This window comes from Lampetra fluviatilis, chromosome 35 (assembly GCF_964198595.1).
Source record: "Lampetra fluviatilis chromosome 35, kcLamFluv1.1, whole genome shotgun sequence".
In the NCBI taxonomy this organism is placed as follows: Eukaryota; Metazoa; Chordata; class Hyperoartia; order Petromyzontiformes; family Petromyzontidae; genus Lampetra; species Lampetra fluviatilis.
Genome location: NC_136309.1, coordinates 5,416,889 through 5,935,941, shown reverse-complemented (window position 1 = coordinate 5,935,941; position 519,053 = coordinate 5,416,889). Strand labels below are relative to the sequence as shown.

General features: G+C 52.5%; 7 protein-coding genes across 8 annotated transcripts; 3 read left to right on the top strand and 4 right to left on the bottom strand.

The window, feature by feature from the left end:
* Window positions 1-14,695: 14,695 nt before the first annotated feature.
* On the bottom strand, window positions 14,696-20,994 carry LOC144944553 (uncharacterized). Its single transcript, XM_078872803.1, has 2 exons — window positions 15,817-20,994; window positions 14,696-14,859 (listed from the first exon to the last, which is right to left on the bottom strand). Exon 1 carries the CDS (start codon window positions 20,962-20,964, stop codon window positions 18,799-18,801), a length of 2,166 nt encoding a protein of 721 aa, XP_078728929.1. The 5' UTR covers window positions 20,965-20,994; the 3' UTR covers window positions 14,696-14,859; window positions 15,817-18,798.
* Window positions 20,995-29,427: 8,433 nt separating this feature from the next.
* On the bottom strand, window positions 29,428-32,334 carry MYADML2 (myeloid associated differentiation marker like 2). Its single transcript, XM_078873015.1, has 2 exons — window positions 32,273-32,334; window positions 29,428-30,608 (listed from the first exon to the last, which is right to left on the bottom strand). Exon 2 carries the CDS (start codon window positions 30,598-30,600, stop codon window positions 29,428-29,430), a length of 1,173 nt encoding a protein of 390 aa, XP_078729141.1. The 5' UTR covers window positions 30,601-30,608; window positions 32,273-32,334.
* A 20,060-nt stretch (window positions 32,335-52,394) lies between these two features.
* Window positions 52,395-367,858, top strand: SDK2 (sidekick cell adhesion molecule 2). The gene is made up of 46 exons (XM_078872818.1): window positions 52,395-53,940; window positions 267,819-267,978; window positions 292,290-292,396; window positions 294,078-294,225; window positions 295,611-295,744; window positions 307,478-307,589; window positions 312,011-312,201; window positions 312,840-312,923; window positions 317,716-317,910; window positions 318,999-319,115; window positions 320,850-321,020; window positions 323,491-323,593; window positions 323,888-324,064; window positions 324,671-324,807; window positions 325,875-326,022; window positions 328,097-328,237; window positions 329,462-329,643; window positions 330,894-331,009; window positions 336,779-336,974; window positions 337,151-337,249; window positions 339,389-339,580; window positions 341,304-341,425; window positions 344,199-344,308; window positions 344,555-344,705; window positions 345,430-345,787; window positions 346,036-346,151; window positions 346,484-346,718; window positions 347,592-347,690; window positions 348,592-348,780; window positions 348,994-349,195; window positions 350,089-350,192; window positions 350,741-350,811; window positions 351,851-351,995; window positions 352,741-352,797; window positions 353,227-353,328; window positions 353,621-353,736; window positions 354,438-354,624; window positions 355,316-355,453; window positions 355,926-356,087; window positions 356,610-356,735; window positions 357,738-357,902; window positions 358,990-359,130; window positions 360,213-360,342; window positions 360,822-360,948; window positions 362,528-365,830; window positions 367,139-367,858. Exons 1-45 carry the CDS (start codon window positions 53,787-53,789, stop codon window positions 362,993-362,995), a joined length of 6,885 nt encoding a protein of 2,294 aa, XP_078728944.1. The 5' UTR covers window positions 52,395-53,786; the 3' UTR covers window positions 362,996-365,830; window positions 367,139-367,858.
* A 2,318-nt stretch (window positions 367,859-370,176) lies between these two features.
* On the top strand, window positions 370,177-375,712 carry LOC144944561 (ATP synthase F(0) complex subunit f, mitochondrial-like). Its single transcript, XM_078872822.1, has 4 exons — window positions 370,177-370,283; window positions 372,232-372,339; window positions 372,886-373,002; window positions 375,518-375,712. Exons 1-4 carry the CDS (start codon window positions 370,268-370,270, stop codon window positions 375,544-375,546), a joined length of 270 nt encoding a protein of 89 aa, XP_078728948.1. The 5' UTR covers window positions 370,177-370,267; the 3' UTR covers window positions 375,547-375,712.
* Window positions 375,713-379,285: 3,573 nt separating this feature from the next.
* On the top strand, window positions 379,286-419,884 carry LOC144944552 (MICAL-like protein 1). 2 transcript variants are annotated; one of them, XM_078872802.1, is made up of 15 exons: window positions 379,286-379,864; window positions 394,822-394,870; window positions 395,702-395,843; window positions 397,769-397,863; window positions 399,488-399,651; window positions 401,626-402,530; window positions 403,633-404,208; window positions 405,085-405,680; window positions 406,970-407,119; window positions 409,383-409,509; window positions 411,265-411,355; window positions 412,110-412,183; window positions 415,076-415,190; window positions 415,847-415,893; window positions 416,558-416,670. In XM_078872802.1, the coding sequence occupies exons 1-15, from the start codon at window positions 379,722-379,724 to the stop codon at window positions 416,569-416,571; spliced, it is 3,288 nt and encodes a 1,095-aa protein (XP_078728928.1). In that variant the 5' UTR covers window positions 379,286-379,721; the 3' UTR covers window positions 416,572-416,670. The 2 variants fall into 2 exon arrangements, with proteins under 2 accessions (XP_078728928.1, XP_078728927.1); XM_078872801.1 differs by lacking the exon at window positions 416,558-416,670 and adding an exon at window positions 416,743-419,884 and having other exon boundaries at window positions 379,288-379,864.
* A 308-nt stretch (window positions 419,885-420,192) lies between these two features.
* Window positions 420,193-462,089, bottom strand: FASN (fatty acid synthase). Its single transcript, XM_078872800.1, has 42 exons — window positions 461,604-462,089; window positions 452,634-452,767; window positions 451,962-452,114; window positions 451,019-451,192; window positions 450,274-450,474; window positions 448,905-449,027; window positions 448,374-448,624; window positions 447,290-447,770; window positions 446,333-446,520; window positions 445,632-445,821; window positions 444,703-444,797; window positions 443,919-444,053; window positions 443,219-443,422; window positions 442,465-442,580; window positions 441,900-442,081; window positions 441,215-441,406; window positions 440,560-440,640; window positions 440,049-440,231; window positions 439,140-439,319; window positions 438,553-438,765; window positions 437,313-437,653; window positions 435,886-436,272; window positions 435,063-435,236; window positions 434,139-434,257; window positions 433,792-433,943; window positions 433,275-433,490; window positions 432,506-432,656; window positions 431,927-432,105; window positions 430,602-430,721; window positions 430,006-430,128; window positions 429,503-429,726; window positions 428,730-428,928; window positions 428,158-428,309; window positions 427,484-427,575; window positions 426,486-426,637; window positions 426,103-426,348; window positions 425,526-425,705; window positions 424,716-424,937; window positions 424,270-424,496; window positions 423,731-423,823; window positions 422,208-422,459; window positions 420,193-422,073 (listed from the first exon to the last, which is right to left on the bottom strand). The coding sequence occupies exons 2-42, from the start codon at window positions 452,761-452,763 to the stop codon at window positions 421,948-421,950; spliced, it is 7,599 nt and encodes a 2,532-aa protein (XP_078728926.1). The 5' UTR covers window positions 452,764-452,767; window positions 461,604-462,089; the 3' UTR covers window positions 420,193-421,947.
* Window positions 462,090-469,664: 7,575 nt separating this feature from the next.
* On the bottom strand, window positions 469,665-507,362 carry CCDC57 (coiled-coil domain containing 57). The gene is made up of 18 exons (XM_078873014.1): window positions 507,316-507,362; window positions 503,500-503,829; window positions 502,737-502,969; window positions 500,469-500,577; window positions 498,958-499,059; window positions 498,128-498,285; window positions 497,126-497,200; window positions 496,430-496,630; window positions 495,436-495,594; window positions 493,248-493,410; window positions 492,564-492,701; window positions 491,816-492,064; window positions 491,289-491,375; window positions 490,766-490,877; window positions 490,055-490,185; window positions 488,019-488,129; window positions 487,043-487,133; window positions 469,665-470,369 (listed from the first exon to the last, which is right to left on the bottom strand). Exons 2-18 carry the CDS (start codon window positions 503,776-503,778, stop codon window positions 470,107-470,109), a joined length of 2,661 nt encoding a protein of 886 aa, XP_078729140.1. The 5' UTR covers window positions 503,779-503,829; window positions 507,316-507,362; the 3' UTR covers window positions 469,665-470,106.
* Between the last annotated feature and the right edge of the window lie 11,691 nt (window positions 507,363-519,053).

The following is a 519,053-nucleotide window of genomic DNA, read 5'->3' as shown; positions in this document are numbered from 1 at the left end:
CAGATTTTTGAGACGCCCTGCGCTGGACTCGAACTCGTGTTTGGGGGGGCGGGGGGGACCCGGGTGTGGTGCCACGTGCCTGGTTTGGTCGCAAGACCTCCCGCGTTGCTCGAGGGCCCAGGCTCGGGTTTCGCTGTTTATGCGAGGGCCTATGCCGGTAAAAATAGTGGCCCCGAGTCGCCACGTGGGTAAGAAGGGGGGGGGGGTAGGAGGGATCTGGGACCCCCAACCGCCCCCCCCCCCTCTTCTTCACAAGAAGGGGAACATGACTCGGGCAGAGGGGTCCTGATCTGCTGTGCGAGGAGAATCAAGGGGATGTGGGGAGCCCGGGCGAGATTCACTGAATTGCAAAGAGAGCCCCCATGGGACTCCGTAATTCCGCACCCTCCCCCCCCCCTCTACCGCCTCCCAAAGAGGTGAGTGCTCCATGGAGGGGGTGAGTGCTCCATGGAGAGGCTGAGTGGTCCATGGAGGGGTGAGTGCTCCATGGAGGGGGTGAGTGCTCCATGGAGGGGTGAGTGCTCCATGGAGGGGGTGACTGCTCCATGGAGGGGTGAGTGCTCCATGGAGAGGCTGAGTGGTCCATGGAGGGGTGAGTGCTCCATGGAGGGGGTGACTGCTCCATGGAGGGGTGAGTGCTCCATGGAGGGGGTGAGTGCTCCATGGAGAGGCTGAGTGGTCCATGGAGGGGTGAGTGCTCCATGGAGGGGGTGACTGCTCCATGGAGGGGTGAGTGCTCCATGGAGGGGGTGAGTGCTCCATGGAGAGGCTGAGTGGTCCATGGAGGGGTGAGTGCTCCATGGAGGGGGTGACTGCTCCATGGAGGGGTGAGTGCTCCATGGAGAGGCTGAGTGGTCCATGGAGGGGGTGAGTGCTCCATGGAGGGGTGAGTGCTCCATGGAGGGGTGAGTGCTCCATGGAGGGGTGAGTGCTCCATGGAGGGGGGGTGAGTGCTCCGTGGAGAGGATGAGTGTTCCATGGAGGGGTGAGTGCTCCATGGAGGGGTGAGTGCTCCATGGAGGGGGGGTGAGTGCTCCGTGGAGAGGATGAGTGTTCCATGGAGGGGGTGACTGCTCCATGGAGGGGTGAGTGCTCCATGGAGAGGCTGAGTGGTCCATGGAGGGGGTGAGTGCTCCATGGAGGGGTGAGTGCTCCATGGAGGGGTGAGTGCTCCATGGAGGGGTGAGTGCTCCATGGAGGGGGTGAGTGCTCCATGGAGAGCGTGAGTGCTCCATGGAGGGGTGAGTGCTCCATGGAGGGGGTGAGTGCTCCATGGAGGGGTGAGTGCTCCATGGAGGGGGTGAGTGCTCCATGTAGAGGGTAAGTGCTCCATGGAGAGCGTGAGTGCTCCATGGAGGAGGTGAGTGCTCCATGGAGGGGTGAGTGCTCCATGGAGGGGTAAGTGCTCCATAGAGAGCGTGAGTGCTCCATGGAGGAGGTGAGTGCTCCATGGAGGGGTGAGTGCTCCATGGAGGGGTGAGTGCTCCATGGAGCGGTGAGTGCTCCATGGAGGGGTGAGTGCTCCATGGAGAGGGTAAGTGCTCCATGGAGAGGGTGAGTGCTCCATGGAGCGGTGAGTGCTCCATGGAGGGGTGAGTGCTCCATGGAGACGGTGAGTGCTCCATGGAGGGGTGAGTGCTCCATGGAGGGGTGAGTGCTCCATGGAGGGGTGAGTGCTCCATGGAGGGGTGAGTGCTCCATGGAGAGGGTAAGTGCTCCATGGAGAGGGTGAGTGCTCCATGGAGGGGGTGAGTGCTCCGTGGAGAGGGTGAGTGCACCATGGAGGAGGTGAGTGCTCCATGGAGGGGTGAGTGCTCCGTGGAGCGGTGAGTGCTCCATGGAGGGGTGAGTGCACCATGGAGGGGTGAGTGCTCCGTGGAGAGGATGAGTGTTCCATGGAGGGGTGAGTGCACCATGGAGGGGTGAGTGCTCCATGGAGAGCGTGAGTGCTCCATGGAGAGGGTGAGTGCTCCATGGAGGGGTGAGTGCTCCATGGAGAGGGTGAGTGCTCCATGGAGGGGGGTGAGTGCTCCGTGGAGAGGATGAGTGTTCCATGGAGGGGTGAGTGCTCCATGGAGGGGTGAGTGCTCCATGGAGGGGTGAGTGCTCCATGGAGAGGGTGAGTGCTCCATGGAGGGGGGAGTGCTCCATGAAGAGGGTGAGTGCTCCATGGAGGGGGTGAGTGCTCCATGGAGGGGGGAGTGCTCCATGGAGGGGGTGAGTGCTCCATGGAGGGGTGAGTGCTTCGTGGAGAGGGCGAGTGCTCCATGGAGGGGGTGAGTGCTCCATGGAGGGGTGAGTGCTCCTGGAGGGGTGAGTGCTCCATGGAGAGGGTGAGTGCTCCATGGAGGGGGTGAGTGCTCCATGGAGAGGGTGAGTGCTCCATGGAGGGGGTGAGTGCTCCATGGAGGGGTGAGTGCTCCATGGAGGGGGGGGGTGAGTGCTCCGTGGAGAGGATGAGTGCTCCATGGAGGGGTGAGTGCTCCATGGAGGGGTGAGTGCTCCATGAAGAGGGTGAGTGCTCCATGGAGGGGGTGAGTTCTCCATGGAGGGGGGAGTGCTCCATGGAGGGGGTGAGTGCTCCATGGAGGGGTGAGTGCTCCATGGAGAGGGTGAGTGCTCCATGGAGAGGGTGAGTGCTCCATGGAGGGGTGAGTGCGCCGTGGAGGGGGTGAGTGCTCCGTGGAGAGGGTGAGTGCACCATGGAGGAGGTGAGTGCTCCATGGAAGGGTGAGTGCTCCGTGGAGGGGTGAGTGCTCCATGGAGGGGTGAGTGCTCCGTGGAGGGGGTGAGTGCTCCATGGAGGGGTGAGTGCTCCATGGAGGGGTGAGTGCTCCGTGGAGAGGGTGAGTGCACCATGGAGGAGGTGAGTGCTCCATGGAGGGGTGAGTGCTCCGTGGAGGTGTGAGTGCTCCATGGAGGGGTGAGTGCTCCGTGGAGGGGTGAGTGCTCCATGGAGGGGGTGAGTGCTCCGTGGAGAGGGTGAGTGCTCCATGGAGGGGTGAGTGCTCCATGGAGGAGGTGAGTGCTCCATGGAGGGGTGAGTGCTCCATGGAGGAGGTGAGTGCTCCATGGAGGAGGTGAGTGCTCCATGGAGAGGGTGAGTGCTCCATGGAGACGGTGAGTGCTCCATGGAGAGGGTGAGTGTTCCACCGAGGGGGTGAGTGCTCCATGGAGAGGGTGAGTGCTCCTTGGAGGGGAGAGTGCTCCATGAAGAGGGTGAGTGCTCCTTGGAGAGGGTGAGTGGTCCATGGAGAGGGTGAGTGTTCCACCGAGGGGGTGAGTGCTCCATGGAGAAGGTGAGTGCTCCATGGAGGGGAGAGTGCTCCATGAAGAGGGTGAGTGCTCCATGGAGAGGGTGAGTGGTCCATGGAGAGGGTGAGTGCTCCATGGAGCGGAGAGTGCTCCATGAAGAGGGTGAGTGCTCCATGGAGGGGGTGAGTGCTCCATGGGGGAGGTGAGTGCTCCATGGAGGGGTGAGTGCTCCATGGAGAGGGTGAGTGCTCCATGGAGGGGTGAGTGCTCCATGGAGGAGGTGAGTGCTCCATGGAGGGGTGAGTGCTCCATGGAGGAGGTGAGTGCTCCATGGAGGGGGTGAGTGCTCCATGGAGGGGTGAGTGTTCCACCGAGGGGGTGAGTGAGTGCTCCACCGAGGGGGTGAGTGCTCCATGGAGAGGGTGAGTGCTCCATGGAGGGGTGAGTGTTCCACCGAGGGGGTGAGTGCTCCATGGAGAGGGTGAGTGCTCCACCGATGGGGTGAGTGAGTGCTCCACCGAGGGGGTGAGTGCTCCACCGAGGGGGTGAGTGAGTGCTCCACCGAGGGGGTGAGTACTCCACCGAGGGGGTGAGTGAGTGCTCCACCGAGGGGGTGAGTGCTCTGAGTGTCTCCATGGGGTCGCTTCACCCGCCCCGCCGCTATGCCGCGTACCACATTCTTGGTCTCAAAACAGCGGCGCATTAATGCGCCCCGCCCCCCTCCCCCCAGCCCCATTCCCCCGTGCCCCCCAGAGACTTTGATACAGCGAGCGGGAATGCGCACAATGTGTCTTTATTTAGACAAAATACCATTAGAATACCATCAGAATACCATTAGAATACCATCAAAATACCATCATAATACCATCAAAATACCAGAATATCAATAGAATACCATAAGAATACCATCAAAAGGCCATCACAATACCAATAGAATACTATTAAATACTATCAGGATACCATAACAATACGATCAGAATACCATAAAAATACCAATAGAATATCAAAATACCATCAGAATACCATCAAAATACCAATAGAATATCAAAATACCATAAAAATACCATCAGAATACCATCAGAATACCATAAATATACGACCAGAATACCATCAAAATACCAATAGAATATCAAAATACCATCAGAATACCATCAGAATACCTGGCCTGCTCCAGAAGCTTGTGCCGGGCGGACTCCATCTGCCGCGGGCCCACCCGACCTGAGTTCGATCTCCAGCGCCGGTGCCCGGCCCCCTGCTCCACACGGAGCTCCGTGCCGGCGAAAGCCTCGTTGTGTGCGTGCGTGGGGGAGCGGTGGCGCAGCGGTTAGCGCCCTGCGCGACGAACGCGGCAAGAGATCCGGGTTCTAATCCCGCTCACGGCCACCAGCACCGGTGACGATCATCTGAACCGGTCCCTGGGCCTCCCCTGGGTCGACTCAGCCTTAAAACGAGTACCTGTCTGGGTGTGTAAACATCGCCACTCGGGTGACAATAAATGCGGCGGCCGGGCGTGGTTGCTGACCACCCACCCGGTCGTGTGCGGTGTCGGCCTTCATCGCCGCTGCTGCTCGCTAACGGCACTTGCCCCAACAGTCTGTCAAGGCTAAAGGGGGGGGGCGTCTTTGTCTTTGTGTACAGGTGGTGGAGGGGGCGGGACGGGGCGGGCTGACAGGGCGACTGCAGCCCGAGCCGCAAGACGGTCGCTTGAAGCTGCGTCCTGGCTTGGCGCAATCAATAACAATAATGATGATACATCCATCATAGAGGTTTTTCTGGGGGTGAGATCGCGTAAATATATGAATGTGTCGTTAAACCCGCCACCACCCGACACAGCCAACTAGTAAGGGTCGTCACGTAAACAGAACGTGGCCAATTCGTCACTGGTACAGCACTAGTGTATAGTGTAGTAGTGTAGTGTATAGTGTAGTAGTGTAGTGTATAGTGTAGTGTATAGTGTAGTGTATAGTGTAGTAGTGTAGTGTATAGTGTAGTAGTGTAGTGTATAGTGTAGTAGTGTAGTGTATAGTGTAGTGTATAGTGTAGTGTATAGTGTAGTAGTGTAGTGTATAGTGTAGTAGTGTAGTGTATAGTGTAGTGTATAGTGTAGTGTATAGTGTAGTAGTGTAGTGTATAGTGTAGTAGTGTAGTGTATAGTGTAGTAGTGTAGTGTATAGTGTAGTGTATAGTGTAGTGTATAGTGTAGTAGTGTAGTGTATAGTGTAGTAGTGTAGTAGTGTAGTGTATAGCGTATAGTGTAGTAGTGTAGTGTATAGTGTAGTGTATAGTCGTGTATTGTATAGTGTAGTGTATAGTGGTGTAGTGTATAGTGTAGTGTATAGTGTAGTGTATAGTCGTGTATTGTATAGTGTAGTGTATAGTATAGTGTAGTGTATAGTGTATAGTAGTGTAGTGTATTGTATAGTGTAGTGTGTAGTGTATAGTGTAGTGTATAGTGTAGTATACTAGTACAGCAACACCGGTGTGTTGGAGAGCCAAGCCACAGCATTCACAATCTGAGCGTACGACGTTTCGCCAGTAATTACAACCAGCTTCATCAGGCGACAGCCAGTCGACCCGCGGCCGAACTGCTCGGGTTGGCCAAGCGTTGTTGGCAAGAGCACAGCAGCTCAACGACGGGGAGCCCTCGTCAACGCCAGCGCCGTGCGCTGCTGCCGGAGGAGGCATTCTGGGTGACTACCCCACGCGCGCCTCCCCCTTCGACGAAGATTGCAACCGCGTGGCTCGGGCAGGCGGAAGAGAGCGGCTCGCCGTCGTCACAATCGCGGTTTGTGGCGAGTTGACACGGCCAATCATCACCGTCCCTCCGGCGGTCGATAAACTCGCGACCTGCACTCGGCGGGGGAAGGCAACCAACGGCCGCTGCCGCTGCGGGTGGAGTCGCTCCCAACCATAGGAATGTGGAAATGCCATCGCGAGCTCGGGGGGCAGCGGGTTTTTTAAAAATCCTTTATATTAAGTTCACTTGCTTGCTTGCGCGCTTACGACCGTGCAAATCTTTCGGTCGTTTTTTAACCCACTTCCCGTGATCCAATCGAGCTGACATTTTGCACACAGACTCCGTTGTGCGTGACAATTTATTTTCGTGAACATTTTTTTCCAAAATTTTCCACTTTTTAGGAAAAAATGTTTTTCATATTTAATTTAAAATACCAATGTGATAAAAATGCAACTCTTACTCAAGAAAAACAGAAATGAATAATAAAATATAACCGTTACTACCCATATAATGGATTTATAGTGAAAAACTTTGTTTTTACGGGTTAATTTTTTGTTTGTTTGTTTGACGCAACCGAGAGACGGGACTGTGGCCTGGGCTCGCGGACCTTCTGTCCGCTCTGCACCCGTCGGTCGGCGAAACACGCCGTGTAGGCAGCAGTGATGGGATCGGCATAGCCTCGGTGCCCTCTCCTTGTACAGAGGCTGCGCGCAACCCGGACCGGTTACGGGGGTCCGGGTTCGACTCCCAGGCTGGCTCGTGTGAAGCCCAGCCCCGATGGCTGACTCACCCACTGGCTGGCTGGTGGCCACCCGACTGACTTGTCCACTGGCAAACTGGTTGAGTGGCGTGGTCACGAACTCGGCGACTGGCTGGTGCAACGGGTGACTGGTATGCTGGCATCATAGCTCGTAAGCTGAGCAAATGACTGAATGTAACTGACCAACACAGCTGACTCTCTGGCTGGCACACTGACTTAACTGGTTGGCTTGTACACTGACGTGCTGGTTAGCAAATTGATCAGTGAACTAATAAGCTAGCTCACCCGTACACTGGCTAGCTAACTGACTGATACACTGACTGGCTGGCTGGAACACTGAGTAATTGCCTGGCACACTGACTAATTGCCTGGCACATTGACTGACCGGCAGACTGGCATAGACACGAACTGCCTGACCGGCAGACTGGCTCGATGATTCGACTGGCACAGCGACTATGCACGTGTCGTGTATAGTTGCACTAACGAGCTGTCTGTCTGCCCGCTGATGGTCACGCAGTGAATGCGTTATCGCTGACGTAGTGCGTCAATGTGGGGCAAAATGTGGGTAGCCGTACCCACAGCTCTGCCAGCGAATCTAGAATTAGAAACGAGCTCCCTCCAAGAGGCGGGGGGCAGAGGGTGGCATTCGCACGCGGTGGCGTAGGCAACCATATACAGCACACACAGTGGGGGCACGCATGCCCCCCTATTAAGCAACCGGGCCCCCTCCCCCCCATTCAGAGGCAGCTACCGCGGGTTAGGGGAGGAGGTGGGGGGGGCTCGCTCTATTTCCAGTTAAGGAGCCAAATTGCCATCAATTGGACACTCGTGGCCAAACGTATTGTGGCAGGACCCTCCTGAAAAGAAGGGAGTCTCGCTGAGGATTCGCTAGGTGAGAGTAGGAACATTGGGAATTGCTGTTGTTGTTGTTGTCACGTTGTGGGGCGGCGCTGCAAGCGAGCGTGGAGCGAGTTGCACTTTGTACGATCCCAAATCATGCCGCCCGAGTTCCATTCCCGCTCAGAGCCCAGCAAGAGCGGTGAGTGATTGTCCGAACCGGTAACCTCCCGCCCACCCCGGACGCCCGTTCCCCACACCGCCTTCGCCAACCCGGCACAGACGAGCGTGGCCACGTACGGACAAACAACCCCCTGAGGACTGACACGGCGCGGGGAGAGGTCTGCATCCGTCTAGCAGTGGATAGGCTGAGCAAGTGCCGGGTGATCCTAGTAGCACAAGTAGCTACAATGTGTAGTAGCTATTACTACACATAGTAGCTACACATGTAGTAGCTACGGGCCCCGCACTTTCAAGGGCCCCGCGCTAAATGCTTTCAAGCTATAAATTCCGGTTCAGTGATTCTGCACTTGTTCTATTACTATAGTACTATACCGCCTTCAACTTTTATGAACGACTGGGTGTTTAAGGCTAGCGATTTGTCTTGTTATCTGGGGGTATAGCAAATGAAAAAATACGATTATTTCACTATGCAAGTAAAAAAAAACGTGTGTTTTAATATTTACGTATTTTGTTTTAAAATTAGAGTCCCTTCGTAACATATGCTACAGGCCCGGCACTAGCTTAGTTCGGCACTGGGCAGAGGGCTGGACGGGGCGGTACATCGGTGATGTGGCGCGTGGTCATATGTTCCTAGAATGGCCACAGACGTTGCCTGCAGTCTGTAAGCAAAGATGATGCATTCCTTGACGGAGTATGTGACACTGCCACCCTCCCTCCCTCCCGTTCTCCCCCCCCACCACCACCACCATGTCCCTTTGCCAGGCTTGGATCCTGAGTCGTGATGCGCCCGCACGGGGGAGGAGGGACGAGTGTCTGGATGATTGGGATGCACGCAAGAACCACGTGCTTTTTACTGTCCTGACTGTACGGAGCTGTGTGGCGCAGTGCTGCAGCCGGAGCAAAGTTGACTCTGCCAGCTGGCCAGCCCGTGTAGCAGTCAACCCCTGTGTCATGTCCCAGTCACAGAACCCATGTGTCATCTAGCCCATGTGCCAGCCAGCCCACGTGCCAGCCAGTCCACGTGCCAACCAGCCTATATTTCATGTGCTAGCCAGACTAAGCGTCCCATGTTAGCAAGCTAAACCACGTGTCAGCCAGCCATGTGCTTCCGTCATGTATTATCCAGCCAATTTTGCCAGCCATGTGATGCAATCCATCGAGCCCATGTGATGCACGCCATCCAAGCCCAGTTGCTATCCATCCAGCCCAGGTTCCAGCCCCCGCCTATTCGACATACACAGCCAGACAGCCAAAATCTCACGGGCGATTACATTACTTGGCGGGCAGTGGGAGACAGCGGTGCGTAACGTTAGACGCGTTATAAAGTTTCTGCTTCTTCTTCTTATAATTGCGCCTGGGCACTGTGACTCTACCCCATGCAGTGCAATTAGCGGGGGAGGCGGGGGATTGGGGGGGGGCTGGGGAGTGGGGGTAGTGGGGGAGTGGGGGGGGGCTGGGGAGTGGGGGGGCTGGGGATTGGAGGGGGCTGGGGAGTGGGGGGGGGGTGCAATATCGAGTGAGCGGGGGGGAGGGAGTCACGCGTTCTGCCCCCGCGGTCTCGCCTCTCTTCTCAGTCGCGGGGTTTTTAATAGAGGAGGAGGGGGGAGGAGGCTCTGGGCGGCTCTGGGCGGCTCAGAGGTCAGAGGTCACCGCTGAGCCAGCACCGCAGACAGTCTGGGTTCGAATCCGGGTCTCACATTTAGCCGCGTTCCGAGCGGAACGAGTTGATTGGTGATCTCAGCCCAGTCGCGGATGAATTTAGAGACTCGTAGGCTAATATACTGTACACGGAGAGCCGCAACAACAAACAAGAAGCACTGCCGTTCGCCACGAAGTGGCGGAACGTCACCACGGCGCTTGTGCCAGGCTAGGTGCACCTTGAGGCCGTCACGTGAAGTCGCGAAGGCTCGCCCCTGGTTAGAGGTCACCGGATAACGTGTTATGGGCCGACTACCACGCCCGACCGCCTTTGTCTCCCTGCACTGTCGCTCCACACACAGGACACACACAGGACACACACTCAGGACACACACATACACAGTGACACACACAGGACACACACACACAAGACACACACACACAGTACACACAGACACACAGTACACACACACAGGACACACAAACTCTCGTGAGGAGCGTGGGGACCGTTCGTGGGGAGTCTCGAGTGGACCCGCTGCTCGCGCTTGGGAGAGTCGACCTGAAGCTTTGGGTCGAGGTCTGCTCATCTCGTCCGCACTGTGCTCAACAACCACCACCACCACCATCACCACCACCACCATCACCACCACCACCATCACCACCACCACCACCATCACCACCACCACCACCACCGCCACCATCACCACCACCGCCACCACCACCACCGCCACCATCACCACCACCGCCACCACCACCACCACCGCCACCACCACCACCACCACCATCACCACCACCACCACCGCCACCACCACCACCACCGCCACCACCACCACCACCATCACCACCACCACCACCACCATCACCACCACCACCATCACCACCACCACCATCACCACCACCATCACCACCATCACCACCACCACCATCACCACCATCACCACCACCACCGCCGCACCGCAGATCGACGACTAGACACGTGAAGGTCCACACAGATGGGTTCACCAAACCTCCTTGCTGTGCTGCCATCTCGAAGGCCACTGGGTGATTTGGGAGTTTCGCAAATCTCTTTGCGAGCCACCAACCCTCGCCTGCAACGCGCCGTGTGGATCACAGGGCACGCGCCACCACGCACTGCGGTGTTCACTCACTCACCCACTCACCCACACGCTCACTCATCCACTCACTCACCCACTCATCCACTCACTCACCCACTCGCTCACCCACTCATCCACTCACTCACCCACTCACTCACCCACTCACCCACTCACTCACCCACTCATCCACTCACTCATCCACTCACCCACTTACTCACTCACTCACCCACTCACTCATCCACTCATCCACTCACCCACTCACTCACCCACTCATCCACTCGCTCACCCACTCATCCACTCACTCACCCACTCGCTCACCCACTCATCCACTCACCCACTCACCCACTCACTCACCCACTCATCCACTCACTCATCCACTCACCCACTTACTCACTCACTCACCCACTCACTCACTCATCCACTCATCCACTCACCCACTCACTCACCCACTCATCCACTCGCTCACCCACTCATCCACTCACTCACTCACCCACTCACTCACCCATTCACTCACCCACTCACTCACCCACACGCTCACTCACCCGCCCGCTCACCCGCTCACTCACCCACCCACTCACCCGCTCACCCGCTCGCTCACCTGCTCACTCACTCACCCACTCAACCGCCCGCTCACTTACTCACCCACTCGCTCGCCCGCTCACGCACTCACCCACTCGCCCGCCCACTCACCCACTCGCTCACCCGCCCACCCGCTCACTCACTCACTCACTCACCCACTCACTCACCCATTCACTCACCCACTCACTCACCCACACGCTCACTCACCCGCCCGCTCACCCGCTCACTCACCCACCCACTCACCCGCTCGCTCACCTGCTCACTCACTTACCCACTCACTCACCCACTCAACCGCCCGCTCACTTACTCACCCACTCGCTCGCCCGCTCACGCACTCACCCACTTGCCCGCCCACTCACCCACTCGCTCACCCGCCCACCCCGCTCACTCACTCACTCACTCACTCACTCACCCACTCACTCACCCATTCACTCACCCACTCACCCACCCACACGCTCACTCACCCGCCCGCTCACCCGCTCTCCTACCCACTCACCCGCTCACCCGCTCGCTCACCTGCTCACTCACTCACCCACTCACTCACCCACTCAACCGCCCGCTCACTTACTCACCCACTCGCTCGCCCGCTCACGCACTCACCCACTCGCCCGCCCGCCCACTCACCCACTCGCTCACCCGCCCACCCGCTCACTCACTCACTCACTCACCCATTCACTCACCCACTCACTCACCCACACGCTCACTCACCCGCCCGCTCACCCGCTCACCCGCTCGCTCACCTGCTCACTCACTCACCCACTCACTCACTCAACTGCCCGCTCACTTACTCACCCACCCACTCGCTCGCCCGCTCACCCACTCGCACGCTCGTCCACTCACCCACTTGCTCACCCGCTCACCCACTCGCTCGCCCGCTCACCTACCCTTTCACTCTCTCATCACAGGCGAAAGACGCTCCCAGCTTCAGACCCTAAGGCTGGGGGGGGGGTCCAAGGCCCCCCCCCCTTCACCACCCGAGATTCCACCCCCACACTCCCCCGGCTGGGCTTGTGCCAACGCCGGCGGTGGCGAGGAGTGAAAGTGGAGACGTGGCACGCGCTGCCCGCTGGTGGGCACCGTGAGGGCACTGCCCGCTGACAGCAGAGGCCCCGTGGCCCGGGCAACGCTCCCAGGCCGAGCTCAGAGCCACCTCCTTCCAAAGACAAATATCCCCCGGATAGCCTTCAGCAGGCTGTTGGGGGCAAGTGCTGTTGGCGAGACGGCAAGGGCGCACGAGGTGCTGGGTGGCCAGCAACACGCCCGGCCAGCCGCCTTTGTCTCCCCGGTGCCGATGCTTACAAACTGCACCGGGTGCTCGTATAATGAAGGTTGAGTCGACCTATGGGGGAGTCCCACTCGGGTTTTGAGTCGGGTCTGGGGTTTGAGTCTGGTCCGGGGTTTGAGTCGGGTCCAGGGTTTGAGTCGAGTCTGGGGTTTGAGTCGGGTCTGGGGTTTGAGTCAGGTCCGGGGTTTGAGTCGGGTCCAGGGTTTGAGTCGAGTCTGGGGTTTGAGTCGGGTCTGGGGTTTGAGTCTGGTCCGGGGTTTGAGTCGGGTCCAGGGTTTGAGTCGAGTCTGGGGTTTGAGTCAGGTCCGGGGTTTGAGTCGGGTCCAGGGTTTGAGTCGAGTCTGGGGTTTGAGTCGGGTCTGGGGTTTGAGTCAGGTCCGGGGTTTGAGTCGGGTCCAGGGTTTGAGTCGAGTCTGGGGTTTGAGTCGGGTCTGGGGTTTGAGTCTGGTCCGGGGTTTGAGTCGGGTCCAGGGTTTGAGTCGAGTCTGGGGTTTGAGTCGAGTCTACGGTTTGAGTCTGGTCCGGGGTTTGAGTCAGGTCCGGGGTTTGAGTCGGGTCCGGGGTTTGAGTCGGGTCTGGGGTTTGAGTCGGGTCTGGGGTTTGAGTCGGGTCCAGGGTTTGAGTCGGGTCCAGGGTTTGAGTCGGGTCGGGGTTTGAGTCGGGTCGGGGTTTGAGTCGGGTCCAGGGTTTGAGTCGGGTCCAGGGTGTGAGTCGGGTCCAGGGTTTGAGTCGGGTCGGGGTTTGAGTCGGGTCTGGGGTTTGAGTCGGGTCCAGGGTTTGAGTCGGGTCCGGGGTTTGAGTCGGGTCTGGGGTTTGAGTCGGGTCTGGGGTTTGAGTCGGGTCCAGGGTTTGAGTCGGGTCCAGGGTTTGAGTCGGGTCGGGGTTTGAGTCGGGTCGGGGTTTGAGTCGGGTCCAGGGTTTGAGTCGGGTCCAGGGTTTGAGTCGGGTCCAGGGTTTGAGTCGGGTCTGGGGTTTGAGTCGGGTCCAGGGTTTGAGTCGGGTCCAGGGTTTGAGTCGGGTCGGGGTTTGAGTCGGGTCTGGGGTTTGAGTCGGGTCTGGGGTTTGAGTCGGGTCCAGGGTTTGAGTCGGGTCCAGGGTTTGAGTCGGGTCGGGGTTTGAGTCGGGTCGGGGTTTGAGTCGGGTCCAGGGTTTGAGTCGGGTCCGGGGTTTGAGTCGGGTCCAGGGTTTGAGTCGGGTCCGGGGTTTGAGTCGGGTCTGGGGTTTGAGTCGGGTCTGGGGTTTGAGTCGGGTCCAGGGTTTGAGTCGGGTCCAGGGTGTGAGTCGGGTCCAGGGTTTGAGTCGGGTCGGGGTTTGAGTCGGGTCCAGGGTTTGAGTCGAGTCTGGGGTTTGAGTCGGGTCTGGGGTTTGAGTCAGGTCCGGGGTTTGAGTCGGGTCCAGGGTTTGAGTCGAGTCTGGGGTTTGAGTCGGGTCTGGGGTTTGAGTCTGGTCCGGGGTTTGAGTCGGGTCCAGGGTTTGAGTCGAGTCTGGGGTTTGAGTCGAGTCTACGGTTTGAGTCTGGTCCGGGGTTTGAGTCAGGTCCGGGGTTTGAGTCGGGTCCGGGGTTTGAGTCGGGTCTGGGGTTTGAGTCGGGTCTGGGGTTTGAGTCGGGTCCAGGGTTTGAGTCGGGTCCAGGGTTTGAGTCGGGTCGGGGTTTGAGTCGGGTCGGGGTTTGAGTCGGGTCCAGGGTTTGAGTCGGGTCCAGGGTGTGAGTCGGGTCCAGGGTTTGAGTCGGGTCGGGGTTTGAGTCGGGTCTGGGGTTTGAGTCGGGTCCAGGGTTTGAGTCGGGTCCGGGGTTTGAGTCGGGTCTGGGGTTTGAGTCGGGTCTGGGGTTTGAGTCGGGTCCAGGGTTTGAGTCGGGTCCAGGGTTTGAGTCGGGTCGGGGTTTGAGTCGGGTCCAGGGTGTGAGTCGGGTCCAGGGTGTGAGTCGGGTCCAGGGTTTGAGTCGGGTCTGGGGTTTGAGTCGGGTCCAGGGTTTGAGTCGGGTCCAGGGTTTGAGTCGGGTCCAGGGTGTGAGTCGGGTCCAGGGTTTGAGTCGGGTCCAGGGTTTGAGTCGGGTCTGGGGTTTGAGTCGGGTCCAGGGTTTGAGTCGGGTCCAGGGTTTGAGTCGGGTCGGGGTTTGAGTCGGGTCTAGGGTGAAGGTTCGACTCCGGGCTAAACTGTGGTCTCGAGTCCAGGCCTCTGGCTTCTCTCAAGCGGCGCGAGCAACAGAAAGCAACCCACGCCGCATCGCTCAACAACGCCGGCGACACGGAAACGATCGGCTCACAGACCTGCGCGTGTATAATCGATACAAAAATCACGTTCAAAGCCTGGAGTTTACTCGGTATAAAAAATATAAAACAGTACAAAATCTCGATTACAATCGACGATAACAAAGCCACGAGGTGGTGCAGAGTCGATGTGCGTGATCCACCACCGACCCTCTTTTTCCACAGCCGCCAGGGGACGGGCCCAGCGCGCGACGTCACTCATCGCCATCGCCTCCTTCCATCTGCCAGATCCCACAGGCGTCGTTGCGCAGTCGATAACCTTCGCTTACGAGGTCCTGGTCTACACGGTTCGTCACCACCACCATCATCATCACCACCACCATCATCACCATCACCACCATCATCACCACCATCACCATCATCACCACCATCATCACCACCACCGCCACCCTCACCACCATCATCACCACCATCATCACCACCACCATCACCACCATCATCACCACCACCATCATCACCACCACCACCATCATCATCACCACCACCATCACCACCATCATCACCACCACCACCATCACCACCATCATCACCATCACCACCATCATCACCACCATCACCACCATCACCATCACCCCACCCATGGTCTATCCACTGCTGGACGATGACCTCCACCGAGCCGCCGCCGCCGCCGCCGCGATGTTCACGATCCACTCCGCGGCTCCCGCACGAGAGTGTTTCGTTCCACTGGCTCCCCCCGTTTCGCGACGTCCTCTCATCGCCCCGCTTCGTCATCCCCTCTAACAGGGCAATAAATACCGCGCGCGCGTGCGTGCGTGCGCGCGCGTCGTACGCCGACTATAAAAATATATATATGTAAAATACACGTACGCATACATCTAAACTGCATGTAACTTTCGATTGAAAGCTTTCGTGACTGCAGGGATTCCTCTTCTTGGTTCTTTCGGTAAAGTCACGTAGAATGGAAATAATACAATAATAAAAATAAAACATGATGAAATAATTCTCACGACGTTTCGGCCACAAACGCAAGCAGCCGTCCTCAGGTGGATAGTCATTCAGACTCTGTCTTATCGACAGACCTGCTCTCCACCTGAGGACGGCTGCTTGCGTTGTGGCCGAAACGTCGTGAGAATTATTTTATTATGTTTTTATTTTTTTATTTCCATTCTACGTGACTTTACCGAAAGAACCAAGAAGATGCATGTACTGTAACTTACACGAACGCCGTGCTGGGTACGTGCACGGACAGGAGGAGGAGGAGGCTTTCACGTAAGCGACCGCGGCTGGCGCGAGGGGCCGCCGAGCGAGTCGCTCCCCACGGCGTTCCGACTCCGCGCCACGGCGGCTCGAGGCAGCGGATCCCCGTGTCAGCTACAGTCGCCTTCACCTTCTCTCTGTCTCTCGCTCTGTCTCTCTCTCTGTCTCTCGCTCTGTCTCTCTGTCTCTCGCTCTGTCTCTCTCTCTCTCTGTCTCTCGCTCTGTCTCTCTCTGTACCAGCGTGGACGGCACCCTCGTGTTCATCTTCTAAGCGCTCGCTCGTCACCGTGGCGTGCGCGATGACCACCACCACCACCACGTGACTTTTCTTTCGTGTTGTGCGCCACAGCGCGTGGATTTGTAGCGTTTATTTCCATTTGTTTGCTGGTGACGTTGTGTATTTCATATCGAAATCGCCTGCGGTGCTTTTGCTGCTGGCGGCAATAAAAGTTGTTTAAAAGTCAAAAAGTATGTGTCTCTCTCTCTGTGTCTCTCTCTGTGTCTCTCTCTCTCTGTGTCTCTCTCTGTGTGTCTCTCTCTGTGTCTCTCTCTGTGTGTGTCTCTCTCTGTGTCTCTCTCTCTGTGTCTCTCTCTGTGTGTGTCTCTCTCTCTGTGTCTCTCTCTGTGTCTCTCTCTGTGTCTCTCTCTCTGTGTCTCTCTCTGTGTGTGTCTCTTTCTTTGTGTCTCTCTATGTGTGTGTCTCTCTCTGTGTCTCTCTCTCTGTGTCTCTGTCTCTCTCTCCAAGCCGGCTCAAGCCTCTTGTAAGTCACGCGACTTCTGCAACTCCCCCCCCCCCACACTGAATCCCTACCCCTCTCATCTACATCTCTTTTATATCTTTAAATAAGCTCAAGCTTTCCCGTAAATCACGTGACTTGCGTGTAGCCACTCCCCCCACTCTGAATCCGACCCTTCTCCCCGCCCCCTGTGAAAACAGACGCTGCGCCTCGTCGCAGCTCCCTTCTGCTCACTCCTTACATCTCTCTCTCTTCCCTCCTCTCTCGTCTCTCCCTCCTGCTCCCCTTTCTGCTCCCCCTTCCTGCACCACCGCTCCCCCTCCTCCTCCTCCTCTCTCCCTGCTGCTGCTGCTGCTGCTCGTCCTGGGCTGTGTTATGCTCCTCATCTTTGTCCGTCCCGGCCTCCACTTCTCTCCCCCCCCCCCACCCCGCTCCTCTCTCCTCTTCCCATTCATTCGCCCATCCTTGACTGCCCTGCCCGTGTTGTGTGGCACCGTTACAAAAATGTATCGTAAATTTATAAAAACCTTAAAATGCAACCAGAAGTCTTTCTGGAGCCTTAATCAGGGATTCATTTATCTCTGCGTATTTTCTGGAACGCTGCGAGGCTGGCCTTGGAGTAGGGATTATATTATCGGCGTAAGGCACTACCACTAGAGTACAAGGTACGGCTGTCCACAATCATCTTTGCATTGTTGTACCCAGCAGTGCAAACAGTGGGGTCCAGTTTCTGAAATGCCCCCCCCCCTCCCCCAACGTCTCTCAACACCCAGCAGGATAAATGGGTAAACTTCAATCGCGTGTGCTGGGTGAAGTGTGAGTGTGCACACATCTTCCGGCAACACATCTAACAGCGTGGAGGAGTGGCGCATGCTCTGCATCCCTCTAACCCTATAACCATGTAACCCTGTATGTAAAGTGTAACCCGAACCCTATAACACTGTATCTAGCCCTATAACCATGTAATCCTGTAACCGTGGTGAGGACGATATGAGCGACGTGGGTGTGTGTGTGGTTGTGTGTGGGTGTGTGTGTGTAGGTATGTGGTTGTGTGTAGGTATGTGTGGGTGTGTGTGGGTGTGTGTGTGTGGGTATGTGTGGGTGTGTGTGTGTGGGTGTGTGTGTGTGTGGTTGTGTGTGGGTGTGTGTGTGGGGGTATGTGTGGCTGTGTGTGGGTGTGTGTGTGTGGGTATGTGTGTGTGTGTAGGTGTGCCGCTGCAGCAGTGTTCTGGCACGACCTGTTCCCAGCTGCTATTGAGAGCCGAGTCTCGAAACTCGGGAGGGTCCCCGCTACACTGGAATGTTTGTAAACGTCCTCGCGTCGTGTAGACACTACGACTGCACCAATCACCAAACTCCAGTCCTGCACCAATAACCAAACTCCAGTACTACACAAATAACCGGGAATGTTCGATGGGCCGACCACGTGTTCTCAACTTTGTCGAGTCGGTGGTTCTCAACGGCGACTTGGCCAAGCGTGGCATTCAGCTCTGTTGAGCTGGTGGTCTGGGCAAGGCCCGAGAGCCTTCGACACACTCGATGCTGCGCGCACCCAGCCGCAGCGTCACGTCGAACTCATCGGCGTCGAGAGTGTGAACCCACGGTCTCCCCCACAGCAATGAGACGGCTGCATCTCGGGTTTCGCCCGCGTTAGGTCTCATCAGCGCACCGTAGCCATCGTTACTTATCTGCTGCAATGGGTCTGCCTTGTTGCGCATTAATGCGGGGGGAGCGGTGGCTACGAAACCCGGCCACCCGAGTTTGATTCCTGCCCACGGCCACCAACACCAGTGACGCACGGCCGCCTTTGTCTCCCCAGCGGCGATGTTTACACACCGCACCCAGACACTCGTTTAGGGCCGGGTCTATCTAGCCGTGAGCGCGAATCGAATTTCGGGTTTTGTTTCCGACACCCCCGCAAAGCCTCCCACGTGCGCGCCTGAGTTTGGTTCTCGCAACAGAACAGCACTTGCCCCAAGATCCTGACATAGGTTACCCGGGACACCTTTGTCTCTCCGCATACGCGTGGCTACAGACAAAGACCCCCCGTATAGGCTTAACGGGCGATTGTACCCCCGGCTTGTCTACACGTGGCCCGACACCACCGCTGTCCAACGCTCCGTGCTCGTACCCACATCAGCTTCCTTGGCGATCCTCTTGGTCTGTGGTCCCTGATTGGATTCCCCTGTGGTAGGGGTCCCCCTTTTATGGGGGAAGTCCCTTGGTAGGGGTCCCCTTGGTCGGGGTCACTTTGGCGGGGGGTTCTTTGGTAGCGGTTCCCTTCGTCGAGGTCACCTTGTCGGGGGGTCCGTTGTTAGGGGTCCCCTTGGTGGGAGGTCGCTTGCGCGTCGACCCCGCGGGGCCTTTACCCGCCCCGTCCCCCGCACCTTCGCGCGGTGCCGATCTCCCGGCGAGGCAGCGCTCCGCGCGCTCCCTCGCATCGTCCCTCGCCTCGCGCTCCGCCATAGCGGCCACGGTGTTCCAGAAGAACTCGAGACGAGCGCTCACCCAGCGCAGCTCTCCCGGCTGCACGCCCTGCAGAAGATTCGCCTCCAGCTGCTGCTGCTGCTGGTGCTGCTGCTGGTGCTGCTGCTGGTGCCGGGTTCCTCGCGTCGCGGGGCGCCGCTCCGGCTGCTGGGGACTGCGCTGCCACGCGGTGGCGGGGACAAGGGCAGCGCTGCCCAGGAACGGGTGCGGAAGCTGCCCCCGATCCAGGCAGCCCCGCAGGAAGGTCACGAGGTCGCCCAGCCTCTGCGAGAGCCGCTCCTCCCCCCACGTTTCGGGGAACCCCGATTCCTGACCCCGGTGGCCCCGTGATCTCGACGCGGCCGCGGCTCTGCAAGGCCCCGGATTGCCGCCGGGGGCCTCCTCCGCCGCGCCGCCGTTGGCGCCGCAGGGCCCCGTGGAGGTTGACGAGCCCAGGATGAGGTGGAAGAGCGCGGCCTTGAGGTGGAAGGTGCAGAGGAGGCGCGACCACAGCGCGGCCGCCGCGGGGTCGCGGTGGCGCAGCTCGGCTTCCGTTACGTCCCTGAAGGCCTTGAGCAGCTGCAGGCACGTGATGTGGCACGGCGGGCCTCTCGCGCCGGGCTCCGAGGGGCCCTGGGGGCCCAAGCCGGGCCCGCCGAGCGCCGCGAGCCGCGCAAAGAGGCGCTGCTCGTGCGCCGGGAACAGGGCTCTCCAGGCCGGTGCCGGGCACGGGAACTCGGGGGGTGATGTCGGGGTGGAGGTGGGAGTCTGGGTTCGGGTCTGGGGTGAGGTTGATGCATGGGTTGGAGTCAGATTCGGGGTTGGGGTCGCAGTTGAGGTGGGGGTCAGCGTCTGGGTCACTTTCGGGGTCTGCGTTGGCGTCAGAGTCGGCGTTGCGGTTGGGGTCTCGGTTGGAGTCTGGTTCTCGCTCTGGGTAGGGATCTGAGTTGGGGTCCGTGTTGAGGTGGGGGTCATGGCCGGGTTTAGACTCGGGGTCTCACCCTCTCCCCACTGCGGCGTCAGGAACGCAGCCCCAACGCCGCCGCCGTTGTCTCCGCCGTCGTCGCTGGCCGCAGCAGCAGCAGCGAGGGGCAGCGCGGGCAGCATCCAGACGCGCAGGGGCAGGCGGCAGCACACGAAGTCCGCGCGGGGCAGGATGCGCACAACGACGCGGCCACGGGACTCGCGCGCGCTCACCGCGAGCGCGCACCCCGCGCCGAGACGCGCTCGCACCGCGCCCGCCGCGCGCAGCACCGCGCCGCGGAACCACGCGTGGACGCGCTCGGGGCACAGAGCGGCCCCGGGCGGGCAACAGAAGCCCTCGGCGAGGGCCCTGCAGGCGAGCGGGGCCCGCAGAGGGCAGTGGCCGTGAGGGGTCGGGGCCCCCTCTCCGCAGCGCGCGCGGTGCGTGGATCGCGCGGCGCAGAGCGCGGGGACGCAACCCGCGGCCGCCGGAACGCGCAGGGGAATGAGGAGGTCGTACGAGTCGGGACGCACGATGGCGTGCTGCTCGTAGCCGGACCCCGCGGGCACGAAGTCCCCGCGGAGGGCGGGTCCCCAAGGGTCTCCCGCGTAGGGGTCACCCCGGTGGGAGCCGTCGGCGCGCGCCACCAACGCCACCGCGTCCAGCAAGGCCCGCGCGACGCGCTCCACGTGCGACTTGGCGTGCGCCACGGCGTGCGCAGAGACGCGCAGCCGCCGCCGGTGCAGGAGGACGAGGAGCGGCGAGGGGACCGGGCCGAGGGGAGCCGAGACCCCGCAGATCCCGACCCCGATGCCCGGTGGTGTCGCCGGCTCCTGCGCGGCCGCGGTTTTCTTGTCGAGCAGCGGCGTCGCGCGCTCGCGCGGAAGGGAGCGCAGCTTGTTCCGCACGTTCACCAGCACCACGGTCGTGGTCACCATCATCAGCAGCAGCAGCAGCAAGAGGGCTAGGAGCGGCCGGTCAGACAGGAAAGGCAGGGCGTGGAGCAACGCTGCGGACAGAGAATGCCGCTGCTGCTGCTGTTGCTGCTGCTGCTGCTCCTGCTGCCGCTGCCGCTGCTGCTGCTGCTGCTCCTGCTGCTGCTGCTGCTGCTCCTGCTGCTGCTCCTGCTGCTGCTGCTCCTGCTGCTGCTGCTGCTGCCGCTGCCGCTGCCGCTGCTGCTGCTGCTGCTGCTGCTCCTGCTGCTGCGGAGGAGGAGGAGGTGGCGAGGGGTCGGCACTCCCCGCTGCCCGCGGCTCGAGTGCGCTCAGGTAGAAGGTGCAGCAGAGAGCCGTGGCCACGCACAGCGCAGCGGAGACCTCCCGGGGCAATCCCAGGGGCAAGGCCATGATGGCCGCGGGGGTCCTGGGGCCGGGACGCGGGCCCTGACCCTCCGCGCGGCCGCGATGGAGGAGGAGGAGGAGGCGGCGGCGACACCGGGAGGGGTGAGGCGCATTGCCCTTTGGAGGCGTCCCGGTCGAGTCTGGGATCGTGGCGGGCGTTGCCCTCTTGATCCGCGGCCTCTCTTCCTCCCTGTCGCTCTTTCTCTTCCTCCTCCTCCTCCTCCCCCGCCCGCCTTTGTCTCTCTATCTCTCTCTCTCTCTCCCTCCCCCGGCTCCGTAGGCTCAGCCTCTTCCGTTGCGAGGCGCCGTTACGCAGCGGAACTGGAGGGGGACTCCGAGGGGGCGGTGGGGGGGAGAGACGTGGAGTTGGAGCAAAACGGGAACTGAGCGGAGTGTGGGAGTTTGGCAGTGTGAGTGTGTGTGTGGGAGTGTGTGTGAGTGTGTGTGTGGGAGTGTGAGTGTACGTGTGTGAGTGAGTGTGTGTGAGTGTGTGTGAGTGTACGTGTGTGAGTGAGTGTGTGTGAGTGTGAGTGTACATGTGTGAGTGAGTATGTGTGAGTGAGTGTGTGTGAGTGTGAGTGTACGTGTGTGAGTGACTGTGTGTGAGTGTGAGTGTACATGTGTGAGTGAGTGTGTGTGAGTGTGTGTGAGTGTACGTGTGTGAGTGAGTGTGTGTGAGTGTACATGTGTGAGTGAGTATGTGTGAGTGAGTGTGTGTGAGTGTGAGTGTACGTGTGTGAGTGAGTGTGTGTGAGTGTGAGTGTACATGTGTGAGTGAGTGTGTGTGAGTGTGTGTGAGTGTACGTGTGTGAGTGAGTGTGTGTGAGTGTGAGTGTACATGTGTGAGTGAGTATGTGTGAGTGAGTGTGTGTGAGTGTGTGTGGGAGTGTACGTGTGTGAGTGAGTGTGTGTGAGTGTGTGTGTGAATGTACATGTGTGAGTGAGTGAGTGTGTGTGAGAGTGTACGTGTGTGAGTGAGTGTGTGTGAGTGTACGTGTGTGAGTGAGTGTGTGTGAGTGTGTGAGTGAGTGTGAGTGTACGTGTGTGAGTGTGTGTGAGTGTACGTGTGTGAGTGTGTGTGAGTGAGTGTGAGTGTGATTGTGTGTGGGAGTGTGAGTGTGTGTGAGTGAGTGTACGTGTGGGAGTGAGTGGGAGTGTACGTGTGGGAGTGAGTGAGTGCGTGTGTGAGTATGTGTGAGTGAGTGTGAGTGAGTGTGTTGAGTGTGTGTGAGTGTGTAAGTGTGAGTGTGTGAGTGAGCGTACGTGTGTGAGTGTGAGTGAGTGTGAGTGTACGTGTGTGAGTGTGTGTGACTGAGTGTGTGTGTGATTGTGTGTGGGAGTGTGTGTGTGTACGTGTGTGAGTGTCTGTGAGTGAGTTTACGTGTGGGAGTGAGTGTGAGTGTACATGTGGGAGTGAGTGTGTGAGTGAGTGTGTGTGTGAGTATGTGTGAGTGAGTGTGTGAGTGTGTGTGTTGAGTGTGAGTAAGTGTGTGTAAGTGTGAGTGTGTGTAAGTGTGAGTGAGTGACTGAGTGAGTGTGTGAGTGAGTGTACGTGTGGGAGTGAGTGAGTGTGTGTAAGTGTGAGTGAGTGTGAGTGAGTGACTGAGTGAGTGTGTGAGTGTACGTGTGGGAGTGAGTGTACGTGTGGGAGTGAGTGTGTGAGTGAGTGTGTGTGTGAGTATGTGTGAGTGAGTGTGTTAGTGTGTGTGTTGAATGTGAGTGTGTGTGTGTAAGTGTGTGTAAGTGTGAGTGAGTGACTGAGTGAGTGTGAGTGAGTGAGTGGGAGTGTGGAAGTGTGGGAGTGTGTGTGTGTGGGGAGCGGTAGCGCGCTGCGCTACGAACCTGGAGACCCGGGTTCGATTCCCGCTCACGGCCAAGACCAGTGACGATTATCTGAACCGGTCCTGGGCCTCCCCTAGGTCGACTCAGCCTCAAATAAGTACCTGGTGCGATGTGATCAACATCGCCACTGGGGAGACAAAGGCGGTCGGGTGTGGTGCTGGCCACCCACCCCCTCGTGTGCCGTGCCGGCCTTCATAGGTGCTCGCTAACAGCACTTGCCCCAACAGTCTGTTAAGGCTACACGGGGGATCTTTGTGAGTGAGTGCGTGGCAGTGTGTACCATGCCGGTCTTCGGAAGCGCTCGCCTACAGCACTTGCCCCAACAGTATGCTAAGGCTATACGGGGGACCGTTGTCTTTGTGGCAGTGTGATGAGCGTGGGAGTATAATGAGTGTTTGTGAGTGTGTATGTATGTACTGTATGTGTGTGAGTGTGAGCGTGTCTTCTCTTGTATATTGGGGAGCGGTGGTGCAGTGGTAATCTCGCTGTGCACGGCCAACACCAATGACGAGTATAGCTGAACCGGTCCTGCTCCTCCATTAGGTCGACTCAGCCTTAAATGAGTACCCGGTGTGATATGTAGTCAACGTCGGCACGAGGGAGACAAGAGCGGCCGGTCGTGGTTTGTGGAAACCCAACCGCCGCTCCTCGTGTGCCGTGCCGGCCTTCAAAGGTGTTCATCGCTAACTGCACTTGCCCCGGCAGCCCCGTGTAGGCTACACGGGGTATCTTCATCAGTGCGTCGGGTATATTTAGCGGAGCGCAGAGCCACGGGGGGGGGGCACGGGGGCAAGGCCACGCCGAGGCGCCGTGCCCTGCCCGGGTGATCTCAGCTTGTTTATTTGTATGTTTATTCAGTCGTGGTAGCTGAGCTATAAAAGCAACGTCAACGTTGTAATCAATAAGAGTGTACGCGTGGTGTGCGGGAGGGGAGGGGGCGAGATAAGACGGTGGTGGTGGTGGGAGGGAGGGAGGAGATTCCAGAGTGGAGCGGTGCGAGGGAAGACGCAGAAGAAGAAGTGAGGTGAGCCTGCAGTGTGGTGAGTCAGGCGAGTGGGTGGGTAGGTGGGTGGGTAGGTGGGTGGGTAGGTGGGTGAGTAGGTGGGTGGGTAGGTGGGTGGGTAGGTGGGTGAGTAGGTGGGTGGGTGAGTATGTGGGTGGGTAGGTGGGTGAGTGAGTAGGTGGTGGGTGGGTAGGTGGGTGGGTAGGTGGGTGGGTAGGTGGGTGGGTAGGTGGGTGAGTAGGTGGGTGGGTGAGTATGTGGGTGGGTAGGTAGGTGGGTGAGTGAGTAGGTGGTGGGTGGGTAGGTAGGTGGGTAGGTGGGTGGGTAGGTGGGTGGGTAGGTGGGTGAGTAGGTGGGTGGGTGAGTATGTGGGTGGGTAGGTGGGTGAGTGAGTAGGTGGTGGGTGGGTAGGTGGTGGGTGGGTAGGTAGGTGAGTGAGTAGGTGGTGGGTGGGTAGGTAGGTAGGTGGGTGAGTATGTGGGTGGGTAGGTGGGTGGGTGGGTAGGTAGGTAGGTGGGTAGGTGGGTGGGTAGGTGGGTGGGTAGGTGGGTGAGTGTGTAGGTGGGTGGGTGAGTACGTGTTTGAGTGGATGGGTGAATAGGTGGATGAGTGTGTAGTTGTGTGGGTGAGTAGGTGGGTGGGTGAGTAGGTGGGTGAGTATGTGGGTGGGTGGGTAGGTGGGTGAGTAGGTGGGTAGGTGGGTGAGTAGGTGGGTGGGTGAATATGTGGGTGGGTAGGTGGGTGGGTAGGTGGGTGGGTAGGTGGGTGAGTGTGTAGATGGGTGGGTGAGTACGTGGTTGAGTGGATGGGTGAATAGGTGGGTGAGTGTGTAGGTGGGTGGGTGAGTAGGTGGGTGAGTAGGTGGGTGAGTGTCTATGTGAGTGGGTGAGTAGGTGGGTGGGTGGAGAGACTTGTTTTGACTTGCAGTGTGGACAAGATGAAACACCCAGCACCTCCGATTACCACGCTGGGCTACGCACGGCGCGAAAGAAGTTCCACATACATTACATCCAGACCAAGCGTCGTACGCCGGTGCAGGGATCTACGTATGTATGCAGGACTTCTCACGCACCGTGCTAATCGCAGGTGAAGTTCACTCATTGAGTGAGCTTCACCCATTGAGTGGGCTTCACTCATCAACCACGGTAGTGGCAGTAGCGATAGAAGAGAGACAAGGAGGCGGCTGGCCGCCGGTGAGTGAGCGAGTGGCTGCCACAGAATCGGTGAGTGCCGTATCACCAAGCTCCCCCCCCCCGATCACCGCTCTGCCTCCCCCCCACGATCACGACTCACGCGGACACACGCGCGCACGCAGGCAGCAACAACAGCAGGGGCGCGTGTGTAACTGTATTGCACAAATTCGCGTTTATTTAAGTTAATTGTAAAAAAAGAAACATCACAAAACGAATTAGTCACAAATGACCGCCTTGGGCGAGCGCGCTGGCACGGCAGTTCCGGGATCAACACAGGGCCTCATGTACAGACAAAGACAGAGATCCCCTACCCCCCGGATAGCCTTAACAGACTGCTGGGGCAAGTGCTGCCAGTCAGTTGCACCTACGAAGGCCGGGACAGCACATGGGGGGGGGGAGGGGTGTTGGCAAATACCACGCCCGGCCGCATTTGTCTCCCTCGTGGCGATATTTACACATCGCACCGGGTACTCATTTTTGAGGTTGAGTCGACCTAGGGGAGGCCCATGACCCGTTCAGATAATCGTCACTGGTGTTTGTGGCTGTGAGTGGGAATGGAACTCGGATCGCCGGGCAATATCCACTACACTACCGCTTCCCAATATACATACGCTCCCTACACACACACACGTGTGTGTGTGTGTAGGGAGCGTATGTGTGTGTGATTGACTCGCCCGACGTTTCGGGCTCTAGTCCTCTGTATAGAAAACATAGACAAAGATCCCTTCTCCATAGGTGCTCGCTCACAGCACTTGCGCCAACAGTCTGTTAAAGCTGCACGGTGGATCTTTATCTTTGTGTATATACAATTTTATCCTACCGCATGTACATTAATACTGCATCTTTGAGCGATATCATTTCAACCGTTGATGCAGTTTACATGAAGTGTACATCCCCTTGTGTCAATCCACTGCTGGATGAAGGCCGCCTCCCCACGCCGCGTCGCTCGTAAGGGGGGCCTTGCTTGACCATACTTCACCACGCTGGTCAGTGCGGGTTGGTGAAGCGGTGGTGGGGTGGTGGGGAGACCAGAATCGGTGCCTAGAGCACTCTTAGCCACTCATGTGAGCCGTGGTCGGGAATGGAACGGTGGGTTCCATTGCGCATTGCGCTAACCGCTGTCCCACCGTTCCCAAACACCGGCGTTGCGTCCACGTGACCTGTACTTTCACGCGCGGGCGATGTCTCGTGGCTCGGGGGGGGGGGGACCTCGAAGAAGCAGAAGAAGAAGTGTCACCTTTGTGGTCTTATTGCCTTCGACCAGTGGGGCTCATAACCTTTAATTGCAACATCGCACCCCTTTGGTTTCTTAATCGTTACAAAACAACAACAACAACACTGTACAATGTCAATAAATACGTCGGGGTTTCGTGAAACGAAGTAAGTTGTAACTCACGCGCGCCCGTGTTCAATTCGTGTTTTCGATGATTTAGCTTCTAAAAAAATTTGGCCTTGTCTCGCCACCCCCAGAAAGGGCATCTCGCACCCCCAAGGGGTGCGTCCACCCCAGGTTAAGAACCCACTGTTCTAGATATTTATATAATGTGCGGAAAAACCGGCTTAACCAAATTAACCGGTTTATGTATTTACGTTGAGCGGTTACCGGTTATGCAAGAATATAACGTGTTTAACTATCTCAGCGTCGATGTCGTTCATGTTGTGTGTTGTGTGCGATAGGTTCACGAAAACTCGTCCACTCGCAAATGCAGGCCCTTAAATTTGGCACACGACGTAAAGAGAGTGGGTGAAAAAAAAAATCGACAATTGAATCGAACTGCGACAAATACATTCCGTTGCGGCTGAGGTGCGATGTCGGTTCTTGTGTGTGTGATGTGCATCGCGGTGGCTAGGAGATGATAACTACCTCGCCTGGTATGCAGGAGGTCGTGGGTTCGATCCCGACCCTGACGCCTGCTGCTCTATATTTGGAGTTTCGTGGTCGCGTGGATTTTTTTCTCCGGGTCCTCCGGTTTTCCCCTCGACATTGAGAAATACGCGTCTTAGATGAATTGGCTGCAATACATTTCCACATGATAAGCCACTTCGTTGAACTATCATTTGTGGCCAGGTCGCTTCTGACAAGGAGTTATATAGCTCAGTGGGCCTTACCTGGTAAAATAAAAATAAATATAAAAGGAAAACTGTGTACGTGTGTGTCATATCCATAACCGGAATCCGGCCCCGGCGGGCTTTTTATCGGCTTGAGCGTCACACTCTTAAACCCACGGGTCCGACAGACAGGGCTTGCTCGCGACAAGGCGCGTGGTCTAGTGGTTTCGGCGACCTTCAAAAGCACCCAGAGGCAGAAACAGAGAAACATTTTGGCGTTTTGTTTGTGCCCCCAAATTGTGCGAGGTTTCGATATTGGACATTTCTTTTTCAGTTTTACAACTGAAGTAACTTCGTCATTTCCGTTCAAATCTGTAGCTACAAAAAAAATGTGTCCCGTGCCCCAATAACAACGCCAACAACACACGTCATGCGTTATTGTCGAATTTTGCTCAGGATTTGTTTTCAAAGGGCATTGCTGTTGATTGTTAACTGTCGTCACGGGTTCGTGTCCGCTGGGGTCGTTCATTCCGGCCGAGAGAAGCCGTCACGTCCCGCATGCGAACTCCGCTCCTTCTAATTCTGCTCGAGGAAACGTGGCCGAGGGACAACAGCTTCCCACTGCGGTATGTATATGTCTACTGTATACGCGTGTGGAAAGACTACATTGGAAAAGGCATTACTTTAGAACCGCTTTTCGTTGTTCTCGTTGTGATTAGCACGGTTGGCTACGTACGGTGCGAAAGAAGTTTAACGGGTCACACGTGTTCCATTCGATGGCGAATCGATCTCGCGAAGAGACTTCATCTTACGCAGCGATCACGCGCGCACACACGGGCACAGCACTCAAATAATGACGACATTCGGCCCGTGAGTAAGCATCCGCTGCTGGATGAAGGAGGGGGGCGGGGGGTGTTTGACCATATTTCACCACGCTGGTCAGTGATGTTAACCCTGGTTCGGGAATGAAACCCAGGGCGGTCGGGTTCACAGCGCAGTGCGCTAACCGCTGCGCCACCGCTCCAACGTACGCGGTATATACGCGCACAAACCAAAACATACACACAGCGATACATACACATTGAGAAAAGCTCAGATACACACATACTTACACACACCTTGACAAAGAAACAGATATACATAGGCTTGTATTCATAATAATATATTTACAGATACATAATCACGTACATACATTAAAGCACACACACACACATACGGCATATACTTAAATACAAATACATGACTATCATTACTGAAGCATGTTCACTACGTACGTATATTATATAAATACAGTATATCAATATTGCCGTACACACGTCGCATATATACACACAGATGTATGGGTCACTGACATTCACAAACGGAACACGACACGTATGCACATAGCATATACAAGGACAAACATCCCCCGTATAGCCTTTAACGGACTGTTGGGGAAAGTGCTGTTAGCGAGCACCTATTAAGGCGGGGATGGGTCACGAGGGGATGGTGTGTTCAGCTCCACGCCTACCCGGGCGCCTTTGTCTCCCCAGTGCCGATGTTTACACATCGCCACCGGTACTCAATTAAGGCCGAGTCAACCTAGGGGTGACCCAGGACCGGCTCAGATATTCTTCACCCGATGTTGGCAGTCCAACCTCGCGTCTCATGCACACAACAGACACATATGTATACACATTGAGTATACGGTACATACACACACACATGCCCATACAGCCAGACGAACACACACACGCACACACGCATGTAAACTCGTCCACGCCTCGTCCCAGACCCGCACCGTTCTCACAGCGCATTGCACTAACCACTGCGCCACCGCTCCCGTGTGTACACACTCACCCAACCATGTGCACACGCGTACACGCAAAGAGCACACGCGCACACACAAACACACGCGCGCTCGCATCATGTAAACTCGTCCACGCATCACTCATCTCTCGCGTTCCAGACCTGCGCCTCGCTGCTCCATCTCCTCTCTCAACAGCGATTGCTGGCCCCGCCAGGGTATGGCGGAGGCACTGACTTGTGGGGCTGCTTCAACTGCGGCTGCTGCAACTTCTGCTGCTGCAGCTTCTGCTGCTGCTGATGCTTCTGCTGCTGCTTCTGCTGCTGCTGCTGCTGCTGATGCTGCTGCGGGCGCTGCTCGTGTCCGGCGCTCGCGCGGCGCAGGGCGCGCTGGCTGCACGCCAGGTCGGCCACGTAGGCGACGAGGTTAAGTGCCGTGAATGCGCTCACGAGGACGTGGACGTCCCACGCGCAGCGCTCGTGCGCGCAGCGCGACGGCCGCGCGGGGCTCCCGTACTGGGGGTCGAAGGCGTACACGGGCCAGATGACGGCCGCGCTCACGTAGAGCAGCACGGACAGCAGAGTGGCGAGCGCCACGCCGCGCTCCAGCGGCACGCAGCACGCGGCCGCCGCGGTGGCTGTGGCGGTGGTGGCGGCGGTGGTGGTGCCGCTGGTCGCGTCTGCGGCGGCGCCGCCGCGAATGCTCAGCACGGTGACGAGCAGCGTGAGCGCGAGGCACAGGCAGTAGACCGCCAGGCACCAGTGCGTGGCCAGGTAGCGGCCGTACTGCCCTCCGCTGAAGACGCAGCCCAGGATGACGGCGCCGCAGAAGATTTCGGCGACGCGCAGGAGGCCCGAGACGCTCGCCATGGCCGCGCGGCCCTCCGCCGCCTTGCCGGGCCGCGCCACGGCGAGACCCGCGTCGATGCCGTAGGCGAGGCAGGCGCCCGCCGAGCAGCAGGTGACGGCCACCCTGAAGGCGCGCACGGCCTCGCAGCCGCGGAAGAAGCACTGGTAGTCGCGCAGCGAGAAGAGCGGGTAGAGCGCGGAGGCGGTGGCGCAGAGGAGCGCGGCGAGCGCGGCCAGGGAGACGCGCAGGTTGTGCCACGAGGCGGGGATGCAGGCGGAGACGCGCGACAGCTCGAGCACGAGCACGGCCGCGCTCAGCGCCAGGCACACGGCCCAGACGAGGAGGCAGAGGAGGCCGTAGGAGAATGCCCAGCCGCCGCGGTGCACGGCGAGGCTGAGCGCCGCGCACGTGAGGGCCGCCTGTAGCAGGCGCAGGAGGCCGCGCGGGCTCAGCACGGAGCCCCAGTCCAGGTAGCCGCCGCCGCCGCCGACGTCTTCGTTGTCGCCGCCGTCCATCCCCTCTCCTGGGGTATGGGCGCAGCGAGGGTGGGGTCATCATCATAAATGCCGCCATAATCACCATCATCATAATCATCATCGTCATCATCATAAATGCCATCATAATCACCATCATCATCATAAGTGCCATCATAATCACCATCATCATAATCATCATCGTCATCATCATAAATGCCATCATAATCACCATCATCATCATAAGTGCCATCATAATCACCATCATCATAATCACCATCATCATCATAAGTGCCATCATAATCACCATCATCATAATCATCGTCATCATCATAAATGCCACCATAATCACCATCATCATAATCATCACCATCATCATCATCATCATCATAAATGCCACCATAATCACCATCATCATAATCACCACCATCCTCATCAGCATCGATGCCCTCGGACTTCAATCTCTTATTTGATCGGGAGATTTCTCCCGATCAGAATTCACGTCCCTGCGACGGGCGACGCGGCGTGTGTCGGCGTGCTGCGGGCCGAGTGGATGACTCGACTGGCCGGACCACGGCGGCGCGAGTCGGGGCCACTCGTCTCGTGGTGCCGGCCACTCGCTCGCTCCTCGTCGCTGGGAGATGACCCCCCCCCCACCACCCCATCCCCGACTCTCGTAGAGCCACGGGGGGGGGGCGGGGCTCGTGGAACCAATGCGGGTGGGAGTGGATTAATTTATTGGAACTGATTTCCAATTTACGATTTCGTTTCGGGTGCATTTAGGTGTCCCCCTTTATTTGTTTGATTTCTGTACATTTTTCGCAGAGTATTTGATGAGATTTTCTTACACGGTGATGCTACTGCCGCGTTGGCAGCGATGCACAAGCACAGACGACAACACCGCTCAACACGTCCCCTGTCAGTTTAACACGCAGTCGGCTTTCGCGACCAATATCATCCATAATAGAAGTTGTTTTTTGTTAGATCGCGTAATAAGAACACCGGGTGTGCGTGTGGCCTTAAACAGTTCACGCATATATACTAGGCGACATTTCGGGCAATGCACCTGCTTCATAGCACGTAATCTGCCGAATATTATTTTGCGTGAGTCATTGCCGAACGTGGCAGGACGTCGTGTGATGTTGCGTCACTCGCTCGCTCACGATCTCCTCCCATTTTTTTTCGCCGCTTTCTTTCCCGTGGATTTAAAAACAATCTCTCTCAGATTTAATCTCTGATTTACAACTCAGAAATTTCAACCCCCCCCCACTCCCGTGGTCCCCTCCCCGCCACCCCCCGATTGTATTATCCCTTCGTTTAGATTTCGATTGTTCTCAAAACCAATCCGCTTCAAACATCGACGCCTTGACAACGAACTCGGAACGCGGACAATTCCTCCTCCACGCAATCAACGCGCGCGTTGCCCGCTCTGCAGAGTCCGGCAGCCCGCGCGCTCCTCCCTGCATGGAGTGTGCAATGTCATCGACATTGGTTCAACGCAAAGGATCAAACCTAAAGCCCGGCGCGGTTTCCACATTCGGATGTCTCTCGTCTTCGTGTCGACACTCCTCGATTTGCGACGCGCGGAACAACCCCAGGAATAATTCCACGTCTCAAACATTTATATATATTTATATATAAAAACAAATCCGTGCGCCGACTGAAGAATGTCTCCTCTCCTCTTGCGCCCGGCAGGCATCACCTTCTCTCTCACCTGTCCGCGAGCCCCAGGTAACTCCGATTACTCCGCCGCGCGCACACGCGCGCACTTGGCGAACGAGCGGTACGGGGGGCAGCTTCCTCCTCCTCCTGCTGCTGCTGCTGCTCCTCTTCCTCCTATTCCTCTTTCTGCCGCTGCTGCTGCTGCCGCTGCTGCCGCTGCTGCTGCTGCTCGCTGTAGGCGTGGGCTGGCGTTAGGGCCGAGTTTGTCTCTGCGGCGTGCTTCATATACCCCGCGAGCTGGAACTAAATATAGCGAGGCACGGGAAGCGTCCCAGGACCGCGCCGCGCAGCTGCGGAGCCCAGAATCTCTCGCATGCGAGGGCTCAGAGAGAGGGGGGAGGAGGGGAGAGGTTGCACGGGGGTGGGGGGGGGGTGATGGTTGTGGCTGGGGTGGTGATGGTGTGGGTAGTGGTGGTGGTGGAGGGGCGGGGTGTGAGTATTGATGTGTTGTGTTGTGCGTATGGATCGGTAAGGGGGTAAATGAGAGGTGGGGGAGAGAGGAAGGGGAGATTTAAAAGAGAGGTAAGAGGAGAGGTAAGGGAGGTGTAGGGGAGATGTATGAGAGATAGGGGAGATGTACGGGAGAGGTAGGGGAAAGGTTGGGGATAGACTGATTGGTGGACCGGGACGGTGCTGCTAGTGGTGGTGAAGTTGACACTGCGTTACTGTGACCGTCCGTCTTTGTATCTCCGCATCACGTGGCACGCAGCGCGAGCCCGGAACTCATTTAGCCGGAAAACGCAACCCCCACGAGACTCGCAAAGGAGGAGACATATTCAGCCGTGGTGCAGTCACTCCGCTGGTAGAAAGGGGTTGGTGGATTACCTAGAGATTAGGGGAGCGATGTTGTGGGGTTGGCAGTACAGCAAGTGGGTCCATGATGATCAGACTGCGGGCGGACCTCTGGGTGAGCGTTATCCCCGATTCCGCGTGCTGGGTTCTTCTCCGGATTCTTTGGCTTTGGAACGCGTTTCGGGAAATTAAAATAAATGAAACAAAACGAGCAGAATCCGGCTCGTAACAACAGCACGTGTAACACACGGGCGATTTTTTAAATCGCCCTCATGGAACCCAACGCGTGATTAAATTAAATAATAAACATCGCTCACACGCATCAATCCACCCGTGGCTGAAGGCCTCCGCGCGCCGTGTCAGCGATGGGATTTATTTCACCATACTTCACCGCGCTGGTCGTAGCGGGGTGGGTTGATGCAAGGGCTTCGGTTTGGGGTAAGGTGGTGGGGGGGGTGGCCCAGACCCGGTTTAATGATCACACGCACGCTCTGCTGATGATGTTAGCCGTGGCCGGGGGCGGGAGGCTATGATGTGGTCATTTGAATTCAGGTCAATTACCGCGGCCCGGTTCACATCGCCAGTGCGCTCACCACTGCGCCACCGCTCTCCCAGTCAGAGCTGCCACCCTAAACAATGCACGTGTGTGTGTAGTTGATCTGTTACGGGTCAGACAGTGCTCATGGGCAATGTGTGGTGGTGGTGGTGGTGATGTATGTGTATGCGGCCATCCCAATGATTTGGCCGTGATGAAGTCTTCTCGCCAATGTACAGATCTCACCACCACCGACGGATGAGATGCAGTAGCCTCCTCCACGACCACCACCTCCTCCACCACCTTCTCCACCACCTCCTCTTCCTCCACCACCTCCTCCACCGCCTCCTCCACCGCCTCCTCCTCCACCGTAGACGCGACTCGCTCACCGGCGTCTGGGCGATGCGCACTCCGCGAACCCTGCAGGGGTCGAGCGGTCGAGCCGTGGTGCCGGAAAGAGGCCCTCTGCCGAGTAAGGGCCACAAACCGATGGTCGGACGAGGTCTCCGAGTGAGCCAGCTGAACGTCGAGAGACTTTCAAGGCCTCGGCGCGACTTTCTAGCCACGAATCTCAAGAGACGACAACACCGACGGGGGGAGGAGGAACGGCGAAACGACACCAACTCTCTCTCTGTCTCTTGGCTGAAGCCCTCTCGTCGTGCCTAGCAGGATCAGCGGGACCTCGACATTGGCATCGAGCTTCGGCACGTCTCGCTGCTGCCATCGTGCGATAGAATCGAGGGGACCCATTTCGAACGCGGGCCGTGCACTTCGCGGTGACGATGTGGAGGGGTGACAGCGCCACTCTGTGGAGGATGATGATAGTGGTGGTGGCACAATCGGGGGGGTGGGGGGCGGTACAACTGGTGTATCTACCAGTCATCTCAAGTCAGCCAACCCATGGCACCTGCTGGGTTTGTCCCGAGGCCTCCTGTCAGCGAGCCTTCGACACTTCACGTGGTCTCAAAGTGCACCTGGCCTGGCACAGGCCACGTGGTGACGTCACCGTCACTTCGTGGCGAATGGCCGTGGTTTTGGTGGTGGTGAGAAAGAGATGATGATCATTTAGCTCCGGACGGCAACCAAAATTAAAATCAGTAATTTTTTTCGAATTCGGTCAACCCTCCCCCCCCGTCAATATTTGAAGAGCACGTGGTCAATAACGGTGACGACTCAGCATTCATTAAAGAGCCGCATGGGGCAGCGGTGCCGCAGGTTGCAGACCCCTGACTTAGCTGGTCCGATATAGGGGCAGTCCTGGATGAAGCGAGTTCGGGGCCTGTAGCATATGTTAGAAAGGGGCCCTAAATAAATGAAATAATACGTAAATATTAAAACACACATTTGCTATACAGCCAGATATTACAACAAATCGCTAACCTTAAACACCCAGTCGTTTGTAAAATTTGAAGGCAGTATAGTACTATAGTAATAGAGCAAGTGCACAATCACTGAACCGGAATTGACAGCTTGAAAGCATTTAGCGTTGGGCCATTGAAAGTGCGGGGCCCGTAGCTACTGCACGTGTAGCTACTATACACTAAACGCTTGTGTTGCGATCGAAACGTTGTAGTTTTTGGTAATTTTTTTTAACCCACTTTACGGAAAGACCCAAAGAATATGAATTCCTGCAGTCACGAAAGTTTGAAGTCATGATTTATATAAAGTTACATATATTACTGTGCAGTGTTATGAATAGTATTGTGTTATATGCGATGTTGTTAATGACGGGCGTGGGGGTTAGGGGCCGTCCATAAATGACGTCACGCGATTTTGGACAATTTTTGACCCCCCCCCCCCTTCGTCACACGGCGTCACAAAAATACAGACCCCCCCTCAAATATGACGTAACAAAGCTCTATTGCTAATTGTAGTGTGTTTAATGTGGCGCTGCACTCTGATGTTGTAGGAGAAAACATTTATTAAAAAGTCTATTTAATTAAGTAGAACGTGTTGTCTATATTTATTTAAAGTTGCGCATTTTGATGTGACGTCACATTTCTAAACCCCCCCCCCCACCCTCGTCACACATCGTTACAAATGTCTGACCCCCCCCCCCCCAGGTGCGTGACGTCATTTATGGACGGCCCCCCTATGATATGAAACATTTTCATTTTAAGGCCACTTTTCTAAACTACGCGCGCGTTGTTTTTGTGGTCATGGCGCCACCTCGCGGATGATTTGGAGTTAACACGGTGGCCCCGTGGTGGCCCTGCTTGTGTCGTCCATGCAGACAGCGGCCCCATTCGTGTCAACCAACTCCACTGCCGGCAATCCCAAGGCGCACAGGTGCTGGGGGCTCGGCGAAGATGAACGTGGTTCTCAACGTCTCGGATGGACATTGCCTCCCCATTGCTGAGCGAATGATTGAATCAAGAGTGGACCATTCCAGGGCGAATGAGTGGAGCACTCCCGAATAATTAATAACACTGGTCAACACACTTTTTCTGGCATAAGGTATTCCAACGGGTTTGAGGTTATTTTGGGGTGCTGATTCCAAATCTGGCATCAGTTTTTGTCTATCACATCAGGTTTTTGAGATATCAAATATTGCATTTTCAATAACAACTGCAGAAGAAAAATATTAAATAAATGTGGATATCTACATAAAATGATATTATAAACACACTATCCTAAAAATACAGCACCATATTTTAACACTAAAGCAGTCACTGAATCGCAACAACTTGCAATCATAAGTGACAGAGTTAATTTCGGGTAAAATCAATGAAAATGGGGAATGCCGATAGCATAAAAATGAGATGTGATAGAGCAAATCTGAGATCAGATTTGGAATCAGCACCCTGAAATTAGTCTAAAACAGCTGCAAAAGTCCAGGCCAAAAAAAATGGTTTTTTTTGTTGACTAGTGTTATAGTTCAATGGGTGAATGTTTTTTTTCGGGTCAAATCGCCGCGTGTGTAAATATGCCCAAAGGTGTCTCGTCCACCCTCCTCCACCCGTCACGTGACCAAACGCGACCCTGGCATTGTCGTCTTGCCACCAGTCGCGAAAGACCTCAGTGTTAAATGCATTTGGAATGCAATAATCAAAGGATACTGACACATTGTATATCAGATGGTATATATATAAGATGGTGTAAATAATAAATGGTGTAGATCAGATAATATTTTTTGGCTATCCATCAAACGAAGATGGTCACCACATCGCGCACTTTCAGATGCGCTTCTGCGGCCGTCTGGAACGCTCTTGCTTCCGATATTAGGAAGCCACTGGAAGCTATGGCACTTTTAAATCATCTCGATTGAAAACTAATTTCTTTAGAGCTGCTTTAAAAAAATCATTTTATTTTACCAGGTAAGGCCCACTGAGATATACAACTCTTTTTCAGAAACCACTGACAACAAACGATAACCCAATTGTGGCTTATCATGTAGAAATGTATGGCAGCCAAACACTCTGAACGCGTGTTTCTAAATGTGGAGGGAAAAACAGGAGGACCGGGAGAAATGTTTACGCAACCACGGGGAGAGAAACACGCAAACTCCAAATATACAGCAGCAGGCGTCAGGGTCGGGATCAAAACGACGACCTCCTGCATACCAGGCGAGGTAGTTAACATCTCCTAGCCACCATGATGATGATGAGAGAGAGACGCGCAAACTCCAAATATACAGCAGCAGGCGTCAGGGCTGGGATCGAACCCACGACCTCCTGCATATCAGGCGAGGTAGTTAACATCTCCTAGCTACCGTGATGATGATTAGAGAGACACGCAAACTCCAAATATACAGCAGGCGTCAAGGTCGTGATCGAACCGACGACCTCCTGCATACCAGGCAAGGTAGTTAACATATCCTAGCCACCGTGATGATTAGAGAGACACGCAAACTTCAAATATACAGCAGCAGGCGTCAGGGTCGGGATCAAAACGACGACCTCCTGCATACCAGGCGAGGTAGTCAACATCTCCTAGCCACCGTGATGATGATTAGAGAGACACGCAAACTCCAAATATACAGCAGGCGTCAGGATCGGGGTCGAAACGACGACCTCCTGCATACCAGGCGAGGTAGTTAACATCTCGCCACCACGGCGCATATGCAGTATATCAGATGGTGTATACAGTACTGTATAATCAGCATTCCTGTCAACCCCTTATCAGTGGCTACCATATTACAGACAAATTCAGACCTTATTGGTCTAAACGTTCATCCAACAGTCCCATAACGAGAGAGAAACACAAACAAATAGACGCAATTTGTTTTGCCCGTACTGAAACGGCTGTACGCCGTATGGACTTGGAAACTCAATTTCCCTGTTCAAGAATACGGGGGGGGGGGGGGGTAAACTTTACGGGTTGACACGGTGTGTATCAGACAGCGAGGCGGTGGCGGCAGTGTTGCCCTGGGTAGGAGGCGCCACTAAATATCAACAAACTCTCGCGGGGGGCGGGGCTGTTGAAGGGTGGTGAGGAATGGGTGAGGGCGCGGGTAGCTGCGGAAATTTGTGCAGGTGTAGTGGTGATACGCGCTGGGTGTATATGTCGTGTGCCAGCGCGTATGTACGGGTGTGTGTGTGGTGACGCGCGCTGACGGGGAGGAGCAGGCGTCAGTGCGCGGGTGGGGGTAGTGCTGCTGATTGGCTGTGTGCCGGTGACGCGCCCAGAGGGAGTGATCGGGTAGCAGCGCGGTGTGATTGGTCGGGGAGTGGAAACACGCGCTGAGCGGAACCGGATCGTAGGGATAGCGCGTGGGGATTGGGTAACTGAGGAGCGGTGCCGACGTTGAGGTCCGCATCCGCTCCGTCTCCCGGGAAGAAGGGGTATATAAGGTGATGCACAGAGGAGCAGGGGCAGAAGTGGAACCATCTAAGAATGAAGACGAAGGTGCAGAGATAGAGCCCGGAGAGGAGAGTAATGGAGAGTAATGGAGAGTAATGGAGAGTAATGGAGAGTAGAGGAGAGTAAGGTATAAGTGTGTAGCCAGCGAGAGAGAACGGTCTACACGAGCTGAGTAATGTATAGTGTGTAGCCAGCGAGAGAGAACGGTCTACACGAGCTGAGTAATGTATAGTGTGTAGCCAGCGAGAGAGAACGGTCTACACGAGCTGAGTAATGTATAGTGTGTAGCCAGCGAGAGAGAACGGTCTACACGAGCTGAGTAATGTATAGTGTGTAGCCAGCGAGAGAGAACGGTCTACACGAGCCGAGTATGCATACGGTGTAGCCAGCGAGAGAGGGAGGTCTACACGAGCCGAGTATGCATACGGTGTAGCCAGAGAGAGAGATGCAAAGTCTACACGAGGCGAGTGGAGAGTGTAGCAGAGGCGCAGAGTCTACACGAGGCGAGAGAGGAGTGTAGCCGAGGCGCGGAGTCTACACGAGGCACAGAGAGCCGGCAGCACAGAATCCAGAGTCAAGAGAAGCGCATTGTGAAGAAGAGAGGCCACGCGTTGTATTGTTACAAGTCAAGATTTAATAAAAGAAGTGTGTTCCCGTCAAGGAGTTTCCTGCCGTCATTTTCCAATACTTCATCTGGCGTCAGAAGTGAAACGGGCTTCCAAGTATGGAGACGAGGAAGACCCGTAGGACCCACGGGATTGACCGCGAGGAAGACCTGGACGACTCGGGGCCGCTGGTGGCGGGGGGTGAGGAAGAGGACTTGCCCACGCTGCAGGGTCCGTCGACGGCGCCGGCCGAGCGACCGGGGACAGACGCCGGGCTTCGTGAGGCGCACTCCCGACTGGCGGAGCTGCTGCTCGCCGCCGCGTCCATCTTGGCGGAGATCAGCTCGTCGGGAGGAGCGGGGACGGTGGGGGACATTTTACAAGGTCGCCCCGCAGATTCCCGCCAAAACGAATGGGGGATTCCCGCCATTGCGCCTGGGCCTACTTTTGGCGGGAACGGCGAGCGCCACGTGGTGGTGGGTTCCCAAGCGCGCGCATCGACGTCATCAGCGCGCGAGGGGGTCCGCCATCTTACGTCTGCTGCTGGAGCCGCCATCTTAGACACCGACGGACAGGCGGAGAGGAACCACGAGGCGGATGACTTCATTTTTCAGCAGCGCCTGCCCACGTTGTCAGCCTTCAAGGCGGAAGGCGGAGACTGGGGCCAATTTCAGCGAAGGTTTTTGGCGCATCAAGAGATGTCAGCGTGGTCCGATGCTACGGCGCTGCGGGCATTGCCCGCCATGCTGGACGACGATGCGCTCGCGGCCTTCAGGGCTGCACGGAAGTCGGACCGCTCCACGCTGAAGGATGCGCTGGGGTTGTTGGCCAGGGTCTACGGGCCTCCCTCTACGTGCCGCCATCAGTTCTACGCAAGACGGAAAGCGGCCACGGAGACCGCGCTGGCCTATCGCACGGCGTTGCTGGCTCTTGCTGATGCTGCGTTCCCTCGGATGGACGAGGAGGGCCAAGACGCGATGGTTTTGGAGCAGCTGCTCAAGTTGGCGCAGGACCTGGGGGTCCCTATCAACACAGCTGACGAGATTGATATTTCTTCTTTGAGAGTCGCCACGAGTATTCAAGCGCACGAGGCCCTACAACGGAAGCAAGGCGTTGGTTGCAACGCTGCTGTCGTCGCAGCCCCGGGTTTGGTGGTCGCCGAACCCCAAGTCGTCAGCCCACGAGAGGAGGCGTTCGCCACGGGACGACCAGGGGACTGGAGGCCGGGGGCCCGGTCGCCTCTGCGATCGGGCCGAAAGTCGGAGCAACCAAGATCTACTCCGACCCTCGTCACGTGCTATAACTGCGGCCTCCGGGGCCACGTGGCGTCCGGGTGCCGCGCTCCGCGGCAGCGCGCCATGGGAGCTCGGCTGGACGACGACCGAGAGCCCAAGTCATCTCTACAATCCCCGGTGTCTCGGAACTGACAGCTGCCGATCACCGGCGGCCGGATCTCCGCGGCGGGGCCGGCCCTTTCAGGCCCGTTCCGCGCCGTCTGGAGCAGCCGGAACCGCCGGACGGTCGTCAGTGTCCCGCCCCATACGATGGACCAGCCAGACGGACTCGCGCCAGGTCGTGCTACTTTGCATGACCTGCCTCGTGAGGAGTCGGGGCAGTTGGAGCGCCTCGTCAATGCGTGTAGTCGCAGGGACGTGGGGCGCGTTCGTTTCGAATTTGCTCGTATCGTGTTATTGTTGACTTTTCGGGTTCATTGTCAATCTGTACATAGTTATTCTTGTTGTTGTTGTTGTTGTGTTATGTTACGGGGCACACTCGGGGGGTTACGGGGTTTTTTTTGTTGGTTGTCGTTTTATCGTCGCGGTTGGTTGTTGTTAGCAGCCGGGCCGGCTGCGAGCTATGTGGGAGGGGGTGATGTAGTGGTGATACGCCCTGGGTGTATATGTCGTGTGCCAGCGCGTATGTACGGGTGTGTGTGTGGTGACGCGCGCTGACGGGGAGGAGCAGGCGTCAGTGCGCGGGTGGGGGTAGTGCTGCTGATTGGCTGTGTGCCGGTGACGCGCCCAGAGGGAGTGATCGGGTAGCAGCGCGGTGTGATTGGTCGGGGAGTGGAAACACGCGCTGAGCGGAACCGGATCGTAGGGATAGCGCGTGGGGATTGGGTAACTGAGGAGCGGTGCCGACGTTGAGGTCCGCATCCGCTCCGTCTCCCGGGAAGAAGGGGTATATAAGGTGATGCACAGAGGAGCAGGGGCAGAAGTGGAACCATCTAAGAATGAAGACGAAGGTGCAGAGATAGAGCCCGGAGAGGAGAGTAATGGAGAGTAATGGAGAGTAATGGAGAGTAATGGAGAGTAGAGGAGAGTAAGGTATAAGTGTGTAGCCAGCGAGAGAGAACGGTCTACACGAGCTGAGTAATGTATAGTGTGTAGCCAGCGAGAGAGAACGGTCTACACGAGCTGAGTAATGTATAGTGTGTAGCCAGCGAGAGAGAACGGTCTACACGAGCTGAGTAATGTATAGTGTGTAGCCAGCGAGAGAGAACGGTCTACACGAGCTGAGTAATGTATAGTGTGTAGCCAGCGAGAGAGAACGGTCTACACGAGCCGAGTATGCATACGGTGTAGCCAGCGAGAGAGGGAGGTCTACACGAGCCGAGTATGCATACGGTGTAGCCAGAGAGAGAGATGCAAAGTCTACACGAGGCGAGTGGAGAGTGTAGCAGAGGCGCAGAGTCTACACGAGGCGAGAGAGGAGTGTAGCCGAGGCGCGGAGTCTACACGAGGCACAGAGAGCCGGCAGCACAGAATCCAGAGTCAAGAGAAGCGCATTGTGAAGAAGAGAGGCCACGCGTTGTATTGTTACAAGTCAAGATTTAATAAAAGAAGTGTGTTCCCGTCAAGGAGTTTCCTGCCGTCATTTTCCAATACTTCACAGGTAATGGGATGTAAAAGAAATTACTTTTGTTGTTGTTGTTGCTGTACGTGGAGAGACTCATATGGGAAAGAGAGACATCGACATTCCACATTCCTGCGGAGGGAGCTGGTAGGAACGTTGGGTTGCTGGGTCAATGGCCAGGGTCAACGGCGGCGTGGTGTATTCCGCAAATATGCCCGACTGTGAGGGCGGGCACAAGCCGGCGTGAGTAGGTTAAACGTTGAGTTTTATAAGGGCACCACGGGGTGACCAGCCCCTCCCCACCCAGCCCCTTCCCACCCTCCCCACCCTCCCCACCCTCCCCACCCAGCCCCTCTCCACCCTCCCCTCCCCACCCAGCCCCACCCTCCCCACCCAGCCCCTCTCCACACCACCCTCCCCTCCCCACCCAGCCCCTCCCTCCCCACCCAGCCCCCCCCTGCACGACGGACGGACGGACACAATAATCCCCTGTAGGCTTGTGTAACCAGGAGGTTCCTACCAGTATTATTTAGTAGCGATTCGCCTATCTGTTTATATAGTTTCACTTTTTAATTCTCATCAGGCTCCGGTGGTCGAAGCAAGTGCAGCCTCAAACTCTTGCAATGACCCCCTCTGTGTGCTGATCTTAAAGGTGCATTGAAAAATGTTGATACTCCGACTGATGCTCCTACTGTTGTGGAGTGACTCATGCAGCCAGCTATGGCTGCAGAGTTTGGTAGTACATGTTGTTTACGGCGTTTATTGTGAAAATTCCGTCACAGTTCCTATGACCACTGTCTCATTGCTTTTATGGCTTTATTTTGGTGATTTTCGATAAGTTTTTGGGTTTGGCCATGTTTGTTTGTTATAGTACAGAGTTAGACTGATGGCCTTAATCTAAGTTGTCTTGTGGTTGTTGTTGTTTGACTTGCATCCCACTGGGATTTTTGCACATTTTTGTGTACGGTGCTTTTTCTGCAATATTTTACTGTCTTTTCTTGGATTTTCTGTTTGCACTCAGTCACATATTCACTTTAAGATGTTTTTTGTTCATGTTTTTGCTTTTTATTTAAGAGCCGAATGGCTCACAGGGCTATACCTAATAAATGAACTTGAACTCTCTAGCCTCTCTAAAGTTGTGGTATGAACAAGGACAATTGCCCGAAACGTCACCTGGTATTTAGTTTCAAGTCCACACGGTGCTCTTTACGAACATGCGTTCACGCACTCCAGGTTAAGAACCACTGGTCTATGACTCGATCATCACTATGTGTATTTCGATTTAAAGCTTTCGTGACTGCAGGGATTCATCTTCTTGGTTCTTTCGGTAAAGTCACGTAGAATGGAAATAATAAAATAATAAAAATAAAGCATAATAAAATAATTATTCTAGGTTCTTTCGGTAAAGTCACGTAGAATGGAAATAATAAAATAATAAAAATAAAACATAATAAAGTAATTATTATTTTAGAATGTTTTATTTTTATTATTTAAATAATTATTATTTTATTATGTTTTCTTTTTATTATTTTATTATTTCCATTCTACGTGACTTTACCGAAAGAACCAAGAAGATCACTATGTGTGTTGTGCCTTATGCGTATATTCTGTATATACAGCGACGTAAGCTGATATGAAGCGGATGGGTAGAATGTTTTTGCATCGCTGGATCGTGAGAGGTCGCGGGGGCTTGGGGAATCCTTCATTCAGCAGTGGGTTAATCATGGCTGATGGTGGCAATAATGATGATGATAAACCGCCTCCAGCACGTGCAGAATCCAGCTGCCAAAGTTCGTCCTCGAACATCGATTTCTGAGCACATTGCCCCTGGTAATTGAGTCGCTCCATTGGTTACCGGTCAGGTTCCGAGTGCAGTTCAAGATCCTACTTCTCACCTACAAGGCCCTCAACAATGCCTCCCCCTCTTACATCCGTGACCCCCTCCACCCGTTATGTCCCAACGCCAGTTCTTCGGTCGTTTGCGGGTGGCGCTATTGTGTGTGCCGAGGTCGCACCTCCGTTCAATGGGTGACCCCGGGGGGAGTGGGGGGGCTTTTCACGGTGGAAGTGAATTCCACAGCTTGGGGACTGTGGAATTCATTCGATCTGCCGAGTACCTCGGTTTATTTAAATCCCGCCTTAAGACATGTTTTTCTCATAAATTCATTTTCTCCTTATTAATTTTGTTCTGTGTTTTTGTAGTGTGGTGGCGGGGGGGGAGGGTTATTTGTGTCCGTGGTTAAATCATGAGCCTGCGTGCTGATTTTAAAATTGCCTGACTTATTTACTTCCTTGCTTTTATCTCAGTGCAGCGCTTTGCGACCTCTGAGTGAAACGCGCGTTTTAAGTAGAAATAATTATCATTATTATTATATGGAAATTATGCGAGATTCTACTCTGCCAACTCAACACAAAAATTGCCGCAAGAGACAGAATTTACATAACGGGCGGCGGTTGATACGAGGGGCACGTTTTTTTCATTTAATGTGGACGCACGTTCATTGGGTAGGACAACAAGAAGGATGGATGTCCCTGACTGTGTGTGTGTGTCTCTCTTTCTCTCTCATTGTGAGCCCCGCAGCAGTAAGCACAGTCATCCTTCACGCGGAGGAGGGGGAGGGGGAATTGATTGACGTGAGGCCAGCAAAACAGAATTAATAACCCGAGCTTGTGCGCGAGTGTTGATATTTGTATTAATGCAACGAAAAAAAAATTACTCGCTCGCAACACAAAGTTGCGTCCTCCACAGTTGCAGGGATATTGCTGACCGCCCAAATCGGTTCTAACGCTTTCTCCTGCCAAAGGATGAGACGCTCATGCCAGACAGAAAGAGGCGAGTGGAGGCTGGCAGTCGCGATCACCCTGCGAAGACGCATCATCTGCTGTGCCGCCTTCTCCTGGCGAGCCAGGCAGGGTATGTGGTGGCACCTCCTAGAACAGTGGTTCTTAACCTTTTTGGAGGTACCGAACCCCACCAGTCCATATGCGCATTCACCGAACCCTTCTTAATTGTAAAAATAAAATATGATTTTTTCAAATTAAAAACATAGGTATATTTTTTACTGGTGCACAATCATATGAGTCGGGTGTGTGTCTTAACCTCCGCCGAACCCCTGAGACTGACTCACCGAACCCCTGGGGTTCGATCGAACCCAGGTTAAGAACCACTGTCCTAGAAGCACACCGACTTGGGAGGGAGTGTCTCACGGCACACGCGTGTGATCCCCCAACCTTGGCCGCTGCTGGATCACACGCTGACACGCGCCACCACCGCAAACAAAAAAAAATTAACCCGTAAAAACTAAGTTTTTCACTATAAATCCTTTATATGCGTGGCATCGGGGCGGCTAGAGTCCTCTCGTCCTCTGGCTTGAGATGGCTGCCACCTATGGGTCAGATGATTGTCTGGCAGCATTAAACAATTGGTAATTAAATATTTAAAAATGTTCCCCTAAACAGTGTCAAATTTTGGAAAAAAAATTTTTCACGAAAATGCATTGTCACGCACAACGAGTCTGTGTGCAAAATGTCAGCTCGATTGGATCACGGGAAGTGGGTTCAAAAACGACCGAAAGATTTGCACGGTCCTAAGCAAGCAAGCAAGCGAACTTAATATAAAGGATTTAAAAACCACGGCAGTATCCCCGCAAAGTGCCTTCAACGAGCGGAGTGGCAGATTATTCAAACATTGCGCGATAATCGACTGCCGCCGATGTTAAGGCATCAGTTGTAATGATGAATTTTTTTTTTTATTACACAAACGAACTATATAACACGCCGTTACGTCCTGAACTTGCGCCAAAGAGCCGTGATTTCCGAGTCAAATCCACGCGCCAGTTGTGTTAATGAATCGTCTGGGTCTGTCTGGTCACGAACAAGTCGCGTAATTCATTGCCTGCTCCTTGTCTACTGAGTGAGTGAGAGAGCATGCGAGGCGGACCTGCGCTGGAGAGATGGTTTTCGTGTGATTGGATGCGGCCGTGGTGCAATGGTCAGTACACTGGACCCTGACAATGCAGCGGTAGCCGGTCCCACTCATTGTTTAATCGCCCTCATTCCCGGTCCACCTTCAGCGAGGGTTTGTGCATGCGTCGTACGGTATTCATTCTGGTTGTGTTTGTTGTTAAGGCTTCAGATTGTGAGAGCTTTCATCAGTGTGTGCTGAGTCGAACGACTTCTCATGGTCTGATTTAATGACGTGTGCGTGGCCACCGTTAAAAAAAAAAAAACCTTTCCTTAAATCGGCTAAATCGGTTATATTAAACAAATGATTTAAAATTAACGTTTTATATTTTTAATATTATTTTGTGAGAGCTTGGATAATAATTTAAATTCGTAATACGCACAGTAGTCGCTCACTCTCGCCAACAATTGCCCAAGCACTGCGCTCCTCTACGTATTAAGGTGTTATCGGCCGATTATAACGAGTGTTTACATGCGGGAGGAAACCGGAGCACCCGGAGAAATTCCAACGCGTGCGAGGGGGCAACACTCAATCCCCTACAGATGGAACAGTCGCAGCTCACGCGTGTTGATGTTGTTCCCTACCTGCCTAATTATTGGACGCACGCGGCGAGGGAGTTTCACAGCACCGTCTTGTGCGATGAACCACCAAGACCTCTCTCCGCGGCACACGGATTATACAGGCAGCCACGCGAATCAGCTGTCTCGGCACACTGAACACCTCGATGGATATCAAACGCGACTGCGCCTCGCCTTCGCATCAGACGACGGAGTGACGTTGGACTCGGCGTCAATAATGGGGTTCAGGCTGCAGGGCGAGGTGCGGCGTTGGGTGTCCACTTTCGGAAGATGATGTCAGCCTCCCTAAAATGTATTGACTCGTCAGAGCGTGGGAGACTTGACAGGTATCTGACAGGTGTATTCTACTTGTGAGATATGTCCGTGGGCTATTTAGTCGGCAAGCTGCCCCCTCGGTGTTTTGGTTTCCACACACTGGACTTGCAAATCCAGAGGACGCCGGCTCGATTCGATCTCCGGGCGTGGCAGGTAGTTTAAAACAATGGTACAGGTCTCTTAAATCCTCCCACCCAGCAGAAAGAGTATACCGAAAACCCTATGGATTCACAGAGTGGCTCTCTGTACAGAATACTTCCGATAATTAACATCCGCACAGATCACTCACCTCCTATAGTACGGCGAGTGATATTCCACTCCAGGGTACATGCGTATGGACGCAGGCTTTTGTGTTTCTCGTCTATACGGACCTGGTCTCTTCTCTCGCCTCTCACCATCATCAATGACTCAGGACATTCTACGTAATAAAATGTGCGTCCCATACGCATTTGGCAGAACATACCGGTCGACGCTCGGTACACGCGATCCGATGCACGGCTCGTTCATAACCTTAATCATCCATTTTAATCAGTTAATCGTTACAAGTACAATATAACCCTTGACGGTTGAACAATAGTAATTGTTGGAATTGATGTGGCGTTTCGATTTAAATATTTCGTGACTGCAGGGATTCATCTTCTTGGTTCTTTCGGTAAAGTCACGGAGAAGGAAAATAATAAAATAATAAAATTAAAACATAATAAAATAATTCTCACGACGTTTCGGCCACAACGCAAGCAGCCGTCTTCAGGTGGAGAACAGGTCTGTCGAGAAGGCAGAGTCTGAAACCTGTTCTCCACCTGAAGACGGCTGCTTGCGTTGTGGCCGAAACGTCGTGAGAATTATTTTATTATGTTTTAATTTTATTATTTTATTATTTTCCTTCTACGTAACTTTACCGAAAGAACCAAGAAGATGATGTGGCGTTGCTTAAATGTCTCAGTAACTCAGAGCCCCGTGCATCGTACACATCAGCTATATCTCAAACATCAGCCACACGGACCGCTGGCAGCACATCACGTTAGCAGCATTATCTGATCATTTATCCTATCACATATTCTCCGCCACGATGCTTAAGTGACTCATTTGTGTTGTGTATTTTACGTATTTAGTTTTGCGTCGAATCGGGGGACCAATATCTAACAGAGAGTGAGGGCCCACGTCGATTAACATGGGACAGTTTGGTCGCCAGCATTGCTTCGAGCAAAGCCTAACTGCTGATGAGACACGAAAAGTCGAAACCAATCCTTGGCTGTAAACATTTGAGAGTTCACAAAGTTGGTTCAAGCAAGCCCCTTACCCTGCTGATGTGACACGAAAAGTCGAAACCAATCCTTGGCTGTAAACATTTGAGAGTTCACAAAGTTGGTTCAAGCAAGGCCTTACTCTGCTGATGTGACACGAAAAGTCGAAACCAATCCTTGGCTGTAAACATTTGAGAGTTCACAAAGTTGGTTCAAGCAAGCCCCTTACCCTGCTGATGTGACACGAAAAGTCGAAACCAATCCTTGGCTGTAAACATTTGAGAGTTCACAAAGTTGGTTCAAGCAAGCCCCTTACCCTGCTGATGTGACACGAAAAGTCGAAACCAATCCTTGGCTGTAAACATTTGAGAGTTCACAAAGTTGGTTCAAGCAAGGCCTTACTCTGCTGATGTGACACGAAAAGTCGAAACCAATCCTTGGCTGTAAACATTTGAGAGTTCACAAAGTTGGTTCAAGCAAGCCCTGGCCCTGCTGATGTGAAACTAAATGTCGAAACCAGTACAGAGTCTCCCCGTGGCCGCGTGGATTTTTTTTATCAGGGTCCTCCGGTTTTCCCCTCCACATTTAGAAACAGGCACTGAGAGTATTTATATTATTTTGGTGCTATAAATGTCCAAATGATGGGCCACTTTCTTGAGCTATGGTGTGTGGCCAGGTCGCCTTTGAAAAATAAGTTAATGTCTCACTTGGCTTCTCCTGGTTGGATGGAGATGTCTTCTTGGTTCTTTCGGTAAAGCCACGTAAAATGGAAATAAAAAAATAATAAAAATAAAACATAATAAAATAATTCTCACGACGTTTCGGCCACAACGCAAGCAGCCGTCCTCAGGTGGAGAACAGGTCTGTCGAGAAGACAGTCTTCTCGACAGACCTGAGGACGGCTGCTTGCGTTGTGGCCGAAACGTCGTGAGAATTATTGTATTATGTTTTATTTTTATTATTGTATTATTTCCATTCTACGTGACTTTACCGAAAGAACCAATAAGTTGAATCCCTGCAGTCACGAAAGCTTTAAATCGAAAGGGATGGAGATGGTTTAGTGTTGTGTGTGTGTGTGAGTGATTTGTTTACCTTTCGTGTACTACCATCATGCGTTTGTGCTGTTTGCTGTTGTAACGTTCTTACCCGCCGCTACTGGACACCTGTGAAAAGAGCTTCATAGCTCATCGGATTCCTCCAGTACAAATACACATTCTGGTTCTGAACCCAATGCTGCTGGATCCGTGCACTCCCAGATGGAATGCCGTGTGACTGATGGAATACGAAAAAAACCAGTGTACAGTATTGTTGTTTATGTGGAAGGACAGATATGGGTAGGAGAACGCGAATTGTAAATGGATTCGCTTCGCTACGAACGTCATTGTGTGCCCGTAGGCGCAACACACAGGGGCCTTTAAATCCTGTGGGTAACTGATAACATCTTAACCCTATCAATGTACATTTGAATTTATACCAAACGTAAGATGATGTCATTGCCAAATAGTACACCATATGGAACTTTCACCAGGCAAACGAGGATTTATTTTAACGTTTTTATTTGTAAAAAAAAAAAAATTTGCATGATGTTTCAGTAACATTTGGGTGGTTCGCAAGTCACTGTTGTGATATCGGCTCGTGTGTGGAGGTGCTGGGTGGATTATTGAAGCGTTGCACGACTATTGAGAGACGGCGACGGCTTGGGGAGACCTTGCATCCATCAGTGGATAGACCACGGCTGGTGCTGCTGCTAACGATGATGTCAACTCGTGGATGTGTTCTGTCGGGGTTTAGTCGTTGGTAGGTAGAATTGAGTAAGGTGGCACCTTAGTACATAGTCACTTTAAGATGTTTTCTTGTTCATGTTTTTGTTTGTTGCGGTTGCACCCGATTCAAGAGCTATACCTAATAAATGAACTTGAACTAGTAATTCTAGATTTGAAGCTTTCGTGACTGCAAGGATTCATACTCTTAGTTCTTTCGATAAAGTCACGTAGGTAAAAAAATGAAATTAAAATTAATAAAAAATAAAAACAATAAAATCACGACGTTTCGGAGGCAACACAAGCTTCCGTCTTCAGGTGAAACTGTCACAGCAAAAAAATCTGAACTAGTAAGCATGCAAACGGTTGGCCCAACGTTCCATGTTTACTGTGACGTTACTGAGGGGACTCATTTCGCCTCCGCCAAGATGAATCAATGTTCGCTGTGAGATGAATCATTTAGCAGCTGGGGCGTGTGGCCAAGTACGACGAAAAACGCAACAAATTATAATTGAAATCATCTCAGAAGTCCCGAGTTATCCTCTTCCGCGAGACACACGGGGCTGAAGCACTGCTTACTACAGCAATGGTTTCGAATGGATAATACTGGGCCTCGTGACATTTAGCTGGAATACAATTGAGAAAGCCGATTTAAAATGAGCGAGTAGTTACACTACCTATGGACAATAGGGGCCGTCCATAAATGACGTCACGCGATTTTGGACGATTTTTGACCGCCCCCCTCCTCGTCATACGGCGTCACAAGTAGTCAGACCCCCCCCTCAAATATGACGTCACAAAGCTCTGCCCACCCCCCAAAACCATATTTCCATTTTTAAAATAAAACATGCTTCAAATCGCTTTAAACTATTGTCATTGTAGTGCGTATTTAATGTGGCGCTGCAACTCTGATGTTGTAGGAAAAAACATTTATTACAAATTAATTTAATTACGTAGAACGTGTTGTCTATATTTATTAAAAGTTGCGCATTTTGATGTGACGTCACATTTCTCAACCCCCCCCCCCCCTTCGTCACACATCGTCACAAATATCTGACACCCCCCCCCCCCTCCTAGGTGCGTGACGTCATTTATGGACGTCCCCATATCAGAATATTTATTTATGCTGGAGGAATGTCACCATTCGGGCACGCCCTCATCCAGCTGGTGGATTGACCGTGGCTGATGCTGAATTTGTGAATGTTTTCTGTGCAAAATGTTTAAAAATAAAAGTTGCCGTACTGAGGATTTTCGTTGTCCTCTCCGCCGCTTCCCCAACGGCGGCCGCCACGTGGCGCTCTTCCCGCGCTTTTTTACTTTCTCGCGCGCGCGCGCCCCGGCACTTAAATTCCCTCGCGCGGGCGTGACGTCACGCGCGGGTACATTCCCCAGAGCGGATAGGGATAGGCGGCGCCCGCCGACCAATGGTAGCGCGTCCCGAGGCAGCCCAATCGCGCGCATCCGCGGTGGGAAATATAGAGCGGGGGCGCGGCTCTAGCGTCCCAGCCCGCGGCGGTGGTGGTGCTGGTGACAGGCGAGGGGTGAAGGAGGAGCGAGAGTGAGGAGGTGGTGGTGAGTGGGTGGGTGAGGAGGTAGAGGTTGGTGGTGAGTGAGTGAGGAGGAGTGAGGAGGTGGAGGGTGGTGGTGAGTGGGTGGGTGAGGAGGTAGAGGTTGGTGGTGAGTGGGTGAGGAGGAGTGAGGAGGTGGAGGGTGGTGGTGAGTGGGTGGGTGAGGAGGTAGAGGTTGGTGGTGAGTGAGTGAGGAGGAGTGAGGAGGTGGAGGGTGGTGGTGAGTGGGTGGGTGAGGAGGTAGAGGTTGGTGGTGAGTGAGTGAGGAGGAGTGAGGAGGTGGAGGGTGGTGGTGAGTGGGTGGGTGAGGAGGTAGAGGTTGGTGGTGAGTGAGTGAGGAGGAGTGAGGAGGTGGAGGGTGGTGGTGAGTGGGTGGGTGAGGAGGTAGAGGTTGGTGGTGAGTGAGTGAGTGAGGAGGTTGGTGGTGAGTGGGTGAGGAGTGAGGAGATAGAGGTTGGTGGTGAGTGAGTGAGGAGGTAGAGGTTGGTGGTGAGTGGGTGAGGAGGTAGAGGTTGGTGGTGAGTGAGTGAGGAGGTTGGTGGTGAGTGGGTGAGGAGTGAGGAGATAGAGGTTGGTGGTGAGTGAGTGAGGAGGTAGAGGTTGGTGGTGAGTGGGTGAGGAGGTTGGTGGTGAGTGGGTGAGGAGTGAGGAGATAGAGGTTGGTGGTGAGTGGGTGAGGAGGTAGAGGTTGGTGGTGAGTGGGTGAGGAGGAGTGAGGAGGTGGAGGTTGGTGGTGAGTGGGTGGGTGAGGAGGTAGAGGGTGGTGAGTGGGTAGGTGAGGAGGTAGAGGGTGGTGAGTGGGTGAGGAGGAGTGAGGAGGTGGAGGTTGGTGGTGAGTGGGTGAGGAGTGAGGAGGGTGGTGGTGAGTGGGTGAGGAGGTAGAGGTTGGTGGTGAGTGGGTGGGTGAGGAGGTAGAGGTGGTGGTGAGTGGGTGAGGAGGGTGGTGGTGAGTGGGTGGGTGAGGAGGTAGAGGTTGGTGGTGAGTGGGTGAGGAGGAGTGAGAGGAGGAGGGTGGTGGTGAGTGGGTGAGGAGTGAGGAGGGTGGTGGTGAGTGTGTGAGGAGTGAGGAGGTGGAGGTTGGTGGTGAGTGTGTGAGGAGTGAGGAGGTAGAGGGTGGTGGTGAGTGGGTGAGGAGTGAGGAGGAGTGAAAGTGAGGAAGATGTGGTGGTGATTGGCGAGGAGTGAGGAGGTTGGTGGTGGTGGTGGATGGAGTGAGGCGAGTAGAAGGAGGACGAACAACCACCAACAACACCACCAAGAAGAATAAGAAGAGGAGGAGAGGGGTTGGACTGACACCAACAGCAAGTGGTGAGAGTGAGGAGGAGGACGCGGATGTGGAGTGAGGTGGATTGAGAGGGGGGAGTGAGGCAAAGACGTGGACTGACACCACCACCACCAACAACACGAGACGAAGCCAGAAGTCGTGAGGGGGCAGAGTAGCTCTGAGGAGGAGGAGGAGACAACGAAGTTGCTTGACGGAGGCGGGAGATCCGCGTCAGTCGCGCCTGTGGTCCCCGAGTGAGGAGGAGGAGGAGGCGGCGGTGCCGGGCGCGGGGTCCTAAGGAGAGAGGCGAGACACCGACGCGCGGGGAGACGCGGAGGTGGTGAGACGCTGAGAGATCCGGCGAGACGGCTCTGGCAGAGTAGAGACACTGAGGGATACGGCGAGAAAGAGAGACACTGAGGGATACGGCGAGAAAGAGACACGGAGACACGCGTGGGAGTGGGGGTGACCGAGGCACGGGTGAATCGCCGTGCGTGCGCCACGCGGAGACGCGGAGCGAGACGCCGAGAGACGCCGCGGAGGCTGCTCAGCGCGGACGCGAAGAGCTCCATCGCAACTTTTTTTTACTTTCGCTTCGTCGCCCGACAGGAGCTTGCGGAGACCCGGAGAGAGAGAAAGAGAGAGACACACACGGGGAGACACGAGGAGAGAGAGAGACACACACACGGAGAGACACGAGGAGAGAGAGACACACACGAGGAGAGAGAGAGAGACACACACACAGACGGGGAGAGAGAGAGACACACACACGGGGAGAAGAGAGAGACACACACACACACACGGGGAGACACGAGGAGAGAGAGACACACACGAGGAGAGAGAGAGACACACGAGGAGACACGAGGAGAGACACAGACACACAGACGGGGAGACACGAGGAAGAGAAGAGATACGGGTAGATACTGTACACGAGGAGAGAGGCACACACACACGGGGTGTGGGGGGGTGGCAACGCGCTGCTCTCCCATGGAAAGACCGCGGCGACACTGCTGAGAGAGGTGCCTCTCTCCACCGTCAAGCCGAGCCCGCCGTGGGCTTCGCTACAGTCGACTCTGGACTGTATTGACCTGTGAGGAGCCGAGACAAGTTTGAGTCGCGGCCACTGCTGCTGCTGCCCCCGAAGCGGGGTCAGGGGGGGAGGAGCTGTCCAGCAGCGCGTGCTGCTGGCCACCTCATCCCGCCGTGGGTGGTGGTGGTGGTGATGGTGACGTTCTTCGTGGAGAAGAAGATGATGATGGTGGTGGTGGTGGTGGCGGCGGACGTCAAGGCGGAGGCGATGACGAGACGCGCCGTTGTGATGATGCTGATGGTGCTGATACTGCTGGGAGCTCGGCCGCCCCAATGCTGGGCTCAAGGTGAGGGGAGCGGACAATATAACACGTGTACATATATACACGCAACATGCGTTGTACATGCACCGTGCGTATGCGAACATGAGTGCACTTAAGATGCATACACACGTATACACGTGCATGCAATATATACGTGCGTACGCGTTCGTGCAGGTACATACACGTGGTGTCCGTGTACATGCATCGCACACACATGTTCTCATACATGTACACGCGGGCACGCGACACGGGGAATGAACGTGGAAGTAAGTTCATGATACACATGCAAGAAAATAAGAAAATATACATGCCGCATTCACCAACCCGCACTGACCAATGTGGTGAAGTATGTTTAAACAACCCCCTCCGCCCCTGTAACCAACACGCCGTGAGAGGAGGGATTCCTCCAGCAGTGGAGTGACGAAGGGGCTGTCCGTACACGATGTAGCACAGCACGAACACATGTACACACGGTACATGCAAGATACATACACCTTCAAGTGAACGAGACGTACAATGCACACGTGTACTCGCATGTACACAAGTACGTGCAAGTGCCTGGTATACGGAAGAATGTGTATGTGTATGCCCCTGCAAAGCTATGCAAGTGAGTGATTTCAATTCTCATGATGTGCTCAATGAGTAAGACAGATGACATTTAGAACAAAAAAATGTACCGTGGATTTACCATGTATATAAATATCTGACAACTTCGGTTTTCTAAACTGGTTTTCCGCAATTGAGGACGTGAATGGTTGATTGGTTTCACCGAAAAGTTCCACATCGCTGCTCCCAGTTCTGGTGCGAATACACGCTTACAAATGTACCCCCCATCATTGTCAGTCAACCGAGTAATTCACCTCCTGCAGAGTGTGACGCTGGCGAATAGAAGATTCTCGCGCAAGTACAGGAGGCATGGGTGCAGGCGAATATTCCCGTGGTATGTGGAAGTAGATGCCGTACAATGCTTGAGTGTATTATTATATGAGTGGACAATTCACGTGCAAGTATGCAAGATAAAATACATCGTACAAGCTGCGCGCACGCGTGAAATACATAGCGTATCAGACAGAGATACCCCTTATAGCCTTGGCATGCTGTTGGGGCACGCGCTTTTAGCGAGTAGCACCTATGAAGGCCGGCACGGCACACGAGGGGGTGGCCAGCACCACGTCCGACCGCCTTTATATCCCGGACTGGTTCAGATAATCGTCACTGGTGGTGGCCGTGTGCGGGAATCGAACTCGGGGGGGGGGGGGGGGGTCGCCGGGTTCGTAGCGCAGCGTAGCGCTAACCGCGACACTACCGCCCCCCACATAGTAAAGGTGCATATATGGACGTGTACTATCCACGTGTCATCATTAGGAATACAAGTCTGGGGAGGTACTGTCGGATACATGCACGTACCAATACATGCACAACCTACCCACTGCTGGATGAGATCCTCCCCCACGCAATGCGGAGTTTCCTGAGCATGCTTTCACCACGCTGGTCATTGCGGTGTATGTGAAGTTGTGGGAGCGTAGATATGCCGCGCGCATAAGAGTACAGGACAACGAATGGTTTTGCTGCGCTGCGCCTCATCCGCTGCCCGACCACTCGGAGGTCCGTCAGCAGCCTATAACCACCCGCAAACGCACGGTGGTCACCCATCCTTCGGCTACACTGGTTTAACACCGCTTGTCTTCCGAGATCGGACGCATTCCGAGTTGATTCTGCTAAAGGCAAATACATATATCGCGCCAGATGGACAACCAGTGTCATACAAGGTGGCTGTTGTTGTAGTTGCATGGCATGGTAAATTCCGTACACATTGCCACTCCCTGGCAGGCAAAAAAAAGATCCCCCGTATAGCCTTAATCACAGCCTATTGGCGCAAGTGCGGTTAGCGAGCACCTATTAAGGCCGGTAAGGCACATCCAGCTGGCTGCCTTTGTCTCCCAAGTGCACCGGGTACTCATTTAAGGCTAAGTCGACCTATGGGGGAGGCGCAGGACTGGTTCATATATTCGTCACACATGTGAGCCGTGAACAGGAATCGAACTCGGGCCGCCGGGTTCGTAGCGCAGCGCCGCTAATCACTGCGCCACAGCTCCTACTACCGTACAGTGCAGCAGTTCCCGTGCAATGACCCGTGCACTGCTTAGCTTTATTTAGACTTGCACAGCAACGTAATGCGTCTCGAGGTGGGAAGAATATCTCTCGACACATCACTGAGGGTGGGTTTTAATTGGTCTCGTCTCCGCTTCTCTACGAGCGCGGATCCAACTCGACCGCGTTGCGCCCGGTTAGGGGGCTTGGACTTAACAATATAGTGCGATCCATTTATAGATCACAATCATCAGTTCATGGTCAATCCACTGCTGGATGAAGGAATGCCCCCCTCCCGCTTCCCCCCCAAGCCGCCACCTCTTTCGGTACTGCGAGGCAACGATCCATCCAGCAAACCTGCACGCGAGTTGATTTCATCGCTCCATATCCTTGGTCTCAATGCTTTCTATTCCTTGGCTGCCACTCCGTCATTCTTCCTCTTCTTCTCCATGGTTCATAATAACACTGGTCAACAAAAAAAACATTTTTTTCTGGCCTGGACTTTTGCAGCTGTTTTAGACTAATTTCAGGGTGCTGATTCCAAATCTGATCTCAGATTTGCTCTATCACATCTCATCTTTATGCTATCGGCATACCCCATTTTCATTGATTTTACTCGAAATTAACTCTGTCACTTATGATTGCACGTTGTTGCGAGTCAGTGACTGCTTTAGTGTTAAAATATGGTGCTGTATTTTTAGGATAGTATGTTTATAATATCATTTTATGTAGATATCCACATTTATTTCATATTTTTATTCTGCAGTTTTTATTGAAAATGCAATATTGGATATCTCAAAAACCTGATGTGATAGACAAAAACTGATGCCAGATTTGGAATCATCACCCCTAAATTACCTTAAAACCGTTGGAATATCTTATGCCAGAAAAAGTGTGTTGACCAGTGTATAATCCCTTCTAGCCGTGACACGTGTTTTGCCCGAGCTCATTTAATTTTATGAATCGTGTGGATGATTCCATTAACCCGCATTGTGTTCGGTATAATCCATGTTCTCTCTGTAAGTGTAATTGTAAGCATGCCATCTCTCTCTCCACGCTTCTGAGCAGAGAATTGATAGGAATAACACAACTACATTTTCATTTGAAACCTCTACACTTCTGTTGTTAAATTGTTTCACACTTTCCTGATACACTTTGCATTCCAACATAGCTTGTGCGATTTTCTGACAACCTGCAATTTGAGAAAGTCGTGAGAAATCGGTGGAGTATCTATAAATGGATCGCCATAAACAAGGACCCATCATTGGTCAAAGCCAGTCCGCTCGATGTAGGAATTTGTGTGGCCCTTTGTGCCATTGTCCCAAAGTGGCTTTTCGGTACCACCCTGGTTGGCAAATTCTGATAGCAATTTTATTGAAGGTTTGTATCTCTAGATTAGCAAGTCTCGAGTGATAGTGTTTAATCAGAAAATTTAAGTATAATAAAGGTATCATTGTATGCTTCATAGAGTATATCGTATTGGAATAAAATAAGACTATGATATGCAGAATATAACAATATATCTAAAGTGTGTGTTAAAACAGATGCAATATACACAAAGCTTTCTGTTAATGGTGAACACTGCCCATGGTGGACACCCCCAGATGGTACCAGCTAACCCCCTTGGCACACCGGCCTAGTACGTCGTCCGGTTAGTTTAGCCGCCTCTAATTGATCGTGGAAGATAAGTCGGCTGCATTCAGCGGTGCTCTCCAGATGCTGTGCGCGACGGGGTCGTAGCTTTATTCTATAATGAGGGTAAGGGTAACGCAAACACACGTGCGATGTGTGTGTACACACGGCGACCCGCGTGTGTGTGTGTGTGTGAGAGAGAGAGAGAGCGAGAGAGTGTATGCACAGCATGTGTATTATAATAATCCTTAAAAAAGACCCCCCCCTTTTGAGGCCGCCTAATTGCATTGACAGCTCAGTGAAAACTGTGGCCTTTTGCATTCGCTTAATATATTCACTTATTTACCCGGGGAGCCTTCGAAGCTGTAGCGCTCTTGTGAAATAATAATAATAATGCAATTTATTTATCGAGGACGGGACGCTGCTGCCGTGGTTGTAATGGTTAGCGGCGCATCGGGCTTGCAATTCTAGAGGTCGCCGGTTCGATTCCACCTCGCAGCGCGACACTCGAAACAATGGTGCAAGTTTCTTAAATCTCCTCTGTTCACCCAGCACCTCGCCACCGTGGCGAGATGTTAACTACCTTGCCTGGTATACAGGAGGACGTGGGTTCGATTCCGATTCCGACCCTGATGCCTGCTGTATATTTTGAGTTTGCATGTTCTCCCTGTGGCCGCGTGCTTTTTTCTCCGGGTCTTCTGGTTTTTCACTCCACGTTTAGAATCGACGTGCGTTTAGAGTATTTGGTTGTTATAAATTTCCACGTGATACGCCACTTCGTTGAGCTATAATTTGTGGCGAGGTCACTTCTGAAAAAGAGCCGTATGGCTCAGTGGGCCTTACCTGGTAGAGAAAAAAATGCGTGCGCCACAGTAAGTCAATGTGTGGGTATTCCCACCCACCTCTTCAAACACGTCTGGTCAGCGTGGAATAGTTGGTCAAATACCCTCCAGAGGGAATCTCGAGAGCTCTGTCCAGCGGAGGCCCTTCCACCAGCATTGACGGCCTCGCTGAGTCTCAAGACTCTCTTTGAAGAGAGTCCTGCACAGTGGTGCAGGTATGGGTGACCAGGTAGCTCATGTGCAGCAAGGCTCGCGGGGTCGGATGGGGCCTGGGCGCCAGGCACCGAATGTGAGTGGTAAATTACACAGGGGCCCATTCCATTAATAGTACAGGGATCCATGCCAACCAAACGTCGCCACTCAAATTGGCCCAACATCCAAATGTAACATGATCCTCCTGACAACAGTTTTTTTTTAATTCAGTGAGGCTGGATAATTAAGTGCCATTATTATTCCTTCTATTTATTGTGCAAGGAAGCCGAAGTAGCTGGAGAAAACCCACCACACATATGAAGGGGTACAACTAAAACATCCGCACGGACAGTTTCACAAACCCACTTGCTGTGCTGCTGCCATCTCCCTGGCCAACGCACAGCCCAGCGAGTTTGTGAGTTTTGTAAATCTCTACGTGATCCACCAACCCTTGCCTCCCACCACAGGGCTCGCTCCACCATCACACGCGTGGCATGGCGGAGAGAAGAGCGGAGGGGGGTGGAGGGTTCGTGGGTTGAATGGCCCAATCCTGGACATAGTTACGGATTGTTAACTAAAAGGCTGTAATACAGCAGGTGCGGCCGGATTAGGATAAGCAGTAAATAGTTTTGAATTTAGCCCGGATACTTGGCGACCCTTGGACCCATTTGCTGAATGTGCCGCTCCTCCGCTGCAGCATCCAGAGCTACTCGAGCGTCTGTGGCGGTGCTGCAGCCAACGCTGCCGCGGTTATTACTCAAATGCAATCGGACGTCGGCGCGACCTTTCGGCGCTCGACTGACCTTTCACACGTGCTCACGTGTGTTTGTGTCTGCGTGTGTTTGTGTCTGTATCTGTGTTTTGTGTGTGTATGATATGCATATGTGAGCGGTGGTGCATTGGTTAGCGCAGCTTTGTCATGAACCCGGCATTCCGAGTTCGATTCCGGGCCACGGCTAACATCAATGGTGATTGCTATCCGAACTTATATATGTATCTCTGATCGGTGGATGCAGTGGTACGCACATCCACAGCCATGGAGGTAATACAGCCACAGCCATCGTGATAGGTATACTGGATGTGGTGTGCCGAGTGCAGAAATATTATGGGGTCGTCAACCCAGACAGACTCGGCTGAAAATAAACCCGTTTTTGGAATGTATATTTAACTGTGTGAGTGTGTGTGCATGAATACATGAGTGTTCATGGTTGTGTGTATTGATGCGTGTGCATGTGAGTGGCCTTCATGTGTGCTCACTAACAGCACTTGTCCTCCACTACATTCTATCAGACATAGTGTGTGTGTGTGCATGTATATACACATGTAGCGGTTAGCGCGCTGCGCTATGAACCTGGCGACCCAGGTTCGATTCCCGCTCACGGCTAACACCAGTGACGATTATCTGAACCGGTCCTGGGCCTCACCTAGGTCGACTCAGCCTTAAATGAGTACCTGGTGCGGTGTGTAAACATCGCCACTGGGGAGACAAAGGCGGTCGGGCGTGGTGCTGGCCACCCACCCCCTCGTTCGTGTACCGTTCCGGCCTTCATAAGTGCTCGCTAACAGCACTTGCCCCTACAGTCTGTTAAGGCTATACGGGGGATATTTATCTTTGTATATATATGTCAATGTGCCCTGTACATATGTGTATGATTTAGTGTGTGTATAATAATATTTTTTCGCTCCTTTCCCTTCCTGCCTAATGAGCCTTTGCAATGTGACACCCTTAATTGCGAACAGTGCACGTGACTGTGTGTGCCCCAGTACCTATTTCTTTCCATGCAAGTGAATAGCAATTCTTTTTGCTATTAATATCCTGTAAGTGTACACAACGTGGATATACCTACAACAAAGCTAAAGATTCACCGTGTTGCCTTACCAGATTCAAAGGACAAGTGCTTTTGTTTGCGAGCATCTATAAAGGTCGACACGGCACTACGGGGGATGGGTGGCCAGCACTATGCCTGGCTGCCTTTATGTTTGTATGTATTGTATGCTGAACTTATTTCGCACCATATGTAGCCAACCTTACTACTAGGAGGTGCGGGGGAAGGACAACAAACGTAACGCAAAAAGCAGTTCTTTCTCCCGAATGGAAATGTTTATACACCACATCAGGTACTTATTTAAGGCTAAGTCGACCTAGGTGAGGCCCAGGACTGGTTCAGATATTTGTCACTGGTGTTGATGGGCCATGAGCGGGAATCGAACTCGGGTTGCTGGGTTTGTAGCGTAGCACGCTAACTGCTGCGCCACCGCTCCCCACACAACACGCTGACCAAATCGCCCAGAATATGCCCGGTCTCGTCAGATCCCAGAAGCTAAGCAGGCTTTGAGCCTAGATTGTGCTTCCATAGGCAACCAACATGCGTGACATGTGTTATAGGCGGTGGGGCTACGTGGTTGGCACCGGAGGTGCAGTGGAGCCAAATCAGTTATTGTATTCTAGATTTGAATCTTTCGTGACTGCAAGGATTCATACTCTTAGTTTTTTCGGTAAAGTCACGTAGGTAAAAAATGGAATTAAAATTAATAAAAATAAAATAATAAAATATTACGACCGTCACAGCCAGATGTGCTGTATCTTGATATTGTATCATGATGATTTGCTGTATCTTGATACAGCAAATCTGTCTGTGATGGTCCCACCTGATGACGGAGACTTGTGTTGCCTCCGGAACGTCGTGATATTTTCTTATTTTATTTTCATTAATTTTAATTTCATTTTTAACCTACGTGACTTTACCGAAAAAACTCAAGAGTGTCAGTTATTGTAGTCTACTTTTTATGCTCCCACATCTATGCTCCCCCGACTTCAACAACCCGCAATGACCAGCATGGTGAAGCTTGCTCAAATAAACCCCTAACGACCCGCAACGGTGTGGCCGAGGCGGCCTTCATCCAGCAGTGGATTGACAAAGCGACTGTACGTGTACATACGTACACACACACACAGACAGCAATCCTGCATTCCTGTCATGGGACGGGCACGTGCATTGTGCTACTAAATGTCTCATTCAAAACCTGTCGTAATTATGGGCCAAGGCAATGTGTGTGCGTGTGTTTTATGTCTCATCTCTAGCCTGACCAACAATAGCTGCCATTGTTGCGTGTGAGTGTGCGTGTTTGGGCGGGAGCGGTGGCGTAGCGGTTAGCGCGCTGTGCTATAAACCTGGCGGCCCGGGTTTGATTCCTGCTCACGGCCACCAACATCGGTGACGATTGCACTGAACCGGTCTTGGGCCTCCCCTAGGTCGACTCAGTCTCAAATGAGTACCTGGTGTGGTATGTAAGCATCACCACTGGGGAGACAAAGGCGGCCGGATGTGGTGTTGGCCACCCACCCCCTTGTGTGCCGTGCCGGCCATCATACATGCTCGCTAACAGCACTTGTCCAAACAGTCTGTTACAGGCTATACGGAATCTCTGTATTTGTTTCCTTAGGTTAGGGTGGAGCGGCAGTGTTTGTGGCATGCTCACTGCACTAATAACGCAACTGACCCAGGTTAGATTCCCAGCCATCGCCTACATGAGTGGTTTATTATTATTATTATCTGAACCGATTCTGAGCCTCCCTGAGAGCGACGCAGTATCTGGTGCGGTGTTTAAAACGTCAAAAACTTGGGAGACGAACGTGGTTCTGGCCCATATCACCCTCTCGTACGGTATGCCAGTCGCCTTCATATGCGCTCGTGAACACAGCAGTCAGTGTGGGCTCCACGGGGGAGGAGCTCTGGTTTCGTGTCCCTGGTTTAAAATCCGATCCACATGGCCAGCATTTCAATTGTTCGTCATGGTTTTTAAACCCATAAGAGGATGATGGATGATGCATTAGAAGCAAATGCGTGATGTGTGCTTTTATAACCCATCCACTAATAACGCGGCTTATTCGGTAACAACCCAAATGTTTGTTTAATAATCTGACGTTCCTGGCGCGGGTCCTGTCCACGGAGCGAAGCTTTGACGAGCGCCTCTCGAGTTTCATTTCCCTGTGATCAGCCGATGGTCACCGGCTCGCTTTGAAGAGCAGGGTGGGGGGTGGTGGGGGAGGGCAGTGACCGTCACAACTGAAAAGTGAACAAAAAGTGAAAAGAGTGGATTTGTCAAAGCGCCCGGAGGGTGGGTTTAGGGGGTGGGAGGGGTTAGTGGGAAAGATTGGTGATGGTTGGCAAGTTGATTAGGGCCAGTGGGAGGATGAGTACTCCTGGCTGGTTGGGTAGGATTGGGATCAGTGAGAGGGCTCGTACTAGTGACTGGTTGGTTAGTGTTATGGATAGAAAACTCGGAAGGTTGGCTAGTTGGTTAGAGAAAGGAACCCACCAACCTTTTATTATGAATAATACTGGTCGCGAAAGCATACGTGTTAAATTAGAGAAAGGAACACTAGTGGCTGGTTGGTGAATTGGTTAGGGATAGGACCACTCGTGGCTGCTTGGTGAGTTGGTTAGCCTCGCGTGCTCCACCCCCAAACGGGTGGTCCCTCCTGCCCGTAGCAATGCATGTGGCCTTTGCAGGATTTCGGTAAGATTTCGTTTGTGGTGTTCACAGCGCCTTATTAAAACGCTACGGGAACAGCAGGAGGTCGCCACTATTTATTATTTCGTGGCAATAATTAATTACAATTAACGAGGTATCTGTGCCACAGGGGGTCGGAACAAGTGGAGGCTGCTTGAGCTGTTGATGTAAAATTCGTTCCCGCTGGGGTTTTGTGGATGACGGAGAGGGGACGCGATGCAGGAAGGTGCCTGACCCCCATTTCTTCTATTGTTGTTGTCATTTTGCCCCAATTTCATCCCGATTGTGCGATCAGCGTCGTGGCAAGGGACGGAGAATCCATTCCGATCTCTCGCAGTGCAGTGGCCACCCTTTGTGCGAGAGAATGACCCGTGGAGGGTGGATCCCTTCAAGTGACCTTTGGTCCACACACCATAGAAGACGGCGGCACTTTTCCACGTGCCCGAAAAAATAAATGTCTTGTTCATTGCGCGACAGTAAAACCAATTATTTCATTCTGAGTGCTGAAACTGTAGCCAAATTAAGTGCATAATAACATTTTACGGGGTTAATTTTTGCCCAGCCATTGGTTACCGGGCTAAGACCGTCAAATTCGATATACGCGAAAACCTGTTTTAATCACTTCTTGGTCTATGTAGGTCTCTGTGGAAGCCTATGAGTCTCTGTACATTACTGGTGACTGGGCTGAGACCATCACGTCATGGTGCTTGAGAAACCCATTTTTATCTCAAGCAGGTTCCGTACCACCCATGGTCTGTGTGTGCAGCCAACCTCCACACCTGGGGCCAAAGTGACCACAACCCACTCTGTGGATGTGGTCAGTGACATACTGTGTCGCACATTGAGTGGCCCCTGACCGGACTCGACGGTGGACTTAGGGCCCTCCCTCCACGCTGCTGATGAAGCGACTGTCGCATGGCTTGGCAAGACGATAATAATACTTGTAATGATCACAAGCAGCTGAAACCCGGACTCGAACACTGGCTCTCAGCGGTGCCAACTCAGCACTCTAACCTCTGAAGCCATCCGGCCACCTTGGCTGACCCCATTTCTAACCCGCTTCTCGACTGAACCTCAATCCTGTGATCCCCTTTCCGACTGGCTGTCAAGACAACCATCCCTACACGGATGATAGCTGCCCGGGCCGCATCCTAAATTTGGGGCCAGCAGAGTCAAACCTGACATTTGGCACAAGCAAGATTGTACAGGGTCAGCCAGTGACCCTTGACAATTGCTACGTTGGGCCACTTGTGGGGCCAGTGATGGCGACGTCCGTGCAGGCCGACCGGCGTGATCTCATTATCTGAGAAATTGTGCCCCACGCTGCTCTGCTGTTGCTGTTGTTGCTGCCGCTCTCTCTGACTACGGATCGAGGACCTTTGACACCCACGGTAAAGGAGAGACGTTTATGGTCTTTATGGCTCAATAAACAAACAGAGTCTGGTGAGTACATTCTCCTTGAGTGTTAGCAATGGGTGGAGTGTCAGCAGTACAATGGAGTGTTAGCAACTCGTGGAGTGTTAGCTGTGGGTGGAGTGTTAGCTTTGGTTGGATAGTTTGTATGAAGGTTAGAATGTTAGCAGTCGGTGGACTTGTAAACAAAGGAGTGGAGCATGAGAACTGTATAGAGTCTTAGCAGTGTGGTGGAGTGTTCGTTGTGGCTAGGAGTGTTAGCTATGGAGTATTCACATAGATGGCGCAGTGGATTGTGTGGTGTGGAATTTCAGTAGCGGGTGAATTTGTATCTGTTCGCATTGAGTGGAGTGTTAGCAATGAGGTGGAGTGTCAGCGGAAGGATGGAACATTCGGAGTTGATGGTTTCTGAGCAGTGGAGTGAAATTATAGCAGTGGATGGATTTTGCGTGTTAGCCAACTAAGTGTTAGCAGGGCGATTGGGTGTTAATCGCGGGATGTCTTGGCAGAGCCAACGTGTTGAGTAGGCTACTGCGCCAAACTATGAACTTTTCTGGATCATGAGTTTCTCGTCATTTACAGAAATGTCGGCAAAGGGGTGGGTTTTTTTCTCTCTCTCACAACAAAGCAATTTGCGGTATACGGGATATTTCGTGGAAATAGCGACCACCAAACTTTTGTGAGTACATGCAGACACCCTTTTACGAGCGCACACATTTACGACTCGCTCTATAAAAACGCCGAACGCGGGACTGAAAGGTAATCTTAAAAATTGGGTCGGTGTGACATTATTTCAAATCGTTCCCGCAGATGTCTGCAGTCTCCACCGCCCCTCACGCACATGTGCAGCCCGCCGTTTTATTACCCAGCTCTTCCAAATCAAATCGCCGTGCGACTCCCCGTTACGGCGAGACTCTAGCCGCGCGGCCTTTTGCAGTCCTTCGGAAGGAACAGTCCATTCATTCCGTAGCATGTTACTGCTTTGTGTTCTGTGGGCGTGTGGCCCTCTTAAATCACAAACTGTCATTTGGGGACCTCCGCAATCGGCCACGAACACAAGGCGGTGTGCGCGCACGAGCGGGCTCTGGGATGGCTATGGGGAGAAAGGGGGGGGGGTGGTAGAGGGAGGTGTGGACAGAGGGCGTGTGCAGTGGGGCGGCAGTTGTTGGGGGGATGGGGAGTGGGCTGGGTTGGGATGGGTGGGGGCGCATTGTTTCCAATCTGAAATGGCTCTGAGAACCGCGATTAGAAGCGGGGAGCTGCGGGGGACCGCGGCCTCTTGTTGCCTCTCTTCCACGCTTGGCTGCCTTCCACCGCTACCCCCACCCGCCCGCCCACCCCTGGCCCTCCCCTCCCTTATCCCTCGGCTTATGACCCCCCTCTTTCCTCACGGCGGCACCCTCTTGTTCAGCCATTCCCCTCTTCTTCAGCCTCTCCCCTTCAGCTGCTCCCCCTCCACTTCAACTGCTCCCAAACTGACTCGACAGTGGCATCATTCGCTTCATTTGTACGGCAGTTACCCACCGAGACGGGGCACACATAAAGAGTGCTTCAGAGGTGCACTTATCTGTTTTGCAAGTCCTATGAGCTATGCTTCCCCCTACCCACCCCCTTCAAATTTTACGCTTTTGTGGTTCGGAAAATAATAAATGAATAACCCCCTCCACCATCTTCATCTCGCTGCCCTTGAAAATGCAAACTTTGAAAAACTCTTTGCAGCCGCGCACGCACAGCCAGCGTGGTCTCGCATTACAGCGATTTTGCCAAATTTAGCACTTCGTAACCCCGTCTCATTATTCAGCTGCGCGTTAATTGAACGGCGCCGGTGTAATTCACTCACTCGCGGTGAGAGCTGCGCTGCCTTTCAAATGGAATTTTGATCCGTTTATTTATTTTCATTTCCGCCCCCCTCCTTTAGAATTGTATTTTTCAAAGTGTGGCATTTTCTGCTCGAATGCCAATGTTGGGCACTCGGGCGGAAAGTGGAGGTGATGGGAGGGCAGCGGTGGTGGACGGGGAGCAGAGAGAGAGAGGGAGAGAGCGGTACAGTGGGGGTGGACACACACGGGTGGTGGTGGCATGTTGGGGGAGGGTGGTGCCACGCAGGCGAGCAAAGGAGTGGGGGGGGGCGGCGCAACAGGGGTCAAGCGATTTCGCGTGAGTGACAGAGGCAGGAGGGCCCGGGGTTCGTGCGCGGGCTCGTCACGCGTCCGCTCGAATGCCCACGTCGTCGTCCCAGCAAAATACAAATTGCAAGCGGTTGCATTATTTACCGACGCAAATCATTTGCTGTGATTTCAGCTGCCGCTTTCCATTACGCCTCCGGTGCCCGGGCACGCGGCGGCGCGCGGAGACGCGCGTCGATAGCGTCGCAGATTTACACGCGGACACGGGGACTCACGGCTCCCCCGTGCAGCACCGTACGACCGCCTTGTGCCCACCGTGGCACGGTTAGTGGGGGGAAGGTGGCGCGGTGGGAGTTGACATTATGCGGTCCGGTGCTGTCACCATTACCTTGACTCATTTGCCCCCTGGATGTAAAGGAATGACGCGACCCAAAAGAGTAAGCGGCTCTTACAACAACTCTCTCTGTCTCACCTCTTTATGTTCCAATGGGATCTATTTTTTTCCCTTTATTGACGAACGTGTTGAGAGTTTTGTGCTATTTTTGTGATTGTGCACCGCTTGCCATCGCAGCAGCAGCATCACCAAATAATGTGTTACAACTGCGTAGATTTTGACGGCTGTGCTGCGTGCGTGGGTCTCCGACGTGCGGCTGGGGATGGACGTCGTGCCGAACAAGACGGCGCTACAACCCGTAAAGCTCACTGCAGAGCTCGGCAGCTATTATCCTGCAGATACGACACCAGGGCAGTGTGCTCTGGGCTGTCCGGCGTGAGTGTGAAGCTCTGTTAATGAGACGTTAGACTTTATAGCACTCCGGTGACATTACCGCGACATCACTCCTGCACATTTCAATGTGACGTCAATGCGGCGACATTACAGCGGGTGCGATAATGGGGCGCGTGCCCGTGATGTTAAACTCTATTCCTCATTACCAAAGCTTCAAACTCTTACCGAGCAGCAGCCTGGTACACGTAGCAGTCTCGGTTCATTTCTCCGCGAAATAACTACTTGTGCATTCTGTTTTCCTTCAAGGAGGAGAGGTCTGAGATAGCGGCCGGTTCCGTTGTGTGGCCCCCTGGGCCTGTGTCTCAGCTCGGCCCTGGCTTTTGCTGGTTGAGGGCCACCTGTGAGGTCAGCCGAGTCCTTAATGAGTCACTCGCACCGCGGGTAGTGTTGGGGCTAAAGATAAATGCGGCCATGCATGACTGGCAGCATGCCAGTGCGTGTGCCCTTCCCCCACGCCTTGTGACAGGGTAAAATACAAACAGCACGCTAGCAGAACCCGCCCTATCCATCTTTAGCACCGTTCACACTGGGCTCCAAAGTGTACATTGCTCCCTGAGAACGAATGTTTAAGGGTGCTTTATAAATTGGCTATGAACCCAGCGATCTGAGTTTTAACATCAGTGGCGACTGATATCTGGACCTGTCACCAACCCGCACTGACCAGGGTGGTGAAGTATGGTCAAACAAGCCCAATGATCGACATGGTCATGGGGCGTCTACATGTACAAAATGAACGTGTACAGACTGTTTTTGTCAATCCACTGCTGGATGAGGGTCTCCACTGCTGGATGAGGGCCTCCACTGCTGGATGAGGGCCTCCACTGCTGGATGAGGGTCTCCACTGCTGGATGAGGGTCTCCACTGCTGGATGAGGGTCTCCACTGCTGGATGAGGGTCTCCACTGCTGGATGAGGGCATCCTCATTCCGTGCAGGCCATTCGGATATTTGACCATATCTCACCACGCCGGTCAGTGCTGGTTGCTGAAGGGGCACCTGGCGCCCAACCCCGCTTTTTCAGCGAAACTTCTGTGCCTTCGGCTGATATTAGGAAAGGAACGACACGCGCGGTGACATACACTGTGGGAGGACACGCCATTATTAACCGTTAATGACGCGCATAAAAAGAATATATGGCAAATTAATTACAATTAACCTAGCTTTCTGCGAAACCCATGACATTAGACTAATGAAACTAAATTAGCGATATACGATTTTACAAAGTATAACTCTCCTACGCGGTGACCTCGGGAGGGCCTCAAAGTAATCAAGGTGAACAGCCAGTTCATTGTGTGCGGCTTGCCTGTCGCCGGAACAGCTGTGTGCGCGCGAGCTCGCCCTCGCATGCCAATGAAGTGCGACTGGGGCCGTGGGGTCCCCGCGTGCAACGCCGCACGGCGCTTCGTGGGATCTTGGGATTGCCTTGGGTGGCATTTGTAAGACTCGAGATAAGACGCCACATTAGTATTTTATCTGGATTTTCGCTGAAATTACCGCTGGTGCTTACGAAGCTCGGAGAACCAAACAAAGGCTCGCCGAGCCAGACCAAATGACGTGTTCTATCCCTTTCAATCAGGGGCATGGCGGTTTCATGAAGCTGATTAAACACCTAACGCGTACGCGCGTGACATTAATCGCGTGAAATCCTTAATGAGAAACTTTTATAGTGTCAGGATGAGTTCCATTGTACCCTTATGATTACTGAAGCGGAAGGCCTCTGTTGTCGGGGCTCCGCGTCCTCTGAATCTTCGGGCTCTGATATGTCAACGTATTGTCGCCGCGTATCATTTGACCACTACCGTAGCAACAGCGCGATAGGGTTTAACATTTACGTAAAATTTAATGTGAAGTGAAAATCGATTCCAGCCATTCTCAATCCTCCAAAGGATAACGGTCTCCCACATACCATGTCAGTCATGGTGGGGATTTTGGCCATACTTTACCACGCTGGTCAGTGCGAGTAGGTGATGGGGTGGGCGGGGGGAGGGCAGGACCGTTTTTGATGTCACCAGCGATGTTAGCCGTGGCCGGGTATTGAAGCTAGGTCGCCAGGTTCATAGCTGCTCTTGCTAATAACCACCGTACTGACCACTCAAATCCCCCCAAAAATGTTGAATACCCTCTATAAAAGAACATGCCCCGTGAAATAAATTCCAATATTTCATTAAGACTCAGCAGCCTTCTGCCAGACACGGTTTCAAGCACTCGTTAATTGCAGGTCGCATGAGTGCAGTGCCGCAGAAGGCTCGAAAGACACGTGCAAATTAGCGGCTCGATGTTGGTGAAGTATGTGCCACACCTGGGTGTGAAGGTTATGGGAGTCACGGCTGGAATGAACCCTCCTCTGTGTGGTCTCGGCTATGAGCGGTGAGTCTTGGATTCTATATATTTTTTTCGTTGGGGCCGCCAGCAACACCGTGATATCCACCGCCGGGGGGATGAAATTGTAACGTGACCTGCCGTTAGTTAATTCGCGTGCTATCTCCTCCTCGCGTGCTGTTGTCCAATATGTCCGGTTAACTCCTATGCTCCACTCTCAGGGGCATTGGTGGTTGGGCATCTTACAAATTGTGATAATGCTGGCTAGGGTTTCCTGGAATCGCACTCGTGAATGACTCTCTCTCCCCGGAGAGCATAGGAGATGAGGGTGGGGTGTGGGAGAGGAGGGGGGGGGTGGGCTGGTGGGGTGGGGGGCAGGGGGTTGTGTGTGTGGGTGGGTGAATGGGTGGCTGGGTGTGTGTGTGTGTGGTGGGGGCTAATCTATTTTAAACAACAACAACTGGCTTGGATAAATGCGAATGTTATTTCTACATGTTATATCCTCTGCACTCAGCATTCTTTCCTCAGTAGCTACATTCCCTGGCAGCCGCAGCAGTCGGTAGATAATCGCTTGCTTGGTCTGAAACACAAAGACAAAGATCCCCCGTATAGCCTGAACAGACTGTTGGGGAAAGTGCTGTTAGCGAGCACCTATCAAGGTTGGCACAGCACACGAGGGGGTGGGTTGCCAACACCACGCCCGGCCGCCTTTGTCTCCCCAGTGGTGATGTTTACACACCGCACCAGGTACTCACTTGAGGCTGAGTCGACCTAGGGGAGGCCCAGAACCGGTTCAGATAATTGTCACTGGTGTTGGCCGTGAACGGGAATCGAACCGAGGTGGCCGGGTTTGTAGCGCAGCGTGCTAACCACTGCACTACCGCTCCGGTCTGAAACACTTTCTCTCTCACACACGCACGCGGTGACAAGTGATAAATATATTCGCCGAATTTTATGCGTGTTGACAATTAGCAATAAATTGCGTGCATCGTTTTTTTTTTAAACGACATTAGCTACGCAAACAATCCCGCGTTCAAGATGATTAATTGCCGCCTCGAAGCCCGGAGCATGGTTTGCTCCAACTATATTTTTTATATCTCCAAATACATAGAGAGAGAGAGATCAGAGGTCATGCTATTAACATCAGATCAGGAAGGGGGCGGTGCGCGGTGCCGCCGCCACCGTAAACCACGGTGTTTGTCCTGTATCGGCAATATCGCTTCGTCCGCTCGCTCCGCAGCTGTCACCTGGCAGCCTGCACGCTGACCTTTTAATGCGGCTCGTAAACCGAAACGGAGAGCGTGATTTCCAGGCTCCCCGCACGGAAACCTGCAATACCTGTTATTTGCCGCTGCCCTTCTCTTCAATTTCATTTTGCTCAATGTACCTGCCGATAGTCAATTGACCCCCTGATCCGGTATTAGCGACCCACACTCAATTCCGAGTGAGCGGATACACCGCGCCGCAGTTGAGGAGGCGGTCGTAGTAGGCGCCGCCGGGTGGGTCTGCGCAATCGCACATCGAGCGTGCTTCGTCGTCAACGCTGCGACGTCGTCGTTTAACTGGGGTGAGAACTCAAGAGAGCGGGATAACGAGGCTCATTTGCAAGAGTGGCCTGGGTCGCCAAAATGACAAAAGCAACAGCATGAAATAAGGCACGGCGATAAATCAAATCGAAATCAGAGCAAAATCAAACCGCGTAGCGATATTGCTCGTCGTCCATGCCGTGTGGTGTAAAGTGGCTGGCAGTGGCTGGCGAGGTTGTGTGCTAATTTCGATTAAAGTCAACCCTCCACTTTTAGCAAGCAAAAGGGCCGGGGAAGGCGGGGGGGCGGGGATTTGGCAGTAGTCCGGATTAAGAACACAGATCGTACGAACCAAATATAGATTAAGTTGTAAAAACTAATTTTTGTGTACCCTTGTAGGATGGGCATGAAGGCCCAGAATGGGCCCGTCTGTGTTTGCTTCTTAAAGTAATCGGTTTACTTGCCGGTATGTTTGCTGTCACGTGGGCGCTGAGTCACTGACCCTCAACGAGTGACATGCAACGATAAATTAAGTCAGCGCTCGTAAAGAGATGTCTATTTTTTTTTCACAAACGTGGTTAAACCCAGATAATGGAGAGTCAACTGAAACACTTAATCTCTTTCCGTTGTCCATAGATCAAAAAAGAATCGGCAAGGTGTTTCAGTGGCTCGGTGGCTCAGAGCTCAGACCACACTGAGCTGACACCGCTGAGATGCTGAGTTTGAATCCAGGTAGCAGCCGCCTGTCATTAAACCGGGTTCTCAAGCCTAGTGAGTTGAGAGTCTCAGCCCGGTCACCAAAGGCTGCACGAAGATTAACACTTTAAGCTCAGTTCTGCACTTAAGTTGGCTAAAGTCCGGCTATGAGAAAGGAATATCGGTTCGAGCGTCATGCGACGGACATTACACTCACAAGCAGAATGGGTGGTAAAGTGCCTCACTCTAATGTGTGGACCAAAAGTTACTTGAAGAGCTCTCGGAGGTACCTCTGTGATATCCACCTCAGTGGGCCCTCATCTAACATGAAGGATTGCATTGCCGCCACGAGATTTCCAGACGGATGCTTTGTCTCGTGACGTGACGCCGATGACACAATCGCCACAAAACTGCCAGGGGGAAAAACAAAATTCCGGGTTTAGCTTGGATGCTGTTTGCATGGATGACCATCGTGCGTGACAGGCGTTATATAGGCTGCTGTGGGGGCCTAACGCGAGGGGCAGCGACAGACAGTGACGGCGACGGCACAATTGTGATTAAATAGTGGAAAAATGACAAAATAAATTAATGAGCTCGTGTTTACGAGCGCAGGATTTGAGCAGGGGATTGGTGGCCATACGGAGAACGGCAGAGGCGCGAGCGCTGCGGTGCTGGTAATGTGGGCGCAGTGCCGCCGTCATAGCCGGCGCCGGCCTCTGTTTCGACGAAGCGGCGGTCGAGGAGGAGGGGGCCGTGCGTTATTAAACATTCATACTCTTAGTTTTTTCGGTAAAGTCACGTAGGCAAAATTTTTTAATTAAAATTAATAAAAATAAAATAATAAAAATCACGACGTTTCGGAGGCAACACAAGTCTCCGACGTTTCGGAGGCAACACAAGTTTCCGTTATCAGATTTGCTGTATCTTGATACAGCAGATTTGCTGTATCTTGATACAGCAAATCTTGATACAGCAAATCTGGCTGTGACGGTCCCACCTGATGACGGAGACTTGTGTTGCCTCCGAAACGTCGTGATTTTTATTATTTTATTTTTATTAATTTTAATTTCATTTTTTTACCTACGTGACTTTACCGAAAAAACTAAGAGTATGAATCCTTGTAGTCACGAAAGCTTCAAATCTAGAATTATTAAACATTCCCTGCGCCAAGCTCGGTCAATAAAGGCGACGTGAGAAACCTAAAAAAGGGCACATTGCCCTGCCTGTGAATTGACCGACTCTAGCCTCTGCGTTCGCCCCGAAACAGTGGGAGTAAAGCCCTGGAATTGCTCGCTGATGCCACTGCTGGCAGAAAGGCCTCCGCTAGATGGCAGCTCTAAACGAGAGAGAGATGGTATTTGGCCTAACCTTCCACACTGGCCAGATGTCTTCAAAAGAGGTGGAAATAGCTCACGCTCTACCCTACCACAGGCGGACCTGCCAATCATAGACTACCTCTGGTGAACCCATTGATACCGATCGGTGGACTGAGGCGGTCTGAGAGACTGGGGGGCGGGAGGGGGTATTTAAGAAACTTGAACCATTGTTTCACCTGTCTCGCTGCTTGATCGAAATCGAGCCGGCGACCTCTAGAATGCAAAGTCTGGCGTGCTGACCGTTACACCACCGTGGCAGCATCCTCACAGAGGTCGTAAACGGATAGGAATTGCAGTGACCGGGCATCGATAGGGTTTGGTGCGCGATTTTTTGAGAGTCACCTCCCATTCTTTGCCGAGCCCTTAGAGGCCCAGGCACGAGCGTGTGTGTAACGCCTCCCAGTCGGCAAACATTACAAATGTATCGTCGCAAACCGCGCTCGCTGCTGTCGGAGAGCATAACCGTCTCGGTCGCCGCTGTGGCCCGGTGGCGCCTGAGGTGGGAGGAGCGTGAGCTGTGGAATTTTCCATCAATTTTTATCTCGATTGTCGAAAAGTTACGGTGATGGTGGGAGCCGGGGCCAGTCCCAGCTCTCGCTTTTATACGTATAAAAAATCGACAGTAGCAGCGGCGGCGGTGACAGCAGCAGCTTACATTTGTAACGTGGCCATTACGCAACGAACGTCTCAGAACGCAAGCATTACACATGGATAACGGGACGGGACAGAGCAGGAAAATAAAGGAGAGTAAGGAAGAAACGAACTCACCGACTCACCATTTCACTCACTTATTCACTCTCATACTCATTCACTCACTCAACTATTCACCCACCCAGCCAGCAACTCCCCCACCGACCCATCCACCCACCCACTCGCTCACACACCCACTCTCTCGCAGAGAAAGCAATTAAGGGCGCCTGAAGACCCAGTTGAAAAGGGAGGTTTTTAAGAGAGGCTTGAAAGCAGAGAGAAAGGGGCCCAGGCAGCATTTCCTGGGGATGGAGTTCCATGGTGGTTGCAGCATAGCCAATGGCGGAGCCAGGATTTTCAGGTAGGGGGGGCGACCCCTCCAGCAATGAAAAATTATAGGAGTTGTTAGTAAGTAAGGACTTGTCCCTTGATTTTTATTCGACGCGTGTGTGGCGATGGCACAGCCATCGATCGAGTGTCGAATTCGAACCGTGTGTGATCGGCATCGCGCTCGCTGAAGGTGAATGAATGCCTTCAGGGAAGTCGTGTACTGTGTACGCAACTGCGCACAATTATGTGTGTCACTTATAACTGCTTTGCCGTTACTTATTGCCAATTATGGACTCAGACTATTGTCCTATCATTTCATAGAGTCCCTGGCACATAATAATATGCTACACAGTGGCAGTGGGGGTCGCAAAATGCCGATTTATTACTAATAAACCCTAATGATCCTATCGAAATTAGGGATTTCGATCGGATCATGGGGGGGGGGGGGCACGTGTCACTCCACCCCCCCACTGGCTCCGCCAGTGAGCATATCTATACAAGCGGCCTCCAACCAATAATGCCAACTTAGAGACCCATCGACCAACATAGAGACCCATCGACTCACATCCAGACCCGTAGACTTGCATAACTAAATGAGCGGCTACTAATGGAAGAGCAGCAGATGCTGGGAGCAAGTAGGAGGACGGAGTCTGTGGAGCGGAGGCAGGGACGTGGGGGGAGGTGAAGAAGTTTGCAGAGATGGGGAGGAGGTAGAGGGGCAGTGCCGTGCGTGGAATTGAATGCGATGACGAGAACCTTGTAGGCCTCGTGCTCGCGGACGGGAAGCCAGTGAGGTGAGGTCAGGATCCGGGAGCGGGATTGGCTTCGGGAAGGAAGCAACTGCGCTTGCTCGACGTGTTTTGCGGCAATGAATGTCAGCAAGGAGGACAATGGAGAAACCCAGCCTCGACATGACAGAAGTACGGATTGGGCCTCGGCGGCAGTGGCGGTGAGGCAGAGACGGAGACGGCCACTGTGGTGGAAGTGGAGGAATGAGCTTTCAGCCCCAAGTCGGCTGATTGATTGTCACGTGCCGACCGCCCGTTAGCAGGGGTACGGTCCGGCGGGCGCCGAGCTCGACGCTGCTTCAGGACCCCCGCTCCCGTCGTAAACTCGACTCGCAAATTGGTTGTGAGCACCTGGCAGTAAAACGGAGGCAACGTTGACGTTATTTCGTGCCATTGACGCAACACCGACGAATGGCAGGGATGACATTGGCAAGCACACGGACGCTCCTTGTTGTGCTTCCTGGTCGATTTTCGGGTCGTTACTATGTGCTATTCGGCATCATGTCCGACGTTTCACTGCACGTGAACCGGGAGCTTCCTCAGGAATTTCTTAGCAGCACAACCGCAATAAACCGCAGGACCTCCTCATTATATTAATTAGGTATTGCAAGAATCCCTGCTCCCCTGTTCACCACCCCTCACCCTCCACCCCCACCCCTCACCTCCCACCTCCCACCTCTCACTCCCATCCCTCAGCCCCCACCCCTTACCCTAGCAATTGGCAATTTGATACATTGTCGCAATTAAAGGTAAAGTTGATTCTTGTTAATTTTTACATTGAATGGTAGCGCCTCTTGTGGCTGCAGGGGTGACGCGAGCCCATTGTTCACGACATACGCGCATGCTCAGCCCATTTGAGTCAATCAACTGCTGGATGAGGGGGACTCCAATATGCCTTGCGAGAAGTGAGAGATTCGATATGAATGAACAGATGCATTGCTCCACCTCCAGATGTAATTGTTGATGATAACGATGTCATTTTATCCGGGGAAGCCTCGGGATTTTTTTTCAGGAGGGCCCTGCCATTGGATGTTTTGGCCACTTCCATCTTTTTAAATCCTTTATATTAAGTTCACTTGCTTGCTTGCTTGCGCGCTTACGACCGTGCAAATCTTTCGGTCGTTTTTTAACCCACTTCCCGTGATCCAATCGAGCTGACATTTCGCACACAGACTCGTTGTGCGTGACAATTTATTTTCGTGAAAATGTTTTTTCCATAAGTTTACACTTTTTAGGAAAAATGTTTTTATATTTAATTACCAATTGCTTAATGGTGGCAGGCAATCATCTGACCCATAGGTGGCAGCCATCTCAAGCCAGAGGACGAGAGGACTCTAGCCGCCACGCATATAAAGGATTTATAGTGAAAAACTTTGTTTTTACGGGTGAATTTTTAGGGGTGTTTTTCAGCATCAATGTGCGTATGCATGTTGAACTTCTTTTGCACCGTATGTAGCCAACCGTTCTAATCGGAGGTGCGGGAAGGAGAATGTTGTGAGGTTTTTTGGGTGGAAGTCAGGACGTGCATGCTGAACGGGAGTTTAACCGTTCTTTACGGTGCCTCGTTACAGTCCATATGCAGCCACTTTTCAGCACGACATTTAACTTTAAAACATTTATATGATAATTTGTAATCGTGACCGCTAACTGCTGCCATATCTCCAACGGGGTTCACTGGGGTTCATCTTAAACCAGGAGCATCTGTCTGAATGACAAGCCTGCATATACCCTTTACATAATTCATTTCCAAGGGAGACTAATGTGTGAGTAGTAAAGGCAATTTGTGGAGTCATTTCCTCTCGTTGCCCACTTCTACGTTGCAACGCGTTTCTACGTAATGTTTCGCATCCACAGAAAAAAAAAGTCGAGTCCGCCGGAAAAATCAAACCGGCGTCATTACGCACGGCTTTCCACGTGCTCGCTGCACCGCGCCAACACAACGGCTTTTCATTTGCCAACAATAACGCCACGCCGATGTGTACGGCAAGGCCTAATCGTCTTAATGCCGCGTGCGGCAGCGACGTAATTGTGGCGCGGTATCAGCGTCGGACACCTGTCTCCGCTGGTGTCGGCGAGATGGAACCGTGGCTGTGAAAGCGAACCGCGTGCGTGACTAGAGAACGCCTGTAACATTACCCCGACGCTTGCCATAATCCGCTTACCGTCACATCGTCCTTTTGTGCTTGCGGCAGTGACGACTGAAGACGTGCCAATTTTTATACGAATGCTTAATGAATTTTTTTTACTCGCTGCGAAGGCTGACCTCTGGTCGGATTTAAAAAAAATATTTTGCATATTTAACGTTTATACCGTAGAAATTCTGTGTAAGGGCAAGCAGTGACACTTTCTGAATTCCTTTTTTTTTCCACTGCATAACCGTGCCGGGGCCAGGGCCGTGGCCACGCCGCCGACGTCACACGGCTATGAACGGGACGAGACACGTCGCGTACACTTCGCGCTGATGCTACGGGCCTCATAATGTAACCTGCTGATATCACACACACACACAACGAACACACCATTGTCCCCGCCCTTGGCCTCGCTTGGCCCGGCGCCAGATTTCGACATTCTTGTGAGTCCAAAGTTTTGTCGGTTTGGTTCAGCCTCAGATTTTATTCCAGCGGGTAAGGCCCATCGAGCTGAGCAGCTTTGTTGCAAGGACGACTGCGGCCCGCACCGTCGGCAGTGGCCGTTACGGAGCCCGGCGCAGAAAATACCCAGTGGGATAAAACCGCCCCGGTGCGCGGGGGTCCCGCGCTGGATGCGTGCCGTGACTGCGGGCTGGGCTGGTTGGCCTCGAGGCAGAGCCGGCCCAGCCACTAAGCGACCCTTGCAATTGCAAAGGGCCCCGTGGCCAGCAGAGGGCCTCCTAGAGTCACTTACAAGCTAGTGGGTGAAAAAAATCATACATCAAAGGGGCCTCCAACCAAATTTTGCTTAGGGCCCCCAAAGGTCTAGGGCCGGTTCTGCCTCGAGGACACGTGACCTCCAAACAATAAAGCCGTGGCCATCTCCTCATTAGCCAGCTTCTGGCTCGCCGTGGTGACTACAGTTTAGATCTCCCTGAAAGAACTTCAATGCCAAAATCTACAAATAGTTGTATTGCGTCTCTGTGCGTTCGTGCGTGAATGCGCGCGCGTTGTTATTCAAAAGCTTTAGCCGCCTGACGCACTGTTGACACGCTGCATTTAGTTCACAGCGTGGGCTCGGCTACGACATGGGGTCACGTTTCATTACAGAGTTATGGATTTGCATTAGAATGGTTACATAAATAAACACAATCAATGGCACAACATGGTGTGCACGCAACATATGTTGGGGGAACAAAACGTAATTATAGATACAAGTCGAGACCTGGATGTCTTGTGATTAATTATTTGCGCCTTTTTTTAAACCTGCTGTTGGCACCTTCCACACAGAGCAGCAGCGTTGTTTAATTATTATTTCTTTTCCAGCAAATTTTGTTATAATTTTTTTTTCTTCCTGCACAAAAAACACTCATTTTTGTGATCATTAATTATGAAAAGTTCAGCGAGCTGGATGCAGGACATTTTACATTATTCAGTTCTGCTCTGGTTCGCGTTATTAAAGGAAGGTTATACGAGGTCGTGAGCTTGTCTGTTGCTTTTGGAAACGTTTGGAATCGGTGCTCAAAGTGAAGCACGTGGCCATGGTGCTGTGGGGGGTTGTTGCCCTCTGGTTCGTGAGCAAATCAAGAATTTTTATTTGGAACCCCGTGAAAGGATTTTCCCATAAAACGCATGACCACATCCGCCTGTCCAGCGTCGGCACCCGCGTCGCATTCTCCAGTACTCTATAAATACATACATTGTCGGCATTAACAACTGCATCCCCCCGCCCGCGCATAATCATGTAACCTAATTATTTTATCTATGAAACATTTTTTGTTGTTGCTATTGTCAGGCTTGATTTGTGGCTAATTAAAACCGCATTGTATTTTTAGCCGAGGCACCTGCAAGACGACGGCGGCGGCCCGCTCTCTGCTCGTCGTCTGTAATGATGATGTTGGAAGGCCCTTAACGGCCACTCTGCTTTACGCAAGACAGGCCCCTTCGGCAAATGGGCACCCCGCAGCGCTTCCCGGGCCAGCGCTGGGATTTGAGCTGTCAATGGCCAGCGCGGCGCTCGCCGGCCCGCTGACGAGCCGCGCTGACCAGAGGCCTCGACCGTCCTACTCCCTTCGAGTCGATGCCTAAATTTATTACCGCCCAGAGGGTCAACGGAATACGCGGACGGATAACGAGGAAATCCAGCAGCTGAGCCGGGGACATGGTTGCATACTCTACCCGTTTTCTTTTTTTTGGGGGGGTCGTTGCAAATCACGGTTTGCTGAGTGCAGCAGATGCCAAGGTCCCCGCAAATCCGAACAGCCAGCAACAAGCAGCGACTTTTTATTGAAGTTGCAAGGGATAAGAGTTAATTCGTTCTTTGAATTGACCGAGGTTATTATTATTCTTGTAAGAGCTTCGGGAGGGGTGGGGGGGGGTAGAGAGACGATGATGGAAGTGAATTCCAGAGTTGAGCAGTGCGAGGGAAGAAGCAGACAGATAAATGTTGTGACCTGCAGTGTGTCGAGTGGGTGGGTGGGTGAGTGGGCGAGTGAGTGCTTGAGTGTGTTGTTGTGTACTCAACATGGGCGAAGGAATCAACGAATGAAGTCTGGGAACAGTATCCACGGTATTGCAATAGAAGAGTGAAGAGGAGGCGACTGACTGCCCCGTTGAGCGAGTGTCTGGAGTCTTATCAGCGAGTGCTGGATCATCAGTCGACCTGACTGCTTTACATCGAGTTCCATCGCGTACAGCAGCGAGGAAGGTTTTTGTGGGGGCAGATGTTGCTCAGGATTTGTGCAATTTCCCTTCTTCCTGTGCATGCACGGCCGGGTGTTTTCTCCCTTATGGCAGCAGGTGGGAGCCGTTCTGGGCTGTTGCTGAAGCTGCGGTGCTGAGTGAGCGAGGAAAGGAGGGAAGCAGGGAACAAGGGAGGGAGGGAAGCATAAATGGAGGCAGAGATGGAGGGAGGGAAGGTGGGCCCTCTGGGAAGATCACGTTGGGCTAAAGGGACTCTCCTCGTGTCACACCGAAGCCCCGCAATGTTACAGTTTAGATGCCTTAAGCATGGTTAGCCGGGTGTGGTGGTAGTGGTAAACGCCTGCGATCCTAACACTTTTCGAGGCAAGGGTTGGTGGATCACGTAGCAATGTTTTGGGAGTGATGACATGGCCAAGTGGTGGCACGTTCACCGCTTGTTGCAGAGATTTGCGGCTCAAGTCCAACAGCTGCAAAAATACCGTGCTGTTGCAACGTTTTTCGAAAAACAGCAGTCAGCCATGCGTGCCGGTGTCATGGCAAAAAATTACCGAATTAACAAAAAATCCCCGCAAATTACTCAATTTGGAGGACAAGCTGCAGCAGAACTTCCGTGAAATGCAGCGTCTTGGTGGTAGCCTTGGCGGCGTAAGAATGGACGCAAATAGCAGATGTACTGTCAGCGGCGTGAGCGAGCATTTGTGTTGGGTCGACTCTGTGCCTTTACCTTTAATATCACGCGGAGGCAATCCTACGGCAGCGTTACCCTGGTGGCTTCGGGGAAGGTTGCAGGGATCTGCCACGTTCGCACGCAGCGGGCAGGCAGGGTATCGCTTTCAGAAGGTGACGGTGCGGTGGGGGGGGGGACGCGTTACCACGGTGCAAAGCAATACGCTGTGGGCCCTGAAAAGCCGACTGCCCGCACAGCCATCTGTCAGTCTTGCCAACAGCGTTACCACCACGCGAAGATGATTCACCGTTTTCGGGTCCCTGAGTCTCAATGGTCGTTTCAAGTGCCGTAGGAAAAAAAAGGTAACGTTTCTACCGGTGATGAACTTTATATTTGCCGCGACGTGCCTAATTTGCGCGCACAATAAGCGGCGCTAACCTTCACCAAAAAGCAATAGTTCCCTAAACGACGGCTCGTAAACTTTTTTTTTTGCCCGCGCTTGATTTATCCCGAGAAGACTGACAGCGTTCGTTTTAAAAGCTGACGTCTAAAATGTGTGACGGCTTTGGCAGGGCTGTGAATACTTAATGAGGAGTTTCTGAGATTCAGCCCCCGTCCACCGTGGCGTGTACGCACAACCGTGTGTGCTGTGCCGTGTGTGGCTTTCAGGGGTGGACCCTCTTCATGGGAGGCCACACCATTGTGGAACTTGATTGCCCTTTTGTAAATCCATCAATGGTAAAATCGTGATTTATTTTTTTACAGAAGCGAGGTTTTTCTTATTTTTAAACGATGGTGGTGGGGGATGTGAGCGTTAAATGTGCGGCAATGTGGAATCCCAGAGGATCCGGTTGCTAGGCGTTACGGTTGATTGACGTACTTTACGGAGCGTCTTGAAAACACATTTCTGTCAACTCTACCTCCGCGCTGAAGACATCGGCGCGCTGTTTGTTTGTACATGGATGAGCGCGAGGTGACGAACGGCAATATGTCTGCGTTTCATAACAAAACTTAATTTTAAAGCTTTACGACATATTGCACCTTAGCCGGTTTTAGTTTATGATTTTTCTTTGACAGATGATGACGATGTTAGAGTGAGCTGAAAAGCCTTTGATCATTCCCCCGCAACCGCATATTTTGATATTTAAGCTACCTTTATCGGTTTAATTTTTCTTTTTTCTTCGAATGGGATTTGGGGATGGGGGAAGGGGGGGAGGAAGGGGGCGGGGTAAGCAAATTATCTTTCGGAAAACACATTTTAACAACAAAAACTTTGCTCGTTATATGGTGTCGTTTCAAATTTCCCCGTAGAATTCGGTGTGAAAATGCGGCGCTGTAAGTCATTTGGACTTTCAGCATGGCCCATTCCCTGCTTACACACTTGATGGTTTTGACAACGCGTGACAAATGTTTTCCAGTTGGCACACGCGCTGCGACACCCTCAGATCCACCCACGTGAAAAAAGCTTCTTGGTCACAGTTTACAGCAAGCACTTTTCTTTTGTGTTGTCCCATTTATTCATGGCCCAGCCCATTAGCGCTTATGATGCCCTCTGCTAAAACCTTGCGATAAACACATGGGTAGATAAATTTAGCACCCACCCACCGCACTCTCACCACCCTCCCCCCCCCTATTGCATGCAGACCCCGTAGCTGGCATCCGATTTCCATTTCGTGACCGTGAATAGCGATGCCGGTGCCTCTATTGTTGTGCCAGTCTCTGCAAGGCCCCGCACGCGAAGCCTTTGTCTTGGCGGTGCTGTGTGAAGTTTTTCTGTAGAGCAGGGGCGGGGAACCTTTTTTTCTGCCGAGGGCCATTTGGATATTTATAACATCGTTCGCGGGCCATACAAAATTATCAACTTAAAAATTAGCCTGTTATATTTGGTCAAACATTTAATTAACTCACCCCTAATGTGATGGCTGGAACTGCTTCTCTTTGGTGAGGCGTGTGATGTTAGCTGGCTATTGATGATGTTGCTACTCGCAACTGCTTTTCCAGGTTTGCTCCTAGATTTATTGAATTTCGAGTGCCGCCTGCGGTTGCCTTGGCAGGGCCACACCAAATGATTTTGCGGGCCTCATACGTCCCGCGGGCCGGACGTTCACCACCCCTGCTGTAGAGAGTGTGTCACGGCATTCCTTCTCATCGCGCGAGTCTCGTGGTGGCGGGATAGCCACTAGCAACCCCCTTGGCAAAGACAAAAAACACTTCGGTGCTTTGCGGCGGAGCGCTGCGCGCCAAACCCACGCCGCTCGCTTGAGCCTCCGAGAGCGGCTTGCTGGTTTGTTTACCACGTAGCTCCGTCCCGTGTGGGTGACAGCGTTCAGCGGATAATTTAAAGAAGGGTGGGGGGGGGGGGGACGGATTGATCAGACGAATCTCCGTTTACCAAAACGTTATTTCGTGATTGCAGATTGTACTTCTCACTCTCACACGTTAATGTAATTCTGACAAATGAGCGCTGAGCATTAGCGCAAATGAAGTCGCGATTTAATCTCCTCGGATGCGGCACGCATAATGTGGCGGTTTCGGTGGCTCATGCACATGCATGCGAGCGCGCGCACGTATGTACGTACACGCGTGTGTGAAAACACAGCGTGTCGGCTGTTTGCCGGTGTAAAAACACGTATCAAACGGCGCTTGCCGGTAATGGCGCGTCTCCGTTGCACGTCGGCGGGCGTCAAATGCCGTTTGCGAGCGGGCAGGAGAAGAGATCAGAGCATGACACTTGCCTTAAGGCTTGTCACCTCGGCTCGCTGTCACCGAGATGCGACGCGAAAAACCTTCCCCTTGTCCGATCCCATCTTTGCACAAATGTCGCGGCGCGGCCAGCCTGTCTTTGCGTTGCGCTCTGTCGTCAGCGCCAATATTTGCTCAGCCACTGTTGCAGCCGTTGTCCTGTTATGCCCTCTTTCTGTTCTCAGCACGACATTTTAAAGTACACCATGGGGGGAAGGCCCGGCAGCACGCGGCTGTGTAAATCGCTACCAGGCCGTAGTGGAGCACGTTGTGAACCTGTGTGAGCCTCGGGAATTGAGCGGAGGCACTGAAGACACCCATCGGCCTTCCTGTCCATTGGCTACGAGTGGACGGTGAGCCCTTTGGCCACGAGTTGCTGCACCAAAGGCGCACGCGGCCAGGCGAAGAAGAAGAGGATGATGAGTGGGAGAGAGCGTAAGAAGACGGAGCAGTGCTTGTGTTGTGACTGCGCAGATTAGAACCACTTTCTATTTTCTAAGAATTATTGGGCTCAACGATTAATAATTAACAGTTGACTTATTTGCGCATTGATTTTTTTGGCTGCGTATGCAATGAGCGCGGCGCTAAATGGCACCGACTGCTGAATCACGGCACAGGCCGAATCCAGAGAGGGAGAAATGGGAAATAATTCCATATTGACGCGTTCCAATGAAAAAGGTCATTAGCGTTGTACGGTTTAATTGTGTTGTTGTTAAAAGTGTATTAGTCAGGACACGTTTACACGCCACACTTGTGAGACTGCCTGAACGTACTTGAAGCGCCGCGCGGCACCTGGGGAACGGTGGAGCAACTCCCCCGGCCCCCGGCTTCGCTTGCGAGCTTTATTACTACTATAATGAGCCAAAAATGTCTGTTTGTGTGTAACGCGCATGACGTCACTCCACATGCCGCACCCCCCGTCATTAATATTCATGAGCGGGTGGATTTTTACACTCACGCAGAAGGTCGAGCAGAAATATTTTTATCGCAAATTCGCTTTAGGTTTGACGTTTCTTTATTGAAAGTTAATCGAATAAATAATTATACGCAGCAACAAAGTGGATTTGGTGTCTTTTTATTTCTTCAGCACTTGAAACAAAAGGTAAGTCCAATTTATGCTTCTACATTATGGTAAAATAGACATTCTTCGGTGATTTTCCAGATATTTTATCAAATTCCAATTTATTTCAACCCCAGCGACCGAAAGCAGAAGAGAATAAAGTATCAGAGCAGTGAATTTGAACAAATTGAAGGTCAGTTATATACAGCGCTACAGTGACATGAAGTGAGGTGTTTTATGACATAGTTTTGTGCCAGATTCACTGCCATTAATACAGTGCTTCAGTGAAATGCAGTGAAGTGTTTGATGACATACTTTTATGCAAGATTCACTGCCATTAAATTTACGCAAGATACAATTATACTCTGCTCAATTTTTTCGTAAATATTAGAGCTTCCGTCCTCGGACGGGCAAACAAGCAAGTTGTTGTTAATTTAATTTTGTTGTTGTTGTGTTTTATCGATGTGAAACAAAAAGATTAAAAGGAAGAAAATCGTTTGACCAACCAACACGCGCGGACAGGCCCCATGACTGCCATGACGTGCGTGGTCGGGCGTTCATCCAGCAGTGGATCGACAGAGGGTGGTATGCGTTAAAAAATGTATGCACAGTCCTTAATGGATTGTCACTTAACCAATCACATTGGAATGCGCAGTGCGGTTTGACAGTTTGCGCGCGCCAGTTGATTCGTTGATGAAGCTGAAGTGGATTCGATTATCAATTAGTCCTCGACTTGTGGAGTTGATAATCAGATTATTTAAACGCTTGTCAAAAAAATCGACGATCGAAGTAAAGGAACCTCACGTATTCAATAAATCGGACGAAAACCCAGACGAAGATGGTGTACCCAGATAGGATTTGTGCTCGGCGCGTTTTTTGTAATCGTCGAATTGCAAGTAAAGTTTTTAGTAACAAACACAATCCGATAATCGATGGACAAGCCGTGCGTGTGAGCCATCGCCCCCTGGCTCTCCCGGAGTTGTCGGAGATGGCTTTGGCGACTGTACCCTGCCGGTCTTGGCTCGGTGGAGAACGCTTAGCATTGTGGCGCTTGTCCAGCAACATGGGTTTGGCACCGGATCGCCGTGGGGGGGGGGGGTGTCTTTGTCACGATGTCACGGCGGTGCTCGGCAGTCGGCTCAAATCCTTCTCATTGCGTAGCCAGAGTACCACCGCCACTGATCCGAGGCCTGTGATGTTTTGGCTGCCCTGGTTCGTTCATTAATTCATCGCCGTGCTTTTTATAAATAAAGCGAGGTGGGCGAGGCTGGTTTGGCCGGGACACTGCCTGTCTCATTGACGCTGTCCCCCATGCACACATTCCTCGGCCAACGTGGCGTGAAGAGGTGAAGGATGAGTGTGTGAGTGCTAAGTAATGACGCGTAGATGCATCCCCCATTAAAAATCAGTTCTTAACGCTTACAATACGCTCAACGAACCGTTCACGTGGGGATCTGCTGCTTCCCCGTCCGCGTGTGTTGTACGTGCGACCACGTCACCCGGAATGCCTCCGATCTCGGAAGCTGAGCAGGTTTGAGCCTGGATAGCTCTTGGCTGTGTAGACCAACGTGCATTAAAACAGGGTGTTATATGCTGATGTGGGGCAGTGCGGCTAAACACATTGTTGTAGTGTACTACGCTTCAGCGTTGATGCTGCCCACCTTCGCCAACCCGCATTGAGCAACGTTGTGAAATACGGTGAAATAACCTTCGCCACTTGCACGTCGCGGGGGAAGGCCTTCATCCAGCAGTGGATTGGCCACAGAGCTGCAACGTGTACATATTTACACGCGCCAGTGCTGCTTGTGTGCGCGATAATTGCTTCACTCGATCCCTGCGGTCACGATATCAGGCGTATGCTACGTTCACCTTAATGTTTTGAAAAGATCATTTATTGTTGAATCAAGGTCTGGAATCTTGATAATTCATTGAGTTGCACAGTTGGTGATGGGGGGGGGAGTACAAATCATTACATGCCTAACGAGCATATTCTGTGTTACATTCCCTCCCCCCCCCCCCGGAAAACTAGAGCAGTGTGGGTGTCTCAAAGAGAAGACTTGGGCTCCAGGAGTCGTTGTTTTGTTTTATCTCGTCATGTGGCGACTGATGCAGACCCGCTGACTGTTTCGATCCGTGTGGAGAGGGAGAGAGAGAGAGATGCATCGGTTTTCGAGTGTTTACTTTGCAGACAGGAGGGCTCTGAGTTAGAATCCCAGCCTGCATTCCCCGAGTTTTCCTTGCAGAGTGGGCGGCCCTCTGAAATACGTGAAGCTCGCTCACCCACTTATCAAAACATTCGGTTGACTTGAGTGACAAAAGCATTGTGGAGAGGGTGGGGGGGGCGTGCAGGCAGCTTTGGTGAAACGAGGTTAAAAGGTCAAAAAAGGAAAAAAATTATCGCGTTGACTGGCGCTATTTTCCGTTCGGAATAACTCCCAGTGTCACTCGGCCTACGGGAAGGCGCGCGCGCGATGTCTCCGCCGTTGAAGAAATACTTTCCCCCCCTGCACGCGATGTTGACATGGAGCAGCTGCTGCTGCTGCTGTAGTTTTACATCGAGGTGGTTGAGGAGTAGCGGAGTGGTGAATCATCTCTGTGGTGTTGATGCGCCCCCCTCTTTTGTGTTTGTGAACCCGGGCCACCTCGTCCACGTTCCGCGCTCCACACCCCACAGTGTCCGCACACCGGAGAGAGTTTTTAATTTTCCACGTGTGCACATCGTGTCCGACGCCGCGGTCAGGGGGGCGCGGGGCCCGGTGCAAATCCTACCGTGTGGGCCAGAAGTATTACATCTGACACCGTAATGTCGAAGCGCAAAACCCTCCCCCCCGCCCCCCAAAGCATGGGGCCCGGGACAGGTCGCACCAAAATGCCGCAGCCTAGAGACGGCGCTGGCTGTGCCCCATAAGCTTCGTGGAAAATCGAAGCGGCCGGGGGCAGGGGGGGGGGTTATCTTCTGGAAATACCGTCGGCCTAAATCTGCGTCGTTGCCAGCGAGCGACGCGCGTTCAGGCTCGACCGCTGCTTTATTGCAGCCAGGGTCGAGTGCAACGATTTAACGTCCAGGCCCAGCCGTTGGCCTTCTGTCCGACGTGATGAAAGTGGGGGCTTGCGCGCGGAAACGTTTTGGAAGTTACATAAATTGAGCGGTCGCTGTTTATTCAGGGCAGCCTCCTTCTTTTATCTTCTAAATTGAGCAAACACGCTGGGTGGAGCTGTGGGTGGGATGGGCCCCCCATTCTCGATTGTGCCGCCACGCACCACGACGTCGTCGTCGCAGTCGATTTTGAATGCCACGGTAAAAAAAAAAATGTCACTTCACAGCCGGTGCGCGTTTAATTTATTCGTATATTCCGTTAAATTTAACTAAAAAAAAACCGGGGCTCGCGTTAAAGTTGGAACGTTGAATGCCGCCGTGGTGCAGCCGGACGCACGGCGACCATTCGTGTTTGGGGAAGGTTTTACGACGAAGCACAAAGGTTTGGGTCTTATTTTTATTCACCAGATGTACGGTAATTGTGTGTTCTGTTAAAATGTATCACCTGTGTCCCGTACATTTACGAGGACACCACCGTGCACTGGAGACGTAATAGACGTGACATTCGGCCGCGAAATATTCCTTTCTTGTAACAGCCATTTTTAAATGATTAAGCCGCCACGTCTTTCGCGATAACTTAATTTGAGATTTTTAATGGTGTATGTAAAGTGTAATGGGAATTTTTTTGCTCCAAGCTGTGACCCGTATCTCAGTCTTTGACTGCGTTTCAGATACCACTTCCTCAATTCTGAGTGACTTCTACCCCTGGGCTTTGTGACTTGTTCTAATTTAAATACCCCCCCCCCACCCCACAAAAAAAATCTCATTAAAGCACAGTAAAATAATGAGGAAAGCGGGAGTAATGCCACTTGTGTAATAGCAGACTTTGAGATAGCAAAATCATGCTTGCCGCATTAAAGATTACAAAAAGAAAATTAGCTAAATTTATGTTCTTGCTGCCAACGGTTGGTTTGGGGGATGAATTTTCCGTGTGTAGTGTGTATGCGAGTGTGTGTGTGTTTGCGAGAGGGAGGGGAGAATGGGGGAGACGCTGGGGAGGAGGAGGAGGAGGTGGGGTTGGTGTAGGTGGGTGAGGGGGGAAAGGTAAGGGTGGGCGACGGTGGGAGGCGAGGAGTGATGTCTAATTAGCGGCGCTGTATAATTATCTGTGACATTATTGAAACGCTGTGCAAAGCGTACAAGGCGTGTCCTGTTCCCAGGAACCCCAGGGGCGGTTATCAACCTGCACGGTGATGCGAGCAACCGCCGCCGCACATCCACTCCATCTCCATACTTGCCAACCTTTTTGGAAACAAACAGAGGTCGGGTGGCTCTTGCCCGAGCAGAGAATTGCACACGGTGTTTCAGACTCGCGCAGAGAGACTTTTAGACCTGCATAGAGACTCGCACGGAGTGCTCTTCTGGAATGGTTTTAAAATTCCAAATATACAAAATAATTTCGTGAAATTATTAGAGCTGGGCTCTCTAATTATGTAATTAATCGACCGTTCTACTACTCGATAACACGAACACATTTGGGGGGCAAAAATCCCACTTTAGTTTTTTCACCCCACGTGTGCTGCTGGATGGGAGGTGGTTGGGCGGCGACGTGTCATCGGTGAAAATATTAAATAATGCAACAAACAGGGAATTTCACTTTCTGCTTCCTGCCCGAGCCCAACTCCTGCCGGATTGAGCCTGGTCAGTGCGTGGATGGGCAACCACCACGCATTGAAAAGAAAATCGTGCTGCGGGGTGCTGCGACCAGGGGGGGTGCGGGGCGGGGCCCAGGGCAAATCCCACCTCTTGGGTCCCCCCGACCGACGCCTTCAAACTAAACCAGAGGGATCTCATCTTACACCACTGACACCATGACATCGAAGTGCGGAGCCCCCCCCCCCCCCCACAAAGCGTGGGGCCTGGGGTGGTCGCCGCAATTTGCCCTACCCCAGGGATGAATGGCTCCGGCTGCCTTCTGCTGAGCCTGCTTCTGTGTCTGCCGTCACAAACCCACACTGACCACCGTGGCCAAGTACGATCATGAAACCCTAAGAACCCCTAATGGTGTTGGGAGGCCCCTCATCCAGCAGTGGATTGACGAAAGAGCTGCACGCGTACAATTGTACACCTAAGGATTCATGGATTAGAATCGGTGTACGCTTCCGAGATGTAGATTGAATTGTGGGTGCGTAAGAATTTAATATTTATGGTTCATGCAAATTGGAATCCAAATATTACCTTTAGGCTAACGGAGCACACGAGACAAAACAAATGAGTCGGACAATACAATGATCGATTGAGTACAAACAAGGCCCAAGAGGATCGTATCGTCACTCGAATCGTGACAACTCATTAGATTGCGGTGGGGGGGGAGTGATGAATCATTACCTGACCTAGTTTTTATCACCACCGCAACCATCACGATCTTTGTCTTCCTCACTCCTGCCAACCCCTTTGTGCCAACCTTCAGCGGAGGGCCGCCCGCATTAATTCTCACGCCGTTCTCGTTGGAGAATGATCTCACCAAGGTCGGTCCGCGATGTACGAAGGTTCCGTCAGAGCGCTCCGACGTAACTAGATTTTCCCTCGAAGTCCGCGTGGCCGCTCGAAGCGTCCAGCCTCTTCCCTGCGCGCGGCGCTTGATGAACGACTCCCGTGACCTCGACGACCCCAGGAACGCACGGAATTCTGGAGCCCCCCCCACCCCCCCCGGCGAAAGCCGCAGAGTCGCTCTCTGAATTATTCCGCTAAGTGGCGACCGCTATGATCTATCGGGGTTCATTGTTTTCACACACGGCGAAGCCATTTACATCCGTGGTCCATGAATACAGACCCTTTAAGAGATGTCAAATTACAGTCTTTGCCGCTTATTCATTATCCCGAGGGCCCTTCTCTCTTTCTCGCCACTGCTTGCCCAGGCCCTGCATATATTTGCGTGTCCTCAGAGGACAGCTAAAATGACATTCATATATAGCATATATAGAAAAAAAAATCATCTTGAATTGATTGCCATTGGCCCATGCGTGCAGAGCTGAGGAGCGAGATCCAGAAAAAAACAGTGTTCGTTGCTAATTGCTGTGATCGTGCAAACGTAAATAAATATGTTATTTATTGGCCCCCACGCGGCCGCGGAAGTCTATATCAGCAGATGAAATAATTTAAAAGTCCATCAATGTGAACCTCGACCACTTTAAAGGATATGCTAATTGAATAAATACGGTGCACCAAAGACGAGCGTCGCATCGGTAAAGGCTGTCGGTGTTTTGTTGCAAGCCCACGGTGCGGTGCACACCGCCACGGCGGCGTCGCACCTCTGGGTTGCTTGGGCTCGCTTTTAATCGGGGAAAGCGCCCGCCATCTGGACGGAGGACTCTCTTCCAAGGCCTTCACGATCCCTTACGCGCTCCATCTCCGGTACCGTCCCGCCCGAGTGCTCGAACTGATCTCGACGCTCCTTCACCGCGGTAGTCGTCCTCTTGAATGCGTTCACTACTTTGGCTGCCCTTCTGTCACCATCCTCCCGTCCAGCAATGTTTCCTGCCCAAGCCCATTTCTCTGAACGGTATTACCGTGCCATTAACCTGCATATGTTGTCTAATCCTTCCTCCTTCTGGCTCTCACCAGTGTGCATCTCTCCACGCTTCAGTGCACTTTTCAGGTTTGGTTCTATGCCAGTGTCCGCTGGGAGGTGGAACTGATTGAAAACTTTCCTCTTCAGACACATGTATTATTGCGCTCCTTCTCATTATCATCCGGTGCACATTGGAGAAGTTTAAATTATTAAATCGACTTGTATAGACTTCCAGCCATGGAGGCGAATACGTAAAATGTGTTTGCTTATATTATTACGATTGCAGCAATTACGAGCCAAGCAAATAACAGTTTTTCTGGCTGTGTTCACAGTCTCACTGGATGGGTCAATGCCAACCAATTTAGAGTTTTGCTTTGCACGCCTTTCCAACTAGCGTTGAAAAGTTAATGTATTAGCTTGGTGCATTTGCCTGTCCGTCTGTCTCTCTGTAACGGGAGGTGAGGGGGCGGGGGAGGGAGGGGGCATTTGACTCGTTAAGGTGGTCCGATGTGAAGCAAACTTTAGCATAAGGTGGTGTTGCTATTTTGGGGACTTATCCGAGAGAAATGCGGCGAAATTGATCACAAGAGTTACCCGCACCTTCCCCGGCAAAGTCACTATCCGAGTTCCATAATCAAGGTTTTTTTAGTTAGATCGCGTAAATATAAATGTGTCGTGAAACTCGCCACCACCTGACACAGCCAATTAGTAAGGTTTGCCACGTTAACAAAACGCGACAATTAGTAAGTACTTCAGCACACCGGTGTGTTGGAGAGTTAACCCACAACATTTACAATTCGAGTACGACGTTTCGCTCGTGATTACAACCAGCTTCGTGCGGCAATTAGCCAAGAATTGTGAGAGAAATTTTTTTTTTTTACCACGGTCAATATTGGTCGCGAAAGCCTACGTGTTAAACTCTCTGGTTTCCGTTGTCCCCATTGTGGCCTGCTGCCCATTGTGCCTGACTCGAGCGCTACGGGCACTCCGAGGACAAGCGCTTGTTGTGAAAGTGTTCCAGAATTCCCGATGTCCTCCCCGCGGCATTGGTGCCGGGCGTTGTTGTCATTGCAACAGCGGTGGCAGACCGTGGCTATCAAGGGAGCCCTTTCGAAAGCGTTTAGCCGTCGTGTTGGTCGGAGCCACGCGTTAAGAGCAGGAACGTGAAACAAATGTAACAAAGAAATGTAATTGTAGTTCGAGGAGTCACGATGGTAACATGGGCCTACGCTGTTGTCACAAGCCTTTGAATTACGGTCGCCTTATTTAATTTAACTTGTTGCGTGAAACAAGCCACTGTTGTTTTCCAATTAAATACTTTCCCTGTGGCTTCACGAGAAGCATTATTTTATTTACAAGCTGCGATATAACCACAATGAAAAATCTAATCACCCATCTGACACAGGGGTTTTTGCTGGGGGTCTAACCTTTTGCTTTATTTTCCGCCTTTCTTCCATGTTTTAAGGCGGCTCGGAGCTGTTATGAAACAAGATTACAGTATACTCGGTTGGAATGGAGAACTGCAAGTGTGTAATAGCATGGCTTTCAACCCCCCCTTAAGGCATTGTGACTTTATTGAGACGTCTCCACGTTGTTATCTCCAAGGCAATATCTTTCTTTTGAAAAGGGGAGCCGTTTTCTTGGCAAGATAATGCACTACTATACTTGTTGCCCATGGTTGTGCGAATGCCTGCCATGGCCTGACGAGCGTAGTTAGTTTGTTAAGCTCTGAATAAATAAATACAAATCCTTATCCTCGCTAATCAGTGGTCTTGCATTCATGTGGATATTTCTCTCTCTCTTGTAACAAGGAAAGACCGGGGCGGGTACTTGCCAATGAACGGGAGCCGTTGAGGGATAATTTGGCTGTTTGTGTTGAGCCGTGCTGTGATTGTGCGATCAAGCCTGTGCTTGCTCGCGACGAGGCCAGGAGAGTGACAGAGATCCAATCAGCCCATTAATTTTTTTTTTCCACAATTCCATTAGCGCCTCGCGAGCAGAGCTCCCAGCCGGCTTCGCAGCAGCCGCTCTCCTCGCCCTCCCGATGGAGGCCTGGGCTGCCTCGTTCGTTTCCAAACCCACGATCTGGGATTAATTTCAGCCGGGTTGGCGACCCGGAGAACAATTCTGCGCCCAGCTCACCACAACCGGCACAACTACTCGTTGTGGCTGTGGCTGTTAATCATGGGTCAGCTACTGTAATCTACCAGCGAACCGAAACATATTCAGTGCGGTGGTGCAGCGGTAACACTCGTGGCCTCACATCAGGAAGGGCCTGTGTTTGATTCCTGACTCGGGCACCTTTCTGTGTGAAGTTTACATGGTCTCCCCGTTGTTCTGCATGGATTTCATCCGGGTTCTCCAGCCTCCTCCTCCTCCTCCCATAGCTGAACACACTCACACACACATGCAATGTAAGTGGCATAGGTGGGACAAAGTCATTGTTATGCAAGTCCAAGTCGAGTCGCAAGTCATCAAATTCATGACTCGAGTCTGACTCGAGTCCAAGTCACATGACTCGAGTCCACATCTCATAGGTGGGACAAAGTCATTGTTATGCAAGTCCAAGTCGAGTCGCAAGTCATCAAATTCATGACTCGAGTCTGACTCGAGTCCAAGTCACATGACTCGAGTCCACACCTCTGGTAAGTGGTGTCGGCCAAACATCCCATTGCTGAACATTTTACTGCAAATTTCTCAATTGGGATTACACGCAGCAGCAGTAGCAACAGCGCCCCCCTTATTGTGAAAACCTTGCAGGACACTCCTGAAAAAGAGGATCCTTTCCTGGGTAAACGATCAGAATGAATAACAAGTCTAGCTTGCGGTTAATTAACAAGTGTGACGGCGGTGATGGCCGGGCAGCAAAGCAGCATTTGCATTGCGTTGCCGCGGTCCCATTGCCGTGGTTCCGTTGCCGTGGTCCTGTTGCCGTGGTCCGATTGCCGTGGTCCCGTTTGTTGTTGAGCCGGCCCGGTTCGCCTGCGTTTAAAGAAACAAGGCGAGCGCGTTCACGCACGCACGCGCTCACACGCGCGTTCACATTACCCAACCACCCAACCCAGCGCCATTCTCTGCGTCATGATAAACGACGGTAATATGTCACGGGCTGTGCGCCGCTTGCCGAGCTCCATGAGCGCTTGGCCCTTTACCTAATTTTATTGAGCATGCAGAAAATTTGATCAAATTCATTACCCGGGAACGGCCGAGTGCTTGCGGTGTTTACCAGAGGCGCACCGCGCACCTGGGAGGCGCGCTTTTGGACGGATCCTCCTCGTGTGTCCGTGGCCAGGCGGCATTCAAATTGATTTCTCCGGCATTGATTAATGATGTAATTTCACGTGTGGGCTTAATTATTATTTATTTTATTATCACACGTTTTTTTTTCCATCTACACACCCCCCCCCCCTTCCCACGTGACAGACATCCCGGATAGGGTTGCCATCTGTTCCTGGTTTTCCCAGGACAGTAAATAGCTGCTCGGATAAATATGTAAGTCTTCCCCGGGACATTGACATAGCCAATTCTTGTCAATTGTGTCATAATATACCGTTCAAGACAATGCACTCACGTGGGGTTTCTCCCCTCGTCCGGTATTGACGGTTATTCTTCAATAATATATCCTGGGTTTTCTTTTTATCTCAAGAGATGGAAACCAAATTCCAGGGTGTCACGAATGCACTTGCCGCCGCTGCTGCTGCTGTTGTCACTCACTGCCCTTCAGTACAGCTCTTTGTTTTGTCTGCGTGCTGTTTGATTACGTGACGCCATCTGTCACATAAAAAAATTACAACGCTTCTGGCTGAGCCCAACTCCGGTTTGTGCCACCCTCAGGGCTGCGATTGGAAGCCCGGTGTTTCTCCTTCCTCCCCGTTTGCTGTTGGCTCGGTAACTGCAGCAACCAGGCGCCCAATTGGATGCTTAATTATTCATCGGATCTTGTCATCTAAGCGATGGTTGCCTTTAATGTGTGCGGCAACCTGAATCAAGGTGGTTCCACCAACCCTCCCCCCGCCTCCTTCATACAGCTCGTCTCACATTTATTCAGTTTACGAATTAAATGACAATTCATTAGTCGGAGCCTTTTTCTTAAAATTTGAAAAAAATGTTAAAGCTTTTTTATTTGAAAAGTGTAAATGAGAGGTTATCTCCCCCCCACCCCCCAAATAGTTTTCTTGTACAAGGTTGGTAATGGGTGGGTGTGTAAGGGCTGGTATGGTGGGTAGGCTGGGCGGGTAGGTGAGGTAGGATTGGTGGGTTGGATGGGTAGAGTGGGCAGGTAGGGTGGGTGGGTAAGGTGGGTGGGTAGGGTGGGAAGAGATTGGGAGGGGGAAGTTGAACATAACTTGTATGGAATGTTTTGAATTGCTCTATAACTTATGACCACCCCAGTGTTTCTACAGAATTAACATTTCAATTCCCGTTTCTAAATTAGGTCTGCCAAGTGTAAAATTGAAACTCATAATTGGTTTTTTTTTGCAACAAAGCTAAATTTAATTCAGATAGCGGTCATTGCACACACATACCCGTATTACAAAAAAAGAACCTCGCAGAGGAACACACCCGCGAGTTATAAAGCCCTTTGGAGCGTGAAAAATATCCCGCGAGTTCATGATCAAAGTTTTGTGTGGCTGACTCGTTTCGGGGGTTTGCGGGGGGGATCGTTCGGAAGGGAGAGGGGGGGGGCAGTGATGCGTGATAGCCCTGCCTCCTGCAGTCTCAAACCTAAGACCAATAGAAATCTGCGGAAGCGACTTTAGAAATCTGCGCAAGTGGCGTGTATCTCCGGTCCCTCTGACCCTGCGTATTTATGGTATTTTAAACTAGAACGTCACATAGTGGTGGTGGTCTGCATCGTACATTGTGTTTTTCGTTGTTGTTGGAGTGTTATGCATGGGATATGTGTTTAAAAATAAATCATAAATATTTATGCTTAAAATATAATGAATTATACTTCTATATATATACAAATAACAGATGTGTTCTCGATTTTCAGGAAAACATTTTTTTGCCCAGATAGAACATTTCGGAATGATCAAATTTGTTGTTGTTGATGCTGCATCGTCTTTAACGACGGGGTGGCGATGTGGTAGCCCAGCAATCGAGGTCGGCGGTTTGAACCCAGCCGCCGCCCTGGTTAACACTGCGGGTGTAAGAGCCTTACTAGTACTATTACGTAGTACTATTAAGTAACTATTACTTAACAGTACTACGTAATAGTACTGTGAGCAATCTGCTTCACAATGGATGTTAAAGATCCCCTGAGTTGGGGATCGTGTGTCGGTGCCGGAGTCCAAATTTACCAAATTCGAATATTACACTGCAAATTACTCAATTGGGATTAAATTAATGGCGATCATCGCCCCCTAATGGCAGAAAAGTGCCCCATGTCACTCTTGTATATATGAGACTGCATCCTGGTCTGTTGCGATCTCACCGGAGTACACAAAATAAAAGTGCAGCTTGAACACTCCCATGCATTTCTGCACACTCTTGATAACCCAAGCTTATACGAGTTGCACGTTTTCTAAACGTAATTTACTTGTCGCCAGAAGTGATATCACAGGGCATTGTGTGGCGTCACAATTGTTAGCACGAAGGCATTTAACATTTGTACAAAATGTAAATGGTCAAAAAATCTGCAAAATATCCTAAATTGTTCTGAAAACCCGCAGATATTTAAATCTTAAACTTATCCCTAAGGGTCACGTGGTGGCGCAGTGCTAAGCATGCTGCACTATGAACCCGGTGGCCCAAGTTTGATTCCTGGCTACGGCTACACATCAGTGGCGGGGTGAAATCAGAACCGGCCCTGCTCTCCGTTGTCCTCCTTCACCAGCCTGCACTGACCAGGGTGGTGAAGTATGGTGAAAAAACTCCCTTAACCATGATGGCTCGGGGAGGCCATTATACATTGCTGGTTTGAGAATGCCTGGAATATGTTTTATTTACAATTTCTCATATCTGGGTATATGTTTTGAAATGATTACATTTCATAAAGGCATACAGTATACGCTATATCCAGCTGTTTGAAATGGTATTGCCTCTTACGCAGCCTGGCGTGCAATCTATCAGTAACACGGTCCTGTTTTTATCAAACACTTGCGTTCTGTTACTGCAACTTGGTATTATTTTTAAAGCAGAATCATAACCGACGATCGAGCAGGGAACGCGTGTTTACCTACTTTGTGTTCTATTTGCCGCGATGGCTCAGATTTCGAATATTACTACAGCGGCTTGCGCTCCCAAGGTCGTCAATTTCAAAGTCAGGGTCATTTCGGCCCATCATCCCTGTGGGCTCGGTAAAATTAGTACCACCTGCTGACTACCCACCTGCTGGGAAATCCACGGTGCTTGGGGTCGTGGGGGAGGGCTAATTCTGAAGAGTGGTGAAGCGCGTTCGGCATGGGCCCTGCTGCGTAGGTTGAAAATGGGCCACCGTCCTGACCAATTTCCCCCTCGGCTGTTCGTAGCCTGGAGCCTGAGTTTGTGTGCAGTGGGTAGGTGGATTGTTGCTTCGCAAAGACCACGAGAGATGGGAACGTCTAGGGGAGGCTTCATGCAGCAGTGGATAGACCATGAGTCATGGTGATATACCATGGAAAAGTATGTGTCCGGGGTAGATTGTTTTTTTGGTGGTTCAGTAGTTCACACACTACGTGCCTGGAGCCAGCCACCGGAGTTCGATTCTTGGCCACGGTGCTGGGCCATCAACCCACGCTAACCAGTGTGGTGAAGCATGGTCACACGATCCTGATGACCGACATGGCATGGGGAAAGAAGGCCTTCATCAGGTAGTGGATTGACAAAGGGCTGTATGTTGTTGTTGTTGTTATTATTTTTTATTACTATTATTGACTTATTAGTATGTGCACAGTTATATTCTTGTTTTCTCATATAGTATGGAAATAACTCTGCAAGGGCAATGGTGGGACGAGATCACATGTTCTGAGCTGGGACCCGCTGGCAAGCGCCCGATTAGATGCAGATAATGAGAGGCAGAGCTCCTGGGGTTTGCGGGGAGGTGGTAGGCGTGGGAGGGTGGGCGTGAGGTGGGGGGCTGAGTGGAGGGGGGGCGGAGAATGGGGGAGAGGTGGGGGGAGGGAGACTTGGGGAGGCTAAGAAAAGAGTGCAGAGAGACTTATGGTGGCTCTGATTGCAGACCCTGCTGGATTTAAACGATCCCTCTTGAAATTTGTCAGGCGGAACGTTTTTTTGCAACGGCAAAATATATATAAAATATATATGTGTGCACAGAGTACTTTATACGTGGCGGTTGTGCTACCGTGGTGTGTCGGTTAGCACATGCGAATTGCAATACAGAGGTCGCCGGTTCGATTTTCCAGCGCAACGGTTAAAACGTTTCTGGAAGTTTCTTAAATTCTCTCCCCCCACCCCCACCGCCTCTGCACACCCAGGAATGTAAAAGGGCACGCCACGCGTAATCGATCGGCAGTTCACGTGTGGTGGGGTAAAGTGTGGGTACTCCTGCCTCTTCTAAGACATCTTGGCGGCGTGGAAGAGGAGGCTACAATATAGCCCCTCGTAAGGCTCTCCAGAGCTCTCTCTTCCACCAGCAGCGGAAGGGACATTGCAGGGCTGCGCCTTCGCCTCTTGCCGTGTTCTCGACACTACACACTTGAGCGCAGCGCGTGAGCTGTGTTGGTGGTACGGCGTATGCCTTTGCCGCGTTGAGTGGGCAGGGTACATCCATTAGAGTGGCGGGGGGTCGGGAGGGGGGGGTTCTTAAATTCAGAGCATCCTCGCGAATGAAACCGCCGAACCCTTCTGATTGGTTGCCCGGTGCGTTGCCGCGAAGTAATGAGTGCATTGCAGTATTTCGCACCGACGCGGGCAAATAATAGAGCTCTTCATATCCGCAGCACGAGAACGGTTTGAGCCCGAAAGGCTGACGCGGCGAATCGGGAGGAACGTGCTAATGTAATGAGAGTCATCATCGGCGCGCATTGATGTCGTGCAATTTTGAGCTAATCATTAGGGTGATGTAGCGGGGAAAAAAAAAAGGTCAAGTGCAATGCTACACCGAGTTACGCCACGTGAATGATTTATGTACTCTGCTGAACGATGCCAAAAACAACATATCGGGGGGGGGGGGTGAAATCTTCCCCACCTAACTAAATTAAGCACATATTCCTGAAGCCACGTTTAATTGATATTAACGTTTTCTTCGATCGTAGCGTGGCCCCCGGCTGCTCGGCGGGGCTGGGCGCCCCTGGTACCTGGCTCGGCGCTCGTCACTAAACGGCGATGTCGTTGGGGGGGGGGGGCGCGGTGGTGAAAAGGGAGGGGGGCAGGTCGGCAGGACTGGGGGGGGGGGGTCTAAAGGGTTGTCTTTTCCATGCGGGGAGATAAAGGGGTGCGTTAAGTATTCTGCTGTCGGCACCAATTTGTCTGAAGCAAAGATGAAACGAGAGCTCAAAATGGGGGGGGGGGGGGGGTGGAAGTGGGAAAAAATGTGTTGTTTTTTCATTGGGTTGTTTAGTTATATCCATTTATTATTTATATTCTTCTCCGTCGCGTGCTTAGTAAGCGCCCAGGATGGCCGGCCGCGACGGTTGCTTCCCACTTCGCGTGGAGACGAAAGAAGCGCCATTAGCGGGTGGGGAGGGGGGGGCATTACAGATCACTCAGCTCAGTCCGTCAGTGAGAGACAGAGAGAAAAATTATGGTGATGCGGGGAATATGTCTTCATTTCGGCACCGCGGAAGTTGGGAGTGTGCAACGGGTCCCCTGTGTGGCGATGCACCAGTGTGAAGCGGCCTTTCTCGCGGTGACAGTGAATAATTTGCGTGCGTTCTTTTCCCCAGAAGGAGTTAAGAGTTTTTTTGCCCAAGTATTCGTGATCGGTGACCGATTTAACTTTTGTTTGTTTGTTGCTTGGATGGGAAATATGATGCGTTTCGTAGCACACTGCGTTGGCAGTAATATTCATGATGACACGGAGGAAAGCAAATCCTGCCGTTTTATAAACGATTAAAATTCTCATTTGCCATTCCGAAAAAATATGGAAAGCGTGTAGTTTGTTTTGAGAGCGCTTAATGTGTCAATTAGATTATGGGCAACTGAAAGTTTGCAGTGGTTTGAACGCTTAAATTATAGACACGTTAACGCCTTGGCAAGCCAAGTTGTGTAGGCTGTATTAACATTCCAAATTAGGCCACACAAACATTTCTCATGTGGATAAAATGCTGTATGAATATTCATGAGAGGCAATGTGCCCTTCTGAAGATTCATAACAATCTTACAAATGCTGAGACATGAGAATATTTACCTGCGCAAGTTCATTATTTAGTTTAGTCAAGAAGCAACGAATCAATGTGTCTCCATATTTAATGTAGCATGGCACAGTGCTCATCTATCGGTGGCTCTCAGCCAGCAGTAGAGATTACACATTCACATCACGGTGGCCAATCTCTCTGTGGTTACAACCACTGATAACTTAGCACTGAGTGGTTATCATAGCCAAGTTGACTCCCAGTATTGCGATTTAACCTCACACAGAATGATACAAGTTAAAATGTAAATATGCGGCACTTCAACGTGCTTGCTTGGGATTCTGCTGCGGGAAGGACTTCCACTAAGAGGGAGCTCTAGAGAGCCCCTCTAAATGTTGAATTTGTTCTACTCATCCATGCTGCCCAGACGGAAGAGGTGGTAGTACCCAAACTCTACCCCACCACGAGTGACCCACTGATCGATCGACTAACTGGTCTACCTATTTATACCGCTGGGTGGACAGAGGCGGGAGGGGGAGGGCGAAGGGGAATTAAGAATTAAACTGGTGACCTCAGGATTGCAAGTCCATTAACACCACGGCAGCATGCTGCCATAGGTTATAACCGTCCGGGAAAGTTCTGCTGCAGCGGCCCATCCACCGCAAGCGGCCCAGAATTTCCTGTGGCCGCAGGTGGCGGTTGTGGCGCGGCGTGGCGCGGTGCGGCGTCGCGTCCCGGTCAAAGGAGGGCCCTGGTAATTGGGCCGTGTCCCGCCGCGCGAGTGAAGGTCGTCGTTTTATTTCCATTGTCCTGCCAGCAACTTGGCGTTACCGCCTTCCCTTCCGCCGGCGGTAAGGGACGGAGAGAGCGTGAAGGGAGGACGGAGGGCAAGAGGGCAGGAGACAGGGACCCTTGCCTCACTCACCTCAGGGGTTTATTCCCCTTTCCAGATGTCCCTTTATTTCCAGCAGCCCTACTCCCCACAACACCCCCACTCTCCCGACACAAAAGCACTTCCTGCGCAGTGCTAATCGCCTGGAGAGCAGAGCGGTCCTTTATAATGTAGATTCACGGTGCACCGGCGACATTCCCCGGTGCCGCAGTTCAAACGGAGGGCGGCTATGCCGGTCGTGGTGCTGGCTTGTGACCATTCCGTGCCGCGGTGTGGGACGTCATACCCCTTCAGCAACGTGCTCCACATCGCTGTCCTGGCAGTCGGTGGCTTAAAGCCAAAAACACACGTGTAATTTGTTTGTTTATTATCAAAAATATGCATTTAGTGTTCGTTTTGTGGTTGATATTTATTTTGTCCGTTGACGTGTGCGGTCTGCGGATTAAATGCCCCGGTAATGTCCAGAGTTGTCAATGTTTTTTTAAAAATATTTTTTTCCCCCCGATGCACAAACACAGCACGTACGCTGAGCACTGCTCACGCAGGGATAATTACTTTGCGATGTAATTAACATTTTTTATAATGCGCTGAAGAGATTTCTTCATGTGAGTTATAAACAAGCGGGTGGCCGGGGTAGTTTTTCCCCCCCTTCCTTCCTGCCAGTGGGAGTCTGCATGAGACGTAATCTGTTTATTTAATTGTGTGCAATTACTCCCCGATACCGAGCGTTTTTTGGCACATTTCTCTTCTCTGTTTCGCTCAAACTTTGCGCGCAAAAACCATATGCGCCGGTAAACACAGATTGTTCATCTAAGTAAATTTCGCTGACCAGGTGCTGCAAATTAGCACTGCCTTTATTGCTACAACAACACAAAAGGGGAGAAGGCACAGCCATGCAAATTATCTGCTCGCACCACCGCTGATGGAAGGGTTTGTGCCTGCGGTAGCGGAATCAGAATTCTAGATTTGAAGCGTTCGTGACCGCAAGGATTCATACTCTTAGTTCTTTTGGTAAAGTCACGTAGGTAAAAAATGAAATTAAAATTAATAAAAATAAAACAATAAAAATCACGACGTTTCGGAAGCTTCCGTCTTCAAGACGGAAGCTTGTGTTGCCTCCTAAACGTCGTGATTTTTATTGTTTTATTTTTATTAATTTTAATTTCATTTTTTACCTACGTGACTTTACCGAAAGAACTCGGAATCAGAATATTTATACTGGAAGAATCCGATGAGCGGATAAGATCGTTACAACAACAAACAATACAGAACCATGATAGTAAGTGCAAAATACAAGAAAGGTAAACAAATCACACGTACAAATACAACTAAACCATCCCCATCCTACCAGGCAAAGCCCACTGAGACATTAACTTATTTTTTAGAAACTACCTGGCCACAAACGATAGCTCAACAAAGTGGCTTATCATTTGGACATTTATAGCGGCAAAATAATCTAAATAACCTCAATGCACGTTTCTAACTGTGGAGGGAATCAACGGAGGACCCGGAGAAACAATCCACTCGACCATGGGGAGAACATGCAAATTCCAAATATACAGGCGTCAGGGTCGGGATCGAACTCCCAACCTCCTGCATACCAGGCAAAGTAGCCCTAGACGTAGACATAGAGCCCCCCTCACGCTGCCACGCTGACCCAACGTATTCAATCAAAGTGTTGGGGGTATACCCCATACTTTACCCTACCAAGCACAACCTGTACTGCGGTGGGGCAAATTGTACTGCTGAGTGGTACAGTGGGAAAAGGGGAGATAAAAGGGGTGGTTTAAGAAACCTGCGCCATCGTTTCAACTGCCGTGCTGGGAAATCAAATAGAACCGGTGACCTCTAACACATCACACGTCCGGTGTTGCTACCCATTACACCGTGACAGCACAACAAACCGCAGATCTTTTCGTGAAAATAAGTTTGTTGACCAGGTGCAGAGAATTAGCCTGCCTTTATTGCTATTAAGACAAAAATGGAGGAGGGAGGGAGGGAGGGGAGGCGTTCCAAGATTACGGCCGCGGCAATCTGGAGGTTAAGTTGCTTCTGGCTCAGTGGCCGGTTCGTTAAACGCGATCGTGGCCACCGGGCACTCGATGCAGGTGACTGTACCGCCCGCTATCGTGACCCCCCTTCCCATTCTCCGAGGCTCTGCCCAGCCAACCGGTGTCCTCCTGTGAAAGAGTGAAACGGCCAAATTAAAAGCAAACAAACAAACAAGCGGGCAAGCAGGCGTGTGCAATTTTCATGACAAGCCACCCGTGTAATTTTTTATAAGCTCATCTGCCGGGCCAGCCTGGCCGTCTGTGTCTGCGTTGCTCTCCCTCTTCCTCCCTCCATCCCTCCCTCGGTGTCCGAGGTGATAACGTCCGCAGCATTGGCCGATGCTCTCGGTGCTCACCGGCTCTCCGGCTCGCTGGGCAGTGGGCGACTCGCCGCTGCTGCCACCCCCACCCAGCCCCAACTCCGAGGAGATGTTAAGGGGTCAAGGACGGTAAATGGCAAAGTAATTGAAGCGTTTCTATTGTGAGACTTCGATGTTACGCAATTGCCAAGCAGTTAAAATGCAAAGAGGCGCCACTTTTCCTTGTGCTTTGTACTTGTGCGAGTTTCAGCCCAGGGCTTTATGTGTGTGCCAGGCCGCATGGACAATGTTAGCTTTTATGTCAGACTTCGCTTCCTTTTTTCCATTTCTCTTGTGTCTTTTTTATGTTGTATTCCTTGATTTCCGTTTTCTCCCCCCCCCCCACCCCCTTTGGTGGTCTCTGTGGCTCCCTGCACGTCTTCATAATCTCTAAAAGTTACTTTAAACCATGGTTTTTACTCCTCCGTGGTTTCTGCTCAGGAATGTGAAAGAGCGTCCGTCACAAGAAATGCAAAACACCCACTTGCAGTGATCGCAGTTGTCTTAATGGTTGACTTGTAGCGACAATGAGCCGGCTGTAGTTAAGGGTGAGAGCGCTCCGTTTATAAGAGCACCACATCATCGCTGGCGCGGCCCATCAGCCATAATATTGGACCCCAGTGAGCCTGCTTGTTCTCGGTTATGTACCCACGCCGGTAATTCTTGTTACGAGGCATAGCGGACCTGCGCTGAACTCAATTCCATTGCCACGACGTGGAGCAGAAGGAAGCCAGGGAAAGCCCCCACCACACCCGGGTGCCTTTGTGGCTGCTTGTGTGGGGTCCAGGACCAGGGTCCTGACGTTTGTGTTTGTGCGTGTGTAAGTGAGAGAGAGAGAGCACTCTGGTATCGATGTAAAACACCAGGCTTCAGAACCTAAGAACTTTCATCCATCCACCCTTGTTGAGGACTCGGTCTACCAGACACTGGCTGTTTCATCCGCGCTGTGTTCAGCCCCCACACCGCAGGTCGCAACCCTTTGGAATTCCTTGCCGTCGTCTCTTTTCTCAAGCTTGTATAATCACCCTGCTCAAGCCAAGAAACGCAATAACTCTTCTCGGTTACAACTGTGAGAGTGCTGCTGTTGCTTTCCGCTTGAGGTTTTGGGCCATTATTGCTGTGCTCAGCAACTTTAAATACTAAACAAACAAACGAAAAAACATCTTGTTGTCTGGAAGCGTTCATGAAAATATTATTTTTTTTTTCTCCCCGGTTTAATATTTTCTGTTCTCATGCTCAAGTCATGATATTGGCAAAGGGCGGAGCTAACCGAGCAGTGGGCGGGGATACCTGCACAGCAGGGACGTGCGGTCAGGGGAGGCAGGGGAGGCAGGGGAGGCAGAGCTTCACCTGTCATACTCCAATGAAAATAGCTGTTACGAAAAGTAAAAAAAAAAGAATAATCAAATAAAATAAGTAATAATATTTTCTTACTGATCCGTGTTATAAATGTGATTTCTGTACGATTCCAATCATTTTTATCGTCAAAATCGACAAATTTGTGGAGCTTCGCTACAAATACAGGAAGAGACGACAGGTGAGGCAGCGACGAGCTCAGCCTCCCCTCTGATTGCGCAACCCCTCAGTAACTGGATGGGGCGTGGGCAATAAGCGGGTGCCTGTTACTATCTCAGTATGTCACCAATGTAATGTTTGTAGACCCCTTCATTTCATGTCCTCGCCTTCCATACTCCAGGTAACTTATTTCACGCATGTGTTTAAAGATATTTAGGCTCGCTGGTCTCGTCATGAAACTGCAATGAAAAAGCACCAGGGGAGGCAGCTATCACATCTGCCTCACTGAGGGGGATGTGTCTAACACGCCCCCCTCAGTGAGGCCACGCCCCCTCAGTGAGGCCACGCCCCCTCAGCGAGGCCACGCCCCTCTCAGTGTGTGAATCTGGCTCTGGCACGAGCCAGTGCCTCCCCAGCCATTGACCTCACCGCACGTCACTGCTGCACAGTGGGTGGGGCTACCTCATCAGTAGGCGTGACATTCGAGCAATAGGCAGGGCATATGTCTGAGAGAGGCATCCTCACTGTGTGGGCGGTGCTAGTGGCGGAGTGGGCATGGCTTTTTGAAAGTCACGTAGGTAAAAAATGAAATAAAAATGTATAAAAACAATAAAAAATTATTTTATTATTTTTTATTAATTTAAATTTCATTTTTTACCTAAAATAAAAAAAAATTTGATTGTTTTTATTTTTTTATTAATTTTAATTTCATTTTTTACCTACGTGACTTCATCGAAAGAACTAAGAGTATGAATCCTTGCAGTCACGAAAGCTTCAAATCTAGAATTTTTGAAAGTGGGCGTGGCTCGTGGAGGGAGTGGCTGCGAGCTTGCCACACGTCCCCAAGGGTTGAGCCCAGAGGTCGCAACCGGGTACCCGATACCCGTACCCTACCCAATACCCGGCTACCCGTACCCGGCCAGGTACGGGTAGCCGTTTGCGACCCTGGTGCAGCCGGGTACGGGTACGGGAAGGCCGTGAGTCACCGGTGAGTCACCGTTTGTTACTCATTTCGGGTAGGGTACGGGTACGGGTAGGGAACGGGTACCCATTTGCAACCCTGGTGCGGCCGGGTACGGGTACGGGTAAGGAATCAAAACCCGTTTGCGACCTCTGCCACACGTCCCCAAGGGTTGAGCCTCCCAGATGTGGGGCAACTTTAAAACCGCCACAAGCAACAACCGTCAGCCGCTTGGCTGCCAAGCTTGAGACGCTAGCCGATCGAGGGCCCATTTCACTTAATTTGGTGGCATCTTCGTGCTTTCTAAAATTAGCTGCTTTAGCTCAAAGGGCCTAATCACTAGCTAAAATAATAAAAGTGTTGAGTCTACAAAAAAAAGATCTTGCTTCGCAATACTCTTAGGTTTTTTTTATACTCTTAGGTTTTTTCGGTAAAGTCACGTAGGTAAAAAATTAAATTAATAAAAGTAAAATAAGACAAATTAAAAATTCACGACGTTTCGGAAGCAACACAAGCCTCCGTCTTCAGGTGGAACCGTCACAGCCACGGTGCGGCGTGGTCCCCGTGGCGGCTAGGGCACAGTCCCCGCGAGCTTTGTGCTTCGATAGCGGGAGAAAGTTATGAGCTGGTGCAGAACTGTCGGGGATGGGGGGGGGCAGAGGACGTGGAGGGTTATCGTGGCAGCCACGACAGTGGGCCTTTGTGTTCATGATGCAAATTAAAAGTTAATTAAATGTTGAAGGAAAATAACGCTGCGGCAAAAAGACTTTGAAAATAGAAAGTCATGCTGTGTCTACAGAGTAGCTTTCTGTGGTCCGTGACGTTTTGAGATCAGGATGTCTGGACTGTTATTTAATTAGTGTGTGGGGTTTAAAAAAAAACCTCTCCACTAAGTAATGTGTATTTTCTTGATTATGATGTTGGACCCAGTCCAGCTTTACAGCTTCCTATACAATTGAACAAACATCCCCCCCCTCTACCACTTCCACCACCCTCCCACATACAAAATGAAACTATTTAGTTGCAGTTTGTCGAGAGAAAAAAACTCCCGTTGTTAGATCAATGCATTTTTAATGTAATTGTAGCTCTTTCAAGTTTAAATGTGAGGGCCGTGCGTGATGGGTTTCAGGCATTGCAGATGGGGGTTGGGGATTGGGGCCACACAGAGAGAGGGCAGGCGGGGTTGTGTGCGGACATGGGCACACATTCATTAGTCTGCGGCCCAGAGTAGGCATTGGTACCATCGGCAGTGGCAAATATAGTATTTAGGGACACTATCAGTATCTGTATATTGCTAATAAAAGCGGATTATGTGATAACACGCTCATTAAATAGGGTTATTACATAAATCACTTTTATTGCCCATTTCAGGTGATACCAACAAGTGAAATATTTGGTCTGGGCCTGCGTGCCCCCACGCACATGCGAGACACCTCCCCAGCCCCCCTGCCCCCGCCCGTTCGTTTGGCAAGCAGAGTTGGTCGTTGCGCGCACAGCAAATTAGGTGGCGCGCGCGCGCGTCGCTCATGCTTGTCGGCATTAAACGTGGTGGATGGGAGCCATCGCCCGCCCGCCCTCCCTCCCCAGTCCAACACACAGGAGCCCTCGTGGCTTTTAGAAGCCGAACTGTGATCGATATTCATGATGTATTCAGTGGCCTTTGCGTGCATACAGAGGGGTGGTGGGGGGTGGGGTATGGCGGGAGGGAGGGGGGGCTTTGCTGATCACGATGCGGAGTGTAGAGCCCGCGAGATTATGGGCAACATGCCCGCAGTGGCCGAGCATGGTTGGCATGGATCCTGGTGCAAGATGCAGTTTTCGGTTGGATCGCTTAGACCCCTGCTGGCGGAACAGTGGCTACTAGAGGGAGCTCTCAAGAACCTCTTTGGACGGTATTTTGGCCTACTCTTCAACGCTGACCAGACTTCTCGGAAGAGGTGGGAATACGCGCACTTTACCCCACCACGCACCACCTGCCAATCGCTAACTCTGGTGGTGAACCTAGTCATGCTGTTAGGTGGACAAAGGTTGAGGGATTTAAGAAACCTGCACCGCATTGTTTCAACTGCTGTACTAAGAGATTGAATCGGCGACCTCCGGATTTCAAGTCCATTGTGCTGACCATTAGACCGCGGTAGTATCCTATGGGCCCTGGAACGACGATTTTTTTTGTATTTTACCAGGTAAGGTCGACTGAGCTCTATAGCTCTTTATCAGAAGCAACCTGGCCACAAATGATAGCTCAATGGAGTGGCTTACCATGTGGAAATGTATAGCAGCCAAATACTCGAAACGCATGTTTACAAATTTGGAGGGAAAAAACGGAGGACCCGGAGAAAAGTCCATGCCACCACGGGGAGAGAGACATGCAAACTCTAATTAAACAGGCGTCAGGGTCGGGAATCAAACCCATGCCCTTCTGTATACCACGCGAGGTAATTCGCATCTCTCCACCGTGGCACCCATGGATGAAATGGGGGGCCCCCACCCATGGCCACTTCCCCGGCACCTGGTGCAGTTACACCGGCTGCACGCTCGATATCTTATCCACGGTGCTCCGGGCTTGCCGACGACTCTCCGCTACACTTGTGCCGGTCACGTGGGGAGGGGAGGGGCATCTGGTCTTGACTGCCGTGTGGCTCCATCGTGCCCCTGGGGTGGCGGCACGGAGGGCATGAGGGAGTGTGGTGAGGTCAGTGCTGGGGCGGCTGTCAAGACAGGGGAGCGGTAGGTGATGAGAGCAGTGTGAATTTTGTTCACAAAATTTGTGCTGAAAAAATGAAACTTCGCCTTTTTATTATTAGTGTTGCGTTTTACTCAGCAAGTGACCACGAGGGCACACAAATCGCCAAGGGCGACGATGACTGCTACTACTGCCCACCACAGCAGAGCGGGACTGGCTACAACGGGACACGTTAGGCCCGACTTATCATAATGATTGGAAATATATCACTAGAAATAAAATACAAAGATCCCCTGTTTTAGCCTCACACAGACTGTTGGGGGCAAGTGCCGTTAGCGAGTACCTATGAAGACCGGCACGGCACACGAGGGGGTGGGTGGCCAGCAACCACGCCTTTTGTCTCCCCAGTGGCAATGTTTACACACTGCGCCAGGTACTGATTTGAGGCTGAGTCGACCTAGGGGAGGCCCACGAGCGGTACAAGATAATCGTCACTGTCGTGAGCGGGAGTCCAACTCGCCGGGTTTGTAGCGCAGTGCGCAAACTGCTGCTCAGCTCCTCCCTTCACACAAGTACGTGCACGAACGTGCTGCAGAGATATGCTAAAAATATTGCTCTGGACATCAATGAAGAACTCTACATCTATATCCAGCCCATCGATATCATAATCCTATTTTCCTGCCAAATATAAAATATTGACTCGCGCCATGAATCTCGATATGGTAATAATGTAGAAACCGAGACACAGATACGGAGGGGCCTCTGCAGTAAAGTTCACCGAGCTGATAAATTGTTAAACAATTAAATGGCACCTAATTGATACCTTGTGACATTAATCCCTGATTGAATCCTGCGGTGGCCAATCTGCCACCGCTCCAGAATGTTAAGTTGCGCTCGCTACTTGAGGCATTCTCCAGGGCAGAATTAAAGACAGCACCGTCTGCTTAAGTGCAGACGACTCCGTCGCATGACAAGTACAATCTGCTCCTTGCGGCCTGAATATCAACCGCCGCGGCACAGCGCTTGGGGGTTTTTGCGTTCTGGTGGATTCAATCCGCGGTGGTGCTTCGCCCTCCCGTCGGCATGCGACGGGCGTCTGAACAAACCAAAAAAATAACAAAACATCCTCGGCGGTCGGCCTCGGCCCCCGCGAGCGACCGTCGCGCGCTGCGGCCGGACTGTGCGCCACGCGAGGTCCCGTGTCAGGGACGGCAGACGGGCCAACGTGGCGCGCGACGTACGCACCCCCAGCTTGTGGCGGCGAGTGGCGGGGGCGGCGCTAATTAATGTAACGGCGGGGCGAGCGTGTCTTGAAGAGAATTTAAAGAAAAAAAACGCCATGCCGCTAATTAATCATCACAGTGGATGACTCGAGCGGGTGGAGATGGTTCCCATTTGGGGCGACTTTGGGAGACGTGTTTTGCGAGCCTGGAAAAGTTTTGCGCCGCATCATCGTCAACATTAGCCGTGCTCGATTCGGTGTTGGATGAAGGCCACCCCAAGCTGCTGCCACCTCTCGCAATTTTGCGATGCAACAATCCACCCAGCACCCGCACACGAGATAATTTCATCGCTCCGTCTCCTCAGTGAACGGGCTCTCGGATCCGCGCTCCGTTCCTTGGCCGCCGCTCTATTCTTATCGTCCCATCGAGCGACGTTAATTGGCAGCTTGAATGACGTCGTCATTATGTTCTCTCCAAAACATGCGCTCCTCTTCCCGTCTCCAAACGTCATTCCAGGTGTGCGTCTCGCCGTGCTTCTCTGCGCGCTTGTTCACTTTTTTTGCTTTATATCTTTTTTTTCATTAATGACCGCGGTGTTTCTGAACCACACGTCACAGCGGGTAGTGGCGCACTGCTGATTATATACTTTCTCCTCGAGGCACGTGGTGCTGCTCTACAATACAGGATAATAGGTGTGCGTCTAATCGGGTGCGAGATTGATATGCCTGTCGTTAAGTGCCTGACGGCTTCAGTGTTCGGAGTGCTTAATGGCTGTTAGCACAAATTGCTTGGTGGATTTCAAGCATTGCTTGGAGTTGGCTCGCCGTGATACGGCGACACTTCAGATGCGCGTCGTACGATGTGAGGTTCACGATAATCGCATCGTCCGTTTTGCTTAAAATTGTCGCGTGATTATCATGATGTGAGATGCACTGTGATGACGTAGCGCATGATGTGATATCCATGATATCCGTGATAATGCAATCGTCCGTTTAGAAAAATATGATTAGCAAAATGTTATTACCAAAACCCATTTTAATTTTTCTAAAATATTTTACTTTCACACCAAATATTTATGAAATAATAAACTCGATAATTACATTCGTAAATAAATCGCTATTATACATCAAAGTAATACCTTGTGAAATGTAATTCAGAGTGATAAATGGCGTGGTGGTTATATGACATCATCAGCATTACCACAGTCCATACAGTCACGTAAATATTTCTGGTTAACTGATAGCACGTGCCCAATAACTGCATTCTACATTGTAACGATCCAAAAACTCGTGGCAGGCTTCAGTGAACTGTAGTTGAAGAACTTTAAAGTCATCTTTCTTTATTCTGCAAGCAGAGCAAAGTGTACAAACAATACGATAAAAATGTGAAACACGCAGACTTATAGGAAACTGAAAAATGGGTTTTCCCAGCATCACTGTGCAGCTCTCCGATGTGTTTTCTGATCATGTTGCGCGTTTGTTCGGCGCGATATGCGACGTTTTGCTCCACGTGGACTGGGAGCTTCTTCAAGACCGTGGAGCGTGACGTCAGCCATCATGCCGAACGACACACGGCCCGACCTGGAAACACACGAAGGGCTGATATCGCGATAATTGTTCACATCTTGAAGCAGGATATCGCATCGTATACCGAGCGGTAAAAAATTATATCGCGGCGACCCCAATTTACGGCAACAAGAGTCTCGATCGCGCGCTCGGTGTCACGAGCAAGAAGCGGGGAAGGCGGGGAGGGGGGGGTGGTGACGGTCAGAATAAATTTTCCGGTTACAAGTCAGACAGCAGTCTTGGTGGAAGAAGCTTTGTGCTTTGTAGTCTTAAAGGGCGCCGAGGTCAACCCCGCAGATCGCGCGAGCCAAGGACGATGCACGCGCGCTGCCCGCGTCTCAGATCGACCACCGTGGAAACCGCCCAGAATTAATGCGCGGAACTTGGCTCGGCGCGGTGACTCACGCGCAGGGGTTAGTCGGTACAAGTGCAGATTCTTGCCAAAACTCCAAAGCCCCCTCGCCGGGCTGCGTTCGCTCGAGGAGACACGCCGAACACCGCGCCGGTACAGCCTGAAAACGCAACTGGGCTGTGGGCACTACTACCGTGAAAACCTACTCAGTGGTATGATCATGATATCAGGTTCCTATGCCTTTGTAAGTGTATTTCACATTCTTATAGTATTTTTCATGCTCTGCTGTACTTCCCGTGTGAGTAAAGATGACTGTAACATTATTCATGTGCAGTTCGCTTTACTGAAACCTGCCATGAGCCTTTCTAATCATTACAATCTGCAACGAACACGGCGCACATGCTGTCCGTCACACTGAAATATTTTGTGTGCGTAGGTTTTGTCTCCAGATACTCGGATTTTCTCTGAATCAAAGCAAAACCTGACTTAAAAAGGAATTTGCCGAATGTTGCAATGCAGGACCCTCCTGCAAAAAAACAAGTCTTGAGATTTAGCTTTCCTGAACAAATTAATTCTAAACTAGTGACTAAGCAGAAATCAAATTAATAAGAAAAATCGTCTTTCTGCCCATGCCTAGCCCTGATAAATAAAGCTACCACACTTCTGGGAGGCTCAACCGGGACACGCGGTGAACTGAGGTTATAAATGGACTTAATCAACTAATTGTCCTGCCACTGTTGCTGACAGTTGGGGGGCCCTTATGTTGTGGGCTTAAAGTCCCCGTTGGCGGTGAGGACGTATTACATTATCAGTGTTGGTGATCGGAGGCCCCCAACATCAGGTGGAACGAGCGACATAGAGCGACTTAGCTCGCTGCTGCGATGAATTTGCATCCATCCATAAATACATCCGTGGTGCACGCTTGGCTAATTCACGTTGCATTTGGACCAATGATTAAGAGCAATTGCGCGTTGCCATGCCGGCCCGCTAATTTTCCACCGTTAAGTGGAACGCAAGGGTTTATAATGGGTGCGTGTGTCATTTAGCTAAATTTCCGTCTTAATTAAGGTGGTTCTCTATATTTTATCGGAAGAAAAAAATACCTCAGAATATAGCTCTGGGAATAATTCCATAGCTTTGATTTGGCTCCTTTTGAAATACGTTCTTAGATGTACGTGGTTATATTTGACATTTAAAACATGTATTTCTCTTTGGTCAAAGTAGAGGTTAAAACGGTCAATTAACCCCCAGGACCTGCACGATGTGGAGAAGGCCATGCTCCAGCAAGGATAATGCGGGGGCCGTACGTGTAACATTACTTTATGCCTGTTTCAAATTCAGTTTTGTCATTTCTACAATTTTCAATAAAGCATTGTGTGGTACGGAATCCATAACTTTTTTTAAAATGCATTTTCCACGTAATTTTCCCACTGAATAAGGCAGGCAGTGGGCGTGCGGTGAGGTGAGAATTGAGGTTTATTTTCAGCACATGAGCACCTCAATTAGCTACATGTGGCACGAGCAATCGGAGCTCTCTCGGTTTTGACTCGTCATGGCTGCAGAGGCAGAATTGATAATGATATTTCTCAATATATTTTTGCGCACGTGTGTGGATCTGCCACTTCCAGTGGAAATGTGGCTTCGTATGCGTGCCGTTCGAGAGGCTTTGAGCATGGCGCTAAACCCGAATCGGCGAGTCGCGCATCGCCACGCGCAGCTTGGGATTTGAGCTTCGGCCGTTAATTATCGTCCCACCGACAAAACGTGGATAATTAATTGGATAAGTCGTGCGGCTGACACGCTACGGAGTTGCGTTCGCGAACGGTGAATGAGCCAGGCAGTGAAGAAGCGTGGAGGTTATTTAAACAGCGGAATGTTACAAACTAGACTGGGGAAAAGCACACCATAAATAATGCAGTCTCTTTACGTAAAACCAAGCAGTTGCGGTAATGAAACGTTGAATTGGTCTGTTGTTTTAGGGGATGAGAGGCAGAGGTAATGGCGAGATATATTGCGTGAGTTATTGCCCCGGACTTGCCAAGTGTGGCTGGCAGCGATGGCAGTTTGCATTTAACCCTTTACGTGAATGTCACCTCCCCACGTTGGATTCCGCGGTGGTGCCGTACAGATAGCTGGACGGCCGTGTTTAACGGCCCCGCAAAACACATGTGGGGTGGGGGATGTTGGTGGGGGAGATCGTCACTTAGTTCCAGCGCAGCGAGCTTTAACGGTGGCGTCGGGGAAAGGTGGGTTAGTCGGCTTGGGAGACGGGGGGCGAGCGGTGTGTTTGGCGAAGTGTTGGGAAAGATAGCGGAGCCCAGTTCCCGCTTTTGTTACAGATTCCACGCACAGAGCCCCGTGGTCGATTTATTACCGACAGCTTAAGTGCTCTTCAAACATGGTGCAAAATTAACTTGTCAATTAGACAAATGGCGTCTCCCCCTCCCGATAAAAGCCGCTCTGTGTTACATTTAATAGCCGCATTACAGAGCCAGATAAGGCCGCATGCTGTCGCTCTGCGGCAGGGAGCAGTGTAGTTCTTATCTCGGGTTATTAGGGCCTGCAAGTAAATTGTAGCTTGTTTGAAAGGGAGATGGGATGGAGTGTGGGCTCGGGTTGTGAGGGCCCCTGTCCCAGAAAAGAAATTATTGGGCAGCAGCAAGCGGTGGCAGTTGAGAGAAACGGATGCTTTAATCCATTAGTGAGAATTCATTTGTGGGGACTGGAAGGATTTAATTTACCGTACCACTGATGCCTCTCCCTTGTAATTGGAAGAAATGGGGCTGACCCTGCAAAGGGGCTGAGTTTTTAGCACGGCCAAGAGTGGAATATTCACATTTACGCACAGGAGATTTGAGGCCCACCCACCAATTTTCTTTTGCGCTGGTCCGGTGATTTTGTTTAACGAGTCGTCTGCCGTTGCCCCTGACGAGATGTCACTGTGTAAATGTTGGTTTTTTTCTGTATCACTGTTGCTGAGCACAGAGAGCCAGAGGCCAAAAAACGCGGCGGCCAGTTACACAGAGTAAACGAGAGGGCAAATCTTGTGAATTCTAAAATCGGCAGTGTCAGGAAATACGCAGAACGAGAACAGTTTTGACATGCTGTATTGTTAGTGAGTGAGCGAGTTGGTGAGTGCGTGAGTGAGGTGTTATGTCCTGCAGTGTGGTGGTAGTGGTTGAACAGAGTATGGATGAGATTAAATAGTCAAGTCTGGTAGAGACCGAATCCTTTACATGGGGATGGAGGAATTATCGGGTGAATTTCATGGGATGAGTGACCATGGTAGTGGCAATAGACGAGTGATAAGGAGGCCACTGAACGCCGAAGAGCGAGTGACTGGAGCGAATCAATAAACTTGATGTTGAATTCTATGCTCTGTATAGCAGCAGTAATAATTGTAAAAAGTTATAGAAGCCTTTGGCACTGAAAAGGAAAGTGTGCTTCTGCAATGCCTCCTTATCCAGATGGGTAGAACAGCTGTTCCATCATGCTAGGTCAGATGACATTGTTGTACCAAGCAGATGAATGGTTTTACCATCGCTACGAATGCCATTGTTAAAAAAAACACTGGAAAAACAGGTTTTTTTTGTGAGTCGAATTTTATTCATCAATGAATCAGCCTGACCGCTTTAAGCTAAATTCTATCTGGCACGGTGATGTAGGAGCTGAGTGCTCCACCGCAGAGGGCATCACCGATCTGGGTTTTCCCGATTGCCCCGAAATTCCCGCTTATGCACCCACCCACTGGCAGCAGCGGTCGAGGGTTAAAGGCCCTGCCGTGCGTGCATGGCAGCCCGAGGTGTTGATGGCTGGATTAATTTCATGACAGATCTGTGCCGGCAGCGTGCTGGTAATTGGATAATTTCTCTCGTCTGGCACGCAGGACTATTGATTTTAAAGAATTTTCCCGCCTTTAAGAAAAGCGGCACGGGGAATCACTTTCCTGCCCCTCACTCGTGTGCTCTTCTGCAGCGATGGCTTAAACATGGTTGATTTTTTGTTTGTAAGAATTGTGGTGCTCGCTTGGGATACCTCCTGATTGTCACCTTGCCTAGTCCACGGAGACTTTGAGAACTAGTTTAAATTCAAAGCTACGTCTGTGAGCTTTCACGGCTTTGAGGTGATAAACATTGACAAGACGAGCAGAGACTCACTCGGGTTGAAGAGAAAACAAGAATTTGGGATGTCCGACTTGCGATTGAGACATTGTGGATCTGGGTTAAACAACAGAACGCACCGCTACAAGAACCAATCGTAGCATTCCACAGTAAGTCACGATTCACCCCCCTGCACAATTACATTCTCGCCATTCGGAGTCACAAATATGATTCAATTCTTATTTTTCCACTGGCATGATTGTAGTACCTCTAGTGGCTGCGGGTGTCACATTAACCAATTGATCACGCCACTGCTAGCAGATGGGCCTCCACTAGAGGGTAATTGGCCTACTCTTCCACACTGACTAGATGTCGCTAGTACCCTCCATTTAACCCACCGCACGCGATCTGCCAATCGACTACCTGTTCATACCGCATGGGAAGATTTAAGAAACTCACGCCGTTGTTTCATCTCTGGTGCCGGGAGATTGAATTGAACCGGCGACCTCTGGATTGTTTGCTAAGCAGCTTCCCGACAACAAAATACAAGAATCTGTTCGAAACGATTAATCGATGCACCGCTGCGTATCGAGCACGTTCCTCGCGTCCACAGCAGAGCGATAACTATCACTGGAGGAGTTCCCGCGTGGGGACGACCAAAGTGGAAATGGGAGTGATTAACTCGGCGCATTTGTAGGCCAGATGGCGCTTCGCAGCGCCGTGCGATGGTGGCATTGGCCTGCTGGCGCTGACTCCCACCTGCAGATTGAGAACAGCCACAAGCGGCGTTGTTGATGCTGATGGAGGAGATAAAAGTGGTGATGGTAATGATGGTGGTGGTGGTGATGATGATGGGAGATGGCTGCTTGTAAGATTGTGCCAGCAACTGGATCAATGTTCACCCACCAGCCTCCAGGGAGCCGCCCGGCAGCGAGGCTCTGTTATCGACGTCTCTGCCCTGATTAAGACCTGTCGCCTGTCGATGGAAGCCTCAGTGTAACTTTTCTTTTGGGGATGGAAAATTGTGCCACTACTCATCACCGCTAAACCAGAAAGAGGATAATTCGGGCAACTTTAGATCAAACGAGCGGCCCTTCGGTCATTCCTGGACGAGGGCATTCCGACGCCGTGCGGGTCGTCGCGGTTAATTTGACAACACTCTAAGGAACATAGATGTGGGAACATATAAGTACGGTACAGCGATGGATTTTGATGCATGTCCTCTGCTGCCCACTCCAAAGCTCCGCATCCCAAAACACCCATTATGCAGGGTGATTAAGATACGTCACATTTTCTGTTTATGTTGCAAGCCGCTCACTCGATAAAACATAGCGTCCTCTCGCAAGGTGACGGCGCTGTCCCCGCAAATACAGGAGCCGTGGCGGCTTCGTCGGCCTTTAGAACACACGTCGGGCTGGTGGGTGCCGTTCTCAATTTAGGAAAAAAAAGTTTTACAAATTGTGATGAAAGCTTCATCCTCCCACGCGAGCTTTAATGCGGCCTTGACCTTGGCAGTTTACGTGTATCTCACGGCACCTGCGTGCAGTCTAACGATCGGCAACGCGCTTGCCAAACGCCGATAACATTAACCCCTTTGTCGCCCCCTCCGCTCCTCACCTGCAGAAAGTCAATGATAAGCACGTCGTCACTCCGGTTTGCAGTCCTTCCTCTCCTGTCTCAGCAATCGTCTGCGACGGTGGCACGGAGGGGTCTCGGTCACGCGGGCAGCGATTGGGACAGGGAATGATTGCACGAGCTCTGGCTCGGAGTTCCATTCGGTAGCGGCTTCCAAAAACGTTTTGGTGCCAGCGGCACCCGAGAACGTAAAATAATTATGCGGGCAAACGATTTGAGGCCAGCTGTACGCGGGCACATTTGAAGGCCCGCTTTTGGACGCTGCAGCAAGGAGGCCAGGGGGGCGGGAGGCGTTGGGGGGGGGGCAGGCAAACCAAGTATTTGGATTCTAAGCTCAGCCCATATTCATCTCAAAATTGATTTTGACAAATAAAGTTCAAAAGTCTTGTGTAAACCATTAACCTGGGAGGTGTTGCGCGCATGCGGCGCACGATCTGAGAGTCGGGATTAGCGGTGTGTAGCACCGCGCGGGTTCGAGGTGAGGGTCTCAGCGGCTAATAGTGGGTGTTTGGTTTTTTAGTGGAGGGTAATTTTGGCTGTGTTGGGGAGTCCAATGCTGGTTAAGTTATCACTCGCCACTGAGGAGAGCTATGGCCAGTAAATGAACTCAAATGGCCAGGGATCATAGTATAGCATGCTAATCACTACGCCCCCCTCAATTGCTCGTGGTGGCGAGATGTTAATTACCTCGCCTGGTATCCAGGGGATCGTGGGTTCAATCCCAACCCTTACACCTGTATATTTGGAGTTTGCATGTTCTCCCCGCGGTCGTGTGGATTTTTCTCCGGATCATCCGGTTTTTCCCTCCACATTTAGAATCAACGTGTGTTTAGAGTATTTGGCTACTGCTATAAACGTACACACGATGATACGCCATTTCGTTGAGCGATCATTTGGGATCGTCAGGGCGCTTCTGCAAAAGAGTTACATAGCTTCAGTGGGGCCTTACCTGGTCAAATAAAAAAAATGTGCGCAGGGAGCGGTGCGTCCGTAGACCGCGGAAGAGACAATGGGGCTCGGATAGTGGCCCGTTTTCTGGGGCGTAAGTGCCCAATAGCCTCGCAGCTTGATAACTAAAATTCAGGTCATATCGGATCATCTTTACCAGACTTATCGTGCCCCCCCCCAACCCCCCCCCCCCTCTTGCCCGTTGCAGACAGATGGACAGACAAACAGGCAGATGGATGGGATGAAGCTCATGCATTAACACTTTCAGGCCTTAGTTGGAAAGCATTAATGGCCCAAAAACGTTTCACCACCACCAGATTGTATGTTTTTTTTTATTTTGCAGGCTGACGTTTCCAGGAAATGGCCTCTCCCCGTGGCGGGGCAGAGAGGTCCATGCTTGCACAAGCGCTGTCAACGCAATCGCTTAATTTTTATCTGAACGTCAGCGCAATTGCCCGTTTTCACATTTTATTTGTCCTCGGTCAATATCAGGTGTTACATTTGAAATGTGTCAATATAGTACAGTGTTCTCAACCTCCACCACCACCACCTCCCCCCCCCCGCCCACTCCTCCTCCTCCTAGTTAAAAAAAATGAGTTAGCATTTTCCCTGGGGGCAATAAATGGTGAATTGCTGCCGACCGGCCGTGTGAGAGAGTGGGCTCTTGGGTTATGCCGCACACGTATTTCTGAGCCAGAACACCGTGCTTGTGTGTGTGTGTGCGGAGCGGTCGTGTAGCGGTTAGCGCGCTGCGCTACGAACCCGGCGACCCGAGTTCAATTCCCGCTCACGGCCAACACCAGTGGCGATTATTTGAACTGTTTCTGGGCCTCCCCTAGGTCGACTCGGCCTTTATTTAGTGCCCGGTGCGATGTGCAAAAACATCGCCACTAGGGAGACAACGGCGGCCGGGTGTGGTGTTGGTCACCCACCCCTCGTGTGCCGTGCTGGCCTTCATAGGTGATCGCTAACAGCACTTGCCCCAACAGTCTGTTCAGGCTATACGGGGGATCTTTGTCTTTGTGCGCGCGTGCGTGCTCGCGCGTGTGTGTGTGCGCGCGCGTGCGTGCATGCGTGTGTGTGTGTGCGCGCGCGCGTGCGTGCATGCGTGTGTGACGGATATAAATGTCCGCATGAATCAAAAAATCTATTTTATTACAGCCGCCGAAAATGCTGACGTTATAGGCAACATTGCGCGGGGCGTGGAGAGCGTGAGGACGTACACGTGTAGAGAATAGCCATGCGTGGATTGAGCCGAACTGTACCTCTCCACTCACGCTTGTCATTTTGTCAGCCAGAGAGAGAGACACAAAACAAACTGCCGCTGAGAGAAGTCCGTTTAGATGTAACCCGTATACGCACGATCGTACACAGAAGTGCGTGGCTCAGCGGTCAATGTTTTCAGCCGCTGGGCTTTCATTTTCTTACCGGAGCGTGGGAAATCAGAGCGTGTTGTAGGGTGATGGGCGGATTGTTACGTTGCAGGACCGTGACAGCTGGTGGCATCTTGGAGAGGCCTTCATCGAGCAGTGGATAGACCACGGCTGACGATGAGGGTGATCCAAGTCTATGGAGCTGCCACAGAGCTGTAATGGTTGGCACAACTGGACTTGCAATCCAGAGGTCGCCGGTTCAACTCCATGATCTAGGGCGGCAGCTGTAACAACGGTGCAAGTTTCTGAAATGCCCCCCCCCCTCCCTTACGACTGTCCACTCAACAGTATAAATGGGCTCACCTCCACAGCCAGTCGATTGCCGAATCCCAGGGTGGTGGGGTAAGGTGTGAGTACTCAAAGAGGTGGCCTCTAGTTCTCCCTCAGTGCCATGAGCTCCAAATTGCAAGGCTGCAATTTTGAATTCTATTGCATGGGAAAGAGATAAACACTTATTAATACAGCGTTTGTTACTCTTCCTAAGAGTTAATCTGTAATCCTTGTAACCTGCTGGATACTCCTGAAATGAGATAATTATGCTCTCCTGGACTTCTAATTACAGTAGTTACACAGTGGTACATTAATTAATTGCTTTAATTGCAACATTAACGCATCCTACAGCGATCGAGGGAGAAAAAAAAGAACGCGGTCATTAAATTATGGCTTCTTTTTTTCTTTCCGGAAGCAGTGGCCTATTAATTAAATTAAATACGACAGACAGAAACTCCTCGGATAGCGCCACCTCCCCACGGTTCCGTCGTTGAATCGCGCCGTGGATTTTGACCACGGATTGCGATGCGCAGCGGCCGGTGAATGGGTTTTAGAGTTCATGGGTCACCGCATCATCGTGCATTAGGCGGCTTTGAGGGTGACCACACACAGAGGGCTAATGGCCACTTCCGCCCAGTGCAAACCTTTCGCTGCGGAGGCGATACAGGAACCGTCTTAAGACGGCGGCGTGGAACATTTTCCTTCCCGAAGGGCCGAATAAGATTTTTTTTAATATTATGGGCGGAGGGCAGCCACGCATTCACACGTAGACAGCTCAGCCACCTCTGTCACTGCAGTGGGCCCTAGTGCAGTGACAGGAGTGACTGAGCGTGCACAAAAAAATTGATTTTAGTAATTACGTTAAGTCCGGCTTTCATAGGTGGTCACCGACACGCTTCGCATCTGTGCATTGCCTGGAGTGCGCCGGTGACTACGAAATACGAAAAGAACACACGCTGCAGGTACCAAACCAAAAAGCAAAACTGTTTACAGTCCAGTACGCGGGTTAGTACGGCCAAGGTGCTCGCAAGTGACGGATAAATATCATTTGCAGGCCTCTATCGACGCGATGGGCCCCATGTGTCCGCGGGCCATAAACAAGCGGCCCTGCTGTCCGATCGGCGTGGGGTGCACGCAGCCGTTTCGGAGGAGGAATGAACCGAGCCTGCAATGTTCAGGGGCCAAAGCTGCCGCCACTGTGGGATGGCAGCCTGCTGAGTGGGCGGTCTGCAGTGTGGGGAGGGGGGGCGGGGGGGTCCCCAGAGAACGACACCACAAGCCTGGGCTGCGCCTTAATGGCTTATTAATTAAAGGAGATGCGCGCCAGCCGGCTCCTGCAGGGGACCTCACATGTGAAGAAGCCATTAGAGCTGCGGAGTAGCACGTGTCGCGGGCTCCAGCGCTCGACATGTTGCTCGATGACCTTTGCTCTTTGCAGGAGAAAAGTTAACTTTTTAAAATTCATTATAATGCATCATTACGCGCGAGTGTTTGTGTCAAGTTGATTTTGCGCGCGCACGCGCGTGTGTCTTTCGTTTCACGTAACGCTTGCGCGCGCGTTGTTTTATTTACCTCGTTTCGCCGCCGCGTTCAAATTGGGTGTGCGTTACGGCCCGGGTTATTAAAAGTAAACGTTGCGTTTGATTCGTGCGGCGGCAGCGCGACCCCTGCTCGGGGCTCATCGTCCGTCCCAGATTGAGACCGCGTCCTGCTGGGACATCAGCTGCACCCTTAAAGGGCACGCGCATTGCTCTATAGGCTGCATTGCTTGTCTCACAATCGCCGCCGGGGTGATGAGACGCACCGCTGACATCACAGGCTGCACGCACGCACGCACGTGTACACAGAACATGCATGCCGGTCAGACGGAACGTAGTGCCCACCCCTGTACATAGCAGCTTCGATCCACTCCGGAGTGGCCCACGTTCCGGTTTTCAAAACATGTTTGCGACCGCCAACACGCGCATTTACAATTGCTAATTATCCACGTTTTTATGTGCCTTCAATTAGTGCCCTTTGTTCGCCGGTGAAATATAATAATTACGGCTGCGACCGCTGGCACGCGCTGTCTAGCGCCGCGCAAAGCCCCAGACCGGAACGGTTCCTGTAGCTTGCGTTAAAGATCGCGAGCGCAGGAGGTGTTTTATATGCCACCTGTGTGCCAGAACTAAGGAGTGGAGTGGCTCTATGATTTGTTGTGGGAATTGCTAATTCATCCAGCCAGGTGCATAGTCTGGATCCCCGCTATTGTGTTAACAATCGGTGTGAATGTAACGACCTTTTAGTTACCACCTCCCAGCCATGGCACCCGTAGAAATTTCACCAACCCCAGCACCGGAGCAGAGGAGCTCTAACACGACGCCGATTTCCCCCCCCCGCCCGCCTCGCCAATTTGCCCGTCGTTCCGTCGCCCGGCGATGTTCTCCTTTCACTTGCAAATGAGGCGATGAGATGATGCATCGCACGCGCTCGCTGACTGGTCACCGCGGAAAGGTACACCGCGGGGGAGTGCCAGCGCCGGCGTTCGAGCAGATTGATTGATTGATTGATTTTCTTAATCAAGGCAGGTGCGATCTCCCGGAGGACGACCGTCGCGGAGCGACGTTGTGCCGTCCGCGCTTCGCGAGCTGCCCTGCTTCGCAGCCTCCTCACGCGCTGCACGCTCCTTCCTCCGCGTTTCATTCGGTGCCCTGGCTCGTCCCGGAATGGATCGCCTTTTTTTTTTGGTCTTGGAAAATGTGAATGAATAAATAAAAGGATATCCCAGCCAAGAGGCCGAGACACATGGCAGCATTGGCAGCTGTAGCCCTTTGGGGTGATTGACGTCCGCCGCGTGCGTGGGGGGGAACAGAAGGAGCAGTTTCCACCCGGGCCGCTTCCACACTTTGGAGGCTAGGGGTGTCCTCATAGCGTGCGCGTGTGTTGCTGTGTGTGTGTTGTGTTGGCTGTGTGTAAATGTGTCCTGAGCCTGTGTGTTGAATGTACGACTGTCCCTTTGTACTGACTCTGTGAATGGTCGTGTGAATGTGTGCTGAACGTGCGACCGTGTGAATGTGTGTGCTCACTGTATGCGCGCGCGTGTGTGTGTGTTAACTCGCCATGGGCGAAAAGTGTCGTACGTTGTCGGTGTCTCTTGGCGACCTCTAAACGTGCTGGGGGTGGCCGGACACTCCCAACGCCTGTGGTGGTTGAACCCCCTGGCCCTGACGCCAGGCCCAGCGCTTGCATTTGGTTCAGCGGGCACGCCGTGCCGAGTGTGCGGTTTCGAAAGCGACTTCATGCTCATTAGCAAAGTGTTCCGTTTGGATAGATGTGCTGTATTCGATGATACGGTGCAATGTTTGGTGACACGGCTAAGAAAAAATGTTATACTCTGCCACGTCCATAATTTTGAACGTTTATTTCGTTTAACACAATGTAAATTTAACCAGTGGCAGCCGCTGGCTTCGGATTGAAGCAGGCTACAAATTTCGACTCGGATTTTCCAGTCGGGTGACAGCGCACACGGGTGGATTGAATTGAGAAAGTGCAAGGCGTTGGTAAGTGGCATCATCATTGGCACCCTCTCACAAAGAGACCCGCGGACTCGCATACAAAGGCTCCGTCGTCTTACCCGGAGGCCCGTTGAGTGACGCATGTGGTCCCAAACAGGCGTCGTCGCAGAGGTCAGATTTTTACGACAAATTCCAAGGCCGTGGCAGTTTCCCTTCTCGTGCAACTTGAGATGCAGCTTTGTGGAAAATATCAATGGCAAGCGCTGTCACTTGGCGGAAATTGGTGATGTGAGCTTGTTCACTTGGATAAGTGTAACAATTTGTAGGCTTGAGTGTCGTCAGTAGACGTAATCGGATATTCTCGCAGCGCGCGTAGGATATATATAGTTAGGGTTTTTATTTTTTTTTATATATAAACCCCTTCATATATTGATATTTTTGGGCTGAGCTATGATTTTCCCTTTCTCCTTCATGGACAAGTGCCAGCCTCAATCCTTCAGGGTGTTCGCATGAGGTGTGGCAAATGGATTAAACGTGCATTCCGTGAGTAATAAAAAATTAAAAGCTGTCATTTTCTCTAATTAAGTGTGATGGATGCGCCCATTGCACACACACATGGTGGGAAAAAAAACCCACTTCCGCTTACACATATTATCCACGTTCAAAAATAATACATATACAAAGTTGGGGTGACGCGTTGCCAGTGGAAGATAGTAGCGGAGAGACGCACTGTCTCGCGGTGTGCTCCCCCTGATTTATTCTTACGCGAAATCGTTTCAAGGTAGGAATCTAGCGCTGTCAAATGGTGGCTGCGAAGCGACAACATCTGTCATGTTTGGTTGGAGAGAGGGCGCAGTCATTAGGGCCGTGACACGGCCAGACAGAGCACATTAACTGCGGCTGAGAGGGTGGCTCGTCCACCAGCATGATTGCCCGATCGCCTGCCCTCCCCTTTCCGCACTCGGACCCCGGGCCACATGACTCTGTGCCCCCGGCGCTCTTCGGTTTCTGTGCAAAGCCATGTGCGGTGAGTCCGGTGCCGGTCTGCGGGTCAGCCCGCTCTGTGTTTTGTAAGCTGCTGTGACCGCTTGGCGATCGGGCGAAGAAGGTAGTGGTTGAAAGCTCCTTCTCTGCAGTTCTCAGCTAATCCCCGCGGCTCGGGGGGAAATGTGGAATACGTGGAGCGGAGTCCACAGGCCACGCCGACCTCGGCTCGCCACATGCCACCGTGCACACGTCAATTACGTCGCAATAAAATCAATTCTAACAATAACAAATGTAAGCACGTAACAATTAAATATGTTTTAGTCCGTCGGCCTATTGGCTTTCCAGACCAATTATTTTGCAGCAGCGTGGAAGAGTAGATCCTAGACAGGATCTCTTGAGCTTCCTTTAGTTTTAAGACATTTCACCAGTGAGTGAAGTAATTGCAGGTCTGCAGCCTTAAACTGTTACCTTTTTGCTCGTGCGGAGGAGCTAAAAATGACCGTGCTCTTGAGATGGCTGTTTGAGAAGTGATAATTGTATGGGCTCTGTAAATAGCACAAGTCCTGTCTCGTTTAGGGCTCGCCTGAGACCCTGTGGGTCTGTTCCTCTGAACTCAAGTGGAGCGGAGCACAGGAAACCGGGTTCCCTAATGGACTATTACAGAAACGGTAATGGCATCGACGCCGTATAACTTACACCCTTCTGACAATTGAATTTCTATTTCCTTACTGAGATCCAAAAGAGTAAAATATTTCTAAGTTATCAATTTCTAAGTATTCCATTCCACTATAATGTGTTCTTCCAGTTCGATGATTCAGGCAGCCCATTAAATAAATATATGGCGCGAGGAAAGGCGCGCTCGCTCTGTTTCTCCAGTGTAAATCACGTCAGCAAACGTTTCCAATGAACAGTTGTTGTTTTTTTACTTTTTCGCGGCTTGGAATAACATTAAATCGCTTCGCGGTTTTGAATAACATTAACGAGGAACAAGGAAGACCGAACACTTTTGCGTGTCCACGGACAGTCTTAACGTTTCCAAATGCGCGTGAGTCCTTCGAAAGCATTTAATGAGCGCACAACGGGATGACGTCGAGCCCCACGGTGTCATCGGGAGGGTGAAGGGCGAAGTGACCGTCTAGATTTTGGCGCTGGATTTTTGTCTCCTCGTTTTGGGCAAAAAATCGCGATCAATTTTTGACCGGTTTTCTCCACGAAAGTCCCGAATGGCAACACGACTCTTACACTAAAAGCTTTGTCAACATTGGACCGTCTGTTTCCGAGAACTAACCATGAGCCCCCCTCGCCTGCGGGTTCAGGTGGACGGGCTAATGGAGAGAGCCGCTGCATTGATGCTTTCAACCGTGCTTGGGAAGAGGAAGAGAGGAAGGAAGAGGAGCACTTGAAATAAATGGCAAACTTTAAAATGTTTCCATTTGGACGAGGAGGACGTCCCTGGGTCGTACATATGTTGAAATTATTTTCGAACAATCGCACATAGCCAACCGTGCTATTCAGAGATGTGGTGAGGTGGGGGTAGAACGACAAACTAAACACAAAAACACGTAGGCTTTCGCGACCAATATTATTCATAGTCAACGTTTTTGGGTTTAGATCGCGTTATTTATAAATGTGTCGTAACCCTCCACCACCCGACACGGCCAATCAGTAAAAAAATTAACCCGTAAAAACAAAGTTTTTCACTATAAATCCTTTATATGCGTGGCGGCTAGAGTCCTCTCGCCCTCTGGCTTGAGATGGCTGCCACCTATGGGTCAGATGATTGCCTGCCACCATTAAGCAATTGGTAATGAAATATAATATTTTTTTTCCTAAAATGTTGAAAATTTTGGAAAAGAATTTTCACGAAAATAAATTGTCACGCACAACGAGTCTGTGTGCAAAATGTCAGCTCGATTGGATCACGGGAAGTGGGTTTTAAAAACGACCGAAAGATTTGCACGGTCGTAAGCGTGCAAGCAAGCAAGTGAACTTAATATGAAGGATTTAAAAATTGTCACGTTGACAAAAGACAAATAGTTCACTGCTTTAGCCCACCGGTGTGTTGAAGCGTGAAACCACAACATTTACAATTTTTGAGTCCGACGTTTCGCTGGTAATTGCATTCAGCTTCATCGGGCAATTCGCCAGAATGGTGAGGCTCTGCTCTTGCTCCCGTTCTTATATATTTTTTACTGTTTGGCCGTGTCGGGTGGTGGAGGGTTACGACACATTTATAAATAACGCGATCTAAACCCAAAAACGTTGATTATAAACACAAAAAGCAGTTCTAAAGAAATTCGATTTTTCATCCAGATGATTTAAAAGTGCGTACCTCCAAGTGTCTTCTTGGATCTGTGCACTTGTTGGTGCTGCCCCCATTCGTGACCGTTGTTCACCCCCCCCCCCCCCCCTTTAGCTGGGTTCCCGGCAGAGGTCGCAAACGGTTTTTGATTCCTTACCCGTACTCGGCCGCACCAGGGTCGCAAATGGGTACCCGTACCCTACCCAAAATGAGTGACAAACGGTTACTCACCAGTGACTCACGGCCTACCCGTACCCGTACCCGGCCGCACCAGGGTCGCAAACGGCGACCCTGGGTATCGGGTAGGGTACGGGTATCGGGTACCCGGTTGCGACCTCTGGTTCCCGGGGCCCGCGCAAGCCACGGCTGCGCGCTCCTGAGAGACGCTTATTTATTCAGATTGCCTCCTCCGCATCTTCCCCTTCCCACCTCGTCTCCTCGTTCGTGCGCCGCTCCTGTCGGGCAGATGGAGGGTGTTCGTCACAGGCTGTGTGTGTTTTGTTTCACCGTTAATCCTCTCCTGTGTGGGCTTTTATCGTGTGATATTTTTAAGTGTGCACTCGCGCGTGCATGCAAACTAATGCAGGAAGCGCACGCACACACGCACGTTTATGTGTACATTTTTTTACACCTGGCTATGAAGTAAGCCCCTAGCACTGTTGGTTATGGAAAATAGCGTCATTCAAAAATGTCCTTCAATATCAGAAGATGCAGTGTGTGATTTGTTTGGTTCTTAATTTGGTGGCGAGATGTTCTCCAGCAATCTTTTCAGGAGAAAGCAGATGATAATTAATTTTTTTTACTTGAGAAAATCTCACACCTTTCCGCTCAAATTTATGCGCAAAAACACCCGCCGCCAATGTGGAGCTCCAGGCGGTAAAAAGTATTTGGAATCGCGAAGGTGCGATCGACATCAACAAACTGGTGAAGCGATTCGACCTCGCTCATGCGCCGCCCGTCGTTGGGCGGACGGGTGAGCGCACGAACAACAACAAAAAATCATTAGCGCGTTTCTCGGCTCGCGGAATGGTTAATCCCGGTTCGTCCTGCTACGAAATAAGGGGAGCAGATGGCACCTCGTGTATGCGAGATGCAAAGCGTCTGGCACTTTGTACGACTTTGGGGGTCCCAAGGCGCGCGCCACCCGTCACGGCACGAGGAGCGCACGAGCGGGCTCGGGGAGGCGTGAGCGTCACTGTGAGCGACGCTGCCGTGGGGGGGGGGGGGGGTGAGAGAAGGCGGTGAGGTGGGCGCGGGCCGAGGGGTCGTCGCTTCTTCTGCTGGGGCTACAGCGGCGCCGCAGGGCCATCGTTAATTTAGTGGGCGCACTTTTATTTGTCGTCGCGGTCTCGCGTGTCGGCGGCATGGACCACCTGTGGGGTTCCAGTCGAGTCCTCGTCTGCGGGCTACGTGGACTGGCGCAGCGTCGCCGTTCCCCGCCCTCCCGAAATATTATGACATCAGCCAATCGGTGAACTCAGCTAATTGTTTCATATGCATAGGTAGTCGATTCCCATGTTTGGTCTTCCTCAGGTCAATGGAGTTGCTAATGATGCTCCTAAATGCTCTGAGTCTGCATCTTCAATCAGACTCGTTCACAGTCGTGCTGTCACAGTTGGCCATGCTTTAGTGGGTAGCTGCTGACGATAGTGATGATCATGATGGTATTGATCATGGTGGTGGTGAATGTGATGATTGATGGTGGTGGTGGTGGTGAATGTGATGATAATAGTGGTGGTGGTGATGGTGGTGATGATGGTGGTGAATGTGATGATGACAGTGGTGGTGATGGTGGTGAATGTGATGATGACAGTGGTGGTGATGGTGGTGATGATGGTGGTGAATGTGATGATGGTGGTGGTGAATGTGATGATGATGATAGTGGTGGTGGTGATGGTGGTGATGATGGTGGTGAATGTGATGATGGTGGTGGTGAATGTGATGATGGTAGTGGTAGTGGGCAGTCATCTCGGTCATCTCAGTCAGTCGACCCGTGGCACCTGGCACCTGGGTCTGCCCCGTGACCTCCTGCCAGCGGGCGTTCGACACTTCACGTGGCCTCAAGGTGCACATGGCCTGACACAAGCGTCGTGGTGACGTCACCGCCACTTAGTAGCGAATGGCGGTTGTTGTTGTTGGTAGTGGGCAGCAGTCGTAGTCGTAGTCATCGTCGGCCTTGCTCATTTTCATCACCTCGGAGCCATCGTTGACTCACATCAACAACAAACATTTTTTGTCAATTAATACGTTCATGACTCATTCCACTTCCAAAATTCACGCCGCAGCGGAGCTGGGGAAAAAAGAGGCTTCCGGTTCAAGTCCCGGTTCAGGGTGCGGATCCGCTAAGGGGGGTTTGTCGGTGAGAGCGGCGCCGTCAAAACGACATTAATTCACTGCACTAGCTTGGCGTAATGAGCCCTGCCAAAAAGGCTTTTGTCATCTGTTTGTGATGCAGGAGCGGCCTCATTGTGCTCGTAAGAATGTGCGAAAGCGGGAGTCTGGGACCCTCCTTTGTGAACCCACGAGTGATGGGCGATGCCGTGTCTTCGTTATCCCCGAGGCTGTTATTGTTGTTGTTGTTCTGCGCTCTGAGACGTTCGTTAGATTATGGGCGCATTACAAGCACGGAATGTTGTTGTTGTTGTTGAGTTGCACGTCGTGGGAGGTTCTGTTTTCTCTGAAGAGACTCCTCTTCTCTCCCCGGACAAGCAATCCAAGATTACTCCGCTGCCTCCTCGCTCAGTCCGCGACATCAAAGATGTGGCTGCTAGAGGTTGGAGCAAAAGGAAAGCCTCTTTTGTATTGTGCACAGGGCAAAACGTTTGGCCACCACGACCATTATCCCTGCAGATCAGATCGACTTGTGTGTGGGCACTCGGTTGACCGTTGTATTGCGGTGCCCGTGTAGGATGGCGGCGACTTGGGGAGGCCTTCATCTCGCAGTTGATTGACCATGGCTGGTGATGACGACGACGGTGGGTGGCTGAATATATCTCTCATCAGGTGTATTCAGAAAAAAATATCCGTAACATTACTTCCCCGCGCAATTGGGTCCTTGTAATTTTACCCTCGTACTTTCACGGCGCTATCACGCTCATTAACGCCATGGCACGTCGTTCTCGTCACAGTCAAATCAGCATCTTAATTGCTAATTGGTCATCAACATCCTACCGTTGCCAATTTGCTCGTGATAAGTTTGCGTATAAATTATCGTTCTCCGAGTCGTGTGCCCACTCCTCCTGCGTGCCAGTTTCAGCCCCGTCGCTGGCACCCAATGGCGGAGCTAGGTTTTCAAGTAGGGGGGGGGCAACCCCTCCAGCAATGCAAAATTATAGGAGTTGTTAGTAAGTAAGGACTTGTCCCTTGATTTTGATTCGACGCGTGTGCGGCCGATGGCGCAGCCATCGATCGAGTGTCGAATTCGAACCGTGTGTGATCGGCATCGCGCTCGCTGAAGGTGAATGCCTTCAGGAAAGTCGTGTACTGTATACGCAACTGCGCACTATATAACTGCTTTGCCGTTACTTATTGCCAATTATTGTCTCAGACTATTGTCCTATCATCTCATAGAGTCCCTGGAACATAATAATATGCTACACAGTGGCAGTGGGGGTCGCAAAATGCCGATGTATTACTAATAAACCCCAATGATCCGATCGAAATTAGGGATTTCGATCGGATCATTGGGGGGCACGTGCCACCCCCCCCCCCCCCCCACTGGCTCTGCCAGTGCTGGCACCCCATCCAACACCCACGCTTAGTGAGTGGTGCTTGGGTACCGGCACCAGGGGTGCCTTCAGTGGGCAAGTGAGTGGTCCAGAGCGCTTTTCAATTGAACGACCTGCGAGCAACCCAGAGCGCATCATCATAACACGGAGTAACAGAACCGATGATTGGTAGAGGAATCGATCACTTAAATAATTATAGAACAGTCCGGCTCTAATGGTGCCGTTTTCTGCTTAAATTTAATAACGCTTCTTATAATTTTCGAGAGTGCAGAGAGTAGTGACCGGCGTGGGACGACTATACGATGGTGGGTGACCACCATGCACAAAACAGGTGCTATAGGCTCCTGCGTGTGGGGGGTGGGACGTCGTGAGCACGGAGCACCCCAACTCACCCTCGCGGCCACGGCACGGCGTGGGCTGGGCCCTCATCCGGCAGTGGATCGACACGAGGGCTGCACGTGTACCCGCATCCAGCGGGCGAGGCGCGGGCGAGCTGGAGGAGTAAATCGGCGCCGTTCGACCCATGCACATCCCGAAGAGGAAACAAATGGACGTAAACCACCGCGCGTCAACAAAGTGTTTTAGTGCTCGCCTAATTAGTGCTGTGCTTTGCAGTTATTTTCTCGATGATTCCACCTTTGGGGCAGATGGAGTGCACCTCTGAGTTATATATATAAGCAAAGGGATGCATTGGGGGTTCGGTTTATTTGTGCACGGCGCAGACGAACGTCAACAAGTCAGTGCCTTTTCATCCCTCGTGAGATGTGAAAGAATAACCCTCCTGTGACCGTCGCACACTTTAAACGTACGTCAGTCCACTGGCGTTGGGTGCAAGCGAGCCTACATATGCTGATGAGACACTGAATGTCAAAACGGACCCACAGATGTGGCTTGGGTTGAACAGATGCGGCCGAAATTATGCACTCATAGATGTGTAGAAAAGTACTTTTATTCTTTAAAGCGGAGGGATGGATATCGGAAGGAGGCAAAGTGTGTGCTGATTTATTCTGTGTACACTTATTACCATATTATATACAATGTCATTGATTTTCTATGACACGTGTGGTGATTCTAAATTCACGTGGGCTACTGCTAATGTGCAGAGCTCTGTTCGATGTGTGGTTATTAATTCCCCTGGGCACTTCAGGGCTCGCATTGTAGTTGCGCAGGGCGCAATCTCGGCGTGACGCGTGACGACGATGCAAACATACGTTTACGTTTTAAGTTCAGTGTTTAATTTAACCGGGTGAGAAGAACCCAGGGGACCCATGATGAAGTCTGATTTGCAAGATTGACCCCAGCCACCAAAATGACAAATGCAAAAACGTAAAATAAAGTTACAGCAAATGACGCAAATAGAAATTGGAGCTATAACAATCAAATATAAATCGAAGCGACAACAAGTGATGCTCGATGGTTCGGATATTCCTGTACCTGACGGAAACATCTTACGTTGGCACGGCAGCCGGGGCCGCTATTAAATTTGGGGGCGCATTAATGTTCGGGCATTTAATTCACTGAGTACTTTCTCTCTCTCTGGAGCACGTACCGTCTTCGTCGTACATCACGCATTTATTGAATTTCCCTGGCTCCTGTCTCGTCTCCGTTTTGCGGTTTGGGTCACGTACGTGTTCATCTCTCTTTGTGTAGATTTTTTTTATTTTCTGCGCGACACGGCTTCTGCCCTGGCCGATTGAGCGAAAAAGACGGGAGGACGAGGGGGAGAGCTTAGCGCGCACGAAGCGGAACGCTCGCAGCGAGGAGTGGCGGGAGGAGGAGGAGCGGCGGTGGCAGCGTTTCACGGCTGTTGTGCTGCTCTTGCAGATGAATGTGCCTCGCGCAAGCGGGCGGGCGGGCTGGCGAGCGTGGCTAACAGGCTGTGGCCGGCTTTTGGATTCGATGTGTACGGATGGTGCCTCTGGGTGCCGTTAGATTAGCTCGGGAGGGAAGGCAGTGGTGGATTCGGCGCTGGCTGGGCGGGAGGGAAGGAAGGCGGTGTGGGGAGGGGTGCTGGGAGGTGGGGGGGTTGGCTAGGGTTCGTGCGAGGAGAGACCAGACGGTCGCTGCTTTTCCCACCTTTTACTCGCGGTCCGCTTGGTGGTGCCTGCGGGGCGGGGCAACTGCGCGACCCGCCGTGCCGACGGAACGCTCCGCGGAGCAGACGCTCACTACTTGGTGCCTTGCCTGGGACGGATGCGATGGGGCGCTCCGTCGCTGATCCCCCCCCCCCGCCCCCCCCCCCCCTCGTGCCGCCGGTTTTTTGCTTGCTCGGTTTCTTTTTTTGCCGAGTCAAAAGTTTATCCGGCGAATCTCCCCCGCCCCACCCCCCTACCCCCCCCGTAATGGGTTTAACTGGTGCCGCTCATTACTGTATTACTCATTACGATATTACTCACGACCGCGTAACCGAGCCTTGGGAGAGGAGCGTACGATGCGATCCTATGCAGGTGCTTCAACTCCGACAGACCGTTTTAGACGCGACCTTGTGGACACCCACAAACATTTGGACAAAAACCACGGCATCTATTTCCGAGTAGGTGCTTGCCCTCCCTTCAACCACATGACGAACGCATGCCGATAATATTTGCTGACGGTGCCTTTACATACGCAGCAGGCGTATTAACAACAGGCTCAGCACTGAGTCAGTAGCTGCATCGAGTTAATTAAAGTATAGGACAATGGAACATTACGGATCATACCTTTAATACAACCAGTTACCGCAGGGGAAGGACCTCCGATTAGCACGGTTGACTACGTACGGTGCGAAAGAAGTTCAACACACATACGAAGCATCCGCTAGTCGGACACCCCCAACCTCCGGGTGTGTGGTGGCTGCACGCGAGCGCACAACCGCAGAGTCTGGCGACCGTGATCGATGACGAGTCACTCTTCTTGGTTCTTTCGGTAAAGTCACGTAGAATGGAAATAATAAAATAATAATAAAACATAATAAAATAATTCTCACGACGTTTCGGCCACAACGCAAGCAGCAGTCCTCAGGTCTGTCGAGAAGACAGAGTCTGTCTGTCTTCTCGACAGACCTGTTCTTCACCTGAGGACGGCTGCTTGCGTTGTGGCCGAAACGTCTTGAGAATTATTTTATTATGTTTTATTTTTATTATTTTATTATTTCCATTCTACGTGACTTTACCGAAAGAACCAAGAAGAAGATGAATGCCTGCAGTCACGAAAGCTTTAAAGACGAGTCACTCATTCGGGCTCCACGTCGCTCTGGCTGCGGCGGGCGGTTTGATAGTGAAGAGCCGAACGGCTGGGAATGGTGCGACCGGTCTGAAACTGAATTCGCGAAAAAGGTGCGAAACGGCCCCCCCTCCAGTTGCGGCGGCGCCACGTTCGGAGAAGCGAAACTCCGACGATTTCTCTTTGGCCGCACACGAAGAGCGGCAGGATTAGAATCGCGCAGCGCGCCTGAACGCTGCCGGTTCTGAGGTTTGGTGGAGCAGCGCTCATTGAGCGTTTAAAGACGGCGAGGTTCAATTGATGCAGTGCTAATGTCGTCTGCGGGCCTGGCGTTTGAAGTGGGGATTAAAAGAATGGGGGGTGTCGCCATCCATTACCTGTCCACGCTGAGGATGCGCAGACAAAAATCAATTTGGCCGCTTCTTTCATATGATTCGCACGCGATGCATATCGTCGGCATTGATTTCTTTTTTTCGTAATGGGAGCGCAGGGTACCCACGAGATCCCCCCAGTGTGCCCGTGCGCATGAGTGTGAATTTGTATTTATGGACGCGCATGCGTGCCTGGCGATGATGAGCTCGCGTGCCATGTGGATGAGTGCTTGATTGATTTTGAGCTGCTGCTGCTGCTGCTACTGCTGCCGCCCCGTGTGGGGAGGCCTTGTCTAAGTTGCCTCGTCGGCTTAAGAAGGGTGGAGCGGGGGGGGGGGGGCGAAACCGGGCGGGTGCCCTTGTTGAGACAGACGTGCCCGCCTGCTCGTTCACCTGCCCGTCCGTCCATCAGCATCCTAACCTCTCCACCCGGGGGGGAGGGGGGCGGGGGTGGCCTTCATCTCCGTGCGGGCGAGCGTGGTACACACGGGCGGGTGAGGAGCCACTCTTTGGCGATGGTCCCGTGTCGGCTGGTGACAGAATGAAAAATTTAACTCGCGTCGGCGATAAACGATGGCATTTGCTTGGCGGCGCGTCAACGCGGACTGCCTCGGAGTCGCTTCAGCGGCACGTTGCCACGGACCGAAGCGGAGGGTGGCGCTCCGATGCGCTTTCGGGTCGTGGCGCGCGTTGTTCGGCACGGTATCCGCGCTGGTGGCTTCTTCAGGAACTGAATTTAAACCGGGTGGTGGTGGCTATGCACGTGTCCTGTAATTCAGTGCTGTGGAGGCGAGGTTTGGCGGATCGCACCAACGTTCCGAAACTCTCCCTTCCCGTGCGCGTCCATGTGTCATTCCCTGGCTCGCCAGGAGATGGCGGTACATGAAAAAAATGGACTCTACCTGTTCCATCTGTTTGGGATGCAGGGTTTTCTTCTTGCACGCATGGGTGTTCCCCGGTGCTCCAGTTTCTTCCCACTTGTAAACACTCATTACTTGGCTGATAACACCTTGATATATAGAGGACCTCAGAGCTTGTTGGCACCAGCTCACCGTGTAGCTGCTGCTGCCTTCCCACTTGTCTGTGGTTCCTCCTGACGCCTCTGAGTCGTCCTCTCTCCCTCGTCGAGAGCGAGCAAATACCGTGCACGCTCCAAGTTCGAACTATTATCTAACTTCAGGCATAGTGCTGAACAACAGTGGGAGTCGTACATCACACCCGTGAAGACCTAGGCAGCGTCGCGTTTGGCATGGCATGTCAACGCGGACTGGCGGCAGTGCCGGTTAATCAGGCCCCGGGTCAGCGTACCCCCGGCCTGCAGCTCAGAATCATGTGACCCCGGAGAGACATTCAGCCTGGCCGTGGGTCTCATTAGCAAAGGAGGTGGGGGGGGGGAAGTATTTATTTATAAAAGAACGTTGTTACGAACCAAGGAACAACACATTACACGCGTGTGTTTTGCATTTCTTCCCATGGGTCTGCGGTGCAGGTAAGTGTTGCCGGCGTGGGGAGATAGCTGGCACGCATGGCTGTACCGCCGGGAGGCTGGCCCTCCCTGAGCCGCTGTTGCGGCCGGTAATTTTTAATAATTGAACGTTTTTGCACTTGTGAAATTCCAAATCGGTTTTGAAAATTTAATGTGCATGAAAACACGCGGTCATGCGCTTTCTCTTCATATATATGTCCCTTCATCGGGTAATCAGATTTGCTGCCATTTCATTTGCTGACTTGGTAAGAGTCACGCAGCTCTGATCAAGGTGATTGAATGGGCTATTGCCGGCAGTAAATTGAAAAATCATCAGCCGTTTGAGTTTGACATTAATCCAATTCTCACGTGACGACCATCACACGGCTGAAATTGAACCCAAAACACACACAGGCCCCCCCCCCCAACCTCTTCACCCCCACCTCTTCACCCCCCCCCTCCCCCCGCTTCTTTAAAACCAACACTGAGCACCCCGTACAGAGCCCCTTCCCCCGCTTGTATCCGCGCATCGCTCCGTGACATCAAACTTTTGGACCCCAACGTGTCATCCAAACGTGCGTGCCGGTAATGACGTGCAAATTGGAAGCCCAGCGCCTGGCGGTGGTCGGAGCTGTGGACCTTTGGCTCCCCTCCGGGAGTGGACGGAATGAGGCCGATAGAGAGCTCGGTAGCTCCGCCCCCCACCAGGCAAGGGTTGATGGGACAAGCGCCGGTCGCTGCGATGTCCGTCCATCACGCGCGCCCCAAGTCGTCCCCTCTCCGTGCCCGTGGGTGCCGGCGGTGACGTCCAGATACCGCGCGCTGGTTTATGGGATGATTGTTTTCCCTACTCCTCCTCCTCGTCCTTGGCCTTCTACCTCCGCGAGCCTCCCTCCTCTTCTCTCTCACCAGCCACAGTCCTCCTCATTAACCCCATCCTACACACCAGTCGCCCCGTTCTGGTCCCCACCCCCTTCGATACCCTCCTCCTCCCCCACCACTTCTTTCCTCTTCCTCCCTCCACCAGCACCATTCTCTTCTCTGACCAGCCACCTCCTCTCTCAGGCTCCTTATCCACATACATTCCTCCTCTTCTTCTATTCCTTCCTCCCTCCCACACTCCCCCCCCCCTCCCCCTCTTCGTCCTCTCCCCCTTTCTCCACCACCCCCCTCGCCTCCCATGCTCTCACCACCCTCGGCACTTTCCGGGCCGCGTGTGCTGCCCCCCGTGCCTACGTCTGCCTTGGACCACAAAGGGCCGTGATTACGGAGGTGTTTGCAAGGCCCTGTAAACGGACAGAGCAGCAGCAACAGCTCCCCCCCCCCCCCGTGCTATTTTGCCCCCCCCACCACCACCTCTCTTCCCTAGGGAACAAAGGCGGAGGTGCAAGAAGCCGCCCGGGTTTGATGCAGTGGCTGCTGTCCGATGTGGCCTCCCGTTTGGATGTTTTTTTCCCGGACGCCTCTATGCCCCCCCCCTCTGCCCCGCCCGTCTCTCTTTCTGTGTGGGCCCCACGTGGGCGATGAGCAACTAGCGACAGGTGGCGGTTTGTTCATAGCCCCCGCGTCTCTGAGAAATTTGTTAAACCGCTGATGGGGTTGCGACACTTGCACGGCCAACGTTATTGCAGAGGCAATAAGAATTGGGCACAAACCGCGCGTTTAACTCGCCGAGTAGCGGTAATTACGCGCCGCTTTGATTGCCGCGCTTTGCCGAAACGCAAACTGAATGCGACTGTTTGCCAGATGTCTCTCGGTATTGACCATTTAGCCGCGTCTCTTACGAGCACGTGTTTGCGTGTGAGAGTGATCGTGTGCGAGAGAGTACGCGGCGCAGTGGAGCGGAGGGATAGCGCGCTGCACTACGAACTCGGCAACCCGAGTTCGATTCCCGCTCACGGCCAACACTAGTGGCCATTATCTGAACCGGTCCTGGGCATCCACTAGGTCCACTCAGCCTTAAATGAGTGCCTGATGCTGTGAACTTTGGGGAGACAAAAGCAGCCAGATGTTTTGACGGCCACAATACCCTCCGGTGCGATGTTCCACCCTTCATAGGTTCTCAATAGCAGCACATGCCGCACCAGCCCAAGTAGGCTACACTTGGGATATTTGTCTTTTTGGTTCTTTCGGTAAAGTCACGTAGAAGGGAAATAATAAAATAATAAAAATAAAACATAATAAAATAATTCTCACGACGTTTCGGCCACAACGCAAGCAGCCGTCCTCAGGTGAAGACCAGGTCTGTCGGGGAGATTATTTTATTATTTCCCTTCTACGTGACTTTACCGAAAGAACCAAGAAGATGAATCCCTGCAGTCACGAAAGCTTTAAATCGAAATATGTCTTTGTGCGTGTGTCCGAGTTTCAGCGTGGGTGTTACTTTGTTGAAGGGTGTGGCGAGTGAGTAAGGAAGTGTGGGTTTAAGAAGGAGTGTGACCTTGGGGAGGGGGGGAGGTGTAAGAGATGGAGTATATGTAAGATGGTATGAGTGTGGATGTCTGTAAGAGAGTGCGTACATTCGCGGTGTGTAAAACAAAGCCACCAATAAAAATAATTTCATTTTACATAGCGCTTTTCATAAAGGATCTCAAAGCGCTATACAAGATACAGCAGCAACAGACACTCAGCATAAACATTATTATATTATAAATACATTAAAAAATGTTTTTACAAAGGCGGCCGGGCATGCTGCTGGCCACCCACCCCGTCGTGTGGCGTGCTGGCCTTCATAGGTGCTCACTAACAGCACTTGCCCCAACAGTCTGTCAAGGTTATACGGGGGATCTTCGTATTGTGTAAGTGTGGGTGTATGAAGCAGTGTGACCTTGGGAGGTGTAAGAGAGTCGAGTACGTGAGAGAGTACCAGTGTGAGCTTGTGAGTGTGTAATGGAACGAGAACACGAGGGTGCGTGCGTGAGCGTGTACGTGCGGGCGCGAGCGCGTGCGCGCAAGCTTGAGAGTGGGTGGGGTGAGTGTGAAATGCGGGGAGCGCGTAACCGCGTGTTGGCGAGGGTGGGGTGTGAGTGTGTGAGCGGGGGCGAGCGTGTGTGAGCGTGTGTGAGTGTGTGGAAGCGTGGGTGAGTGAGTGTGTTAGTTGGTGCAATGCCCAGGCAGGCCGTGGGCAGCGGCATGGGCAGTGTCGTGGTGGGCGGGCGGGCGGGCGCGCGGCAGGGCGGTCGGAGAGTAATGTTCTCGCTCTGTGAGTAAAGCACAGCGGATACCCTAGAGGAGCGGGCAAAGCAAAAGTCAATTTACTCCAAAATCAAGTGGAATGTAGATTTATAAAAACACATCTCGTGGCATGATTGGGTAATTATTGGGCCTTCCAGCCCCATACATCTTGATCACAGGGGCTGTCTGCCACGGTCCTGGCCCCCATTTGTCTTGGTGGGTCGATGGGTGCATTTTCCAAAGCAACGATTGCAGGGGTTACCTTGCGTTATTTATTTATCGGCGGTCCGCGTGCGTTACCTTGACGGCACTGGCAGCGGTGGCAACGGCAGCGATGCGTTAACAATGAGAAATAAATAACTCTGGAGTAGCGGCGGGGGGGGGGAGGGTAAAGAATTACATTTAATAAATTGGGATGGACTGAAATCAACTGACCCGCAATGGGGGACACATTAACGAGTGTGACATTCTCTAAAGACTACATAGTGGTCAAGGTGCAGCCAGACCCCACGCATGGGGTGGGGGGGGGGATGCTCAGGGCAAATCACACCGTGTGGGCCCCCCAAGACGCGAGGCCCGGGGCGGTCGCCCCCGATTCGACGTATCCTGGGGGTCGGCTCAGGCTTGCAGCGGCCCCTGCGCTTTTCTTTGATGGGGTGAGCTCAGTGCACAAACAGGGGGATTTCCAGGGCCTACGGAGCTCGCCTGGTTGAGCAGCAGAGGGCAACGCTGCGAAGTGTATTGTTGAAATGTACTTCTATGCTTCCTTCCCACATCTACGTTCCACACCGCCTTCACCACTCCGCGTTGACCGACGCGGTGTAGTATGGTGAAATAGCGCATCCCCCAGCCCCACCAACGGACCCGGACGACGTGGGGGGAGGCCCCCTATCCAGCAGTGGATTGACAAAGCGCTGTGCACGCGTGCACGTAGACAGAACCTTGACGAAGCCGTACTTTGGGACGACGTAAAGAGTGTGATGCTCTCTCACGACTGCAACAAAATTAGACTGCTGACACAGCTGTTTTTTGAGAACGTCTCCTTTTTAGCACTAACAATCTCTCAACCCTGCCCCTCGTTTGTGCGCATACTTACGTACGTCTCCAGATGCGCGTGTTTTTTTTCTTCCTCCCATCTCTTGTCTCGAGAAATAAAACGTGTCGGAGCCCAAAAATCCACAGCCTCCTGCGTGCATGTACAACACTCTTGCATTAATGAATCATTATAATATGTGTACAGAAATATCTCGTGGACAGCTCTTTGTGAATTCACCGCTGGTTGAAAGTCCACACGGGCCGCTGGGGAGGGGTGCTGTTCGACCGCACGCCGCTTCGCTGGACGGCGCGCGGTTCTCGGAGAAAGGGAGCGGAGATGCGTCGAGAGCATAGAAGCACAGCACAACAGCGGATTTAGCCGCGCTGCCCTCTGCCGATGCCCAACACTTAGTCCCGCAGTAGCCTGCACAGCGGTCGCTAAGCCAAGCGCTAAGAAGCCAGCCGGTGGTGGCTACGTACGTCGCCTGTAACCCGGCACGATGGAGGCAGTGGGGGTTGCTCTGCTCTGGTTCGCCGGGTGAAGGCATTGCAGCAAAAACGTGGACTCGCCCTGTTCCCTCTGTATGATGTGATCGAGTTTTTCCCTCTCGCATGCGTCGGTTTTCTCCGTGTGCTCCAGTTTCTGCGCACATGAAAACACTCATTAATTGGCCGATAACACCGTCATATACAGAGGACCACAGAGCTTGGACAATCAATGGGGGCCACTCACCACGTGGCTGCTGCCTTTCCCGCTCAACTGTGGCGGTTCCTCCTCGCGCCTCCGGGTCGTTCTCTCTCTCCGAAAGCGAGTGAATATTGCGCGGCGGCGCGTTACGAGTTCAAATTATCGTCATTATTCAGACACTTAATGAAACGAGAGCGCGCGTACAGACATTCCGTTTAGGTTTTCGCGAGCGTGGGTTAATCCGCTTCGCGGGTAACCCACCCACGGTTTAGTCGTGAGTTCACTGCATTTGCTGCGACGATCCACATACATTCGTTCGGGCGTTCAGGCATCAGGGCGGACGGGCGCCAACACAAGGCAACGCGACTCAGGCACAACCTAATTGTGCTCTTGTGCAGATGCTACGCCGCAGTTGGGTGAATGTAGGGGTGGATCGGTGATTAATGACATGCCAAGCCACGGAAGCCTACTGCTCAGTGTTGAAATTATTATTTTATAGCCATACATATATGGGGGTTTCTCTCCCCCCACCCCACATCCTCACAAGACCTGAATTTTGATTAAGTTCTGTTATTGCTGAGCCACATCTCCGGGGCAGCTGGGCAAGGCCGTCCGTCGTTCTGACAAACCCACACACGGTCACGTCACAGAGCCTGTCCCTCCTCGCACTGGGCCCGCACTCCCTTAGCACAGCACAGGAAACCCACACACTGGAGTCCGAAGACTCTTATTTACAGGAGGGCCCTGTTACATTCGGGTTAGCTATGGGAGGAAATCAAAGAACCAGGCAGAAACCCATGCAAAACAGGGGAAGAACGTACATATCTCCGCACAGAAAGCCGCCCCTAGTCGGGAATTGAACCCACGAGTTTAATTTAGAAGTATTTCAGACTTTTAAATGTTTAAGGACAATGGTTGGGTTTTTTTTCTTATTCAGATTTTGGACAATTTACATTACGCGATGATTTAACGTGTCTTCTTGTTAACAAAAGCGATGTCACCCAACGCCACGTGACACCGCTTTTGGCAGGCAAAGTGCCGAAGTGACCTCACATCACTGACATCACTCCCCGTGATGTCGAACTTGCAGATCAAACAAAACTATTTTGTTTCATTTCGATTTAAAGCTTTCGTGACTGCAGGGATTCATCTTCTTGGTTCTTTCGGTAAAGTCACGTAGAAGGGAAATAATAAAATAATAAAAATAAATCATAATAAAATAATTCTCACGACGTTTCGGCCACAATGCAAGCAGCCGTCTTCAGGTGAAGAACAGGTCTGTCGAGAAGACAGACAGACTCTGTCTTCTCGACAGACCTGAGGACGGCTGCTTGCGTTGTGGCCGAAACGTCGTGAGAATTATTGTATTATGTTTTATTTTTATTATTTTATTATTTCCCTTCTACGTGACTTTACCGAAAGAACCAAGAAGATATTTTCTTTCACCTCACCCAAAATTTTAAATCTCGAACCGATTTTTAGATTTTATTGGATTCATTGCAAAATCAGGAACTTTTAGCCCAGTAACCAGGGACCCCTGTAAAAGTAATAAAACGAACGTAACAATTAAAACGACGTGTGTCTAACTATCACGGCCCTTACCACGTGTCGTCTGGCACGATGTCCGACGTTTCCTTCACGAGCTGGGAATTTCTTCCGGAACTGTCTCCCTGAGAGGTCGCGTGTCCCTTCCGCTGTCTGCCAAATTTTGGGCAACCGTTTGATAATTTAGACCGAATCACAGTATCACAACACGACACTGAAGTTTTGTCCGTTATCGGGAGTTATCTTGCCCCTCCGTGTGACTCGGACAGACAGGGCTAATGGATTAACGCCTTCGCACTCGCTATAGAGCATTCAAAACGGCCACGTGTTTCTCCTGCAACGGTGATTTAACACGGTGCACGACGCTGGCACAAAGTTATTTTTCTTTCCTCCCCCTCATCGACAAAGGTTAGGGCGCATTCGAGCCATGACCTTCATTGACAGTGATTGAGCCGGAGGCTGATTGTGTGCGTCCTCGACAAAGTTTGACTCGGGGCCGACGCTGGAGCGTACTTCCTCCACCTCCTCCCCGCGCGCTTCACCCTCCACCACCGCGGCGGCGGTGTGACCAGAAGGCCTGCCGCGTCTCATTTTTGGCGACGGTGGCGGCGGCGGCATGAAGACCGAGTGGCGATGCCGGAGTGGGGTAATTGATGGGCCGGCATTTGGGCCGGTGACTGCGCCTGCTTCCCAGCGGCCCAGGAGGCTTAGAGGAGGTGTGGGCGGAGGGGAGGGGCGCTTGAAAAGACACGCTCGGTTTAACGGAAGATGAATTGGGTGGCTCGAGCCCCTCCACTAGCACCCCTCCTCCCCCTCCGTTACCCCTCCCCCCCCCATCTCCCCACCCCACCAACACCACCAAGTCAAGCCTCCGCCTTCTTCACTACCGGCGCAGGGCATGAATGCACCGCAGGTTTCCTTATCATGGCTTGTGCCACGATCTTGCACCGAACAAATCCATCTCTGCTTTAAATTTCGCCATCGCCCTCCCGCTGGGTGTGCTTGTGTGTGTGCGCTGGCAATGATAGCCCGTTGATGTACGAGCACTGTGTTTATACGATCGTGTAGGCATTAGCCAGCGTATCCTTGAACGTGGTGCCAGTCGCCGGATTAATGTTACCATTGGACGTAGCGGGGCGTGCAAGGGGACGGGCATTCCTTGATTCGCGGATTCATTCAATTCGAGCCAGCGAACGGTAATTCTCGCTCGCTGCTGCCACTTAGCATGGTGTGTGTGCCCGGACACGATGGTCCGTCAACCCCAAACACTCGGGTTTAATTCCCTACTCCAAGTTCAACCAAATGGTCAATTAGCGTGTGTCATCCGGAACTAAAATCACCCTGCGTTGTTCCCGATCTCATCAGATCTCGGAAGCCAAGCAGAGTTGAGCCTGCATAGCACTTAAAACAGGTCGCTATAGACAGCCGGGGCGCTACGTTGTGGGCAACAGAGGGCAACGCAGCAGAATCCACGGTGGTAAATGTGCTTCCATGCTTGGGTGGGTGAGCATCACGTACGAACAGGTTGCCATTGGGCTTTGGGGCTACAAGGTGGGCAGTAGCGTGCAGTGCAGCAAAATCCTTTGTAGTACCATGCTGTGCTCCGGCGTAGATACTCCCCTCATTCACCATTCACCAACCGGCGCGGGCGCAGCACGGTCCAATAACCCCCCACGACCCGTACGGCGTGACGAGGCCATTGTCCAGCAGTGGATCGCCAAAAGGGCGTTCGGAAAACGCAGCGTGGCAACGGTGGTGGCGTATGGTTTCTCTCGAGAGGGGCTTTGTTTAAACAGGGGACGGCTCAAACCTGGAACCGTGTGCCATGTGTCAGGGCTTTGTTCATGCGTGCACTCTCCCCCCACCACACAATGTTGGAGGGGGGGGGCGAAACAATTATTCATCGCCTTCTGTCCCAGCTAATTCATTAATATTCTAATTGTTTAACTCCGTGAGTGGACGACCGCTGACGAGCTGGAAGCACGCAGTGCAGGAGGGGAGGCGACAGTGTCGTGTCCAGGTGCTACGGCGGAGGAGCGCCGAGTGGTGGCACCACACCGGGACGAGCGGAGGGAACTCGGTTGCCGATGTGACAGTGATATGGAGCCTAAGTGGACTAGTGCTATCGTTTTGTGTTTTTTAATATATGCGGGAAAATCGAAAGCCTTTTTTAAAAAATACAGTCGTGCATCGCGACGTTGGGCAAGAGTATTTTGCGTGTTGGAAGAAACTGGCGTTCCTGGAGAAAACCTCACGAATATAATGGATAACGCTCAAGCGGGTCCATAAATCCGCTTGCTGTACCACCGTCTCCTGCCAACCTCGCAGCCCGTTGTGGGTTTCAGAGTTTCAGTAATGTGGGTGCGACCCGCTGTCCGTTACCTGCCATCAAAGTGCCGGATCACAGGCGGACGCCGGTACAATTATTGGCGACGAGAGACGCCTGAGGATGCCGACATGGGGGAAGCGAAATGCCACGGGTTGGCACTCACTTCACACCCCGGTATGATGAGTGGCCGGCACGCCTGGCTGCACGTCATTTCGGCAGCGGTGCTAACACAGCACCGGGTACTCATTTCCGGCAGAGGTGACCTTGGAGAGGCCCTCTGTGGTGTACGGAGACCGAATTAAATTGCGGGGAAACCTTGGCCCCCGCCGGCGCTGAGGACCGAACCGGCGGTGCCGAGAAGATGGTGGTGCGGCACTGCGGGCGGCGAAGAGGGGGGGGGGGGTCCAGGAGTGAAGAAAAAAGTCAGAGGACCGGGGTCACCCATGATGTTGTCGTAAGAGTTTTATATATATATCAAGGACACATTATGAGAAAAACTGAGAAGAGATGAGAGACAAGATAACTTTGGAGTGTAGAACAAGAGGGAAGGGGAGAGAAGCGGAGTAGAGATAGCGCAAGAGATGGCAGCAGCAGCAGCAGGCAGCAGTTGGAGGCCACGACGAGACAGCAGCAGTCGGGGAAAGGAGGGAATGGGAGCGAATGTCAGAGGCCTTTCCCCAGCAGTGGACAGCTACAGGCTGGTAACGACAACAGCAGCAACAGCAGATACAGGAAGTAGGGGCTCCTCAAGGGAGGCAGCGTGGGGTGCGGACGCGTTGCCCCTTGCTCGTGGTGTGGTGGGCACCGCTTGTACCGGGAGCCGTGACTCTCACCGTAACACAGCGACTGCGCACTTCGCGCACGGCCCGGGCGACGCCACGGAAATTAAAACTGCGGCAGGGCTGCGGTGGGGCCCTTTTTGTGATGGAGCTGAAACGAGATTTTTTTTTTTTTTGCCGACACCATTAACTGTCTGCTGTCACTCCCACTTATAATGTTGCTCCTGGGAAAACTGCTGCTTGGGTTTCTGGGCAGGCACGTACTGCAAGGAGGCATGAGATGGAGACAGGGTGGGTGGGGAGCGGGAGGGGGGAAGGGTGACTTGAGAGAAGAGGTTCACCATGAACGCCGGTGCGTTGCGCGCATGACGTGTTCCCGAACGCAGCCACAACACCCAGGCTCGCTGTCTGCGTCTGCGGGTGATGCCAAATTAAGTGTCGGCAGGAACATGGTTTTTTTTGGAATGGTATTGAATTCTGGCGGGTTATTTTTTGGGGGGGGGGGCGGGGGAGGGAAACAGGGATAATTTTCAAGTACAAAATAAATGTACTTCTGTCACGCCGCTTCTAAACGCCGTGAGAAAAAAATAACATCCATACGCAATTTCCCCCTACGATGGCTGTGTGTGTGTGTGTGTTTCTCATCTGATTTCCTCTCAGTCCTGGAGGCAATGTAAGCTGATGTTCTTTGCCTGCAATGGGCAATAGATCCTGTAAAATGCCGTGGGATTCTTAAGACCCACAGAGCCCAGAGAGCCAATAAAGCGCATGATTAAACGGAATTATGACAATAGCTGCGATTCTCTCCGTACGCGCAGAATAATTTAAGCGGTTAATTTCTTTCATCCGCAGATGGTTCATCAAAATAGATACCTAAAAGAATACGGAGTGTGGATTTAATTGTGTAAGTTTATGATGGCCATGCATGGAGCAACATGTTCTGGCTAACATTGTAAGAGGAATGATTTCCATTACGATATGCACTTGTTCTCTCCGCTAATAATACAATTGTGACCGAGTGAGCGGCCTGCGAGGGGAAAATAAAACTTCACATATTGCTATGACATTAATTACTGGGTGATCTGTCGTGACGTAACGGGGTTGCAGCGCACTGGACTAGCAATCCAAGGATTGCAATCCAAGGATTGCGAGTGGTTCGATTCTATTTTCAGGCACGGCAGCTGAAACAACGTTGCTTGTTTCTTGAATCCCTCTTCCTCTGTCCACCCCAGCGGTACGAATGGATGCATGTGCACAGTGTGGGTTTTCCCCCCACTTATTCAATCTAATACGTGGAAGAGTAGGCCAAATACCTTCCAATGCAGTGGCTGCCAACCCTTTCTGGAGGCACGGACTGTCACTGTCAACCTCCAAAAAATGTTCCACGGAGCAACATTCACCAAGAGCTTTTTGTCCTAAATAAACGCGACTCTTCGTCCTTGCACGTGCAGCAGGTCCGCCGACCCCGTCCCATTACCTTGCGGACCGGCGGTGATCCCCGGACCACAGGATGGGAACAACTGCTCTAGGGGGACCCTCCACAGCTCCCTCGAGTGGAGTTCACTTCCACTGGCAGTGACATGAGCATGGAATTTGGGGGGCTGCACCTTCACCACCTACACTTGGATCCTCGGAATTATTTGAACGTGCAAGCAGGAGACAATGTAAAATGCGTGGTCGTTTTTGCCGATCCACTGCTGGACGAGGGGCTTTCCCGCCCCACGCCTGTGCAGGCCGCGAGGGTTGTTTGTCCATACTTCCCCTTTCCAGTCAGTGTAGGTTTGTGAGCACAGATGTGGAAGAAATACAAGTACAGTGTACATGAAAAAAACTAGATTTTGCCCCACTACCAGTGTACTGCCCTCCACGTAGTCCAGATAGTGCTGGGGGTAGATGTGGTCGCCCATTCAAGTGCTGTCCAGGCTCAAACCTGCTTAGCTTCCGAGATAGGACGAGAACGGGCGTGCGCCGGGTGATTTGGCCATATATATGCAGTAATTATTGCTGTGGCGGCGCTGTGCGTGCCGTGGCTGAATGACCGAGGAAGCGATTGGCTTAATCCACTGGGGATTGCCTTGATTGAGCCTGTTAAGAGGCTCTGCACTTTGACCCCTGCCTCCGTGGGGGGCGGGGTGGGGCAGGAAGGGGCGGGAGCCTCTTCCGTGCCTCTCATTCACGCGTCTTGGTCGCACGCTCTCAATGGGCATTTTAAACGAAATTAATTAGGGTCCCCTGGGGGCTGTGCCCCCGTGAAAGGCCTTGCTATTCTCCCATCGACAGTACCCTAATACACTCCGCTCATCTCCCCGTCCGGCCAGTGTTCTTCGCCCTCTGGAGCGAGCGGTCGTTCCCAAGCTCTCTGCAACCCGAGGGCTGTCACCGCCAGTCCTCGACACGTTGTTGCCGGCCACAGCGCATCAGGGACATGTGTTGCAAAACTGAATGACGTTAACTTGTGGCGTCTGTAGTATTTCCATGGACCACTCCCACCCACCATTCAGACCGCCACTGTGATCCGCAGTGGCCTGCGGATCACACGTTGTTGGTGCAGGGGTGGCTGGAGTGCTCTCAAGAACCAAACCCCTCAACTCATAGCAGTCGTGGAGCGGGGGATTGGGGGAGGATTTGGCGGGGCTAGAGGGGGCTGAGCCCCTCTGCTGAAGGCTTATCCCCCTTTCTCATTTGTTTTCGTAAAAGTCAAGGACTATTGGTACAATTTTTAACGCCAGTTAAATTGTATCGTTACTCCTCTCTGTTTTGCACGTCACATTTGTTTAATGTTGGTGACTGTGCCACCCCTGAATTTAACATTGATGACAGCCCCTCTTGAATTTTTCGATGTTTCCCACCCCCACCCCCTCAAATGATGACACACGATAGGATTGACACCCCAACACACACTGCAGCTACCCCTGCACCACCACCACCATCACCGCCGCCATGGCAGCCAAAACTGGCCACCTTGACTCAGCGTGAACAGATCCATTATATCATCAGCCTCTGCCTTTTATCGGCGGAGCCGCGTTCGCCGTGAATTACTAAAATGCCTTGTTGTGCCGACGTTGATTGAGTGCCTCTCGAGCGGGACCCTGCTGGGGCTGTCTTTAGTTTCTGGCCAGATTGTGTATCGCTGCGTGCCAACTTGTTTGATTCATGGCCTGCCGCTCCGCCGGATTGCTCACCACCAGGGTCGCGAGCTGCTCGTGCTTCACGGAATAAACCGAGGTGATAGTTGTGCCACTGCAGGGACTCGGATTTCCCTTGGCTCTTCGCTGCGGCGCTCGCCCTAGAAAAAAGGGAAAAAAAACTAAAAAACTTGGGCCTTGACGAGGCCAGAACGCTACAAGTAAATAAGAGAAGAAACAACCACGACAAACTTAAATTGCGGCTTGGGATTCAGGAGAATGAGATTGACGACGCAAAATAGCGGTGGCGTTTGCGGGAAGCCTCAAGGTGGTAGCGGAGGGAGCGTTCGCACGGGGAGGGTTCCCGGAGACTCGTGGGTGGCTGCCTCGCAGCTTCACCTTCGCGGCGGGTGCCTCGGGTTTCACTTCGAGGTGCCGACGCTCCACTTTTTCCCGCAGTAATGATCACCGATTGATGTCTAAGCACGTTACATTTAAATTAAAGAGTTAAATCCCCGTACGGAAAATATAACCCTCTTAGAAGCTTAGCTTGGAACCATGAAATGAAGGCGTTTTTAAACTTTGCATGAGGAGCGGCGGCAGCTTGGGGTGGTGGCGGGAGGCTGTGGGCCGGCCCAGACACCCAGGCCTCGTCGTGCAGGGCGGTGGCAGCCGGAGTCTTAACTCGGCGCTGGCTACAGAGGGGTCAGGGGTCGGAGGTGTTTCACAGCAAACGGATTCCGATTAGTGTGGACTAGACTGGGCGAGTGGTTAATGGGCGGGCTGTAACTGCCACTTAAATATAAGAAATTCTCCGCCGTGATTCACCGTTGAAGCAGCTGCGCGTGGCTCCGTAACTATATTTGTGCAATTCCACGATGCCAAGTAGTACATGGACGGGTCCGTTCAGGATTTACAAAGCAGTGTGGGATGGGGTTTATTTATTTATTATTTCCCTCCCTTCTTGATAAAATCGTATTTAGAAATGTTGCTGTCGTTTGTTTGGAATGGGCTCTGGCATGAAAGCCCCGGATAATTTTGCTGTTTGCAGTCGGCTTTGCGGCCTTGGTGTGGCCTGCACGAGACGCGTGTCTGTGTTGGTGCCTCGCGTCTCCACTGATTACAATGCGGGTCCACATGCACACTTGCTCACTTGCACGCACGCACGCACACAGCCAGCGCCACGGGCATGGCCCAGTGCACAAGTACAGTGTCTCCCTCTCCTCAGACACTACGTGGCATGGCTGTCCTTTCTCTGGCAACCGTGCCGTGTGGGCACACAAATACAAAGGTCCCCCGTGCGCAGGCTGATGGGGCATGTGCCGTTAGTGAGTAGCACCCATGAAGGCCGGTCTTGATCCCCATTGGAACCTCATTTGCCAGTAAAAAATCGGATAATTGTTTTTTTTACCCTTCTATCTGGCAACAAAACTGACACCGTTTTGTTGCCAGATAGAAGGGTAAAAAAACAATTATCATCGCCGGTCTTGATGTTTGCGCACTGCACGAGGTAACAATTGAATGCTGAGTATATTTATGAGATACCCAGGACCAGTTCAGATAATTGCCACTGATATCAGCCGTTGCTGTAACTCGAAAACTCAGGTGGCTGGGCTCGTTACGCAGCAAGCTAATCCGCTGAACCGCTACTCCACACGTGCGGAGACGCTCTCACACTCACGCAGTTACTTGCACGCGCCACGTAGCCCGTGCCCAATCCGATTAAAGAGGAGAAAAAGGATAATAAATAAAGAAATAACACCGAACGTGCGTGTGTTAAAAAAACCCCCAAAAAACTAGAAAGCAAAACTTTGTTTGTGCGCTCCGACTGTCAAGATGCTGCGAGGCAGGCGGCCTCACAGGCTTTGAGGTCGGCCCAGACGGAATGATCCCGCGTCTGCGGATGTGTTTTGTGGTCCCGAGGCGAGGCCCGCGAGTTTGAGGATTTTGTCAGCCCCTATTGCAGCTTTTTCCTAGGATCCCATTACGGTGGAGTTTATGGCGAACCAAGGAGGGGTCTGCGCTCTGGGGACCGCACGAGAGGGAGAAGGCTGGAGATGGAACGAGGTGGGGGGGGGGGCGTTGTGGGGTGGGGGGTACGATGGTTAGGTTGAGATGCTGGGAGGATTGCTGGGATTCAAAGAAAAATGCCCGAGGCTCAGAGCCTCAAACTAAGGAACAATTACAAAGGCAGGTTGCGCGGGATCGTGATGCAATGCACGATGTAAGGCTGCAGTCGATGAGAGATGGTGCCCTCAATGCGGAGGTTTTCACTGGATTGTGAGAGAGTTTGTTATTGTTGAATTCAGGAATGATTCAAAATTCTGCTTGCCACTCAAACAAGAAATCCATCCATCCTGGCTTTGCCTGGAATGTAATTTTCCTGTTGTGGTAACTGTCGTGGGATATTCCCTAAGACTTCCCAGGGCATTAAAAGTCCAGATTTTTTTTGTCAGTTGTGTAATAATACACAGCGGAACAAAATGTATGCACGTGTAGCTCTGCCTTGTTTCGCAAACCCGGGACAGTCATTTTACCATGATGTGTCCCAGTTTTTTGTTGTACTGCGTAGGTGGCAACCCTACTTTCTAGAGGACGAGTCGTGGTTTTGGGCGTTTATACAGGGTGCTTCAAAAATATGTTAACACTTCTGAGAATTTGCAACAATACCAAGAAATGTGTATCCGGGCTCTGGAGACCACCTGGAGAAGATTCCGTGCATGTGTTGACAACGATGGCGAACAAGTAGAGACTCTTTGACTTTTTAAAGCTATTAACATTACATTTGTTATCATGTCACAGTGTATTATCCGTTCTTTTTCCATTCAAAACGATAGTTCCATGTAAGTGTTGAAAACATTTTTGAAGCACCCTGTTTTTACAGGAGGTGCTGCGAGGCACCTTGCCCTGCTCATTGCACCTGGAGAGGAGTGAACGCCGACATTGTCGTGGCTTCTAGAAGTCGTCCCCAATGAGGAGAGGCGAGAAGGGCCTTGAAGCGCTCAGCGCCCTGCCTCTGGAACTGGCTTAATGAAATATTTGAAAAAAAAAAACATTTCGTTGGAGCGAGGCCCCTTGCCCTGCTCATTGCACCTGGAGAGGAGTGAACGCCGAACTTGTCGTGGCTTCTAGAAGTCGTCCCCAATGAGGAGAGGCGAGAAGGGCCTTGAAGCGCTCAGCGCCCTGCCTCTGGAACTGGCTTAATGAAATATTTGGAAAAAAAAACATTTCGTTGGAGCGAGGCCCCTTGCCCTGCTCATTGCACCTGGAGAGGAGTGAACGCCGAACTTGTCGTGGCTTCTAGAAGTCGTCCCCAATGAGGAGAGGCGAGAAGGGCCTTGAAGCGCTCAGCGCCCTGCCTCTGGAACTGGCTTAATGAAATATTTGAAAAAAAAAAACATTTCGTTGGAGCGAGGCCCCTTGCCCTGCTCATTGCACCTGGAGAGGAGTGAACGCCGACATTGTCGTGGCTTCTAGAAGTCGTCCCTAATGAGGAGAGGCGAGAAGGGCCTTGAATCGCTCAGCGCCCTGCCTCTGGAACTGGCTTAATGAAATATTTGAAAATGTAAAAAAAACATTTCGTTGAAGCGAGATTTATTGGGTGATGGCTTTTTTTTATTATCCTTGTCTCGCACCATGGGATTCTCCGCTTGACTAGCACATCGGTGTTTAAAAGTGAATTATGTTATCGTATTGTGTCGGCTTCTATCGATGTTAATTGGTAATGCCGCACGTGCTGTTCCAGATGTTTTTAACCTGGCTGCCCCCCTTTGCGACGGATGTATCGGGCTCAGGCGGGCTCTCGCATGGTTTCCTAATTAAAAGGCTGGCCCGATTGATTGATTGATCTGAGATGCGGTGACTGTGAAAGGGATGAGTAGAGGGAGTGGGAGATGGGCTAGGGGCGAGTGTAGGTTGTGATCCGCCAATGGAGGGGGAGCAGGTGTGGGTGGTTGGAAGTGGTACAGGAGCGAGAGGGAGCTTGAGAGCGGGTTGGCATGACCCACGCATTCGTGAGACAGAACCTTGGCGTTTCTTTAAATGAACTGTCGGCACAAATCTCGCGATTTCCCCTTTTTTGTCGTGCTTTAATTTGCGATCTTGTTTCAGTGGTTCTTTTTTTTTCTTTCTTCGTCAGTTTTTGGTAGAAATTTAAATACCCCATGAATTTAACACAATCCTTACGAGACGTTCGTCTGAGCAGACTTTATTGAAGCTGGGAAGAGGAAAGAAAGCCCATGTGGGTGGGTGTGTGGGTGGGTGTGTGGGTTGGTGTGTGGGTTTGTGGGCGGGTATCAGCAGTATAGCCGTTAGTGCATTGCACTGCGAACCCAGCGACCTGAGTTCGATTCCCACTTAGGACCAAGAACAGTAGCGAATATTTCAACCGGTCTTGTGCCTCACTTAATGCTGACGCAGCCTTAAATTAGTACTTGGTGCAGCACTGGGGGAGACAAAGGTGGCCAGGCATTGTGTTGACCTTGTGTGTCATGTCTGCCTTCATAGGTGCTCACCAGAGGTGTGGACTCGAGTCATGTGACTTGGACTCGAGTCAGACTCGAGTCATGAATTTGATGACTTGCGACTCGACTTGGACTTGCATAACAATGACTTTGTCCCACCTATGAGATGTGGACTCGAGTCATGTGACTTGGACTCGAGTCAGACTCGAGTCATGAATTTGATGACTTGCGACTCGACTTGGACTTGCATAACAATGACTTTGTCCCACCTCTGGTGCTCACTAACATCACTTGCCCCAACTGTCTGTTCAAGCTGTACGGGGGATCTTTGTGTTCTTGTGGGTGAGACAGCCCATAACCGTAAGTGATGTAAAATACACGGCGTATAAATGATAAGCTACGTAACTTTGTTGACGTGTACATACGCGTTCGAAATGGGGTCTCTGATATTGCACTTCATGGCAAATCTTTATCTTAGCGCAGATTAGCACGACTCGGCGCCGACAATGGAAACTCTATTGCAGGAACCGTTTTGCCACATCTTCAAAGTATTTTGTTTTATACATCGGCAGTAATTGCTATCGCCGAAAAAGTAATTTTGCTCTGTGGAGTGGCAGATCTGACCGACAGCTTTCAATTATTTGGCACAAAATATCCCATCGTTCACATTCTCTTCCTCGCTGTCATGGGTGCCCCACACAACTTTCTTTTTCATTTTTTACTCCCGCAACGTGACAGCGGAGGCAACATCCTCCGGAGGTGTTGTTAGGCAGAGGCTCGCACGGCGCAGCGTGCGCACCAAGAGGCGTGCGCAAAGACACACACGCACGCATGCGCACGCGCGTGCACACACGAGCATACGCACGCTCGCGCTCGCACGCACACGCACACATTGCAAACAAACACGCTGCGAACATCACAACATGATCTTCTTGGTTCTTTCGGTAAAGTCACGTAGAAAGGAAATAAAAAATTAATAAAATAAAACATAATCAAATACAATTCTCACGACGTTTCGGCCACAACGCAAGCAGCCGTCCTCAAGTGAAGAACAGGTCTGTCGGAAAGACAGCGTCTGAATGAGCACGACCATGCTTGGCAGCGTATATTTAAGCTGGGTTAGAGGGGGAACGGCGCCTTGACGGCTGCTTGTGTTGTGGCCGAAACGTCGTGACAATTGTATTTTATTATGTTTTATTTTAATTATTTTATTATTTCCCTTCTACGTGACTTTACCGAAAGCACCAAGAAGATGAATCCCTGCAGTCACGAAAGCGTTAAATCGAAATCACAAAATGAATTTGCCCGCACAATTTTGAGCGCGCATCTTGGAGCGAAGCGGGTGGCCAGTCGGAAATGTCTCACAGGAGTTCTGCCCACTGGCTCTTTGGCCATTGTGCAAAGAGTTTTTTTTTTCACAGACCCCTGTTTAATTGTTTGTTGCAAACAACAATAACGAAAGCAACGCCATGGCAGTGGCAGCAGCGGCACAGCGGTGGAGCGGCGCCTCCGGCTGCTCAGCACGTGCGCGCGCGTGAATGTGCACGTGCGCGCGCGCGCGCGTGAATGTGTGTGCATATTCATGTGCAGTAGTGGAGCGGTTAGCGCGCTGTGCTACGAACCCGGTGGCCCCAGGTCGATTCCCGCTCACGGCCAACACTACTGACGAATATCTGAATCGGTCCTAGGCCTCCCCTAGGTCAACTCAGCCTCAAATGAGTATCTGTTGTGGTTGTAAACATCACCACTGGGGGGACAAAGGCGGCTGGGCGTGGTGTTGGCCACCCACCCCCTCGTTTGCTTGCTAACAGCACTTGCCCCAACAGTATATTCAAGTTATACGGGGGATCTTTGTCTTTGTTTTCATCTGCAAGACAAAGGCACGTGCGTGAGGAATGGTGGTGTTATTGGCCAGCGCGCTGCCGCTATGCAGCCGGCACCCCGAGTTCGATTCCCAGCTATAGATAGCATTGCTTGTTGATATCGGAACTGTTCTGCTCTAACCCCTAGGTTGACTCGGCCTCAATTGAGTACCTTGGTGAGGTGTATAAGCATCAGAACTGGGGAGACAACGGTGGCCGGGGTGTGGTGAGGGCTACATTGCCCCCTTGGGCACCATGCCGGCCTTAGCAGGTGTTGGCTAACAGCGCTTGCCCCAACAGTCTGTCTTTTGTGTTTATGTGCATGAGCACTATATATGCACGCAAATGTTTATTGTGCAATGATCCCGGTGACCTGAGTTTGATTCTCAACCACAACTAATATCAGGGGAGAGTGATAATCGGAACCAGACCTGGGACACCCCCTCGGTCAACCGAGAGAGAGAGAGACACGCAGGACGTCGTGCAGCGTGTCGAACGATCGGCGCCGGGGAGACAAAGGCGGTTGGCCACAATCCTGGCCGCATCACCTCTTCGCGTGCCTTTAATCAACGCTCACTAACCGCACTTGCCCCAACAGTCTGAATGGCGGCACGGGAGGTTTTTGTGCGCGTACGTGCGTGCGTGCAGTATGCATTTCACATCCGACTTAATCCTCCCTTGCTGCACCCTCCAGTTATTTACGTGCGCCCTGCTTGTCGGCTGGAGCCTACATTCGAATACGCACGCACACGCCGTAGTCTGCGCCTAATACAAAGCCTTTCCCTTCCCGCTGTGGTGGAGACTGCCATGGCAGTTGCCAGCTCAATGGAGACGATTTTGATTTGGGAAGAAAGAACAAAAAAATCCATGGTGCCTCCTCAACAAGCCTGTCCAAGCCCCTCGCTGATGAGACTAAATTTTTTCCTTGGTTTGTTATTATTTATGAGCGGTTATAATTTTTTTCTTCCGGATACGCGCGCGCGTGCGTGTGCGCGTGTGTTTTTTTTCCAACCAACGTGCACGCATGCTCTCCTTTGTTTTCTTCCCCGGGTATCGTTATTTCTTCCGCGGCGCACGCCCGAAGATCTACAGAAGAGAATTAATCTGTCCGCGGTCATTAGCGCCGTCGGCGCGGTGCCGCTCGGACGGGCGTGCATGCCCCGCACGGCACCCCGAGTTAATCCCGCGGTCTGTGTCCGCTGGCGCTGCAGGCCCAACGTGCCGTAGCGCAGGCTTGGGTGGTGCGACGGTAATTTACTACAAAGCCCGCTAACAAGCCGGCCATTAATGATTCTGCAATTACCCGGCATAAAAGAGTGAGCGCTTTGCTATGCCATTATTTAAAAGCCCACCTCTTAGCGCGCGCTTTATTGCTAATTTGATATTATTGCATTATCTTTACTTCGTAGTTAACTGCGTGCAAAACAACCACCGACTGTAAGCCCATTTGCGAACGGGCGATGTTGATGTTCGTAGGCCAGGGAGCAGGAGGTGACATCACCTCACATCACACTCGTGGACTTTGCGTAATGTGACACACAGGGGGGTGGGTTTGTTGGCGAACACGTTTCGCGCGTTTGCAAACGAACATTTTTGCCCTGGTCTCGTGTCTGCAAGTTTTAGGACCAGTGTGGACGGTTTACAAAAGGGTCAAAGTCCTTTGGTCCCTAATAGCAGCACAACTCTGGAGCGCATATTCGTTGACATGAGATTATCTACACATACCATATGCAGGAATATAATTCACGGGCATTCTATTGAGCACCCCCCCCCCCCCATCGCCCTCCCCCCCTGTTACGTACTGACGGGCAGAGAGAGCGAATGCGTGAACTCTTTCAACCGTAGTTGGGGAGCTTTAAAATAATTGTTCACTAGCAGTGCTTTGCTTAGCATGTATGGCATCTGTAGGACACATGTGACATGTGGGCCACGACTGCGATGATTGTATCGATTTATGGGTTTCATTTATTCGTACGCTGACCTGGGAACATACCCTGTAGAGATTCCCTCCAGGTGGCATTTGGCCTACTCTTCCACGCTGGTCAGATGTTTTGGAGGGGGTGGAATAAACCCACAACTTTACCCCACCACACGCGATCAGGGCTAAATTGGTTAACCTATTTACGCTGCCGGGTGGACAGAGGTGTGTGGGGGGAGATTTAAGAAACATGCGTCTTATGGGGCATCGGGCCTGCTCCCCATCTTGCTATCCCCTGACGGTGTGTACGCGCGTCACTTCGTAGTTAACTGCCTCAAAAAAAAGCAAACGTCCGTCGTTGTTTTCAACCGCCGTGCCGGGAGACGGAGTCCAACCAGCGACCTCTGCGCTGAAAGTCCGCTGTGTTGCCGACCGTTACGCCGCGGCAATGTCCCTCCGCGTGGACCGCGGCTCAATCTGGGGCCATTTGGCCGCCGGCCAGAGCCACATTTGGCCTTGGAACAGGTTGGCTGGTGGCCTTTTACAGAGTCCCCCACTCATAAAGGTTGGGACGTGTCCTTCCTTTATGACCGTCATGAGATAACTAAAACCGGAGGCTTGCTGGTTGTATAAATGAGTTATCCAGCAAACAAAACTGGGCTGCTCCACTGCACATTTTTTGTCATACGGAATGGATTCAATTTTATAGCAGAGCTGCAAAATGTTGGGGCGTGGGTGGCGCATGGTAATATTTACCGGTACTAACTGAAGCGGTGCTGGAGTGCCCAGCGGTGCCTGGAGTGCCATAGGACCCGTTACTGCCCCGCTCTGCTTTGTTACTTATTGATTAACGTTGGCTGGCTGAGCTGTGAGTCTTGGGGGGGGGGTGTAAGAGGGGTTAGGGTGAATGGGCATAAGGGGTGGGGGGCAAAAGGCTGGGAAGGCAACGTGGGGCTGAGTGGCAAGAGGCTAGGCCGAGGCAATGGAAGCGCTCGGTAATAATTTAGCAACTGGGGTCCATTTGGGTACTAATAAACAAGCAAATAAATATAAAAATTGCATTGCCAGGGCCAGACTTGTCTGGAGCACGCGATTCCTGGCCCTTTCACACACACACACACACATTGATCTCCAGCCTGCCACTCGCGTTTGCTCTCCGTGCAATGTGCGCTTGCGCCGGGCGCCATCGTTGCGATGCTCGGCAATGTTGGCGCACGATGCCAGCGATCCAGGATGGGGTCTGAGCTCGACCTTGGGCCCTCCCCTAGGTCCATTCGATCTGAAACCAGCGCCTCGCGCGTTCCGCCGATCGCGTTCAGCGGCGGCGGCAGCATTACCGGGCGGACGAGTGCGGCGGGGCGTGACGCCGGCCCCACCGCTCCCGGGCGTGCCAGGTGGATGTGAACAACGCCGACCCCAATAATCTGAGCCACGCTAACAAGGGGAGGCTTTTCCACGCCGGCGTCGGCGCTTTTGGATGCTGACAGCCGGGTGATACCCCCGCGCGGTGAGCCGCCGTGGGGAGCGGCGTGCCCACGCCCGCCAAACGTTCGAGAGAGGGACACATTTTGGAGCGGGGCGAATCGTTTCGGGAAATAAAATTGATTGCACGTGAATGAAGTTTTCATCGTGGAGAGTGATCCATTTATAAAGAATGGGGTTGTCGTGGTGGGGCGGAGGATAAATGATAGAGAAAACAGGATTCGATTTCGAAGCCTCTGCACGTCTCCCACCGATCTCAATAATATTTCTTCTAAATATTTGAACACTCTTCTCCCTGAGATATGCAGCCGTCACTTTCGCAACATTCAATCAGCTTTCTGGCGTGTGTTGTTTAGGCTGTGCTGCAAGTTGTTCGGCATGATGTCCGACATTTTGCTCGCTTCCTGAAGAAGCTCCCAGCACGTGGAGCGAAACGTTGGACATCGTGCCGAACAACACGCGGCACGACCCGGAAATGCATCGGAGAGCTGTGCGGTGGCACACCTGCGAAGGCCCATGCAGTGGTATTCATTCAGCTTTTGGGATAATGGAGGCCTATAGATGTCAGTGGGTTATCTATAAATGGATCATTCTGCATATCATTAAATGCATCTAAAATGAAAAGCACTTGAAGGTTCATGCATTTTTCATTCCACATTTTACATCAATGAAAAATATCAAAAATGCTCCGTGACTTAAATTGGCTGTGTAAAGATTTCGGGCGATGGGCGGTGAGGGCTGGGGGAGCCGGCGGGGGGCAGGTGGATACGATGACCGCCCCTTGTGCCCCTCTGCGTGCTCCCTCTAGCTGTTGGCACAGGCTGTACTGAGCTCCGTGCAGCCCACTGCGAGGCTGAGCTGTTGCCACTTTTGACACCTTCGACTGTCCGAGTGCCAGGAATGCACGGCGTGTGCCGCCGTGCAGGGGCCAGTGTACCCAGTGCCCCGGTACCGTCGCTCTCGGCGATACCGACGCCCCGGCCTAACGCTGTCAGGGTAAAGGTGCAGCCCTTGCAAATTCTTGCTTACGCCACGAGAGGGAGCACTGGAGAGGTCCTCTGGAGGGTATTTTGGTGTTTTCGTCCATGCTGGCCAGTGAGGGTACCTACCCACACTTTTTCCCCACTACACGCGACTTGCCAGTCGACGAACGAATTTACACCACCGCTGTGGCAGCGTCCCGCGTGTGGTGCGGCCGTGGAACGAGCCGCCATGGAACGAGCCATCGCGACGGCAGCGCCGATGCCTGCAGTCCCACACTGAAGCGGGCACAGCAGGAGATTGTAACATTTTGAAAAAAAATTACTAATAAAGTCGGGCGCACACCTTTCCATTAAAAAAAACATTACTTAAAAAAAAATCCTTCCCCAGAAATGGTTTAATAAAGTGCTGCAGCCCGAGCTTGGAAATAGTTCAAGGTCCGCGATTGTTTTTTCATCTTTGCGTGCAGTTTTAATTTTGCCCGCACAGTAGCTGAAGGGAAATGTAACACTCAGGCTGCGTGTCGGTCTGTGGGCCCCCGCTGCTCCGGTGCGGGGAGTTGCCGGCGAGGCGACGGAGTGGTGGCCGTGAGAGGAGAGGGGGCGGGGGAGGTGGAGAGAGGGCACCCCCCCTACCCACCACCACCCCACCACCCACCTTAGTGCGAACGGCCACATGGCAGGAACATTGTGCCCTGCTGCCCCGGGCAGAATATTTAATCAAAAAAGGAAGTTATAATGGGGAAAGCGCCTGAATTGTAGCCAAATGCTCAAACTCCCTGCGTGAATCCAGCACCGGTGCAACATCACACGGTCGGGCGCTCCCTGCCACATTCGCTCTGAGCGCCGTGCCGGTGTTCGCCTGGTGCGCTGCTGGTATCGGAATGTTCGGGCGAAATAAAAAAAACACCACGGAGATTTATAGCCGCGTCCCCCTCCCGCCTGCGAAGGCTTCCCCCGTAACTCGGGAGCACCTGGCAGTTGCCGTGGGACGGCTGTCCGTGGCAGGTGCACGTGCGCCGCCTCGCTCGGCCGGCTGTCAGGACGTGCATTTGGGGGGGGGGGGGTGGGGGCGCGCGTACTCCCGGCACGCACGTCGCCGTTCGGCTGTAGGGGCAGGGCCCTCCGAGCTCTTGTTTCGCTTAACCCCCGCTCGGCCCCGCGCTGCCGTCCTGACTGGAAGGGCGTGCGCTCGTTCGCGAGGGTTTTCACGCGGCCGTCGAAAAGCGGCCGTCGGGGAGACGCGCGCGGCGGGGCGGGGGGGGAGGCGGTCGTCGCGGTTTGGTTCGCGGCGATGGCGCCGTCTCGGGGATGAGCGGTTCGACCGGCGGATTGCGTTCTCTGTCCTCGGCGCCCGAGTAACCAATGCGCGAACCGGTTAAATCGAGGCAGAGACGCACAATAGTGTCTTTTAATCTCAGAGCTCTCTCGATCCGAATGCGGCAGTCTGCGCGAGGAGAAGGCGAGGCCGGGCACCTTGTTTTGCCTCTTTACAATCTATCGCTGGCTGCTATTAGAATGTAATGAAATTGACCCGAGTCCATACAAATGTTTGCAAGCTTGGTAAATAATTGATGCCTTTCCAATAGTGGTTTAGGAATAAAAAATGTAAGCAGTCAAATCGCGTAAAAACTCCTCGCGCCGCAGCCGCGTGGCAAAGCACCCCAGCTACGCGCGCTCTTCCGTAGCTTGGCGCTCCGCCAGAGTGATGAGCGCCGGCGGCGGCGCATGTGGCTACTGCTACGGCTGTGGCCTGGGCACTCGCGAGGTTGCCACCTCAGGTTAACAAAGGTCACGCTCGTTAAGCCGGTGGTCGCTCCTTTCCGGTTGTCCTGGCAGCCGGGCGCTAGAGGCTGCCGTGGCTCCAGATGCTTTGGGGGTCACGAGCTGGGGAAAGTGGGAGAGGGTGGTGGCTCACGCCCGTCGGGCAGAGGTGAGGAGGTCGGGAGGCCTCGGCGTGCCAAGTCGGCTTCGGGAAGGCCCTGCCGACCGCCGCGTCGTGTGGTCGCGTGCGCTTCGAACGAGGGAACGAGGACCTGCAGAATTTGTAACGATCGGCGTGACCTTCTAAGATTCAGCCACTGTCACTTCGACGGACCGACACTCTCCCTGTCGGGGAGCGGTGCCACCGTTGCGAGGGAACGTCGCCCTCTTCCCCCTCCCCTCCCCGGTAAGCGTGAGCGATTGTGCGTGCGCACGTCGGCGCGCATTTTCGCTTGCCCTCCGGCGCAGAGTGGGGCACGGACGCAGCGGGGCGTTTCATTGTGTCTCTACCGGACCGTGGCTGGACCCAAGGTCGTAGCGGATAAGTTTAGTTTTGTTTGCTTTAATCCGCCCCTTGCCCTGGCAAGAGAAGATCAAGTAGCCGGTCTTACTATCCGGAAGAAGAGACTTACAGTGGCTCGGCCATCTACTAGCAGGTGGTGATGTGACCGAGCGGGGGCGCATTTGCCGCCTGTTGTAGAGGTTTTACGATTCGGGACCAGTGGCCACCCTGGTTAATACCACGGGTGCGTTAACCACAAACATGAGCCATCGGCTTCACAGTGAACGTCAAGGATCCTGTGACATTGCTCAAAACAGGGTAGGACATCTGAGCCAGTGTCATAGTCCAAATTTGGCAAATAACTCACAAATTACTTAATTTTCTGGGTTATATGTAGATTACACATTTTATTTATTTCAGCAAGAAGGCCCAAATAAGCTGCTATTTCATGGGCGTCCTGCAAAGGTACAGATGTTATATAGAACGGATGTTGTACAGTACATATGTTATACATCCAGACTACTCGTCTTTGGAACAGCGCCTTCCTGATGGCATTGTGCTATAAGAATGGTGGGCATGCCAAATGATCAAAATTAATGTACTTGGTTAAAGATGGATGATATGCAAACCGACGCACGGAAGACGGAAGAGTAGACGACCGACCGTAGGATTAAGACAAGACGTAGGACCCGATGGGAAGACCCCGGTACACAGACAATTTGCACAGTGGGATCTAACAATAGCAACAGCCGAGAATGAGGCACAAAATCGGAGCAGGAGGCGGAGGAACGGACCTGTGTTGAAAGCACTGTCGGAAGCGCACAGCGCTAGCTCACGCCGATAATGGTGTCCTGGCCTCTGGGGTCCGGTTGTGTAGCGACTTGCCGACCTTGAGAGCTTGTGTTGTGACAATCACGACCTTGACTCGGAGGAGCGGGGAGCGCCTGCTCAGGGAGGATGCAGTCGCCTGCTTGTGTTGTTCGCTTGTCAATACAGGGCCATTGCGGGCAGAGCTGTCCCTAGGGCACCGGGGGCTCTGGGCCACCGCCCCGGGCCCCGCGCTTTTGGGGGGCCCCGCGCTTTTGGGGGGGGCCCGCGCTTTGACGTCACCGTGTCAGATGGTTGAGATGGTTTAGTTTGAAGGTGTCGGCGGTGGCCCACGTGGTGTGATTTCCCCTGGGCCCCGCGCCCCTTCCCCCCATTGGACGGCCCTGGATGCAGGCAATGCCCTGCGTGCACACCCACGTGTTTCGCCATGAGCCTGGCGGCTCGCAGCCCTGGGCGAGCAGTGAGCACACAGTAGGTGGGGGGTATGAAAGTAAAATCGGCCTGGGTGGCGAAACCAGTCAACAGGAGGATCCGATATGAAAATTGTCGCTGTTCTGTCAATTTTGAGACAAATTGCAGCTGGATAGGGTGATACAGAAGTATTTTTAGCCCCGGGGGTTATTTATTTTGATTACAGCTCGTAGTGGGACCTGATGGTTAGTTCCCGCGGGCCGTGAAAAGCTCCCCAGAGATTTGGCGGCAGGAGCTGGAAGTTTGCAACACTCGTAAACACGGAGGGGGAAAACGTTTGCCCGGGCAGCAGTCGGAAGCTGTGCTCCGTAGTGAGCAGAGCGAGCCTGCGGTTCACGCGACGGCTTTCCCTCCGCCCGTGGGCGCCCAAGGAAGCCTCGCCGAGTGGCACGATTCGTCTTCGGGATGGTCCCACATTTTGGGACGTTTGGGCGGTTCCCTTTTCAAGGAAGGGTTTTGCGCATTAAGGGGATTTAAAAGTAGCCGGAGGAAAAACCTTTGCGTGCCTCTTCTTGAACTCGATTCCCATTCGCGATTGGGAGAATGAATGAATTCATAAACAACAGACGTGTGCATCCTCAGTGAACATTTGGGAAATGTGGAACTGAAATTCAGAAAACCCGCCCCTATCGTTTCAACCCTCCTGCGCCGTGAGATGGAATCGATCCGGCGACCTCTGGATTGCAAGGCCGGTGCCGCTGACCCGCTGCACCACGGCAGCTGCCTAGTAACGCGGAGCGAAACGATTTTAAGAACCATAACTGTTATGCAACTGATAAAAACTGGAACATTAAGCCTCTCTCCGGAGAAGAACGATCGTGGGAACACGGTGAACAGGCGGCAACCCTGGCGTGTGCTCAATACGCGCCCAGCGATGTTAGCGCTCGCGTGCGTGTGCGAGTGTGCGTGTTCGCGTGTATTTATGTGCAAATTACACATTATGGCTTTCTCGCCTCAGTTCAAGATGGGTGGGCAAACAAACAGTCGAATTATGCTGGTAAACGAGGCTCTGATTTAAGTGCGCGAGCTAAAAGAAGCGAGAGGGAGAAAAAGGGGGCGAGAGAAAGTTTTGTCGTTGCCCTGAAGCCGTAATGTGGGAAATTAGCTGTGGCCACGGGGGCCCTGATGGACTGCAACAGCCACCACTGCCGCCACTTATCTCTCTCTCTCATAGAGTTACTACTCACTGCCGACTGGCCGTTTGCGTGTGAACGCAGGGCGCTTACGTTCTTGCGTTTACGTTTTCGCAAACGATCCTTATGGCGGTACCCCAGGGTTATAAATAATACAAAATGGCCGAGGCAATTAAATATTTTATTTCTGGGACACTACTTTTTTTCCAGGGTTGTACTTAACTCCGCGACTGGGGTACCAATCAATCCGAAATCGGTGCCACTCCGCGATGTCGAAACGCAGCGAGGACGATTGCGCTGAAACCCTGAACGCTCGCGGTACGCGCCGTGGTGGTGCATCGTGTACAGCTCGTCGAGATGAGTCGATTGCCGCATCGCCGACCATCAACAAACAAAAAATTACCGCATCACGGACATTATGCGAGAGCCGGGATACTATGGTACCCCGGGGTACCGCCATAAGGTTCAAATGCTGCCGGCCGAAAAGGAAATAACAACAACACACAAACACGCACGCTCCAAAAATTTATTCAAAGGCCCCAATTAGTGTGAGAGAGGGAAGTGGGAGAGACATGGGTAAGGCATGCACGGGCTGGGTGAAACCTCTTAAGTGCAGTAATATAAAGAATGTTGTTTAAAATTTAAAGCTATTAGGCCTCGCACTGTGGAATACTTTTTATTAGTGGAATGAGAAAGAACACACTGACAAGCCGAATCAAGACTTGCGCGGCTTTAACCCCTTGCTGGGCCACGCCAAATGCTTCTGGGGCACTGATGGCGCCATCTCCGAAATTACCAATTGGCGGTGGTGCCTCTCAACCTGGTTACGCACGTAGCGGCCTTTAATGAAGGGGGCACCTATCGGACTATTTTAAGACGCAAGAGTGATTTGCGGTTTTTATAAAAATGGAAGTGGGGGGGGGGTGTTTAAATCTTCCGTTGGTCATGAGTTAAATCAGCTGGTATATTTGATTCGTACGCTTTATTGGATTTCCGCCGCCCATGCTATATTGGTGCTGCGTGGGTTTTTGTGGTTGGGCAGTGTAGCTCTCCAGCGTGTTCTCAGGTTGTACCGCGTGTGTGTTTTGGCACCCTGTCTAATGTTTCACTCCGTGGCACCGGGAGCTTTGTCGGGAACTCTTATTTCATTCTCAATTCATTTCCTGAAGGAGCTCCCGATGCGTGAAGTGAAATGTCGGGCATAATGCCCGACAACACGCGGTACACCCAATGACCCCTTTGGAGAGCCATAATGGAATATATTTCTTGATTATTTGCGGTGTAAAACTGAGTTGATCCTGTCCTAAGAAAGGCAAATTGACACGTTATATGAATAATCAGAACTCTCCATTCATTACTTTGAAAACGCAAATTCATCATTAGTCATGATCAGTCCACTATTGGACTGAGGCCCGCGTGAGCCACCGACATCGCTCGTGATCCTGCAACTGATTTCTATGCTCTATCTCCGTAAGTGGACGTCCTCTCAGACGCATTCCATCCCTCGGCTGCCACTCCATCATTATTCTTGAGCACCGTCGCTTCTGGCGACTTGTCCTGCCCAAGCTCACTTACCTTCCTGAAGATTTATAACGACGATATATTTTCCCTGCGACATCGTTAAAGCAGCGGAGGCCGAGCGAGAAGGGGAGAGATGCGGAGTAGAGACGGCGCAAGAGAGGGCAGCAGCAGCAGCAGCGAGATGACATCACAGAGTTCGGAGTCCAAAACCGGGCAGCAGCAACTAATGAAATGAGGGAATGGAGGAGAATGGCGGACGGAGGCTTTTGCCCAAGCAGTGGGAAGCTACAAGCGGACAACAACAGCAGCTTTAAACTGTGTGTGTTCTCCAATCCACATGTTCCACATTGTGTCTCTCTATGTAATTCTAATCATTAATCCGTGAATGCTATTCGTCTCACTTAAATTTTTTGTTTTGTTCCATTATTATATTTTGCCGATCCCAATGAAACTTCTCGCGGTGTGGTGCCCGCGTTTATGGAGCTCTTCCCGTTATCCGAGCGCATGTGTGCGTGCCCGGGCCTCACTGTACACGCGCGTTGGCCATGCCGCACGCTCGCCTGTTTGTTGGGAGATAACTGGTGGAGGCAGCTAAAAATACCGTCGTTAAGTGACGGGAATAAATTGCGCGGCAGTTCACCTGAGAGGGGCCTGTTTCTCCTCCCGGCAGTGGCGGCAGCAGCAGCAGCAGTCCCTGTGTGCCGCGTGCGTGCGTGACTGCGCTCTCCTGCCACCGGCGAGTCTCGCTAGGGAGAATTTTTTTTTGTCAGCGGGAACAAATAATTCGTGCCTAAAAAAAAAAATCGGTAACCATTTTCGGAAGCCTTTCTTTTTTCTTTCTTTCTACCAAAAACGAGTTTGAAGACAGAGAATGCAAACCTGTATCATCCCCTCCTGTGCTCGGATTAGGTATTTTTTGTTGCAATATGCCAGCGACGTGATGCACAGTAGGCAATCCTGCAATAAGCTCTGTAGAAAAGAGAGAGAGCACATGGCTTAGTTAATGGACGGATTCTTTTTTCTTTCCCCGAGACACCAAACTCACCCGCCCCCCACTAGGGAACACAGGCGGAAGTGGACCGGAGCTGTCGCTGGAAGGTACAGTGACTGATGGATAAAACTAATGATGGTTTGGCAGCCCAGGGAGATGATGCGCATTCACCACGGAGCCACCACGAGGGAGGCGCAGTGGGGGAGCAAGGCCTGGAGAGGAGGGAAATGAATGGTGGCTGCGTGACAAAAACAATCACCAAGTAAAACGGTGAAAATATAAAGGTGCAGCGCTAAAAGTCCTTGCTCATAACCGCTGCTGGCAGAAGGGCCTCTATATGAAAGAGACCCTTTATAGGGTTTATGGGCCTGCTCTTCCCCACTTTCCATATCTCTTTGAATAGTTGTGAGTAGCCAAACTTTGTCCCTGCACGCGCAATCTGTGGTCTATCCATTTATGCAGTGCTTGAAGACTTAAGGAATCAACGAGAGATGTAAACGGGCACGGTAAGCGTGAAAGCGATGACGAGGTGACTGACCGCCAGTGAGTGTCTTGGCGTAGAGTGGGCACGGGGCAGGCGGAGGAGGTCGCGATCGAGAAACAGATTGTTTCGTGCGTCGTTGGTTTTTGGCGGCCGTGTGCGCCGTGGCCCCACCACACCGTGTCGGGGCGCTCGTGTGTGTTAATTGATGTTCACGTGCTCGTTAATCCTGACCGCCGCTCCGTGCCGCGGCCAGCCACCACAACCGCCACCTTTTATTTTACTTTGCCTCAAAACACCCCCCGCTTACAAAGCCGCGCAAATCCGACGCAATAAAAAAAAACACAATGAGCGCTGTGTATCAGGCATCTTAATAATTTATACGCATTTTTCAAAATTCAGCAGCTCAGGCGCATTAGTCCCCGTGGGACTGCATCTGCGATGCAGAAAGTGGATTTGGGCACACTCGCCAAATGTTTTGGATGCCGTTGTAAGCGGAATGCTCGCCGGCGCAGGCGATTGCGAATTTGCCCGGCGATCTTTTAAATCTGGCGACGCGACAAATTTTTTTCCGAGCCGTTGACAAACCTTGAAAATGCCCGTGGGCGGGCGGCAACGTTGGAGTTCCTGAATGTGGGGCTCATTAGTGGGCGACGTTGCGAGACTCCGGGTGGCTGGGACGCACTTGAGAGTCTGGGCACCTTGCGGATGCCAAATCCCACACCCGCGGAGCATCCCTCTTACTCTAGGCACCTCGCGCGGCTCCCGGCGCCGCCAGGAAGTCGTCGGACGTGCAAATTGTACTTTTGTCTGTAATTTGTATTTGTTAATTGCATCGGTAGTCGTGTAATTGCATCGGTAGTAGTGTGACAGTAGTGCGATGCGTAATTGTCAGTTCGGGGACCTCGTTTTGTGAAATCGTAGAATGGATCCGGAGTGTTGAACATCGACGTAATACGGAAGTCAACTCTTGATTATAATCCGGGGTAACGGGGGCATGTGAGGTGGCGTCATTGTTTCAGCTGCCGTGCCAGGAGATCGAATCGAACCGGCGACCTCTGGATTTGCGAGTCCAGCGTGCAGCTGTATGGGCATCACGGAATACACACGCGTGACCCCTGGCCAGAGGTCGCAAACGGGTTTTGATTCCTTACCCGTACCCGTACCCGGCCGCACCAGGGTCGCAAACGGGTACCCGTACCCGTACCCGGCCGTACCCGTACCCTACCCGTACCCGGCCGGGAACGTGTAGGGTACGGGTATCGGGTACCTGATTGCGACCTCTGGGATGAAGCCATGTTGCAGGCGCGGGTGGGTTGATTCTAGGAACTTGAATTGTGAAAAGAGACAAGACGTTGGGAAATTAGTGACAAACAGTTACTCACCAGTGACTCACGGTCTACCCGTACCCGGCCGCACCAGGGTCGCAAACGGGTACCCGTACCCGGCCGGGTACGGGTAGCCGGGTATCGGGTAGGGTACGGGTATCGGGTACCCGGTTGCGACCTCTGCCCCTGGCCCTCCTCGGTCCGTCAGGAAATGAAGAAAGACGAGACACCCCCACGGTGAACTGATGAACGGCGGAGAAACCAGTCAAATCAATCTTTCCGATGAGTTTGTCGGTTCGGTCATGACGTGTACGCTGATGAAAATAAAGTTTAGAGCGGGAAACGAATAATGAATTCTGTACACAATTAGAAGAAAAACAATTCGACAAACACAGTTTTCCTCCCCTGCGCAGCCAGTGTTGATGCCTCTCGGTTGACTTTGGTTCATATTTGTTTCTTGTGTTAGGCCCCCGTCGTAACAATCTGACCGAGTAAGTAGTCTGTGTCATCGATACCCTTCCGACACACGACGTTGCCAAACAAACGAAGCCGTCACGCGGTGCGCAAGCGCTCAACGACGCGTCCGTTCTTGCTGGTTTCGTCTCACTCGCCGCTGAGACGCAAATAGATACGCGACGTTTCGCTTTGAGACTGGTGACTGCGAAGACACCACGTGTGAGTGCCGAGTTTGGGTCGAGTGCGGCTGACAGCTGCCTCCGTGTCCCGCCCCTCTCCCGCCCTTGTGTTTTATTCCAAAGCATCATCAAACTGTGCTGTTTGGCTTTGTCACTTTGGCTGTCACTAAACCGGGGGGGGGTGGGGGGGGGGGCTTTGCCTCCTCGAACTTCCAGGAACCCTTAGCCGTAAGTAGGAGAGGGCTCGGCGGCGAGCTCTGTGACTATGTTTCGATTTAAAGCTTTCGTGACTGCAGGGATTCATCTTCTTGGTTCTTTCGGTAAAGTCACGTAGAAGGGAAGTAATAATAAAATAATAAAAATAAAACATAATAAAATAATTCTCACGACGTTTCGGCCACAACGCAAGCAGCCGTCCTCAGGTGAAGATCAGGTCTGTCGGGGAGACAGCGTCTGAAGATGAATCTCTGCAGTCTGAACATTCAGACGCTGTCTCCCCGACAGACCTGGCCTTCACCTGAGGACGGCTGCTTGCGTTGTGGCCGAAACGTCGTGAGAATGATTTTATTATGTTTTATTTTTATTATTGTATTACTTCCCTTCTGTGACTATGGCCGAGGGTATAAACATTCCGCTGTCGAGCCCAGCTACGGCGGCACCCACGCCACGTGGCGTGGGCAGCAGGTGCGGCGGCGCGGTGGTGACGCTCGTGCCTCACACCAAGAAGGGCCTGGGTCCCACTCCCGACTCGGGCGCCCTTTTGTGTGGCGTTTGCGTGCTCTCCCCACTATTCTGCATGGGTTTCCTCCGGGTTCTCTGGGTTTCGTCCCGTAGCTGAAAAGAATAAGCGTGCGGTGTCATTCGTATTGGCCAAACACATCCCACTGCTGATATTGGAATTGCACTGAGCAATATTTCCCCTCCTACTGTCCATGCTTGGCAAGAACCTCCCAAAAAGGGAGACCTGAGACTTGGTGAGGCTTTCCTGAGTGAACGAGCAAAATAATCTTCTTGGTTCTTTCGGTAAAGTCACATAGAAGGGAAATAATACAATGATAAAAATAAAACAGGTCTGTCGGAAAAACAGCGTCATTCAGACGCTGTCTTTCCGACAGACCTGTTCTTCACCTGAGGACGGCTGCTTGCGTTGTGGCCGAAACGTCGTGAGAATTGTATTTTATTATGTTTTATTTTTATAATTTTATTTTTTCCCTTCTACGTGACTTTACCGAAAGAACCAAGAAGATGAATCTCTGCAGTCACGAAAGCTTTAAATCGAGAGCAGAATAATACCAAGACAACGGTGAATGCCGGGCACCTGCTTGGGCTGCTGTAGAGGTTGAGGCTGCTGTAAACTGGGCCGCGCTGTGACAAACGAGGGCACAAATCGTGTGGTGTGTGCGCAAATTTCAGTGCGGCCCGTCTATAAATAAACAAACAAACGTAAACACCGCACTGTATAGGTTGAGTGGCGGAGCCAATTACGTTCCTGTTAATTGAATACTTGCTATCAGTATCGTCATAGTGGAACTGGAAGATACTCAACAAATTACCCGGACCACACATATCACAATCAGCCACGTTTGCATGTCACGGGGTATCGATTGGCCAGAACGGCTTCAGTGTATTATGTGGAAGTGGTGCCCGAGTCTTCATAAATGGACGAGTGATTCATCTATTGATTTATACACACATACGCGAAACGCCATAAACACACGCGCACACACGCGCACACGCGTGCTTGTTCGCTCCTCACGCGATTACGCATATTGTGGATATTACCGGGACACAGTTTCACGACTCCGAGGTCCGCTGTTTGAGCGTCGCATTGGAGGATGCCTGGGTTTTATCGCTCGCGTTCGTGTGATGTTTTATCCGTGTCGGGGCTGCTATTTTTTTTTGTTGGCTTTTCGCCGCGCCTTTGGAGGTAAAACGAAGGCGAGCGCACTAGCGCCTGTGCGGGGCGATAAGGGCCCGGGCGTGACCGATCTGCGCCGCGTCCGTGTAATTTGTGAATAAATCTGTCTGCTCCACGCGACGGAGATTTCGGGGCAGAGTCGCAAACATTAATTTCAATCAACGGCGCGCACAAAAGTCGCCGTGCTTGCTGGCAGCGCGGGGTGCCGCGCGCCGCCAGGGCCCCATTAACATGCCGACGGACGTGGCGGTGTGGTCCGGTGCATCACAATTACCGTGGACACAACTTCACACCGCAACGCAAATCATCCCCATTCGTCACAATTTCTCGGTACGATAAAAGATGTAATCCGAAAGATTTGCAAGTTCGCTCCTGCGGGGTGTGTAAAGTTTCGCACGGAAATTAATAATTTAGTTCTCGATTATCGCGCGCCGCTCTCGGGTTGGGATGGATCGATTTTTTTTTTTGTCGCTGGCAGGGAGAAGAGAAAGATCATCGTCCGCTTGACGACCGCGTGCGTACGTGGCCGAAGAAAAACTGCACACGCCAGCTGGTGTCTGCCTGTAGGGTTGTCACCTGTCCGGGTTTGACCCGGGCAGTCTGTGAAAATGGAATCTGCGTTCTGGTGGCAGGAATTGATTCGTGCCGAGATCTGTTACCGGCGTCGCGTTGAAGCTTATTGGCAGGATGCTGCACACTTATAACCTGGCCTGACCAAGAAGTCTGTCCGGGCTCGGCCTGCAAGGTGGCAACACCCCGGGAGCCTGCCTAGCGCCCGTGCAGGGCTGGACCCCGTGGCGTGGCGCGACCCCCCCCCCCCTCCACGTTGCGCGCCACAGAGAAGCGGGCGCAACCGCCGCTCGAGCGTGACCTTGCGCCGGCGAGCGCTCGTGACAGTTCATGACGGGCGAGGGCACTCGGCAGACAGACGCTGCAGGGACGGGGGAGTGGGAGGGGTGTGGCGGCGAGTGCGCAGGCGATGCAGTTGCACGGGTTGGAGGGGCCCCCCACCGGTCCGAGGGGGCCCAGGCTATGAAGGGGTTGGGGAGAGGGGATGGGCAGAGTTGGGCTGCATTTTATTCCTTGCAACAGGGCCAATGCAGTACTGGTGGGAGGGTTCAGAGTCGGAGCAACTGAGATGAGAGGGAGGGCAGAGGGGGAAGTGCCCTGGGGAGAGGGGGGAGGGTGAGTGGAGGCTGAGAGAAGTAGACAGCGGTGGATAGAGAACGACCAAAAGAGGAGAGAGAAGAGGGAGACGAAGAGAGAGAGAGAGATAGGGGGCACCGTGGGCGTGCGAGGGAAGGGTCGCAATGCGGGGATAATTGGCGTGCGACGCGGGGTTTTGGGACTGGGGGCTGTGGGTCGGGGGACCTAGCCGGGTGCATCTCTCGCGGGGCGCACGGCGCCGTGTTCGCGTTTGATACTCGCCGCACAACAAAATGCATAAATAATACATCTGCTTATTTACCAGTAACCGATGGAAAGTGCGCGCGCTTTAACGCGCCGAGAGGGAGCCAGCTCCGCGGATCGTCGCTAAATTGGAGCGTCTTGACGAGGCGCGCGGCGCGATGCCACGCGAGCTGTGCTTCCTGTGTGTGCAGTGTTGTTAATTATTGTTGTTATTTGAGCAATTTTCTTGTTTCACGCTTGTGTTCCCGGGATAAGCTCTCGAGGATTTTTTCAGGAGAGGCCCTGCCAACGTTTTCGCAGTCACGGGCGACGATTGCGATTGTCGTCATCTCCCCCCTTTGCATGCATGGCCCATGTTGATGATGTGGGGGCAACTGCTTGCTGCAGTTTTACATCGAAGTGGTTGACGGTGACCGCGTCCGGAGTATCTGAGCGGTGGTGATGGTGACACCCCCTCTTTCGTGTTTGTGAACCGGTGCCACCGAGTCCACGTTTCACGCTCCGCGGTTCCCTCCTGGGTGGTGACTTCACAGTCTCCGCACGCTGCCGGACGTTTTTAAAAAAAGTTGTTTTGTACGTCAAGTACCCGCATCAACAATACGAACACGGTCGCTATGTGTGATCCCGATTGAGTCAGGATGTACGCTCCCACACAAATGTGATGATGGTATACACGCCAGGAGGTGCACCGAGCCGTCTAATCCAGTCAAACATCGCTCCGTGGTTTTGGTGTTCGGTCAGATTGAAGCAATGAAAACAAATTGAAGCCAAATAAATTGAGTACCTTTGGCATGCCATAGTCATGTGACCTCTGTGGACTGATCAAGGAGATGGGGAGCAACAGGGGAATGGAGATGTGAGATTGCACTAACAACACGAACCCCTGAGAGAGAGAGAGACAAAGACAGATGAGACAAGGCGGGGAGAATGGGGGAACAATACACAAAGACAGAGGCAGAGACAGAGAGGGGCAGATGGAGATGGGATGTGAAGACAGATTGAGGGAAGAGGTAAAGAGACAGACTGCCGGTCTGGAGACAGGGAGACGCACAGAGAGGCGGAGAAAGCGGCACAGAGAGAGAGAGAGCTGGACACAGAAAAACCAGGAAAGACGGAGAGTGAGGGGACAGATACAGTAGTCGCACACAGTGACAGAGGGAGACGGATACACCGAGAAAGAGACAGGGAGACGGAGAGACAGTGGGAGACAGACAGGAGACAGGGAAGGGGGACAGAGATTTACAGGGATAGATAGAGACACAAATTTAACGTGCTCATCGTTAGCACTGCCTCGTATCATAACGATATGAATGTAATAGGGAAACATATCATTGAGCTGCACTTCGAGTAAAGAGAGGACAGAGATTGACTTTTAATTGGAAGATTGTGCATTTCAATGCAGCGCCTGAAAAAACTGGTCAGTGAAAGTTTGCGTGATGAACAGTTTTCAATTAGCCTGTGACAATACACGCGGTGGAGAGAGCGGTAATGCAGAGGTTAACGCGCGGCACTATGAACCTGGTCACCTGAGTTATATTCCCGCTCACAGCTAAGATCAGTGGGCAGTGAGATGTCCGAACCGGTCTTAGGTGCCCCACCATTTTCTACACAACCCGCTTTGACTGGCGTGGGGAGAACGTCGTCCAGCGGTTCATTGACAAAGGGCTGTCAACCATGGCGCGTTCATAATCATCGTCCGCCATGATCAGTCTACTGGTAGATAGATGGCTTCTCCTAGAGGGTGCCACGGTGGTGAGATGTTGACTCCTCGCCTGGTATACAGGAGGTCGTAGGTTCGATCCCGACCCTGGAGACCCCTCCTGTATTTTGGAGTTTGCCTGTCTCTCTCTCTGCCTATAAAAATGTTAACTACCTCGCCTGGTATACAGGAGGTCGTGGGTTGGATCCCGACCCTGGAGACCCCTGCTGTATTTTGGAGTTTGCCTGTCTCTCTCTCTCTGCCCATAAAACATGTTAACTACCTCGCCTGGTATACAGGAGGTCGTGGGTTCGATCCCGACCCTGGAGACCCCTGCTGTATTTTGGAGTTTGCCTGTCTCTCTCTCTCTGCCCATAAAAATGTTAACTACCTCGCCTGGTATACAGGAGGTCGTGGGTTGGATCCCGACCCTGGAGACCCCTGCTGTATTTTGGAGTTTGCCTGTCTCTCTCTCTCTCTGCCCATAAAAATGTTAACTACCTCGCCTGGTATACAGGAGGTCGTGGGTTCGATCCCGACCCTGGAGACCCCTGCTGTATTTTGGAGTTTGCCTGTCTCTCTCTCTCTGCCCATAAAAATGTTAACTACCTCGCCTGGTATACAGGAGGTCGTGGGTTCGATCCCGACCCTGGAGACCCCTGCTGTATTTTGGAGTTTGCCTGTCTCTCTCTCTGCCCATAAAAATGTTAACTACCTCGCCTGGTATACAGGAGGTTCGATCTCGACCTGGAGAAAAGCCACTCGTGGGAGGGGGCAGCACTCTCTAATGCCTTTACAGATGGAACAGATGGAGATTAGTCCACATTTGCTCTTCCGCCTGCTCCTGGCGACCCAGGGTATGGCACCTCTCGCCTCCACGGCGCTGGATTATGGGCCGCGTGCAGTATATTTGGAGTTTGCATGTTCTCCCTCTCCGTGGTCGTGTGGATTTTTCTCCAGGTCCTCCGGTTTTTCCTTCCACATTTAGAATCAACATGCGTTTAGAGTATTTGGCAGCTATACATTTCCACGTGTTAAGCCACTTTGTTGAGCTATGTTTTGTGGCCGGGTCGCTTCTGAAAAAAGAGCTAAATAGCTCAGGGCGCCTTATCTGGTCAAATAAAAAATAGTTCAGTCGTTTTTTTTAGTTGAAACCATTGCACGGTAGTGTTAATGATGAACTTGCTGAGTGTTTTGTACAGTTTTATTTTAATGAACGATTGTGCACCGCTGCCAAAACTCGGCTGCTTGTCATTGTCTGGATCTGGTGTTGCTCGGTGCGGATGCTCTGTCGGTAATGCCGCCCCCCTGTTAACTGCGATCGCGAGCAGCGTGGGAAGCCAGACTGCAGGCCACGTGGGGGCCCAGCAGCCAGCTTCTTAGCCAGAACAGATCGAACATACAACGCACCATGTGGTGTGTGTGTGTGTGGAGGGGGGGGGGGAAACAACATCTTTGAAAAACGAAAAAAAAATATTTCCCGTTAATTATGGCGTAACGAGTACCCACCGTGGGATCTACCCGAGTACCAATTAGTACGCGTGTCAGAACGTGTCGCTGCTGTGTGAAGACGTGAACGTTCTGGTGTTCCCGAGGCAATACGCGCGGTACAGAAGGGAGCAAGCAGCTCGTGGGCTTCTGACGCAGCCTTCCGAAACCCAGCAATTGGACAACGACTCCACCGTGATTAAGAACGCCGCCTCGCAGCACGGCTACCCATCCTGCCGGGCTGTGTACTGGACAGTCTCGTTGCGTTTAGAAAGGCCGTCCCGTTGTGCCAAAGTGTTTGTGAACATGAAGGATTCTTGCAAGTCGATAATTGGCATGTGCCAACGCTTCTTACCAGCACAAGCTCCCGCGATGTTAGGCCTGCCGAGTTGGGTCCCCTCCTTAATATAATCCCCCGTACCACATCCGTCTTTGTCTTCCTCTTGCCATTTCGCCGTCGATTTCCCCAAGGATGAGGTGTGTGGCAGCAGTGCAATCTGTGAGCGTGGCACTGCATGTCTGCAGTACCACGCCACCATCCTGCTCCTCTGACTAATTCCAGCATTGCTCCCTGGTTTCCCATAATTATTGGTAACGCCGCTTTTTTCTTTATTCGATTCTTTGCCATCCTATTCTCGGCATCCTCTTCAAACACCAGACCCCGGACGCTTCTATCCTTGAGATGGTTTCCTTTTTCAGTTGTCCAAATCTGGCCTCCTTATCGTCTTGCTTCCGCTCGACTCGTGGCGATTGAAGTTTACGGACGGGGCTGCCTGTGTTACTGGGTTGGGATCGGTGGGTTAGCGTTGTCGTGACCCAATTGAGCCACAATTTGTTGATTTCACAAGGCCCACGGATTTGTTTTCTCTAAAATCTACAGCCCTTTATTATCAATCCACTGCTGGATGAAGCCCTCCCATCGCCTTTCGGTTATGGGGATTGTGTGACCATACTTTACCACGCTGGGCAGTGCGGGTTTGGTGAAGGTGGGGATCCAGGAATTATTCGGCTGTCGCTCACCCACCGGTGTTTAGCCGTGACCGGGAATCGAACTCGGATCACCGGGTTCTTATCGAAATGCATTGACAAACTTCGCTGCCGCTAAGCAGTGTGAGGCATAGACACGAGGAAGGGGGGGGGCCTGCAATTCATTCAGCCTCACCTGAAACTATTGCGTGGCTTTCAAACTTTAATATATTCACCATACCGCTGCCGCAACAACAACAACAACAGGGACGAGGGCGGCTGTTGACGTTCACGGTGCGGCCGCGTAACGAGCGGAGGGACGGCCGTCCCGAGTTTGAAAATGCGACGAAGAACCGGGAGGGGGGCAGGGGGGGGGGGTCGCGCCGGGTCAGGTGTTCCGAAATGTCGCGCGGCGATGAGGTCCGTGGCATCATTGGTTCCTCCCCCCCCCTTCCTCCTCCTTTCCCCCTTCCTCGTCCCTTGATCGCCTGCCGCCTCCGCCGCCGCGACGGCCTTAGTTAGGGGGGGCGGCTTCTGCATAGAATGCAAAGATGTTGCATGACATTTGTTGGGCATGTGTGGATTTTTTTTCCTTCGTCTTTCCTCCCCGACTGATTTAAATGTCACTGTCCGCATGCCCGTGGGTGTCACGATTATTGGATTAGTGGCTGTTACGTCTGAAGGGCAGCGGAGCTCTCGGTTTGGGATTGCTGTTAAAGTGTTTTAATTTATCAATAAGAGTCATAATAATGTCAGCGAGCGTTTGCGCGGGTTTTTCGCACATTCGCGCAAACCCACGTGATGCGCCACAATTCGCGAGATATCGTTTCGTGCCATGGATATGTTGATTTGCTTTGGGGTTATTTTTCCGCCGCGGCTGATAGTCATGCTCTCAGTGGTACGGGCGGCAGAAAAATGTGTAATTCCCAGCGAGGCTAAATGGTCTTACCGAGGGGGGAAATGTATGCTTTCATGTGGTGCATATATTTTTATAATCTGGGCTCACGATTCCCTCTTTACCCTCCCCAATATCGGGACTCTCCATAAACAAAAGTCCTCGACCCCCCCCCCCCCCTTTTTCCTTCCAACAAATAACTTGGTTCAAAGTGCAATTAGCGAGGCCTGCATTACAGCCTATGCAGAATGTATTAACAAATTAGCCCGCAAGGCAGAATGCCACCACACTCAGTCATCCGCGCTCTAATTAATCAATCTTTCTGGGGACGTTCATTAAAAGGAAATGTACATTGTATACAATTATGCGCGCGCGTGTGTGTTTGTGGTTCGCTCCCGCTCCGTCGGATGCGCGTGGGGCAATAAAGGGAGCTTATTAAAGACGGTTTATCTGCGGCAGTGTAAAAAAAAATGTTCACCTGGTTATGTCGTGGCTGGGGGGGGTGGGGTTTAAAGAAAATAGTGGTCGTTATTCTCATATCGTTCATTAGATTTCCATACGTACCGTGGCAAAACAAATAGCCGCCCAGTGTTGGGATGGTGCCGTTTGCACGCTCCGCCGAACCTGCAGGTCGGGTCGTGCGGGGAGGGGGGCCCCATTTGTCACGGACAAGGTTTCTGACATGGGGGGCTTGACCCCTATTGGGGGCCGCCTCCATCCCCGGGGGGGGGGGGGGGGGAGAGGGGTGGGGGTGGCAGTGCAAGGAGGGTGAGGGATGGCCCCGGCGGCCTCCATCGCCGCCTGCCAAATTCAGTGAACGGAGCGGCGGGCATGAAGTCCCGGCGGTTAATTACATCGCGGTGATTAGCGCGACATTGCCTCCCCTCGCTCGCTCGCTCGCTACATCTCCTCTCGTCTCGTGCGCAAAGGGGGACGCGATTTGTTTACGAGCCGCGTCGAGATGTTTCGCTGCTGTTTCTGGAGCACGGTTGTCGGGGTTTGTTGTTGTGGGAGGGGAGGTGATGGGGGCGGCTTGCGGGATCGTGGCACGGAACCCGAACGCGTCGTGTGGACAAACAAAACAATCAAAAGGATGCGGGGTCGCTAATTGCCCCCCCCCTCCCCTGCCCGTGCGGGAAACAATAACGAGAATGAAAAAAAACGAAAAAATAACAGAATCGTTTCCCTTTGTCGCTGGAAAGAATGTTAATGAAATCAGTCACGACGTCGACAAAGCCTCCGGCGTAATTGCGCCGTGGGGTGGTGTTGTTTTTTCTTTCTGAGCGGGATATTGAAGACGGAGCTGCTAATTCTGTTTGTGCATTCACATGAAAGTGCGGCACTCCGGCCCGCCGTCAGGCTTAGCGGAATGCGTTTATGATGTACAGTGGTGACTCGGTGGATCGTATTCGTCCCTTCCCATTCTCTCGCTCTCTCTCTGCAGTGGAATTTACCGGCGGTATTTTCTCCGTCCGTCTTTCGCTCCCCACCCGCCACTTCTGAGGATTTGCTTCCTCCGTGGTGTGACGACGGTGATCGGCTCACGGCGCCTGCGATCCAGAGGTCACTCCAGGTCGATACGACCTCCCGGCTCGGCAGTTGAACCCCCCCCCCCCCTTCGCCTCCGTGTCTGGCCACCCAGAAAATATGAAGGGGTTTCTCGACAGGGGTTTAGTCTGTAAATCGGTGGATGCTCCCACCTATTGCAAGATATCTCGCCGGGGTGGAAAAGCAGGCCCAATTGCCTCCTGGAGGTGCTCTGTTGGAGCTGTCTCGAGCGGGAGGCACCTTCCGCTTGCAGTGGTGTGAGCAAAGCACTTGCAGAGCTGCGCTTTTACCCACCGCCTCTTCCTTCTTTTTGCATCTTGCGCTAATGAACGCCGCGCCAGGGCTGTTTCCTTCTGCAGCAACAACAAAGCGTCCCAGTGGAGAGTCCCCATTTTCGAAGAAATAAAATAAATAATTACCTCCCCCATCGACGGCGGCGGTCGGGATGTCGTCTTGTTGTAGCGCTATTTGAAAACGTGGCAATTTTCGCTGCGATCCGTCGCAGCTCGGGGCGGTTCCCCAGCTGCCCTCCTTGAGGTGGACTTCAAAGAGTGCGCCGAGCGTCTCTGCGCGGCTCAAGGGAGCCTGAGCCGCGCTCGCGACTTCACAGCGACCGGCGGCCCGCCGCGCGACTCGTGAATAGAAAACGCGGCCTCCCAACCGCCACCCGGTGATCATCGCGGCGTCAAAGACGAAGATCCCCCCGATCAGCCTTCAACAGACAGTTGGGGGCGTGTGCCGTTGCGCCTGTGAAGTGGGGCACGGCGCGCGGCCGGGTGCGTGGCCGCTGATGATGATTTACGAACCGCACCAGGTACTCATTTAAGGCTGATTCGACCTAGAGGAGGCACAGAACAGCTTCAGATATGGCACTGACTTTGCTTGTGAGCGGGAATCAAACTCGGGGTCGTTGGGTTCCGTAGCGCGGCGCCGCTATCCACCGCTCATCGTCGCACACGCGCGCACGCACAAAACATAACAGTTGCGACGACAACACAAATTAAGCTGCCGTCCGTCAGTTGGTAATCTCGTTAGCCCAAAATTAGTGACAAATATTCACAAATGATGTGAGATTATTTTAGTCGACGGCGACTTTTATGAGTTGCACAAAACTCATCGAGCGCCGCCAAAGACGAAATTAACGAGGCTGAATGAAGGCGCAGACTGGGATAATTCAGTAGCGTCTTTAGAGACCGCAGCGCACTCGGCAAGACCAGACATGGCCTGATTGGCCGTACGTGTCTCTCTGAAACAACGTTTTTACATAGTTTGCTGATTGGCTGAGCTGGTAATCCCGAATGGTGTGGAATTGCATGCGCGTCGCACCGACATTGAATCACCCGGAGCGTCTGACGGAACGTGAGGCTGCGTTCGTTGACCTTGCTCTGTCGACGACTACACGGGTTCCACAGACTTGAGACTAGACTGGAAACTTTTGAAGATTCTAGATTTGAAGCTTTCGTGACTGCAAGGATTCATACTCTTAGTTTTTTCGGTAAAGTCACGTAGGTAAAAAATGAAATTAAAATTAATAAAAAATAAAATAAAAATCACGACGTTTCGGAGGCAACACAAGTCTCCGTCATCAGGTGGGACCGTCACAGACAGATTTGCAGGGATTCCAAGATGCAAGTTCTTAAATACAAGCAACACAAGTTGTATTTAAGAACTTGCATCTTGGAATCCCTGCCTCACTTCATACAGCAAATCTGGCTGTGACGGTTCCACCTGACGACGGAGACTTGTGTTGCCTCCGAAACGTCGTGATTTTTATTATTTTATTTTTATTAATTTTAATTTAATTTTTTACCTACGTGACTTTACCGAAAAAACTAAGAGTATGAATCCTTTTGAAGATGTTCACAAAGCCTGTCTGCCAAGTGCTATATCATCAGACACGGTCGATCATCTGCCCGATATAGGCCTCTCCACGCCTTCACCGGCCCTCGTGGGTCCAGTGTGACTACTGTCTGTCTCACTGCTGCACTGGAATTGATCTCGTTGCTCCATCTCCATGGTGGTCCGTCCTCTGGATACGTTTCGTCCTTTGGCTGCCACTCCCATCACCAGTCTCGCCCATTGGCCTTCATCCCTTCTCATCCATCGGCCTTCATCCCTTCTCATCCATCGGCCTTCATCCCTTCTCATCCATCGGCCTTCATCCCTTCTCATCTATCGGCCTTCATCCCTTCTCATCTATCGGCCTTCATCCCTTCTCATCCATCGGCCTTCATCCCTTCTCATCCATCGGCCTTCATCCCTTCTCATCCATCGGCCTTCATCCCTTCTCATCCATCGGCCTTCATCCCTTCTCATTTATCGGCCTTCATCCTTTCTCGTCCATCGGCCTTCATCCCTTCTCATCCATCGGCCTTCATCCCTTCTCATCTATCGGCCTTCATCCCTTCTCGTCTATCGGCCTTCATCCCTTCTCATCCATCGGCCTTCATCCTTTCTCGTCCATCGGCCTTCATCCCTTCTCATCTATCGGCCTTCATCTGTTCTCATCTATCGGCCTTCATCCCTTCTCGTCTATCGGCCTTCATCCCTTCTCATCATTCGGCCTTCATCCCTTCTCATCATTCGGCCTTCATTCCTTCTCATCCATCGGCCTTCATCCCTTCTCATCTATCGGCCTTCATTCCTTCTCATCCATCGGCCTTCATTCCTTCTCATCCATCGGCCTTCATCCCTTCTCATCCATCGGCCTTCATCCCTTCTCATCTATCGGCCTTCATCCCTTCTCATACATCGGCCTTCATCCCTTCTCGTCTATCGGCCTTCATCCCTTCTCATCTATCGGCCTTCATCCCTTCTCATCTATCGGCCTTCATCCCTTCTCATCTATCGGCCTTCATCTGTTCTCATCTATCGGCCTTCATCCCTTCTCATCCATCGGCCTTCATCCCTTCTCATCCATCGGCCTTCATCCCTTCTCATCTATCGGCCTTCATCTGTTCTCATCTATCGGCCTTCATCCCTTCTCATCCATCGGCCTTCATCCCTTCTCATCTATCGGCCTTCATCCCTTCTCATCATTCGGCCTTCATCCCTTCTCATCATTCGGCCTTCATCCCTTCTCATCTATCGGCCTTCATCCCTTCTCATCATTCGGCCTTCATCCCTTCTCATCTATCGGCCTTCATCCCTTCTCATCTATCGGCCTTCATCCCTTCTCGTCTATCGGCCTTCATCCCTTCCCATCTATCGGCCTTCATCCCTTCTCATCTATCGGCCTTCATCCCTTCTCATCATTCGGCCTTCATCCCTTCTCATCTATCGGCCTTCATCTGTTCTCATCTATCGGCCTTCATCCATTCTCATCTATCGGCCTTCATCCCTTCTCATCCATCGGCCTTCATTCCTTCTCATCCATCGGCCTTCATCCCTTCTCATCCATCGGCCTTCATCCCTTCTCATCCATCGGCCTTCATCCCTTTTCATCAATCGGCCTTCATCCTTTCTCGTCCATCGGCCTTCATCCCTTTTCATCAATCGGCCTTCATCCCTTCTCATCCATCGGCCTTCATCCCTTCTCATCCATCGGCCTTCATCCCTTCTCATCCATCGGCCTTCATCCCTTCTCATCCATCGGCCTTCATCCCTTCTCATCCATCGGCCTTCATCCCTTCTCATCCATCGGCCTTCATCCCTTCTCATCCATCGGCCTTCATCCCTTCTCATCAATCGGCCTTCATCCCTTCTCATCCATCGGCCTTCATCCCTTCTCATCTATCGGCCTTCATCCCTTCTCATCTATCGGCCTTCATGCCTTCTCATCTATCGGCCTTCATCCCTTCCCATCTATCGGCCTTCATCCCTTCTCATCCATCGGCCTTCATCCCTTCTCGTCTATCGGCCTTCATCCCTTCTCATCCATCGGCCTTCATCCTTTCTCGTCCATCGGCCTTCATCCCTTCTCATCTATCGGCCTTCATCTGTTCTCATCTATCGGCCTTCATCCCTTCTCATCTATCGGCCTTCATCCCTTCTCGTCTATCGGCCTTCATCCCTTCTCATCCATCGGCCTTCATCCCTTCTCATCTATCGGCCTTCATTCCTTCTCATCCATCGGCCTTCATTCCTTCTCATCCATCGGCCTTCATCCCTTCTCATCCATCGGCCTTCATCCCTTCTCATCTATCGGCCTTCATCCCTTCTCATACATCGGCCTTCATCCCTTCTCGTCTATCGGCCTTCATCCCTTCTCATCATTCGGCCTTCATCCCTTCTCATCTATCGGCCTTCATCTGTTCTCATCTATCGGCCTTCATCCCTTCTCATCTATCGGCTTTCATCCCTTCTCATCTATCGGCCTTCATCTGTTCTCATCTATCGGCCTTCATCCCTTCTCATCCATCGGCCTTCATCCCTTCTCATCTATCGGCCTTCATCTGTTCTCATCTATCGGCCTTTATCCCTTCTCATCCATCGGCCTTCATCCCTTCTCATCTATCGGCCTTCATCCCTTCTCATCATTCGGCCTTCATCCCTTCTCATCATTCGGCCTTCATCCCTTCTCATCTATCGGCCTTCATCCCTTCTCATCATTCGGCCTTCATCCCTTCTCATCTATCGGCCTTCATCCCTTCTCATCTATCGGCCTTCATCCCTTCTCGTCTATCGGCCTTCATCCCTTCCCATCTATCGGCCTTCATCCCTTCTCATATATCGGCCTTCATCTTTTCTCATCATTCGGCCTTCATCCCTTCTCATCTATCGGCCTTCATCTGTTCTCATCTATCGGCCTTCATCCATTCTCATCTATCGGCCTTCATCCCTTCTCGTCTATCGGCCTTCATCTCTTCTCATCCATCGGCCTTCATCTCTTCTCATCTATCGGCCTTCATCCCTTCTCATCTATCGGCCTTCATCTCTTCTCATCTATCGGCCTTCATCCCTTCTCATCTATCGGCCTTCATCCCTTCTCATCTATCGGCCTTCATCCCTTCTCATCATTCGGCCTTCATCCCTTTTCATCCATCGGCCTTCATCCCTTCTCATCCATCGGCCTTCATTCCTTCTCATCCATCGGCCTTCATCCCTTCTCATCTATCGGCCTTCATCCCTTCTCATACATCGGCCTTCATCCCTTCTCGTCTATCGGCCTTCATCCCTTCTCATCATTCGGCCTTCATCCCTTCTCATCTATCGGCCTTCATCTGTTCTCATCTATCGGCCTTCATCCCTTCTCATCTATCGGCCTTCATCTGTTCTCATCTATCGGCCTTCATCCCTTCTCATCCATCGGCCTTCATCTCTTCTCGTCCATCGGCCTTCATCCCTTCTCATCCATTGGCCTTCATCCCTTCTCATCTATCGGCCTTCATCCCTTCTCATCTATCCGCTGTCATCCCATCGTGTGATGACGTGTCTTGTTTGTTGCCTTGTCCGCGCCGCTCCTCTTTCTGCCTCTCGGTGTTGATTCGAAGCACGCATCTGTCCGTGTTTCTTTGCATACTTGTTGTTGTTGTACTGCAATAACATCCCCACAGTAATAACTCTGTTGGACAATGCCCGAGGCAGACCCCTAAGTGATTGTTCCGAAGTCCCGCGGGTGAGGAGGTAGGTATGGTGCGGCAGATGGAATTCTCGAATCGCTTGCGAGTGGAGGAAGCTTTCCTCTGTGTCGGCTTTCGCCCATTGGGATCTGTTAATGTGACATGGCATTTAAATGTTTGAAAATCTTGCCTTTACAGCGATGATCATGATTAAATTATCCATTAACGGTTACTTCGTATATATTTAATCAGATGCACTACTCTATTGGGGTGTTTTAGCCGGGCTACCCGGGGTATCGTCTCAGCGTGTATGTCAGCCTGCTGAAGCGCGACACGAGACGGCGAAGGTGGAACGACGCTGCCACGTGGTTGTCCTGCGCAGATCTCCCACGTGCTTTCTGGCCGAGGGATCTCCCAGCATGCCGGGAGAGCCATAAGACGGAGCACGTGGGGACGGAATGTTGGACTCCGTGCCAGACGACACGCGTGTAACGACCCGAACGCACGTCGCGCAGCCGTACACGAGAGCAGACGGAGAGTCGATCGCCCTGCGGGGCCCCGCTTCAAAAGAGACGGCGCTTTCTTTGCCCGAAGTGAACACCCGCTCGTTGCCAGACGACGCAATATAAATAAATAACGGGGTGGAGCGGTGGAGTCGGTCCTTCACGAGAGCTCCAGGGTCACGGTTAATGGCCCTTTATGTGACGCGGCTTGCTCTTGAATCCAAATCAGTCGGCGCTTTATCCAGTGCTCATGTCACACCAGCGCGGTGGAGTGCGGGCTCTCGGAGCTAACTTCTAACAGGCACGCTCGTTCGGAAGCCGTGCGTGCGTGACCGTCGCCTCGTTCCGCCGACAGCGGGCGGTCGTTCACGTTGCCCGCCGAAGCGTTGTCTCGGGATCGGGAAGGTCGCGGAGACGTTGGGCTGCCCATGGCTCTGTTATTTGTTTTTCTGCTGAAAAGGAATGTTCCGCACGTGTTAAAAACGAGCCGCGTTAATTCCAGGTCGAGCGAAACGAGGGCGGGTGTCCTTTGTTCGGATTGAGAAGCGATACTCGGCCTGGTCCCGGTCTCAATCGTTGGACAAAAGCCGCCCTCGTCACCGCCATTCAAGTTCAGCGGTAGCACTCGCGTCAGTGCCGAAACCACCCACCCACCCCCCTCTCCCCACGTCCCTCTCCCCACGTCCTGTTTGTCTCGTTCTGCGAGCGAGCGTGTGTAATTATTTTCTTTCCTCCCGTCACTCATGGCTGGAAAACAACAACAACAACAACAACCGAGCAACGACAGTGACAAACGTGCACTCCAACGAGCGTGCCGGCTACGTGTTGCGTCGCGCGCTCCGCCGGTCCGCCCCGGGTAGGTGGCGCGCACCTCGGGGGAGACTGCGGCTGCGTTGGCAGCGGTGGCAGCGGTGAAGCTGGCACCATCCCGTACAGCGCAACGTGTTGCTGCCAAATCGCACGTGAGCAGCCACATTAGTGCGCGGTGCAAAGTCGCACTGCTCGTGTGTGATGTCCTCGGGCCAATCATCCGCTGCTAGATGGTGGTGATTGCCATGCAGTTGGTTGTACGTATGTGTGTGTCTGTGTATGTTGAACTTCTTTCGCACCGTACGCAGCCGACCGTGACGTGCGGGGGAAGGACAACAAAGTAAAGTCAACGGCAGCTCTAAAGAAATGAGTTTTAAATATAGACGATTTAAAAGTGCCATAGCTCCCAGTGGCTTCCTAATAGAGCGTTCCAGACGGCCACAGAAGCGCGTCTGAAAGTGCGCGACGCGGTGACCGGTTGCACTGCTCCTTGGTCGGTGATGGCAGGCGATGGCCGCAACAGGAGCGAAGGTCACTAGACGACACACGAGCGTGGCTTGTAAGCCCCGTGTTTCGGTAGCAAGACGGTGGGTTTGTTTGTGGTTCGGGCAGGCGTGTGAAGAGACGGCAGTATGGCAGGTGGGTTCGCGAGCCCGTCTGTGAGCTGCTTTGCGTATGTTGTGCCTTCCCTAGTGTGGGGTTCTCAGGCTGCTTAAGTTTAATCTCTCGCGAGCAAAAAGGCCCTCCTAATGCAAAGAATTTGACAAACACCGCCGCCTCGGGTTACTCCTGAGAGTTGTTATTCCTGGTGAGGCTTTCCTAGATAAATAAATTAAGCTGTTGTTATTGTTTGACTCGCTGTAGAGATAATCGCCTGTGACCTAAACCTCCCAGAAATGCATCCATAGCCTCGTCAGAGCCTGGCTTGGATGGGTGACCAAATACAAAGATAAAGATCCCCCTTATAGCCTTAGCAGACGTTTGGGGCAAGTGCAGCTAACGAGCACCTATGAAGGCCAGCACAGCACACGAGGGGGTGGGTGGCCAGCACCACGCCCGACCGCCTTTGTCTCCCCAGTGGCGATGTTAATACACGCACCAAGTACTCATTTTGAGGCTGAGTCGACCTAGGGGAGGCGCAGTACCGATTCAGGTAGAGGGTTCGTAGCGAACTTGAGCTCATCGCTACATTACCACTCCCCTCAACCGTGATTTTTGATGGTGACCACAACCACTACGCACAAACAGGTTGTCATAGGGTCTGTGGGACCACGTGGGTGGGCAGTAGAGGGCAATGCAGCAGAATCCACCGTTGCACTGTTCTCCCATGCGCCCATGTCCGCGCTCCTCGCCTTCAGTCAACATTGATCGTCGCGGGAAAGTATGGTGAAATAACCCCCCCCCCCCCCTCTTGGCCTGCACGACGTGGGCAGCCCTCCCTCCCCCCACCATCCAGCGGTAGATCGACAGCACCGGCTGGACACGAACACCACGGCGCAGAATCGTCTCTGCATCGCGGCCGTTCGTAGGACCGCGGTCATCAACACCAGATTGCCTCCTGCCCGCTGGACCTCGCTCGGATGCCTTGCTTGCAGTTGCGCCACGCACCACACACACGGTGGTGGAGGGGGGGGGGGTGGTGTACGTATCGCGCGAGGAACGATCGCGATTAGTCCCGACGCAGCTGCACACACAAGTGCAGGACACGGTTCAGTTACGCATTCACTTCATTATCGGCGGGGCCGGCAAACCGCCCGCCCGCCCGCCCGCCTGCCCACCCGCCTGTCGTGTTTATTTGGAGACGTTTACGGATGGAGTGGCTTCCTCGGCATCCGTGCGTGACGGAGCCGAGCGCTTTGCAAATGCAGAGTCGCTCGTGCGCCGAGCGTGCGAAGCACCGGCGCTAGCCCTCGTACGGCCCCTGCTGCATTGATTGTCGCACTTACGCGATAAATAAAGGGGGTAGTAATAATGGCGTTTGAAATGGTTAACGTATCATTGCGATAATCAAAACAGAAAACAAGGATAACGACGCTTGCATTTTAAAGAATAACGATTGGGTAAAATTAGCCCAGCTTTATTCTCATGCCAGACTTTCCTGGCAGTGAAATTCAAATGTGCTAATGATCTAGTTTCCTTATGCGTGAGTAGATAAAGCGCTCGTTAGAATTCTCGGTTGGAAAATGTTTATATTATGCATTATTTAACTTTTTTTTTGCCTTCCATGCGTGGTCTGATACGGAAATCACAAGCACATTAGTCAGACAGAATAAATGTACACCATATATGATTGTACTGATTTAGCTCGGCTGACCTGCCTGGAAAAAGCAATTGGGAGAGATATTGAATTTTTTTCTCTCTTCCGTCCTGGCCGCCGAAACACCACAATAATGCCCCTGAATAAATACTGCATCTAATGGAATGCAAAGTAGAGGCTGAGGAGTCTGTCTGCCCTGCAGCCTTGGCGTCAGCTGAGATCTCACGTGCGAGGCTCCGTCTTGCAATGTCTCCCGACCCCGTGTGCGCCGCGCGTGTTTGTACGCGCGGCGCAGTTGCAGGGCCACACCTTTACCTCGGCCACACACGTACGTTGCAGTTACACGCACCTACGTGCACACGCGGATTGTACGTGTGGCCCCTTTGGCCAATCCACTGTTGGATGAAGGCCTCCCTTCCCGTGTTATGGGGGGTTTTGTTTTGACCACGCTGTAAGTGCCGGTTGGTGAAGGCGGGGGAGCATAGAAGCGCAGTACAACAACGGATTTTGTCTGCGCTATCTTCGGCTGCCCACCACGTAGCCAAGCAGCAGCCACGCTGCATTAAACACCTGTTTGGTGCATGCCCGGTGGTCGCCCATCCATGCACTGTCCAGGCTGAAATCGTGCTGAGCTTCCACGTGGAATTCTGGGATGGTTTTTGTCACCGGCAATCCTTCGCTCCGGTTGCTCCCCAAACGCACCGCTCAAGGAGTCGGCCATGAGTGGAATTGTAAAACGGCGCCGTCGATTGTTTAGCTGACATGGGTTATCGGGCTCGCCAGACGTGGCAGTCTGCGATTCGTCCATGTATGTCATAGGTTCGTTTGACCGCCGCGTCCGCGACATTCTCCACGGTGCTTCCGAGATCCGGCGACGGCGCGCACCTTCCGAGCGATTTAGCCATGAATACCAGACAGCAATAAAACGCAAGACAGCGAGCACATCTCCGTGCAGCTTTGGCGCTGGCACGAGTTCACGTCAGCAGTTCTGCGTTAAGCTCTTTTAGAGCAAATTACGAAACTGCAAGCCCCGTGCGCGGCTCCACTCGGGCACCGCTTGGCGAGGGGAAGCGTTCAGCGTGGGCAAATGTTGAGCCACCAAATTAGCCGCGGTCCGTGGCAAATGTCACGTCGCTACCGACTGCCGCGAAGGGAAAGGCAGCTGGAGCAGAGCGGCTGAAAGGTCCCGCTCCAGCGGGGCCACGCCGTTGCGTTCACGCTGACGAGAAATAACATGACCCCGAGCCTCTCTCTCTCTGCCTTCCCGTCGCGTAATTATATATGCAGGGCGCAGCGCGGCATATGGCACGGCGCGCGTGCTTCATCACATGGTGCGTCGTGCGAGCGTTCGATGCTCCAAAGTTTAACTTTCTTGTTCGGCTAATATTTGCCCCCTCCCGCTTGCTTGATTGCTCCCCCCCCACCGTTCCATTCCCTGGCTACCACATTCAGATTAGCCCCTCCCCCCCTCCCCCTTAACTTGTATTTAAGAGCTTGGCTCTTGGATTTTGCCTCACTTGATACAGTAAATTTGGCTGTGACGGTCCCACCTGATAACGGAGACTTGTGTTGCCCCCGAAACGTCGTGATTTATTATTTGATTTCTATTATTATTTCTATTATTTTGATTATTTATTAATATTTTTACCTACGTGACTTTACCGAAAACACCTAAGAGTATGTTTGTTTGCGGCCAGCTTTTCCACAGAATCGCTGCAAAGTAAAACAAAGGCGCGCGTGGCCTCGTACCCTTTTGGTGAGCGGGAGGCCGCACTGATGTCAGCACGGTCACATCTGCTCGTTCGGTGCCGTTAAGATCCTTCTCGCCGAGATGCGCCGCTTTACCACAGACGATCCGCGTCTCATTAATTTCGCATTCCGCGTTGCTCCGCCGTGTTTCGCGGCGCACGGCCCTCATCTATTCCGGCGTTTGGACACGTCATGTCCGCCGCACGCCGTCGGTTCTTCGGTGCGGTGCCGTCGCGGCTGCCCCACGACACGTGGCCGGCGCCGCCACGTGCGTACGCCTCGTGCCGCCCGGTGTAGGGACGGTTGCTGCCGGGAGATTCCCCCGAGCTAGACTGGCCCAAGGGAGATGGAACAGTTGAGATGAGATGTAATGGCGGGCGCTTTGGGACGCTGGGAAATTTAAGGAGCATCCTATGAAAATGAAAATCTTGACTTTGCGGCGGCCGCGACGTGTTTGGAAAAGGTCCGGCGTTATCGGCGGCGCATGCGCGCCAGGTGTGGCAGTTGTGGTTTTTTTAAATTATCCAATTGGGGAATTGTCCGTGGCTTAAACACCTGTGCCTCTGCTACTGAGGTCGCCCTCGCAGACGTTTTCACGTTGGCATCGCCGCCACCCCACTGCCTTTTGCGCTCTGCGTGCCATTTGATGATGCAGTCAGCGCCGTCTGTGCGGCCACGTGTGCGCACCCACAGACACGTTCCGGCCCCATGGAAGAGCAGCCCAAACTTGTTGCGTCTCCATCTGCAGTCAGTTTTTGAGTCACGGCACAACCCATCTCTCGTCGCGACGTCTTAAATGCCAGCCAATTACTTAATGCGACATTCTATAATGGCATAATTAATTGCTCAAGGGCGTTGGAAGTTTTAATTTGCCTGCTACTAAAATGGAGCAGAGATTAATGTTTAAAACCACAAGTTGTCAAGCTATAATGTGAACACTTAGCCCGCAGTGTACATAATAGCTTCGGCTAAGGAGTTGTCCCAATTCGTCTACCAAATGCCCACATTGTCTGCCTGGGTAAATGCTGCTCGCTCACTTGGGCACGCAAAGCGATGGGCAGGCGGGCGGGCGGGCGGGCAAGCGGGTTGGCTCGCTGGCGGGCGCGCTTGCCGCGTTCGACGTCGCCCTTCCGGCATCGACGGTGACGGAGCCCCCTACCCCCCCCCCCCACCCCCGGCAGTGGTCAAGAGGAGCCCCGTGGAGGCGGAGTGAGACGGACACAGCGGTAACGGGAGAGGACAGGCAATAAGCCCTCGGCCACCGATGTTTGAATAGCCGCGGCCGCTTGTCCCCCCCCTCCTCTCGGGCCTCCCGCGCCCCCCGCTTCTCCGCGCCGTCCCGGAGCAGGCAATCTGGGGAGGACGCGGCCACCCGAGACCCGGCGCGGCACGAGAAGTGATGCGTTGTGACGTCTGAGATAATCTTGCCTGTGTCCCATAATCAGACCAAATTAAACGCTCTTCTGCAGTCGGCAAAAGCAGTTAAGAGCGCTGGGTAATGGCCGTGGCTATGCTCGCTGAATGAGCTTCTTTTCAAGTGAAAGTTAATTAAATATGAAATGTAATTTATTGCCGAACCTGCTTTTTGAAGCTGATGTAAATTAATATAAAGAATTTTTCGTTTTGAGGTCATTCCAACTTAACAGTTTTGACTCGGGTCTCTTCTTCTTTTTTTTCTTCCTCCCCGCTTTCCGAAATTAGCTATTTGAAAGGGCAGGCGCGCAAGCGGAAACCTCCCGTTGATCGTACGGATGGTGGTGTGTGGCACCTCCCTGTCTCTCTTTATCAAGGATTATCTCTGCCTTCGTAATCCGCCGGCTGATGGGGCTCTGTGTTCCATCTCTTAGGAGTTATTTTTTATTTAAATGTTTCCCCCGCCCCCCCCCACACCTCCCACCACCACCGTTTCGCCATCTAAATGCGGTAAGAGCTCTCGGCTTGGGCGACCGGGAGCCTTTTGGCGTGATGGCCGTTAATGGCGTGCCCTGACAATCCCGCAGACTCCTCTCGCTGCTCCCCTGCGCTGGCATTGACGCTTCACGGGCGAACTTTTGCTCTTAGTCCCCGTCCGAACCGTGGACAGAGAGTAGGCAGGGCGGGGGGGGACGGTGGGCGGTGTGGTTTATTTTCGTCCGCATCGAGCAGAAAGCATTAGACGGGAGAAGTTTCTCGACAAACGAGAGCGGGGGAGCGCTCCTCACGCCGGACCGACACATGCGAAGCCGCGTGACGGTTCGTCTTTTGTTTCTCGTCACATGATGGATGCGGGCGGGCGGGCGGGTGGGAAGACGGACGTCGCTCGCCCGGACGGAGAGAGTGACTTGTCCAAATAAACCGGCCGCAGCGAGGGCACCGGCGCGCAGTCGCTAAGCGTTTTTAATAAACACCTCCCGCGCGTTCAGCCGCACGAGCGTGTGGTGCCGTGTGTCTCCGTAGTCGGCTCCCCGTCAGGTCCTTGACAAGAGCGTATAATTACGACGCACACGTCGGCCGGAGAGGTTCAGGATTGCGAATCGTAACGCCATTGTCTTCACGCAGCAGCAAATAAAGCGTGAATAGTCGTGGGGGTTTTTTTTTTTTTCCAGGGTTAATTCACCGACCGCCTGGCGCTCAGACGCGTGTTTTTCACGCGATGTGTAATTTACTAAGCGTAAAAAAAAAAATCAAACCGTCCTCACAAAGAATGTCGCGCGGCGCATTTCGCTCTCTCGCCGGCGCCTTTGCAGGGCGCTTGCGTGCCATTGTGCGACACAATAGCGGCACCGCCAATGGCCTTCCATTAGCGGAGCAGGAACCGGGCTCCTTGGCGTTATCAGCCCAGCCTCACGATAGCCCCCCTTCATTGTTCGCGGCTCCCCTTCACCGCCGCTTAATTTCGGCTCGAAGAACCAGCAGGCAGCATCACTCCCAAGGCTGCTGAAGAAATCATTGCGCCAATAACGACATCTGCAGAGAAACCCACGGAGCGCGGCACAGTCCCGAGTGTTTCGCCGCGCGGCCCTGGTTCCTTTTCTACCCGAGCAGCAGTTGACTTACAGAGAGACCGCCCCCCTCCAGAGAAATGTGGAATTTCCGCCGCTGCTTCGGTGGACAACGGCACGGACCGGCGCCGCCCTCCACACTCGCCCGACTGGGCAATGGTGCATCGCGCAACGTACGGCATCGTCGTCGGCCCTGATCAATCCACTGCTGGATGAAAGCCTCCCCAAGCCGTCTCCATCTCTCACGCTCCTGCGCGTGAGCCAATCCCGCCGTCCGTCTTTGCGGATGATGTTCTCTTGGTTGGCCATCGTCGTCCCAGCCCGCGACGTACTCCCCCCCACCGCCCCAGCCCGCTGATTTCCCCTAAAAGTCCAAATGCTTCTCGTTAGCTGCGTCTGTTTATGTGCATCGCACGGGCGTGCAGGCATAATAATAGGAACAGAGTGATTGAATTTCGCGTGCTATTTCTGGGCGCGTTAGCGAGCGAGAAGTGGAGGGGGCATCATAAGTGACGTGCATCGATGACGGCCTCGGGGATGAAATTGGCAAATTCAGATGGAACGTGGAAGGAGAACGCCGCGTGCCTCTGGGGGTTGGAGGCGGCGGCTCGTCGACCTCCAACGCACGCTCCTCCCTCGGATGGGGCATTTAAAAACAACAAATGTCGTCATAGTCTCAGGATGGGGATTTCGTGGAGTCGTCTGGTCAACGAAAGCGGTCACCCGTTTCGTCAGGTCCGAGGGGCGCGCAACCCCATGAACCCTGATACTATCAGCGCAGCCCATCGGTGAGCTTGGTAAATATTTAGTTTCCGATATGTGCAAACGATTACCGTGTTTGGTCTTGCTCAGAGCCCTGCGGTGACATTACCAATTTATCTGAGTCTGCGTCTCGCTAATTCCGCGCTCGTCACGGTCGGTCACGCCGACGTTTCGGGTTACCGAGCGGCAGTCGCCGTCGTTGCAGCGCTGGAGGGTTTTCGTCCAATCACAGTCATTGTCTGCTCGCGTAAAAATAAAAAAGCCACACTCCGCTGACGAATGATTTCGTCGCCAACTTTGTTCACAAAGTTCACGGCTGAGACCGGGCCTCAAAGTGTCGCAGATGGTTTTACAAATTTCCGCCATTATTCCAGGACAAGGGAACGCTGGAGGATACGCCGGCACACAAAATGACGGTGGTGTTTATTTTATTGTTGGGGCGACCGAGACGCGGCCTCGCAGGGAGGAGCTCTAGACCCCGTCGTGTTTCAATTACAGTCATTATGTGATTATGGACTATTCTCATCGGGCCGGAGCCCCGGGGAGTTTGGAGAGCGCATCGAGCTTGGGTCATCAATACTCGGTTTAATTATGCTGGAATAAGGGAGAGGGCCTGGAGGCGGGCGGGGAGGTAAAGACCAGGATGAGGAGAGGCTCGTTTGCTGTGGTTGGCAATCAAGCCGAGGCCAGCGCCCCGGTGAAGTCGCCGTGGTAGGAAATTACCCTGCCCGCGGATAATTCAGTGCTCCCTAATAATAATAATAAGAGCGCACATCGATCGCAGTCCAACCCCCCCCCCCGCGATTGATTCCGTATCTTCTGCGGATTACTTTGGGAGACTCGAGTCGCGTGATAATTTCAAAAAGAGATTACGCGGACAGCGTGAGATTACTCAAAGAGTAAATGTCCCGTGTTTGTATTTGGCCGACTGGGTGGGAAATGTGTCGCGTTGAGCTCGCGGCGCGCTGTGCCCGGTGCCTTCTATCCACCGTCTGGTTCCGCCCGCGCGCCAGACCCAACTTGCTGCCGTCAATCTCAGACGTTTTATTTTTAAGTTTCCCACCCTAAACAATCTCCCCCCTCCACCGCCCGACAGCTGAGAAAACCGAGATGCAAATATCAGAAATCGTGCCCAACGTCTTCATTTATTTAACGCTGAAAAGCAAACGGCCCTTCGCCAATTCCCCATGCAGTAATGGGACTTTGCGGAGATGAACAACAGCAACAACAACGACAACAGCGGTCTGTTTGCAGACCAGGCTGTAATATTTGTTGTTTGTCCTCCGTATATAATGCGGTGGGAGAAGAAAAAAAGTTCCCCAAAAGTCGTCGTGTTTTCTTTATTTCTCCCCAATCGTGTTTTAGCAGAAAACAGCGAAACCGTTGGCAGCTCCATTCCCCACGAGGAGTCTCGGCCCCGCGATTGTCAGCGTTTGCTATTAATACTTCCCCCCCCACCTCCCCCCCCCCGCCACAGCCGCCCCCCCGCCGCCGGCACCGACACGAGGCAGCGGGCCCCAGCTCCTGGGGCCACCACCGTCGCTCGCGTTTGATGGGACGGCGCACAACGGTGCGGGGGGGGGGGGGTGCGGGGGGCAGGTACCGGCCGATGCCACCGTGGCGGCGCGTGCGGCGTGCGCTCGGGTCAGCGGACGCTTCCGCCAAGTGCGCCCACGTCGGACCGAGAGAGCGCCCCGCTCGTGCTCCGGCCTCTGTCCCGATAGCGCTCGTCGTATCCCATCGTGCCAGCGGCACCCTTCGTGTTTGATTTTGTTTTGGTTACGTTCACTTTCTTTCCTCCCTCGAGCCCCTCCATCTCACTCGCGCTCTCGCCCTGTGCCCATCTGTTATCTCTCGCACTCCCACACCGGCTCGGTTTGGTGCCTTATACATTGTCTCCATATCTCTCTCTCTCTGCCTGTGCCTCTCTCGCAGTCTCTCTCTCACACACGCTTACTCTCAATATCTCACTCCATCGCCATATTCCCTTCGTCCTCCATCTCTTCTTTTCTGCCTCTCCCTCGCTCGCTCGCTCGCTCGCTCAATCTCTTCGGGCAGCGAGCGAGCGGCACGGGGGATGAGTGAGCGCCAGCGGCGGTTGTAACTCTGCACCCAGCGCCCCTGCGCCGGGGCTGGCGGCTGCGATGGCTTCGCCGGGAGCTCGCGTCTTTTGCGCCAAGTCTCGCGCTAATCCCGGTTAAAGCCGGCAGGAGTGGGCGCGGGTCCACCCAGTGAGATGCTCCATCTCTGGTCGATGACTGCCCAGAGACGGGAAACAATCCACGATAATCCCCTTGTTTACCACCAGTTATTCTGGCAGTCTATCTGGCTCCGGCCCGCCGAGGAGCCCGCTTTAATGTGCAAGTAAATTTGCTCCCCAATTGTCCCTTCAGACGCGTTTGTTTTTTCGCTCGTTTGTGAACACAAACATAACGCTCAATCTGCGAGGGCTAACGACGGCAGTGTGCGGCCCACTTTGCATTTAATGGAGACGTTTAGAATTGTCGCGGCTGAATTATCAACGTGACGGAAAAGAGAGAGGGGGGGGGAGGGGATGCACCGCGGTCCGCGCGTGACACCCGTGGACCCGTGGCGTACAACACCCCCAGTGACGGGTCCCGTTACCGGGGGCGTCACTCGAAGGGGTTTCATACGACCGAGTCCAAGGCCCACTTTGCTCGGCCGAGGAGGCGCGGGAAGCAAAGTCACCGGCCCCGGAGTGGTGGCTTGGCGCGCACCCCCCGCCCGCCCCTCCCCACCTCGTCTTGCGCACGCACGAAGACAAAGATCTCCCCCCCCCCCCCCATCATATATCTTAAACGGACCGATCGCTCGGGAAGGCACCGTTGCTCGTGAGCACCTGTGAAGGCGGCATGGCGCGTTAGCGGTCACGTGGGCGCCGAGTCGCTGTCCCTCGACGAGCGAGGAGTGGCCATTGAAGCAGCGCTCGTGTCAAAGCTACACGTTGTTTCACGAGCCCACGGATAATCGAGAGTTGCCCGTGTTTGATATTCGGGGCCCACCCTGCACGAGCTATCCGAAGGCCACGCAATCAATTTGGCGTCGTAAAGCCAAGGGCATTTTAATGATGGCGGCAGGGCAAAGGAGGGTCAGGCGGCAGGGCAAGAGGGTCAGGAGGCACGCAGCCTGGCGAGGCGTCTCACAAACTTACACAAAATGAGAGAAATGTACTGGGGGGCAGTATCACGGTGGGGGGGGGGGGGGGGTGCTGGGCGTGGTGTTTGTGGAGACGGCGGGGTGCTGGCTGACTTTGTCAGAGCCAAGAACACGGTCGCGTCACATCTGAGATATTGGTTTTGGCCGAGCGGAGGGGGGGGGGGGTCCTAAAGCGCGGACCATAACAGATTGCGTTATTAGTGGCCGAGCACTGGTGAGGCCGTTGGGCGTTATTAATGGCACCGAGCGAGACACGCGGCGCTGGCGGTTAGCTCCTCGGCCCGGTACCACCAGCGCGACCCCCCCCCCCCCCACTGACGGATTAACCGAGCCCCCCCCCCCCCGCTCCGACACCTCCGCACGCGTTCCGCTAGCCGGCGAACCGGGGCGACTTATTTATTTATATAATTGTAAACGGGTCATGCATCATCTTGAGAGCCAGTTGTCTGGATAAGCCTGGCTGTCAAGCAGATCAAATGCCCGTTGCACTGTGTGTGTGTGTTTTTTTGGTAGTAAACAGCGAGTGGTTTATGAGTCGAAAATGCAGGCGTGCAAACTCTTGGATGTATGATCGCGTGATACAATTGTTAAAATAATAAATAACGTTACACTTTATTTTTCTGATGGGGGGGGGGTGTGGATGGGAAGGGTGGTGAGTGGGGGTTGTGGGTGGTGGGGGGGGGGTACTTTTTTAAAGTGCTGTAAATCAGCGCTGGGTGACCCACTCATTTGCCTGCTGAGCTCTGGTGGAGTTTTGTTGGCTGAAGTTCGTTGCTGCTGCTGTTGTTGTTGTTGTTGCTGCTGTTGTTGTCGTCGGTTATCTGTCATAACTGAGTGCATTCGTAAAGCGGTGACTCGCCGCAACCACCACCCCTAACCTTTCTCTGCGTGGCGTCGCTCGCAATCGCCCGCGGTCTCTCCGCCGTGATGTCGCGCCGCCGCGGTAATTAGATGCGGTGTGCCGGGCACCGCGAGAGAAAAATGACAAAATACGCTAATACCAGGCCGAAATTGAAAAGGTGGCGGTGGAAATCGTTTTCGCGTCACAGCTCGGAGCTGCGTCCCGAACGCCCGCGCGGCAAATGCAAATGTTTGCTCGCCCCTCCGTCTGCTCGTCATTTTTCACCGTTTTTGTCGCCGTGCCCTTTCTGTCACGCGACGGGACACATTTTGCGGGATTGTTTTGTTGCGCGGCCGCGCGGTATTGCTGCTTGGGGAAAGTGTCGCTCGCGCGCGCCAGCGGCACCAGCGGTATCAGCCAGCTCGCCCACTTGGGTTTGTTCACGTGGTGGCTACCGACGCTCGGATACAACTGAACTCCATCCCTGTGGCCCCCGGGCTCAGCGATGGAGTTCAATTGTATCCGGAGCCGGAGCGTGTCGGTGACCACCCACGGAAATCAGATTTAACGCAAGTATTTTAAAATCCAGTGTCCGTGAGATAGAATCATACATCGCGTTGAAAGATCGCTTAGAGCAATCGCTCGCCAGTTCCCTGAGTCATCAAAAAGTAAATTCACAACGGGAGATGCATACATCGCGTCTTGACGGCTTAGGAATAGTGCGTGGGGCTCGGGCAGGAGGACGTGTCACGGCGAGAAGGGTTGATGGCCAACGGTTGAGACTCACATCGGAGTGGTGGCCACGAGGGAAGGAACGCGCCGAAGGGGATGTCTGTCTACCGTGGAGATGGAGCGATAAACTCGGCTCGTGTGCAGGTGCTAGACGGATTGCTACGTTGCAGGACTGTGGAAGATGGGGGGGGGGGCAGCTTGGGGAGGCCTTCATCCAGCATGGCTGATGGTGGTGGTGATGATGCATCCACTCACTGTATGTGTATGTTGCGTGCGAGGGTAGAAGTAGCTCAGTGGTTCGCGCACTGCGCTACAAACTCGGCGGCCTGAGTTTCATTCCTGGCTGCGGGTAACAGCAGCGGGTAATTATCTGAACCGGTCCCTGGGGCCTGCCCGAGGTCAACCCAGTTGCTCGTGAACGGCACTTGCCCCAACAGTCTGTGCACGCTATGTCGAGGGGGATCTTTATCGCTGTGCAAATATCCTGATGCCAGCGATGCGGTGCGGCAGGCGAGTGGACGGCAGCGCTGCCAACGGCCGGTGAAACACTTGGCGCGGTTACTGCATCGGCACAGCTGCCGGTTGATAAGAGTTGGTAGGGCGGCACACGTGGAGGGAACAAGACGTTATCTCTTATTGAATTGGCATGATGATGATGCAGTGTGCTGGCGAGTTACAAAGATCGCACGATCGCCCGCCTGCACATGCTCGCGCGTGCACGCATGCGTGCGTGTGTGTGTGTCCCTTTTGTTAAATTGGTTTGCGCGGTCTGGATTAATTTGTTTCAAGCCGAGCTGAGAATTGATCCGTTATTTCTATTTCGGATCGCAATGATGCAGAATCCCCCAGCGGGTCACTTGATTAGTAAGGACGCCTTGCAAACTGCGATGTGTCCTGCAACCGGCAAAAAATATATATATTATCGAGCGGTCGCTGGTTTTTGCCAGGGAGAGAGAAAAAAAGGAAAAAATGAGTTGGTTTTCATTTCACGGCGTCGCATTCTGTCTCGGGAAATCAGATCCCACCATCGTGTCAGCGTGGGGTGGTGGGGGCGGTGGTGGGGAGGGCTTGGGGTTGTGGGATCGGCAGTGGAGTGGAAAGAAAAAGAGGGGGGGAGGAGCGGAGGTGGAGTTTTTTTCAAAGGGTGTTTTTTTATTTTCAGAGAGCCATTCGCGCGCTGATTGCGGTGCCACAAAGGTAAAGGTGCAGCCATGCGATTTCTCGCTCACGCCACTGCTCGCAGAAGGTCCTCCACTCGAAGTCGCTCTCGAGGGTGTTTGGCCTACTCTTCCATGCTGACCACATGTCCTGGAAGAGGCGGGAGTACCCACGCTTTACCCCACCACACGCGACCTGACGTTCGACGACGTTTGACGAATATTCGTGAACGCATTATACCGCTGCGTGGACTGAGACTTTTTGTTGATAAACTTGGGTCATTGTTTCATACGTTGCGCCGGGAGTTCGGATCGAACCGGCGACCTCTGTGCGCCAACCATTCCACCGTGCCAGCAGGAGAAGAGAAGGAGGGGATGGGAGTTTTTGTTCAACGGGAGCCATTCACACATTGATTGCATGGAAGGATTCCGTAATTCAAAACCCCTGCCAAAAAGCACCGTGCCTGGCAGGCTGTCCCACCCACCGCGGCACAGCCCTGATCCGGCTAGAAATGGGGCCATTTCTCCGTGGGGAGACAAACCCCAACACAATCCCCGACGCGCGGGCGCTGGCGACGGAAGGCATTTGGCACGCTCCACCGACAAGGAGGCCGGGCGCGGGGCACAGGTTGGGAGTCGGCACAGCCGTACGGAGCTGTTGTGGAAAACCGGGGAGAGCTTTTCCATTCGAGCACTCTGCTGCTCCTGGATATTGACGTCGAAGCAAACTGTGCACGTGATCATTGTCGGAGGAGGATCGTGGAGAGTTGCCTTGCACCGCTACCGGGAGACGATATCCGTCTGCCTGCAGACAGCGTGATTATGGGCCGCGCCAGCGTGAAGGTTTTCGCATGGATCGAGAGCTATCGAGCCGCAAAACTGTTGCGTTTGAAAAGAATAGCTTTTCGTAGGAAAATTGACAAAAGTAAAAAAATAATCTCTTTGCATCCTCTGGGGGCAACTTTTTTTTGTTATTAAGTTTGTCTGTTTGCTTGATCGTGCATCTGTGAGCACGTGTGTGGGTGTGAGTGTGTGCGCACGCGCGTGTGTCAACGTCTGTTTGTGAGCGTGTGCGTGTGCATGCGGGCACGTCTGTGTGTGAGCGAGCGAGCGAGCGCATGTGCGCACGTATGTCTGTGCGCGCGTGTGCGCGTGTGCGCGCGTTTTCTGAGCGCTACTTAACAGGAGAGTGGGCGCACTCAGTAGACCGAGGAGCCGCGTCGGCGGTTGAACCAAAGGGGGTGGGGGGGGGAGCGGCACGTGTGCCTCTCTAATGACCGTGCCCCTTGTACGGGAGCCGCGTGCGATGGGCATCACAGGTCCGCTTCTGTCCGTGGCATTTCGGCAGTGAGCTGCTGATGAGTGGCGCCAGCGTTGAGGTGCCATGCCCCTGCCATGGCTCGCCGGCACCAATCCACGAGCCCCTTCTCCCCCACCACCGCCCCTCCGCCTCCCCCCACCACGTGATTTTCGTATTAATGTCACTTTTCTAACACGGGGAGAGGCTGCAAAGTTTGGTCGTGAGGCATTTCCGTTCTACTGCGCACACCGTTGTAAAAAAACATAAAAAGGAGACGATATTTTGCACAACACGAGAAAAGTCAAGGTTTGGGCTCACAAGACTTAAATAAGTTTTATCAGCCACGAAGCTGACCTTCTCTGCCGTTTCGAGAAAATGGGTTCTGTTCTGCCCGTATTTCCCGGCGATTGTTGTTGTTATTGCTGCTGAAGCAGCACCTCGATCGAGTGAGCTCTGTATGTCACCGTCTCCGCGGAAGCCGCAGTCCTCCTCTGCGACAGATTTTACTCCGCCAGCGAAATATCCTCTCCGTGGGCTTCCCAGAAAAATACAGTGGGGGTTATTTTTTTCTTCCCTTGACCGGTAGCATCAAATGAGATTATATTTTTACAAATGAAAGAATAATACAGCTGCGTGGACTGCGGCGTGCCATTGTTAGCGTGCGCGTGCCGATGGTTAGATCTGGTGAGTGTTGGATCGCGCGCGCCGTGGAATGTTGGGATGTGTCTTCAGCTGCGAGATGCATGCCGCTGCTGCCTGCCCACCCGATGTATTATCATCATTGTCATCATCATCATCAATAGCAGGACGATCCATGATCAATCAATCGTGGAACGAATGCCTCATCCGTCACGGTCGTCCGATGCTGCAATCTGTCTCGCGTGAGCTGATCTCATCACTCAGTCTCCGTGGTGGTGGTCCTCTTGGGCATGCTCTCATCATCGGTTGTGTCGTATCCAGAAACATCCCTACCAGCTAATTATGCGTCCTCCCCGAGTCCACTTTGCTTAATATGATTATGAGTTCGTCTGTGATCCACAATTTCGTGTTTCTGTCTCTGAACTCTCCGGCATAACTATCTTTATGCATCCTTGCGCACTTTTCATATTTCGTTCCATTCACGTTGTCAGTGCCCGTGTTTCTGATCCATTTAGCTTTCCTCACCATCATCCGATTTAACCCTCACCATCATCCCAAGCCGCCATCTGTCACGATCGTGCGATGTCACCATCGCTCATCCATCGCTTGCCCATGAGCTGTTTTCACGCAAAACCTTACAACGGGGGTGTGGCGGTATTGACGGCGCCAGCTCCTGACTCAGCGCTGGCATGGCCGTCGGGGCGACACGGCAACCAAAGTGGCCGACTTTTGGCAGCCTCGGCGAGACGTCGCGTGTCACGCGGCCCCGGGGCGCGGAGTCCTGGCCCAGGGAGCCGACTTAGCACTGGCGTCAATATCACCCACGCACAAGACAAAGATCCCCCGTGTAGCCTTGACAGACTGTTGGGGCAAGGATGTTAGCGAGCACCTATGAAAGCTGGCACGGGACATGCCCGCCCACCTTTGTCTCCCCAGTGGCGATCTTTACACACCACACCAGATACTCTTTTAAGGCTGAGTCGACTTAGGGGAGGCCCAAAACCGATTCAGATAATCGTCACTGGTGTTGGCCGTGAGCGGGAATCGAACTCGGGTCGCCGGGTTCGTAGCGCAGCACGCTAACCGCACACTACCGCTCCCCGTCAATATCTCCCACACACACACTCGCACACACACCCACACACTCGCACACTTTATTCAGTGTTGATCGTAGGCGTCTATCGATCGTTGTGGAAGGCACGGCAGATCTTGGAGGTCGTGGCGTGTCGACTGTGAGCAGCTGCGGGATCTGGCGGAGGGGAAATGGCGTTGACGTTGAGGTCTGGTGATGGTGGTGGTGGCATCAACAGCTCTGGCATTGGTTCAAGTTCAAGTTCATTTATTAGGTATAGCCCTGTGAGCCATTCGGCTCTTGAACCGGGTGCAACCGCAACAAACAAAAAATAAAAACATGGACAAGAATACATCTTATAGTGACTATGTGCAAACAGAAAATCCAAGAAAAGACAGCAAAATATTGCAGAAAAGGCACCGTAAACCAACACTGTGTGCAAAAATCCCAGTGGGATGCAAGTTAAACAACAACAACCACAAAACAACTTAGATTAAGGCCATCAGTCTAACTCTGTACTACAACAAACAAACATGGCCAAACCAAAAAACTTTTCGAAAATCACCAAAATAAAGCCATAAAAGCAATGAAACAGTTGTCATAGGAACTGTGACCGAATTTTCACAATTAACGACGAAAACAACATGTACTACCAAACTCTGCAGCCATAGCTGGCTGCATGAGTCACTCCACGACAGCAGGAGCATCAGTCGGAGTATCAACATTTGATACGTTGTGGTGAGGTGGTGTGGTGAGTTCGTGATCGCGAACGATCATCAACATCACTGCAGCACCCTCCTGAAAAGAGTCATGAGACTCAGTGTGGCTGTCCATGGTACATAACTAATTATTCTCATTATTACTGTCACGAGCTGTGATCTATCCACCGCTAGATGAAGGTTCCCCCAAGCCACCATCATGCGTCACTGACCTACAATGTAACGATCCATCTATTGCCTGTACACAGGATGATTTAATTGCTCCATCTCCACGGGGGACGTGATTTTGGATGCGTTCTCTCCTCAGGCTGTCACTCTGTCGTTAGCCTTGCCCACCTAGCCTGGCCGTGCCCGGCCCAAGCCCACTTGAGGCTTGTGGTCCAATCCACTGCTGGATGAAGGTCTCCTCCCCACGCCGAGTCACTTACGGCGATTGTTTGACAACCGACGTTAACCGTGGCCAGGTATCGATTTCAGGTCGCGGGGCTCATAGCGTCGTGTCTTGACCACCACGCTATTAAACTATCATAATTTAATGTTACCATTTAATATTGTGTGGACACGCACCGGCTCTGTCGTCTTATTGATTACAATCGTTTCCGTCGCTCGCGGCACAGAGAGCACGAGTATGCGCACTTGAGAATCGACGATCGATTGTTTGTGCATACCACTTGCTTAAACGTGACGTCCCTGTGAATGGAGTGAACGCAACCGATAGGAGAAGCAACGAGCGATACAGGCGGCACATGTAGAACCTTCCACGAAAGAAACAAGCGTCCGATTCTTCCGGGAAATCGTGACAGCTCATCGAATTGTTTGGGTACGTACGTGTGCGTGTTTAACTTCTTTCGCATCGTACGTAACCAACCGTGCTAATTGGATGTGCGGGGGGAGAATAACAAACTTAACAAAAAGAAACAGTTCTGAAGAAATGTGTTTTCCATCTTAGACGATTCAAAAGTGAATAGTTCCAGTGGCATCCTCATATCGGAAGGATGCGTGTTCCAGGCGGCCGCTGAAGCGGCGACCGTCTTCGTTCGATGGCTGTGCCAAAAGCCGGCGCTGCTGTGAGGATGACCAGAGTTTTGCTTGACGGTTTTTCGGCGGCGGTGCGCCGTGAATCGTCGCAGGCCTACTAGGCCAACGGGACGAGCGGGACGGAGCAAGCAAACGGTTTGCCAATCGTGCGACATCGATGTCCGCAGCACGGAAGGAGGGGCCCGGTGGTGGAAGGGGCTGCCAGCGGAGGGTGAATTATCGCTTGCCGAGTGACGATGCAGAGCGAATGTGAATCTGTGCCAGTGTGAGAGTCGGCGGTAAATCTCCCCGTGCAGATGCCCTCTCCACCTCTGACCGGCCGACGTGCGGAGGAGCAGAGCGAGAGGCGCTCCCCCCCCGCTCGCTCATCCCTCGCGGGGAGTTGGACGAGATGGCAGTGCTGGTTCGCTACCAGCGGGGGGGGGGAGGGAGGCAGGGGGAGACAGGAAGGAGGGCAGCAGAGAGACAGTTGGGGGGGGGCAGCGAGCAGTGGGGAGTGGGGGATGGGGGGGGGCTTCTGGGGGGGGGGGGGACAGCGGGGTGGGGGCATCATGGGACAGTGGGGGAGCAACGGGTGGGGGAGTTGGGGGGACAGCAGGGAGCGTAGCGGGAGGGGGGGGGGGCGCTCTTCCGCTGCTTCTCTCAGTGGCCCGGTGCTGAGATTATGCCGTGCGTGCTAATTCGGCTCCTGCTGCGGTGGACATTATTAGCGGCAACCTTTTGAGTTAAAGCGGTTCTAATTTGTAGCGGCTGTTCTGTTCGCCGTCGCGTGGTTTGCTGCTGGATGCGGTTAACGAAACCAAGATTCAGAGTTTATTGAACCGATGCTGCTGATGTAATCCACTCCCAGAAGGCCGTGTGAAAAACAAAAATTACTCGGATTTGTGTCTGCTTATTTATTTTACGATGGTACCCTTCATCGATTGCAAAATACTCATTACATGTCATTGTGGAGAATGTTATGAACAAAATGCATAACAGTGAAAAATAAGGATAGGTTTTACCCTTTCTGGCAATGAAACAGAAAGGGTATGTGTGTTACGTGTGGTTAATGCAGACTTGATTCCTTGCATGGGGTATCCATTTGGTGTTTGAACGTCTTAACACCTGTTTTATTTCCAGAAAGGGTAAACCACTTTCTCATTTTGCATTCTTTGATACTGGCAAAAAAAGGTCTCATTCTAAAATGCATAACGCCTCCCCGAATTTATGTCTGTCCACGTAAAAAAAAATACAAAAGTAAGTTTGATGTGGAGAAACGAATACGGGAAGGAGGGGCTTCGTTTGTTATGTATCTGGTAATTAACATTCTCCACAACGATGCTTAACGTTTGTGTTGAGTGTTATGTGCCTTGGCGTCGAACTAGGACCAACATCTTCTTGGTTCTTTCGGTAAAGTCACTTAGAAGTAAAAAAAATAAAAAAAATGAAACATAATAAAATAATTCTCACGACGTTTCGGCCACAACGCAAGCAGCCGTCTTCAGGTGGAGAACAGGTCTGTCGAGAAGGCAGAGTCTGAATTCAGACTCTGCCTTCTCGACAGACCTGAATTCAGACTCTGCCTTCTCGACAGACCTGTTCTCCACCTGAAGACGGCTGCTTGCGTTGTGGCCAAAACGTCGTGAGAATAATTTTATTATGTTTTATTTGATTATTTTCCTTCTACGTGACTTTACCGAAAGAACCAAGAAGATGAATCCCTGCAGTCACGAAAGCTTTAAATCGAAATTTAGGACGAACATCTAACAGAGAGCGTCCTTGCCGATCAACATTTCACCAGCTTTCGTCGAAGCAAGCCAGACACTGCCGACGAGACACTGAATTTCAAAACTGCTCCAGTGTTTTGTCGTATTGAAGCAATGCTGCCGATCGGATGCACTCCCCCGGGGGAGGCCAAGTTGCTCACGGGTTGTGTAAACTAAAATATACTCACAACCGGTGAGTTCGTGGCTGTAGGTTTTAACGGTACTGGCTGTAAGTGATGGCAGCCAACTACGAGGGTGTAGTGAACGCATCCTGTTCCCCTGAACTTCACGGAGTGATCGTACGACCGTGAAATTTGGTACGTACGTACGTGACCACTCTTCTTGTGCGGTACTCGCGTGGAATGAAAGTTATGTTCCTGCTCCTGACTTGGAGCGGCGGTGATTAATGCAGCCGGGCGCTGGTGCCTGCACGCACCTGTGAGTCTGGCACCGTGCAGACGGATTTGGTGGATAGCACCCACATTCGTGAGACTCCCTCCTACCCGCGCCTTCTTGCTTGTCTATAGATCCCCCCTGCACCTCTTCATCAAGTCCCATCTCCATAAGATGTTGTGAATAATTTAATGCCCTTCTCCATGTGATTGTGAGATATGAAATGCCCTTCTCCGATTTTGAGGTGATTAATAAGTCATTAACGGGATCGAAATCCTGGTTTCAGAGCCAAAAAACATGACTTCCATTCCGGTGTAATTAGGAAAGTCACCTACCGCTGGGATAAATCTATGCCACTGGTTGGAAATTATATGGAAAAGCTTGTCTGGTGTGGCACCAGAGAGACTTTTGTTCAGTGGGGAAAAAACTTTTTGACACCCCACTGTGCACAACCTTCCAGTTTGCTCACATTGTCACTTTACATTTTAGCCACGGTGAAAGTTTCTCGTGCTTTTCTAGTGGTTTACATTTAGTTTTCCCGAATATTAGCATCTTATAAAAAAAAAACCCGGCCATGTGGCTCAGCGGCGCGGATCGAGCGGCTCGCGATCGAAAGTTTTTGCCAAGTTCACATCCTGGTCGGGAGTCGGCTCAGCACGTGATGTCAAACTACCGCGTAGGTTTTCGCAGTTGTGCTGCAAAGCTCTCGGATAAATAACAAAACAGTACGTAAATAAATACGCGGATTTGTAACGCCGCACCCGTACAGATTTTCCTTCGACTCAGAGGCACGGGAAACCGCCAGACGAGTGCACGGGAGGGCGGGCAGAATCGGAACCAGCGATTGCCCAAGCGCTGTGATCCTGGTTTTGGATGTTTGGCCGACTCAATTCGTGAGTGTGTCTATACGTGTACGATGCGTTTTGGGCTCGTACACGTTTGGCGCAGAGTCTGAGGTTTCGCTCCACGTGCTGGCAGCTTCTGGAATGAAACCCCAATTCATACTTCACCAAACTGCGTTCATTTTCTTAAGCAGCTGCCGGCACATCGGCGGAGAGCTCGGCAAAGCGTGTTTGGATAAATGTGCTCACCGCTGGGAGAGCACTTCTCTCTAATCACCACTGTCCCTATCAAAAAAATTCTTAATCAGCGGTTTAATGACACAATCATAAAAAACAAACAAAAGTTAATCCAACTGAAAAAAATAACATTCATTAAAAATAAATACGAGAAAAACCTAGCTGTCAAGATAATTGCATTCGTTTATTTTTAATAGCGTTCCTCCCTGTCTCCAGCCGGGCCAAATATCTTCATGGAAACCTTTTGGGATTGGAAACGAGGTGCTCGTTCACACGAACTGGTGTGCAGAGACGCGCACGCATTCACTTCAAGAGGACGGTCCCTGCCGCAGCCTGACAGATGCTCGAGTAAAGTGCTGTTAGCAAGCACCTATTAAGGCCAGAACACCGCAGGTAGGAGAGGTCGTACATCCGACACATGCCAGGCCACCGGTCTCTTCCCAACGCCGATGTTTAAACACCGCTGTGGGTCCACGGAGAGAGGGACCAGGACGGGTTCAGATACCGCCGATGATTAACTGCGGCTGGGAATTGAACTCTGGTCGCCGGGTCTGTGGCAGTGCGCTAACCACTGCAGCACCACCCTCCCCAAACTCACAAAGCCAACGAATCCCCCATGTAGAAGACTCTCGGGACAGCTGATGTTAGCGAGCACCTATTAAGGCCAGCACAGCACTCGACCGCCTTGGTTTCCCCAGTGCTGATGTTTGCACACTGCACCAGGTCCTCATTTAAGGCCGAGTCATCCTAGGGCGAACCTCAGAACCGGTTCAGACACCACTCACCACCTACGATAACCAGGGCCGGGAATCTAACTCAGGATGCAGAATTCACAGCGCCGTGCACTAACCAAAGCGCCACCACTGTACCTTGTGAATAAATCGAGAGAACATAATTTGCCCGCTTGTTTGTTTGTTTGTCGGGAGTATTATTATTATTGTTTCGCCAGACCCCCCCTCCCCCCCACCGACTCGTGCTGTTTTCGCTCTGAAACTTTTCCGGCCTGCCGCTCTACATCAGCGTGATGGGGGTCGATGATGGGGGGGGGGGGCGAGGGACAGCGGGAGACGTCGCAGCGTGCGGCCTCCCCGCGCCGCAACTCTGTCCCCCGTGCTTGGCCTCGCGCTCGCCTGCCACTGACGACTCGGCCGCCGCTCCGCACTTGCCGAGCATACGGCCCGAGAGCCCAACATGCTGAGCGGCCTGCAACAAACAGCACCATGGGCGGCGTAAAAGGCAACAGTCAACGGGTGTCTTGATTCGAGCAAGGTTAAAATAACTCTTCAGCGATGTCCTACCAGCTTGGAAAAGTAGGCCAAAAACAGGGGCTCTTTTTTGCACCACCTCGAGCGAAGGACCTTCCTCCAGCAGTGACGTGAGCCATCAATTTCACGGCTGCACCTTTGCCTTCTATCTTTCAAAAAGAACTTGAGAAAGGAAATTCTGGGAGGGAATCCGAGAGTGGAGCGGCGCGAGAGCGCGAGAGGCAAGACGCAGAAAGAGGAGCGCTGTGCCCTGCGGCGTGGTGAGTGGGTGGGGTGTGGTTGTGACATGCAGCGTGGTGGGTCTACACAGTGTAGTGGTGGATGAGATGAAGCAATCAGTGCCTGGTGGAGACCGAGCCCTCGACAGCTGTGGCGGAATCACCAAGCGAAGTTCACGGGAACGGTAGCCGCCCGCGATAGTTGTCGCGATGGAAGAGTGATGAGGAGGCGCCGGTGAGCGTTTGACTGGAGTCAAGCACAGAGGGCAGAGGCTGCCTCGTGTCCATATGCACGTGACCAGACACACTTGGCTAATTAACGCTTGGACTCGGGGCGTAATTGGGCCCAACGTGTAAACCAAATGGAACGCATCCATGCTCGGCGGGGAAACACGCTTTTGTGCTTCACGGGCAGAAGAGTCTTTCGCGGTCCTATCGGTGTCACCCAGCCACACTCGGCGTGGGCGGTTCGTACCGATGAGCCGAGTCCACTGCGCGGGAACGAGTGGACGGGGAGCGAGCCCGGTCCCGGTAGTGACCGTTACGATTGATGCGGCGGTCCGGGAACGCCGGCGCATTGCGATATTGGCGACGGAGCCTGTGGATTTCAGAATGCGCGTTGCTCTTCGTAGCGGGGGTTTCAAATTGTGTGGGGTTTTTTTTTTTTGGCCGCATTACTACTACTACCAAGAAGGAGCCGCGGGTCGGGCCCACGTCGTTCACGTTTGCCTGTGCCACTTCCGTGCCGAGGTCTTGCAAGTTGGCAGAAAGTTGGCGTGCGCTACCAGGTGTGTGGCACGCGGCGTCGCCTGGTGGGTTAATATATCAGTGGCGGGGGGGGGGGGCACGGATACCCGCGGGTGGTGAGGGGATGAGCGAGGTTGGGAGGGTGGGGGCGGTGGTAAAGAGGGGGATTTGTGTTTTAGTAAAATATCTAAGTACTCTGCTCTATAGCAACGGAGAGTGGCTATACAGTGTACAGCGAGGCAAGGGGCCGAGATTAGCACACCCCTTCGTTGGCCAGACGAGCAGATGAAGTGCACGCAACGAGCGGTGTGAATGTGTGGCGCGGGGTGATGTGCGGCACATAGGCTTGCGAAGGTCTCACCATGGGCTAGCGCGCCGTCTCACTCAGAATCAGAATTTCTATTTACACTGGAGGAATCCGATGAGCTATGAAGCTCTTTTTCACAGATGTTATCTCTGTATCCAGTTTTGGGTGAGGCCACTCACGTAACGGTCCGGCCACGTTTGTGTCATTAACACCCTCCACCACTCGACGCAGCCAAGCAAGTTACATTGTCACGTGGTGTGCAAGCATTTAACGTGCTAATTATTTTTGCTCTTTAGTCTAAAACGTTAAATAATGTGGTTTATTAACTTTAAAATATATCGTTTCGTTTTTCCCATTTTCCTCTTGGCCGTGTTTCACTGCGGCTGCTGAGGTCACAGCGGTATGCGTGTGCGTGGTATGCGTGCGTGTGTGGTATGCGTGCGTGTGTGGTATGCGTGCGCATTGTATGCATGGTATGCGTGCGCGTGGTATGTTCGGCTCGCGATCTGCTAGGAGATTATTATTACCGGGCTAGCCCTATCGTGTGTCATGACCTGCGTATCATCGCCGCCGCAGTGATTGTGTTAGATGGAAAATGAAACCTAACCATCGAAAAAAACATCTCTGTGATGCGTTATCAGCGAACACACAGCTCCGCTTTAAATGCTGCGGCTTAAATTACTCTACAAACAGGGCTTCCTGCTGATCCGTGCGCTGCTGGAACGCTTTGGCTCTTGTCGTATACACTTTGCTGTTCTCTTGTCATGTATGCCACCAGTTGGCACAGTCAGAGGGTGTCCTGTCCTGCCTCCCTTCGTAAACTTCTGAGGATCCGATGGGTCAGTGCATCAAGGCCGTCTGGAATTTCGCAAGGCGCCCGTTGCGCTGCCGTGCCGTCACGAGACTGTCTGAGCCACTCCCTCCTGCGAGTGTGGGTTTCGGTACCCCGACTGCCTGCCAGCTGTTTAAAGAGCTGCCACTTTCCCTCAACTTGACGGGGCCGGGTGTTGCTTGAGTGGAAGAGTGGTTACTGACACGGACACCATTAGTTTTCCGCGAGCTCCCTTTTATTTTATTTTTCGCGTCGTCGTCCCCCCCCCCCCCCCCCCGGGTGCCACGTCCCAGAGAATACCGCTGCTTGCTGGATGAGCGCGCGTCAACGCGCGGGAGCCTTGACCGCAACGTGCCACTTAAATTGTCGGCCCCCGCTATTACCACTCGCTGCTGAGAAATGGAAAAATGGCCGTGTATATATTTTGCATGCCACTTAATCTCTGATGCGCTTTATGCGTTGACGCGCGGCCCGCCTGGATGGCCACCCCTTTGCCCATAACCCCCCCCCCCCACCGCCCCCACGGTGATTCTTCCGTGCGTTCAATTGCCGCGGGGGTTGTGTTGTGGCCACGGCGACGCTATCCCCGGGGAACCGAGTGCTTTGAGACGTCTTCCCACCACGAGCCCTGAATCATCCCTAATGAAGGGCAGCACCTGCATGCGGAACGGCGCTGCATGGCGCCGTTGACGCACGCGCCTGCTGCTGCTGGGCTCGGATCGAGCGGCCCTCAGAGAGGGGGAGAGGTTTCACGACAGCGCCGTGAGACTGGCGGTGCTGTCTGGCAGGTTTTTTTAAACTCGTCGATTTTTTAAAAATCCTTTATATTAAGTTCACTTGCTTGCTTAGGACCGTGCAAATCTTTCGGTCGTTTTTTAACCCACTGATCCAATCGAGCTGAAATGTTCCACACAGACTCGTTGTGCGTGACAATTAATGTTCGTGAACATTTTTTTTCCAAAATTTTACACTTTTTAGGACAAAAATATTATATTTAATTACCAACTGCTTAATGGTGCAATGCAATCATCTGACCCATAGGTGGCAGCCATCTCAAGCCAGAGGACGAGAGGACTCTAGCCGCCACGCATATAAAGGATTTATAGTGAAAAACTTTGTTTTTACGGGTTATACTTGTTATCCTCTCCGACCGAGGGGGCGGCAGTGGTGGGATGGGGGGGTAGGACACTGACTCTCATAAACACGATCCGATACGGACGAGATGTTAGCGCGAAGTTGTGTCGAAAATTGATCAAAGCGTTGCCCAAAATATGCTAACACATATTTGTACCATCTTATTTGACAGATAACTAGTCTATTTTACCGAGTTGTTGACATCCCCAGCGTTTAACATTGTTTGGTTTTGGAAGCCAACACGGGCCGTAAATTCTTGCTGAGGTGCTTAACAAGGTACCTCCCCCTTCTAGCCCCGCCCACCTCCCCCTTCTAGCCCCGCCCACCTCCCCCTTCTAGCCCCGCCCACCTCCCCCTTCTAGCTCCGCCCACCTCCCCCTTCTAGCCCCGCCCACCTCCCCCTTCTAGCCCCGCCCACCTCCCCCTTCTAGCTCCGCCCACCTCCCCCTTCTAGCCCCGCCCACCTCCCCACCCTCCCCGTCTCTGACTGACACATTTAGATAAGCTCCTCCCCCCTCCCCTTAACCAGTATTTAAGATCTTGTCTCTTGGATTTCCCTTCACTTGATACAGTAAATTTGGCTGTGACGGTCCCACCTGAAGACGGAGACTTGTGTAGCCTCCGAAACGTCGTGATTTAATTTAGTTATTTTCATTTATTATTATTTTATTTTTATTATTATTTTACCTACGTGACTTTACCGAAAAAACCTAAGAGTACGCTAACACGAACCAGCGAGAACAGGCCTATTTGCAAATACGCGAGCGCGTTTCACACTCAACAGCTACTCAATGGAAATATGTAAATGCTCTGTGCCTTGGCAGCTAGCCGTCAACTTCCATCCTGTTAATGAAATACTTCCAATGACAATTGCATGTTGGAGAGCCTTACATAATCCATGAGAAAATGTGATCTTTCCCCATTTGATTTACTTAACCGTTATGCTCCTTGCTCACGGGAGAAGCACCGTACCGGATTCACGTTAAAAAAATTACACTCCGTTTCCAATCACTCTTCAATTTAACATTCAATCCACGATTTGAAGCTTTCGTGACTGCAAGGATTCATATTCTTAGGTTTTTTCGGTAAAGTCACGTAGGTAAAATGTTTTTATAAAAATTAATAAAAGTAAAATAAAAGTACGGTTCCACCTGAAGACGGAAGCTTGTGTTGCCTCCGAAACGTCGTGATTTAATTTTATTTTTTATTAAACTTTTATTCATTTACATTTTTTTACCTACGTGACTTTACCGAAAAAACCTAATAATATTCAATCCACGCACGTACAGACCGAGAGACACGAGGGTGTTTTTGACCATACTTCACCATGCCGGTCGTTACGGGTGGGCAACGATACCTACCGGAGCGAGGGACCTTGCCACGATCGTGAAGTCGTTCCTCCAATCGCAGTCTGGTGGCTCCGCAGTGGAGCGAGCGGCTGCCAAGCGGAAGGTCGCGAGTTCAAGTCTTGGTTTTGAGACAGGGTTCACTCAGCCCATCATCCTGGGGTCAATAAAAAAGACGTTCCACTTTGTGGGGAATTCAACAGTGGTTGTCCTGTGGACAGACTTTCCCCCTGCCATAGGGATGGGGAATTTCCACCACGAGCTAGTGGGGGACATGTGAATGAAGCAGACATGAGACATGAAGGAGGGGAGAGGCTTGCAGCAACGTAGCAAACACGCAATGGGGTGTTTGCTTGCCGAACCTGATCAAAGTTTTTTTTAATGCGAGATCAATGAAATTAAAAAAACACTTTAGATAACATATTAAGAGTAATTTAAAACCCCCCGAAGAGGCTTTTTAACCCAGATAAACCTACAATGGAACGATATGCCTACAACCGAACGATACACCTAGAACGGAACCATGAAACGAAGTCGCGATGAAAGCGTTTCTCACAAGAACCTCTTTACATTCCACCTCACTCCAGAGTCCGGAACACGACACGTGTTTGCGCTCGGAGCAGCGCTGGGCAGCGCCCCTCACCGTCAGCTGTCCCGAGCCACCGGTGGAAATTCCATGGTCTCTCGACGATGGAAATAACTCTGCGGTGACCCTCGTACTAAAGTTGCTGGGCAGATGTCGAGAATGTACACGTGCGTGCGCAGGATAGAGTCATCGTTCAAACCGAAAACATGCGAGTGGTCCCAGGCCAGACGTGTCACTCGATGGCCAGATGGTCAAGACTATGAATGGAGTGGCAGCCAAGGATTGGCAGGCGTCCGAGAGGATTTCCGCCCGCGGAGATGGAGCGATGAAATAACGTCGCGCGCTGTAGTTGCTCGGTGGAGTGTTGCCACTCGTGGGAAGCGTGGGCGGCTAGGGGAAGCCTTCATCCAGCGGTTAGTTGAACATGGCAAATGATTATGATAGTATGCATTGCAGCTGTACGGATTGGGTGATAAAAATTTTTGCCCAACGCCAAATTCACTCCGAATGCATCCGGCCAGGTCGGCGATCAGAAGCTAAGGAGGGTCAAGCCTGGTCAGTTGGTTGGTGACTCGCACGCAAGCGTGGGCCAGGGACACCGTGGGGCTGGGCACGGGAGCAGGGAGTCTTCGTTGGGCAGGGGGGAGCGGTGGGAGGGTCATACCAAGAAAGGTTGCGAGCCACTGCCATCCAGTTATCCTGGGCCTTGCGGTCACAGCGTTCGTTGTGTCATCAAAATAAATGCACCAGCATGGGCGTCTCCTCCACGCCTCTTTAATTCGGCCGCAGGAGCACTCGGCAGACTGGCAGCCGTCTTGAGGCGCGTGAATCCTGTGATTTTCGTGTCAATTTAAGGTGCCCTGTAATTTTGTATTTAAAACAAATGTGCCTGTGTTCTCAGCGCGGCGCTAAATACGTGATGTTTCGCATTAAAAGAGGTGTGGCTTCTTGATTTATTAGCAAAGGGCGTATTTAAGGGGGGCGTGCAGATTTCGAGAGGTCCGGGTCGCGTGGGCTTAGTTCCAGGTCTCCCGAGTCGATGGCAGTAGACTCCGGTGTGCGGTGTGAGCCACCTCTACGTTGGCTCAGCATGGACACGGGCACCTTGTGGTATCTGATAGTGTTGTCAAGACACCCGTAGTACTCCCCCAGCAGCTGCCTCCCCCGAGGTCACCGCAGAAGCTGGTTATCGTGAATAACTCGCGCCGTAACCTGGTCACCAATTAACTAAAAATATCTCGCTTCTCGTGCTTGTATGTGAAGTGAGACGCAAAGGGTGGCCGGGCACGTTTAACGGCCGCCCCACCGACTTCCCCCGAGTCTCCGCGAAGGCCTTGATAGGTGCTCATTAACGGCGCTCGGTGCGACAGCCTCGCGAGCGGGGACGAGGAGCGCGCTTCGTCTGTCGCGAGCTCTGCGCCGTGCTCTGCGCGCGCCCCGCAACGTGCAGCCGTGCAGGTGTTAATTGTCGTCTTCTGATGGGTTTCCGTCTCGATTGTTGTTCTCAAAAAGTTATTTTTTTGCAACTGCTTCGGTTTCACCGCGGATGTCGGTTCAGTATTGTTAAACGTAGAAGCACACTGGCTACGTTCCTTCAAAATAGCGTGTGCTCTGGATGTACGTGCACGAACATAATATTTATTGTTCAAATGGCACGGGGCCTCGTAGTTTAGACAGAGTCCTCTTTAACATTAACATCCGGGAGCCCAGCGGCATTTGTTTAACTAAGCCTGACTTTGCTGATGAGACCCTCATGGTTGAAACCGGTCCAGACTTGCTTGCTTCCTTAAGCACATGCTGCTGGATAATATTACGTGTGTAGAGCCACTGACCAAACGATGGACTCAAAACCAGATCGTCATTGCAATGCGAAGATACAGAACTCCAGGGTTCTGCTGATGTATACTTCTAAACGAATGTGGGTTCTGTGTGTATTCTGATTTTGCACCAAGCTGCATGGCATTGAAAGAGGTGCTCATCGCCCAGCCTCGGTATCGAACTAGGTTGTTCTGGGTCGCTGGTTGGCTGTAGTAGGCCCGGGGGGCACAGGGCCACAGGGAGAGAGAGAGACAGGGGACCAGACCGAAAGAGGGAAGTCAAGAAATAAATTGACAACTCAGCGAAATCATCGCAGTCGGAGCACCTGGGACGCACGTGGACAACTGTCTGGGGCACGCTCCATGCTGTTGTCAAGCGAGACAGTGGATCTACTTGATGTTGTGTGCCGGGTGCGGGAATATTTTCCTTGTCAATGACACGGAACGACCCGGATAGAGTTAAACCCTGCTCATGGGCGATGGCGTGGTCAGGTATGGCTGGGTGACCCCAACTGGATGCCGTGCGCTGGAATTCGCGGAGGACCGTGCCGATGGGGTGCGACATTCCAATGCCCCGGTTAGCGCCACCACCGTGGCTTTTTGTCTTTCGGAACGTCGAGCCAAAAGTCCGAAAAGCAACAAGAAAACAAACTTGAGGAGCCACCCATGAGTAGTTTCCGTTCCCTTATTGCTGACGGGGAGCCACTGAGATCTGCTAAGCGGTAATTGGCAACAGCTTCGTAAATGCTTTGGCGGCCGGTAACGGAGCGGCCACAACAGCATGGTAATGGCTCCGGCAAGCCACGCTTCCCTCGTTTGGCCATTTAAACCGTTAACGGTGTCCAGCGAATGAAGGCTGGAGTTGGTGAGAGTGGCCAGCGGGCGATGGTTCTTCTGAACGCAAATGTGTGCAGCCCGCTCGATGCGCTTTTACGTTGCCTCAGAATGAGATGCCACCCTGCGAGCCCCACACTTCTGACAACCGTTCCTCACCATCGGACGATGACGACGACGGCGATGACGACGACACCGTCAATGGTGAGGTCTTTCGTAAAGGAAAGCTACGTGACGCGCACCAACCGCCGGGACGTTTCCCGTCGTCGTCTAGAAAAAAAAGTGTCCCGGTGTTCAGTTTTTTTTTTATCACGCGGCATCAGCTTTTTATTATTTTTCGTTGTAAAGATGAACAAAACTTTGACCTTCACGCCCGCGACACACCGCGGTGGCCGCGGCGTCGGTGATTTACGTTCATTCGAGATGCAGGCGGCGGCATTACCACCGTTGCTGCGCACTTACAGGGAGCGCGGGCATTGAGGGGAACCCCTGGACTCCCTTTTATGATGCCAGCCAGCCGGCGACGCACCGGTGTGGCTCTGGCAGGCGCGTTTGGCCGTCACCGGGAGACGCGACTGATTGTTGCGGATCGTGGCAAACGTGTGACGTAAGGGAGCCGGGTTTAAACTAATCAAACGAGATGTTGCGGCACACTACTGCAGCAGCGCTTGGCGGGAAATGCGATGCTGCCGCGGATATGGCCTGCGGCGATGTTTTGACAGCTGGCTAAACGAAAAGCATGGAAAATAGCAATGCGGCGAGGCTTTTCAATGCCAAACACATAATGTGTGTATTATTTTACCGGTATTTACCACGGTATTTTGTCTCACCATTGACATAAAAAAATACAGTTTTTCTCTTCCTTCAAAACCACATCAGATGCACTGGAGCCATTTCTACGCCTCGTGTCTATTTGGCGTTTGTACATCGAAGAGTGCCAGCCTCGACTAATCCGCTATGACAAATGAGTGATGTCACAGCGCCTCGCCAGGGACGCTCTCCGCAGCGGCCGCCCCGTGTTGACATGGCAGATGAAAAACGGCCGTGCTCTCACGCCAGTAGCCATGGGGACCACAACAGCACGCTCACGGCTTCTTCTTCTTCCAGTCCAGCCGTTCTCCACTCGTGGGTCGTGCCCCCAAAAGCCATCCTTAGCGGGGGGGGGACGGGGGGTGTACAGGCTGCGGCGTGGTTACCGTGCAGGAGAAATCGCTTGCAAAGCTCGCTGTAGCCCCCTGTCGCGAGATGAAACAGCCCTATCAGAGCGCCGTCCCAACATCTTTCGCTCTGTGTGTGTGTGCAGCCAGTGCCGCGATTGCATCGACTCATTGTTTCGCGACTGTGAAACTGTCGTGTTTCCATTGTAATTGCATCCGCTCAATTTTGCTAAACATCGTCATCTCGGGATTATCGCTTTATTTTTTTTCTTATTAAGAAATTTTTTTCTTTCCTGACAAAATATTTATAAAATGGCAAGGAAAATAATTAAAATCTCGGGATAAATATCTATTTGCCATTAAATTGTTAAATGCTGTCCAGAGTAATTAACGGCATTCTGGTAACATGTCCTCATCATTTTCCCACTTAATTGAATTACTGAATTATTTATTTACAGTGTAACCTACAGCAAATGCATCACGGGCTGTACATTTATAACGATTAAACTCATTGTGGCAGGGATTATGTTGAATCAACTGAAGTTCATCAACTCTTAAGTGATAATTATTTGTGCCGGAAGCACAGCAAAGAACAAAACCGCTAACAGTGAAATGCAATCACAAAGTCACGGGAAGCTGATTCTGCGATTCTCCTCGTGTCCGTCAAAACGACCGCCGCATTCTGTCATCATTTTGACGCAACCGTCGATCTCTCCTCGCAGCGGTCGCTCCGCTTCACTCTCTCGCTCTCTCTCCCCTCCGTCGCTGGCTCTGTCAACTGAGATGGCTTGTGTCCCTTCGCGTGTTTCCATGTTTTAGCTACAGTGGGATCGCGATCTTTCACTTCCACCCCCACCCCCCCCCAGCACCATCCACTGCGCTTTGAAAGCCGGCCACCTTTCTTCTTGCATCACGCTTACCGAAATATTCCGGCGTCTTGGCTGCGGCCGTAAAATAACGTTCTCGACGCAACCCTCGGAAAGTGCCAATGTGGACAGATGTGGCATTCGTGGGCCAGAGACTCAAACACTGCAGGCGCTCTCTCCCGCAGCCGCAGGTGAGATCCGTGCGGAGTCTGCGCCGGCTTCTCATTATTCTTGCGCAAGCAGCGGTCTCGGTTAAACCTGGGCGAGCTCGTTACCGGGTGGATGTCACCGAGGAAACTCTTATCTTGTCATTGTCAACCTCCGTGCCACTTCTGAGTTGGCACGGGAAGGGGAACTATCGTTTGAGGTGTGCGGAGCTGCCAACAGTGGAGACGTTGCCGGAGGCACCGATGCAGGCAGATAGAAACCGTGGCGATGTTTTGCCACGGACCATTGTCAATCCACTGCTGGATGAAGGCCTCTCCGTGAATTGCATGACGAATGACGCAATTACAACTCTAAGTGACCTCAGGGACTCGTTGTTTGTTGACCACACTTCCCTATCATGCCCAGTGGGGGTTGGTGAAGGAGTGGGGTGGGGGGGGCATGCGCAGTTCGGATATCGCTCGCCACCAGGGTAGCCCACCTGTCTTGATTTGACCCCGGGTTTGACCCGGACAGTCGGGACAATTGGCGTCTGTGTTCGGGCTGGCAGCGAGTTGTTGATTTGTAACCGACGTCTGTCTGGTTCCATTGCGTTGAACTTCATTGCAGTTCGCTGCACAGTAATGCTGGACCTGGGGACCAACTCTAGGCCTACGGGGGGGAAAGGTAGCAAACCCCGACTCGCCACCGATGCTAGCCGTGGTCTGGAATTGAACTCGGGTTGCGTTGACGATTGCCGCCCCCCCGCTCCAGCCAATGTAGACAGACGTGAGAGGAGCCAGTGCTGAAGGGAAAAGACCCCTTGCCCGCGAATGCCCGGGAAGACCGACGTCGTCTACACATGGTGCAGCGCAGGGTGATGGCTCTCACAATAAAAATAAATCACATCTCTTTTTTTTTATCAAAGATAATTTGTCGTGCTTCTCTCAGTGTGTTGTCTTCGGCAGTCTCCTCCCCTCCCATCCACCCTCTCTCTCTCTCATCCCCTTTTCTGTAATCTGCTTCAGTGTATCACAAATCAGGGAGAAGTATGTCTCCACTGAATACAGTAGATAAACAGCCCTACTGGCGTGGGGCTCGCGCGTGTTCAAACACAGCGTGTCGGCGTTGACTCGGTCAACCGTGCCCGTTCGCTTGTGTACCCAGCGATGTTTATGTAGCTGCCGCAGTGTCTACAGCTAAGTGCAGTGCTCGTCCCCGCACGTATGTATATGAATGTGCGTGTTTACACACGTTACACACACGTGTGTGTGTGTCTGTCTGCCGGGCGTGATACTGCCCCCCCCACTCCCTAGTGTGCCGTGGCCGGCCTTCATAGGTGCTTGCTAGCAGCACTTGACCCAGCAATCTGTTCGAGGCTATACGGGGGATATTTGTCTTTGTGGTGTGGGAAGGAGAGGCGGTAGTTGAGTGGTTATCCTGCTGTTCTAAAAACCCGGCGAGCTCGGTTTGATTCCGATTCATGGCCAACATCAATCTTAAATATCTGAACTGGTCGTGGGCCTCCTTTAGGTCGATTCTGCCTTAAATGAGTACCTAGTGTGTGGTGTGTAAACATCGGAACTGGGGAGACGAACCAGGCATAGTACCAGCCATACGACCCACTCGTGTGTCGTGCCAGTTTCGATAGGTGCTCACAAACAGCACTTGCCCCAACAGTCTGTTAAGGATGTACGGGGGATCTTTGTCTTTGTGAGTACTTTGGGGCGCATGCAGTGCTACTGGATGTGCTAATATGCAACCACGTTTTGCCCCGACGGCTAATACCCCTACTGCATTAAACACTGCCAATGAAACGCTTCTCAAGGATAACGGTGAGTCGGAAGGCATTGCAGATTCCATGCGTGAGCATGAGTGCTCTTTTTAACACGTAGGCTTTCGCGACCAATATTATTCATAATATAGGTTTTTGGGTCAGATCGCGTTATTTATAAATGTGTCGTAACCCTCCACCACCCGACACGGCCAAACAGTAAAAACTGTGTCACGTTTTCAAAGGATAAATTAATTGACTTCTTTAGCCCACCCGTGTGCTGAAGAAACGTCGTACTACTCACATTTTTAAAATGCTGTTGATTCTCTCTTCAGCACACCGGTGGGTTAAAGAATTCAATTAATTTGTCCTTTGAAAACGTGACACATTTTTTACTGTTTGGCCGTGTCGGGTGGTGGAGGGTTACGACACATTTATAAATAACGCGATCTGACCCAAAAACCTTTATTACGAATGAGTGTTCTTCTCTGCTAATTTATTATATTCATATAGATTTTGTTGTCTTTTCCCCCAAATGTCATCCCGATCGTGCTATCGGCATCACGCCACTGGCTGACATGTCCTCGCGGACATCTCGCAGAGCCGTGCGACCTTTCATGTCGTGAGAACGGCCCACAGAAGCGGATATCACAGAGCCCCCTTGGAAATCCCTTCAAGTGCCTCGTGGTTTACACAGCAGAGGGACGGCACTTTCCCCACTCGCTACGTCACTGAGAGTAAAGTTCGATGCGTGACATTTAAACTCATATGTCGAGTTCCCAGAGCCAGACCTTAGCCAAATTAAGCGTAGCCAAAACTTCATTGTGTCCATCTTCTTGGTTCTTTCGGTAAAGTCACGTAGAAGGGAAGTAATAAAATAATAAAAATAAAACATAATAAAATAATTCTCACGACGTTTCGGCCCTGCAGTCACGAAAGCTTTAAATCGAAATTCATTGTGTCCAGTTTAACTTAAAGACGAGTGCCTGGATTTGGAACGCAGGTGCTCAACGGTGCCGGCTTCGGATTCTAACCTCTGAGCCACCCCGGCCACCAGCTCCGGGTCTTCTAAAGGAAAACCACTCCCCAAAAACAGGAATAGTTCTTATCTTGTAGCCACCTCCTTAGACTGCCCTGATTCGGATTGCCTGACACAAGTAGGAGGCTTTGTTCGTGAGAAACAAAAAAATTGACTTTCAAGTTCGGGTCGGGCGTGCCGTTATGGCACTTTGGTGATGTCGCCGCACCGACGACGACGACGACGGTGCGGTGAAGTGCCGTGACCGTGATTGTAAATGACGTTTTCTCGTTCGTCATGCTGTGCCATCGTGCCGGACAGACCGCAGCGATGTGACCCGCTGTGAGTCACGGCGAGAGACCTCCGTTCGTCCCCCGTGGCCACTTTACGGGGGGGGGGAGGAGAGGTGGGGGGGAAGTAAATGAAAAAATAAATAAAAATACTCGTCCTCCAAATTGTTAGTAAGCCCCCAGTGAGTGATAAATTGTGAGCCGCGGCTTTTTGTGAGCGTTCTTTATTTATATATTTACTTCCCCAGCGGCAAAATGACTGCACGGCCGCCAGCGGAGCTTCGCCGAAGGGTTCGGGTTGGAGGCGGAGTGGCCAGGTGCACTGCCCCCGTTCTCGGGCGCCCGCAAATTACCCTTCATTACGGGGCGAGATCACCGCGTCGCCTGCGAGAGGCCAGGATTTTCGGAAAGTAATTAACGCGGCGGTTCCGCCTCGTCTTGATTTAGGGCGGCGGAGGAAAAGGGTGGCGAGATGTATTATTTCATCGTCTTCATCTCTCAGACCCGCTTTAAACAACCGTATTGACTTAACGATTTTGCCTGTTTAATAGTGTGTAATTGGTTCCAACTCTTAAGCCGCCACCTTCCGCAAATGCCAGCACTCTCAGGATGGATGGTTCCGCGAAATGCGGATGCTTGGTTGTAATTTTTTTTAGATGACGTGGCAATGTAGTAGTTTTCTTAGCCCCAAAAAAAATCCCCAACAGTTCCTTGAAATATTTTTTAAAAATCCAATAAATACTGATGTGGCCTGGTGGCTGTGTGGAATCTGGCAGCACCGCTATAATCCATGACTTGAGCCCCTGTGTAGGACGATTAAAATAGTGAATTCCGCCTGCTGGCTCTGAGAGGGCCTCTGTGTGTGTGGCAGGTTTGATTACCCCATTGATTCATTGACAATAAGGGATAGAATGCTGAAAATACCACCATAATACAGATCCGAAATCTAACTCTACAATCCGGTATTGACAGCTGCAGAAGTTATCCCTATTGTTATTAATGTACAGTTCACACGCCTCGACCGCATTTGTCAATTCTCTGCTGGATGAGGGCCTCCCCATGCCGTACAGGCAGTGAGGGATATTTGACCATACTTCACGCTGATCAGTGCGGGTTAGTAAATGTTGGAGGAAGGGGGGGTGGGAGTTCAGAACACAAAATGTATGTTGCTGTACTGCCCTCTGCTGCCCGCAGCACCTATTACACCTATCTGCTCCGCCTGGTGATGACCCATCCACGCACTTGGCCACAATCATCCCTGCTCGGCGTTCAAGATCTGATGAGATTTGGCGAATGCCTGATGATTTGGTCTTTAGCTCCGTTATCAGATATTTTTACAACGGTCGGTGCAGTGGTTAGAGAACTGCGCCACGATCTCAGCAACCCGAGAGTTCGATTCCTGATCATGGCTAAACAGCAGTGACGAGTAAAATACGAGCCGTCCTGCCCCCCCCCCGCACCACCTCCTCCTCCTCACCAATCCGCTGTGACCAACGTAGTTAAGCATGGTCAAAACCAACTCCCATGACCAGCAACGTCATTGGGAGGCCTCCCTCCAGTGGTGGATTGACCAAGGACAGTCCCTCTTTTTGGTTGTTTTTGCTTCTCAGAAAAAAAGAGCAGCATTCCTGACCACTGCCGTGCACCACCACACGCGCCCACGGCAGCTCACTTAGCGGCGACGCTCGGCGCTGCGCGGTGTTTAACGTGCCTCCTTGTCTTGTGGCTTCTCTCGCATCGATTCCCGGGCTGACCGCAGCAGCGGCGGCGGCCGCGGCGTCCGTGCCCGTGCCGGCCTCGTAATTAACCCGCGGCTGCGGTGCGGAACGCACTTGGCACCGCGATGCCCTCGGAGACATCCGGCATCGTCGCTGCCGCCGGCATTGCTGATGTACCCCGTGGGCACGGAGCCCACTGTGGCACACATCTGGCCTGCCATGGGGGGAATGGGGCGGGCACGCTCCGGCTCTCTGTGCCACAGACGGGTTCAGAATCTTTATTTATCCTGGAGGAATCCGATGAACCGTAAAGCTCTCTGTCACAGATGTCCAGTAGTTCCACACGCACCGTAGGGAGGCAGTGGATTGACAAAAGAGCTGCAATTTTGTGATCTATTGCTATCTGATAGCTGTATAGTCTGTAACGTTTCGGGCAATAGCCCTTCTTCAGAGTAAGAGCCATTATGTGTTTGCCAGTGTAGCTTAATAACGGAGATATGATGCAAAAAGTAAACGCTTTATCATCGTGCAACTGCTGGGCGCGTGACAATCGATTCAGCCCCTTAAATCGATTCTCCCACGCGTGTTGTAGGCAAAGGGGACTACGTAGAGAATCGATTTCTCTAGATTGCTATTTGTGGTTATGTAATCGGTTCACAAAATTCCCTTGGCCACAAGGGAGGCACTGCATTTACCTAAAAAAACAAATAATGATCATTGCAAGGCGCATTTCATCCCCATGCGCCAATCAAATAGCGACAACGATCCGTGGCCACCATGCGAAATGGCGAGGCTGGGTGGAGATCCCGTTGCGACAGGAAAAAAAGTTATCGTCTTCATGAGTGAAGGGGAAACGTTTAAATGAACTTTTCAAGTCTAGCTGGAGTGGAGCCGTATCCTATTACGATGCGCGTCAGCCGGGTCGTTACAGGGATCCGCCACCCGAGTGCGGCCGTCCCATCTTCTCGACCGTAGAAATCTTTCGAGTAGCATCTCTAAAACAGCCTGCGGCGGACACGCGCGGCCTTCCTCCGCATGTCTTCGCTACAAAAAGAAGAGCAGCCGGCGTTTGTTGTGTTGCTTCTTTTGCTTTTCAAAGTCACGTTGGAATCTTTTCAAACTCGCGTGAAACGCGCCCCACGCTGACTTTGCTCAGCCGGCAAACGGAAGCCGCTTTGTCAGATATCACTGGCCCTCACCGGGAACGGATGGCTCCGAGCACGGCTTAATTTCCCACCGAACATTTCCCAAAATGTCTCTGCTCGACTGGGATAGGTGGCACGTGACTCCTAGCCACAGCTGTAGAGAAGGGAATACTGGATGCGGTGTGCCGAGTGTGGAAGTACATTTTCAGGTCACCTACCCCAGAAAGACTTGGCCGAAATGAAGCCCTGGTCTCACACAGAGATGCTCAGATTACTAAGCCCTCGTAGCCTTGCATAGAAACCCATAGACTCGCGTGGGAGACCCGCAGTCTCACACAGGGCTTAATCTCTCTCGTGGAATATTGTACGAGTCTGCTGCTCGAGACCGAAGTAGTTGTAGCCACAGCCATGGCGAGGTGTATACTATACTTGGTCGTGGTGTTCGGATTGTGGTTATATATTTTCCTGGTCACCAACCACAGGCTGACCCGGCTGAAATGAATCCTTGGCACCCGGGGCCACTCGCTCGCTCGCTCACGTGCCTTCTCGCGTTAACTTGCCCTGACCTGGAAAAGTGTGCGCCCGTGAACGAACGGCGGGCGGGCTAGCTGATGGGGGCAAGGTGGCCGCTTGCACCTTGAGGGGGTGAGAGGGGTGGATGTGGGGGTTGTATTTTTAGCCGGGCGCCTCTGAAAGTGGTGGTGGGTCGTGGTCGTGGCGGTGGTGGTTGGTAGCTTTTTTTAGATTCGCTCGCCAGTTACCACGGGTGACCGTCGCCATGCCGACCGCATGGCGCGTGCAGGATGGCCATTGTTGGGTTGCCGAACGCGGGTGAGTCAAAGGGCGTTAACTGGGACTCAACACTGCCTTTGCACTGGGGGGTGGGAGGGTGCCCTCCACTGCGAGCAGCCCCCTCCCAGCCCACCGTTTTCCCCACCACACTGCCCTCTTTCATAACCACCGCTGAACTGGAGCAGCCCGTTAAATAAAACCCTTGTACCGTTTTTCCCATTTCCTTTAATTAATAGCGTTATTATTTCCTTTGCCACTTGGGAGCCAGGGAGGAATACCCGTTTATTTAATTATTTACCCGCTTCTCTCTTTTTCTAAGTGGTTAGTTGTGAAATTCTGGAATTTAATTAAAATGTCTGTTTGGCCATATCTAATTTAAGGTGTTGGCTGTGAGGTGGGGGGGGGGCAGCGCGGAAGTAGGGGCTGCTTGGGGAGTGGTGGTGCGCGACAAAGACATGGTACACTTTAATGTATGCAATCATGTGCCGTCTCCTCGCAGTCAATTGCCAGCTGCGATTTCAAAGAGCGATGCGAGCGAGGCCACTGAAGTCGGCCGCGACTCCGAGAGAGAGAGAGAGATGGGGGGGGGGGGGAATGGGGGGGCCGTGGCAGATATTTTTTTTTAGTAATCCAACGGTGGCGGCACAGTGGCTCGTTTGCCAGAGCCTGACGGCCGCGTGTGCGCGCGCGCTTGCGCCGAGACTTCTTGAAAGACCGGAGAAAGAGCAAAGGAGCTGTCAGGATCAAGGGGGTCGTTGCCCGGGCGACGGGGAGACACGATCCTTTGAAGACGACTTCCAGTCCGGCGCTCGTTTGGCGCGGGAAGGAGAGGAGGAGACACGCCAGAGACGCTTAGCAGCAAGGGCACGTCTCGACGCCCTATCAGATTTTTACAAACAGCCTGATTAACTTTGTGCTCTTTAAAAAAAAAATACAATTTCATTACCGTGGTTATCGTAACTGCGCTCGGGAAAAAAACACACTAATTCGGTTAGGGATCGTTGCAGATAAATAAAAATGACATTTATCGAAATATCTCGGAGTTCTTATGCAAATATTCAGATGTTTAGGGATAGAAAAAAATGTATAACTAGAATTTTAGTGTTTTCTTTAACTCGATCTCTGGTTGGGGTCTTTTTTTTATGTCGGGTAAGGTTGTGATAAAAGCCACACATGTCAGATGATACATCAATGTAATGCCAAAGTTTTAAATTGTGATTTTAATAACACTTTGTGTAATAAATATGTATTGCGGATATGCCTATCTTTGCGCGGCTAAAATTGCACATATGCACGATATAACAAGCAGGGTACAATTTCAAAATCAGTTTGGCATTTTAAGGGAGAAGGCTGAATTCTGAGCGCTGCTCCCATTAATATTTTATGGGAATTTTCTAAATTGTCAGTTCTCTTTATGTTTTTTTTCAAGTTTATTTTCTCCTCCCTCCCTCCCTCCCTCCTTGTAAACTGGCGCATACATTTTTCATGAGCCTGCTTTTTGCAAAACAAGGGGCGAGAGAGCTCGGGAGGGGTTGACGTCGAGGCCCAGGACCCATCGCACCGAAGCGAGGCGGCTCAAAGTGCAATGAAAAGAGATTTTCCGGGGGAATCCAACTTGCCCATAAAACACAGCACCGACAAGCTTTTAACCTGCCACACTCCCCCACGCTTACGTGCTATTGGGCCACATGATAAATACTACAAAGTTACTGCCCGGGGCCACGTTTTTTTTTAAAGCCGGACATTGACGAGTGAATCTATGCATACTCTATGCGCTTGCCATGTGTATGCGTGTGTGCGCGCGTGTGTGCGCGCGCGTGTGCGTGTGGGGAGCGGCGGTGTAGCTGTTCGCGCGCTGCGCTACAAACCCGGCGACCCGAGTTCGATTTCTGCTCATGGCCAACACCGGTGACGATTATCTGAACCTGTTCCTGGGCTTCCCCTAGGTCGACTCAAACGAGTACCTGGTGCGGTGTGTAAACATTACCACTGGGGTGTTGGCCACTCACCCCCTCGTGTGCCGTGCCGGCCTTCATAGGTGCTTGCTAACAGCACTTGCCCTAACATTATGTTAAATGCTATATGGGGCATCTTTGTTCCCGGGGACTGGTGATGCAGTGATTTGCACACTCTTGGACAACACAAGGGGCACGTGATATTGGAACTGTTCCTGAGCCTCCATAGGTAAACTCAGGCCTTGAACTGACCACCTTGTGCATTGCGGGGACACCAGCGGCCGGATGTGGTGCCGTTCACGCCAGCCTATCTGGAGCTATGCCTGCTGATCTTAACAGGTTCTCACTAACAGGTTCTCACTAACAGGCCTGGTGACCCCAGCAGCGGTGTGTTGAAAGCTAAACAGGAGATCGTTGTCTTTGTGTAACCGTCTGGTTGCATCGACGTGCGTGTGCAATGCAGCCCTTCAGCTTGTGTTTGTGGATCAACTTTTCCAAGCACCGGCGCTTTGAGACATCGTGGTTATCGCTCGGGAGTGTCGCCAGCTTCCCTCTTGCCCCAGCAGAGAACAGAATTCAGCGCAACACAATTCTAGGACCTCACGGCACACACGGCAACAAAAAAAACAACAACGGTGAATTGGAACGGTTTGCCGCGACGCTGCTCGCGAGCGTCGGCGGTGGGAAAAAAACCCGTAATGATGCAACCCGCCGCCGTGACATTTGGGAAGGGCAGATTAATTTTTTTTTGTCGGAACGTGAAACACTCCAGTGAATTAGAGTGGATTATCGCGCCGGCGGAGATAAGTGCGGCCGATTTGATTCGAATGTGTTTACACTGGCGGGCGCGCGTGTGCGCGTACGGCTCCACGCTGGGATTAACCCGCCCTCACCTCTTCCCGGGCTCGTCGAGCATAGGTGCGAGATGAACGGACAAAACAATTAGGACGGTCCTGACTCACGTCGCAGCTCGAGGAGGGAATGCGGCAAAAGGCAGAAAGGGCAGCGATTGCGGCACGTCGCTGGGTGCGTATGCTGCTGTTGCTGCTCACAACAACGAGCGGAGCGCCGGGTGGCTAAAGCACAGCAAGTTGGCACAGTAGGGGGCACAGGTGGTGCATCAGCCAGTCATCTCGGTTATGTCAGTCACCGAGGCACCTGCTGGGTTTGCCCCGTGACCTCCTGCCAGCGGGCGTTCGACACTTCACGTGGCCTCAAGGTGCACATGGCTTGGCACAAGCGTCGTGGTGACGTCACCGTCACTTAGTGGTGAATGGCGGTTGTTGTTGTTAGAGATGCAACTGTGAGAGTATCTCTAACAGGGCCCATTGCATGGCCATCGAGGTCACCGGGCCTCATGCCTCTTAACTTACTTCTCTGGAGTCATTCGTCTCTCCAACGTGCTTTCGAATCGTACCGCGCGTTGTTCGGCACGGTGTCCGACGTTTCTCTTCGGCGTGTTGGGTGATTTTTCGGGTTCCCTCGGTTCCGGCTCGCATGCATGTCCACGAATAAGCACCCGGGATGCGGAGCAAAACGTCGGCCACCATGCTGGACTACACACGGCACGACCCGAACGCACTTCGAAAAGAGCCACGCAGTGGCACAACCGCAAAAGCCTACGCAGAAGCATTTGAAATCCTCTGCCCCGGCCGTCCCAGAGAAGTGAACTAACTAAAGATGGAAATGTGAACTGAGTGTCCTCGGATCACCATGGACACGTGGAAGAACGTTTTATACATCCCGTGCGAGACAAATTAAGTCGCGTGTCCCAGTTAATGGCGCGTTACAGTGGAGAATCTGCTGTAATCTGCTGTTCACGTGTTTGGCACCCTGGCGTATTGCCACCACCTGTAGATTGCATGTCCACACCTTTGCTCGCGGGCGTTTATTGTGCACGCTCGCCATTCGCCAACGCAAGAATTATTGGGCCAACGATTTTTTTTTAAAGACAGTTGCTATTACCGGGCCGTAGTTTGGACACTTTAACTCCACTGGCAGTGACCCAATTCTATCAAGCCCTCTGGGCTAATTTCTTTTTTTTTTAAGCCGGCATAGCGTTGTGAGTGGCAGCACTTGCGGGTGGTATCCATCGAAATGGCGTGCCGTAGGCTCAATGAGAAAGCGCTGCCAGATTTAGAAAAAAAACAAATGTATGTAAGCCTGCGCTTCGGGGCGATGGCGCTGCCGGGAGCGAGCGGTGCTGTGTATTTGCCTATTACAGCTGTCGTGCACTTATCCATAATATTTGTCCAGGTGATGAGTGGCGCACGGAGCAGATACTGCCGCCCCGGCGCTCCACAAACTGTTTGTGACAGCGTCGTTATCTGCCCCAAACAGACGGCGCTCTCTCCATGCGAGTGCCGCCCAGCAGTGTGCGGTGGAAAGAGCGCAGAATGGTTTTGCTGTATTTAGTAATGGGGTCTGAGTCATGGGGCCCAAGGTAAATTAACCTTTGCCCGCTAGGTAAGTGGAGTTTATCTTTGGGCCATGTGCTCTCTCTCCTCGCCCGCTCGCTTGCTCTCCTCGTGTGCCCTCGGCCCTGATGCCGACGCCATGGCGGGGAGGAGTGGGCACGCACTCCAGCCATGTGACAATCCGTGCCGCTTATCTCCCCACCCCCACGATTGGTTGACTTGTCTCAAAACAGAGGTCACAATTTGATCCGAGGATTTGAGTCTCTTTTATTTTGTGTGTGTCACTTGTGCTGCCGCGACGTTTGCGTTGTCTTTCTTGTCCGTGTTCCGTTTGTTCCGTCTCATTAGTTCCATGGGATTGAAGGACTGAAGGTAAAATGTACAGGTGTGGACCTTTTGTTAATCCACTGCTGGATAAAGGTTACCCCATGCCATGCGGATGGATGTCTTTGCTGTGTCCTCTGCTGATCGCCACGTAGTACAATCCCGGAAGCTGCCGATGACAGCCTGGTATGCATGGTGATCGCCCATCCAGGCACTGTCCAGGCTTCTAATATATGACGAGCTCGGGAATCTTTCTGGTATATGCATAACAATTGCGTAGATTGCAATTAACTAACAAATTAACGTGTAAGAACCGATGCTAATTGGTGCGCACGCACGCACATACGCGCACGCGCGTACGGACACGTACATGCACGATGCCCGTGGGAAGTTGGCGCGTGCGTCGTCTCCTCTCACTGGCGCTCGCCGTACCTCCCACCTTGGCGTCCCGAGCAGCGTCGCCCGTGCTCACTTCCCCCGTCGTTCACGAGCGCACGCTCCGCAGATGCATGTGCTCCAGGCCAGTGGCAGGTCCAACCGTTGTGGGGGGAGAGGGGGGCACATACCCCCGCTTCCACCCCCGCCACCCCGCCCCCCCTTTTCCCACTTGAGCCCCGAAAAATCTGTATTTGATTGATATTTACCAGAGAAAATGCATTGAATATTGTTTTATTATTGACGTCAAGCCCTGTTCAAAAAGCTTCAAATCCATGGCAAACTGTGAGATGGCCACTTCGACTCGACGTGCACGTGATCCACCAATCCGTGCCGCCTCCACAGAGTGCTGGAGTAGAGGCGTGCGTGGCCATGGTTTTTTGGGGGGGGGCACCATGAACAAAGTTCCCCACGAGGGCCCATTGGCCACGGGGTCCCTGCCCCCCACCGCCTCGCGTTGTTTCCCCAGGCGGGCAGATCGCCCCGGCGACCGCACTAAACGGTGCCCTGGCTGCGCGGAGGGCAAGTATTTTAGGTTCGCTCTCAATATCAAAGGAGCGTTCCGGGAGGGCGTGCGCACTGACAAAATCAACAAAGGAGTTGGGGGGGAGGCGGGAGAGGCGGGGGGGCTGGGGCTGGGGGTGGTTGGAGCGAGACGCGGGGGGCGGTGGTGCTGTCGGTGTCAGGGCCTCTGACCGTGCCTGGGTGCTCGCTCCGTATAAATAGCAGGGCGCTTGAAGCTTCCTCCTCGCTCGCCCGGGCGACTGCTCCCACAGATTTCGCTGTACCGCCGGCGCCGTTGAATTCGCGTTGCCTTGCGTTTGTAATCCTCGCCGCAAATGCCGGCTCCGTAAGTGCCGGGCGACCAGTGTAGCCCTGAATGTGTGGAACCAGGTGATTTTGTTGTCATTACAGCTTATATTGTGAGACTTTCGTGGATCGCGACAGAACGTTCCACCTGACAATACGGACACAGCCACCTCGCCCGGATGGGGAACACGCGTTACGACTGAATGCGTGGTACACTGTGATTCACGTACAGAGAACTTTATTTTGTTGCTTGTGTACCGCACAAGGACGCCGATGATTATTTCATTTGTATTGTCTCGAGTTTTGTTTCGAACAAGGACATCCCTGTCTCACCATGGAGAGGCGTGGGGCATGGTCCTTGCCTAGCAACATCCTCACCAGCACTGGTTCGAGCAAACCTGACGGTGTTGATGAGACACTAAATCTCGAAACCGGTCCAGAGCTTTGTTGCTTGTGTTGAAACCAACGGCGTTCAAAATCGTGCACTCTCGCAAGGCTGTTGCGGCTGATGGGATGTGTCAAACAAAATGTGAATGTGGAGGGACAGACATTGTGAAGGAGGAAGAGGTGAATTGTCCGCTTAGTTACTTGGCGGTTGACCGACGCTTCGCTGATCCACAATGACTCGTGTGTTTTTAAACAGCTGATTGAATACCGTGAAAGCTCCCCGTCTCCCGGAGAGGAGAGGGTTAAGAGATTAATGAGCTGCATTGAGGCTGTTTGGAGAGATGCGCAGGGACTTTCAAATAGAATGTTGTTTTTCTCCATAATTTCTCCCCATTATGTCGCCCGAGTGTGTATAAAGTGATCGCCCTCAAAACGCGCATTCATCTCCGTTGAATACGACAAACATGCGTGGCTTCGCGGCCAATAGCGATAGCCAAAGGGTGGCAGCGCAGTGGCAACGTTGGTGCCTCGCAGCAAGTAGGGCCCGGGTTCTATTCGCCGAACACGGGAGCCTTTCTACGTGGAGGAGTTTGTGTGTTCTCCCTCTGCTCTGCATAGGGGTTTTCCCCCGGGTGTCCTCCCGCGGCTAAACGCGCTCACACGTAAGCTGTAACTGGTATTGGCAAACATGCCATTGCTGAAAAACATTACTCCGTTGGGTTCACACACAGAGAGCAACGTTGTTTCCCAATTGCAGAAAAAAACTTGGCAGGACTCTCGTGAGAAAAAAAAGAGTCTTGGAGACTCAGAAAACATGGGGTTGAGCGCTGTGGCCGTGGACTTGCGAGAGCTGGAGTGGAATTGTGGGTCTCTCTCTCTCTCTTGGTGTGCATGACGAGCCGCGTTGCTGAGACCGGTGCCGCGCTGCTGGGGCCGGTTCTGCGCCGCGTGTTGTGCTCCTTGGAATTCTCACCTCGATGGCCACGACGATTGTTGTGCGTTGGGGGGGGGGGGGATTTTGTTGTTTCCGAGAGAACGAGCGAGTAAAAGGCAAAGAACATAAATGAAGCCGTGTCCGGCCAGTGGCGTAGCTAGCGAGTGTGCAGGCATTGCAACTGTACCGCGGGGGGCCCATGCCCTCCAGGCTAGGCTACCTTACCCACCGTACCGCAGGCGTCGTCTGTTTCTTCGTCGGTATCGCGTCGCGTGTCAGAGCGTTTCTCACAGACGTCACCAACACCCGCTTGAAATCCAGATAAAAAAAGCCCCAAATCAATGGACGGTTCTTTCAAGCCCTCCCAGTCTCTTCTCCCGAGCACCCCTCCCCCCTCCGCCCCGGGCGTCTGGGCCCTCCCAATCCTCTGGGCCAGCGGGAGATAGAGAAGGGCAACGGGGAGGCATCGCGTTTCACGCCATCGATTTCCTGCGTCGCGAAAGCAGCGATGGCGATGGACGGAGGGGTTTCTGACAAAAAGCAAGCGCCGGCGCGAGCTTCCTACCGAGTGGAGTGGCCACGCGCGCCGTGCGGCAGTCGGTGCAACTTAGGGCCTCCGTCGGTGCTACGGACAGACGCACAGACGTACCAGGGCCCCGTGTGCTTACACTGCTTCGGCCTTGTATTCGTTTTCCACGTTGATTCCGCACTCACTCAGTCCACCCTCCCTGGCTCCTCTAGCCCCCCCCCTCCTCCCGACACCCCCCCCCTCCCGTTTTGTCTGCTTTTCTATGTAAGTGTAATCTCTTGCTGAGCCTGAGAGCTCATTGAAAGAAAATCCTCCGTGCAAAGAGAAGCAAGGGCTTGAGACCAAATGTGTCTATTGATTTGTTAAGTGCTTTGTGCAAACAGGGCCTCCCTAGTCTAACGAAGCTCTCCCCCCCCACACACACACAGTGTCTGCATTCACCCGAATTATCCAAAGGACTTAAATGCGAAAAAAGAGTGCGTCGAGGCAATTTGATGAGTCGGGATGCGGCTTTAATACGTTCGGCCGACTCCAGCCTTGCGCGAGATCAGGGATGCGATGGTGCCTTGACATAGGCTGACACCACTTTGATTTATGCGATATATATATCTCGCCAGTCGCAATAATATATTAAAGCGCTAAGCTTCTTACGCATTGTCTGTCTCGCGCACCGTGACAATGCAATGGGAAAAAGATGCTAAACCCACTGAGCCTTCCGCAATGACGAAGTGTCCTTTGTAGGTGCCAGGCAGTGGCGCAACCTGGCTGCCGTGGGCCTTGGTGCAAGGGATTAAATACTCCCACCCCCCACCAACCCTTTCGCCTTCCCTCCCTCTTCTTAAGCCAGATGGCCCAGTCCCTGTGGCCCCCAGCGCAGTTGCACCGCCTGCACACTCTAAAGCCACACCCACCGGCTCCGGGGGCCCGTATTGAGACGCACTCATGAAAAGCGTCGCCTCATCAATTTGATCCCGACCCTGACGACCTGCCGTATACTTGGAGTTTGCGCGTCTCTCCCCGTGGTCACGTGGAATTTTCTCCGGGTCCTCCGGTTTTTCCCCTCCGCATTGGAAACACGCGTTTAGATTATTTGCCCGCTACAATTTCCCAACGTGATAAGCCACTTTCGTTGAGCTATCATCCGTGGCCAGGTCGCTTCTGAAAAAGAGTTACACAACTCGGTGGGCTGTTTTTTTGTTTTCATCCCTCGGCGCCGTGCGACGGCGTAGGCTTGCGCGTTCGCGGGCGCACCCTCCGGTACCCGTTGGGTCGTGCCCCGGCGCGTGATCCGACACGTGCCTTCTTCATCGCGAGCTGCATCGCCACCGGAACGTGGGACATCGCGCAGAACAACGGCGCGGGTTCAACTTGCGAAAACTCGCCGAAAAAGCCGGCAGCTCCATCGAGCCGGCTCGCACGTTGCTCATTCGCAAGGACCCTCCGTGCCCTCTAGTGGGCACGGTTAGGAGCGACAATCAACGTTTCGGACACATTTGGCCTCGACGCTGGCACGCAGAGTGGGCCCTTCATCGTATGCCGCTGTATCTCTCGTGGATTATCAGGTGCTGCGACATCCTCTCCGAAGGTCCGTCATATTACATACGACCTTGTTCCCGCACGGCGGTATCGCAAGAGTAAGGGGGTGAAGTTTTAAACCTGCTGGATCATGCGCCTGGTGGTGCAGCAAGGGTTGGTGGATCACGCAGAGATTTGTGAAACTCCCAAATCCCCCCGGGGTGTGAGGTGGTCATAAAAGGGAAGGGTGGGGGGGGGGGGGGTTTGCGCGAACACAACGTGTGGGGTTGTTTTCCCCTTTTGTTTGTGTCTTTCTCCAGGTACTGTAATCCAGTCTCCCACCCGTGCCAACATCGCGTTATATTTAAAACATTAAGAGGAATATTGCTTCCCAGCGCACGGCCTCTGATAAGAGAGAAAAAAAAACTGTCTTGACAGTCAGCGAGGCTTTCCCAGACAAATAAATTACATAAATAATAAATGATATTCATTATTAATTGGAGGCGTTGAAGAATTGACCCGGCTGACTTTGGCCTTTTTAGACAAAATCTTTTGGACTTTATAAGGAGGGGCTGTTTATTTTCGACTTCACCGTTGCATCTCTCCAGCCGGGCTCAGGAAACCGATGTTCTTGGGGGAGGGGGGGGGGAGATCACCTTCCCTCCCCGGGCTCCTTTCCAGGAGACCTCCTCTTGACAGGATGTCTCTGTCGCTGTCAGGCCATCGCAACGTTTGCGATGTTTAATCTCACAGCCGCTTAATAATGAAAGAGGTGGGGAGGAGAGGGTGGAGGAAGAGAGCCGAGCCCTCTCGACTGGAGGTGAGCGGAGAGTCTGGGGGGGGGGGTGTACGCCGCTCACGTGTCAAATCGTCTTATGGACGACACGCGTGACGGCTGCCATCGGCGGCCGTGTACCCGTCGGGGATGTCCGTAACGTGCGCCGTTCGTGCCGTGAGCAGGAAGACGCAGCCCTCCTGCCGTGTCTGACATAGTCGTTGTCTCCGTCAACCACAGTGGTGTCACGACGGCCAGCAACGTGCTGGACCTGTATGTATGTATGTAGAACTTCTTTCGCGCCATACGTACGTAGGCAACCGTGCACATCGGAGGTGCGGGGGAAGGACAACATGCTAAGCGCAAAAAGCAATTCTAAAGAAATTAGTTTTCAACCCAGGTGATTTACAAGTGCGTAGCTCCAGCGGCTTCCTACAGTGAGGGAAAAAAGTATTTGGTCTCCTGCTGATTTTGTACGTTTGCCCACTGACAAAGAAATGATCAGTCTATAATTTTAATGGTAGGTTTATTTGAACAGTGAGAGGCAGAATAACAACAAAAAATCCAGAAAAACGCATGTCAAAAATGTTATAAATTGATTTGCATTTTAATGAGGGAAATAAGTATTTGAGCCCTCTGCAAAACATAACTTAGTACTTGGTGGCAAAACCCTTGTTGGCAATCACAGAGGTCAGACGTTTCTTGTAGTTGGCCACCAGGTTTGCACACATCTCAGGAGGGATTTTGTCCCACTCCTCTTTGCAGATCTTCTCCAAGTCATTAAGGTTTCGAGGCTGACGTTTGGCAACTCGAACCTTCAGCTCCCTCCACAGATTTTCTATGGGATTAAGGTCTGGAGACTGGCTAGGCCACTCCAGGACCTTAATGTGCTTCTTCTTCAGCCACTCCTTTGTTGCCTTGGCCGTGTGTTTTGGGTCATTGTCATGTTGGAATACCCATCCACGACCCATTTTCAATGCCCTGGCTGAGGGAAGGAGGTTCTCACCCAAGATTTGACGGTACATGGCCCCGTCCATCGTCCCTTTGATGCGGTGAAGTTGTCCTGTCCCTTTAGCAGAAACACACCCCAAAGCATAATGTTTCCACCTCCATGTTTGACGGTGGGGATGGTGTTCTTGGGGTCATAGGCAGCATTCCTCCTCCTCCTCCAAACACGGCGAGTTGAGTTGATACCAAAGAGCTCCATTTTGGTCTCATCTGACCACAACACTTTCACCCAGTTGTCCTCTGAATCATTCAGATGTTCATTGGCAATCTTCAGACGGGCATGTATATGTGCTTTCTTGAGCAGGGGGACCTTGCGGGCGCTGCAGGATTTCAGTCCTTCACGGCGTAGTGTGTTACCAACTGTTTTCTTGGTGACTATGGTCCCAGCTGCCTTGAGATCATTGACAAGATCCTCCCGTGTAGTTCTGGGCTGATTCCTCACCGTTCTCATGATCATTGCAACTCCACGAGGTGAGATCTTGTATGGAGCCCCAGGCTGAGGGAGATTGACAGTTCTTTTGTGTTTCTTCCATTTGCGAATAATCGCACCAACTGTTGTCACCTTCTCACCAAGCTCCTTGGCGATGGTCTTGTAGCCCATTCCAGCCTTGTGAAGGTCTATAATCTTGTCCCTGACATCCTTGGAGAGCTCTTTGGTCTTGGCCATGGTGGAGAGTTTGGAATCTGATTGATTGATTGCTTCTGTGAACAGGTGTCTTTTATACAGGTAACAAGCTGAGATTAGGAGCACTCCCTTTAAGAGTGTGCTCCTAATCTCAGCTCATTACCTGTATAAAAGACACCTGGGAACCAGAAACCTTTCTGATTGAGAGGGGGTCAAATACTTATTTCCCTCATTAAAATGCAAATCAATTTATAACATTTTTGACATGCGTTTTTCGGGATGTTTTGTTGTTATTCTGTCTCTCACTGTTCAAATAAACCTACCGTTAAAATTATAGACTGATCATTTCTTTGTCAGTGGGCAAACGTACAAAATCATCAGGGGATCAAATACTTTTTTCCCTCACTGTAATATCGGAAGGAAGAGCGTTCCAGACGGCAGCAGAAGCACACCTGAACTCGCGCGATGCGGCGACCGTCCTTGTTCGATGGTTAGACAAAAGCTGCGAGGATGACCAGAGTTCGCGTGAAGCTTTATGTTCGTTGACGAGATCGCCGAGGTAATGTGGTTCGTTTGTGGCAAGCGCCTCGTGTGTGGAATGAGTGCGACCGGCCCGGAAGTCGCCGGTTCGATTTTACCTCCCAGGCGCGGCAGCTGAAACGATGGCGCGAGCTTCTTCAATTGCCCCCACCAAACCACAGGTCGTCGATCGGCAGGTGGTGGGGTAAAGCGTGGGTACTCACACCTCTTATAGGATGCCTGGCCAGTGTGGAAGAGGAGGCCAAAGTACCCGCTAAGGGGGCACTGTCGTGGAGGCCCGTCCACCAGCAGCAATGGGATTGCACGGCTGCACCTTTACATTTCCATCAGTAAACAGCAGCTATTACCCATCCACTGCTGGATGAAGGTCTCCTCAGGCTGTCGCCACCCTCCCCCACGATCCTGCGATGCTGCCGATTGATCTCACTCGCGCTCACGAACCGATCGCCTCGCTCCTTTTCCACTGTGGACGTACTCTGGAGTCTAATCAAGTCCACAAATAAACACGCACGCACGCTGACGATCATGATAATGATGATGTTGTTGATGGGCGTGCACCTGCAGGGTTAGTCCCGAGTGCCGCTCCGTGTGTACGCACCGCATGTGTTTGGGGGGTGCGCGTGCGATGTTCCACTGCACACGTGTTCAAGGTGAGCGTGCGTGTTGTGTGCAATGCTGCGTGTGCTTGTGTTTAATTGATGTAGCGATGCAGGCCACTTTGTTGAGCTATCACTTGTGACCGGGTTGCTTCTGAAGAATACGTGAATACCTCAGTGGCCTTTGCCTGCTCGGATGGGGATGGTTTAGTGTTTTGTTTCTACGTGTGTGGGTGATTTGTTTAGCTTTCTTGCACTTTGGACTCCTATCGTGCTTTGGTAATGTTTGTTGTTGTAACGTCCTCATCTGCCCCGACTGGACGTCTGTGAAGAAGAGCTTTATAGCTTATTGGATTCCTCCTGCAGTGGAAATAATGATTCTGATTTTGATCGTTGCGTGCCCACAGGCCCGCCAAGGGGGAATCGCTGTCACTGTCGCAAATCAAACACGGCGATACGTCTCAATTCGCCATCTCAATCATCGAGTCGGTCGGAGCGCTGGCCCTCGTTATTAGGCAGGCGATATTTTTAAACGTGTCACCCGGGGAAAGATGGATATTTTGCGGGGCCCTAATTAATATGCCTAATGCACGAATACGCCGTGGCAAATCAATACCGGAGGTGGCCGTGTGGGACGGATCTGTTGATTTGTTTTCTCACGATGACCTGGCCACGATGAAGTCACCTTGTGTGCCGCCCGGGTTATCTGCTCCGCGCGTCTTGTCAGGTGCCATTGGCGTGTGTGTACGTGTGCGCGCACGAACCTGACAACCCGAGTTCGATTCCCGCTCACGGCCACCAGCACCAGTGATAATTATATGCACCGGTCCTGGGCCTCCCCTAGATCGACTCAGCCTTAACTGAGTACCTAGTGCGGTCTGTAAACATCGCTGGCGGCTCGGTGTTGATCACCCACCTCCTCGTGTACCGTGCCGGACATCACAAGTGCTTGGTGACAGCACTTGCCCCAACAGTCTGTTAAGGCTACGTAGGGGACCTTTGTCTTTGTACGTGCGTGAGCTGGAAGGCTCGTGCCTGCATATCAAGGCAACCCACGACCGCCGCTCACATATTTGCAGTGCAGAGCGGCTCTCTCCGAACCTCCGAGCGGAGGCTGCGGTAATCCCCCTCATTCGCGGGCGTGGGATGTTGTAAACGGTGGAAGTGGGCCTGCGGCTTAATCTCAGCGAGCCGAAACACCCCAGAATCGGAATCTTTATTGACCCTGGAGAAATCCGATGAGCTATGAAGCTCTTTTCCACATGTCCAGTCGGGGCGGCTCAGAAAGATACGACAACAAACAATGCGACAAAAACGATAGGAGGGCAAAGTATAGGCAAGGTAAACAAATCACTAAAATCAAGGCCCTTTAGGGAGGTCGAGACTCGGAACTGAATGCAGCCATTGTACTAAATCTCACCCATTTCCCACCACGAGCGCAGTGCCAGGCAGTTAAAACGCAGCAACTTGGTAGAGTGGGAGCACAGGTGGTGCCTCTCAATCAGTAGCCCCATGACAACCGGGCCAGTACTGTGACTTCCTGCCAGCGAGCCTTCCACACTTCACGTTGGCCTCAAAGTGTGCCGCGCCTGGCACAAGCGCTGTGTTGATGCCACTGCCACTTAGTGACGAATGGCGGCCGTTGTCGTTGTGTATTCATGTCGGGAGGGGTAGCGCTACAAACTCGGCGACCAGAAATTGATTACCGGCCACTGCTACCATCGGTGGCTTTTACCCGTATCCGGTCCTGGACTTCCCTTGGATAGACGCACCATTAAATTAACACTTGGTACGGTTTGTAGACATCAATAATGGGGAGACAAAGGCGGCCGGGGGACGTTCTGGCCACACCACCCCCTCGTGCTCTGTGACGACCTCGCAAAGGTGCTCTCTAACAGCACTTGCCCCAACAGTTTGTTAAGAGCTATACGGGGTGTCTTTGTACGTCTGTAGTGACATTGAATCAGTCACTGTAGCGTGTAGCGTGTGGCGCTGGGAAATTGGTAGGCAATGGAATTAGGGGTAGCAGCCCGCTCTACCAGTTGGACCCATGGGCCACGCCCGGAGCCTTCTGGGGGGATCCAGAAGGGTACGTGGCCGAGGGCGGAGCCTGGCCACGCTGGGGAGAATAAAAGGCGAGCTCCGACTCACAGTCGGGGCTGCTGCCATTGGGAATGGAACTCGTCATGCTGCTGTCGTCGTGGTCTTCGCCACTTCAAGCTGTGGGTCTGGGAGTATGTTGGCTGTCCCGACCCGGTATGGAGTTATCCCCTATAGCTGTGAGAGCTGGAGGGATAACGCCTCTTACTAGTGTCTCTGAATTAGTACACTGCACGTGTATGCGCTCACTAACATCACTTGTCTCAATAGCCTCTGTAGGCTACACGTTGGGGGGTGGGGGGGTGGGGGGGGCGGGCGGTATGGATCTTTGCTCTGGCTCCGTGGCTGGCAGCTCCCCTGGCTCAGTGGCCACCACAGAGCGGTGGCCTCCGCTGGTGGAGCGGCAGTGGATGCTCGGGTTGCCACACCCGTGTCCCGGCTATCCCAGCATCGTCCTCATATTCAGGCAGCTGTCATCCTAGGGACATTAATTTCCCCGGTTATTGTCAGAGTCGCACAGTAACCCACCACTCGGGCCCATGCATTCGCGCGCCATTCTCACCTCTTCTGCGATCGGGACACCCTGTGATGACCGACTGGACATCTGTGACGAAGAGCTTCGTTGCTCATTGGATTCCTCCTGCAGTCTCAATAAAGATTGTGATCAAATATTGTGACCGTGGGGGATGTTCATCTCTTGCACCACCTCCTCCGCGGAGGTGTTGCAGGCCGCGGGCAGGGAGGTCGATCGCCCTTCGTGCCGACCATGAATCGCACCCCGTTCTCTTGCCAGTATCTCCAGGCAGGCACGGTGGCATTTGGCCGAACTCGCCAGGCCAGCTTACTGCCACAGAAATTCGCCATTTGTATTCAAATTTAGATTAGTTATCACAGGGTTTTTTTTTTCTTCCTAATTTGAGAAAACCGTTGATTACGCCTGTGCCAAAATGTTGACATTTAATTTTCATCTTCGTTGTTTTGCAAAAAAAATAGAAATACATGCTGTTTGCGCAATTACGTCATATTTTCCCACCACCACTGTTATTGGCTTCCATGTGCGCTCAAGCGTGGAAGTCGAAACAATGGTGCAAGTTGCCTTAATTCCCCCCACCGACCCCCCACCACCCCCACCCACCCAGGAGGATGAATGGGTTCACCGAACATTTCCATCAAAAAGGGACTTGCCCCACGATCGCCAATTCCAGTATTTCCCGATTGAATCCACGTTCCTCCTCCTCCTCCCACAGAGCATTCTCTTGCGGACGTTGCAACCGCCCATCCAAATTTGGTTGGAGAGGTGGGAGCACCCACACTTTAGGCCACCTCTCCACATCTGGGCATCGATGTGTCGAGATGTTAGCGCTCGATGCGCGGGTCTGTTGAGACGCCGCTGCCCCCGCCGGTGTAGCCCTCGGCGCACTGGACTGGCAGTCCAGAGGTCCCCGGTTCATTTCTATCTCCCGGCCGTGGCAGTTGAAACGATGGGGCCAGGGTTCTTAAATCCACCGTTCTCACCGCCTGTGTCCACTAAGCGGTGTAAATGAGTTCACCACAATAAGTCGATCAGCAGGGTTGTGTGGCGGGGTAAAGTGTGGGTACTCAACACCTCTCAAGGTCGCTCTCTGACCCCTCACCCTCCCCCCGCCATTCCTCACCGTAGAGGGCAGAAGCTTTTGGCCAATGTGGAAGAGCCGGCTAACGTACCCTCGACGGCGGTTTCTGGAACTTCCTTAGCAGGGGATGTGAGCAAGTAATTTGGGGGCTGCATCTCTACCGCGTTTGGCTGGGGACTGTCCCCGCCCTATCGAGCGGAGGATTCGCCCTGCCATGTCGTTTTTTTTTATTTCACGTTGGCGGTGATGCAGAAGCAACAGATTTGTGAGATTTCTGATTTGTTTTCATCATAATTAGCGGTAGTTATCCTGTGTTTCAGTTGTCACTTTAATTTCATTTTTATTGTTTTATCCATTGAAACTTTGTCTCCCAAAACGCAATACCCCCCCCCCCCTCAGCCCCCCCCTCCCCCGCAGGCCATATCACTTGATGAATACTGAGCCCATTTTCCGAGAACTGCGGAATTTCTTATCCGTTCATTGTCTTTCCGAGCATGTACTGGGTGGGTGCATTCTGCAGCAACAGGCGAGAGAAATCTTCAAACTATGCCGGGCGCAGCTCGCGCCTGCCCGCCCGCAGGTCCCTCCGAGATTACCCCTCGCTTTAATGACGCCTGCTTCATCACGTAGGTCATACTACTGTGGGCCAGAGGAGCAAGAGAGAGAGAGCGACAGAGAAACAGACGAGAGAAAGGGGAAGTGGGAAGGGAGAGGTGGGAGTTGTGGTGCGGTGGGTGGTGGTGGGGGAGGCGGCCGCAGTGAATGGCGCACGAGCCTGGAGGAGTATACAGAAGACGATTGGCATATTTGCGGGATGAGTACCCATCTCCCGCGGACTCTTCACCATGCCGACAGCGCTAGGGTTTCATGCCTTGTTGAATATTGCCTGCCGAAGCATGGCGGGTGTACACAGCTGTACGCAGCATAACGACCCCGCTCTCCTCGCATTGTGTGTGTCACACGGATGCTTGACCGCGTGCAACGGAACGCGCGCTGGACTTGCAATCCGGAGGTCGACGGTTCGATTCCGTCCCCTGCGGCGTTAATGGCTTCACCGCAGCGAGTCGATCGGCGGGTCGCGCGCAGTGGGGGAGAAGCGTGGGTACGCTCCCACTTATTCCAAGACGTCTGGCCAGTGTGGAAGGGGGACAGGGCTCTCAAAAACACCTCCGGTGGAAGCCCTTCCGCCAGCAGTGTCGTGAGCAGCTAATCGCGGGGCTGTACCTTGGACGTTGTGCACGCGCTGCTTGTGACCAGCGCGATCCGTTGTCGTTGCGCCGTGGTTCTACGTTGCCCTCCCGCCCCCCCCATTCTGTGCTCCCCGCCAGTGGCGTAGCACGTTCGACACGGGCCCCCCGTGCCGGGTTTAAAAACGGGGCCCAATGTAGCCCAGCACCCGGGGCCCCCCGAGGACCCATGGTCCCCAGTGCGGTTGCGCCACCTGCGAACGCTCCACAGCTACGCCGCTGCTCCCTTCCGCCGAGCCGCACTGCCCGGTGTGGGGAAGCACGGTCAAATAAGCCCCAACGACCCGCACGGCGTGGGGAGGCCCTCATCCAGCAGTGGATTAGCAGAGAGAGCCGTACGTGTACACGTGTACAACGGCGGTTTCTATTATTATTTTAGATGTTTGCAGGTAAGGCCCACTGAGCTAGAGAGCTCGTTTTCAGAAGTGACCTGGCCACAAATGATCGCTCGACGAACTGGCGTATCACGTGGAAATTTATAGCAGCCAAATACTCTGAACGCATGTCGATTTTCAATGTGGAGGGAGAGAGAGAGAGAGAGACATGCAAACTCAAAATATACAGGCATCAGGGTCGGGATCAAACCCACAACCTCCTGCATACCAGGGGAGGGAGTTAACATCTCGCCAGCGCGGTACCCCACCGGTTGCTTTGTGGAGAGGCTGGCTCCCTCCACGGTAATGCAGAATGTACAGCGCTGACTTCGAGTGAAGGGCAATACACAATGACGAGCACTATCACGTGCGTGTGTCCGACGAGAAACACGTTGACGTGTTGACTTTGACACGGACATGCTGTCTGTGACGCGCGTGTGAGTCAGCGCGAGTTCACGCATATGTCGCGGGGCTACGCGTGTTCACGATTGCGTGCCGTCAGGGGCAGCAGCGCAACCTGAATCTCACTGGGGAGACAAAGGCGGCCGGGCGTGGTGCTGGCCACACACCCCCTAGTGTGCCGTCCCCGGCCTTCACAGGTGATACTCACTAACAGCACTTGCCCCAACAGTTTGTTAAGGCTATACGGGGGATATATTCGTTGGGTCTTTCGGTAAAGTCACGTAGAAAGGTTCAAAGAAATAACAAAATAACCAAAAACTACAGTGTAGTTTTACGAATGTGAATTCCCGCAGTCACGAAAGCTTTAAGTCAAGATGTATACGGGAGATTTTTGCTGCCATTTTGTCGGCAGTTACTTAGCATAATAAAACTGTGAAAAGAGGAGAGAAGTACATGTTCTGTGAACGTCGTCGTCGTCGTCATCATCTCTCTGTATTATTGATCACGTGCCTTTTACGCCAGAGGCAAGACAGCGTCTCCGCTTAGGCTGACGAGTCTTTTCAGAAAACGAGCATGAAGTGCTCGTAATGTAACAACGTCACATACGCACATCCACACCAAGGCACACAAACATACCTCTTTTAGGCTCAACAGACTGATGGGATAAACGCTGTTAGCGAGCTCCTATTAAGGCTGGCGCGGCACACGATGGTGTGGGTGGAAAGCACCTCGCCCGACCACCTTTGTCTCCCGAGCCAGGTGCTGATGTGAGGCTGAGTCGACGAACCGGTGTTGGCCGTGAGCGGGAATCGAACTCGGGTCCGCTGTGTTTGGAGCGCAGTGCGATAACCACTGCGCTGCCACTCTCCCAGTCAAAGCACGCACTCACATGCACACGGACGACACGCGGACACATGCACACACGCCAAAATATACACAGACAATGCATGTGCACGCTGAGATGTGGCCATGGCTGAAATGATCCGTTTTAATGCATTCCGATGGGTTTTTTTCCCTGTGCTAATTGCGTGCGGTGCATGTATTTTCTTACCCACACTACCACCCTACTCCCAGCAGCATCACCACCAGACTACTCCCACCAGCATCACCACCGCCAACACCACCACTACCCTCCTCTCACCACCGTCCCCCTCCCCACGAACTCACTGGGGTCCCTTGCACTTAAGCGGGCACGCATGATGCAGCTCGCAAGCATTGAATTAACTCCGGGGTCTCGGAGGCTGCCTCCCACGCCCCATTTACAGAATACTAATGCGTCTTGGTGTATGATTTGCTCACGCCTGCACAAAGTACATATTATCGCAAACATTTAAACGGACGCTAAATATTTCGTCATAATTATCACCGCGCGCGTCTGTGGCGCGTCGCCTCCACGCTCCGGTGCCGCGTCACATTCTGGCGACGGTCCCTTGACAGACGCACGGACGGACGGACGGACAAATGAACGAGCGCTGGCTTTGTCGGCACTCCGAGTCATCACTCCCCGCTCTCCCTCTTAAAACTTAGGCAGCTATTAGTGCTCACTGTGTGTCCATTAACGTTCATTAAAATGCAGGAAGGTCACTTCGAGTGTGTGTGTGTGTACATAACTTTATACATAGCACTGCGCATGAGCCGGTGTGGGTATTTTAATTCACGCGATTTTACCCGCTTAGGTTTCCGCGGTCGTGCCGTACGACTCTGCGGTGCGTCTTGGGGTTGAGCCGCGCATTGTTCGGCTCGGTGTCTGACGTTTTGCTCCACGTGCCGTGAGAGCTTCTGTACAAGAAAAAAAAACAACAACAAAAAACGCACGCCCTGAACACATCAAATTTGTTCCCACACTTATTTCGGCTCAATTTCAGCTCCTGGTTAAAGTTCTGGCCAATGCGCCGAGTGGCGCTCAGCGCAACCCAAAGATGCGCCACCTTCGGAGAGCTACGTACGAACGCGATGAAAGGGGTTAAAATGAGACGTTGGAAAAGGGTTCACCAACCTCACGCTCGGCTCATTGTGAATCCTCGTCATTACCTACTCATCGCATTACCGAATAAGTGCGTCGATGTCGGGGGGTCGTGGGGGCGAGGAATGAAACAATAAGTGCTGCCGGTTGCACAGTCTTTACACGGTTGCCCATCACGCCGCTATTCCGTTCCTGACGAAGCTCCCGGCGCGTCGAGGGAAACGTCGGACGTCGTGCGGAACGACTCGCGGTGCGGCCCGACCACGCGCGCCGTGCCGCTCGCCTCGCTCTAGCACCTCTGCGACCGCCCGGGCACGTGGAACTTTGCGCACCGGCGGGCAAGGTGCGTCCCTGTGGCACGCAACGCCTGCCGTTGGCGTTACCACGGGGAGGCGTCGGACGCAGAAGTGAGTACAGAGAATAGTTGGCCAGGATGACGGACGCCTCGATTTCATGGCCACCAAGTACCAGGCTTTGCCAGGTAACCAAGCGTAGGAACAGCGTAGTTTAGGCCGAGGAACAGCAGCAGGGCGCCGGTCTGTGTCCCCTCGTTCCGGCAGTCACAATGCTCCATAGGTTGCGCCCCTCTGCTCTGTCTGGCCTGCCGCCGCCGTCCCCCCCACTTGCTTCTGGCAGCCGCAGTGAGTGGGGATCGGAACGCGACCCTCACTAACGGGTGACCGAATAGCTGTGGTGATCCCGTTCATCGCGCTGGGTGGACAGAGGCAGTGGCGGAGGATTTGAGAAACTTGCACCATTAGTTCAACCGCCGCACTGCGAGACAATCACAGTTTAAACATCCCACAGAATTGTATGAGCAGTGTAATTATCTTTGTTTTTTGTTTTACTTTACACTCAACATGAAAATTGTCTCGTCAATACTTCACCGTCAGCGTCTATACAGCTTACAGCGTTCTCAAACAGCAAGGGAAACGATGATAGCGTTGAGCACGTGAGGCTCTGTGGCCAGAGGAGGTGCCCGCTTCTTGCTGGCGAACAGCGGCGGCTGTTGTCGCGCACGCGAGCGCAAAGCGCACCTAGCCTGGCACGGCCACCGCGGTCACGTCGCCGTCACTTAGTGGCGGCTGCGGCGGCGGTGTCGCGCTATGTTTGCCGAGCACGTCGGAGGCGAGCGGCCTGTGGTGGGGCAGGTGGGAAGGGGGGGGGGCGGTGGAGGGGGGGTGCGTAGCTGCGTTATGAATGTGGTGCCGTACAGACAGACGTCGACATCCCCCCTGTGTACGCCAAGACGAGTTATTCTGCGCCGAGGCAACTTCTGTTTGAATTACTGTGTCTGCCCGTAATGAAAACGGAGCAACACAGAACATACAAATAAAATCTTCCATTGATTTTTCTTTCATGTTTTTTTTTTACCTTCTCATTTCCCCTCTCCCCCACCCCCAGCTCCCCCCCCCCCCCTGCCCCTCCACTACCCAACTCATTTCAGACGTGAATTTTACCAACTTCCAGAGACCGGCGTTGAATACGGGGGTGGGGTCAGGGGCGTTGGGGGGTAGAATTGATGTCGTGTTGGTGCTGCGGAGAAAGCGTATTTGGGTGTTGGGGGAGGGTCGTCGGGAAGGGTGTGTGGAGGTTCTGGTTGCTCTCCCTGAGCGAGGGATTGAATTCCAGGCGATTGCACTGCAGGGCCAAACGCTTGTAATGAGGCAGACGAGGAACCGCTAACGAGCGCCGCGATGGCCAAGGACGGCCGCTAATGATGCTAATAACCCTCTCTTCGCTGCCTGAAATCCTGTCGCCACTTTTAGCCATCCCTGGTGCTCACCAGAACAAAAAAAAAAAAGCCTTTTTTCTTGAGTCGACCATCACCCTATAAAAATCTTTTTAAATAAAAAAGGATCTCTGATTTCAATCGCTACATCGTGGGCTCGCGGGAGGTGGTGGCGGCTCAGGGGGGAGGTCCTTCATGCAGCAGTGGAATGACCACGGCTGGTGATGATTTGACTGACCGAACTTTAAGCTCAAGTGAAGCATCAGCCAACTGGGGCGGTCTGCAGTAATGCTGGCGTAAGCGGAATCAACGCGACGTTTGTTAAACGTTCATCTTGTCGTGCATTCTTTATGTCCGCTTGTTAACGCAGGCAAGCCTCCGTGTTGCGAGCGGTACGATTGGGTTAAACGTTCTCCCTCTCCCCAGAAAGCATCGTCACGCCGAGCTGAGCCCAGCAGAAATTGCCTCTGTGCCGTCAGCTGGTTTGCAAAATTCTAAAAGAAGCCCTCTCTCATCTTGGTTTGTTTATGTGCGTGTTTAGGGACATCTTGCAACTTGCATAACAAAAGCCGGCATGCGCAATTGTTATTATTAATGATTACTCTTGTTTACCCAGGAATGGCTCACCGAGTCTCAAGACTATTATTCGGGAAGTTCCTGCCAACTCTTTGGAGTAGGGGACGATGTTGGCCTTTCTTGCACAAGCGTTACTTCCACTCCACCCTGCCGCTACCCCACGCTAGACCCCACTCCACCCTGCCGCCACCCCACGCTAGACCCCGCTCCACCCTGCCGCCACCCCACGCCAGACCCCCGCTCCACCCTGCCTCCACCCCACGCTAGACCCCGCTCCACCCTGCCGCCACCCCACGCTAGACCCCGCTCCACCCTGCCGCCACCCCACGCTAGACCCCGCTCCACCCTGCCGCCACCCCACGCCAGACCCCCGCTCCACCCTGCCTCCACCCCACGCTAGACCCCGCTCCACCCTGCCGCCACCCCCCACGCTAGACCCCGCTCCACCCTGCCGCCACCCCACGCCAGACCCCCGCTCCACCCTGCCTCCACCCCACGCTAGACCCCGCTCCACCCTGCCGCCACCCCACGCTAGACCCCGCTCCACCCTGCCGCCACCCCACGCCAGACCCCCGCTCCACCCTGCCTCCACCCCACGCTAGACCCCGCTCCACCCTGCCGCCACCCCCCACGCTAGACCCCACTCCACCCTGCCGCCACTCCACGCCAGACCGTGTGACGTAACATCAGCATCCTTCTGCTCCTGTCCCGCGCACCTCTCCACTCTGCAATTCTCTCCCATCACCGTTGTCTTTTATGAAGTTTTGTAACCTCGCCCAATTCAATACATGTAGAATTTTCTGATATTTTTGGTTGAGGCCATTGGGTCCCACGTTGTTGGGAACGGCTCTCGCTGTCCGAGTTTTTGACTGTGTTGGGAACAGCTCCCGCTGTCCGTGTCGTCTCATTGGCGCACAAAGCAACATCCTGCGACACGGGTGCTACTCGCTAACAGCACTTGCCCCAACAGCCTGCAGAAGCTACACGGGGGGGGGGGGTGTCTTTGCTTTCGTATTTTTTTTAGGAGCCTCAATCGGTGCTTGTGAGTGGAGATGAAACAAACCCTCTCGCGTTACCTACACAGGTACCCTTTCATCAATCTGGATTTCATATTTCTCCGACGATGCCATTTGCGACAAATGGTACCCGTATCACACGCGCCCACCAGCCACCCCGAGTATCACGCCGAAGGTCAGGTTGGCACCGAAAGGTCGAGCACCCAATTCCATCGTTATTTGACGAGCGCTCCTATTCCCACTCGGGGTTTTGTCTTCGTTTTTTTTTGTCTTTTCGCGTCTTGCCATGCGTACGCTCGCGCGTTCTCTTCGCCTCGTGTACGTCGGCGTAATTTCCCTTAGTGAGACGTTCCAACTGTTCATTGCCTACTCTGGGTCCGAGTGGAAAATTGGGGCTCTTTCTCCGCAAGGAAAAAAATGCCATCGTTTTCGAGTGACCATCGCGCCGTCTCTCCGCGATGCCGAGCGATGGTTTAAAAAGCGCCTCCGTCTGTCTGCAACTTGGTGGGGGTGGAAAAAATATCGCGATGCCACCCCCCGTCGCCGCCGTCTCAACCCACGCCGCTGCTTCCACATCCAAAATCCGCCGTCCCCCCCCCACCACCCCCCACCATACCGACCATCACGCGGTAAAGTAGCGGTAGCAGACAGCCAGCTACAGGCTAGGGGCCCAGGGGGTCCGGCTAATGGAGCATGCGACGAGTAGGTGCCAGGCCCGTTAGCGCCACGCTCGCGCTCTGCACTTCCTCGAGCCAGCCCAGCCGGTCAGGCGACCCAATGTCACTCACCGGCTCCTCACATCCCACCTAAGTGTCTTCCTGTATTCTGCGTTTTACCCTCCGTCTTCCACCACTATCCCGCCTCCCTCACTTGCTTGCTCATCTCTGATCTTCCCGGCCGCCCTCTCCACTTGTCCCACTTTGTTGCTCCTCTCTCCACGCTTGCTGCCTTCATTTCGATTCAATTTTTCCCTTTCCTTTGGCCACGTGTGTCCTAAAAAAATAATAATCACCGAAGACTCCTGATATGAGCCGCGGGGAGCGTGCGCGCCAAGGCGCTTACCTGCTCCCCCGCATTCCCCGCGTCGTCCCTGCATCTCCTCGCTCAGCCGGCCGTACTTCGCCCGTGGCTCCTCGGGAGAAACCCGCCTCCCGTGCTCATGGACCCTTCCTGGCTTGGCGCGCCACTTTTTTGAAGGCGCATCGGTTTAAGTCCTCACATTTATTCATCCCAGCTCGAGCGTTACATTTTTAATTCGCGCATTTATTGGTCTCATCCGTCCCCTCTTAAAACACCCTGCGCTTTCGTTTTCCATTTTTTATTTCGCTTTGAGGTGGCGCGCGCGTTTGCGAGTGCGTGTGTGCGGAGAGACGCTCTTCCCCGCCACGTCGCAGGGCTCCTCCGCGTCCGCTCCGTGCCCCGCCGCCGACGGCCGTGCCGCGACGGAACACGAGCCGCTCGCTTCTGGCGACATGACAAACCAAAAAAAAACGAGGAATCCCAAAAGAAATCACGCACCCGCGTGGAGCCTGTGGCGCTTTCCACCTGATGTGTGCGTTAACCTCGGGAAGTGCGCAGTGAGCGTTGCGGGAGACGATGGGTGGCGCGGTGTTGGATGAACGCGACGCATCGTGTCCGCAGATTCTGTGCGACCCTTTGATCGTTGGGGCCGGTCATCTACAGATTTTGGTCGCGCGTGGCAACACAACCCCTTAGACCAGAATGCCGTTGATATTTGATCCCCTTCATGAGCATTTTCGTGACCCCCATGTAAGAGACAGATGGACGCACAGACGGAGCTTAATGCATTTGCGTTTTCAACCTTATTTATAAAGTGTACAAAAAAGGATCATTAAATAATCACGTTGACATCGTTAGAAATATTTCAGGTTTTAACTTAGCCAGAGGATCAATTATCGTGTGTGGGTGAAAATTTTCTCCCTTCTAATTAAAAAAAAATCAAAAGCCAAATTGCAAATGTAATTAGACGTTTTCTCAGTGCCATTTAATTAGTCTGATGTCTTTCCGTGAAGGAAACACCTAAGTGAAAGATATATTTTTGGGTATTTTTGTATCCCTTGATATATTTTACCTGGGGCAATGTCACTTCTGTGCGCTATCAAGCACGGCGCGTAATTAAAACGAGCAGCGGAATTTGAATGAGGACACAAAAAAGGAGTGCTTTGCTGATCTCCGCACGACCTCTTGTGCGTTAAACTCGGAGGCTACGTCTACAGAGGGCAGATTCCAGCGGAGCTCATCAGCGCACACCCAGACGTGCTATAGGGGAAATATCCTCTATTCTCACTTAAATTATTCATAAATTAAAGCATTCGCAATTTACATTTTCACCATAGAGCGGTGGTGGTGTATGTGTTATGTGTTCCGGTGTGGCTTTGTCAAGTCGAGTAGCAGTCAATTTTATTTCTGCTTGAAACTACGTGTGGCACCTTCCTGCCACAACTACTGCCACTCAAAAGGCGCCATCATCATCACGTGATCACTCATTCACATATGAACAGACCATTCTGTACGATGACAAAAAAAGATATGTACTCATCTTCTTGGTTCTTTCGGTAAAGTCACGTAAAATGGAAATAATAAAATAATAAAAATAAAACATAATACAATAATTCTCACGACGTTTCGGCCACAACGCAAGCAGCCGTCCTCAGGTGACTTTACCGAAAGTACAAAGAAGATGAATCCCTGCAGTCACAAAAGCTTTAAATCGAAAGATATGTACTATCTATAGTTGTTTAAAATATAAAATGAAAAGCCAGTTGTGACTTTTAGCGACCGACGTTGGATTCCCAGACATGGCTAAGAGTAGTGGAAGTGATGTCTGGACGTGTTCTCACCCCACTGCCCCCACCATCACTAAACTCGGACTCAGCAGCATTTCACTATCGTCATCGTCATAATAATAGTTGACTCGCTTATCCCAGGAAAGCCACACTGAGTTGTAAGACTCTTTTTCAGGAAGGGTCCTGCGTTGGGTTTACCTTTAAGTTGCTTTCAGCCGATGCACAGTGAATGTTTATTGTCCACGTGGGAGGAGACCGGAGCAGCCGGAGAAAGCCCACGCACGTTCAGGCGATGCGTCAACTTGCTGAACAGCATACTCTTAGTTCTTTCGGTAAAGTCACGTAGGTAAAAAATGAAATTAAAATTAATAAAAAAGAAAAACAATAAAATCACGACGTTTCGGAGGCAACACAAGCTTCCGTCTTGTGTTGCCTCCGAAACGTCGTGATTTTTTTTATTTTAATTTCATTTTTTACCTACGTGACTTTACCGAAAGAACTAAGAGTATGAATCCTTGCACTCACGAAAGCTTCAAATCTAGAATTGCTGGACTGCCTTCTGGCGAGCCAGAGCACGGCACCACGACACCTGTGTGTTAGGATGGGGATGGTTGAGTGTTGTATTTGTTTGTGTGTTTGGGTGATTTGTTTACCTTTCTTGTACTTTGCACTCCTGTCATGTGTTTGTGTTGTTGTTGTTGTTGTCGTAACGTTCTTACCCACCCCGACTGGACGTATGTGACAAAGAGCTTCATAGCTCATCACGTTCCTCCACGGTGCCAGATTACAGGCCACATGCATAGCCACCTTCGGTCCAGTGAAGTATGGCCTTGCAACTCGCAAGGCATGCAGAGGGCAGTGATGCATGTGGCCAAATTAATTGGATTTTGCATGATGGTGTGTTTAATGAAATCAATATCAAACGTACATTATCGTTGATAGAGATTACATCACAGCCTTGGCATGGCTTATGGCAATGTGTGTTCCAAAGAGTGGGGAGCGGTAGTGCAACGATTAGCATGCTGCGGTATGAACCCGGCGACCCGAGTTCGATTCCCGCTCACGGCCAAAACCGGTGACGATTATCTGAACCGGTCCTGGGCCTTCCCTAGGTCGGCTCAGCCTCAAATAAGTACCTGGTGCGATGTGTAAACATCGCCACTGGGGAGACAAAGGCGGCCGGACGTGATGTTGGCCACCCACTCCTTCGTGTTCCGTGCCGGCCTTCATAGGTGCTACACGCCAACAGCACTTGCTCCTGCAGTGTGTTAAGGCTATACGGGGGATCTTTGTCTGTGTACGTGCCATGAAGCGTTTGCTACGGATGTGTCGATCGGCACCCTGGATGCCCTTGAGAGCGAGACGTTCCCATTCAAGGGGTATTCCAGGTGCAATGTGTTGCCGAGTTCGTAGCGCGGTGTGCTGGCCGTTACACTACCGCTCCCCACACAAATACAAAAAAAAAGATCCCCCGTATAGCCTGAACAGACTGTTGGAGCAAGTGCTGCACCTATGACGGCCGGAATGGCACACGAGGGAGTGGGTGGCCAGCACAACGCCCGACCGCCTTGTCTTCCCAGTGGCGATATTTACACACCGCACCAGGTACTCATATGAGGCTGAGTCGACCAAAGGGAGGCCCCTGACCGGTTCAGATAATCGTCACCGGTGTTGGCCATGAGCAGGAATCGAACTCGGGTAGTCGGGTATCGTAGCGCAGCGCGCTTAACCGCTACAACTCCCGCTCTCCACACAAATACAGAACACTTACACACACACGCGCATACACACACACGCATATCAAACGCATAATGACACATGTACATACATTTAAAATCCATAACTTACACTGTATGTATTTATACAATGAATATCACACCCAGTCACACACACAACAACAATAATAATACATCTTCATTACGCGAGTGCCGTGTGCGAATGGACGCCTCGGACGCCTCCCGTGCACCCCGCGTTCCATCCCAAGGGATTTTGCAGGTGAATATATTTCAATAAATTAAATCAAAAACAATCTTCCGAATATTCGCAAAGTAGACTGCCCGCCACCCGAGGTTTTTTTCTTTTTTGCCGCGAATATTTTCCTCCCCGTCCTCTCTCTCGATCTTGACGACTTCTTGGCAAAACCCCAAAAAAACTAAAATAAAAAAACTCTAAATAAATCCTGCACCGAGAGGCAAATGTGGTGAAGTGTTCAACCCGTAATTCCTTCATTAGTTTAATAGCGGAGAGTTCCGCCACGAGGTGGATAATTAGCAGAATGGCTGATTAGCAAACAATACGGATGAGAGATCGTGGTTGGGTTTTGTTAACGAGGGCCCTGTTAAGAGGAGAGGCCAAATCGTTAGCGTTACAGATGACTCTGGAGTTTGGCGCGTGCACGCCTCCGTGGGCGCCCACGTGTGTGTGTGTTGTGTGTCTTATGTGTGTGTGTGCGCATGCTGTGTGTGTGTGCCTTGTGTGTGTGTGTCTTGTTGTGGTGTGTGTTGTGGATGTGTTGTGTGTACAGACGGCGCCGCATCAAGAAAGTAAGAGGAAGGGAGGAGAGCAAACGCAGTATTATGTACACACATGAGTGGAGATTAACAGGTCTCTTTGGGGTAATTGGACTTTAAAATGTCAGGCTATTGCTCATAGGTTAAACAAAAAAAAGGGCAGGCTGCAGCCATGTGCAGATTGCTTTCTACAGAAATTAATCTTCTGCCCATTATCACCCTATTTCTGTAGTTTTCGTCTCTCCAGTCTCTCTCCCCCCGCCCCTACCCCTAGTGATGTTATCCTGTTCCGTCCGTCCTCCACCATTATCTACTTATCCGTGGGTTATCTGCCCCTTCGATCACCCCGCATCTTTGTTTTGTTGCCCGTTGACAAGGTGCAACGCCATGGGCACGGCGCGGTTGGGAGCGAAGGGAGGTGGTGTGTGTGTGTGTGTGGGGGGGGCATGTAGCCAGCTGCCCCACCGCCACCTCCCACACTGCCCCCCCCCCATCTGCCGGCGACCCAGCGGTGAGCTCTGGGGAACAATTAATTGGATCATAGGATGACTCGCTCCGGCGCACCGATCATGCAGATCGGAGCTGGCACATTTAAAAGTTATTTGTGGTCGCACGGCGCGGTCGTGATTACGTTTTTTTCGCGAGCGCCCCCCCCCCCCCGCGTTCGTGTTCGCTCCCAGCGTGTTGGCCCTGCCAGCTTCGAACTCTCTATCCTGAAGCCCTCTCGTCGTGGCCACAGCAGCAGACCGCGGACGTTGTCATTTAGCGCCTGAATGTAATTCCCCGACGCTTGAGAATAGAATGATTTGTTGCACAACTCACAAAAACCCGAACTTTTTATATCTCCCGCAGAATAAATTGACAGTTACACCAAATATTTGCACTGGGAGTGGGCGGTCAATCGGTTAGGGCGGACATGTGACGGTCGGATTTGAGACATTGTACTGTGTTTGCTTGAAATGTAGTACGTTTCCAACGGCGGGGAGGGTGCAGGGAGGGATTCCTTCGCTACCCCTTGCCGTTCTCCGTAGGCCTTGCAGTCAGTGACGCCAACCCCACCCCCACCCGCACATGATCACGGGGAGTGCATGTGCGAAGTGCAGCCACGGAGTCGCGTTCTAATAATTAAATAAATATCGCTCCGGGTGTGTTGCAGCGTTGGTCCCAAATTGCCCCGGTTATATTCTTCCGTGGTTGTCAGCCCTGCCAGGCTGACCCCGTGTTCATCTGCACAGCTCGCGGTGTTAACTCACTTTTCTCCACCTCCGCCTGCCACCTCAACACGCTCGCACACTCAGGCACACTTGTGACTCCCTCTGCCCCTCTCTCATCTCCACCTCTCTGTCGCTGCCTTCCCATATCTGTCTGCACCCCCCCCCCCCCTTTACCTAGTGAAACGTGCCTTCAATAAGGTACCAAGAATTATCGTGGCATTTAGACAAAGGAAGGTCGTATTGTTTGCTGCTGTCTGGGCCGAGGGTTTGCCAGCGAGCCGGCATGCGCCACCGCTGTTTTTTTTTTTTGCGCCTCTTCTCTTTAAGACGACGTGTTTTTTTGTTTCCACGCGTGCCGCCGGAAGCCCAATTAAGACCTTGTAATCACACCTGCCTTAACGTGCAGCCTGTAAAGCGATCGTTAGCACGGAAACGAGCGGGCGCAGCGCAACTTAACGCCAGTCCGCATCCTGGCTCGCGTCAACGGCGCTTCCTTCGCTCGCGGGCGGACAGACAGCGCCGGGCGGATTGTGGGTAATCCATCAAGGCAGGGAGCGAAGATTTTCTCCGCGGGTTTTTTCGAAAGGGAATTAACAAATGATTCACCTACGGGCGGCCATTTAAGGCCTGATGATTCGGGGATCAGCTTCTTATGGGAACACTGCGCCTTTTCAGGCGGTTTAAGTTGACTGCCGAGATTTAATTACGTAGCAATTCCACTGTGGAGGAGGTAATCTATTCCCGTTATGCATAGACTGAGCATTTGCTTTATGTTTGAGCCATCGGTGTGATCTTTTCATCCACGAATCGATTGATACGTTAACTCCCTCGCTGCACTGTGGTCCTTTTCAAGTTTCACTGGCGATACAAATTGAAAAGGAAAGGGGGAAAAAAATTGCACGCACACAAACGCATGACAAATACACACACGCGCACGCGCTCACACATGCACGACAACCACATGTCCACACGCACACAAACGCATGACAAACACACACTCGCGGACACACACACACACGCACGTGCGAGCATGCTCCCGTTCAATAGCTCATTTTAATAAGCACACCACGTCCCGCGGCATTTTCATAGCGCGGCATTATATTTTTTTTACTATTTAAATACCCCCGCATAACTGTTGGGATTATTTCATAAGCCCAAGTTGGAGGGCACTCTTGAACAAAGGCCACGCCACACTCTACACACTCCACACACACGAGTTTGGAGTCGACGTTCATCACAATCGTCTCACTCCGCTGCACCGTCCGCAAACGGAGCGATGCGCTTAGATCAGGAGGCGTTCGCGGACGATGAACGAGCGTCTACGTACGTGGGAGGAAACCGGAGCCATACGTGCGAGGGGGCAGCACTCTCTAATGCCTTCGCAGATGGAACAGATGGAGATTAGTCCACATTTGCTGTTCTGCTTGGTCTTGGTGACCCAGGGTATGGCACCCACCTTGCCTCCACGGTGCTAGATTACAGGCCGCGTGCAGCGTAGCCACCGCCGCCCGGCGCATTGCGAACTAACCTCAGAAAGTCTGCAGATGCTGCTGGATAGGCCTGCTAAACATGTTAGAAATATCATGAGATGAATTTCGATTTAAAGCTTTCGTGACTGCAGGGATTCATCTTCTTGGTTCTTTCGGTAAAGTCACGTAGAAGGCAAATAATAAAATAATGAAAATAAAACAATAAAATAATTCTCACGACGTTTCGGCCACAACGCAAGCAGCCGTCCCCAGGTGAAGAACAGGTCTGTTGGGAAGACAGACCTGTTCTTCACATGAGGACGGCTGCTTGCTTCTACGTGACTTTACTGAAAGAACCAAGAAGATCATGAGATGAGTTACTGAGTATTAACTCGTAGGGGCGCCACGGTGGCTAGGAGATGTTAACTACCTCGCCTGGTATACAGGAGGTCGTGGGTTCAATCCCCACCCCGTCCCTGATGCTTGTACCTTTTCAAAGTTTGCATGTTCTTCCCATGTTCGCGTGGATTTTTCTCCGGCCCTCTGGTTTTTCCCTCCACATTTAGAAACATGCGTTTTAGAGTATTTGGCTGCTATCCATTTAAACGTAATAAGCCACTTTTATTTGTGGCCAGGTCGCTTCTGAAAATAACTATATAGCTCAATGGGCCTTATCTGGTAAAATAAAAAATAGTTATTTGTAGATTAGTTTGAATTCAATCAGGATCCTGCTAACACCCGGAATCACGCCGCAAGTCAATTGGTCCCAAGTAGTCAAGGTCAGAGGGGTTTCCTGTTAACCAAGTGAGCATTGAGGCACTGGTGCTAACCTCGCATTTACAGCCCCTGAGCCAGTTGTGGAAATTTTGCATTCTTTGATGGGGGCGAGTCTCTTCGTAGGATAGCCACTGTTGACTTCCCCGCGAAATTGAAATGCTTTCATCGACCCCTGGCAAGATCATGGGCTGAGTCAACTCCCAACCAGGAATTGATCTGATGGCCCGACCACTGAACCACGTGGCTAGTACAGTGAAGTAATAATAATAATGATGATACTTTAATTGTATACAGCGTCATTCATGCTTAATGGAATCCCATTACAGGCTGCACATTAATTATATATAAGGACCAAATCCCATAAGCAGCCACTACTGAGCAAATAAAAACCCTACAACTACCACGCAAAACAAAAAAAAGAAACTCATTAAGAAATGGCACCGAGACAAAAAGCACAAGTAGGGCTTGGATGCTCCACTGGTGAGTGTGGGGGGGGACCTTGCAGATCCTCCCGGTGATCTAACCAATGACCAAGAGCCGCCAGTCAATTGTAGGCCGCCCCCCGCTTCCATGGCGTGATTGGTGCCGTGCGCCACCGCTCGCCTCCACTAGCCACCGCGTGCCATCGTGCGCCACCGCATGCCATCGTGAGCCACCGCGTGTCATCGTGCGCCACCGCGTGTGGTTTTATTAAAAGTTTCTGTGATGTCCTCTCGGGTGCGTGTGTGCCATTCAGGGGTCACACGCTTGCGTTCCGTTAATGTATTCCCGGCACGCCCAGCTCGCTGATTCCCTTCCAGCGCATCTGTTCAGCGCTTCGGTGTCCTTTAAAAATAATGCCAGGAATTCCGAGAACTGGTCGGCCCAATTTAGGGCAACCGGGATGCCGAATTGTACCAGGAAGACCTAGTTCTGGGCAGCGTAGCATCAGCCTCTCTCTGTCTAAGCCATCTCGCCAGACTGTGTGATGCGGCTGCTTCTGATGCTGCTGCTCATGCTGCCATTGTGTGATGTTTCGCAAAGTAGAAAAGGTAAATGTTTAAATTTAGAAGCGTGCATTTTTCCGGTCCATCTGCCGCTTGCTCAGAGCATGATTTGAACAGAAGACGCGATTGCTGGAAGGTTTAAGTGCAGCATTAATGCGCATCAGCAGGATACTGGCAAATTATGTTGTCAACAAACTGCAGACCTTGTTAATAACATTACACTTGAAGCACACAGCTAGGCCCTCCCGAGTCTAATTGGCGCAGCGTAATTGTTTACCCTGCCGAGAAAATAGGGTTAAATTCATTAAGTTTTCAGGTAATTTCATTTGATGACTTTTTTTTTAGTCTTGACAAATTTGTCTTTGGTGTTTATGAAATTACACGTGTACATCTGTGACTGCGAGGCTTAATTGGATGGGCCTTAATTGTGTGACCGGCACGAGGCCCCCCCCCCATCGGACTAAAAGGCGTTCTTCACAACGGCCCAGTGGACATTAAATACTTTAACCCTCTCCTGCTCGTCGCCCGCCATCGCCACGGGCAGCGTGAGTCCGCCACGGCGACTAACGCAGGTTAATTAAGAACCGCACCGCGACGAGGATACGTCCACAATTAAATTAACAGCTGCATAAACACCTCTTCTCGGACGCAGCAGCTCGTCACAACCCACAGTGTCAAGTGTATGATAATCCGATATGAGCTTCCTAACCGTGCGCCTAAAGAGTTTTTTTTTTAATCTCCCATTATAGAAAATTGATTTTTACAGTCGGGGGGCTCGCACGGTCGTTTGCCAGTTTAGGGGTCGGCGGTGCACGGCAGCCGATGGCGCACACGCGCGCCCGAGCCTTCCAGAGGGCCCTCTCTGCGGCGGTGTACCACCTCGTCCTTGCGTTCAAGGGCCTGCGCACGGCGGGGTTAAAGATCGTTACCTTCCCGCAAGCAAAAAAAACAATTATCCTGACTTGGCTTCACGTAAAATTGCTGAAATTAGGAACCGTTAACCGGCTTGGGCTAATGGGCGCGAGGCCGTAATGAATGAAATTAAGCATGCTTATGCGATTAGCAGGCAAGGTGAGCCGCTATAGATTTGTGCCCACGCTCAGAATTATGTCAACAACGGCAATTTGGCGTCACGGCGAATGCTAATCAAGACGGTTTCACATTTTATTTACCTTTCTCTTGTCCTCCAAAATACCGCGGAGCGATGTTGGGCTGCCGCCGGTCGCTTTGTCGCCTTTTGACTCATAAACTAATTCGCGTGATTGCGGAGAAAGAAAGTTTGGAGACGATATTCGCGGGCGTGCGCCCAGGTAACCGCGATGTGATGGAACGTGGGGGCGGGGGGGGGGGCTCACCGCGACCGGGGGCACGTCGCCGGCTGCCTCGCGATGCTGTGCATCGTTTGTAACGATTTTGACCCTGTGTCACGTTTGTTGGTGTCTGTCAATATTTGCCAGAGTCGATGAGCCGGCCGTTGAGAGAATGCAGTGCTGGGATGTGTCACAGCCCCCTATTTATGTGGCCTCCGCGGCAGCAAACGGCTGGCAGAGTGATGGCTGCTCTGAGCTCCCAGCACAGTGACCCTGGTTGGATTCCATCGTCCGTTATAGTCGAGGGTCTCCTTGAGGTCAGCTTGGCCTGAAATGAACTCTCAGTAAGCCACCCCCACCGCCCCCCACCCCGGACGAGGGGCGTTGATGGTAACGGTGTTCTGCTGCTGGGAAACTGTTTCGTGAGCTGCGTGCGCGATCACCAGTGGTGTGTCTGCCGTGCTTCCGTCTGCAGTGTCGCATTCTCACGATTGCGAGGCGCACCGACTCCCGTGACTTCATTCGGGTACAAGTTAGAGGTGCATTCTACAGTCCAGTGGCTGTGCGTGCATGTGCGTGCATGTGCGTGCGTGCGTAAGTGGGGAGCGGCGGCGCGGTGGTAAGCGCGTTGCGCTACGAACCCCGCGACCCAAGTTAGGTCCCCGCTGACGGTCAACACAAGTGACTATTATCTGAACTGGGCCTCCCCTAAGTCGACTTAGCCTGAAATGAGTACCTGGTGCAGTATGTAATCATCGACACTTGGGAGACAAAGGCGGGCGGACGGTCTTCATACGTGCGACTCCCTAACAACACTTGCCCCAACCAGTCTTTTAAGGCAACACAGGGGATCTTTGTCTTTGTGTGTTTAAGAGACCAGATCTATTTAACTCAATTGACACCGAGCACAAATTTGAGGTGTGTCATATTTTCCGGATGAATCTTATGAACCCGGAGAACACGGTGGTTGGCACCGTTATGAACGCGTTTATATCCGGCTGCAAATTTACAACGCTTCTGCCCATCGTTACTTTTGTGACATCCGCTGACAACGTCGCCAGAGTCTCGCACCGTGCTGATATCGCGCGGACGCGTGACCACCGGCGACGTTTGGTGTTGACGCAGAGGAGCTCGGGAGCCAGCCCCCTTTTCCCCTCTGGGTCAGAAATCAGCCGAACTTTTGACGCAGCGCCAAAGCAGATCATCCTGAGACTCGAATCAGGCCACCAAAGTCCTGTCATCGCATATCACTTTTTTTAACGCAAGGTAGCCGCAGCCTGGGCAGACCTGACCCCTGTCATGCCCTCGCTTGGTCTGGTGGTCAATTAACTCCTGACAGGGGCTTGCGCTGAAGCAGCTGCTGCTGTTGCACCGTGGTTGTCAGGACGGGATGAGTAGCGGTGTCCTCAAGTTCACGCGGTGCCCGCTTATCCTGGTGGCGGTGGCAGCGGCGGTGCCTTCCATCTCAAGAGATGCTGCCGTGGAGTAATGGTTGACGTGCCGAACTTGTTAAGCAGCGGTATAATTAGATACGCCACAGTTAGTGGATCGGCAGCTCGCGTGTGTTGTGGGGGAGAGTGTGGATAGTGCCACCTCTTCCAAAAGACGTCGAAGGCCAGTGCGGAAGAGTAGGCCAAAAATATCTTCCAGTGGGTCTGTCTCGAGCTGTAGTGGAGGCCTTTCCGTCAACAAAGGTATCAGCAATCAATTGCGGGGCTGCACCTTTATCGTCTTATCCTTGGGTTTCAGGGGTCCAGGTTGACGGAGCGGCCTCCCCCCCCCCCCCCCCCTCCCCGCCAGCGCCGTGCTCGCGCGCGCTCCCACGGCGAGGTGTCGGGCAGCTCGCTCCCATAACGACCGAGATCGGCCCAAAAAATGTTGGGAAATATCCGACGAGTGTAATTAGGGTTTCTTTGTGCCGAGCGCGTGTGCCGCGTGGCATGTTTCTGCAGATGATGTGTTTCCATGGAAATGCAAATCCTCGCTCGCGTTGTGCACAACGCAGAAGCATGAGCATGTCGGCTGCGAGTGACCTCCTGCCGCTCGGCTGGTTCACCTCATCACGAGGTTTCGATCGTCAATCACTCTATTAATTATTCTAATCAGAGAGGAGGCTCCTGAAAACACATCTTACCAAACCAATCAACAATGTTGTTGATTGCCTCTAAATAATGAGCTCCCTAGACTCATTGCTACGGCGGCGTAACGGTCAGCGGCGTACTGGACTCACCTTCCAGAGGTCACCGGTTCGATTCCATTTCCTGCGGCGTGGCAGTTGACATTATGGGCAAGTCTTTTTTTAAAGGTTGCATGTGATTGGTTAAAGAGTGGGTCCCGTCCATCTCTTACAAGACATCTGGCCCACGCCGTACACAGTCTGCCTTTGCAGTACACCACCGAGAGGGCCTCGTGCCAGCGGCGGTGCGAGCCAGCGATTGCAGGGCCGCACCTTAACACGGTCGGTCTCTCCGACTCACCACTCGGGGGGGGGGCGGGGGAAATCGCTCTCCTACCCAACTCCTTCTGCGTGCCCGCCGTTGTCTTAGTCCGTCGCGGCGCAAGGTTGCCGGCGCTCGTCGGCACGTCGTACTCCTCTCCCCCGCTTCGACCGTTGTGAAGATATTTCCGTCGGGCGAATTGCCCCGGGGAGCCGCGGGCTTCCATCCTGCCAGCGCAGGTGACCGTGACGTGCCACGGCCCCACCAACAAACCCCCCCCCCCCCCCCCGGCGCCTAGCGAGGCAGATTTTTTGCGTAGATGATAGCGAGACGTGTAACGCTACGCGCAGAACAACAAATTAACACGTGGGGTGCAGCGGACAGCTCCTGCGGAAGCCTCGCCGCGACTCTTATTTAAATATATAGCGAGTTTGGACAGTTTCATTATTCTTTTTTTTTTAAACAGGAAATAATGTAAAGCAGCCTGCTAAAAAGATCAATTTGTATGTTGTCAAGGCACGTGTCAAAGGCAGCCACCTGAAAATTAATGCACCTGAAGCGTTCAGGTTGGGAAACGGTGTTTCTTGATTCCGTATCAAAACATGGAACATTAATTTAGTTGCTACCGGTTCCCTTTTTCGTGAACATTATTCTATCAGGCGTAGAGGCGGAGGAGAGTGGGTCACAGTGCCGTCCCCGCTCGGTGTTCGAGGAGCGCGCGTGGCGACGGCGGTGCTCGGTTGCTCCCGGCATAAATCATTTTTTTGTTGTTTATGAAATTCCACTCGGATTTCACTTACAGTGTAAACTATATACGGATTAGGACGCATTTGCCGAAGATTTGGTTGGGGGCAGGGGGGGGTGACGGTAAATAACAAGCCACTTCTAAGCGCGACCTCGCGCTCTCGGATTTGTATTCATTTCGGAGTCTTTGTTAATCAGAAGGAATGGGCTCGCAATGAATTCTTATTCATCTTAATAAACCGTAAGTGCCCGTGCTGTGTGCACGCGCCCGTTTCCGGACCGGTGAATTAAACCCTTAATAATCCATTAGAACCGCCAATCAGCCGGATACTGCTTTGGCGAGAGTTGCTCATCGCTGAGGTGGGAACGCGCCCGCTAAGTGTTCAGCCCATTATAACACTTCAATGCTTTACAAACACTTGCTCATGCTTAACCTTTATTGACCTTCCAATTCACCGTACCGTGCCCTACTTCTCTCTGCGATCGCTTTTTTTTCGGCTTAACGGCCTGGGCTGACCTGGAGGGACGGGGTAACGGAGCGAGGTCACGGAGGTGGGATGGGAGCAGGAGAGCCGGATATTCTCGCTTAGAGGAGGGGGGGGGGCGTGGGGTTGGGGGACGTGGGGTGGTGTGGGGGCCACGGTAATGAAAGCAAAGGAGGTCAGAGGTCACGTTGTGCGGGGTCAGGAGTCTCGGGCCAAAAGGTGAGACAACCCCGAGTGCCCTTCCCCCCCCACCCGTTGCTAGCGCACGTGAACCCACGGCTGATCGAGCGCGGTGTAAACGCTGAACGTGGGTCGGTTGGTGAAGATCTGTGCAGAGATTGGTTCAGATGAGGTCAGTCGGTGTGTGACGGGTCTTTTGTGGAGAGATGTGTGGTGGGCGGAGGTAGCGGTGGGGGCGGGGGGAGGATGTTTCAAGCGGTGGCGTTACACGGCGTGACATTTTTGGGAGGTTATTTTTATTTATGATTATTATGATTTAGTCTTTGCCGTCGTGGTCGGCTGGTCAGGAACGCCGCGCACGTTGTAGAGGGGGCGGGCGTGGGCGGCCGTGCGCGCGCCGGGTGGCTCGGGACCGATTTCCTTGTCGGGGAACCGAGCCGTGGGACCTTCCTTGAGACGCCGGGTTCAGGCCCCGGGGGAGGACCAATCAAAACAAACGCCGCCCGAGCCGTCCGGGAAAGGCTTGCCACGCGCGGCGACGGCCGCCGAGTTTGATGGGCTCGCCGCGGTCACCAATGGCTGCGCGGGGAAGACTGCCTCTTCGGGATCGGTGTTTTGCGCTCTCGGCTTTTGGTTGAAATTTGTGCGACAGGTCATTTTTTTTTGCACCGCCTCTCGCAAGCCGGCCACGCGTGGGCCCCCATGGGCGCCGAGGCGAAAGCTCTGAAGGGATGGAGGTGCTCACTCCGGCGACGGGAGAGGGGGGGAGGCTGACTCCTCGCTGCGGGGTGCAGAAGGCCCCCCCCCCCACCCCACGACTGCCGCGAATTTTTTCTGCTTCGCCCGTTTTTTTATGGTGCCGGTGATCGTAACGTGAAGGGAAAGAGAGCAAGCACGTTCGGAACAGTCGTGCGTACGCGTGGATTCTGTCACGCGTTCCAACGGGGCCTCCGTTCTGGGGTGGGGGGGGTGTTGACTGAGCAATGATGACGTCACGTTACAAGTCGTACGGTAAGGTGACGTCATGCATCAAATGTGACGACGCGACTTCGGGAGTGGAGGCGATCGCGTGACGTAGGGCGTCTTGTCTGGCAGGGCGAATACTTTTAGCGCTGCTTTTTTTGGCGCCATTCGCTTTTTTGTTACGACCCATTGATTGAGTTTGGCCTGTATTCTATCGGGCGATTCCCTAAGTAAGATCACAACTTTTTTTGTTAATCTTTATATTTTGACTTCAAACTTTCGTGACTGCAGAAATTCATATTCTTGATTCTTTCGGTGAAGTCACGTAGATAGAAAATTAAAATAAAATAAAAAATAAAGCGAAAAAAAACACGACTTTGCGATCGAAACGTCGTGGGTTTTTTTTGCTTTTTAATTTAAAAAAAATTCTATCTCTGTGACTTTACCGAAAGAACCAATAATATAAATTCGTTTCTATGGTGTTCATTTTTACGAGTGATATCACGTCCCCTCCCCCACCGGTTCTACCGCATTGGCTCTTTCAACCTTGGCGTGAAAGTCCGCGGTTTGCGAATCGAACACGAGGAGACCGCTGGCCGGGCTCGTTAAGGGGGGGCTGCTGGGAAACGCAAAGCGAAGGTTGCAACGGGCGTCTGCTCGGGCTACGTGGGCACAGCATCAGGACAAATAGCACGTCGAGGCATTCATCTCGCGACGCAGCCTGCACGCCATTCCCCGCATCCTGCCGTGTCAGCGGACCCTCCTCACGGATGAAAGCAATATTATTTGGACTCGAAAATGTCAGCTGTCTGATTGCAGCGAGCGTCGAGATGTCTACCCGGACCCCATCCTTATTTTATACTTTCCCCCCGCCGCCACCGCCCACTTTGTAATTTCTCTCCCGGTCATTTCATTTTCAATACGGTAGCAATCCTGCGGGACGGGAGACGCGGGCACAACATTTTTTTTTCTTTCTTACGCCCACGAATACCTCAAGCGACACTTAATCTGTTTTGTGTGCCGAGCGCGCGCGGTATTTGCGATTAAGTTTCACGAGGTAAACCCTTGCGCATTTCCCTTAAATATACACATAAACTGATCTGTCTTCTTTTGGCCTCCTTGTTTAAAAAAAAAAGGAATAAGATCATAAAATGTAAGTAAGCACGTGTCAGATGAGATTACATCTTTATTAATCACAATAAAGTTTACCCGCCAGCGTCTCGGGATTAACTGATGAAAAGGATGAATATTAAACATTCATACGCGTTGGCGCCGCAAACAAAGGAGCTTTTGGCCTGTAGGTCTTCTCTGCATATATTTCACTTTAAAGCTGTGTAAGAGGCGGTTATGAGTTAATGAAATGCAGGGACACATCTCATTTCATCTAATCTAGGGGAAGCGAACACTAAAACCTCGCGTGCGTGTGTCTGAGTGTCTGTGTGCGCGCGCGTGTGTCTTGAGTGTGTGTGTGTATCTCTGTGCGTGTGTGTCTTGAGTGTGTGTGTGTGTCTGTGCGTGTGTGTCTTGAGTGTGTGTGTGTGTATGTCTGTGCGTGTGTGTCTTGAGTGTGTGTGTGTATGTCTGTGCGTGTGTGTCTTGAGTGTGTGTGTGGCGGCGGCGGTAATTCTAGGCTCAGTCTCATGAAAGGTGCTATTTAAGTTTCTGCCCTCCGGATGGAAGCACTGTGCCGACCTAACTGCGATGCTCATATGCGCGTGTGTTTTTATTTTATGAACCGAGAATAAAAATGAAAAAAAAAGTTTTGAGAACAGGATATTAAAACTGTTCCGTCACTCGCTTTCACTGCGTCGCTTCTCAATACAGCGGCTCGGAGCGTTCAATGTGCTTTTTCTCAGATAAACCTAACGGTAGTTGGCGTGGATTTAAGTGCCGCGCCTCGCCTGCGGTATCCACCGCTCATAGCCCACTTGCTAAAGGCCCACGCTGGTCAGGTGCTAACGCAATAGGATGATCGGCATTCCAAACGTATAAACCCATTGGACAGCGTGAAAAACGTTAAGACGATTAAAAGCGTATTTAAATACTGTATTAAAATTGATGTCAACATTGCGCCCGGCTTGAATAAGCATTGGGAGCAACGCAGGCCTAAACCAGCGGTGGGAATCAATAATAGTTTGAATGCCTTTTGAAAAATCCACTGCTGGATGAAGGCTGCCCTGCGCTGTGGCAGTTCATTGGGCTGTTTGATCATACCTCATCCCGCTGGTTCGTGCCTGGACTCGAACATCATCGGGTTCATCGTGCGGTGCGCTAACCACGGCACAAAACATCAGCTGAAAACGAAGGTTTTGTGTGCTCCGTAGACAAAATAGAATACACTGACCTCTGTTCTGTATCTCCACCTAAAAATATGCTTTCAATCATTCGACCTTTTGGTCTTCAAGAATTAAATAATCCAACAGCATTTGTTTAACCGGACGTGTTGTAGATTGGTTTCGACCTTCTGGCTCGCATCAGCTGAGTTGGATTGGTGCACAAACTAAACTCCTTATTGACCGTGGGCGGTTAGAAGCGATGCTGACCTGGTCAGTGGAAGGTTAGAAGCGATGCTGACCCGGTCAGAGCCGCGGCGGAATGACTCGCCACATCTTCCACCGATTCGCGGGCAGCATCCACAGCGTCCAGAAGCTGGAACGCGCCCCGCTCGCTCGCTCACTCATCGCAGCGCACCGGTGCCCGAGCGGGTTACCTGACACGGTCCCTCCGCCCTCTCCGCAGACGAGGTGGCGCCCTACTTCAAGACAGAACCGGCGCCGCTGCAGACGCACCTGGAGGGAAACCGACTGGTGCTCACATGCCTGGCCGAGGGCAGCTGGCCCCTGGAGTTCAAGTGGCTCTTCAACGGACGCGAGCTCACCGGATACTCCTCCGAATACCGGTACGTCACGCGCGCCCGGCAATGGACGGATTCAGGTGGTTGGGGGGTTGAGATTGAGGGTGGTTGGGGGGTGGGAGGGGAGGGGGCACTATAACTTCACAATGTCCTCCAACGTGGTTGGGTATTTTATGAGCAATGGCGTGACTTCCACGTTCCTATGGCAGGGGCAAGTATCTCCATAGGACAACCTTTGTTGACTTCCCCACAAACTAGGAGTTATTTAATGGACCTCAGACGGATGGAGGGATGATGGGATGAGGGAAACCCCAACCAGGATTTGAACTCTCAACCTTCCATAAACGTGGACAAATTTATATCTAAATAGTTGAGTCCTAGTTGGTTGCCATACATGCCATGCAAAAGAAGAAAGGCACTTTATGATCATTCTCATGATTACCCACATCTCCAAAGCGTCCAAAACGTACATCTGCCCTAATGGTGCTGGCCAAGTGGTATCAGCAATGATTAATCCATTGCTGGATGGTGGCTGCCCCCCCCCAAGTCGTCGCAAGCTCTCGTAGCTTGTGACGACGTTTACGTTCCCCAAACAGGGCCTCCACTCCGTCGTTCCCATCATTTGTCTCGTTTACCCTTCTGTCGGCGCGCTCTACCCAAGCCCATACTTACTTTTTTTACCGGCCGACGTAGACAAACCGAAAACATCGATTCGTACATAGGCAATGCGATGCATGTATCGTGAGCTCCAGAACCGATATTGTCCAATCAGTGTAACCCCTCCCCCACCGTTGTTCTCCTTGGAAGTAGCGATTGCAAGGATGAATCGGTGAATTGATTAAAATCTCTTCTTAACGTCCATGATGCATGCGCTGAATCGAGCCGCCAAGAACACGTTCCTGCCTGCACGCACCGCATGAACAAACAAACTAAATCTATCTGCGTGTCGTTACCGCGACCCCTGAACTGCGACCCTGAACTGCAACCCTGAACCACGACCCTGAACCGCGACCCTGAACCGTGACCCTGAACCGCGACCCTGAACCGCGACCCTAAACCACGACCCTGAACTGCGACCCTGAACCACGACCCTGAACCACGACCCTGAACCGCGACCCTGAACCGCGACCCTGAACCGCGACCCTGAACCACGACCCTGAACCACGACCCTGAACCACGACCCTGATCCACGACCCTGAACCGCGACCCTAAACCACGACCCTGAACTGCGACCCTGAACCACGACCCTGAACCACGACCCTGAACCGCGACCCTGAACCGCGACCCTGAACCGCGACCCTGAACCACGACCCTGAACCACGACCCTGAACCACGACCCTGATCCACGACCCTGAACCGCGACCCTGAACCACGACCCTGAACCGCGACCCTGAACCACGACCCTGAACCACGACCCTGAACCGCGACCTTGGACCGCGACCCTGAACCGCGACCCTGAACCGCGACCCTGACTCGAGTTCTGGAGGCGGCCACCGTTCGTCGCGCCCGCGATGTACTGGGCGTGGAATGTTCCATCAAAACAAAAATCACCCGTCTCATCTGACCTGACATTCAAAGCCGAGTCAAGCGGCCGATGACATTCGCCTGTGGATTCTAGGATTGCAGATTCCACCGGCTTGCGTAATGTTAACCGTAATGCGTGGGGGTTTTAAATGTGGCTTGGGTCGCCAGCCTAATCTCCGAAGTGGCTCTTAAAGAGGCCATGCGGAGAGAGTATGTGTGTGTGTGTGTGGATTAGCGGTGCTCTACCGAGTGTGGTGAAACTGTGTGCGTATTTCTTTGGGGAAAGTCGGAGCGAGTTGACTGAACGGCGAGGGATTGGAAGAAGCCCTCCTGTGCCTCGCTCCGAGGTTGTTCCCTGCCAAATCTGATCGCGCCTCACTGTGATAGGAACCTGTACGGTAATGGAGTGCAGCTCTTACTGAGATGGGCAAAAAAATTTAAGAGGACACACATATATAGATATAAAGAAGGGAAGCAAATGTTGTACGCTTCTTCTAAAACCAAGTGCTAACGTCAAATGCCATTGTTGTAAAATACTAAGTGTGTCAACTTTGGTAGCGGACAAGTTTCCCCAGAGCTTGAGACAGGCTTTTATTAACTGCCACCTGTGCCTAAATCGGACTGGACACATTCCGGGAAATGTTTTCCCGCAGTCAGATGCAGTTTGCGCAGGCGAAGCGGCGCGAGATTCCATCATCATCGCCACCACAGCCACCGCCGCCGCGTTCCCCATGATTGGAATGCTTATTGCACGGATCGTGCCGCGCAACCACAAACTAATGCCCGCTCACGAGGGGCTCCGCGCGCTCACGCTCGTCGCTTTCACTACAAATTACTTCTGGTAACCTCTGCTCGGCGTGCCCACAGTGGGAATTTTAATTTTTCATTCGCAAACAAGGCGCTGTAATTGACATCGGTTATTACCCCGCGATTCCGCATCGCCCGTCTCGTCGAATTAGCACCGGGAGTCCATGAATAATACACAACGTGTCCGCAGCCGAGCCTGCCATTTCCTGCTGCTTTAAATGCGGTCCGAACACGTTACTACCGGGAGTAGGATGACACGCTCGTTGCGTGCGCGCGTGGCGTAGTATCGGGTGGTTGGTGGCCTCGTTGAATTGTCGCGATTGCGGTCTAAACGCCGCTGCGTTACCAATGGCGGCGACGCTCGCCGTCCCTGCGCGATCGCTGTCCACTGCTCCATTGGCCGATTTGTCCCGAGAACCTGGCACAACCCCTGTGCTCCATCGGTCAGAGCCTCGCTCGCACGCAGTCAGAGGAACGTCACTTACGCTGGCACGGGGCGGGGGGCTGTGCGTTCCGATGGAGGTGCTCACCCATTGGTGGGCCCCCAAGCAAAAGATACATATTCAAGATAAAGATGCGGTTGCAAGAAAAGAATTAGCAAATATATTAAACTCGCCTATTGCCCGCCCTAGGACGTAAGCTGTAATATTTACGAAAAAATACAGCAGAGTATAATTGTATCTTGTGTAAATTTAATGGCAGTGAATCTTGCACGAAAGTATGTCATCAAACACTTCACTGCATTTCACTGTAGCACTGTATTAATGGCAGTGAATCTTGCACAAAACGAAGTCATAAAATACTTCACTGCAGTTCACTGTAGCACTGTAGAAAACTGACCTTCAATTTGTTCAAATCCACTGCTCTGATACTATATTTTCTTCTGCTTTCGGTCGCTGGGGTTGAAATTATTTGGAAATCGATAGAATATCTGAAAAATCACCGAGAAATATCTATTTTACCATAATGTAGACGCATAAATTAGACTTACCTTTGGTCTCAAGTGCTGAAGAAATTAATAAAGACATAAATCCACTTTGTTGCTGCGGCGAATTATTTAATAGATTCACTTTCAATAAAGAAACGTCAAACTTAAAGCGTGAGTCAAACTTCTGCGTGAGTGTAAAAATCCACCCGCTCATGAATATTAATGCCGGGGGTGGGGGGGGGAGCGGCATGTGGAGTGACGTCACGCGCGTTACACACAAACAGACATTATTTGCTCATTATAGTCGTAATAGTTCGCCAATATACTGTATGTACACTTATGTTAAGTATTATCGGAACGAGAAGCTCTTTATGCTGGAGTTGGACTGATGTTTGGCAAATCCCCATAATAATTTTTTGCTGAATCTGGAACCTCTTAAGCTGCTTGGGGCCCTGTGCTATGGCTCAGTTCGCTTATCCCTCGCGCCGCTAACCGTAGGCAGGGGACGGGCAGCACCAGATTCGAATTTCCCGAGAGATGTATTTTAGTTCTGACCGAGTCTGTTTGGCTCGGGCTCGTGAAGAACGTCCACCGCTGCCCGTGCCGTTTCACTTACTCGCCGGGACATGGCGTGGGCCCGGTGAGAAATGGCGAGCGCAAACCGCGTGGATACTGGGCCAGTCGACCAGGCGCCGCGTGTTAATGAGCGGCGGCGGCACGGGCGACGTTCCGTGTTTCAAGTTGACCTTAGCGGTGTTCGGCTTAGCTCGCACGCCACCGCGCACGTGCCTAATTGTGTCTCTCTCAACGGGTGCCGGAATAGCGGTGCGCACGAAACATTAATTATTAATGTGTGTTGCGCAGGAAGCCGTAATTGGTTGCAGGCGAAAGCCGAGTCTGTCCCGCGCGGAAGCCCGACCCCACGCGATTGCTCCGAAGATGCACACTGTGGAGATGACGTGCCCTTCTCCCCAGGGTTTTTTATATTTACATTAAAAAAAAACAACCTCTTTGGTAAAAAAAAAAAAATTGAACGGTGCTAATTTTCCCAAGCGGGTACAATTTCATATTCACACATCAAGAGATAAACATTTGGTAAATACAGAGATTAAAAGGCACCAAGCTGTAGGGGATTGTTTCATGATCTGCGGGCGTCTGTTGAGAGCAGTCTACCTGTAAACATTTCTGAAGGTTAAAACATTTCTCCTTTGCGCATACGGGAAGAGGCGGCTGACGGAAACAGACGTGTTGATTTGTTTATTAATTCATTTTCATAAACTTTTCAGGGCAAGGTGATTCATGTTAATTTGCGGTAATAAGTCCTGGCACCTTTGAGATCTCCGCGTTTGAAGCGGGCGGGTCTGATGCCACGTTATGATATCACTGTGTAACAAATTTTTATTTTTTTGTTCCTGGGTAGTAAGTGTTATTTCGTAAATGCTTATGCCTAAAAAGTATAGAAAATGGCTATTATTCCCCACAAACTTTGCTTTTGTGACCAGTACAGTGATATTTTAAAATATACCTATTTTCAATGAGAAAACTGGCGAATTTGTGTCTTTTCATTCACATAAAGTCAGAAAAAAACAACATATGAATCCAAATTAGCATGTTCTTATACTAAAGTAATAAAAAAATGACTACAAAAGATTTAGACACCAAGGCGCACTACCACAGGCGGGACTGGCCATAGCGAATCGAGTTCTCTGTGGGGCAGAACAACGTCAAGTGGGAGCCACAGGTGGACCCCAGGAAGGTGCTGATGCCACCACTGCACATCAAATTGGGCCTTATGAAACAATTTGTCAGAGCTGTAGATAAGGAGTCGGTAGCCTTCAAGTACCTTCAAGACTTCTTCCCTAAGCTGTCTGAGGCAAAGGTCAAAGCCGGTGTCTTCGTCGGACCACAGATAAAGAAGATCCTGGAGTGCAATGAATTCCCCAAGAAGCTCACTAGTAAGGAGAAAGCGGCTTGGGACAGCTTTGCCGCAGTGGTTCGTGGCTTCCTGGGCAATCACGAGGTCCAAAACTATGTGGAGCTGGTTGAGACTCTGGTGAAGAACTACGGCACAATGGGCTGTAGGATGTCCCTCAAAGTCCATATCCTTGATGCTCATCTTGATAAATTCAAGGAGAACATGGGAGCGTACTCGGAGGAGCAAGGCGAGCACTTCCACCAGGATATACTGGACTTTAAACGCCTCTACCAAGGACAGTATAACGAGAACATGATGGGAGACTACATTTGGGGGCTGATTTGTGAAAGTGATTTACAGTATAATCGTAAATCTCGACAAACTACTCACTTATAAATCTTGTGTAGTCACTTTTGTATTACTTTAGTATAAAAAAATGTAAATATTGATTGATATGTTTTTTTTTCTTACTTTATGTGAACGAAAAGACACAAATTCGCCAGTTTTCTCATTGAAAATAGGTACATTTCAAAATATCACTGTCCTGGTCACAAAAGCAAAGTTTCGTGGGGAATAATAGCCATTTCCTATACTTTTTCGGCATAAGCAATTCCGAAATAACACTTACTACCCAGGAACAAAAATTGTGTTAAATAGCATATTTAACGCGGCCCTAATGAAATCCGCGCCTGCTTAGCCGCAGGTTGGCTTGCGTGCTCCTACCGTGCGTTATGCCACCCGACGGCTGCAAAGCCTTAAAATATATCGACCGAGAGCGTAGCAATCGGTCGAAGCTCGCCCAACACCGTCGTCTCCCAGGTTTGTGCGACTGGGCTTCGTTCCTCCGAGCTGCCCGGGAGGGCCGTGCAGCTGTGGGTGGGCTGCAGTGGGTTGAGTACACCTCGCAAACAATGCGAAGATCCGCTATCAGTTAACTCATTCATTGAGAGCCATTGCGTACGGGCGTCTTGTTAATCCACTGCTGGACGAAGACCTCGTTGGACCTAGAGGTTGTTGTGACCATGCTTCACCACGTTGAGTGCACTCTGGTTGGTGAGGAGGGTGGAAGCCGAGGACCGGTTCAGATGTCGCTCACCGCTAACTGTGGCCAGGTATCTATTTTTTTATTGCTATTTACAATTTTTTTCTATTACCGTAAATCGTAAAAAATTATAATAATCAAAAATCGAACTCGGGTCACTAGTTTCGATTTAAAGCTTTCGTGACTGCAGGGATTCATCTTTTTGGTTCTTTCGGTAAAGTCACGTAGAAAGACGGCTGCTTGCGTTGTGGCCGAAACGTCGTGAGAATTGTATTTTATTACGTGTTCTTTTTATTATTTTATTATTTCCCTTCTACGTGACTTTACCGAAAGAACCAAGAAGATCGGGTCACTAGGTTTATATAGCAGCGCGTGAACCACTTCCACCCAAACAGTGTGAACAGATGCAAAGCGAAGGCCGCTAAGGGCTGATAAACGTCATGAACCGTCCCGTGCGAGAATAGTTGAGATTTTCATTGCGCTCTGGAACTTGGCCGATTTTCCCTTGCTGCCATCTCGCCCTCTGTAGCTGTACTTCGGGTCATAGTGGCGGTTGGTCAGCCGCTGTGCCACCGCCACCGCAGAGTGACATTGCGCAACACATCGCTGGGTTAATTCTCTCGAGGCGTCACCTTTTTTTCTCTCTTCATCTCACCTGTGCAATGGCGGTGTCCGTTCAAAAGCGATGTTGCTCACAAATTGAGCTATAACATCAAACACACTTCTCTAGGCAATTGCTACCACCGTGCAGTGTGCCCAGGTACGTGGCTGGCCTACTGAACACATGTCACACACACACTCACAGTTACAGCCCCCCCCGCCAACACACACGCACACACAGGCGCGTACACGTACACCTCCCTTCGGCTTTGTTGGTTCACCCCTAGCGCCCTCGCCTCTTACGGGTTTTTTTTCTTTCTGGATCTGAAGCCGCGAATTCGAGGCTCTCGGTCCCAAAACGTTGCCACCGTTTGATATTTGAGCTGGCAGCTAGCTAGCGTTCTGCCGTGGTGTTTCGGTGCCCGCGCTCCTGAAAAGCGATGCTTTGTCGGCGTATGGCCTCGGGTCGTCGCCTGTCCTCGTTTTCCCAGGTGTGCTGTCTCCTATTGCAGGAGCTGCCCTCCCTGCGAAATATGCACGTCTTTACGGTGCATCAAAAGTTCCTGGTTTTGTCAGTTGCGTGATGATGATGATAATAATAGTGATACACCGCTCATGATGATGCATTTTCTTGTTGCAAAAAGAGTGGTGACGCATCCCAGCAGGAGCGCATTTGCCGCTCGTTGCAGAGGGTCGCGGTTCGAGCCCAGCCACCGCGCTGGTTAAATGCAGTGGACATTACAGATCTCACGACGGTATTCGAATGAGAGTTGGCCACGTGTGCCGGTGTCGCGGTCCAAATGCACAGAAATGTGATCAATCGCTCGCAAATGACTTAGTTGGGAAAAGCCACATCGCAAAATCGGCCCATGCTGGCCGACTTTTACCCTCTTGTCGTTCCTGGAGCAATGCACGTGTCAGGACATTGCACTGACGTGCAGTTTTGTGTGTTTGTCTCCTTCGCGTAACATGCCCCCGTTTTTATTGCACCTCTGCGGTGACAGCGCTACTTTTTTGGGGGCACGTGTCCTCAACGCTCATTTCGGGAACGAGAGTTTTCAGCCCGGCACGTCTTTCAATGCGGCGGCGGCGGCGATGGCGGCAGGACACCGTGTCTTGTGTTATTGATGAGGCCCCCGGCGCTGCACCCTCTCTCCTGCCTTAACGTTGCACGCAGGCTGACTTCCTGCATGCTGTTATTGTGATTCACGGCAGGGCGTCGTTGCAGCTCATCGTTATGGACTTCGCAATGTGTAGATTACTAGGAGACAGCGGTTGTTTTTTCTTAACCCCTTCGTCGATTCTGCATCATCGTGATTCATATTACTATTATAATACTCATTTCTGTCCAAGCGTAGTTGTCCTCAGCCATAGGACTTTGGAATTTCCTACGTGGGCTCAGAGCTGCTGCCGGCGGAGGTGAGAACCTGTGATGTTTGTGATTTCCGCGGTTGTGCCGCGCGGCTCGCCAACGCGCGTCTCAGGATGCGCCCATCCGTTTCAACTCCTGAATTAGCTCGCCCCCTCCCCCCCCCCCTCGGCACTCGTGGAGCAAAACGTCGGACGATGCCGCCACCACGCGTAGCGAGACTCGGGGGAAGCCGAACGAACGCAGCGTCATCGCAGAGCCGGGCTCCGGCCTTGCCGGCGCCGTCTGCTGGCCACGGGGGGGGGGGGGGGAGCGGGGGTGAGGGGGTTTGACTCCCCGTGTATAAGGGTGCTGGCTTTAACCCCGTGAGTGACGGGGGCCATGTTAACAAGTTGAAACGGCCAAACCCGTTGGGGCTGCGGCGTGGCCAGGAGGTGGCAGTGGAGAAACTGGGATCATGAACCCGTGCGCGTTGACATTCGAGGACTTTCCCCCGATGTGTCGTCTTGTGTTGTCTGTGGGTACTGTGGTCTCCTCCCGCGTGCAAGACACTCGTAAAAAAAAAGTCCAAACACCCCAGTGTAGAGCCCTTCTTTAAACAGATTCCAGCAAGACTTTTCCACGTCAACACATCAAAGAAGTCATCACAGTGGTTGGCGTATATGCTGCGCCGTGAACCCAGCAAACCGAGTTCGATTCCTGGCCACGACTAACATCAGTGGCAAGTGTAACTGTCGTCACGCATCCTGCCCTCCCCCTCTACACCGACCCACACTGACCAGCGTGGTGAAGTATGGTAAAAAAAAAACATGGTAGTTGCGGGGGGGGGGGGGAGGTGGTTGGGGAGGTGCTTCATTCTTTGGTGGATTGAGAATGTCTGGAATGTATTTATTCGTATTTCCTTCAACGTGCATCTTAATCTCAAGGAAGATGGTCGAGATCTGACGAGGGGAAACACGAGTGTGTGTTATTTCACATTCTCCGGCGGTTGCAGGGGGAGTCTTTGTGGGCCGAGTGGCGGCGTTTATCAAAGGCCTTCCTCCTGCGGCTCGTTACCTGCGCTTCACACTCAGCGGGGGCGCGCGCCCGCACAGCGTTTTCAATTGGCAACCAGCGTCGAGGCCGCCGCTTTGTTGTGGGGAGATCTATTTTTGTTTTCCAGTGGAAGCCGGGACGTTTAACAGTAACGCGATGTGACTTTCAAAATAAAAATAACGGCGGGGCCCGGGCGGTTGGAAATGACAGAGGAGTCCCTCCGGCGAAGGAGCAAGCACACCCGCCCGCACGCCCGCTCACCCGCCTACCCGCCTGCCTGCCATGCCTCGCCCGAATCCTGCACTTAATTCCAAAATTAGGAACTTGCACGCCAATAAAAATGGCACGGGCCGAGAACGATTTACGACTGAAAATTGAATGTTTTTGGGACTGCTGGACCCGGCTTTATAGCGCAGGGCCTTAAATCTTAAAGCGAGCCTTAGGAGCGGCTGCCTGTTAAGCGTAATTGCATTTTAAATTTAATGAAAGCCTCGCGTGATATGTGTAGTGCCGCATCCGTGCGCCCGCGCGCACGAGATTTACCACGTTCCCACGACTCTTCTTCACGTGTTAACAAGCGTGCGCGCGTGCGCGCTGACACAGGTGTACGCGTGAATGAGCGTCCGCGTGAACATGCCTGAATGCGTGTGAACACGCAACACCGAGGATGGCGCTGGGTCTTCAGCCATGGCCGTGGTGGAGGCCGCGTGCCCGGCCTCGCGTTCGCTCCCGTTGCGTGCACACCGTCTGGCATAATAATAATAATAATCACCATGCCGAGAGAGTTTGTTTACACGTGCGCATGATTACGGTGCCGTTGCCGCTTTTATGGACGTTCAGTCCACTGGGATTTCCCGCCTGGCCGACGTGTACGTACTTAACAACCGTGCTGACCAATTCGGCGTCTGCACGTGCGGACACGGGCCCCCAGGTGACTGGCGGTTCGCATGCACACAATCAGTGTGTGCAACGCTCAGTGAGCCTTGGCGATAATGTTGTCCATGCCCATTCCCCCATAGTGAGCGGTCGCGCGCCGTGCCATGGACCGAGCAACCCAAGTTCGATTTCCGCTCACAACCATCGTCAGTGACGACGAATATTTGAAGCAGTCCTGTGGCCTCCCATACGCCGGTGCCGAGTGTAAATATCCCCTGTGGGGGAGACAAAAGCGGCCACACCACTCCCTCGTGTGCTGTGCTTCGCAGGTGCTCGCTAACAGCGCTTGCCCCAGAGGTCTGTTAAGGCTACACGGGGGGGTCTTTGACTGTGCGTGTGCGTGTGACGGTCCGGCCCGCCCAATTAAGTAACGACGACCGCGTCTTTGGGCGAGCGATCCGGGCCACTTGCACCGAGCCGGCGAAGTCGCTGTAATTGGGCGCGCAGCCTCGGCTTAGCTTTGCTTGGTACGGAGCCAACCGATGCGCAATAAAGCCCACGCGGTTTTACGCTCCGTTTTGTTTGTTTTCCCAACCAATTCCAGGGCATTCGAGGTGGGCAGCACAGTAAACAACGTCGGATGTGCTGCGTGCGCTTCGCTCGGTGCGTGCGTGCGCCTGTGCCTGTCTCGTGAACAGCTTCACGAGCGAGTGTGTGTGTGTGTGCGTTCGTGCGTATCCGCGCGTACGTGCGCGCGCGTTGTGTGCGCGCGCTGTCGCATTCCCACAGCTGTGCCTTGCCCGCGCCGTCTTCCGATGTCAAATCGTGTAACATTTTAATCTTCTTCTCTGCCCAACTTGACAAAATCTGGAACACAGTGTGGAACTGCCTGGGCGTGGGAGTGGGTGTTAGGTTTGACACCTTTATAGATCAAGGAGGGTTTTCCTGCGAGCTTAAGTGCTCTGCTTGGCCTGCGCGTGGGCCTGATTCGTTTTCGCGCTGGCTTCACGCTGCTGCCAGGCGAGGATGCTCCCAGCGGCCAATTACCCTGAAATAACGGCGCCGTTAACGTCCGGCGGGGTCCGCTCTGCCAGTGAAACGACCTCCGCACGGAGCCCTCCGACGGCCACCGCGGGAAAGGCTGCCGCTTCCCGGGTGGTCGTCGCGTTTGGCTGAGGCGCGGATCAGCTCCTCAAGTTGCCTCCACAGGGATGAGATTACATTTTTTTTTTTTTTAACCAAGACGCATCTTGGGACGAGGAAAATCTTGCAACGCCATCACCACCACCATCATCATCATCATCACCGTACCTCCCATGCAGCTCATCTCGAGATTCCGTGCAACAGGGAACCCCCAGTGGCAGCTATGCAAGGCCTACGCAGTACCGGCCTTGCGAGTGAGCATCAGTCCGCGGGCAGGAGGCGGCGTTGCCGTGCGGCGCCTCAGTGAAGTACTTTGTGAGTAATTTTTCCAATTTGATCGTGATGCCCGCACAGTGTAACTGACCACTCCTTGTCCAGTAACGTGCCGGGGGGGATCGCTCACGTTCACTGTGAAGCGCAAGGCGGTTGGTATTTTCCGGTTACTGCGCCTGCGGTATTAACTGGAGCGGCCGTTGAGCTCGCACCGAGAACCTCTACAGCCAGCAACAAACGCGCTTCTGCTGGGCTGTGTGGCTGGCAGTTTTCCGCAGGTAAAGGCATCATCGCCTTGCGCGATTTGCCAGGGCTGCCCAGAGGTATCCTGAAAACCTGGGGCAGAGTGCCACGTGCCCCCCCCCCCCCTTATTCTACCATTCACAGGCCCGTTGTGGGGCTCTCTTTTGTGTTAAGCTCAGTTTCAGTTTTCAGTTTCATTTATTTGGTGTAGTCCTGTGAGCCATTCGGCTCTTGAATCGGGTGCAACCGCAACAAACTAAAAACATGAACAAGAAAACATCTTAAAGTGACTATGCGCAAACAGAAAAAAAACAACACCTTAGTGCTGAGTTGATAAGCAGATCACTTCGAGCGTTGAATGCTTCGGAGAAGCCTAACAGACTTCCCTGAGTCTGCTAGGACGTCACTGGGGAAACGGGGATGGGTGGCAACCCTTGGCTTGGCGGCAGTGCCTCCTTCTGCAGCGGCCCCCGTGAGCGGGCAAGCGGGCGGGCGGGGTGGGGCGGGCGGGCAATGTGGGCGAGCGGGGCGGGTGGGCAGGCGTTCAGGCGTCAACAATTCATCATGCGCGGCGGCGGCTGCGGGAGGAATGCGACAGGAGGAGATTCGCGGGATTCAATTGGAACGACGCGGTCGGGTGCGCAGCAGCTTCAAATTAGTGCTGACGGCTTCATCGGCACACTCGGGAGAGAAACGAGGGCGCACGGAGGACTCGGAAATAACGAAGAATAAAGCGCGTTCTGTCTTCCTGTTGTTTATATTTCTGAATTAGTGTGTTTTTATTATTTTATTATTATATTCCCCCTCCCCCCCACCCCCCCAAGAGAATATCACAAAAAATTGGCGAAAAACAAAGCCTTGTAAACGAACGCGATCCTGCAAAAGCAGCGGTGCGAGCCTTCGGCAAGCCGGTGGCTTCCGAGTGGGCTTCACGGCCATCTGCGAGTCTGACGAGCGTCGTCTGCGCATCTCAGTTGAAGTTGCCGTGCGGGATTTAAGTGGCCGAAGGAAGAATGGAGGCAACCGCCCTGCGATTGCCCGCTGGCGTCGCTGTGGGCGGAAGGCGCCTCCACTCGAGGGAGTGCTGGATAGGGTACTTTGGCCTCCTCCTCCTCCGCGTTGGCCGTACACCTTGGAAGATGCGAGCCTACCCTCGCCGTAGCCCACGGCACGCGAGGCCTGCCGATCGCAGTCCGTCCGTGACATGTGTACCCGTTTATTCTAACGGGTGGACGGTTTTTGTGTTTTACTGTTGAGAAATTGTTGAAAACAAATCACGAATTCGAAGAGTTTTTTTTTTTTAAACAGTTTCAATTTAGCCACACGTGTGAAAAATTGACGGTGGAACAGGGGGGGAGTCTTCGAGCGAGCGGGGATGGCGTGTCAGATGGTTGTTGTTGCTTATCGCCATGCGGTTTAACAGCATTTCCCTGTCAACGGCCGGACAGGCCTGACACCGTAATCCTTCAAATCTTCGGGATCAGGAAATATGCCTGTTCGGTTGAGGCCAAAGGAGGCGAGGCCACGATAATTTCACATCCCCTTCAAGCCGCACATGTGCGGTGAAGGTTGTGGCTCTCTGATGTCCGACACTGGTCTTCCGTAGGCAAGGACATTGGAGCCACATTGGCAGCAAATCTCCGTGTCTCCCGACGACCAGCATACCAATCGCACGCCATCAAGATTCCAGAGGAGCGGCGGGGGAACTCGGACGGTTGTGTTATATTTCTGAACAGGCAACTAAAACGACGACGACAACAACAACAACAACTCGAGTGGTATTTGCATCAGAGCTCCTCTTATCCGCGACCCAATTAGCCGCAGACAAAATCCATTCGCAGACGTAGCTGTATGCAGTTATGTAGCGTATGGTTTTGCGGTAAACTAGGACCCATGTCTAACAGAAGAGGGTCCTTGCCCACAAACCATCAAGGAGTTCGTGAGCATTCGATCAAGCGAGCCGAACTGCTGACGAAACAATGAATATCGAAACCGGTCCAGAGTTTTGCTCGTGTTGAACCAATGCCGCTAAAACATTGCACTCCCCACAAGGTTGCGTGGCTGATGGCATGTTTAGAAACACTTTTTATATATTCGTCGCTTTACGTTACTTTCTGTACAGAGCTGAGTTCTCCGATCACTGCACCGATTAGCGGCGAGGGTAACCTGCCATTGTTTTGGCCGGTTTCCACGTATGATGACGGGGTAAGTCCCTAACACCACATGCTATTCAGCATGAAGCCTGATGCGTCACTCCACGTTCTTAGGAGCATTTTAGGAACCGAATTGAGCAGCTCGCATTCTCTCTAACCACACGGTGAAGTATGGTTAAACTTCGCAGTTGCTGACACGGCATGAGGAGGCCTTCATCCATCTTCATCCAGTTCGACGGGTGGCTGTGCATTGCGTTATTTATGCCCGAACTAAACTTTTTATTTTACCAAGTCAAGCCCATTGAGCTATATAACTTTTTTTCTGAAGTGACCTGGCCACAAATCATAGCTCAACAAAGTTGCTTATCACGTGCAAATTTATAGCAGCTACATGCTCTTCGTGAATGTTCTTAAATGTGGAGGGGAAAAAACCGGAAGACCAGGAGAAATATCCACGCGACCACGGGGAGAACAGGCGTCAGGGTCAGGATCGAACCCACGACCTCCCGTAGACAAGGCGAGGTAGTTAACATCTCGCCGCCACGGCACCCCCAACGGTGCGACTGGTATTGCCGAGCATCGCCTGCTGCACGGTTGACCGACTGCGCGTGCTGGAGTGGGGGGGGGACATGCCACGGAGCTACGTGCGCCGTGGCCACATTTAACATTGTCTCGGCAAAAAGGTCACGGGCGCTAGCCTGGGGTGCGGCTCCTGCGCCACGCTGCAGGCTTCACGGCTTGTCGCCAAATCAAGGGGAAGATTTCTGGGTCAGCGGTCCCACGGAGCCATTGTGTGCCCCGGGAGATGAGCAAACAAGGCCGGCCATCTCGAGCATGCCTCCTGCACCCCGCGCAGAGAGCCGACGTAACCAGGATAGCCCACGCGAGCTGTTGGGGCAAGTGCCGTTAAGCGAGCAGCACCTGTGAAGGCCCGCATGGCAAACGAGGGGCTGGTGTGGCTCGCGCCACGCCCTGGCCACCTCTCTCTCCCCGGTACCGATGTTTACACTGCACCAGGTACTCGTTTAGGACTTGGTCTTCCTTGGGAAGGCCCAGAACCGGTTCAGATATTCATTGTCGGGTATTAGCTTTGGCCGCAAGTCCAACTCGGGGTGCCGAGTTGCCCAGCCCTTCATATTAGGGAAGGGTCGACGGAAGTGGATGTCACAGAGCCTTCAAGTGACCTCCGTTCTACACAGTGGAGGGCAGTGCTCTCATATTTTACTCACTCATATTAATGTTCATTGTACGACAGTCATAAATTCTGAGAGAATTCAGCGCGGAACCAAGTTTTCAATCATTGGTGACCGTGCTGTGACCATCAACTCGCTACATTTGAAAACCCAGTTTAACCAGAGGCGCAGCGTTTGAAACCTGAATTTGAACCCAGGATCTCAGCGCTCCTGACCTCTGAGCCACCACCCGGCCACCGCCGTGCTTCTCGCTTGAGCTGCGAGCGAGGCCCCTGTGTTGCCGGCCGCCTTCGCCGACCGGCAGCGACAGCAACGACGGCAGCCGGCCTAGTCTGGCGCTCGGGAGAGCCGCACACTCCGCCAGAGTCGGCGCGCGACCTACGGCTCGGGGTGAAACGTGGAGATTTACGAGCTTTCACGTGAATCCGCTCGCGTGAATCCTGCATTTGAATTTTCGCGTGTGAAGCTCTCAAAATGCGGGCGGTTCTCCCCTCTGGAGATTCCCGCGCTCGAGTTATTATAGGCGGATCAAGCGGGTTACGGTCGAGGGAGAAATAAAACAAGGTTTGGTACGGGTTCACGGCATGCACCCGCAGGGCACGCGTTCCCAACGCCGCCGTCAGATATTGCAGCTCGCCCCGGCGCGCTTAAGCGGGTTACAGGTAGAGGCCCAGGCTAGGCCGTGGCAAATCTCACAACAGAAACACAGCAGAGCCTCGAACTTAAAATTATACCCCCCCCCCTCCACCGCCCGTGCGCCACTCCACTCCCGCAGGGTCGGGCGGCGCGTGCCGTTTGGCGGTGGGTTCATCACGAGAAGGCCCTTGGCCGCGCTCGTGGTTTAGGAGCTCGGCGCGCACACCGCTGGGCACACAAGTCGTGATTATTGGTACGCCCGCACGCCCAAAATTGCTGCGCCCGGTGTACAACGGTGTCCGCATATCACTCCCCATCACCATGCACCCCCCGAGGGTGGGGGGTTGACTTGCGGAGCCACCTTTCCATCTGTGCCGTGCCCCCCCCCACGCCTCCCAGCACCTCCCCGCCCCCCGACCCCCTGGACTCGCCACCTTCTGCGCCCCCACCCCAGCTCAGTCGAGATTTGACCCACTTGATCTTTTCTCATCCGTTAAGAAGGTGCGCCAAATCAATACCGCCAGGGCGCTGTCAAGGGCAGCAGTTATTAAATTATTACATTATTTGTGCGTTTATTTACGGACTCCTATCCACCCCCCCCCAAACCCTCCACCTACTCCTCTGAGCGTTTGCCACTACAAGGCGGCGCTTGCGTTGCGCGCACGTGCTCGTGAGCACGCGCGCGCGCGCACATGCGCACATGCGTACTGATTTTTGCTTTATTGCATTATTAATAACAACTATTGCGGCACTCGAGCGGCCGCACGAAGATGAAACCGATTATTTAGTTTTTTAATTCCCTCGTTTGGATTGGATATTGATTGGAGCGTAAATATATTGCAGGCGGTTTGACAGCGACTTGGAGGAGGTGCTGCTGGGGGGGAGGACCTTTATTTTGAAAGGTCCCGCAAGCTTTTGAATTTGAAACAGAGTTGCCGCCGTACGCGCGCTAATTATTCACTTCTTAAAGGTCACGGCAATTTTTACCCGTGCAAATTTCTGCACGTTGCAACATTACAGGAGCCGCGCTGGATTACGGTTAATAAGGCGGCCAATGTTTGGGTTTAATTCCCTTTGAAAGTGTGCATCGGAGCTTTCAGGTTAAATCGGCGATTAGAAAGAATCCGCGTTAAATTGGTTACACGGAATTCGGCGTTAGACGTAACGCGAAATGCTAATGCCATCATTTTTTGCGCAGTACCGGTAAATGAGACAATCCTGCTCAGCGCAATTATTTTACGATTATTGAAATGTTGTGGGAGCGGTGGGGGGGGGGGTGTAGCGTGCTGTCCGCTGAGACGAGGGCCGGAGATCCATCTGGCACGCGCGGAGGTGTGCGCGGGTGTGCGAAGGTGTGCGAAGGTGTGCGCGGGTGTGCGAAGGTGTGCGTGGCTGTGCGCCGGTGTGCGAAGGTGTGCGGGGCTGTGCGGGCGCACGCGTGTGTTTTTGTGTTGACGTGCAACGGCCGCGACGGCGGCGACGGCAACGGATTGCCCGCCCTGCGCCCGGCTAATCCGCTAATCCTCGTGCCCCCGGCAAGGATACCCGGCCGTCTCGCATGGCAAGTCAGCGCCATTGATTATTCGAGCGCTGCTGCCAAGGTGCTTTTAGAACCGCAGCCAGAGTTCACACCCTTCGCGTGTTCCTATTCTGCTTTTGTTTTTTCGTCCGTTATCTCTGCGTCCTTGTAGCACCTCTCAGAACGTTCTGTTTGCTCGAACGCGCGCCAGGGGTTAAAGTGTTGTGTGCGCGGGCTGTTTTTACCTGTGTGTGTGTGTGTGGTTACGAGTGTGCGTGCGTTTATGCATAATGTTGCCCGAACAGTCTGTAAGGCTATATCGGAGATATTTGTTTATGCAGAGGTCATCATCATCATCACTGGGACAAGCCAGAGTAGTGGTGCAATTGTGGCCTTGCAACCCAAACTATGGACCATAGAGTAAACCCACTGCGGTCTGCGCTGCTTCAACGGAGGAGGAACAGCAAAATTACGTGAACTCTCTCTCTGCTGAAGCCCTCTCGTCATAGCAGTAGCAGCAGCAGCAGCAGGACCTCCACATTGGTATCGAGCTCCTGAACCATATTCCTGCTGCTGAATATCATGCGCAAGAACAGAATCATCACTGTCATCATCGTCGTCATCGTGATCTCAGTCTTCATCAATGTCGTCATCGTCGCCATTACTTGTGCGTAGGTTTTTGTGCCGCGAGTTGTTCGGCAGGTTCCCAATAGGCTCCCAGTGCATGGGGCGAAACGTCGGACATCGTGCCGAATAACGTGCAGTCTGACCCGAACACACAATGGAGAGTTTTTGACATCGCCATTGTCTACGTAATCGTTATCATCGTCATCATATCCATCATCATATTCATCATCATCATCACCATTGTCTACATCATTATTACTATGATCATTATATGCATGCCAAGTATTTTCCATGTATAATGATAACCTCTGAGACGAGGATATTGCATTGGGGGTTACGTATGTTTACATTGTATATGGCATGGGCTGGCGACATCGGTGGAGTTTGACTTCTAGATTTGGGGGGGGGGGGGGCGGGTGGGGAGGGGTTCCCTTTGGCCCTCAAATTAGGAATCGCTGGTGCATGTAATTAATAAATAATTATTATTTTATCACTGGTGCTTATAATTCCTACATTTTTAATCATTCTTGCTAACTACGGAAAATAAATTTATGAAGGTGTCCAGTTTGGGGTTGGGTGTTGCCCCCACCCCCTCCCTCACCCCCCCCCCCCGCAAACTCCACCAATGGGCTGGCGGTCTACGAGCTCTCAATCGGTTTGCTCACTGCTGGAGCCACAGTTTGCACGGCTGCAGTCAATCAATGACCATCGTCTCATTAATGGCAAGGTGAGAGAGGGCCCGTCGAAACGAAAGCCCCCCTCTCGCCAGCGAGACCTGCAAATTTAGGGGCGCAGAATGTAACGTCGCCGGTGCCGGAGCCTCGCGATGATCCCTGTGACTACCCCGTGCAGGGGGCTGGATGTGGCCGTCAGCCGAGTCACCGGATTGCCCCGTTCTTGTGGCAGCGGGAGAGGCACGTGGGCCCAGCGTCGTTTGCGATTCTTTAATTACGCTGTGATTACACGACACACACACACACACACATGCCCGTGCTCCATTAATGCGCGTCCACCGCTTTGTGTAGCATTTAGAAGGACCCCGTCTGAATTGCAGAGCATTGTTGCATAAAAACGATCTTTTTTTTACAATTCTGCTAAAAATCTATTAATTGGCGGCCGTTTATGGAGCAATGCCACTTGTATTAGCGGGCTGATTGCCCTTCTGTTTTCTATTGAATTGCATGATAAAATTGTTGAAAAAAAAGCCAGACTTGTAGAAACGTTGCGATAATTAGCAGAGCGCGCAATTGTGTATGCGGAGCACACGAGTGCAACCCTCTCTGTGATTCATTTGCACGTGTGTGCGCATGTGCGTGCGTGTGCGTGTACACGTGCGCGCGTGTATGTGTGTGCGTGTATACGTGCGCACGTGTGTATGCACGCGTGCGAGTGTTTTCCCGTGCTAGCGATCGTCTTCACGTCGGTTCGCACCGGAGGGATTATAGCGCTGTCACTTACAGCTGTCACCTGACTCCGCTCCCTGCCCCGTTCCCGCGGCGACAGACAACCTCCGACCCCTGGCACCTGCCCACTGCCCGTCACCGCGGGGCCAGCAGATGGAGGCGACACGCGAGCGGCGCTCGTTACCGCTAAAACTTGGCCGCGACTCGTCACCGAGTTCGCTAAAAATAACCGCGCTCTCGCTAAAAGTCACCAAACGCAAAGACGAGCTGTCATTGATGGAGACGGGCGTACGTCTGCTGCATCTGTCATGCGTTAAACCAAAAAAAAAAAACTTTTTGCCGGAACAAAAAATATATTTATTTCGGCTTTTTTTGCGCTTGTTTGCTTACTTTAGTTGTGTTTTTTTTCGAAACTTTTTCTGGGATGAAAAAACATTCTGATGAAACTTGACGGCCGGTGCGTTTTTTTTTTACAGCTTGGTAGTGGGCAGGCGGGCGGTGGGAGGGGGGGGGGTGGTTCGCGTGGACAGTTGCCGGGAATAAACACATTGGGCAGCTCTACGCAGCGGCCAGATGGTTGGTACCGGCTATGGCCCTCAAACCCACGTTCGGCGATTGAACGTAACTGACTGGCGGCTGCACCGAGCCGCGGACGCGGTGCGCGTTAGCACGAGAGGTGGAACACAAAAGGTGCGTCCCGAACCTTGCGAGCTGGAATGGAGCGAGTGAGCGAGGGAGGGAGAGGGAGCAAGCCGAGGAGGCAACGGTGTGCCCAGAGGTCTATCACACAGTAACTGAGCACGGCGAGTGCGACTTTATTTTGCGGAGGCAACTGCCAGGGGGTCAGGCTGGGAAGAGGCACCACGCTCCCTCGTGCATTTTTGATCGCTCGGACCCATCAGAGTGCGGAGCGCACGGGTAAGCGGGCGGACGAACGAACGTTGCGTGCGTGCCCTGCTCAAGCCAGACACGGTCTCTCGTGAAGAAGAGATTTTGATCTCGGTGGGCTTTTTCCTTGCTCATGAAGGTCATCTATCTGTCTCTCCGTCTGTCTGTCTGTCTCTGCGTCCGTCTAGCTTTGCCTCTGTGTGTCTCCTGGAAGAGACGCTTTTAGCTACGGTCAATTTCTGCTGGGCAGAGGGCACCCGTTCTGAAGACGGCGTTGGTCTCTCTTCAAGTTTGACCGTCCGTCGGCTTTGCTGGGGCGAGCGCTTTAGTGGGCGCCGTGTGGTGTTTCTGTCCGAATGCTGCGAGTGGCTTGAGTCTGGGTTAGGCGTCCAAGTTTAACGGGAATGGTTCCTGTAGATGTGAAGTACCGTTGATGACTCTTGGACACCGTTGGGAGATGCAACCGGAACAAACGGACTCGCCGGGAGGCAGGCAGGCACGCTGGTGGGTGGTTATACAGAGAGAAGGGCGGACAGGTGGAAACAGAGAGTCGGAAAAGCAGGTAGGCAGGTGCGTAGATATACACGCACACAGCCAGATGTACAGACAGGCAGACGAGAATTTAGGCGGTTAACTATACAGATAGATAGGCAGCCTGAAAGACATGCAGACAGGCGGATATACAAGTAGGTAGGCAGGTAGATAGGAAAATAAAAATCGGGCAGACAGGCAGGGAAGCAGGCAGGTAAGCGGACAGACAGGCACACGGGCGAAGAGCCAGCCAGAGTTGAAGGTCACGTACGGGGGCGTGGCATACAGAGATGACCACGAGGGGAAGACGGCGTCAGCTTCGGCGGGAGTCCCTGGCAGCTGGCGCGGCCCCTCTCCACCAGCTGACCAGGCCGGTGACACCAGAGGGGTGAGGGGACGTGGGGGATAAAGCAACTGCAGCGATGCGCCACTTCCAGCCGCAGACGTAACACACGTGGGACGTGCGCCCACTCGGCTCGGCCAGCTCTCCCCAGGGCTGCCATCCCTGTGGAGAGTCCCACCAAAGGGCTCGTGGGTTTTTTTTTCCCAGAGATATTGCTTTGGTTTCTCACGATGCGATGTTAAAGTTCACGATAAGGGGATGGACGATCTGCGATTTGCGTTTCCCTTCAGCCCTCGCAATTGGATTTTACATTTTCATCGTCTTTACTTTATTGCTTCAATGTACCTCCACGACAGGTGAAGTTCTCCGGCTGCAGTTCGCTCGACACTCAAGCCTGCGCCATGAATATTGCACTTGTCGTGACTTCACAAGCTACGACACCCACGGCTCACGCGCCATCAGGGAATGATGGCGTCATATAACCACCACATCCGTCAATTAATCCAGCAAACTCTGTCCCAAAACGCTAATTTAATTGCGCTTCTGAAGTTGAATTATTGTTACTTAACAAGATGGGGGAAAAAAATCTGTAATTGTCGGTGAAATTTAATATTTTTAAAATGTGAATGGGCGACACCGATCACGAGTTGACACGTTTGCTGTATATGCGTGTGTTGGGTGACAGCCTGGACACCCTTGCAAACATTCCATCGCAACGGATTCCCCAGGTACTCCTCTCTTAAATTTTGATTTAAAGCTTTCGTGACTGCAGGGATTCATCTTCTTGGTTCTTTCGGTAAAGTCACGTAGAAGGGAAGTAATTAAATAATAAAAATAAAACATAATAAAATTATTCTCACGACGTTTCGGCCACAACGCAAGCAGCCGTGCCTTTACCGAAAGAACCAAGAAGATGTACTCCTCTCGTCTTGTGCACGCTGGCAGCAAGCGGCACCGACGTAATTCGGGAGCTCGATGCCAACGTCGAGTGCTGCTGCTCGTCACGACAAGAGGGCTTCAGCAGAGAGAGAGAGAGAGTTTGTGTGACCACTCCTTCTCGGCTGAAGGAACGCAGAGCACAGAGTGTTTACTGTGCTGCTTTGCATGGCCACAGTCGCACTACTAATGTATTCTTTCTTCCTGGTTCTTTCGGTAAAGCCACGTAGAAGGGAAATAATATAGTAATACAAATAAAACATAATAAAATACAATTCTCACGACGTTTCGGCCACAACGCAAGCAGCCGTCCTCAGGTGAAGAACAGGGCTGTCGGAAAGACATACTTCAGACGCTGTCTCCACGGGGGGAATCCCCTTCTCCCATCATCACGCCTTTTCCCAATGTATGCACAACTTTGCTCAATCTAAGTGATGTATTGACTCACAACACTGACATCTTCAAGAGTGCCGTTTGTTGATAGTTTCTTGGCGATTTTGGGGGTTTGGGCCTGTGCTCAACAAATCGTAACAACAACAATAATAAGTAGTATTATTACCATCGTAATAATTCGTCACGAGGGCACCAGGAGAAAAATGACAAATTGTCTCCGCCACGGAGAGAGTAAAAGTGTGATTGCAATCACGCCCAGCGCCGTGGTTTTCATGCTACGATAATTAGGACGAAGATTGAAAGCTTACAAAAAAATAATATGTCGTTTAAAAATAAACCGGAGAAAAACGTTCAACAACAACGAGGGACCATCACCCGGCGCTCATCTCTTCCCGATTCCGCAGGTCCCCGCCAGCGCGTGGGAGTTGTGGCGTGGGTCGCGTGCAGCATCTGCGTGACCCGTGACCCCTGTCCGTAGATCACTGGGCAGAGAGAGAGCGGGAGGGGAGCTGGAGGAGGTTAGGTGGGGGGTGACAGGTTTGGGGGGGAGTAGGGGGGCAGGGTTGGGGAGGGGGGGGGGCATGACATGTGCAGGTCCTTTAAACCTTTAAATTAGATTTGTCAAAAATGAAATAAAGCGGATGTTAAAATGCTGAACTACTGGCGCCATCGCTACGCTGCCTGTAAAAGTTCAGTGTCAGGACGGATGAGGGAGGACCGGCATGCGTGTGTGTACGCGTGTGCCAGTGTGTGTACGTGTGCGTACGTACGTGTGTTGAACTTCTTTGGCACCGTACGTAGCCAACCGTGCTCATCAGAGGTGCGGGTGCGTCTGTGTGTGCGGAGCGGTAGTGCAGCGCTTAGCGCGCTGCGCCATAAACCCCGCGACGCCAGTGACAATTATCTGAATCGGTCCTGGACCTCCCCTAGGTCTACTCAGCCTCAAATGAGTATCTGGTGTGGTGTTTAAACATTGCCACTGGGAGACAATGGTGGCCGGGCATGATGTTGGTCACCCCCCACCCCCTTGCCGGCCTTCATAGGTGGTCGCTAACAGCACCTGCCTCATACCCTTAGGTTTTTTCGGTAAAGTCACGTAGGTAAAAATAAATAATAATTAAAATAATAATACAAATTCTAGAAATAATAATAGAAATTATTTTATTCTATTATTTATATTTTTTTAATTGTTTTTATTGTATTATTATTTATTTTTACCTACGTGACTTTACCGAAAAAAACCTAAGAGTATGAATCCTTTGCACTCACGAAAGCTTCAAATCTAGCACCTGCCTCAACAGCCTGTTAAAGGCTACATGGGTGATTTTTGCCTTTGTGTGTAATCAGGCCAAAACCTTCTCGCCTACGAACATCTGCGCCGCTATCTGGGGTTTGTTTTTTTCCCTACTGTCATTTTTTTCCAGTGTTCTATTAAATTGCTAAATGTACCCTATAATGCGCGAGCAAATTAGTTGATTAATGGTGCTGGCGTGATGATAAGCGGCGTGTATTTCATTTCATTTTTTTTTAAGCCCGTCGTCATAAAACAACAACAACAACAACAAAAAGCTGCCAAGCTCCGGACAGGAATTTTACATGCCAGAGTTATATTCTTTAATTTCAGTGTCCAGAGGACTGTCAGATATCAAAGCAAGCTGTTAGGAGCTGTCCCGGCTGTAGCTGGGAGGCGCAGGAGGTTCCAAGATAATTGGTTCTGCTGTCTGCTTTCATTTTAAGGGCGGGGAAGCAACCCACGCGCCCTTGCTTTGCTCATTTTCCAGCAGTCTCTTCCCATTTACTTTTGTTTGCTGAGTGTCCGCGTGGAGCCGGCGAGCCCTTGGCTTATTTTGTAACCTCGCTGTCCATCTCGCGCGCCCGCTAATTGTTACACGCGTGCACGTACCAAACCCCCCCCCCCACTCCTCTGCCCCCCACCCACACCCCGCCTCTCCGCTGCCCGCCGCCCTCCTCCCCACCAGATTCGTGATTGCGTCTCTGGACCGCTCGCATGCCGGGTTCTACCAGTGCGTCGTCCGGAACCGCGTCGGCGCCCTGCTGCAACGGAAGACGGAGATCCGCGTGGCTTGTGAGCGCCGCGCACGGGTTGCACGCTCACACGCTTACACGCACCTACACACACTCGCATGCTCACACGCTCACATGCACCTACACACGCTCACACGCACCTACACACGCTCACACGCGCACACGCTTACATGCACCTACACACGCTCACACGCACCTACACACGCTCACACGCACCTACACACGCTCACACGCACCTACACACGCTCACATGCACCTACACACGCTCACACGCACCTACACACGCTCACACGCACCTACACATGCTCACACGCACCTACACACGCTCACACGCACCTACACACACTCACACGCACCTACACACACTCACACGCACCTACACACGCTCACACGCACCTACACACGCTCGCATGCTCACACGCTCACACGCACATACACACACACGCGCAGACACGCACGCTCACATTCACACGCGCAGAAAATGCTCGCATGCTCATGCGCACGTGTGCACGACGTTAAAGACAAAGTTCCCCCGTGTAGCCCTTCACCAGGCTGTTGAGGCGAGTGCGGTTTAGCGAGCGCCTGTGAAGGCCAGGGCGGCACACGAGGTGGCGGCATGGACAGCCCCGCCCCGGTCGCCTTTGTCTCCCCAGCGTTGATGTTTACTCACCGCGTAAAACTCATTCAAGGCTGAGTAGCCCTAGGGGAGGCCCAGGACTGGTTCAGATATATCACTCGCCACCATTGCTTAGCTGAGGCTGGGAAAGTCAGTTTACCGGGTTCTTAGCGCAGCGTGTTAACCACTATGCCACCACTCCACGAACGTAACCTGGTCAATGACCTGGAAAAAAATGCCTTGCACCCGGCACACCACATCCAGTTATACCTCTCACTATGGCTATAGCTACCACTCACGTGTGCATTCTACCAGCAACGCGGAGATGTTTCGGCGAGAAATTAAACCCTGGCTTAAACGTTGCATCCAACCACACGCTGCCCTGCAATTAGGGCTGCTCGATTTGCACTGTGCGGGGGTCGGGAGGGGCGCTATGAATATTAAAACGATGATGACGATGGGGGGATCAGGGGGGGGGGGGTATTGAAAAATCGAAGTGTCACGCCGCACAGTGGAAACGTCGTGTTACGCGTGGGATCCTGCGTGGGAGAGCATGAACAACAAAATGGGAGATACGTTTTCTCGTAAGCGATCCCTCGGTGTGCCATGCCGCACCCCCCCCTCCCCCCACCTAGCGTCTTCGGGGGAGCGCTGACCGCAAGTAGCGAGAACCTACAAACGGCAGCTGCCCACTCGGCATGGTTCCATTCCGATTTAAAGCTTTCGTGACTGCAGGGATTCATCTTCTTGGTTCTTTCGGTAAAGTCACGTAGAAGGGAAATTAAAAAATTAAAAAATTAAACATTATAAAATTATTTTATTATGTTTTATTTTTTTAAATATATTAAAGAATAAAAAGAACACATAATAAAATTATTTTATTATGTTTAATTTATTTTATTTTATTATTTCCCTTCTACGTGACTTTACCGAAAGAACCAAGAAGATGGTTCCATTCATCAGCGTTGTGCGGTGTCCTTCTCCCGCTGCCCTCGTTCTCCCTGCCTCCTCGGACATTCTCTCTCATCTTTTCACTCTCCCTCGCTCTCTCATCTCCCTCGCTCTCTCCCGCTGCCTCCCGTCCCCGCTCCCTCGTGCGTGGCAGACATGGGGAACTTTGTCGAGGGCGAGCAGAAGCTGTCGTTGCCGCAGGGGCAGGCGGCGGCACTCGTGCCCCCGGCCATCACCGGGTACCCCTCCCCTCAGGTCACGTGGTTCAGGGAGGGACGCAAGATATCGCCTTCCCCGCGCATGTACGTACGCGCACACGCACGCACGCACGCACGTGATGTTTCCGAGCACCTATTAAGACCGGCACGGCGCACGACACGGCGGTGTGGGCAGCACCGCACCCGGTCCCCTTTGCCTCCCCAAGTGCCGGGTGCTTATTTAAGGCCGAGGCGATCTGGGATCGACGCTCCGCCTGGGGTGGGCACCGGGGCGCGCTCCCCGCAGCGTGAGCGGACGAGCGGTAGCCAAGCGTCGTGGCGTTCAAACGCCGACAGCGCGGGAAGTTCTCACGAGGCACGGCTTCGCGAAAGTGCCTCGCGCGCCGTATATTAAGTTGGCAGAAAATACATGCTGACTTTGTTATATTGTCACGCGGAGAGAGGGCAGCGTTTTATTTAAAGCGCTGCAGAGTTTCCTTGAACTTTCTGCTGATTGCATTTGAAAAGAGCGTATGATTTGTCATTGTCATTGATAATGGGAAACGCCGAAGATAAGGCAATCTCTCACGGCAAGGGCGGTGGTTTTGTGTATCTCATCGGATGCTTTATTCCAATTTAATGCCGGCTAATCAAGCCGAAGAAAGGTGCGCGCCTGATGAACACTCTTACAATATGATTAAACCTCCATGTGCCTCGAATCAAAAGCCATCTCGTGCGACGAATAAATAATTTAATAAAGAAACACCGGCAAACGAAAACACTGCCGCCTATTCATCAGGAAGGCCCAACTCTGCGCAGATTATTTTCAAGTAGGCCGCCGAAACAATTTGTGCCTCGTGGATAATGATAATAATAATTGCCACCAGCTCTCCACTCTCCGCCAGTGTGAGGGGAGAAATGATCATCACGATCATTCTTCTGCACAACGGAAAAAGTTGCGGAGGTTTATCATGGCCTTGTAGTTGCTGCGGCTGTTGTTGCTCCTTTTGTCGTTGCCAAATAGCAGCAATGCGTCCCAGCGGCAGCGCAGTTGCCGCTCCTCGTAAGAAGTTTGCGGTTCGAGCCCAGTGGCCGTCCCAGTTAACGCCGCGGGTGGTGCATTAACTGTGGAATTACTACGTACCGTCTACTCCACGGCGGTCGTTTAAGATCCCGTGGTGCCGTTCGAGAAAGAGTAGGCCACGGGTGCCATTGTTACAGTCCGGGTCCGATCAATTACTCCCAAATTCCTCAATTGGGAAAACCACATCGCAACATCGTCCGCTCGCGGCAGACTAATGTTCACTTGCTGACCATTGCCGCGTACGCCTTGTGTCACGTGGAGAGAGCTGCTGCTGGGGGTCTTCTTTGGCAAGATTGCCGCAGGGCTACTCGGGATGTACAACATGGGGAGGGAGCGGTATCAATATTAAGCGACGGTGACGGATTCACTCTGACCACGACCCCTGACCATCGCGTCTCTCCGGCAGTGCGGTCACGACGGAGAACTGGCTGGTGGTGCTGGCGAGTGCCTCGTCGGACGGGGGGCGCTACTTCGTGCAGGCCGTCAACGAGCAGAATGGCGAGAACAAGACCAGCGGAGCCGTCACGCTCGCCGTCGAGAGTGAGTGACCCTGTCACTCTGTCACCCTGTCACTCACGCCATTAACCGTGCGTTCGTTTGCGAGGGCGGTGACCATCTGCGGGAACTTCACAGCGCGTGTTTTCGCTACATAGCTCCTCTCGTGCATGTTCAGGCCGTGCCGCATGTTGTTCCACGTGCCGGGAGCTTCTTCAGGAACTATTCTTGGAACTGTTCCTGGAACTGTGTCTGGAACTGTTCCTGGAACTCTTCCTGGAACTGTGTCTGCGACTGTTCCTGGAACTGCTCCTGGAACCGTGCCTGGAACTGTTCCTGGAACTCTTCCTGGAACTGTCCCGAAACGCGTGCCATTCGGCACGTAATCCAAAGTTTGTCATCATGTTCCTTCTCTCAGTCTGAAGTCACCCTGAACAACGCGTGGTGCGACGCGGGAACTCGTTGGGGTGCTGTGTGAGAAATCGTGGAAATAATCGGCCCAGTTTAAGCGATGGCGCAAAGGCTGTTCACGTTAATATTAATGGCAGAAACGTGGAAAATTTGCCAGAATATTTCCTGCCGCTTTGGCGATGTTCTACCTGTCGACAGTAGCCGCCGCCGCCGCCTTTTCTGCCCGAGCGTGAAGTTGGCTCCCTCCTGTTGCGCCCCGAACACCGCACAGAGGCAGACTGCCGTGGAGTGAGCAGGAATAGATTGACAGGGTGATTCATTTATCGATACCCCATTGATTTCTAATGACGCTGTTACCTTCGTCGCAACGAACGGCTGATTGAATATTGTGAAAGCGATGGCTCCGTGTCTTGCACAGGAACGGAGACGGGAGAGGTGTTAACGTGTCCCAGGACAAGTGTGACAAGATGCAACAAGTGTATTGGGATTGGTGGGAGACACGTAGAGGCTTTGAATTAACGTGTTATTTTTTGTTATATAATGTATCCCTTTTACATTAGTGGGGTGTCAATAAACAGATCACTCTGTATTATCAATGTTCACCTGTGCGCGCGTACGCACGTCGACCGGAGTTTTGCAGAGAGCTGGTGTGGCGCGCGCACGTGTGTGATTGAGTCCGTGTCACGTGAGCGGAAATTAGAAATGCGCTGTGCATTGATTCCCGTTGAGAGCCAAGTGGTGAGTCAGTGTCTCGCTGTCGTGAGCTCTGTGCCTCCCTGGCCCAATTTAAACCCACAGCTAGAGCCCTCCTGGCATCAAACACATGCCCTGAATGTGAGCCACGGGGAGCTTTAATTTGGCGAAATGTTGAACTACTTATTTACGAAAAAAAAGTGCATGTAGATTACATTCACTTTCCGCCCACCACCCCCCCCCCCCCCCCAATCTCTCTCTGCATTTGTAAAACATCCTTTGCACATGCCCTCCCTGAACGCGCAGCACTAGTAGATTGGAGGATCCTTATTTCGGGCAGGTCCATTGTGCGACGCTTCTCGTTGGTGGAATCGCACGTCCGGCGAAATGCGAATGCATCGTGGTTTGAGAAACGGCCAAGCGGGAGGCTGGGAGCGGAGGGGTTGGGCGGCGGGCGACGCTGCTGCACCCACGCTGGAATTCGGGCCAGGGTCCTGGCGGGAGTGTACCTGCTCTTTGCGAAAGGGCACCGTGAGCGTCCGCGGACTCACCGGAGTGGACGCGGCTCGGGTTGAACGGCCCGCGTAAAGGGCAGGCCCTCCCGCGGCACGGCGGCCCCCGGGCGCCGCTCTGCTCCGTTGCCCGGGATCCAGTGGGCGGGCAGCGCCGCCAGTAACGCACCACGGTGGCTAGGAGATGTTAACTACCTCGCCTGGTATGCAGGAGGTTGCGGGTTCGATCCCAACCCTGACGCCTGCTGCTGTATATTTGGAGTTTGCGTGTCTCTCTTCCCGTGGTCGCGTGGATTTTTCCCCGAGTCGTCCGGTTTTTCCCTCCACGTTTAGAATCAACGTCACGCATCGAGAGTATTTGGCTGCTGCTATAAATTTCCACTCGTTTATAAGCCACTTTCGTTGAGCTATCATTTGTGGCCAGGTCGCTTCTGAAAAATAGCTGTACGTTGCTCAGTGGGCCTAGCCTGGTCAAATAAAAAATAGTTGTTAGTTAAATGCTGAGCGGGCCATGACCCAGCCGGGTGAACGTTGGAGGGCTTTGTGGACCTCGGCTTTGATTGAGCGCCCCTCGGTAACGGGGTCACCGTGGTTCGTCCTGTCGGTGCTTTTGACGTTCAAACGGCAGGTGTGAATTTTTGTTTTGTTTCTGGTTTATAGCGGATTCTTGGGCGTGCTTTCATTCTTTGTCTCGTTCAAAGTCAAGGCTCTGAACTCGCAATTTACGAGTTTGCTGAAGAGTGAAATTAAATGAAAAGAGCTGCAATTTTTTTTTTTCACGGCGCGCATCTAAACTTTTAATCGAACCTTCACTTTCAGGCACAAATCTTGTTTGGCGTTAATTTAAGTTCGTACGCATCAGCATTTTTTTATCAGTTGAAATGGAATCAAACACACAGCGGCAATTCTGACACCGACGCTGCTAAGTGTCTCGTTCCGCGTGTCTCCCGTGCACCCCCCCCAACCAGCACGATCGCGTAGGCCGGCTCCCCCACTTGTTGTTCGCCACAATGTCCGACGTTTTGGGCCTCGTGCTGGGGATCTTCATCAGTGCGGGTACTGAAGACTTGGCTCTCAGTGCGAGTACATGCCTGCAACGACAAGCAGGCGCTGGTCATCTCCACCGGCACCGCGGATTAATCAACCGGTCAAAGCTGACACGACTTCTCATACATTTCCGGTGTTTCACGCCCCACGTGCCCGGGAGCATCTTCGGTTCTTTTCCTGAAACAGCTCCCCGGCACGTGAAGTGAAACGTCGGACAAAGTGCCGACAAACACGCGGCATGACCCGAACAAGACGTCGGCGGCGTGGAGCGGGGGTAAGGAGCTTTGCCCCCCCTCCCCCCCCCCCCGCGATGTGCGTTGGGGCGCGCCTCCCGCTCGAACGCCGTTCCTTGGGCACCGCCGTAAATCACCGCCGTGGCAGGAGCATGCGATGCGCCCACGAGCGAGGGGCGCGCAGGCCCGGCGTGGTAACGGGAGGTGAATTCGCGTCTGTGGGCGCGCAACTGTCGCGCCGCTCGGCGCGCGGGCGGCGGGCGGCGCCGTGACCCGCCAAAGCGATTTCTCGGTGCCGGTTTTATTGAGCCCGGCTGAGAGAGAGAAAGAGAGAGCGTGACCTCCGACCTGCCCCCCGCCCCCCCCATTCGCTCGTGTGGCCTCCTGGGAGTCTGGACGCTGGCGGTGGCGGCAGAGGAGCGAGTGGCTCGGCTATGTTGCCATTGCTGCTCGAAGCTCAAGGCCGTTCGGCTGTGAGCAATGCCAGGTGGTACCATTCAAACGGTGAACCTCTCCACAAAATATAATCACGATTTACAGCTCTTTGTCAATCCCACAACTGGATGCAGGGGTCGTGGGGGGTGGTGGGAGGTCACAACCTTTCCAGATGTGGACCACCACTGGACAACAATAATAATAGCCGGCACCAACAATTGCCCAAGCTCCGTGGTCCTCTGTATATTACATGTGGAAGGAAACTGGAGCACCCAGAGATAAAGCACGCATGTGAGGGGGAAACACTCTATCCCATACAAACTAAATAGGTCACCATTTTGGCGATAACCAATGCATTCACCGGGAATCAAACTCGGATCTCCCATTTAATGGCACAATGTGTGAAACACACATCGGTCCACCGCCCTGTATAGCGTTCTTGAAATGAACAGCTTTTGCTCAATGTTTTACCTTCAGTAACGGTCAGATTGCGGCGCAGAATAGCCGAGCGCCGGCACCCGAACGCATCGCCGTGCGGCGCATTACCGGAGCAGTCTGATTGGCCCATTGGCCTGGCGAGGCTAACAAGAGACAACCACATCAGGAACACCGCGGCGTCGGTGAGGGCTTAAATCTCAGCAAATAAATTGGAGCCCCAGAACAAAATCGGGGCGACGACTGGAGACGCTAACGTGCGGCGACATCGCCTGACAGGGCCTTAGTACCAGCGCCCCCCGCTCCCCCGGCCGCGTAAATTTGGATGCCGATCGGCAGGTGGATGGGAGGCAGCCGCAGGTAAAGGGACGAAAAACGAAAAGCTGGACGAGAACGCTGCCTTCGCGTCGGCTGCTCTCGGTGAGAGTTTGAAGAGGTGTCTTCGTCCGGGCCGTGGACGTTGTTGTCGGTCGAGACGTGTCGTGAGACTATGTGACTTTTGTGTTCGGCGGGATGCGGAGTTGATGAGCAGATGAGTCGATGAGGAGTAGATGAGTGGATGCAATGGGACGCGTTAAACTCTGAAATATTTTCACGGGCATTGCTTCTAACGGCCCCTTCTCCCCCCCCCCTTCCCCGTCGTCCCTTCGTTGCCGCACCACCGCGTTTCATTTTGTCTCTTCTTCGTTCTCTCTCTTTTTCTGTTTTTCATGCCACCATCGCCTGCCGGCAGAGCGCTCGCACAGCGGTAAGGCCCGGCGACCCCCCCCGCCCCCTTGGACTGTTCGTTTCCCGTGTCTCCCTCTTGAGTTTCTTGATGGATTTCGGCTGCCACCCTCTCTCTGGCAAGCGTAGTCGTGCATGGATGTTGTGACGCTTCCCAACGTACGCCGGTCCTCGGAACTACGTTGACGGGTAGCAGCTGTCAGGCCAAAACCGAGTCTTTCACATCGGCAAATATTCCTTTCGGCGCTGATTTGCGGCTCAGAGTTTGTTTTTTGGCATTGACCCTTCGATTGATTTGGTCCGGTTCTTCTACGGTTAGTCCCGAATAGGAACACAACTATATTGGGAAATGTCGTTCCTATCGGACCGTGTTCGTGAGAGATATCGCAACCCGAAACGACAGCGGCATAGGGAGACAGGCGGACAGGGCTTTGTTGGAAAACGTTAAAACATTGCCCGTCTTACAGTTCCAGTGCGGTAGTTAAGATGTTTGCAATTGCCAGTGCTTCAAAACTGCAGGAAGCAGTATATAAATTTCGCAAAAAGGTCTATTTACGACCCACGCGCTGCCACGATGATTCTTTGCCCATTTGGCTCGATGTTTTCAATTTACCAAAATATATCCCGGAGGGGCTCATAGTCATTTTAGACACAGACAAAGATGCCACGTATAGCTTCTCACAAACCGTTGGGGCAAGTGCTGTTAGCGAGCACCTAGTCGGACCAGGACGGTGCGCTTGTCGGTGGTGTGGCCAGCACCACAACGGTTGTTTATACACCGCACCAGGTACTCACTTAAGGCTGAGTGGACTTAGGGGAAGCCCTGAACCGATTCGGATATTCACCACTGATATTAGCCAAAGCCAGAGACAAAGCTCTCCCGTATAGCCTTAACAGATTTTTGGGGCAAATGCTGTTAGCGAGCACCTATGAAGGCCAGAACGGCACACGAGGGGGTGGGTGGCCAGCACCACGCCTTTGCCTCCCTAATGGTGATATTTATACACCACACCGGGACTCATTTGAGGCTGAGTTGCCCGTGAGTGGGAATCGACGTGAGCCATACACACACACGCACGTGCACATTGCCACGTTGCTCCGTCATCATGAAGCGTACACCGCCGGTGGAAATTACGCTGCTTCATTTCAGCCGGCTCTGTCCGCACCCGGCACACCACATCCAGTACACCTACAGCTACGTCCGTGGCATATGCCACCGACTCCCAGGTCCGCCAGCGACCACACCGGAATTTTTTTTACATCATCCGTGAAGGCCCGGGAAGCGTCGCGATTACCACGCTAAGTTCACTGCTCGCCCAAAGCACAGCCACGGATGGCGAGGGGACCTCACGCGGCACCGCCGCCGCTTGTAAATAGCCTTCCCGTGCGTCCGTGCAGAAATAATGCCGCGCGTGCGAGCGCGTGACCTTTCCCTAACTACGAGTCTCGCAGGGCGCGCGGCACAGGGCGACCGGCGGCGGTCACGGGAGGGGTGCCCCCCCCCCCGTCAAAAACCACGCCGTGCGTCCCACGCCGCTCGACGTTCCCAACCGTCAGCCGGCGCCGGTTTAGGTCCGGTCGGCGCACATTTCATCTCTCCCCTCCGTCGTCGTTGTCGTCTGTCCGCTGTCTGTCTGCATCCCGCGATGCTGTCGGGGAGGGTCCCGCGACTTCTCGCGGGGGGAACAGATAACGTAGGGCGGGGGGGGGCTTTGAGGGGCACCGCTGGCTTTTACGCAGCCTCTCCCAGCCCCCCCATAATGCTTCCGGCCCAGCGCGCTCCGCCGCCGCCGCTGCATCGCTCTGTGTTGACATCGCGTTGCTGTGCGTGCGTCCCGCTCGTTCTCGTGTGAGCGCGCGGGTGCGAGGTGTCGGTGCGGGTCTCCGCGCGCGCCCACTTTGGGGCTCGCGTCAAGGAGACTGAGAACAAGTAGACCCCCGTCTAGCCGGTAACGGAGTGTTACGCCGAGTGCTGTTAGCGAGCGCGCGAGGGGCGGGTGTGGGTGGCCAGCACCACGCCCGGCAGCGTTTTTTGTCTCCCGAGTGGCGATGTTTACACGTCGCACCAGGTATTATTTTGAGGCTCAGTCGACCTCGGGGAGGCTCAGGACCGGTTCAGATAACCTCCACCAGTGTTGGTGGCAATGCGCGGGAATCGAACTCGGGTCACCGGGTTCATTGCGCAGCGTGTGTTAACCGCTACACGACCGCTCCCCACACACCCGCGCACACAGCAAATATACACGCGCACGAACGTGCACTCATGCCCGCGGTAACCGGCACGCGGCACGCATGTACACACGCACGTACCCACGCGCATATGCATGCACATACACACGCGCGCGCGTGCAAAATTAAGACGAAGTGCGTTCCCTCCTGGTGAGGAATGGCGCATTTTCTTTTTCCATCGCGGCTGAAATGTATGTTTTTTTTTTTCCGCCCGGCTGCACCCTCTCCTGCACTGTGGTTACAATTTCTCCACTTTGGCATCTCGGGGCAAATTGCTTGTCTTGCGGCGTGAAATGTGGGCCTGTGTTTAAGGTGTTGAGGACTTAATGGCACGGGTTTAAAGGGAGATGGAGAGCGCTTGGTGAGAAGCAAAGCGATAAGCAAGCCCCCCCGAGCTCCGGTCCCGCCAGAGCTCCTCCTGATCGCGCCAAAACATTTATTCATCGGCGCGAGGCTGCAGATAGGTTTTTTTTTTTTCGGTTTATTAATAAGACACCTTGCCAATTCTTCACATTCGCCAAGCATTTTGTTTGTTTGTTTTTATTTACATTTACGTCGATTGGATCGCGTGCAGCAAACGAGGAAAGAGAAGGAGAGGTTCAGACAAGGGGGAGAGGCGTGCACGCGGGATGAGCGGTGTTTATCTGGCGGCGCCGTCAGACCACGGTGCTGGACACAGCCCCAGACGACAACGGGCCTCGTCACGAAGGCGGTCGGGAGATTTGGCCCGCTCCTTGCCGAGCCTCGGATTGTCTCTCGTTGCCGTGCTCAGCGGTGGGCACCTGTAAAGTAAAGAGCTTTTCAGCTTAGCGGATTTCTCAGGGGGTAAATTAAAAAGATTCTGAGATTCTAAAGATTCGGGCTCAGAGCAGAGCGGAGGAAGTGAAGCCTGCGCGTCGTGTGGAGTTTTCGTGCCGTGTGGAGTTTGCGTGTCGTCTCGAGTTTGCGTGTCATGTGGAGTTTGCGTGTCGTGTGGAGCGGTTGTGCTGTTGTTAGAGCCCTGCGCTACGAGCCAGGGCACCCGAGTTTGATTCTCGCTCATGGCCAACAACAGTGACAAATATCTGTACCAGTCTTGAAACGGTCCTGGGGCTCCCCTAGGTCGACTCAGCCTTTAAAACGAGTACCTGGTGCCATGTGGACAAAGGCGGTCGGGCTTTGTGTTGACCACCCACTCTCTCATGCGCGTCGCCGGCCTTCATGGCTGGCACTCGCTAACTGCCCTCTCCTCAAGAGTGTTAAAGGCTATACGGGGGAGCTTTGTTATTGTGTGGCGTACGCGTGTCAGTGCTCTGTGTGTGAATGGTGCGTTGCCGTTCCTTCCCTACGCTCGTCCCAAACCTCTCCTCTGTCAGAAAGAGTAAGGAGCCGGAGTGAGACTTCCCCCGTGGGGAGGGAGCGAGCGAGCGAGAGAATTTCGCAGTCACTTCCCCCGATAAGCGGCACCAGCGCGTCAATTTGTTCAACGCTGAGCGTAAAATTATACACCCGACGACTAATTAATAGGAGCAACTTAGACGTCTTTCAAAAAAAAGATGTATAGATCCGGAACGTTTAGCGCGCAGAAAAATAAAGATTCCATCGCACGGCGCTCGCTTCATGGCGTCCGACGTTCGCTGTTCCCGCGGTGACGCAGGGAATAACTCCGCGTGGCGTTCACCCCGGAGCCGTCGGAGCTCCACTCCTCTTTATTCTCATCCGACGCTGTTTGTCACCGGCCCTGCTGACAAATAATAAAGCTACAAGCGCCCCATTTGGGCCTGGAGGGATTAATTAAACTCTACCTTTATAAGCCCGTTCCCGATTTCCTGTCCCGTCGATGTCACGTGGGAGTTGTGCAGAAACCATCTCAATCAATCATCGCACCATCCCCCCTGCCCCCCACAATGCCCCCCCCCCACCACCCACTCCCCGCCCCCCACTGGATTTGGAAGTCCACAAAAAAGAAAATACACGATGGATTTATCTGTCAGCCGGCATGGAGTTTCGCTTGACGGGCAATTTCTTCAATGGGAAAACGCAACCCCCCAAAAATACGATGAGCTCTTATCCTGCAGCTCCGAACGCATTCTACGCCATCGTGGAAAATTGTGGTGAACAAGTAAATGTTGTTGTCGTAGACTCGCACAGAGACCCATAGACACACACGCACGGACGCGTAGACACGCATAGAAACCCACAAACTCGCACAGAGACCCATAGACACAGAGACACATAAAAAGAGTAACAGAGACACATGGACTCACAGAGAGACCTACAGACTCGCACAGAAACCCAAAGACACAGAGATTCATAGACTCACAGTGAGACCCACAGACTTGCACAGAGACCCATACATTCACACATAGACCCATGGACTTGCATAGAAACCCGGTGAAATCCTTTGAGCGCACATCACCGTAATTGTTAATTATATTTTCTCGTTATGAATCTTTAAACTCGTCAAACAGTGCAGGACAGGGTGCCTACGCAACGTGTCTGAAATATTTGAGATCTCGGCTGTTTTCCCCTTTAATGTAAGCAGGGTTTCATGTTCTAGGCAGTGTTCAGAACCGTTTCAATTTCTTAATTTTTATTACGTTCGTGTATTTTTCTTGCCACCCCCTCCCCCCCCCCGCCTATATTAAAACACCGTATTCATCTCCTGGGATTTGGCGGTTCAATTACAGTGCCACCGCTGGCATCTCCGCTCTGAGCGGAGAGCGATCGAATAAAATCACCGCCCCCTGGAGATGCTGGGTTCGATGGCACCTGCAATGAAAAGCGTGGCGGTTCTCAAAGTATGGCGAGTCGATGACCTCACACCAGTGACTGCACAACAACAACAAAAGCCATTGGCAGTTACCAGGGTATCCCGAGAAAACTGCTGCGTACAAGTGGATGAGGCTCTAAACTTACACAACTAAACCATTTTTTTGTATTTTACCAGGTCAGGCCCCTACATTGAGACGTAGGCTTTCACGACCAATATTCATAATAGAGGTTTGTTTTTCTTGGGTTACATCGCTTAAGTATAAATGTGTCAAATTTCGATTTAAAGCTTTCGTGACTGCAGGGATTCATCTTCTTGGTTTTTTCGGTAAAGTCACGTAGAAGGGAAGTAATACAATAATAAAAATAAAACATAATAAAATAATTCTCACGACGTTTCGGCTACAACGCAAGCAGCCGTCTTCAGGTCTTCAGGTGAAGACGGCTGCTTGCGTTGTAGCCGAAACGTCGTGAGAATTATTTTATTATGTTTTATTTTTATTATTTTATTACTTCCCTTCTAACGTGACTTTACCGAAAAAACCAAGAGTATAAATGTGTCGTTAACCCGACACCACCCGGCACGGCCAATTAGTAAGGTTCGTCACGTAAGCAAAACGTGACAATTGGGTTCTACTTCAGCCCACCGGCGTGTTGGAGAGTGAGTCCACAACGTTTACCATTGGAGTACCGTGATGTTTCCGCGTCACGGTAATTACGCCCAGCATCATCGAGCGACTTTGCTAGAATTGTGAAGTGAGCTACCCGATTTCGGTCTCAAACAGAGCAAGATGACGTCAAAGCTGTGAGCCAATCAGGTGCAGACAGCAGAAGGGGAGTTTATTGTAATTATATAACAGTGGATTTATACTATGAGACCTCCTTTACCAGTGGCAAAATTTCTAATAGGTTTTTACCCTTTCAACTGGTACAAAAATTGACACCAATACTCTGATAGTGCGCTGTTTTTGAGTTTCGATTTAAAGCTTTCGTGACTGCAGGGATTCATCTTCTTGGTTCTTTCGGTAAAGTTACGTAGAAGGGAAATAATACAATAATAAAAATAAAACATAATAAAGCAGCCGTCCTCAGGTGAAGAAAGTTTCTTCACCTGAGGACGGCTGCTTGCGTTGTGGCCGAAACGTCGTGAGAATTATTTTATTATGTTTTATTTTTATGATTTTATTATTTCCCTTCTACGTGACTTTACCGAAAGAACCAAGAAGATGTTTTTGAGTTGTGCGCCTTTTGGCGTCATCTGGTCCAACACCATGTGAGACTAGGCTCTAAGAAAAGCTGTCTCGGGTGTGGATCAATCAACTTCAAGGACAGCGCATATCATTATCATCATCAGAGTTGTTTCTTTTTGTTTGCATTTTGACTGCTTGTGTTGTGTTTATTGCAAACATGATGCCTTGTATAAAGGTGTCAGTTTTTGTACCAGTTGAAAGGGTTAAAACCTATTACTAAACAGTGGATTATGTTCATCTGGAACAGATGGGTTAATCACTTTTCACCAGTATGCGATGCCTTTACATTACTTCAGAATGTGTTGCTTTTTTTCAGAAGCGATCACAAATGATAGCTCAACGAAGTGGCTTATCAATCGTGTGTAAACTTACAGTGGCAGCCAAATGCTCTAAACCGGAGGACCCGGAGAAAAATCCACGCGACCACGGGGAGAACATGCAAACTCCAATATATACAGGCGACAGGTTTTGGGATTGAACCCACAACCACCTGTATACAAGGCGAGGGAGTTAGCATCTCGCCACTCAAAGATCCACACGGATAGATTCCAGAATCCATTACTGTGCATTCATTTTGGTTGTGCATTTATTTTCGCAAAATTCCAGCTCTGAGAATTAAATAATCAGTTTCACTATAGTATTACAAACATTACTGTCATATGCTGAGCAGGTGGGTAGATGCTGCCCCTCTACTGTGTGGACCAGGGGTCACTTCAAAGGGTTTTTAGAGGTAGCGCTGTGATATCCACTTCCAAGGGTCATCCTCGAAGGGTCACAGCGGATTCTTCGTCTCGCGACAACGCAACGTGGGTTGCGCAGTCGGCCATGACTCGAGATGGTGGTCTGGACAAGGCTGAGATCTTTGCACATGCAATGCGGTGGTCACACATGATATGCATGCAAGGCATGATGGGTGTCGTGCCTTCCTGCTCTGCGTGAGAGCACACGTTTTTGCATGTTATTTTCCGGCACGATTGGGATATACATATCTAACAAACAATTTTTTTTTAATTCTGCTGTTTGAATTGTGTCGTCCGTGTCGCTGATCCCGCGCAGATGGGGAGGGTCCGGCCGACCCCATCGCCCCGGAGATTGTGGTAGCGCCGCGAAACACAAGCGTCAACGTGGGCACGTCCGAGGTCACCCTGCAGTGCGTCGCCAACGCCAGGTGAGGGCTCACCGCGCGCCGCGGGGTCACAGATAGTTGTCGTGATAATTGTTGTCGTTGCATTCGTACGGTGTTGCTTAAAAGCCTCGGCAACTCAAAGTGCCCCTCCATAGCATCTCATCTTTTCAAACTATTGAAGGGCACCCCCGGTGGCAGCTGTCCCTGTGCAGCAGGCACGTGGTGTCCGCCGCTGGCCGATGTCACCACTGGGATTCTTGACCCTGACCCCAAGGCTCGCTGCGATTTTGTCATTCATGGTGCGATATATTAATTGTCACGATATTGTGATTATCGCGATGCCGGTTTGCCAAAACGTTGTAATTGTGTGTTGCGTTGTAATGTTTTTGTGCTTTGCTGTACTTCCTCCGATGTGAATAATAAAATGTAAACATTCTCCCACCGCAGTTAACTGCTCAACATAAGCCGGCCACGAGTCTTTTAACGGCCACAAAGCTACGACCCACGCGCTGCCAGCTTACGCACACGCAACCAATGAATTATATTCACTGTAAACATGATGATGTTCACAGTGAGCTGTCTTTGAGCGTTGCACTGGTGCAGAGTAGAACCAAGCGACCCTGACCGCGCTCACTGTGCGCGTTGCCTCTGGCACAGAGGACAAAGCGGAGCGCCGAGCGTCGCCCGTAAGCACCGAGCGGACGTTTGTCTCCATAGCGGCTTCGCTCACTCTCTCATCGCCTCAGCGCTGTGCGCAGTGTGGAACCTTAGCGGGAGAGGCAGGGTGATCGGTCCCAGCACGTGGACGTTTTTAAAGTCGGCCCTTCGTTGAAAAGGGGGGTGGCAGGGAGGGGCCGGGGGGGGATGGAAGGGGCGGCGGGGGGGGGGGGGTCGACGGGAGGTGGCACGGGGCGGTGGTGAGGGGGCCGGAGGGGTGGTGGCAGGGCGACTCCAAATTGCGCTCTTAAGTGCGATTGATTTACAAATAAATAAACAATCGCTCCCAAATTAGTGCGAGGTGATGCAGATTAATGAACCGGCGTTGTTGCCAGCGACGCAGCTTTGTGGGATCTCGCGGTTGTGGGACCCCCTTGCCCGCCCTCCCTCCCTCCCATCGTCGCGCCGCCACCACCCGCCCGTCCGCGTGACTGATTCTCTTGACTCCTCCGTGCACTTTAGGCCGGTCTCCGTAATGAGTTTAATAATTTATTGCGCTCTGCGCCGCGGGCTCGCCAGGCCGCTTGCGGTGGAGAGCGTCGCCACCGCGCCGGCTGCGGTGGAGGCCCTGGCGGGAGGGCGCGCGCGCGTGCCGGCGCAGACGGGGGTTTCTTCGCGGTGACAAGAAAAAACGAATCTAAATTAAATAAGTAAAATCCCGCGGCTGTGATGTGCGTTAATTAGCCGGAGCCCTCCCGTCACATTACGCCGGCGCCCGTGGAGGCGGCGCTCGGAACGTGCTGTGCCGCGAAAGCGCCCCGCGCAAAAACGGGGGCGGCCGCCCCCATCGCCGCCTCTTTGTTCACGACCGCCGATTCGTGATGAATGCCCGACAACGCCGGAATAGCCCTGCGGAGAGCCTGGCCCCGCCACGCCGGATTGATGCACCGGAAAGGCGACTTATGTTCGACGTGCGAATTTGTCACGCGGGGTTAGCCTACCGATTGTGTGCGTGCGTGCGAAAAGCAAAACAAAAAAGACAGAAATAACAAAAGTCGGATTCATCGGCGACTAGCGTGGAGAGGCTGTGATGCGTCGTGGGTGAAGCCATCGGAGCGCCGGGCGTATGTCCCGTTGTGGCTGGCGCGGTTCGGTCACCTCCTGGCCGGTGCGGTGTATTCCCTGGACCACGTGGGATGGTGTTACCGCCGGTTGCTCCTGGCCTCCGTTGTTTACACAAAGCAGGGCTTATGAATTCAATATCTCACAATAGCGGAAGAGGGGGAGAACTCCCTCGTGCCGAAAGCTCCCTCATTCCACCATCCACAGGCCCATTGTGGGGCCCTCCTTGGTGTGACACCTGGGGCAAATTGACCCTCTTACAATTGGCCCCTTCCCAGCTTTCCCAGGAAAAGAGAGGATGACCCTGGGAAAACCAGGACAGGTGGCAACCCTATTGCCACCTCCCCACCAAGAGGCCGTCCCCCGTGCCTCCCGTGCCACGGTGAATGGCCTTGGCTGTGGTTTTGTCTCCTCTGCCACCAAGTCTCGGCTCCCTCCGTTTCGGCCCTTCCCTGCACCGGCCCTTGCCGTTGATGTGTGAGCGCGAGTCTGAAAATTTAGCACAGTTTCGTGGGATTGATGCTCGCCGTGTTAACTGCCACACTGCTATTGCTTGCCGCTACAAACTGAGAATTCTCACAGCGACACCCTAAATAGATTCCATAGTGTGCCTGTGCACACCTGTGTGTGCGTGCGTGCACGCGTGTGGTTAGCGGAAGTGTTGTGGTTAGTGGACCGCACTACGAACCCCGCGGCCTGGGTTCTATTTCCGCTCAGGCCAACTTCGTTGGCAAATATCTGAACCGATTCTGGACCTTCCCAAAGTTGACTCGGCCGTACCCATTTGTGGTGTGCAGAGATCGGCACTGGACACAAATTTGACTGCGCGTGGTGCTGGCCACACCACCCGCTTGTGCGCTGTGCCGGCCTCGATAGGTGCTCGACTCACAGCTCTTGCCCCATCAGCCCGTGTGGCTATATCGGGGATTTTTTGTTTTTGTGTGATTCTGCTGACAAGGTTACCACGAACAATTAATGATGTAATTGCCACGTGTTTAAAATTAGTGTGTGAACCCATCTATTATTCAACATTTGCGGCTGTAATTGGTAAATTGCTAATGTGCGTTTGTTACAATGCGTGTGTTTTCAAGTGATTATTAATATTTGAAAAATCAATTTCTAGTTGGCATTGCATACATCTTTCTTGAAACGGCAGCAAAATAATTTCGAGTTCGTGTTCTTGGCTGGGAAACTATCCAAACCCCTGACCCGGCTCCCCCCCACCACGCTGGTCAACCCGGCCGGTTGGTGGAAAGGGGGCGGTGGGTGGCCCGGTGTAACACGTTAAAAGAACTCCTGCCCCGATTAAACCCGGGTATAGTTTGGTCCAGGCCAAACTACACCCGGGGGTTTAAACTCGACTGGGCCAGACCATACCCGTCCAGGCCAGAATATGCCCCATGTGAAAGTTCAAACGGACTTTAATCGATATCTAAAAAGCGTATAAATGGAAGTAAGAATCTCAATTTGATCAATTTAAGCATTTTTAGGGTTAGGGATAGGGTTAGGGATAGTGTTAGGGATAGGGTTAAGGTTAGGGTTAGGGATAGGGTTAGCGTTAGGGATAGGACTAGGATTATTATTAAAGTTTTTTTCTGGTTGAAGCAATCAAAGTCTATGTGTTTACAGTTTTAAATAAAATGTTGGAAAAATGTAGTAATTCATGTGTATATCGTTCAACACTATTACTATCATGGGGGTATGATTTGGCCTAGACGGGTATAATTTGGCCTAGGCCATAATATACCCGGGTATAATCTAGCCTAGGCCGTTTTAACCCCGGGTATACTACGGCCTGGGGGTATACTACGGCCTGTTACACCGGGACCGTTTCCGACGTCGCTCAGCACTCAGTTCAGCTGTGGCTGGAAAATCAAACTCGAGGTCGCCGGGTTCATAGCAGGGTGCGCTAATCACTGCGCCACCGCTCCGCCCACCCACCGTTTAAACGTATTTATCGGTAATTATCGGCGGAGAACGGTGACTCATCCGCATTTCGTTTCCCCGTGAACAAGGACTCATGGATTTTATTCGTAAACAAAAGGGGAATGATCTTTGTTTTGTGGCATTGTATTTAATTGGCTGATAATTTGCACCGTAATTGGTTGGTGGCTGTTGTGGTTGTGTTGATAGATCTGTGCCTATTTGGGTCCCATGTTAAACCATCTTGCGTGATGATGACGAGAGAGGAGGGTGAAGATACTGTTGTTGATGATGATGAAGATAAGGATGATGCTGATGATGATCTTCTTCTTCCGTACGGCTGATATAGATGCAAGCAACAACTACAATTTGACGTTCAGGTGGTCAAGCCAAACAACCCGCATTAGGAGTAGCGGAGTGTATCGCTTCGTATTTGTGGATCGACATTGCATTGCAATATGTTGTACGGTCTGCTCTGGATGACCACAGTCGCATGTTGAAAACTTTTTAATTTTTAATTTGTGCATCAGGTATCCACATCTGCAATGGTTTGTGCAGCGGGTGTGGTTTAGGGTGGCCCATGAGCTTCGTGGAAGATCAAATCCAGGGGTTGATGATAATGATGACAACGGACTTGACAATGATGATGACGATGATACTGTTGGCGAAGATGAAGATGATGTTGCTGCTGGTGCCGTTGACGATGACGAGGGACGATGACGATTAGCGTGCGCGTGTAAACGACGGCCGTGCCTTCCCAGGCCAGTGGCACGGCTCTCCCTGGTGTGGAGGAAGGACGGAGTGACGCTGCACAGCGGCATCAGCGACTGGGGCCGGCGTCTCACCGTCCAGAACCCGGGCCTCGGGGCAGCCGGTGTCTACGAGTGCGAGGCCGTTCTCAAGGGCAGCAGTGTGGCACCAGCCTCCGCACGTGCACACCTCTCCATCATCGGTGTGTGACCGATCATTACGGAAAGACGAACGTCCCCCATCATAGCCTTTAACAGACCGTTGTTGGGGCTCAGGGCTGCTGTTAGCGAGCGGCGCCTGTGAAGGCCGGCATCCGCACGCGAGGGGGTGGGTCGGTGGCCGGAACCACGCCCGGACGCTGGCGATGTTAACACACCGCAACCGAGTACTCGCTTGAGGCCGAGTTGACCTTGGGGAGTCCCAGGACCGGTTCAGAAAATCGTCACTGGTGTTGGCCGTGAGCGTGAATCGCGTATTGCGCTACGAACCCAGCGACCTGAGTCCAATTCCCGCTCGCGGCCAATATCGGCGACGAATATCTACATCGGCCCTCGGCCTTCCCCTTAGACAACTTAGCCTTACATATGTACCTGGTGCGGTGTATAAACATCGCCATTGGAGTGACAAAGGCGGCCTGGCGTGGGGCTAGCCACACCATCCGCTCATTTGCTGTGCCAGACCGGCCTTCATAGGAGCTGCCCTCTAACAGCACTTGCCCCGTGTGTCTGTTAAGGCCACACAGGGAAGCCTTCTATGTACGGCGCGGGTGAATTGATCAAGTTGCTTGGTGAAGGTGTGGTGTAGATATCAGAGCCCCCTGTCTCCCTCCACCTTCCTCAGAGCCACCGTACTTGGTGCTGGAGCCCGAGAGGCACATGGTGGGAGAGGTGGAGAGCATCGTGGACATCCCCTGCCAGGCAATGGGTACGGCTCACGCGGCAAACGCGTTACACACGACACACACGGCACACGCGGCACACATGGCACACGCGGCGCACACGGCAAACCCCGCACTCACGGCACACGCGGCACACATGCTCCATGCACCACACGCTCCATACACCACACAGCATGTGATACACACTAACACCACACACTATGAACCACACACACACACACCATACATACATACACTAGAAATCACACCCTCTATACACCACATCCTTTATACACCACACACACACACTACACACCTACACAGCATGCGCCACACACCATGAACCACACACACCATACGCACACTGCACTATACTCCACGAACTCCGTACACTGCCACACCATGCGACACATGCTACACACACAGCACACCTTACACTCTGCTGCACCCACCGCACACAACGACACGCCATGCACCGCGCGTAATTAAAGAGTGGCGCGTGCGTACGCGCGCGTGCTCGCGTTTTGCGAGGAGAGTGCGGGGAGGGGATTTCAGAGCCCCCCCCTGGTTTTTAAAGAACCGTTCTGTAAACGCGCCCCGCGCGTATTGTCAGCCGCCTCTTTATTCTCAGATCGCTCCGTTCGCCGCTGACAGGTTTTTCATTCCGTTGCGATCGTTGTTCATCAAACCGCCCCGCGATGGCGAGTCGAAACGGAATTGGCCGGGTCGGTCAAACACAACGGCGGCCGCTCTGCACGCTTCCTCCCAGCCTCGCTCGCCCGCTCGCAGAACGAGCAAAACAAAAAGGAATGTCCTTTCACATGGTCTCCCCTCCCCCCCACCAACTCCCCCCCCCTCCTCCTAGTCGCTCTTGAGCGTGGAATCCTCCCGCTCGGTGCGGGTGCTCGCAGGGCTTAGTTTTAGCCACAGCTCGTCCGGGACCGAGCTCCAGAAAATATTCCACGTTTGAGTTTATTTAAATTGGTTTTCGCGGATTATCCCGTTTAGCCAGTTGCCCGGATATCTTACACGGGAGATCAGGGGGCGCTGCATGAGCACAGCGGCAGCAGCAGCAGCAGCAACAACAAAGACGAAAAACATCGACACAGCAGACGACGAGTTCAAACAGGGTCCTTCAGGAACACTGCACAACTCACAAACAAGGCGTTCAGTGGTTGTAAATGAAACACGCGCGGCAGAAAGTGCAGATACAATGTGAGAGCAAGAGGTGCAGGTGCAAGTAGAGCTCTGTACTTGAGTCTAACAAGTGACACGAACCCACCGCTGTGCGCGAATCGGAAAAGACGGTGAGAGCACGTGAGATCAAGAGGCGCCGGTAAACAAGTTAGGTACGGGTGCAAGCAAGCTCTGTGTCTTGGTTTCATAGTGAAATTAAGAGAGGGGGTGACGTGAAGTTAAACCTACGCTGCCAGCCCTTTGGGAACCCGAAGCAGATATTATTTTGGGCCGCCCCCCGTCACCCACCCTCCCCCCTTTCAATTGATACAGTCCTATTGAGACGACATACGGGATACAGACGAGACATATAGACATGTGGGAAGAGAAGAGATCCGCAGGCGAGGAGAGCTGCTGCCAGATGGGAAGACGGTGGCAGAAGGGAGAGATTCATTGGCGTTTTGCGGTAGTCAGTGTTTGCTAAGGTTCGAATCTGATCTGAGACTTATTTTGACCCCCCCCCCCCTTCTCCTTTTTTTTGCTCACCAAACCGAGCTCCTTTGAGCCTCTTTGTAGCCCCGCACTCCCGCCTTGGTTTTGCTCTCGCCTGGCGCCGACACGGCCTGTCCCGCCCGCCCGTGCCGATCGGCGCGTTTGACCTCTCGCTGGGATAGGTCGCCGCTCGTTATCTGCTGGTGAGCGGGGTTGAGCTCGTTAAGCGCCAGCGCGCGCGGCCGCTGTTGATGGCGCGCGTGGAGGCCGCTGTGCGACGTAATCCCCTCTCTGCTAGAGCCTCCTCCTCTCTCCTCCCCCCCTCCTTCCCCTGTCCCAACACCACGTGTGTGCGGGCGAAAGCGGTGTTTTCTAGACGTAAGAATATGCCATTGTGTCCCCATAGTGATCGCGGAGGGCTTGTCAACATAAGCCCATGAGACACAAGGTAGCAGGCAAGGGTGGATAGCAATTGATGATTGCTAGCAAGGGTGAAACTGCTCCAACACCTGGTTGCCTCATTGTCCTGCTGTAGCCTGAAATAGTTAAATAATAATACTTACGGCAGCAGCCATGGTCTATCCACTGTTGGGTGAAAGCCTTCCCCAAATAATTGCCACCTCTCAAAAGCTTGTTGTGTAACAACACTCCTTGAATAACATGGCCACAGTGCTGACCATGTCGGGTTTGTGTTCTGAAACAAAGCGCTGTTTCTTGTGACACGCAAGGCATGCTGGGAGGACTGAGCTTCTGATCACCACGGTTCCCCATTGCTGTCGAGAAATCACCATTTGTGACTCGTATCATTATTTGTTATCACGATTGTGCATTTATTTTCAGCCCGCACACTCTTTCCTGTATTTCGCATCGTTTAGACGAAGCATGAGGGTTGGTGTGAGCCGGCGTTGTCGTTTTAGAGGACGGCTGCTGTGAGGTGGCGTCGTTGGCACGCCGAGTGTGCGTGCGGTTAGCGAGCCGTGCTCCCACCCCGCACGCTCTCTCGCTAAACGCTTGGCTCGCGCGCGGTTAAGCGGTCGCGTTAACAATTTAACGAGGCACAGTTAGCGGAGGAATCTCTCTGCTAAGGTCCAGCTTGAAGGAGATCAATACCCGCGGCAGATTTTTCAAAATCATTATTTGATCGAGCGGGGAATTAATCACGCGCAGTTATGCAAAGCTCTCTAAACTGTGTATGTAGGTGGAAGTATTAGAAGTATTTATTGGCAGTATGCAAGCCGACCGGCAGCTGTCGGGGCAAAATGCATTTGCATGTATGAAACAAAAAATTTGTATTGCTGTTTTTTTTGTCTGCACGTTTGGGCAATAACCCTTTGGTCACTGTGGCCAGTTTTCACTTGGCTGAGTCTCACACTGGAGCACAATCATACACGAAAGTTACGTTCGTATCGGATCAACTTTACGACAGTTATCTTGCCTCACCCCCTGTTACGGACGGTCGACGGAGCTAATGGATCCACGCTTGCAGCGTTAACAATCGCGACGCCCACCCTCCCCTTGTCATCCCCTCCTCCTTACTTAAAAACAACTACCCTGACCCCTTTCGGTGGGACCCCAGCCAGGTGTGAGGCAGCGGGGTCCCTTTCCCACCTTTCTATCCCCTGCTTTTTATAACCCATTTAGTTTGACGGTGTGTACATGTGCGTCACAACGCGGTGGAAGGGGCCCGTGCATTGCCTCAATAAAGAAACAATCGCGATGCCCGACGGCACACGCGGGAGGCGTGGCGGTCCGCCGTCGCGGGGAGCGGGCACCTCTGTTGGCGTTGGGCGGCACAATCGGCTCAGCCCCTCCTCTGCCCGTGACGTTAATACATAAAAAAACATTGCCTTCTTTTGCTTACAAGCTGCAATGCCGACACAGTTCATGGGAAGTGTCGTGAGACCTATAAATCTCGTTTGAAATGGCTGAAATAACGGTGAATTAATTGCGGCCCTCACGTACCCAAATGGAACATCTTGGGCCTAGCGGACCACTTTGCATTTTCGTGAGCGGTTTGGTAGTCCCAATTGGTTTTTCGTCATTTCCTCCCCCGGCTATCGTCTTTGCTTAAACCGGTGCTCCTGCCACACCCCCCCCCCCACCGAACATCGCGTTCCAGGCGCGTGGAACAAAAATAATCTGCCAGACGCCCGTGATTTCCCCCTAAATCATTTCCCTGCATGCAAAATGTGGCAGTGGGGTGATTTTTTTAAATTAAAGTAATATTGCCAATGATAATAATAATAATTCTTCACGGATAGGAGCTTACGAATCGGGAGGGGCGGGTGGTGGGGGGGGGCGTTGTTGCCATGAGAGAAGGCGCCACGTCGGGGGCTTCGTCGGCGTCGTGCGCCGTGCGGTGCACGCACGGCGGCTGGCGCGTGTGCACGCGCGTGCCCACGTGCGTGCCCACGCGCGTCCCTAATAGCCGAACAAGGCTAATATAATTTCACGGGCGGCAGAGCGATCTGAGAATAATAAATTTCGTAAGCACACCGAGGCTTCGCCCGTGGATAGTGGGGTAATTCATCATGTACGCTTTAATAAACCGGCATAAACTGATGAAATATTTTCATCATATTTTACACGGTGGATATTGCAGGGGCAGGGGGGGTCAGCCAGGGGCTTAGAGGGGGGGCGGCGGGATTAGGTGGCGTGACCGGGGGGCGGCCTGTGGATCAAGATCAAGATGCCACGGTGGCCTTGCCCGCCGATCCCTCCGCACCTTGCCAATGCCGCCTGCCTCCTGCCCGGTCCCGCAGCCGCTGCTCGGTAGCCACGCGGCGACCTCCCGGAGTGCGGGGAGACGGGGTGTCCGTACGCATCCCTCCGCGCACAAATTTAGCCCGAGTTGGAATCCTGCTGCTGTTGTATCCTGGTGTGCCGCACCCCTCTCCCGACGTCACCACTGCACTCAGTCGAAATTCTACGCGAATCGGTCGGCGTGATGGACGATCCAGAACTCATTGATTCGCTCCAGTCACTCGCTCGTCCGGTGGGTCAGTCGTCGCTCCTCATCACTCTGATATTGCTACAACCATGGTCATTATCGAGCACCCCTCTTGAAGACTCGGTCGCTACCGGACCGACTCTTTGGCCTCGTCCACCACCACCACGCTGTGTTCGGCCACAATGCCTTTTCAAGCGGTGGTCTCCGTGCGTTCCCTACAGGCTCGCCGCGACCATCGCTGCAGTGGTACAAGGACGCGGTGCGCGTGGGCGACCTCTCGGCTAGACGCTACGTCGTACTGCCCAGCGGGAGCCTGCAGATAGGCCGCCTGGAGCCTGACGACACGGGCATCTACCAGTGCGTGGTGTCCAACCAGGCCGGGGAGGTGCAGACGTACACGCACCTCTCGGTCACCAGTGAGTACTCGCGACGGACGCCGGGGTGGTCCTGCACAAGACAAAGATCAACCGGTGTAGCCTTAACAGACTGTTGGAGCAAGTGCTGTTAGCGAGCACCTATGAAGGCCGGCACGGCACACGAGGGGGTGGGTGGCCAGCACCATGCTCAGCCGCCTTTGTCTCCGGATTGGCGATGTTTACACACCGCACCAGGTACTTGTTTGAGGGTGAGTCGACCTAGGGGAGGCCCAGGGCCAGATTCAGATAATCGTCACCGGGTCTTGACCGTGAGTGGGAATTGAACCTGGGTTTGCTGGGCGGCGTGCTATCCACTGCACTACCGCACACGTGCACACCGACACACGCCGACACACACCACGCATACACTCGCACCCTTGGGGCATCAACACGGCCCAGCCGTAGTGTGTTCGCTGCAGGCCGCCCTGGTTAATATCGCGGGGCCGCATTGAGCATGAAATGCCACATTCTTCGGAGTGGCCGTTAGAGATCCCCCTGACGTTTTGAGCGATTTGGCCATTGTGCGCTGGCGCCAGTCAAAGTGCAGCAATCATCGCCCCCTACTGACGGCCTTAATGCCCGGTGTGCGCTCGATAGCTTATGCCCATGGCGTGCTTGACAAATTGCACTCATTATCCCCCCCACACCCCAGAGTCTTGTCGTTTCATGTTCACAAATATCCTTCAATCATGTGGCGCTGCTCGGATATCAATTTGTGCGTCTGTTTTAGCAACAACAGATGCCCGCATGTTATATATGTGTACCGTATATGGCGCGCTGTAAACCCACCTCGCTGTGTTCTGACGATAAATTACACATGCGTGCGATGTCCGGTAAACACGAACATCTGGACCCTGGTGGGGATGAGACGGGGCACGAACACTGAAGTTTGAAAAGCGCCATTTTCATTCCAACTTAAAATGACCGCTACGCTTGCAGTCGGCAGCCAGAGGGCCCGAGGCGTTTCCCGACCGCCACTGCCGCTCCCCACACGACCCAACTCTTCCCAGTTACCCCCCCCCCCCCACCCGTTACCGCCTTTCCCCATCGTCATCTTCCACCTTGCCCGTCGCGACCGTCGCCCGCAGGCATCGCCGCCAACATCACGCGAGGGCCGACCGACACGCTGGTCATCGAGGGTCACGCGATCGTCCTGCCGTGCGAAGCGCTGGGAGCTCCGCGCCCGTCCATCACCTGGCAGAAAGGTGGGGAGGGGGTGGGGGGGACCCACAGCGGCCCGCGCGTCCCGTGAGGAGAGCGGCTCCCACGCGTCGGTTGTTTTTTTCCACTGCGGGAAGCAGAGCCGTGCCGTGTAAAGGGCGACGCGGTGACCCGGCACCGACGTCGAACGCAATGGACGAGTCGTTAGCCCCGCCTCTGGGCCCTGCTCGGCCCCAAACCGGATTCAGATGTGTTGCTCGGCACGACGAATAGCCAGTGAGCGCATCATGCTGGCTTGGCTCGAGTGTGCCAGTGGAAAAGGGGTATCAATTGAGAGTACGCTCTGAAACTCAAGGTCGAGGGGTCACCATAGCCAGTGTCAATGATGGCACCACTCCTGGACCATCTCTTCCATCCCGCCAGATCACGCGGCCGTCATACGGTGGACACTCAATGCCCTCCCGTACGTCGTAACCCACCACGTGGCTTCAGTTCTTCGCTGACCTCCGGGGTACCACTCCGGCGTCTGTCCCGGTGCCTCTCCGTTCCTCCGTCCTGCACGATGCTAGAATGGAGACCTCTGAGCGCCACTTTGCCTTGTTGACCGTCAAATGTTTTTTCAGCCTCTTGTGCCATTTGCTGCGGGCTCAAGTGACACGTTGGCAAGCGGGCACTTTTATGTTTTCCTTTTCGAGTGTTTAATAATAAGGCGCCTGTCAGATCCGTTTGATGCTTTGTTTGTGCTCAGAGGCATTCGGCATGGTGAGGGCGGCGCTAAAAAATTAAACCCGTGTCAGTGATTGATGAATCAGTCTCCTCTTAATAAATGGGTCCGCCGCATAGCCGTGAGAAATAACTGGCACCCCCCCTCCCCTTTGAGCTCGTTTAAATCCACTAACATGCTCCCGTAAATTGCACTTTTTTACGACAATCTTGTAAGAGAGCAAAGCGCACAGGTGCACGGCGAGCCATGGGGCCCAGGCCGCCGGCGCACGGAACGTGGAACGCAACTTCAGGCGCTCATAAACGATGGCCCAGCAGGCTCAGAATGTAAACACGATTTGTCAGTGTTCGATTTCACGTTAGCTTTTAATCGCACAGCATTTTTAACGCGGCCAATCAAAATTTATATTTTGCTTCTTTCCTTTCGGTTTTTGTTGCCGACAAGGATGGGGGGCGGGGCAATTTTTCATCTTTCACTCGACGGAAAAATAAACATTGTCGAGCTTCCTTGGTTTTGCCGGAGTAATTAATTAAATGCTCCCGTTTGTGAAGTTGTTATTCCTTTAATGCAGTATTCCTGAAACTGTGGGCCACGACCCGCAGCGGTTTTGCCATTGTCATTGGATTGGGGTCACGACCCAGGCCAATAACAATAATGGTACGAGTAGAAAAGCAAGGAACGACGTCTGCAGGGCGATTCCACTTCCCGGCCAAGGCCGCAACACGACGGCCATCGACATAATCATAGCCAGCCCCCGAGCACCTCGTCGTGGGTTTTGCACGTGTGATTATTAAACGGTGTGTGGAAGAGTAGTCCAAAACGCCCTCAAGAGGGGGCCTCTAGGGCTCTAAGTTAAGGCCCTTTCGGCCAAGCAGTGGCGTGAGCAAAGAAATTGCAGGGCTGCGCCTTTACCGTTACATTTGTGCCCATGTACTCGGCGACGTCGCTGTCCCGTCTCTCTCACTCTGTTCTCTCTCTTCCCTCTCCTCTCTCTCTCTCACGCGTGCCCTCACCGTGCCCGCCCCCCCCCCCCCCCCCCACCGCGCTGGTGCAGACGGCGGGGTGGTGCTGGTGAGTGGCTCGGTGCAGACGGCGCGCTTCACGCTGCTCGAGTCAGGCGGGCTCCTGGTGAGCCCGGCGCGGCTCGGGGACGCCGGCAGCTACAGCTGCGTGGCGACCAACTCGCGCGGCGCCGACTCGCAGGAGGGCAGCCTGCTGGTCCTCGGTGCGTTGTGCACGCTGACACCCACGCTGACACCCACGCTGGCGCCCGCGCTGGCGCTCGCTCGCAAAAAAATTCCTTCGATGGGCTAAGAGGCCGCCAAACGAGCCTCACGGTCACGAGGTGTCGCAAGCCGGAACGTCTCGAGTCGTCAGATGTCACCGCTGGATAATTTACCGAGCGGTGCGCGAGCTGAACCAGAAGGGTTTTCCTTGTACGTCCCTGGAACTGCGGCCCTAGACCGCGCACCGGGTACGACGGTGGCTCAGCAGTGGAGCGAGCTGCTCGCAAGCGGAAGGTTGCGAGTTCAAATCCCGGTTGTTGTTGACTCAGCCCATCATCCCTCTGGGGTTGATAGAAGGAGCACCACTTTATGGGGAAGTCCACTGAGGTTTTGCTTATGGATAGACTCGCCCCCGCCGCAGGGACGTGGGACTTTCACCACTGGTTCAGGGCTGGACAGATTATTTGAGCACAGCAACGATGCTCATTTGAGCAGCAGGAAATCACTTTCTGACACGGAGTGAACTGATTCAAGAATCTAAACGTACTACGGGAATCGCTCCCAAATCAGTTAAAGTCAATGGGTTTGTCGCTTTGCCAAAATGTTGCCAAAACGTTGCGAAATTTCGCGACGAAATCACCGAGTTGGCAACACCGGTCGCTCGGCGCCCATGGTAATGCACGTTGGTTGCGGTTACCGTGATACAGTGGCAGTGGGGTACATCACGCTAGCGCTGGGCTGTCCAGTTATCTGAGTGACCGGTTAGTCCACTGAATATCCGTGCCATTACTTGACCAATTGGATAACGCAAAAATAGTTGGAAGGAGTCTCGCCTGTGTATTGACGTGTGCCGCTGGACGGGAGGTTTGGAGCAGGGCACGGTAGCATCAGGCGAGTCCCACTGGGCGTGGCTCACAGGGGATTTCCAGCGTTGAGGAGGCAGGCTGTCTGGGTGACTGCCATCCGTGACAAGGACCTGAAGAGTCGACCACCGAACGGAGTCGTCTATTGCAATCGTCCCTGCTCAGCACGCCATACTTCACCCTGCATGATAACAGCAGGCAGTGACACCGTCCCGTTTCATACACATATCCTGGCATGGCAGTGGCCGCGGCCTCAACGTAATCGGCGCCCTGGGCAAACAAAGAAGTCACCGCCGGGGTGAGAGTAATCCTCGAGTAATAACCCTGTCACGTGTTGTAATTGTTAATCCGTCGCGCGAACCCTTTTGTGTGAGCGTTGCCCAAAATACGGGTTCTGCATGGTGGGCAGTGGAGTACTGTACGGCAGAATCCACCGTCGTACCGTACTTCTGCGCTCCCACATCTGTGCTCCCCCCGCCCCCGCTATAATCCGCATCGACCGGCATGGTGAAGTATGGTCAAACAACACCCATGATCCAGCGGTGGATTGCCGGCGGGTCCGGACGTGTGTCACGCCGCACAATGAATGCGGCATCGTCTTGACGGCGCGCCGCGACGCGTGACAAAACGCCGCCGTAAATTATACAAAGCGGCGACGCTCGAGCCGAGCGTACGAGACGCTCGGCGAGATAGCACCTAACGCGAGCTGACAGTCGCGACAGAGCGCGCGGGAGGAGAGCGCCCGCGCTGCGCTTAACACAAACGCCTTGCCACGGCGCGGCACGACGTTGTTTATTCAGCAGCCGTGCGCGCGCGGCGAGCGCAATGCGGCGCGGCGCAATACGTCTGGCAAACTTGCCGAGACGTGCCGTTCGTCTTGGCGCGGCAATTCGTTTGCCCCTGCGCTCGTGTACGAGACGGAAAATTTTCCATCAGTCGGCCGCCCCACGGACAATAGCGACCCTTAGTATTATTATTATAGCCTGAAGGTTATACAAGTACAATAATGCCATCGTTGTGGGCACATTTTTTGTGTTGGGTCTTTAAAAAACTGGATCAATATAATGCGTCAGTAAATGGAGACGAAAAATAAAAGTAATATATACAATGAGACGACACGAGATTTTGTTCAATAATAATACATTACTTTATTCATTACGGCTCTACGAGGTGTCTCGGGGTTGTGCTACGCACGCGCGTGCCGTTGTTCGCTCTGTGCGCCAGGAGCTTCTTCGGGAACCCAATTGGAGAAGGCTCCCGGCATGCGAGCGAAACGTCGGACGCCGCTTGGTACGACTGCGAAAACGCTTGGGAGATCCGTATGGCACGCGACAGTGTCAGATCGTTCCTCGTTTACTCGGCGAGCGTTCGCCGAATCTTAGGAGCCTCTTTTCAGGAGGGTGCTGCTAAACTGGGACGTTTGACCAATTCCCACAATGAGAAATGGAATTCGCGGAGACCGGAAAACCAGGAGAGTGTTTGGCCAAATCTCCCGAGCAGCATCACGCTTTCGGGTTTTTGTTGGCCCAAAAAAAGAGAACAAAAATGTTTCGACTGATTGTTTCCCTTTCTGGCACGTTCCGCCTGACGTTACCAACACCCCCAGCGCGCACCCAGATCACGGTGCCCCCGCAGGACCGCAGCGTCATCAAGGGCACAACCGCCGAGCTGACCTGCAGCGTCACCCACGACCCCACCGTCGAGATAAGGTCAGCGCACACACGCGCTGGAACAACGGGGCCGGTTTCACGATAACGCTCGTAAAGACGACGATCGTGTATGAACAAAACCCTTTTATAGACGCGTGTTGCTCAATATTGATCACCTGCCAAAACTTGCGGACAAAAACAAACAGTGCTAAAAGGATGATTTACAAATACGCCAACGCATTTTACCTTGACGGCTACACGTCGGCGTGCGTGCCAACGTTCAAATAACTTCCAAAGCGAAAACGCACATCGGAACGTTTGCGCGATTTGTCCGAACCTGTTATTATCTTTCAGGCACGTGTGGGAGAAGGATGGGGCGCCCTTGAGCGTGGGCTCCGTCGGTAGGGTCTCGCAGAGCCCCGACGGCTCGCTCGTCATCGCCCAGACGTGGTCGGGGGACATCGGCACCTACGCCTGCCGCGTGACGTCGCTCGGAGGGAACGACTCGCGCAGCGCTCGGCTGGAAGTGAGGTGCGTCGCAACGCCACGCTGGCGCCCGACACCCGCGCGCCGGCAGATGATCGCTCACCCCGTGATGATGATGGCGGCGTCGGCGGTGCTGGTGGTTGTACTGATTTCGCTTATGGTGGCGGTGCTGCTGGTGATGGTGGTGGCACTGGATGTGCTGGTGATTCTGGTGGTGGTATTATTATTATTATTTTTCATGGTGGTCGTGATGGTGGTGATGGCTCTGTTGGTGCTGATGGTGCTGCTGGTGATGGTGGTGCTGGTGGTGGCACTGGATGTGCTGGTGATTCTGGTGGTGGTATTATTATTATTTTTCATGATGGTCGTGATGGTGGTGTTGGCTCTGTTGGTGCTGATGGTGCTGCTGGTGATGGTGGTGCTGGTGGTGGCACTGGATGTGCTGGTGATTCTGGTGGTGGTATTATTTTTATTATTATTTTTCATGGTGGTCATGATGGTGGTGTTGGCTCTGTTGGTGCTGATGGTGCTGTTGGTGGTGGCTTTGGGACGCCTTCATGCAGCAGCGTATTGATCATGGCTGCTGCTGATGGTCATGATGATGATAATGGTGATGATGGACTCACGCCGGCCTCGTGCGTTGCCCTGCAGGGAGCTACCGCACCCTCCGCAGAACCTTCGCGCGCGGCAGAGCGAGGAGCGGAGCCGAGCGCTCGAGCTGTCCTGGGTTCGCCCGTTCGACGGAAACAGCCCTCTCATCCGCTACGTGGTGGAGATCTCAGAGAACAGTGCGTGCAGCGCCGTGCCACTCACCCACCCACTCACCCACCCACTCACCACACTGCAGACCACAACGACACACCCACCCACTCACCCACCCACCCACTCATCACACTGCAGACCACAAAGACACACTCATCCACTCACCCACCCACTCACCGCACTTCAGACCACAACAACACACTCACCCACTCACCCACCCACTCACCGCACTTCAGACCACAACAACACACTCACCCACTCACCCACCCACTCACCGCACTTCAGACCACAACAACACACTCACCCACCCACTCACCGCACTTCAGACCACAACGACACACTCACCCACTCACCCACCCACTCACCGCACTGCAGGCCACAACAACACACTCACCACCTCACCCACCCACTCACCGCACTTCAGACCACAACGACACACTCACCCACTCACCCACCCACTCACCACACTGCAGGCCACAGCGATGCTTCAACACCTGCACTCTGGAATTCCCTCATCGTTTCTTTCCCCCCCAAGCTATCACCGTAATAACCCTGCTCAATTCACGACACGCGTTATCTGTTGTACTTCAGTGAAAACTCATTATGCGTTGCTGTGGAGCATTTCAGTTAAATGTGAATATTAGCAGAACTCCGTTCTGTCTCCACACGTTAATCCAATATTAGCCCACAGGCCTATCGCCTTTCAACACCGCCAATTTCCACAGCGTCATTCGTATAAGCGAGAAAACTCTGGACTGGTTTTATACCTTAAATTGTGCTGCCTTTCGCTGGTCACTTAGCATTTTGGGCATTTGGGCCTCTTAAGAACGGTGAAAATAACACAATCACCACCGAGGAATTGAGAGGGACCACTGGACCTGGTTTCTCCCGGCATGAAAATACTTCCCGGGCCGCCGGTCGATCCGGCGGCACAGCCGCAGCGAGCGGTAAACTTGATGCGGCGTGCCGGACGCACGCCCATCTGCTTTGATGGGTCCCCCCCGTTTGACCGGCGAGAGAGGTGTGCTGAGCGTATTGACCATGCGCGCGTGGCGGCTCACCCCCCCCCCCCCCCGTGTCTCCCCCCACACAGACTCCCCCTGGATGGTTCACCTCTCCAACGTGGACCCGCAGGCCACGCGCCTCTCGCTCACGGGGCTCGTGCCCTCGCGGACGTACCGCGTGCGCGTCTGCGCCATCAACGACGTCGGCCGCGGCCAGTTCAGCAAGGAGACCGACAGGTGCGGCCACGAGGGGGGGGGGGGGTCCACGGGGGGTCCATACGGGGGGCTCATGTTGGGCCCACGGGGGAGCCGTGGTGGGCCCATGGGGGCCCAGTCGCCGAGCTATAAACAAGAGGGGGGGACACTGGACAGGTAGGGGCGCCGTTTAATTTCTTGCACCGGGGCCCTGGTCACCACCGCCACATCCTCCGCGCTGTGGTGAAGTCTTTGTCGCGTCGGGGAGCAGTAGAACGAGTGGGTTTGCTGCGCTGCCCACCACGTAGGCCTGCAGCCCGTGGACATCCAACCAAGAGCCGTCCACGCTCAATACGGCTTGCGTTCCGAGATGCGACGATTGTGGGCGATTGGGTCGTATGTATTTAGATCATGCCGTCCTTGTCACGATCTAATCCGTAATTCACCGGCCTCTACCGACCAGTGTGATGAAGTGCGGGAACAAACACGGCTCTGCACAACCGACCCCGCGTGGGAAAGCCTTCATCCAGCGGTGGATTGCGAAGGGGCTGTAAATGATCGTCATTCATAAGTTGGTCTGCGGTGCCAAATTGAAGATGAAGAGGCTGCGGTGGAAGTGGTGAATAAGACAAGCAACGTGTAATTATACACCGTCACGTTCATCGCCGACAGAAAAACGCACAATAGAATAACAAATAGATGCAGCGAGGCTGTAAATACAAATGCTCTTGACTACAAGGCTGGCTTTGTAAATTCTAATGATCGTGCTTATCTACACGGCGAGGTCTGCAAGTGACTGCCTCTTGGCTCAGAGCGTAACCGAGCTGCGTGGTGAATAATGGTTCACGCGAGCCCAGGGCTCCCTCCGACGACCCGAGTGATCGCTCGCCCTGCCGGTTATCGGTTCCATTACTCGACTAACTAGGTAATAGTTGGGGGTGGGGGGGAAGGTCACGGCCTCTGCTAGCACGCGTGCCGCTGAACAGGAGGTGATGGGCGGGGCTTGGTGACGTCAACGGCCTCGTCGTCGGCCGCGTTACTCTGGGCGTGGCTTGTGGGGGGTTTCCCGCCTTCAGGAGGCAGGGTGTGTGGACGGCCCCCATTTGTAGAGGGGCGCGAGAACTCAACCACAACAAACAAAGTTGGCGGTCGCACTTTCCCCCCCCCCCCCCCCCCGCTTAATCACTCATCATCCCGGCGCCACCCCTCCCTCCCCTCCCATAAACTTCCCTCCCTCCCTTCCTCCCATCACCTCCCATCAACCTCCCAGTTGATGGGTGCTGCGCCCACCGTAAGCCGCGAACGCCGGCGGGGCAATGTCACACCGATGACGACGACTACGACGACTCCGGTCCCCTTGTCGCGTTGGGAAGTCCGCGCCCGCTAAGCAACGCGCTGGCGTGCCGGAGCTCGTCGTCACCTTGAGCGTCATCGTCCCGACGTTTAGAGCGAGGCCCGCCCTCCGTCGCGCGCAACACTCTGGTCGTCAGCCTCGCGCATTCACTCAGGGCCCCTGTCGTGCACGCTTCCACGACACACGCTGCCGTGCAGCAGGGGGCACTGCAGACAAATTGATTGTTGTACCGTACTTTCAATGCTCCCGCATCGATGCTCTCCCCCCCCCCCCGCCTTCACCAACACCGCACTGACCGGCGTGGTGAAGCACGCTCAAATAATTACCGCCTCCGCCACCCCGCCATCCCCACCACCACCGTGTCCCGCGCGGCGTGAGAAGGCCCTCATCCAGCAGTGGATTGACATGAGGGCTGTGCGCGGACAATGCAGCGCAATGAACGCGCCGCAATGCGAGCGTGCAAGGCGCGTGACGACCACGTGCCGCGGTTTACACGGTCACAACGCAGGGCCGTACGCGTGGGCGCCGTGGAGGCTGCCCCCCCCCCGTCTCCGCTCTGCTCGCTGCTGCCGATTCCTCTTGACAGGCGGCGCGCGTTGTCTCGCCTTGGCGCTGTAAGTGGGGCCGGGTTAGATGGGGCAGCGCTGAGACCGATGTGGGTCGTTCGCTCCCCTCCTTCCTGCTCTGCCTCATCTTCCCTCCCTCCCTCTCTCGCCCGCTCCCTCCCTCCCCCCGTCTCTCCCTTCTCGCTTCAACCTCAAGGCTGACCCTGCCGGAGGAGCCCCCCGGCGCCCCCCCGCAGAACGTGATTGCGAGCGGCCGTACGAACCAGTCCATCATGATCCAGTGGCAGCCGCCCCCCGAGAGCCAACACAACGGCGCCCTACGCGGTTACGTCATCCGGTGAGTGAGACCCCGCTGGCGCGTCCGCCGCCCGTTGTGGGAGGTGCGCGGTTCGAATCCGGAAGGCGGCCCTGGTTAATACCGCGGATGTACTATCCGTAGAATAACCACGCGCCTGGCTTCATTCGAAACGAGTGGGCCACGGTGCGCTGGCATCACACGATCCATTGTCGAAAGATTCTATTGGGATTGCATACAGCATGAGCAGCAATCATCGCCCCCTACTGGCAAACTAATGCCTGCTTGTAGGCCAAGTGCTGCTTCGCTGTGTGCCACACAGGGACATCTGCCACTTGGGGGGGGGCCCTTTCGATCAAGTTGAGATGAGATGTAAGTCGCTTGTCGCGTGTCCAGCGTTCCGAGACGCCGCGGAGTAAAGAGCGTTCTATCAAAACGAACAACGTTCGTTGTCATCTTCATCGTCGCCATCTCCTGTCTGTCGCCAGTCGGGAACCCAGCTCCTAGCCGGCTCTACACGATCCGTCCAGGATGCGCAGCGGCACGGCGAGGTGGCTCCCGACTCGGGATGGGGGTCGACTCAGTCCATCATCCCTCCGGGGTCGATAAATTAGTTCCCCTTCGTGGGGAAGGCAACCGTGGTAGAAATGTGTATGGAGAGAGTCGTCTTCCCCCCCCCCCCCCCGCCATAGGAATGTTGAATTTCCACCACTGCCTCTGCAGATATGTTAATGGGAGATGGGCTCCAATGCCTCGTTTTTTTTCAGCAGCTCACTTTGTGCATCATGAGATGGTGTACGGACTCTGTGTCAAGCCACATTGCAAAATGCCCGATGCTGTGTATGAAGTGGATCGTAATCATCATCGTCATCAGCCATGATCAATCCACTGCTGGACGTAATAATCCACCTGGTTCCTGCACAAGAGCCGAATTCGTCGCCGCGTCTCCTCCTCCTCCTCCTCCACCATCACCTCTTCTTCCTCCTCCTCTCCATCGTCGCTGTAAATGCAACGTGATGTTTTTGCAGCCTCAGACGGAGCATTGTCATAAATAATTAGCTTACGAATTACCGTCATTTGAAAAGTTCAAACGTAATTGAGTAATAAATAGGAGAAAGATAATTACATTTGAATCAAGTATTTGAATAGGAAACCACTTCTAAAACAATTACCTGCTTGTATGCCGATGCGCGGTCGATGTCCGTTGAGTCTTGAATGTCGCGATTGCTTTATTTATTTATTTCCCTATCCCCCCCCCGCTCTCAGCTACCGCTTGGCGGGGCTTCCCGCAGACTACCAGACGAGGAACATTACGGGGGCAGAGGTCACAACCTTCCTGCTGGAAGAGCTCATCGTTTGGACCAACTACGAGCTGGAAGTGGCGGCGTTCAACGCGGCCGGGTTGGGCCCGTACTGCGCCACCGTCACCGAGTGGACGCTGCAGGGAGGTACGCGCCCGCACGCAACCCCATCTCGGCGCTGTCCATCACTGCGTTCTCCCGATTGTAACGGAATTTTCTCTCCTGTATATTAAAGCACTAGCTGATGGTCAAGCAGCTACATGTGCGGGTGTGTGTTATGACTAGCTTCGTATAACTTTATTCATTCACATACCGTATAGCCCCCTTGCAACTATGTACGGTGTGAAAAAGTTAATGCATACATACAACCTTTGTACTGGGTCTCACCCCTGGATGTGCATGAGCCTGTGATGCCCATAACCTAATTGAAATTATTTTCAGCATTTCCTTTTGGTGGTTAAAATAAGAGCCACTCTGTGAGCAGACTACAGTGTTCTTGCTTCTTTCGGTAAAGTCACGTAGAAGTGACTTTACCGAAAGAACCAAGAAGATGAATCCCTGCAGTCACGAAAGCTTTAAATCGAAATCAGACTACAGTGGTTGCTTTGCGGAGAGAGAGAGAGACTGGACCTTGCCATAGGCACGTGGAGTTGCCACATCTTGCTCAGGGCGGCCAGTAGAGTTGAGTGCCGCCCCACAAATGTTTGAGCCGGGAGACATTTCGCGAATCCAAGCGGACGCTGCTGCTCCGTGCTTCTCTGCGCACTTTTCAGTTCTTGTTCCAGAGTCTTTGTCAATCTCTCCCTGTTTCTCATCGACTTTTATTAAAGCCGGTGCTGTTCACAGGCTTCTCTATGGAAGTTCTGTGCCACGCAGAGTGTTTGACTATAAATATGTAATGTACGGATCGTTTCAAACGTATTAAAGGCTCTTACAGACATATCGTAGAGGTATGTGACATGGGCAATTTATATATTGTACGAGGTACTGCAGATGTCTTATTAAAGATAAAATGTATGTCGTCTCATCCACGAGATTGTACGTGCAGACGCAAGCGTTCTAATAAAAGCTCTCGTTTTTGGCAGCAGTGGCGGCGGTGGTGGGGGCAGTGGTGGTGGTTTTGGGGGCAGCAGTGGTAGTGGATGTGGTGGGGTCAGTGGTTGTGGTGGATGTGGTGGGAGCGGTGGTGGTGGCGGTGGTGGTGGTGGTGGTGATGGGGACAGCGGTGGTAGTGAATGTGGTGGGGGCAGTGGTCATAGTGGAGTGGTGGTGGTGGTGGTGGCGGTGGGGGCGGCGGTGGTGGTATCTGTTGTGGTGGTGGTGGTGGTGGCGGTTGTGGTGCCTCGCCGTGTTTCACTCTCGGTGGGATGTTCCTCCTGCGGTTCTGGCGCGCGCAGTGCCGACAGTGACGCCGGAAAACGTGAGGGTGGTGGCGCTGAGTTCCACGGCCCTCAAGTTCACCTGGTTTCCACCAAACCCACAGTTCATCAACGGCATCAACCAGGGCTACAAGGTACAGCAGCAGCGCCTCCCTCCCCAGCTTCCCCACGCGTCTACCAAGCACCGGCTTTATCGCCACGGCATTTATGTCGATAAAAGCCAAAATGTGGATTATATCCGTTCTGAAAAGTCAAACCCGAGATTTAGATTTCAGTTGCGTCTGCTTTACCGGTTGTGTTTATTTCCTGTCTGGCGCTGCTGCTGCTGCTGCTGATGCCGCCTTATCGTTTCGCTGTGAAATGCACGTGGCCTCCAATGGATAGTTTTAAAAGTTGTCGGCACAAGCTGTGCTCAAGTTGCAAAAGGCTTGCTGCAAAAAAAAAGGTCACTAATCTTGGGGCCCGTTACAGGACTTGAGCTCGCAATCGGTGGGCGGTGGTGACGAGCTCCGTCCGTGCGGTACGCCCTTGATTTACAGATGGCTCTCGGGGAGTAATGAGCGGACGCACGCCGTGAATCGGCCTTCCCCCCCAGTCGCGACAAATTAAGCGCCGTGCCCACTGATAGATGCTCCCTCGCTGTCGTTCTCAGTTGCCTCAGTGGCACCACTCTAGAATTCCCCTTTTTGCTCATTTTCAACTCAAAAGACCAACGTGAAAGAACACGTGTTGTCGCTGCAGACTGCGAGGGAGAGCGCGAGAGTTGTGGATGCCGTTGCTTTAGAACGACAGCGCTCAATGGAGGTGCGTGCCGAGTGGCTGCAGAGTTCAATGTGGCATCGCCAGGGCTTCACTTCTCACCGATCAGTTTCTGGGTCAGCAACCGCAGCAACAATGAGAGGGCATGGTGGATGCGGTGTGCCGTGTGTGCAATCATTTTACAAGTTGCTGACGTGGACCAGGTTATTGGGACACCCCCGAAATTCTAATGCATCCATCCATTAATTCAGGCACAAATACATTTTGCCATTTAGCAATTCATCAATTTATTTATGCATCAATTTTCAGTTAATTCATCCATTCCTTCATTCATGCGTTAATTCATTGATCCGTGCATCCAATTATGCGTTCATTGGCGTGTTGATTTATTCATCCATTCATCCATCCATTGCTGCCCTTCAACTATTCCTTCGCGCATCCATTCCTTAACTCAACCGTACACTCATCCATCCGTGCGTTTAGTTTATGCCATCCTGGCCATGAAGTAGAGGCCCTGAATGCAAAAATTATATGCAAACGATATGCATGGGTATTTCACGACTCCCCTGCATCGCGCAGATACACACTCGCCTCGTGTCTGTCACCCAACCAATAGCCACGGGGAAGCTACTCGCCAGTAGGTCTCCCCCGACTTCCACAGCACGGTGGTTGCCCCCTGACCTGGTACTCACCCCGCTCCCAACCCGGTACCAACCAGGCTGAACTCCAGCCCTGGGGGTCTCGTCGTGTGAATTGGGGTCGCTACTGCACCCGCTGGTGTGCGGTGGGTAAGGCGTGCTGTGGGTAAGGCGTGCTGTGGGCAAGGCGTGCTGTGGGTAAAGCGTGCTGTGGGCAAGGCGTGCTGTGGGTAAAGCGTGCTGTGGGCAAGGCGTGCTGTGGGTAAGGCGTGCTGTGGGTAAGGCGTGCTGTGGGTAAGGCGTGCTGTGGGTAAAGCGTGCTGTGGGTAAAGCGTGCTGTGGGTAAAGCGTGCTGTGGGCAAGGCGTGCTGTGGGCAAGTCGTGCTGTGGGTAAAGCGTGCTGTGGGCAAGGCGTGCTGTGGGCAAGTCGTGCTGTGGGTAAAGCGTGCTGTGGGTAAAGCGTGCTGTGGGTAAGGCGTGCTGTGGGTAAAGCGTGCTGTGGGTAAAGCGTGCTGTGGGTAAAGCGTGCTGTGGGCAAGGCGTGCTGTGGGCAAGTCGTGCTGTGGGTAAAGCGTGCTGTGGGCAAGGCGTGCTGTGGGCAAGTCGTGCGGTGGGCAAGGCGTGCTGTGGGTAAGGCGTCCTGTGGGTCAGGCGTGCTGTGGGTAAAGCGTGCTGTGGGCAAGGCGTGCTGTGGGCAAGTCGTGCGGTGGGCAAGGCGTGCGGTGGGCAAGGCGTGCTGTGGGTAAGGCGTCCTGTGGGTCAGGCGTGCGGTGGGCAAGGCGTGCGGTGGGCAAGGCGTGCTGTGGGTAAGGCGTCCTGTGGGTCAGGCGTCCTGTGGGTAAGGCGTGCGGTGGGCAAGGCGTGCTGTGGGTAAGGCGTGCGGTGGGCAAGGCGTGCTGTGGGCAAGTCGTGCTGTGGGCAAGTCGTGCGGTGGGTAAAGCGTGCTGTGGGTAAAGCGTGCTGTGGGCAAGTCGTGCTGTGAGTAAAGCGTGCTGTGGGTAAGGCGTGCTGTGGGTAAAGCGTGCTGTGGGTAAAGCGTGCTGTGGGTAAGGCGTGCTGTGGGTAAGGCGTGCGGTGGGTAAAGCGTGCTGTGGGTAAGGCGTGCTGTGGGTAAAGCGTGCTGTGGGTAAAGCGTGCTGTGGGCAAGGCGTGCTGTGGGCAAGGCGTGCTGTGGGCAAGGCGTGCTGTGGGTAAGGCGTGCGGTGGGTAAAGCGTGCTGTGGGTAAAGCGTGCTGTGGGTAAGGCGTGCGGTGGGCAAGGCGTGCTGTGGGCAAGGCGTGCTGTGGGTAAGGCGTGCGGTGGGCAAGGCGTGCTGTGGGTAAGGCGTGCTGTGGGTAAGGCGTGCTGTGGGTAAAGCGTGCTGTGGGTAAGGCGTGCGGTGGGTAAGGCGTGCTGTGGGTAAGGCGTGCTGTGGGTAAGGCGTGCGGTGGGCAAGGCGTGCTGTGGGTAAGGCGTGCGGTGGGCAAGGCGTGCGGTGGGTAAGGCGTGCTGTGGGTAAGGCGTGCGGTGGGCAAGGCGTGCTGTGGGTAAGGCGTGCGGTGGGCAAGGCGTGCTGTGGGTAAGGCGTGCTGTGGGTAAGGCGTGCGGTGGGCAAGGCGTGCTGTGGGTAAGGCGTGCGGTGGGCAAGGCGTGCGGTGGGTAAGGCGTGCTGTGGGTAAGGCGTGCTGTGGGTAAGGCGTGCGGTGGGCAAGGCGTGCGGTGGGTAAGGCGTGCTGTGGGTAAGGCGTGCGGTGGGCAAGGCGTGCGGTGGGTAAGGCGTGCGGTGGGCAAGGCGTGCTGTGGGTAAGGCGTGCGGTGGGCAAGGCGTGCGGTGGGTAAGGCGTGCGGTGGGTAAGGCGTGCGGTGGGTAAGGCGTGCGGTGGGCAAGGCGTGCTGTGGGCAAGGCGTGCGGTGGGCAAGGCGTGCGGTGGGTAAGGCGTGCGGTGGGCAAGGCGTGCTGTGGGTAAGGCGTGCGGTGGGCAAGGCGTGCGGTGGGTAAGGCGTGCGGTGGGCAAGGCGTGCTGTGGGCAAGGCGTGCGGTGGGCAAGGCGTGCTGTGGGTAAGGCGTGCGGTGGGCAAGGCGTGCTGTGGGTAAGGCGTGCGGTGGGCAAGGCGTGCGGTGGGTAAGGCGTGCGGTGGGCAAGGCGTGCTGTGGGCAAGGCGTGCGGTGGGCAAGGCGTGCGGTGGGTAAGGCGTGCGGTGGGCAAGGCGTGCGGTGGGCAAGGCGTGCGGTGGGCAAGGCGTGCGGTGGGCAAGGCGTGCGGTGGGTAAGGCGTGCGGTGGGTAAGGCGTGCGGTGGGCAAGGCGTGCGGTGGGCAAGGCGTGCTGTGGGTAAGGCGTGCGGTGGGCAAGGCGTGCGGTGGGTAAGGCGTGCGGTGGGTAAGGCGTGCGGTGGGTAAGGCGTGCTGTGGGCAAGGCGTGCGGTGGGCAAGGCGTGCGGTGGGTAAGGCGTGCGGTGGGTAAGGCGTGCGGTGGGTAAGGCGTGCGGTGGGTAAGGCGTGCGGTGGGCAAGGCGTGCGGTGGGTAAGGCGTGCGGTGGGTAAGGCGTGCGGTGGGTAAGGCGTGCGGTGGGTAAGGCGTGCGGTGGGTAAGGCGTGCTGTGGGTAAGGCGTGCTGTGGGCAAGGCGTGCGGTGGGCAAGGCGTGCGGTGGGCAAGGCGTGCTGTGGGCAAGTCGTGCTGTGGGCAAGGCGTGCGGTGGGCAAGGCGTGCGGTGGGCAAGTCGTGCTGTGGGCAAGGCGTGCGGTGGGCAAGGCGTGCTGTGGGTAAGGCGTGCTGTGGGCAAGGCGTGCGGTGGGCAAGGCGTGCTGTGGGTAAGGCGTGCTGTGGGTAAGGCGTGCGGTGGGCAAGGCGTGCTGTGGATAAGGCGTGCTGTGGGTGAAGGTAGATCGTGCGGTGTCGTGCTGTGGGTAAGGCGTACTGTGGGTAAGGTGTACCTGATTGGGGGAAGGCGTGCTGTGGGTAAGGCGTGCTGTGGGTGAAGGTAAAGCGTGCAGTGGGCAAGGCGTGCTGTGGGTGAAGGTAAATCGTGCGGTGTCGTGCGGTGTCCTGTTGCCTCCTTGTCCCGCCCCTCCGCAGCTCCTCGCGTGGGAACGCAGCCGCCCCCACCACGTTTCCATGGCAGCAAAGCCTACGGTGGCCATCTTTGTTCTGTGCTTTCTCTCCCCCTTGCCTGCTGCTGCTACGTGTGCCAGTGGTGTGCATGCCCTTGCAGTAACCTCTACCGACTTCTCACACCTCTCCCTCCCACCACCACCAGCCCCCCAACCCCACGTGTGGCCCCCAGAGTGCATCTCCCGTTGGCACCGCTGAGAAACCGTAACGCCGATTGGGGAGCGGCAGCGTAGCGGTTAGTGCGCTGCGCTACGAACCCAGTGACGATTATCTGAACTGGTTCTAGGCCTCCCCTAGGTCGACGTAGCCTCAAATGAGTACCTGGTACAGCAGGTAAACATCGCCACAAGGGAGGCAAAGGCGTCCTCGTGTACCTTACCTGCCTTCATAGGTGCTCGCTAACAGCACTTGCCCCGATAGCCTGTTAATGACTATACGGGGAAGCCTTTGTCTTTGCCTGTGTTACTAACCCCAGCGTGGCCGCATTAAGCCTCACCCCCACAGTGTGCGCACGTCACGGAATAAGGTGTGAAGCGCTGACCTGCACCCTGATGATTCACATCTCTCTCTCTGTCTCTCCACATCTGCACGCACAATCCCATCCTCTCTCACGCCGCACCCGATGCGCTCACCTCCACTTGGATTTCTCGGCTTTGGAAATAAATAAATAAAATAAGGAAACCCACCGAGGAGCTTTTAACCTTGATGAGTCGAATGCTGCCATTAATACGTTGAAATTTTATCCTATTCAATAAGCGCCAGCCGCTCGCGCAATAAAAACCTGCCCCACCCGTGAGATGCCACTTCGCGATTGAGTTACGTTTTTACAGAATCGCCGCCCGCTAATTCGGCCTTTCTTTTGTCACGCGATTTAGATTTTTTTCTTTTTTTACAAAACGTTGACAGTAAACGATCGCATCATCAAAACGTTTCGCTCTGCGATTCTCCAGGGTGATCGCGTTTCCATTTCCTTAACGAACAGCGCGCACGAGCAGCCCGGGCGGGAGAGAGAGCGAGCGGCGTTTGCGGCTGGGGAGAGTGGGGCTTTGGGGAGGGAGGGAATCGTGGCCGCCTGGGCGAGAGGAGGTCACGACCCTGCAGCCCCCTCGCCCATCTCCGACGCTTGCACAGAAACCTCCGTGGCGAGACTTCCACGCGGCAGAAAACTTTTCACATTACGTTTTTATCGATCGGTATTTTTTCCCGCGCCTGCCTTCATCTTTTCCCACCGAGCACCGCCTCTCCAGGCACACCGCGCGTTTAGCGCGCGCGATTGCCGAACGTGTCGCGTGCGACTCCCAGCGTGTCGACTCGAGTCTAAAGCACGCGCGCCAACCCCGCCTCGTGCCATGCTGCGCCCTCGGAGGTTTAACGAAGCGCCGCGTGTGTGCTTGCGTGCACGTCCGGTCGTGCAGCTGCTGGCCTGGCCTCCGGACACGGCGGAGGAGGTAACCGTGGTGACGGTCGCCCCTAGTTACCAGGCGCCCATGCACGAGGGCGTACTCACGGGCCTGCGCAAGTTCACCGAGTACCACGCCGCCGTGCTCTGCTTCACCACGCCGGGCGATGGGCCACGTAGCGCCGCCCGCCTCGTGCGCACCCTGCAGGACCGTGAGTCCCTCCCTGCCCCCGCTGCTTCGTATTTGAAAATGCGTTGAGGCGCGGGCCCGGCTTTTCTGAAAGCACCGTGGATCATCCCGGCCAAGCCGGGACCCTCTGGTCGCGTCGCGTGCCCGCCACGCCGCGCCGGCGTCGCCGTGACCGTGTCGTCTGCGATTCTCACACAGGGCCTGGGCCGGTGGGACGACTCAGCTTCTCGGAGATCCTGGACACCTCGCTGCGCGTCAGCTGGCAGGAGCCGCGGGAAAAGAACGGCGTGCTCATCGGTCAGTCGCTCGGCGTGCGCCCGCCACGCCGTTTGGGAAGAGTGGGGGGCCGGCAGGGAGTGCCGGCGGTTGGCGGCGGCGGTGGCGGCCACGGGGGTCGGCGCTCCCCACGTTGGAGAAGTCGCGAAGCGTGGTCCATGGTACCGCACGTCCCCTCCTCCGCGGCACAAGCACGGTGTCGATTTATTTTACGTTAGCCGAGAGGACCACGTGGCATTGAGCACGCATTTGAAGTCCTTTGGCCAATTTGATGACTCGTATATCTATGCGTATATATTTTTAATGTATCTCCCAATATTTTACAAGCATTGCACATGCGGCGTCACGGCACAAAACAAAGAATCCGTTTGCGTCTCTCGCAGAGCAGTGCAACCCTAACGCATCGGGGAACGGTCCGCTGAATTGGGTACCGCAGAGCTACCTTTCAGATTCCGTCAGATATTCGCTTCGGTCTGTTAAAGGAAGTTGAGTTGAACAACAATTACAACAACTGCTTTTGTCCGCGGATTTTTTCTCGCTGGGTTTTGCCATCGCACATCTGCACCCAAATCACTCGGCCGCTTACTCCCCACGCCACCGAGTTCCGTCGCCCTTTACTCTCCACGTTGTTGCCTCCGCCGCCGCCGTTATCGGCAGCCCTTGACAACCGCAGATGGCCGTTGCGGCTGGCCAGCTGCTTGGTCACATGCTGTAGGGGACGACGCACACACCACCAACAAGGTGCCAAATCGGCTTGCCAAATCGGCTTGCCAAATCGGCGTGCCAAATCAACCGTAGCCACACACCTGTCTGTTAAGGCCCCGTCTGGTGCGCTTGGGCCTGCGTTGAGATGTTAGGGGCAGTGTCACGTGACTCCCAGGCATCCTGTGCTCACGGCTCAGTCACCATCACCGTACCGAGTCTTCACTGCGGGTGGTGGCTGTGCACGTGGCCTGTAAGCCAACGCCAGTGGAGTGCTTCAGTTTCCTGCCACAAGTATAACCACTCATTCATTGGTCGATAGCACCTTCATATATAGAGGACCGGTTCACCGCGTGGCTGCTGCTGCCCTTCTCGCTCGTCTGTGATTCCTCCTCCTCCTCCTCGTCGTTCTTCTCGTCCTCCTCCTCTCATCTGGAGCCCAGCGGATGCTGTGCGGCAGCGTGTTACGAGTTGAACTATCATTGTTATTATTATTTAGTGGAAGTGACGGTGACAGCCATGGGAAGCAGATATAATTACCCCAGGGCTAGAGACTCTTTTAGAAGCTCAATGACCACGACGCCAGCTCTCGGGCCAGTCGGTTCGTGCGAGTGGTGGAGACAGCTCATTTACCCAGCAAAGCCTTGCCGAGTCTCAGCACTCATAGTTCTGACAGGCGGAGGCAATGATTTCTACGTAGTTTCCAATTGGGTAATTTGTTGCGATCATTTATTTTTTTATTTGAACAAATTCGGCAAACCGTGTTCAATCCACGACCGCGGCAAAAAATCAACGGCGAGCGAAATACAAAAAATGGCGGCCGCCTCTCGTGCCCGGTGAAGTATGGTCGAACATCCTCCATGGCCAACGTGATGTGGGGGTGGTGGGCTTTCATCCAGCAGTGGATCAGAGAGAGGCCGCATTATTTTTACGCAACGTCAGACACGCGCTAGAAATTGAGAGCCGACGTGGTGACCCAGCGCCCCCTCGTGGCGTCTCTGCCCACGTGACAGGAGCGGCCGCGTGGCTCGCCGGCCACGGCTTGCCCTCCGGGTTAGAGAATTCTTTTTTTAAAAACTCTCCAGTAGTGTAGCGACTGTGGGTCATCCAGAAGAGACCGTAACAACGTATGACGACGCAATGCCCCGATCCACAAATACATTGCAGCGATACACTCGGCTACTCGTGAAGCGGGTGATCCGGCGTGACCACCTTGTCCGGAGTCGGGGTTGCGATCCTCTTTTTAGTTTTGTGTCCTGTTTTCACCACGTTGTTTGTGCACTCGGCCCAAACGTAACATTGCCATACAATGCGTAGACGCGAAGCGTGTACGCATTATATGGCAGCCTTGCCAGGAGCGGCTAACGCGCCGTCTCTCTCCCTCTCTCTCTCTCGCGGTCGCGCCACCGGAGCTCCACGTGCGATCACGACGCCCCTCCGCGGCCCCTCTCCACACAGGCTACCGGATCTCGTGGGAGGAGCACAACCGCTCGGACACGCGCGTCACGAGGTCGCTGCCCAACGGCACGCTGGAGCTGCTGGTGACGGGGCTCACGGCGCTCACCACCTACACCATCGAGGTGTCGGCTGCCACGGCCGCCGGCCAGGGTCCCGTCTCCTCCTCCACCATCTCGTCCGGCGTGCCCCCCGGTACGGCGAGACGCGGCGCCCTCCCGCCGTTACGTGTCGCTGGGGCTTGCCTTGCACGCACCCCGTTGCGTTTGCTAGCCCCCCGCTCCCAACGGGCGAAGTCACGTCGGCTGAGCCCTGCTGCAGCTCGCACAGACGTAGGCCACCCCCATTCGATGCCAGCAATGCGGGTCTATAAAGACTTTATGGTATCCTGTTGTCCACTCATTGATATGCTAATTTTTTCTCTAACCCCCCTCCCTCTCTCTGCGTCCGCCCTCCTCTGTCTATTTAAGGCCACCCCACAGAGACGACCACCTCTCTCTGTTACCTGTGTTGCTCTCTCTATGTATCTTGGTGATATCTGTCTGCTAATATGTCTGTCTATAGTTTTCTGGTTAGATTTTATGTCGCTATTTCATTATACCTGATGATGATTGCTTGTGTTGCAATCGAACGTCGTATTCTATTATTTAATTTAATTTATTATTTTATCTTTAGACGTGACTTAACCGAAAGAAACAAATAATAATTCCTGCAGTCACGAAAGTTCTAAAATTAAGATCCTGCAATAAAGTTCAGCACATTGCTGGTGCCAGATCTCGGTACGGATCAATTCCTGCCAACCGAACACAGACGCCAATTCCCGTACCGTCCAACCTAACCTGGACAGGTGGCAACCCTACCCCCACCTCCTGGTCCATCATGCCAGCCTTAATCGGCGCTCGCTAACAGAATTTGCCATGGGCAATCTTAGTAAATTTGTGTAATCTCGTGTCTGCGACGCAAAACCATGTTTTTGCGCTCATGCTAAGGCGCATGAAGCACGTTGCGGAAGAATCACTTGGCTGTGAGAATTGAGATGTGATGGTTCGTATTGATTGGGTTCGGAGTGGGTGGTAGTGTGGTATTGTTGAGTGGGGGTGGGTGGTAATGCAATGTGGTGGTGTTGGTTGAGAGTGGGTGGGTGGTGGTGTGGTGGTGTTGTTGAGAGTGGGTGGGTGGTAGTGTGGTGGTGTTGGTTGAGTGGGGGTGGGTGGTGGTGTGATGGTGTTGTTTGAGAGTGGTTGGGTGGTGGTGTGGTGGTGTTGGTTGTGAGTGGGTGGGTGGTAGTCGGGTGGTGTTGGTTGAGAGTGGGTGGGTGGTAGTGTGGTGGTTGAGAGTGGGTGGTGGTGTGGTGGTGTTGGTGAGAGGGGGTGGGTGGTAGTGTGGTGGTGTTGTTGAGAGTGGGTGGGTGGTAATGCAATGTGGTGGTGTTGGTTGAGAGAGGGTGGGTGGTGGTGTGATGGTGTTGTTTGAGAGTGGGTGGGTGGTGGTGTGGTGGTGTTGGTTGAGAGTGGGTGGGTGGTAGTGGGGTGGTGTTGGTGAGAGTGGGTGGGTGGTAGTGTGGTGGTTGAGAGTGGGTGGGTGGTGGTGTGGTGGTGTTGGTTGAGTGGGGGTGTGGTGGAGTTGGTTGTGAGTGGGTGGGTGGTAGTGTGGTGGTTGAGAGTGGGTGGGTGGTGGTATGGTGGTGTTGGTTGTGGGTGGGTGGATGGTAGTGTGGTGGTGTTGGTGAGAGTGGGTGGGTGGTAGTGTGGTGGTTGAGAGTGGGTGGGTGGTGGTGTGGTGGTGTTGGTGAGAGTGGGTGGGTGGTAGTGGGGTGGTTGAGAGTGGGTGGGTGGTGGTGTTGATTGATTGGTGCTGGTGGTTGTGGTGAGTCCGTCACGTGTACTGACTCAACCCGCGCTCGCGTGTGCCATCGTAGAGCTGCCCGGAGCCCCCACCAACCTGGCCATCTCCAACATCGGGCCGCGCTCGGCCATGCTGCAGTTCCGCGCCGGCTACGACGGCAAGACCTCCATCAGCAAGTGGAGCGTGGAGGCGCAGGTGGGGCCCGCTCGCCAGGACGCGCCGTCCGAGGAGGGCAGCGCCGAGGGGCCGAGGTGGCGGCCAGGCTTTAGGCCACCTTGCGTGGACCCCATAAAATCGTGCTTTTTTCACGTTGGTGATCCGTGCGCTGTGAAGATAGGGCCATTACCCAAAACGTCGGCTTCCGTTTACTCCTTTTTGAGGCAGCGGTAGTATTTACGGATCTTGTTAGGTTTTTCGTTGTTTTGGTGGCCCAGGTCCTGGTCTCTTTGATTTTGTCGGCGGGCTGAACAACAAAATGTACTCGAGGCAGGACAATTGAATCGATCTCAGAGGCGGCTCTGTGATATCCACTTCCGTGGGCTGTCCTCTAATGCACTCCTCTCCAGTGTGTTTGTGTTCATGGGACGAGGGCCACCAATCGGAAGGCGTCGTGTGAACAACCGCCGCAGAAATTTGTTTACACAAGAGAGGTTACGCTGAATGTGTGAAATGTACAAAACACTGCGGTAATGCAATTGTGATTTATACTCGCACATTAAGGCATTGACACGGCGAATGTTGCCAAATGTGTTTGCCAAAGCTAATGAGTTCTGTGAATCTATATTCCACGGCTGTGTCTCCATCACAAAAAACAATTCCAACCCAAAATAGTCTCATCAAAATAATCTCCAGCCTTAACAACCCTGCTTCTTCCTGCACAACCCTGCTTCCTGCTACACAACCCTGCTTCCTGCTACACAACCCTGCTTCCTGCTACACAACCCTGCTTCCTGCTGCACAACCCTGCTTCCTGCTACACAACCCTGCTTCCTCCTACACAACCCTGCTTCCTGCTACACAACCCTGCTTCCTACTACACAACCCTGCTTCCTGCTACACAACCCTGCTTCCTGCTACACAACCCTGCTTCCTGCTACACAACCCTGCTTCCTGCTACACAACCCTGCTTCCTACTTCACAACCCTGCTTCCTGCTACACAACCCTGCTTCCTCCTACACAACCCTGCTTCCTGCTACACAACCCTGCTTCCTCCTACACGACCCTGCTTCCTCCTACACAACCCTGCTTCCTGCTACACAACCCTGCTTCCTGCTACACAACCCTGCTTCCTGCTACACAACCCTGCTTCCTGCTGCACAACCCTGCTTCCTGCTACACAACCCTGCTTCCTGCTACACAACCCTGCTTCCTCCTACACAACCCTGCTTCCTGCTACACAACCCTGATTCCTGCTACACAACCCTGCTTCCTGCTACACAACCCTGCTTCCTGCTACACAACCCTGCTTCCTCCTACACAACCCTGCTTCCTGCTACACAACCCTGCTTCCTGCTGCACAACCCTGCTTCCTGCTACACAACCCTGCTTCCTCCTACACAACCCTGCTTCTTCCTGCTACACAACCCTGCTTCCTGCTACACAACCCTGCTTCCTGCTACACAACCCTGCTTCCTGCTGCACAACCCTGCTTCCTGCTACACAACCCTGCTTCCTGCTACACAACCCTGCTTCCTCCTACACAACCCTGCTTCCTGCTACACAACCCTGCTTCCTGCTACACAACCCTGCTTCCTGCTACACAACCCTGATTCCTGCTACACAACCCTGCTTCCTGCTACACAACCCTGCTTCCTGCTACACAACCTTGCTTCCTCCTACACAACCCTGCTTCCTGCTACACAACCCTGCTTCCTCCTACACAACCCTGCTTCTTCCTGCTACACAACCCTGCTTCCTGCTACACAACCCTGCTTCCTGCTACACAACCCTGCTTCCTGCTACACAACCCTGCTTCTTCCTGCTACACAACCCTGCTTCTTCCTGCTACACAACCCTGCTTCCTGCTGCACAACCCTGCTTCCTCCTACACAAACCTGCTTCCTGCTACACAACCCTGCTTCTTGCTACACAACCCTGCTTCCTGCTACACAACCCTGCTTCTTGCTACACAACCCTGCTTCCTGCTACACAACCCTGCTTCTTGCTACACAACCCTGCTTCCTGCTACACAACCCTGCTTCTTGCTACACAACCCTGCTTCCTCCTACACAAACCTGCTTCCTGCTACACAACCCTGCTTCTTGCTACACAACCCTGCTTCCTGCTACACAACCCTGCTTCTTGCTACACAACCCTGCTTCCTCCTACACAAACCTGCTTCCTGCTACACAACCCTGCTTCTTCCTACACAACCCTGCTTCCTGCTGCACAACCCTGCTTCTTGCTACACAACCCTGCTTCCTGCTACACAACCCTGCTTCCTGCTACACAACCCTGCTTCCTGCTGCACAACCCTGCTTGCTCACTTGAGCCTCTGCACTCCAAACCCACCCCTCCCCCTGTCCACTCGCCCTTACATTCAGGGCCACCCAGAGGCCCCTGCAGGCTGGCGGCTGGCGGCCTGGGGCGGAACCCCACATGGGGCACCCCGACTTATAAGTGGCAAAAGAGCCAGGCCCGCTGCGGGGGCCCCTCCTTTGTGTGAGGCCCCCGGGGCAAGTTGCCCCCCTCCCCCCCCCCCCCCCCGCTTAACCTACCAGCTTTATTGATGGCTCCATCTGGTGCGGAGTCGTTCCCTCGTCCCTCGAGACTTGTTCACTCCCCCCCCACCCCCTTCACCGCCTCCCCCGACGTTGCCCCTCGCTCGTGCCGAGCGCCTCGACGGGCGGTCGCTCTGAGACGCGCTCTGCACGGCCCGCGCACTCGGCAACCTCGCCAGGCCCTGCCGGCCTGCCGGCGCTTGCGACGTCGCGGCGCCAAGTCTGACGGTCGCTGCCCGCTGTGCAGGTGGGCGTGGTGGGCGACAGCGAGGAGTGGCTGCGCCTCTACGAGCTGGACAACGAGCCGGACGCGCGCTCCCTGGAGATCCCCAACCTCACCCCCTTCACCCACTACAGGTCGTCCGCTCGCCCTGCAAACACAACGGTCGCCCTCTCCCACCGCCACCTCAGCGGAGCCGTACGGGGGGCTGCGGGGCAATAGTCGTTAGCGAGCGCCTGTCAGTGGCACGGTGCACGAGTTGGTGATGGGTGAGGCCAGCGCTGGCGCGGCTCGGTAGTACACTGGAAAATAAATATCGTAACTCCTGAATTGGTCGACCGCCGCACCTGATTAATTAGTTTTTTGTGGTTTCTGTGCCGCAGATTCCGGATGAAGCAGACGAACATCGTGGGCTCCAGCCCGGCGAGCCTCCCGTCGCGCACCATGCAGACGCTGCAGTCTCCGCCGGACCTGGCGCCGGCCAACCTGACCGTGCGCACCGCCAGCGAGACAAGCCTGTGGCTGCGCTGGGTGGTGCGTGCTGGGGGGCGGCCTTGTCCGCGCAACCGGGGGCACACTGCGCCCACACCGCGCCCACAACCTAGCTCACACCTCGGTCACAACCTTGCCCACACCGCAACCACAACCTTGCCCACACCGCAACCACAACCTTACCCACACCGCAACCACAACCTTGCCCATACCACACCTACAACCTTGCCCACACCGCAACCACAACCTTGTCCACACCGCGCCCACGCCTCGTTGCACTGATAACTAAGAGCGGACAAAAGGCTCGGTTACTTTTGTCACCGCGGGAACAATGAAGTTTGACCTGAAAATACTTGAAGCAGCTTCAAGTGAAAACCTCGCAGCGTCTAATCACTGAACGCGGTTGTGTGAATTGTTCTTCACCTCACCAGCGAGGTGAAGCAGTGTGATAATTGGCGCGTTGCACGCTTGTGCACGCGACAAATTTAATTTGTTTGACTATGTCGGGCGGTGGAGGGGTTTTATAACAACAACAAAATTGGCCAGATCATTCCCGTGTCCTCACCCAAAAATGTACAATGCATCGCACTAAGTGAATTGACTAAACGAAACCTACAGCCTAAGCCTCGACTAGTGTTCCACAGGGTGTCCTCGATCAGACTTAAGACTAAAACTGCGACTCGGGATACGAGAGAGGCTGACTGACCTAACGGCCGCTGTGCTCGCGACTCGCCATGTCTCCCTCCGACCCCGGACGCCCGCGCAGCCCCTGCCCGAGTTGGAGTACAACGCCCTGCCGGAGTCTGTGGGCTACCGCGTCCGCTACACGAGGCTCGGCGTGCCGCCATGGGGCCCGCTGTCTACGGCCGCCCGGCCCGGCGACGCCGAGCCGTGGGCCGGGGTGCTGGGCCCGCGCGGAGAGGCGGAGAGTGGCGGTGGCGGCGGCGGTGCCGGCGGCGGTGCGGAGCCGGCGCTCTTCACGGTGGTGGCGGACCGGCTGGAGAGGGAGGTGACGCTGGAGGGCCTGGAGGAGTGGAGCGAGTACCGCCTCCAGATGCAGGCCTTCAACTCCATCGGTCCGGGGCCATGGAGCCCCGAGGTTAGGGGTCGCACGCGCGAGTCAGGTGAGCCTCCTTTTCCCTCCTTCCCCCTCCCTCCTCCCCCTCTCCTCCCTCCGCCCCCCTCCCTCCTCCTTCCCTCTCCTGCCTCCTCCCCCGCCTCCAGCGTTGCGTGGGGCAGCCGACCGAATTAATCTCGGATTTCTGCATTGACCAAATTGCTGCCGATGGCATCGGGAAGGCCTTCATCCGGCAGTTGTTAGATCATTGCTAACGATGATGATGACACGGTGTCCCCTCGGCTGCACTTGCAGTGCCGTCGGCGGGGCCCGTTGCCGTGACCGCGAACGCCACGACCCCCACGAGGATCACCGTGAGCTGGGGCCCCGTCCCCGAAGCCGAGCAGAACGGCCTCATCCTGGGCTACAAGGTGAGAAGTCGGTGCTGCGAGTGGGGTGACTAGCAGCGGCCGCAGCCGTAGCGAGGAGTATGCGTGCGTGCGTGTGTGTATGTTTAACTTCTTTCGCATTGCACGTACAAACCGTGCCAATCGGAGGTGTGGGGGAAGGACAACAAAACAAACAGAAAAAGCAGCCCCAAAGAAATTATCTTTCAAACTAGATGGCTGTAAAATTACATTGCTCCAGTGGCTTCCTAATATCGAAAGGGGGAGCGGGGATAAAGCTGGTGCGTAACGACAAGCAAACACGCTCGCTCCCTCACCGTCGCGCCCGTGCGCGTCGCACGCTCGCGCCGTCGCAGGTGCTGTACCAGGAAGTGGCGTCGGAGCGCGAGAGCGACCGCGGCCACGGCTGGGCCTGGCCCGAGGGCCGCGAGTCGCAGGGCGTCGCGGTGGTGCGCGGGAACGCGACGCTGTCGGCCGCGCTGGCTCAGCTGCTCAAGTACACGCTGTACGAGGTGCGCGTCCAGGCCTTCACGCGCATCGGCGACGGCCAGCCCAGCTCCCCGCCGCTCGTGCACCGCACGCTGGATGACGGTACGCCGCGCACGCCGACCGCCCGCACGCACGACGTTCCCAATGACGATCCCGACGAAATTCCCGACAACGACGTTCCGAGCAATAACGTTCCGAGTGATGTTCCCAACAACGTTCCCAACGACGTTCCCCACAAAATTCCCAACAACGACGTTCCGAGCAATGACATTCCGAGTGATGTTCCCAACAACGTTCCCAATGACGTTCCCCACAAAATTCCCAACAACGACGGTCCGAGCAATGACATTCCGAGTGATGTTCCCAACAACGTTCCCAATGACGTTCCCCACAAAATTCCCAACAACGACGGTCCGAGCGATGACATTCCGAGCGATGTTCCCAACAACGTTCCCAATGACGTTCCCCACAAAATTCCCAACAACGACGGTCCGAGCGATGACATTCCGAGCGATGTTCCCAACAACGTTCCCAATGACGTTCCCCACAAAATTCCCAACAACGACGGTCCGAGCAATGACATTCCGAGTGATGTTCCCAACAACGTGCCCGGCGACGTTCGTTTCTTTTGTCGACGCCGCCGTTATCGCCGACCGCAGCGCCGCAGTGTCTCTCGCCCTCGGCCCGTAGAGTTAAATCGGCGTGGGCACCCTATCATACCGGCTCCGTGGCTCAGCGGGAGAGCGAGTGAATCGCAATTGGAAGGTTAAAGTCCTGGTTGTTCCCTATGTACACCGTAGGGACGTAATCAGTAAACGGTGTATGTCCTTTGGATAGATTGATCCCGGTCATAGAAGTGTGGAATCTCCCTCTCTACTGGCAGCAGACGAATGCCAGTTTGCAGTTCCAGGTGCCGGGGTACGCCTTGCGCCGCACAGGGACAGTCGTCACGTGTCTCTGTCTGTCGGCCCGCAGTGCCAGGCCCCCCGGTGGGCATCCTCTTCCCGGAGGTGAGCCGCGTGTCGGCCCGCCTGGTGTGGCAGCCGCCCACGGAGCCCAACGGCATCATCCTGGGTGAGGCTCGCGCTTGCACACACGCACGCACGCACACAGAGAGACACTTGGCAAGCGGTGCGGAGAGCGCTACGTCTCGATCGCCTTTGCCACCCCAGTGCTGATGTTTCCACACGGCACAAGGTACTGATTTGAGGCTAAGTCAACTTAGGGGATGCCCAGGGCTGGTTCATATCTTCATGTCCTTGGCTAGGGATCAGCTGAACTGAGGAGCACTCATACGTCACCGTGCTGCTCAGCGCATGGCGGGGGAGGGGTGGGGGGGTAGGTGCAGGTGACCAGGACCGGTTTAGATGTCTCTGGCCGGTGAGGTCATCTGTGGCTGGAAACGGTCATCAAGTTGCCGGGTTTGTAGTGCGGCACGCCGACTACTGCGCTGCCACTCCATACCTGCGCACGCATGGCAACCATGTGCGGAACAACGCGCCGTGCATGCGGCTTGCGTGCAGAGAGCGGGTGTGAGTCTCTCAGGCAGCCAGCTCTCGATTCTCTGCGGGTAATGGGCAGGGAGGGGGTGACCCATATAAAACACGGACGCAATGCAACGACATGGGGCCACACGTACAGCCACACGCGCGGAGTCGTTAGGCGTGGATATCGAGGCGATTGTGAAGTTCCGTGGCCTCTGCGGAGGATCATTGGATTTCAGTGATGCAGCCCGTGGATCCCAGCTCGCGACTGACTATTCGTAGAATGTTCTCTCGAGCTCCCGCTGGCGGAGACCCTTCCGCCAGTAGCGATTGCGAGCGAGAAATTGCAGGGCTGCCCCTTTGCCCATTATCTTCTACTCCTTCGCCCCATTGCCGTGGGCACCCGAGAAGCCGCCTGTAGCCGCGGTGGCCTCTCGTAACGGCTCGCTGACGGCGCCCGTCCCGCCGGGCGCGTGTGCGTCGCGGCGCAGGCTACCGAGTGGGCTACCGCGTCAACGGCTCCAGCTTGGAGACGGTGCAGGAGCTGGACCCCTCGGAGCGTCAGCTGCGCCTCACAGGCCTGCGCCCCGAGGCTCTCTACGCCTTCCGAGTCACGGCGCGAACGCGCAAGGGCTGGGGCCTTCCCGCCGAGCTCACGCTCATCACCACGCAGCGCAGAGGTGCTCGCGCCGCGCGCGCCGCGCAACATGGCACCGCACAGCACACACGACACACCACACACGGCGCACACACCGCACAGCACACACGACACACCACACACGGCGCACACACCGCACAGTATGCGGTGTCCGACTTTACAGGCGCTCGATAAACCGTACTTGCCCCTGCAGTCCGTTAAAAGGCTATACGGGGGACCTTTGTCTGTTGTGTAGAACGGGCCGAGCCTCCGGGCCGCCCCGAGGTGCCTCAGAGCGGCGTGTGGGCGCGCAGCGTGCTGCTCACGTGGGTGCCGGGCAGCGACGGGCTGGCGCCCACGCGCTACTACACGGTGCAGGGGCGCGAGGTCCCGCTGGGCCGCTGGGAGACGCACCACACGCCCGTGGCGCACAACGCCACCGAGCACGTCATCGACAGGTAGGCTCTCCTCGCTCTCCTCGCTCTGTCATCATCGACAGGTAGCCATCCTCGCTCTGTCATCATCGACAGGTAGCCATCCTCGCTCTGTCATCATCGACAGGTAGCCATCCTCGCTCTGTCATCATCGACAGGTAGACATCCCTGCTCTGTCGCCGCGGCGGCCCCTGTGGGGGCTGTCCAGCGGCTCGCGACCGCGTGCCGTACAACGGCGGCGGTGATGAGGACACCGCTGCCCTCGTCGCCATCGTTCGCAATGACGATTCCGCCACTGGCCGATCAAAGTACTCCCCGATTGGTCGCCAACCCACACGGTCCTGTGACGAGCGACCCACCCAGCGCGTCCGGGATGATCGTGTCGCTCCATCTCCGGATTTGGACGTCCCCTTGGAGGCGTTCCAATTCTCTTGTCAGGATTCTTGAACCCCACCCCCCCCCCCCCCCGGCCGTCACCCCTTGTGTTGTGTCCTGCCCGACGCCAAGTTACTTTTGTTAACCATCAAGCTGATGTCTTTAACTTGTGTGCGTTCTCTTGTCCACGTGCTGCTCTTGCCGTCTCTCAGCGTAGTTGCGAATTGCTTGCTTGAGGGAAGATGCAGTCTTCACCTTCTAGATATGTCGGTCAGCTGTGTCATGGGCAGGGATCGGCAACCAACGTAACAAGAAGAGGCATTTTTTTCAAATTCGGCAAAAAAAACTCAATATTTCAAGAGCCACAATGCACGTAAATAACGTCACGAAGCAGTCCTTATAGAGCCACGTGCAGCTCCGGAGCCGCCCGTCGCCAACCCCTGGTCACGGGGGAACAAGAAACGTGAAAGCTACGGCTGAGGTGGCTCGTAGTATCAAAGCGCGGAGTTGTGACGAGGGCCGCCTGCGTCCGTGGCCCACAGGCTGAGGCCCTTTACCTCCTACGCGTTCCGCCTCATGGCCACCAACGACGTGGGGGACAGCGACTTCAGCCCCGAGTCGGAGGCCGTCACCACGCTGCAGGCCGGTGAGTCTGGGCGCGCAGCGTTGCCACTCGGCTCCCCGAGTCTGTCTGCGATCGCGAGTGACCCGCTGTCGAGTGAGTGACCAGTGAGTGACAGACCAGCGGGTGAGTGACCAGTGAGTGACCGATCGGTGAGTGAGTGACCAGTGAGTGACCAACCAGGGGGTGAGTGACCAATGAGTGACCAGTGAGTGACAGACCAGCGGGTGAGTGACCAGTGAGTGACCGATCGGTGAGTGAGTGACCAGTGAGTGACCAACCAGGGGGTGAGTGACCAGTGAGTGACCAGTGAGTGACAGACCAGCGGGTGAGTGACCAGTGAGTGACCGATCGGTGAGTGAGTGACCAGTGAGTGACCAACCAGGGGGTGAGTGACCAATGAGTGACCAGTGAGTGACAGACCAGCGGGTGAGTGACCAGTGAGTGACCGATCGGTGAGTGAGTGACCATTGAGTGAGCAACCAGGTGGTGAGTGACCAGTGAGTGACCAGTGAGTGCCAGACCAGCGAGTGACCAAACAACGAGTGAGTGACCGACCTTTGTCATCGCAGTGCCCAGCGAGGCCCCTGTGATCGTGTCCATCACGCCGCACACCACCACCTCCGTGCTCGTCCGATGGAAGGTGGGTGCACTCTGCCATTCTCTTCTTACTCTCTCTCTTTCTCTCTATATCGTTCTTACAACTTACGGTTGAAAGCACGCATGCATTAGCTCTGTCCATCGCTGGCCATCTGTCCTTCCGTCTGTAACAGAGGGGGCGCCATAACGCGCATCAAGATCGTCCAACGTCAATGGAATTTCAGTTGAACGTTGTTTTTGCTGTGTAGGACTCGCCCGATTGAAAACCGGCCACGTTGATTAAAGGGCCGTTGCCCTCGTGTTGGAGACACAAACCAGAGCAGAAGGGACACTTTACAAACACGCTCGTTCATCCTGACAGCGTCACAGTGAATGTGATGTCACCTACCAGCGATTATTCTCTACTCCACGTGTTTGTCTGTCTGTCTCTCAACTTCTCTCCGCGCTCCTTGGGACCGTGGCATGACCAAGTTTGCCGCTTGTAACAGACGTCCGTGGTTGAAATCCGGCAGGCCGCCCTGGTAAACACCGCGGCTGTATTAACCATGGAATACGACCCACCCTTTTATTCGCAGTAGATGTTAAAGATCCCGTGACGCAATTCACGTGCCAGAAATTCACGCTCCAAATTTGCCAAATAACAAAATAAAATAAATAATTACTCAATTGGGATCCCATATAGCAACATCGCCCCCTGCTGGGAATCAGACTGTGTCCATGAAACAAAACAGCACCTTCCTTCGCGATCGCCAGCACGAATACCAAACGTGTCTACATTGTCATTTGTGTCTTTATTATTAATATTACTACTATTACGAGTTCTATTTTACCAGGTAAGCCCAACCGAGCTATTTTTCAGAAGCGACCTGGCCACAAATGATAGCTCATCGAAATGGCTTATTGCGTGGAAATCTATAGCAGCCAAATAATCTTAAACGCAGGTTTCTAAATGTGGAGGGAAAAACCGGAGGACCCGGAGAAAAATCCACGCGACCACGGGCGTCACGATCGGGATCGAAACCACGACCGTGAGCGGTCGCGTGGGTTTAGGCTGAGCGAGGCCGCTGTCGTGTCCTCTGCAGGCGCCCCCGGAGGAGTCGGTGAACGGGATCCTGCTGGGCTTCCGCGTGCACTACCGGCCCCTGCAGCTGTACGACGCGCCGCCACGGTTACCCCCCGGCGGCCGCAGGGCCCGCGACGCCGTCGCCGCCGCCGCCGAACTGACGCGTGAGTGACCGCGGCGGAGGGTTCGGGCCAACGCTGGCCTTGACCGTTCGCGCCTCGTGGCGAAAAGAACCTGGGTTCGATTCCCGACTCAGGCGTCTCTCTGCGTGGAGTTTGTGCGTTCTCCCCCTGAGTGCGTGCGAGCGAGTGTCTGCGCGTGTGTGCATCTCTTGACCTGCTGTGAGCGAGCCTCCGACGCTTTCACGTGGCCTCAAAGTCCACCTAGTCTGGCACAAGCGCTGTGGTGATGTCACTGCCACTCCGTGGCGAATGGCGGCTGTTGCTGTTGTATTCTTTCCCTCTGTTCCCCCCCCTATCAATCAGAACGCGTCAGGTACATAGGCCTGGCGGATATTCGCGTTCAGTTGTTTTTTGTCACCCAACGTTCTGCTGCGGGCCTTCGTTTTTGTGTGCAGTAAAAATCTCGTTAAGAATAAGAAAATTCCATGTAACCGGTATGGGCCAATGCTGAAAGAAACTACTTGCAAATCACGCCGTTGGGATCACAGCAGCAGCAGCATCGCTTGCTGACTGCGAAAACGTAGCAGGACCCTGCTGCAAAAAGAGACTTGAGGCTCAGTGAGGCTCTCCTAGGTAAACAAGAGTACGGTAATCATCGTTCATAACGAAACCCTTCACCGGACACTTGCTGATGTCGCTACCGCTGCCGCATCTGCGTCCTAACACCTGTGCCGTATGTGTGTGTGTGCACGCACGCGTCCGCGCACGTATGTGTGTGTGTGTGCAGCGCGATACCTCGTTCACACGCTCAACGATTCCTCGTCAACGCAGCACGAGCTGGAGAGTAAGGGCACACCTGTCGATCCTCCACACTTCTCCTCTATTCCCCCATTGCGTTTCCGCCGCTCTTCCATTTGCGAAATAATTTTAGCCGAGACTGAGATTGCGTCCCAAACAAAACTCGCTGACGACGTTAACGCCGGTTTTCGACGACGCCAGCCCTAATGCGCGGAACCTCTCCTCCTCCTTCCCTCTCTCCCTCTGCCACTCTCTCCCTCCATCCCTCTCTCCCTCCATCCCTCTCTCCCTCTGTCACCCTCTTCCTCTGCCACTCTCTCCCCCTGTCACTCTCTCCCTCTGCCACTCTCTCCCTCCGCCACTCTCTCCCTCTGTCACCCTCTTCCTCTGCCACTCTCTTCCTCTGTCACTCTCTCCCTCTGCCACTCTCTCCCTCCGTCCCTCTCTCCCGCACGCTCTCCCCGGTGTTGCCCAGACCTCACCAAGTACCTTCGCTACGAAGTCCGGGTCACGGGCTACAACGTGATGGGTGACGGCCCGCCCAGCCCGCCCTACGAGGTGTTCGTCGGCGAGGCCGGTAAGAGGCTCCACCGCGGCAGCGACTTGTCCCGCCGCTTTGTCGCAGAGATTCGCGGTTCGGACCACGCGGCCGCCCCGGTTAATACTGCAGGCACCGCGGTAACAGTGAGATGCCACGCGCCGCCCCGTTCAATTGCTCGCAAATTACTCACAAAATTACTTAGTCGTGTTAGCAAGCAATCGCAAGGCTACACCTTTATCGCTCTGTACAACCGGGAACTATTCACCCTGTCACTGCATCGTCCCTTCCTTGTTCTGATTGAACGATCGCCGTATTCACGGTCCCACAGTGCCGACGGCACCCCCGCAGAATGTGCAGGTGGTCGGGTCCACGGCCACTCAACTGGAGCTGAGCTGGGAGCCTCCACCGCAGGACAAGCAGAACGGGGACATCCAGGGCTACAAGGTGACGCGCACACGCAGAGAGGCCCGCGGGCGGTTCCACACTGTTGAGGATGCACACAGCGCCAGAGCTTAGTCTCTCACTGAACAGTTTCTGGGCGAATCTTGATTTGAAGCTTTCGTAACTGCAGGAATCCATACTCTTTGGTTCTTTCGGTAAAGTCACGTAGGTATAAAATAACATAAATCACGACGCAAAACAAGCGTCCATCATGAGGTGCGTGGCTGGCACACTGAAGGAGTCTTGTGACAAGCAGCCACAGCCGTGTCATGGTGGTACACGGTCAGGAATCCTGACAAAGCAGCGGCGGCCGAGGAACGGAACGCGTCCCAGGCGCTGCGTTGATCGTTACATCGCAGGACCATGGGAGATGGCTGTGGCTTGAGGGGGCCTTCATCCAGCAGTGGATTCACCATGGCCAGTTATGATGATGATGAGGATACTTGATGTGGTGTGCTTGTTCCGGTGTGAGATTAAGTCCTCCGCAGAGCCCACGTCCGTCTCCTCTGCCTCGTTTAACCCTTCGCCAGAATCGTAAGTGGGGCGGAGCGGTGGTTAGCGGTCTGCAACGTGAACCCGCCCACCTTGGGGGGGTATGGGGGGGGGGGGTCCAGGCCCCGTCACGGCTAACTTCAGCGGCGAGAGATGTCTGAACGGCTCCCGTGGGAACCTAACGGGGTTGCGCCGTGCGGAACCGTGCGCAGGCGTACTGCTGGGAGACGGCGCGGGGGAACGCGTCGCAGCGCGTCAAGACGCTCTTCCTCCCGGAGACGAGCATCAAGCTGCGCCGTCTGAGCGGCTACACGGAGTACGCGCTCGCCATCGCCGCGTTCAACGCCGCCGGCGACGGGCCCCGCAGCGCCCCGCTCTCCGCATGGACCGACTCCGCCGGTACGGCACGGCACGGCACGCGCGGAACGGCGGCGACGATGTTAGCAAGCGCCGGCCAGCAGAGACGCGCGGATACACGCGCTGACGAACGTGCGCATCCGCGCGACGGCAACTCCTGTGATTCGGAGATAAGTGTGCTGTACAACTCACCGGCGAGCGAGCTGGAATGATCATAATCGACTGTGTGACGTTCGGCCGCGTCGCGTCGTGGAGGGTCTTACGACATAAATGTGGCCTGATCGTTACGTGGCCCAACCCACGAAATTGGTTACAAATGTTTCTAGATTTGAAGCTTTCGTGACTGCAAGGCATCATATTCTTAGGTTTTTTCGGTAAAGTCACGTAGGTAAAACATCAAAATTAATGAAAATAAAATAAAATAAAATAAAAACAAAAATCACGACGTTTCGGAGGCAACACAAGTCTCCGTCATCAGGTGGGACCGTCACAGCCGAATTAGCTGCATCAAGTGATTCGGCTGTGACGGTCCCACCTGATGACGGAGACTTGTGTTGCCTCCGAAACGTCGTGATTTTTGTTTTTATTTTATTTTATTTTCATTAATTTAGATGTTTTACCTACGTGACTTTACCGAAAAAACCTAAGAATATGGTTACAAATGACCAAACTCTCCATCACCTGCTCGTGTCCCCCCCCCCACTCCCCTCCTCGCCCCCTGCGTGCCGAGCAGCCCCCTCGGCCCCGGGAGCCCTGAGCTTCTCCGAGGTGACGACGTCGTCGGTGAACGTGTCCTGGGCCGAGCCGGCCGCTCCCAACGGCATCATCGACGGCTACCGCCTCGTCTACGAGCCTAGCACGCCCATCGACGGTGCGGCCCTCCTCCCCCATCGGCCTCCCTCACCGGCCTTCCCCTTCGGCCCTCATATTGCTGACTTATGTATCTAGGAGAGCCACGCCGAGTCATAGGACTCTTTTTCAGGAGGATCCTGCTGCTGCTGCTGTTGCATTGGGTTTTTACGTTAAGATGTTTGCTGCCAATTAATGACGAGTCGTGGTTATAATCCACAACGGAGGAAACTCGCGCATTCAGTCAAATGGATAGAAACCACAGAGGATGTCGCGTACTATGTGTGTGGGAAGCAGAAGCGTAGTGGTTTGGGCTCCGTGCTGCGCTCCAAACCCCGGCGACTTGAGTTCGATTCCCGCTCACGGCCAACATCAGTTGCTGAACGTCTGAACCGGTCGTGGACCTCCGATAGGTCTACTCAGCCTTAAACTAATACCTGGTTTGGTATGTGCGTGTGTGAACACACGCTTGCGGCGTGGGCCCGCGCACGCAGGCGTCAGCAAGATCGTGACGGTGGAGATTCGGGGCGAGGGCCCGCGCTGGCTCAAGGTGAAGGACCTGGTGGAGGGCGTCACCTACCACTTCCGCGTCAGGGCTCGAACGTTCACCTACGGCCCGGAGGTGGACGGGAACGTCACCACGGGGCCCGGGAAAGGTCGGGGCTCTCGTTCGTTTGACCTCGTGCTCACACCACAGGCTCGCGCGTCCAACGCCGCCGCTGCTACCACCCACTCCCCCGTTTATCCACCCAATTACCCACCCACTAGCTCACCCATTCACTCGCTCATCCACCCACTCGCAATTCCCAACCCACTCACCTGTTTATCCACCCACTTACCCACCCACCCAACCGTTCACCTACCCATTCACCTACTGGCTCACTCACCCGTTCACCCTACCCACTCACTCACCCACTCACTCAGTCACTTTGGAAATTCCCTCCCAAGCTCGTGTAAGTAATAACCTCGCTAAATACAAGAGGCATTAAACCTTCCAGCGGGCCCCTAGGACCGTGGTGCAAGCAGCCCGGGCAAAGCGCAATACTTGCCGGGTTTGTCTCTCAAGCGATTGTAATGAAATGCAGCGGCGGTGTTGGGAGCAACGCGGCGACAGGAAGGGGGGGGGGGGGTGGGGAACGCGGCGGCGCTGAGCGGGCGCTGTGGGGCGGTGTGTGCAGGTGCCCCTGGCCCACCGGGGGAGCCGTCGGTGACGCGGTCGGGCGGCTCCATCGTGGTGCACTGGACGGCGGGAGAGCCGGGTGATGGCCCCATCACCGGATACGTCATCGAGACCCGCGCATCTGGTACGACGAAGGCGACCGCAGCGGTGGTGGCGTGCAGAGCGGTGACGCTGCAGTCACAATTTAGCCAGATTTGCCACTTTATTTTTTGTCTTTAGCTTTTTGTCCTTTCCCCTGAACCTCCGATTAGCACGGTTGGCTACGTTCGCTGCGAAAGAAGTTCGGCGTACATACATTCTAAAACGACACCGCGAACCACTCAGTCGGGATCACATAGCAGCGATTATCGCCCCACTGCTCGCAGCAGACTAATGCCCGCTTGCAGGCCAGGTGCTGAGTCCGGTTGTGTCGCACAGAGACAGCTGCCGCTCGGGGTGCCCATTGAAATGTGTTGAGATGAGATGTGATGCGAGTCGCTTATCGCGTGTAAATTGCACTGAGATGCCCCGGCATGAAGGAGGGCAGCTCTGTCCAAAACACAGATCGTCATCATTATTGTAGCAGTGTATGGTGGAGGGGTCACCTAACATACACAAGAGGAAAGCCTCTGATACGTCCTTCACTAGGCCCTCCTGTGGAGGGTCGCCGTCAAGAGGTGAAGAGGGGGTTGGAGATTAGGAGGCTGGAACAAGGGCAGGGAGGTGACAGCTCGGATGGATTGGAAAAAGGGAGTTCCAGGCTGTGGAGTGGTCACGCTGATGGTAATGGTGGGAGGTGTTGTGGTGTTGGCAGTGTGGCGGTTGTGGTAGTGTGTTGGTGCTGATGGTGGTGTGGCGGTGGTGATGGTGGTGTGGCGGAGGTGGTATTAATGGTGGTGTGGCGGAGGTGGTGTCGCGGTGGTGATGGTGGTGTGACGGAGGTGGTGGTGTGGCAATGTTGGGGGTGGCGGTGTTGGGGGTGGCGATGGTGATGGTGGTGTGGCGGAGGTGGTGTCGCGGTGGTGATGGTGGTGTGACGGAGGTGGTTGTGTGGCGGTGTTGGGGGTGGTTGTGATCGTGGGGGTGGCGATGGTGATGGTGGCGTTGACGGCGGTGGTAACCCGGTGTCGTTGTGCCCCCCTCCCAGACGAGGGCTTGTGGGACATGGTGGTGCGAGACGTTCCGGGCGACGCTCGCTCCGCCGCCCTCAGCATCGACACGCTCCGCCGCGGCATCAGCTACGACTTTCGCGTCATCGCCCACAATGCACTGGGCTTCGGCGCCCCCAGCGTTCCCTCCCCGTCCGTCTCCGGTACGTCGTCATGGCCCGACTAGGGGCTCGCGTCCGTCCCTTTTTCGTTCCCATGCGTTTATTCAATAATTTTACTCCCGATGTGAGGGACCTACCGGTTGATTTGACACGGGGCCCATCACCACATCGTTTGTTTGCATCCTTTATTTAATCAGAAGATGAAATAAACCCATTGAGACACGTGGAACAACATCACCTCTTTTGCAAGGGTGATCTTACAGGGGCTACCTATCGTCGCTGCATCCGAGTCCTAATAACCGGGTACTGGAGGGGAGTGATTTGACCCTGGCGACAGCCCTCTGTTTCTTCCATTAGCGCTGATGTGAAGGCGAAACTTAATTACGCGCGCATCAGTCGACACCCTGGGCTCCCTTGCGAGGGAGACGTTCCATCGCAAGGGATTTTAAAGGGTGAAATATTTGAACTAATTAATAAAAATACGGCAATGTTTAGCGGTGGTGTCACACGAGCGTGTGTTAATGCGAGGCCCTGCAAAGGTTTTTGAAAGTGCTCTGCGCCCCCCCTGAGTAAGGAGAAGGTTCCACCACCACCCCTAATTTTTGCGGCCGCTTGCGTAGAGAAAACTATGGGCCTTGCCCGCCACAGTCGCACGGCGCACGTGCAGAATGTTCCGTGTTTACAGGACATCCGTTCATTTAGCTACTCCACAACCTTCGTGTCGACCGCTCCCCCCCATCCAGCGTCTTGAGATGTCATTGCGTTTACACGCTCCATGCAACACGTTCGTATCGCATCGTACGGCGGTATGTTTTTGTATGCGTCGTCGCGTCAGCGCGACATACAGCTAGCTCCAAGCCCTCAAGTCGCCGCGCCACCGCGCGTTGCGAGTGGAGTGGATTTTCACCTTAGCTTCTAGGCGCTGCTTTTGCAATTGGACATCACTTTTGCGAAACATCGCTGTCCAAAGTTCCGCCCACAACCCCCCCCACCTCTCTCTCCCCGCCATCGCCCTCCCTCCCCCACGTGGTTAATCACTTTAAGTCAGCTAGCTGGAGTCCGGCTCCGGCCGGGGGTCGCGTGTCACTTGCGTCGTGCGCCAAATTCACTTGAACCGCGTGCGCCGCAGCGCAAATGGGAGCGGCGTTCTACGAGGAGTGGTGGTTCCTGGTGGTGGTGGCGCTGACCAGCCTCATCCTCATCCTCCTCCTCGTCTTCGTGCTCATCATCCGCGGCCAGAACCAGAAGTACTCGCGCAAGTCCGACTCCAGTGAGTTGGCGCGCTCACGGCCGTGACGGCGATGGGGCAGCTTCCCGTGGAGTTGGATTTAGGAAAACGTCAGGTCGGGCACCACCTTCGAAGGCTGATGTGGGGCGGTCGCGACGCTGTCGTGGGCCGCGGCGGTAGTGGGGAGGAGTGGGGGGGAGTGGAGAGGAGTGTTCGTGGGGGGGGGGGGTTTGGAGGATTGGAAAAGAGTGGGGAGGAGTGTGCAGGGGGGGTGGAGTGTGGAGGAGTGGGGAGCAGTGGGGAGGAGTGTGGAAGAGTGGGGATGAGTGTTCGTGGGGGGGGTGGTATGGAGGATTGGAGAGGAGTGGGGAGGAGTGTGGAAGAGTGGGGATGAGTTTTCGTGGAGGTGGAGTGTGGAGGAGTGGGGAGGAGTGTGGAGGAGTGTGGGGGAGTGGGGAGGAGTGTTCATGGGGGGGGGTGGAGTGTGGAGGGAGTGGGGAGCAGTGGGGATGAGTGTGGAAGAGTGTGGGGAAGTGGAGAGGAGTGTTCGTGGGGGGAGGGGTATGGAGGATTGGAGAGGAGTGGGGAGGAGTGTGCAGGGGGGGTGGAGTGTGGAGCAGTGGGGAGGAGTGTGGGGGAGTGGGGAGGAGTGGGGGGGAGTGTGGGGGAGTGGGGAGGAGTGGGGGGGAGTAGCGAGGGCAGGAAGACCGGAGGAGTGGGGAGGGCAGAAGGAGCAAAGCAGTGGGGAGGAGTGGAGAGGGCAGGAGAAGTGGCGAGGGAGGGCAGGAGTTGCGGTGGAGTGGAGCTGACCCCATCCAATCCGCACGCCACACATTTTTAATCGGTGCTCTCAGAATCAATTTAAGATGCCAAACAATTTACAAATGAATTTAAAATAGCCACTTATTTTTAGAATGTTTCTTACTTCAAGCTGTTGTTTTGTTTATAATTTTTTTTTTTTTATTTACAAGTAAATATATTTAATTTAGGTGGGGGGCACCAACCTTCTTTTACTGGCATCGGAATATTACCAAAACCGTGCCATGCCAGTCTTCGCCTGACCGGTTGACGTCGACACCGTGGCGGCGGTGGCCACTCGTGTCTCTGTGCTGTGTGCGCTGCAGGCAGCACGCCGCGCGCGGGCGCCAACGAGGAGATCACGAGCCTGGAGGGCGGCTTCACCACGCTGGAGCTCAACAACCGCCGCCTGTCCGTCAAGACCGCCCTCTACAAGCGCAATGGCACCTACGCACGGTACGACGGGCCGCCCGCACCGCCCGCTCCCCCGCGGGGGGTGGGGGGGGGGACAGCAGTGGGTCGATCATTGCACGGCTGATGGTGATAATGCTTCATGGAGCTGCACGGCGCTGCTGCCAGAGATGGCGAAAGCATGGAGAGGCCTTGAATGAGCAGCGGATGGAGAATGGTTGGGCAGTAGCGTCATGTCCATTGAGTGCAGGCGGTGCGATCGATGAGCCCGGGGTAGGAAGTGGGGCTATGAAGAGGAGTGGGGAAAAATTGGACAGTGGTGGGGGGTTGCATTTCATTCCTCGGCAACCACTGGGGCACCACCGCCCCATCCTCATCACCATCCGTCGTGTCTTCACCGCCGCGATATTCAATGTCGTCAGGTGAACCCTGTGCGGATTGAGAATGGCTTATGATGATGTCGACGAAAGGGAGCCAATTGAGGAGCTGAATGGCAATGAAATGGCGTTTTTTTGTTTTGACAGCTCCCCTCCGCGCCCCTCGCCCGGCACGCTGCGCTACTCCGACGAGGACCTCACCGCCAAGTACGAGGTGACGGCGGCGGAGAGCAGCAGCCTCACCGAGAAGCCCTCCGAGCTCTCCGAGTCAGAGGTCAGACGCTCGCCCCGCCCTGCCGCGTTTCCACAACCACAGGGAGAGGCCCACCCCTGGGCGTCCCAATGCCAAGAGGGCCACGTGAGGGTTGGTGGATCACCGCAGCACAGATGTTGCCGTGAAACTCCCTTCCCTCTCAGTATGGCTTTCCTGGATAAATAAGTAAATTAATATGATAATTATTCTTCTTGGTTCTTTCGGTAAAGTCACGTAGAAGGGAAATAATAAAATAATAATAAAAAGACACTGTCTTTCCGACAGACCTGTTCTTCACCTGAGGACGGCTGCTTGCGTTGTGGCCGAAACGTCGTGAGAATTATTTTATTATGTTTTATTTTTATTATTTTATTACTTCCCTTCTACGTGACTTTACCGAAAGAACCAAGAAGATGAATCCCTGCAGCCACGAAAGCTTTAAATCGAAATGATTATGATTGTTATGACGTGGTTTCGTGGGATATTTTTTGTCTCGTGCCCCAATGGCATGCCACTTGTGCCCCCAGTGTCGTGTCACAAGATGAAGAATCCATTCAGAACTCTCTGAGCAGTGTTTGTGTTCGTGAACGGCCCACAGAAGTGACTATCAAAGAACACACCTTTAAGGTCCCTTCAATTGAACAATGGTCCATATAGTAGGGGTCAGTACTTTTCCCCCTGATCTGCTATACACAGAGGTAATGTTCTTTACATGAACGTCAACATTGATTCATTCTCACAGCTGGAATTTATGTCAATTAAGCTCAGAATTAAATGTCACGGTCGGAGGGTGGCACTTTCCACAGCCACTGGTGACCCGGCTGAGACCGGCCACTCGCTACACTCGAGAACTCGGTTCGTGGATAAAAGCTGGATTTGAACCCAGAGTCTCAGTGCCATGACCTCTGAGACAACCCAGCCCATCTCATTAGGTCTCCCTTCTTGCAGAGTTAATTTTGTGAACAAAAGTGGGCACGGATGTATGAATCAGTGAAGGTGTTTTTCCTTGTAGTCAAAGATAACTGTGAGCGGATGAAAACCATCAGGCAGATAATGACTACGACTCGGCACCACTACCACCACCATCATCATCACCACCGTCATCATCACCATTATGATCATCACCACCATCATCACCACCGTCATCATCATGATCATCACATCTTGATCTTCACCACCACAATCATCACCATCATCATCACCACCATCATCATCACCACCACCATCATCACCATCATCATCTACCCACCAAAGTCCAAAGCATGACCAGCTTTGATAACACTAAATGAACGAGTCTGAATGAAGATGCAGTCGCGGATAATTTACAAACGTCATTCGAGACCGCGTTAGCACTGAGGAAGACTAGACGTGGTGATTGGCTCTGTGTTTATAATAAGATTTACTGAGTTCACCGATTGGCCGCTTTAATGGACCAGACTTAGAGAACCACTCCATGAAGGCCACAGACTGAGTCTATGACTGACATGCCACACGGGCCATTGTTGACGTCTACCGGACTCGGATAACGACCAAAACGAAAATTAAATTTTCAAAAACGCTGACCCACATCTCTGCTGCCTGCGTGCCGTTCGTGCGGCAGGCGAGCGAGGAGGACGACTTCGGCTCGGACCCGGTCAAGTGCAACTCCCACTCATTCGTCAACCACTACATGAGCGAGCCGGGCTACTACAGCTCGTGGCGACGCCAGCCCAAGGGGCTGTCGCGCTCGCCGCAGCCGTGCGGGCCCTACCTGGCCGACGCCGAGCACTCCGAGTCGGGCGACCGCACCCCGCCGGCCCTCACCCCCTCTCTGCCCCACCACCACCACCCCCACCACCACCACCCGCACCACCAGCACCACCCGCACCACCCGCAGCACGGCATGTACGTCTCATCGGCCACGGCCTCTTCCAACGGCCCTGCCGGTGGCGGGGGCGGCGGTGGCGGCGGCGGCGGCCCGGGGAGCGGCGCCGCCAGCCCGCTTGTTGGGCTCTTCGTGTCGGCGTCGGCGAACGGGTTGGGGCCCGGCACGCGGCCTCCGGTGGCCGGCTTCTCTTCCTTCGTTTAAGCCGAACGCCGAGACAACGCCGAGATTCGCGGTTTCCTGCGGTTGGATTTGACGCGATAGTTAGGATCATTACTACGTTCGTTTTGTACGAAGGAGCCGGGTTGGCAGGGTTTTTCAGGCGAACCAGCCTGGCGATGGAACGCGTGGCGTAGTCGTGAACTCAAGGCTCAATCCCAATTAAAGTTCGTGTCGCGAGTTGTTGGGTTTGTGTTGGCGCTGCTGGAACCCGCGCATGAAGGCTGCGAGCAGGCGTTTAGGCTCCACGCACGTCCAAATAGCTCGAGCGGCAGGATTTTTTTTGTTCCCGCTGCTCGGACCCTGCCTCCGTTCACGGCGCTGCCGCGGCTCCCTCGTGGTCGCTCGGTGCACGGACGCGCGTCCGCATCGTGCGAGACCTTGGTTCCTTGCCACACGTCGCTCGCCGGCGGCGACATCTACGACCTCTACGACACGCTCGATTGGCCTGGTACCACGACCGCCGCGCGTCGCGCCGTTGCTGTTCACCGTGGACTCGCGAGAGGTGCCCCTCCCCCGCCTTGCGGCCAGGTGGAGCGCCCAAGATACAAGATTATCGCTCGTCCTGCCGAGACAGCCCGGTTCGGGCTCCCCACGGGGTCGGTTTTATTTTTATAAGCTTCGCGCTCGCGAGGCGCACGTGGTACGCGCGGGAGGTTCCGTGAGCGGCTCGAGACGGGCAGGGTGGAATCACTCTGCCTGGGACGCGCTCGCGAGTATACCCACTCTGCACATGAAGGAAAGTTTTCACTGGTTTGTAAAAAAAAACACTAAAATGTCAAAAAATATATAAGATATATATTATAAAACTGCAGTGTATAGAACACCCTGCAACGTGCGAGCAGCAGATGATTTATTTTTAACCGAGGGGTGTGTGTTCGGCTAGGAGAGTTTCAGCGAGTGGCGCTTCGTGGGAAGGAGGAGAGTGGGGGGGGGGGATGGACGACGAGGTTAAATCGACGAGGGTTCGTTTTGCGCGTCGTTTGCCCGGAACCGATGTGCCCGCCGGAAGCGAGCAGGCACGCGACGGGCGCACGCGAGTGCATGGCGTCACTGTAAGCACGTGCGTTAGTTTCCTGTATTCACCTTGTCGGATAAAAAAAACACTAATCAATGTGACAATCTGTGAGATGCCTTGGGTTGCAGACTTTGCAATAAGAGTATATATACGCGTGTGTGTGTGTGTTGGCTGGTACAATGCTTATGTACCTGGCTTGAGTTGATTTAGAATTTAGATTTTTTTGTTTGTTTTACTTTTTGAATGTGGCCATAGTGTATGAACACGCCTGTCAGGATGGCTTCAATCGGTGCGGGAGCAACTCGAGATTCTATGAACGGACATTAGGTTCAGAAGTCCGAAACTAAGACAAGGTCAAGAGGTCATCACAACCAATGCCATTGATGGGCGTCCGAACGTGTCAGCTAAAGAGACCCTTCCTGAGCAGGGCTTGATTTCTCACTGAATATGTTCCATGTCGCTGCCACGTGGCAAGTAGCCACGGCCACATTGACAGGAATACTGGATGTGGTGTGCCGGGTGGGGAATATTTTCCATCCCAGACAGAACCGGCCGAAATTAAGGCCTGGCCCCTAGCGAAGTACAACGACCAAAGACTCTGGGGGCCTTGATTAGGATCACCGAGATCACATTGGCAGAGGTGTGCCTGTTGCTCATTGCTCCACCACCGTTACCATGATCATTCCGCTGTTGGATGAGGTCTCCCCAAGCCGTTGCCTTCAGTAAGAGTGCCGCGATTTAACAATCCACCCGGCACTTCCACACACGAGTTTATTTCCTCTCGATCACCAACGAGACCACGGCACGGTCAAACCGCCAGTCGACGGCAATGCAACCGAATTGCCAGTAAATCATCACGGCGCGGTTCTCTTGGTTAGGATCATTCAGCAGCTAGTAGAGTCACGTGTTAACTGAGTTCACGGAGCATCACTTTGGAGAGATGCACGCTTGAAATTACATCGACAGCCGGAGAGTGGAACGTGTGGATTCGAGAACATTCGCGGGTTACGTACTCAATTGCAGCTGCGAAGAGAGTGGGCTCTGGCAGGACGCGTCACGGCCGGATGGGGAGACGGTCACGGCCAGCGATGGAGCGGCAGCCACGGGGCGAAACGAGCCCGCGAGGACGTTCCGCCGTGGAGGTGGAGCGACGGGATCGGCTCGCGTGTTGCAAGTGCCGCGTGGATCATCGCAGCATCGCGAGAGGTGGCGACCGACTGGGAAGTCCTTCATCCAGCAGTGGATTAATGATGGAGAATCAAATTCACTTGGCCTCTGTAACTGAACCCCCCCCCCCCCCCATTGCCAACATGTCTTAGGTGTGAACTTTGTGAGGACGTGTCACTACATTCACCGTTCATCGTTTATTTGAAGTCACCTCCCTCGTTTACCAAAGCTGTTATTGTTACCTGTGAGAAAGCAATGATGATCTTACACAACGAGTTCCCGTGTCAGGAGACTTGAAGACAAGCCCAGACGTTTGGGTACCCCCCCCAACGACACCCCACCCCACACCCTCCTCCCTCCCTCCCCCCCGCATGGGATTGAGCCATGTTGACAGGTAGCGCTTACAACACCGACAAGTCGACAAGGGTTGTTTCTGCTTTGTCTTAACGCGCCGTGCTGTTATTTTGTAACGAAGCCGACCTAGGGGTGGGACCTGCTGAATGTGCGTCTCGAGGAGTTCTGTGCCGGTCCCGTAACGACTCTGGGGAGCCACTTCGCCGCCACGTTCCCCGTCGCTGCGTCTGGGGAGGTGGGGATCGGGGGGGTGGGTGGGCAATTCTGTGGACAATTGCGAGGTGTCTTCTTGGTTCTTTCGGTAAAGTCACGTAGAAGGGAAGTAATAAAATAATAAAAATAAAACATAATAAAACAATTCTCACGACGTTTCGGCCACAACGCAAGCAGCCATCCTCAGGCGAAGAATGAAACACCCCAAGCTTGGAGCGTATATTTAAGCTGGGTTAGAGGGGGGGGAGGTGGGAAGAAGAGCGCCTAAACAAAATAATTTGCATATCAAGAGGAATTCAGCATATGGAAAATGCGTAGGAGGTGGGCGGGGGGGGGTCCAAATCAATACTATGCCCGTGCATTATGCAGGATTAGCAGCATCAAAGGGGGGGGGGGGAAGGGGGGGAGCATTAACAAAGGAAAGGAATGTTAATAGTATGTAGCTGTAGTTACTAAACAACCACGTAAAAAACTACAGTATAAACTGCATGACAAACTAAAGTATAAACTACATAGCATCATCAGTAAACTTACTATACTCTACAATAAGCTGAGTTACTAACAGTAAGTAATACATGAAAAATTCTACGTTGTAAAAAATTATATAATATGCTTCCATCTAAACTTTATTCTCTTACATCACACGCGTCTATACCGTACTATATACTTCCATAGGCAAAACCAACATTAAATTACATACTGTATTGCTATAAACCACCCTATACCTTATACATTTTTAATATAACACTATGTATTATTCTACCCACCCTAATGTGTATCAAAATGGTTTATTACGTCCTTCCAGTGATTGCTAAGCCAGAATTTTTCATGTATTACTTACTGTTAGTAACTCAGCTTATTGTAGAGTATAGTAAGTTTACTGATGATGCTATGTAGTTTATACTTTAGTTTGTCATGCAGTTTATACTGTAGTTTTTTACGTGGTTGTTTAGTAACTACAGCTACATACTATTAACATTCCTTTCCTTTGTTAATGCTCCCCCCCTTCCCCCCCCCCCCTTTGATGCTGCTAATCCTGCATAATGCACGGGCATAGTATTGATTTGGAACCCCCCCCGCCCACCTCCTACGCATTTTCCATATGCTGAATTCCTCTTGATATGCAAATTATTTTGTTTAGGCGCTCTTCTTCCCACCTCCCCCCCCTCTAACCCAGCTTAAATATACGCTCCAAGCTTGGGGTGTTTCATTCTTCGCCTGAGGATGGCTGCTTGCGTTGTGGCCGAAACGTCGTGAGAATTGTTTTATTATGTTTTATTTTTATTATTTTATTACTTCCCTTCTACGTGACTTTACCGAAAGAACCAAGAAGATGAATCCCTGCAGTCACGAAAGCTTTAAATCGAAATTGCGAGGTGACTGGCTAGTACTACAACTTAAAGTTGAGCTCATCATCTACTTTGTACAGACGTTTCACTCTTTTATTGAGACGGTCGGGCTTGGAGGGGGGCTGGGTTATTTCGTTTGTTTTGGGGTTTCTCTATCGGCGTAGTGTCACCAACCGTTCCACTCTTGTTCCACCGTGACTCCACCATTCATTCCCGCTTGCCACTCGCTCGCCGTGTACCTCCAGCTCTCTCGATATGCTTTGAGTCTCATCACACGTGGCGACGGCCATGTTCAATATAATTTCACAGTTTCGTAGCAATGTGTCGAAGGCGGTGTGCGTGCGTGCGTGCATGCGCGCTGCAATGCCCGAGTAATATTTTGTTTTTGTTTTTATTATCGCATAGGGGTTTGTCGTTTTAACTTGAAATCAAGGCTGTGAAAAAATAAGAGCGGGTCCATTTCTGGGGTCTCCCATACCAACCACGCGTTTCTGTTCTGCTGCCGGTGGTGTCGTTGCGTGCGTTGCGAGCCTACGGATTGAGGGATTTCATTGAGGATCATAAATCATATTATTATTGTTCTGTTTTCTATGGTTGTTGATGCCATTCTGTTAAAGGGAGATGTCGCATGACCCGTGTGGAGTGTGACCCGAGTGAGATGACCCAGCGGAGACCCCGGTTTTACCCATGCGTTGTGGGGGGGGGGGGCTGAACACGGAACGGGGGATTTTGAGTTTGCCCAGAGTGGAGTGTACAAATTAAAGTGTTTTGCAAATTACTTTTCTTCGCGTTGCCTTGATATTTAGGGTCCAACCAGCGACAACGAGCCAGCTGGGTCTAGGAAAGGTATCTCACTACCGTCGACCATGTCCATAATAATGTCTCAGTATCAAAGTATTAGAAACAAGAATAGGGTTTACCCGTTTTGGCAATAAAAACAGGCGTTAAGATGTTCAAACACCAAATAGATAGCTTTTTCAGAGAATCAAGTCTGTATTAACCACACGTACCAGAATGGGTAAGAACTTTTTTTTATTTTTCATACTTTGACACTGGCAGAACGGTCCCATGATATTGCTACTCACCCCGAGCTATGGATGATGCTCTCGCAACATGCGATGTCTTTGTGCCGTTCGCCTTTTGGCGTTCTCTGGTCTGACACTGGTGGTGAGACTAAAGAAGGCCGTCTCGAGTGGAGGCCAATCCGTTTGAAAGACAATGCATATATAATTATCAGAGCATGTTTGTTTGCATGTTCACCACAATCACGTGTGGTTAATGCAGACTTGATTCCTCGCAAAAATGGTTCTATTTTGTGTTGGAACATCTTGCTTGACGCCTGTTGTATTGCCAGAAAGGATAAACCCCTATTAGAAATTTTTTCAACAATAATAATAACATCACCGACGTTCTGGAAAAGACGAATGAATATCGAATGCTGTACTCACATTTGTTTTACTTGGGCAAGAAAACCACGACAAGGAAAGACGGTGGTCGATTTAACAAAACTTGCCGATTGCAATGGCATCCAAAGGGTGGGGAGGGGGGGAGAACGTGGCCGACAGGACGAGCAGTGGGGAGATGGAGCGACGAGGAGCAGTTGATACGAAGGTTACGGATGTTGGCATCGCAGCACCATGAGGGGTGGTGATGGTGTGGAGAGATGGTGTGGTGTCGTGTGATGGTGTGGAGACATGGTGTGGTGGTAATGGTGTAGAGAGATGGTGTGGTGGTAATGGTGTGGAGAGAAATGGTGTGGTGGTAATGGTGTGGAGAGATGGTGTGGTGTCGTGTGATGATGTGGTGGTAATGGTGTGGAGAGATGGTGTGGTGGTAATGATGCGTAGAGAAATGATGTGGTGTGGTGGTAATGGTGTGGAGAGATGGTGTGGTGTCGTGTGATGATGTGGTGGTAATGGTGTGGAGAGATGGTGTGGTAGTAATGATGCGTAGAGAAATGATGTGGTGTGGTGGTAATGGTGTGGAGAGATGGTGTGGTGTCGTGTGATGATGTGGTGGTAATGGTGTGGAGAGATGGTGTGGTAGTAATGATGCGTAGAGAAATGATGTGGTGTGGTGGTAATGGTGTGGAGAGATGGTGTGGTGTCGTGTGATGATGTGGTGGTAATGGTGTGGAGAGATGGTGTGGTGGTAATGATGCGTAGAGAAATGATGTGGTGTGGTGGTAATGGTGTGGAGAGATGGTGTGGTGTCGTGTGATGATGTGGTGGTAATGGTATGGAGAGATGGTGTGGTGGTAATGGTGTGGAGAGATGGTGTCGTATGATGGTGTGGAGAGAGACGGCGTCTTCTCAACTTTGCTACGCTGCCGAGCGTGACCCGGTAGCGCCGTGACACGGGGCACGCATCACAAATCGGCGCAGACTAAATACAACTCCGTTGATTTCACGCAAAACAATTTCAATGGTGAGATATTTGCACACCAACCCGCTTTGACCATAACGGTGAAGTATGGTCAAAACACTCCCTAAGACCGCTATGGCGTGAGGCGGGCACGCCGGGCCCCACGAGGCGGGCCACGTTCCAGGGGGCCGCGCGCTCCGTCGTCGGCCGTGGCGCTCGGACGGACGGACTCTGCGTCCTCGGGGTAGATGAGAGGAGGCTCTGTGGCCACGGGGACAGGGAAGGAAGACCCCGGGGGCTCGGGAAGGGTGCGCGAGATGGGGAAGAGAGGTGGGGTGGCAGCTGGGTGGGTGAGGGGCGCCATTCGCCACTAAGCTTAAGATTATTTGGCTGCTCTAAATGAACTTGAACATCTTCTTGGTTCTTTCGGTAAAGTCACGTGACTTTACCGAAAGAACCAAGAAGATGAATCCCTGCAGTCACGAAAGCTTTAAATCGAAATTGAACTTGAACAGTTAAGGGGGCGGGGGGGGGGGTCTATAGCTGAGGGCGTGGTCTATAGAATAGGCGTGGTCTATAGAATGGGCGTGGTCTATAGCTGAGGGCGTGGTCTATAGAATAGGCGTGGTCTATAGAATGGGCGTGGTCTATAGCTGAGGGCGTGGTCTATAGAATGGGCGTGGTCTATAGCTGAGGGCGTGGTCTATAGAATGGGCGTGGTTTAAGTTGAGGGGGCGGAGTCTACACGCTGAGGGTCACGTGGTGCAGGCAGGCTTTGGACACCTGCACGAGATGGCGGCTAAGTCGGGTGAGTGGATCTCGTCTTGTGCAATCGCCTACCTCGTTAAACTGCACGCTTGCTTTTTAAATTTATTTTAAATTGGACATCCTCCTCGTCGTTTTACTGAGGCGACCAGAGCCGCTGTGGTTCGGGTTCTCCGCGTCTGGTGCGAGGAGAGACGCAGGGCCGGCGTCTGCGGCCTAGGCTAGGCGTGACCCCCAACGAGTCACCTTGTGCTGCCCGCACCGGTGGCCACATCGGCGGCCACAGTCACCCCCCTCAAACCATCACGGGGTTTTAGAAAGTCCACCACGGTGTGTCTCGTCTACCCTGGGCGGCTCCGAGTCCGTCGTGTTAATTCCACATTGCTACGGTGGGTGACCGGTCTGTCCGTGATCATCAAATGCTGCCATCTGCCGCAGTGGTAAGGCTTTAACATCGCTCTCACCGTCTCTCACGATACTGCGTTGTTAGTTATTATAGTTACATGCAAACTAGCTGATTCCATAGCTCCATCTCCCAGGTAGATGTGTACCCGAACGCGTTCCATTCCTTTGCTGCCAATAGCGTCATCCTTTGACCATCGCTCATCTATGCGGTAAGGGAGTGATTAAGCGTTCGCGATTATACAGCCATAATTGCTGTACTCGTAAACAATTACCGTTATAACGAGACCAAGTTATCCCTCCCGGTCTACCCAGGGCGGCTCTGGTTCTCGGGCGTGTTAATGCCACACTGACATTGAGTGGGTGACCGGTCTGTCCGTGACAGCCAAACGAACCGCCCCTCACTGTGGCACAGTCACGGATTTCATGGATCGACTTGAAGGGATGATTGTTTTTTGTTGGTCGACCTAATTTGACCCGACAAATGAGAAGTCTGCATTGCTGCAGAGAGGCTGTAAGTAAAGGTATACTACTGGAACAGGAAGACGAAGCAGGGTTGTCATCCTGGCTATGGAGACGTTGGACCGAACGCGTACAAAGTCTTTTAAGATATTGCCCACCCCCCACCTGGTTTACATTGATAGACAACCCAAAGGAAATGACTGGTACAAATAATGGGAAGCTAAAATAACAGACTTCAAATGAAGTCTATTGAAACGACCTTAGATGGTGACATTCACAGGGCTAAGGCCGATACAATTATGGCAGTATGATCGTTGGCGTGTCCGCTCAATATAATACCGTAATGTTTATCGTCTTATCAACCCAATGCTGGATCAAGGCCTCTGCAATCCGTGTAATTCGTAGGTTCTATTTGACCATACTTCACGCGAGTCGTGAAGATGGGGAGCATAGACACGGTGGCATAGAAGTACAGTACAACACATTCTTGCTGAAACTGCTCATCACTGCCCAGCACTTAGTCCCATGGTCGCCAGGGTGGGGAGATATTAACTACCTCGCCTGGTATACAGGAGGTTGTGGGTTAGATCCCGACCTTGACGCCTGCGTACTGTATTTGGAGTTCGCGTCTTCTCCCCGTGGTCGCGTGGATTTTTTCAGGGTCATCGGGTTTTCCCTTCATATTTAGAAACATGCGCGTTTATTTTTATTATTTGGCTGCCATACATTTCAACGTGATAATCCACTTCGTTGAGCTTATCATTTGTGTCGAGGTCGCTTCTGAACAATAGCTATGGAGCTCAGTGGGCCTTACCCTGTAAAATGTATTAGTTTTTACAATAGTGGGCGGCAGGGAAGCGACGCTCACAACAACTATCGGAGCGCCGGGTGGATAAAATACGAGTTGGCGCAGTAGGGGGCACAAGTGGTGCATCTGCAAGTCGTCTCAGTCAACCCATCGCACCTGGGTCTGTCCCCGTGACCTGCTAGCAGCGAGCCTTTGACACTTCACGTAACCTCTAAGTGCACTTGGCCTGGAACGAGCACCGGTTTTCCGCTGGTTGTACTGCAGGCATCCCTGGGTACACAGAGCTCACCGCTGCTCGTCTCGTCTTGTTTTGCCGCAGTTGCTCTGGCCGAGCGGAGGCTGCTGGACGTGAAGCTGGGGGAGCTGCCCGCCTGGGTCGGCACCTGCGACCTCACGCCCAATGGGTTCATCCGCGGGGTCCGGCGAGGTATGTGTGGCGCGCTGTGACCGCGTGCAGATAGCACGCACAGCCTGGGTGGCTATGCAGACCACGCATAGCAATACAGACCACGCGGACTTGAGTGTCCATGCAGAGGAAACATTGTGACCTCTCACTGAGCCGAGATTGAATGTGGGAAAGTTTACATCTCTTAAATGAGCCCCTGTTTTTAAACCACCAACGATAATATTCTTCTCAGGCGTCTTATGTATCCTGTGATGGTTCCAACGAGGGTTAATAATCGATTTTAGAATAATCGATTCCAAAAGTTATGGGATCGATCGTTGAATTAAATTCAACTTTAGTAACTGTTGAACCGATTGGCACGCGCAAACGTTCAAACCGCGTTCCGTGATCTAATGCGACCAGTCGACGGCAGCCACCGTGAAACACCAGCGGCAGGGCCCATCAGCCGTCGCGCGGTTGGGTAACATCTCTGTTTTGCTGTAACTGCAATGAATGTGGATGTGGTGAAGTTGAATTAACGTCACACGCGTGGTGACTGCGATGCCGTGCGCCGACCTGTGCTCGCAGGCTATAACCGCTACATGAACAAGTACATCAACGTGCGCCGCGGCGGCCTCGGGGGCGTCACCATGTTTTTGGTGGGCTACGTTACCCTGAGCTACATCTTCTCGTTCGACCACGTCAGTAAGTGGAAACAGTGACGCGGCCCGGCAGTCAACGCGGTTCCATGCCAGCACATTGCATACAGCATGTCCCGTGTATAGATAACCCTCCAGAATGAATAGGGGGAAATTAAATTTAAAAAAAGTCTGTGTCTCCAACCAATATTAAGCTAATTCTTACATCTTTCAACACTCTGTAAGATATGGAGCCATTGCCTTCACAGTATTTAATCATTTCCCATGGTTTTTTCGGTAAAGTCACTTAGATAGTATTTAATCACCTGTTGATAAGAAAGTAAGTGGGTCTAAATTTCACTGCAGGGATTTATATTCTTGGTTCTTTCGGTAAAGTCACGTAGAAGGGAAATAATAAAATAATAAATATATAACAATAAAATTCTCACGACGTTTCGGCCGCAATGCAAGCAGCTGTCCTCAGGTGAAGAAACAGAGCTGTTGGAAAGGCATAGTAAGTGGGTCATTAGCAGTCAGTGGAGTGTCTATAAATAGATCACCCTGTATAATATTAAATTGTTTCCTATCTGCGAAATAGCTTCAACAACCCAGGTATCTGAAGTACTGTTGAAAACCTATTGCTCACATCTAACTAGCTGGACAGATGATAGCCCTTTCGTCTTCCTGTTGGTGCCAAACAAGTCAGTCTGCCAGTCCAGGCACTCCCCCACTCCTCACGAACCCACACTGACCAGCATGGCGAAGTCTGGTCAACCAACCCCCAATGAAAAACACAGTGTGGAAGAGGGCTTCATCCAACTGTGGTTTGACAAATAGCTGTAAGTTATCGTGCGTAATGGGTTCACTTGACCCCTGCAGCTGCTAGATACCGTTACATTAACCACGTAAAAATTATAATCGATAATTGAATCGCGAGCCTGAATCGCTACATGTCATAAAATCGCTAGGAGGGGGGGTGACTCGTTCCACCCCCTCATAGTGATGCCCGCATTTTGCTGTGTTCCTGGTGGTCGTCCTGCCGTAGCGTTAAGGGGCAACCTCCGTGCGTTCCCAAAACCGCGTGGGTAAATTTACAGTGGTCCGCATGTGACGGATGTTTTTTTGTTTAAATTGAGAAGGGGGGAGGGGTTAATAAAAAAAAAACAAATGAAAATGGCACTCAAAAAGCAAACAAATGTAACGGCATGCAAAGCGACCTTGTTAGCTGTGCCTTCACGCAGCGCATGACCCGCCACGCGCCTGGCAGAGTGGTGTAGTTTACCCCGCAGGAACTACTGCAACCTTGGATTGTGCATTCAAGAATTCGACTCGTGTGCGAGTTTCCTTCGGTGGTTTCGGCGATGTGTGTTTACCCCGTCTTTTGTATTGCTCTTATTAAACATGGAAGAGACGAGGAGAGGTAAATACTGGGATTAGAAACGTAAATAAAATTGTCCCGGCAACAGTATTCGGAGGACACACTTGTGCCCTGCGGCAGGCCAAGCTGCACGCACGCCTTTTCGCTCTTTCAAGGGGGCGCCCTTCCTCCTCCAACCCAGCTTAAATATACGCTGCCAAGCCTGGTGGTGTTCATTCAGACGCTGTCTTTCCGACAGACCTGTTCTTCACCTGAGGACGGCTGCTTGCGTTGTGGCCGAAACGTCGTGAGAATTGTATTTTATTATGTTTTATTATTTTATTATTTCCCTTCTACGTGACTTTACCGAAAGAACCAAGAAGAAGGGGAACGATTTCAATTTAAAGCTTTCGTGACTGCAGGGATTCATCTTCTTGGTTCTTTCGGTAAAGTCACGTAGAAGGGAAATAATAAAAATGAAACTAAATAAACTCTTATTATTTACCTTCTACGTGACTTTACCGAAAGAACCAAGAAGCAGGGGAACGATGTTATTCGTATTCTTTGCTTCCACTCAACTTGCGCGACACAAGCCCCGCCCGCCCGCCGGAGGGCAGCACTTGCACGTGACTTTAATCGGCCTCCCACGTGTCGAGATCGCTGCTGCGCGACAAGAGTGCGGACACACGGGGAGGGAGGGATCCACACACAACGATTGGTGGCTGTAAATGTCCATGTTCCCGTTAAAGATATTATTTTGTTAAACCCGGTGAGAACTCAAGGTAACAAGGATGGTAAAATATTCAATAGTGGTCTGGGCCACGAAAATATTACCAAAACGGCATGGCATAGTTACTCGATTAATAGCTATTCTCATGTTCACAGCACATGCACAGTATAGACTCGTATGTGATAGAAGCAATGACTTGCATATTGTGCACAATGCGCAAATGTTACCTTCAGACTGATGTACATAACAATAGAATAATGTAGACAATACATGTCATACAAACGAGGCAAAATAAATATTAATTTAATCGTGGACCCTATATAATAAAGCTAATACAGTCTGAACATGTATAGAAATGTACAACTACACGATACACAAATACTGCGCTCGCTATGAGCAGTTAATTAGCGCGGAATATAGGATGGTCAGATATGCGACATTGTACTTTGTGGGTCTTCGGTGTGATTGTGCTAACCGGTACCGTGTGTTCTGCAGAGCACGATCGTTGGAGGAAGTACCACTGAGGTTGCTGTGGAGTCGGGGTACCCGGTGGTTCACCAAGTCGAGCCCGGGGCCGATGGGCAGTGCCCGTTTCCGCGTCCAGATCCCCCGAGGCCCGGGGTCCAAATCTGAGTGCAATTGTATCCTGTTGTGACAGTAACAATAAAGATGAGTTACACTTACCCGTGACTCGACTCTCCGTCTCGGTGTTGTGTGTTAGAGGGTTGAGACTGTGACGGGTGGACCACGTGAGTGTGAGCAGTTTGTGTGTGTATAGGAGTTGTATGTATGATAGCATTGGGTGTATCGGAGATGTGTGTTTATGGGTTGTGTGTATGGAATGGAGAACAGGTAATCGATGGTTACCGGTTTACCATTTGTCCTTTAACAACCCTCGTTCGGAGTAAGTATCTAGTCGGCTAGTTTAAGGGAAGGGATAGTGTTAGTGCCTGGTCGGCTTATGTGATCCTCACCAGAGCAGAATAAAACTAAAATTCCAAATAGATTTAATAGTAAAAAAAATGAATCGTGCAATACATTTTTTTTACTGCAATGTGTTGAAAATTGCTGTGTTTTGTGGAAAACACCAATACATGTACACGAGGTCAAATTAGGAGGCGCGTATGATTTCGGAAGCACAGATGTAAACAAAGTACCAAAGCACGTCTGTGCCTGCAGGCCCCATGTTTTATTAGGGTCTCCCCTCCCCCCATTGCCAAGGATGGACTTTTCCTTCGTCTGCGTTTCATTCCTCATCTGCTTTCCACTTCTGGCGTTGGAAGTCGTGTGGGCTGCGGCCGTGACCTCGCCTATTTTTACTTATGGAACTCCAGAAAAGTTCCAGTTATCCTACAAAAGCACACGGTCAGGAACCCTGCTGCTGTCATATCTGGGATGGGGCACACAGTTTCTCACTGCTGCATCGGATAGAATTTGGAGTAAAGTAGCAATCGGGTGTGTTTGATTTTCCACAACTCGTTGATTCACTCCAGTTGCTCATCGGTGGTCCGTCCCCTCTTTATCACTCTGCTATCGCCACTACCGCAGTTACGGTTCCCGTGAACTTCGCTCACTGATTCATCCAGCCATGTTGAGCACGCGTCATCTCGCCCACACTGTTAAACCACCACAACACTGCAGGTCGCAACGACACACCCAACCGGTGCACGCTGCTTCTCTCGTACCACTCGACTTAGGAATTCCCTCATCCATCTCCTCTGCTCCCGAGCGCTTACGATCTTACTCAATTCGGAGTTATCTGGTGGAAATCCACTGCGTGAGTCATTGTGGAAGGCATTCGCTGTGAAACCGACACCGCCAAACATGGACGTGTTCTGCGTGAGCATCTGGCCCCGCCAAGTCTGTAAGATTCCTGGTGAAGGCTGCCGATAAGATTTTAGGATGGACGGTCCCCAATTCGTCCTCCCCTCTACGCATTACCCTTGCACCCATCCTTTACTAAACATCAATCTTCTCATCCTACTCTACTCTTCCTCCAGTGCTCTACTGGCCCCACTTCTCACAATTTCTCTTCCAGTTAGTCGCCCTCTACAAACCCGACTCCTCTCCTACCATTCCTACTCTACTCCCCATAACCATCCACTCATTTTTAATATTCTTGGTTCTTTCGGTAAAGTCACGTAGAAGGGAAATAATAAAATAATAAAAAGATTCAACACTTCTCCCCACGCTCTCCCCACCTTCTTCCCACTCCTCCCCACACTCCCCAAGCTCTCCCCAACACTCCCCTGGGTTGATCTTCTAACGACGAAGCCCCATGAAGCACCCTAAACCGCATCCCACTGCACAAAACCGTGGCAGTTGAAGCGTGCGGGACACCCTGATGACGCACAAATTACAACTTTAAATTATATATTTTTTAAAACCTCGTAGCAGTGTGTAGCAACTTGTGGGTCATCCGGAACGGACCGTAACACAGTGCATCACGAACGCGAATCAACCCCAACCCACAGACACGAATGAGACATCAGCAGCGAGCACACTCCGCTTGCTCCGGACGGCTTGGCCGCCAAAGATGCGACGATTGCAGCTGGCCACAGAGACATCATTGGTTGTCGTCAATCTGACATTGCACAGTTGTTTGCTTCTGCATCTTACACGTGCGGTCGTACAAAAAGTAGAAGACTCGCCTCCTCCCCCCCCCACACGCTCTGATTTATAGCGATTATTCGTTTGATGGTGACTTTGTGTATTTCATATCGGAATCGCATCCAGTGATGTTGCTGCTGGCGGCAATAAAAGTTGTTTAAAAGTCAAAAGTCTCTCTCCCCTTCTCCCCACACTCTCACTCCCCATGCAGACACTCACAATCTCCCATCCCCACTTAAAGACAACGACCTGTGACAGGCTGTAGGGGCAAGTTCTATTAGCGAGCAGCACCTATGAAGGTACACGAGGGGGTGGGTGGACAGCACCACGCCCGGCCGCCTTTGTCTCCCCAGCAGCGACGATTACACGCCTGCAGCGGGTACTCATTTTAGACGGAGTCAACCTAGGGGTAGGCACGTTCAGAGATATCCGTCGTCGATGTCATCGATCGGATTCGCAGCTCGGTGCGCTAACCACTGCGCCACCGCTCCCCGACACAACGTTCATCGCACACCAAAGATAAAGGTCCCCCGTATAGCCTCAACAGACTGTTGGGGCAAGTGCTGTTAGCGAGTAGCGCCTACGAAGGCCGGCACGGCACACGAGGGGGGTGGGTGGCCAGCACCACGCCCGGCCGCTTTTGTCTCCCCAGTGGCGATGTTTACACACCGGACCAGGTACTTATTTGAGGCTGAGTCTACCTAGGGGAAGCCCAGTACCGGTTCAGATAATTGTCTCTGGGTTGTTGGTGGCCGTGAGCGGGAATCGAACTCGGGTCGCCGGGCTCGTAGTTCAGCGCGCTAACCGCGGCACCACCGCTCCCCACATCCAGACACTCCCACACACACTCCTCTCTCTCACACACTGCCCACACACACTCCTCTCACACACCCCCCACTCACACCAACTCCCACTCACACACTCCTCTCTCTCACACACTCCCTACTCACACACTCTCCCACACACACACTCCTCTCTCACACACACTCACACACTCTCCCCTCCCACACACACACACTCCTCTCTCTCACACTCCCCACTCACTCACTCCCCACTCACTCCCCACTCACTCACTCCCCACTCACTCACTCCCCACTCACACACTCCCCACTCCCCCCACCCACTCACACACTCCCCTCTCACACACACTCCCCTCCCACACACACTCCCCACTCAAACACTCTCCCCCACACACACTCCCACACACACATTCCCCACTCCCCCCACTCACGCACACACTCCCCCCACTCACACACTCCCCACTCACGCACTCCCCTCCCACACACTCCCCACTCACACACTCCCCACTCTCCCCACTCACTCACACACTCCCCTCCCACACACTCTCCCCATCCCCCCACCCACTCACACACTCCCCCCACTCACTCACACACTCCCCACTCTCCTCACTCACTCACACACTCCCCTCCTACACACTCCCCCCACCCACTCACACACTCCCCACTCCCCCCACACACACTGCCCACTCACGCACTCCTCTCTCTCTCCTCTCTCTCACACACTCCCCATTCACACACACACTCCCCACCCCACCCACTCCCACCCACACTACCACACACACACTCCACACTCCCCACTCCCCCCACACACTCCCACACTCACACACACACACTCCTCTCTCTCACACACTCCGCATTCACACACACACTCCCCACCCCACCCACTCCCACCCACACACACCCCCCACCCACCCACTCACACACAGAGAGAGACGCGTGACGCTGCCTCAGTTCTGTTTGGGGGCAGCCCAAGACAGCGAACGACCCCCCAGATCAGGATGAGGGAGGCTGCGAGGGAGACGGTGGGTTGGTGAGGCAGGCAGGCAGGGAGGAGGGTTGATGATATCTGCTGAGGATATCTGCTGAGGAAGGTTGTCTCAAGTTAACGAGAGAAGCTGGCGAGGGTGAGTGGGCGGTGAATCGGTGATGGAGGCCCTCCCGAGTTGGTGATTGCGTGAGGGAGGGAGGGCGGCTAAGGGAGGTGAAGCTGTGGGGCTGGTGGTGAGGTAGAGCAGTCTGCGAGGCTAGAGACGAGGTCGTGGTGGTGGTGGTTGTTCCTGTGAGTCGGCATGGCCGGGACCCAGGAGCTGCAGCGGTGGTGCCGGCATCAGACGCGGGGCTACCGCGGCGTGAGCCTGCGGGACATGGGCGCCTCGTTCAGGGACGGCCTCGCGTTCTGCGCCATCCTCCACCGGCACAGGCCCGACCTCGTGTGAGTGGAGATTACCACCCCCTGCCACACACACACACAGCTCTGCGTGTTGTGTTGTGTGTTGTGCTGTGTGTTGTGTGTTTGTGCTGTGTTTGTGTGCTGTGTTTGTGTTGTGTGCTGTGTTTGTGTGTTGTTTGTGTACTGTGTTTGTGTGCTGTGTGTGTTGTGTGCTGTGTTTGTGTGCTGTGTTTGTGTGTTGTGTTTGTGTGCTGTGTGTGTGCTGTGTGTGTGCTGTGTGTGTGTTGTGTGCTGTGTTGTGCTGTGTTGTGTGCTGTGTTGTGCTGTGTTGTGTGCTGCGTTGTGTTTGTGTGTTGCGTGTGTGCTACGTTGTGTTGTGGTTTTGTTTGTGTTGTGTGTGCTGCGTTTCGTTGTGTTTGTGTGTTGTGTGTGCTGCGTTTCGTTGTGTTTGTGTGTTGTGTGTGCTGCGTTTCGTTGTGTTTGTGTGTTGTGTGTGTGTTGTGTGTGCTGCGTTTCGTTGTGTTTGTGTGTTGTGTGTGTGTTGTGTTTGTGTGTTGTGTGTGCTGCGTTTCGTTGTGTTTGTGTGTTGTGTGTCCTGCGTTGTGTTGTTTGCGGGCCTCGTCTTAGAATCGGTTGTGTGCAGTAGTGGTGTTTGCTGTGAGGCTTGTGGTGTTATTGTATGGATTTTGTTACTGTGTGGCTTGTACTGTATTGTTATTGTGGCTTGTTACTGTGAGGCTTGTGTTACTAAGAGGCTTGTGTTACTGTGTGTCTTGTGTTACTAAGAGGCTTGTGTTACTGTGAGGCTTGTGTTACTAAGAGGCTTGTGTTACTGTGTGCCTTGTGTTACTAAGAGGCTTGTGTTACTGTGTGCCTTGTGTTACTAAGAGGCTTGTGTTACTGTGTGCCTTGTGTTACTAAGAGGCTTGTGTTACTGTGTGCCTTGTGTTACTAAGAGGCTTGTGTTACAGTGAGGCTTGTGCTGTTATAGTGCGCGTTGTGTAGCCGTGTGGCTTGTGTTTTTGTGGCTTGTGTTTTGTGTTATTGTGTGGCTTATATGGCTTGTGTTGTGTGGCTTTTGTTCTCATTGTGTGGGTTGTGTTGTGTGCGCTATTATGTGCCTTTTTATTGTGTCTTTGTCGCATGTGTCACTGCATGCATTGTTGTTATTGTGTCTGTGTTCATGTGACTTGTCTGTTTGAACAGAACGTGGTGGGCTATACTCTACTGAACTGTACGGGCACACAGATGATTGTTGTGTGTGGCTGCGGGTTTGTGTACTGCGTTGTGTATGACCTTGTGCTGTGTTGTGTCCTGTACGCATGTAATTGTGGCGTGTACTGTGTGTGGCGTACACGTGTGCTGCTTGTGTGTTTACTGTGTGGTGTACTGTCTAATGTGTTGAGCAGCGTGTGTCGCATACTGCTACAGTGTGTATTGTGTTGTGTATGTTATATACCCTCTGTGTGTTAATTTTGTTTTTAATGTACATTGTGCATACCATTAAGTGTTTGAGTTTTACACTTTTCTGTTGTGTACTCTATTGCACTGTTAATGTTATTAAGTGTGTACTTTGTTGTGCACGCAACACTATGCTGCGTGGTTGACTTGTGTGTGTATATGTGATACACCCTGTGTGTACGTATTGTGTCCTTGCTTTGTGTATGTATCAAACCCGGTGTTGTGGTGTACTGCCTAGTGTAGGCATAAGACTCAAGCCGGCATGACTTATGATTGGACACTGAATGGTGGCTGATGTGACGTGTAAACAATTGATTTATTTTACATTTATTTTGTATTTGAAGATAGCCAATGTGGTTAACACTTGTGACTCACAGCCAGAAGCATCTGGGTTCAATTCCACTCTCGGGCATTCGTCTGCCTTTCCCATTGTTTGTGGAGTTTCGTGTGTTCTCTCCCTCCTCTACATGAGCTGACTGTGGTATTGGCCAAACACCCCAATGGTGAAGACAACCCTCTGCATGTCAACTGCTGTACTCGGTTGGGATTCCACAGAGTAACATTGCCCCCCCCACCCACGCGCAGGACCCTCCTGAGTAAAGCGCCTTGAGACTCGTGGAAGGTTTCCTGTGTAAACAAGAGTAAATAATAATAACAGCGTGAAGGGGTCAAATGCGTGAAGGGCGCGTATAGTTCGCTTATGTTGTTGTGTACCCTGTGTGTGTGCGCGTTGTGTGGTGTGTTTTTGTCCGACTGCCAGCAATCTGACACCAACTCTTTTGTCCCAGCTCCAGCCGTGTCTGCGGCACGGGTCTGGTTTCTCAGTGGAGTGAGAGAGAGAGTGTGTGTGTGTGCAAGCCAGTCCCATCACCTCCACCGTCTCCTCTCCCCTCGCATACCCGGCTTGTCCCATTAATCACAGGCGGCGTCTCCTTTACAAAGAATGAGAGACCACCCTGGGCGTACGGTGACGTTGCCAGCCACATGACACGTGGTGGGGAGCTAGCACGTGATGTAGTGCGCGTGTGTGTGTGTGGTGTGTGTGTGCATACCGAGAGTTAAACACACCACTCGACTCACAAGCTACACACCAACTAAACCCTTTACGCATCAGCCTCACCCGATACACACCAGCCTAGCCCGATAGCGCACTAACTTAGACCTATATACGCCCGCCTAGCCCTATACACAGCAGATGGACCCTATATACAACATCAGCCAAGCTCTGTGCACAACAGCATATCCCGATCTGCAACAACCTCTAAAACCCCTTTTCGCAACACCTGTGCAGGTGGGCACACCCGCTCACTGTTATCACCATACGTGGTTTTATCTCAGGCAAGGCCGTAATTATAATATATATTGGGGGGACACACATCCTCCCCAATATCCCCCCCAATATTCAAATATGCTCAAAATGTCCCCCCCAATATAGTGCTATAAAATAGATTTGTGTTCATGCGATTGTGGTTATGGTTGTACTTTATTAATCCCTAATCTCTGCCATTACATACAATGAATCAAGAAAAGGTAAAAAAGAAAAAACAGAGCAATGTAATACAATACACTATTAGACATTATTGCAATAAATAAATAATCCGTCCTATGTGTTAGTGAATTTTTAAAGATTTTTGGCAGGAAATGAGTTTTCAAATTTAGATTTTTTTTTCTGGGGGGGGGGACCCCAGACCCCCTGTAAGATTTGGTCCCCCCCAATGTTGACTCCATGGCTAGGACCTTGATCTCAGGTGTCCATTGTTATAAAGAGAGGCGCCGACTCAACGCCGAGCTCTCACCTTCCTCTCATTGTCCTCTGTGCCAGGTGAGAAGCGATTGAGAGCCGTGGCCTATCATCCGTGTGACGATAGAAACCTCGGAAATGTTTACAGTTCAATACTTTTATCAGTGCCCCTACCTTATTACAGACCAATTCAGACCTCATTGGTCACCCCCGTGCTCCTTATAAATCGCAACGTTCATCCTGAAAAGTCCCATCATCACAAGGGAGAAACACAAACAAATAGACAGAAATTATGTTACTAAACAAAAATAGTTTTATGTATTAACTTTGACAATTGGTGTCAATGATGCTACTTGTGCTATTGTCTGTGATCTTGCATGCTGATGCTGCTTGCTTGATATGTGGATACACACACATGTTGTAAATGTACAACAATAAACACAGAAAATTACGAAGGGTTAAACAATACACTTTCTTTATTTGACCGTATCATTATTTTTTGCGCCCGTATTGAAACGGCTGTATGCCGTATGGACCTGAAAATGCAATTTCCCTGTACAACAATACGGGTAAACGTATGGGTTGACAGGTATGCAGTCCTGTATATTTATACATTTTATACGGGGGTGGGACCGGGTTCATTTGAAGTGCTGTCATGACGCACACACGCGCAGTGACCTACTCTTGACAATGAATCCACAGGATCGCGTCGCTTTTACAGCAGACACTTCTCGCTCGCGTCTATTACAAGACGTTGCTTAGCGGGGGTGAGAATTTAGTCGCAGACTCCGTGTGCAAACAGTGGCGCAGGTACAAAACCACCACCCCAGTCGAACGCCGTGGGATTTTGTCTTTTTCCCAAGTTCCATTGCGCGGTTGTGCCATCGGCGTCATGTCACGAGGTGAAGAAGCGTCTGTTTGGAACTCTCTTTGTCAGGGCCGCGCATCACCACCAACACCCCTCCGTGTTGGAGAGCGTTCCTGCACAAGGCAACGTCCCAGGGCTCGCGTCTGTGATCTCTTTCAGTGAGCTCGGGAGTTGGCCTGCTGCACAGATGTTCGTCACGTGACAGCCAAACAGATTTTTTGTTGTTGTATTCTTAACATCTGCAATTGTGGGCAACTTAAGTGAAAACACTCATTTAATGTTTAAGCACGAAAATTAATCGCTAACCATTGAATCATAATTAATTTAATATGATGGGAGGAGGGGTTATTTGTGCAGCAATTTGGTGAACGGGCTGAGATAATCAACTCCGCTACGCATGAGGACACCGTGTAATCATGGGCATGGCGGCTTTAACCTGCATTTGAACCCAAGAGCTGCCGAAACTCTATACACATCAGCCAAGCTCTTGTGACCTGGCCTCTTTGACCACATGGTCCCCAAGTAGAGGGTTTCATTCATTGACTAAGACAGCCTTACAGTGCCTCTGTATGAGGTGAGATATGGCGGGTTTACAATGTGCCCCTGTTTCAAGGAGGAGGAGGAGGTTCGTGTATTGGGAAAGTATCTTGTGGCCACTCAACCTGGGACTGCTTTAGCTTGATGACTCTTTCAGATACGAGTTTAAATAGTGCCAAGACAGTGGTTCGTGCACCAAGCAATGAGCCGGGAAACCTGAGTTTGATTGTCCAGAAGGGCTGGCAACAATGAAAGCTGATATCTGACCCGGTTCTGGGCGTGTACCCCCTTCTAACCATCGTGGTGAAGTATGGTCAAACCATTCTAATGACCGACACTGCTTTGGAGGAGTGAGGCCTTCATTCAGCAGTCTTGCCACTGAACTGGAACTTTTAGAATAGTGCTTGCGTTGTTAATTTGCCACCCCAGGATTTTTACATTGCCCCCCCCCCCCACTGGGTCTGTGACCAATGTCAACATTACGATAGGAGACATTGTTATTTAATCCACAGATTGAGGTAGTTGTGAAAAGTAAAATCGAGATATTTTTCAATAACAGAATGTACACACGAGTGTGATTATCTCCGAAGCACGGCTGCCCATAGGCGGATGGCGTTTGTTGGCCCAGGATTTTATGTGTAGTTTTTGTAATTCGAACTGAAAAACGATAATGAAACGTCGGGCGTGCACGTTATTGTATCCGCCAGTTATGCTCGTGTTCCCCCAGAGCGGGTTGGTAAACGGACTGTGTGTTTGTGTGTGTCTATGTGTAACAATGGTGTGCATCGTATAGGGCTTTTAATTACAATTGTTTTCGATAATTATCACGATCGGTTGCAAATTTCTTGGAATCGATGATCGACTCCAGTTCAATTTTAGTGACGATTGAACGGAGCGGGACGTTGAAACCGCGCGTCGCGTTCCAGTGTGGATTGGCCGGCGGCAGCCACCGTGAGGCACCAGCGGCGAGGCCCCATCGGTCACCGCGTGGTGCGTTCCAACAAGACGCACACGGCTGGACATTTATTTTTATTCTTAAGCCATTTCAATGCGTGGCACACGAGTAATCAAATCGAGTGGTCATGTGACAAGGCAATACATACAATGTCTATTTTTTTTTAAATTAAATAACTTACAAGCATGTGTCAGTCCATTGCTGTTTGAAGGCCTCGCCACTCTTTTGTCAGTCATGGGACTTGTTTCACCATGCTTCATCACACTGGTCGGTTGTGGGGTTGGTGAAGATTGGTAAACTGATAATTATTCATCATAGATTTTTGGGTTAGGCGACATGATGATATGAACAAATTTGTGTTGTTAATACCCTCCACCACCCGACACAGTCTTATTAAATTGTGACGTTGTGTGCAAGCATTTAACGTGGCCAGTTATTGTTATTTTGGCTCACCAGTGAGTTTAGAACAGCTCTCACAACCAACTTTAGCAATTTTATTCGTGAAATTTAGTTTTAAACTACTCCAAAAATCTTCAGGGCAAGATCCACCAAGTCAGGATACAAATTCAGGAAGTCAAAATGTTCTAAACCCTATGTATCAAGAAAACCGATTGTATACTGTATATAAATTCCATGAAGTCATCGTTAATAGAAAAACACCAAAGCGAACAAACCGAGTGTTGTGTAACGTACGCAGTGTGTGGCGTGATTTGTGTGTGCCGTGTGTGTTTGTGTTGGCGTTTCCTTCCGCGCGTCGCTGTCTCGTGTGGCTCGGTAGACTTGCTCGAGCCCACGTTGCAGTGAGCCGTCATTAAATCAGGGCCCGGGGTTCGGTCTGCACGACAATCCCCTGCAAGACGCGCCGACTGAGACACGAGGTTCCTGTCTTACGAATTTCCCCTTTTGCGTGCCTTGTTAATTTTACGGGAAGTTGTCACGAGTGCGGGTTCTGCAGTATTTGCAAGGAAACATCCAGCTTTTGAGCATGCATTCTCCAGAGATGTGAACTACCTCACCAGGTATGCAGGAGTCCTGAGTTTGAATCCGGGCCCTGACGCCTGTATATTTGGAGTTTACATGTTCTCCCGGTGGTCACGTGGCTTTTTCTTTGGATCCTCCGGTTTTTCTCTCCACATTTTAAAAAGTTTTAGTTGAGTACAAGATGCTCCGGAAAGCAAGACTCACTCCAAGATATGGGGAGAACCATCAACGGAATGGGATTCTGATCCACTAGATTAACACCCATTTTCCTCAAGACAAATGCACGCTCTGGATTGTAAGATGCACGCCCAACTTTTGCTTTCAAACGTGGGAGAAAAAAAGTCACGTCTTATTATCTGGAGAATACGGTAATTGAGACCGATGGTGACGCTAATTATCTGTTATGAGTATAGAGCCAGGTTGTATGATTTATTTTGCTGATTGTTAACCGATTATTAGTCGCTGCATTACCCGACTTCAAATAACACGGAAACAGGGGGGGTGGGGGGGAAGTCTCAATCTCTATTTGCCCACATCTGCTGCTGGACGGGAGGTGATGGGTGGGACTTGGCGATGTCATCGGCCTCATCATCAGCCGCATCGCACCGTAAAAGCAGGGCCCAGTAACTCGTTAAGGGAGCGAAAAAGCTCATCCTTTGTAGCTGGCCAATGGCAGAAAGGGGGGGACCTTTCGAAAGAAATCATCCAACTGTTGCGCTCGCATGGCTGACGCCATTAAGCTGCAATGAGTGTTGCCGTGCCGGCGGGTGGTTGCTCTGCGGTGGAGTCACGTGCGAGGGTGGTTGCCAAAACGTTTCTATCGGTGAAGTTTGGCCAGGTGAATGTATTACCTGGATGCATTACGTGGTGGTAGCAGCAGCACTGGACTGCGAGGGATAGCGTGGCGAGGCTATCATCCGGCAGTGGATAGCCACTGGCTGACACTGGCTGATGATTCATCACTTTGGCGGTTTAGCACCCCTGTGAATATGAAAATCATGTACTTGTAATCACGCTGGCGATACTGCCGTGGTGATTTTCAATCCAGAGGTCAAGAGGTCGCCGGTTTCGAATTGATCTCCTGGCATGGCAGTAACAACAATGGGACAAGTTTCTTAAATCTCTGCTCGTCCTCCATCCAGCCAGCGAGATAAACGGGTACCGCCACAAGGTAGTCGATCGGTAAAGTCACGTTTGGTGGGGTAAAGTGTGGGTTATGCCCACCTCTTCCAGGGCGTCTGGGTCGGTGTAGAAGCGTGGGCCCTATAGCCTCTCGAGGAGCTGCCCATAGTTGGAGGGGCCCTTCCCCATCAGTCGTGTGGCGGGGAAAGAAATTGCAGGGCTGCGCTTTTACCTTGTTACTCAAGCGTGGTGTTTTGCTGCGTGTTTGTGCGTGTGACCCCCACAGGAGAGCGTGCGGTGTTTTTCCAACGCGGCCGAGTTATGGCGCTGCTCCTCTTAATACCGTAGCTGCGTACAGTATTTAATATCCTGTGGATAACTAATAGAGTGTATTTTTCTTAATAGAGCCGTCACATTTCTTTGGAACCGTAGTGCTCAACTATTGTTTGGGCAAGTGAAAGAATTTCACGTGGGATGGTGGCAGAGGGGGGGGTGGTCCTGTTCCAGTTTAACGCACTGTATTTGGGTAAAGAAGAGTGAGGAGGAGGATGTGATGGCGTCGTGGTTTGCGCCCTCAACTGTGAACCTGGGAATCTGATTTTGATTCCTGGTCCTGCCTCGCATCAATCGCCGAGTGATGATATCTGTCCCGGTCATGGGCTCTCTCCCGCTTAAACAACGCAATGGTCAAACAACCCCCCATAGCTGATACGACGTGACCTCCATCTAGCAGTGGATTGAGATGACCCTGTTATATATATATACATATCGCTATAAAACCGGTAAAGTACTAATAATTTATATTTGGCCATTAATGAGTACTTGCCATTAGGAGTGAGTTGGCTGATGAGCAAATCTTTAAAAACACATTTTTTTCCCCAAGAAGGGGCTAATATACTTTAATTATTATATTTACTTTATTCCATTTCTGCTGTTAATGTTTTAATTTTATTCCATCTGTGCTATGGTGTCATAGCATGAGACAAAAAGTGGTCATTCAGAAATCGTGCAGGGCTATGCCCCCCCCCCCGGCAGAGAACACCATGGGTAAAGAGATGAAGGGAGATATCACAGACCCGAGATCACTCCTCGTGACCTCTTGTACCCACTCACTTCCCCACATGGCCCGTCGACAGAGATCAAGGTTCTTTTGTTTGATTGTATACAGTATTTTGTTTAACCAAATGAGAATTCAAGATACATTGCAAGAGTGACCACTGGGGCATTATCCTGCCACTAAGGGGGCGATTATGTCCTGCTGTGCTTGTGATTCCAATTTCGTTATTTGCAGGTAGTTTCGATTTAAAGCTTTCGTGACTGCAGGGATGCATCTTCTTGGTTCTTTCGGTAAAGTCGCGTAGAAGGGAAGTAATAAAATAATAAAAATAAAACACAATAAAATAATTCTCACGACGTTTCGGCCACAACGCAAGCAGCCGTCCTCAGGTGAAAACGGCTGCTTGTGTTGTGGCCGAAACGTCGTGAGAATTATTTTATTGTGTTTTATTTGTATTATTTTATTACTTCCCTTCTACGTGACTTTACCGAAAGAACCAAGAAGTTGCAGGTAGTTTTTGAAATGGTAAATTTGGAGCGTGACGCCAGGATGCGGCGGCCTACCCGTGCGTTTGACGTCGAGGGTTATTCAACGTCCACTGTGAGAGGGGCAGACAGGGCGTAGTATTACAGCTATTCTACCCCTAGTAATGATCAGGGCAGCTGCTGGAATTGAAGCGTGAACGTCTGCAACAAGCAGCGAACTTTGCAACCTTCTTTGTTAATTTTTATTCAAGAATTATCTGTGATAAATTTCCGTTGGATGTCATAATGACCATGTCATCAGCAAATATAATATCTATAATGTTGTCTCCATTTTATGATCGTCTGTTGCTGGAATACAGTTTTTGGAGAAACATCTTGTAACGTTGCGATGAATCACTTTGGAGAAATGTTGTTACCATGTCTGACTCATCTTCTGCTACGTGTTTATGTTCACGTATTTTTTTTTACTTCATGCAGTTTCATAGCTCTCCCCGCCTTGGAAATTATCCCAATATTTGCTAAATAAATTTTTATTTAGAAAATTCGCTAAACAATTGAAAATATCTTCCAAGCGGGACATGGCCGGGAGAACTCATTGAGGTGCCTGGCTCACCAGGAGAAGGCCATACAGCAAATGAGCTAATTTCCATCTGTTTACATCTACACGGGGATAGAGTGTTGCCCCCCTCCATGCACGAGGGTTTTCTCTGGATTCCTCCCACTTGTATAGTCACTCATTAATGAAAACTCAATGCTGGACCCTCCTGAGAAAGAGGTCGACGACTCGGTCTGGCTTTCCTGCAATAATTACAAGACAATAGATGATTGATTATCCGGCAGCTTATGGCGGATGGGGTTGCCGGATTCTCAAAAACGCCAGATAATCACAACAGCGTTTAAAATTGCTTATTTTTGCACATTCTTGTATAACACGTTTCAGGTGTTGCGTCTTTTAAATTTGTTTGCTAGATGGAATTTGCATAAATAAACATAAAAATTGACAATAATAAGCACCCTACTGTAAAAAAAGTTAATGGTGTTTACTGTCCAGTACTTACCACTCCAATCTCGAAGATTCTGCATGGGGTGATGATAGGCGGGGTGTAGAATTGGAGGTGGTTATTCAGAGTCTGAATCCAACTCCCATCAGCTGTGATGGAGGATAATGTTGGAAGCCGGATAATCGATTATCTACTGTACATTCGTTATTATTATTAACTATTAATAAAAGTAGGTTGGCTTGGGCAAGACACATGGTTAGAAGGGGGGGTGATGGGCAATGGTTGAGACTCATGGCGATATGACAGCCTTTGGACGGAGCATGCCCAAGGAAATGTTTACTCCATTCTGCCAGCGACGCGGACAACATTCATTGAGAAAACACGAGGGCGGTTACTTGAGGCGTTAAGTGTTGGTGACAGCGTGAGATGCCGCGAATGGGCGGGTGGGTGAGCGGGCATTTGGATTACGTCTACCGGTTACATCGACGGATTACAACCTTGGATTACATCTACGGTTTCCATATCCGTCTCCTCCGCTACGTCTCGAGCTTCGACGCGAGGGCCCCCCATTCCTCCACCTGTCAAGCCCAAATATTAAAATAGCTGCCGTGCCGTGCCTCGGTTGGCTGGCTCTATCCGGCTGGTGCGTATGCATGCACATGTATATTTATATCTGTAGAGTCCGTGCATATATATTTACGCGCGCTCCTGCCTGAACGACCACATCACCGAACGGCTAGAAGCCATCTTCAGATTCTCTTGCGCGGGGCCGAGCGTGAAGGACGCAATGAAGAGGTGTTTCCTGGGCTGTGCGAGGTATGTCGGTCCTCTTTTCGCTGGCATTTTAATCATGTTTGTTGAACTTCTTTCGCACTGTACGTAGCCAACCGTGCTCATAACTAGGAGATATAACTCTGCTTATTCTCATGCAAAGGGCTGGAACGTTGGCGCGGTGGTTATCTCACACGGTGTTATTAACACGGTGAGCCGAGTTTGATTTCCTGGCCATGACAATGGCCAGGTAATTAAAGAAACTCAGTAGGGTTGTTAGTTTTCATTAATTTTCGTTAACCATTATAACGATGGAATGCAAACAAAAATCGCATCTCGGTTTTCAAAACTTCAACAAAACCCGCACTGCCCAGTGTGGTGAGGTGTGGTAAAAAACACATAATTCCATGACCAACCCACCATGGGGGGATGCACTCATCCAGCAGTGGATTAACAAAGGCCTGTGAATCTATCGAATGAAAATGTATTTGTATAATCTAATATCACGACGTCGTGATATTTTTTTATTACTTTTCTATCTACGTGGCTTTGCCGAAAGACCCATAGAATATGTATTCCTGCAGTCACGAAAGCTTTAAGTCAAGTATTTGTATAAGTCGAGTAGCTTACCGTTGTTCAACAACGCAATTGTTTCTCTTTCGTGGCCGCCGCGGGTGCCCGTGTGCTGTGATTATTGACGCTTTGTGTGTTCTGCGGTGCGTTCTTGATTATAACTCTAATCGCGTGAAAGCGGTCACATGTAGCTTACTGCGAATTAAATTCACTGCATTGTGCAACAGAATGTAAGTTGCATTTCTGGCCCATTTCGTGGGTAGGGATGATGAGCTTGTTTGGAAGGGCGTACAAATGTCCCTTCGTCGTCTTAATTGATTTAGCGCACAACCTTTACTCAAATTAACGGCACTTACTGCAATGGATACGTGGATGTGAAAAGCTTTGTTCAGGTACCGCGTTGGCACCAGAGACCGTAAGAAAATCGAATCGCGGTTATTGGCAATCGTGCTTACGCCAGTGCAGTGGCGTAGCTGTCGAGAAGTGTGCAGGCGGTGCAACTGCACCGGGGCCCACGGGCCGGAGGGACCCTGGCGGGCTGTCTATGATGGGGGGGGGAGGAAGGTGGTGGGGCCCATTTTATTCCTTGCATTTGGATCAGTGCCGCTGGTAGTTGTGTTTACCTGGATAATCTAGGGTGGGGAAGCCTGCAAATACTGAGATATTTCGGGTCAAGAGTTGGGTGCAGCAGTGGGCATTGCTGTTGGGACATGAAGTGGTTGGAGTAGTAACTTGTTGTAGGGGGGCTTGTTGATCGTGATGAACTATCTCGTTCTTTGCGTTGCTGCCTCCTTCATGATTAAAGTGATACAAAATTATCAGCCCTTTACCCATTGCCTATCCGCTGCTGGAACGAAGGCCCCCCCATGTCGCGTGAATCATGTGGTGCATTTTGAACTTCATGCCGGTTGGTGCTGATGTATGAAGGTGGACGGCTGCGGGGGGTGGATGACCGCTTCTGATGTCGCTCACGAACTTGTTACACTGTCGCGTTCACTTGCCGACATTTGTTTCATTTGCGTAGGCTGAGTTGGCTTGAGCGCCACGCTCAGTGGGAGCTCGCTCATTTTCCTCCACTCCGCACAGGGTCTGGAACTTCCTCTGCCCCGGCCATCTGTGCCGTTGACTCGACTCTCAGCCCCGGTTTAAGTCCAGTCTCAAGACCTTCCGCTTCTCCCTTGCCTATGACTCACTGCCTCTCTCTCGCTCTCTGAAATGTATATATATCATGAATAAACCTGCTGTGTCTGTACAGCGTCTTGGTATGCAGGCGCACTTTGAATCAATGTAAATCCACGTTGTTTTGCATGTCAATCTTCCGAGTTGATGGCTCGGTGCGTGAGTCTGTGGGCTTCTTTGTGAGTCTGCGGGTCTCGTTAGAGTCTATGGACCGATCGACTAAATTTTGGAAATCAAACTCCCCACTGTTTCTGCGCCGTCGCAGATACACGCTGCATATGAATCCATATTTGATTGCAACGTTATTCCACGGAGTAACGAGGGCCGGTAAGGTGGCGTTTAAACCGAGCGAGCGGTGTGGGCGCTTGGGCCTGCCAGAGCGAGACGTGGGGACGAGCGCTCTTCCCCCTCCATCCCAGCTTAAATAGACGCTCCAAGCCTGGGGTGTGTCATTCAGACTCTGTCTTCTCGACAGACCTGTTCTTCACCTGAGGACGGCTGCTTGCGTTGCGGCCGAAACGTCGTGATAATTATTTTATTATGTTTTATTTTTATTATTTTATCATTTCCATTCTACGTGACTTTACCGAAAGAACCAAGAAGACAGTCGTCTCTGACACCAGGCCGGCTTTGCGCCACGGGAGGAAGCATTCTACCCGCAGTGTGTCATCATGTTTATAAATGACAGCATGTGTTGCCGAGGAGGCTGGGTGCTGCTGAGTCAGCGCTCGGGTTGAAAAAAAAAACCTGCTTTTGGAGTTACACGAAAAATGCTCAAAATTTTCTGTAGCGTGCCACTGATTTTCGTGTCCCGGATCGCAAACATGCAGACGCCCACATACTTGTTGTGGTGCTAATCTTAGATTATTATCAAATAAGACATTTCTGGTGGTGAGCTGTGGTACGGATTGTGCAGTGGAAAGCACACCGAGCGATATGTTTTGTTGACTGTGAGAATCCTAATCAGGTCAATCATGGTAGTGGCAGTGTGTTTCGTGCGATGAGCTTATGAACTTGGCGACCTGAGTTCAATTATGGGATACGGTTAACATCGGTGGCGAGCGATATCGCAACAGAACCAGTCCTGATCCTACACCGCTCCTCCCTTCACCAACCTGCACTGCCAAGCATGGTGAAGTGTGGTTAAACAATATCATCCACTTGACTGGTAAATAGCTTTGGGAGGCCAACAGTGAATCCACAGTAATTGTTTTAAAACGACAATGAATTACGATGTGTTTTTAAAAATTGTATATTAATTTAACTTGGTTCTTTTGTTGCCTCCGCACGCCGCATTGCTCTTGACATGGCGTTGGGAGATCCTCATCCAGCAGTGGATAGACAAAGAGGGTGCGAATTATCGTCGTGATATTTGAAGACGGTTTGGCAACGGCGTCACGGCACGGTGGCCAGCCGTAGCAAGGCGATCTGACACCCCCCCCCCGCGCTGGGCTGTCTGCCTAGCACGCTGTTTCCGTGTGAAGCCAAGCGCGAGATAAATAAGTTCACACCTCACGCCGAGCCTCCTTTAGCCTTCATTGATGAGTCCATTAAAGCCATCGCGACGACGACGACGGCTTGGCGGGTGGAAACAGGTGGCTCCAGTTTGTGTTTCCTCGCGAGCTCCCTGCTGTGCGAGTTCGGGGGGTCGCATGCCTTTTCCGCGTGTCCCCTGGGCAGTTTTACACCCTGGCGGCTTTGTACGTACGTGTGAATCTGAGACTGTAAGCTTCGTCGAGAGAGGGGGGGTGGTCACCGAAATCGTGTTTTAAGGCTTTTTTTTGTGGAATGCCAAAAGCGAATGACGCTCCTTTGCCGGTTTTTGGGGCAGCCTCACTGACATCCACGCAAGCCTCCACACAGGTTATTGAATGGCTTCATAACCTCCTGGTTTATTAACGCACAATTTCAGATTGCCATACGAAAAAATCTGAATCTTTACTTATCCCACAACAATCCGATGAGCTATGAAGCTCTTTTTTTTACAGAAAGAAGTCGTGCCGCTTCCATAAATGAAATGGGAACGGGCCACAGTCTAATTTCTTACCCCCACCATCCCCCCCCTCTTTATTATCTGGCACTTGGACTCTTCTTATCCGTGGGCCCCGGTGCAGTTGCACCGCCTGCACACTCATTAGCTTACGTCACGGAGTGAAGCCGTCTGTTGAGAGCTTTTTGCATTCTCACAGTTGAGCTGGGGATTGTTATTTCAAATGTTCTAAAACACTCACGTGTGTGTGTGTGTGTGTCTTTGTGTTTCCCTTCCAGAGATTTTGACTCGCTGGACAAGGACAATGTTTATGAAAACAACAAGCTGGTATGTCAGCTCGCGCACACCCGGGGGGGTGAAGAGAGGCGGTGGGTGTGGGGGGGACTGTGCTGCATGGCCCACACGGGGATTGTTTCCCTCAGTGTTGTGCCACCACGTTCCCCACCGCAAGGCCGCCTGTGTGTGCCTCGTGCGTGGACTGCCCGCCGTGCCGTACTTGTCCACCTCGCCTCCTCTCACAGACTCCAGTGGCCGTGTCAGTCGATTGTGTAAGCCCTCTGTGCGGCCGCCCCTCCAGTTTGAGACTGGAGGCCCCGAGGGGCCTTGTCTGAACCGGTGCCAGCGAACTCGGCCTACGGAACTGTCCTCCGCCGCCGCCACCCCCCACCGCGAATCGATTAAGAGAATTCACTTCTTTTTTGTCTTGTTATCGTTTTCCAGCTCGAGTTGAAAACGTAAATGCGTCCGTTATATCCTTGTGTCTGTTTGCACAAAAGCATGCCGAAGAAGAATCTGGTGACCGTGATCCAAATGTAAATGAATGCTCCTCGCGTAAAATTGCGTTGGCCGTTTGAGACTTTAACTCAACGGCAAAACTTGGCGACAAAAAACCGACGCGGAAAACTATTTAATGGTTTCATTACGCGCGGCGTCATCTCGAAATGTCACACGCCACGTGCTCACCACCCCTCTCCATCACTTGACTCTGTGCGGCATTTCTTAAAGTACACGTTGTGTATGCCTTTGGTTGCAAGTATATGTGTGTGTGTATGCCGCCAGTTGTAAGCATGAGTGTGCGTGTGTGCTGCTGGTTGTGAGTGTGCGCGTGTGCCTGTGTGTGTGTTGATGCGCGCGTGTGCCGCTGGTGTTGCTGCGCAGGCTTTTGAGGTTGCGGAGCGGGAGCTGGGCATCCCGGCGCTGCTCGACCCGAGCGACATGGTGAACATGGCGGTGCCCGACCGGCTCAGCGTACTCACCTACGTGTCGCAGTACCACAACTACTTCTGCGGCAAGCAGACAGGTGCGTCATCGTCCCACCACGGCGGACGCACGCCCAACGCGGCGCGGCAATGCGTAGCCTGGCCCCGGACCTGCAATGCGCGAGCTCGGTGTACACGTGTGCGTGCACAGCTCTGCTCAACACTGCTCGGTTTCCGAGCAGGTAGCATGCTGGGTAAACGGGGCTTGTACCGATTCACTCCGTGGGCGATGTGAACAACTGTCACGATTCAAGGACGATTCTGTGAATGGAATTTGTTTACCTTTACGTATTTGTTGGGGGGTTTTTCCGTACCGCCGACATAAAAACCATTATAAGCAATGTGGACGATACGAACGAGGAGACGAGAAGCAATAGTAAAATTAAACCGCATCGATTCCACCCCCACCCCCTCCCCCGCCCCCACCAAATCGAGACAGCGCATACAATCACTGGTGCCTATTTAAGTCGTGCCATGTTTAGTCCGTACGCGGTACATGCATGTACTTAGGCGTGCGTGTAGGAAGCTGTTTACTGATCTCGGTCACGATTTACATCGAGCTCGCATCTGATTTACAGCACCGCCCTGGCAGCGTTGGCAGCGTTAACGAGCGCCGCTGACTGCCGAGCTGGCGCAGCGGTGATTGCGGACGAATAACGAGCGCGTGCCTGGCTCCGCGCAGCGCATGTGGCGGGCATGTGCGACGTCATGTGACGAGCGGGAATTTCGGCGGCTCCCGAGGAGGAAAAAGAAAAACAACAACGGGAAACCTGACCCGAGTACAGTACGAACTGTACACCCAATTTTTCCGCCCTTGATATTCACGAAACGGCCTCTCCGTCGCTGGCCACGTTGCGCCCGGAGCCTGTGGCCCTACACCAACACGTCTAGAGTCGTGGATTCAAATAGATTATTGTTATTTCGCTCCGCGACGCGTGCACCGAATTGCACGCCTGTGTGAATTTGTGGTTGCCGATTCGTTCGTAAGGCGTGAGTGTAAGTGGTTCGTGCGAACCCTGCAGCTGCTAGAGGCACTCCGTTCACCACAGTTTGGGGGGAAGATGGGGGGGGGGATCCCAATTGATTTCTAGAATTTAACCAGGACCTTGGATCGAGGACATTAATTGAACAGGTGGAGGAGGTTGGGTGCGTCGTCAAAATACACTGCACGCATTTGATGGCGAACGTGAGAATCGGTTATTTACATTGAATGAAAATTCTATGCGGCAAAGTGCGTGTGAGGGGATAAGTGTGCAGTGTGTGGAGGGAGAGTTGTTGAGTTTGTGAGGGGAGTATGTGTGAGGGGGAAGAGGATGTATGTGTGAAGGTGAGTGCAAGGTGGTCAGTGTGTGACAGAGTGTGTATGAGGAGGAGGAGTGAGCTAGGAGAGTGTGAGGCCAGGGTCGGGGTTGCCCTGTGGCCTTGGTTCGGTGTGGGAGTTGTGTCAGGTCTGCCAGGTGCCTGTAGCCACACCTGGCTCCGCTGCCAGCGCGTGTAACCGCTGTTTACTGGAGCGTGGAGGTCACTCGCTAGTCGTGGTGGAGCCTCTGTGTGCGAGCTGTTGTTGGCGGAGGTCAAGAGTGAGGGCAGGAGACTGTGGCATCCTTGTTGTCAACGTTTGTTTTCCACGGTTCCTGTAGGGTTCTGTGTGTGGGATGCGGGGAGCGGGAGTATAGTGGTGAGCACACTTGGCTGTGAGCGCGGCCACTCCCGTTCATGGCTAACATCAATAACGAATATCTGAATCGTCACTGGGCCTCTGCTAGGTTTAATTACCCGTAAATGGCTACCTGGTAAGGTGTGTAAAACGTTACTTCTGGGAAGACAAAGGTGGCTGGGAATGGTGCTAGCCCCAACACCTCCTTGTGATTCATGCCGGCCTTCATAAGCGCTTGCGAACAACACTATCCCTCAACATTATGTGCGTCTGTAAGGGGACCTGTGTCTTTGTTTGTCACCCGATTAGCACTGGGAAGCTGTGAGCCTGGTGCCCGCGTCGCCACGTCGCCGTCGCTCAAACCGATCCGGGACGCGACGGAGGAGGGGGCGACGACGATCGTGGTACAGCTGCCACGCACAGCGCGCACAGCACACACATGCGCACGGCACGTTCCTTACGAAATACTCGAGGCCAGATTTCACTTGCTGCGAAATGTTCGTTTTCATCCTGTTTTTTTCTCGTGAAAAAAAATTGCCAGTGTCTCCAATTACCAACATTGAGAGAAATCGCCAAAGCCAAAATGTTTCGGCCGTTTTACCAACACGTGAATCTGCCATTGGAAGGGTTACATCATGGGAGGGGGGCCAGGTCGCTCGAAGGTCAAGAGCACTGAGTCGGCACCGCTGAGATCATCGGTTCCACTCGAGCCCAGCCGCCTGTGATGACACCCGGCGGTTCAAGGGTCGTGAGTTGATGGGCTCAGGCTAGCTACCAATGACTGCGCATTAACACATCACCTTTCAGCTATGACAAGGACAGATATCGGTTTGTGCTGGCATGTCTGTGTGTATGTTGAACTTGTTTTGCACAGTACGTAGCTAACCGTGGTAATCGGAGGTGCGAGGGAAGGACAACAAACTAAACGCAAAAAGCACGAGACAAACATTGCTGTCTGGAGCAGAACGGGTGGGACGGTGGGTCCCCTCGACAAAGCGGTCCAGACATTTCTCAAAGATAGCTCTGTGCCACCCGCTCGCATGGGTTGGTCTCTATCACTGCTCTGTGAGAGATCCTCACAGATGATTTGTCTCGTGACATGGCACCGAAAGTACAGTCGGGGCGAGGCTTCGCTGTATTTTGTTAATGGCAAACGAGAGGCCTGAATGAATAGTCCAGGGAGTGTGGTGGGCGTAGGTTTTTGTTCTGTGCCTCGGTGCTGTGCCACGAGGGAGTGCGGCCTGTTATTAGTTACTCGCTTTCAGGTGAGAACGGGAGTGTGCGCGGGTCGCGGTGCCCACGTTCAATGAGCCCCTTCATTGCTTCAATGGCGGGGTCCGCCTTGGGCTCCCCCTCGCAGCGGCGGGGGATGAAGGCGGTCATTCCGCTCACGTCGGCTAGTGATCCAGCGTCGCCTGGCTCCTTGTGGCTCCTCTGTGACCCCTCACAATGAACCCTGTGTCCATTCACCCTCGCGTGAGTGACGGCCACTGTGCGGTGATTTATTTATATTTTATTTAAAAAAAAAATTCTGCTGCAGAAAAGGCTTCTGAGTTCTATTCAGCAGTTTTTTTTGGAAACTGATATAAGGAGTTATATTTAAGTTTTGAACCCGCACGTGGTTGTCCATTAAAGGTCTGCCGCTGACGTTTGCTCCACTGCCAGACTGCATTGGTCGGCATTTGAAAGGGAAGTGTTTTTCTGGCTCCCATCACGTGATGGTGTTGTGGCGGTTATGCCAGGACTGACATGACCACGGTAACGTCGTGATGCCCATTTAGCTTGGCGATGAACCCCTTGTGTGTGTGTTTATCTTTGAACCCGATAACCACAGTCCAGTTCCCAGCTGTGGATAACATCAGAGGCTTTCATCCAACATTATAATTATCACGTCTGATGATGAAACTTTGTATGTATGACCCCCTCGTGCGCGCCGTACCGTCCTTCATCGGTGCTTGCTGTCAGTACTTGCCCCAACAATTTGGTGAAGAGTATATGGGAGATCATTGTCTTTATTTACGTGTTGAGGTGGGGCCAGCGTCAGAGGGAGGAACCAGCAGCACCAGCAGCAGCAGCAACAGCAGCAGCAGCGCGGGCCCCAGCTCCAGCACCTGCTGCCTGTGCCAGCGCCACGTGCACCTGGTGCAGCGCTACCTTGTCGACGGAAAGCTCTACCACCGCAACTGCTTCAGGTAGCGGGGCTGCCGTGGGCGGCGCTCTCAGCATCGCGGGCGGTGACGCGTTGGCCCAGTGCTGGCGTGTTCGCTCGAAGCCAGCGGCGGCAGCCCTGGTTATTTTCTGACCGTTTAAAATACACGACGCGCCGTCTGCTTAACGCGCAGCGGACGTTAAAGATGCCGTGACGCCAATTTCGCAAGCGCGCAGGCCGGGCCGTTGCATGCCAGGGTCATGGTCCAAAATTACTAAGTTGGTATTATACACAGCAGTCATCGCCCCTGTACTCTGATGGCTTGACAGGACCCTCCAGAAAACGAGTCGTGGGTAAACAGGTGTATTAATAGTAATATTAATCGTCGCAGAAGGTTTCCTGGCTGAATTTGGGAGCTAAATACGACGTCTCGGACAGAGGCAGCACCTCTGATAACTTGGGTTCAAATTCAGGTTCCAGCCATTCGTGATTAGTGCAGTTTGTCAAGTGTAGTGAGTTGTTGATCTCAGCCAGGGTTGCTGTGATCTGGCGATTACGAACATATGTCGTATTGTACACAAGATCCGCAATTAGCGTATATCATTCACTACATCTTTGCACCAGTTTTTTTTTTACATCTCGTGTCCTGATCAAATGTCAGCAACGTGAAAAGTGCCTTTTATTGTCAGTTCCCTAAGAACACACATCTCAGTAGTTGCATTCACGGGTAGTTCTCCCCTCTTCTGGTCTTGTGAAATATCTGATACGTTCTGGATTTTGTACCTCCAAGGTGGCAACCCTAGGTAAGGTGGGTAGTCGCACATGATTGTGTGTGACGCATGATTGTGTGTGACGTATGATTGTGTGTGACACATGATTGTGTGTGATACAGTCACACATGATTGTGTGATTGTGTATGGGTACTCCCAGCTCTTCCAAGATGTCTGGACAGCTAGCTTGGAAGAAGAATAGTCAAAATACCCTCTAGAAGGGCTGTCCAGAGCTCCCTGCAGGGGAGGAGGGCCTTACACATGCAGTGATGAGAGCAAAGATTTGAAGGGCCTCAACCAGAGGTCGCAACTGGGTACCCGATACCCGTACCCTACCCGATACCCGGCTACCCGTACCCGGCCAGGTATGGGTACGGGTACCCGTTTGCGACCCTGGTGCGGCCGGGTACGGGTACGAGTAGGCCGTGAGTCACTGGTGAGTAACCGTTTGTCACTCATTTCGGGTAGGGTACGGGTAGGGAACGGGTACCCGTACCCGGCCGGGTACGGGTACACATTTGCGACCCTGGTGCGGCCGGGTACGGGTAAGGAATCAAAACCCGTTTGCGACCTCTGGCCTCAACTTTGCCTCTTACAGTCGATGTTCGTACCGTCACTTGTTTGACTTTGCTGAGTCCGACACATGTTCCTCCGTTGCCATGTATGGGCTGCTATAAACGTTCAACTTCAAACGGGTGTGCTCGTGTATTTGCGTGATCAAGCGTGGTGCTATTTGTGTGTGCGCTGGCTATAAGATGCTCGCTGGTGAAAGTGTTTTTCATCATCATCATCATCATCTTCTATAGCCATGGCTTGTCAATTGCTGGATAAACGCCCTCTCATGCTGCTGTAATCTCTCACCGTCCCAAGATGCAGTGGTCCATTTAACTCTTGCACGCGAGCTGATTTCATTGCTCCATCTCCGGGGTGGATGTCCTCTCAGGCGTTTTCTCTCCTTTGACTGCCACTCCAGCATTCATCTCAACCACCTGTGCCGTCACCCATTGTATTAGTGCAATATCTCTAATTTCATCATTATCATCACCGTTATTGTTAACGTCGGTTTTAAATGGAGGTTGGAGTGCTTTTCGCATATGTATGTATGTTGAACTTCTTTCGCACTGTACGTAGCCAACCGTGCTAATCGGAGGTGTGGGGAAAAACAGCAAAATAAACTTTGACTCCTTGCCACAGCAGGTGTGGGCGGGCCTCAGCTGACAAATCTCTGCCTCTTTCTTCGTGTGCAGGTGCAAGGACTGCTGTAACACGCTGCTGCCCGGCACTTACAAGATGGGCGCAGACCCCGGGACCTTCGTGTGCACGCACCACCGCACGCCCAGCCACCTGTCCCGGCGGCCGCCATCTGTCCGCCCACCCCGACCGCCTCAACCACCCGCCGACGTCAAGTCCCCCGACTCAGGCCCCAAATCGGATCCCAAATCGGATCCCACATCGGAGACCAAAGACGCCGAAATGAGGAGCAGCAGCAGCAGCGACAGCAAGGTAGACGTGGACCCGAGCCGGCCTTGTCCCGATGGTATGGCTGACACCCGCGGCCCCGAAGGAGCAGAATTATCCCAAAACCACGGCTCTGAGTGGCCTTCCCACACCAGAGCGGAGTCTCCGACGGACCCAGAAAGCGCTTGCCGCTTTAACGGCGATGGTAGAGGAGAACGGAGCGGAGGGGAGGAGGGCGTCGGAGGCAAGGAGGCGGAGAGCACCACCACCACCCCCCCCACCGTGAATGGAGTGCAGGCACCGTTGGCGAGCGAGCCGGACGCCCAAGGGTTAGAGGAGGCATGCGGAAGATCGTTTGCCGCGACAGCGGGAGGAGAAAAGGGGGGCGAGGCGGGCGATCGTAGCACGCAGCCCGCCGAGGACGAGGCCGCCACACCCGGCGGACCGGAGATGACGGCGTCCGTCGGAGAGATGTCTGGCGGTTTTCCCGAGGCGGCGTCGAGCGGCGAGGCTGATTCCGGCACGGCCGAACAGAACCGTTCGGCGGCGGAGGAGAGGAGCGAAGGGGAGGGCGCCGCGGAAGGCCACGCGCACGCCTCCGTCCCCACCCCCGCCCCCAGGAGGAACACGGAGACGCCGTCCCCCGGCACGCGGCCTGTGCCAAAACCACGGGGCCACGCGGCGGAACAAACAGGTAAATGGTTTTGGGGTTCGGCGCAAATCGAGAGACACGCATTGGGCAGAAAAATGCCTGCAGGCTGTGGAGTAATAATAATTAGATTAATGTACGAAATGGTTTTTCATTATTATCTTGGCAACCAAGGTTGTCCTGCTGGATCCTAGAATGATCTTGGTGGTCTAAACCAGGGTTGTTGTGTGCATTGTAGACATACAGTGCCTTGTACGGTTCAGATGAACGTCGCGTTTAACTGCCAACACGTCCCCAGAAGCTGCACACACACAGTGGGGACGTGCATCCTGGGGAAAACAAGAGGCCATTTATTCGCTTAGATCCTTTATCATTATTTTTACTCGTGAAAAAAAATGCTATAGATGAGACAGTCATGCATAGGCAGAGGAAAAGGTGAAGGTCTTGACCCTGGAAGTAATTAGGAGCCGAGAAGTTGGCAGCACGGGTATCTGGTAGAGGGAGATTTCAGTCTGTGGGGCACGGCCACTGTGGGTGTCGTGGTGTCTGCCAAACAGCCCCGGCGTGTTTTGAAACAGCTACAAGACACGCACCACATTTTATACAAAAATCCTGCTGTTTTTGAGTCTTGCTTTTTTTCCCTCTCCCTTCAGTAAGTAGATATAATTGTTGATTGTGCCGTTGACTGTAGGCTCAGTGTCGGGTCGGTGGCGGGTAGTTGCGTAGATTTAATTTAACATCAGCGCCGTATAACTCCCGTATCTTATCTGTATTCTAACCAACAACCACGGGGAACCATTCGCTAGTAGGGCACCCCCAGGGTCAAAACTGTGGCCGTGTGACCCTGGACTGCGACCTCCCACCGAGCAGATCGGCGCACAATCGATCGGCGAGGGGAGCAGATGCAGCGCGTTAGCGCGAGCGCCGCCTTCACGCGTGTTTTCTGTCTATCTTCTTGGTTCTTTCAGTAAAGTCACGTAGAAGGCAAATAATAAAATAATAAAAATTAAACATAATAAAATAAAATTCTCACGACGTTTCGGCCACAACGCAAGCAGCCGTCCTCGGGTGAAGAACAGGGCTGTCGGAAAGACAGCGTTCCTGCAGTCACGAAAGCTTTAAATCGAAATTTTCTGTGTACGTTCAGGCTCGACGGCGGCGCTTCCCGTGCCGCGACCCCGCAGCGTGGCGGCGCCCGTCTCCCCACCGTGGTTGTCCCTGGTGGGGGCCGAGTCCCGCAAGCGGCCCGCGCCGCCCCCTCCTCCTCCGCGCCCACCTGGCCTCAACGCTGGCGTCAGGAGCCCCAAGCCGGCGCTTCCCGGGAAACCCGCTTCCTTTCGCGCCGCGCGCCCACCGGCGGCGACGTCGGGGCGCAACCCGGAGCCGTCCGGCGAGGCGCGACTCCGACGCGAGGACAAGAGGCAAGAGGCCTCGTGGTACAACCCTTTCGAGGAGGACGACGACGACGATAAAGGCGACGAGAAGGGGACCGTCAAGGAAACGGAAAAGTCCGAACACAGCGAGGCGGCCGCCGAAAATGGGGACGCGGCGACGGGGTCGGAAGGTTTGGGAAGCGGATCCGACCTCGCAACGGGCGAGGTCGGCGTGAGCTCGCAGGAGGACGGGGAGACGGGGAACCTCAAAGTGGCCGACCACCCTTGGTACCGCATCACGCCGACCGGGAGCCCGCAGACTCGGAAACGGGTCGCACCTGCAGCACCCGGTACGCCCGGCGCAGTCGCAAAACCCTGTTTCACGAGCATTCGTGGTTTTTCCTGTTTGGGTCTCTGTGGGTTAAACCGGAGTCCGTAGCGAAATCCCTCGCAAATGACGGAGTTACGCTCAAAACTTCGCACAGACAGATTGAAGAATCCTCTTCTATGATGTTACATTTAACTCTCGATTATACGTGGGCTGATTAACCCGGGTTGCAGATTACCCATGCTTCGGGCAAAATAGATAATGTGTCTTTGCATGCGAGTTCCCCCCCCCCCATTCTATTCAGATAAATGCATATTCTTTGGGTCTAGGTATGTTCAAAGGAAATAACAAAAAATTACGACGTTTCGATCGCAACACAAGTGGCCGTCATCAGGAAAAGGGGGTTGGCTTCTAAAGGCAAACTGTTTATAAATGTTGAGCTGAAGTGTCAGCAGCATGGGTGGGGTAGCTCATGTTAATGTAAGGGATTAAAAACGGTGTGCCCCAGCATGTAGGGGGGTGTAAGAGGTGATGGTAGTAGTGGACAATGATGGTGCTGGTGGTGGGTTTCCACCAATTAAAGGGCTGCCAGGTAATCATTGCAGCTCGCTTGAGACACTCATACTGGTGACGGTGGAGGTTGCCGCTAGAGGTGATGGAAGTGCCCACTACTACCATCACCTCTTACAGCGCCCTACATCACCTTCTAGCACCTATCTACGTGACTTTACAGAATGATCCAAAGAATATGAATTCCTGCGGTCATGAAAGTTTTAAGTCAAGATAAATGCATGTTTCACATTCTCGGCGTTTTTATGTTGGACACCCCTCCACCACGTTGCTCCGGGTAACTGAGAGTTGACCGTGCCCCCTGGTGACTCGCTATGCTTTTCAACAGGGAAGCGATTGCCCGGGTGCTCTTCCCAGCCGTCGACGCCACCGACCGCGCGCTCGCTAGCGCGGGGACCGCCCCCCCCCAGGCCCCGGTCCACAGAGCCCCCGCTCACGGCCTCCGAGACGTCGCTGAGCGTCGCTCGTTGTGTAGCCGAGCCCGCGGGCCCCTCCAAACCCTGCAGCCAATCGCAACCGGCGCTGTCCGCGCCGGCCGACGCTGCCACCGCCCCCATCGAGGCGCCGCCACCCGTCGCGGCCGCGGCCGCCCCCTCGGCAGGGGACTCCCCCGAGATCCCGCAGCACGAGGTCAAACCCGCAGCGGCGGACTCGCCGGACGGGGCGCCGGACGGGGCCCCGCCCACGAGCGACGCCCCACCCATGAGCGACGCCCCGCCCACGAGCGACGCCCCGCCCGCACCGTCACAGGCCACACCCCCTCCTCGCCCGGCCACGTCCCCCGGCCTGCTGGTGGCCAATGGGACCTTGAGCGCGGCTGCAAGCCCCGCTCACTCGACGGGAGACACGCCCCCTCCTCGCCCGGCCACCGCCCCCACGCGGCTGCCACCCCAGCCTCCTGGCACGCCCAGCGCCCAGCAGAAGGTCAGGGACGCCCCTGTCCGTGTTAAGCCGTCAGTCCTTCTTGTGGCTCTCGCCGTTGTGCTGTACAGCTCGCCGATGTGTGTTTCTGGTTGCACTGTGCATTGTTGTGCATAATAATGATAATATATATAATGGTTTACTTGTGTCTCCAGGAAAGCCACTCTTATTCCAAGCAGGTCCTGCATTAGGTTATTTTTTTTTAAAGTGTCTGACAACATTGTGTGTTTATAATGCATGTGGAATGAAACAGGAGTACCCAGGAAAAGAACATACACACACATACATGCAAGGGGGCAACGCTATATCCCAGTACAGATTTAAACAGATGGCAATTCGTCCACTTGCTGTACTGCCTTCTGGCGAGCCAGGGTATCGCTCCGCAATGCCTACGGGAAGGGAGTTTCACAACATTTGTGCGATCCACCAACCTCTACAGCACTCCACATTCCGCTCCACGTGCTGGAAGCTTCCACCTGAAAGCGCGCGTAACTGCCCTGTTTCTGAAAGTAACTTGCCAAAGGGGTTTTAATCAACTTGTGTAATCTGACCAACACAATTGTATTTACTCTTAAAGCCTTTTGACCAAATCACCCCGGAATGTGCCTATAGTCTCATCAGATCTCAGACGCTAAGCCGGTCTTTAGCCTGGATAGTGCTTCATTGGGTGACAACCATTCACAGCTAGTTGCTATAGGCTGCTGATGATACTGTTGTGGGGTTATGTAGTGGACAGCAGCAGATGGCAGTGCAGCACAATCCAGTGTTGTACTGTGCTTCTAAGCCCCCTCTATCTTTGCTGCCCGCCTTCCCATACCGGCTCTGACCAGCGTGGCGAAGTATGGTCAAACAGCCCCCCACGACCCAGCAGTGGATTGTAATGTGTTTACTGTAGGAAGCGCAAAAAGTAGCTGCAGGCACTGTAAAACAATTCTCGCTGCGCAAATGCACGGAAATCCGCGGAACCCCGCTGTGTACCGTTCTCCTTTGCAAGGCTAGGCAGCCCCGACAAAGTGGGAGAAACCCGTGTTACTTTTCACAGAATTCAGCTGTTTGTCAGGAATGTGGTGGCGGCGGCGGGTCAGTCTCCACGTGGTCTAGGCGGCTCTGGGGTTCGGTCGGATGTCCCGAGGGCCACGTAAAGCTGCCGGCGTTTTCCCCACTCGGTCCGCCGTCGGGAGTGACGGGTTGGTGTCTACGCCGCTGCTTTTCTCATTATTGTGATCTCACCCCGTCTGGCCTCGCTTGTCTTTCGCTGCCCCCCCTCCCCCCTCCGCGTGACCCCCTCCCAGACGATCTGCAAGGAAAATCCCTTCGACAGGAAGCCGCTCGTTACATCCTCCTCCCCGTCAGCTGCTCCGGCTCAGAGAAAATCCCGGAACGGACCCAAGCCGCGCCGGCCCCCGGCTCCGGGGCATGGCTTCCCCATTATCAAACGCAAGGTGCGATCTCTCGGCCACTCTCGCCATAGAACTTCCACGTTTGTTTTTTTCGCGGCGCGTATTGAATCGCGTTCCAACATCGCACCTCCGATTGGCACGGTTAGCTACGTGCGATGCAAAAAGAAGTTCGACTTGCATACGTACATGCATAGTGCACGGCGGCCTTTGGAACGGTTACGAATCGCTCGCAGTGCGACTGCGGGTCACCGATCTGAAACCACGAACCACACGGCGATGCCGCTGACCGCTTCCACATTCCGCCGTGAGCGTTTCAGATATCCGTCGGGCCGATACTCCCGCAACATTTAGTCGATCGGCAGGTCGCGTGTGGTGGTGGGGGTAAAGTGTGGGTGCTCCCCACCTCTTCCAAAAACGTCTGGTCAGCATGGAAGAGTAGGCCAATTTTTACCCTCTCTTACGAGTTGAAGCCCTTCCACCGGCAGTGGTGAAAACAAGTCATCGTGTACGCCGTCCCTGGGGCCACTGGGCTCTGGCGTGAACTTCCCGACATCGCCAATCAACTCCCCCCCCCCCCCACCGTATGGAAGACGAAGCGCTGTGTCTTGCGTTGCCCTTCCGTTTGTGCCTGAGGTTGCATTGCGTCGTTCGCTTCTGGATTCGCTGTCCGTTGAAGCGAGCTACGTGCCGTGTGGTTTTTTATTTAGTATTTTTCAGCTTGCTGCGAGCCAAGGTTAGGCTAACCCTTTAGTGTGGGGATGCTGTTTTACTCTCGGCCATCTGTAAGATTACAAAGTCATAATTATTTGTAATTTATAGCCCCCTTTGTGAGCCCACATTTCCTACTCATGTGATCGGTTGGCCACTAAATTTTCCATTATTCTGTTCTCAATGACCTTGATGAACGGCTCGTGGCGGGCGCAATAAGAGGGGGGCGAATTAGTCCCCATAGGTGTTCCCGTCGGTTGTATCACTGTCTCTCCGCATAGCAGGGTGACCGAGCGAGGCATCGGTCCGTGAGCGAGGCGTTTCATCAAACGTAGGCCAAAGAAACGAAAGTCACGTTCCACAACATCGCCAACCAATTGAGCGTGATGTATCTGTCGAGAGAGAGACGGCATCGAAAAACACGCCGGCCTATGTGTGGACCAAGGGGCAGCGGTTATGCAGGGGCAGGCCAGGATCGGAATTACGAATGAAAGAGGTGAAAAGAGGTGAAAGTTAGAGTGTATGTGAGGAGAGCTGAACTCAACGAAAGTAGCATACCGGTTTACCTAAAGAAGACTTTTTTTGTTTGTTTATAATTGATATTCTTAGCCATCATTATAAGCCAGAGAGTTTCTAATCAGTATATAACTTGGTAGATATGCTGATAATTATCGATGTTGGTGAGATGTGTGTACACACACACACATAACTGTGGCTATAAGATGTTTTACGACTTTGATCGTTACTGTTTCAGATGTGTACACACACACACATATCACTGAATATGAGATTTATTATGACTTTGATGGCTACTGTTTGATGATGGGTGGTGTTGACTTTTTGGGCCTTTGTGCCCCATCCTCAGTAACCGTGTTTTATTAAATACGGTAAGTCCTCGCTTAACACGTCGCTGTGTTCACGCTTGAATAAGTCCTCGCTTAACACGTCGCTGTGTTCACGCTGGAACGTGTTTGCGCTGCAGCTCGCGTCTTCCATTCGGGGACACTTTCTGCACAACGCGGATCGCGCCCCGTGATAACGCGGAACCCGTAACTGTCACAATTCTGGAATGTCACCATTATAACTCGGTTTCTGTATGAATGCATGCATGCTGAACTCGTTTCGCACCGTACGTAGCTAACCGTGCGAATGGGTGGTGCTGCCCGATGACGAACTACTTTCTTGAGCTGCACGGCTGAGCGGTACAGCGATACAGTACGCAGGAAGATACAGTAAAGCGGCAGCGTACCCTCAGTTATTTGTCCCGCCATCTTACCGTGTGTGTGCGTGCGTCGTGACTCGCCGGACTTTACCGTGACGTCATTTATGGGCTAATCGTTTTTATTCAACGCGTTTTTCGCTTTCCGCGGCACTTTTCAAGAACGCATCTACCACGTCCAGGCGACCTCACTGGTGGCTTAGTTTAGCTCGCGAGCAGCTGGCACCAACTTGTGTGTGTGTGTGTGCGTGTGTGTGTGTGTGTCTGTGTGTGTGTGTGTATGTGGGTGTATGTGTGTGTGTGTATGTGTGTGTATGTATGCGTGTGTGTGTGTGTATGTGTGTGTGCGTGCGTGCGTGTGTGTGTGTGCGCGCACAGGTCCAGTCCGGGGAGCCGGTACCAGAGGAGGAGATCCAGAGCGAGCTGGAGCGCATCGCTAGGCAGCTGGACCGGCTGGAGCGACAGGGCGTTGCCATGGAAACCAGCTTGCGCCAGGCGGACGGAGGTGGGTGTGCCGGTGTTCCTGCCCACCGAAACGGCGATGCGAGAAAGGCTCTGAACTTGTAGATGCCAAACTTGGGCTCTCACGAGTGTTAAACCTTGTCGAAAATTAATTGGGATTTTATGGTAAGGAAAACCTAAATGGCTCTCTTGGTACGTGATGTCACATCAGGCTGGCAATACAACAGTTACTCCCGTTATATGCAACGGTGATATTCTTAACCGTGGTAAAACCACTCGCCTGCTTGGCACGTGAATCTGATCTGAACTGTCATGTGGAACTCCTGCACGCATCTGGCTCTCCACAAAAAAATAAAATGTTTTAAATGTTATACTTCTCCTAAGACATCTGGCCAGCGTGGAAGAGAAGGCCAAGTACCCTCTAGAGCTCCCTCTAGTGGAGGCCCGTCCGCAAGCGGTGTTGCGTAGCAAAGAATGTCCGGGCTGTCCCTTGACCCTCTACCTTTGAGGACACACTGTATGTACGTACGAGAGCCATTCACATTTTGGGTCGTGCCGTCCGTCAACTGCCTCCTTAACTTTACTCACCCGGGCGGTACCCTCATCAACACGCCCAAACGCTGACTCCCTGCACCTCCCCACCACCACCTCTGTCTCCCTACCACCCCGGCTACCAACTCGCCCTCCCACACGTCTGACACCGCGTTACCCGCAGCACTGTACGAGATTTTCTTTGAAAAAAATTCCAACTGGATTGCGATTCTCAGAAAAAATATTTGTAACGAAATAAAATCCAGCCCAGTGAGCCAAAGTTTCCTCCTCCACGAACCCCCCCCCCCCACCACCACTGCTGTGTACCCCCAACCTCTGGTGATTCCTTGCGTTATGGGAACCACATGCTCGCGGCATCTGACTCTGTCGGTAACCACGAGGGTCGCGGCGATTCTACGATAAATCTCATACGTCACCGATAAAGGCGCAGCCCTGCAATTGCTCGCTCGTGCCTCTGCTGGCAGAAGGGACTCCCTGAGGGGGAGCTCCAGACACACGCGGAACTGTGCGGCATGAGCGAAAATCCGCGCAGTGGCCACTGCTTTGCTCGCTCTGCGTTCAGAGACGCGGCTTTGATGTGTGACATGTGTTTTGTATCAGCGGGGCGGTTGCTTCCATTTGTGGGGAACGGAGCACGCTTATTTATTTTTTATCTTCCGTATATTTCACTACTTTTAATTGCTGGTAGCTGGAGGGGGGCTGCTGCATTGTAGGGTTTTACCCTTGCCTCTGTTGTTTGAAGGTCATGGGTTTGAAACCAGCTTCAGCCGCCAGACTGTTTGTTTGTGTTCTGCCCGAATGTGCCATGTGAACTGGCTGTGATTGTGTAATGTGCCCCGTGCCACAACACAGAACCGCAGTCTTTCTCTTGAATGGCCACTTGTTGTATTGCCTCCTGTAATTAACGCATTGTCTTTTGTTACAGCAGCCTCCCAATTGGCCGCTGTAATTGGGTGGAACCCACCGTGGAGAGGTTGCGTCGACTCCAACTTATTTACTGTGTTCTTAAGCGCGCGACGAACCCCGGCAAATTGAGTCCGTTTCCAGGCCACAGCCAACATTAGTGGTCCTGGTCCACTCTTAGGCCGACTCGGCCTTAAATGAGTAGCGGGTACGGTGCGTTTTTTTTTTCTTCCGGCCACACCACCCACTCGCCCGCCAATCCCAACCTTAACGTGCGCTCGCCAACGGCGCTTGTCTGAAAACACCGCGCGTTGGGCGGGGTGGTGGATCTTTGTCTTTGTAGATGAGGGCGAGAATCCGATGATCACAGACTGGTTCAAGTTGATCCACGAGAAGCACCTGCTTCTGCGCCAGGAATCTGAGCTCATCTACATGTGAGTATACCCGCCGTGCGGGGTGGGGGCCTCCCCCCACAACTGGTTGCTCTTTGCTTGTCGCCGTCTGCAGGACTCGTTATTCAGATTAGCGATTGCCCTCTTGGCGGTTCTCTCTGGCGATGCGGTGCAGGAAGGGCTGCTTATTTCATGCGGGCCTGATGAGGTGGGGGGGGGGGTGTGCACAGTGGGTCCGTCCGTTCCAGAGCACCGGGCTCGGAGGGGCCCTGCGTTTTGCATGGACGCGTTTACTTTATTTTTTGTACCGCACGTGGCAAGCTGGAGGAGCTTCCCAGTCGGCATGCAGCATCAACCGTGTTGTTTAAAGGGAGACCCATCCAGCAGCTCGGAGAGATGGCGGAACGCCACGGTGAATGTCAAACCAACCTTGAGCAGACGTAAAGACAGAATGAGCGGCGATGCGATCTGTTTTTTGGCTACGTTCTGCCCCCCTCCCCCCTCCCGTGTGTCTGAGGAACGGCTGCAATGCGCATCGTGTAGTTGCGCGCTTTTTGTGCCGATGTGTTTCGACTTGGGACTGTAGAAAAATGTAGCCTTCGGCAGGGGGCGCCCAGCCCCCTCCTAGCGGCAGGAAAACGGAACCACTTTGTGGTTTACACGTTTGCGTCACCATCTGTGAGCGCTCGTTTAGTCGTATGCGCGTGCACGTGCGGCTCCGGCTTTTCACACGTTATGGGATGCGCCCACTGCCTCTGGTATTTTCAGCTGTTAATGTGGGGATTTCTGTGCGCAGATCCAAACAGCAGATCTTGGAGGAGCGACAGGGAGACGTGGAATTTGAGCTCCGGCGCCTGTTCAATAAACCCGGTGAGTGGCCGCCCTGTGACCCAGCCAAAGTGTCCCACGTGTTAACACACGTGTACACGTGTACACATGTGTGTATGTGTGCGTGCACGCGCGTCTTGGGTAGTTGTCAAAGATTGTGGGTTGCCATTCGTCTCAAGAATCTCTTCTACTTTGTCTTCTTTTCACTATCTCATTTGTATAGTTTTGCTCGCTCCCTTCGCCGAAATGTAACGGGCATATCATGTACGCATCATTTGCAACGATCAATCCTCCAATGGGTGAAGGCCTCCCCAATCTGCCGTCATATCCCAGGATCCCTGCAATGTTACAATCCGCTGTTGTCACGCGCGCGCGATCCAGTTCCATCGCTCACAAACTCCGCGGCCAACAGCCTCTCAGACGCGTTCCATGGCCCCATCTCCGTCCTTCACCATCGGCCACCGTCCCTTTTTGCCGTGACGCGTCCTGCCCCAAAGCCTCACTCGCTTATCTCGACTCTTCCCCACGATGTCTTTAACCCGCGTATGGTTATCTGATCCACGTGGTCCTCTTTCGGTTTTTCCAGTATTGTTCCAAATATTAATCTCTCCTCCGCCCTTCTTCACGCACTCCTGGTCTTTTTGCTCTGCACTGTTGTAGTTAATCGCCATGTGCCCGAGCGATTTGCAGTACGCGCTCATTGAACACTTTCTACTTTCGGCACATCGGTGTGTTGCGTGTGAATTAATAATCGATGCTCGCTTGCACAATTGATGTACATCTTGAAAATAATAATCTTTAGTCCATCGGAAGACCTTTTCGGTCTTAACAATGCACTTTTTCATCCACTTAATCGTAATGCGCTTAACAAAAGCCGGCTTGATGCACCATCAGATTTTAATTCGTCAAGTTTGTCCGGGATATCACCTAAAACCAATGCATCCATCGTGACCCGAAATAGAAAACACTTTTTATATTCTTAGGTTTTTTTCGGTAAAGTCACGTAGGTAAAAAAATTAAAATTAATTAAAGTAGAATCAAAATTAAATAAAAATCACACAAACGTATACGGGGAGATGCCCGTATACGTTTGTGTTATTTTTATTTTCATTTTATTTTTATTATACTTTTATTAATTTTTTTTTACCTACGTGACTTTACCGAAAAAACCTAAGAATATGAATCCTTGCAGTCACGAAAGCTTCAAATCTAGAAAAAAATACTTTTTATTGAGGAGTCTGTGCCCCGCTGAGTGTTGTGTGCTCTTAGGCAACTGGTTTTTGTTATGTCTGGTCGTTTATTTTTGTAAACGTTGTACTAGCGGAGAAACCATCAATCAGCGTGCGTCTCTTTATTCTTAATGGGAAGAGGGCAGAGGAGGACGAATTAGAGGAATGCTCCCACTCTCCCCGTGCGCCAGAGCTGTTTGTGTGTGCGCACACAACGTAACGATCGTTCAGACAGCAGCAGGAGATCTCTAGAGCTCCCTCTAGCGGGGGGGGCGGGCCTTCTGCCAGCAGTGGCGTGAGCCAGAAATTGCAGGGCTGCGCATTTACCTTGTTGCATGGGTAGCCGTTTCGAGTTAGGAAAGTTTCAAGGTTTCGGTTGAAATAATGATCAACTGTAAGCGGAAAACTGTCACAAATATCACGATTGGAAAGATGAGACCAGACCTACTTAAAATGGCTCATCTCCTCATAACAGAGCCCAGGCGCTGCTGGGCAGATGCATTGTACCTCTGGCGAATGCTGCGGTGGGTGCAATCGCCTTAAGACACCATGCCATTCACAAGAGTAGGCCCCACTGTGTTCCAGCGTCGTGGTCCACCATCGCCGAATAAAATAAAAAAAATAACGACACCGCAAATTACTCAATTATAATCGACATGGCGGTCATCGCCCACCGCTTGCAGAAGCCTGACCCCGCACTCGCGTGTTCGCCGCGCGGTTCGAAGCCAGCGGCGGCAGCCAAGCCCCCTGGTTACTTCTGACCGTTTAAAATACACGGCGTGCCATCTGCTTCACGCGCAGTGAACGTTCAAGATCCCGTGACGCCAGTTCGTGAGAGCGGGCCGTTGCGTGCCGGCGTCATGGTCCAAATGTTGCCAAATAAAACAAATCACACTGCAGAATTACTAATTTGGTATTATACACAGCAGTCATCGCCCCCCCCCCCCTTACTCTGATAACCTGACGGGGGCCCTCCAGAAAACGAGTCGTGAGACTCGGGCTTCCCCGGGTCAACAAGCGTAACAAAGAATAATGAAATAATCGTCATCATCGTTCGGTGGCTGACTGTCTTCGGGAGCTAATCCCGCATCTGAGACACTGGGCCAGCACAGCCGGCATCCTGGGTTCCAATCCAGGTTTCTGTCACTGGAGATTAAACCGGTTAAACCGGTTTGTCAAGTGTAGCGCGTTGAGTCACGAGGCTAAACAACGAAGTAATAATGAAATGATAATAATATAAAACTAACCGTCTCATTGAGCCATGCGCTCAAGGTGGTGGTGGCAGAGGTCGCAACCGGGTACCCGATACCCGTACCCTACCCGATACCCGGCTACCCGTACCCGGCCGGGTACGGGTACGGGTACCCGTTTGCGACCCTGGTGCGGCCGGGTACGGGTAGGCCGTGAGTCACTGGTGAGTAACCGTTTGTCACTCATTTCTGGTAGGGTACGGGTACGGGTAGGGAACGGGTACCCGTACCCGGCCGGGTACGGGTACCCGTTTGCAACCCTGGTGCGGCCGGGTACGGGTAAGGAATCAAAACCCGTTTACGACCTCTGGTCGGTGGTCATGGGTCGTTCCTACGACCGGTTAATTAACCCATCGTCGGCACGAGCCGCCCCGTGTCCTTGATGGCCTTGAGGACATGGACCGGTCAGGCAAGTCGGTTGTGATGACGAGGCCGCGACTGTGATGGCGGCTCAGACTCGGAGAAGAGCGCGGAGGATCGAGCGCGCGAGGAGGAGCTCCTGCAGGAGCTGGTGAGCATCATCGAGGCGCGCAACGCCATCGTGGAGAGCATGGACGAGGAGAAGCACAGGTGAGGGCGCGTGCCGCTGACGCGTGTGCCGCTGGCGTGTGCCGCTGACGTGTGCGGCTGACGTGTGCCACTGGTGTACCCGCGCGTCGCTCGCTCGCTCTCGGCAGAAGAACGTTCTCCCCAGAGTCTGGATTTCGGGGTCGCGGAGGGGAACCAGGATGTACGGTTACTTGCACTGTAGTGTCCAGGCGCAAGGTGTGGCTGTACGCAGCCCTGCAATTCCTATATGACGACAAGAAGCAACATAAACCAATGACGCATTGCGCGGCATCACCACGCCCCTCGCTGTACACAAAACCTCTTTTGCGTGCGATTTGCATTATCCGCGATTGTTTTTTTAAATCCGGGCCATCCCTCCTGTGCCAGCACCCTGGGTAATTGAGCGCCGACCGTCATCGAAATAATCCGCCCATGTTTCCGTCGTTTTAATTAAAAAAGCCTGGGAACTTAGAACCGCGTCGGGAGTTGCGGCTTCCCTTGAGAAGTAAAAAAAAAGTCTGTAAAGCGGCGCTCTGAATATTCAACACCAACACCGCTGGAGCCTCGCACCAGAGCGCGCGAGAGCACGAGCGTGCGAGAGCATTGACGCGTAGCGTGGGGGGGCTTGGGGGGCGGCTCACCTAACGTTTGTGTTCGATGGCGGGGGGGTCCTCCAGGGATGAAGAGGAGGACAAGGCCCTCGAGGGAGTCATGCTCAAGAAGGGTGAGTCATCATCACCCCACCACCACCACCACCACACCCGCAAGCGCTTCCTATTTAATTTTTCTAATCATATTCTTGGCACTTTACAATATTGAACGCCATGTGTTCACCAAATCCCCCCGGAATGCGCCCGACCTCATCGGATCTCGGAAGCTAAGCAGGGGCTGATCCCAAAATGGTGATTGGGAGGGTGACCACCCTGAGCACCAGGTTGTCGTAGGCAACTGCGTGGCTATGCTACACGGTGGGCAGCAGCAGAGGGCAGTGCGGCGAAATGTACAGTATGGTAGTACTGTGCTTCTATGCTCCTAGCTCTCTATGTGGGGGACCGCCTTCGCTAACCCACACTGCTCAGCGTGGTGAAGTCGAGATCAAATAACCTCCACAGCCAGCACGGAGAGGAAGCCTTCATCCAGCAGCGGATTGACAGCGTCTGTAATTGTACACCGCGCATGCTGTACATTGATCGGTGCCGATGATGCACGTGCGTGTACACGCGTACGTGCGCGCCATGCCGGGCCTTAATAGGCGCTCGCTAACAGCACTTAACATGTAGGTGTTCGCGGCCAACATAACGTACGATTCGTAAGAGGGTATTGAGTTGGGCCTAGGTAACGATCTGGACAGATTTATAACGTGAACCCTCCTCCCCACCACCCGCCAGAGCCAAGCAATTAAACCATCGTCACTGCACCGGCATTTTACGAGCGAATTGTAATCGTTCGTGCTCACAACCACGTTTGGCGATTCCGAAAACGACGTCTCGATTGAAACTGCGTCAAGCATTACGGCACTTGTCCCAACGGGTTACGTGGGGGGGGGGGGGATTTTTTCTCTGTCCACAAGCAGAGTTCCTGAAGGCGGAGATGGACGTCCGCTCCACTTCCTCGTCCTCCGCACCGGGCGACAGGAAGAAGGGAAAGTTCAAGCCGCTCAAGCTTCTCCGTCGCTCCAGCACCAAGACCGACAAGAAGAGCGGGGGCAGCGGCGGCAGCGGCGGTGCCTCGGGGGGCAGCAAGGGCACGGCTGGGGCAGCAAAGTGAGCGGCCAGCGGCGCCTGGGTTCGTCGTGGAGGCCGGTGCGAAGACGTAGGAGCAGCGTCGTCAACTCGGGCCGGAGCGGTTGCTTGAAGGCTGTGAGCCTCCAACACGGTTGTCAAGAGTGGTGGTGGCGCCAGTGGTTGTGAACGGAGCATGTGCGAGTGTGTCTCTCCGTGGGTACATGGCACTGGCCGTGCCTGCCTGTTGATATCGGCTGCTTTTGACAGGAGGCATGTAATGATTCGTTGACCAAACAATCGGTGTGTACGCTCGCCCACTTGTTCCATCGGATTAAATTTTTTGTGGTTTATCAGACCTTACCATAGAGCGAACGAAACTGATTTAGGCTCAGACAGTGGTGCAGAACGTACGAGGACGAACGACGCCGGCGAGACGAACTAGAACGGGTAATTGAATCAAAGCATTGCCAAATACTTGGCGTGAATCGCGACAATCGGATCTCGGGGGTGGGGGGGGGGCGGGGGAGAGGTGGATCATTATTACATGGCGATTTGAGAGGCTGCTTGGCAAACGACCGTGCCCACGGGATCACTTTGTGAGTCGTGGAGCAGAAGGCCGGCCTCTGCTGTTGAAGGCCTTGCCTGTGGTCGCCACGCTGCACTACCACCCGCCTGCGCTCAGCAGTTCACAGAGGGTAAAGGTGCAGCCCTGCAATGTCTTGCGTCGCCGCTGGCAGCAAGGGCCTCCGCTGGAGGACGCTCCATAAAGGCCCCTCTAGAGGGCATTTTGGCCCACTCTACCACGCTGGCCAGAGTACCCACACTTTACCCCACCACACAAGACCTGCCCATCAACTGTGTTGTACCTATTTATACTGCTGAGTGGACCGGGGCGTTAGGGACAGTGGCGTGGATTAATAAATGTGGTCCAGTGTTTCAACTGCCGCGCCGGGAGATCGATCCGATTTACTTGCGGATTGCAAGTCCCAAGTGTATGACCATTACACCGCTGGCAGCATCCACGCACGTCACGTTGCCTGCGTGTGTTGTGTACGTAAAGCGTGGCCAGAATTCTGGAAGATTATGGTACAGTGTTACCACCAACAGCCTCGGAAACCTCTGCGGGTGATTTGACCCTCCCAAGTTACCGTCATTCTTGCGAATGAGACTGCTACCCTGGCCTCTGGAGTTCCCATCTGGTCAAACTAAATACGCTTGAGGGTCAACAGCAATTTCGGCAGCCCCATTGGTGGGAAAAAGCATTATTAACACTTTATATCCTTGCAGTAAAGCACACGAATGTTTCACAGCGACGGTTATAATCTGCCCACACACTGGGAGTCGTTGTGTTCTCCGCGCGCGCGTGTGAGTTGTGCACACTTGGTCATGTCTCCTCAAGTGGCTCTGGTTATGATGAATCCTCCGCTGGAGGGGGATTTGTTTCTGGGCGAACTGGATTGCCGGTGTTGAAGCAGAGCGAAAGCAGACGGACGCGAATATGCGCGCACAGATGGAACGCGCACGAGCACGCATTCTGATGTGTGGCCGTGTGGAGGTGGTGTCTACGCGCGTGGACTAGAATCCAGCACCGTTGAGGATAGCACAGATGTTGTCAAACTCCCTTCCCGTGGGTCTTGAAGTGCCTGCCAGAAGGCGGTGGTTCAGGCGAAGTGTGGACTGGCCCCATCTGTTCTATCTCTATGGGATCGAGCGTTGCCTCCTCGCACGTGTGCGTTTTCTCTGGGTATTCCGCTTTCCTCTCACACCCACATTTCTGCGTTCAATAATTCATATAGAGGACCCCTTCCTGTCACTCTTTTTCAATATATTTTCTCTTCAGCCAAATCATTATGGCCATACCGAAACATTAGTCAACAAACACCCAATATTCAAATTCAGTTTGCTGTTCGGTGCATTCTCTTTAATAGGATTTGGAGAGACGCACTCGCCATAGGATAGTGTTATTTATGGTTTGCCAGCGCTTTAGTCAAGCCTTAATTCCAGTGTTTTATGCGCGTTTATTTAGAGTTGTAAGCGCTATATCAGCTGTTAGAATCGTTTTGTATTTAAGCCCGACGTTAGTTCCCGCGTCATAGGCGAGTAGTGTTGCCATCGTTGGTAGGTGAGCAGGTTCCGTACTTTAGACCCCGATGGCGTTGTATTTATAAATAGCGTTTGTAAGTCAATCATATAGCCTGCATTTCTCTACGACAGCTGCCTTCTCAACTTGTATTCGCATGGTTCTGCAATTGTCAAAAGCTGTACGTTGTTGGCTGCGCGCGTGCGCGCTAGGGGGAGGTGGGGTGCGGCGGTTAGCGCGCCGCCCAATGGAACCCGGCGACCTGAGTTCGATTCACGGCCACCACCTCTGACGGTGGCGAATATTTGAACCGGTCCTGGGACTGCCATAGGTCGACCCAGCCTTGAATGAGTACCTGGTGCGATGTGTAAACATCGGCACTCGGGAGACAAAGGCGGCCTGGCGTGGCGTTGGTCACCCACCCGGTCGTGAGCCGTGCCGGCCTTCATCGGTGCTCGCTAACAGCACTTGCCCCAAAAACCTGTTAGGGCTATATGGGGGAGCTTTGTTTTTGTAGCGTGCCTGCCTTTCCTGGCCTTGGTTCGTCCTGCCCACTTCACGTTGTTTTGTGTTCTTGGCGAATGCTGGTCGTGCGCTATTGTCTGTTTATGGAAGAACGGAGATACCGGCGTGAAATCTGTCGCAGTGCATGTCTGTTTCTCCCGATGGTTTGGTAGTTTTGCTGTTAATAAAGTGGGACCAAGTGCAACTCTGGACGGATGACCAAATGTAGAGTGGTTTGCAATCGCACACACGAGCTGCGTCACCTTTCCCAAGTGTTTATTTCAACGAGACTGTTAAGCACATTTGACATTTTGCCGTGATTTTTTTTTTTATTAATCGGTTCTGTCCCCTGTGACTTTAATTAATTCGGTTGATATTGTGTCAAATAAAGGCATGTGGAAACCACACGGGGGAGGCTGCCGGTCTGCTTTGGAAGCCACGTGCTCATCCGTCACATCTGCGCGCCCTCCAAACCCTCGTGAACAACCTCCAGTGGCCGTGTTGATGATGTGCGGTGCGCGGAGCCGCGTGGTGCCTCTACAAAACGTCACCGGCGTGAACGTTGCGTAACATCCCAGTGAACGACGTTGGCGTGTGGCTGGAAACCTTTGGGCAAACGTCGGTCCAGCAACCGTGCGGCAACCACCACTCCTCCCCCGGCAGAGCGAACTCGAGGGAAACAAGACACATCTTCACGGCAATCGTCATATTTATTGTTATTCGTCGGTGGGGGTGGGGTGGGGGGGGAGGAAAAAAATCAAGGTATAATAATAAATAGCCATCTCTCAGGACAAACAAAACCAAGATTGTTATGAAGAAGGGGGGGGGGCATGGGAGGCGTCACAACCACGCTTTGTCAAGCAACGTCTGTTGTGACACCCACCGGACTCGAAACAGCCAGGGGGGGAGTCGGGGCACTGACCAATTTTCTCTCGGATTACCGTCAAGCGAACACGATTACACGGCCGGGGAGCGGCGTGGGTGCTACCGCGAGGAGGAGGGAGGAGGAACAGGGAGGACACGTGAACCATGTACACAGCACAGCCTTTCCCACCCGAAGCAGGTCACCGCGATTATTCCGTTTAACAGTCGGGGATTTCTTGAACAGCCCCGTTAAACGGTGTGCGCGGGGATGGTGGTGGTGGTGGTGGAGGGGGTGGGTAAACGTTTAGTAAGTGCTACAGAATGTAGAAGTTAAGAGGCAAAAATAAAACACGTAAATTAAAATATAGTACCGTGTCATGTAAACACCGCCGCTAAAAAAAAAGGCTTCTCGACGGGGATTTGCCCGGGCAAGTGAAGATCTTTGTTTTCAGCTTGGTTTCACAAATCCGACGGCGGGTTTCACTCGACAGTTTTAAGACTTGCCGGCCACGAGAGTGGCAGGAATAAGTGCTACATGTCGACGGAGGCTTGGCCAGAGCTGCATCGGCCAACGAAATAAAAACAAACAACTCCCCGGGGGACTGGCGCGCAGTCGGGCGAAGGCTTCTTTTCGGGATCCGCTCACCGGCTCTTAACCGTTTGCCGGGCGTTCCTAGAAAATCACAAGCCACTGCAACCCATTCCCGCGCACCCTGCACAAGTTAACCATTCCCGCGAGTTTGCTACCCTTGTCGGTCACATCGAAGTGGCCTTAGGTGGGGAGATGGGAGAAAGGGGCATGGCGTCAAGTGGTACGGACGAGGACTGGGGAGGTAGGGGCTATAGGAATGTTCAATGCTTCTTTTGCCTCCAACAACGTGGCAGAAACTGGCACCAATTGTCGCTGCGTGGGACTTTGTTTAGATCGTCTACGTCGCGCGGGTCTGTGGCGTGCGCGCCGCGGGGCACGGAGCCCTCTCGAGGAACGGATTCGTCGCTGGAAAGCGGCGGCGCTTTGTACCCACGACCGTCACCCGTCGACGATTGGAAAATGTGGTCCTCTACCTGGGATTATCGACGCGAACGTGGTTTATAGCTGCTGCTGTTCCCCCGACTGGAATAGGGGACGACGCGGCAGGGGAACGGTGGAGCCACGAGGTCGAGCGGGGTCGTGACCTCGAACGAGGTCGGGAGCCGAGAGGGTCGCCTGCGGTACGGATCCACGCGCCCGCTCGCCCGGGCCAGCGGACGCTTACCGGACAGGGCGGAGGGCGACCGGCCGATAGGACGTGCTCGTGAACGTGTCGTTGTATCGCACAGAGTTGTGTACGGGAGCTACGTGTCTGAACGAAGAAACCTCGTGCTGCGTGCGGGGGCCATTGCATCTGCGTGTGGGTCTCTTGTTTGATGCACACGGCACTGTGACAGGAGTGTGCGAGTTTGCGTGCATCCGAGTGCGTGTGTGCGTGTGTGCGTGAGCGCGGGCTTGAGAGTATGAGCACGAGTGCGCGAGCGTTGAGTGTGTGAGCGTTGAGTGTGTAAGCGTTGAGTGTGCACGTGAGCGTGTGTGACCACGAGCGTGAGCGCGGAGAGGCGTGGAGTCGGCCTACGCGTGCTGGGCCTGCCCCAGGACGCCCATGACGATGGAGGCCACGTGCTCTGTGCTGCCGCCCTGCAGGAAGCTTCTGTGGTCTCCGTCGACGACATGCAGCTTCACGTTGCCGGTCACCACCTGCGGGGCGACACGCAACACACGCGCGTTAACCCCGGCCGCTCCCCAATAACGTGACCTCGAGACGTGACGTCGCGTCAAACGAACATGTCGCGTGCCCCCCGTCGCGTGCCGAGAATGGGCGAGCGCGCCACCTGGCTGAGGTTGTAGTCTTCCCCGAGGCCGTCCCCCGTGGGACTCCCGGCCTCGGCGCGCAGCAACGTGACGTCCGAGACCAGCTTCCTCATCGGCTGGTACTTGTCGGCGGCGTGCAGCTTCCTGTAGAAGGAGCTCGCCGAGAAGGAGAGGTCGGTGCGCTCCAGGCCGGGGTGCCGCGCCAGGATGATGTCGCACACCGCCCCGGCGCGCGCGTCCAGCGAGGGCAGCGCCAGCAGCGTCTCGAACGTCTGGTGACACGGAGGCCGCTGTTCACTTGCGAGAGGGCACCTCCCTCTCGCCCGCGCGCGTGATGCGACCGATGGATCGTCACGTTAAACTCTCGTGGTGGACCCTGACGGCCGATGAGACACGGAACGTTGAAACCGGTGCAAGGTTCGTTTGCGCCGAACCTATGCTGCCGAGGTTGTGCGCTCCAAGCAGACGGTGGGGCTAAATGGGACTGTAAATAATCATTTTTGTGCCGATTACCAGAAACGTGAAGGGGAACGAGTTGTTTGTGTTATTTATATTCTCAACAGCGTGCAGATGAGGGAGGGAGGCCTACACCTCCTGGGGTAGAGTTCAAATCCTGGTTTGTGGCCGACTCAGCCTATCGTCCCTCCCTCAAGGTCGCTAAAATGAGAACCACTTTGTGGGGACGTCAACATTGGTAGTCCTCGGAATCAGAATATTTATTTAGACGGGAGAAATCCGATGAGCTATGAAGCTCTTTTTCACAGATGGCCAGTAGGGGCGTATCAATAAATTAACAAAAACAAACAATGCAAAAACCTAAAGGAAAGCAACGTATCGGGATGTGTAATTGTGTAATTGCACGCGTGGGTTGTAATCAACCGGCACTCTCCCTGCGTGGTAACGTGTGGCCAAACAAACTTCTCCCAGCGTCGTCGTCATCATCATCACCGCACAAAGGGGCTGTGATTGTTACGTTAGATTTAACGACAACACGAACATGTGCAACATTGCACGTACAGCATCCCTCGGCCTTGCCCAGACCACCAGCTCAAAATAAACTGAACGTGTGACCACGGTGGTCTGGGTAAGTCCGAGATCGTTTCACCCATGCAATTCTAGACACCATAATGCGTGTTGTTCAACCTGTTCGTTTTCAGCCGGCATGGACGTCTGCCGTGATGGATCTGGGGTGCCGCGGTGGCGAGGAGATGTTAACTACTTGGCCTGGTATACAGGAGGTCATGGGTTCGATCCCGACCCTGACGCCTGTATATGTGGAGTTTGCGTGTCTCTCTCCCCGTGGTCCTGTGGATTTTTCTCCGGCTCCTCCCAGTTTTTACCCTCCACATTTAGATGCATGCGTTTAGACCATTTGGCTGCTCAAAATTTTCACTTGATGAACCACTTTGCTCAGGTCGCTTCTGAAGAAGAGCCATATAGCTCAGTGGGTGGGACTTACCTGGTAAAAGAAAAAAAATGAAATATCTGTTCTTGTAAAACACAAGGAAGGGCGACGTGCAATGTGCTCGGTGCATGGAGTCACCTTCTGCCGCTCGACGGCCACGAACTGCTGCACGAACGCGCACATCGATTCCGACTCCTCCGCAGCGACGTCTCTCAGCTTGGCTTTGTATCCCTGCCGCCGCGAAGAGGGTGGAGCGGACCGGACCGGACAAAACAGAGCAACATGAATTGGGGAAGAACGCAGCGTCGCACACGCGGCATTCACAAGGCACCAAACGTCCCGATGTGGCTGGCGGGGCGATCCCGGTGAGTCTCCCCCTCCCCGCCCGTCTGCGGATGGTGGGGCTACCTGGGCAGTGGGTGTAGTTCCTGTAGTGGTCGGGGCTACTTTCGTGGGCGGTGCTAGTGGTTGAGTGGGCGTGGCTGTAAAAGTGGGGGGGGTTGATTTATATTGTCTTTGTTGCTGTACTGTGTTTTTTCATCTTTTCGATTCTCATTTCGGTGACCCAGGTCGGTCAATTTTGCGAATTCCCTTGCCTCTGTGTTCTAGCATCGGTGAAACAAAAACATTTTAACCGATCGTGAAACAAACGCGCGAGGGGGCGGCCGAGCTTTCACCTGCGTGTGCGCAGCCACGTAGTTGTGTGAGCCGTCCAGCAGCAGGAGCGTGTTACCGCTCGGCCCCTTCTTGCCGGCGGCCGCCGACTGCAGCTGCAGGCTCATCTCGAAGGCCACGCACGCGCCGAACGAGTATCCGGCCAGGCGGTACGGCCCCGTGGGCTGCACCCTGCGCACGTGCTCCAGGTAGAACGTCGCCAGGCTGCTGATGCTGTCCAGGGGCGCCTCTGGAGCAAGCGAGCGAGCGAGGGAAGGAGGCAACGGAAAATTACGGACGGACACGCACAAGCGGATTTATAGACCGCAAGGGCCACGCTGGTGACCGTCTTGCCGTCTCGCTCGTTCTCGGTCGGTGCTCCCTAACGGCACTTCCCCGACGGTCTCAACAGGACTACGTGGGGGGATCTACGTGGGAAGCGGCCGGCGGATCGCGCCGGAGCCCTCACCCTCTGTGCACTGCAGGCCGTAGCAAGGCATGGGCAGCTTGGAGGCGAGCCTCTTGAAGGCGATCGGCGTGCCCTCGATGGGGTGCACGAGGAAGAGCGGCGGCGCGGCGCCGTCCGCGACGTCGTTGATGCGCTCGAGCGTCGCGCCCAGGCGCGGCACCACCAACTCGGGGAGGGTCACCTCCAGCTGGTCCGGCGATACCGGGCGGGGCTCCGCCAGCGCTGCCAACACGCCACAGTGACGGAGAGAATCGCCGATTAATGTGGCCCGTTGTCGTGCGGTCGCGCCGGATGAGTCACGGTTCAAAGTGCGTGCGAGGGCGTTAGGGCCGTGATCGTGTAACGGTTAGCGTGCTGCACTATGAACCCGGCCACGGCCAACAGTGATGAATATCTCAACTTGTCCTGGGCCTTCCCCTAGGTCGACCCAGCCTTAAATAGGGTGTGTAAGCATCAACACTTGGGAAACAAAGGCGGCCAGGTGTGGTGCTAGCCACCCACCCCCTCGTGGGCAGGGCTGGTCTTCGAGGGTGCTGCTCGCTTAAAGCACTTGCTAAATGGGGCGGAGGGAGGAATTTTGGTTGATGATGTCACCTGAAGCACAAAGAAACTGGGACATCATGGCAAAAGAATGGCTCACAACACCAGCCGAGGTGAGAACTGCTCGGACATTTTGCAGCCGGATTTCACAGGACAGCGGCTACCTCCTCAACGAGCGCACAATCCTGGAAGCACCAGAGCAGGTGGCGAGCGGAGTTGCCCGCAGAGCCGTGGCGAGCTGCTTGTCTGCGTTGTGCGCGCGCCCCTCACCGGTGTTGGAGGCGGAGAGCTCGCGGAGCTTGGTGACGGTGAGCTGCCGGATGTCGCGCATGGACAGCACGAGGTCGTAGTCGCGCTCCAGCGTCTGCCGCACCTCGACGCCCATCAGCGAGTCGAGGCCCAGGTCGGCGAGCGACGACTCGGGGTTGATGCTGCTCACGTCCCGCACGCCTGAGCGGAGCACGCGGACCGAACGCCCCGCGCGTCAGCTCGCGACGGCCGTCGACGACGCTAACGGCCAGAAAGAGGGCCGCCGTGGGCCGCCGTGCGCCGCCGAGTGGGTGGCGGCGACCTCCCCGCACGCCCGCGCCGAAACGAGCGCCGTTAACCGACGGAGCCACGGGTTCGTTTGCTGCCACGTCAACCAGCGGCGCCAATGACGGTCAGAACAATGGTATGCCGGCGTTCGCCACTAGGTGTCGGCGAAATCCCACTAACGCAGACACCCGGTGTAAGCCGGTACGCCGCAGCCGGCACTTCCCCGGAACAGCGAACGTGTAAAACCTGCACATGTCGCGGACACATTTACATTCCGAGCACCGCGCACGCCGCAGCTCATCCATCTCACCCAGGATGTGGGCCACGGCCTCCACCAGGTCCTTCTTGTCGGCCTGGTCGGCCCGGGCCGCGGTGGACCGCTCGGCCAGCACGAAGCTGGAGAGCACGGGGTGGCCCTGCGACAGGAAGCGGTCGAGCGTGTCGAGGCAGGAGCCGATGCGCTGGGGCAGCGTGCCGCCGATCACCGTCTCGTTGTCCCCCATCGACTCGAGCACCACGCCCACGTCGCCGATGGCGCCCCACTGCACCGCCAGGCCTGGTACCACCAACCGGGGGAGAGGAGGGAGGGAGGCGGCGGTCACGGTGGCGTGAGGGGCGGTTGTGTGGACGGGGTAGGGTGGGCGGTGCGGCACGCGTCGCGGCGGTGCGGAGGGCGTCGCGGCGGGGCGTTACCGGGGAAGCCGTCGTGCCTCCTCTTCTCGCAAATGCGCTCCATCGCGGAGTTGGCAAAGCCGTAGTTGCTCTGCCCGGCGTTGCCGCGGCCACTGCTCACCGAAGAGAAAACCACGAACCAGTCGAGCTCGGGGCAGTTCGCGCGTGTCACCCTGTGGGAGAGGGAGGAGGGGGTGGGCACACCAGCCGGTCGGTTAAAGCGACGCGGAATGGAGGGGTGAGTCACTCGGCGGGAGTCGTAGCAGCGGAGCGAGCAGGAGGAAGGTTTGCTTTGTTCACGCACAGAGAGGGTTACAGCCTGCTCTACCGCGGGGAGATTTTGAGTTTTGGTGTCGCCCTCGTTTGCGCAACGGGCGTGTGAAGCGCAGCCCCTGTGTGTCAATCCGCTGCTGGAAGGACGAGGGCCCGTCCCCGCGCCGTGCGGGGCCGTGGCGGTTATTTTACCAAATGTCTCCTCGCTGGGCACCGTGGGGGTTGGCAACGTGGAGTTGGAAGCGCAGAAGTACAGCGCAACAATGGATTCTGCTGCACTGCCCTCCGCTGCCCCGCCACGTGCGTGTCCCCGCGAGCCCTGTAGCCACCCCGTCTGTGCGCGGTGTTCACGCGCGCAGGCGCTGTGGCCGGACCCGGGAGCCGCTCCAGCGAGGCCGGGCGCTTTGCGGGTGGTTCGGACGCAGGCCGCTTGGGCACCAAGACAAAGATCCCCCCGTGTAGCCTCAACAGACTGTTGAGACGAGCGCTGTTCGATGGAGGCCAACACGGCACACGTTGAGGGTGGTGTGGCTCGGACCGCGCCCGGCCGCTTCTGTCCTGCCAGTGCTGGGTACTCATTGGAGGCTGAGTTGACCGTGAGGAGACCCAACACCGGTTCGTGAATTAATCGGCGACGTTGGACGCGTGCGGGCATCGCACTCTGGGTCACTGGGTTCGGACAGCGGTGCGCTAACTCACAGACGCACGCACACAAAGGGCGCACACACGCACGCGAAGCTTCCCACCTGTCCAGGTAGATGGTGCCGTGGAACTTGGGCTTGTTCACGTCCTTGAACATGCCGGCGTCCAGGTTCTCCAGCATGCCGTCCTTCAGCACCTATCGCACGCCGGGGGAGGGACACGATGACAGCGGCCGTCCGTCAAGAGTGGCGGCGGCGTCAATCCGGATGGTTGCCGCCGCGAGGGTCCGGGCCCCCCCCCCCGCCCCCCCCGGTTCGACGTCCGCGTCGTTTACAAAAGCAGAGGCGGAATGCCCGAGGCTCGCCGCCGGTCATGTTCCTCCACGGACCGCACGAGGCCTACGACCGCCTCTTGGCGGTACTAATCGGGCCACTCGAGGGGGAATATTTTCGTCCGGGCAACGACAAGAACGCGGGGTTTCTAATTTTCTCACGCTCGTGAGAAAAAGGAGTGCGAGCCATCATGTTGTTGTTGTCGGACAACGGTCAGGCTCCAGTTAAGCTCTCGTTGCTCGGAAATTTTGATAAAAACGCGGCAGAGGCGAGGGTCAGTGGGTCGCGTACAGATTCGCGAAAGTCCACACCCCGCCGAGCTGCGACGCGTCCAGGAGCGGCGGTCCAGGACGCGGGCTCGTGAACCCCTCTCCCCGCCCTGTTCCGTCGCCTCTCTACCCCTCCTCCTCGTGAGGCAGAAGAGCCCCTCGCCTGCGCCCACTCACCATGGCGAGGTGGAAGATGCCGCCGATGGGACCCAACGCGGCGGCCTCCTTGACGAGGCCGGCGGCGTCGGCCTCGCTGCTGATGTCGCGCGTCGACACGGTCACGCTGATCCCCATCTCGCGCCACTCGCGCACGCGCCGTGCCTGGTAGCCTGCACACGCCGGCAAAGATCACCCCGGTGGAGCCTTGACACACCGCCGCTGGGACAAGTGCCTGGTAAGGCCGGTGCAGCGCACGAAGGGGGTGGGTGACCGGCACCGCGCCCGACCGTCTTTGTCTCCTCAGTGCTATTTACAAGCCTTTCCTAGGCTCAGTTGACCTAGGGGAAGCCCAGTACTTGCTGAGATTTTTGTCACTGATTTGAGCGGCAATTTAACTCGCGCGCATGCACACACAGGCAGTTACGGTTATACAAGGCTTACTGCACACACGAGCACACACATACACGCAACACAAACTCCACGCATGCCGCACGCACGCACACACCCACACACATACATACAAAACTGTGTGCGGAGGGGAACCCCGAAAGGTTGGAGTTCTGTCTGCGCGGGCGGAACGGCACGCTCACCGTTGCGGATGCCGGAGCGCGAGGTGAGCACGATGTTGCGCGCTCCCCTCTCCACCAGGAACTGCGCCAGCTCCAGGCCGAAGCCTCCCAGGCCGCCCGTGATGACGTACGTTTTGCCCGGCGGGCACATGGAACGAGCGAGCGCCGGCACAGCCAGCAGCGGCGCTGGTGAGGCGCCCTTGAGCTCCTCTGGGAGAACCTGGCGGGTCGGGGGGGGGGGAACGAGGGCCCCGAGTAAGTCGGCAGGAAGTGAGGTTCACCGGTCGGGTCGGTCAAACCCAGCCGACGAGTAAACGGGAACCAATCCGAACGAGACGGAATGGGACGGCTGTGATACGACAATCCACCTGGCACCTGCACACGCGGCGATTCCATCGCGGGCGCCCTCTCGGGCTGCCACTGCGTCATTAGCAACGCTTTTTGTGTTTAGTTTGTTGCCTTTCCCCCGCACCTCTGATTAGTACGGTCGGCTGCGTACGGTACAAAAGAGTTCAACGTACGTACATTAGCCTCGACCGGCGCTAATCACCACCCGAGCGAGCTCGGGCAAGGGCACGTCGTCGCGAGAAGCGACGAGAGGCCCGGCGGTGGAGACTCCTGACCGAGCGGCAGCCAAAGGAGGACGTCACGCGCGGAGACGGAGCGATGAAATCGGCTTCGCGCGCAGCGGGCGGGCCGTCGCGAGACCGCGAGAAGCGGCGACGGCGCTCGGGGTGAGGAAGGGGGGGGAAAAGGCCTCCGTCCGGCGGCAATTGTCCCGCAGGCCACCTCACCTGCACGACCACCTTGCCGATGTGCTTGCCCTGCGCCATGAAGCGGAAGGCGTCCTCCACTTGCTGGCGCAGGAACACGGTGGTGCGCAGCGGCTTGACGGTGCCGCGCGCGATCCCGTCGCGCAGCAGCGCCGCCACCTCCTCCCACTCGCGGTTGCCCTCCTCGAAGAGCGCGTCCAGCAGGATGCCGTGGAACGCCACGTTCTTCAGGAACAGTGCCATGCCTGCTCCGCCGGTGTGTGGGCGGTGGTGGGGGGGGGGGGGAGGGCGACGGCACGGGGGGAGACAAAGCGGGCCGGGGGTTAGGGGTCGCCCCGCGGCACTTCGCGTGATCCGTCCGAATTTAAGCGAGCGAGCGAGCATAGGCGAGTCGCACTTCGGTGGTGTCGACTGGGCAGCGTCCGTAGTCATCGTCGCGCTCGTCACCCGTCGATAATTCCGTCAACAAAACGAACGCCGCGCGGGGAGCCGCGAGACCGCGAGTGAGGCGAGCGCCAACGCACCGAGCGGGGAGTTGTTGGAGAGGTCGTATTTGCCGATCTCCAGGAAGCGCCCGTGCCGCGCGAGGCAGCGCAGGCTGGCCTGCAGCTTCTCCTCGGCCAGGGAGTTGAGCACGAGGTCCACTCCTGCCACACACGCACGCACACGTTTAATGGCGAACATCCATTGGGAACACGCACGCATAGGCACACGTACAGCGTACACACCGGCACTGGACACGCATAAACGTACGGGTGCGCGGACACAACAGTTGCAAGCAGAGGGATGGTGACATTGACTCTGTTGGTGCTGCAGACATTGGTGGTGTTTGCGTTGATGGTTCTGCAGCTGCTGCTTATGGCTGTGTTGGTGGTGGCGTTGGTGATGTTGGCACAGTAGTTGGCACAGTAGGGAGCGCAGATTGTGCTTCTGTCAGCCATGTCAATCGGTCAAGCCACAGCACTAGAGTCTGTCCCGTGACCTCCAGCAAGCCTTCCACACTTCAAGTGGCCTCAAAGTGCACCTAGCCTGGCACAAACACTGTGGTGACATCACCACCAATTATTGGTGGTGTTGGTGGTAGTGGTGGTGTTGGTGTTGGTTGTGGTGTGGACGTCACCTTTGCCATTGGTTGCCTTGAGGACGTGCTGCTCGAACGTGGTGTCGCGGGAGTTTGCGAAGGCCTCGTTCTTCAGCTGGGGGAAGGTTTTCTGCAGGTAGGCGCGCTTCTCCGCCGAGCCTTTGCACGCACACACACAACACGCGCGACACGTGTCCAGACAAGTTCACCGATTCCGTCGTCTGTGATGCACCGCGGTCGTCCGGTGGCAATTACCACGGGGGCAGCTCCTTCCACTTCAAACGGCAGTGTTCTCCCGTTTCACATTTTACGTGTGTCACATGTGTTTTTAATATAATAATGTTTTATCATCGTCCCATCTGCTCATGTGACCTGGCTGTTGAATCTACCCTTCAGAGTTCAGTCCAAGCTCTCTCTCTCTCTCTTTTCCCACTCGTTGGTGCAGATTCTAGACGGGCGTTCTCAGTCCGGCTTCTTTGCACCTGCTGGACAGCTCGCCCTGCTTAAGTTTAATGAACGTGACTGACAGCGCCGGCTGGCCCTGAGAGATTCCCACCGACGCAACACCATAGTACCCCGGCTCTCGCACGATGTCCGTGATGCAGTCAAGTTTAGTCTGCTGATGGTCGACGAGCTGTACACGATGCACCACCACGGTGCGTACTGCGAGCGTTCAGGGTTTCATCGCAATCGTCCTCGCCGCGTTTCGACATCGCGGAGTAGCACCACCGATTTCGGATTGACTGGTACCCCAGTCGCGGAGTTAAGGGCACCCCTGGAAAAATTAGTGGCCCAGAAATAAAAATATATAATTTCCACGGCCATTTTATATTATTTCGTACCCCGGGGTACCGCCATAAGGATCCTCTGTGAAAAAGAGCTTTATAGCTCCTGCAGTGTAACTAAAGATTCGGATTCTATAAAATTAAATATTCTAAATTTCGATTTAAAGCTTTCGTGACTGCAGGGATTCATCTTGGTTCTTTCGGTAAAGTCACGTAGAAGGGAAATAATAAAATAATAAAAATAAAACATAAAATACAATTCTCACGACGTTTCGGCCACAACGCAAGCAGCCGTCCTCAGGTGAAGAACAGGTCTGTCGGAAAGACAGCGTCTGAATCTTTCCGACAGACCTGTTCTTCACCTGAGGACAGCTGCTTGCGTTGTGGCCGAAACGTCGTGAGAATTGTATGTTAGTATGTTTTTTATTATTTAATTATTTCCCTTCTACGTGACTTTACCGAAAGAACCAAGAAGATAAAACATTCTGTTTGCGCGAGCGCCAGCTAGCGATGCAGGCGGTTGAGCTGGAGCGCGGGCGGGCGAACCAACAGGCGAGTGAGCGAGCGAGCCGGCCTCACCGACGGTGGTGTAGACGGTGCAGCCCATGCTGAGCGCGATGGCGATGGCCGCCTGGCCGACGCCCCCGGAGCCCGAGTGGATGAGCACGCTCTCCCCGCGCCGCATGCGCCCGCGCACCAGCAGCGCATAGATCGCCGTGGCGTACACCACCGGCACGGACGAGGCCTGCTCCAGGCTCCTGCGACGCGAGCGCGGGTGGGTGCGGGAGGGTGGTTAGAGGCAGCGTCGGCTTCACGGCAGCAAAATGTTCCCGCGTCCACAATTGGCAACGTTTAACCACGGCCGACTCGCGATTGCCCTTGGGGAGATCGTCCGGGTGGAGGATTAACCGCGCTGATGAAATAAATGCTAAAATGTATTTACGTGCAGTTACCAAAAAACAAAGATCCCCCGTATAGCCTTAACAGACTGTTGGGGCAAGTGGTGTTAGCGAGTAGCACCTGTGAAGCCCGGCACGGCACGCGAGGGGGTGCGTGGCCGGCACCACGCCCGGCCGCCTTTGTCTCGCACAAACACACACACGCACACTTCCACACACTTCCACACACTTCCACACGCACGCACGCTTGCGTACGCACCAGGTCTTGGGCACGTCCCAGAGGAAGCGCTTGTCGGCATCCACCACGGTGGCCAGGCCTCGCGCAGGCAGCAGCCCCATCACCCGCTTGCCCTGGGGGTCGCGACCCGAGAACTCCATACCCAGCATGCAGTGCTGCAGGGAGAGGTCACCTGGGCACAGCGAGGGGGTGGGTGGCGGGTGGGGAGGAGCGACGATGTCAAGCGACGGAGCAGGCGAGTTGTCCGGGCCGTGAGCGCTTGCGTAGTGCCCCTGGGTGACGCGGAGATGAGAGCGGTGGGATCGGCTCGCGTGCGCAAGCGACGGCGGAGGAATTCACGCAGCAGTGGATAGGTCACGTCATCGGGATTGTTTGAGCGTGCTTCACCGCACCGATCATTGCGGGTTTGGTGAAGGTGGGGGGACATCGGCAGCAATTGTGTTTCGCCCAGCGCGCAGCCCCTCCATCCCCCACGACAACGTGTTCGTGCACGGTGGGTGCCCACGCGAGCACTGCGCAGGCTTTACCACGTGGCTTAGCCGATGGGTCCGGGCGCGCACTGCGGGTGATCCGATGACAGGCACTCCCCATCAACGCTCGAGGGAATGTACCGACCCGCGACGCAGCCGCGACGCGTCGATTCAAACAGATCGGGCAAATGCCTACCCACGCCCAAGTCGCTGCCGGCGCCGGCCAAGCGCCGGCCAAGCGCCAGCGCGCTCCACCTCTCCTGCCGTAGCCAGACGCCGGCACGCTCCACCTCGCGCGGCACGGCGCGGCGCTCTCTCACCGGGGATGGCGTCGGGCGGCAGCTTGCCGGTGGCCAGCATGATGTCGCGGAAATTGAGCGAGGCGTAGTAGACGCGGCACAGCTGCACCATGCTGGAGCTGCTGCTGCGGAAGTGGCGCAGCGGCGACGCGATCCAGGCGAGCGAGGAGAGGTCCCCGCGGGTCAGCACGTTCACGTACGCGTACTCCGTCGCCACCGAGGCCCCGCTGGCGCCGCCTGCGATGACACGAACCGCACGAGAGAGCCGCCGACGTCAGGCGGCGCGCACGGGCGCAGGGGGAAGCCCCCGAACGTCAGACGAGCACGCGACCGAACGTTCTAGACGGATGATCCGGAACGCTCGGCTAGCACACGATCGACTCGTGCAATGTACTCCGGACCAGCTCGGACCTCGTCAGCATAGTCTGGTTTGTTAAACAAATATTACTGGAGTCTGTTCTGGGTTTAGAGGGGGGGGCGAGTGATGGGGGGGGGGGGGGGGCTTATGGGCACAGGCGGCGTCTTCGTCGGTGGTTACCGGCTGGAATCAGCTGGTGCCGGAAGGAGCCCCAGACGCCGTCGCGCCACACGTTCATCACCAAGTCCTTCTGAGTGAGCGCTGCCGGGATGGAGGACGAGGGCAGACTCGGCGATTTAGAGCCGGCCTCCAGGTTGCTGACGAACAGAGACCTGCGAGAGAGAGGAGAGAGGCGCGACCGTCACGCTGGTACCACGTTCCCATGACCGCTGGGAAGCTGCTGCCACTACGCAGGTTGTTCGCAGTTGGGCTGTACAGCTCTCCGACGTGTTTTCTGATCGTACTGCACGCTGTTCGACACGATGTCTGACATTTTGGCACGGACGCACACGCGCGCACACACACACCTGATGCGCTGGCCACCGGGTTCTTGGCGCAGGCAGTTCACCATCCCCACGATGCCAGAGTGAGCGCAGGCAGTGGACGTGAGGAACACGGGCACCTCCGACTCCGCCAGCAGCTCGTCCTGCTCCCAGCGCAGCCCACACACACACACGCAGAGACACGCGCGCACACACACGTGTCAGCACTCCGCCAACCACGTCCACCGTCTAGTGTTCAGTAGTCTCGCAGGCGTCCATGCCAGAGTTCTTCACTGAAAAACAAGTCGGCGTGTGCTGGGGGGCCACGTACAGATGTCAGGGCCGCCCAGGTCACGGGGCAGGGGTGCAAGAGGCACGAACTTTCCCCATGCCTCACACAAAAGAGGGCCCCGCACAGAGGACTTATTTTGTCATCACTAATTAATAAGGGGACCGCGATGCAGCATCCTACGCTGGGCCTCCATCCCCGGGCCTCCAGGATCCTGACAAAACGCCGTGACGTCGCGACGAACGTACGTGCGATCGCTTCCCTGTCTGCAGGTCTCCCTCTCTCGCTTACCTCGCTGCTATCTACACCACCAATCTCTGTCTACGTCTCAGGGTGTCATGTCTCTCTACAAGTTCCAATGGGTCCCGCTCAAATTCAAACAACGCCTTGGCTCTGACCAGGTAGATCGCCACGCTGCCCACTGTTCTGCATCGCAGTCCTGCGGCAGAGCGAGCGGGGGCTCGAGGGTTAAAATCCTAGGCCGGCGGTTGGCTCGGCCTGCCATCACAACCGCGGTCTGTAAAACGACCACCGCTTTGTGGTGGAAGTCAACGGTGGATGTTCTACGCTCAGACCGCGCGCCCGTCACGGGAACGTGGAACGTCCACCACCGGTCACAGGGCACCTGTGCGCGCCGGCGCCTCGGCGTGCGTGATTGAGACCGCCGCGGTGCGTCGCACCTTCAGCTGCTCCACCCATCCGTAGGCGAGGTCGTCCACGGACAGCGCCAGCGCCGCTGCTGCCGCCTTCCCGGCCGATGTCTTGCGGGCGAGGAAGATGGCCGAGCCGAAGAAGGAGGTCTTCTTGGAAACGAGGGTCAGGCTCGCGGCCTTCAGCGCCGCCTCCCACTCCGCCTGCGGACCGGCGTGGTGGTGCAGTACGGTCAAGGGGGCCACGGAGGCGAGACGCTAACTGCTTCGCCTGGTATACAGGAGGCCGTGGGTTCGATCCCAATATATTTGAAGTGGATTTTACTCTGGGTCCTCCGGTTTTCCCCTCCACATTTAGAATCGAAATCACAAATTTATTGGACTATTTGGCTGCTATAAATGTTCACAGGAAAAGCCGCTTGATTGGGCTATCATTTGTGATAGCCAGGTCGCTTCTGAGTAAAGAGCTATGTAGCTCAGTGGGCCTTAGCTGATTAAATTAAAAAAAAAACGGGTTTATAGTTTAAGCGAAGGGTTTGAAATGCTTCCTGCCTTGCGAGTGGCGGCCGAGTGGCGGCGCGTTCCCCGCTCGTCGCGGCGGAGAGAGATTAGCAGCTCGAGCCCAGCGACCGCCCCGGTGAATACTGCGGGCGCGTTACACCCCAACGTACGCGCCGTTTGCTTCGCGGCGGACGTTAACGACCCCCGCGCCATCATCAAGAGTAGGCCATGCGTGCGGGGCAACGCTGGGCGGCAACCGTGCGTCCACCTTCAAGCGACCCGCTACGTACGGCGCGCAAGAAGTTCAACGCACGTGCGTACGTACAGCCGGCAGCCCCGCCCGCGCGCTCACCCGCGTGAGCGTCGTGCACTGGTCGGGGATGCGCCCCGTCAGCAGCCCCACGGCGTCGCCGAGCGGCGCTCCGGCGCAGACGGCATGCAGCAGCAGGAAGCCGCCCTCCTTGAGCGCGCCGGCCATGTTGCCGAGCGAATCGGCGGCGGCGGCGCCGAGCGAGCGGCCGGCCAGGTCGCAGACCAGCAGGTCGGCGGCGGGCGCGGGCGAGCCGGACTGCGCCGGGTCCCACTGCGCCGTCGTCACCCCCATCTCGTCCAGCTGTTCTTTGGAGGCGGCGAGGGCTTCGGGGGCGGCGTCGGTGGCGACGTAGTCGAGCTGCACCATGGGGTGCGTGTTGAGCAGCGGCACGACGCGTGCATACAGCTTGCCCTCGCCCGACAGCACCTGCGCGGGGAAGCGGACACCACGGCGGACATCGCGGCGGTGACGACGACAAATCGACGTGTAGCGCGTTTGGTATTTGCGCCGTTCCGACGGGACCAAGGGCTGTCGCGGGTTAGCTGTGCGTCGCAGATGGGCACAGTCTGCCGGTAGGAGGCGATTTTGCGATAAATTTTTTTTGGCCAATTTAGCAATTTACGGATAATTTCAAATGAATTTCGATTTAAAGCTTTCGTGACTGCAGGGATTCATCTTCTTGGTTCTTTCGGTAAAGTCACTTTGTGAGAATTATTTTATTATGTTTTATTTTTTCCCTTCTACGTGACTTTACCGAAAGAACCAAGAAGATGAATTTCAAATGAGTGGTAAATTTTTATGGTGACCCTAGCACACCGCTGGGACCAGTCATCGGCAAGTCCAATCAGCTCCAGATCATCCCGCACCACATCAGCCTCATTTGCAAGAGTGACCTGGGGCAGTCGACCGCCAGCAGGGAGCAATGATTGCTACTGTGCGTGTTTAATCCCAATCGAGTAATTTTGCAGTGTCATTTTCGAATTTGCCACATTTTTTTACAATGACACCACCACGTGAATGACGTCAGGGGATCTTGAACACCCACTGTGAGTGAATCAGATGGCAGGGAACATTATTCTGGTTATTATATTTGCAGCTCAATTCCAACCCTGAACCTCTGCAACAAGTGGCGAGCACGCTGACCACCGGGCCTCATCACCGCCCAAACCGGCACAGTCCACGCGGCACACACAACCACCCACCCACCCAACCCACCCACCCAACCCACCCCACCCACCCAACTCACCCACCCAACCCACCCAACCCAACCCACCCAACCCAACCCACCCAACCCACCCAACCCACCCAACCCAACCCACCCAACCCACCCAACCCACCCAACCCACCCCAACCTACCCACCCAACCCACCCAACCAACCCACCCAACCCACCCACCCAACCCACCCACTCAACCCACCCAACCCACCCACCCAACCCACCCAACCCACCCACCCCACCCAACCCACCTCGGTGATTTTCAGCCTCTTGCTGGTGGAGTTCTCCAGCACAACGTCCAGGCAGTTCTTGAGCACGGGGCCGTCGAGCAGCGCGGAGAGCAGCGCGTCGTGGGAGAGCCGCCCCCGCTCGCGCGCCATGGTGGCCGTGACCTCGCCCAGGAAGCTGCCGTTGTGCGAGAGGTCGCGCACCGTGCGCAGCACCGACAGCAGGCCCCGCTCCGACTCCTTCTCCGCGTCGAGCGGCGGCACCTCCGCGTCCGCGCCCGAGCCGATGACCGCGTCGTCAAGGCCGGACACGGGGAACTTGATGCCGTGGCTGCGGAACTTGGCGATGACCTCCCGGAGGCACTCTGGGGGGTGCGAGCGGAAAGGCGGGGGGTGGCAAGGGGGGGGGGAGGGCAGGTTTTATACTCTGTAGCGGACGGCCACAAGCCACGCCAGCCAGCCCGAGCTTGCTGCCGTGTGGAAATGTGGTTACGTGGTTAATGGCAAGAGCCGATTATCCGTTTGGAACCTCATTTGCCAGTAAGAAAATATGATAATTGTTTTTTACCCTTTTATCTGGCAACAAAGCTGACACCTTTTGGCGTCATCTGGTCCAACACCGTGTGAGACTAGGCTCTAAGGAAAGCTGTCTCGGGTGTGGACCAATCAATTTCAAGGACAGTGCATACATTATCAGAGTTGTGTTTTTTGTTTGCATTCCGACTGCAGGTATTGTGGTCAATGCAAACATGACTCCTTGTAAAAAAAGGTGTCAGTTTAGTTGCCAGATAAAAGGGGGAAAAAACTATTATCAGCCGATTATCCGTTTGACGACCGATGTACGAGGCTTGGTGACGTCATCATTATCGGTCGCATCACGGCGGGCGTGGCTTCCGGGAGGGGAGGTTGGATGTCAATTAGAATTTGTCGTCAGTAATCGACAAATTGTTCCGGCTCTCTTCCTAGATTTGAAGCTTTCGTGACTGCAAGGATTCATACTCTTAGCTTTTTCGGTAAAGTCACGTAGGTAAAAAATGAAATAAAAATTAATAAAAAAATAATAAAAATAAATATTATTTTATTTTTATTAATTTTTATTAAAATGTTTACCTACGTGACTTTACCGAAAAAACTAAGAGTATGTTCCGGCTCTGGCAATGGCGCTCATCGAGCTGAGACAGCAGCGTTTGTATCCAGGCGCTAGCGGACGGTTGACGGTGGTGGGGTGGCGGCTCTCACGACGGACCCCGCAAATCGGGCTCACCAGTGCAGCTGCGCTGGTAGGCGTGCAGCGAGGCGTGGCGCCCGGCGTCGGCAAGCAGGTCCTGCTGGTCGTAGGGCACGAAGTGGAACTCCTCCAGCACTGGCGGTGCCTGCTGCTGCTGGCGCCGTGGGGCCTGCGTGGCGTGCAGCCCCGAGATCTCCACGCCGCCGGCCACTGTCCGGTCCAGCACACGGTCCACCGACACCTCCACCGCTGTCGGGACAGAGGTGCAGTGTATTTGTACACGGACTTTTAAAAAGTGTTTTTGTTCACCCCCTCGTGTGCCGTGCCGGTCTTCATAGGTGCTCGCTAACGGCACTTTCCCCAACAGCCTGTGTAGCTCACTCGGGGCGATCTTTGTCCTCGTTCATGTGTCCCATTTTTACATGCATGCGTGCGTGCCTGCATATCCCCGTGTGTGTACGTGATCACGTGTCCAGGTCTGCATGCACGCCCATGCTGACGTGTATATCAGCATTTCAGTCGGTCGTTCATTGAGCTAAGAAGCTCTTTGTGGCTCAACAGTCCGGTCAAGGCTACCCGGGGGACCTTTGTCTTTGTGCCCACACGTGCGCGCGTGCGCGTACCCGTGCGTCCGTCCCCGCCCTGCGCGGCGCGTGCCGCGTGCGCCTCGGGGTCGATGAAGACGGAGCGCACGCGCGTGGGCAAGCGCAGGCTGCGGCCCTGCAGGCCCAGCACCAGCATCTGCAGCATCGCGTCCAGGAACGGCACCCAGTTGCCGTCCCACGCCAGCCGTCCCTCCGAGCCTGGGTGGAGGGGGGGGAGAGGGCGCAGCGGGTCAGAGTCGGGAGATAATGCATCCTCCGCGCGGCAACAGCGAAGAGACACGAAGAGAGAGCGAGAAGGGGAGGAGGATGCGGTGAAGCTTTGCGGAGGGGCGCGCCGTGCATGGAGAGCAGACGCCATGGTGGTGCTGGCAAGCCCGTGGGCCCCACGGGGCCGGCACGGTCCACGACTTCACTTAATTGGGACCGCGGCCGCAGGAAACAGCTAAATATATATAAAAGCAATACATTTTTCTACGGCCATCACTGTAATCGGTTACGAGAGGGGATCATTTTCTTCGTGGCAAAAATGACGCTGTGCTTAACAATTTTTGCGCCACGTGCAGTGACTTGTATTTCAGGGGCCCCTTGTAGTGAAAGATGTGAAGCAGGTGTGTGTGTGCTCTTCAATGCGTGGCCCACCATCGGCATTTTAAAGTCTTATTCGGTGATGCTATGGGATCGTGTTGCTATGAGAAGAGTAATTATGCGGAGAGGCTACGGTTAGGTGTAGCCATGAGGTGGAGGCTACGTGGGGTGGTGACGAAGCTATGGGGCGGCGAGGCTACAGACTTAGCGAGGCTACGCTCCGCGTTTAGCGACGCCACGCGAGAGGCGACGCCGTGTGACCGACGACGACGACGACGACGAGGCTCTCGGCCTTGCAGCGCTGCCGTCCCCACCACCGCCTCCCTGCGCCGCGAGCCTCACCGCTGTTGTTGGCCTGCAGGATGCCCTGGAAGGTGGGCCCGTAGTCGTACCCACGGAGCCTCAGCTCCTTGTACACCTCGCTGGCCGACAGCGGCAGCTCCGATTCCGGCTTGGCGTCCGGCACGGCCGCGATGCGGCTCCGCAGGTTCTCCAGCGCCGTGTCTTCCGGAATGTACACCTTGCCTGGGGGCGGGGGGGGGGTCACGTTTTGAGCAGGAATCCGCTTCGGCTCCGTCGAGTTGGAACCAGACGACAGTTCCCCGTTGGCGAATGAGTGAAAGAATGGATGGATGAGCGGATGGATGAGCGGGTGGATGGATGAGCGGGTGGATGAATGAGCGGGTGGATGGATGAGCGGGTGGATGGATGAGCGGGTGGATGGATGAGCGGGTGGATGGATGAGCGGCTGGATGGATGAGCGGGTGGATGGATGAGCGGATGGATGGATGAGCGGATGGATGGATGAGCGGATGGATGAGCGGATTGATTGGATGAGCGGATGATTCCGTACCGCTCACAGCCAGGTTCTCGCCCTCGGACACCTCGAACCGGTTTGAGGACGGCATGAGGCGGACCTCCAGCTGCACGGAGCCTGCACGGGGTCGGACGTACGCACGCAGACACACACGCACATACACACACGTGCATACACGCATGCACACAGACACACTCATTAATGGACTTGACCAAACATCAGACTCGGTCGAGCATTTCTGGGAAAGTAATGGGAATCTCTCATATTGCACACACTTGTGCTTTGTCCCTCGACGGATCCCGGTTTGTTGTAGTGTAGCGCCGTACCGGTGGCGGCCCTGGGGTGCGATCAATGGGCAGAGTGCTCTGGTGGCTGGTTACGTGTGCACGTTGAACTTCTCCCACACCGTACATAGCCAACCGTGCTAATCGGAGGCGTGGAGCGGTTGCGTTAGGACGTGCGCGCCGAGAGTTGGCACCGACGAAGGTTCTGCATCTCCTCCGATTGGCTGAAATTCGGACACGCCCACCCAGCGCTCGGCGCGGCTGCCCCTTCGGGACCATCGGCTCACGTTAGCCACGACGCGCTCCGGGCTGCCGACGCGTCGTTCGATTGAAGGGCGCTCTCTCTGTAGCGCTCTCCCCACCGACCGCAGCACCCCTGGTGTGATGAGGGAGGGGCACACGCTCACCAGCCTTGGGCAGGATAGTAGCGCGGTGGATGGTGACGTCCTCGAACACGACGGGCAGCGTCTCGGAGGAGAGCCCCGCCTGGCGCAGCAGCGCTCGCCACGCCAGCACCATGTAGCCCGTGGCAGGGTACAACACGCGTCCGTCGATGCAGTGACCCAGCAGGTAGCTGTCTGGGGACTCGGGGCTGGTGTCTGCGGGGAGCGGCGGGGGTGGGGGGAGACGCGCGGCGGCAACACGAGTTACGGGGACACCGAGGCGAGGTGAGAAAACCGTCGCCGTTATTCTTGTCGGGGTCCGTCTCGCGCTCCGCGGTGAGACACGATTGCGGCACCGGGAGGAACGGCGACGGCTTGCGGACACGCTCGTCCGGCAGCAGATTGATCCTGGCTACTGCGGATGATGTGCGTGGACGAGTGATTGTGTTGGAACGGTGAAGTGTGGCGACGGATGGGGGAGGCCTTAATCCAGTAGCGGATAGATCACGGTTGACGATGCTGCTGATGATGCTGATGAGTGAGATAGTCGCTTCACAGGACAGGAGTGGATAATCCATGGCTGATGATGCAGCAATCACCATGATGACGGTGCTGATGATTACGATGGTGACGACTATGACAATTGTGGTGCAGACGATGGCGGTGCAGGCGATGACGATGACGACGATGATTTACGCGAGCGTCTCACCGATGTTGAAGACGACGGCACCGCCGCCCCCGCCGGAGCCCGAGGGGAAGTCCTCGGCGCGCGGCACGTCCCACGTCTGCGAGTGGTCCCACACGACGTGCGGCGAGATGAGCGGCGTCCCGGCCTGCACCGGGAACTGGGTCCCCTCTTCCTGGTACAGCTTGTTGGGGTCAGGGTTCACCCTGGTGCGGGGAACATCGGTGCGCCACGGTGGCGAGATGTTAACTACCTCGCCTGATATACAGGAGGTCATGGGTGTATTTGGAGATTGCGTGTTTCTCTCCCCGTGATCGTGCGGATATTTCTACGGGGCCTCCGGTTTTTCCCTCCATTTAGAATCATGCGTTTTAGAGTATTTGGCTGCTATAAATTTCCACATCATAAGCCACCTCGTCGGGCTATCATTTTGTTTAGTGTAACATTCCCGCGCGGAAACATTCCAGATATTTTGGATTGTTCACGTGACGTAAGCGTCCAGCGAGTCCGTGCGCTAAGGAAACCGGTGTCGCGTGACGACACGCGTGTATGTGAGGGTCAGCGTGTGTGTGTGTGGAGCGAGCCGTACCCGCTGATGTAGAGCTTCCCCACACTGTTGAGGAAGAAGCGAAGGTTGTCCTTCTGGTCGCGCTTCATCAGGGGAATGAACGAACACGTGGGCTTCAGGCTGCGCTTCAAGATCGCCTGGGGAGGGAGATGGCACATGGCACGGCACGCATGTCACATGAGTGGCATGGCACACACACACTGACCCTTACACACACACTGACACACTGACACTCACACCCCGACCCTCACATACACACTGACCCTTACACACACTGACACACTCACACACACCCCGACCCTCACATACACACTGACCCTTACACACACTGACACACTCACACACACCCCGACCCTCACATACACACTGACCCTTACACACACACTGACACTCACATACACATGCCGACCCTCACACAAAGACCCCCCGTATAGCCTTAACAGACTTTAGGGGCAAGTGCTGTTAGCGAGCACCTATGAAGGCCGGAACGGTACACGAGGGGGTGGGTGGCCAGCACCACGCCTGACCACCTTTGTCTCCCCAGTGGCGATGTTTACACACCACACCAGGTACTCATTTGAGGCCGAGTCGACCTAGGGGAGGCCCAGGACCGGTTCAGGTAATCGTCACTGGTGTTGGCCATGAGCGGGAATCGAACCCGGGTCGCCGAGTTCATAACGCAGCGCGCTAACCGCTGCACTACCGCTCCCCGACCCTCACACACACGCTGACCCTCGCATACACACATACACAAAACACGCACACCCTCACGCACCTGCAGCAGGGCGTGCGGCGCGATCTCGATGACGGCGGCGTCGACCGGCACGTGCTGCAGCGCCTCCTGGAAGAGCACGGGGCTCACGAGGTTGTTGACGTGGTACTCGGCTGATGAGTACGTTGCCAGAGGGCTGCCCCAGCTCTCCTCGCCGATGGACGTGCTGATCCAGCGCGCCGAGCGCTCGCGCGGCTGCTTGATCACCTGCGGGCCCGGCGGCACGGCGGACGCGCCAGTGAGCCGGTGGGGTGGCGAGCCGGTGAGCCGGCGAGGGGGTGGTGAGGCGGTGAAGCAGTGGGCCGATTAGATGTCGAGTGCAGGGAGCGACGCGCGGCGTAGCGGTGGCGCGATCAGCGCTCGTTGCAGAGGTCCACGGCTCGAAACCAGCGGCCGCCCTGGTTAATACTGCGGGAGTATTAACCATAGAATACTACGCGCCGTCCGATTCCCTCACAGTGGACGGTAAAGATCCCGCGATGCCGGCGTCATGGTTCCAAGATTTTGCCAATTTAAAAAATGTTTACTCGCAAATGACTCAAGTGGGATCTACACAGCAATCGTCGCCCCCCCCCTCCCCCCCGCTACTACTTGGCAGGACCCTCCTGAGGCCTTCACGGATGAACGTAACGAGGAGAATAACGACGACAACATGACAGCATGACGACTGGCTGCGACGAGGTGGGAGCGGCGCGCGGGTTACCTTCTGCAGGGCGGCGAGCAGCACGGGCGCGATGGAGGCCATGTAGTGAGAGTGGAAGGCCACGCCGGCCGTGCGCACCTCCTTGGCGAAGATCTCCTTCGCCTGCAGCTGCTTCACAAACTCGGCCACCGCGTCCTAGGGGGGTGTGGGCAGGGGGGGGCGGCACAACCAGCCAGGCAAAGACAAAGGTTCCTCATGTAGCCTAAACAGAGCGTTTGGGGGGCAAGTGCCGGGAGCGAGTAGCGCTTGCGAAGGCCGGCAAGGCGTGCCAAGGGGGTGGTTTGGTCAACACCACGCCCGGCCACCTTTGTCTCCCCGGTACTGATGATTTACTACTCACACCGCACCGGGTACTCATTTAAGGTTGAGTCACCATAGGGGGTGGACCACAATGGGTTGAAACTTTCGCCACTGTTAATGGTCGTGAGCGAGAATCGAACTTGTGTCGCAGGGTTCACACCGCGGTACGCTAACTGCTGCACTCGTGTGCTCTCTGTGCATGTGTAATCAGTGTATATGTGCTACTCGCTAACAGCACTTGCTCCAACATTCTGTTGAGGCTAAACGGGGGATCTCTGTCTTTTATGTGTGTAAGTACAAGTGTGAGCGTTCTCGCGTGTGTGTGTATATCAGCGTGTGTGTGTTTATCAGTGTATGTGTGTGTATATCAGCGTGAACGTGTGCGTGTGTGTGTTTATCAGCATGTGTGTGTATATAAGTGTATGTGTGTGTATATCAGCGTGAAGGTGCGCGTGTGTGCGTGTCTCTTTTGTGCACACCGCACCTTGGGGCCGGAGATGGTGACGGTGTCCTCGGAGTTGTGGCAGGCTGGCACCACGCCGGGCGGACACTGCTTCTTGCACTCGGCCCAAGTGAGGCCTGGGGGCAATGGCACAGAGGCAGCCATGCTCACTCACTACTCCCTCTCGCTCAACTGCTCACTCGTTCGCTCGCTCACACACACTCGCTCACTCACTCGCTCACGACACACTTGCACGCTCGCTCGCACACACTCGTTCGCTCGCTCGCTCACACACGCTCGCTCACTCACTCGCTCACGACACACTCGTTCGCTCGCTCACACACACACACTCGCTCACTCACTCGCTCACTACACACTCGTTCGCTCGCTCACACACGCTCGTTCACTCACTCGCTCACACATGCTCGCTCACTACTCCCTCTCGCTCAACTGCTCACTCGTTCGCTCGCTCACACACGCTCGTTCACTCACTCGCTCACTACACACTCATTCGCTCGCTCACACACTCAATACACACTCGCGCGCTCGCTCACTACAACACTCGTTCTCTAATCTGCTCACTCACTCCCTCTCTTATCTTCCATTAATTTACCGCTTGTTGTTCAACACGATGTCCGACGTTTCGCTCCGCATGCTGAGACCTTCCTAACGCAGCTTCACATGTGGAGTCGTCGAACATTACGCGGTACGACCAAAAAATAACCGCGACAACCCACGCAGTGGCGTTTTATAGGGCGGTCACACAAATGTGATTAGTTTAAGGCACTTTTGCTCATTTGGCGCACATCTCATGTGAGCGAGCGATTGTGCGATGCACGCGACTGTACGAGCCTGCCTCACGAGAACGCACGAGCGTGCACGTAGCCGTGTACGTGAGCGCGTGCGCACCAGCAATCGCACGAGCTTGTGTGCGCGTGCGATGATGATGATGATGCGAGCGCGTCTCTCACCGACGGCCGCCATGGCGCCCGCAGGGAGCTTGGCCTCCTTGATGCAGCGGCCGCGCCAGTACGCCGCCTGCACGACCTCGTGCCGCGACAGCGAGCCGTCCGCGTAGCCGCACGCCAGCTCGCCCACCGAGTGGCCCACGATGCCGTCCGGGCGCAGACCCATCTCCGCCAGCATGTCGATCTGCGCGATCTGCACGACGCACAGAGGGCGGCAGCAATGCACGTGATGTCAGCCGCTTTAGAGAACACGCCACCGGGGTAAGGCCGCCGGGCCCAGGTGGCTGGGGCGAGGCGGCCGGGGGGAAGCGGCCGGGGCGGCTTGGAGGTCAGAGCTCTTGAGTCTGCACCGCTGAGAAATCGTGGATTCGAATCCAGGGGAAGCCCTCATCTAGCAGAGGATAGATCATGGCTGTTGATGATGATTTTATTTTGGCGCGGTGAAACAGGCCCTTGCCTGTTTGCTTACTGTTGTTTGACCGTATTCTCCAGATTTGGTGACTTTATCCCACCGTTGGGGGTGCGTCTAGTAATCAAATAGCTGTGTGCGTGCGCACGCGCGTGTGACAAGATGAGTACAACCGCAATGACAAATCACGGGGTGCGTCCAACTTTCCGTTGGGTCTTCTTCTAACACGGAGGTCGCGGCATCTGGTATTTGGGGCAGCGAGCGAGCGGCGGAGCCGCAGGCCGGCGGGCCTTGCCTGAATGGCGGCGAGTCCCACGAAGGAGTTGACCGTGTCCTCGAAGGTGGAATTGTCGGCGTGGGTGAGGAGCCGCACGAGGTCCAGCCCCGTGTCGGACAGCGCGCTCGCCGTGCGCTCCACCGACGCGCGGAACGGACCCAGCGACATCAGGTCCTTGCCCATGCCCGGCCACTGCGTGCCCATGCCTGCACGCACGCACGGGTGCAACGTGAAGCCTCAACAGACTGTTGGGGCAAACGCTGTTAGCCAGTAGCACCGATGCAGGCTGGCACGTCACACGAGACAGTGGGTTGCCGAAACCACGCCCAGCCGCTTTTGTCTCCCCAGTGGCGATGTTTACACGTTGCACTAGTTATTCATTTGAGGCTGAGTTGACCTCGTGAGGCCAAGGACTAATTTAGGTAATCGTCACCGGTAACGGACGTGAGCGGGAATTTAACTCTGGTCCCCGGGTTCATAGTGCAGCGCGCTAGCCGCTGCAATACCACACGCACACACAGCCTACGCCAGAGGTCGCAACCGGGTACCCGATACCCGTACCCTACCCGATACCCGGGTACGGGTACCCGTTTGCGACCCTGGTGCGGCCGGGTATGGGTAAGGAATCAAAACCCGTTTGCGACCTCTGGCCTACGCAGGCTGTTACGGCGAGTGATGTTAGTGAACACCACTGAAGGCCGGCACGGCACACACAGGGGTGGTGTGGAAAAATCCTCAATGCACTCGGTAATGATTGAAGGTTTCAATAGACCTAGGCGTGGACCAGGTTCGCAGTTCATTTAGAACGCAGTGAATACGTTTAATCGTACGACATAATTCTAAACAGATTTTGTGGGTTGGACCACCCGACAAAGCCAAAGTAATTTCAGTTTAACGCAACGGTGATAACCGCGACGGTGACTACGAGAACGACGACAACAACCGCAGCAGCGGCCCTGGCTGAGCGGCACCCACCTGAGCAGATGTACCAGAGCGGACGGTTGCTGGCGCCCTGCCCGACCTCCTCCTCCTCGCCCCCCTCCTCGTCGGCAACGAGCGTGAAGCCGCGGAACGGCATGCCGGTGGTGGGCAGCGCCGACACCTCGTTCAGCAGCCGCACCAGCCCGGGGCTGTCGGCGTTGGCGCGCGCGTGCGACAGCATCGCCGACACCGCCTCGGCGGTCCTCCCCGCCGCCAGCGCCAGCTTGGGCACGCCGGGCTCCGCCACGTCGGTGCCGGCGTTGCCGGCGCCTCCCGGCTTGCCGTACGGCTGCAGCACCACGTGGACGTTGGAGCCGCCGAAGCCGAACGAGTTGAGGCCGACGACGCCGCCGCGGCACGGCGTGGGCGTCGTCACCACGGTGATGCGGCCGTCCGTGAGCGCCGGGATGTCCGGGTTGGGCTCGTGGTAGTGCAAGTTGGGCGCCCACACGCCATGCTCCAGGGACAGGATCACCTGAACGCCCGGGCACAGGAGGGGGCTTTATCGGGTTCGGTGCCATCCGTCCCGTCCGTCCGTAATGCAGCGATCGTGAGAACTCTCGTAACGACGACGACGACGACGACAACTCTCGGGGAACGCGCCCGAGGGGACGTCCAACGTGGAGGCGGAGTGGCGGCTTCAGCTCTGTGCAGGGGCAGCGAGATGATGTGATCGCTGCATTGCAGAACCGCGAGGGATGATGATGATGATGATGTTGATGATGATTTAGTACAATAACTCGAGAGGTAAGCAAGAGATGGAAAGGAGATGGACATGAGATACAGCGAGTACAACAAGCCTTTTGGGGCAAGTGCTGTTAGCGAGCACCTACAAAGGCCAGCACGGCACACAAGAGGGTGGTGTGGTGGGGAACACGAGCGGCCGCCTTTGTCTCCTTCGCGGTGATGTTTTACGCACCGCAACAAGTACTCATGGCCCAGGACCGATTCAAATATTCGCCGTTGTTATTGGTCACGAGCGGGAATGGAACTTGGCTCGCCGGGTTCTTAGCGCAGTGCGCTAAACCGCTGCGCAGCAACAGACACGCGCACGCACGCACATGGGCGCCAAACTCACCTTGGCCAGCGCGGCCAGGCCGGACGCCGGTTCAGGGTGGCCCATGTTGGACTTGGTGGAGCCGACGAGCAGGGGCGGGCGCTCCCCCTGGCAGAAGACGTTGACGATGCCGCCAGCCTCCTGCGGGTCGCCCACCTTGGTGCCGGTGCCGTGCGCCTCCACGTACTCGACGTTGCTCGGCTGCACGCTGCACTCGGCGTACACGGCGCGCAGCAGCTCCTGCTGCATCTCGCCCGATGGGAACGTCACGCCTGCGGCGGGCACCACAGCACGCGCACGCACGCACACGCGTTAGCACAGACGCGCTAACAAAGACTAAGATACCCCCCGTGCAGCCTTTAACAGACTCCCAGTAAACATGGAAAGTGTCCTCGTGGTTGAAACCATTGGACGGTGGTTGGCTCAACGTTCCACATTTACTGGGCTGTTGGTGCGAGCATTGCTAGCGAGCGTACAAAAACCCACGCACGCGCGCACGCACGCACAGAGGCAGGGTTGGGACTCGTGTTGTTGTAGCTGCGTGTGCGTTACCTTGCTCCTTGTATCCGTCCGTGTTGCTGCGTGCGTTGAGCACGGTGGCGTACACACGTTTGGCGAGCCTCTTGCTCGTGAGCAGCACCACCACGGCCGCCTCGGAGCGGCAGTAGCCGTTACCTGGACATGCGGACGGGGGGTCGGGTGGAGGAGTTTAGGGGGCGAGAAGGTGCAATCAGCAACGGCCAATCCGTCAGTGCGGCACCGGCACCGCTCGTCCCAACCGCCATCCACCACCATCATCGGCATCGTTACTTGTATTTTATACCGCGCCTCCCATGCAGTACGTGAGACCACAAAACAAAGGTAAATGATTAACACTGCACGTTGAAGATCCCGTGACATCAAGGACAAGGTGAGGATCATTGTGTGGCGGCGTCAACGGTCCAACTGTGACAAAATTTACAAAATGACACCGCAAATTACCGATGTGGAATACACACAGAAATCATCGCACCCTCCTGTGAAACACTTGGCAGGAGCCTCGCGAAAAAGTCATGAGACTCAGCGAGGCGTTTTTTGGAAAATAAGCGGAGCAATAATAATCACAACAAAATTCACGATACTTCTGGTGAAGCTGTTCCACAGAGCTCTGGTGTCAAAACACAGGGCAGGCGTGACCGCTGTGACCCCATTCACTCGTACTCGAAAGGGAAAGCAGATTGAAAATTAATGTTTTACAAACTTTACTGATATCCTCGATGATTGTGGGAGCTCTACCTTGAGTTATGGCCTCGTTAAGGATTTATGGGCATGCTGCTGCTGCAGATGAGACGCAGCCACCTAACAGCAGCAGCTGGCGCGACCTTTGAACTCGTCACTCTTCACTGCACGAGCTATTATTACTATCTTTTTCTAGATTTGAAGCTTTCGTGACTGCAAGGATTCATACTCTTAGTTTTTTTGGTAAAGTCACGTAGGTAAAGAAAATGAAATTAAAATTAATAAAAATAAAATAATAATATTATGAAATTAAATTAATACAAATAAAATAATAATATTATTTTATTTGTATTAATTAAAATTTATAAAAATAAAATATTATTATTGAAAAAAATGAAATTAAAATTAATACAAATAAAATAATATTTTTATTATTTATTTTTTTATTTTAATTTTATTTTTTTCAATAATAATATTTTATTTTTATAAATTTTAATTTTATTTTTTTCAATAATAATCATATTATTTTATTTTATTAATTTAAATTTCATTTTCTTTTACCTACGTGACTTTACCGAAAAAACTAAGAGTATTATTACTATCATCACCATCATCGTAATTATAAACTGCAAGGCACGGCCGATAAAATACCGGGCCAGTACCGGTGTAAAAAAAGCGGACATGCGGTAAACCCTTGACGCACCGGCGGCGTCGAAGGCCTTGCAGGTCCCCTCGGGGCTCAGCATGCCAAGCTTCATGAACTGCACCGAGGTGTTGGGCTTCAGCAGCAGGTTGACGCCGGCCACCACGGCCGCCTCGCACTGGCCCGAGCGGATGGCCTGGAAGGCATTCTCCAAGGCCAGCAGGCTGGACGAGCACGCCGTGTCAATGGCCGAGCTGGGGCCTGCGGGGTCAGGGAGGGAGGGAGGGGCGGGGGATCAGTGTGTATTTTTCTCCAGGTCCTCCGGTTTTGCCCTCCACATTTAGAATCAACGAGCGATTAGAGTATTCGGCTGCTATACATGTCCACGTGATGAGCCACTTCGTTGAGCTATCACTTCTGAAAAAGAGCCTCATAGCTAAGTGGGCCTTACCTGGTAAAATAGGTCAGCCTGGAGAGGATTTACAGCAGCAGTGGGAAACCTTTTCCTTATTACCGATGCTGTTTTTTATAAAATCGCAAACCAATGTTTTTATGAATGCTGTTGTAAATCAGTGTTAATTATGATACTTTTAGCAAGTGGCCTAGTATTGTGAGCATGTATTGTGGGCCCTGGTGCAACGAGTGAATGGGCCCCCCTCCTGTCCCCTGAGTCCAATACTGCCCCTCTTGGCAAGTGTGGCATCTGAGCCTATCCTCTTGGCGAGTGTGGCATCTGAGCCTATCCTCCGGCCCGCAACGCTCCCTCCCCACCAAACCCCGGTGCAGATGAACCGACGGCGCTCACCTTTGAGGTCAAAGAAGTAAGAGAGGCGGTTTGCAAGCATGGCGCGCTGGCAGCCCGTCATGCTGTAGCCGAGCAGCTCGGCGGGGTCGCGGCTCAGGGCCTCCCCGGCCTCCGAGCCGCTCACGCCCACCCAGACGCCCGTGTTGGTGCCACGCAGCTGCTGGGGGTTCAGGCCTGTCGCACGCACGCGCACACACGGGAGCACGTGAGGTAGGGTGCATGGAAGTGCGCACGACAACAACCGCCATTTGCCACTAAGTGGCGGTGACATCACCACGGCGCTTGTGCCAGGCTATGTGCACGTTGAGGCCAGGTGAAGTGTCGAATGCCCACTGGCAGGAGGTCACGGGGCAGACCCAGGTGCCACGGGTCTACTGACTGAAATGACTGGCCGATGCACCACCTGTGCCCCCTATTAAGTACGCACACACACACACGTGCACGCACGCACATGAATACACATGCGCGTGAGCACATGCATGCAAGTACGAATTTGTTTTGAGCAAACGCAAGCGACGAGCACGCACGCGCAACACGTTCGAGCACACACACGAGCTCGAGTACAGGTCTGTACCCTTACACGTGGACCCCACACAAGCACCGGAGTGAGAGCGCGAACGTGCAGACACGCAAACGCTTGAACGACAGACGAGCAAACGTGAAACTGTGAAAGGCAAATATGGATAACACAAGAACACGCAGATAGGTGGATGACAAAGACAGATCCACCGATGCGAAGGCATGAATGAAAACTGTGAACACCAAAACCCACAAACGTGCGAACGACACATTCATGGCAAACAACGCGCACACACGCAACCAACGCAGACGAGCAGACCAGAGTAAATGCATGCGGAATGGACACGCGGCAAATGAGAACAGCTGACAAACATGCACGCAGGCACGCGCGCACGCAGGCACGCGCAAACACGCAACGCGTTACCAGCATCTACGATGGCTTCGTAGGTGAGCTCCATGAGCAGCCTGAGCTGGGGATCCATGGTGTTGGCTTGTTTGGGATGAACGCCAAAGAACGCCGCGTCAAACTTGCTGATATCCTTCAGCTTGCCGTTTCGAGGGGGCAGCCCGTACAGACCTTGCGGCATGGGGATGGAGGATGGGATATTTAGTAGAGTCGTCCGGGGCACGACTACCATGGTTACCGATCCTGTGAGCAAATCACTACTCGATTCCTCCAGCCGTGTTGAGGCCTCGGCCTATCAGACACCGACCGAGTCATCTCGTCCATCTGGCTGTGTTCAACCACCACCACTAACACTGCAGGTCACAACCACACACTCACCCACTCACCCACTCACCCGCTCACCCTGCCCGCTTAACCACTCACCCACTCATTCACTCATTCATTCATCCACTCACTCATCCACTCGCCCACCTTTTTACCAACTTACCACACTGCTTTTCCCCAAGCACTTACAATAATAACCTTGTACAATTCAAGAAGTGTATTACCTCTTATCTACAACAACTTTAATCAGTGCTATTTTTTATGGCAAATTTGCATAGTTTGGGCCTGTGCTTAGCGACCGTGATAAAGATGAATATCTTGGGAAAACCAGGTCAGGTGGTAACCCCAACCGCTCGCCCTTCCCACCTGGTTTCCAGCGACGGTCATCTTCCGTCACCATGTCCACCCCGTTGATGAGGTTCTCCCAGAACTCGTTGAGGTTGTCGGCTTCTGGCAGTTTGCCCGCCATGCCGGCGATCACCACCTCGGTGGCCATGTTGCTGTGGAAAATGGCGGAGGGGTGGGGAGGAGGAGGAATGAGAAGGAAACAACATTCATAGTGCAGCTACTGACACCAAAACCACCGACGTAGCTCTGGAGTGTGCAGGCCGTCCAATTGCACGGGCAACCCAGGTCCCAGGCTACGAAGAGGTGGGAAGGCAGACAGGTTGTGGGCAGGGGGGGCTCTGCCAACCAACCATGCTAGGCCACAAGCAACAATTGGGGAACGGGCAACATTCAGAGCACAGCAGTGACCAAAATGTGTGGAAATTCACAAAGTTGCACTTCTGTTGCGTACTCGACACGCTAGCGCCGTTTAAGTGTAATTAAAATGGAGGACGTGTGCGATGCGAACATCACCCAGGGTTTCCGAGGAGACGCCTCCAGTGCGGCATACAGTGTATGATTTTAAACGCAAGCGACAACACCATCAATAATTCAGTGGGCCCGCTGCACGTTGAGTATACACAATATGTGGCACGCTCTGCGAATAAGGTAATCAAACATCGTAATCAATGGGCTGGTTTTTTTAGGCTTCATCATCTTTCCGTGATGTAGATTTACACATGGCATTTAGTACAGGAAAATAGCTCAATAAGATAAATATTTAATGAAGTTTATAATCTATATATATGGAGCAGCTGCAATAAAATCCGGCCCGGTGGCTCAGCTGGTACAGAGTGAGCGGATTGCAATCGCAAGGTTGCAGGTTGACACCATGTTTGGGGGTTCGACTCAACCCATCATCCCTCCTGGGGTCGCTAAAATGCGTCCCACTTTGTGAAGAAGTCAATAGTGGTTGTCCTGTTGATAGACTCACCCCTGCCAAAGCAGTGAGTAATGTCCACCACTGGCTCAGGGCTGTAAGTTGGAGAGCCGAGATGCTCATTTGAGCAAGACATTACTTTGACCCGACAAGTAGCGCTGCTGGGTGTGTTATTACAACGCAGGATCGCCAGAGATGGCGACAACTTGGAGAGGCCTTTATCCAACAGTGGATTGATCAGGGCTGATGATGATCTATCAGTGACACATCGATTTTGGCAACAGCATTGGCAAGGAACTTTATCCGTGGAACTGTTGCGGATGCTACGATTTAGTGGGTTAACATTTCAAAAATATATTACTGGTGCACGGTGATTTACAAAAATGGTTTTGAAGGTTGACAGTGAGCATACACAGGCTCAGACTGATGAGGAACCGCTCCTGTAAGGTACTGGTGCATCCTGGGTGGAGTGGGGGTTATGGGGTGATATTGCAATATAGGAATTGTAGCCCAGGGTTTAACTTCAAATCGGACAATATGCTCCACAAGCCATCTGGCCACATTCGCCTCCCCTCATTGAGCCACCTTACCAGGCCACGTTTCAGTACCGAAGCGCAATCTAAACCCACTATAATGAGGACTTGGCAAACATGACCTCCTCCACTGCCCATCAGACTTTGTATATTGTTAACAATTGTCTCAATTATGTATTAAAGGGTGCAGTGGTAGTGGCGGCGGCACATTGTGCTATGCACCCAGAGTACCCGAGTTCAATTCCTGGCCACAGCTAATCTCAGTGGCAGGTTATATCAGTAATGGACCTGCCACCCTCACCACCCTCCATTATCCAACCCCAACCAACACAGATTAACCAGCGTGGTGAAGTATGGTTAAAAACAAACCCATGACCGGTATAGCTTGATTTTGGAGCTTTCGTGACTGCAGGAATTATTCTTTGGTTCTTTCGGTAAAGTCACGTATAAAGAAAAAATAATAAATTAAATAATAGCATACGACGTTTCGATTGCAACACAAGCAATCATCATCAGGTATAATGAAATAGCAACATAAAATCTAACCAGAAAACTATAGACAGACATATAAGCAGTCAGATATCACCAAGATACATAGAGAGAGCAACACAGATACCTATGTCTGTCTATAGTTTTCTGGTTAGATTTTATGTTGCTATTTCATTATACCTGATGATGATTGCTTGTGTTGCAATCGAAACGTCGTATGCTATTATTTAATTCATTATTTTATCTTTATACGTGACTTTACCGAAAGAACCAAAGAATAACGGTATAGCTTGGTTAAGCCTTTATCTTTTGGTGGATTGGCTGGAATGTATGTATTTAATGTATAGTATTTATGTTTTAATCTAACACAGTAGTATGATGGAAAGTCCTCCATCCACATCACGACTAAAGGAAGGCCCCCTTCCATTAACATTGCATGCTGCCGTGCGCTAGTAACCAGTGAAAACATAACTTACAAAAAACATATTGCTGACTTTGACACACGATAAAATATTAAATAAATATGAAACAAACGTATGCGTAAACAACCATTTGTTGTAGTTTCATCAGCCACGAATTCCTTTTACGCGACGCGGTTACTAACCAGCCGGGTCTTTTCATGGCACCAACATGTTCCCGCCAAATTCTATAACTCCATAATTTATCATTATTATTATAGTTATAAACAAGTACTGTACACGCACAGCCCGTTTGTGAATCTCCACTGCTGGATGAGGGCCTTAAGCTCGCGCCGTGCGGGTCATGGGGTTGACTTTGACCATACTTCACCACGCTGGTTATGGCGGGATTTTGAATAAAATGCTAAATTTGTTTGACTTAAAGAGTATTTTTTCCCTCACGAGAGCGAGTTCACGTCGCAACATACTAACTTCTGAGGGGAACTGAAGTGATTCGGAAATAAAACTGGATCTTGTTCTCATTTTAAGATGTTAATACAGCAGTGCTAAACCCTCAAGGTATGCACTGTAGCCGATTACATTTTATTTTGTATTGAGTAATTATATGTCCACTGTACTGTACATAGCCACGGGTGTAACTTGACCATACTTCACCACGGCGGTTCTAGCAGGATAGATGAAGGTTAACAGGTAAAATCCCCAAAGACAAGCGGGGCTAAAGCCTCCATAATTAATCATTGCATGGGTTGATCACCAAACACACAAAACAACAGGATTACGTGGGTGTTTGTGGGCAGGTGAAATGTACCTACCCCACCACCCCGCATTGACCAGAGTGGTGAAGTATGGTCGAATAACCGTCACTGCCCCTCGGTAAAGTCACGTAGAATGTAAAAAATAAAATAATAAAATAAGCATTATAAAAGAAAATGTTTTATTTTATTATTTCCATTCTACGTGACTTATATTATGTTTTATTTTATTATGTTTTATTTTATTATTTCCATTCTACGTGACTTTACCGAAAGAACCAAGAAGATGAATCCCTGCAGTCACGAAAGCTTTAAATCGAAACTACAACTTTATTCTACGTCATCAGGGGAATTGGCAACATTATCTAGCCAGGCGATGCTTATTCTCAACGTGACTGCGTAGATATTGGCTTTGTATGAAGTATATCATAGAACATATTTTATTCATGACAAAATAGGTTTTACCCTTTGTGGCAATAAAGCAGGTGTTGTTAAGATGTTCAAACAGCACAGATGTTCAAACACCACCTTGCATTAACCACGCGTGCTTGTGGGGAACATGCTGATATAATATAATCTACACATTATCTTTGAAAGTTATTGATCTACACCAGAGGCAGCCTTTCTTTATGGCCATGCCTCACCAGTGTCAGGCCAGAGATTGCCAAAAGGCAAACAAGTGCAAGGGCAATGGACGATCAGAGGATTTTATAGCTCGTGGTGAGATCAGCTACAAAATGGGACATTTTTTGCCAGTATCAAAGTATGAAAATAAAAAGAGGTTTTTGCCCTTTCTGGCAATAAAACAGGTGTGTTTTGCTGTTCAAACACCAAATAAAAACCTTTAGCAAGGAATCAAGTCTGCATTAACCACTTATTTTATTCAGTTTTATATTGTGCGGCGGAGGGTGCAGAAATCCGAAAGTTTGTATTGACATTTCTGAAAAAAAATATTACATTTTGTGTAATTACGGTAGTTGCAGTTTCTCAAAAAGCATAAGCTTTTAAGCTTCAACAGCGTAAAGGAAACCGCGTCACGTGACCGGCACACGTCGCGCGCGCGCTCATGCCACGTGACCAACGGACTCGCCGCGGTGACGTCGCGCGAGCAGAGACCAATAGCAGGGCGCGCTTTGGACACAGCCACGCCCCCCTCACACCGCGCGGGGAGCACGTGGGGAGCACGTGTCAAGGCGGTGCTCGATGTAACGTGTGGATTTATCCACTGCTGAATGAAAAAAACACAAAAGCCTCTTCTCTCCCTTTTCACCACAGGACCTGGGCACATGTTTGACGACAAACACGAGCTGACTTTCATAGCCCCCAATCCTCCGCCTGTGGTTATGCTATCGGGTTGTGTTTGCTCCGTATTGGCTGCCACATTCCTTGGTTCGTTCCCACCATTGGCCATTACGCTATTGTAGTCGACGGTTTGCAAGCCTTTTGGGGCTTGCAATCCAGAGGTCGTCGGTTCGATCGTTCTCCCGGCGCGGAAGTTCAAACAATGAGCACGTTTCTTGCTCTGTCCACGCAGCAGTATAAATGTGTACGCAGAGCGGTGGGATAAATTGTGGGTACACCCATTTCTAAAACGTCTTGCCAGCGTGGAAGAGTAGGCCAAATACAGTACCTAGAGTCGAGAGGGCTTCGCCAGTGTTTCCTTTAGCGGAGACATCGTCAGCATTAACGCGAGCTCTGCATTTCACGCCTTACGTAACGTTACATTCAGTGGATGCAGCAATGCTAATGAAATGCAGTACGTACAATAGTGGAATTCCAAAGGGCGAAAGCGAATGGTGATTACAAAATAACACAACACTGTAATTCCATAGCCCTTTGGCAATCCACTGCTGGATGAAGGCCGTCCTTACGCTTTTGCGTTGTAATTCTAGTGAGCCGACCATGGACATCACCGCAGCATTCCTGCTACACCGAATCATAACTGCACTCGGAATGTGCTTGCTTCGTTAAACCTCAAAGCTGTATAAACCTACGTGTACTGGGTCTCATTGATCCAATGCTGCCTTCACCGTACTGCAGTGCTGGACAGGTTGCAGTCCCAGTAAACGTGTCAACGTTTGACTCAACGTTGACACGTTTACTGGGTTCAACCCCATCCACTGCCGGCCACACCGCGCGGATCGTGGATGGTTATTACGTAACCATATTTAATTTACGTCGCCCAGGCGTTGCGGATTAAGGCATGGAACATAGAAGTGCAGTACAACAATGTTGCGCTTTCAGCGAACAACAACAAAAATGCCATTCAGTGGACTTAGCAGCAGCGCTGAATGGAGTGAATTGCATCAGCATGCAGATCACACACACACAGACATCCACTGTACAACACCACGACCACGCGTTAACAACTGCAGCCGCACAAAATCGCGTGGGGATTACGCGTACAGCAATCCCCCTTCTTGTCACTCCACTGCTGGATGAGGGCCTCCCCTTACGCCGCGCGGGGAGTGGGGATTCTTCCCGGTACTCGTCCGGGGGCAGCCTCTGTCTCTCCATCTACTGCATTCCTGTGATTCCCAAGTATACACGTGCGACGTTTGGGCCAACGTTGAAGCTTATGATCGGGTGACAACCCACAAACAGGGTGTCATAGGCGGCTGCGGGGCTACAGGGTGGGCAGCAGAGGGCAGTGCAGAAAAATCTTGCGCCCATGCTCCCTCGCACTGACCGGCGTGGTGAAGTATGGTCAAATAATCCACACGACGGTATTGGGGAGTCCCTCGTCCAGTAGCGGATTGACAAAAGGGCCGTCTGTACGTTCAGGGGAGTGTGGATACACATTTGAGATGGGCTTGCCACCTGTTCCGGGTTTGATACGGATAGTTCGGGAATTGGCATTTGTGTTCTGGTGGCAAGGAATTGATTTATACCGAATTGTGACACTGATAGTGCGTTGAACTTGATTGCAGTATGCCGCACAGCACGTATAGTGTCTGTGTTCGGTCTGTGGGGAAGGTGGCAACCCTTACTTTGAGGTTGTATTACACTCGTGCTGAATTTCAATGAATTCAACATGAACATTTTTTTAAGCCATAGCTGCTACACTGGCGTCTTTGATTTCACTTGTCCGTGGGGCGGGGGGGGGTTACGTATGGATTCTTGGGGTTTGTCACTAAAATTATAAAGGTGTGGCCACGTGTTCCAGTACAGTACCTACGTGTGTACTGTACTGGTGTGTGCCCATAATCATGTCTTTGCCAGCATGGGCTGCCCTTCTCACACACACGTTACACGAACCAGACAGGAGGGTTCGACTCCCGACCAAGCCAGTTCATGAAATCTTGGGGCCCTTAAATGCCAATTTAGGCACCGTAAAATCACTCTGGCGACGTGTGAAGATGAGTCCACTGGTGGTGGATCAAAACGTTGGTCATTCAGGCGTATGTCCTCGAGACCCACCTGTGGCTGGCCAGCCAGTGGCGACGAGTGATATCTGAACCGACCCTCCCGACTCTGCTCTTCACTAACACACCAATGGCCAGTGTGGTGAAGTATGGCCAAACAAACCCCCCTTGACCAACACGGTGTGGGGGAGGGCCTTCATTCAGTAAGTGGATGGACAAATGGGCTCTACTGGCCAATTAGCAAGCCTTTGGTTTGGGGGCATGTGGGAAGGTTAGGTTCTTTAATCGGTCTATTATCTTGTGTGTGCGATTCTGACCTCAAGTTACCGCAATATTTCGAGACGGCATTCACAGCAACATTAAAACGCAATGCGATATCCCGATACTGTCCACTGTAATTGCATGCACTGCTGTTAGGTCGCAAAATGACCAATCTCGCCCTGATTGCGCCTGATCAGATCTCGGAAACGAAGCAGACGTTGCGCCTGGATAATTCTGGGCTGGGCGACCACCAACACTAACATCGTCAGCAGTGGTACAAGTGCAGTAAAATCCACTGTTGTACTCTGCTGTGCTTTATATACTCACCCGCCCGCACTGACCGGCGTGGTGAAGTATGGTCAAATAAGTCCACGACCCGAGCACGGTGTGAGCCCAGTAATGATGGAACGTTGGTTCAATGCATGTCCAACGGTTCAAGCCACATACCAACAACGTTGGCTTGACGTTGACATTGTTTGCTGGGAGGATGCCCTGTTCCCAAGCAGTGGATTGACATTAAAGGGCTCCCCCACGTGTACACTTGCAGAACACACGCGTGACGCATGGACGCGAATATACAGTACACACTGTACTGTGACGCATGTTATCGTAGCGTGAGTAGCTCATCAAGTTATCTGATCGCACGTGATTATCTCTGATGCAGGACCCCCCCGGCCAGCAATGGCAATTCCACATTAGCATGACGGCGCCAAGTCCATTCAAGCCCTACACGTAAACCCCATGTCGTGCACGTCTCCTATGAATGATATTGCAGTTTACGCTGCTCTGCCGTTCGTCAATACGATTTTAATTTTACAGAGAATCTCAAATCGCCCGCATTTCAACATGACCAGCCCCCCTTCTGTCAAATCCACTGCTGGATGAAGGCCTCCCCCAAACACGCCTTGTCGGTCGTGGCCGACTGTTTGGCCATACCTCGCCACGAGGTGTGTGGATGGGGTAAAGGAGAGTGGAGAGGGGTGGGAATGGTCACTTGCCACTGACGTTGGCCGTGACCCGGAATGCAAGTCAGGTTTGCCGGGGGTCACGGCGCATTGCAGTATTTGCTCAACGTTCGCGTTGCAACTGCCAGGACAGGCGAACGCATTGTGTTTTTAAAAAAAAAAAGTCAAAAGAATCCATGACTCTGCCGTCATTAGTCATGAACTATCTACTGCTGGACAAAGGCCCCTAAACCTCCCTCGTCAAAAGCTGTCGCGTTGTAAAGCCACTTGCGATTGCCCAGTCAACGCAGTCAAACAAAGTAACTCTGAACCGGGCAGAACCTAAGTTCGAATCCAGGGCCACGGCCAACGTGTTCAAACCGGTCCTCTGGGCAAATCCCTCTTATAGCCATAGCCACACCTCCGATTAGCACGGTTGACGACGTACGGTGCGAAAGAAGTTCAACATACGCACATAAAATCCGCACTGTCCAGCGTGGTGAAGTATGGTCAAACAACCCCGAATAACCGACATAAGGGCCCGGGGGAAATGCCTTCATTCAGAAGTGGATTGACAAAAACGTTGTAAGTTAAATACTCAATAATCAATAATTCTTATTAATTACACAGTGGCTCATTACCCAAGTGAGCCGGCATGCGCTAGAAGCTAAGCAGGTTTTTGCCTGGCCAATGATTAGATGGGTGAACAGTCGACCGGAGCGGTAGGGGAATGTGGGCGGCAGATGGCAGTACGACGAAATCCAGCAGTGTGTGTCCACTCACTCCGGCCCCCTATACACACACTGACCGGCGTGGTGAAGTATGGTCGAATAGCCCCCCACGGGACATGCAGGGCGTGGGGAGGGGAGGGCCCTTTGTCAAATCCAGCGGTGAATTGACAAAGAGAAAGTGCATCAAGCATGGTAGTAGTAATGTCACGACGTACGCGTGTATCCTCAACTTCTTTCGCACCGTACGTAGCTAATCGGAGGTGCGGTGATATATAATTGGGGGGGGTAACACAGTGCCCCAGCAAGATTCGTTAGCCACACAAACACCCACGGCAACACAAATCGCTGCTGTTGCTGCCGACTGCGGGGTCATGGATCGAGAGAGACACTCAACCCCAGCGGTAGGCGGCAGATAAGATTAGCGAATTACTGCACCGACAAAATCAATGGCTTGTCGCTCAGCCATTCGTTTTTCAGCTCTCCGCCGACGACAGATTTGGGCAAGGCCCTTTAAGACGAACAGTATTTATGTATTCATACGGAACACTGAGAGGAGAGGAAGAGACGTCCCTTACCTGCTGTGCTGCCGAATCCGAGCAGGAATTACAGACTGATTTGATGCGCGCCCAGCAACGGACGGATGGCCGGGCGGAATGAATGAATGAATGATTCACAGGATCTTTCAGACGTCCGCGGGTGATCGAGCGTATTTTCTCTCGGCAACAGCAGGGGATGTCTCGTATCGTCTTCCTCTCTCCGATGTCAGATTTGAGGTGGAGGGGGGGCCGGTCTTGAAGCTATCTGTAATCTTCAAGATGCCGTTGATGGTGATGAGCGATGATTACAATTCAGAACCCTTCCCCACGGCGAAAATGATTTAATTCTAGCGTCAAATACGACACTGGTTCCAATGCCGCCGCTGCTGCTGCTTATGATGATGATGGTGGTGGTGGTTGTCGTGGGAAGTGGTGATGATGGTGGTCACAGGGGAAGGGGGGGCCTTTGGGCTGTGTGTGTAAGGGGGGGGGCTGCTCGGCCCTTGTTGTCCAGTGAACACACACAGCCTTCCTTAGGGTAGCGCCTGTATTATATATGGATACGCAATCGATACATCTAGGAAGCAGCGACACACGTGGGGGGGGCGGCAGGGCGGGTGGGGGGGGTGGTCCCCCCACTTCCCCCCCCCCACCGCGTCTGCATCCCCCCCCAACCCCGCCCCCTCCCCAACGACGTGGGCTGACTGTACAATTATCCGGTCTCGACCAATAGGACGGCCCCGTTTCCGTGACGTCACAGGGTCTGGTGGCGAGCGGGTGGAGATCGGGCGATGGTTCAGCGGGGGAGGGGCTATGAGGGGGGGGAGGGGCTATGAGGGGGAGGGGAGGGGCTGGAGGGGAGGGGCCCCGGGTTACCCGCGGTCACGGTCTTAGCCCTGCTCGGCTGTCCAATGAGCGCGCGCGAGGGTGATTGGTGTTGGGATGATAGCGTGTTCACCGGGGGGGGGGGTCGGTCCATTCGGCGTGTCACACGTGAAGCGTGTCACCTCGTAGTCGCCCCCCCCCCCTCGTCACAGTGGCTCTCTCTACCCTTCGAGCTATGGCACTCGCCCCCCCTCCCCCTACAACATATCCCACCTCTCCCCCGGCAATCCACACCGGTGCCCCCTAACGCCGACCGACAACTCACTCGTTTGCTCAAACTGACTGCTCGCCGTCAACACCGCGTTCCACGCTGTGGATTTCTCCTGCACGATATCCATGCCCGCAGCCGGTGCTCCCCTATGAAAGACTTAGGCTCTCCCTCCCCACCCCCGATCCATTATGTATTAAGGTGCTGGCGATGTAACAAACCATCTACCGCCTGCAAGCGAACGGATCAATATAATCGATCCGTCTAGCCGGCAAAAGACCTCGGATACGATACTCGTTTGGCTGCCATTCCGTAGCTAGTCTCGATCATCGGCTGTCGAGACCGTCTCGCCATTGGCATGTTCTTGCCCAAGCACACTCGCCTCTCGTCACCGTGCTCATGATGCCATCGGTGTGGGTAAGGGCCATCGGGTGCCAATCGATTAATATTGATTCTTAAGCTCACACTACAAGTGGAATCACACTACAAGTGGAATCACGCACGTGAATGTCGTCTTTGTGAATTGAGACCCCCCCAACAACTCCAGCCGCTAGAGGTGACACCGTTCACTGACATGTTTAAAGAAAATCGATTCTGATTTTGTGTTGTGTATTATGAAGTTTTCGTGTCGAACTGGGGACCCCGATCTTACAGAGATCCAGGGTATTTGCCGAAACACATCTTGACTTTCACCAGCATTGGTCCAAGCAAGCCTGACTGTTGATGAGACACTTAATGTTGAAACCAGTCCTTGCCTATCTGGATGTCGCCGGTTCGACACATGTCGGCACGGCAGATTAAATGGTGAAAGTTATTTTATATCCATACCTCCTCTATCCACCAGCGCGATAATGGAGTACACCATCGTCTACCATCTGCTGGTCGCATTTGGTTGGGGGTAAAGTGTGGTTAATATTCACAACTCTTACAACATTTCTGGATAGCGCGGACGAGTATGCCAAACACCCTTTTAAACTCGTTTTTAGTCGGTGGTCTAAACAATCATATGGCCACATTAATTCAGATCTTTGAGCTGGTGGTCTTGACAAGGCTGAGCATCGGACATGCAGTGTGGGTGGTCAAATAGCACGCACTCACACAAGGCATATGGGAATTATTTCCTCGTACTGCTTGTGATGTTAAGTCTACTCACCTACTAACCCACTCACTCACCCACCCACACCTTTACATGTTATTAATGTTTAGTATCCTCCTGTCATGGTGATTGGTTTTCTCATAATTTACACTGTTGAATTTGTAGTGCAGGTCACTGCAACATTTGTTATTTACCATAATGCTGATAAAGGATAAAAATCAAATAAGCAAAACATTCATACGTAATTATAAAAAAATATATAAACTTTTAAATTAGCCCTCGCTAAAAAAATAATGAACTCGGTGACATTAATAGGGACCATGAAATCCGCTTCGCAATGGCGAAATTCATCGCACTCTGTCCTCTAAATCGGGCACAGACCCCGATGCTATTTTTCTGTTATTCGTTCGTTAGGGTGCATTAGTCCGGCTGAATGAGCCCCATGGTGTGGTAGGGGTGGGGGGTGAAGATGCGGGGTGGAGGGGGGTCACATCAGCACGTACTCTCGCCCAGAATCCTGGAACATAATAACGGTCAGCCAGGCTCATCGGAGGGCAGCGATGGTGTAACGCCACGATGATGTTACGGGTTGCATGCGGGTGGTGCCATTGTCCCAGGCAAAGCTGTTTTTGCAGAAGCGCGTGGCCCGGCCTGACTCCCCGTGCCAGCGTGCCAGGCATGGTGCAGCGACATGATGTTACGCATAGTGCAGCGGGCTAGGAGAACACCTTTCTGCACAAGCGGATGTACCTGTTGCAGAGACTAGTGCAGTGGCATAGCGCGGTTGGCGTGAGCCTGAGTGCAAGGATGAAACGGGGGGCCCGCTGTCCACTTTCCCCTCCAGTCTTCGTCGCCTGGTGCCTGGGCTCCTCCAACCCGTGAGAGCCCTGGTGCAACTGCACTGTGCTGCACAGTCAATAGCTATGCCACTGCTGCAGAATCTGCTATGACAATAGCACTCCCCTGCTGATAGCCCATCTTCGGTGAGCCCTCACGACAGCACATGTCATAGAAGCCACAGCACACCTGCTTTGAAACCATACCTGGTGTTGAGGCTATAGCAAATTTACAAACCTGTTTATAGCGGGGCTTTGAACACCTACTGTGTCTATACAGACTAGAGACACCTGCGGTGGCTACGTCTGTAGAGGCTATATAATATTTAGACAATGTACAGCCCTTCATTAAACCACTGCTGGATGCAGGCCTATCCATACTGTCGGTCATAGGGTTTGGTTGACCATAGTTCACCACGCTAGTCAATGCGGGTTGGTGAAGGATAAGGAAAGGCCGGTTCAGATATAATTCGCCAATGAAATTATCTGTGGATGGGAGTCGAAGTCGGGTCACCGGGTTCAGAGTTTAATGCACAAACCACGACGTTCCCGCTCCACCAAGAGGTCATACAAGTTCTGTAAAAGCTTCCTGCGCTTGAACACCTGAACCCCAGACATGGGTGATGGCCTAGCTGCTATGATATTATCATTGACGGCAACAGATCAATGATTGATGGAGAAGAGTGAAGGGATGGGCGGTTGAGCACACGAGTGGTGGCTGCTGTCGATACCACCCCGAGTCCTGCCTTCAACGGTGTCTGTGCCTCCTCCACAACCAACATTCAGGCTCCACCCCAAATAGGTTCAACTCCAGAAAACCCTGTACCGTAGTTTGACCTCATGCAAAGGGAGATGAGGGGGGAGGACAGACAAAAAACCCGGGTGGGTACAACAGTCAAAGTTAAATAAACTTTTAAAAAATGTTAAACGCTCAACGGAGCGAGCGGTCTGCTTTTGTACATCATGCGCTCTGCCCTAAGCTCTCACACACTAAGTAGAGAGGCCTTTGCAAGAGGCCCTTGCAGTGGCAGAAGTGACCGAGCGCACACAAAAATTAGAGCCCGTTGCCAGATAGAAAATATTGACCGTCGAGTACCCCATCAGCGCTGCTTGGAGAAGCTTGTATTGACAAATGCCGTTTCGTGGCCGTCTCGCCGTACTGGTCGTGAGCGCAAGTTTGGGAAGTGGGAATATTTATGTTATAGGGAGATGGCACAGTCGGACAGGCAGAGGAGAGAAGGAAGGTCTTGAAGCATGGGCGTATCGTGCTTAGCAGGTGCCCTGATGCAAGGTATTACAATTGGGCTCCACTCTAGGTTTGTCACCTTTAACACACACCCTCGGTCAGCCTGGGTCTATCATAACTAAAAAGAAATAAATTATGAATTATACTGTAACTATGTTTAACAGAATACCACTGAATCTGAAGTCATAATATATTTCTCGTACCGGGCAGGAGGCAAGCCCTATCCCTGTCCAACTCTCCTCCCTCTTCGTCGACCGGCGCCTGAGCCCGTCTTGTCTATGGGCTGCCCAGGTGCAATTGCACCACCTGCACAATCAACAACAATGCCACTGTGATAGGGCTCCTGCGATTGAGGCTCCCATGAAATAACATCCCTGCTGAATACCCACGTACGCTGCGAAAAAAGTTCTACATACATACATCTGTCATAGAAGTCACAACACATCAGCAGGTGATCTCATAACACACCTATGGGTGTTACGAGACAATCCGTAACAATTCTAGATTTGAAGCTTTCGTGACTGCAATTATTCATATTCTTAGGTTTTTTCGGTAAAGTCACGTAGGTAAAAACATTAAAAAGTAAAATAAAATAATAATCACGACGTTTCGGAGGCAACACAAGCTTCCGTCTCATTTACTTGATATAGCTGTCGTGGCTGTGACGGTACCACCTGAAGACGGAAGCTTGTGTTGCCTCCGAAACGTCGTGATTTTTATTTTATTTTACTTTTTAATGTTTTTACCTACGTGACTTTACCGAAAAAACCTAAGAATATGAATCCGTAACAAGGCTATGTCAGTACACGACTGGACCATCCCAAGCCTACGTGTTAAACCTACATCCCTCCCCCTGAGAGAAATGGTATCGTCCAGACCGTCCCATCCCAGGTGCCGGTGGTGCCATGTGGCGCCGTGCGGTACAGACGGAGGGGCGGGCGGGTCGCAGGGCATGGACTCTCAGTGGCTGATTTTGCTCACTCCATCCACCCCCCTTGTCCCCAGTCCCACTCATTTATAATAATAAAAAATGTAAATCCCGCACGGCGCTGCCAGGGAGCCGGGTAAGGCGGCCGGGCCAGTCTCACTGGTTTCAGCTCCACACCCGTCTGAGGTGGTTACCGGTCCGTGTGAAGAGCGAGTCGTTTTGTGAACGGCCGTGGGCCCCTGTCACAATGAGTTTAAAATAAAATATTTTTTAAAATAAAAATAACAAAAACCGGTAACCCATACGGAGTGGGGAAGCGCTCATGCAGCAGTGGATTGGCAGAAGGGCTGTGCATGTAACCAGAGATTTGTGACAATTTGGTATCGCGGTTATATTGAAGCGTTCAGCGTTTTGTCTCGAGTTTACCGTCTTGCGTGTTATTTTTTTTGTCCAGTTTATACACTCCGCTCTTGTAGCGCAAATGTAACAAGAGTGTCCCTATCGAGTCTCACCCCACTCATAACTGCGGGTTGATGTCTGTGACGGATCCTTTCCCATATTTTGCGATATTCAGCGTCTCCCGTGGATATTGCTCTAGTACCGCTAAAATGGTCCCACCAAGAATCGATTGATAGGTAAGAAAGTGCACCTTCACATGCCAAATCGTTTCTGTATATTCATAGAATCGATTCCAAACGCACCATCGTGGCAAAACGGTGTCGATTATGTAAACATAATCACAACCCTGAATCATGAGAATCCATAGAATGACGGGGGAAGTGAATTGCTCCATGTTTTCCATGTTTACTGCACATTGCATTAAATCCTGAAGCAAATTGCAGACAGCAACCACGGAAATGTTTAACAGCCCTTTTGTGTGGATGAATGCCTCCCCATCTGATGTCGGTCATGGGCAGGGTTTGGCAACTAAATAAGCCATTTTTTTAGAATTTGGTTAAAAAAAATGCAATGCATGGGTATATGAGACAGTCCTTAAAAAGCACACATGCGGCTCTAGAGACGCAGGCTGCAGACCCATGGTCGCGGGGAATATTTGACCATACTTCACCGTACTGGTCAGTGCGGGGTTTTTTGGGAAGAGGGACTAAAGGACCCACGTCTCATTCAGATATCAGTTACCACTGGTGTTAGCAGAGGCTAGTAAATTGATTCAGGCCACCGGGTTCATAGCACAATGTCCTAATTACAGTGCCACCGTTCCACCCATGACATGTTGATGCATGAAAATTCCTGTGCTCAGAGTTTATGGGTCCAGATCAGATATGTCGCCTATTGGGTCTGCCTGCTGACATGGCAAAATCATGTTTTGTGAATAAACAAAACAGAAAAACAATGATCATAACAGACTGAAGTTCATCTCAAGAAAAAAAATCTTACTGTACTTGAAATTCCATAAACTTATGGGTCTTCCGAAACAACACCGCACCCTCAATTAGCACCGTTGGTTATGTATTGTACAAAAGAAGTTCAACATACACACAACAACGTTTAATAGCAGCAGTTCTTTCAACTCAATTTCAACCTTCAGGGTCTCATTGGCAGAGCCAAGCCTGCGGAGCAAATGCTGCCATTTTACCAAACGTATTGGCAAGAGCCCTCCACTAAAGCTGTGTTCTGTCAGTACAAAACAGCAACATTGTAAAAAATCATCACGTACTATTGTTGAGGATAATGGGTAATTAATAAGTACAACTGCTATACAATTAGGGGGGGGGGGGGTGACATGCCCAAGCGGTGGCGCATGTTCGTCGCTTGTTGCAGAGGTTCACAGTTCGAATCCATCAGGCCGCCCTGGTCATTAATGCGGCAATGACCAGGGCGGATGAAGTACCACGAAAAACGTGTGAAATAAAAATAATAAAACACTCATGTAGACTGTAGCCTGGTTCTTAATCGGAGTGAGTGTACTGGCAGTCTATAATGTAGACTGTAGCCTGGTTATTAAGTTTGGTGAGTGAACTGGCAGTCTATACTATCGACTTTAGCCTGGTTCTTAACCTCGGCGAGTGTACTGGCAGTCTATAATGTAGACTCTAGCCTGGTTTTAAGCTGGTGAGTGTATTAGCAGTCTATAATGTAGACTTTAGCCTGGTTATTAACCCGAGTGAACGTACAGGCAGTCTATGTCGACTTATTCTGGTTCTTTCAGTAATAAAAATAAAAAATAGAAACAAAAACCACGACGTTTCGATCACGACACATGCGGTCGTCATCAGGAAAAGGGGGGTTAGCCTCTAAAGGCAAACTGTTTATAAAGGTTTAGAGGTGGGCGTAGCCCAAGTGTGTCAGCAGCATGGACGGGGTAGCTAATGTTAATGTAGGAGAAATCAACGCCAACGCAGCGGGTCTACACCAATCAAAGGGCCGCCAGGCAATCATTACACCTCGCTCCACAACCTTTTCCTGTTGCGATCGAAACGTTGTGGTTTTTGTTTTATTTTTATTACTGAAAGAACCAAAATAAGTCTACATTATAGACTGCCAGTACGCTCACTCAGGTTAATAACCATTGCTACAGTCTACATCATAGACTGCCAATATGCTCACCAGCTTAAAAAACAGGCTACAGTCTACATTATAGACTGCCAGTACACTCACCGAAGTTAAGGACCAGGCTACAGTCTACATTAGTGGTTTTTAGTTTTTTTTATTATTACTTTTTTATTATTATAAATGTTCTTCTATCTACATGACTTTACCGAAAGAACCATTATTTTCCTACGTACAATGGGGGTGAACGAGGACAGAATGCATAATCTGTTTTTATTCCTTCTTAAAGTAATCGATTTTCTTGCTGACGTGTTTGCAGTCATGTGGGCACCAAGTCGCTGACCGTCGACAAGCAAAGAGCAGCCAGTAGTACAACCGATAAAACCGGCACGCCACAAATATTTATTTTGTTCACAAGCATGATTAATCCACAACCCGGTAAATCCATTCACGGATAACCAAGAGTTAACTGTACTGCTACATTTACAAACACAGCAAACCCTCAAGGCAAATTCAACATTACCAATCTTTCAAAAGAATACACAAAAAGCATTTTTTTATCTCCACTCTTCCACCCTGAGAAACATCACTTTTAAAATCTATTTTCAGAGACAGATCTACAGTACCACAACCGTTATCGTGTTTTGTTTTTTAAAACAGCACGCAAAAGCTTTTTCCATTGCCCGTGAGCATAATTCAGTGTTGTATTCTCTTGTTATTGCTGGTCCGAGGAATGTAACGATGATGACACACCGATTCATCAGTTAGCCATGTCCGCTCAGCCGATCATCACCCCCACCTGGCGGGTCGGTTAAACCACCTCATGGGCGTGTCAATCCCGCACGTTGTAGTTACGCACCCGTCCCCGTCCCGGTGTGCGCGACTTGCCCGATGAATTTGTCGAGTCACCCCAAGGGTTATGCCCGGCCACCTTTCGGGGTCGGGCGTGCGGGGTCAGCCCCCGCGCCCGCACTGCAATCTCCTCGGGCCCCGCGTCGCGACTGGGCTTCTCCGGGGTGTGGGGCTCCCCGATGATGGCGGTGGCTGTAGGGCATCTGGGCGAGCGGGAGGTCGAGGGACGGGCTGCACCCTTGTCTGCAAAGAGGTTACATAGGTTAGTATGGATCTGGTCACCTGAATGATATTCCTGGCCTTGGTTAATGTCGGTGGCGAGCGATATGTGAATCCTCGTCTGTTATTTGTAGCGGTCACCGTGGTCAGAAAGCTGCACTTGGGCACCTGGCGACCCGAGTTCGATTCTCACCTAAAGTCTGAACCCTTGACTGGGGTTGATGTTAGACTGTACCGTTGACCTGGAGAGTTACATTTTTATCAGCCATGGTTAACGTCATTGGCGAGTGATATCTGCACCTGTCTTCAAGGAAAGCAAATCAATAATTGCCGCTCCTTGTGGTGGTCGCAGTGGTTAGTGTATTGCACTATGAACCTGGTGACCTTATTTTGATTCCTGGCCATGGCTAACATCAGTGGCGAGGGACATTTGAACGGGTCCTGGTCCCCCCACCCACCCGCCAACCTGCATTGAGCAGCGTGGTGAAGAATGCTCAAACGACTCACGTGGTGGGGGGGGGGGGGACGTCATTAATTCAGTGTATTGACAAAGCGCTGTAAATTATGATTATCCTTGTTAAACAATTCTGGTTAAGTGGGATAACTTTTTAAAGTACTTAAAATAGTATTTTTTTGTTAACAATCCCATATATATATTCTTGGTTCTTTCGGTAAAGTCACGTATAAGGGAGATAATAAAATAATATAAATATAAAACAATAAAAATTCTCATGACGTTTCGACTGCAACACAAGCAATCATCATCAGGTGATGATATTTATATTATTTTATTATCTCCCTTCTACGTGACTTTACCGAAAGAACCAAGAATATGAATCCCTGCAGTCACGAAAGCTTTAAATCACAATCCCATATATATTTTCCAAAACCTTTGACTACTCAAACAATCCATACCCATTTCAGCATCAAGCCAGGCAAGTGGCCGTTGCTTCAACCGGCTCGGCTAACGGCTTGGCGGGTGCACGCGGTATTTTTAAAGCGAGCAGGTGAAAAGCGTTGCGCGGCTGAACAGAACATGCCCTCCTCTCCCCACGACGCCGGCTTGGCCACTCGCCCCAGCTCTCTCCTCGGGGGGGGCCCCCCGTTCTTCCGCTCGCCGAGCGTCGCTGGCGTGAGAACCACGCAGCGCCGCGCACACAAAGCCCCCTCTGTGCGACGGCGGCAATGGGTCTCAAAGCCCCGCTGCGCGAGGACTGAACGCACCCCGCGCTTTCTCAAGATCGAGTGGACTCGTTCGGGGCGAGATTTCTCTTGATATATTCTCTCATGAGAGCCAATTTGCTTCGTACAAGATTGAAATACTTAACGGCCAATCCTTCTGCTGCCCCCTCCCCCCCTCCACAGCAAAGTTCCAATACAAGCGATAAATCTTAATAACGCACCCAAGTGTCTGTTTAGTCTCATCCACACGGCTGCATTTAATCACCACACTGAAGGTCACAACACTTCCCCCTATCCTCTTCTTCCCTTTGTAATTACTTCCCATCGTCTCTTATCCCAAGCTCTTATAATAACCTAGCTCAATTCAAGAAACGTGTTACACTCTTATCTGTGACAACTTTAATACCGGGGTGCTGTTTGCTGCTGGCTGCTTGGTGTTTTTGTGTCTGTGCTCAACAACTGTGACCATCACATTCATGGTCCTACGATGTGACTATCCATCCATCGAGTGGTTCACTAAATGTCTTACCCCAACGTGTTATCAATTATTTCTGTTTGTTTTGTGATGTCATCCTCAGTCTCTTTTTCACAAATCAACGAGATGTGTGTTTAGTGGAAGTTGCAGCTGTCTTGTAATCATTGTGAAAGCTATTGTTTTTTTTTATTAAGATGCACTGCCATATCAAACAATTTTAACCGTGGTGGTTCTGATATTAGGGTTATGGTAAAACACGTTTTTTATACCTTTTTAATTGCCTAAAATATTGTAAAAAAATCTTAATTAAACTTCGTCTGAGATTGTGTTTTGCTGCCTTGTGGTGAGCAGACAGGAGAAGGGCAGCCACTCGTGGTGTTGATTTTTGGCCAAGATTCCAGCCTAGTTGGGCAGGATTCATGTTCTGCTTTTGGTTGCCAGTAACCAGAAGCAATTCTTAACAGAGTAAAAACAAAACAAAAAACTCATCACATCCATCAATACCACTGCCTCCTTCAAAGAAAAGTATATACTGTAAGTCAACGTTTCAGGGAATGAGTCTTCTTCATAGCACATAAATGGAGAATTACCCTGACCAGAAGTACCGTTATATATATTTCTAAGGAAGTGCTTTTTTTTAAAATGTGCTTTTTTGTTGTTAACTGGGCTTGTGTGCAACTGCCAACAAATCAGCAGCATCACTAAATTATGAATGAATATTCTGAACAGAGGAAGTCATTTAACAAAAAGGTCACTTGTGAACCTTTTAAAAGTGGGTGGAAAACAGCTCAGGGGTAAGGGATAGCCAAGGGGTAAGGGATAGCCAAAGTGATTTCCTACTCAAATGAGCATCGTGGGACTCTGATGCTCCTCATCTCACCTTCTTACTGCCCCTGAACAAGCGGTACAAATTCCACATTCCTACGGCGAAAGTGAGTCTATCCATACGACAACCACTGTTATCTTGCACCCCCACCCCACCCCCAAAGTGGTGACCATTTTATGGATCCGAGAAGGATGATGGGCTGAGCCAATCTCCAACTAGGATTTGAACTCACAATCTCTCGAATGCTCTATACCGCTATGCTTATGGCAAAATGGAGAATTTTTTACAAAATAATAAAGTCAACAGGGCGTTTCTTGCACATACACACACAGCCTTACAGCACTATTTTATTGCAGGCCTAGATTAGTGAGAAAAAAGGATTTAAAGTCACATTCAAGTGCGCTCTATTGAAGTAATTGCAGCGCCACTCTCATGCTTCTAGTACGACAACTCTGTAGTTGTTCATTACAGGGTTCTCAACAACCAGTCGAAATGCCCGAGTCTCAGAGGGTCAAAGAAAGGCATTCAGCCAAGTCAAAATCACCCATCCGCACCTTTACCCATGTCCTATAATTATGTGCCCCCCTAAATGTAATTTACCCCATTCCCACGTCACTACATTGTGTCCTGTGCCCTAGGAGCATGTGCCCTGTGCCTCTGTGCCACCGTACCCGTGTCCCACATCCCCCCCCCCCCTCTTGTGTACCCTGTGTCACTGAGCCCTGCATTCTCATGCCTCGTACCATGTGCACCGACACAGCCCCCTGTGCCCCAATGCCCCCATAACTCCCACACCCCCATAGCTCAATGCCCCCCCACACTCTGCGAACTCTGTGCCCCAAGCCATTTCTGCAGCACCCCTCCCCTGACCCCCGCCACGTCTGATTTGAATTTGAATCGAGAGTGAATCGGACCGTGCCGCGTGTTCGCTGCAGCCCTTCCACTCTCAAGTGGCTCCGAGCGGTTCGTAAGGAGCTTTCTTTGTGAATGTGGCCTCCCCACCATTTTAACCCCAACCACCCAATGCACCCGCCTCAACCAACCAATCACCCACCCTTTCCCCCCTAAGTGTATGGCTCCTGTTTGGCATAGGTGCCTCTCGCTCCCATGGGGCAGAGGATTTCATGTCATGCATTGGAAGGGGGGGCGGGGGTTGGAGAGTGCTGTGCCTAATCCTATAAAGTTAACTCGTGGCGTAGCGTGGTTGGCATAGGCCCTGGTCAGGCAAGGAATAACAATGCGTCCGCCCCTGTGCAAGTTCCCAGCCCCCCCTCCCAGAATCGTATCCCGGCACCTGGGCTATGGTGGATCGACAGACAGACAAGACGAATGCACATATGCTTTAAACCTTAAGTTGAATAAATAAGTAATATTTAAGAATACTTTTTAAAAAAACACGCCTTAATGAAATGTACCGTACGAGTAATGGCAGAACTCCACGACTCCAGGTAGTGGACCCGAGGCTTGCCATAACGTAAGGGACCGTGGTGATTTACAGCCAACGTGAGTTGAGCATGGACAATTAGACCCAAGGCGAAACATAAGATATAAAAAGATGGTTTAAAAATATTTATTTAAATTTTTTATGATATAATATAGTATTGTCATCAGTATGACATACGTATACCACGTTTGCAGTCCATACCACATTGGGAAGTGGGTTAAAATTGAGTTACAAGATTTGAGGATACGACAACAACAACAGAGTGAGTTAAATAAAAGCGTGTAAAATAAAATAATAATTAAAAACCGCATGTGAATATACAAGGCGTCAAGGCTCACCTGCTCATCCAACCGCCTTGAAAATCCACGCTTCATATGCAATCACGACGCCCATGACCAAACGTATAATATTGCACAGCAGTATTATACGGGAAATGATTTACGTGGGAATACAATGGTGCTGGGAGCTCCGTTTGAATGTTACATTTAGTGGGGGGGGGGGGTTTCCTCCCCTTTTTGTTCTGGGACGAAATAGGATCGGCGATAAACCTCTGCACAAGATCTACCTCGCTGCGTTGTACGCTATTAAAATGTCAATGTGCACCATACTGTACCAATTATAAACGGGCAAAGGCCAGCAGCGATCTCCGTGCCGACTGCCCACGGTGCCAAATAGGCTCCTTACAAACATATGGCGGCCTCCTCGCGCATTCTGGCTTTGTCCACACATTCAAGAGCTCTTAAAAACATTCTTCAACACTTCAATACATCTTGTGACACCACAACGCCTCTTCGCGCCAGAAGCCTGCTCATTGGAAGACACAAAACAGCTAGGTCCCTGCTAAACCACAAGACCACCCAATTACTCTTTGGATAATTATTTTTAAAAATGGTCATCAGAAAATATTAAAAAGTTAATTAGGCTACACGATGTAATGTGCAATCTCCACTTTTTATTACCCACTCTGGCCTCTAAGTTGTGCGCTATGAAGAAGGCCATTGCCCAAAACGTCACCTATTATATATTTTTCTTCGGAGGCCACAGTGTTATTGATGGATGTGTTGAGGTTTTTTTTGTTTATTGTGCTTGAACACCACTGTCAAATAATGCATTAATAATTCATTAATAACTTGAAGGCATGATGGCAGTTGGTCAAGAACAATGGGTGGCAGCCAAGGAACGCGACTTGAGAACGACCACTGAGGAGACGGAGTGATGGAATCAGCTCGTGTGCAGGTGCTAGGCGGATTATTATATCACTGGATAGTGAGAGATGGTGGCAGCTTGGAGAAAGCCTTCATCCCTCAGTGGGTTGAGACCATGGTCGATGATGATGTTGATAATTAGTTTTTTACCCTTCTATCTGGCAACAAAACTGACACTTTTTTACAAGGAGTCATATTTACATAGACCACAATACCTGTGGTCGTAATGCAAAAAAAAACAACTCTGATAATGTGCACTGTCCTTGAAGTTGATTGGTCCACACCCGAGACAGCAATGAACTTCAAGGACAGTGCACATTATCAGAGTTATGTTTTTTGTTTGCATTATGACCGCAGGTATTGTGGTCTATGTAAACATGACTCCTTGTAAAAAAAAGTGTCAGTTTTGTTGCCAGATAGAAGGGTAAAAAACCAATTATCATATTTTTTACTGGCAAATGAGGTTCCAATGGTGATGATGTTGATGTTGAATAGACATTCGCTAACAGCCATTGCCCTTGAGCCAATGGGTGCAGCGTGTGAACACGCCGCCCCGCTACGCCGCGTCACAGGCGTCATCGAAAGCAACGCTCACCGCGTACGGTCAACATAAGAGACCCCATTGTCTTCTGTTTTTATTTCAATGGAGCGAGCGAGCCTAGTGTGTTCACAGGCCCCCCCCCCCCGTTTCATTGTCCAGCCTCACCCACTCACAGCACTGCTGCACCCTACCAAACCACTCTGGCGAGGGAGGGGCACCTATTAAGGAAAATGGTACATGACAAGGTGATGTGGGCAAGACGATACACCGCCAATGGATACCCATTGTCATTTATATGCAGTCATTGATCTCTCCCCCACTTCGCGCAAGAAGGGCACACAAGTGATGCCATCACATCTACCCCTCTATTTAAGGAACGAAATAGGGGGAATTTATCCACAAATCTGGCTGTCGCCTGATCAAGCTAGTTGTAATTACTGGCAAAACGTCGTACTCAGATTGTAAATGTGGCTTGGCTCTCCAACACACCGGTGTGCTGTACTAGTGACGACTTTGCATGTTCTGTTCACGTGACAACCCTTACTAATTGGCTGTCTGGTGGTGGCGGGTTTAACGACACATTTAGATATTTACGTGATCTAACCCAAAAAAAACCTGTATTATGGACACACCTGGCTATCGTTGATCACACGGTGCAATGGACTGCAGAATGCACCAAGGTCATCATTTGTTTGGCCGAGTCGGTCTACAGAAGAATCAGGAATGTTTGGATATCGTTCATAATGTGTCGTAGCCAGGGATCACAAGCCAGGTTGAGTGTAGTGCAGTGCGCCATTGCTCCCAGCCTTGCCTCTAAACACCATGGATCTGTCTGTCACGGCCAAACACCATCACTACTATTACTCCAACTAGAGCCACCAGCACTCCAACTCCCATCCCAATCACCACTGGCAACTACCACCATCGACAGCATCCCAACTACTACCATCACTGCAACCACAATCGCCACCAAAACCACTACCCCATAAACACCAGGCAACCACAATCACCACCTCCACCACAAATATCACGCCAACCACAACAGCCACGACTGCCACTAGCACCACAACCACCACTAAAACCATAAAACATCACCTAATGACAACTACGAATCTAAACCCTACCACGACAATCACCACCTCCACGACACCCTAACCATCACCATACCCATCACAACCACCACTCACTTCCTCTCTTAAGCCGGGCCCGCACAGTCGCCCGTTCTCCCACACGCATTACTCACGCCGACCTTCAGCTCAACAATCGCGCCATCATCACAAGAACCACCCCCACCCCAAACCCCGGCCGTTCGTATCCAACCGGAGAACGCCATCTCGCTCTGCCCCGATAAACATCCCAGTACCACCCCCACACCGCCCCTTGCCGTTTACATTACGCGGGACAACGGCATGGCTTGGCTTCATTAGAGGACTCGGTGCTCCTCATTGCTTGAACATGCAAAACCAGCACCACCGTCATCAGCAGCAGATGTGGTCTATCCACCGCTCCATGCCGTCGCCAGCCCTCATGGCCTTTGCGATTCCCTCTGGGCAATGATGGCACACGTCTGTTATCCAGCACTGTGGAGAAATGGGTTGGTCCATCGCACAAACGTGAAACTCCCTTCTCACGGGTGACAAGGTACCATACCCTGGCTCACGGGCAGAAGGCAGTACAGCAAGTGGACTCATCGCCATCTGTACGGGGATAGAGTGTGCTGCCCTCTCGCACGTGTGGGTTTTCTCCGGGTGCTCCGGTTTTCCCTCGCACGCAGGCACAATCATTATTAATTGGCTGAAACAATCTTAAGGTTAAAACCCAAGGGAGGACCCTTCTGAAAAAGAGTTCTCCGACTTGGCGAGGCTCTCCTGGATAAATAATAACAACTATTCACCGATCTCAGCACTTCATCTCTGCGGTGGTGTTGCTCTCAGGCGAGCTCTCTTCTTTGGCTGCCATTCCATCACAAGTCTTGTCGATCAGCCATGGTCCCTTCGAGCGACGTGTGCTGCCTGAGCTCGCGCCCAATTTTTCAACAGCCAATGTGGTCTCTGAAATGCGTTTGTTCCCCGACGCAAGTGTTCCGCACCTACGATTAGCGCGGTTGGCTAACTACGGTGCCAAAGAAGTTCAACGTACATACGTATAACAAGTAGGCTTTCGCGGCCAATATCATGGGTTAGATCGCGTAAATAGATAAATGTGTCGTGTGGTGGCGGGTTTTAACAACAAATTTATATCTTTACGCGATCTAACCCAAAAACCTCTGTTATGGATACATACGTATGTTCCACTTTTCGTCTCCCAGTGTAATTCCGAGAAATACATTTCTCCACGCTCCTGTGCCCTTTTCAGCTTTTGTGGCATTCTCCTTTGTCGGTGTCCATGTTTCCGGTCAATGTGCCATAGCTGGCAGTATATACCAGAGGTGTGGACTCGAGTCATGTGACTTGGACTCGAGTCAGACTCGAGTCATGAATTTGATGACTTGCGACTCGACTTGGACTTGCATAACAATGACTTTGTCCCACCTATGAGATGTGGACTCGAGTCATGTGACTTGGACTCGAGTCAGACTCGAGTCATGAATTTGATGACTTGCGACTCGACTTGGACTTGCATAACAATGACTTTGTCCCACCTCTGGTATATACCGATTGAAAACTTTCCTCTTCAGGTGCATTGGGAATGGAAAGCAACATGATAAACATGGTTGTCAGTTAGGAGTTGGCGTTTATCACCAAACAAAATTCTCTAGATAAACGATATTCTACACCCCATTTTGGTCTGTTTAGTCAATCAAGTTGCACTTTAGCAAGTAGTTCTTGTAAAAATAAATATTTCCCAACGATGAGTTCCTCTGGTTACTTTTAAATTGTTCAGTAAATAAATTCAGCTTCATAATTTTCCGAGCCAAAACAACCGAGAGGACCATCTCAGTATTCAACACAGAACGCTCGACTCGCAACATGAATGGCGAGTTCAACTCCTGGCCTGGGAATGACTCCATCCATCAGCACCATTACTTTTAGGGTTGTGAATGTAATTCATTTTAGTGTCATTAAAAAAAAATGACATGCAAAAATAGATATAAAAAATATATGATTTTCTACATTGATTTAAATGGGTGAAGAATAAAAATAAATGTCCAGCTGTGTGTGTCTTGTTGGAACGCGCCACGAGGTGACCGATGGGGCCTTGCCGCTGGTGCCTCACGGTGGCTGCCGCCGGCCAATCCACGCAGGAACGCGACGAGCGTTTTCAACATCCCGCTCCGTTCAATCGTCACTAAAATTGAACTGGGGTCGATTACCGATTTCATGATGTTTGCCATCGTTTATCGACTCCGAAAAAGATTGTCGATAATTTAGTTTTTTGTTTATCAATTAACAACCCAAACAACTTCGGGCCCGATAAAATCAGCACCACTCTGTGAGCAGTCAATAAAAAGAGTTTTCTCTCTCATGTATATACCCATGCCCGTCATAGGAATGTGGAATATCCAATTCTGTCTCAGAACCTCCGCGGACGATGAGCACACACCTAGCCAACGAGGATGAACTCCCGACTTTAAAAAAATGTTTACGGCGGACATTTAATCTGTCCCCTCGTGCTCCCATGAGCGTCACTGATCTTAGCTCCGCTGCCAACTGGGTAGCCTTGATGAATGGGGTTGCTGTGTACAGGGTGAAGGGGGATTTGCGGTGGGGGGCAGGGGACACAGTGGGGGGAGGAGGTGAGGGGGGGCACAGAAGAGCAACATCTTATCCCCTCAAGTTTTTGACTATGGAAGAGTAGTCGTCGTATAGAGAGGGGGAATTTGCGGTGGGGGGCAGGGGACACGGCAACGGTGGGGGGGCACAGAAAGGGGTACATTTTAGCTCCCCATTATTTTTTAAATATGGGAGTGTAAAGTCATACGCTGTCCAGATGAAGAGATCATCATGGCTAATTTTGTTGATGCCACCCCATACCTCTCCATCGCTTCCTTCTCCGAGATATCACAGCCGTTCTAAAGTGGACAACTTGACCTGCAAGTCTCACCATCGCCATCATTTGACTTCAAGCCTCCTTCCCTTCATTACGCAGGGACACATCGTGCACGGGGACTACGCTATCTCACCACTATGGTTGCCGAAATGTATTTTTCACGACGGAATAAAATACGACACCACCAAGTAGCTTTATGTTTTCCCCTTGGTCGCCAACCTCTGGGTGTCACTCAAATGCCTGTCCCAGTAACCTGCCCTCTCTCCTCCAGCCTGCGTGTGTCCACGCTAGTGATGCTGCACTCCCTATAATAGCTCGTAAACAAACAGCGAGAGCGAGATTCTCTGGTGACGGCAAAAGGCCGGCCCCGGAGTGGTGGGTGACCCGCCTCGAAGCCAGCCACACGCACCTCGTCACTCGCCCAGTTCACGTGGTTGCTCCTCACCAAACGCGACACCCAGGCTCAGATGACAACAAAGTTTGCTTAAAGGCAGGTGTAGTATGGAGACGCCACTGTGTGTTTGAGTGTGTGTGTGTTGCTTTTTTTGGAACGTAGTCACTGAGCACAGGCCCAAAATACACAAAAACGCCAGGCGGGCAGCAACAAATAGCACTGTCAAGGATGTAATTGATAAAAGTAATGTAAAATGTTTCTTGAATTGTATGAGGCTATAAGAGACCATGGGAGGGAATTCCAAAGTTTAACAAAGTTACGACTAATATGCGAGCGAGTGTGTGTCTGTGGGTTGTGTGTAACATATGTTTGGCATATGAATTAATGAGAGTTTGGCTTCATGTGGGAGGAAACTGGAGTACCTGGAGAAAACCCACGATGCATATATGATAGAAAAACTCCATGTTCCACACATGACAGATGTAATAATCCATTGCTGCACTGCTCCTCATGACCATGCAAACCAAGACTACAACACCTTGAATTATTATGTACTGTAGTCTACTATCAAAAGTATTGTAGATGCATGTTCTTTGCGGTGGGGATTCTTTGATTCTACTTCAACACGGTGGTCAGTGCAGGTTTATGAAGGCGGAAAGTATATATGTGAGAACACGGAAGTGTAGTACAATAATGGACTTTGGTGTACTGCCCTCAGCTGCCCACCATGTGGCCCCAAGGCCTATAACAGCTGTCACACACATGGTGGTTGCCCATCCAAGAACAATTCAGGCTCATCAGTGCTTAGCTTGCGCAATCTGGCACATTCAGGATGATTTGGTTTTGATTTAGGGCTGGGTTGACCGAGGAGGAAGCCAAGGCCAGGTTCTAACACATGCAAATGTCCACTCGCATAGCACACCCGCAGTGTCAAGGATCGAACCCGGGTGGCCAGTAGTCGGCACACGCCGTCGAGAGGTGGGGCGACGCGCGATCATTGCGTAACGGCCGTGCAACGTCGCGTCAAATCGCGACCACGAGGTTCGCACCCACGCGCACAACCCCACACGCTCTGCGCTCGCAAGGCTTGCACAACACCGCCGGGCGTGACGATAATGCGCGCCTCCGCCCGCCGCCGTTGCACAAACGCGCTCATTAAATAAAGGTGCGATCCCAGCGCCACAGCGAAACGCGAGCACACAAAGTGAAAATGGGGCCGCGTGATGCGACAAGAGACGTGGGCTAGGGATTGCGGCTAGGGTCAGGGATAGGGCGAGTGCGAGGAGATGACTGTCGGCTCGTTGTGATTCTGGATTTAGGAAGAGGGCTCAAGCTATGGTTTTTGTTTAGCTAATTCGATAGGTTTAGGAGCAGGGTAGGATTAATGCGATGGGCTAGTTAGTGAGTTCATTAGATGTTCGGCTCAGGGGTGTTGGCTAATATGCTAGGGTTATGATCACAGGTGGAGCTAGTGCTAGGAAATGGCTGGCTACTTAATTACGTGAATGGCTAATTAAAGGGTGGACTGGCTAGCTCATTAGAATTAAGGGGGCCAATGCAAGGGAGCTGCTTTGACAATTATGGTTATGAGTATGGATAACAATATGGAGGGATTTGTTAATATTAGATCTAGGGCCTCGCTTACTCGTGCTGAAAGACATGCTTGGGGATATTGGTAGTTTTAGAGAGTGGTTTTCTAGTTTTCTATGATTAGACATAGGTCTAATTTCTGGTTGTCCATTATGGGTGGGGTTCGATGTAGTGTTTGGTTGGCTAACAAGGTTAGGTCGAGTGCTAATGTCTCGTTGGTTGGCTGCTACGCTGTACCCTCTACAATCAGCCGCTTCCTCACTTATGAATGTTGCCTTTTAACTTTTTGTTCACTTTCACACCTTTGTTCCGTGTTCACATCCCGCTCGAAACAGCCGAAACACACCATGCAGTGTTCGGGGGGGGGGGGGGGGTGGTGGGGAGGGCGACCTGCTGCGTTGTTGGCGATGGAGACACCGGCATGTTTTCGTCCCCTCTCACCAGCCCAAAAATAAATTTAACAAAAAACTCGTGAATCTGGAACACTGTGTTTCCAGGCACATATGCACACACCCACATCGAGGAGAGGGATCATTGGTCTGGCATTGTGCCACGCAGCCCCTCTGCCCTATATGCCACCCTATATGCCCCGGCCAGTCTGAGGTTAGGAGGGATGAGGATGGCGATATGCTGAGAGGGGGTGAGGGTTAGGGGTTGAGAGGATGAAGGGGGGGGTTGGGCGGTGGGCTGCGAGGAAGAACAGGCAGAGTTCAGTTCAGGAACATGGGTAGCTCTTGTCATTCGGCACATTATGATTAATCTATTCAAATCAGTTCTTGCAATAGTGAAATGCGATGGAAATCATGCGTGCGAGTATCTGTCCCTTATGATTCATATGCTGTTTTATGTAAAGCAGTAGCTATTATCTTGTTGTAAAGTAAGAATCTTACCAATGCACCTCTATCTCCAATGCTATTCCAGTGTCCAGATTTTGGGTTACGATTCCATTGAAGAATCAATATTTTTTTCCCTATTTGGTTAGTACTCTTTTGGACTGTCTTATTAGTACTGTGTCATCGTTCATGTCTGGACATGTGTGCAAAAGAGCTTCATAGTTCCACAGATTCCTCCAATCTAAATAAAGATTCTGTCTGTTTTGTCTGTACCATCTGTCGCGTTTTTTTATATCTCGTTTGTTCTGTTCCGTTTGTTTCAATCAATTGCCTTGAAAAAATATATATATATATAATGCCTACAGTTCATACCCTCCACGATTCAAAGAATTGTCACGAATAGGGATCAGGATTATCGGATTCACGAATACATTACTTGTGGCTTTGAAGTGCATTTCAATGTCTTGTTGTCTGCAGAATTTACAAGAAGCACGTAAAAATAGGAGTATTACATTTGAATTTTAGGGCATCAATGCTTACACTCTTAAATGCACGTACCATCATTAAAAAAAAATTTGAGTGATGAATCATTACACCCCAATTGAACCGAGACCACCTCAGCAGTATAAATGGGTACACGCCACAGTCGGTCGGTAAGTGGCGTGTGGTGGCGTACGGTGTAGGCACCCCCAGCTCTTCCAAAACATCTGCCCAGCATGGAAGAGTAGGCCATATAGCCTCTGGAGGGGCTCTCTAGAGCTCCCTCTATTGGAGGACCTCTTGCCAGCAGTGGCGTGAGCAATTAATCAGAAGCAGAATATATTTATTTATAAATGGAGGGCTGCACCCTTAACAACCAAACTGCATGGCATGAGAGGCAAGGGCAGGGAGGAGGAAGCCACAGAGCAGCGAGCACCAAAACTGCAATGCGAACACAAAAGTGAAATCGGCCCTGGTGAAGGGGCACAGGTGAGGAGGTTAGGGTTAACGGTCAACAGGAGGGCTGCTACTCACAGCTAATTGGTTAGCTGGTTCGGGTCAATGGGAGGGCTAGTATGAGTGGCCGATTGGCTTGTTGATTTTGGATCGGGATTATACAAGTGGATGATGAGTTTGTGTTCATGTTAGAGCTCGTACTTGTGGCTGGTAAGAGAGTTAAGAGTTAGAACTTGTACTCGTAAGCGAATTGGATAGGGTTAGGGGCTAGGACTAATTCTGGCATTTGGTTGGCTCGTGTGCTACACTCCCATATTGCTGCTTGTGCCCCTTTTCATCATTGGTTTGGTTTCTGCTGCTTTCAACTCTACTGTGTCGTGCCAGGCGACTCATCACTAATATCCAGCCAAAATGTCAGGCTGCCATGGTCCAGAGTCCAGGTGATTTCAGATAACAATAGGGGGGAGGGGGGTCGATGGGTGGAAGCTGTATTAAGTTCAGGGAGCGGTGAATTTGAAGGTCAATGGCAGGTGAGTCTTCTGTCCCTCCTGCTGCGCATGTTTATGCCGATATTACAAAAGGTAATTCTGCAGAATCTCCTATTGCTGCTGCTTTAGAAGCAGCTGCTGCTGCTGCAGCTGAGAAGTAACAGGACGAGGAGGAGCATCTCTGTCAGGGGGGCGGGTGTGGGACTGTGGAGACTGGTGGCGTGACGCTTTGAGGCCGGGTAGAGCAACATTCCTGAGACCTCCCACTTCCTAGATACATAATGATTCGATTCTAACAGACTCTTACACTCACGGTAGCCAATTCGAATCATGCGTCGCGTACAAATCAGTCAGTCGCGCTTAATGTTAACACCGCTAGGCTAATGGAATGAACGGGACAGAACAAACAACAACACAAGATGGAGCGCACGAGAAAGAAAACACAAGCGAGGCAGCAGAAACGAGATGAAGAGTATCCGTTCTTGAATCGAATCGTGACGATCCGAATCGCGACAATTCGTCGAGCGTGGAGGGAGGAGTGAATTGTTACACGTCTACCACTTCCAACCAGCTTCTCCAAGAACATGTTTTGCCTTAGGACAGTGGTGGCTTGTGTCTAAAAACCTCAAGCTAGCAGCTATGGCTGTTACCCTTCGAGAGATATGCTCACGATTTATTTATACTCCTCCCCCCATCCCAACTCATCCTTAGTTCTGGATCATTGATGAAGTGAGCACAGAATCAGTTTAGGTGTCACTCACCATTAATTTTAGCCAAGGCCAGGAATGAAACTTGGGTCATTGTATGTTAAACTTTTTTCGCACCGTACAGAGTCAACCGTACTAAATCGGAGGTGCGGGACATTGCATTTATAGATTTGAAGCTTTTGTGACTGCAAGGATTCATACTGTTTGTTTTTTCGGTAAAGTCACGTAGGTGAAAAAAAAAAAAATTCATTTTTTTTACCTACGTGACTTTACCGAAAAAAAACAAAGAGTATTGCATTTATAGTTTATTGCTAACTGCTACAAGTTGTGAGCACGTCTCTCATTTTCCTCGCTGTCACCACTGTCTGGAACTCCCTCCCTCTAGCATTTCTCACTGCCACCCATGAGAGATGCAAGATATGACAATCAATAAAATCCATTCTTACTTCTCAATTGAATTGTCTTGAATTAATTTCTAGTTTGTTTTTGTACCTGTATAGATCGTTAGGTTTTATTGCACCAGAATATATTCTCAGGTGGAGTAGTGGCACAGTAATTCACGCACTGTGCGATATACCAAGAGACTCGACTTTGGTTCCAAGCTATGATTAAACTGAGTGGTGAGCGATACATCTGAACAAATCCTGGCCCACTTCTTCGCTAACCCCCCAGTGATCAGCGTGAAGTATGGTCAAACAAATCCCATGACCAACATGGATGGCATGAGGAGAGATTGCGGGGAGATTCACCATTTTATCTTTGGAGAAAGCACTTCCCACTGTGGTGCCTAGCAAACTACATTACCCGACCAATACAAATTCCTCATGCACCACAAGCAACTTTCTGACCCAACCCTACGAGACCATCTGTGAAAAAGAGCTTTGGAGCTCATCGCATTTCTCCGGAATAAAGATTCTGATTCTGAAAAATAAACCACTGCTGAATCGAATCGTGATCACAAAATCACGACAATGCATTGCATCTTAGATTGGCTGGATCATTACTCAACGCCTGCCGACTCTGTTGAAGTATTGGCTCGAAACTCCTGCGGTTAACCACTTAACTTTAATTCCTACCCTCGGTGAGCTCACATTTCATGACTGCAATGTTGGTTTCTTAAAGCACAGGGCGGCACAATGATTAACACAGCGAGAAGTCCCTGGGTTGTTTGCCGGACTCGGGCATCTTTCTAAGTGGAGTTTATATGTTTTCCTCTTCTTCTGCATGCATTTAATCTGCTTGTGTCCGTTTCCTCCCATAGCTAAAAACACACGTGTAGTCTAACTGGTATTGGATAAACATCCCAATGCAAAAATAAAATACCTGCAAATTACTCAATTCGGATTACACGTAGCAACATGACCGCCTACTGACAGTACTCTCCTGAAAACGAGTCCGGAGACTCGTTGAGGCTTTACCTTGTTAAAAAGATATAAATGTTTGACAGCACGCACAGTAACACAGCACCCCCTTGTGGACACGAGTTAACACTCAAAATATAATAGCACTGTAACTAATTCGAGGAAAACTTTACCGAGTCTCAAGATTCGTTTCAGGGCGCATCCTGTAAGTGGGATATTTGGCCAATGTAATTTCGTGGGCTTTTTGGCATATGGGAGAGAACTAGTGTACCTGTATAAAACCCACCATGAGTGCGAGGTTCAACAATGGCCTGCTATACAGAAAGAATCACAGGCCAATTTTCTAGACTATACTGCCATTGCCTGGCCACCTCATCGCACAGAGCGTTGAGTGTTTTCCAAGATACCTGTGTGATCCACCAACCATCAGCACCAACATCCGGATTTAATCCAGGTACTGTAGTGACAAAATTGGTTTGGGGCCCCCCCCTAAGTCGAATGGACATTAAAATGCGTAGCTTATGCAGTGTGTGAATATCAGCATTGGGGAGGCAAAGGTGTCTGGGCACGGCGATGGCCACACCACCACTTCATGCGCTATACCCACCTTGCGAGGGGATCACTAACAGCACTTGCCCTAAGAGCTCGTGTAGGCTATACGGGGATATGTCCTTGTTGTGTATATGCGTACGTGCACGCGTGTGTGGGTATGTGACTGCACCGACCGTAGCTGGGAGAGCTGCCGGGGTCGTCTTGTTCCAGCATCTTCCAGAGCTCGTGGAGCGAGCTGCCCCCTCCATCCGACGAGAGCAGTGCCTGGACAGGAGCACGACCGGCACCGCCGTCGTCGTCATCGTCATCATCAACCATACTTAATTTGGAGCTTTCGTGACTGCAGGAATTACTCTTTGGTTCTTTCGGTAAAGTCACGTATAAAGAGAAAATAATAAATTAAATACTAGCATACGACGTTTCGATTGCAACACAAGCAATCATCGTCGTATACTAGTATTTAATTCATTATTTTCTCTTTATACGTGACTTTACCGAAAGAACCAGAATAATCATCAACCATTATCGTCAACCGTGACCTCAAGCTTAGTTTTAAAACACTAAACATTTTGGGTTTCCTCCGGGTTCTCTAGATTTCCTCCCACAGCAAAAGAAACAATGTCACTGGTATTGACCAAATAGCCCAATGCTGAAAACGTACCTGCAGATTACTCAATTGGGATTACACACAGCAACATTGCCCCCAATTGCAAACATTTGGCAAAACCCTTCTGAAAAATATTCTTGAGACTCAGCGAGACCTTGCGGGATAAACAAGAAATTTAATAACAGTCGTAAATAGTGACACCCAGAGTGCCCACAAACAGCTGATCTCTCCTGTCCCCATCACCAGAGGTCGCAATCGGGTACCCGATACCCGTACCCTACCCGATACCCGGCTACCCGTACCCGGCCGGGTACGGGTACCCGTTTGCGACCCTGGTGCGGCCGGGTACGGGTACGGGTAGGCCGTGAGTCACTGCTGAGTAACCGTTTGTCACTCATTTCGGGTAGGGTACGGGTAGGGAACGGGTACCCGTACCCGGCCGGGTACGGGTACGGGTAACCATTTGCGACCCTGGTGCGGCCGGGTACGGGTACGGGTAAGGAAGCAAAACCCGTTTGCGACCTCTGCCCATCACTACTGACCTCACGCTGGGCCGGCGTTGGCGCCATCTGGCTGCTCCTGTCGGTCTCGCCGGAGTCGGCCGGCGCCGGGAGCAGAGGCACGCGGCGGGAATGCTGGGCAAACTGCAGCTCCTGCAGGTGAATATGCGTGCATGTAAGTGTATGTGCATGCGTGTGTGGGGAGCGATAGTGTAGCGGTTAGCGCGCTGCGCTATGAACCCGGCGACACGGGTTCGATTCCCACTCACTGCCAACATCAGTGACAATTATCTGAACCGGTCCCGGGCCTCCCCTAGGTCGACTCAGCCTCAAATGAGTACCTGGTGCGGTGTGTAAACATTGCCACTAGGGAGACAAAGGCGGTCGGGCGTGGTGCTGGCCACCCACCCCTTCGTGTACTGTTCCGGCCTTCATAGGTGCTCGCTAACAGCACTTGCCCCTACAGTCTGTTAAGGCTATACAGGGGATCTTTGTCTTTGTCAAAGTGCACGTGGGAATACGTAGGGAGGGGCAGTTATAGTGGTCGGTGCACTGCGTTACAAACCCAGCAACCAGAGTTTGAATCCCACTCACGGCCAACATCAATGGAGAATCTCGTAACTGGTGCTGGGCCTCCCCTATGTCGACTCAGCGTTAAAATAAGTACCCGGAGTGGTGTGCAAGTCATCACTGAGAAGAAAAAGGGCGGATGTGCGTGGTGCTGTTCCGTGCTGGCCTTGATAGGTGCTCGCGAATATAGCACTTGCCCCAACAGTCTGTTAAATACTCTACGTATATTTACATTTGTTTTATATAAGCCTGTGCATGTGTGAGCATATATATTAGAATATATTACTCAACAGCGGCCAGCCTATAGACCCTATTGACTATGGAGTCATGACCTCTGCTGCACAATAACACCCACTAAGCAAGTGAGGTGTGGTTTTTCATGTTTGTAATCCAGTGCTTTGGTAAGCAAGGGTAGGTGGGTCACAGACATTTATGATGCTCCTACATCCTTTGGGTTGCCAGCTGGTCAAGAGATCGCAGCACAGCAAGTCGGCGTGTAGGTTTGTGAACCCATCACGTTTCTTCCACTTGTACGCATGGTGGGTGTTCTCCGGGTACTCGTTTCCTCCCGCATGAAGCAAAAGACTCCTTAAATAAGTATAACCCGTAAAAACAAAGTTTTTCACTATAAATCTTTTATATGTGTGGCAGCGAACTTAATATAAAGGATTTAAAAATATATTCGCCTGTGGAGGACGCGGGGATCGATCCCGCGACCTTTGGCATGGGAAGCGAGGGCGCTACCAACTGCGCTACTCCGCTACGGCCTGTGGAGGGGTTACGCTCTGGGCTCTTACACTGTGACGTTCAGCCAAAGCCATGAATGAGTTCTATTTGAATATATGTAAAATAAACAAAATTTGCCTAAAAAGTGTAAAATTTTGGGAATTTTTTTCATGAACATTAATTGTCTCGCACAACTAAGTCTGTGTGGAAAATGTCAGCTCGATTGGATCACGGGAAGTGGGTTAAAAAACGACCGAAAGATTTGCACGGTCGTAAGCAAGCAAGCAAGCACGCAAGCAAGCAAGCAAGCAAACTTAATATAAAGGATTTAAAAAGGAATTGGCCAAGAATCCAATGTAGCAGAACCCTCCTAAAAAGAGTACAGGTAGTCCCCGACTTACGATGGTCCGACTTACGATATTTCGATCTTACGATGGCGATAGCGATATGACAAAATTGTAAAATATTTTACATTTCGCGCGGCAGGCAAACGCAGCAGCGTACGAGGTACGATACTGTACGTTGGGACGCTGCCGGGATGTACTGTACGCATATAGTTTATACAGTACGGTACTGTAAATTGCTCTGTTTTGCTAAATTATCACCATTCTTTAGGACTCCTGGGTAGGCTAGGCCTTTTTCGACTTACGATATTTTCGACTTACGATGGGGTCGTCGTAACGCATCTCCATCGTAAGTCGGGGACTACCTGTATTGAGACTTGGCGAGACTGTCTCAGGTAAACAAATCTCAATATTATTATTTGTATGTTGTAACGCCACCTGTGATGTCAGCTGGTACTGTAGCTCCTCCAGCTGGGACAGCCGCGTCTTGTCCCCGTGTCCCTGTGCAGACAAGCGGCGCTGTCCGGGATCCGTATCCTCACCCTCCGACCGAGGTTCATCCTCGGACTCTATTGAAAATAAAAAAACGGGGTTTAAATGATGGATAAATACCGTTTGTGGGCCGTTGCAAAGTGTGGTAGGCCTCGAGTGGTTGTGGACATATGACATAAAGTTGCGGGCCGTATTTGGCCAATGGGCCATAGGTCCCCCACTCCTGCTGTAGACTGACAACTAGTTAGATACATTGCAAAGATGGTTGGCTACTAGACTGCTCTGGTAGCTTCTAGTGGATTGTGAGTGAGCCTCCTTCATGTAGTTTTATTTCACAGATGTATGTAAACATGTTTCTTCGCAGAGTCCCGGGATTTCCAATGGCAAGGATTTGTGCCTAACCGCAGACCACAGCAGGAAGCTAGAATTAGACTTGCGACCTGCATGAATGAGAATGCCAACTTCCGTAGTTCGCCGCACTAAACGGGGTATGCCTGTATGTACGTTGAGCTTCTTTCGCACCGTACATAGCCAACCGTGCTAATCAGAGCTGGGACAGTGGTGGGCGATGGGAGGGTGGATGTTGCAATGCTCTGTCCCGTCATGTATCCTCCCACACTTAAACAACCCCTGCCTAAAACCTCATCCGGCCCTCACCGTGCAGGCCGGCGCTGGCCAGCCGAGCCCTCAGCCGGTTCCCCAGCTCCAGCAGCTGCTGGCGCTCATGGGAGAGTCGTGCCACGTGCCGCGCTGCTTGCCTCAACCTGACCTGCACACGGTACACACCACGTGCATGTTACCACCCACGGTGGTGGTGCTTACCAGTGAGGTGACGTGGTGGTGAGCAGTAAGTTGCAGGTGGTGAGTGGCAAGGTAATAAGTGAGTAGTGAGGTTATAGTGGCAGCTAGTGGTTAAGTGGTGGTGGTGTAAAGTGAGATGTAAGCCAATGGTAGTTTGCGGTCATTGGTGAGGTGGTGGTGAGGGATGCGATGGAAGCAGTGAATGGCGAGGCTGTGCTTGCAATGTCTTGAGGAGGCAACGGTGTCAAGCGGTGAGGTGGTGTGGTAGCGAGTGGTGAGCAGTGAGGTAGTGGTGGCAGCGAGTGGCGAGATGGCAGTAGTGGCGAGTCGTGAGGTCACGGTAGTAGGGAGCCGTGGGCTGTGAGGTGGTGAGCGTTGCCTGCAACTCGGCGACACGAGGATGGGAGGTTTCGGCAACAGCGGCGCCACCGGGATCAGCGATGAGACGCAGCCTGCGCAGATCCTCCTACTCCCGAGTGGATCGTGTCACATGGGTCGGAGCGGTAGTGGTGGAGGGTGGATACACACCAACCAGGGATGGAGGGGACAAACACGGGATGGGAATAAATTGCTCCAGTGAAACCGTGAAACTTTCCTTCTTTGGAACGTTCATACTGCTTGGCGTCCACCTCCTGTTTCATCGAGTTTCATGACTTTGTATTTAAATAAGCGTTGTTTATTCGATTATGAGTGCAAATGTTTGAACACCCTCGCTTACTTGAACATGCATGCACACACATGGACGCACACACGAATACACAAGTGGTGGTGACGTCACCGTGGTGCCTATGGCTAGGCTCGGGTGTAGGCGTGACTGACACACAGAGACACAAACACGAACAGATACACAAATGCACTCACACACGAATGAACGCACACACGCAAAGTACCCACACTCACACACACCTGCCGCGTCAGCTGGGCCACGGTAGCGGCTAGCCGTGCTACCTGCCCCGCCTGCCTCCTCACGGTGGCCTCCAGCTGCGGCTCAGCTCCCCGTATCGCAGGCGACACACCGGCCTCCCTGATGGCCTTCCCGCCAGCGCCCGTGAGCGCCTCCATCTCCCGCCGCATCTCCCCGATTACGGCGCGCAGGGCAGCGTTCTGGACGCGCAGGGATGAGTCATCCGTGCCCGCCAGATCGGACTCCTCATCCTAGCAGCAGCACCAGCCACCAGAACAGCAGCAGCAGCAATTAACAAAGCAGCAGCAGCAGCCGCCATAGAACACTACCAGCCAAAGTAACAGCAGCAAAAAATATAACAGCAGCAGCAGTAGCAGCCATATAATAGTAGGGGCTAACGGAACAGCACCAGCAACAGCCACCAGAACATCAACAGGCAATATAGCAGCAGGAGGTACCAGAACAGCAGCAGGCACTATAGCAGCAGCAGGAGCAGCAGGCAACAAAACAGCAGCAGCAATAGCTGCAGCCAACAGAAGTGCACCAGAAGCAATAAGAACAGCAACAGCAGAAACCAACAGAACAGCAGCAGCCAAATAATGGGAAGCAGCAGCCAAACCAGCGTAGGCATGCTAAGGATTTAATCTATTAATTGATTAAAATCGATTCTTATGCTCACGATACGCACATAGAACCGTGCACGTGAGAATCGCGATTACCTGTGTGGCTCGTTATTCGGAGACACGTTACCTGCGGTTCAGAATCCTGCATAGCGATGCCGTGCTTGAGAAGAGTCGCCATGGCCCTGTCGCGTTGGCGTCTCAGCCGCGCCCCGGCAGACACCGCCTCGCTCAGCTCGCGCTCGCGTTCCTTCAGCCGCAGCACGGCCTGGAGGCAGCACGAGCAGAGACACACGACGACGCAGAGGGATGTAAGTGATACGACAGGAACATGCGGGGAGATAAGAGGAACACACAGGAAGAGTGGGACATTGTGGCACCAATGGGAGATGCAGTCAGAGAGAGACAGACACATCAGGACACAAGAGTGACAGCCAGACAGTCACAGGAAGACAAAGACAAAGGTTACCCATATAGCCTTAACAGATTGTCGGGGCAAGTGCTGTTAGCGAGCACCTATGAAGGCCAACACGGCACACGAAGGGGTGGGTGGCCAGCACCACTCCCGCCTGCTTTTGTCTCCCAAATGGCGATGTTCACACATTGCACAAGGTACTCATCAAAGGCTGAGTCAACCTCGGAAAGGCCCAGGACCGGTTCAAATAATTGTCACTGGTGTTGGCCGAGAATTGGAATCGAACTCGGGTTGCTTGGTTCACAGCGCAGTGCGCTAACCACTGCACCATTGCTCCCCGAAGCAAGACACAGAGGGACAGCCACAGAGACACCGCAGGACACACAGAGACTTGAGCACCTGGTCTCGCGCCTGCATGATGGGTTGCAGCACTTTGTCTCCCTGCCGGTGGAGGGCGCTCTCCCGCTCCTCCGCCCTGCGCTGCGAGTCCAGCGCAAGCTGCTCGCGCTCCCTCTCCAGCTCTTCCTGCCGCTGCACGGCCAGCGCCAGCTCTTGCTTGTACCTGCGAGCCAGACGAATCACCGGTGAGACGGCGCAGAGATGCCACAAGCAGCGAGCGCCTGCACATTCACCTTACAGAAAACAAAACCCAAATATAAGCGGTCTCACCTATGCCTCGTGGGGGTTATATGACCATACTACACCATGCTATCGTATGATCAGTGCAGGTAGACATCAAGATATTGCCCGTTTTGCAGTGTCTGGCCCATATATTCAACCACCCACTTACTGACCAACGAACCCACTCACAAACTTTTGCAGAATCTGGCCCAACTACTTGGAACTCATTGCCAGTCACTGTCCGCAGTAGACTCAAGACGCAAATGTTCTGTAATGCTTGCAAAGAATAAAAGCACATCCATGATAGCCTTTAGGCTATGAGAACAGCGCAACTAATAAACGTACCTATCTATGGTTTATTAGTATTTAATTGAAGAGACATGGTGCATGCTAAGAACCGGCACTGTATCAACATAAATATATTAAGCTATTGGAAGTCAATGTGAGCTCGGGTATTTAAAATCCATGAAAGCTGCGCTTGTTCCTAGGACGGGTTAGGAAGGATTTAGGGAGAATACCGGCCGTTTGTATTTATTTATTTAAGACAGAACATTTAAATTTAGACAATGCCCTATATCGATGTTGTTTTGGAAAAGTAAATATGACACTCACGCATGTAACAATTCACCCTTGTCCCTATTATTTGAACAGTAAAAAATTCCGGGTCACGAATTGAAGCAACTCCTTTTGTCTGCTTTGTATGTTCTGTCTTGTTCAATCCATCAGCCTACATGTAACATTATATCGAGGTGCATTATGATTCGCTCACACGATGATTCCATCATCACAAATCCGGGTCACGATAAGACTCAAGTTTGCATTGTGTTTTGTGTCTGTGGACTTTTGGCTCTGTCTCTATCACTGGATTAGCCTCAATGTGATATGAGCATTAGGTATGTAATGGGGTCGCAATTTGATTCAAGAATATAATCGTCTTCATCTCCCTTTCGCCGTCTCATTTGCATGGAAAATAAAATTAAATGTTGTATACAATTTGATTCTTAAATTGGCATCATTTGTAAATAACTTGCATGCACAATTCAATGCAAATATCAAGAGCAATGGGTGTTGCCATGGTAGCGACCTCTGGACTTGCAATCTCAAGGTCGCCGGTGCGATTCAATCTCCCAGTGCCGCAATTGAAACGATGGGGCAACTTTCTTAAATCCCACCCCCCCACATCACCATCCACCAAGCGGTATGAATGGGTTCATCACAAGATAGTCTATCAGCAGGTGGTATGTGCTGAAGTAAAGTGTGGGTACTCCGATCTCTTCCAAAACGTCTGGCTGGACTGGAAGAGAAGGCCAAACACACCCGAGTGAAGGCTCTTCCACCAACAGTGGCGTGAGCTTAGAAATTTCAGTGCTGTGCCTTTAGCCGGGCAGTGGGGGCGCACGCCGGTGATCCGAAACTGTTGAGGCGAGGGTTGGTGGATCGCACGAATGTTACGAAAACTCCATTGCCGTGGGCATCAAATCCCACACCCTGGCTTTCCAGAAGCCAGTACAGAAAAATGCGGATTAAAATCATCGATGCCATCTACATGGGATAAAGTGGTGTCCCTTCACAAGCGTGGTTTCCTCCAGATGCTCCAGTTTCCTTCAACATGTTAACACTAATTAAATGGCTGATAACATATTCAATAGAAATTCTGCAGAGTTTGGCAAATGGTTGGCATCGGCTCATCACCTAGGCTGCTGCCTTCCAACTTTGTTCCTCTGCAATTGTCTGTGGTTCCCCAGGAATTGTGAGACGCGATTTGCACGAATGAAGATGCTGCATCAAACATATTATTACGACCCATATCTTCACGGACAAGAGCATCAATTCGAATTGAAAATGGAGCAGCGAGCCGAATTTGGTCCGCTCACCATAGGCTCCCTACCCCACCCCAGGGACTCTACAAAAGCTGGCAGCTGATGTTGCCGCCATCAGCCGCAAACACCAGAGATCTGGTACGAGCCTGGCGGAGGCATCCTGACACGCGATGAGCTCAGCGCGCATCTTGGCAAGCGCCTGCCGGTCGGCCTCCGTCTCCACGTCCCTGCGCACCGTCTGTCGCGCCTGCTGTGTCACGTGCGTGTCCCAGGCAGTGCGCGCCAGCTGCAGCTCCTCCCGCAGCCTGACACAAACATCCCCCACGTAAGGATGTGCATTTATAGGGCGCTTGTTCATGTGCCGCAGCAACTCAATGCCCCAAACGTCACATCTCATCTAAACCGTTCCATTTCCCTGCTGCAGCCTTACTTCGGGAACCACCAGTGGCAGCTGTGCCTGTGCAGCACAATGTGTACACAACACTGGCCAACCAGTAGGGGGGGGGGGGTGATGCTGCTGTGTGATTTTTCATGATGTAGTAGTTGGCAGTAATTCATAAATTTTGGAAGACTTCGACCGTGTTTGCCAGGACAGATGGCCTACTCTTTTTCGAATAACGTCATAGGATCCTTTATTGTCAACTGTGAATCAGACGTGAACATTCTACGGTTAATATTCCCTCGATATTAACCTGGGTGGCCCCTGGCCGCGAACCGCAAAACTCTGTAAACAAGCAGCAAACGCGCTCCCGCATGTCGTTTTATCACCCAGCTGCCTTTATCTCCCTAGTGCTGAAGTTCACACGTGGCCAGTTACTCATGTTACAATGCAAAAGGTCATTTATAGGCTGCAACAGACACAATTGTAACCATTAAATCGGTCCTCCCATCATGCCTTGCATATCACATGACATCACCATACCGCGTGTATAATTCACAGAGCCTTGTTTTAGACCACCAACTCAAGATCCAAATTTGTGGCCATGTTTTGTTGATCATTTACTCTTATACATTTCCACCCTGGAATAACTTTTCCACTTGATACATTTCTCAATTTACATGAAGCGTTAGAACTAGTTTAATGTTGACAGTTCCTCCGATTGAGAGACGGATAACGACGTTGATCCGTGCGCGTCTCACTTCTCCACGTCATGGTCCTTGAGGTGTAGGGCATCAGCGTGGCTCCACTCCAGCCGCTTGCGCTCCACCTCCCCATCCTGGAGCTCCCCGCGCAGCTCCCGCAGCTGTGCCTCCAGCGCTCGCTCGCGCTCCGCGCCAGCCGCCCTCACTCGCTCCAGCGCGGCGGCACTCTCCCGCGTCTGACGGTCCAGCTCAGTGCATCTGCAGCCGCCCAGGGGAAATGTGCATTCTGGATAAGGCTTATGGGTTCACGTGTTCCTTGCAGCCACTGGAGGAGCTAGGTTCTCCACAGTCGAAAAAAAAATCGATTCGTGCCCCCCCCCCAAATGTGACGATTCATCGAATGATGGAAACATTCAAATCTGTGGCATTTCAACCATTGGCTCAGTTAAGGTCAGCCACACCATGATGGCACTATAACGACATCACTCAAATCCAGGGTTCTCAAGTGTTGCGAGTAGATGGTATCTCAGCCTGGTCACCAATGGCTGCACATTAAAACTCAGCACATCAAATATGGTTTTCATTTATTTTGGCTAAATATTAGCTCTTGAGAATTAAAAAAACATTTGGAAAGCCATTTCTCGACATAAGGGCATGTGGGAAAGCTCAGCACCGCGAGTGTGTGGACAAACAAAAAGTCCATTGAAGGGATCTCAGAAACAGTTCTGTTATAAATCGTGGCCATTCTCGCACTTGCGGTTCAGCAACTCCAGCTCCTTGGCGTGTGCCGACCGTGCATCCTCCGCCCGTTCCTCCAGCTCCTTGATCCTGCGGCAGAGATGATGCATCGTCGGCATTACCCATTACGTATGTATGTTGAACTTCTTTCACACCGTACATAGCCAATCATGCTAATCGGAGGTGCGGGGGAAGGACAACAAACTAAACACAGCGGACCACCACCGCAGCATACACCGCGACCACCCAGAGTTTGCTTGTGTTGAACCAATGCTGTTGAAATTGTGCACTCACATGAGGCTGATGGGATATGTCACATATAATATTATTGTTTACGTGGAAGAGTTGGGAAGGAGGCGTATTATCTGCTTATTTATTTTGCTACTTATATTCTTATATTCTCCACGATTTGTGTGAACAAAAGCCAACAATGCAAAGGAGCATCATAACTTAGGGCCGAGACCAAAATTGAACAGAGCAAGGGATCAAAGATTAATACTAACACTTGATCCTGTTCTCATCATTCATCAGTTTTTCCCATTCTTGCAGCATTGTTACTATCCCCCAGCTTGTTCAGCACCTTGATATTCAGAAGTAGCGAGGAACTTAATAAACACAGATCCTACAATTCAAACAGCCTCTCTACTTTAAAGATATATAAAGGTATACATCCATACCATGTTCTCCAAATTATAAGACACTTCAAGAAGTAATATGCGCCCAGGGTAAAAAAAGTTATACAAATGTGGTCACACACACACATACCAGATTATAAAATGCACTGGCAATTATTTCTTTAGAGAATAAGGTATATATATATCTATATGATATATGTTTAAACCAGATGACAGCCCATTGAGGAATAAAATCTCTTTCACAAGAGCAACCTTGGGTAAAACACTGGCAGGTTTCTGATAAAGCCGCCCCAACGTCGTCAATAATCTTCTCAACAGGGCTAAGCAATGGCGGTGTCGCCAATGGAAGTGACGGCAGCGATAGTGCAGCAGCGGTCGTCACCTGGCGTCACGCACGGCCACCTCGTCCCGTAGGGCCCACTCGGCCTCGCGCAGACGCTTCTCCAGCTCCACCTGCGCCGTCTCGGCGGCCCCCAGCGCTGCCCCATAGCGCTCGTTCGCTGCCTGAGCTGCCTCCAGCTCCTTGCCCAGCAGCCGAACCTACAATCCCACAGCAGCATGGTGCTCAGCTCCGGTCGCAAGGCCTCTAACATTGCTGAACCAATGCTGCTGACATTATGCACTCCCAGGAGGCCGTGTAGCTGATGGGGATGTGCAAAAATATATACTTATATGTTTGATGTGGCGGGACAGATATGTGGAGGCATATCGTCTGCTTATTTATTAATTCTAATACTTTTATTCTCCACAGCGATGCTAATGATTTTTTCGTCTTACATGAAGCAGTTCTGAGAACAAAATTTGTTTGATTGACAATAAGTATAAAATTCGTCTTCGTTTCATAACATGATGCCGATAGAACAATCTGGATACAAACCAAGGGAAAAGACAAAATATCTACTTGTAAAAATAACATGGCAAATAAAACAAATTTATCGAATTGATGAAGATACGATGGGAAAGAGTTAAATGGTCTAACAGTGCAAGGAAATTCAATGTGTCCTACAATACAGTGGCTGAACACAATACGGATGAGGAAAGGAGTCATTTAAATGGATGGAGGTGCCACTTTGTGAAGTTAATGGGAACAATGATCACGGTACCTACAAAAGATTGATGTTTTGTCCGCTGTGTCGTGCATTACGTGTGCCTGCCTGCATCACTTTAATGATCACCATTAGCCACCGGAACCAATGGCATTGCCGTGGTTACCTTGAGCTCGTGTGCCAGTACCGTGTTGCTCATCTGGTCGGCATGGAGACGGAATTCGTGCTCGCGCTTTTGCAAGTGCACATCAAACTCGGCGAGCAGCTCCTACAGGACAACGCAAGGACACACACACAATGCACATTTCATACACACGTGCATCACACACGCACACACTTGCATCGGTGCACATACACAATATATACACGCACCGCACACCAAGACATCATGCATATACACATTTACATTGCACATACACACACCATTCACACACATGCATTTCACTCACCATACACAAAAGTGCATCGCACAAACACACACATATGTAGTGACGTATATTGAGTCACTACGGCGTTTAGCGCCAGCTACTGAGAGGAGAGTGCAACTGTGCGTGTTAGAGTCTCTCTCTAGCACCAGAGTATGTATGACATGGAAGGGGGCCCTAGGGGGTATGGTTCTGGTGACAGCCAGAGAGAGGGCAGTTGAGGACGTGACAGTCTAGGTGAACCCGAGAGAGCACGTGACCAGGACAGGATAATGAGAGGGGACAAAAGGTGGCAAGACTGACACGTGATGTATAGCCCAGAACCTTCTAGTAGGATCTAGAAGGGGGCGTGGCCGACGGCGGAGCCAGGCTACGCTCAGGGGCATAAAAGGGAGGTCCCGAGAGCTGATCGAGGCTGTCTGTTGGAATGAAACTTGTCGGTGCTACGTCTCTTCAATCCTCGGTCTTCGGTCTTTACGCTCGGAACAGTGGGTCAGGCAGTGTGTTACTGACTGACCCGGTTATGTAGTTACCCCGTTGTGGTCTAGTTACCCCGTTGTGGTCTAGTTAACCTGTGTACGTTTATGTAGTTACTCTGTTGGGTTGTGAGAATAAACGTGTTGCCTCCAAAGTCAAGTGTATGCCTCCAGTAAACCCACGACACATGCACCAAAAGCTGACATTTTTTACACATGCAGCCAGACACAAATATGCACACACGCAGCAAATACATATGCTCTGAACACAAATACACACAACCACACACAAGCACATTTAGCTCACGCACACACACACAAAAACAAATATAAAATGTATAGCTTAACATACACACATGCATCACACACACACTCAGCATACACATCCAGTGAGCATCTACTATTGGGCGGGGATGGTGTAACCAACACCATTCCTGAATATGACATTTACACATCACAACAAGTACTCATTTAAGGATGCGTCAACATCCGTCACTAATGTTCGCTATGGCTCGGAATCAAATCGATGTCACTGGGTTCATAGCGCGATGCCCTAGGCATTGTAGCCGCCATTCGCCACTAAGTGGTGGTACCATCACTACGGCAGTTGTACCACCACACACACAAATTATGGCTAGGCTTTGAAATCCACAGCGAAAAACCCACAAATGCATGCATTCACTTGCCACAGACAAGAGGCCTGCCGTGGCATCTGAATTTCAGGAATGGATGGCGCTCCGAAAGAGTTGCAGCTAAACCGCCCCCTCTCCACGCACCTGCTTCTGCAGGCCGAGCTCCCCACAGGTCTCCTCCACCTTTCTCTCGAGCTCCCTCCTCAGCCGCTCCAATTCCTCGCTGCGCTGGCTCAGCTGAGCCTCCACCACCCTGCGCACATCGCACACACAACCACCAGTTCAGCACCAGGGCAATATACAAACAAGCTGACAAAGCAGAACATTATGGGCACCTCTATTCTGATAAGATGCACTGCTGGAAGGCAATTTGGCAAACAGGTTGTGTGAAAAATACTTTTATATTTATTTATGTGGCGAGACAATTATGAGGTTATTTATTTGATTAATGTTCTCCACTGACATTTGATAACTTTCTGTTCTGATGATACACGAGCCCACAAACACCCACTAGCGATAATCGTGTTGGTACACATTGTATAAAAAAGTGTATATATATAGTAAAATGCAATTATCTGATTCCCAATCTTACGCCGAAAACTATATGCATCTGGGCAGTGGCATTGGGGAGTTGTGGTACGTTTCGTAGTGATTGCTTTAAGGGTTAATACAGTTTTCGTGGAAACATGGGTAACGTTTACAGACATACAGACAAAACATTTCCCGGGCATAGCAATAAGAAGCCTATGTTACATGTATAGTGTGGGTATGAGGCTTCTCCACTTCGTGTGGGTCAGAGGGGTTATCTGACCATACTTCGGCACGCTGGTCACTGCGGGTTGGTAAAGGCGGGGAACAGACGCTGGAGCATAGCATAGCACTACAAGAGATGACTGCACTCATCTCTGCTGACAGCTAAGCCCTGCATCTGAAAAGATCGGAACATTCTGGATGCTTATGCTAGCAGCCTACTCAAGAAATTAGTCAGGAAATAATGTGTAAAAACACTCAATAATTATATTTACAACACCTATATTCCCACATTACATATTATTTTTTCTAAACATGTAAAATACACTTTTTTTGTTGGTGATGTGTTGAACTAGAACTTCATGTGTCCATAAACCCATTCATATGCAAATGAATTCCACAACGGAATTAAACAAACATGCTAATAGTTAAACACACATTTGACTATTAGCACAGCAGGGTCATCTCTACCATTAGCAATGGGACCCCACATTCAACACGAATGCCAACACATTCGTTTTGCGCGTACATCTGTAGACCTTTGTCAATCCGCTGCTGGCTGAGGGGGTGCTCCCTTCACCTGAGCACGTTGTGGGAATAACTTTACCGTACTTCACCACTACTGTGGTTCGTGCAAGTTGGTGGAAGTGGGGGATATAACCCTTTAACAGTCTATTAGGGCAAGTGCTGTTCGCAAGCACCTACAAAGGCCGGCCACAGGGCACGAGGTGGTGGGTGGCCAACACCACGCCCAGCCGCCGTTGTCTCCCCCAATGGAGATGTTTACACACTGCAACAGGTACTCATTTGAGGCCGAGTCGACCTAGGGGATGCCCAGAACCGGTTAAGATAATCGTCACTGGTGTTGGCCTTGAGCGAGCATCGAACTCAGGTCGCTGGGTTGGTAGCGCAGCACGCTAAACGCTGCACGACCGCTCCATGATTTATCCGTGTTGAATGCTGTACGCCAGTGATGGGCAACCTCTGATTAGTACGGTTGGCTATGTACGGTGCAAAAAAAGTTCAACATACATAGTGAGTAACATGAGCCCCCCTTCTTCAACTCAGTGGGCCACAAGCTTGAAATCGTGCTTGTGCACGATGCATGAGCCAATGCACAAACCTAAGGACACTAAAAACAGGCCACCACGAGGGGCACCTTGAGTCACAAGTTGCCCACCACTGCTGTAAGCAGAAAGAAAACATTTATATCAGTGAACACATAAAACGCAGGCATGCAGTGTGTTGCGTTTATAGCAAAAACTTTACCAAGGGACTTATTTTTTCAAGGATTTGACGGGTCACTACAGTTCTAGACAGTGGTTTTAAATGTTACAGCCTACACTGTGCACATGAACTCCTTGACATCTTAAAACCAGCATAATAAAATGTTTCTCAACCACAAAAAATGTTTGCGGTTGGGAAACATTTTTGGTTATTTTCAACATACTTATCCTTCACGCAAATATCAAACATGCATAATTAAACCATTTAATATAGATCCTCTTCTCGTAAGCCACATTCCTTTCAACAATTCATTGTGAAAGTGGCACATTTCCAGCCCTGACCTAAAGTGCCGATTTCACGCCAGACAAAAATGAACCTCTGGCCCAAGTTTTTAAATAGAACCGTCCGCTGAGTCACAACCAAAGTCAGACCGACCCACGTGCCCTCTCCGTGTCCAGGCGTAGTTCCCGCAGCCTTTCACGGTGCTGCACCGTCTCCTCCTCGCCGTCGCGCCTCGCAGCGGCCAGGGCAGAGCGCAGTCGGTCGGCCTGCACGCTCAGCTCGCTGACGTGGGCACGTAACTCCGCGTTGTCGGAGCGCGCGCTCGCCAAATCCGCCTCGCAGTGCTCCAGCTCACCATCACGCTCCTCCAGCAGCCTGAGGTTGAACTGCACACGATGGAGATGAGACGTGGTGCAAAGTCATGATTAGAGCCGGGATAATTGATTTCTGAAGTAATGGATTGGCTCATGCTTAGTGCACAAAACAGCTCTTGCATGTGTTATGTTTATTTGTCTTTGACTTGCCAAAAACAATCAAGCATATCGATGATTACGACTACACACCAAAGACCTGAGAATGACTAAGACAAGACTAAATTAATGAGTATTAATGAAGACACAGGCTCAAATCATTTGGCAATGTTGAGAAACAGCAGTTACTGAGAAAGACCAAATATGATCATTGGCTATTCAGTATACGTATTAAAAAATGTTTTGAAAAATATTATGCTCCCCTTACACCAAAATGTAATAACCAAGAGCATCTGACTTGAATGTCATTGACTAGACTAAGAGAATTATGAAATACAATCCACAATCCAAGACTCGACTACCACTCCACAGGTCGTCGTCATCAACTAAACCGAGGCTAAAATAGACAATGCAAACGAAGTTAACACTGGGATCCCACGAGGCACCTTGAAGTCATCCTTGAGCTGCAGGAAGCGCTCCCTCTCCTCAGCAGTCGCCCTCTCCGCTCGCCGCACCGACTCCGCCAGCACACGCGCTCGCAGCTTCTGCAGCTCGTGCCACTCCTGCTCCTTGTCCCCGAGGAGCCGCTCCAAGCGGATGCTCTCCTCGTCCACTTCAGCGTCTGGTACGGCGCACGATAGGGCCACCAGGGGGGCCACCGGCAGCGGTTCGGGTTCACCGCCCAGCATCGCCGGCGTGAGAAGCTGCTCGGGAGGCACCGGCATCTCCTCCCGTTTACTCCTGGGGTCAGCGGTGGCGACGTGAGGGCTTCAACTCTAAGAGACATGGCAAAGGAGGTTACTGGGTTTCCGATTCACTTATTCAGTTAATGAAGAAGCTTCCAAGCACGTGCAGTGATATATCAGACGGGGCCGAACAATTGTTTTTTTCCGCAGCTAAGGTCCACTGAGCTATATAGCTCTTTTTCAGAAGCGACCTGGCCACAAATGGTAGCTCAACGAAGTGGCTTAATATGTGGAAATTTATAGCAGCAAAATACTCTAAACATGGAGGACCCGGAGGAATCCACGCAACCACAGGGAGAACATGCAAACTCCAAATATACAGGCGTCAGGGTTGGGATGAAACCCACAACCTCCTGTATACCAGGCGAGGCAATTAGCATCTCGCCACCATGGCACCCCAACGCACGGGACAACCCAAAAACATATCGGAAAGCTATTGAGTACAACTAGGAAAACCTATGCTGTAGTATGGTTCACTTTTATTTCAAGTGACCATTATTTCATTTAAAGTGGTTTGACCAGCATGGTGAAGTATGGTTAAATAACCCCAATGGCTGGCATGCAGTAGGGAGCCCTCATCCAGCAGTGGATTGGCAAGGGCTGTACAAATACACGGTAATTTGCATGTTTTGTTACTGCAGGTTCAACCTGAACTAGAACTGAATTGGCTTCTCGCAAGCGGTACTCATTAGTGTCCTTGAAATATCGTGACTGGATAATACCTTGTCCCTACATGTGATGTATTTTTGGAGGGCCAAATAAAACTTGTGAAGAACATTGTAACGGGACACTGGAAGCTCAAAAATGTAACAACGTGGAGAACTATGCTGCCTTGTTATCCATAATACAGTTTTTTTGTGTGTTAAGCTGCCTTGTTGTTATCTGGGTCCGAAAGTTGCACAGAAAAGTCACGAGGCATGCAATCTGTCTAGTTGTGCAACGACTGTAGCATTGAGACCGTGCATTCCAACTTGTATTTTCAGTGGTTTTAACCTTTTCCTTGTTGCTATAGGTATCTTACATTACAAGCTGTAATTGGACGGATTTGGTCTTCATGGAAAGAATAGGGTTTTTGTGATTGCTCCAACTCAAAGGTCATACCCATTTACATGGTTTTAAAATTGGGTGGGGAGCTTTCAAACACTTTTCTTTCAATTACATACTTTGCTTTATACACTCACTGTAACCTTTGCAATATCCACAGGGCCAATCATGACAAATCCCAATTTACCCCGGTATTTTCACGTAGTGCTTCTTCATTGGTCATTGTGCTGATCATAACCAACCAGATTGATGCTGGATGGCGATTGATCAGGCTCTCAACACAGTCTGACCTGGCCTTGTGTACATATACAACTCATTTTTAAGTTCACTGCTGGCTGAGGGCCTACCTACAACGTACAGTACGGCAATGTTTCCTGGTCATACTTCCCCACACTTGGGTGGTGCAGGCTAGGAGCATAGACAGAGTAGAAGTGATTTTCTGAACCTGTTATAAATAGGATCCGACTCGACCTGCCAATTTTAACATAACCCGACCAGCTCAAACTTCACCCATCCTGACCTAACAAAAGTGAACTTGACCCGAGCAGGCCAAACTTGACCACGTAACACAACCCTTACCCTACAGCCAACCAGATCTAGCCTAACTTGGTAAATACAAAACCCAAGCGGAACGTGTCAGAACATAGAAAAATAGCGTGGTTCAAAAACGTGGTCATTGTCAAAAAAAAGTGTGCCAAGCATGAAAGATTAATGCTTGCAATTACGGTACAGTATATACGAAGGAACGTACGGCACAGAAAACATACGCAGGTAAAATTACACGATTCTAACCGCTTATTAAAGTGGGCTTGGGCAGGACAAGTCGCTACAAGCCACTATGAACCACGGTGAAGAGTTGTCAACCACGACCACGAACGGAGTGACAAGACAAGGAAATAGAACGGGGAGACGGAGCGATGGCACGGGCTTGTGTGCAGGATCTAAAGTTACACCGTAGGATTGGTGAGATAGTGGCTTTGCATACCTGTCAACCCATTATTATCACCTGATTTGCAGACCAACTCAGACCTTACTGGTCACCCCATGCCCCCTTATGAAGCTCAATGTTCATCCTGCAAAGTCCCATCACAAGGGAGAAACACAAATACTCACCACTAGTACACTCACCACTACACTCACCACTAGCACACTCACTACTAGCACACTCACCACTAGCACACTCACCACTAGCACACTCACCACTAGCACACCCACCACTAGCACATTCACCACTAGCACACTCATCAATAGCACACTCACCACTAGTACACTCACCACCAGCACATTCATCACTACACTCACCATTACTACACTCATCACTAGCACACTCACCACTAGCACACTCACCACTAGCACATTCATCACTAGCACACTCATCACTAGCACACTCACCACTAGCACATTCACCACTAGCACACTCATCAATAGCACACTCACCACTAGTACACTCACCACCAGCACATTCATCACTACACTCACCATTACTACACTCATCACTAGCACACTCACCACTAGCACACTCACCACTAGCACACTCACCACTAGCACATTCATCACTAGCACACTCATCACTAGCACACTCACCACTGCACTCACCACTAGCACACTCATCACTACTACACTCACCAATAGCACACTCACCACTAGCACACTCACCACTGCACTCACCACTAGCACACTCACCACTAGTACACTCACCACTGCACTCACCACTACTACTACTCACCACTACACTCACCACTAAATACAGTACCTGTCTACCCATTATCAGTGCCCTACCTTATTACAGACCTTACTGGTCACCCCATGCCCCTTATAAAGCTCAATGTTCATCCTGCAAAGTCCCATCACAAGGGAGAAACAAGAAACACGTTGTTGTTGTTGTGTTGTTGCCCGCACTGAAACGGATGTACGCCGTCTGGCCCTGACAACTCAACTTTCCCTGCACAACAACACGTGGTAAACCATATGGGTTGACAGGTATGGCTTTGACGGGGGGGGGGAAGAGGAGGCCTTCATCCAGCAGTGGATTGACCATGGCTGCTGAGGAGGAGGATGATGATGAGAATGATGATGATGATAAGGATGATGATAAGGATGATGATGAGAATGATGATGATGATGATAAGGATGATGATAAGGATGATGATGATGAGGATGATGATGAGGAGGATGATGATGAGGATGATGATGAGGATGATGATGAGGATGATGATGAGGATGATGAGAAGGATGATGATGAGGATGATGAGAAGGATGATGATGAGGATGATGATGATAATGATGAGAAGGATGATGATGATGATAAGGATGATGATGAGAAGGATGATAATGAGGATGATGATAATGAGGATGATGATAAGGATGATGATGAGGATGATGATGAGAAGGATGATGAGGATGATGATGATGAGAAGGATGATGATGAGGATGATGATGATAACGAAAATCCGAACCCACGCGGCTTCTCACCCAACGCAGCAGCTCTCGAGTCTGAGCCCAACGGCCGCTTCCGTCGCCCGATTATTTATTTATTATTTACAAATCTCGCGAGACTTCCCCACCCCGCCGCGCACGTTCATGGGGGAGAGAGAGAGAGGGGGGGGTAAGTCTCGCGAGATTTAGAAAGCGCGCGAAATTTGATTAACTTTTATCAATCGGCGGTCGACCCGATGTAAACAAATACGATCACAGTAACTTGGGACCGTCGGCTTTGATTGTAAAACGTGTCACAGACTAAATTGGCCGTGCGTTTCTCTCATTACAACTCAGAGGAGGTTTGGTCGATTGCCTTAGTGTTGTGCATATGCAAAGCTGTCATTCCATACGGTTTACCCCGTGTTCTTGTACAGGGAAAATTAATACTCTTAGTTTTTTTCGGTAAAGTCAGGTAGGTAAAAATAAGTAAAGAATAAAATAATAGAAATTATCTTTTTGTTTGTTCTATTAGAAATAATAATATAAATAATAATAGAAAAATAGAATTTTTCTATTATTATGGCTATTATTTTATTATTTACTTAATTTTACCTACGTGACTTTACCGAACAAACTTAAGAGTATGAATCCTTGCAGTCACAAAAGCTTCAAATCTAGAATCAGGGAAAGTTAATTTTCAGGTCCATACGGCGTACAGCCGATTCAAGACGGACAAACAAATGTCTATTTGTTTGTGTTTCTCCCTAGCGATGGGACTTTGTATATGAACGTTGAGATTTATAAAGGGCACGGGGTGACGTCTGAACTTGTCTGTAGTAAGGTAAGGGCACTGACAAGGGGTTGACAGCTATGTATCATATGTAATGCACATGTCCCCATGCCTTTTGTCACAGCACTTCTGAAGATGCCATGGAATTGGGAAAATTAAATTTCGATTTAAAGCTTTCGTGACTGCAGGGATTCATCTTCACCTGAGGACGGCTGCTTGTGTCGTGGCCGAAACGTCGTGATAATTTTATTTTATTGTGTTTTATTTTTATTATTTTATTATTTCCCTTCTACGTGACTTTACCGAAAGAACCAATAATACTATTTAAACGATTTAAACGTTGTTGTTATTGTCGCGTGTGTGTGGTGTGTGGTGTGCAACGGTTTTCACCGATTTCTTTCCCCCTCGTGCTTAAATGGCGAAATCAGCGGGGAACTTGCCCAATCTTCTTGGTTGTTTCGGTAAAGTCACGTAGATGGGAAAAAATAAAATAATAAAAAATAAAACACAATAAAATAAAATTCTCACGACGTATCGGCCACGACACAAGCAACCGTCCTCAGGTGAAGATGAATCCCTGCAGTCACGAAAGCTTTAAATAAAAATTTTACGTTTACATCGTTTAAATCACAAGGTCAGCGTCCTACCTGCTGTACTGTGACCTCAAGGACATCTCGTATCGACCCTGAGTGTTGGGGGTAAGAATCACAACACGCACGACGCACCACCTACCTCCTAAACGCTAGACTACAATCAGTGGTTGGTAGAAATCTCTTAGAGGTGTATTAAAAAAAATATTAATTGCTTGGGGATATATAATACTGTACTTTAAATGTACAATACATTCCTGTGGTATGTAACGGCTGGATGAAGCCAGGGCAACGGCGTCTCGGTCAATGTGGTTGTGTGTTCATAGTTGACACAGTTGGCAACAATAGGGGGGGGGGTGTGCACAGCCCAATCACTTTAAGATGTTTTATTGTTTTTGTTTTTTTGTTGTTGCGGTTGCACGCGATTCAAGAGCCGAATGGCTCACAGAGCTCTCCCAAATAAATGAAAAACTGAAAAAAAAAATCTCAGTCGGTCGACCCCATGGCACCTGCTGGGTTCTGGCCCGTCACCTCCAGCCAGCGGGCGTTCGACACTACCACGTGGCCTTAACGTGCACGTAGCCTGGCACCGGCGCCGTGGCGACATCACCGCCACCTAGTGGCGAATGGCGGTTGTTGTTGTGTTCATAGTGGGGAGCGGTGGTGTAGTGGTTAGCGCGCCGCGCTGCGAACCCGGCCACCCGAGTTCGATTCCCGTTCACGGCCGACACCGGTGACGATTATCTGAACCGGTCCTGGGCCTCCCCTAGGTTGACTCAGCCTCAAACAACTACCTGGTGCGGTGTGTAAACATCGTCACTGGGGAGACAAAGGCGGCCGGGCGTGGTGCTGGCCACCCACACGTGCCGTGCCGGCCTTCATAGGTGCTGCTCGCTAACAGCACTTGCCCTACAGTTTGTTAAGGCTATACGGGGGATCTTTGTCTTTGTCTCCGTGTTTGTGTGCGAGGGTGTTCGCATATCTGCGTGCCTCCGTGTTTCAGGAGAGTCCTGCCAAGGTTTTAACAGCAGGGGGCGATGTTGCCGTGTGTCATCCCAATTGAGTAATTTGCAGGTAAATGTATCAGCATCGGAATGTGGGTTGGCCAATGCCATTTACAGGCTGAGGGGCATTATTAGTTTTAGATATGGGATGGAAACTGCAGAATTACGCACGTTTAAATCTAAATTTAAAACACATTCTTAGGGTCTTTCGGTAAAGTCACGTGCTTTCCTACGCACCTTTCGGGTTTTGTTCCGCTGGGGGGAATCGTGCATGTTTCCGATCCATAAATAAAAAGCATAACGACCCAAATCATCAGCGGTGGAAATTCCACACTGCCGTGTCTCTGGCTGTCTGTCTCCGTATCTGTTTCCGTGTCTGTTGTGTGTGCGTCTGTTTGCCCAACATCATAGTTACCCTATGAACTGCCCTTCACACACACACGTGTAGACTCTTCTGACACACACACACCTCTGTTACGAGGGTGACTCCCACAGTGAGATTTACACGCTTTTTGGCAAGGGCTCGTACTTGTGCCTCCTCGCATTGATTCAGAAGCCACCAGCAGCCCCCGCTAACTTTCACTCTCTCACCGGGCATGGGTCCTAAAATAATTAACCCGTAAAAACAAAGTTTTTCACTATAAATCCTTTATATGCGTGGCATCGGTTTTATTTTATTATTCATTTCTGTTTTTCTTGAGTAAGAGTTTCATTTGTATCACATTGGTATTTTAAATAAAATATGAATTTTTTTTCCCTAAAAAGTAGAACATTTTTGAAAAAAATTTTCACGAAAATAAATTGTCACGCACAACGAGTCTGTGTGCAAAATGTCAGCTCGATTGGATCACGGGAAGTGGGTTAAAAAACGACCGAAATATTTGCACGGTCGTAAGCGCGCAAGCAAGCACGCAAGTGAACTTAATATAAAGGATTTAAAAATAATCCAGCTGCTCAGGTAGGTCCTGCTTTGGGAACGTTTTTAAACCCCTGATGTTGTGTATGGTGCATTTTTTTTATGTTATGCATTGATGCTATGTCGTGTATAGTGCATTTCAATTGTTTTACAGTGATGTGTATAATACTGCACATCCGTGAAACAGAGCTTTTTTTAGCTCATCGTATTCCTCCAGTATAAATATTTGATTCTGATTAAAGGGGATAGAGTTTTAACATGGGAAACAGTAGCACGCTACTGTTAAAGTAGATTATCGGTAAATTATACTGTTAAAGCAGATTATCGGTAAATACTGATATTTGTGTACGAGTTTGTAGCTTCATCTTACACTACTTCTTAAAATTAGCTTCTCAAACATTGTTGTGCCTATGTGTTCACATGTGGATCATCTGCAACCGCCTTGGAACTTTCAGGCTGGGCTGCCTACGATCCATCATCCTGGGTATAATCAGGCTGGATGTATAGTCATTCCTAATCTAGTGTTTAACTTTTTCAATAATTACAAGATGTGTTTTTCCCGCCATTTTCTACCCAGATACTTGGAGAAAATCATTGCCCAGTGAGTGGTGTTTCTTATAGGCTACGGTTCGAGAATCCTCTGCTGGAGGATATCTCCTCTATACTCTTAGGTTTTGTCGGTAAAGCCACGTAGGTAAAAAGTAAATAAATAATACAAATTATGAAATAATAGAAATAAAATAATAAATCACGACGTTTCCGGCGCAACACAAGCGTCCGTCATCAGGTGGGACAACCACAGCAAGAAATAATTGCTGAAGTGGGCCAATGATGTCTGTTTCTTGCTGTGGTTGTCCCACCTGATGACGGACGCTTGTGTTGCGCCCGAAACGTCGTGATTTATTATTATTTTTCTATTATTATTTCTATTATTTTTATTATTTATTTTTCACCTACGTGACTTTACCGAAAAAACCTAAGAGTATGAATCCTTGCAGTCACGAAAGCTTCAAATCTAGAAATATCTCCTCTACCTCTAAGAATTGTGATCAGTTCCAGATAGTGGTGCAGGATGATGTCATAGGAAACCAATTCTGATGTAGTTTGTGATGTAATTAGAAAAGAGCTAAATGGGTGAGTGCTGGATTAGATGATTTTGCGTGCATAGCCACCCCATTAGAATATCAGTGAGGTGACTATACCGATAAGGGGTCATTCAGTTCATCTCGCTAAATTGGGGGGTGGCGGTGGTCAGGAGATGAAACACAAGCTGTGAGAATCAGTGCTGGACTACGAGACAATCGCCGGGCTGATAGAATTTAAAGTAGATACAGTAAATTTTTCCATGTCAGTCAAAAACACTGCATGGAATGAAGACTGAATAACCTGTTCAGTGGCTGTCATTTTACCCTGCTCACAAATATGTAAATTACTTAGATGTCTGGTTTTAATTTAGGGTACGGCATGTCAAAAAATAGGCATAAATAAAGTTATAAATTATCTTTTAAATCAATATTTCAAGAGGGAAGAAATTGGGTAACTTCCAGTTTTACAAATATTTGAATTGCTCGATATTATCCTGAAACAGTCGCTGCTGGGGTTAGTTTATTGTGATGTATGTATTGATATTCAATAGAATTAAATTACGCCATCTGTTCTCATCATAGCCATGGCCTATCAACTGCTGTATGAAGGCCTCTCAAAGCTGAGGGCATCATTAACGGCCCTGCGATGCCACAATTCACCCAAGAATCTGCGCACTAAGTTGGACGGATCAATGTTCACCCCAGAGTTAAACATACAGTATGTACTTTAATGTTTTTATTTATGTATTTAACAACAACAAAGAAATTTTAAAACCTGGCCCTAGCTGGCGTTGTCATTACCACAACAAAACGAGAGTTGTGAGACTCAGAGTGATGTCTTCTTGGTTCTTTCGGTAAAGTCACGTAGAAGGGAAGTAATAAAATAATAAAAACAAAACATAATAAAATAAAATAATTCTCACGACGTTTCAGCTACAACGCAAGCAGCCGTCTTCAGACCTGTTCTTTCCGACAGACCTGTTCTTCACCTGAGGACGGCTGCTTGCGTTGTGGCCGAAACGTCGTGAGAACTATTTTATGTTTTATTTTTATTATTTTATTATTTCCCTTCTACGTGACTTTACCGAAAGAACCAAGAAGATGAATCCCTGCAGTCACGAAAGCTTTAAATCGAAATTTCAGAGTGAGGTGTTTTGGGTAAGTGAGCGTAAACAAAATGAGTATTCAAGTTTATCGTGTTAACGCAGTTGAGAACGCAAAGACACCTGGAGAGTCCCTTTTGCAAGAGGGACCCTTGGTCACTCCGAAATGCCAAACAGCAAAACAAATAAAGTCGAGCAATGACGCGAGTGAAGCTGAAGCAAACGGAAAGCCCAGGGAAATGAATGACCATGGGTGATAAATACGTTCAAACAAAGACCCCCCCTTGATATTGGGCAACTGCAGGCGCCACATGATTGAAGTGTGATCGAATAACCGCATTGACTGGCAGGTACCTTGGAGAGGCCTTCCTCCAGCGGATGATTGGTGACTGACAACGAACTGAAAATTATTATTTACAGCTTTGTGACGGATTAATATTAGTTCAAAAAATATATAAACCATTGGAACCTCATTTGCCAGTAAAAATATGATAATTGTTTTTTTACCCTTTTATCTGGCAACTAAACTGAGGTTCCAATGGTGTAAATGCTTACCACGAGCTCTCTCATACTCTGATGGTGCATTGTCTTTGAGTTGTGCACCTTTTGGCGTCATCTGGTCCAACACCATGTGAGACTAGGCTCTAAGGAAAGCTGTCTCGGGTGTGGACCAATGAACTTCAAGGACAATGCATACATTATCAGAGTTATGTTTTTTGTTTGCATTATGACTGCAGGTATTGTGGTCTATGCAAACATGACTCCTTGTAAAAAAACAGGTGTCCGTTTTTTTGCCAGATAAAAGGGTAAAAAAACAATTATCAGAATATGTAAAGTCCGCACCCTAAAGTGTTGGCAAAACCAGCGACAGTCCCCCATCGTTATCATGACTGTCACTTGCAGGCCCGAGTAACCATTTGCCGCACAGGGACAGCTGTTACTGGGGGGGGGGGGGGTCCCCTCCTGCGAATGGTTGAGATGGGGAATTTAAGCAATGTCCTATGAATGCAGCAAAACATTTTTACGACTGTTATTATCAGTTATTGAAGTTAATCTACAGGTGGTGTTGGTGGTAGCATGTACATTGGTGTGTAACCCCTGTGCCTACCATATAATTTAGCTGTCTAAAAATAGAATGAAATGGATACTTAGCAGAAGAACAGCAATGTTTTCTGCCACTTTCATCCACTTATTTTCACTACACTAAAAGTACAGCGGATGTGTGTAGGTTTACTTTCGTGTGCGATGCTGGGCCTATGACAAAATCACCTGGAATGTGTCTTATCTTGTCTCAACTGGGCGGCTAGGCTGGGTTGCCAGTGGCTACCGAGGGATCATTGTGTGTCTCAGCCTCGCTGTGCACTGCGTTGCAGCACTATCAAAGTAGTAAAACCTCGCATTCAATAAACCTTCAGAGCCAGGGTGAACATCCGACTCCAACGTATTTAATTAATTAAACGAGGTAAAACCGATGGAAAAACACAGCACAAAATACAGCATCTTTTAATACTTGCAATATCAATACAATTAATGAACACTTCAGCATCACAACATTGTCTTAGATAACATGAATCTCAACAATAGGTCCTAGATGAACCAGGCACCTACATAAGCATTGAATAGCTATACAAGAGTTAAGTTATTGTGTTAAATAAGGTCACTTTGTGTAATCACCATACTGCAGCCTAAATGAACAGTGCTGCATATAACACTGAACTGTGGATCAGATACTTCTTCATCCTTGCTCTCAAGATCGCATTAAAGTTACCTGGGCACAAGTCTGGCTCGACTTATCCAACTACAAATAACTTTCACAATAATGCTAGTGGCAGGATTCGTTGTTAACTCGGCCCCATATTCATCATAACAATTTAACAGCATTATAAAGGCATTTACAGCATTATAGCGGCAATCCCAATATTATAACAGCATTCCCAGTATTATAAGAACATAAACGAACGTACAGACAATGCTTCTTAAAGTCTCGCAATGAACAGATGCACCTGTCTTCACTGAAACGCTAATTGTGCCTCCATTTTGTACTCTGTGTAATGGCTGACACCCCCGCCTGGCCTCGTGGCTTCGAGACCCTTAACTCGTAACTTCCTGGTCACGTGACCAAACTCAACACCATCATATCAGGAAGTTCCTGTGTAAGCACACCCCCATATCGGCCGTGGGGCAGAACATTGTGCTATGGCCAATTCACTGACCCGACATAGACGGACCACATCGTTTTTTTAAATCCAGTCACGCGTGTTCACCAACATGGCCTAAACAACGTTCATCAACGTTGTTTCGTCTTGGCTCACTAAAGACATGCGTAAAAACGCAACAGATAATTTGTGATGCAGAGGGCTGACTGGTTGACGACTCACTATTATCTCATGGCTTTTACTTAAACATTACTTTATTGCCTTCGAATTTTATTTTAGTCTACAATGTATTGATACCTCCTTGAGTGGAGGTGAGATTACATTTAAAATAAATCCGATTTCACGGTTGATGGTACATCGAGTGTCAAAGCCAGTCCCAGAGTTTGCTTGTGTTGAACCAAAGCTGCTGAAACCATCGACTCACTCACAGAAGCCCGTGTGGCTGATGAAGAGTTGTCTTGCGTGTCTATTTAAAGGCTATTGTATAGGTGAAGGGAAGTCAAAGAGCCTCTCAGCTGACAGTGATGTCATCCACATGCATGAATCTTGCATAAGATGGCCATCAGCAAAACATAATATCTAAATATACACTGCACACACCACATACCTTGTGTACGATGCATATTGCACAATGTCCACTGAGGTTACTGCTAGGCTGACGAGTGGAAACAAGCTCAAAATATCCCCGGATACTCTTTAAAAAAATGCCTTCCATTTAAATAAAGGCTTGGTGTAACGAAATCTGAGACCCGCATCGATAATAGACAGGGCCCTTGAATGTAAACTGGTTGAAGCAAGCCTGACTGTCGATAGAGATGTGAATCTGCTTCGTAGAATTTGTACGCAGGCAATTCACCTCCTCGCATCTATCTCTTCACATAAAACTAAATATCGGTATATTTATTACACAACCCATCGGCCGTACGGCCTTCTGGGACTGAGTGCATCATTTCAGCAGCCAAGCAAACTCTGGACCGGTTTCCGGCGTGCATTTATGTCTCATCGGCAAAAGTCAGGCTTAAATTTCGATTTAAAGCTTTCGTGACTGCAGGGATTCATCTTCTTGGTTCTTTCGGTAAAGTCACGTAGAAGGGAAATAATAAAATAATAAAAATAAAACATAATAAAATAATTCTCGCGACGTTTCGGCCACAACGCAAGCAGCCGTCCTCAGGTGAAGAACAGGTCTGTCGGAAAGAACAGGTCTGTCGGAAAGACAGACCTGTTCTTCACCTGAGGACGGCTGCTTGCGTTGTGGCCGAAACGTCGTGAGAATTATTGTATTATGTTTTATTGTTATTATTTTATTATTTCCCTTCTACGTGACTTTACCGAAAGAACCAAGAAGAAGTCAGGCTTACTTTAACCAATGCTGGTGAACTCTGAAATCCCGTGTGATTCCGTCGTCTGTGCGGGGTTCAGCTACACACGCTTGGAACACGTGCAATATCACTTAAGTAAACTTCTTCTACCGAGGCTGCTACGGTGGGGTAATGATTAGCAGTGCGTTGGACAATGCAAAGGGCGTCCGTACGATTCCATCTGCCGGCGGCTCGGCAGTTGAAACAACGGGGGCAGGTTTAGTTAATCGATTGGCAGGTTGCGTGTGGTGGGTTACGTGTGGGTACTCTCACATCGTCCAAGACATCTGGACATTGTGGAAGAGAAGGCACAAAAATACCCTCCCCAAGACGGGGTCTCGAGTGGGAAGGAGATTCATCAGAAGCTCACGTCTCTTCATTTTGTTTTATGTGCTGTTCGCTGTAAACACCACCACCACCAACAACAACAACAACAACCTGAGTTAGTTCTAGATTTGAAGCTTTCGTGACTGCAAGGATTCATACTCTTAGTTCTCTCGGTCAAGTCGTGACCTGAGTTAGATTCTGGGCCATGGCTAACATCAGTGTCGAGTGTTTATACGAACCACCACCAACACACCAACCCGCATTGCCCAGCGTGGTGAAATATGGTCACACACCCCGCCCCCCCCGCATCAAGGATATAGCAAAGGGGAATGGCCTCCGAACAGCAGTAGATGAGTGTAGGAGGGGGGAGGGGTAGGCGATTGTTTGCAGCTGGCAATAAAAGTTAATTATTTACCCAACTCAACTAATACCTTTGCCTTGTGGGCGAATGTGATAAGGCAAGGCCAAGTAGAAGAACACATTGATGCGAGTGTGAATGTCGACTCATAAAAGCAAATGATGAGAGCCTTTCAGAAGGCCTGAAACAAAAAGTTAGAGAAAGTGGACCCCCCCCCCACCCCAGATGTGGGGGTAAAACATTGATCGAACAGGTTTCCAAAAGTTGTCGACTCCCCCCCAACAAATTAACCCCCCCAAATGTTTGTATATATTTTGTAGGCCTATATACCTGCACACCCTACGTACAATACAGTAGTATCTGCACACATTGGAGGGGAGGACATCAGTGGTGGCGACGGGCGAGGCGCCGAAAAGCCCTCTGCAGGAGCTACAATTCCATAGGCCGCCGAAATTCTAATTTATACAAATTTAGGCCATGCGTGTAAGTGGCGATCAGTTGAGTGTCCGCGTTATAAGTTTGACCATGACGATCTCCGGGCGTCAAGCGCAAGAGCAGAGATGGGGCATTTCGTCTCGCCCGCGTCACGGTCCAAATTTGCCAAATTCGAAAACTGCCCCGCAATGTATTCAATTGTCACGCAGCAGCAGCAAACATTGCGACCCGCTGGCCGATCAATGCCCGCTCTTGCAGGCCAGTTGCCGAGCTGATGTTGTTGCAGCACAGGGACAGCTGCCACTGGGGGTGCCCTTTCAAACATGTTGAGATCATCGCGCGAGTTAAAAAAAATCCCAGCGTTACGTACGGTCCCTCTATTAAAAAACTAAAAAACCCTCTAATTATTCTTTGAAAGAATCGTAAATTTTTAAAGACTACAAGTTTATTGCGGCAACTCGAGCAAACACGAGAACACAACCGCGTGATGTCCGGGTCGTAAAGAAGTCCAATAAGCGAAGTGAACACGCGTGTCCAAAGTGGACTCAATGTTAAAGCTGTAACACGTAGAGGCGCGAACATATTAGATTGCGTAATAATCACCCAAGAATGTCCTTAACGCTCGTGACGTCACTCCACATCGAACAGCCCCCCTCATTAGCTCATTCAGACGCTGTCTTTCCGACAGACCTGTTCTTCACCTGAGGACGGCTGCTTGCGTTGTGGCCGAAACGTCGTGAGAATTGTATTTTATTATGTTTTATTTTTATTATTGTATTATTTCCCTTCTACGTGACTTTACCGAAAGAACCAAGAAGATGAATCCCTGCAGTCACGAAAGCTTTAAATCGAAATGTAAGCCCCCCTCATTAATAATCATTATATGGTGACGTCCTCCAAATTGACACTCCCTCCATTCATAATAATTCGCGGCTGACGTCACTCCACGGCGTCAACTGACAACCCTCACGACAAAGGCAGAACCCTCACGTCACGTGATCTCCGCAACGCTGTTGAGACATCAAAGTAACAAGGACGTCTTGATGAACAAGGCATTTAACCTTTAAATGAAATAAGTCTGTGTCACCGCGCCCTTACAAATTGCACACGAATGGATGCAATGAATATATCACGTCGAGGTCTGCTTTTCGCTTGCAAGTTTCAGATTTACTGCAATACACCCGTCCTTGGACGGGCAAAAGTCGAGTTGATAATAAAGACTTCTCTCGCGCCTCGTGTAAGCCACAAGGGCTATTGATGAAAGTGCACGACGTGGTGTGTGGGTGGCTAGCACCACGCTCGGAGCGTGTCGCTTCAAAGCTGATATTTACCGGGTACTAAAAGGCTGAGTTGAGGCCCCCCTTTTTTTTACTCCCACTCAGCTCTTCTGTCCTTCCCCTGCACCTCCGATTAGCACGGTTGGCTACGTACGGTGCGAAAGAAGTTCAGCATGCTGTACATACAGGGCGTCGAGGTCGCCATTTCCATCCACACTTGCCAGGGTGTATGATGGGAGTGCATCAAGACATGCCAGGGTATGAAGCGGGCTGATTTCCATCTCTCCGTGGAATGAGTGCGACCCATCGTTTTTCCTCCCCTCGTGTATTTAAAACAAAAACTCCCTTCCCCTCTCCTTTCGCCTTCCTCCGATGTTGCGCTTCGCTCTT

What these genes read in the sequence shown, in the direction of transcription:
- CCDC57 (XM_078873014.1), bottom strand. Translation starts at nt 503,778, where the DNA reads ATGCCGGTGCCTCCCGAGCAGCTTCTCACGCCGGCGATGCTGGGCGGT. An exon ending in GTGGCCGTGCGTGACGCCAG is followed by an intron (nt 497,201 to 498,127) that starts GTGACGACCGCT and finishes TCTCTGCCGCAG; the next exon opens with GATCAAGGAGCTGGAGGAAC. An exon ending in TGGCCCAGCTGACGCGGCAG is followed by an intron (nt 491,376 to 491,815) that starts GTGTGTGTGAGT and finishes ACTCGGGAGTAG; the next exon opens with GAGGATCTGCGCAGGCTGCG.
- LOC144944553 (XM_078872803.1), bottom strand. Translation starts at nt 20,964, where the DNA reads ATGATGGTGACCACGACCGTGGTGCTGGTGAACGTGCGGAACAAGCTG.
- SDK2 (XM_078872818.1), top strand. Translation starts at nt 53,787, where the DNA reads ATGGTGACGTTCTTCGTGGAGAAGAAGATGATGATGGTGGTGGTGGTG. An exon ending in CTACGCGGTTACGTCATCCG is followed by an intron (nt 328,238 to 329,461) that starts GTGAGTGAGACC and finishes CCCCGCTCTCAG; the next exon opens with CTACCGCTTGGCGGGGCTTC. An exon ending in AGTGGAGCGTGGAGGCGCAG is followed by an intron (nt 341,426 to 344,198) that starts GTGGGGCCCGCT and finishes CCCGCTGTGCAG; the next exon opens with GTGGGCGTGGTGGGCGACAG.
- FASN (XM_078872800.1), bottom strand. Translation starts at nt 452,763, where the DNA reads ATGGCCACCGAGGTGGTGATCGCCGGCATGGCGGGCAAACTGCCAGAA. An exon ending in TGACCGTCGCTGGAAACCAG is followed by an intron (nt 452,115 to 452,633) that starts GTGGGAAGGGCG and finishes CCATGCCGCAAG; the next exon opens with GTCTGTACGGGCTGCCCCCT. An exon ending in GCCTGGCCGCGCTGGCCAAG is followed by an intron (nt 447,771 to 448,373) that starts GTGAGTTTGGCG and finishes CCGGGCGTTCAG; the next exon opens with GTGATCCTGTCCCTGGAGCA.
- MYADML2 (XM_078873015.1), bottom strand. Translation starts at nt 30,600, where the DNA reads ATGGACGGCGGCGACAACGAAGACGTCGGCGGCGGCGGCGGCTACCTG.
- LOC144944561 (XM_078872822.1), top strand. An exon ending in CATCCGCGGGGTCCGGCGAG is followed by an intron (nt 372,340 to 372,885) that starts GTATGTGTGGCG and finishes CTGTGCTCGCAG; the next exon opens with GCTATAACCGCTACATGAAC. An exon ending in CTTCTCGTTCGACCACGTCA is followed by an intron (nt 373,003 to 375,517) that starts GTAAGTGGAAAC and finishes TGTGTTCTGCAG; the next exon opens with AGCACGATCGTTGGAGGAAG.
- LOC144944552 (XM_078872801.1), top strand. Translation starts at nt 379,722, where the DNA reads ATGGCCGGGACCCAGGAGCTGCAGCGGTGGTGCCGGCATCAGACGCGG. An exon ending in TACCACCGCAACTGCTTCAG is followed by an intron (nt 399,652 to 401,625) that starts GTAGCGGGGCTG and finishes CTTCGTGTGCAG; the next exon opens with GTGCAAGGACTGCTGTAACA. An exon ending in ATGGACGAGGAGAAGCACAG is followed by an intron (nt 415,191 to 415,846) that starts GTGAGGGCGCGT and finishes GGGGTCCTCCAG; the next exon opens with GGATGAAGAGGAGGACAAGG.